Genomic DNA, 423,962 nt, shown 5'->3' with positions numbered 1-423,962 from the left:
TCAATTTTATAAAGACCCACAGCACAAATATCTCTCTGGATTTAATACCAGATGATATGGTTGAGATCTGTGTCGCAGCCTAAATCTGTCGAATTGTGATACCCAGCGTTGGAGGTGAGGCCTGGTGGGAGGTGATTGGATCACAGTGGGTAGATTTCTAATGAATGGTTTAGCACCGTCCTCCTTGGTACTGTTCTCGTGATTGTGAGTTCTCATGGGTCCTGTTTGTTTAAAAGTATGCAGCACCCTCCCACTCTGCTCTCTCGCTCCTCCTACCGCCACGTGAGACGCCTCATGAGAAGCCTCACTACCCCTTTGCCTTCCGCCATATTTGGAAGCTTTCTGGGGCCTCACCAGAAGCCAAAGACGCTATGCTTCCTGTGTAACCTGCAGAACGGTGAGCCAATTAAACCTCTTTTCTTCATAAATTACCCAGTCTTGGGGTTTTGTTTTTGTTTTTTGTTTGTTTGTTTTTTGAGATGGAGTCTCACTTTGTCGCCCAGGCCGGAGTGTAGTAGCACGATCTCGGCTCACTGCAACCTCCACCTCCTGGGTTCAAGCGATTCCCCTGCCTCAGCCTCCTGGGTAGCTGGGATTACAGGCATGCGCCACCATTCCCGGCTAATTTTTTTTTTTGTATTGTAGCGGAGATAGGGTTTCACCATGTTGGCCAGGCTGGTCTCGAACTCCTGACCTCAGGTGATCTGCCCGCCTTGGCCTCCCAAAGTGCTGGGATTACAGGCGTGAGCCACCACACCTGGCGTTCAGTCCCAGGTATTTTTTATAGCAGCGTGAAAACAAGTAATACACCAGGAAAACTGTTTCTTATGAAAATTTTGTTTCATACTAGTCATGTGCACTGACTTGTCACTGATTTTATTTGTCTCTTTGCTTTTGCTATTCTCTAGGTCCTAGCCAAATTTGTGGGTCACTTTCTACCACTGTACACAGATTGTACACTCCATATACACTTTGTACATTAACTTTACTTATAGCTTTATGTGTATCTTGGATTATGTTCAGCTCTATGATCTGTCTCAGTTTTTTCCAGTGATACAATAATAGATGTATCCTGATTTAGATAGAGAAAGTAGGTAGGCAGAGATTCTGGCCATGGCATCAGAGATTCATAATGCCAACCACAGACTTACTCTTGACTCCACAAAAACCATTTCACAAATTCGTATTGTTGCCCAAAAGAGGTGAAAATAAAAGTATATGACTGGCGGAGTGTAACAAAACTACATGACAGGAATTACGACTCACATACAGCCTAGAGTCAGTCACCTTTCTGTTACACCCTGTTCATCAGTGATGGAAAGGCAGCTTCCTATGTGCTGAAAGTTCATCTCTCTTATTGCAGGTATGATTTCCACTGGTATTAATGAGCTTGAAATATGAAGGCCACTTAAATTTCCCAGAGGTGTCAAGTGATGTGGGGATTTCAGAGCATGTATCAACTCACTTCAGCAATATTAGCATTTTTGTTTGAAATACCCAGTTAGACAGGAAACTTGAAAGATAATTGTTTCAATTATTTGTATCATCATACTGAAAATTGCTTAAAACGTTCTGGTTGTTCCTTGAAGACATTAAAAGAATAGATCCTATTAATGCCCCATAGGTTATTTGATCCTTTTGGAAATGAAAAGATTGACTGATGATTGATTGAATTTTCTACTTTTTATTCAATTGGTGAGATGGCAAAAAAAGAAAAATGTAAACATATACAAAAGAAGAGAGAATAGTAAAATCAACCTGCATACACTTATCTTCAATACTTATTTTATCCAGCCCCTTTTTTCTTTTTTCCTCTTTTCTGAATTATTTTAAAACAAATCCCAAAATCATGTAAGTGCACCCCTACATTCTTCACTGTGCATCTTTTAAAAATGTGGACATTTTCTTACATAATCACAATATCTTGTCACATTTAACAAAAACCTGTTCTAAAACACATTTTTTACAGACAAAATCCTTGGTTTTATATATTATTACCCAATTAATATTCAAGTTTCTCTTGTCTTAAAAAATGGCATTTTACAAGTGGTTTCTTCCAGTCAGGATCCAAACAGTTCTGGTAAAGTTTTTTTGTTGTTGTTTTTGGTTTTTTTTGCCTATTTTTAAACCCAAAATGGGTGCTCTGCAGTTTGCTTTCTTCCCTTAGCATTATGGCAGAGAAGTTTCAGCATGAAGAACTAGGTCATTAGATAATAGCACCTACAGGACTTTGTCTTTTGTAGATGCGCCGGAATATTTTAAACCATTTCTTTTTTTCTCTCTATTTTAAACAGAGTTTCACTCTTGTTGCCCAGGCTGGAGTGCAATGGCATGATCTCAGCACACCACAACCTCCACCTCCCAAGTTCAAGCGATTCTCCTGCCTCAGCCTCCCAAGCTGGGATTACAGGCATGCGTCACCATGCCCTGCTAATTTTGTATTTTTAGTAGAGACAGGGTTTCTCCATGTTGGTCAGGCTGGTCTCAAACTCCCAACTTCAGGTGATCCGCCCACCTCGGCCTCCCAAAGTGCTGGGATTACAGGCATAAGCCACCGCAGCCAGCCTTTGCATTTTAAACCATTTCTGAACTTCTGGATAGGTTGTTTACAGTTGTTTTGTTATTGTCTATTACAAGTAGTGCTGTAATTGTCATTTGCCTTTATGAGCTATTAAGGAAAAAAAGCCAAATAATTTGCAGGCTCAGAGAAGCAACACAGAATCAGTCACGTCCTTGGCCTTAGAAATGGGATCTAATATCTGAGAGCGATGAAAGTGGCTCGCAAGCTCCCCTGCCCTCCTCACATCCTTCCTAAAGCCATCAGGAGCTGGCCACAGAGCACACTGGCTGCTCTCAAGTTTGACTGAGTCTTGGGTTGTTAGAAAAACAACTGGGAGTGGAAGGCAGGAGGGAGCTCTAGAATCCACGGGAGACCTGGCTGTGTTTGCAAAGAAGAAAACATAGACGTAAAGCTCAAAGGGGTCCGTAGGGAACTGCTGCTTCCAGCTTCCATTTCCTCCTGCAAACAGGATGTGAAGCTATTGTCCCTTCTTGGCTCAGGCTTTTGGATTTGTTTGTCCATCCATTTCTTCACTGTGGCCTTTGTGGAGCTGGCCTTTAGTGTTGCAGAATATAAGGAAGGGCTGGGTTGGTTTGTTTGTTTGTTTTTTAAAATCTCCCTACCTCTGTGAAGAGGATGTGGTGCAGATTTGCTTTCAAGCCTTGCCCTCCGTGCTGTGGGGCTGACAAAATTCTGGTTACTTTGCCCTTCAGGGCATTAAATAATTTCAGGTATTTATACCTGAGTCACTGTTCTGCTATGGGAGCGGGGGATAGAACAGCTAAAAACCATCTTAAGGCCTGAGGTTTCTCATTCTCTGATAAGGACTCCAAGGAAACTGAATTTCAACACTAGAGTACATTGTTGGTTCTTTCTCTGCCTTTGAATAGAATTATTTTTTAAATTACAAAGTTTCTTTTAAAAGAAAGAACTTTTAAATATATTTTGTAGGGAATCTCTTAGAATGTACAATAGACTCATAGGAATGTGGAACATTTGGCCGGGTGCAGTGGCTCACGCCTGTAATCCCAACAATTTGGGAGGCCGAGGCAGGCGGATCACTTGAGGTCAGGAGTTCAAGACCAGCCTGGTCAACATGGTGAAACCCCATCTCTACTAAAAATACAAAAAATTAGCCGGGGGCGGTGGCATGCTCCTGTAGTCCCAGCTACTCAGGAGGCTGAGGGGGGAGAAGGGGAGAATCACTTGAACCCAGGAGGTGGAGGTTGCAGTGAGCTGAGATCGTGCCATGGTACTCCAGCCTGGGTGACAAGCGAGACTCCGTCTCAAAAAAAAAAAAAAAAAGAATGTGGAGCATTTTACAAAACCTCGTCCATGATCTTGCCGGCCCAGCAGAATCCCAGATGTTTGTCTATAACGCATCTGGATGTTCCTATCTGAGAAAAAGCCTTAGTCTTTTACTTGTAAGCTATTCCTGAAGAAGGTTGCCTCAGCAGGGGAAAACTTTCTGAAAAGCTTGATCAAGTACCTGGGTCCCAAGAATGTCAAGCATCTGTGGAACACACAGTTCCCAGCAGCCAGCAAGTCCCACACTGCTCAGTGTCCTGCAGCCAAGGAAGCTGAACTGAGCTCATGGGGTTACAGGAAGATGAAACAACACTGCCTCACTGGCAAGGAGATCACACTGCTGAGTGCTGCCTGAGTCCCTCTGACACACCAGGCTCTTGGAGAGGAGGTCGTGGTAATCATTTAATGCTGACTAATTGAGGTTGAGCAAGAGAGAAAAATACCCGAGGGAGATACATGAAATAAACTTAGGAGGAGAGCTTGTACTTGGCTGGAAATAACTGGCTTTCTTCCATATCCTCTCTAAAAAATACCATAAGAGAAAGTAAAAAATTTGTGGTTTCTATTGTAAATTGTGTTGATTCAAATTAATTTCAAGCTTTTAGATTGTAGTTCTATGGCTGCCCATCACACCTCCTCCTCCCATCAGTAGGCATGCCATTAAAGTCACGGCAAAATGCAGGTTCTTCTGGTAGAGGCAGAGAGGTCATATGAAGGAGGATAGAGAAATAGGAGCAGCTTAGCCAATGTAGTATCTGTGCATTAGACTAATATCTAATCTGTTACTAAGCACTAATTTGACATCCTGGAATCACAAGAATTGGATAACTACATATTGATAAAAGGGTTTGCCTCTCCAGCCTGATATATTTTCTCTTATATATTAGTAACTCTCTTCTCATCCAAGTTGATATCATTCTGTGCTATAGAAACATCTCAGTTCAACCTTCGGTGGTTTTGTTTTGGCATGTTAAGGTTAATGGAGATAGGCACAGACCTACACTGTACTATATGGAAGCCACTGGCTACATGTGGCCATTTAATTTTGTTTGTTTGTTTGTTTTAGACAGGGGATTCTGCTGGGCCGGTAAGATCTTGGACAAGGTTTTGTAAAATGTTCCACATTCTTTTTTTTTTTTTTTGAGATGGAGTCTCACTCTGTCGCCCAGGCTGGAGTACAATGGCACGATCTCGGCTCACTGCAACCTCCACCTCCTGGGTTCAAGTGATTCTTCCCTCTCAGCCTCCCGAGTAGCTGGGACTCCAGGTGTGTGCCACCACGCCCGGCTAATTTTTTGTATTTTTAGTAGAGATGGGGTTTCACCACGTTGACCAGGCTGGTCTTGAACTCCTGACCTCAAGTGATCCACCTGCCTTGGCCTCCCAAAGTACTGGGATTACAGGCATGAGCCACCACACCCGACCCTACTTTTTTTTTTTAATGAAAGAGATGGGGCCTCACTCTGTTGCCCAGGCTTGAGTGCAATGGTGCAATCACAGCTCACTACAGCCTCAAACTCCTGGGTTCGAGCAGTCCTCCCGCCTCAGCCTTCTGAGAGCTGGGACTACAGATGCATGCCACCACACCTGATTAATTTTTTTTTAATTAATTTTTTGTAGAGACTGGATCTTGCTGTGTTGCCCAGGCTGGTCTTGAGCTTCTGGGCTCAATCAGTCCTCCTGCCTCAACGTCCTAAAGTGCTAGGATTAGCCTGGGCAACATGGTGATGTTCTCAAACCAAACTGAGGGTCAGGCTGCTATTTCTCGCAGCCCAATAATGAGATGCAGATGAACTGGGGAGGAAGAGAGTTTTTATTTCTGTAACCAGTTACAGGGAGAAGGCCTGGAAATTATCGCCAGACCAACTCAAAATTACGAAGTTTTTCAGAGTGTATATACCTTCAAGCTATATGTCTGTGTGTAAGTGTGCATTAATCTAAAGACATAAGTGATTAACTTCTTTTAATCTATAACTAAGGTCTGAGTCCTGAAGACCTTCTTCTGGAGCCTCAGTAAATTTACTTGATGTAAATAGGTGTAGGTGCTGGGGTGATTACCCTTATCTTGTCTCCTGTTAAATCATAAAGGTTTGGGGAGTTCCTTTAGATCCCAGTAAACTTGTTTGTGGAGGCCTGGGGAGTTTCTTCAGACCCCCAGTAAAACTTGTTTAATCGTAAAAGGGTCCTGTTAAGAATTCTTTCATTATCTTGTCATGCTTCAAGGCCCAGGAAAAGCCTAGGCACAACTCTTGGTGGGCTCTTTGTTACATTCTGCCCTTTGTATAAGGGCACTGGCTTAATCAGCTTTAATGTTTAACCTAGCTACTCAGTCAGAGCTGGGACAGTTGTAATGGAGGCCTGCGTTAGTGAGACCTGGCTTGCCACAGTGATACCCTGTCTCTACAAAAAAAAATACATAAAAAATTAGCCGGGTGTGGTGGCACATGCCTGTAGTCCCAACTGCTCAGGATGCTCAGGTGAGGGGGCTGCTTCAGCCCAGGAAGCGGAGGCTATAGTGAGCCGTGATTGTGCCACTGCACTGAAGCCTGGGTGACTGAGTGAGACCCCATCTCAAAAAAAAAAAAAAAAAAAGTGCTGGGATTACAGGCATGAGCCACCGCACCCAGCTAAACTTAATTAAAATTAGTAACATTTAAAATTTATATCTCTAGTCACATTACCATACTGCAAGTGTTCAGTGGCTACATGTGTGTCTTGTGACTACCATATTGATCAGTGCAGATACAGAACATTTCCTTCATTGCAGAAAGTTCTATTGGATGACACTGGTGCAGACCACACAGGGGTTGGCAACGTTTTAGATAGTTGTGTCAGGTTATATGCACACAAGCTCAGAATCCTCCATAGCCTTTTTTTTTTTCATGGTGGGGATGGGGGTACCCCTCACAGCAGTGGTCTGGTGGCTGACACTTTCTGGTGGATAGGCAGCATACACTCTTTACTCAATATAATTTATAGCCTATGATGTCCCACACATTGCAAAGTGCTACAATGCATCTGAGAACAAGATAGAGCTTGCTGAAGGTCTTCTAAGCTTTGACCTTATGCCAAGTTCTGGGATATAAAGATGAGGGCTGGCTGGGCGTGATGGCTCATGCCTGTAATCCCAGCACTTTGAGAAGCCGAAGTAGGAGGATTGCTTGAGCCCAGGAGTTTGAGACCAACCTGGGCTACATAATGAGGCCTCTATCTCTAGAAAGAATTTAAAAATTAGCCCCAGCTACTCAGGGATAGTGGGCGGTGGGGGCTGGGGGCAAGGGCGGGAGGGTAGGATGGGAGGATCACTTGAGCCTGGGAGGTCAAGGCTGCAGTAAGCTATGATCATTGTGCCACTGCACTTCAGACTCGGTGACAAAACGAGACCCTGTCTCCAAAAACTAAAAATAAATTAAAAATAAAGATAAGAGCAACAGAATCCCTGCCATTGATGAGCTCAAAGAGGAGACAGCCCCAAACAGCGGCAGTCCTGGAAGAGCCTGGGGGAAAAACAGGGACCAACTGATAAACCCAACCCATAGCAGTCAGAAGCAGGCGCTTTGAGGCAGAAGCATGTGAAAGACTCTGGCACAGACATTCCAGCTGGAGCAACGAGTCACAAGGGTTCAGGGTAGGAGAGTGGGGCCAATGTGGTTGCAGTATGGGGATTTGGGTTGAGCCAGGCCTTAAAAGCCCACCTTCCAGGCTAAGAAATCAGTATGTATCCTGAAGGCCAGATTTGAAGTAGAGTGATAAATGGGGATTGGTATTTTAGCAAGCTTATCCTACCAGTGGCTGAAAATCTGAAATCAGATGGAAATTTGAAATCAGGAGACCACTTAATTATGTGGCCATTCCAGAGCTCAGTCAGAGATGAAGGAAATGGTTTTTCAGCAGCAATGGGAATAAGAGGATAGGAGGGGTGTAAGAAATATGTAGGAAGATGTTCAAGAGCATTGGCAAAATATGACTGGCTGTGGGATTGGAGGAGTCTTGACCGCAGGGGCTGGTACCATTAACAGATAGGAAACGTCATGAGCAGGCAACCGGGGAAAGGTGGTGGTGAAAGGCTGGGGTTCGGAGTGCAGCAGGAGGAACAAACATAACAGTCCATTTAGCAAGTAACGAGAACCATGCAAATGCTTGAAATTGTTCAGTCCTTAGTTTAGTTAGCCTCTCTGAATGTGTTTGTTAATTTTGAGCATCCTCCTTAAAAAGTCCACCTCTGATTTCAATATGTTCTTCCTCCATTATCTGTCAAATCAACGCCTTCATCTCCGTCTCCACTGATACTTCTTTCTTGCAGGCCACCCTAATTCCAAACTTGCAACAGCAACTATCTCCCAGTCTTCATCTTGACTCAGCTGTCTTCTAACCCATTCTGGATAAAGAATGGTGGTCCTTCTACTTTTTTTTTTTTTTTTTTTTTTTTTTTGACAAAGTCTCGCTCCGTCACCCAGGCAGGAGGGCAGTGGCACGATCTCAGCTCACTGCAACCTCGGCCTCCCGGGTTCAAGCAATTCTGGCTCCCAAGTAGCTGGGATAACAGGTGTGTGTCACCACAGCCGGTTAATTTTTTTTTTTTTTTTTTGTATTTTTAGTAGAGACGGTTTCACAATGTAGGCCAGGCTGGTCTTGAACTCCTGACCTCAAGTGATCCACCTGCGTCGGCTCCCAAAGTACTGGGATTACAGGCGTAAGCCACCACACCCGACCCTACTTTTTTTTTTTTAATGAAAGAGATGGGGCCTCACTATGTTGTCCCCACTGGTCACTAACTCCTGGACTCAAGCAATCCTTCTGCCTCAGCCTCCCAAATGCTGGGGTTATACATGTGAGTCACCATGCCTGGCCAAGAGTGATGTTCTTTCTAAAACAGAAATATGGTCCATGCACTTCCTTGGGAAAGTCATTCAGTGCCTCCTACTGCTGGCAGGATAAGGTCCCAAACTCTACCACCTGCCCCATAAGGCCTGAGGGCATGCAGCTCCTGCCCGCCCTCTAGTCATCACACACACATCACCCTGCTGAGGAGAACTCCAGCCAGACCAAGTGGGAGGACCCAGGCTCCAAAACTTATCCAGCACCAAGCGCTGTGTCCCAAATCTGTAAAGCTCTTCACCTGGCTAAGTCCTGTTTCCTCTCTCAGGAAGCTTTCTCCAGCCTTCTAAAGCCAGGTTAGGGTGCATGCCAGGCCCATTCATAGCTATGCGTTTTAATGATCTGTTCCCCCAGCAGAATTCCGAGTGCTTTACCTGTTGTATTAATCCATTCTCACACTGCTATTAAAAACTACCTGAGACGAGGTAATTTCAGAACAAAAGAGGTTTAATTGACTCACAATTCCACAGGGTTAATAGGAAGCGTGACTGGGAGGCCTCAGGAAACTTACAATGGCCGAAGGAGAAGCAAGTACCTTCTTACCATGGAAGACCAGGAGAGAGAGAGTGAGGGTGGAAGTGCCAAACATTTTTAAACCATCAGATCTCGTGAGAACTCACTACCATGAGAACAGCATGGGGGAAACCTGCCCCCATGATCCAATCACCTCTCACCCGGCCTCTCCTCCAACACTAAGGATCACAACTCAAGATGAGAGTTGGGTGGGGACACAGAGCCAAACCTTATCACCCTTAACCCACAACAACCTTATGAGGTGGATACTGTTATTATCCCCAGTTTACAAACAAGGGAAAGAAAGCACAAAGAGGTATAACTTACCCAAGGACACAAAGAAGTAGCAACTGGATCCAGTCCAGTGTGGTCCCAGGCCCACATCGGTAACCACCATGCAGAGTGTTTCTTACTTCTCATTGTAACCCTAGTGCAGAGCCTGACTAGTATAGTTGATGTTAAGTAATTTTTGTTTACCTCCATATTGTTTACTCATTCAATAAATATTAGGTTTCTACTTCTAAGGTAGTCTGTAAGAATTAGCTTGAAATGATCAAATGAAAATATTATTGGCCAGGTACAGTGGCTCATGCCTGTAGTCCTAACACTTTGGGAGGCCAAGGCGGGTGGATTACCTGCGGTCAGGGGTTGGAGACCAGCCTGGCCAACACGGTGAAACACTGTCTCTACTAAAAATACAAAAATAACTGGGCGTGGTGGCGCACGCCTATAATCCCAGCTACTCAGGAGGCTGAGGCAGGAGAATCGTTTGAACCTGGGATGCAGAGGTTGTGGTGAGCCGAGATCACGCCATTGCACTCCAGCCTGGGCAAAAAGAGCGAAACTCCACCTCAAAAAGAAAACAAAAGAAAAGAAAATATTATTTAATGAACTTATTAATTTACACTTTCTGAAGACTTACTGTTTGTGCAGGCACACTGGTCTTAGTGCGAGAAATAGAGAATGAGAACAATACCTTTACCCTTGAGTTGACAGGCATGGGGGTTGTGACAAAAATAAATATTTTAAAAAGATCATCACTTTTTCATTCCTGTTCCTGAAGCCTTCGTGGATTATTTATGTCTGCCTTCTCCTAAAAATAATTCTATCCAGGATGCCCCGAGGATGTCATGCTGGAAGCTTCCTGTAGGTAACGAGGGGCGCCGCAGTGGTGCTAAATGCTGAGGCTGCAGGTCTGAAGACAAAAGCCTCCAGAGCGTGACCAGGAATGGTTGTTTGGCTGCAGCCACAGTAAGGAGCCAGTGCTGCCACCTGCTGGCCAAGAGCAGGTTCGCCCACACCCATCCTGTTAGGCTGCACAGCCAGATGGAGGAGGGAAGGGATTTTATCACAACTCGTTTAGTTTAGAGATGAGGAAACTGATGAAAAAGGGACTTGCCCAAGGTCACGTAACTGGTTTGTGGCATAGTCAGAACCGGAACCAAGTACAGGGTTCCTGCAAAACCTGATGCACGCTCCTCTGGATTCAGGCACATGGAACTTAACCTTCAAATTGCAGTATGGTCTTTTCTCGCTTTTTCCTTTCTCTCTTCACTCCCCCCTTTCCCTCCCCTCCTCTCCTTTCTCCTCCCCTCTCCCTCCTCTCTCCTCCCTTCCCCCTCCCTCCATCCCTCCCCTCTCCTCCCCTTCCCATCTCTCCTCCCCTCTCCTCTCTTTTTTTTTTTTTTTTTTGAAACCAGTTCTCATCACTGCACTTCCAGGACAGGGGAAGCACTGGGGAATGAGGCATCCTAGCTCTGTGGAGGGAAAGGGAGCTGGTCAACATATGCTTTAGGTATTTGTGGGTTTGTTTTTAATTAATAAACTTTATTTATAGAGCAGTTTTAGACTCATAGCAAAATTGAGTGAAAGGTAGAGAATTCCCATATAGCCCCTGATCCTACATACTCACAACCTCACCTGCTAACAGCATTCCCCACTACAGCAGTACATGTGATACAATTGATGAACCCACATTGACACAGCATTTTGACCCAAAGTCCATAGTTTACATTAAGAGTCACTCTGCTGTTACACATTCTATGGGTTTGAACAGATGTATAATGATGTGAATCCTCCTTCAGAGTAATGTACAGAATAGTTTCACTGCCCTAAAACTCCCCTAGGTTCCTCCTGTTCATCTCTCCTCCTCCCACCCCACTGGCAACCATTGTCTCCATAGTTTTGCCTTTTCCAGAAGGTCACATAGTTGGAACCATAGAGCATGTGGCCTTTTCAGACTGGCTCCTTTCACTCAGTAATGTGCATTTAAGGTTCTTCTCTCTTTTTTCATGGCTTGATAGCTAATTTCTTTTTAGTGCTGAATAACATTCCATTGTCTAGATTTACCACAGTTTGTCCATTCACTTACTGAGGGACATCTTGGTGGCTTCCACGTTTGGGTAATTATACAGTTGCTATAAATGTCCATGTGCAGGGTTTTGTATGGATATGAGTTTTCAGTTCATTTGGGTACACGCCAAAAAGCACAGTTGCTGAATTGTATGGTAAGAATATGTCTGGTTTTGTAAGAAACTATAAAACTGTCTTCCAAAATGGCTGCACAACTTCACATTCCCTCCAGCAACAAGTGAGAGTTCCCGTCACTCCACGCCCTTGCCAGCATTTGGTGTCTTAGATTTTGGCCATTCTCATAGGTGTGTGGTATGCTTTAGTTTTTTAGTAATTTGGGAGATGAACTATTAGTTTCAGAAATCCTCACACTCATTAGCACTATCTACCCATAGAATCAAAATCACAGGGAAGCCTGGTGGTGTTGACTTACAGAAAACGTGAATACTTGCCTGCAGTTCACAGAGGGCACAGGGGTGAGACGCATGCTTTTGGCAGCTGTCGGGCAGCTGAGTATAAACCAGACTAAGGTGGTTGGGGCAGAACCCCAGAGTACTGTCCCCTGAGTCTATGTTCAAGCAATGCAGAGTGGCAACCAGAGGATGCTAAACTCGAAGGAGATGACTTGACTTTATCATGATCACTGCCTGCAGTTAACCACCAGGAAGGCCTAACACAGGGTGCAGGATATTTAAAGAGAAGGAACAAGTATAACCCAATAAGGAAGGCATAGGCTAGAGATAAAGGCCACCATCCAGAGAGAGTGCCCAAAGGCCTACCTTCCTTTGCCCATCAGCATTTAGACATATGTTTTAGTTTACTTCTCTTTCACTGGCTAATAGCAGACCACAGTCGGTTTCTTTGTTTCCTGTCTGTACCGTCTGTTCTCTTTAAAGTAAAAAAAACAAACTGTCTAAATACAGGATGGGGAGAACTTGTTAGAATACATGTGACAGTATTAAAGGCTAATGCTTATGGATCTCCTTCTGTATACTAGGCAGCAGTTTTTTTTAAGTTAAAATTGTTTTTTGTTTTTTGTTTTTGTTTTAGTTTTTAGTATTTATTGATCATTCTTGGGTGTTTCTCGGAGAGGGGGATGTGGCAGGGTCATAGGATAATAGTGGAGAGAAGGTCAGCAGATAAACACGTGAACAAAGGTCTCTGGTTTTCCAAGGCAGAGGTCCCTGCGGCCTTCTGCAGTCTTTGTGTCCCTGGGTACCTGAGATTAGGGAGTGGTGATGACTCTTAACGAGTATGCTGCCTTCAAGCATCTGTTTAACAAAGCACATCTTGCACCGCCCTTAATCCATTTAACCCTGAGTTGATACAGCACATGTTTCAGAGAGCACGGGGTCGGGGGTAAGGTTATACATTAACAGCATCCCAAGGCAGAAGAATTTTTCTTAGTACAGAACAAAATGGAGTCTCCTATGTCTATTTCTTTCTACACAGACACAGTAACAATCTGATCTCTCTTTCTTTTCCCCACATTTCCCCCTTTTCTATTCGACAAAACTGCCATCGTCATCATGGCCCGTTCTCGATGGTCGCTGTCTCTTCGGAGCTGTTGGGTACACATGCAGAAAGGGTGTCACTTCACACTTGGAAGATTGCACAGCGGCCAGGCAGAGGCACTCCCCACTTCCCAGACGGGGCGGCCAGGCAGAGGCACTCCTCACTTCCCAGACAGGGTGGTGGCCAGGCAGAGATGCTCCTCACTTCCTAGACAGGGTGGCGGCCGGGCAGAGGTGCTCCCCACTTCCCAGATGGGACGGCCAGGCAGAGGCGCTCCCCACTTCCCAGACGGGACGGCCGGGCAGAGGCGCTCCCCACTTCCCAGATGGGGCGGCCGGGCAGAGGCGCTCCCCACTTCCCAGACGGGGCAGCCGGGCAGAGGCGCTCCCCACTTCCCAGACGGGGCGGCCGGGCAGAGGCGCTCCTCACATCACAGACGATGGGCGGCCGGGCAGAGGCGCTCCCCACTTCCCAGATGGGGTGGCGGCCGGGCAGAGGCGCTCCCCACTTCCCAGACAGGGTGGCCGGGCAGAGGCGCTCCCCACTTCCCAGATGGGGTGGCCGGGCCAAGGCACTCCCCACTTCCCAGATGGGGTGGCCGGGCCAAGGCACTCCCCACTTCTCAGACGGGTTGGCCGGGCAGAGGTGCTCGCCACCTCCCAGACGATGGGTGGCCAAGCGGAGACGCTCCTCACTTCCTAGACGGGGTGGTGGCAGGGCAGAGGCTGTAATCTTAGCACTTTGGGAGGCCAAGGCAGGCGGCTGGGAGGTGGAGGTTGTCGCGAGCCGAGATCATGCCACTGCACTCCAGCCTGGGCAACATTGAGCATTGAGTGAGCGAGACTCTGTCTGCAATCCCAGCACCTCAGGAGGCCAAGGCAGGCAGATCACTCCAGGTCAGGAGCTGGAGACCAGCCCGGTCAACACGGCAAAACCCCGTCTCCACCAAAAATACAAAAACCAGTCAGGCGTGGCCGCGCGTGCCTGCAACCCCAGGCACTCGGCAAGCCTAGGCAGGAGAATCACGGGAGCCTGAGGCGGGGAGGTTGCAGCAAGCTGAGATCACGGCAGTACAGTCCGGCCTCGGCAACAGAGGGAGACCAAAGAAAGAAGGGAGAGGGAGGGGGGAGAGGGGGAGGGAGAAGGAGACAGAGACGGAGAGGGAGAGGGAAAAATTGTTTTTTGAGATGGTCTGACTCTGTCTGTTGCCCAGGCTGGAGTGCACTGGCATGATCTCTGATCACTGCAACCTCCGTCTCCCAGGTTCAAGGTTCAAGCAATCCTCCCACCTCCACCTCCCAAGTAGCTGGGACTATAGGCGCTTGCCACCACACCCAGTTAACTTTTGCTTTTTTTTTTTTTTTTTTTTTTTTGGTAGAGACAGGGTTTAATCGTGTTGCCCAGCCTGGCCTTGAACTCCTGAGCTCAAGCAATCCACCTGCCTCAGCCTCCCAAAGTGCTGAAATTATTGTTGTGAGCCACTGCGCCCAGCCCTAGGCAGTGTTTTTCATGTAATTCTCAAAAAAAAGAACCCCACACAACTCCATGCAGTATGTACGACTATTATTTCCACTTACAGATGAGGAAACTAAGGCACAGAGAGTAAGTAGCCAACTTGGGATTATGTTCCAGATAATTGGAATATGTCCACAGTGACTCCAAAACTGGCTGCCAAAAAAGTGAAGGCGCATAAGTGGTTTTAATAGGACTCTTCTAGGTAGAACAAAAGAAGTAAGAGTCCTCTCCTATTCCAGATTGGCCAATCTATAGCTCATATATAAGAGAAATAGAGATAAATTTGAATATATTCAGAGACAAGTGATCAGTATACTGAGGGAACTGAAAACAAGGAGCTGGTAGGAGAAGCAGAAGGAACCGGAGATATTTAGCTTGTAGAAGGCTCAAGAGAACCATGAGAGGTGTGTTCAAGGGTTTGAAGGGGTCAGTGAGGAACAAGTTTAAATTTATTATGTATGATTCCAAAGAGTAGAACTAGGTCCATTTTTTGGAAGCTAAAGGGAACTTGAATCTTTAGATGGTCAAAGCGATTTTTAAGACAGAAAACACTGTTTCCTGATGGTTTGCACAGACAGCCAGAAAAAGTGGACTTGAATATGCTTCGACAAGGGCACACAATTTCTGGATTTAGGCTCTAGTTCAGCCACTTACTGGCCAGATGATCTCAGGCAAGCCAAAGCATCTGCCATTCTCACCATTCAGGGTTTACAGGGAGAAGATAAGAGCAGGTCCCAGAACTCTCTGTATCTATAAAGAGTTGTACAAATGTAAGGAATTGTTATGATTAAGGCATTAGCTTATTATGACAATGCAGTCGAAATGAATCTGAACTCAGAGGCTGTTCCGCTGCGTCTTCAAGATGTCCAGGTTTTGTATGTGTCACTCCTTCCACCATGAAGGATTTGAACACAGCTCTATAATATTACAGTAGAATGGGCTCAGTGAGGTTTACATGTGCATCTGTTTTTTCTATTGGACATGTGAGCTTGCTGAGGTCAAGAATTGTGCCCTTCATGTTTTTATATCTTAACCTCCAGTACTTAGTCAGGGATTAGTATACAGTAATGAGCTGGAAAATTGTAGTGGGGTGAATAAGTGAGAGAATGAATAAAGTACAAAATAAGGCAACTAGAAAGCAAGGGATTTCTATATTGCAGCATGGGGCAAGCATGCAGCTTCCAGGATGACAGTTTTGAAGGGGACAATACTTAATCGAAGTTTAGTATTTGATGTGTTTATTTTAAAATCAGTCATCTAATATTAATTTGTTTTTATTTGTATGGCACATTGTAATTTTCAACACTTTTTAACCTTCACTATCTTATTCAGTATTCACAAATGTACACTAACATAGGGAAGTTATGTGGATCAGGCAGGGTATATGTATCAGGCGGGAATAAAGTGTGCTTATGGCAGAGCTCATGTTAGAACCTAATGTTCTGATTTCTTAGCTTGGAGCTCTTCCCTCCATGCCAGGCCACCAGGCCTCTGTGGCTAACCTTGTGGTATCATCTGGGTCTGTCCAACCTCGTTTGTGGAACTCAGTTATGTGATTAGGAGAAAAAATGCACAGCCTTGCTTTTGCATCTGGGAAATGATGAAGAATGAATGTTATTTCTTAAATATAAAAAAACATGTAAACTCTAAATATGTAAAGCATACCCGTGTAAAAATTATTAATATTTTAATTTTTAAAACTTGATCTTTATTTTATATTAAACATATTTATCTGATATTAAAATTTTATTTGATATTTGATGCTTGTGGTTAGAGGGGCTAAGACATCACCCTGGCTTTGGAAGCTGCAGTCAGGCCCTACAAACATGTATCTTTTCTAATTCTGTCTTTGTAGACCATGACAGATGTTTGCTATTTGTAATATTGTGCTACCTCCAAAAGACTTAACAATTGGACATTTAAAAATAAGTATTTTCAGTTAACATACTAACTAGAAACATGTCTTTTGCAACACACGATGTCATACCATCTTGAGATTAATAATTTGTAATATGATACAGTTTTGCATGGGCTGAAATAAACAGGTCAAGCTAAAACAACATGAATGGTAAAAGCAATTTTCTGTAACATTAGGAAGAAGTAAACCATGACACTCCTGACCCTTGTAGGCCCTCCAGAAAGAGAAGAAATCAACATATCTGTTTCTGTGTCTGGAACAGAAGTGATTATGTAGGAACCTGGAGTGGGCCAGCCACGGAGAAAGGTCAATAATAGATAATCACAAGGACATAGTGCTTATTAAAATCTTTTTTCTTTGACATGTTAGAAATGATTGTCCACGGTATTAGCTCTCATCAGGAATTTGTTTTTTTGAAGATCCTGAATGTTTACCCTGCCTGCTACAATTTTTTCCCATGATGGGAGACTCAAGATCGTCTGAAGCCATTGGTCTTCTTTTAACTCAGAGGTTGAGTACCACGATTCCTGAGAGGAAAGAAACAGAACAAAGAAATCATTAGTGCTTCTTGACTTTTGTAATCAAGGTTAGTCCAATATCAAACAAGGCAAAACGTCTTCGATAAAAACCATGTGAACCCATAGACAAAAACGAATCTTGCTGTCCAAACTAGGATACTGACACAGCCCTCTTTAAATACACACATATACTCATACATTCATTCACTTATTCAACAAAACTGAGTATAGGGCTCTGTGCTAGGCACTAAGTGTGGTTTTTGCTTTCAAAGAGTTCACATTCTCAAGGAGAGGAAAGACACGCAGACAGATGTAACACAAAGTGGAAAGTGGCCACAAAGAAGGGTAGAGAGAGGGCACGCTAAGGGGGATTTGGATGAGGGAGAGAGACCATGAGAACTTAAAGGGGAAGAGGAAGCTCACAATCCTGAACTATGGACATGTCACCGTTTCTGGTAAGAATCCAGAAAGGCCTATGGTGACTGCTATGGTCTGAATGTTGGCATCTCCTGAAATTCATATGTTGAAAATTAACCCCCAAGGTAATGGTATTAAGAGTTGGGCCTTTGGGAGGTAATTAGGTCATGAGGGCTCTGCCCTCATAAAAGGGCTGGAGGGAGCAAATTTTCTTTTTCCATCCTTTTGGCATGTGAGGACACAGCAAAAGGCACCATCTGTGAGGAACGGACCCTCACCAGACAGCGAATCTCCAGAGCCTTGATCTTGGACTTCCAGCTTCCAAAACTGAGCAGTAGGTTTCTATTGTTTATCAGTGACCCAGTCTAAGATATTTTGTTAACGGCAGCCTGGATAGACTAAGACCTTCCATGCCTGGTGAAACCTAACCAGGCAGTAGGCTTCCGGGCTTCTTTATATGGGTGAGCATCCCCACCCTGGTTTGCTAGCTGATGATACATACTTTGTTCATGTTCAGCCAGCATTTCTCCAGTATATTCCCCTGTGTTTCAGAGAGCCGCAAGGCTGTGTTCAGGAAGAGGCCACATTGCTGCCCGTCTCCCATTAATATACACACGTAAGCCATCAGGTGGTAGAGCCTTGGGCAAAAGACAGGGCCAGTGGTATTTTGAGCCACCAGATTCTCCAAGTTCTAAAGAAAAAAAACCCACAACAGTATATTAGAATTAAACAGGGGTCCTTGACTGTAAGTTATTTCCTTCACAGATGATTTGGGAACATTTCAAGGATTTAAGCAATCAAGTGAGAAAATACATTATAGAGACATACACAGTAGGTATTGGAGATAAGATAATGAATGTCAGGCGCAGTAGCCCCCATGGTCCACTGAGATCAGGAATTGACCTGAGAGATCCCATCATTACTTCTCTGCAATAACTTTTTTTAAAAAATTATTTTGATTATTATGATTATTAAGGCAGTACAAGTTAATTATTGAAAAATTAGGAAAAAAAAATTGGCCATTTCTGCATGTAAGGAGCTTGGAAATAACCACTTGGTCCTAGAAACAAGTGAAAAGCTGAACAGGCTGGGCGCAGTGGCTCACGCCTATAATCCCAGCACTTTGGGAGGCCGAGGTGGGTGGATCACAAGGTCAAGAGATCAAGACCATCCTGGCCAACATGGTGAAACTCCATCTCTACTAAAAATACAAAAATTAGCCAGGCATGGTGGTGCGCACCTGTAGTCCCAGCTACTCAGGAGGCTAAGGCAGGAGAATTGCTTGAACCAGGGAGGCAGAGGTTGCAGTGAGCCGAGATTGTGCCACTGCACTCCAGCCTTGTGACAGAGTGAGACTCCATCTCAAAAATAAATAAACAAATAAAGCTGAACAGACTGGAAGATCAACAACTATTCTTGGATCCATAAGAGAAGTGAGAACACAGGGCAAACTGCTGCCCCTAAGACTGGAGAGACAAACAGATGGAGACTCACAAGTGGAAACCACTGTGGGAACCAGTGCCAGGCTAGAAAAACCTGAACTGTAATTGATGAATTGCTAGAAACTCAGAGTGGACCAGTCTGGGAGTTAAAAACTCTAGGGAGAAGAGGATTCTGGAGAGACGGCAGAGTAGGAAGTACCAACTATTTGTAGCCCCACCTAGACTATCATTACACTGACAGAATCTGTCAGAATGTAACTATTTTAGAACTCTGGAGTCTACTGAAGGCTTGTAAATACCAGAGGAAGTCTTGGATGGTAAACTGAGGTTAATTTCAGTTTCAGCTCTTAGCACAGCTGCCTGTCCCCCAACCTCAAAACCTGTGGCAGACAGTTGTGCACATGCTCCTGAAGAACCTGCGTACAACTTGTGGGAACAAGGGTGGGCAAAAAGGACCCTGTCTGAGATATCAGGGATCTGTGCTCTGATCACCAATTGCTGCTTCTGATGTAAGAGGTAGGCAGTCATTGTTGCACCTCTCCCGATCATTGCAAGCCCCTCCCACTCCAGTTGAAGTGACTTCCAGTGGATTTAAAGGGCTATTGCCCTTTCCTCCCCCAACTTTATTTTTCTCTCCACCCACCCTCCACCATCTTGACAGCCAGACATTAAATACTAGGACATTCAAAAGCAACTGCCTATAAAAGGAAAATTAGAAAGTGACTGTGCATGCCTAGGGAAAGGCACAGGCTCAGAAAAGATCTGGGAAGACGTTAAGTTTGCACCTCAGGCTGATCCTTGGCATAGAGACAGCCTACAACAATAAAAAACAAAAACAACAACAAAACCCAGAAAACCCTGGGGAAGAGGGAGAATTTGATATCCAGAGCTATGATATTATTAGATTCAAAGGTCTAGTTTTCAACAACAACAACAAAAAGGCATACCAAGAAACAGGAAAGCATGGCTCATCCCAACGGGGAAAAAATATCAAGAGAAACTGTCCCTGAAAAAGACCTAATGGCAGATATCCTACACAAAGATTTTTAAACAACTCTAAAGATAATCAAAGAACTAAAGGAAAATGTGGATGAAGTCAAGTAATTGATGTATGAAAATAATGGAAATAACAGTAAAGTGACAGAAAACCTAAAAATACACCAAAAAGAAATTCTGGAGGTGAAAACTGCAATAACTAAAATTTAAAAAAATCACTAGAGGGATTCAAAGGCAGAATTAAACAGGCAGCAGACTTGAAGATAAGACAATGGAAATTATTGAGTCTGAGGAACAGAAAGAAAAAAGATTGAAGAAAAGTTAACAGAGCCTAAGGGACTTGTGGAACACCAAGAAGTGAACCAATAAATGTATTGTGGAAGTCCCTGAAGAAGAAGAGAGAGAGAAAGGACTAGAAAGAATATTTGAAGAAATAATGGTTGAAAACTTTCCAAATTTGATAAAAGACGTGAATATAAACATCCAAGAAGCTCAACAAACTCCAAGTAAGATAAACTTAAAGAGATACACACTGAGACAAACATAATCACTTTTGAAAAGTGAAAGACACGAAACTTGAAAGCAGTGAGAGAAGCAACTAATCACATACAAGACATCTTCAATAAGATCACGAGCAGATTTCTCATCTGAAAATTTAGAGGTCAGAAGGCAGTGGGCCAATACATTCAAAATGTTAAAAAAAAAAAAAAACCCATCAACCAAGAGTCTTCTATTCAGCAAAAGTGTCCTTCAAAGATAAGGGAGAAATTAAGACATTCCCAGACAATCAAAAACAAAGTTAATTACTACCAGGACTTTCTTCCAAAAAATGCCCATGCCTTAAAAAAAAGAAAGAAAAGAAAAGAAAGAAAGACAAGAAATACCTAAAGGAGCCCTGTAGGGTAAAATGAAAGGACAGTCAAAGCTCTAAGAAGAAATAAAGATCTCAACAAAGGTATAAATACATGGACAATTAAGTGTTATTGTAATAACAGTTTGTAACTTGTTTTGTTTTCTACGTTTTAATTTAAGAGATTAATAAGTTTTTAAAATTTAGTAGCCCAAAAGCTAGTATTATTGTAACTTTGGGTTGTAACTCCACAGTTTGTTTTCTACATAATTGAAGAGACTGATCATTTAAAATAATTATTCATTTATGTTTTGGGGCATATAATGTATAAAAATGTAATTCTGTGACATCAACAACTGAAAGGGGTGGGAAGCTATTAAAGGAGTGGAGTTCTTTGTGCATTACTGCAGTTAACTTTAGGATGCTATAAATGTATTCCTCATGGTAACCATAAGGAAAATAGCTATAGAATATATACAAAAGAAAATGGGGAAAGAACTTAAATGTTCCACTATGAAAAATTAAATGCAAAATAAGACAGTAGTTCAGGAAATGAGGAATGAAAAAGCTGTAAGGCATATTGAAAACAAATAGCAAAATGATACACACAAGTCCCTCTTTATCAGTAATTACTTTAAACTGAATTAAACTCTCAACAAAAAAACAAGTTGGCAGAATGGATTTTTTAAAAACATGATCTAATTACATACTAAAAGAGACTCACTTTAGATCCAAAGACACAAATAAATGGAAAGTGAAAAGATAGAAAAAGATACTTTATACAAATAGTAACCCAAAGAGAATAAGGGTGGCTATACTAATGTCAGACAAAATAAACTTTAAATCAGAAAGAAACTTACAAGAGGCAAAGAATAATATTATATATTAATAAAAATTTAAATACAGCAAAATATATATAACAATTATAAACATTTGTTTTATAATTATATTTTTAAAATAAAAATATAACAATTATAAACATTTATGCATCTAATAAGATCGTCAATATATATGAAGCAAAAACTGACAAAATTAAAGGTAGAAATAGACAGTTCTATAATAGTAGTTGGAGACTTCACTAACAGTCAATAATGGATAGATTATACAAAAGATAAGACACAGAGGACTTAGACAACACAATAAACCAACTAAATCTAACAAACATACACTTAATGGGTATAGAGTTGTTGTTTGACAAGATGAAGAGAGTTATGGAGATGGAGGGCAGACATGGATACACAACATTATAAATGTATTTAATACCACTGAACTGCGTACTTAAACATGATTAAAATGTTAAGTTTTATGCTATGTGTATTTGGATCACAATAAAAAAAATTAGGCCACACGTGGGCTCATGCCTGTAATCCCAGCACTTTGGGAGGCCGAGGTGGTTGGATCACCTGAGGTCAGGAGTTCAGGACCAGCCTGGCCAACATGGTGAAACCCCATCTCTACAAAAATACAAAAATTAGCCAGGCATGATGGCGGGTGCCTGTAATCCCAGCTACTCGGGAGGCTGAGGCACGAGAATCACTTGAACCTAGAAGACGGAGGTTGCAGTGAGCCGAGATCGCGCCATTGCACTCCAGCCTGGGCGACAGAGTGAGACTCTGTCTCCAACAACAACAACAACAACAAAAATTAGACAAAAAAAGAACCCCAAACACCTTCAGGTGAGCCCCTACAGTTTTGTGTGTTTTACCTCCAGAAGCTCAACCAGGATATCTCAGTAAATATTGGAGGAAAAAAAATCTCTCATTCTTTCAGCAGAGGAAGAGGAAAAGGAACCATTTTGAAATATGCCAGAGTACTCCGTTTTTCTAAACAAGGTGTGCCCTCAGGAGAAACTGTGTAACCAGAGCCTAACCTCCAGGGGTTTTATTAGAGTCTAACTGATCTTGGGGAAGAGGAATACCCAACTAAACCCAGTTCTAGCCATTATGTCCCACCTAAGGAAGAGGGGACTGAAAAGCACTTGTGAAGTTCTTAGTCCAGAGGAATAGTCTCACTAAAAGACTGAGACCTAATCACAGGACTGTAGAATGCTTTCCCTCTCCTCACACCTTACCATCACATTACTAAAGACTTATTTAGACAAAGTCTTTTTACCTGGTACATCATATCTGGCTATCAAGAAAAATTACAAGGCATGCTAGAAGGCAAAAACATAGTTTGAAAACACAAGTCAGAACCAGACATGACAGGGATGTTGAAATTATCAGACTGGGAATTTAAAATAACTGATTAATATGCTAAAAGCTCTAATGAATAAAGTAGAGAGCATGTAAGACCAGTATAAGCAGAGAGATGGAAATCCTAAGAACAAAAAATAAATGCTAGAGATCAAAAACACTGTAAGAGAAATGAAGAATGCCTTTGACAGGCTTATTAGTAGACAGGACCCCGCTGAGGAAAGAATCTCTGAGTTCAAGGGCATATCAATAGAAACCTACAAAACTGAAAAGCTAAGAGAGCAAAGACTAGAAAAGAAAAACCATAACAGAATATCCAAGGATTGTGGGATAAGTACAAAAGGTATACTAGATGCATAATAGAAATATCAGAAGGAGAAGAAAGAGGAAAGTAACATCAGAAGTACTTGAAGCAAGAAAGACTGAAATGTTTTCCAAATTAAGGTCAAACACCAAACCACAGATCCAGGAAGCTCGCAGAACACCATGTAGGATATATGCCCCAAAACCCCAACACATAGGCATATAATTTGTAAACTACAGAAAATCAAAGATAAAAAATTTTAGGTCAGGCACGGTGGCTCACACCTGTAATCCCAGCACTTTGGGAGGCAGAGGTGGGCAGGTCACTTGAGGTCAGGAGTTCAAGACCAGACTGGCCAACATGGTGAAACCCTGTCTTTACTAAAAATACAAAAATTAGTCAGGCATGTTGGCCTGTAATCCCAGCTACTCAGGAGGCTGTGGCAGGAGAATTGCTTGAACCCGGGAGGTGGAGGTTGCAGTGAGTCAAGATCATGCCACTGCACTCCAGCCTGGGTGACAGAGTGAGACTCCATTTCAAAAAAAAGAGAAAAACAAAAAGTTTTTAAAGAAGCCCAAGGGACTTCTATAAAGGAACAACAACAAAAAAAGAATTGCCTTTCACTTTTCCTCAGAAACCATGCAAGCAAGAAGACAGTGCCATGACCTGTTGACAGGAAAAAAATCCCTAGAATTCTTTACCCAGTGAAATTATCCTTCAAAATTGAAGACAAAATAAAGACTTCTCAAACTAAAATTGAAGGAAGTTGTTGCTAATAGCCCTGACTTGCAAGAAATGTTAAAGAAATTCTTTAGAGAGAAGGAAAATATGTAGTTCAGAAACTTAGATCTACATAAAGAAAGAAAGCATTGAAGAAGGAGTAAGTGGAGGTAAAATAAAAATTTTCCTTTTCTTATTCTAACAGATGATAGTTTGTTCAAAATAACAACAGCAACAATGTGTTCAATTATTCAATTATGTCTACTTATGTAAATACATCTCCTAAGCAGAGATCCCAGACCAGACCACCCAGGCTTTGGACCTGCCAAACTGTGAGTTAAGAAGTGGGTGTTGTTTTGGCCTTGGCATGGTGGCTTACACCTGTAATCCCAGCACTTTGGAAGGCTGAGGTGGGTGGATCACTTGAGGTCAAGAGTTCAAGACCAGCCTGGCTAACGTGGTGAAACCCCTATCTCTACTAAAAATACAAAAATTAGCCAGGCATGGTGGCACGTGCCTGTAATCCCAGCTACTTGGGAGGCTGAGGTACGAGAATTGTTTGAACCCGGGAGGCGGAGGTTGCAGTGAGTTGAGATTGCACCACTGCACTCCAGCCTGGGTGACAAAGCAAGGCTCTGTTAAGAAGTGGGTGTTGTTTTAAGCTGTTTACTTTGTGGTAATGAGTGACAGAGCAATAGAAAACTAGTACACCTGTGCTCAGTGTTTACAAGAACAAGGCAAACGTGTCAACCCAACACCAGAGATTTAGCCCTTTATTCTCTTAGGGGGCTTGCCCATGCCAGGTTGTAAACTCTTGGAGGTGTTTAATTTGCTCACTCTTGCGCCCCAGCACTCTTGTATTAATATGCTTAATACATATTTGAATTTTTAAAATTGTCGTGTGGAATGATTTGTCTACCAGGATGCTTTATCACAGCAATAGCAATAAAATCATACAGAAAAGTTCTATCCAAGAATAATTAGGCCATACAATCATATATCTGTAAGATAAAGTACCATGCTTCCTTTTAAATCATGATGTGAAAAACAATTTAATGACAGGAAATTATTCATAATATATTTAATAGCAAATTACAAAATAGAGAAATGTGCATGCACACACACAGAAAAATACTTGAAAAGTGGGATCTCAATATACAAAAAGTACTTATCTCTGAGTAGTAAGGTTATGGGCAATTTATATTTTCTTTCTTACTTTGGGGAAGTGCCTTCAAAAACTTCTATTATAAAAATATATGAATTCTATAATGAGAAAATAATTAGCATAGGAAGTAGATAGAGATCCATTTAAGGCATATTTTATACTGGAAACTGGAGAATAGGCCTCACCTTGAGTAGCTCCTCCCCACTGGCTTGGGCATTCTCTGACTGTTCTTTGATTTGTTTTTGAAGGTGAAGAACTTGCCCCTCCATGTACCTACATATTCCGTCATAGTAAATAAGTGTCATGGTTCTTCTTGGCAAAAGATTTTTAGCTCTATTGGAAAATTTGTAAAAGTTGTCCCATTCCTGAAGTCTGGCATACCTGCATTACCACAAGAGAAAAAGAAAAATCAGTATCACCCATTAGGAATAGGCTGGCTTTCTGAAATGGCTCTCTGGATGTGCAGCTTCCTTTACCTGGGTCTCTGGAAGTGTGTAGTCTCCTGCCTACCCCTGCTTCACACTCCCTAAAAAAGCAGGAAATTATGTGATACAGAGCAAGGAAATAATAAATTTTTTTGATGACTTGAGATGAATAGAATCCTTGGAAACACTCAGGTAATATTAGCCACCATTGAACTCTTTGGCTTTGGCTTTTTTTCTTTTTTTGAGACAAAGTCTTGCTCTTGTCCCCCAGTCTGGAGTGCGATGGCGCAATCTTGGCTTACTGCAACCTCTGCCTCCTGGGTTCAAGTGATTCTCCTGCCTCAGCCTCCCGAGTAGCTGGGATTACAGGTGTATACCACCACGCCCAGCTAATTTTTTGTATTTTAAGTAGATACGGGGTTTCACCATGTTGGCTAGGCTGGTCTCGAACTCCTGACCTCAGGTGATCCGCCCGCCTTGGCCTCCCAAAGTGCTGGGATTACAGGCTGAGCCACCATGCCCGGCCACTTTGGCTTTTTAAATTAAAAAGTAAGGGAGATCAGACACTTGGAGCTGTAGATTCTAGGGCTTGAAGAAATTGTTCCAGTACCAAAGAGAGATGATTTAGGCCGGTACTGCTCAAAATGTGGTCCACAGACTGGCATCATCAGTATCACCTGGATTCTCATTAATGCAGGTTCTCTGGTTCAGTCCAGGTCTACTGAATCAGACAGGCTCTGGGGGTGTGGCATCTCTGAGTTAACAAGCTCTCCAGGTGATTTTTTTTTTTTTAACCCTTCAAAGTAATTAAAAAGAAGACATTTATTCCAACAATTCTTACATTGCATGAAATACCTCTTTAATATTCTACCTGCATTTGGAACTACCTTCAGAGTATATGGTATAATCCTTTGAATATTTTCTGTGTAGAAAATCCGATTTTTTTTTTTAGATGGAGTTTCACCCTTGTTGACCAGGCTGGAGTACAATGGCACGATCTCGGCTCACTGCAACCTCTGCTTCCCGGGTTGAAGCAATTCTCCTGCCTCAGCCTCCTGAGTAGCTGGGATTACAGGCGCCTGCCATCACGCCTGCCTAATTTTTTATATTTTTAGTAGAGACACGGTTTCGCCATGTTGGCCAGGCTGGTCTCGAACTCCTGACCTCAGGTGATCCACCCACCTCGGCCTCCCAAAGTGGTGAGATTACAGGCGTGAGCCACTGCTCCTGGCCTGCTTATAATTTTTTATTTTTTATTTTTTTATTTTTTGAGACCAAGTTTCGCTCTTGTTGCCCAGGCTGGAGTGCAATGACGCGATCTTGGCTCACCGCAACCTTCGCCTCCTGGGTTCAAGCAATTCTCCTGCCTCAGCCTCCCAGGTAGCTGGGTTTACAGGCATGCGCCACCATGCCTGGCTAATTTTTTTGTATTTTTAGTAGAGATGGGGTTTCTCCATGTTGGTCAGGCTGGTCTTGAACTCCCGACCTCAGGTGATCTGCCGGCCTCGGCCTCCCAAAGTGCTGGGATTACAGGTGTCAGCCATCGCGCCCGGCATGATTTTCTGATAGCCAAATATTTAAAGCCAAATCAGATCAACAGTAGGCAAAACATCTTTCTTCTCCAGGCCATCAACTTCATCTTCATCTGTGCTGTATTCTTCCATTGTTTCGCCACTAACAAAGTGGATGACTCTCCTTGGGACTTTCTTCTTTTTTCCTATGACTCCCAGTTCTACATTTCAAAGCCTCTTTCGTTACTCATCCTTGAGATAAAATTTGGCTATGGTTGTCCTGACATCAACGTTTCCTTTTGGGCCATGACTCAGCTTTTTGGATCCCTTAATTTCCTGCCCCGAAGATTCCCCGAATGCCGCGGCGGCCGCAGCTCCGGAGGCTGCGACGGCTTCTCCTCGTTCCACAGGGCCCACTGGTTCCTGGTCCATCGTCGTCGCCACCACAGGGCTGCTGGCGCCGCAGCGCCCGCCTCGCGCCGCGCCTAGCCAAGTCTCTGGGAAGGGGACTCGCCGGCCTTGAGGGGCGGGGCCAGCCCGCGCCTCGCCTAGCCCGCCTGGCTCAGCACCCCGAGAGCTGGCCGACTGCCCTCCAGGTGATTTTTGTGCCCACTAAAGTCTGAGCAGCATTGGCCTAGGACACAGCTGTTTAAAAAACTCTCCTGCTGAGATAGACAAGAAAAATAAATTTGGATGATTTCTGGACTTTAGATTCCTTAACCTTTAACTCACATTGGTAAGTTATTTGATTTTGAACTTTAATTGGCAAGAGTAATCAATTTTTGGATTTTAATTTCTCCTCATTAATTTTATAATAAGAGGGGATTTCTTGCCAGGTGCAGTGGCTCATGCCTGTAATCCCAGCATTTGGGAAGGCTGAGGTAGACGGGACCTGAGCCCAGGAGTTGGAGACCAGCCTGGGCAACATCACGACATCCCATCTCTACAAAAAATTAAAATTACCCAGGCGTGGTGGTATGTGCCTGCAACTCCAGCTACTCAGGAAGCTGAGGTGTTTGGGAGGATCACTTGAGCCTGGGAAGGCGAGGCTGCAGTGATCCGCGATCGCACCACGGGACTCCAACCTGGGTGACACAGCAAGACTGTCTCAGAAAGAAGGAAGGGGTGGATTTCTATTCCATTTTGGAGCCGTTCTAACTTGTAGCATTTTATATAGGAATGTCTTCATATTGTCATTTAGTCTCATCACAAACCTCTGATAGACCATACGGTTGCATATAATTAAGATAGGAAATAAAATAATAGGGGGCGATTTTCAGTCTTGGGGATAGTCATGGAAATAATTTAATGAATGTTCTGTTCTGACCCATTTTAGAACCTTAGCATTCATCTCCTTCCTTAAGGGTATGACCATAATAGCTGCATGCTTAACTGAGTTACAAACGTAGTAGGTTAAAGGAATTGAGCCTTAGGCTTAATGAGTTAATGGGGTGCGGGGAGAATGCTGCTTCCTCACTCCTGAAATTTCCTTCCATGTAAGGGGCCTCTATTTGGTGCAAAGCACCAGAACTCTTCCCTGCTTTACTTGCCGCTTCAATGATAAGGAGAGATCTTGCTGGTGATTTGGGAGAGGAATTGGGCAAGTATAACTCAGTCCGTGTCTCTATCTTGAGAGCCAGTGAAGCCAACAGGGAATGTGATACTGATCTCTCTGCTACAAGAGGCCTGCCTCCATGTGAGTAGACCTACAGTTTTCCAGAACTGCCTGCTGCTGAATGGGTTAAGTCTAATTCCAGGGCTCAATATTACGAAGCCCGCTTTCGTGAAGATATAAGCCATGTCTTCCAACATTGGCTTTGTCAATCCATGTGATTAGATATGGGCAGGTGCCGGGTGGGCAAGTGGTGCTATTCATTAGTCTTCCTCAAACCCCAGCACCCCTCTGAAGAAAGCAATCTTTTCTTATTTATCCCTGTATCACCACAACATGATATGTTTGCGATAAATGTTTATTGCATGGATGTAATTGAGATAAATTTACTTTTCTGTCCTTGGCCAAGGGGGATGAACTAGTTGATCCCTAACATGTCTCTCAGTGTAAATATCCTCTGACACCCTTAAGCTGTCTCAGGTATAAATTATGAATACTTTCTAAAAGATTTTTCAAGAACTCTTCCTTGGGATTCAACATTTTCAGTTTGGGAATTTAGTGATATGCCACACATTGTTACCAGATAGCTACAGAGGAATAAAGTCCCAGGAGGAGTCCACTGTGGAACTTGAGGATTCTGTTGTTTTCGTATTGGTGTATGAATTCCAAACATTCTTCAAATGTTCTATAAACAAAACCTAAGAGAGAGGAATGGGTGAGAGTTATTAGTAGGTGTGGGTGATCATCTTTCTAGCCTAGTCACTCTCAGTTGAATTTCCCACTGCAGGGAGAGTTGCCTCTGATTATTGTATGAATCCAGAGGGTCCCGTGGATTGCAACAACCTCATGACTGGATTGCCCTGTGTTTGCTGAGTCCTACCTATTGGGGAGTGTTATGGATATATACTACAGTTCCACAGTACCGACCAGGCAGGTGTGGGGTTTAAACTAATCCTTCCTGGCCTTAGTGCAGCCTAGGACTTCTCTGTCTCTCCACACATGCTTCCTTTGTTGGTGGCAATGTCTGAATCCCCTTTCAAGATCACGTGTAGGGAAAACAATTCAGGTTGGTTCCTGTGGTTTAGTGTGTATACTTCAAGTGACCTACTTGGTGTCACTTGAAGGTTATCAGGAAGTAACTTATTTTCCAAATCACCAATAGCTACCAGCCTGGAACTCTCACCTCAAGTAATCTAGTCCTTCATTCTAAAGCATGAAGTCTCTAAGTATATCCTGCTAAAAGTTAAAAACCCCTGGTAAAAGGCACATAGTAAGACAGTCAGCCACTATCACTTAGGTGCAAATTGATCTGACAGTTTAACTGGCAGCTCATATCCATCAGGTTCCTTCAGACTTAATTCTTCTTGCCGTGCCTTTACAATCTCGGCACCTGCTAGACAGTGCTTCAGCTCACACAACCAGCCTCTCTCCATCCCTGCCCTGTAAGTCCACCAGCCAGAAACCTAGTGGTCCCAAAGCCCCAACCTGAGAGCTGCCACACCACACCAGCACAGGTGTCACACCCCCAAGTTCTTTTACATTCCAAACCCACACTTACCAGAATAAAGCAGGATGTCCAAGCAGACAAAATAGAAAAATGCCTTGCTGAAGATGTGTTCCTGTGTTACAGAAAGCTCCCACAGCCGCCCCAGCACCTGGATCAATTGCAGGTATCTATGGAAAAGAAAAGGTAGTGGCCATTAAAAAGTGGTGGATATTGTAATCCCAGCACTTTGGGAGGCTGAGGTAGGTGGATCACGAGGTCAGGAGTTCGAGACCAACCTGGCCAACATGGTGAAACCCCATCTCTACTAAAAATACAAAAATTAGCTGGGCATGGTGGCGGGCGCCTGTAATCCCAGCTACTTGGGAGGCTGAGGCAGGAGAATCGCTTGAAACCAGAAGGCGGAGGTTGCGGTGAGCCAATATCGCACCACTGCACTCCAGCCTGGGCAAAAGAGCGAAACTCCATCTCAAAAAAAAAAAAAAAAAAAAAAAGCAGTGGATATAATGGACTTTGGGGCCTCGGAGGGGAGGGGAGGAGGGAAGTGAGGAATAAAAGACTACATGTTGGGTATGTGTACACTGCTCGGGTGACAGGTGCACTAAAATCTCAGAATTCACCTCTGTAAAATTCATCTATGTGACCGAAAACCATTTATACCCCCAAAGCTATTGAATAAAAAAAGCAGTGGATAGGATGAGGTTCAGTAAAGCCCCTTCCTGGTCTAGTCTTGGTCCTTCTCAGTAATTCGGAACCAAATATACCTCTTAAACAGATTTCAAACACACCCCTATCCAGGACTAAAACCTCAATCTCAAATTGGCTCTTTTTTCAAATTGTTCTTTCCTGGGTCCTCTATATCAGGGTGACCAGAGTCAGAGCAAATTGGCCTTGACCTCTAGTCCTGGTTGCTATTCTCTGGCCATTTGCCTCCCTGGAAGACTTTTCCCTTTGTCTCCACCTGACAGAAGTGGAGGCCTGATTCCCACAGCTGGGATGACTGTCTGACTACCCTCTGATCACTGGCCAGAGCAACCAGATTAGAGATGATGCATGGCAAAGAATTCTGTTTAAAATAAAAAAGACAAGGCCTGGCGCAGTGGCTCATGCCTGTAATCCCAACACTTTGGGAGGCTGAGGTGGGTGGGTCACTTGAGGTCAGGAGTTCAAGACCAGCCTGGCCAACAGGGTGAAACCCCCTCTCTTCTAAAAAATACAAAAATTAGCTGGGTGTGGTGGCACGTTGCCTGTAATCCCAGCTACGTGGGAGGTTGAGGCAGGAGAATTGCCTAAACCCGGAAGGCAGAGGTTGCAGTGAGCCGAGATTGCACTACTGCACTCCAGCCTGGGAGACAGAGCAAGACTCTGTCTGAAAAAAGAAAAAAGGGTGACTACTATCAGTTACATTTTCTTACTGCAAACTCTACTCCCTTCCCCACCCTAGGACTAGGCTAAAGTTGAACCCAGAATACTCAATAATATGGCCTCCTCCCCCTAATTTTGGAAAATGCTTTAAGATAAATACCTGCTGTTCAGAAGGAGACATCTGCTAAGTCTGCAGAGGGACTGATAATGTCGGTTGGGATTCTGGAGCAGTGCCCACATCTGAAGGGCTCGGGAGCCTGGGAAGAAAACAATTCCAGTATATTGTGGGGCATTCCTTGTATCCTCATGTCCCATCTTGCCCAGCCAGCCCTTACCTAACTCAATGGCCAAATCCAGGTGTCCCATTATGAGCTTGTTGAAGACCAGTGTCTCAGCCACGTATGCCACGATTTCAATGCCCTCGCCTTTCAGGGGGAGGTTGAAGATGTGCTCCATGGCCATGACTTCATATTTGAACCACACACCTTGGTAGCCAGCCAGGTGGTGGTATAGCGAATAGTCTAGGTAAGCCTTAATGATCTGAAATGGCAGAGTGGAGGAAGAGTGAGGCAGAACGCAAAGCAGAAAGCTCAGGAACATCACTCAATGTCTGCTTTATTTTTTTTTATTTGTTTGTTTGTTTATTAAGCTTGGGAATAGAGCTGGACATTTATTTGGCCGAAGCCATGGGCTTAGAAACAGAAATCAAACTGGGTTTCTGCTACCTGTTTACTGAGTCATTCAGGATAAGCTTGATGTCCCCTTGCCCATGTAGTCCTTAAATGAAATATAAAAATTTTAATTTCTGTGAAAAATAAAAGCAATAGCTTACATATTAGATGTATAATTGCAGAGCAAAAAGCCTGCAAGGATACACTCCAAAGTGTAAACAGTAGTTATCTATTTGTTGGGGGTGGGAGGAGAGATTTTACTTTATGCACCTCTGTGATGTTCGTTATAACAAGCATGTATAACTTTTGTAATTTAACAAAAAAGAAAGAAAGGTTGGTTTGGTTTGTTTGGCTTTTTTTTTTTTTTTTTTTTTTTTAAATAAGGACTAGTTTTAAACCTAATTTGGAGGTCAGGTGCAGTGGCTCACATCTATAATCCCAGCACTTCTGGAGGCCAAGGCAGGAGGATTGCTTGAGTTTAGGAGTTCCAGATGAGCCTGGGCACAATAGTGAGACCCTGTTTCAACAACAACAAAAACTAGCCAGGCATGGTGGCATATGCCTGTAGTCCTACCTACTCAGGAGGCTGAGACGAGAGGTCACTTGAGCACAGGAGTTTGAGCCCAGCCTGGGCAATATAGTGAGACCTGATCTCTACAAAAGATTTAAAAAAAAAATAGCCAGCATGATGACACAAGCCTGTAATCCTAGCTACTCAGGAAGCTGAGGTGTTTGGGAGGATCACTGAGCAGGGGAGGTTGAGGCTGCAGTGAGCCATGATCACACCACTGCACTCCAGCCTGGGTGACTGAGTGAGACCCTTCTCAAAAACGAACAAACAAATAAATCTAATTTGGAGATTTAAGAGAAACTGGTTACTCTAAACAACTCTTTAAAAAGATAAAGTTGCTTCAGAGTATACATGCTTAGAGAATAGTGAGGAGAAAAGGGTTCCTTCTAAAGAAGCAGTTTTATTATATATACAAAAACAAAATAATACATGTAAACTACTTTGAAAATACAAATAGGAAAAATAAAGTATCTCTAGTGGTGGGAGTATTGGGGTCGGGGAAGTGTTTTAGAGTAGAGGCTTTTTTCTTGGAATTCCTCAGATGGGACAAAATAAGCAGCCTACAAATTCTGTGTTATAGGCAGGTCCCTGGATACTTAAACCACATCAGTCTTAGAGAATTCCTTTCTTCCTGGTTTGGAACATGTTCCAGATAATGCTACCAGAAGGTAAGGATAGCCAGAAATGGTGGTGGGGGAGAGAGAAGTGTTGGGCACGAGAAATCCAAGGCTGTAATAAAGCCTAGGACCTCTTGGATTTGGACCAAGAGAATGGAGGTCCAACTGCTTCACTTTACAGAGAAAATATAAAGCTCCTTGTTTATGCGGCTTTTCAGTGGTCACACTGCAGATAGGCGGAGTCCTGGAAACCACCCTCTGGCTCTCAGTCTGGTTCTTTCCATTCTCCCATGCTGAGTCCCTCACCTGCCTTTGAGCACTGAGGGGAGCGCTTCCCTGCTTTCAATCCCAGCCACCTTGATGACAAATGTCTTGGTTCACATTCTATCCTGACTTTTTATTTTCCCCACCCCAACTCTACCACAATTCTTAGGATATAGCTCCAAGTGTGGAGAAGTATTTCAGTCCATATAAATTTCTTGAGCAACTGCAAATGTTCTAGAAACTTAGCATATGAACAAGACAGCTGAAGAGGTCCTTGCTTCCATGGGATTTGCACACTGGTAAGGGAGAGAGACCAAGAACCAATGCAGGAGCAAACAAGAAATTGTCAAATGGTAATAATACCTATTAAAACAGAGTGACAAGTTAGAAAGTGAATGGGTGGCCATGACCAGTTCCCTCCAAGCAGAGGAAACATCCAGTGACAGATGGGATTAAACTTCTGTGTTTGAGGAACCAAAAGAGGACCAATATGGCTGGGCTTGTGGCTACTTCATGGCCTACAGAGCTAGAAGAGGATGGGAAATAGGCAGGGGTCAATCTTGATGGGCTTTATAAATACTTCTGTATTCTAGGAGAGCCAGCCTAAATTCACCGAAAGGAACTAATGTAGAGGACAGACTCCAGGTTAGGAATCTAAGCTCCTCCAACATTTACGGTGCTACTTGACCCCTTCCCTTAATTCTTGACAACTAATGACTCCAGGAGGAAGAAACCCAGACTTAATGTACTTTTTTTTTTTTCCTGAGATGGAGTCTTGCTCTGTCGCCCAGGCTGGAGTGCAGTGGAGTGATCTCTTCTCACTGCAAGCTCCACCTCCTGGGTTCACACCATTCTCCTGCCTCAGCCTCCCAAGTAGCTGGGACTACAGGCGCCCACCACCACGCCCGGCTAATTTTTTTTTTTTTTTTTTTTTTGTATTTTCAGTAGAGACAGGGTTTCACCGTGGTCTTGATCTCCTGACCTCGTGATCCGCCCACCTCGGCCTCCCAAAGTGCTGGGATTACAGGCATAAGCCACCACGCCCGGCCTGCTGACTTAATGTACTTTTATAAAGGAGCAAGGTCACTCTCATTAGATGAGTTTGATTTAGCTTAATAATTTCTTGATCATGTCTCCTGATATCTTCTTCATCCAGTCAAAGGCTTCTTTGGTTATCACCTAGACTAGTGGTTCTCCCAATTCATCCTGGGAGCCCTAGGGATCCCTGGCACCTTTTCAGAGACCACATGAGGTCAAAGCTAGTTCCATAATATCCAGGCATTTTAAATTAAAAAAAAAAAAATTTTTTTTTTGAGTTGGAGTCTCGCTCTTGTCATCCAGGCTGGAGTGCAATGGTGTGATCTCATCTCACTGCAACCTCTGCCTCCTGGGTTCAAGCAATTCTCCTGCCTCGGCCTCCTGAGTAGCTGGGATTACAGGCACCCACCACCACACTCAGCTAATTTTTGTATTTTTAGTAAAGATAGGATTTCCCCATGTTGGCCAGGCTAGTCTCGAACTCCTGACCTCACGTGATCCGCCCACCTCAGCCCCAAAGTGCTGGGATTACAGGCATGAGCCACCACGCCCAGCTAATATCCAGGCATTATTTGTGACAGGAAAAATAGTGAAAGACCTTAAAATGGGCAAAAACACAACTTAGTGGGGATCCTATCTAGCTTACTAATCAAAGTTATCTCTATTTTTCTTTGGACTATCTTACAACTATGTTGCAGAAAACTGATATTAATATAAGTGATATGATTTGTTTTTCATAGAAATGTAAATATTCAGTGGAATACAAGTGATTATTATGCTGTTGCTAGACAAGTTTTGTATCCATTGGTAAACAGAATTCTCCTTGGAACCACTTGGTTCCAATCTTACTAATTTTGATTGAGTCAACTCAGTGAGTTAAATAAAATCTTTGATGTGTACTTTCCATATCTGTTATCAGTTATAATTCTATCTTTTTAAAAAAGAATTATCCTTTAACATTTTTCTCTTTCACCCTCATTCTCTCATGAATATACACTGGAGTCTTCCAGAGGCAACATATGTTATACTGCAACAGTGAAAGCAGAAGTAGATGTGAGAATCTAGTTGTCTTCTATGAAGCCAGATGTTAAAATATTGGCAAAAATGTAATACAATGCCACATTTCCCATTTTTTGTTTGCGGAACAGAGTTTTAAAAAATGAAAATGGTAATTATGTTAATATGTAATAGGCTTGTTATCTTTATTTTAAAATAATATTTTAGGCCAGGTGCAGTGCCTCGTGCCTGTAATCCCAGCACTTTGGAAGGCCAGTGTGGGCAGATCACTTGAGGTCAGGAGTTCAAGACCAGCCTGGCCAACATGGTGAAACCCCGTCTCTACTAAAAATACAAAAATTAGCTGGGTGTGGTGTCGCATGCCTGTAGTCCCAGCTACTCGGGAGGATGAGGCAAGAGAGTCTCTTGAACCCGGGAAATGGAGGTTGCAGTGAGCCGATATTGTGCCACTGCACTCCAGCCTGGGTGACAGAGCAAGACTCCATCTCAAAAAAACCCAGCAAAAATAATAATAATATTTTAGAATTTTCTCGACTTTTGTTTCTTATATGATATCAATAGATTCAACCCATATAAATAAAAGCTATTCGGGATCTTCAATAATTTTTAAGAGTGTGAAGTGATCCTGGAGCCAAAGTGTTTGAGAACTGCTGGCCTTGTCAAAACAAGCCAGTCAGAAAGCCTTCTATTATTATGTCCTCAGAATTTTGAATCCTAATTGGCTTTCACTAGGCTTTTCTTCCCAAATGAAATTCAGAAACTTAAAGGAGCAGCTACAAAAATCCCCTACCTGGAAACAATTTTGAGTTTCCAGTGCAGTATTCATTTGCATCATAACTGCCAGGTGGGCATAATACTTGCAGTGAAAAAGATAACTGTAGCTATAGATGCGCCACAGCAAGGAAAGGCAGACAGTTTGCCGGTAAAGTTGTGCCAGCCTCTTCTTCCTATTGGATAAAGTAAACACAAATGGAACATAAAAGGTATCATCATTACCAGGATTTAGGGGAGCACAGGTACATGGTGTCCTCACTATGGGCCTGGGAATCAAAACTGACTTGAATTTGAGGCCTGTCTCCATGACTGACAAACAAGCACATTAATTTTTATGGAGCACATTTTCTTCATTGTAAAATGGGAATCAAAATACCTACTTTATAATGATTAAGATAATTTATGTAAAGCATCTGTCCTGTGTCAGGTAATTGCTAAATGAAGCTATTTAAAAAGCACATTGATATTATTAATCACATTTGATTCTGATGACAATCCTGTAAGAAAAGAGTGGAATAACTGACTCCATTTTACATTTGAGGAAGGTGAGACTCAGGTTAAGTAATTAAGGCAAAGACACACAGCTGGAATGTGGTGGTGCCAGGATTCAAACTCCATCTACCTCCAGCCCAAAAGCCCAATGTATTATTTTCTCCATTGCGCACTGCTTTCAGGAACTACTTCTCAGCTCAACAAAGGTGTGAAAGGAAAATAAAAACTCAGGATCCCAATTCACTATGCCAAAAGGAAAAAATTAAGCTGAAAGCTGAGTCATGCAAGAAGTTGCCTTTCCTTTTGTTCCTTAGCAGACAGCTACAGATAAAAAGTTAAGTATCTGCACAGGTAGCTACTCTATGTCTGCCTTATTCTACGTCAAGTGCCTATTTACTGAGTGTGAGACAATACATAATTCACTATTCCCCTAGCTGCTCCTATTCTCTTGCAACATGTGGATTATTATCATGCCCTCCCTCATTTTCCTCCAGCCCACTTTTCCCCTTTAAATACTGCAGTCTCAAACAGGGACTGTTTCTGTGGTTTTGTGTTTTTTTTTCTTCTGGGCATGTCCTTAACCTTGGCAAAATAAACTTACAGATTGATTGAGACCTGTCTTGGGTACTTTTTAGTTTACAAAAAAAAAAAAAAAAGAAGAGGATTTTTTGTTTTTTGAGCCTCGCTCTGTTGTCCAGGTTGGAGTGCAGTGGCATGATCTCAGCTCACTGCAACCTCTGCTTCCCAGGTTCAAGCGATTCTCCTTCCTCAGCCTCCCCAGTACCTGGGATTACAGGCACACACCACCATGCCTGGCTAATTATTTTGTGTTTTTAGTAGAGATGGGGTTTCGCCATGTTGGCCAGGCTGGTCCTGAACCCCTGACCTCAGGTGATCCGCCTGCCTCAGCCTCCCGAAATGCTGGGATTGCAAGCGTGAGCCACTGCGCCCGGCCAAAAAATGAGCATTTTTAACTATTGCATTTTGAAAGGAAAATATCTTGGGCCCCCAAAATCACTAAGGAAAACTCAAGCTGGAAACTGCTTAGGGCAAACCTGCCTCCCATTCTATTCAAAGTCACTCCTCTGCCCTTTGAGATAGATGCATATCTGATTTGCCTCCTTTGGAAAGGCTAATCAGAAACTCAAAAGAATGCAACCGTTTGTCTCACCTATCTGTGACCTGGAAGCTCCCTCCCAACTTCCTGCCTTTGCTTCAAGTTGTCCCACCTTTCCAGACCGAACCAATGTACTTCTTACGTATGTTGATTGACGTCTCCTGTCTCCCCAAATGTATAAAATTAAGCTGTGCCCCGACCACCTTGGGCACATGTCGTTAGGACTTACTGAGGCTGTGTTACAGGTGTGTCCTCAACCTTGGCAAAATAAACTAAATTATGATGTGGAAATGATTTTTTTTAAAGATTCTAAGGAAACATGGACAGGGTAAAATCTCTCTCTTTTTTTTTTTTTTGAGACGGAGTCTCGCTTTATCGCCCAGGCTGGAGTGCAGTGGCGCGATCTTGGCTCACTTTAACCTCCACCTCCCTGGTTCAAGCAATTCCCCTGCCTCAACCTTCCGAGTAGCTGGGATTACAGGTGCACGCCACCACGCCTGGCTACATTTTTTTTTGTATTTTTAGTAGAGACGGGGTTTCACCATGTTGGCCAGACTGGTCTCGAACTCCCAACTTCAGGCAGTCCGCCCGCCTCAGCCTCCCTAAGCGTTGGTATTACAGGCGTGAGCCACAACACCCAGCCCTGGGTAAAATCTCTTATAGGGCATTCGTGAGGGTCATGGACACTCTGACATTAAATGTTGTTCCATGTCACACTCATTTTTGAGATGAGAACCTTTTGACCTCTGGATATTTTAAGCCAACAGCTCCTCAGTTTTTTCTTCTTCGACACTTTTCTACCTTTTCCCTTTGTGCAGGTACTTCTTACTCCTTTTACAAAATGTGAAATGTGTAAATTACCTGTTTTAGCAGATAAAAATACAGGATGCCCAATTAAGTTTGAATTTTAAACCTAATAATTTTTATGGAATGCATATGTCCTAAATATTTCATATGATAGATGTATACTAAAAAAAGTATTCACTGTTTATCTGAAATTCAAATTGAGGCATCTTGCAACCCTATGTGTGATGCAAAGACCACTGCCTTCTCAGAGAGATCTCTGCTGAACATCTCCCAGCCCTTCCTCTTGGGGTTTCCAGAAACAGCCAGGTTTTCCCAGGAGCCCACCTCCAACGTGCACAGGAGCTCAGCTCCATTACATTTCCTTTTCACCTCAGGATTCCCTACATTTAAAGGAACATGTTTGGAAGCTGGGGAAGGCAGTTTCTGATGGGGTTGCAAAAGAGTTGCAGTAGCTTGCTCGTAGGAATAGATGTTTGTATCTTAGGCAGAACCTATAGTAATATAGCTACTGAGCTCCCCCAAGATGGAAGAGGTGTCCTCTGTCAGCTCTCCAGGTACCCAACAAGGCGGCGTCTCCTTTGGCATGAATTGCTAGATAGGTGGAATATTTTTGAAAACATTTATTATAGAATAATTCAAACATACACACAGCAAACAAGAGTATAATGAGCAAAATGCACTCAACACCTACCTTCAACAACTAGCAACATGCTTATTTCATCTACCTCTCCACTCACTATTTCTTCCCACTCATTATTATTATAGTTATCGTATAGGTAGAATTTATATATATTGAAATGCCCAAATCTTAACAGTACAATTTTGACCAACGGATACCCCCCATGTAACCCATATCCCTATTGAGGTTCCTAGATGGGTGGGAGTTTTATCCTTTGGCAAATGTCTTCAGGGCTTGCTATTTTTCTTTGGGGCGGGGCAAAACCCAGTGTCTTAGCACCTAATGGAAGAGGGCTTGTGACTGAGGTCCCAGGAGCAGTGGTGCAGGTTCCATCCAATGAGAACACGGATGGCCATGGGGGTTAAAGGGCTAGATGAGTTAGGACGGACCCTAGAACTTACCTTACAACGAGGTCCCTTATGTTTGTGTCATCAAAATTCCCTTTGGCAAAAACTGCCTGTAAAGTACTTTGTGGCAACCCTGGTCTGGGAGCACCTCCCACACTCGCCCCCTCCCCAGTGAATGGTCAGAGCCAAACAGGAGTCCTTGTGCCCCCTGGAGGCCAGGCTTTGGGGGCTGGCTTGGATTATGTGTAGGGCTCTCTGGGGAGTGAGACTAAACAGTCTGCTCTCCCCAGCTCCTTCCCTTACCCTGGAGGTGGGCTCCCTTGGGCCTGCCGATTCACATAATGAAAGTGTCTGTTTTTCTCGATATGGATATGGAGAAACAAGGAGATTAAGTTGTAAGGAAAGATTCGGTTGAAGAGCTTCAGTGCCTTCCTCAGCATTTTCTTGGCAAGCACTATCTGGCCCATATTGAAACAGACCTACAGGGAGGTGGGAGGGAAGAGAGGAAAAGAGGAAAAGCGATGATTCTAACTTAATCAGTAGGTCCCAACAATCCATATTTTGGGGATTCTTATCAAAAAAGGTAATTTATGGACCAGAAACAAAATCTTCCTGTGCCTGGCATAATAGAAAATGTCTATTGGATATATGCATGAAGGGTGGTTGAATGACTAGGATTTAGCATCTTAGTTGTGCATTGTCTACCTCTGAGACAATGTTTACCCATTCAGGTCCATTTTTAGAGATTGTAACAAAAATATTTCATAAAGGTGTCTACCTGGGCCGGGCACGGTGGCTAACACCTGTAATCCCAGCACTTTGGGAGGTCAGGGCGGGCGGATCACTTGAGGTCAGGAGTTTGAGACCAGCCTGGCCAACATGGTGAAACCCCATCTCTACTAAAATACAAAAATTAGCTGGGCGTGGTGGTGCATGCCTGTAATCCCAGCTACTTTGGAGGCTGAGGCAGGAGAATCACTTGAACCCAGGAGACGGAAGTTGCAGAGAGCCGAGATCGCGCCACTGTATTCCAGGCTGGGCAACAGAGCAAGACTCCCTCTCAAAAAAAAAAAAAAAAAAAGATGTAAACCTGGAAGACAGGGAAGGTCTTGCTGGTAAGCCATGGTGAGGAGGTTGGAGCCCAGGGATTTGAGTTTCTAGAGTCTTGGCTAGAAGTCTGTGGCAAGAGATGGGAGGAGGGTGTAGAAAGTATAGGGATGACTTCTACTTCTGTGGAAAGGCCTAAGATATATAACAGATAAATTCAAGTCTTCAATGGTTTCTTACCTCACCTTTGAGGCTGTAAAAGGTGGCAGACTCAAATGTCTGGCTCCAAGATTTGTCCTTCTTGAGAGTTTTTAGCAACTTCTGTCCTTCATTCAAATACATGTATGCCTGTAACCAGCCCAAGGAGTAGAAAAGTGTTGATTCAGCAGGGATTGAGCCCACAGAAGGGCCATTGCCCCAGACTCTACTGAAGTAAGAGATGCAGGAGCCATTTCAGTTACCACCTCCACTTCCATCCCCAGCTCCACTGATTAAAATGGGCTTCCAAATTCCAGACAGGAGCTGATGGGTAAAGATCTCACCTTCATGCTTACCTTTGTCTGCTGGATCACTCCATCAAGAGAATGAATCTGGAAATCTCCACCTTTCCTCACGCTATCATCTAGGTTGCCTTACCCGAAGTTTCCCTCAAGCCAGTTTCTTCCTCTCAATAATTCTATCCCCAGCCTCCTTATTCCCAACAACACATCCACTTCCCTTGAACAGCATCCCCACATCTGTGAGAAGCTGGTCTTCAGTTTTTAAATGAATTATGAATCACCCCCATTTCCTTTGCCAGGGTCATTTTGGGAGGTGGATGACGAAGTAAGTCCCTGCACAACTCTCATCACTTCATCTTCACCTCCCAACATCATTAGGCAAATCTTAGCACGTGTGCACACCAAGGTAAGATCAGACTTGAAGAATAAAATAAGGTGAGGCAATATCTCCCAGTCTTATGCATCCTGTTGGGTATGTGTGGGAGGCAAAAAAAGAGGGAGACATGATGAGTTGGCCAACAGCCCCAGTCCCACTGCAGTTTGATGGGAGAAGGGGTACAAATGTCACATTCTGGGACCTTGCACTGAGGCTGTGCTTCTAATCATTGTCTTCTTGTCAAGTGAAACGGGGTATGCATAGGTTTTAGAAAGTTGGCCCCCAGGGCTACCTAAGCCTCCTCCTCCTGGGACTCATTGGCTACATCCCCATCATCACCTCGAATATGTGCATGAAATATGCAGGAGACTTTCATTCTTAACATAAATGTTTCAAGGACAGTAACTTAGTGACATTTTTAATAGTTTAATTTTATAATTTTATATAAATCTAAGGTAGGAGGGTTGATTAGGCTGCTGTGACCAGTAGCAACTGTAAATTATGGAAGGTCTATGAAGCTCTTCCTGAAGCTGGCTGAAGTCAGATGAAGCAAGGGCCCAGAAAGACATTTCCTCAAGTGAGTTCATGGAAGGTTAGCCCAGCCAGCTGCTCCATGAAAAGAGATCTAAGGGCAAATAAGTTTGAGAAACACAGTATGCATCAGCCTAGCCTGGCCTTTACGCTTCTGTGTCCTCTGAACAGATTTATATATATCTCAGCATATCAAAGGCCCTGAAGTATCTAAAGGCATCTATTTACCTGTATTCAGCTCAGTGATTTCCAACTTACTTAACAATGAATTCTGTTTATTTCATCATGTGTATCAAATCCCCTCATTTCTATGGGCATAGTGCCCTGGAACCTTATTTATAATTACCCTAGAGAAACATTCACTAGTGCTTTGGTGGTCTAATGGTATGTGTAATAATCTAGCACACATTGCATGATGACAAAGGCAGGGAGAGCCTCTTTGGGGATCACAATATTAAAACCAGAATTGGCTGGGCACAGTGGCTCACACTTGTAATCCTAGCACTTTGGAAGGTCAAGGCGGGCAGATCCCTTGAGCTCAGGTGTTCAAGACCAGCCTGGGCAACATAGTGTAACCCCATCTCTACCAAGAACACAAAAAATTAGCTGGGCACGTCTGCAGTCCCAGCTACTCAGGAGGCTGAAGTGGGAGGATGGCTTGATCCCGGGAGGCAGACGTTGCAGTGAGCAGAGATCACGCCACTACACTCCAGCCTGGGTGACAAAGACTTCATCTCAAAAACAAAACAAAAAACCAGAATTGCACTCATCCAAAGACCTACAGGTATTTTGTGCTCACAGGTATTTTAGGCTTAACGGAGGGTAAATGCCACTTGAGGAAGACTATGCTAAGAGTCCTCTCTGCATCATTTTGGGAATGAGATGTGCCCCCTTACCTCCCATACAGGTAGACAATTCATGGCAAGTTTCTAAAGGTGGCAATATTTTAAATAATTTACAATGCTAGTTGCAATGTATTCCAATTCTCTTTTCTCAGTCTTAGATCATTTCCCTTCTAAGCAATGTGATTTTCAGTGGAAAGGGATGCTGTCGGGAATATACAATGTGAAGTAATCAGAAAGCATGCTGGAGCTTCCCTTCTGGCTCTATGTTCTGTGAATTGTCTCTAAGGTGGAGGTGGTCTGGGTAGAAACAGCTTACCATGTAGTTATCACAAAAGATGAGATAAGCAGATGCAATTTCTAAGAAGTAATATAAGGCTTTGTTATTTTCTCCCAAAGCCAGAAAATGGTGGGCCAGAGGCAAGATGACAATCTCTAGGATTTCTTCACACTGGCAAGATTCCAGAGGGATAATGTCTTCGTCAGATGTCTTCATTTTTGTTAAAACATGGTCAAAGAAATTCAAGATCTTTTCTCTTATTTCTTCAGGACTGTCCATATGCAGAAATAAATAATAGTAACTTATACAGTATCACTTTTGATATTAAAATATCTTTAGGCCAGACGCGGTGGCTCACGCCTGTAATTCCAGCAGTTTGGGAGGCCGAAGCTGGTGGATCACCTGAGATCAGGAGTTCAAGACCAGCCTGGCCAACCTGGCGAAACCCCATCTCTACTAAAAATATAAAAATTAGGCCGGGTGAGGTGGCTCACGCCTGTAATCCCAGCACTTTGGGAGGCCAAGGCAAGTGGATCACGAGGTCAGGAGATCAAGACCATCCTGGCTAACACGGCGAAATCCTGTCTCTACTAAAAATACAAAAAATTAGCCGGGTGTGGTGGCGGGCGCCTGTAGTCCCAGTTATTCAGGAGGCTGAGGCAGGAGAATCACTTGAACCCAGAAGGTGGAGGTTGCAGTGAGCTGAGATTGTGGCATTGCGCTCCAGCCTGGGTGACAGAGCGAGACTCCATCTTGAAAAAATAAATAAATAAAATAAAATATCTTTAAAAACAAAAGAGCAGGATAATAAAACCTAGTGTGGATACTACTGACTAAACTCACCATGCATACCCCCCAAAGTTTCCCACTTGCATCTAAGAGGTCAAAAGTACTGGCCAGACAAATGATTCTAGTAGTGTTCTGAATTTAATGACAATTATTTATGCTCTACTTCCTAAACAATGATATATGCCTCTACCTGAGATTTTCAGGAAAAAATGCAGATGTCTCAGGAATCTCTGAGTTGGACAAGATAAGCTTTTCTTCAGCTAGAAAATAAACAAATGAGTTGTATGGGTCATTGAAATGTTCTCTGCAGTGGAGATATCTGCTGTCTACCCAAGACTCTTGTTCCCTTTACGGAGTTGTTGCTGCCCAGCCAGAAACCACATTGCCCAGCCCCCATTGCATCTTAGGTGAAGCCACATGATGAGTTCTCACAATAGAATTAGATCAGAAGTAATATATGTCACCTCTAGGCTAAGATGGTTATGTGTCTTCTCTGCCTTCTCTTTCCACAAGAAAGCAAGTAATTCTAAGAACCTGAAGGATAGCAAACCCACAAGTTGGGAGGAGCCTGGGTCCCTTGCTAACTGCATGCAAAGCCATTGGTCAATACTTGCATTGGATTATTTCATAAGGTGGAAATAATCACTCTCTTGTGTTAATCCACAGAAATGCTGGGGTTTGTGATAGCTAATAACATTATCCTAACTCATTTACTCTGCAATAAAAACTAAGTGAATTAAACCTGAAGAAAGTGACATCAATTTCCAGTGGAGAAATATAGATAATTAAATGAAATACCCCAAAAGGTTAACTGAAGGGCAGAGAATCTTAAATTAAAAACCTCAGTCTAAGCAGACTTGAACAGGTTAGAAAATTCCATAATGATCTTAAAACAGAAAACAAATGAGGCTTGTCTAGTCCAGCCATTTCTCCCTTCAGGCAGAAGAAAGAATCCCAGAGAGGGGAAGGAACTCGTCTCAGGTCATACATCTGTTAGTGGTGGAGGCAGGACTAGAACTTAGGTTTTCTGGCTCCCAGGCTAATGCATTACTCCATACATCTTATAGATGCAGTTTGAACATGTAAGAAGTTACCACCTTCTTCTGAAAGCCCTCCGTGCTCTTGCCCCCATAGATAAGTACCCCAACTCCTGTGTGCCCGTCAACCCTGTGCAGACCTGTATCATAGTCCTTATTGTACTGCACAGAGATCAATTTGGCCACCTCTTCTCCTAGATTACTATTTATTGATTCCTTAGTGACTAGCAGCTGAATATATTGAATTATGACCCTGTCCCCCTACTTCTGTAAAACTGCTCTTGTTAAAGTTACCTGTGGCCACCATGTTGCCACATCCAAAGGCTACATCTTTGTCTGCACTTGATTACCTCTCAGCAGCATTTAATACAAGTGACCACTCTCCCTTTCCACTGATTCTTTTAGCACACATTGTTTTGTGTGTTATAAGGGAATTGGTTGCCTACTTAATTGGCTACTATTCTTCTACCAACATTCTAAATGTTGGTAAACCTCAGTTTGGTCCTGGGCTCCGTTCTCCTTTCACAATTTCTCCCTAGGCAGTTTCATCTGCCCATGACTTTTAATTACATTCATATGCTAATGGCTTTCCATTTTATATATCTAAGCCTCGACATCTACTTTAACTACAGACCCATATATTCAAATACCACCTTGGCAACTGCCATTTGAATGTGTAATAGGCATTTCAAAATTAACATGATTCAAACAGAAACTCTTGAATCTCTCCTCCAGAAACTTATACCCACTTACAACTTTTCCTATCTTAGTAAGCATCACTGTCATATAGCCATTTTCTCAAGACAAAAACCTGCTCAAGATCCTTGATTATTTTCTTTTTCTTACCCCCTTCCCTATTCAGTCCATCAGAAAGTCCCATTGACCATACCCAAAAACATATCTGAATTCATCGTCTTCTGTCCATCTTCACTACAGCACCACCTCAGTCCATACCAAAATTTTACCTGGACAACTGCAAAAAACTAATCTCCCTTCTATTCCTATCCTTTTCAATCTCTTTCTGTAGAGAAGGCAGTACCATTTAAAAAGCATGATTCAGATCTCTGTGGCAGGAACTGCCGGTTTCCCATCTCAATCTCCATTGTCCCTTTTCTCATTAGTAATAGACAGCGACATTCTTCAGCTTCCCTTGCAACTGGATATAGTCATGTGAGTAGGTTCTGATCAGTGGGATGTAAGAGGAAATACTGGGTAGGACTTTTAGAAGATCCTTTAAAAGGGAGGGGACATCCTTTCATGTTTTGGCTTCTTTCTCCTTCTGGCATTAAACATGCTGGCTGGAGCCTCAGAAGCTGTTTTGGACCAAGGACCCTGATGATCATGAAGCCTCCATACTAGTCCCAGTGATGAGGCAAGCCTTTTACATGAGAAATACATAAATACAATACATTTAATAATAAATAAATTTAAGCCACACTAGCTAGGTCCTTATTATATGCAGCCAATACTCATTCTAATTGATATATTTCCAATGTGTTCCAATTCACTTAGACTGAAATTTAGACTATTTATCAAAGTCTACAAGGCCCCTTGAAGATTTTATTACTTAATCTGTTCATTTTCTGTCAGTTGCCATTAAAATTCAAATTTATAAGAATAGACATGTCTATCTTAATAATAAAATAAAAATTAATAATAAATGTCTATCATTTTTCACTACTATGGTCCGAATATCTAGGTCACTTCCTGGCACATAGTAGACGCTTAATAAATGTTTGTTGCATAAATGCACGTTTGTTGAAAATAAATCAATCAGTAAAATGAAAATGCTATTCCTCCTTCAACATTCTATGTATTTTTTATGTTTAAAGTTGTAATGGTGGCCAGGCACAGTGGCTCATCCCTATAATCCCAACACTTTGGGAGGCTGAGGTGGGAGGATCGTTTGAGTCCAGGAGTTTGAGACTAGCTTGGGCAACATGGCAAGACCTGTCTATAAAAAAAAAAAAAAGAAAAGAAAAAAAAAATTAGCAGCACATGGTGGCATATGCCTGTAGTCCCACCTACTTGGGAGTCTGAGGTGGGAGGATGGCTGGAGCCTGGAAGTTTGAGGCTGCAGTAAGCCCAGATCATGCCACTACATTCCAGCCTGGGCAACAGAGCAAGACCCTGTCTCAAAAAAAAAAAAATTGTAATGATGATAGAATGGGATGCAAAGATTGGATAGATAAAGCAAATAGAATCAGGGCATATGAGGTATGCTGTTTGTCATTATGTCATTTATTGCTTGGGTGAATCATATTATTATTACTATTTATTTATTTATTTTTTTGGATGGAGTTTCACTCTGTTGCCTAGGCTGGAGCGCAGTGGTGCAATCTTAGCTCACTGCAACCTCTGCCTCCTGGATTCAAGCGATTCTCCTGCCTCAGCCTCCCAAGTAGCTGGGACTATAGGCGTGTCCCACCATGCCTGGCTAATTTTTTGTATTTTTAGTGGAGATGGGGTTTCACTGTGTTAGCTAGGATGGTCTCAATCTCCTGACCTTGTGATCTGCCTGCCTCGGCCTCCCAAAGTGCTGCAATTACAGGCATGAGCAACCGTGCCCAACCAGAATCATATTATTTTTGATTCTCATGTTTTTCATTTACAAAGGAGATATTATATTAAGAGTTTCCTACTACAAGGAGAATCTGTAAAAATCAAAAGAAAAAAACATACAAATGCCTATAGGTTCTCAAATGAAAAGAGAAAAGCAAAGATATCACCTGCCCACCTTATGGTTTCAAAGAACTAAAAATAAGACTTTAGGTTCAAGATGTCAGACTACCTCTTGGGTTTATCTTCTGTCTCCCCAGGTTCAGGACATTTTACCTAACTAAATGAGAATAAAATGATTTTTTTTTTTTTTTTTTTTTTGAGACAGGGCCTTGTTCTGTCGCTCAGGCTGGAGTGCAGTGGTGCAATCATAGCTCACTGCAGCCTCAACCTCCCTGGCTCAAATGATCTTCCCACCTCAGCCTCCTGAGTAGCTGGGGCTACAGGCACCTGCCACCACACCCAGCTAATTTTTTTTGTATTTTTTGTAGAGGGAGATTTCATCATGCTTCTCTGGTTGGTCTTGAATTCTTGAGCTCAAGCAATCCACCTGTCTCAGCCTCCCAAAGTGCTGGGATTACAGGTGAGCCACTGTGCCTGGCAAGAATAAAATGATCTCTAAAAGTATAAATTCAGCATGTATAGAATGGAAGGGCCACGCTCCTGTCTTAGGGTCACTGCATTCGCTACCCCTCTGCCTAGAATAGTCTTCCTCAGCCACTCCCACAGCAAAATCCCTCACTTCCTCTGTCTTTACATGAATCTTGCTTTGCAATGAAGGCACCCAAATGGCTCTGAGCTCCTCCTACCCAACATTCTTTTCTGTTTTTCTCCATGGGGTTTATCACTTATACTATATGCTTTCCTTTTTTTTTTTTTTTTTTTTTTTTTTTAAGAGTTGGGGTCTTGCTTTGTCACCCAGGCTGGAGTATAGCAGGGTGAACATGGCTTACTGCAGTCTCAAACTTTCGGGCTCAAGCAATACTCTTGAGTAGCTGGGACTACAGGCACAAGCCATCGCACCTGGCTAATTCTTTTTTTAAGAGATGGGGTCTTGCTATCCTGCCCAGGCTGGTCTTGAACCCTTGGCCTCAAGCCTCCAAAGTCACTGGGATTATAGGCATGAGTCACTGCACCCAGAAATTTACTTCTTTATTATGTTTTTGTTCTCCACTGTATACTTTTCTCCAACAGAATGCTGTTTTGTTCACCGATGCATTTCAGATGCCTAGAGCAGTAAGCAATGCCTGGCACATAAATAAATAATTGTGGAATGAGTAAATGAAATGCTGAATGAAAGTTCAACATATCTGTAGAAGATAAAGGAGTGAGAAGAGTAGTCATTGATGAAATAGGTGGAAGAAGCTGAAGGACAGCGCCCAGGAGGGTAAACCGTTGGAATGAATCAAGGCTTAGAAAATAACAGTTCTTAAGAAGGACATGAGGATCAAAAGAGAATTGAAAGGGAACCAGCTACCAGCTTCCTCCCTATCTGATTCACACATAATGCAGTGGCCCTGAATCTCCTCCAATTATGTCTTTTTTTTCCCTTTTGGGGAGAGCAGTGGCCATGATCACGGCTCACTGCATCCTTGAACTCCTGGGCTCAAGAGATCCTCCCACCTCAACTTCCTGAGAAACTGGGACTATAGATGTGTGCAACCATACCTGGCTAATTTTCTTATTTTTATTTTTTTGTAGAGACAGAGTCTCAGTTTGTTGTCCAGGCTGGTCTTGAACCAGCCCTGGCTTGAACCTGGCTTCAAGTGATCCTTCCACCTCAGCTTCCCAAAGTGCTGGGATTACAAGCGTGAGCCACCACACTTGGTCCCAATTATGTCCTTGACCAGTATTGCCTAAAGGTTATACTCCACACTTTGGGAGGTTCAGGGATAAAGGATAGACAGAGTATCTATCTGTCTAGGATAGATTAAAGCAGGATATTTTAAGGAAGACATTGCAAAAAAAGAAAAAGTTTCCTAGTAACCCTAGGAAAAATAAACATTTGTTAAGAAATCTATTCACAGTATATTACTTGGTTTGTAATGGACAACATTTACATAGTCTTAATAATGTAAACACTTCATTGGCTTATCTAATGCCAGTTATATGACAATATAGGGGAGAGGGGCCGAGGAGTGGTGTAACAGAGTTAAATCCTCATCTGCCATAGCCAGAAAACAGATGTCAGAATTTGATTTTCTTAAAAATCAGTAAAAGCAATGTTAATATACCATTTAGTGTATGGAAGTAATGACTAGAAAGAACAGCTAAATTAAAAATGTTTGCCCCTGACTGGAACTACTGAAGGTGTGTGGGACGGTGGACCATGGGATTACTGTTTTGTGATACAACATTTAGGGAATTTACAAAGTCTCTAAAGTTTGTCGAGTCGATAGCCTTCTGAACAGGTGAAAAATTCTGATAAGAGAAATAGTAGAGCTGTGGCCTCACTCAGGTGGAGGTGCTGATGGAAGGGATACCAGCAGACATTATTCAGAGACATTTGGTCACATATGCTCCAGAGCTGAACTGCCAGTTGATTGGAAAATCTGCAAATAACTGAAATTGTTTGCTTTGATGACACTAGTCAGCCTGCTCAAGGCCAGCTGCTCAAACTGACCTATATTCTAGCTGTCAGTGTATTTTAGCTTATTTTATCCCCCAAAATAAAACATCAATCTACCAAAAAATGCATCTATGTATATGTATGTGTGTGTACATGTGTATGTGTGTGTGTATATGTATGACTCACTGACCCCACACAGTCAAATATTCTTCTTTCCCCTTTCCCTCATCTCTTTCCATCATTTCATCTCCTACTGATACTTTCATTGGTTCTTTGAATAGGGCCCTATGTGGGATCCTTCACTAAAGCTTCCTTAATTCAGGCAGCGCATCTTCTTGGTGCTCCAGTCTGTCCCCCTTATCCCTGTCTCATTCTAGCAGTCCACACCCAAGGGTCTTGTTACCCTCCCAAGGGCACCCTGGGAAGAACTTATAATGGTTCCAGACTGGCTGTTTCTCCCAGGTGGGTTTTATCTGATCCATAAGAAACCCTCACACATCCTTTCCCACAGTCTGGGATGGCAGCTTGATCCCAGTGTAGCCACAGGCCACTTCAGCCTTCTTAGGCATGAGGCAGGCCCCAGTGTTCTATGTCCTCTGATTCTAAGGAAGACACCTCACCAGGCTTGAGGTGATGAAGTAAACAACCCACTTGAGGAGGGCACACAGCACCTCATCAGTTCTCACCAAAGAGATCTCTTCACAAATCCTGACCCTCTACATCCTCTTCCTCATTTCTATGTCTTAGGTCTGGGCGAAGGATCCAAGATTATAATTGATTCTCAGCTATTTCCTTTGTAAATTCTGTATATCCACTGCCTCAGTTTGAATTGCAGCATTAGTTGTATCTTGGTGCTCTGGCACAAATTTCAATTTCAACATCATATTACACACATACCACTTTTGTGATAATAATATTACCAATTTTGTAAAAATATAACAAACGAGAGAGAATTTAATAAATGCTAGTAATAGAACTAGACTCAGGTAGGTGTACATTCCCCTGACATCTTCCCTGCCCAGTGCAGGTGAGACTATTGCTGAAGTCTTATCCTCTTTGTACTCAAGCTCTCAGAGGACTAGAAATCTTCATGGTCCAGATCCTAAGGCTCTGAACCTACAGCCTGATTCCTGTTTTCCAAAAAGGGAGATGGACTAGTGTTAGTGCAGTTTCAACAACATGCTCATCCCACTGTGCAAAGCTGCAACTTTCTCATTCTCTTGATTTCTACTTCATGCTGTGTCTATGAACTTCCTATCTTCTGGCAAGTATTACCTAAAATCCAACCCCACATTTGGGGGAGCTCGGGTATAATGAGCAGAGGATGAACTTAGGAATTAGACTGATGGCAGATTGAATAAAGCCTGTCACTCATTCTGTGGTATTGGGTAAGTTACTTAAGCTTCCAGAACCACAGTTTAAAAAATCTATACAATGAAAATAACCCTCATCAACCTTAAAGGGTTAATATGAGGATCCACTGAGAACGCACATGAAATGGAGAAAGAATGAGAAAAAAAAGTTTATTTTGCACCTGCTATGTACCAGGCAGTTTAGATACATTTCTTCCTGATTTTTAATATCCTTATAATATAGGAGTCCTCTACTTGTAGCCTCTGATTTCCCAACCAGATTTAGCCATAATCACCAAGGTCCTCTGACTAGAGTAGGCAGCCCATTAGGAGCTCCCTGGCCACCATGAATGGGGGCTAGAATTGGTGGTGTTGCTCTGTGTCTGACACCCATCATGCCCGTAGTGACTGAGTCTTTGGGTCCTTACATCCCCTGAATCCTCTGCTATGTTTTCTCAGATCACATGGCTGGTTGGTGTTATTGGTTTGTAACTTTTTAACTTTTGCTTCTCAGATGGTCTTGAATTCTTGCCCTGAAACCAAGCCCTGTTTTCTGGAGCCCCAACCTGCTTAGCCCTGGCTAATTCTCTCTCAGTCATGTTCTTTACCCACTGGAACCTGTTTCAGACTAGACCAACAAAGCAATAATATTCTTATCTGCCAAGAAACACCATGTCATCATGTCAGATTGTACCCCCCTTTGGATTCCATCCTTTGGTGTGAATTAAGTGGGATATTTTAGTTTGAGTTCTGGTCACACCCCATTTTGCCAGAGCCCCTATCCCCAAACCCTCCCTGACAGTTATAATGAGATTGGTTCTCTAGACTCAATACAGGTACATTCCCTTACTCTTCTCTTCCCCATTGGCCTAGGCTGCTGAAGTCTCATCATTCTTTGTGCCCAAGCCGCTTATGAGACTTGAAGCCCTCAAGATCCACACCCACTCCTTCTAGATCTTAGTCTCTAGATTTCCCAAGAACAGTTAGGATAATTTTAAAATGAAGTAGGTTACTTTTAAATCCATGAGACATAGCCATCTTTCTAATGGCATCCATGTCTAAAGCGTTGAGCCGAATATTCACTGTGAAGTGATGATAGGGAATGAAGTCCCTGCCTCGGCAGTGGTCACATCTGTGGGCATCTTCTTCTAAAAAGCGGGCACATTTCAAGTGCATGGCTTTTCTCTGGTCCTTGAGCCACAGCTCGTAGGCTGTTTTCTGCATCATAGGGTTACAGAATCGAATCCTGTGGCACTCGATCACCTCATTCTCCAGTTCACGAAGCTGTTCCTCTTCACCGTGATCTGGAGAGAGCAAAAAGGGTTTTTCAGCCAGGCAGTGGGCAACAGATCAGCCCCTTCAACCTAACATAGGTCAATTCTTTAATCTAGATGGGTCCTTAAGAGGAAATTGGGTCACTCCAGGTGCTACTCACCCATCCCTTCACTGGGCTTCAGAGACAAGGAACGATAGTGCACCTCAAATGAGGGATCATTCTGTTTCAGGGCCTTTTGAAGCTCCTTGCCATTCCGGAAACAATAAAAAATGTTAGATTCCACTAGGGTTGCCAGGGTCTTGATCATCATCTTCATATTCCAACAGGGGAGAATCTCAAACAACAACTCAGTGGTGAAGGTCAGGCCAATGATGGCAGCACATCTCACCAGCATTTGGTGGGAAAGTCTCATGCTATCCAGCTGGATCAGAGAGATTTCTGCAGGTAGAAGGCCACACAGTAGAAAACTAGTTATTTATCTTTATCTAATATGCCGTATTTGATAAAGAGCAGGTGGACAACCATCCTGCTCTACAGTTCTTGTTGAAAGAAACTCAGCCAAGCTAAGTCAAAAGAAGTATTTGTTTAGTACCTAATTTGTGGATAGCACTTGTGCTGGGAGTACTAAAGATGCAGGCTTATGGCCTAGAAAGACACACAGCACAATGACCTGACAAAATTAAGATCTATTTCATGGTGTTCTGATTTTGTGCTAAAGTGTGACAAGTGTGTGTGAGGAGAGGAGAGGACATTGTAATCACTACTGTCAGAAGGAGCAGGCCCTGCCATTCCTGTGCTTTGTTGACTTCCTCAGCTGGTCCTTTTGTATCTTCTTCTCTGCCTCCCCTTTCTCCTAGAAACTCCTGGTTTCTCTCTATCTGCCCTAGAAATTTATGTATTCTCATGACATACATTATCATCTCTGTGTCATGACCAAGTGTCAGAGAGTTCACAGCTCCTATCCCAACTTTTCATCTAAGCTTGAATATCGGTAGCTCATGTGACTTTCTGGACATTTTGACCAGGATGTCCTTCTGTTAGGGACAAAATTAGAATTTCTCAACTTGCCCAAAAAACACAGTAGAAACTAAGCTAGTCCATCCTCTTTTTTTTTTTTTTTTTTGAGATGGAGTCTCACTCTTGTTGCCCAAGCTGGAGTGCAATGGCTGATCTCGGCTCACTGCAACCTCCGCCTCCTGGGTTCAAGCAATTCTCCTGCCTCAGCCTCTTGAGTAGCTGGGATTATAGGCACCCACCACCATGCCCAGCTAATTTTTTGTGTTTTTAGGAGAGATGGGATTTCACCATGTTGACCAGGCTGGTCTCGAACTCCTGACCTCAGGTGATCCACCTGCCTCGGCCTCCCAAAGTGCTGGGATTACAGGTGTGAGCTACTGCCTTCTTACATTAGTAGACACAGCTAATGAAACATAAATGTCACTCTTTTGAAGACTGAGGACCTTGAGATGTCCCTAGGCCACCTTTATAAACATTGAAAGTTGCTTATGGATGGCATGAATTGGAGCTGAGTTCATACTAAAACATTCCTTGAAAGTCATTTTTCTTTAAAAGAATAATAATACATCTTTCTTTCTTTCTTTCTTTTTTGAGACAGAGTTTTTCTCTTGTTGCCCAGGCTGGAGTGCAATGGCGTGATCTCGGCTCGCTGCAACCTCCGCCTCCTGGGTTCAAGCAATTCTCCTACCTCAGTCTCCTGAGTAGCTGGGATTACATGCATGCGCCACCATGCCCGGCTAATTTTTTTTTGTATTTTTAGTAGAGACGGGGTTTCTCCATATTGGTCAGGCTGGTCTCTAGAACTTCTGACCTCAAGTGATCCACCCTACTTGGCCTCCCAAAATTCTGGGATTACAGGAGTAAGCCACTGTGCCTGGCCAATAATATGTCTTTCATATAAACTCGTTTGTCATTTCTTTCTCATAAAAGTGGATGACAGGAAGTATCTCAGTATTCGATTTTCTCCCTCATTATTTGGTTTCTGTTTAATTGAAAATGTACAATATTTCATTCTTTTATGCAGATCCCAGAATATACACAGGGGGAAAGATGGCTCTTAATTAGGAGCAAAGCCAAGCCTACCCTGGAGCCTTCTCACTGCTTCAGGCAGTACAGAGCAAACAGACAAACAACCAATGTTGCTGTTTTTCTTTTTCCTTTTGAAAACAGACATCCTAGAGAAAGCCAAAGTGAAGTTTAGGGACTAGAAAATAAATACCAGGTCAGATTTTCTTTTCTTTTTTCTTTTTGAGATGGAGTCTCACTCTGTCACCCAGGCTGGAGTGCAGTGGCTCACTGCAACCTCCGCCTCCCAGGTTCAAGCAATTCTCCTGCCTCAGCTTCCCGAGTAGCTGGGATTACAGGCGTGTGCCTGGCTAATTTTTTTGTATTTTTAGTAGATACGGGGTTTCACCATATTGGCCAGGCTGGTCTCAAACTCCTGACCTTGTGATCCGCCCGCCTCGGCCTCCCAAAGTGCTGGGATTACAGGCGTGAGCCACTGCGCCCGGCCAGATTTTCTTACCTTTTAATGACGTTGGAGGTGACAGGTTTTTCAGTCTGACGCCACTTGTGAGGTGACAGACTTCTTCACTTTCCTTGTCACTATGGAGAGTAACCATGTTTAACTTCTCTGTTAGCTTAATGGAATACTCTACAGGGGTATAAAAGGGAAGAAAAGTTGAGTCATTATCCTGTCTTATAAGGTCTGATTTTCCAATGAACTTTGAGATGGATCTCATATGAGGAAGACTGGGCAGAGATGTATATTGGCTCACCAAATAGTCTGGAAACCCTTTTTTTGTTTTGTTTTGTTTTGTTTTTTGTTTTCTTGAGGCGGAGTCTCTCACTGTCGCCCAGGCTGGAGTGCAGTGGCATGATCTTTGCTCACCGCAACCTCCGCCTCCCAGGTTCAAGCGGTTCCTGCCTCAGCCTCCCGAGTAGCTGGGATTACAGCCGCCCACTACCATGCCTGGCTAATTTCTGTAGCGATGAGGTTTCACCATGTTGGCCAGGCTGTTCTCAAACTCCTGACCTCAAGTGATCTGCCTGCCTCGGCCTCCCAAAGTGCTGGGATTACAGGTATGAGCCACACTGCACCAGGCCACTGGAAACCTTATTCTAAGTAAAACTGATTCATGAAAATCTAGATGTACTCAAAAATGTTTTGTCTCCCTCTGCCAATCCTGCCCAACCAAAAGAATTGGCACTATTGATGTCTTCCATAGGATATAAGGCTTTACAAACGTTTGATTCACAGTCAGATTATCAGAATGTATTATATATGTATTAGGTATAAACATAATGTATATCAGAATGTATTATGTATATATATATACATAAACATATATTTGTATGTATACATTTACATACCCACACTCAGTTACAAACACATTCTGTGAGGCACTGTACTCTAATTAGGACATAGCTACTATCAGAAAGAGATATTTTAAATGGTGAAGTTTGAATAGTAAATGTGCCCAGTAATTTGGTTTCCTAGTACTCCAAAATGCATTATTTTTCTATCCCTTCAGCCATTCATGTAGTCCTTGGTAGCTGCAAGACTGTGCTAGGTGAGGTGGAAATAGGAAGGTGAATAAAACCAAGTTCCTTATTTCCTAGAGCTCTAAGTCATGTACACAAAGAGCTGGACTGCCAGGCAGTAGATGAGTGCCATGTGATTGGGCACATACAGTAAGCACCAGAGTTCACATCAATACAGGACATATTTATTAAGGACTTTCTGTGCATCATATCCAGTGAAGGCTATAAATGTGAATAACACATGCTTCCAGCCCTCAAGAGGCTTAAAAATCTGTAGAGACAGATACATAAGTAACTAATTATAACATCAGGATGGGTGACTTAAGAGCTAAAGAGCAAAGAGTAACATGTTGTGGGAACAGAAAATAACAATTAAATCAGACTTGGTGGATTCAGAAAGGCTTGATAGGGGAGGAAGTACTTTGATTGATCCTTGAAGGATGAAGAGATATTCTAAGTGGCAAGTGGAGGAGAGGCCAACGCGAAGGCACAGGAACCTCAGAGTACTTAGCGAGTTAGGGGAATGGAGCGGCCCAGCATGACTAAAGTGCAGGGGCTGGAGTGCTCAAGCGCTATGTGGGAGACGTGTTTGGAGAGCTAGTTTGGGAGCAGAGCATGGAGGGCATTAAACACCATAATGTGAAGACTAGACTTTATAGACAAGAGGGAAAGGTCACAGATTTCTGAAGAGGAGATAGTAGTAATCCAACTAGTCATATTTAGGAAGGTAGCACTGGAAGCAGCATATGGAAAAGGCGAGAGACTAGGACAGGGAAGACTATGTAAGGAGCTATAACAATGGAATGTCAAGAAGTGAGGATGAATAGAACCAGGCAAGTGGTTCAGCAAGGAGAAAGCAAATACTAAAGATATGGAGGAAATGGGGCCTAAGCAAGACAGTGATAGAAGTGACAGAGACATGGAGTACAGAAGGAGGGGTGGTTGAGAGGGAGGATAATGCATGAAGTTTTAGATTTATTAAGTTTAAGGGAATCTGTGGAATAGTTCAATGGGCAATTGGAAATATGGGTGTGGAATTAAGGGTGAGGTTAGGGTTCGACACACACACGAAGGCTGAGAAATAGATGAGTAAATGAAAACAACTGGGGAAAGAGTTGTTTCCAATTCCGGCAAGCTAGCAAAAGAAAAGGGTTAAGGATAGAACTTGAAGAATGTCCCAGGAGGAGTAGACCCAGGGAGAGAGCCAAGGATTATCTGAGGACTGGTCAGAGAGGGGAACAGGAGGAGTGTGAGGTCAGGAAAGCCAAGGGAGGATAGCATACCAAAAAGGGGGCCGTGTGTGTGTGTGTGTGTGTGTATGTGTGTGTGTTGGGAGTAGGAGAGTGGGGCTCAAGGGTATGATGTGGTCCATGCTGTTTTATGCTTATTTCCCCTTCCAGGACCTAGCATTGAGACAACCATTCTTTCCATCACTCAACCAGTATTAACTGATTGCCTCTAGGTGCTAGGAATTTTCCTAGGATTGGGGATTCAGGAAAGCACAAAACTCCATGCCTCATGAAGCTCACATTCTAATGGGAGACAAACATTAAACAATAGATAAATACATTAAAAGGATAATCTTATAATGTAATTCAATTGTGTGAAAGAAATAAAAGGGTGATAGACAGAATGTACTCCCTACTCAGGTTCGCCTGTTGTCAGCCTTTGCCCTATTTACTATATGCTAGGTTCCTTCTATGTGTACATATTTTTCTGAAGCATTTGAATATGTCACACACATCACACCCTATACTCCCAAATACTTTACTCTGTATTTTCTAAAAATATTGACACTCTTTTGTTTGTTTGTTTTGTTTTTTTGAGACAGGGTCTCACTCCTGTTTCCCAGGCTGGAGTGAAGAGGCGTGATCATAGCTTGCTGCAGCCTCAACCTCCCTGACTCAAGCAATCCTCCCACCTCAGCCTCCCAGGTAGCTGGGACTACAGGTGTGCGACACCACACCCGGCTAATTTGTGTATTTTTAGTAGAGATGGGGTTTTGTCATGTTGCCCAGGAATGTCTCAAACTCCTGGGCTCAAGCGATCCGCCCGCCTCAGACTCCCAAAGTACTGGGATTATAGGTGTGGGCCACTGCACCTGGCCAACACTCTCTCATATAACTAGAATATAGTTATCACCTTCAAGAAACTTAACATTGGTCAGGCACAGTGGCTCGTGCCTCTAATCCCAGCATTTTGGGAGGCCGAGGTGGGTGGATCACAAGTTCAGGAGTTCAAGACCAGCCTGGCCAAGGTGGTGAAACCCCGTCTCTACTAAAAATGCAAAAAAAATTAGCCAGGCATGGTGGCAGTTGCCTGTAATCCCAGATACTCGGGAGGCTGAGGCAGAGAATTGCTTGAACCCAGGAGGCGGAGGCTGCAGTGAGCCAAGATCGTGCCACTGCACTCCAGCCTGGGCAACAGAGTGTCTCAAAAAAAAAAAAAAAAGAAATTTAACGTTGATACAATACTTTAATCTACTGTCCATATCCCAATTTTGTGACTTGATCAAATAATATCCTTTAACATTCTCTTTTCTTCCACTATAGGATCCAGTCCAGGATTATGTATCATATTTATATTTTTAATTGAAGTGAAATTCACCTAACATGCAATTAATTATTTTAAAGTATACAATTCAGCGGCCTGTAGTGCATTCACAATATTATGTAACCAGAATCTCTCCTTAATTTTAGTTTTTTAAAATTAAGACACAAAAGACACTGAAGGGTTTTAAATAGAGAAGACACCTGATTGTGTTTTAAAAAGCTCATAACAGGGCCAGGTGCGGTGGCTCACACCTGTAAACCCAGCATTTTGGGAGCCCGAGGCGGGCAGATCACTTGAGGTCAGGAGTTCAAGACCAGCCTGGCCAACATGGCAAAACCCTGTCTCTACTAAAAATATGAAAATTAGCTGGGCGGTAGTGGTGCATGCCTGTAATCCTTGCTACATGGGAGGCTGAGGCAGGAGAATTGCTTGAGCCTGGGAGACGGAGATTGCAGTGAGCCGAGATCGTTCCACTGCACCCCAGCCTGGGCAACAGAGTGAGACTCTGTCTCAAAAAAAAAGCTCATAACGGATACTACATAAACATTTAATGAACAAGTAAACAAAGTAAACAAATGTATAAAATTCAGAAATAGTATTTACTCTGCAGTATTTATATTTACATATCGCTTTCCTTTAATCCACTGGCATCTTAATATTATTATAATGGAATTATTTAGTCTAAAAATAATAATCATAGCAGTCATTATCTATTTAATGATCCACTATCATCTTTAAAACTAATTTGGCCAGAGAAAGTCTTCTTTATTTTTTCATCACAATCATCCAGAAAGAAAAAAAAAAATTGATCTTTCCTTAAAAAGCAAGCTAATGTTTCTTGTTCCTTAAAAAAAAAAAAAGGTAGAGCTTTGCCCTGTTCTCTCAGACAACCATCTGTCTCATTTCTCCTACAGATGTGCCCTCGGGGGCCACGTGGTCCTGTAGTCATGCTATTGAACAAGAAGTGAGAGGCAACAGATGCAGCACAGACTGAAACATGGATAGGGACATCTGAGCATCATTCATTCACCCAGGAGGCGGGGGTTTTTAGGAAGCAAGAGGAATCTTTTTTATGAAATTTCCCTCATTGTCACCTTTAGGTGGTGATTTTCTATCCTGCTACATAAAGACAGCAGCACCATAAGTCCTTTATTGCACCATATTCACCTCAGCATGACACTGATCTCACACCTATATTCTTGTCTTTAAATTTAGTCGCAGAGGAATACGTTTTGACCCTCTAGGTTTAGTAATGTTAATACACGTCGTGCTTATAGCTGTTAAATCATCATATTACTTAATTTGAGTCACAAAAAAATGAAGAGGCTTCCAATTCCAGGAAGAGAGAGTTGGTATGTTTTTCCCTATTCCTCCTGCTAAATATAGTTAAAACCCCTAGACGTTATGTGTAAAACAAACAGAAGATGACATTGAAGGAGGAGAGAAGTCAGACCAGCTAGGGACCTTAGGACCCAAGGAAAAACGTGGCAGTGGGTCCCATGGCAGGGCTTTCTTTTTGCCTCACGTGTTCAAGACTTAGAGCTTAAAAATCTAGCAACTCAGAAACACCAAGGGAGTGGAAACAAAAAAAGTCCCAATTAAAGCCTGCTCTATCTAGCCTTAATTCTCTGCTTTCCAGCTTGTATTCTCTGGCCCCCACCCTTTTCCCTGCAATAAAATTATTTTCCTAAAAATTCCAACTGGCCTCCTTTATGCCTTCACTTCAAATTTCATCCCTGTATATATCTGTGTAGCACGGGATCTTTGTTGATAACTCACTTCGTACTAGCAATTTTACCTCTGGCAAAAAAGGAAAGGCTTTTTGAAGATAACATCAAAGTGGCCCTTCAGTTCTGGGCCTTAAGATTTGTCAATGTTCTTTCATTTCTACTATAGTTACTATTTTTTTTTTTTTTGAGACAGAGTCTCACTCTGTTGCCCAGGCTGGAGTGCAGTGGTGCAGTCTCAGCTCACTTCAACCTCCACCTCCCAGGCTCAAGAGATACTCCTGCCTCAGCCTCCCGAGTAGCTGGGATTACAAGCGCCCACCACTACACCTGGCTAATTTTTGTATTTTTAGTACAGACGGGGTTTCACCATGTTGGCCAGGCTGGTCTTGAACTCCTGACCTCAAGTGATCTGCCCGCCTCGGTCTCCGAAAGTGCTGAGATTTAGGCGTGAGCCACCACGCCCGGCCATAGTTATACAATCTTTAGCAGAGTCCAGTGAGTCCCAGGCAATGTTAAGTTCGCTTACAATCCGGAATATCAGATCCAATAATTCCTGGCTCCCCAGAACCCTCTGACTCTACAGGAAGCAGCCTGTGGAATAGCCCATTTTTGCTACCTTCTCTGAATGAAGACTTAAGTTAGGCAGAACAGAGTAAGAAAGAACCATCACCGCAGGACTTACTGAACAGGTTATTCCAGGTCCTATTTGTCTTTTCCTCAGACTCCGTTTGTTGGAAAACGAGTACCTCATGATGTTCCAGGTTTTTAAGCAATTCTTCACAGTAAAATGGAATCCCACAGCTTCCCTCCCCCAGGTACCTGTAGTGAAAACAAGGCAATCTGTTTACATTGAAGATACATCTTTTAGGAAGGAAAAACATGTAAGTCTTCTCAATCACTTGAAAATAATTTCTTGTCATTCTTCATTTGTTTCTGTTTGCTTTCAGTTTTGAGGCATTGCTTTGTTTTCTTTTTATTTCACTCATGTGTGTACACAGTAAGTGTGCACACACTTGATTTATAGTTTTTAAAACAGACATTGGAAGGATAAGCCAAAAACTAATCAAAATAGTTACCTATAGGATAAGGGAAGGAAGCAAGACTAAGGATGTACCTTTTTGGCTTTGGAAAGATATACATGTTCTATATAATTTAAACAGAGAGAGGGGGAGAGAGAGAGAGACCGACAGAAAGAATGAGTGCCAAATTGCTGCCTGGAGTTATCTTAAATGAGCCTTTGTTCAAGACATCTTTCTTCCAGAAGCAGGGCAACCTCATTCCAGATACTAAGATGGGCTGTAAACAGCCAGCTAAAGAAAAAACATTCTCTATGTTGTTAAGGTGACTGCTGTCAGGACGCCAGGAGAGCCAGGCTCGGTGGCTCACGCCTGTAATCCCAGCACTTTGGGAGGCCGAGGAGGGCGGAGCATCTGAGCTCAGGATTTCAAGACCAGCCTGACCAATATGGAGAAACCTCATCTCTACTAAAAATACAAAATTAGCTGGGCGTAGTGGGGCATGCCTGCAATCCCAGCTACTCGGGAGGCTGAGGCAGAAGAATCGCTTGACCCCGGGAGGTGGAGGTTGCGGTGAGCCGAGATCCTGCCATTGCACTCCAGCCTGGGCAACGAGAGCGAAACTAGGTCTAAAAAACAAAAAACAAACAAACAAAAAAAAAAACAAAGAAAACCCCAGGAGAGGAATCACTAAAAAGCTCAGAGAGCACTCACCAGTGAGTCAGCTTTCCACATCTGCCATAGACAGAGAACACCAATACCAGACCACACCATTGCCAGCCAGGTAAGACCTTGCTTAGTGGCAGGTCATGGTCTTTAACGCTTACCAGTTTGCCTTTCCTGTCACTTGCCCATAACAATGCTCTTAGTCACTGCAGGTTAAAGTGAGTATATCCATACCCCCCATGATGAAAGGGAAATAGAGCTTTTCACTAAGCAAAGTTTAAGAAGGCGTAACAGGGAGGCAACATGGAAAAGGTGAGCAACATCCATCCTACCAAGCATTATGAATGGCTCCTTCAAAAGGTGGACCAGACCAAGCATGGTGGCTCACACCTGTAATCCCAGCATTTTGGGAGGCTGAGATGGGAGGATTGCTTGAGCCCAGGAGTTCATGATCAGCCTGGGCAACACTGTGAGACCCCATCTCTACAGAAATAAAAAATTTACCGGAGGTGCACACCTGTAGTTCTGGTACTCGGAAAGCTGAGGCAGGAGGATGGCTTGAGCCCAGGAGGTCAAGGCTGCAGTGAGCCATGATGGCACCACTACACTTCAGCCTGGGTGACAGAGTAAGACCCTGTCTCAAAAGAAAACAGAAAAAAAGAAAAGAAAAATTTTTTAAAAGGTGGGGCCAGGAAAGATACTGAAATAGGCACATCAAGACACATACTAAGAAATCTGATGAAGTCTAGACCGAGGGAATGTATGCAGATGTCGAGAGTTCAGAATAGAAAGAGGTTACTTACGAGTCCAGTTCTTTGGAGATGCAGCTCACATTGAGGTCAAGACAGATCTTGTTGGAGATGTCGTTAGGCTGTACTGCACCAACGACGATGTAGGTGGTGTTCCTGTTCTTCATTACGGCACTGGCAGCTGCACAGGGAATGTTAACGAAGGGACACAGGGACATAATGATGAAGATAGGAAGAGTCCGGATAAACTTCTCCATAAATCTCCAGGAGGTCGAATCCACAAACTGGGCCTCATCAATGATAAAAATAATCCTTTCCTCTTTCACTATCTGGACAAGATACAGAAAGAGAAAGAGAAACACCATAGGATGTCAGGTTTTTTTACACGTGTATGGGTATGCGTATGTATCCATTGAGCTTCCTGGTTTGCTTATGATGCAGCGAAAGAACTTAAGTTCAATCTTTTCTTTCCAGTAACTTTGCATTAATTTTTATTCCATTAACTTAGAATTTGTGGCTATTTGGACAGAGCCGGCTGGAATGGACTCTTACTTGGTCAAAGCTTTGTGTAAAGATAGTGCAAATTTGGAGAATAGATGGAGTTTTAGGGGTACCCACAAAAGCTAACTGAAGTGCCCATTACATAAAAATAACTGGTTTGTTAATTATGAGTCATTTTAATCTATTGAACAATAAAGTTCTCCTGGGGAAATCTACTTGACTTTTATTCAACCAACATATATTCAACACACGCTTACTGAGCACCTCCTGGGCTAGGTGCTGAACAAAACTAGTCCTCGCCCTGCTGGCAGCTGATGCTATTCTAGTTTGAAATGTGGTATGTGTTACACTTAAAAAACAGATCACGTGTCCCTTTTCTCATATAGACTACCCTCCCCTAAGTAGTCTGAATGATTTATTCACTCATTAAGCATTTATTGTGCATCTATCAGGGTCAGGTGCTGTTCTAGGTACTGGGAATACAGTCTCAAACAAAATATGGAGCCTACATTTTAGCGTCAACCACTTACGTAGCAGGCTCTGCCTTACCACTGTGTAAGGTGTCACAATGCAGAAAACCGGCTCCCCAATTCTCACTGCTCCAGACTGCTAATGGCTGCTTTTTGTTTCCCTCTGAGAAGAGACTGAGTTAACCCATTCTTTCTCTTTGTGCTTGACAGTCATTATAAAGTGTTATAACCTGCCTTGTTCACACATACCTAAGTCTACTCCTGCAGCCCCATTCTGTCACCAAATACTTAGCCCTTTGACTAGCCCTGAGAACAGTTTAATTAATGAGGAGGTAAGCACTACATTGTTTTGAGTTTGACTGGTATCTTTAAAAAGATGGGGCAGATAGAAATTTAAGTTTTAATCTTGGGATAGCCTTGTTAATGAATTATTCATAAATTGAAGAGAATAAAGCAGGAACAAAAAATCATGAATTCAATAATAAAACATTGGCCTGGTTTCTTCTAATTTAAAATGAGGATTGGGTTCTTTCTAAAGTGAAAAAAAGCCAACACTTACATTATACTTACTATGTTCCAAGTACTGCGGGATGCTCTTTACATAATTAACTCATTTAATCCTCACAACATCCATATAAAGTGGTAATGTTGAATCTATTTGCTGAGAAAATTTGGGCACAGAGAAGTTAAGTAACTTGCCCAGGGTCACACAGATAGTTAATGGTCCAAAGACTTGTCAGTACATAATCAAACACAGCTTTGGTAGCAGTTTCCAAACAAGATTCTGCTTCAGTACCAACTGAAAAGTTTTAAAACAAAAGCAAACAACTAAACAGGTTCCTAGGCCCAATCCACATCCTACTTTTTTAATCTTTAGAGTTAGAACTCACAAATCCATATTTTTAAAGGAGCTTCTTGTAAATACTTGTGATGCAAACAGTCTAAACCCTGACACTTAGAAACTACTGATATTGTTTTGCCTATGACCTGAAGTACAGAAGAAGAAAGCTGTATTATAAATATAATACAATGCCACCAACTTATATCGATCATTTATTATGTACAATTATGAGGCACATTTCTCATCAATAGTGATATAGAAATGTTAAGAGACTCTCTGTTCTTAAGAAGCTCACAGGCCAGGTGTGGTGGCTCACACCTGTAATCCCAGCACTTTGGGAGGCTGAGATGGGCGGATCACAAGGTCAGGAGTTTGAGAACAGCCTGGCCAACATACTGAAACCCCATTTCTACTAAAAATACAAAAATTAGCTGGGTGTGGTGGTGCGTGCCTGTAGTCCCAGCTAGTCGGGAGGCTGAGGCAGGAGAATCGCTTGAACCTGGGAGGTGGAGGTCTCAGTGAGCCGAGACTGCACCATTGCACTCCAGCCTGGGCGACAGAGCGAGATTCTGTCTCAAAAAAAAAAAAAAAAAGGCTCACGATCTCCTGAGGGAGAGAGAAACAGATATATAAGTAATGAATGGCAATATGCCATAATAGTATAGAGTGTATAGTATAACTAGAAATGTGTTCACAGCCTTACAGAAGCCTGGTGGAAGAAGAATTAGTCATGTCTAGTGATCTGGGGAAGTTCTCACCAAAGAGGTGACATTGAAAGATGAGCACCATTTCTCTAGGTTAAAAAAAATCTTTTGGCTTTTATCTTATTACCACTGGGACTTATTTCGAGAGTATAAAGTATGGGTTGGTGTGATTTGCATATACCCTGAGAATTATATGAAGGATGAATTGAAGCAGAGAGGTGTGAAGCACAGAGTTTTTTGGAAAGCTATGGAAATAGTCCAGGAAAAAATGATAAGAGCCTGAACTATGGCAATAGGAAGGGAGGACAAGGAGATTCCAGAGACTGAGGTAAAAATAGTAGGACTTGGCAGTGAGTGAATGCGGGAATGTGGGTGAAAAAGAAGGCAAGGATAACTTTAAATGATACAGAATGGCATAATTTGCTACTAATGAAATCAAGGATCAGGATCAGGATGAGGAAGAAAGGGCACTATAGTAAAAAAATGAATTTGGCATTAGACACTCAACTCAGCGTGAGTCACTACATCCAAGTGGAATACATACAAGGCTCTTAGGAATATGGTTTTGGTGTTTATAAGAGAGGTGGGGACTGAAATATAAATTTGGTGATCAATATATAGCAGACAGTCGTGATATTACCGGGAGAGAGCTAACACTTGTTGAGTGTTTCTTATGAAAGAGACACTGTTCTAAGTGTTTCTACATATAATCTAGTCATTTAAACTTACATCCCAGTGAGCTACGTACTATTATTTTCCTCTATTTGATAGATGATAAAGCAGAAACATAGAGAGGGTAAGTCACTGCTCGAGGTTGCTCAGGTAGCAAGTGATAGGCCTGGGGGTTCAAACCTCAGTGGTCTGACGACAGAGCCTGCATATGTAACCACTTTGGTACATTATATCTCAACAAAGGATGAAAAAATGAGTGCTGAGAGAGGCCAGACTCCTAGGAGTAATGTTAAGGGACTCTTTTCAAGGCATCTAAATTCTAAACAGAACTTTAGCTTGAGGTTTGGAAGGATGGAGGAGAATGAAGCACTTTAGGACAAAGCCTTCACACACTTCAAAAGCCTCTTGCCAATGCGGTCTGAACTCCTCAAACCACCTGGCTTTGTGGTGATTTGCCCAGTTTTCTTCCCCCTACTTCTTGACCCACAGATGCTCTTACCCGCTTCAAGATCTTCATAAACAATATTTCCAATTGTTTTTGCTTTTTCAAGGTGCTCATCCTGGAAATCTCCCGAGAAATAGGGAACTGTACAAAGAATTATGAGAATATTGAGTATGGGAAAATAGCAAAGGGAACTACTGGCTGTGCAACTTTGGGCGAAACACTTAACTATTCTGTGTCTTAAAATCCTCATGTGTTAGATAAGTGGTCCCAACCTTTCTGGCACCAGGGACTAGTTTTGTGGAAAACAATTTTTTCATGAACTGCGGCAGAGGGGATGATTTTAGGATGATTCAGGTGCATTACATTTATTGTGCACTTTGCTTCTATTATTATTACATTGTAATATATAATGAAATAATTATACAACTCACCATAATGTAGATAGAATCAATGGGAGCCCTGAGCTTGTTTCCTTGCAACTAGATGGTCCCATCTGAGGGTGATGGGAGCCAGTGACAGATCATCAGGCATTAGATTCTCACAAGGAGCATGCAACCTAGATCGCTTGCATGCATAGTTCACAATAGGGTTCATGCTTCTATGAGAATCTAATGCTGCTGCTGATCTGACAAGAGGAGGAGCTTAGGTGGTAATGTGAGCAATGGGGAGTGGCTATAAATAGAGATGAAGCTTCACTTGCTCACCCACTGGTTACCTCCTGCTATGTGGTCTGGTTTCTAACAGGCCATGGACTAGTACCAGGGGTTGAGGACCCCTGTGTTAGATAATTCAGGAAAAGACAGGGCAGAGTCTGCACTGGCATCACTTGTAGGAACAGAGTGACTTTGTGTCCCAGAGTAGCTAGTATAGCTATGATATAAAGGTAAGAAAAAAATTAGTCAGCAGGTGGCCATTTGGATTTTCTTGAGTATGGTATTTCAAGATACCTCTAATATGTCAAGAATGTGGATGCACATCCAGAGAGGATTGGGAGCCATTTACTCACCATCTGGATACTCCAGATATACAGACCAAAGAGATGCTAAGTCACAGTGCACCAGAGAGGAGTCGCTGTGCCTGCCCATGGCTATTTGTGCATAAGTATAATACTAGCTAGTTACCTGAACATGGAAAATGTCATTAAGAAGACAGTAGAACTTTTCATCCAACAGTGTCATGACTTTATTTCGAAGGTTGGTCTGTCGTTCTTTATAATGTTTACAAGTGTCTAGGCCTAGGACATTGGCCATGAACATCTGGATGGTATAGAAAGTTTGATGGAAGCTGATCTTATTCAATGAAATGGCAATAATCCTGTTTGTGAGAAAATCAAGAATCAGAAGAGAGTTTTTAAATATATATTTTTGAAAATAATAGAGGTTGAAGGAAAGCTCTGTCTTCTCATATTCAGCTATAATGATGGAGATTTTCCAAGCTATCTCGCAATGGTTCTTTATTGCTGCTTCTGATATACTCCCTCTTCTCCTGTTCCTAAGCCCTGATTAATTTAACCTAGCTAATTCTCTCCTTTCTAGTCCTACTGCCACCCTATACTACCACAATAGCAAGCCACTACCCCCATCCAGGTCATGACCCTCTGACTGGGAGCTCCCATTGCCTAACGGCATGAACCCAGGCCTCCTTTATGTGACACACAAGACTTTCCAAAGCCTCATTCTATCCTTTCTTGCCACTCTCTGCCTAGCAATCTACCCTTCACCAACAGCAAGCAGGTGAGAGTTCCCTGCACACCCAGAGCTATTTCTCCTCTCCATGCCTTTGCTTATGCTGTCTCCTCAGCCCAGAGTGCTATCGCTTCTCATTGCCCCTCATTTGAGGTTCATCTTAAGTCTCAGCTCAGGTGTAGCCTCCTGGAAACTGTCATCAATGTCCTAAGGTTGACTACATACCCTTTCTTCTCTGAACTTCCACAATTCTCTATTGCATGACTCTATCATTGCCCTCACTACATTCAACTTTTAATGCTATCTGATATGGTTTGGCTCTGTGTCCTCACCCAAATCTCATCCCGAATTGCAACCCCCGAGTGTCACGGGAGAGACCTGTTGGGAAGTGATTGGATCATGAGGGCGGTTCCCCCCATGCTGTTCTCATGATAGTGAGGAAGTTCTCATGAGATTTGATGGTTTAAAAGTTTGGCACTTCCTCCCTTGCTCGCTCTCTCCTGCCACCATGTAGGACACACCTTGCTTCCCCTTTGCCTTCTGTCATGATTATAATTTTCCTGAGGCCTCCCCAGCCATGTGGAACTGTGAGTCAATTAAACCTCTTTTCTTTATAAATTACCCAGTCTCAGGTAGTTCTTCATAGCAGCGTGAAAACGACTAACACATTATCTCTCTCCTCCTCTTCTGTGAGAGCTCCTTGAGGGCAGAGAGCAGACTTTATTGATATTCAGGGCTTTGGCACTTGTTCACACATGTCCCCACAAAATTCATGTGTTAAATTCTTAGCCTCTAGGACCTCAAAGTGTGACCTTATTTGATAAGAGAGTCGTTGCAGATACAATTAGTTAAGATGAGATCATGCTAGAGTAGGGTAGGCCTCTATTAATCCAATATAACTGATGCCCTTATAAAAAGGAGAAATTTGGACACAAACAACACACAGGGAGAATGCCATGTGACATGAAGGCAGAGATTAGGGTGACGCTTCTACAAGCCATCTTTGGAACACCAAAGATTGCCAGCAACCACCAGAAGCTAGCAGGTGGGCATGAAACAGATTCTTCCTCATGGTCCAGAGAAGAGAAGATGCCTTGATCTCAGACTCCTGCCCCTGAGAACTATGAGACAAATTTCTGTTGTAAGCCATTTGTAGTACTTTTTTACAGAGGCCCCGGCTAGTGAATACAGCACTTAGTAGTTCCCGAACATAGTAGGAATTCAATTAATGATTGAATACATGAATAAACAAATGTCTTCTGACTGTTGTGAATTATCCCTTCAGCAATGATAAAGATATTTTAAAACTGGCCTTTCTCCGGCCTAACTTTAATGTGGGATAGAGATACAGCTAAGAATATTATAAGATTAACAAGCATTTTCCCCTCACACTGTTTAGGTTAGATGGGGAAGGGATATGAGACACCATCATTATTGTCCTGGTCATCACCACTGTTATTGAATACCATACTATCTACTTCCATGAGGAAGTAGAATGGATTGTCCCAAAGATAGCCCTCATAATATTCCTTATATGAAAATAAATAAACAACATGAGACAAGTATATTAGATCTGTCTTCCAGGGAAAAATCCAAAGACCTCTTATTCTCTATCTCCAGTCTCAGTACTAAATGGTTTGAACTAGTGATTCCCTGTTGAGGGAAGAGACAGACCCTCTCATATTGTTTTATACTCAGAAAAGGAAAGAAAAGTGAAATTAAAGGCAGATAGCCCGGCGCCTAGGAACCAGGCCCAGGCCTGGGCCTGCCTGACCTACGCCCGGTAGTTAAAATTCGACCCCTGACCTAGCAACTGTTGTTATCTATAGATTCCAGACATTGTATGGAAGGGTATTGTATGGAAGGACATTGTGAAATCTCTCGTTCTGTTCTGTTTCACTGTGACCACCAGTGCTCGCAGCCCCTGTCACGTACCCCCTGGCTTACTCAATCGATCACGACCCTCTCATGCGGACCCCCTTAGAGTTGTGAGCCCTTAAAAGGGACAGAAGTTGAGCATCTGACGAGCTCGGATTTTGAGAGGCTAGCCTGCCGATTCTCCCAGCTGATTAAAGCCACTCCCTTCACTATCTCATCTCCCAGCTGATTAAAGCCACTCCCTTCACTGTCTCGGTGTCTGAGGGGTTTTGTCTGCGGCTCATCCTGCTACATTTCTTGGTTCCCTGACCGGGAAGCGAGGTGATTAACAGATGGTCGAGGCAGCTCCTTAGGCGGCTTTAGCCTGCCCTGTGGAACATCCCTGCTGGGGACTCCAACCAGCCAGAGTGACGCGGATCCTGAGAGCTCTCCCGGGTAGGCATTTGCCCCGGTGGGACACCTCGCCAGAGCAGTGTGTGGCAGGCCCCCGTGGAGGATCAACACAGTGGCTGAACACCGGGAAGGAACTGGCACTTGGTGTCCGGACAACTAAAACTTGGTAAGACTAGTCTTTGGAACTTGCCCACTCCATTTGAGTGGAAGCATGGCCTGATCACCCACGGCGTGCCTTTATCAGCACTTTGGTTTTGGTTTTGACTTGGTTTGAATCGCTTGACAGGACTGGTCTTGGGAACTTGCCCACTCCATTTGGGTGGAAGCATGGCCTGATCTGATCACCCACGGTGTGCCTGTACCGGCACTTTGGTTTTTGTTTTTGACTTGACTTAGATTGCTTGATACTTTGGTTTTGGTTTTGACCTGGCTTGAATTTCTGGATACTGTGATTTTGGTTTTGATTTTGGTTTAGTGTAAACTGCAAAAGTGTGTGTGTGCCCTTTTTACCTGTTCTTTGTTTTGTGGTGTGCATGTGGTGTGAGAGTGGTGTTTTGTCTCGAAGAAACATGGGTCAGGCACAAATCAGCCCACCCTACTAGAAACTATGTTGAAAAATTTCAAGAAAGGATTTAAGGGAGATTACGGTGTTACTATGACACTAGAAAAACTTAGAACTTTGTGTAAAATAGACTGGCCAACATTAGTGGTGGGTTGGCCATCAGAAGGAAGCCTAGACAGGTCCCTTGTTTCAAATGTATGGCACAAGGTAACCTGTAAGCCAAGGCACCCAGGCCAGTTTCTGTACATAGACAATTACAGCTGGTTTTAGACCCGCTTCCTCCCCACAGTAGTTAAGAGAGGCAGAAAGAGAGGAAGAAACAGAGGCAAAAGGAAAGTCAAAGAGAGAGAGAGGGAGAGAGAGAGACAGAAAGTCAAAGAGAGAAAGAAAAATAGAAAGAGAGAAATATCCAAGTAGTTAAGAAAAAAATAGCGTACCCTATTCCCTTTAAAAGCCAAGGTAAATTTAAAACCTAAAATTGATAATTAAAGGTATTCTCCATAACCCTGTAACACTCTAATACCACTTTGTTGTTAGTGTAAACAAGGGCATATCCCGAAAGCACTGAGGCCTTCCTATCAAAAATCCTTAACCCAATAACCCACGGATGGCCCAGATGCATTCAATCTGTAGCAGCAGCTGCTTTGCTAACAGGAAAAAAAAAAAAAAGGGCTGGGGGAAGGCAAAATTTATGTAAAAAGGGTATTATATGGTAAATTCTTGTCTTGAAATAAATTAACTGTTGTTTAAAGAAAGAAATGTTTGTAATAAGTCAGAAAGTTGAGACATGTCGAAGAATTATCTGCGAAAGTCATAGAAAACAATGTTATAAAAAATTTATGCAAAAAATATTGTATAATTTGAAAGTAATAAGGCCTCCTGAGTACTATTGAAGAAACAGTTTATGTGCAAGGTGCATAAGAAAAGTAAAATATATTTTTGGTAAAGAGATTAGAAGGAGGCGTAAGAATGTGGATTTTTACCTACATTAAAAGGTTAAAAAAATTATTGTTTTGAAAGTTTAAGCAAGTTTTAAAACGTTAATTGTAAAAAAAAAATTCTGTGTGTAAATTAATTAGCTAAAGATAAAAGGTATCATCCAGTTTTTCTGTGAACTGGACATTAAAGTAAAAACGCAACAGGCTTTTCTTGAAGCACCAGCCTGCTCTTTAACAAAAATTATAAAAGGTTAAAAAGAGTCTGTAAAAACTTACCTTATGGTCAAACATGAAAAATTGGATAAATATGTCTATGAGGTTTTATTAAAATTAAGTTTAACATTAATAACACACTAATATAAAGGTAAAATTTAGCTTATCTGGTATAAAAAATCATACAAGAAGTATTATTAAATATAAAGTGGTGTTTAGCTTTCTTTGGTCTAAAAACTAATAAAAATAGGTCCTAAAGGAAACATTCATTTTACTAGAGGATCATAGAAGTTAAAGACTTAAAACAAACTTTGGCAATTAAGACAGCATACCAAGATGCAAATGCCTGGTTGAAATGGACCACATATTCCATCTGCACATTAAACAAAAGCAGTTGTTATGCTTGTGCACATGGCAGGCCAGAGGCCCTGATTGTCCCCCTTCCACTAAAGTGGTCCTCCAGTCCACCAGACGTGGGCTGCATGGTAGCTCTTTTCCAGGATTCTACAGCCTGGAGTAATAAGTCATGCCAAGCTCTCTCTGCTATCCCTGTGGGTCAGCCCCTGAGGGCCATCCAGCCTCCGTCTCCCAACACTAAGTTCACTTCGTGTCTCTCACCACAGGGAGGAAACTTAAGATTCCTTGGAGACCTGAAGGGATGCGATGAGCTTAAGAATTTTCAAGAGCTTATCAATCAGTCAGCCCTTGTTCATCCCCAAGCGGATGTGTGGTGGTATTGTGGTGGACCTTTACTGGGCACTCTGCCGAATAACTGGAGTGGCACTTATACTTTAGTCCAGTTGGCTATCCCTTTCACCCTGGCATTTCATCAACCAGAGGGAGGAAAAATAAGACATCGTAAAGCGAGAGAAGCCCCCTTATAGGTCTTTCGACTCTCACGTCCATTTAGACGCAATTGGAGTCCCACGAGGAATACCAGATCAATTTAAAGCTTGAAATCAAATAGCTACAAAATTTAAGTCAATATTTTAGTAAGTGACGTTAATAAAAATATAAATTAGATAAATTATATCTATTACAACCAACAGCAACAAGCTTTTCATGAGTTGAAAGAAAAACTCAGGTCGGCCCCAGCCCTGGGGCTACCTGACCTGACAAAAGTGCACACTCTATGTGCCAAAAAAAAAAAAAAAGGGCCATCTATACCAATTCTAAGTTAATTTAGACTAAACAAGGTCTTACTAATAGCAAAGGATAATTGAAATCCCAAACTTACAAGGTTTTCAACAAAAGTAAAGTTTGCTAAAAGTTAACAGTGTAACATGTATTATAGTAACTTCTAATCTTGTGGCCTTAGACAGTCTAGTCCACAGACATAAATGAAGTTCACTTTAAAAAAAAAAAAAAAAAAGAATGGTTATCTTCAAAAAAAAAAAAAATGGCAGTTGGAGTTTTAACCCAGACTGCAGGGCTCTGGCCAAGGCCAGTGGCCTATCTCTCAAAACAACTAGATGGGGTTTCCAAAGGCTGGCCCCCATGTCTGAGGGCCCTGGCAGCAACAGCCCTGTTACCACAAGAGGCAGATAAGCTAACTCTTAGGCAAAACCTAAACATAAATTTCCCCCCATGCTGTGGTGACTTTAATAAATACCAAAGGACATCATTAGCTAATGAATGCTAGACTAACTAGATACCAAAGCTTGCTCTGTGAAAATCCCCACATAACCATTGAAGTTTGCAACACCCTAAACCCCGCCACCTTGCTCCTGGTATCAGAGAGCCCAGTTAAACATAACTGTGTAGAAGTGTTGGACTCAGTTTATTCTAGCGGGCCCAACCTCCGAGACCATCCTTAAACATCAGTAAACTGGGAGCTGTACATGGATGGGAGCAGCTTCACCAACCCCTGCAAAGTGACTCAGAAAAAGCCCTGCTGCAGTCACACCCGGAAGCTGACTGGTCCACGCACGGCCGAAGCATGAGAAAACTCATCACGGGACTCATTTTCCTTAAAATTTGGACTTGTACAGTAAGGACTTCAACTGACCTTCGTCAGACTGAGAACTGTTCCCAGTATATATACATCAAGTCACTGAGGTAGGACAAAAGATTGCTACACTCCTATTATTTCATGGTTATTGTAAGTGTACGAGGACTCTAAAAGAAACTTGTTTGTATAATGCTATTCTATCCAAGGTATGTAGCCCAGGAAATAACCAACCTGATCTGTGTTATGACCCATTTTAAGCCTCCAATGATCACAGTTTTTTAAAATAAATTAAGGACTGGTCCTTTTCTAGGTGACACAAGTAAAGTAATAGCTAAGACAGAAGAAAGAGGGGTCCCCAAGCATGTAACACTAAAATTTAATGCTTGTGCCACTATCAATAGCAATCGGCATAGAATAAGATGCGGTTCTTTAAACTGAAAAAAAAAAAGTTACACGGCAGGAAATAAGTATATCTGCCACAAATTAAGCTCATGTGCAAATGTGTGTAATTACTGGTCTTGTGTCATCTAGGCTACTTAGAAAAAGGATGAAAAAGACCCTGTTTAGCTCCAAAAAGGAGAAGGCAGCCCCTCCTGTACGAGTGGAAGCTGCAACCCCTTGAAATTAGTAATTACAAATCCCTTAAACCCAAGGTAGAAAAAAAGAAGTACACGTATCTCTGGGCGTCGATAAAAAAGGACTAGATCCTAGAGTAAATACCTTAGTAAAAGAGGAGGTTCGTAAACTCTCTCCGGAACCAGTATTTCAGACTTTCTATGATGAACTAAATGTGCCAGTACCAGAGACTCCAGGAAAAACCAGAAATTTGTTTTTGCAATTAGCCGAGCATGTAGCCCAGTCTCTAAATGTCACCTCATGTTATGTTTGTGGAGAAACTGTAATAAGAGATCAATGGCATAAGAAGCCCGAGAATTAGTGCCTACAGACCCAGTTCCTGATGAATTCCCAGCCCAAAAGAATCACCCTGATCATTTCTAGGTTCTAAAAGTCTCAATTATTAGACAATATTGCATAGCTGAAAAAAGGAAAGAATTCACTCATCCTGTAGGATGACTTAGTTGCCTAGGACAAAAACTGTATAATGGTACCACAAAAACAGTTACATGGTGGAGTTCAAACCACACAGATAAAAATCCATTCAGTAAATTTCCAAAGTTGCAGACCATTTAAGCCCACCCAGAGTTCCACCAGGACTAGACAGCCCCCCACTAGGCTATACTGGATACGTGGACATAGAACCTACGCTAAGCTGCCCTACCAGTGGACAGGTAGTTGTGTTATTGGCACTATTAAACCATCTTTCTTCCTACTGCCCATAAAAATAGGCGAACTCCTGGGCTTCCCTGTCTATGCTTTCCGCGAAAAGCGAAACGTAGCCATAGATAATTAAAAAGATGATGAATGACCACCTAAAAAATTATACAATACTATAGGCCTGCCACTTAGACACAAGATGGCTCTTGGGTATACCAGACCCCCATTTACATGCTCAACTGAATCATACGGTTGCAAGCTGTTTTAGAAATCATCACTAATAAAACCAGTCAAGCCTTGACTATTCTGGCCCGGCAAGAAACTCAGATAAGAAATGCTATCTACCAAAATAGACTGGCTCTCGACTACTTGCTAGCAGCTGAAAGAGAGGTCTATAAAAATTTAACCTTACTAATTACTGTCTACACATAGATAATCAAAGGCAAGTAGTTAAAGACGTAGTTAAAGACATAGTTAAAAATATGACAAAACTGGCACATATGCCCGTACAAGTGTAGCACGGATTTGACCCTGAAGCCATGTTTAGAAGGTGGTTCCCAGCACTAGGAGGATTTAAAACTCTTATATAGGAGTTATAATAGTAATAGAAACCTGCTTACTGCTCCCTTGCTTGCTACCTGTACTTCTTCAAATGATAAAAAGCTTCATTGCTACCTTAGTTCACCAAAATGCCTCAGCACAAGTGTACTATATGAATCACTATCAATCTATTGCACAAGAAGGCATAAGTAGCAAAAATAAGAGTGAGAACTCCCACTAATAAAAAGTGAGAGTCTCAAACGGGGGAAATGAGGGAAGAGAGAGACCCTCTCATATTGTTTTATATTGTTTTATACTCAGAAAAGGACAGAGAAGCAAAACTAAAGGCAGATAGCCCGGCGCCTAAGAACCAGACCCAAAACCAGGCCTCGGCCTGCCTGACCTAAGCCTGGTAGTTAAAATTCGAACCCTGACCTAGCAACTGTTGTTATCTATAGATTCCACACATTGTATGGAAGGACATTGTGAAATCTCTCGTTCTGTTCTGTTTGGCTGTGACCACCAGTGCTCACAGCCCCTGTCACATACCCCCTGGCTTGCTCAACTGATTACGACCCTCTCATGCGGACCCCCTTAGAGCTGTGAGCCCTTAAAAGGGCAGAAGTTGAGCACCTTGACGAGCTCGGATTTTGAGACACTAGCCTGCCAATTCTCCCAGCTGATTAAAGCCACTCCCTTCACTATCTCGGTGTCTGAGGGGTTTTGTCTGCAGCTGGTCCTGCTACACTGTCAGCTAGCTGGATAAACTTAAGTGTTTGTTCTGCAGACCAAATCTAGCCTTGATCTCAACATCTATGCCAATTGTTCTCGATCTGTCTGAATATTGGGATTACTTAGGAAACTTTAAGTAACCAAGCCCTACCTGGCATTAAATCAGGATACCCATGGGTCAGCCCAGTTTCTCTTTCTTAGCTCTATATGTTTATTGTTAGTTATCTATTTAGCACAAGGGTCATGGCATCCAATAATTGTAGGTTATAGATAATTTACATAAGGCAAGTTATAGGAAGGAGAGGAGCATCAAAATAAATCAGGATTCTATGGGTTCACACAGAACAATCATTCCAAGACACTCACCTGTGGTTCTTACCTTGGGCCAGGTACTCAATTTTCATAAGTATCTGGCTTTTTCCATATCCTGGTAATCCCTCATACATTAAGACTTGGCTGCTGTTAGATATCAAAAATTTCTTCATAGTATACATGAAGTAGTTGATCTCTTTATTACGTCCTGTTATTTTTAGTTTTAAAAAAGAGCAAACTCAATCAACATAAAATAGTCTAGAGATATAAAAAGTCACATAGAAACACTCCTTCTAAAAATATCCTTGGGCCAGGCGCTGTGGCTCACTCCTGTAATCCCAGCACTTTGGGAGGCTGAGGTGGGCGGATCTGCTGAGGTCAGGAGTTCGTGACCAGCCTGGCCAACATGATGAAACCCTGCCTCTACTAAAAATACAAAAAAAAAAAAATTAGCCAGACTTGGTGGCAGGTGCCTGTAGTCCCAGCTACTCAGGAGGCTGAGGCAGGAGAATTGCTTGAACCCAGGAAGTGGAGGTTGCAGTGAGCCGGGATCGTGCCATTGCACTCCAGCCTGGGCGACAAGCAAAACTCCATCTAAAAAAAAAAACAAACTTGGAATTTCCATGGCATTGTCTACAGACTTTCTTTAAGCCTTATGCACTTTCAAAATTGTTTAAATCTTCCTGGGAGCTTTTTAGCTAACCATGTGGTTTTGCAGTTTTATTTGATTAGAAGCTGTGAGGGAAAGTATTCTTATAATGCTCATTATAGTGTTTAATTATAGTGTAGAAAACTGAGATTTGCTTAGATTACACAACCAGGAATTAAGCCAAGGCTATCTAACCCTAAAGCTTGTTTTTTTTTGTTCTGTTTTTTTTTTTGTTTTTTGTTTTTATTCAACACACTAGAAGTAATATATAGACTATTACATTAGGAAATAAATTTATTAAAGTTAGGTTTCCTACATTAAACAATTATGGATAAAATATTTTTATTTCTGATTCTGTGATAAAGGAAATTTGCCCTCTGTAAATGAAGATTATACTTAATTCAGGGCTACAAAAAGCATTACCAGGGATAAAATTCAATTTGCCTTCAGAAATCATGTACAGATTATTTCTATCATAAGAGCAACTTAAATTCTTAGTGAAAATAAATTGTAGGTTTTTTCTGATTATAAAACTAACATATGCTTACTGTAGAAAATATGGAACACTTGGAAAAGAAAAAAATAAAAATCACCTTGGGTTACAACCCTTATTTTTCTTGTGTGTTTTTAAATACTGTAACAGCCCTGGATGAAATCTGAAATGCTGCTCACAGTCTTCGAAATCTGGGTGGACAGGAAGCAGCTGTAAGAATTGTAATTTCTAAGCAGTGAGCAATTTCTGTCAAAAAAGTTGGAGACTCATTGAGAGCCAACTATTCCTTCTTTGCTGGGCAGATGAATGTGGAGGCCCATTTTGTTATTCACTGATAGAACAAATAAATATCCAGGTATTATCTAATGTCTTTGTTGAAGGACCATTAATTCAAGTGTAGACATTTAATAAAAAGAAGCTAAGTGCTTTGCTTGGTAATATACATTTCTAAGTATGGCTTAGTGAGAACTACTTAGCAGACTGTATTGCTTCTTTTGGGTGAAATATTCCCTTTCTGAAAATGCATTTGAACCTCAATTTTGTGAGATGTTTTGTGTTTTTCTTTGGCCTGAATGAAGCTCACATAGTAACTTAGAAGATGAGGCTTAAAAGGCTGCATAGCTGCACACCAACATGGCACATGTATACATATGTAACAAACCTGCACGTTGTGCACGTGTACCCTAGAACTTAAAGTATAATAATAATAAATAAATAAATAAATAATAATAAAGTTTCCAGGCTGGGAGCGGTGGCTCACGCCTGTAATCCCAGAACTTTGGGAGGCTGAGGCAGGCGGATCCCCTGAGGTCAGGAGTTTGAGACCAGCCTCAACATGGAGAAACCCTGTCTCTACTAAAAATACAAAATTAGCCGGGCATGGTGGTGCATGCCTGTAATCCCAGCTACTCAGGAGGCTGAGGCAGGAGAATTGCTTGAACCTGGGAGGCGGAGGTTGTAGTAAGCCGAGATCGCGCCATTGCACTCCAGCCTGGGCAACAAGAGCGAAACTCCATCTCAAAAAAAATAAATAAAGTTTCCTAAGGAAGCTTAAAAAAAAAAAAGCCTGCATAGCTGACTCTTCCAGCTCCCTGTGTTCTATTCATACAGAACACCTACCGGTAGAATCTTATGGAGTATCTTCAGCTGGATTCTAAAATGAGATTGTCTCCTTAACTTGAAATGCATGCACCTTGTTTCTATCTAAGCAAAGCCTCAATATCGGGGACTGTTGTATGCAGTTTTTACCCTAAAAAGCCACTATTTATTTATTATAGTTTTGTTGTCAACCATGCTGTTGCAATTTCATTTATAGCAGCCCTTGTAAAAGAAGGGCATTTCCCATGCTGCTAGCCTCTGACAATCTGTGTTTGGTTATAGCTTGAAGGAAAGGTATGTGGACCTGATCTTTATGTCATACTGGTGGAATCAGGGCAAAAGGGCAACTAGATCAGACTGAGAAATATACACATAGGCTGCACGCAGTGGCTCACGTCTGTAATCCCAGCACTTTGGGAGGCCAAGGCGGGCAGATCACGAGATCAGGAGTTCAAGACCAGCCTGGCCAATATGGTGAAACCCCGTCTCTACTAAAAATACAAAAATTAGCTGGGTGTGGTGGTGTGCACCTGTAATCCCAGCTACTTGGGAAGCTGAGGCAGAAGAATCGCTTGAACCCGGGACGCAGAGGTTGCAGTGAGCTGAGATCGCGCCACTGCACTCCAGCCTGAGCGACAGAGTGAGACTCTGTCTCAAAAAAAAAAAAAAGAAATATCCACATAATGTGTTCTAATGTGACTGTCATGTTGGGTCTGCAATCTTGTAGAAAGAAGGTTAGGATTCTGTTGCTGTCAATTAATAAAATAAGTATATCCTAGGATGAAAAGTAAGGCCTCTGAGGAGGGTGAGAGTGGGTATTACTTCTCTCTAGCTTCAGGAGTTTTGGAATCTGGACTTAAATGAAGTGATTGGCTTGAAGACCCTGAAAACTACCTGAAAGCAGTGAAAGTGAGGCATTTCTGCTGGCCCAAGTGTTTTTTGCAGTTCTGGAACTGTTGCCCTCCTTCAGGCTCTGCTGACACCAAGATTGTGGCCTGATATTTCTCCAAAGTGTGAGACAGAGCCTCCTCTTAATTGCCTTGACACAGTTAGGACCAAGATTTAACTTATGATAAGACTTTTGGGGATGTTCATGTCTGACAGAAGGAAATTACAAGTGCTACTAGAAGTGGCTGCCTTCAGAATCCACAGGTCAATCTTCGTTGGGTCTCTTCTCTTATAGGTATATCCCTGCCTCATTTTAGGTCTACTCCTCTGTCTAATCTCGAGTTATCTTTCTTACAATAAGGTCCCTATCACCAGGAATCACAAAAATATCACTTCCAAATGGATTGTAGACTTAAATATAAAAGGTAAAAACAAAATTTCTGAAAAAAATGCTAGAAAAATATCTCCATGATTTTTGGGTAAGGAATCTCAAATAGTATACAGAAGCACTAACTATAAAAGACAGGTAAATTTGATTACATTAAAATTAAGAATTCTGTTTACTAAACGCATAATTGAGAGTAAAAAGGCAAACACAGAGTGGGAAAAGTGATATACAGTAGAAACAAATGACAAAGGACCCATCTCTAGAATGTGTAAATAATTCCAAAAGATAATCAAAATAAACCCAGTTGAAAAATAGGTGAAAAATTGTACAGGTACTTTAAAAAAATGTCTGGGCTGGGCACAGTGGCTCACGCCTGTAACCCCAGCACTTTGGGAGGCTGGGGCAGGCAGATCACTTGAAGTTAGGAGTTCAAGACCAGTCTGGCCAACATGGTGAAACCCTGCCTCCACTAAAATACAAAAATTAGCTGGGCATGGTGGCGGACACCTGTAATCCCAGCTCCTCAGGAGGCTGAGTCCTGAGAATCACTTGAACCCAGGAGGTAGAGGTTGTAGTGAGCCAAGATTGCTCCACTGTACTCCAGCCTGGGCAACAGAGTGAGACTCTGTTTCAAAATAAATAAATAAATAAATAAATCCAAATGGCCAATAAACTTATGAAGAAGGAGCTCAACCACATCAGGGAAATACAAATGGAAACCATAATAAGATACCACTATACACCGAACAGAATTATTGAAAGGATAAAGATTGATAAAACTAAGTTGTTGCCAAAGATGAAGAACAACTGGAACTCTCTTAACATTCTCAGTCAGAATATAAATAAATACAACCATTTTGGAAAACTATTTGGCATCATCGACCAAAATTGCACCCTTTGTCCCAACAATTTCAGTCCTGCGTTTTACTCCTACCTTGTACTCAACAGAAATGCATACATGCATTCACCAAAAGACTTGTGTAAGAATGTTTATGGCAATATTATTCATAAGAACCAAAAACTGGAAATAACCCAAATGTTGCACAGCAACAGAATGGGTAAATTGTTGTATATTTATAAAAATGGAATACTACATAGTAATGACATAGAATAAATTACAGCTACACCCAACAATATGGATGAATTATATAACATACCATTGAGTAACAGAAAGTATATATAAGCCGTATATAATTATACAATGTATGATTCCATCTGTATCAATTTTTTAAACAGGCATAAGTAATCAAGGGTGTTAGAAGACTTTGGGGAAAGGAAGAAAGAAAGAGTAATCCTGGTGTATTGCTATTTTTCTATTTCTTAACCTGGATGATGATTATATTTTCATTTTGTGATAATTCATTAAGCTGCACAGTTATCATTGATGTACTTTTCTGCATGTTTTGTTTTAGTTCAATAAAGAAGTTTAAAATCAAGGCCTACTACCTACCCAGCAAAGGATAATCCTCCTTTCTGTTGCAGATGAGGCACGCCATACCAAACATGCTGAAGAGAAGAACAAGAGAACAGATGCTAGATTCAAAACAGGGACATATTGAGAGCAAGAGTGATTAGTTCTTAGTTCCCAGAAAGTTTCCTTCTCAATTGCTAACAAGAGTCTATCCCCTGACTCAAAGTTTCCTTCTCAATTGATAACAAGAGTCTATCCCCTGACTCAAGGGTCGCAAACGCCAAAAGGAGAAAGGAGGAGAAGGTCTGACTTGGTAGTGGAGAATCCAAAGAACTCAGGTAGCATCTGTTTCCATAGCATCTGGCACATTGTTCAATAAATGCTTGTTGAGTCTGCACTGGTAGAGAAACCCCTTTCTGGGGAGATCAGACACCTGATGTACGACCCAGTAGATTTCAACATGGTGCAGAGTCACACATCCTGCAAAGATTCCACCAATTGCTCAAACAATAATAGCGTGCCTTTTATTGGAGCACATGCTGTGTGTCTGGTGCAGTTCCAAGTGCTTTACATGCATCATTTTCTTTAATCCTGACAAAAAACACTGTTAAGAAGTACTACTTGGCTGGGCGCAGTGACTCACGCCTGTAATCCCAGCCCTTTGGGAGGCCGAGGTGGGCAGATCACGAGGTCAGGAGATCGAGACCATCCTGGCTAACAGGGTGAAACCCCGTCTCTACCAAAAATACAAAAAGAAATTAGCCAGGCATGGTTGCGGGTGCCTGTAGTCCCAGCTACTCAGGGGGCTGAGGCAGGAGAATGGTGTGAACCCGGGAGGGGGAGCTTGCAGTGAGCCGAGATCGCACCACTGCACTCCAGTGTGGGCAGCAGAGCCAGACTCCATCTCAAAAAGAAAAAAAAGGGCTACTGGCCAGGCACGGTGGCTCACGCTTGTAATCCCAGCATTTTGGGAGGCCGAGGCAGGTGGATCATCTGAGGTCAGGAGTTTGAGACCAGCCTGACCAACATGGTGAAAACCTGTCTCTACTAAAAATACAAAAATTAGCTGGGCGTGGTGGCGTGCGCCTGTCATCCCAGCTACTCTGGAGGCTGAGGCAGGAGAATTGCTTGAACCCAAGAGACAGAGGTTGCAGTGAGCCAAGATCACACCATTGCATTCCATCCTGGGCAACAAAAGCAAAGCTCCATCTGGAAAAAAAAAAAAAAAATAGTACTACTCTTATGTTCATTTTGCCAGTGAGGAAATTCAGGCACAAAGAGTTTAATTGCCCAAGACCCCATAGCAGGTGGTAACACAGGATACTGACAGTATCCAAACATAGGCCAGGGTGCATATGTTTGCTCACTCCATAACACTATCTCTTGAAGAAGCCTTTTAGTCAAAATGGATTATGCCCTTCTCTGAACTACAATACTACTTTGTTATGCCTCTCTTATAGCATATATCAAAGGTTCCCATGTAACATACAGCTAAGTTTGTGTATGTTGGTCTTCCCCACTTGATTGTCAGTTTTCTGGGCAGGAACTAGGCCCTGTTCATACTGTGTGTGTATTTGTACACTCTTATCTGCAGAGGTGGTACAGAAAAATCATGAAGAGTACAGGCTTTGGGATCAGATAGTCCTGGGTTTGCATAGTAAACTGATTGCATTAATGGCCCCAGTACCTGCATCTGTGCCCTTTGCTGTGTAACTTGGCAGAGTCCTCTCATTCTGGACTCAGCCTTGTGAATGCTTTCGTCAATGGACTATCTGCAAACATAAGACATAGGAAGAGGCTTGAAAAATGCTTTTGCATTGGGCCTGCTCTCTTGCTCCTCCAGTATTGCCAGGACAAACATGCTGGATGGAAGATGAGACACATAGAGCCAGATTGCCCTAGTTATCCCAACTGAGGCCGCTAGGTTGGCCAACAGTCTGTTGAACCCCAGGCACGTGAATAAGCCAAGACAAGATCAACCAAATCCAGCCAAGATCAATTGAACCCCACATTTGTGAGAAAAATAAATGTTTATTTTTGCACACCACTGAAGTTTTGTGATTGCCTGTAAGGCCACATTATTGTGACTGAATCTTGACTCCATTGCTCACTATAGATATGGCCATAGACAAGTCATTTAACATCTCTGAGCCTCAGTTTTTGAATTTATAAAATGGAAATTATAATAGTTTCTACCTCGTATGGTCAATATTAAGACTGGATTATATATTTTGAGGTAAAGTACCTGATGTTTAATAAGTGCTCACTAAAAATTATTCATTCATGTATTCAGACGAGATCGGGCGCGTTCAGGGTGGTATGGCCGTAGACTTCATTCATGTATTCAAACTGCACTTTATTGATGGCCTATGTATGCCAAGCACAGTGCTAAGCCTCAGGAATACTGAAGGGAATAATAAACACACCTTGACCTAACTGTAGCCCTGGTTCTGTTATCTGACTTTTGAAGACCTCGATTCCAGCTTGCTAATCTAATGAATAACAACTTTCTGCTCTCTGTGCCATTCATTTATTCATCATTATTGAGGACCTACTGTATACCAAGCACTGGGGATATAAGAATAAAGAAATAATTAGTATCTTCAAAGAGTTCACAGTGTAACAAGTGAAAACTGTAGGAAGTGAATAATTGTGACATAGGGTGAGGAGTGTTCTAATAGAGGCATATGCTGTAGGAGGAAAAAAGGAAGAGGAAGAAGGAAGACAAAGGAGGAAAGAGCTTAACTGTCTAGCTGGGATGGGGAATTCATAGAGGAATGTCTATGAATCCCTTGAGCTGGGTTTCAAAAATTGACTGCGGTTTTCCCAATAGACCAGGATTAGGTGGGTGCTGATGAGGACAATCTACTTAAACAACCCAGAGGAGGGGGAACAGGAGGAGATGAGGTTGGAAAGGCAGGTGGTACCTTGTATGTCACTGCAAAGATTTTGAACATCACCATGAAAATGACTGAAAGCCATTGAAGGATTTTAAGCTTCAAAGTGACACCCATAAATCTATGCTGAGCTTTTGGGGAATGTATTTCACTAAAGACTTAGAGGAGAAATAATATCTTATACTCTTTTAACCCTAACAATGCCTCGGCATACAGTTGACATAATTAGTAAATAATATTTAATGGTTGGTGATTGGGCCCATTTGGGTGCAAATAGATACTCAAATGAGAGGATTTTTTGTTTGGTTTGTACAACCTTTGAAGAATTACCCTCATATTCTCAGATCTGAGGAGAGAATGGGATTTTCCACCATGCCATAGTGTCAGTCAGACGGAGGAAAGATTAAGGATTTTGAAGTCTGGGCCTTGGTCTGGGGAAAGCATAGATTTCAACTTCTTGAACTGGCTCCAAATCTTAAATGGGTGACTGCTTTGCTATCATAATTCTCCCGCTTCTTTACTAAAATATACTTCAAAATTAATGCTCCACACTCACACTTTCTCAGTACGGCCCCAATACTGATACAATGGTCCAGAATCTGCAACACCTTTCATAACTTTCTTTGGAAGCTCTTTAAAAAAGTACGCTGGTAGGTTGCTCCCATTGTAGGTGACAGAGTCGCAGGTCACAATTCCTGGGTAGTACATCATCATCCTGGCAGCTAAGTTGACTTTTTGTCCAATGACTATAGCAAGAAAGAGAAAGTCAAAGATCAGGGAAATAACAGGCATTGAACTGAATGTAATCTGAAACATTGTCCCCAAATAGCATTTTTACCCTTTACTCCCTTTGCGGCTCATGAGTGACACAGAAGCCTAGTCTCAAGACCCATATTCAGCCAATGGCTATTAACAAAATGTGCAGGGAGTTAGCCATTAGCAAAGTTTCTGCCTCACTTGGGAGGTCAAGAGAATGACCTGCTCAGGGATGGAAGGGCCTTGAGTATGGAGCAGGCTCTGTAAGTGGGATGGCCACAGCACTGAAGGCTCTCAGAGAAGGTGTCAGCTGGTCTTCTGCCACAAGGTGGACAAGCACAAGCTTGGGCCTGGGGTACTGATCCCCATATGAGACACAAAATTGTGTCTGTATGCTCCTATGAATAAACCTTCATTTGGCGATTTCTCGATTTAGTAAATGGGCTAGAAGAGGCGTGCATGGAGAATTGAAGCACAGGCTCTGAAGGCAGACTGTGCAGGGTTGAACACCAGCTCTACCCCTAACTATGTGCAAACTACTTGGGACAATTACTTTAAATAACTCCTCATGCCTCCATTCTCTAACCTATAAAATAGGGATGATAATAGTAACTATCTGAGAGGGTAGTTTATGAAGATTAATGAGTTAATACATGTTTATCACTTTCAACGGCAGCTGGCTGCTTGTAAGCCTTCAATTAATATTACTACAAATGAGGTAGCAAATGTGTCACTTTAACATAAACTTGAATACTTCTGAACAAGATACTCTTTTTGAAAACTATTTATTGTGGAGAAATTTGACCATAAAATAAAATATAATGAATTTCCATATACCCATCACCCCATCCCAACAAGCCATTAGCCCATGGCTAATCCTGCCCCATCCTCACCCCCATACACTCCCCACCCTGTGTACTTTCGAAGAACATCTCAGACATTGTATCATTTCAGACATAACTATCGTGGTATTTTACATATATTCAGTATTTTAGATGCATTATTGCTGAAAATCTTAAACCCTGATAGGATGGAAAAGGGAAGTAATAGAGTTGTGAAATCTGGAGATAAGATTTACTTATTACTACTCTCTTTTGAGAGTGTCATTATTTTTCAGTAATATCAACATTCATAATTTTTAAGGAGTTCTAGCTTATTCCAGGAATTAAGAGAAGTAACTATTTAATGTTAACAGGAAAGTATTACAGGAGCCCCTCATTCCATCAACATATAGCCTCCCACTGCTCCCCTCTCATGACTACATATTTCTCTACTCATACATAGCCCCAGAAATGCACACTCTGCAAGCATTGAGAGCTCCATGGCTTGGCTCCATCTGGAAGACTCTTAAAGTTTCTGAGGGCAGGGCTCATGTCTCACTCATTTTTGTGCTTCCTCCCGCAAAGCTCAGTGGCAAGGTGCTGTGTTTGCGGAAAGAAAACTGGAGATGAGCTGACTCAGCACACCTGTGTACTCGTGTCTCACAGTGTGTCCAACGATCCCACAGAAGACAATCCCACTGGCAACGCCGATGGATACATTTCTGGTGCAGGGGAGACAAGATTTGTGGGGAAAGAAATAAAGATAATGAGCGTAGAGAAAGTGGGAAGGTGGGAAATAATGTCTGGGTTGGGAAAGGGTGGGAAAGGATTTTCTCTACCCGTTGGAATTAGTTTATGGCATTTCTACATGGCCCAGAGATGCGAAGGAGGAACAACAATTTGAGACACAGGACTAAGTTCTTAATTAATTCTTCTTTCTTTCCTGTTCCCTGCATGCCCTCCCTACTTATGCCTCAAAAGGGTCAGGGACCACTGGGTGGGACCAGGGTCAATACTCACTGGATTTTGTGGACTTGAGAGCAGAAGTCAAATATATCCATAGCACATTCCAGAGCATGAGTGAGCTCGTCAGGTACCTTTTCCCCAGGGAAGCCAAAGACACAGAGGAAAGAGCAGCCCTGTGAGGGAGAGAGACAGCAACCACAGCTGATGGACAGTGTGCTTTAAACTGGACTGGCCAGAAGGCTCAACAGAGAGCCGGCGGCAATTTTTGGCTTCTGAATCAGATTTCGTCATGACTTCTCTCACAGTATTTTATTTTTAGTACACTTCAAACACTTCTACTGCATCATCAACAGGAGGGCTTGAGCCCTTGAGAAGGGCTTGTTTTGCTCCAGATATAGTGAATAGGGCTGAGCTATCTGTGTGCATGCTTCGGCCTACTCTCTCCTGTGGCCAAGGTCCATGCTGCAAAGTGCTCAGTTTAAGTCTATGAAGCAGCAGCACAGAGCAGTGGAAAAGGCACCAGCTCTGGAATCAGAAAGTCTCTGTCCTCAAGCCACTTCTCAACTGTGGAAACTTAGATAAGTCAATTACAATCTAGGAACTTCCGTTTATCTATCTGAAAATGGATATACTGTAGACCTGCTGAGATGTTTTTGGCTACTAAAAGAATTAATGTGTTATATATATTCAAAAAGTCGTCGTAAACTATAAAGTACTTTGCAGATACTGTTATTCTTAGGGATAAAGGCTTAGGCTGTGAGTAGGTTTTCTTATCATAAAGCTAACTGTTCCATGCAATGATTCAACTCTAAAACTTGGCATTTGTAGTATTAGTCACTTAAAAAATGACCTCAGTCAGGTGCTGTTGTCTGTAAGAAAAGGGCATTGTGAATAAACGGTGATGGGTTGAAATTTTGAGTTTTTGCCATGTTACATCCTGATAAAATGCAAAGAACACTAAAATACCTCAATTTCTTCAACCCTCTCCAAAAGAATTTGATCAACTGTTAGATCTTAAAAAGGACTGGGATCTGCCTTGACATGAAGGGGGAAACCCTGCTTCTAGGTACGTGTAAAGAGGGCAACCCCTTTGGGGGAAGCAGGGAGCTTTTGCCTGCAAATTTATGTAGCGGCCTGGCAAGAGCTTTTGATTCCCCCTAGCAATGGAATGACAGCTCTCATTTATTGCACACTGACCCTAAGATAGGCATTACACCAAGTGCCTCACACATATTACATTGTTTAAAACTTTCCACAATCATTTGAGACAAATACTATCCCCATTCAAAGAGGAATAAACCAAGGCTCAGAGAAGTTCAATGACTTGCTAAGTCTCACAGCTGGGAATCTTTGGAGCCATGTCTGCAAGACACGAAAGACTGTTCTCTTAGATTCTACACTCTTTTCTTATGATACCCATGAGTCAGTATTGAAGAAGGTACTGGAGACACCAGGCTGGAAGTAATCCCTTTCCAGAACTCCCATAGCACAGAGTTAGTTCGTCTCATATGGAATGCGTGCTTCCTGCCTGGTTGTGTCAATATGTGTGTTACTCATCTCTGCTGCCCAGCCCTAGCTTTTCGTCTTCTATGAAATGCTCAGTAAATGCTTGTTGAATTAGTGAGTGAGTGCATGTGGGGCAGTAATTAAGTGCTCTGCTTTTAATACACAAAAGGAATTGAGATGGGAAATCAATTCTCACATATGCATCTGTGATCATTTTTTCATCACATCACTTTTCTCCGAATTGATTAAGAACAGAGTGAAGACCAGGTGCCGTGGCTCATGCCTGTAATCCCTCACTTTGGGAGGCCGAGGCAGGTGGATCACTTGAGGTCAGGAATTCGAGACCCACCTGGCCAACATGGCGAAACCTCATCTCTACTAAAAATACAAAAATTAGCCAGGTGTGGTGGCGCATGCCTGTAATCCCAGCTACTCAGGAGGCTGAGTCAACAGAATCGCTTGAATCCGGGAGGCAGAGGTTGCAGTGAGCCGAGATCGTGCCACTGCATTCCAGCCTGGGCAATAGAGCAAGATTCCGTCTCAAAAAAAAAAAAAAAAAAAAAGAACAGAGCGAAAACACCTGGGAGCCAGAGGCAGTCCCCTCCCTGCCATGGAGGAAAATAAAAGGGGAACTGGAGGTGTTGACATGGCAAGTGGGCCTTCTTGGAAACAAGCTTCTGGGGTATGAAGGTTACTAGACTCCTGACCTGAAACCCCTGGGTAATACATCATGCACTGGGCTGGAGACTTATGTGTAGTGAGAGGTAGCCCAGCATAGCGAGCTCAGACGGGGATGGCAGACTGCCTGGGTTTGAATCCCAGCCTCCCCCTTACTAGCTTGATGATCATGAGCAAAACGTAATCTCGCCTTGTCCTGGTGTCCTAATCTCTGTTTCAGCATCCTCATCTATATAATGAGGATAATGACAAGAGCACCTACCGCTCAGAGTGGTCGTGAGGATGAAATGAGTCAATACAGATCAGGTCCTGAGAACAGTGCCTGGCACATAGTAAGTGCCATATCCACCATAGAAGTTATAATTATAAATAAAGACTGGCCTTCTAGGTTAAATTTCTTTTTTTGTTTAGTTGAGACAGAGTCTCACGCTATAGCCCAGGCTGGAGTGCAGTGGCGTGATCTCGGCTCACTGCAACCTCCGCCTCTCAGGTTCAAGCCATTGTCCTGCCTCAGCCTCTGGAGTAGCTGAGATTACAGGCACGTGCCACCGCACCCAGCTAATTTTTGCATTTTTAGTAGAGACACGGTTTCACTATGTTGGCCAGTCTGGTCTTGAACTCCTGACCTCAAATGATCTGCCCACCTCTGCCTCCCAAAGAGCTGTGATTACAGGCGTGAGCCACCATGCCCAGCCTCTAGGTTAAATTTCCTGTGTCTATTCTCACCAATGTGCTTGTCCATGAATGCTAACCTCAAACTATTGGTAGGTTCCCATCCCATAGTTCATACTTACCTTGTCAAACATGAAGACTTTATTGATTTGGCCTTGGAAGATCTTCAGGACAGAAGTGATGTGCATATAGGCATCCTGGATGGCTGGGCCTATCTCTTCTGCTTTGTCTTGGTCTTCAAACATCAGGTTCACAAACACAATCGTCACTGGGCGAAGCTCAGACAAATAGCCCTGAAGCTGTCTGTTATCAATCTACAAAGTAGAGAGCAGCTTTCTGTAGGTGTCCTTGGCAGTGGATCCCTCCCCCAACACCGCCCCCACCTCATACCCGAAATCATCTAGGGAATGTCTACCTCAGAATGGGTGAGGTACAACATGACAGAGCCAGCATGCCTGAAGTGGAGCAGATGGAAATAGAATCAAAATCCCTCTCTTCCAGTGGGGACTTATGCATGTGCTAATTTTTGGCCAGCAACCACTCCATTACCCCAACTGCTGGCTTCCTCATGCCAATATGAGCCATTGCAATAAGGGAAATAACTACTGTTCTTTTTGGCTCTCCTATTTTTAAAAAAATTTAAAATTTTTTAATTTTTGTAGGTCTATAGTAGATGTATATATTTTTGTGTTACATGAGATATTTTGATACAGGCATGCAATACATAATACCACATCAGGGTAAATGGATTATTCATCCCCTCAAGCATTTATCCTTTGTGTTACAAACAATCCAAGTATACTCTTTTAGTTATTTTTTAAATGTATGGTTGTATTAGTCCGTTCTCCCACTGTTGTAAAGAACTACCTGATACTGGGTAATTTACAAGGAAAAGAGGTTTAATTGACTCACAGTTCCATGGGCTGTACAGGAAGCATGGCTGGGGAGGACTCAAACTTATAATATGGCAGAAGACGAAGGAGAAGCAGGCACTTCTTATATGGCCAGAGGAGAGCAGGGGAAAGTGCTACACACTTTTAAACAACCAGATCCCATGAGAACTCATTCACTATCACGAGAACAGCAAGGGTATAATCCACCCCTATGATCCAATCACCTCCTACCAGTCCCCTCCACCAACATTGGGGATTATAATTCAACATGAGATTTGGGAGGGGATACAAATCCAAACCATATCAATGATTAAATTATTCTTTACTATAGTTACCCTGTTGTACTAGCAAATACTAGGTCTTTCTCATTCTTTCTCTTTTTTTGTACTCATTGACCACCCCCAGTTCCTCCTCATCCCCCACTACCCTTCCCAGCCTTTGGTAACCATCCTTATATTCTCTATCCCCATGAGTTCAATCATTTTAATTTTTTTTTTTTTTTGAGACGGAGTCTCGCTCTGTTGCTCAGGCTGGAGTGCAGTGGCGCGATCTTGGCTCACTGCAACCTCTGCCTCCTGGGTTCAAGCGATTCTCCTGCCTTAGCTTCCAGAGTAGCTGGGATTGCAGGCACGCACCACCACACCTGGCTAATTTTTGTATTTTTAGTAGAGACGGGGTTTCACTGTGTTAGTCAGGCTGGTCTCGAACTCCTGACCTCATGATCTGCCCGCCTTGGCCTCCCAAAGTGCTGGGATTACAGGCATGAGCCACCGTGCCCAGCCCAATAGTTTTAATTTTTAGCCCCCACAAATAAGTGAGAACATGTGGTTTCTCTTTCTATACCTGGTTTATTTCACTTAATATAATGACCTCCAGTTCCATCCACGTTGTTGCAAATGACAGATCTCATTCTTTTTCATGGCTGAATAGTACTTCGTTGTGTATATGTACCACATTTTCTTTATCCATTTCTCTGTTGATGGACACTTAAGCTGCTTCCAAGTCTTGACTACTGTGAATAGCACTGCAGTAAACATGGGAGTGTAGGTATCTCTTCAATATATTGATTTCTTTTCTTTTGAGTATGTATCTAGGAGTAGAATTTCTAGATTGTATGGTAGCTCTATTTTTAGCTTTTGGAGGAACTTTCAAACTGTTCTCCATGGTGGCTGTGCTAATTTACTTTCTCATTAACAGTGTACAAGGATTCCCTTTTTTCCACATCCTGTCCAGCGTTTGTTATTGCCTGTCTTTTGGATAAAAGTCATTTTAACTGGGGTAAGATGATAATCTTATTGTAGTTTTGATTTTCATTTATCTGATGATCGGTGATGTTGAGCACCTTTTCACATATTTTTCACATACTTATTTGCCATTTGTATGTCTTCCTTTGAGAAATGTCTATTTCGATCTTTTTTTTTTGAGACGGAGTCTCACTCTGTCACCCGGGCTGGAGTGCAGTGGCACATCTCAGCTCACTGCAACCTCCGCCTCCTGGGTTCAAGCGATTCTGTTGCCTCAGCCTCTGAGTAGCTGGGATTACAGGCGCCCACCACTACGCCCAGCTAATTTTTTGTATTTTTAGTAGAGACGGGGTTTCACCATGTTGGCCAGGCTGGTCTTGAACTCCTGATCTCGTGACTTGCCCGCCTCGGCCTCCCAAAGTGCTGGGATTACAGCTGTGAGCCACTGCGCCTGGCTTTATTCAGAACTTTTACCCATTTTTTAATCAGATTATTAGATTTTTTTCTATAGAGCTGTTACAGCTTCTTATATATTCTGGTGATTAATCCCTTGTCAAATGGGTAGTTTGCAAACATTTTCTTTGATTTCTTCACTTTGTTGATAGTTTCTTTTGCTGTGCAGAAACTTTTAAAACTTGATGTTAAAATCAATGTGCAAAAATCACAAGCATTCCTATACACCAATAACAGACAAACAGAGAGCCAAATCATGAGTGAACTCCCATTCACAATTGCTTCAAAGAGAATAAAATACCTAGGAATCCAACTTACAAGGGATGTGAAGGACCTCTTCAAGGAGAACTACAAACCACTGCTCAACGAAATAAAAGAGGACACAAACAAATGGAAGAACATTCCATGCTCATGGATAGGAAAAATCAATATCATGAAAATGGCCATACTGCTCAAGGTAATTTATAGATTCCATGCCATCCCCATCAAGCTACCAATGACTTTCTTCACAGAATTGGAAAAATCTACTTTAAAGTTCATATGGAACCAAAAAAGAGCCTGCATTGTCAAGATAATCCTAAGCAAAAAGAACAAAGCTGGAGGCATCATGCTACCTGACTTCAAACTATACTACAAGGCTACAGTAACCAAAACAGCATGGTACTGGTACCAAAACAGAAATATAGACCAATGGAACAGAATAGAGCCCTCAGAAATAATACCACACATCTACAACCATCTGATCTTTGATAAACCTGACAAAAACAAGAAATAGGGAAAGGATTCCCTATTTAATAAATGGTGCTGGGAAAACTGGCTAGCCATATGTAGAAAGCTGAAACTGGATCCCTTCCTTACACCTTATACAAAAATTAATTCAAGATGGATTAAAGACTTAAATGTTAGACCTAAAACCATAAAAACCCTAGAAGAAAACCTAGGCAATACCATTCAGGACATAGGCATGGGCAAGGACTTCATGACTGAAACACCAAAAGCAATGGCAACAAAAGCCAAAATTGACAAACAGGATCTAATTAAACTAAAGAGCTTCTGCACAGCAAAAGAAATCACCATCAGAGTGAACAGGCAACCTACAGAATGGGAGAAAATTTTTACAATCTACCCATCTGACAAAGGGCTAATATCCAGAATCTACAAAGAACTTAAACAAATTTGCAAGAAAAAAATCAAACAACCCCATCAAAAAGTGGACAAAGGATATGAACAGACACTTCTCAAAAGAAGACATTTATGCAGCCAACAGACAGATGAAAAAATGTTCATCATCACTGGCCATCAGAGAAATGCAAATCAAAACCACAATGAGATACCATCTCACACCAGTCAGAATGGCGATCATTAAAAAGTCAGGAAACAACAGGTGCTGGAGAGGATGTGGAGAAATAGGAACACTTTTACACTGTGGGTGGGACTGTAAACTAGTTCAACCATTGTGGAAGACAGTGTGGCGATTCCTCAAGGATCTAGAACTAGAAATACCATTTGACCCAGCCATCCCATTACTGGGTATATACCCAAAGGATTATAAATCATGCTGCTATAAAGACACATGCACATGTATGTTTATTGTGGCACTATTCACAATAGCAAAGACCTGGAACCAACCCAAATGTCCATCAGTGGTAGACTGGATTAAGAAAATGTGGCACGTATACACAACGGAATATTATGCACCCATAAAAAGGATGAGTTCATGTCCTTTGTAGGGACATGGATGAAGTTGGAAACCATCATTCTGAGCAAACTATCGCAAGGATAGAAAACCAAACACTGGGTGTTCTCACTCATAGGTGGGAATTGAACAATGAGAACACTTGGACACAGGGTGGGGAACATCACACACCAGGGCCTGTCGTGGGCTTGGGGGAAGGGGGAGGGATAGCATTAGGAGATATACGAGTTAATGGGTGCAGCATACCAACATGGCACATGTATACATAACATAACAAACCTGCACGTTGTGCACATGTACCCTAGAACTTAAAAGTATAATAAAAATAAATAAATAAATATAAAAATAAAAGATTAAAAAAACTCATCAATGAAACTAATTTTTTATCTGATAAAATAGTTCTAAAAAAAAAAAAACACTTGATGTTATCCCATCTGTCCATTTTTGCTTTGGTTGCCTGTGCTTGTGGGGTATTACTCAAGAAATATTTGCCCACTCCAATGTCCTTGAGAGTTTCCCCAATGTTTTCTTGTAGTAGTTTCATGGTTTGATGTCTCAAAGTCCATTTTGACTTGATTTTTGTATATAGCAAGAGATACGAGTCTAGTGTCATTCATCTGCATGTGGATATCCAGTTTTCCCAGCACAATTTATTGAAGGGATTGTCTTTTCCTTTATATTCTTGGCTCTTTTGTCAAAAATTAGTTCACTGTAGATGTATGGATTTATTTCTTGGTTCTCTATTCTGTTCCACTGGTCTGTGTGTCTGTTTTTATGCCAGTACTATGCTATTTGGGTTGCTATAGCTCTGTGGTATAATTTGAAGTCAGATAATATGATTCCTCCTGATTTATTCTTTTTGCTTCAGATAGCTTTGGCTACTCTGGGTCTTTTGTGGTTCCTTGTAAATTTTAGAATTTTTTTTTTCTATTTCTGTGAAGAATGTCATTGGTATTTTGTTAGGTATTGCATTGAATCTGTAGATTGCTTTGGGTAGTATGAACATTCTTCCAATCTATAAGCATGGAATACCTTTCATTTTTTTTTTTTTTTTGTGGCCTCTTCGATTTCTTGTGTCAACATTTTATAGTTTTCACGGTAGAGATCTTTCACTTCTTTGGTTAATTACTAGGTACTTTATTTTAGTTTTAGCTATTGTTAACAGGATTACTTTCTTGATTTCCTTTTCAGATTGTTCACTGTTAGCATATAGAAATGCTGATTTTTGGGCCGGGCGCGGTGGCTCACGCCTGTAATCCCAGCACTTTGGGAGGCAGAGGCGGGCGGATCACGAGGTCAGGAGATTGAGACCATCCTGGCTAACACGGTGAAACCCCGTCTCTATTAAAAACACAAAAAATTAGCGGGGCGTGGTGGCGGGCGCCTGTGGTCCCAGCTACTCAGGAGGCTGAGGCAGGAGAATAGAGTGAACCCGGGAGGCGGAGCGTGCAGTGAGCCGAGATAGCGCGGCTGCAGTCCAGCCTGGGCGAAAGAGGGAGACTCCGTCTCAAAAAAAAAAAAAAAAAAAAAGAAATGCTGATTTTTGTATGATGATTTTGTATACTGTGACATTGTTGAATTTGTGTATCAGTTCTAATGGTTTTTTGGTGGAGTCTTTAGGTTTTTCCAAATATAATAAGATCATCTGAAAACAAGGATAATTTGACTTCTTCCTTTCCAATTTGTATGCCATTTCTTTCTTTCTCTTGTCTGATTACTTAGGACTTCCAGTATTATGTTGAAAAACAATGGTAAAGTGGGCATCCTTGTGTTCTAGATCTTAGAGGAAAGGCTTTTAGTTTCTCCCTATTCATTATGATACTAGTGGTCGGTCTATTCCATATGGCTTTTCTTATGTTGAGGTATGTTCCTTCTATACACAGTTTTTTGGGAATTTTTATCATGAAGGGATGTTGAATTTTATCAACTGCTTTTTCAGCATCAGCTGAAATGATAATATGGTTTTTGTCCTTCATTCTGTAGATAAGACATATCACAGTGTTTGATTTGCCTATGTCCAACCACCCTTGCATCCTTGGGATAAATCCCACTTGATCATGATGGATCATCTTTTTAATATGTTGTCGAACCCAGTTTGCTAGTATTTTGCTGAGGATTTTTGCATCAATATTCATCAGAGATACTGGCCTGTAGCTTCCTTTTTTTGATGTACTTTTGTCTGGTTTTGGTATCAGGGTAATACTGGCCTTGTAGAATGAGTTTGGAAGTATTCCCTCCTCTTCTATGTTTCAGAGTAGTTTGAGTACGGTTGGTATTAGTTCTTCAAGTCTTTGGTAGAATTCAGCAGTGAATACTTCGGGTCCCAGGCTTTTCTTTGCTGGGAGACTTTTTATTATGGCTTAGATCTTGTTACTTGTTATTCATCTGTTCAGGTTTTAGATTTCTTCAGGGTCCAATATTGGTAGGATGTATGTGTATAGGAGTTTATACATTTCTTCTAGATTTTCCAATTTATTGGCATATAATTGCTCATAGTAGCCACCAATGATCCTTTGAATTTCTGTGTTATCAGTTGTAATGTCTCCTCTTTCATTTCTGATTTTATTTATTTGGGTCTTTTCTCTTCTTTTCTTAGTTAGCATGGCTGAAAGTTTCTAAATTCCTTCTCTGTGTTATCTTGAATTTCTTTGAGTTTCCTCAAACAGCTTTTTTGAATTACCTGTCTGAAAGGTCACATATCTCTGTTTCTCCACCCTGGTGCCTTATTTAGTTCCTTTGGTGAGGTCATGTTTTCCTGGATGGTCTTGATACTTGTGGAAGTTCGTCAGTGTCTGGACATTGAAGAGTTAGGTATTTATTGTAGTCTTTGACATTTAGGACTGTTTGTACCTGCCCTCCTTGGGAAGGCTTTCCATATATTCAAAAAAACTTGGGTGTTGTGATCTAAGCCATATCTATATTACAGAGCACCGCAAGTGCAGTAATGCTATGGTTCTTGCAGACTCATAGAGGTACCACCTTTGTGGTCTTATATAAGATCAAGAAGAATTCTCTGGATTACCAGGCAGAGACTTTTGTTCTCTTCCCTTACTTCCTCCCAAACAAATGGAGTCTCTATTTCTCTGTGCTGAGCTGCTTGGAGCTGGGAGTGGGGTCACACAAGCACCCTTGTGGCTACCATCACTGAGACTGCACTGGGTCAGACCTGAAGCCAGCACAGCACTGGATATTGCCCAAGGCCCACTGTGACTACTACCAGGCTACCACCTATTTTTGTTCAAGGCTCTAGCACTCTACAATGAGCAGGTGGCAAAGCCAGCCAGGCTTGTGTCTTTCCCTTCAGGATGATGAGTTCCCCCAGGCCCCAGGCAGGTCCACAGATGCCATCTGGGAGTTTGGCTCTCTTATTTTTATAGTTAGGGATAAGAATAGCATGCTATGTAATTCAACCTTCTATTTTCATTAGGTATCTTCTGGAATGTTTTCACATTCTGTCCTACTCTACGTTCAAACAAAATGAAATCAGTATTATTATCCCCATTTTACCGATTAGATAACTGATGTATGGAGAAGTAACACAACTTTCCCAAGGTCACATAAGGACACAATAAACTAGAACCCAAATCTCCAGACTCCTCATCCAACATTTATTTATTTAGTTAGTTAGTTAGTTATTTTTTGAGACAGAGTCTCGCTCTGTCACCCAGGCTGGAGTGCAGTGGCGCAATCTCGGCTCACTGCAACCTCCGCCTCCTGGGTTCAAGCGATTCTCCTGTCTCAGCCTCCTGAGTAGCTGGGATTACAGGTGTGTGCCACCACGCCTGGCTAATTTTTGTATTTTTAGTAGAGACAGGGTTTCACCATGTTGGTCAGGCTGGTCTTGAACTCCTGACCTGGTGATCCGCCCACCTCGGCCTCCCAAAGTGCTGGGATTACAGGCATGAGCCATCACGCCTGGCTCATCTAACATTTAATCTGCCACACTCTCCTGCCTCTCTGGGGTGGTATATTTCATTTAGGTCCCTTCTTCTCTCCAACACAACAGGCAGAGGGAAAAGAAAGGAGAGTGTTGGGCCGGGCGCAGTGGCTCACATCTGTAATCCCAGCACTTTGGGAGGCTGAGGGGGGAAGATCACGAGGTCAGGAGATCGAGACCATCCTGGCTAACACGGTGAAACCCTGTCTCTACTAAAAATACAAAAACGTAGCCGGGCACGGTGGCGGGCACCTGTAGTCCCAGCTACTCAGGAGGCTGAGGCAGGAGAATGGCGTGAACCCGGGAGGCGGAGCTTGCAGTGAGCCAAGATTGCGCCACTGCACTCCAGCCTGGGTGACAGAGCGAGACTCTGTCTCAAAAAAAAAAAAAAAAAGAAAGAAAGGAGAGTGTTCCCAAATTATCCCTGCCAATCATCATCCCTGAATTTTGTTAATTAAGTACATAGCAAATCGATGGGGGAAAATCACTGCACTTTCTCACCGAAATAGCATGAAGTGTCAGATTCTTCAACGACCATGTGAAGCACATTTTCTAGATTAAAGAAGGAATTGGTATAGAGAATAATGCAGCCATGCTTCCTAACTGCCTAGAAGGTCCTGGTTTCATGTAATTTTATTCTTTTTATAAAAGAGATTTAATAATTTCTAATTAACCAATGTGCTGATTTTTTTCTTTTCTTTTCTTTTCTTTTTAGAGACAGGGTCTTGCTCTGTCCCCAAGGCTGGAGTGCAGTGGCACCATCTCGGCTCACTGCAAGCTCCGTCTCCTTGCTCAAGTGATCCTCTCACCTCAGCCTCCCTAGTAGCCGGGGCTACAGGCACGTGCCACCACACCCAACTAATTTTTGTATTTTTGTGGAGATGGGGTTTTGCCATGTTGTCCAGGCTGGTCTTGAACTCCTGGGCTCAAGTGATCCACCTGTCTGGGCTTCCCAAAGTGCTGGGATTACAGGCATGAGCCTGGCCTTGATTTTTCAAATAAAATCATTCACAAATAAATAAAAAACTTCTGTCAGACTATGTATTCTGAGTTTTGGCTTGGAAAAGAGGACTGCGGTATCTTTAAGGACTTCTCTTCTTTGGGTTCAGGGTCTGGTTTTGGTAAAGTTGTAAAATGTTGTCTTTGGTCTTATTTTCAACCCTCTTAGCTGTACCTCTTCACCAGGTAAACATTTTTCCTACCTGGAATTTTCCCAGTGACTCACAGAGTCCATCTTATATTCCATTGCTAAAGACCTTGTTTTCAACTGGTTGCAATTAAAGAAGCATAATGTATTATATCTCTTGAGAATGGCTGGGGGAGAATGGGGGGACTTTTTTAAGCTTCAAAAGCCATGAAGAGTCAGGCAATTGCAGGCACTAGGGGTAATGTTTTTACAATGGGCTGAAGGTGGCAGGGTGCATTCTGATACCTCTCCAATTCACTCTATGAAGGCTGCTACCCACTGGACAGGCCTTTGTTACAAAGATTTCCTCCAGGATACAACAGCATTTTGATGGGACTAAGTATTAAAGCAGGCATATATTAGGAGGGTGGATAGCCTGTGCAAAAATTGTAGAAGTCAGATAGACCAGGGTCCAAATCCTAGCTATATCTTTTACTTGACAACCTCAGGAAAGGTTGTAGTGTTCTCTGGGTCTCAGTTTTCTCATGCATATAAAATGAGGATAAAAATATCTACCAAGGACTGTAAAGAATAAATACATGCACTAGCAGAGTGACTGGCATATGGTGAGTGATAAGAGATAGTTATAATTCACATGGATTAATAAATTTGAGAGAACCAAGATTAAGAGAATAAAAAGAGAAAATATTGGAGGGTGGAGGTAGCTCAGAGTATTCTAATTACCTGCGTTGTTAAATCTCAAAACTTCAGAGCTAATGCAAATGACTTGGAGAAATAGTGTACCAATGTTCATCCACTTGAAGTCTTTCTGCTATGTGGCATATAGAATGGGTGCCCACATGTTCTTATATGCTTGCAACAGCTCCCATTTGCGCAATTATATAAGGCAATGCAGTCCTATTTTATGCCTGTTGTCATATTATAATTATGAATAATGATCTCTTTGAAAGTATTGAGATTTGAACAATGAATTTCACAGTCACCTACACATAGAGAATGTCTTTTTAGGCTCAGTGTGGTGGCTCATGCCCATAATCCCAGCACTGTGGGAGGGTGAGGCGGGCAGATTTCTTGAGGTCAGGAATTTGAGACCAGTCAGGCCAACATGGTGAAGCTCCATCTCTACTAAAAATACAAAAAGTTAGCTGGGTGTGGTGGCGCATGTGGGAGGCTGAGGCAGGAGAATTGCTTGAACCCGGGAGGCGGAGGTTGCAGTGAGCCAAGATCATGCTGCTGCACTTCAGCCTGGGTGACAGAGTGAGACTCTGTCTCAAAAAAAAAAAAAAAAAAAAAAAAAGGAAGTCTTTTTATTTTAATGGAACATTTTACTATTTACTAGTAGCTGCTTTTTTTTTTTCTTAAATCTTAAAATTCCAGCTGTCCAGATCCCTGACATCCCCAAAGCCAGTAAATTCAATTTTGAAAATACCTGCTTCAAAATGCTTTCCATCACATACTTTTGTAGGGACATCTCCAGTTCAGGATCAGGCTTCAGCGTGCATGCAAGCCTCAGGAGGTCTAAGAAGGCAGAAGGAGGGCGCAGGCTCAGAGAGGGAAGTTTGGCTCTGCAGTGCTAGCGAGAGGAGGCTCCCAGTCCCTATTCTCTTGGGCAGTGGGCCTTCCTGTCCTTACAGTTGTCAGGAGACTCTGGGACACCTAGGGGCTGAAAGGGCCAGGGGAAATCCAAAGAGGAACTCTTACAGGTTACAGGTTTCCCAAAATTCAGTCACATGTAGCTCAAAACCTTGTTCAAACTGACATGACACTTTGGGACTTAGGGAGATTTTCACTTCTGAACTTGCTTTAGAACTATTGCCACTTGAGATGGGAACAAACAAATGAGGGAATGACAAGAGAGGAGCATGGTGACAGAATGAAGGGGATGGTAGAGTTGAAAGGGCAGCAGGAATAACATTAAGAAGACTGGTTTCTGATCTCAGGCTTGATACCGCTTCACTGTGTGACCCTGGAGAAGTCACTTTGCTGCCCTGGTTGCCTCCTATTTCCTCACCTGGGAAAAGAGTTGTTGAGCTTCATGATCTCTATGGTTCCCTTCACTATAAAGATTGATAGTTTTATGCTCTAGGATAGACTGATAAGAGATGGTAGGAATGAGTTTGAGGGAGTCAAAAAATAAGGGAGACAGAAATGGCAAAGGGTTTTCAGCAGGGAAGAAAATGATAATGTGAAAAAAAATGTGTGTGTGTGTGTGTGTGTGTGTGTGTGTGTGTGTTTAATTTGGCTGGTCCTGATTTGTGGCCTTTATAATAAAACCATAACTGTAAGTGTAGCACTTTGCTGAGTTCTGTGAGTCATTTCAGTGAATTACTGAACCTGAGGTCATTAAGGAGATCCCCAGATTTGTAGGTAGTTGGTCAGAAGTGCCGGTGGTCTGGGGATCCCAGAGCTTGCAGCTAGTGTCTGAAGTTTGTAGAGGATTCAACCAATGAAATCCTGCACTAACTCCAGGTGGTTATAACATCAGAATTGCACTGCAGGCCGAGCACGGTGGCTCACACCTGTAATCCCAGCACTTTGGGAGGCCAAGGCAGGCGGATCATGAGGTCAAGAGATGGAGACCATCCTGGCCAACATGGGAAACCCCGTCTCTACTAAAAATACAAAAATTAGCTGGGTGTGGTGGCACGCCTCTGTATTCCCAGCTACTCAGGAGGCTGAGGCAGGAGAATCGCTTGAACCTGGGAGGCAGAGGTTGCAGTGAGCCCATATCGCGCCAGTGCACTCCAACCTGGTGACAGAGCGAGACTCCATCTCAAAAAAAAAAAAAGGAATTGCGTTGCAGTATTATGGTGCTCAAAGTAAGGCCTGAAGAAACCCTTTATAGAAGGTACCATTAAGACCCAGGAGATGGCATTAGTAAAGCTCAAGGAGTGGGTAATGTCATGAGGCTTTCTCCTTCATCTCTGGAGCTTCTGAGGTTCTCAGCCTTTCCTGACCAATGTCTGTACAGTCTCCCCACTCCCCACCCCACTGCCTATTGTGGCTTTGTAAAAGTACAATCTTCTATTTGTAACATCTAAAATACTCCAGACCTGTACATAAATGATGAGAAAGAATGATTCAAAGATGTTTCTGATGTTTCTCACTTGGATGGAGTTTCCAGGGAAGGGTAAGTAGCTAAAGTTCAGATATGTTAATATTAGATGCCTATTTGACATCCAGTGGAAGTCGCCCACAGGTAGGGTATTTTGTTTGTTTTTTTATGAATTCAGGACAAAAATCTGTCCTAGAATTCAGGACAAAAGACTGAAGTGAATTCTGGCAGTTAGGTCTGAGACTCGGGTGATGTAAGCAACTTGCAGGACCTTGAGAGTGAGTGTCTGCTTAAGTTTTGTGATACAGTCTTCTCACTTGCCTCGTCTTACTCACATGGAAGTTAAGCACGAATAAATGGTTCACTAAGAAGTGAGTAGAGAAGACTAGAAGGTCAAAGACAGATACCTGAAGTCACCGACATTTAAGACATGGGAAGGAAACTAAGCAAAGAGGACTGAAAATAGGTGATTTGAGAGGTAAAGGCAAAACTAGAAAAGAATAATACTTTTGAACCCAAGGAAAAAGGAGAAGGTAGTGTCCAAGAAAAGAGCATAAGCTATGGTCAACCATCTAGGATGAGGCCTGAGAAGAGGTCACCTGGTTTGGCAAATTAATGGTCCTTGGTGGCCTTGACATAAACAGTCTCAGTAGACAGCAGGGGACTAGCGTAGAAGCTAGGTGTCAGCGGTGCAAGATTGAAGAGCAGGTGAGCACAGACATCAAGGTGCTTGCAATCAATATTTATTGGATGAATAAATAAATAAGGGGACATGAGAGCAGGTATAAATACATTTACAGATTTCTTTTCCTAGAAGTTTATTGGTGAAGGTTAGGAGGGGAAAGCAGCACGCAAAGAAGCTTTACTTTTTCTTTTATCCTAGGGGATACTTATTAATGTTTGATGGATGAGGGAAAGGAGTCAGTGCCTAGGGAGAGGTGGATGGTGTGGGGAGTGTCATACTTAGAATTGCTGTCCCGGAGAATGGGAAGTAGGTCCCCTTTGTGTGCTGGTAAGGACCAGGAGCTGTGTTGAGGAGCCCACCCACCAGTAATGAAGCTGTTGGCATTGGTATAAGACCCTACTGACCACTGGTAGAGGCAAAGGCATTTTTCCATAGTGGGTACTTACTTTTGTGCTCACCAGAAGGATAATAATGCATGAAGGTCATACACTTTGTGAAAAATTCATCAAAATTAAAATTAGGGGGTGGTTTTAAGAAGTTAACCTAAATAAAAGCAAATGAGAAGTTTTCAGTTATTCTGAGAACTGTTTAATCCTTTGAAGTGTAATTTCTTAGAAGAAAGTCAGAGAGTATGCTTTTGACTGAACAGTGATTGGCACACTTAAACACCAAAACTCTTTGATTTGTAAAATTGAAATTTTAAATTGAAAATCTAAAAAATCTTTCCAATGACAGTGTTCACTCACATCTCAATGTTTGGTATATGTACAGAGAGGGTCATTCCAAGGGGGACTAATCTTATACTTTTCTGCCCTTAGAAGTTTTTCCTGCTTTTTTTCCTTCATAACATTTTAATTCAAATAAAACCTGGTTAAACTGCACACCATTTATTCCTTATAAGTGTTAAAGGACGGGGGCTGATGGCCAAAAAGGAATTAGGAACATCACCAGTCATAAGACATCAAGATCATGAGGCACATGTGATGACACACTGAGGATGGCACGACCTCATTTTTGTGGTATTCTTGGTTAAAAAAAAAAAAAAAGCATAAACTTGGTCCAATAAAGAGAAAACATCAGGCCTGTAATCCCAGCACTTTGGGAGGCTGAGGTGGGCAGATTGCTTGAGCTCAGGAGTTCGAGACCAGCCTGGGTAACAATGGTGAAATCCTGTCTCTACCAAAAATACAAAAAAAAAAAAAAAAATTAGCCAGGCGTAGTGGCACATGTCTGTGGTCCCAGTTACTCAGGAGGCTGTGGTGGGAGAATCGCTTGAGACTGGGAGTTAGAGGTTGAAGTGAGCTGAGATCATGCCACTGCACTCCCCACTGGCTGACAGAGTAAGATTCCATCTCAAAAAAAAAAAAAAAATATATATATATATATATATATAGAGAGAGAGAGAGAGAGAGAACATCAGGCAAAACTAAACAGAGATATGTTTGACAAAATAACTGACAACTCTCAAGTGTCAAGGTCATAAAAGACAAGGAAAGACTGAAGTGCTGTTACAGACTGCAGGAGACTACTCAAAAATATCAACAAAATGCAATGTGAGATCATGCATACAGTCCTGGAACATTCCACTAAGTGGACCGCAGTGGGAAAACTGGTGACATTCAAATAAGGTCTTTAACTAGTGCATAGTATTGTACCAATATTAATTTCCTGGTTTTGACTATTGCAGTCTTGTTACGAAAGATGTTAACATTAGGGGAAGGTAGGTGAGGGATATATGGAAACTCTGTATTATTTTTTCAACTTTTCTGTAAGTCTAACATGAATTCAAAGTTAAAACAATTTTTAAAGGTATCAAGAATGATTGAAGAGAGGCTGGGCGTGGTGGCTTACACCTATAATCCCAGCACTTTGGGAGGCTGAGGCGGGTGGATCACGAAGTCAGGAGTTCAAGACAAGCCTGGCCAAGATGGTGAAACCCCGTCTCTACTAAAAATACAAAAAATTAGCTGGGCGTGGTAGCGGGCACCTGTAATTCCAGCAACTCGGGAGGCTGAGGCAGGGAATTGCTTGAACCCGGGAGGCGGAGGTTGCAGTGAGCCGAGATCACGCCATTGCACTCTAGCCTGGGCAACAGAGCGAGACTCCGTTTTAAAAAAAAAAAAAAAAAAGAATGATTGAAGAGCATGGGAATGGGCTATTGCTATAAGCCAGCTAGGCCATGCAGGCTGGATATGTCTTGCTGGAAGAGTGAGGAGTGGGTGGTGGTGGTGAGGGTTGTAGGCTGATGCATGAGTGTGGGAGTGCCTCCCATCTTGACCAGCATCTGCACGGATTCTCTGTCTTTTCTTTCTTTCTGCCGCATAGTCCCATTTCTTTGGCTCATCTAGCAGCACACCTTTCTTCCACTTTCATACCCTCAAAGCACAGCTTTTTTAATTGTCCATATCCCAGGGACAGTTCTGCTTATAGTCAATCTGCAACTTAACCACAATGTTTTCTACTAGGCAGAGCCACAGGAAGAGAAGTTTCTCTTCTATCACTGAACTTCGCCGCACTTGCTCAACTCCAACCTTTACCCTCAGTGATCCCTTATCCTGGGTTAGGAGGGTGTTGGGTAAAGAAAGTGAGGGTCAATGACAGCCTTTAAAACTATTCCCCTCTGCTCCTGGATGAACCGGCAGACCCTTCTGGTTCCTTAAGCAAGGTCGCTGGCCCTTCAAAAGGCCTCAATCCCCAAATTCCACATCCTCAGTTACCCACAAAGAAGCCTAATCATTTCCTCCTCAAACTCACCAGCCTGGGCTCCTCCCAAAGGAGCTGCCCCGGACTAAAGCCTCTGTAGCCTAACCCAGACTGACCCCATCTCAATCTCCAGCCCAGGCGCTTTATGAAACCAACGTGCCCAGTGACTCTTCTGGCAGGGGACCTCTGTCACAGGCTGGCAGAACTTTCTGTAAGTAGCAGCATCACACCCACCTTAACTGCTCTCTGATCTGGAATACTCTCAGTTTCAATCATGCTCCGGTCACAGAGCTGCCAGCAGTTTGGTGACAGAATAACATCATTCATCTGAGCCATGTTCTGTGCAAGGCGCACATCGTCCACTGCCTGACCAATCACCAGAAAGTGGCTGTGTGTTTCATCTCCAAAGACCAACATGCTGATGTGGCCAGCAGCCAGTCCTGGCAAGAAGGCAAGGAATAGGTTTGCACAAGAAGTTCTGGATTATTTCCCAGCAGCACAGGTTTTTGGAAAAACCATAATCTTGGTGGAACTATACTATCTCAGAGCAAAATCTCAATTCTAAAACTTTACATAGGAATTATGGCATACCTCTTTTGGGCTCGGGCCTTCCAAAGCTACCCTTCTTCCAAAGCTAGAAAGTTCTACCACTAAATTTTGCCTGTCTGTAACATTATCTCCCTACATGGTCCTACCAGTCCCCAAAGTTGTTTTTACCTTTTCTTCAATTATGTATACTTAAGGGCAACAGGGAATACCTTTAATAATTCTTATTTTGGGAGAATTTGCATTTTAGCAGAGATTGAAGCTGTAACTAAAAATAATCCCTTAGGGTTGAATTTTAGACAACAGAGGGTGGGGGAAAGGAAGTATGCATTTGACAGTTACACATCCCATCCCAACAACGGTTTCTCTCATTGTTTTTAAGTTGGTAAATGAAAGTTTTGGAACCTGAGTGACAGAAGAAGATATTGTATAATATGACATGTACACAAAATATATGTATAAATGAACTGTAAGTGACACACATTTCTTTTAAATGACTGTAATACCATCAAAGTTTATTTTTTATCTTTGCTCTCTGCTATACTGATTTGTCAGGGCTGATTCCCCCCTGATTCTACATACAGTTTGTTTTCTATCTGAAACACACTGATGTTTGGACTTACTCTAAAAAAAGGTGCTGGGACCCACCTCACTAACAGCCAATCAGCATGCAAGAGGGGGCTGGGTTCCCATCATTCTCAAGAAGGATAACACATCAGACTCCTTGGGTGCTAACTTAGAGAAAATATTCAGTATTATAATAACTTTTATTTTTTTTCAACAAAATATTTAACTTATTTGGACTTTTTTTTTTGAGATGGAGTTTCACGCTTGTTGCCCAGGCTGGAGTGCAATGGCGCCATCTCGGCTCACTGCAACCTCCGCCTCCTGGGTTCAAGCAATTCTCCTGCCTCAGCCTCCCAAGTAGCTGAGATTACAGGCACCCGCCATCATGCCTGGCTAATTTTTGTATTTTAGTAGAGACGGGGTTTCACCGTGTTGGTCAGGCTGGTCTCAAACTCCTGACCTCAGGTGATCCACCCACCTTGGCCTCCCAAAGTGCTGGGATTACAGGTGTGAGCCACTGCACCTGGCCTTATTTGGAAATTTTTAACAACATCAAAAGCGGGCCTAGGTTAAAGAAGGCCGAGAAACAGTTAATTGTATAACTGCTGATGATCCTATCAGGTATGACATGTGAGAATTCTAAGTTTTGCAAAGTTTAGTTAGGCGGAAGCTAACACCAACAGCACCAACCATAACTCTCTTACTCATTACTTATACCTCTCAGAATCTCATTTTTCATCTGTGAAATGGATACAATGATGCCTGTATCTCAGGACTGTCACATAGTGTGCGTAATGTTTGCACATGCATAGTGTGTAATGTCTGCAACATAGTAAGGAAATACGTGTGACTATTACTATATTATATGTATAACTTTAAGAAGCCTTGTATAAAGCTGGAGCTGTGTTGCAGGCTGACCTGTTAAGCTTTTCCTGCACCTCATTCTTATGAGGTAGGGGGTGACCAGTCTCATGTCGTTGCTGAAACTATGTAATGGCAAGCTAGTCTCTATTTTGTTTTATACTGCACAACCTTGACAAGCAGCAAGATGGAATAATAGTAACAGCAGTAGCAGTCATAAAGACTATTTTATTGGGTGGTTCCTATGCATCAACTACCATACCAACTAATTTACTTTTTGTAATAGCTTATTAGGTAGATATTATGATTAACCCAAATTCTCTCAACTGGTATGTGAGGAAGCCAAAATTCACATTCTGATTGTCCTGATGCCAAAGTTCAGGGCATCATGGGGCTGAGCCACCATGTTCTACTACTTCTCTTTGGGAGAGAGAGATGCCCCAGGAGTCAAGACCCTATCCCAACTGCCGTAGGATTTATTCCTTCTCAAATGCTTACCTATCTTGACTTGGATGTCTAGGCCTTCTTCCCACTCCTGGGTCTCAAACAATCCATGGATCTCCAGGCTACATTTAATTACCACTGTGATAATGTTTTTCAGCTGCTTTCGCTCCACCCTCCACAGGGCCAGCAGTGCATCACCTTCAGAGAGAGACATGCCGCGGGCTTTTGACCTGCCCTGGGGATCAATCTATTTTGTATGAGATCTGTATAGAAACTTACTCATCAAGCATTCCTCAGCCTATCTCCTGGCCACCCCCTTCTCTAGGATGCCTCCTTTGTCCCCAACACAGAAGCACAGGCACCTCAGCACTCCTTTCTTACCCCTCCTATCTTAGTAAGCCCCCATACCTGCAAATTTCAGGATGTCTCCTCCAAAAATCAACACTTCTGAGAAAAAAAAAAAAAACAAATTAAATCAAACCCTGATTCCTTAAAGGTAGTAAAAAAAAAATCATTCTTTCTTAGTGGAATAGAAACTAGGTCAAAAGAACAGTGATTCAGAGAATAGGCTTATACTAAAGATCTCATCCCAGACAAGCCAATTAACCCATTTGAGTCTGTTTCCTCAAGTGGAGAATGAGTACGTGGAACCAGTTTACATCTATGCTCCATTTCTGTGAATGGGGAAAGACAGGAGAAAGGCAGGTAGGATTTCTGATGAGGTCTGAAGACAGCTGTCCTCTTCCCATGATAATAGAATGCTTTTAATTAATTTACTGATCAATATATGTTATAGGCTGGGGCTTGTGTAAGCATGGGTGGGTGGATGAATGACAGGACTCCACAAAAACTAGGAGTCAGGGAATGGGAAAATCACAACCATAGTCACTTGCATTTTTGGTTATTACCAACTTTGTATTTTGTTTATTTAGACGGTATGGCATAAATGGCCATTCTCTCTTTTAGTTACGCATCATCATGGATTGGTTAAGCACCTGTTGTGCCAAGTCAGATGCAGAAAGGAATCAACCATAGTTCCTGCTTTTATGAAGCATTAAATTTTGTCTAGTGTGTAACATCAAGATATTACTAAGGAACTCAGAGCCTGATAAAACACTAGGCCAGGAGTTCACCATAACAGAGTAAACCGTTGTCTTCATGAACAGTTTGAATTAACAATGCAAACAAGATGGCAGGCAGAGGTTGACAAGTGGACTAAAGTTTTCAGTTCACTCTAAGTGCTTCAGCATCCATCATTAGGAGACAAATTACTGAGAAGCTAATTATAAATCATTTATCTACTCATACAACAATCTCTTAATGACTATCTTTGGGTTATATAGATGCTGGCTTTTAAAAATACTTGGATAGGCCAGGCGTGGTGGCTTACGCCTATAATCCCAGCACTTTGGGAGGCTGAGGTGGGAGGATCACCTGAGGTCAGGAGTTAGAGACCAGCCTGGCCAACATGGTAAAACCCTATCTCTACTGAAAAAAATACAAAATTGCTGGGCGTGGTGGCGCACGCCTGTAACCCCAGCTACGTGTGTGGCTGAGGCAGGAGAATCGCTTGAACCTGGGAGACAGAGGTTGCAGTGAGCTGAGATCGTGCCACTGCACTCCAGCCTCGGAGACAGAGTGAGACTCTGACTCAAAAAAAAAAAAAATTAATAAATAAAAATAGCCGGGCACCCTGGCTCTCACCTGTAATCCCAGCACTTTGGGGGGCTGAGGCAGGTGGATCACTTGAGGTCAGGAGTTTGAGACCAGCCTGGCCAACAAGGTGAGACCCCATTTCTACTAAAAACACAACAATTAGATGGGTGTGGGGGCGGGCACCTGTAATCCTAGCTACTTGGGAGGCTGAGACATGAGAATTGCTTGAACCCAGGAGGCGAAGGTTGCAGTGAGCCAAGATTGTGCTACTGCACTCCAGCCTGGGCGACAGAGCAAGACTCTGTCTCTAAATAAATAAATAAAAATAAATATAAATACTTGGATATATAATATAACTAAAAGTATTACTACTACAGTTCTTTTAAAAGCAGTCTATAATTCAGCCCTCTAACACAAAACATCTCTTCCCTCAAATAGTCTGTATTAGTGAGGTTTGATTATATTTATTTCTTCAGTTATACTATATCATATTTCAAAAAAGACTGGTTTTATACACATTTCATGGGGAAGAGGAGGAGTGCTAAGCAATTGTACTCTATCAGGTTATAATTGACAACTACGGAAAAAACAATGAATTGAAATATTCTCAAGCCAGAAACCTATGGGAACACTTACTCTCCACTATTGCACTTATGTGGTAGTTGAGGATCTCCACCAACTGCTCAGCCCCTCTGTCCATGTACATGGCACTGCTGAACTTCTCAGTCATTGCAGTAAAACCTGGAATAAATGTGCAGCTGGTTTCCTTGGCTGCTTGGGGGAATAAAACAGAGCCAGAAGAGGACTACCCTGGAAGGCAGTGGGCCTCAGCTTTTTTTTTTTTTTTTTTTTTTGAGACAGAGTCTTGCTTTGTAGCCCAGGCTGGAGGGCAATGGTGTGATCTCAGCTCACTGCAACCTCCGCCTCCCGGGTTCAAGCAATTCTCCTGCCTCAGCCTCCCGAGCAGCTGGGACTATAGGTGTGCGCCACCATGCCAAGCTCATTTTTGTATTTTTAGTACAGATGGGGTTTCACCATGTTAGCCAGGATGGTCTCGAACTCCTGACCTTGTGATCCGCCCTCCTCGGCCTCCAAAAGTGTTGGGATTGCAGGCGTGAGCCACTGTACCCGGCGGCCTCAGCTTTTAAAAACAGGCAGAGTTTCTTCTTAAGGATCTTTGTGGCTGGTCAAGTGTCAGACATGCAGCCTCCTCTAGCTATTATTTTAGGGGTCAGGAAAAGGCTCCAGATATTTCTTTCTTCCAAATTCTCAACTGTACAGTGATAACTGCAACTTCTTTAACCGGTAATAAAATTTTCATTCCGTGGTAACAAAAACACACACATTTCAAACACTTCTGAAGAGGTGGCAAGTTTATTACTAAGATGTAAACATCATCTAGGGAGATCATTTCCTGAGGTCAATTTTGACTGGGATGTATATGGGGCTTGGGGCTGGAGAGGATGAGTCAGTGAAGTTGGGGCAGAGATACTGGAGCAAAGAATGGGACTTCAGCATGTTAAAGATACGCCTATGACTGGCAGTCCTGAGTAAGGGAGGATGAGAGAGAGCCAGGGCCACAAGCTATTTCCTCCCTCTTGTGTTCTCAGTGGAGCACATCTGCTGTGACAGCCCAAGGGCTCCAGAATGGCCTCCCTACTCTGCAATCAAGCTCTGCATGTGAATTCCCACGCGAGCGTGTTGCTCATCCACATTAAACAAACATCCCTTTTGCACTTGCCTGAAATATCAACAAACATCAGGACTCCGTCAAAATAATCTATAAAGGGTCGCTCTGGGGAGAAATGTCCATAGACAATGAGGTCTGGTAAATGAGCTGCTATTCTGACTATGGGCCAGTCCTGGAATTCTTCTCTTGGAGTGTTCATGTTCAAGACAAATGTTCAGGATTTTATGGTGACAGGAAGCAGTCTCCAAATAGGTCTTCTAAAAAGAAAATCGAAATAGAGGAAATCTGATATATTCATTTGCTCATTTTCCTATTGCTCTTTCTCCATTTGTTTTGTTCTAACCTGCGGCCTGCTTATAGTGGTGAAAATGCCAGAGTTGTTGAGCCACACTTCAAAAGGGCCAATTTCTATACAGAGGAAGAACCCTCCCACCCTGAACAGCTGTTGCACAAGTGAGCTCCATTACAAAGAGGCTGGGGTGAAAGAGGGTAGCTGAATGCCTCAACTCATTTGCAGGAAGGGGTAGGCCCTCGCAGGGCAAGTCCAGTTGTAGTGGGCTGTTAAGCTCTATTCACTCAGGCCAGACTTCTTTTTCTTCTGTCCTCATGTTTCCTTTTACCCTCTCTCTACCTTGGTCTTTTACTTTTTTCTCTCTTTAAAAAAAAAAAAAAAAAAAAGTGTAGATGTGATTCGTGTGTGTGAGTGTATTTATATGTAAGTGAGTATTAGAGTTTTGTATATAGGCAAGAGATTAAGCCTATAAAGGTATAATGTTAAATAAATAGAAGAAAAGAGTTCAGAAAGGTGTGTGTGTGTGTGTGTGTGTGTGTGTGTGTGTGTGTGTGTGTGTGTGTGTGGCAGCTGGAAAGATGGAAGACCTTAAGCTGTAAATGGAAGGAAATGCTGAAATTTCAATTTGTTGCCCAGTTAGTTCTGAGAAAACTAGGATTTCCTAAGGCCTTCCTGTAGCTGCTGGGGCAGATTAAATGCTCATGCCTAAATGTTGTAAAAATCATGCTCTACCAGCCTGAACAGTAAAAGCAAACGCCCTTTACTTTTTCAGAGCAATCCAAGTTACTGGAATAGGTTATACAGAAAATATAAGAGGATTTGTTTTTTTAAGAAAAGGAACTGTTATTTTTGGTTTAATTCTGACCAGCAGAGAGGAACTTGTTAGTAGGTCATATTGGGATATATTAGAGTATTAGAGGAAAAAATTGAGACAGTCGCTTATATCCCTTAGATTTAAGGGGAAGTATTTAAAAAATAACTCAGGGAAAAATATTTGTACATTTAACAGACAAACTTTAAAATGTATATAGTATACATTTAAAAATGTATTTAGTATTCTAAAAAATGAGTGCTAAATGTTACATATTGGATAACCTTTAAAAGGAAAAGTCCTGGCAAACTCAAATGTTAAGAAGTGAACAAAAGAAAGAAACATATAACTAAGGTTTAAAAAAAAAAGGGTAGCATTAAAAACGCAGCAAAAGACCACAGCATGTGCCAGGAACAGTCAATAGATAAAATTAAATCAAATAAATAACTTCAGATAGTAAATTTGGTGCTATATGAACTTTTAAGAAGGGTGTGAGATGCTAGGTGCAGTGGTTTGTGCCTATAATCCCAGCACTTTGGGAGGCCTACACAGGAGTATTGCTTGAGCCCGAATTCGAGACCAGCTTGGGCAACATAGTGAAATCCCATCTCTACAAAAAAAAAAAAAAAAAAAAAAAAATTGCTGGGTGTGGTGGCATGCACCTGTAGTCCCAGCTATTCAGGAGGCTGAGGTGGGAGGATGGCTTGAGCCCAGGAGGTCAAGGCTGCAAGGAGCTGAGATCGTGTCACTGCACTCTATCCTAGGTGACAGAGTGAGACTCCATCTCTAAAATAATAATAATGATAATAATAAAAAGAAAGGTACAAGAAAATTGAATGTCCAGAATGAAAGACTTACAAAAAATGCTAAAGTTAAGAAAACCTAGAGGGATTTTTAAAGGCTTTGTTGAAAACAAGGTAATTAATAAAAGAGGAATAAGGACGAAGCTTAAGTATGGTGTACCATACAACTTTTCTTTTGTTTCTACCTTCTCCACCGTGGAGGATTGAAAAGTATAACAAGCATTGCTAAGAAAGAATTGAAATCCAAGATAAGTAGTGCTAAAGCACACAGTCATTTAAAATAAATTCTAGCTAGTCCCAGACAACATATATCTACAGATACTGAAAGAACTGACAGGTGTAATGTCAGTAATCTCAAAAAACCATGGAGAACAAGAGATGGGCTGGAATACCATAGATGGGCACATTCTCTTTTGAATTTCAAAAGATGAGGCTACTCATGGATCCCAGAAAACACAGACCAGTAAACATAATGTATTTGTTGAGATAATACAGGTTATGTTTCATTATCAAATAACTTTGAAATCTCAATGGCTTGAAATAACAAAGGCTTATTTCTTGTTCCTTTCTTGCTCATACTACATGTCCCTTGTGGGTTGTATGGGGTTCTCCTCTGTTTTTGCCTTCACTTTGGGACCCAAACTGGAATATTCTGGTTGTCAAGGTAGTGGGAAAGAGGATGTAGTGGAGTATACTCATTCTACTCCCAGAAGTGACGTATTTCACTTTTACTCATGGCATTGACCAAAGCAAATTACATGACCATGCCTAGTTTCAAGTAGACAGGGAAGTGCACTCCTACCATGTGCACAATAGGAAAGAGAGTTGGAATATTTGGGAGCAGCCTCAATGGTTATTTAGATTAGCAAGAGTTGATTAAAAGGAGTCAAATGGATTCAGAGCCAAGAGCAAGCCAACATTATTTCCTTTTTTGGGAAGAGTTATTAAACTTTTAAATCAAGAGACTGCTATAGACAATGTATATATTGACTTTAAGGCATTTGGCTAAATTTCTCATATCCTTGTGAGTAAAATATACAAAATTATAGGAATAAAGAAAATATAATTGGCTGGTTAGCAATCACACCTAATGGAAATTGATTAGTATTCTGGTGTCAACTCAGAGGTAAGCCTCCACGGGCACGATACAGGACTTTGATAAAGATATAATTGGAAGTACGGCCATTATGGAAAATAATATAGAGGTTCCTAAAAAATTAAAAATAGAACTACCGTATGATCTAACAACCCCACATCTGGGTATATACCCAAAGGAATTGAAATCAGTATCCCTGCACTCCCATGTTTATTTCAGCACTATTCACAGTAGCCAAGATATGGAACCAACCTAAGTGTTCATCAACATATGAATGGATAAAGAAAACATTGGATAATATATACAATGGAGTACTATTCAGCCGTAAAACAGAAGGAAATTCTTTCTTGTATGATAGTGTGGATGAACCTGGAGGGCCTTATGTTAAGTGAAATAAGCCGGCCACAGAAAGACAAAAATATTGAATGATCTCACTTATATATGGAATCTAAAAAAGTCAAAATCATAGAAGCAGAGTAGAATGGTGGTGCCTGAGGCTGGGGTTGGGTGGGGGGAATGAGATGTTGGTGGCTGAAGGATACAAAGTTTCAATTAGACCCAATGAAAAAGTCCTGGAGATCTAACCTAGAGCAAGGTGAATACAGTTAATAAAGTATTATATACTTCAAAATGGCTAAGAGAGTAGATCTTAACTGTTCTCACCACACAAAAATGTTAAGTATGTGAGATGATACGTTAATTACCTTGATTTAATTATTTCATAATGTATGCATATATTAAAACATCACATTGTACACCATAAATATGTACACTTTTTGTCATTTTTGCCTTAATAAAGCTGAGGGAAAATAAAATTTGAAAATATAGTGACAGAACTAATGCACTGATGACAGAGCTAGGATTTTAATATATCTTAATCAACCAAAATAATGAAATTTCAAAAGAATAAGTGCAAAGTGCTGTGTTTAGGGTTTTTAACAAAATCAAATGCATAAGGACGAGGTGTTAAAAAACTAGATTTACTGCAAATTAATGCTATCTTTTAAAAAACTTTTATTGAAGCATAACATACATGTAGGAAAATGTACAAATCATAAGTGTATAGCTTGAATTACTCTAAGGTGAGCAAATCCGTGTAATACCCATTCATAGCAAGAAGGAAAACATTACCAGCATTCCAGAAGTTTTTCTCACGCCACCTTCAAGTCACTACCCTTCTCTTTTCCCTGAAGGTAACCTTTCTTATTTCTAACAATATAGATCACCTTTGCCAGTTTTCAAACTTTATATAAATGAAATCATACTACATATTTTGTGTTTGTGATATTCATCCATGTTGTTGTATATCAATAATTGTTCATTTTCAATGCTATATAGTATTCCATCACCTGATGGAATATACCACAAAACATTTATCCACTATACTATTGACCTGTGGGTTGTTCCCACTTTTAGACCATTATGAATAATGGTGCTGAGAACATTCTTATTCATGTGTTTTGGTGAAAAGATGTATGCATTTCTCTTGGGTATATACACAGGAGTGGAATTGCTGGGTCATAGGGTATACACATGTTAAACTTTAGTACAGGCTTGTCCAAGTTATGGCCTGTGGGCCACATGCGGTCCAGGATGGCTTTGAATGCAGCCCAACACAAATTTGTAAACTTTCTTAAAACATGAGATTTTTTTGTGATTTTTTTTTCTTAGCTCATCAGCTATCATTATTGTTAGTATTATTTTATGTGTGGCCCAAGATGATTCTTCCTCTTCCAATTGTGCCCCAGGGAAGCCGAAAGATTGGATACCCCTGCTTGAGTAGATCTTGCTAAACAGCTTTCCAAAGTGATGGTACCAACTTACACTCCCTCAGGCAAGGTATGACAGTTCAGTTGCTACATATCTCAGCCAACACTTATTTTGTCAGTCTTTTCAACTTTTAGTCATCTTGCTAGGTAAGTGGTGGTGAGAAGACAGGCCATTTCTCTTACTGTCTCCTGTCTCTGAAGAGAAGGAGGAAGTAAAAGCTGAAAAACACAGGAATGAAGTCAGTGGCAAGACCAGCCGGCGCCACTGATGACCAGGTCTGAGGTTAAAAGATTAACCCCCCATTCTAACCACATGTGCTATCTACAGATCTCAATCTATTATGACCCTTTCACGTGGAACCCCTTACAGCTGTAAACCCTTAAAAGGGCCAGGAACTGTTAGTTTGGGGACCTCAGTTCTTGAGATGCAAGTCTGCCAATGCTCCCAGCGGAATAAAGCCTCTTCCTTCTTTAACCCGGGTGTCTAAGGGGTTTTGTCTGTGGCTCGTCCTGCTACAATGGTATCTGTGGTTTTGTGTTTCCTTGTTGGTACTAAGGAGATTAAGCACCTTTTCATATGTTAATTAGCTATTTGGATGCAATGCAATTTTAAGATACATAAAAGTGTTCAAATCTAGTCCAGAGGACTGAAGTTCATTGACCTCTTTAAAATTCATTGACTCTGGAATGTGAGGAATGATGGGAGAGACTGGAAATAAGTCAGAAAATTATGACATTTTGGTTAAAATGGTAGTTGTCTTCAAATATTTGGGCTGAACTGTGAAAGTTGTGGGGTAAGTGGTGGACGTGGGGTAAGTGGGGGACATGGGTGTGTATGCAAGGTGTAATGTGGGACCCTGCAATCAAAGAACAACTTCCCTACCTTCTCCTTGAGGTAGAAATTTGGTTTGGGTTAGCAAGATTAGAGTTCATGGGAAGTATGTAGTGGGAAAGGAAAGTTGGTGTGTTTTTCTTCAGCGGAGGGAGCTAGTTATCAAAGAATAAGTGACTGTAAACAGTATGTTCTGTAGGCATGGGTGCTCTGAAGTGGCTTCCACAGATGTGCTGAGTAGCCAGAGAACTAAGATAGGACTGAGCAGAACTGAGCAGGGCGTAGCTCTATTCTTCCCTCTCCTGCCCCCAGTTCACTGGCTCAACTTTGATTTCTTTAGCTACCAAACTTGTAAGATTGAAAGACTGAGCTTAATGAAAAGAGAGGATGCTCAGTTAAATTTGAATTTTAAATAAACAATTTTTTAGTATAAGTATGTTCCAAACATTGCATTCTTTCTAGCAGCTCTACTATCAGCCCCTTCAATCTTGGCAATACCACACTCTCCTCACATGCATAGTATAGACTGTTTTGCTAAAGTTGTTAACACTGGATGGAAAGTGGGTTAGGTTTATTCTTCGTTGCTCAGGATCAGCTAAGATCAATGACTGGCAATCACTGAAGGACAAATATAAACAATGTAAGAATGAATGTTCAAACTGGGCAGTTTTAGGAAGTGTGGAATAGCTATCTACCTGTGAGGGTAGAGGTATAAAAAGTAAAGTAGAGTTTCCTCTTCAAAGACTTTCCTCCCCGTCTAATTAGGAATAAATAGTAACTTCTCTTAAAAGCAAAATTTATTCAAAGACCTGTGCTAACATTCTTAAATATCTGCTAGCCATAATAAAGAAATCAATGTACTTTATGTTCTTGGCTCCCACAATGTAGCCTAAATATTTGCCCTGGCATGCTTATACTGGTCCAAGCAAGCATTAGGTCATAGCCTGTTCCTCTTCCTTATTTAAAAGTATTTTTACTTTTCTCAGCATTCCACAAGTTACTTCCTCCTTCTTTTGTTCTCCTCTACCTTTGCCTCTTTTAAAAGGTTCTAAGTTGCTAGCCAATCGGGACAAATACAGAATGTGAAGTCCCGTTCCGGCCAATGGGCAGTAGGGTGAACGTGTCAGGTTATAAATGACCCCGTCTCCTTTGTTCAGTGTACTCTCGCTCGTGGCAAAACTGCTGGCGAGTATACCCTCTCTGCAGGAAGTAAAAATGCCCTTACTAAACAAATTTATGTTCAAGTGCTATTTCTTTATGGCATTGGAGAACAAGCGTTTCAAACAGAGGTGATTTTAGTCAGTGTAGAGATGAATTAGATGATTGCTAAGATTCTATTGTTTTAATTAAGGTGATGTGAATGAACTTGGACAGATTTTTCTGTTTATGATGACCAAACAAAGAAAGTACATGCATTTTGAGATTAAGATGGCATATGTAGATGTGCAACTAAAAGAAGAAAATGATAGGTTTAAAAGGCAGGGAGATCTAAAATGAATATCTGGGAGTTTCTTATGAACACCCATAAAAGACAATAGAAATTTTCTATTTTTGAAGATACAGTTTTCTGCTTTAAGTTCTGCAACATCACAAAATGATTAGTGATAGCTGTATTTACCTTTCTACAGGCACATACCACATTGTAATTATAATTTATTATGACCTTTTTATGTGAAGCATTCTATTGTAGGAGTTATTAAGAAATAATTTTAGGCAGATAGAGAGGAAAAGGGGTCCTTGGGAAATTTTCATTTTTTAAAGCATCTCCAGAAAATTTCTTGTAAAGCCTTGGCTCTTAGAGCCAGGCCGGCAACCTTTGATAAGCAAATGAAGGCCATTAGAAACAGGGCCCACCCAACATGGCGATTCCGGAGGCCTTCTTTCCCTTGCCCCACATGTTCCTGGCAACATGGCCACCTCCACATACTCCCACGTGTGTAGAACATCATGGCACCCTGCATTTGCATATTAAAAGGCTAGGGTGAGAGGGCTAGCTTTTTCAAGGGCTTGTGAATGACATGCCTGGTCAAACCAATCCCCTGAACCCTATGCAAATCAGACACTGCCTCCTCCAGCCTCTGTAATATATACCTAGCTGACGTCCACCCCACTGGGGGTTCCCTCTCTCGGCTTTGGAGCCCCCCTCTCTCTGTCTCTGTATGGGGGAGCTTCTTCCCTCTTTCCTCTTCCTTCTTGCCTATTAAACTCTCTGATCCTTAAAATCACTCCACATGTGTCTGTGTCGTTTTATCTAAACCGGGATGAGGACTAAGAACCTTGGTGTTCCTCCACTCATTGGAGCCATATCAATTCTACATAGGTTGCCTCATTTAATCATCCAAACAGCGCTAGGAAGTAGACCTGATTTCTATAGATATGAAAACTGAAGCTCTCCCTCTCCCTCTCCGCACGGTCTCCCTCTCCCTCTCTTTCCACGGTCTCCCTCTGATGCCGAGCCGAAGCTGGACGGTACTGCTGCCATCTCAGCTCACTGCAACCTCCCTGCCTGATTCTCCTGCCTCAGCCTGCCCAGTGCCTGCGATTGCAGGCGCGCGCCGCCACGCCTGACTGGTTTTCGTATTTTTTTGGTGGAGACGGGGTTTCGCTGTGTTGGCTGGACTGGTCTCCAGCCCCTAACCGCGAGTGATCTGCCAGCCTCGGCCTCCCGAGGTGCCGGGATTGCAGACGGAGTCTCGTTCACTCAGTGCTCAATGGTGCCCAGGCTGGAGTGCAGTGGCGTGATCTCGGCTCGCTACAACCTCCACCTCCCAGCCGCCTGCCTTGGCCTCCCAAAGTGCCGAGATTGCAGCCTCTGCCCGGCCGCCACCCCGTCTGGGAAGTGAGGAGCGTCTCCGCCTGGCCGCCCATCGTCTGGGATGTGAGGAGCCCCTCTGCCTGGCTGCCCAGTCTGGAAAGTGAGGAGCGTCTCTGCCGGGCCGCCATCACATCTAGGAAGTGAGGAGCATCTCTGCCCGGCCGCCCATCATCTGAGATGTGGGGAGCACCTCTGCCCTGCTGCCCCGTCCGGGATGTGAGGAGCGTCTCTGCCCGGCCGCCCCGTCTGAGAAGTGAGGAGACCCTCTGCCTGGCAACCGCCCCGTCTGAGAAGTGAGGAGCCCCTCCGCCCAGCAGCCACCCCGTCTGGGAAGTGAGGAGCGTCTCCGCCCGGCAGCCACCTCGTCCAGGAGGGAGGTGGGGGGGTCGGCCCCCCGCCCGGCCAGCCGCCCCGTCCGGGAGGGAGGTGGGGGGGTCAGCCCCCCACCCGGCCAGCCGCCCCGTCCGGAAGGGAGGTGGGGGGGTTAGCCCCCCGCCTGGCCAGCCGCGCCGTCCGGGAGGTGAGGGGCGCCTCTGCCCGGCCGCCCCTACTGGGAAGTGAGGAGCCCCTCTGCCCGGCCAGCCGCTCCGTCCGGGAGGGAGGTGGGGGGGTCAGCCCCCCGCCAGGCCAGCCGCCCTGTCGGGGAAGTGAGGGGTGCCTCTGCCCGGCCAGCCGCCCCGTCCGGGAGGGAGGTGGGGGGGGTCAGCCCCCCGCCAGGCCAGCCGCCCCGTCCGGGAGGGAGGTGGGGGGGTCAGCCCCCTGCCTGGCCAGCCGCCCCGTCCGGGAGGTGAGGGGCGCCTCTGCCCGGCCGCCCCTACTGGGAGGTGAGGAGCCCCTCTGCCCGGCCAGCCGCTCCAGGAGGGAGGTGGGGGGGTCAGCCCCCCGCTCGGCCAGCCGCCCTGTCGGGGAAGTGAGGGGCGCCTCTGCCCGGCCGCCCCTACTGGGAAGTGAGGAGCCCCTCTGCCCGGCCACCACCCCGTCTGGGAGGTGTACCCAACAGCTCATTGAGAACGGGCCATGATGACAATGGCGGTTTTGTGGAATAGAAAGGGGGGAAAGGTGGGGAAAAGATTGAGAAATCGGATGGTTGCCGTGTCTGTGTAGAAAGAGGTAGACATGGGAGACTTCATTTTGTTCTGTACTAAGAAAAATTCTTCTGCCTTGGGAGCCTGTTGATCTGTGACCTTACCCCCAACCCTGTGCTCTCTGAAACATGTGCTGTATCCACTCAGGGTTGAATGGATTAAGGGCGGTGCAAGATGTGCTTTGTTAAACAGATGCTTGAAGGCAGCATGCTGGTTAAGAATCATCACCACTCCCTAATCTCAAGTACCCAGGGACACAAACACTGCGGAAGGCCTCAGGGTCCTCTGCCTAGGAAAACCAGAGAACTTTGTTCACTTGTTTATCTGCTGACCTTCCCTCCACTATAGTCCTGTGACCCTGCCAAATCCCCCTCTGCGAGAAACACCCAAGAATGATCAATAAAAAAAAAAAAAAAAAAAAAGTGAAAAAAAAAACAAAACAAAACTGAAGCACAGAGGTATTAACTTGCTCTGGGTTATAAAGCTGGAATATCCAGGTCTGTGGGACTTGAAAGTCCCTGTTTCTACTATATCATGCTATATCCCATTTGTATACGCTTTATAGCACTTTGGGGATGTATGTGACCTAGACAAAAGATGTAGGTTTAATTTAAGAGCACTTTCAATGCATGTTGATGGCACCCTTATCAACCGTTCAGCCAATTCTATCACATCAAGAATAGAGCATGAACAGCATGGGTACTGACAAAGCATGGAAGCACCTTGGAATGAGAAATGAGGATACCTGAGTCAAAAGGCAAGCAGGCGAATGAGGCCCGAAAGATAAACCAAGAAGGATTCCTGAATGCGGAGTGTGAGTAAAGAAAACTCAGTAGTACCCAAAAATGAAAAGAGAAATTAGGGTTCGATTATATTCATCAGTTTCTCTAAATCTCTCCTCTAGAATTTCCTAATAGATTTTATATTCAACTTTTCACGTACATGTAAAGTCAGGTTTCACAAGAGTCCAAAGAGGGAGATACTCTGAACTTAAAGGCACAGTGTTACCTGTCATGAAAGCTTGCTTGCCTACTCTAGCCATGGTAATTTTTCTTCTGAGCTATTGTGGCTCTTAATGTCTACACTTAAGTGGCTTATTTCCCATACAAATATCCTTGATTATCTTTTGAATTGCTTCTGTTTTGTCTTCATCTGAATTGTAAGCTCCCCATTTGGAACTATCTTCTACACATCTTTGTTTACTCCACAGCACCTTGCCAGAGCCCCCTTCAAGAGGTAGGCACTTGGTAGTTGTTGACTGATAAAAAGGAGGATATCACGTGAGAAACTGCAGAAAAGAGGCAAATAAAGTAAGCTAGAAAGACAGAGCATCCAGGTTGAGAAGGTGAGGCAATATTTAAGCCTTCAAGTTTCTAAGCTCATGTAAGGGACTGACACAGAGGTATACACAAACTTGAACCCTGACTTCTAGCCCCAGGCTTCCCACTCCTCTGCACTGCGATAGCTGTCTTCTTCCCTGACGGTCACCCTCATCTTCAGCTCTGCAATCAGTCTTTCTGCTGAGACTCTTACTTCCACATACCTCCACTTCATCCAGGGCTGAGGAAAAGCCAGACCTCAGTTAGGGACTAGGTCTTTTAAGACTGCAGAAGACAGGAGAGGAGGCCGGGTGACATTATTCTGAAGACAGCTGAAGCGCCATGTCTGTCTATAGCTGACCCATAAAATGACAGTTTTGTCTAAAAGCCGTTTTCCAGGCCACACCCTCATCAGTAGCTCATTGTTCCACGGGCACCGACCATGTTTCTGATTGGGTGGCACTGCCGTCCCCTCCCCCACCAACCTGAGTGGCCTACTACTGTACAAGGAAGGACTGGCTGTTTCAGGTTCTCTTATCCGCACATTTGAGGCAAGGGTCGGGGAGACTGACATGACCCCAGAGTAGTTTACACAATTCTTCCCTTGGCCATGTGGAGGACAGTTGAAATTAGGCAATAGTTGGTAGGTGATTATCAGAAGTATCTCCAGAGCAAGCAAACACCTAATTTTAGTCAATAGTGGTTACAGCTTGTACCAGGACTATGAAATTTACCAGTTATAATAAATTCAGTACTTACCTTCAGATATATTTGTGAGGTAAATTTTTGTTTGAAGAATTATATACCTGCCCTTTCTGACTGGTCAAGTGCACGCTTTTAATCAAATTTATCCCAAAGATAACTTGAAATCCAATGGGCACTGGATTTGAGTTTTCTTTATCTGATGTGACACTGGAAAAATGTATTTTAAGAGGCTGGTGTGTTTTCTAACAGCTTAAATCATGTGTTGATTTTCTAAATGTTCTTATGTATATCATCACAACCACAATTATCATTTAGGGGCACAGCTTTTAAAATTGGAATTTAAAAAGTCTTATTTAAAAAGCTGTACATGTTCTCACATAAAGCCCTGCTCTATAATTGTTTAGTGTACTTCCAAATGTTGTAAAACACAGTTGTCTTAGGGAGGAAAACAAGAGGGTCATTTAATTATGTTCGTTGAGTGAATTTTCTGGTGTGAGTTGTGGAAACCAGTCTTATAATTAGAATCATACCTCATTTAATTAAACAATCCCCTTAGGGAGAGCTATTCTTAATAAATGCCAGTGTTTTCTATTTCTGCTTCATTACATAAACAGGCTCCAGTAGAGACCTTTGTTTTACAGAAAGGAACCTTGGCTTTGAGGTCCATCCTCATTAACATTCAACCTTTCGCTATGATTTTATAAGTTAAAAAAGAAAATATTTACTATGAGGAAACAGCAGCACTGACGTACCTTGGATCAAAGTTTCCTTAAAAGAGATGCCATACCACAAAAAAAGACTAAAGAATTTATCTCTTATTGAGCATTCTCCACCCCACCTACTACTCCTCTACCCCAAGCAGCTTCTTTTCTGCTATAAAGTTATTAGTTCAAAAACCGTGCAAATAGGTTAACACAGTATATCCTTTTTGTAGTAAAATTAAAACTTCCTTTAAAGTACTTAAAGAAAGTACTTTCTGGGTCTACCTTCAATTAATAAGATTACCATTTTCTGAACTTTCTTCTTGTTGCCCAGGCTAGAGTGCAATGGCGCGATCTCAGCTCACTGCAACCTCCACCTCCCTGGTTCAAGTGATTCTCCTGTCTCAGCCTCCCAAGTAGCTCGGATTACAGGCATGCGCCACCATACCCAGCTAATTTTCTTGTATTTAGTAGAGATGCGGTTTCACCATGTTAGTCAGTCTTGTCGCGAACTCCTGACCTCAGGTGATCCACCTGCCTCAGCCTCTCAAAGTGCTGGGATTTCAGGCATGCACCACTGCGCCCGGCCCGTTTCCTGAACTTTCCATATCTTCAATATTTACTCTGGACCAGGCACTGTGTTAAAACCTTATCTCAATCTTTAGAACAATCCTATGAAGTCAGTACTATGATTATCCTCATTTTGCTCTTGAAAATATTAAAGGTCAGAGACAGAGGTTAACAAAGTCTCACAGTTAATGTGTGGCAGAGTTGAGTTGAAACCCAGGGCTGTCAGACTTGGCATTGAGAAAGAAAACTTACATAGTGAAGCTATCAATAAAGACCTGTCAAAAAGTTGTGATAAAGAATTCAACTCAACTATACTAATCAATTGATTTGCACCACTGTGGAAATTATTTTTACGGAGTTCAGTAACTGCATTGATAGTAAGGACTTCTAATATATTCTTACTAAGTCTTTGAGAATAGTTGTGAAACTGATAACTAGGCTATGTGTTCCAAGTGGCAATGAGAGTTTTTGACAGGATACATATTGTTACTTTTTGAGATGGAGTTTTGCTTGTCGCCCAGACTGGAGTGCAAAGGCGCGATCTCAGCTCACTGCAACCTCCGCCTCCTGGGTTGAAGTGATTCTCCTGCCTCAGCCTCTGGAGTAGCTGGGATTACAGGCGTGCGCCACCACACCCAGCTAATTTTTGTATTATTAGTAGAGACGGGGTTTTACCATGTTGGCCAGGCTGGTCTCGAACTCCTGACCTCAGGTGATTCACCTGCCTTGGCCTCCCAAAGTGCTCGGATTACAGGCGTGAGCCACCGCACCTGGCCAAGATTTAATTTTTAAGATTAAAAAATTGGATAGATTAAGAGTTTTGGGGCAGAAAAGAAGCATGTGATGGTTGTTTGTCAATGAAACTTCTGAGAAACAAGAAAGGAGGACTGCCTATGATTGTATCTAAATGCTACAACAAATTTGACTGACAAGAGGGGCTTAGGAGACCCTGCACAGAAGAGGTTTTAATGAAAAGGAAGTGAAACACCAAGTTCACATATAAATTTTTAATAAACTTTTTTGTGTCTATGTCATATTTCATAATGTTTTTCCTAAATGCTTAACCTAGGAAACACATACATGTGTGCACACCCATGCCAAACACACAAATGAATTTAACAGTGTGGTTTATGAAATGAAAGCAATAATAATTTGACTCTTCAGAACCTCTTCATTGTGGCCTATGTCAAGCTCTCTAATCTTTTCTCCTCAATGGTAGGCCATGGTTAAGGGACAAATGATAAAGTACAAGGTTTTCAATTGCTAACTGCCAAATTTTCATAGGTTATAGTATTACTCAAAAAGTTTTGTCTCATTTCTTCAAATTTTGAAATAACTTGCTTTGCTGACTGACTCATCTGACTATATTTTTAATGAGGACTGGCTTTATTAGCACTTTTAGAAAAAAAGCTCTGCACTCCACATTGAAAGTCAAATCAAATAGATAGTTAATTATTTGTAGTGTGGAGTAATGTATGCTCAGTCTCTCCTCACAACGGAGCCAAAGGTCACAAACATTTACAGAAAACCTACTTATGACCCAGGTACTCTGCTAGGTACTTTCCTAACTTGTCTAAAGTCACAGCATAGGCTGGGTATGGTGGCTCATGCCTGTATTCCAGCACTTTGACAGGACGAGGCGGGCAGATCACCTGAGCCCAGGAGTTCGAGACCAGCCTGGGCAACATGACAAAACCCTACCTCTACAAAAATGCAAAAATTAGCTGGGTGTGGTGGTGTGTGCCTGTAGTCCCAGATGCTCGGGAGGCTGAGGCAGGAGGATCACTTGAGCCCAGGAGGTAGGGTTTGCAGTGAGCCGAGATTGTGCCACTGCACTCCAGCCTGGGCCACAGAGCGAGACCCTGTCTCAAAAAAAAAAAAAAAAAAAAAGTCACAACATATAAGTCACAGAGCTGGGATTCAAATTCAGGTCTGTCTGAATATAGAGTATTTTCTGCTACATTATCAGTTACTGAGGGTAATTGAAAAATTTAACACTTATCATGGACCAGGCACCATGTTAAAACATTATCTCATTAATCTTTACAATGATCCTATTTAAAAATCTGTAGCTGTAAAAGAATTTTATACAACATTTATACAAAAATCATCAAGATTCTTCATGGCAAGTTAAAATGTTTTTAAATAGTTTGAGGTCATCTTGATAGTCATTCCACTACCCATTTCTCAGTCTCTTCAGCAAAATTTCCTTTCACTTATAGCTAGCTACCTGACCATCCTACACTAAATAAGCAGATAATTTAATCTTCCAACTTCTTGAATTTGTGTGTTCTTTTATGTACACATGTTGGCTGACTGGAACAGAAGGAGGCAGGGGGTATATACGAGCAAGTATGGTTTATTATGGACAAATGGTAGAAAAATGTTACTAATATCCATAGATAAGTTCCTTAAGTCATGTAGAGAGACTGTTATTAAAAGTTTGCTTTATTTTTCTATTGAATCAAGCACTAGCTACCAGTTACAGTGCCTTCCAAACACACAGTTAGCTTTGCTTTATCAATAACCAAATAATAAACTAGGTCCCAATGGTTTTGTCCACATCTAGATTGTTCAGGTGATCAGGAACTCTTCTATTTGTGTGCTTTAGCTTTTAGTTCTTGGTTATATCTATAAAGAAAACAGAAAGAAAAATAATCATCAATAATAATAGATAAATTTATGGTAAGGAGAGAATGGAAAGCATACTCCATTTCTTCTTTCTTGGTGGTCAAGTAGCTATACAGTTGTAAACAGAATCTTCCCGGAGGGCTTACAGGTAGAAACAGGCAGAAGGGAAAGGATTCAAAGAGTTCATTTGCATCTGGATTTTGTTTCAGATAATAAGAGCACAACTGCCAAAAACTTTTTTTTTTTTTTTTTTTTTTGAGATGGAGTCTCACTCTGTCGCCCAGGCTGGAGTGTAGTGGTGTGATCTTGGCTCACTGCAAGCTCTGCCTCCCGGGTTCACGCCATTCTCCTGCCTCAGCCCCCCGAGTAGCTGGGACTACAGGCGCCCACCACCACTTCTGGCTAATTTTTTGTATTTTTAGTAGAGATGGTGTTTCACCGTGTTAGCCAGGATGGTCTCGATCTCCTGACCTTGTGGTCTGCCTGCCTCGGCCTCCCAAAGTGCTGGGATTACAGGAGTGAGCCACCATGCCCGGCCTGCCAAAAACTTTTAACAGCTTAGCTGACATATAGCTTCCTGTGCAAAAGTATTATTTTAATAAAAATATTCTCATTCTGGAATTCTACAAGAGTGTGACAAACTTGTGAACATATGTATAAAATTTAGTAAAATGTGGTCATCTAGAATTTTAAAATTTATACTCACAAAGCACCTTTCCTAAGAATAAGATCAACAGGTAAAGTAAAATATACTAAAGTAATCACTAAAGTAAAATATACTTCTAACCACTAAGGTAAAATATACTTCTGTGATGCAGGCAGGCTATTGGGTTAACAGCCTGTAAACACTTAAGTTCACAAACGCTAAGGACCATTTCCTCAATTCTCAATCCAAAGAAGTAACCACAGAGCCATAGTCTTTCCTTCCCTTCTACCATACCTTGGGCTTCATTTACTATTCCTCCTAGCTTATAATGGAATGGAGAGTAGTATAAAAGCATAAGAAGGAACTTATTCCATGAAGCCAACCATACCTCCTAGGTTTCTCAAAAGATCCTGATTTCAAATATTTGATCATAATGTCATTATCATAAATCACTGACAGTATTAACTACTGAGTAAATAGTTTAAAAATTTCCAGTGCTCATGGAACACTTTCCAGTGAAAGCAAAGACCTCACTCTACGTATCATTTCCAATACTACATAACAATACACTTAAGTTCCAATTTATTACATACAATTGAAAGTGATAAAAGGTTTACATAAGAAATTAATAAATCATAAACTGTATATGTTGTCTTAATAAAAGAGATTATGTGAGATGGTTAACCATCTAAATGATGCACAGTTAAATCTAAAAACTAGGTAACATACTGCTTAACTGGTTTTAGCCAGTTAACTAGTTAACTGGTTAACTTATTTGTAAACCCCTAGACTTTTCTAGAAATGTTAAATTTCTACTTTAGGTACTTCTTGTCTTAGCATTATATATGAATCTTTAAAAAAAATTAGTGCCATCTCCAGCCTGGGCAACAGAGCGAGACCCCGTCTCAAAAAAAAAAAAAAATCAGTGCCATCTAAGTAGCTTTTGAAACAGTTTTAAAAATATCTCTGGTAGGCTTACCTCCAAATACGAAAAAGCTGAGAGGCTCCTGCTGCCCCCACAAAGAAATTAACAGCAAACAGACTCCAATTTTTTGGAATAATTACAAGTGAGTATCTTGACCAAATAAACCCTGTTGAAACAAAATGTTACTTTAAAAAGAATACATACTGCTGCAATAACTTCAGTGAATACTTAATATTGAGTAAAGTAATTACAACAATAATGTAGGATGAGGGACAAAGAAATGCTATACTCTGAATTTTCAATAATGTTTCTGTAACTTAGTGTCACAGAAAATACTCAATTCTTACATGAAAGAGGAATCTTTAAAGTGACTATTAACTGTAATTTTCTTCCCACTTATAAAAATACGTTCATGGCAAAAACCTGAAAAGCAAAAGCCCATTCAGATACTTATTCTTTCTGTGACTCCTCCATCCATAACTTAATAACTTCCTAGACATAATACTGTTAATTCCTTTGTGTGTGGGTGTATTTCAAACACTAAGCCACTAAATAAACTGATATAAAAGAAAACAAAAATCATTTATGTTCTACAAGAAACACAGAAGATATTTATTTAATTTACCTGTAGCCATCAAAACAGCAGATTGAGCTGTGCTAAGTTTTTCTGCAGGTCTGGCCATATCAGCCAATCCAGCACACACCAACCCCTACACATTAACGCATAGAAAGAAAAAAAGTATCACGAGTGTGGAGTAATAGTTTTAACTTTAAATCAAGCACAAGACATTTTTGAGATTTCCGTAAGTTAGCAGCTATAATTTTAGTGTCCATTCATTAAGAAAATGTAGATTACAACAAAAAAAAAGCACAATGAATTAAAAAACTGCTTTTTGAACTAACTTTATTTTGTTAGGTACACTAAGCAGTCTCACATATCTGAAAGTCAGTAGTACATATATAGATAAGATGTATATGTATGCATTACACGTACATATATATTTTGGGTTTTTTTTGGTCTACCTATTTCACATATGAATTTATATACTCTTTATATATGTCAGGAACCACTAACCACTAGCATGGAAGATACCTAAAAGCTGTTAAGGTCATTTGTATAGATTCTTCCTTTGATGTTTTCTGCCAATGTTATTATTTTTAAATTAAATTAAATTTTAGATTTGGGGTATATGTGCAGGTTTGTTACATGGGTATATTGTGTGATGCTGAGGTTTGGGCTTCTAATGAATTATTTTTTAAAAGTATAAATATCAGAAAAACTTACAATTTTAGTTTTTTGGTTAGATCATTTTTTTTTTCTTTAGACAGTCTCGCTCTGTCACCCAGGTTAGAGAGCAATGGTGCGATCTAGGCTCACTGCAACCTCCACCTCCCAGTTTCAAGCAATTCTCATGCCTCAGCCCCCAAGTAGCTGGAATTACAGGAGTGTGCCAATATGCCTGGCTAATTTTTGTATTTTTAATAGAGATGGGGTTTCACCATGTTGGCCAGGCTGGTCTCAAACTCCTGACTGCAGGTGATCCGCCCGCCGCCTCAACCTCCCAAAGTGCTGGGATTACAGGCGTGAGCCACCATGCCCGGCCTTGGCTGTTACACCATTTTTCTTTAACATCAGCATATACATGGCCATTTCTCTTCTGTGTTTTTAACACTGTCTCTATTGCACTCATGCGTTTTTGCTCCCACCAGATGAGCTGTATTTTTACCAAGTCACTATGTTTGTCCCCAATCTATTTATGCCAGTTTTACTTGTTAATGTAATTTATATGATTTAATAAATTGTTTTTTTAAAAAAAAACTAAGCTGGAAATTATATAGGATGCACTGTAGTGTAATTTATCCAGGATAGAAAATGTGGAGCTCAAAAATCCATACACAAATAAAAGATTTAGCTTTAAAAAAGACTGATTGTCAATGAATATGTATTTATATCCTTTAGGTTAAAATAAAATATTTAAGGTACATAGGTTTTTGTTTTTAGGATTATCCACTTTGACCTTTATGATTAGTTGTGTGGTTTCAACTAAAGTGGTTACAAAGGACTCTACTACAGTTATATGTTTGAAGGCATATGGTCTGAGAGTCTTCATGTTATAGAACATATGTGGCTTGCAGAAGCAACTGTTATGTGTCATGTATAGAATTCTACAGATTAATTATCAAATACTCTGGGATAGTAAAACACAGTAAGAGGTACATAAGGTAAGTATCTAATAGAAGAAGTCTCCCCACCAGAGAACAAAACACAGAAGTTTCTATTGCTATGCTGTCATCTGGAGACTATGTATGATTTCAACATGTACTTAAAATAGATGTTCTTAAAGAGACAGATAGTCAAGAAGGCATTTATGAGTATATAATGCTGTCAGTATCTCACAACAGTAATGAACCAGGTCAAATAAACCCCAAAGCTATTGATAAAATCAATAAACTCCTAAACTGTGGTAAATTTGAGATCAAAGAGGCCCCTAAATTTATTGTGAATAGATGAAATCACTCAAACTCTTTTAATGATTGAATACTTCAGCAATCAATTCCACTATAAAGATATATTATTACTATGTAATTTTAAGTATAGGTAGGGAGAGAAGAAGGAAATGGTAATGTAACTTCCATTAGTATAGGGGGTTTTAGGATCTTTTCTCAATATGTAGATATGAAAAAAAAAAACTGCTCCCTAGATCTCTGTAAAATACAGCTCCCGAATCACTTATATTCTAATCTTGTCACTTTATAGTTGAAGAGACAAAATGACAAAGAGACTAAACTTGCCCAAGGCCATAAGATTGAGTCATAGCCAATTCCAACTCTAACATTCTCAACCACTTGAATTTACAACTGAGTTTCTGAATTGTTCTAACCATTTTAAAAGTACATTTAAGAGAATTACAACAGCCCATCACTCAACAACAACAAAAAACACCTTGATTAAATTAAAAAACAGGCAAAGGACTTGAATAAATATTTCTCCAAAGAATATACACAACTGACCAATAAGTACAATAAGTATATGTTCAGCATGACTAATCATTAGGGAAGTGCAAATAAAAACAAGATATCTAACACCCATTAGGTGCCTATCATAAAAACAAAAACAAAAATGCTCCCCCATCAAAAGTAACAAGTGTTGGTGAGGATGTGGAGAAATTAGAACACTTATGAATTGCTGGTAGAAATGTAAAATAATGTAGTTGCTGAGGAAAACAAAAAATATTAAGCAGAATTATCATATGATCTAGCAATTCAACTTCTGGGTGTATACTAAGAAGAATTAAAAGTATTGACTTAAACAGATACTTGTACATCAATGTTCATGGTAGCATTATTCACAACAGCAAAAATGTGGAAGCAAACCAATTGTCCAATCAACATATAGAAGAATAAACAAAATGTAAATACATACAATGGAATGCTATTCAGCATTAAAAAGAAAGGAAAGTGACACATGTGACAACATTAATGTACCTTGTGGACATTATGCTAGGAGAAATAAGCCAACTACAAAAAGACAAATACATTTTGATTCCATTTACATGAGGTACTTAGAGTAGTGAAATTCATAGAGACAGAAGGTAGAATGGTGGTTGCCAGGGACTGGGAGAAGGAGAATGGGGAATTATGGGTACAGAGACTTGCTTTTACAAGATAAAAAGGGTTCTGGAGATTGGTTAACAATGATGTAAATGTACTTAACACTACTGAACTGTACACTTTGAAAATGGTTCAGATAGTAAGTTTTATATGTATTTTACCACATTAAAAAAAAAAAGCCTACAGACCAGTGGTTTTCAAACTTTAGAGGGCATCAGAGAATCATCTGAAGAGGTTATGAAAACAGAGCTCACTGGACTCCACATCTAGAGTTTTAGATTTAGTAGGTCTGTAATGGGGCCTAACAAGTTCTCAAATGATGCCACTGCAGGTCCAGAGAGATGACACTTTGAGAAGCACAGTTATAGACCCAAACTGGCCCTTTCAACATAAAATCAATGATTTGCTACAAACAGCCACCACAATTGTTTCTTTTCAGCTAAGTAAGAACTTTAAGAAAGAAAACTTTGGGGAAGAGTAAAAGCACTGGGCTTGGAGTCAGAAGTCCTAGGTTCTCTCATTTACCAAATGCTAATATTTATATTCGAATACATCCATCTACTTTTTGAGAGTAACTTTCCTCACCTATATTTTGGTGTTAGTACCTTCAGTTCTCATACTAAATTAATAATAAAAGTTAACTTGGGTGTTCTAACTAGCTTAATGTTTTACTTAGTAATAACATTTTAGAATGAAATTTCATGTCCATATGGCGCACAATTGTTAAGTTTTTTGATAACAAGTATGTTCCCAGAAGGCCTCTTATCTAAAGAGTTCAGAAAAACTAAAGTAGATAGTTGCTTTATGTAGAAAACGATATGTCTGAGAATATTTGCCATGAAATCATCTAGACGCATACCAAGAATACTCTAAAGTATATCCTTCATAAAAGTTACTTCAAATTAGTAAATTCCTATTAAGGAATTTGTCTTTCAGTAGCTTCCGTAAAAACTCAAGACTTACCCATTTCATAATTGGAGCCCAGAAAAAAACTGTTCTGGGACCTGAAAAAAAAAAGAAAAGAAAAATTCAGGAATAAACCAAATATATTATACACGTCTTTTAACAGCTGTCACCAAATTTTAAAAACCAAAGGATTTATCAATCTATTTTTAACCACTTTTACTATGCTTTTTGCATACTTTGCATTTCAGTTAACATTTAGAGAGGCACCACAGTATCACAGTACAGTTGACCCTTGAATAACACAGGTTTGAACTGCACAGGTTCAACTGTATGCAAATTTTTTTCAGTAAATATACTGCCATATAAAAATATTTTAGGGAACCTTGATTCTAATGTACTTTCATACTAGTTTTACACTCAAGTAATACTCTCATCCCAAGTGAAAATGAACCCAGTGATAACACCCCATTTTTGTGCATTTTGGCTGAATTACTATAACAAATAGTTGGGTAATCTTAACACTAAGCAGCAAAATTTGAAAAATGTAAAAATGGCAGTTGCTTCCCTGCAATTTTTGCTTAGTATGCAGGTTTTGAAAAGTATCACCAGATAGTGCAAACTTCTTGCCTTTAGCCTTAAGTGATGGCAATGCTACACATTCTGTCTTCCACAATTTAACATAGTCCTTGATATTTTTGTCCCTCTCGAATTCACAGTATTCTTACAGCAAAACTCATTAATTCAATGTCATTTTAAAATCTACCACAGTACATTTTACATATTTTACTCTAGTTATTTGTAAATCTATGTACCTATCAAGATTATGACTTCCTCGAAGCTAGTGGCTCAATATTATTCATACTTGTACCCGTTACCTAATAGAATGTAGAATATTAAATAAAAAGGAAAGTTAGCCAGTAGAGTTGGAAGCAGTTTATACTAATATTTATTACCCTAATATATAATATGTATGTGTATATATAATATATAGATATACATATACACGTATATATATATGTACACATATACACACATATATATATACACATACAAACAACGTTTTTTTTTGTTTTGTTTTGTTTTGTTTTTTTTGAGACAGAGTCTCACTCTGTTGCCCAGGCTGGAGTGCAATGGCACAATCTCGGCTCACTGCAACCTCCACCTCCCGGGTTCAAGTGATTCTCTTGCCTTAGCCTCCCAAGTAGCTGGGATTACAGGCGCCTGCCACCACACCTCGCTAAATTTTTTGTATCTTTAATAGAGACAGGGTTTCACCATGTTGGCCAGGCTGGTCTCAAACTCCTGACCTTGTGATCTGCCCGCCTCAGCCTCCCAAAATGCTGGGATGACAGGCGTGAGCCACCGTGCCCGGCCACAAATAACTTTTAAAGTACTTTAAAATCATAAGTTGTTTTTATCAGCCTGATACTTAAATATTGATAAGTCTGGCTTATGCTTTTAATAGTTTTAAAATATGTTTGCTGATTTTCTAATTTAATCCTAAAGTCCTACAGCAATCTAAGTTTCATTTTCTCATTCTTCAGAGAAGCTGGGTATCATTAGAATAATTCTTCAAACACTAGAAAGAAGATCACGGCACAAACCCTGTCGTTCCTTGTGGGCCTACTCAGCCCATTATAATGTTAAACTTTATTTTCTCACATACATCTGGTATCTAACCATTTTTACATTTTCTTGTGTACGTTCGAATTTTCCGTATTTTAAGTTGTAGAATAAATCTAAAAACAGTGCTGAAACAGCTGGTGAGAGAATTTAAACTATCAAGGAGTTCTAAATTTTGATGTTCTTACAACTGAGTGAAAAACCTATCTATATTCAGTTTCTGTTATCCAGTTCTCTAAGCAGTATTGTTCTGGGCACAGCCACCACACACATAGAACTCTAGCCACATCTTTTTCTCTCTACAAGATAGAAAATAATTTAGTTTCTTCTTTGGTTAAGGTTGGAATTGAAGACATTTTTACGAAGGGAAAAAGGGGAATATAAAAGAAAACATGAAGCCACTGAGTTTCAGAATATATAATCCTAATTTAACTAAATCTTAGCCAGGTCAGCGGTTCTCAATCAGGAGTGTCCCCCCAGGGGCATTTTTAGTTGCCCCAACTGTGGTGCCCCAACTGCCGCAGATGCTGCTGCTGCTGCCGCTGCTGCTGCCGTCTAGTGGGTAGAGGCCTGGGATGCTGTTACACATCCTCCAATGCGCAGGACAGCCGCTCCCAGAAAGTAGAGGGTTAAGAAATCCTGGCCTCGGGCGACTGATAAGCTAGGCAAACATTCAACTAGTTTCATGCCATTTTATGGCTCTTCAGTTCATGCTGTCCCTTCTCAATATCCTGCTTAGTCTTTACCTAACTCCTATCCATCAGAAACTCATCTCAGGTTGCATCTCCTCAAGGAAGCCTTAAAAAACAAACAAACAAAAAAACTCCAGGTTAGGCTAAATTGCTCCTTCTCTTAACTACCAAAGCAGCCTGTATATTCTTCTATCATTTTCTGTTAAAATGATTATTTATGCATCTGTCACATTAACCCGAAGACAAGGTCCTTTTCTTAATCTTCCTTGACAAATAATAGGTATGTGCCAACAGAACTGAATTGGATCCACCATGTTCAGGATAGATGCTAATCAAAGATATTCAAACTTTCTGTCTGACCCAGATTTGCCTTGACACTGCTTCATCCTCAAGGCTGGAATTTGCTGTTTTCTCATCTCTAGGGACATCAGGTTCCCTTTATGCCAAGGATATATTAGATTTCACTCATTAGTTACTCTACTCTTAGACCACGGCTCTCTTCCCCTGAGTCTGATGCCATAATGCATTAATCCTATAAGTCAGTCTTTTCAAACTCTCTGGAAATTTAGGGTGAGATTCTGGGATTCCTATCATTACACCTGGTTCATTTTTCTTTGTCATACACAGTGTCTCTGGCTCATACACAGTATCAATTACTAAGTTTAGTTTTTATCCTCGCATGGAGTTTCGCTTCATCAATCAAGAGTCAGTCCGTGTATTGTTTTAGTCTCTGGCTGAATGGGTGTTCATTTTTACTCTGAACTCTTCAGCAGACTTCTCTTGTTCTATTTGAAAGCTGAAGTTTCTGTCACCCCAAAATTGTTTTCTGAGTAAAGCCTCTAGATTCTGGTTTCAAGCTTAAATGGCTGACAGGCTTAAATGGCTGATCCTTTGGGGTTAATAAATAGTCAATCTTTTCAGTAGGTTTGCCTGGTAACTAATTTACTAAACTGCCTAGAGCTAGGTAATAGTTTTACAATATTAACAACAGCCCTTCCCCACCAAACCAAACAACTGAAAAAACTTCAAACATCAAATTATGGTTGCTAGAACCTGGACCAAGAGAGGTATTTTAGTGAGTGAATAATTTTAAACTATGAAAACAAGCTCTAATTTTAGTTTAACAACTGCTATGTACTAAACAGAAAAATAGCAGTAGCCAATACATAAGGCCTTCTAAATTGCTAATTTTTCTGAGATACTAGAAGATGTGGACAAGTGACAAAAAAAATCAGTTTAATATCTATAAATGCAAACAGTGTTTTCTTAACTGTTAAAAAAAAAGGTCGGCCGGGCGCGGTGGCTCATGCCTGTAATCCCAGCACTTTGTGAGGCCGAGATGGGCGGATCACGAGGTCAGAAGATCGAGACCATCCTGGCTAACACGGTGAAACCCTGTCTCTACTAAAAATACAAAAAATTAGCCGGGCGTGGTGGCAGGCGGCTGTAGTCCCAGCTACTCGGGAGGCTGAGGCAGGAGAATGGCGTGAACCCGGGAGGTGGAGCTTGCAGTGAGCCGAGATTGCACCACTGCACTCCAGGAAAAAAAAAAAAAAAAAAAAAAAGTCACACAATGGGTTAACAACATTTTAAAGAAAACTTAACCCTTTCATTGTAGCTAATTAACATTCAATTAACATTTCTTAGCTTTTTTTTCCTGTAAGAGTAAATAATATGTCAAATAAAGCTAGACAGGTAAATTTAGACATATATAAATCAGATACAGAGGCTGTCTTCCAGAAAACAGCAATTGATCAACAGTGGATATGGTAGCGAAAAAACATTCCAACTTACTTCAACATTTCTAAACATAAAGTTTTGACAAAACAAAGCATTTAGAAATAGGTATCACTCAAATAGTGACAATACAATGTCACATGTGTCATTCTAGACCTGGAAAACACAGGCTTATGCTCTGTACAATGACACAGAACATCCTATTCTCATGGGAGAGCAAAAAAATAGATAATTATGACACGTGAAGTGATTATAATACCTTAATATTAGAATAAGCAGATGTATAAACTAACAGATACCTGGCTAACATCCATTATGATAAATGAAATAACTTGATTAGGTGGAAAATTTGAACTGCTGAAAATATACTGAAGAAAAATCTCCTCATAAGACATTAATTTATAGCCCAAGATGAAAGAAATTGTCCACATCAGACATACTATATATTCTTTTAGAAAAAGAATTAATACATTTTCATCTTGTTTCTTTGAACAGTACTACTGGATGTTGAAGAAGGCTTCCAACGCTGACAATTTAGAAACATGAAACAAGTATTTAAAATGTCTATACATTTAGGCCGGGCGTGAAGGCTTATGCCTGTAATCCCAGCAGTTTGGGAAGCGGAGGTGGGCGGATCACCAGAGGTGGGGAGTTTGAGACCAGCCTGACCACCATGGAGAAACCCCGTCTCTACTAAAAATACAAAATTAGCCGGGCGTGGTGGTGCATGCCTGTAATCCCAGCTACTTGGGAAGGTAGAGGCAGGGGAATCGCTAGAACCCAGGAGGCAGAGGCTACAGTGAGCCGAGATTGCACCATTGCACTCCAGCCTGGGCAATAAGAGCGAAACTCCGTCTTGAAAAAAGAAAAAAAAAAAGTCTATACATTTTAAACTATGAACTATGTTCAAGAATGAAAAATACTGACTATAAGTTATTTTGTGTTTTATTGCCTTATTTTTAAAGTGAAACTCATGTTTTTAAATTCTAACTTTTCATAGAATTTGAGAAATTCTACAAGTGAATATCATAAGCAAATAATAACAGACATAAATTTTCAAATTAACAAATTTAGTTGCCTTGAACTTCAATGAACCTATTAATAAACTGACATAAACTTACTTCCTAATTTGCTTATTTGAGAGAAATTACTGTTAATAAAATATTATATGAATCCTACCCAGAAAGTAGGCCACCTATCGTATATATGATTCCCTCCCTAAGTAAAGACTAACTTTTTGGAACAGAATAGGTAATTTTTACTCTCAAGCACATATACACACTTACAAATACTGGATTGAGGTATTCACTATATCCCTCTGTGAAAAATAAAGTTTCTTACTGAATGCTAAGAGGTCATAAAATCACTACATTTCCCTACCTCTTCCCATCCCTTTCATGCCATTCCTTTATGGTTTGTTACTTTTTAACACCCCTCTTAATTCCTTACATTACACAAGTTCACCTGTTTGCTATCATGTGACAAACTGGATACAAATCCTTAGAATATGTAAAGGTTAATCTTCGACATGGATACTGACGGCCAAAAAATCATTCATTTTTATTTGTGCCAAAGCTAGTTCTGATTTAACACTAAGAACATGACTAAGCTACCATTTTAGAGCCATATAATTTTAATATTTTCCACAATGCCTTGGAAATAGCTATCACTAAAATAGTACCCAAAACATCATGGGTAGATAATGTTTTTAAAAATGTTGACTGAAAATACACTTTGGTTTGAAATTCCAGAGTAAAGAACAGGTAAAGAGACTAAAATAGCTAAGATGCATTGTAGGGATGATACGTTTTAAATTTACTTATTTCTTCAGGTACAAAGAATCAGTTACTTTTAGATTTAGAAAGACTGTTGAAATCATCTACTGTAGGCACTCATAAACCAGGCAAATGAGGCCCAGTAAACAATTACTTGTTTAAAATAAATAATCCAGCAAGGATAAAAAACTAGATCCCTAAATCCTAATCTAACAATAATTATATGACTTTCCCCAATGAAATCTGAGTTTCCTGAAGGTTCTGAATGTAAGAAAAGTCCTAAGAGAATACCAAATTATAGATTATTAGCTGGAGAAGACTTTAAGGAAAGTCCAAGCTCCCTCATTTTTATAAATGAAAAAGATGAGGCACTTACAAGTTAAGTAATTTGTCTTACACTCAGGAGAGTTCTGGATAGAGCAAGGACTAGAACACAGTTTCTTTGATCCTAGTCCTCTTTCTACTATACCATACTGCACTTTAAACATATTTCATTCTCTGTTATAAGAAAAATTAATATTTTTACATGACCTGGAAATGATAAACTATTTATAGCTTAGGGCTTTCTTCTCCTTTAGCACATCTGCATAAACAGTTCTAATTTCTTAAAATTAGTTTAAAAGCAGGATAGCACACAAAAAATATGTTAAGTGTTGAACAACTGCATCAAGGATGATAATCTGCTCTGTTGCCCAGGCTGGACTGAGTGCAGTGGCGCGATCTTGGCTCACTGCAACCTCCGTCTTCCGGGTTCAAGCAATTCTCCTGCCTCACCCTCCAGTGTAGCTGGGATTACAGGTGCGCACCACCATGCCCAGCTAAATTTCGTATTTTTAGTAGAGACAGGGTACCACCATGTTGGCCAGGCTGGTCTCGAACTCCTGATTTCAGGTGATCCACACGCCTCGGCCTCCCAAAGTGCTGGGATTACAGGTGTGAGCTACCACGCCGAGCTGATATTCCTTTTCATGAATTCTTCTGAGAATACAAACTCTGTGTGGGTGGGTTTCGTTATGTTATCCACTGATTTATCCTGAGTGCCAGAACAGTGTCTAATATACAATAGGCCCTCAATAAATATTGAATAATTCAACCTTCTTGGTAGCTGATTGTTTGAAGATACTCTATTTTTCACCAATATTTTACAATTGTATTTGAAATTCTAATCTTACATCTATTTTAGTTATCTCTTAACTTTAAATAAGAGTTATTACTTTAAAAAATAATATATGTATATTTAGTGTAAATATTTAAACATAATATATTAAATATACACTTAAGAATATATATGGACATATATTAATATCTTAGACTGGCATTAAGATTCTTCACTGACAATCTGTGGCAACAAAATAAGTTCTAACAGAGATGCTAAAGAACTGTGTAATTCAAACTACCTAGGTACGTACACTCATTATTTGATCCACATTAGATTTTATTTACATATAATAGAACAATATATATTTGCACTAAGCTGTATTTAACCATCTATTGTAACATCAATTCTCTTAGCATTGAATATAAAATTTTTATGATACAGATATTTCCTTATAAACACTGATAACATTGGTTCATTTAGTTTATTTTTATTTAAAAAGAAATATCCTCTAGGTCTTTAAAATTAAACAAGCTAATTATCTAGGAAAAATGCAAATATTATTCTTATTTAAAGTAACTTTTCCCATGAGTCTTCAGAGGGAACCCATGTAATGTTGAGAATGATATTCTCAGCACCAGCACATTAAGCACTGCAACAAGTTTCACAAACTATTTTTTCAAAAGCTCTTCCATGTAAGCCAAAATGTAATTCAGTAAAAGGAGAGCTATAATGCGTTAAAATGATATGGTTCAGATAGCTGTTTTTGGGACTAACTTCACCAAAGGATAGTTTTTAGACTCTTTAGAGCTGTGGTCTTCCAGCTCCTCTTGAACATATGCCCTATCAGTAAAAAACAATTTGAGCATACATCCTGTTTATAAATCATTTATATATTTATAAATTATATAGAATTACTGCAATAATATATTTTTGTATTATAGAATGTATACACAATGAAAAATTTAAGTGGATGAAATAACAGTAAACGTTACTGGAAGTTCTATAATTTTCTTCCTACATTCCAGTGTTTCATTGTGTGCACCCCTTGGGATGACTTACCCCATTTTGGAACTCACAAATACAAATAAATGACACTCCTCCACTGATAATTTTTTTGTTTTCCTTAACTAAGCTTTTAAGAAAACATTGGGCCGGGTGTGGTTGCTCACACCTGTAATCCCAGCACTTTGGGAGGCCAAGGCAGGTGGATCACCTGAGGTCAGGAGTTTGAGACCAGCCTGGCCAACATGGGGAAACCCCGTCTCTACTAAAAACACAAAAATTAGCTGAGCATGGTGGCATGTGCCTGTAATCCCAGCTACTCAGGAGGCTGAGGCAGGAGAATTGCTTGAACCCAGGAGGCCAAGGTTGCAGTGAGCCCAGATCACACCACTGCACTCCAACCTAGGGAACAGAGCAAGACTCTGTCTCAAAAAAAAAAAAAAAAAGAAAAAAAGAAAAGAAAAGAAAAGAAAAAAAACAACACTGGGCAACATAACTTCAAGATTATTTCTTTGACAAACACTGGAGTACAGCTATGCAACTGGCTAGGGTGGAGTCACATATTTTTATAGTCAGGTGGGGGATAATGCGGGGACTGACATCCTTTTTGTGAGTTGAGGAACTTGACCAGGACACACATTTGGCTAGAACTCTATTCCTTCTCTACAGTGGCAGATCATGACATGCCAGCAAAAACACATAGGCAAACGGATAATGAGAGCCTCAAAATTCTGGCTCACAGGTCAGAGATGCAATACTGTAACTAAAATATGTATCTATACATAAAAACACATTCTTTTTTTTTTTTTTTTTTTTTTGAGACAGAACCTCGCTCTGTTGCCAGGCTGGAGTGCAATGGCACGATCTTGGCTAACTGCAACCTCCACCTCCTGGTTTCAAGTGATTCTCCCGCTTCAGCCTCCCAAGTAGCTGAGATTACTGGCACCCGCCACTACGCCCGGCTAATTTTTGTATTTTAGTAGAGATAGGGTTTCATCATGTTGGTCAGGCTGGTCTCAAACTCCTGACCTCAGGTGATCCACCCACCTCAGCCTCCCAAAGTGCTGGGATTACAGGTGTGAGCCACCGCGCCTGGCTAAAAACACATTCTTGTTACCTGTCGAGACATACGGTGTCAGTGATAAAATTAAATCTCAAAAATCTAGAATCAGCAATGTATGATTTCCAACTGTTAATATTGTAGCATTTCATATCATTTAATAAACTCCTTGTAGGTGAATCTAGACAAATGTTTCAATGACAATTCAATAACAAATACTGTTAGGCAAAATAGTATGCAAAATCCTTGAATATTCACTCTGGATAACTCTTAAGACAATAATCAGTGTTTCCTTAGATTTTATTCAATACTCATCAGTCAACATATTTTTCAAGCTCCTCCATTTCTACACTGGTGTGCCTCCAACTTGTCGATCATAAATAATTCTGCTGTAATAGATATTCTTACTCTGTATGTTGCTCAAATTTTAGAACTGACAGTTATTGAGAGTCTAAGTGCAAACGCTGTGCTACATGTTTTAGAGACATTAGATCATCTGATTTTCACAACAATCCTGAAATGATTACAATTACTCCCATTTTATAGATGAGATAACTAAGGCAGGAATTTAGGGTCAAGGTCACACAGCCAAGACTGAAACGTAGGTCTATTTCCCTTCAAAGCCTAGCTCCTTTTACTACACTGAAAAAGGGGGTTAAAATAACTGAACGAATCCAAGGATTTTCAGGTGAAATGCACATCCTGCAAGTGAAAGGTAATTCCTCTTCATTCTGAAAGCTGAGTAGTATTTTAAGCAGTAATTACAGGTGGCTAAAAACTAAAGGCTTGGAAAGGATCAAGGTAAGACTACCCTCCAATTTTGTATTATTTTAAGTAGTTTAAAATTACTCTTACTCTGCCATGCCCTTATCCTACAGCTAAAACACAAAGCTTATGAAGGTCAGGGTTGACTTCACATTCAGTTGACTCTGTAAAGCCCAGATTATCACAAAAAGCATAGCTCAACCCTCCTTCCCGAAAATCTTTGCCACAAAACACAGCATAATTCCAAAAAAATTGAATGTTAAAAGAACTAAAAGGCAAATAAACAAAAACTTTTTAAATCGGTAACAAACTGTCCTTAATGATCAGTTTTATAATGGGTTCAATGTTGCAGTAAATAATATTAAGGGTTAGAGTATAATCCAGATGTTCAATTCATTCCATTATCAAACTGGAAATCAGATTTAGTAACCAGTTCAGACTCCAGAGAGCTGGTTCATAATCAGATAATGGGGGAACTAGACAACTTTCCTAATGATACCAACTGCAGAATACAGATTTTAACTATGTAGGAGAATAAAAGCCACTTTTCGGGTAGCACTTCAGTCTTTCAATTTACAACACATTTTCTAGTTTGCCAAGTCTTAGGCTTGAAACAGACCTCAGAATATATCTGATGTTAGCCCCTAGCAAATAAGTATTATTACAACTCACTTTATAGAAGAGGTAACAGAATTCTAGATCTTTAATAAAGGGATTGGAATCTTTCAGTTTCTTACAGAGTTTTTTTTTTTTTTTCAACCACAAGAACACAGTTTTCCAGTAGGCAAAGAGAGATGTAACGTTTACTGAGCATTTACAAAGAGTCAAGCACATATGTTATCTGTCATTCTCATAGACCGCGTATTACACAAACAGAGATCTAGGCTTTTGCTCAAGGTCACAGCTATAAGTGGTAGAAGAGAATGATATCCAGGTCTGTCCACACAAAAAGCTCTGGGTAGAGCTTGTTCAACAATTTCATAAATAAGGATAGACTTAAAAAAACACACTGGACCTATGGGATGAGAAATGACACTGACTCAAGCCTGGATGAAGTAAAGCATGCAGTTTGGGGGAGGGCTCAGTCTGCAGGCCTCTGCCAGCAGCAGCTGAAGAAAGTGACCTTTACTCCAAACCCTACAGTGCGACAAACCACCCATCCAGCTCTGCCTAGCGTGGGTTAATATGCCACAATTCGAAAAGAGAAAGAGAATGAGTGTTTCATGGTGGCCCCAGACAGTTTGGTGGCCGCAGAAGTTGAGAAGGCTCAAATCTGGAGATCAGGTTTGGGTTGGAGTCGTGCGTAAGGGAGCGGATGTCACATAGGTGGGGAAGGGAGCTGACTTGAGATACGTTGGCTTAGGAAGAGATGTTGCAGGAGAGAGGGTGAAATGCACAGGCTAGGAGAGTAGACGGCTTCACTTGAAGGGAAGGGGTTGGGGCTGTGGATGCCTCTAGAGGCAGTTGTCAGAGGGCCTCTAAAAGGTCCATTTTAGAGGAAGCGAGAAGGAAGGTCTCGATAAGGAGCCATTCAGGGTCCATTACCTGCTGGATGGTTGTACAACGGCCTCAATTTCTCGGGCAGCATCAGCTCCACTTTATCGAGGAGCCGGTGGTAGGTGGCCCGCAGGCCTCGGGCACCGGCGGCCGACATCGCCGCCGAGGGATCGTTGGCAGCCGGGTGGGAGCGTGGCTGTGTTCTCGTCCCTGGCTGACAACGAAGGGGAGCTAGTCACTTTTCCTGCCACGACGACTCGCGTCCGCCTCTCGCCTGGAGTACCCTTCCCGCGGCTTTCCCTGCCCGCTGTGAACCGAAAAGCTGCGGCCCGCGCCCCGCGAAGGTTGAGGGGGCGGAGGCTGCCGACTGCCAGCCCCTGGTCCGCCTCCGGCCCCCGGCAGGAGAGAGAGAGAGGAGGAGCCATGGCAACAGGTGCCAAAATAATCACCTCACCAACTCCGCGCTGCGCCCTGCTGGCAGCGCGCTTGCGCAGGCCGAGCTGCCCGCCATGATTGGCCCGCCCCGAGGCGCGGGCGGGGTCGAGCGGAAACCTACTCCTTCTCCCCGTGCCCTCGAGGCCATGTTGGAGAAGGGAAAGTGAAGCTGCGCTGGTTCTACTGCCCTTTCACTTTGATTAAGCAGGCCCGTAGTTAAAATGGGTTTTTGGGCCTTCAGTGCCTAAAGATGATGCCGCACAATTCTCTTGCTTCTTTTGACTGGAGACTCGTGAGCGAGAGACTACAGAATTGAGTAGCTTTTCTCTCTACTCGTCTTTTATCCCTAGTGACTTAAGGATCTGGTTAGAGTGGCCCGAATGCATTCTTCCAGGGTGAGGGCAGCCGCGGAACACACCAGCCTCAGTCCCCAGGGTGGTCGTCATCTCGCGAGAAAGGGTTGGCGGGGAGGGTATCCAGGACGAGGAGAGGGAGGAGTCGCCATCGCCTCCGCCTCCGCCTCCTCCTGTTGGAGGGGGGCTGAGGGAGGAGACTGTTGCTGATCTTTGGATGTTCTGGTTAGTCTAAGGAGAGTATGAGGCGAGCTCCGGCCCGGGTGCGGCCGGGCTTCGGGGGCCCAGGCGCCGCTGCTGCCACCGCCATCTAACGCTGCGCCCTGGAGTCCCGGCGCGCGGATGGTGCCGGTGCGGCTCGGGTGTTGAAACGGGTGTCCCCTCCCCCTCCTCCCCTCCCCCACGCGGTGGTCTCCCCTCCCACCCGGCTCAGGCAGAGCCATGTCTCGGGGTGGCTCCTGCCCACACCTGTTGTGGGACGTGAGGAAAAGGTCCCTCGGGCTGGAGGACCCGTCCCGGCTGCGGAGTCGCTACCTGGGTGAGCGGGGGCCCCGGGGCGGAGGCGCTGAGGTCGCCGCCTAGAGTGGGGGAGGGGGCACGCTGCCGGGTCTGTTGGAGGTGGGACGGCGTCTCGGTGGGGGCGCCCGGAGACTCTAGGGTGTTGGGTGGGGCCTTGGTCGCCGAATCCCGTGCCGGTGCCTCCCCCAGTCAAGCCCCCTGTGCATGCTGCCAGCCGCCGCCCTTGCTGGGTTTTTCTCGGAGGGCCGGGCCGTGGGCAGAAGGTACTGGCTTGTAAAGGTGTTGGGGTCGCTAACGGGTTGGGACTCGGGGGACTTGCGGAACCTCCAGGAGCTGCCGCGTTTAGAGCAAAAGTTAGCTCTTTTGCTCTTTTCCAGCGCGCTTTCCCCGCTCAGCCGAAGAACCTAAGTTGTTGCCCACCCTCTCCTTCAATCTCCAGAGGGTTTAGGTGTCGGCTGCGACGCGTTGACCACCCTCAGGGACTTCACGCTCCAGGCAGAATCCGTGTAAACTGTTTTTGCGGCGCTGAGCCAAAACCTAAAAGTGATAGCTGAGCTCTCCCCACCCCCGCGCGCTCTCCCAGTTCCACTCTGCTCTTCAGTTCGTTTTGACCGCTTAAAGGTGGTGTAGGGTTTCACGTTCCTCTTCCCACCCCTGGAAAACACACTTGGCATTTACAGTTTCGTAGTTAAGCTTTCTAAAAACAACCTTCAGTACTTGGGGGAACAGTATTCCACTTTTTTCGTTTTGCATAACATTTTTTTTTTTTTTTGAGGATTCTAGGTCACGCCCGAGTCAACTAAAAAGTTTGGTTTCTTAAAAATGGACGTACTTAGTAAAGGTCTTTTTTGTTTGTTCCTGTATACTCTTCATTACTCTTTCTTTCTATTTGGAGATACGGCAAACAACATCATAAAATTTTTTTCTTTCCAGTTTTGCCACTTGCTAGTTAAAAAGTGTTTGTTGCTGTCATTTGTTTTTTGATTTCAAGTAAAGAGAAGAAAATGAAATCTCATTACAACCAACAGTTCTGGTTTGTAAATTATTTAAGAAAAGTTAGCATGCAATTTTTTAATTCTTGCTTTTTAGTGTCTCAAGTAAAATACGAATACATTTTGTTTATAAAAACTCAATAAAAATGAAGCAAAAATCCCTTTGATCCCTCCCATTCAATTTCACTCCGCCACCCTTAGAAATAATATTTTCTGTTTTCTGAATATTCTTCCAGACCTTTTTGTTTGCATTCTTACAAGTACATATGTACATGTACAAATGCTGGGGTGTGTGTGTGTTTGTGTGTGTGTGTATGAGAGAGACACCTGAATGCATGGTGTCATATTGTAAACATTGTTTTCGCTTCTCCACATTTTGGAGATCTTTCCATGGCAGTAAAAATAGATTGATTCTGTCTTCTAAATTATTACATAGTAGGTAACATTATGAAGTACCATAGGGTACTCAACCTTTCTTCTTTAAGTGGACGTTCGCCCTTACAGCATTTTAATGAACATCATTCTACAAGCTTCTGTGCATTTGTTGTAGGATAAGTACCTAGAGTGGTGATTAATCATTTTAAAATTGAACATAGCTAGAGTCTGGTTTTTTAAACTATTTACCAAAAAAAGTGTGCAGTATTTCTTTTAGAATTTATTTGCGGAGAAAGAAAATTTTAGCTTAATAAAACAAACGTTAACATTGTTTTGCATGGATACATTTATAATTTGGTCCTTTATCTCAGTTGGACAGTTTAAGTACTTGTATATAGTTCTATATTTTAGTGTTTTCTTTTGGTTCAGTTACTTCAGCTATATCTACAAACGAGTTAATTAAAATATAACAAAACCATATACCTGCTTTTCCCCCTCCTACTCCAACTCCCTAATGGAAATAGAATTTGTGTATTGGGTCTAGGGGAATTGAAGGGTTCACTGACTATATTAGAAAGCCTGAATTACAGTTTTTCAAATGTGTATGTATACATACAGGGAGTTCTTTATCTTAAATAATATTTTAGATATGATAATATATACTCTTAAAATAGGACTTTTTGGAATGACTTCCTTTAAAAGTGGTTTTCTAAGTACTTGAAAATACTTCTTGAAAGTATCGAAACTTGAAAATGTTTGCAAAGAACTAATTTATTGGCCTTTACCCTTAGTAGACCTTTACACTGTTATTCAACTCTTCTATACTACAGTGCTAATCCTGGCTTTGCATTCAGGAAACAGCAAAATCCACATTGGTAGTGTTTGAATTAGTGATGGTTTTTTTTAAAAAATGACTTTCCCTCCCAGTTTTATTGGGGTATAATTGACAATTAAAAATTGTTATATTTAAGGTGTAGGACTTGATAACTTCATATACAATCAAGTTAATTAACATATCCATCATGTCACATAATTACCATCTTTTTTTGTGTGTGGCGATAAAATGACTTTATTATTATTATTAATTTTATTTTTTTATTAGATAAAATGACTTTTTAAAGTACAGTACTCTTGGCCGGGCGCGGTGGCCTATGCCTGGAATCCCAGCACTTTGGGAGGCCAAGGCGGGTGATCACTTGAGGTCAGGAGTTTGAGACCGGCCTGGCCAACATGGTGAAACCCTGGTCTTTACTAAAAATACAATAATTAGCCGGGAGTGGTGGCGTACGCCTGTAGTCTCAGCTCCTTGGGCGGCTGAGGCAGGAGAATAGCTCGAACTTGGGAGGTGGAGGTTGCAGTGAGCCAAGATTGTGCCACTGCACTCCAGCCTGGGCGACAGAGGGAAACTCTGTGTCATAAATAAATAAATAAATAAATAAAATAAAGTATGGTACACTTATAAAGCCTTCCATTTAAAAGTCAAATTCCAAGCTAGGATTTTCCTAAGGAAGTAGATTCCTTTTTTAAAAGACTTCAATATTTAAACATTATGATTGTCTATCTACAGGGTTGTAGATTTAAGTATTTTTCTGATACATTTTCATTATTTGTATTTCTACAGATTTTTTAGCAGTGAATTACTGCTAAATAGTAAAATTGGGATAGAACAAATGGATAAATTTTTCTTGTAGCATTTACATTTCCAGTTATTTCACCATAGCATGTGCCCTTTCAATGGTAATATTCAAGCTTTGTAATTGATTTTACTTAAACTGATTAATTACCTCCTTTCTTCCCATCAAAGAAAATTATACTTCACAAAACTTCCTATTATGTTGTGGGAATGAAGATGAATAATTTCCCAGATGTTATTTATGATTAAAAGATATGATTACTTAGAGCTCCCAAATCCACAAGATTCACCTGGGCCAATGGAGTGTTGTTTTAGACTAGCATGGATTTAGAGGATAGGCCAGGGATTTTAATCTTTGTGAGCCCTATCTAAATTTCAATGTAGGATTCTTTTTTTTGGCGGGAGGCGGGGGGCAGGGTGAGGCAGGGTTTTGCTCTGTCCCCCAGGCTGGTGTGCAGTGGCACCCTCATGGCTCACTGCAGCCTCCACATCCTGGGCTCAAGGCCATCCTCCCACCTCAGCCTCCTGGAATTTTTTTTTTTTTAAAAGAATAATTATCAAAGTCAGAGATACCTGTAGGTTTAAATGTTTAAATGTAGTAGTTTCTCAAATTACTGTATACTAGGTGTACAGTAGTGCTTTTGGAAATCAGTGATTTATTAGCCACACAGATTTTATTATCCCATATATATACGGTTTTGTAAAGATAAACATTGTTAATAAAAGAAACTATTATTTCAATACATTGCTTGTTTCTACTCATATTTCTTTCCTTTTGGACAGACACTCCTACAACTTTCTAACCCTTCTAAATTAAAAGATAGTAATTGATAAAAAAGTAATTTTAAGGTACTTCTCAAGGGAGTTATTTATTATAATGTATAAAATGTGTAAATTATGATTAGGCAGCCAGTGACAATTTTTTAGTGGAGATTGAATCTCATCTTTTTGTAAGGGGTTTATGAAGTCAGTGTCCTTTGAATGTCATTAGAGTCAGTATGTACTGAAATGGATAATTTTGCGTGTAGATTACTCTTTAGTGCATCTTGAATACATCTGCATTCTAGATTACCAGGTTCTACATAATATGTTGCCAAGTTACAGTACATTTATTATATGAAGATTAGTAACTTCTGACTTTTGCCTCTTTTTTTAGCCATTGGGGAAAAGTTAGTGAAATATTTGTATTTTGTTTCTTTAGTCTTGAAATTTCAGTGAAAGCTGAAAAATGTATGATTTTAGTATTGAAAAATGACAGTCAATTGTGACAAACGTAAGATATACTGATAATTCCTTAAGGCAGGACACCAAAGGCATATAAGTAATCATAACAACCATAGACAGTATGATAGCTCTATTGTGGGTTTCATTGCTTCCTAAAATAGGATGAATCAAGTTATAAGTGCTTAGAAGGTTTAGAAGCTTCTGGTAGCATGGAGCTTATGTTACAAGTATGCTTTAGGTCAGTGTTTTTAAAATGTTTTAAAAATGATCCATGATAAAAGTACATTTATGTGGCAACCTGTGATATACACAACGAAAATAAAGGATTCTCTAGGTGTATATATAAACCTTACTAGATGGGATGCATTCTTTTTTTTTTCATATTGTTACAACTGTTGGTATTGAACTGGTAGAATACGCACTAATGAGTCTCAGCTTGAGGTTTGGAAAATTGTTCTAGATGGTGTGTAGTTCTTGTAATTTAATGTTGCTTCAGGTTTAGGGTGGGCAGGCTTCCCCAAGTACTTGAAGGAGATTAAAAAAAAATTTTTTTTAAACACTGCTGATGGCTCCACAGGGAAAATGTAAATAGTGAAACTTCATGTACATCTTGGACAAAATAACTAGGGTCGAACACTTTTAAATCTTTTCGGGTAGATATCTATTGTGGGATTGCTGACTTGTATGGTAAGTATGTTTAACTTTATAAAAATCTTCCAGACTGTCTTCCAAAGTAATTCTACCATACTGCATTCCCACCAGCAGTATATGAGAGTTCCAATTGCTCCACATTGTCATCAGCATTTGGTGTAGTGAGTCTTCCTAATTGTAGCCTTCATGGTAGGCGTGTAGAAATATATCATTGTTTTAATTTGCATTTCTCTTTTTTTGTTTTTGAGACGGAGTTTCGCTCTTGTCGCCCAGGCTGGAGTGCAATGGCATGATCTTGGCTTACCGCACCCTCCGCCTGCCGGGTTCAAGAGATTCTCCTGCCTCAGCCTCCCAAGTAGCTGGGATACAGGCATGCGCCACCACGCCCAGCTAATGTTGTATTTTTAGTAGACATGGGGTTTTGCCATGTTGGTCAGGCTGGTCTCGAACTCCTGACCTCAGGTGATCCACCTGCTTCGGCCTCCCAAAGTGCTGGGATTACAAGCATGAGCCGCTGCGCCTGGCCTTTAATTTGCATTTCTCTAGTGGTTAATGATGTTGAGTATCTTTTTGTGGCTTTTGTTTTTGTCATCCATATAGTCTGGTTAAATGTTCAGGTTTACCTTTTTAATATTGTAAGAATTCTATAATTCTTTATATAACAGTCCTTAATCAGATATGTACTTTACAAATATTTTCTGTCAGTTTATGTCTTTTTCTTAACAGGTTCTTTTATAGTTCATACTTTTTATGTCCTATCTAAGAATCTTTACCTAATCCAAGGTAACAAAGATTTTTACTTTTTTTTTCCTGGAGATTTTCTCTTTTTACCTCTTACATTTAGGTCTGTGAACAATTTCGAGTTAAGTTTTACATATGTTGTAAGAGTCAGGTTTCATTTCTTTGCATATTAATGTGCAATTGATCTAACAGTGTGTGTGAAAAGACTACTTTTTTCCCTTTGTTGAAAATCAATTGACCATAAATGTTTAAGTCAATTTCCTAGCCACATTCCATTGATCTAGCTTCATGTCTTTATACCGAGGATTGAAATCAGCTAGTGTGATACTTTAAACTTGGTCTTTTTTTTGAGACAGAGTCTTGCTCTGTCACCCAGGCTGGAGTGCAGTGGCTCGATCTTGGCTCACTACAAGCTCCGCCTCCTGGGTTCACACCATTCTCCTGCCTCAGCCTCCCGAGTAGCTGGGACTACAGGCACCCGCCACCACGCCCGGCTAATTTTTTTGTATTTTTTAGTAGAGATGGGGTTTCACCGCGTTAGCCAGGATGGTCTTGATCTCCTGACCTTGTGATCTGCCCGCCTTGGCCTACCAAAGTGCTGGGATTACAGGCATGAGCCACCGCGCCTGGCCGAAATTTGGTCTTTTAAAAAAACATTTATAGTTATCCTGGCTATTCTGATCCCTTTCTATTTCCATAAAAATTTTAGAACTAGCTTGTCAATTTCTACAAAAAGACTTGGGATTTTGTGTTGAATCTATATATTATTTCAGGGAGAACTGACATGTTTACAATAGTGAATCTTCTCACCTATGGTTCTGGTTTGTCTCCGTGTATTAAGCATTCTTTGATTCTCTCAGCAGTGATTTGTATTTTTTGGTGTTACGTTTATCCTTAAATATTTCATATTTGTAATGCTATTTTAGATGATATTTTTATATATTTTTACTTTTTATTTGTACAAATTTATGGGTACATACGCAATTTTGTTACATGCATAGATTATGCTGCAGTCAAGTGAGGGCTTTTAAGGTATCCATCACCTGAATAACGTTCTTTGTCCTCATTAACGAATTTCTCATCATCCTCCCACCTCCTCATTCTTCCACTCCATTATGTATCATTCCACTCTCTGCATCTGTGTGAACACATTTGTTTAGAACACACTTATGAGTCAGAACGTCATACTTGTCTTTGTGTGCCTGGTTTGTTTAACCTAAGATAATGACCTCTAGTTCCATCCACGTTGCTGTATATGACATGATTTTATTCTTTTTTTTTTTTTTTCTTGAGATGGAGTCTCACTCTGTCGCCCAGGCTGTAGTGCAGTGGTGAGATCTCGGCTTACTGCAAGTTCCGCCTCCGAGGTTCATGCCATTCTCCTGCCTCAGCCTCCCAAGTAGTTGGGACTGCAGGTGCCCGCCACCACACCTGACTAATTTTTTTTTGTATTTTCAGTGGAGACAGGGTTTCACAGTGTTAGCCAGGATGGCCTCGATCCCCCGACCTTGTGATCTGCCTGCCTCGACCTCCCAAAGTGCTGGGATCACAGGGGTGAGCCACCACGCCCAGCCTGATTTCATTCTTTGTTATGACTGAATAGTATTCCATTGTGTATATATACCACATTTTCTTTACCTGTCCATCCATTGATGGACACTTAGGTTGATTCCATATCTTTGCTGTTGTGAATAGTGCTGCAGTAAACATACTGGTGCACATATCTTTTAGATATATTAATTTTTCTTTTTGTAAAAATCTAGTAGTGGGATTGCTAGCTGGAAAGATTGTTCTATTTTTAATTCTTGGAGAAATCTCCATACTGTTTTCCATAGAGGCTGTACTAATTTACATTCCCACCAATGGTACATAAGAGTTCCCTTTTTTTCACATGATAACCAACATTGTCTTTTTAATAAAAGACATTCTGACTAGGTTAAGGTGATATCTCATTGTGAATTTGATTTGCATTTCTCTTATGACTGGTAATGTTGAGCATTTTTTCATATACCTGTTGGGTGTATGCTTTTGAAAAATGTCTATTCATGTGTTTTGCCTACTTTTTAATAGGATTGTTAGATTTTTTTGGTTGTTGAATCGTTTGAGTTCCTTGTGTAGTCTGGATATTAGTCCCCTGTTGGATGAATAATTTGCAAATATTTTCTGTCATTCAACAGGATTGGTTGTCTCTTCAATCTGTTATTTCTTGCCATGCAGAAGCTTTTTAGTTTAATTGAGTCCCATTTGTCTGTTTTCTAGTATCTTTATAGTTTTGGGTCTTACACTTAAGTCTTTAATCCATCTTGAGTTGATTTTTATGTATTAGTGAGAGATAAGAGTTCAATTGCATTCTTCTGCATATGGATATCTAATTTTCTCAGCACCATTGATTGAAGAGGGTTTTGTTTCCACAGTGTATGTTCTTGTCGGCTTTGTCAAACATCAGTTGGCTGCAAGTATGTGGCTTTATTTCTGGGTTCTCTATGCTGTTCCATTGACCTGTGTGTCTTATTTTTATACCAGTAACCTGCTGTTCTGGTTAGTATAGTCTTGTAATATAATTTGAAGTTAGATAATGTGATGCCTCTAGCTTTATTCTTTTTGCTCAGCATTGCTTTGGCTATTGGGGCTTCTTTTTGGTTCCATACGAATTTTAGGATTGTTTTTTCTAATTTTGCAAAAAATTAACTTGGTATTTTGATAGGGATTGTATGGAATATGTAGGCTGCTTTGTACAGTATGGTCATTTTAATGATATTCTTCTGAATATCCAGTGATCATGGGATGTTTTTCCATTTGTGTCATGTATAATTTCTTTTAGCTGTGTTTTGTAGTTCTCCTTGTAGGGATTTTACCTCTGGTTAAATATATTCCTAGTTTGTGTGTGTGTGTATGTGTGTGTTTATAATATCTTTTTTCTTTTTTTTTTTTTCTTTTTTGAGACGGAGTCTCACTCTGTCACCCAGGCTGGAGTGCAGTGGCACAATCTCGGCTTACTACAACCTCCGGCTCCCAGGTTCAAGCGATTCTCCTGCCTGAGCCTCCAGAGTAGCTGGGACTACAGGTGCGCACCACTATGCCCAGCTAATTTTTGTGTGTGTGTGTATTTTTAGTAGAGACAGGGTTTCACCATGTTGGCCAGGATGGTCTCGATCTCTTGACCTTGTGATCCACCCACCTTGGCCTCCCAAAGTGCTGGGATTACAGGCGTGAGCCACCACACCCGGCCTTTTTTTTTTTTGTTATTTGTAGCTATTGTAAATGGGATTGTGTTCTTGATTTGGTTTTCATCTTGAATCATTATTGGTGTGTAGAAACACTACTAATTTTTGTATGTTGATTTTGTATCTTGCAAGTTTACTGAATTCATTTACCAAATCTAAGAGTTTTTTTTTTTTTTTTTTTGAGACAATTTCATTCTGTTGCCCAGGCTGGAGTGCAATGGCACAATCTCAGCTCACTGCAAGCTCTGCCTCCCGGGTTCAAGTGATTCTTCTGCCTCAGCCTCCCGAGTAGCTGGGATTACAGGCATGTGCCACCACACCCGGCTAATTTTTGTAGTTTTAGTAGAGACAGGGTTTCACCATGTTGGCCAGCTGGTCTTGAACTACTGACCTCAGGTGATCTGGCCACCTCAGCCTCCCAAAGTGCTGGGATTACAGGCATGAGCTACCGCGCCTGGCAAATCTAAGAGTTTTTGTGGGGAGTCTTTAGGTTTTTCTAGATATAAGATCATATCATCAGGAAACAGGGATAATTTGACTCCTTCCTTTATAATTTTGATGCTTTTTGTTTCATTCTCTTGCCTGATTGCTCTGGTTAGGACTTCCAATACTATATTGAAGAGTGGTGAAAGTAGGCATCCTTGTTTTCTTCCAGTTCTTAAAGGAATGCTTTCATCTTTTCCCTATTTAGTATGATGTTAGTTACAGGTTTATCATATATGGCCTTTATTATTTTGAGGTATGATCTTTCTATGCCTAGTTTACTGAGGGTTTTTCTTACGAAGGGATGTTGAATTTTATTAAATTCTTTTTTCGCGTCTATTAAGATGATCATATGGTTTTTGTCCTTCATTCTGTTGATATGATGTATCACATTTATTGATTTGCATACGTTGACCTATCCTTGCATTCCCGGTATAAAACCCACTTGATCATGGTGTATTATCTTTTTGATTTGGTGTTGGATTTGGTTTGCTAGTATTTTGCTGAGGATTTTTGCATTTGTGTTCATTAGTCTGTAGTTTTCTTTTTATTCTGTATCCTTTGTTTTGTGTCCTTTGGTTTTGTTATCAGGGTGATAATGGCCTTATAGAATAAGTTAGGGAAAGGCCTGTCCTTGATTTTTTGGAATAGTTTCAGGAGTATTGATATTACTACTTCTTTGTACATTTGGTAGAATTCAGCTGTGAAGCCATCTGGTACTGGGCTTTTCTTTGTTGGGAGATTGTAAAAATTACTGATTAATTCTTGCTGCTCATTATTGGTCTATTCAGATTTTCTGTTTCTTTCTGGTTCATTCTTGGTAGGTTGTGTTTTTCTGGGAATGTATCTATTTCCTGTAGGTTTTCTAGTTTATGAGTATATAGTTCATTATAGTCTGTGATGATCTTTGTACTTCTGTGGAATCAGTTGTAATGTCTCCTTTTTCATTTCTGATTTTATTTGGCTCTTCTCCCTTCTTGGTTAGTCTGGAAAGTGGTTTATCAATTTTTTTTATCTCTTTGAGGAACCAGCTTTTCGTTTCATTGACCTTTTGTGGTTTTTTTTTTTTTTCAGTCCATATTTCATTTAGTTCTGCTCTGATCTTTATTTCTTTTCTTCTGCTAGTTTTGGGTTTGGTTTTTTCTTGGTTTTCTGGTTCCTCGAGGTGCGTTCTTAGATTATTAACTTGTAATCTTTCTCCTTTTTGATGTAGGAATTTATTGCTGTGTTCTTCTTAGCACTGCTTTTGCTGTATCCCACAGGTTTTGGTATGTTGTGTTTACATTTTCATTTGTTTCAAAAACATTTTTTTAAATTTCTGTCTTAATTTCTTCATTGACCCTATTGTCATTCAGGAGCATGTTGTTTAATTGCTGTGTATTTGTAAGGTTTGTAAATTTTCTCTTGGTATTGATTTCTAGTTTTATTCTGCTGTTGTCTGAGAAGGCACTTGATGTGATTTCAGTTTTAAAAAATTTGTTGGGACTTTGTTTTGTGGCTTGACATATGGTCTGTCTTGGAGAATGTTCCATATGCTGATGGAAATACTGTATATTCTGCAGTTGTTGGATAGAATGTTTTGTAAATGTCTGTTAAGTTCATTTGGTCTAAAGTCCAGTTTAAGTCCAGTGTTTCTTTGCTGATTCTTTGTCTAGATGATCTGTCTAATGCTGTAAGTGGGGTGTTGAATTTTCACACTATTGTGTTGCAGTGTATCTCTTTCTTTAGGTCTAGTAATACTTGTTTTATGACTCTTAGTACTCCAGTGTCGGGTGCAAATATGTGTTTAGAATTGTTATATATTCTTGCTGAATTGGTCTCATTAATATTATATAACGACTTTCTTAGTCCTTTTTTTTTTTTAACTGTTTTTAGATGGTTTTTTCTCTTGCCATTTTTAGGAGTCACTCTTCACTTTGACTTCAGACAGTCTGATTATAATGTTGCCATGGTGGAGACCTTTTTACGCTGTATTTGTCTGGTGATTGCTGAGCCTCTCATATCTGGATCTCTAAATCTCTTAACCAGCAGTCATCTGTCCTGTGCTGTGCCAAGGATGAAATAATTCTGTGTTTTGTCTCTCCTTGGTAGAGTTTGTCACCCCCAAGTAAGAACTAAGGCTCTGAGAAAATAAGTTTTGCCCAATCTAAGTGTAGTATGTTCAAGTCAGATATTTAAACCTAATCCAACATTTCTTGCCCCAACCATCTCTATAAGTAATAATTCTCAACTAGTCTAGTAAAGGAGATAGGTATGTGAATAAATAAATTACAAAGTTGTAATTTATTTAATGGTTTAATGATTACACAACCATTAAAAATGAGCAATAGCTGTATATTTATTGTCATTGAAATACATTCACCATGTGTTATTTTATTTTATTTTTTTGAGGTGGAGTCTCACTCTGTTGCCCAGGCTGGAGTACAGTGGCATGATCTCAGCTCACTGCAGCCTCTGCCTCCCAGGTTCAAGTGATTCTCCTACCTCAGCCTCCCGAGTAGCTGGGACTACAGGTGCCCATCACCACACCCGGCTAATTTTTGTATTTTTAGTAGAGATGGGGTTTTGACATGTTGATCAGGCTGGTCCTGAGCTCCTGACTTCAGGTGATCCACCCACCTCGGCCTCCCAAAGTACTGGGATTACGGGTGTGAGCCACCACGCACAGCAATCACCATGTGTTATTGAGTGGTAATACGGATTCTAGAACAGAATGAATATCATGATCCCAGTCATTTATTCGCTGATTCAGCAAACGTATATTGAATGCATACTTTGTGGCAGGCACTGTATTAGGTATTTGGAATACATGGGTTAATAAAGCAGTGTTCTTACGGAGTTTATAACCTATTAATATAAAAGAATGCCAGAGTAGAGTCAGAATTATAAGAGGCAGCTTGAGGTACAGAAAGACTTGAGTTGGAAGCCACAATGGTAAGTTCATCCATAACAAGTGTGTAATTCTTGGGAGAAGATTCTTCATAGCTCTTTGGATTTCTGAACATCTTGGGAGCAGAGGCACTAGTCGTTTTGTTCTGGACTATCTTCTCAGTGAGGTTTATATAGTGAATAGCTTTGGAATATATAACAATTCTAAATATATATTTGCACCCAACACTGGAGTACTGAGAGCCTCTTGAGCCAAGGACAAATTTGTTGTTCAGTTTAATAATGTCTCCTTAGGGATAAAGGTTGGGCAGGTTTGCTTGATAAAAGATTTAGGTTCCCCAAGTTCAAGATTCCTCAGCTGTGATTAAAACCCATTACATGCACAGCATCTATCCAGGCATCTTCAAGTTTCCCTATGAGACTTGGATTACAGGAAGAACCAATGTAAACCTGAAACTCATACTGCTTGCCATACATGAGTAGTAAATTTTTTTGCCTCTGACTTAGGAGTTTGGTGTCTTTTGCTAGCATCCAAGAAAGGTAGCAGTCCAATTGGTTACCTTGCAAATAGGCCAGACCCTTCACAGCTTTTAATAGCATTCAGATGTGAGTTTATTTTTATTTTAATTTGAGGAGGCTCAGTTTTATTAAGGTACTGTTCTTATTTTATGGTGGGTTTTTGCTTCTATTTCTTGGTATTACATTTAATTACTAAAAGGGTAGTGGATGTTTTTGCTAGTTTGCTCTAGAAGCACACTTTATGAGATGTCTGGACGATGCAATAAATTTTATCTCCAAAGTCATGTATAAAAATGTCATTCAAAAGCTATCTATTTAACCACAATGTGTTATGCCTCTATACATGTTCTAATGTGCAAAAGTCATATAGAAGAGTTCTTGCTAAAACAGCTTACTTTATCTTCTATTCTTAGGTTCTGCCACCATTTTCTCCAGACTGAAGTGACTAGAGCCATGTTTTCAAACGCAGGTTTTAAAATTTTGACAAAAAAGTTTCCAATACTTTAATATTTTAATGTGTTTTAATTGCTGTCATATTGTTAATTTGAATACTTTGTTTCTTAACTCCTATAACTCAATGAGATTACCAATCCTTTGACGAAAAGGAAATGAGTTTTTAAAAATTTATCTTTTTTACTGAAGTTAGAATCTTTTTACAAGCGAAAATCAGATTCGAAAAGTTAATTATCTGAAGTACAACCTACTTCATGAAAACATGTTACTGAATTTCTCTAGGTTGTTTTATTTCAGTAAGTTTAGAAACCATAGAGCATCTCCCTCCCCAAAATAAAAAGCCCCCATAATTATCCACAATTTTTTTTTAACTTATATGTTCATCCTTTACCTAGCCATCTTACCAGTTAAATAACATGGAGAAAGAAGTAAAACAAATTGCCTTCAAGAGGCTCTTGATTTTGATATAGAATGGCAAGAAAGTGCAATAGAGAAATCTGCCCTTTGTGACAGTATACAGAAAGTATAGGCAGATACAATTTTATGAGAGATCTCATCAGCCTGATTACCTAATTATTGTTCTTTGTCGTAAATTCAGCCTTCTTTCATTACAGCTTCTGAATAAACATGCTTTTTGATCTGTGTTTGGTAAAGATGATTCATTCCTTAAAGGGACAGATTTCTCTTTTTCAAAGAAGGAACTTACTCTGTTTTTGCAGTATTTAAACTGTTCTGCTATTGATGGACATTTATGCTGATTTTTAATGCCATATTTCATCATTGTAATGTTAACTTTAACGTTTCTGAAATTGCGAAATGTTTAAAAATAGTTGGTACCTACTATTGCTGTTTGCCATCCTATTTAAAATTAAAAACCTTACTCCCTACCTCCAGTCATCTTTTTATCTCTTTTTCCTGCTTTATTTTTCTGCATAGCACTATACTAACTTATAGCACTTATACCGATTATTGTTTTTCTCCTCTCATAAGCAGGCAGAAATCTTTTTGTTTTATTTTACCACCGTAAAATATACTTTACCTGACACAGAGTGAGTACTCAATAAATATTTGTTGAATGAATAAATGAAGAAATGTACGAGTGTTTATTGTGGTCCAGATACTGTGCTAAGCCCTTTCTGTCCTTAAAATAACTACAGGCCGGGCGTGGTGGCTCACACCTGTAATCCTAGCACTTTGGGAGGCCAATGCGGGTGGATCAGTTGAGGTGAGGAGTTTGAGACCAGCCTGGCCAACATGATGAAATCCTGTCTCTACTAAAAATACAAAAGTTAGCTGGGCGTGGTGCTGTGTGCCTGTGATCCCAGCCACTTGGGAGGCTGAGGAAGGAGAATTGCTTGAACTTGGGAGGCAGAGGTTGCAGTGAGCTGAGATCGTGCCACTTCACTCCAGCCTGGGCAACAGAGTGAGACTGTGTCTCAAAAAACAAACAAACAAACAAAAAACTGCATGAGGTAGAGGTATTCTAATGAGGAAACTAAGTCTTAGGCGGAGGTTAAGTTGCCCAGTATCACTCAGTTTATAAATGGTGGAGCTGAAATTAGAGCATGAATTTACTTTTCATTTCAGATCCTAGGCTCCTAATTTCTGTGTTATATTTTTCTCAGTATTTGTGTGATTTATTTAATTTGTTCTTTCTTTTTAAACAGGAAGAAGAGAATTTATCCAAAGATTAAAACTTGAAGCAACCCTTAATGTGCATGATGGTTGTGTAAGTAATAGTTAATTCTCAACTCTGAAGGGATTTGATACTAAGTGTTTTTAAGTGTTTGATGAAATGTCCCAATCCTCCCAGAAAGGATTGTGACTATAATAAAATGGGAGAATAGTTTTACATTAAAATATAAAATTGTGCAGTGGCACAATCTCGGCTCACTGCAAGCTCCGCCTCCCGGGTTCACGCCATTCTCCTGCCTCAGCCTCCCGAGTAGCTGGGACTACAGGCGCCCACCACCACGCCCGGCTAATTTTTGGTATTTTTAGTAGAGATGGTGTTTCACTGTGTTAGCCAAGATGGTCTCGATCTCCTGACCTCATGATCCGCCCGCCTCTGCCTCCCAAAGTGCTGGGATTACAGGCGTGAGCCACTGCACCCGGCAAATTTTTATATTTTTAAGAGCTTTATTGAGATATGATCAGCTGTACATATTTAAAGTGTACTATTTGATATGTTTAACACATGTAAACATACACAAAGTCATCACCACATTCAAGATGATAAAATATCAATCATCCCCTAAAAGTTTGCCCATGTGCCCTCTCATTTCTTACACATCACCCTCAACCCCAGTCAACCAGTGATCTCTATTCTGTCACTATAAATCAGTTTGCATTTTCTAGAATTTTAAATAAACGGAATCATTGACTATGTATCCTTTTTTCATTTGGCTTTTTTTACTTTAAATTTTACTTAGAATAATTATTTTGGGATTCATGTTGTTGAGTGTATCAATAATTTATTACTTTTTATTGCTGAGGAGCATTTATTGTATGGATAAATCATAATGTTTATATCTGTTCACCTGTCGGTGGACATTGGGTTGTATCCAGTTGAGGACGATTACAAATAAAGTTACCATGAATATTCGTGTTGCGTCTTTGTATGAACATATGCTTTTATTCTTTTTTGATAAATACCTTTGAGTGGAATGAATGGGTCATATGGTAGGTACCTGCTTAACTGGTTAAGAAACCAGTTGTTTTCCAGTATCGTTGTACTGTTTAACATTCCCACTGTTCGTATGTAAAAATTCCAGTGGGTCCATGTCCTCACCAGCATTTGGTGTGGTCAGTTTTTTTTTTTTTTAAGACATTCTAACAGGCATCTAGTAGTATCATGTTGTGGTTACATTTCCTGCCCCGTTAATTTTTACATATTCATCTGTATTCTGGAAACTTCCTGAGCTCTCATATTCATTCAAGTAGCTTTTTTTTTCCTTAAGATTTTATAGGATGTTCTATGTAAATAATCAAGTCATCTGAGAATTAAGTTAGTTTTACTTCTTTTCTAGTCTGGATTCCTTTTATTTCGTTTTCTTGACTTATTTCACTGGTTAGTATTCTACTATAAGATTGAATAGAAGGAGTGGAATCAGACATCCTTGTCTTGTTCTGATCTTAGAAGGAAAACAGGGTCTCCCTCTGTTTCCCAGATTGGAGTGCAGTGGCACAATCATAGCTCACTATAGCCTCGACCTCCTGGGCTCAAGCTATCTTCCCACCTCAGCCTCCTGAGTTAGCTGGGACCATAGGTGCATGCCACCACCCCAGCAAATGTGTTTGTCTTTTGTAGAGGTGGGGTCTCATTATGTTGCCCGTCTGGTCTTGAACTCCTGGGCTCAAGTGATACCTCCCACCTCAACCTCCCAAAGCAAAGTGCTGGGATTACAGGTATGAGCCGCTGTGCTTAGCTAAGAACATTGTCTCTTTCTATTTAGTATGATGTCATCAGTTTTTTCATGGATGCTTGTTGTCAGGTTGAGGATGTTCTCCTCTATTACTAACTTGCTAAGAGCTATCATGAATCATTGCTGGATTTTGCCAAGTGTCTTTTTTTTTTTTTCTGGGAAATGTCTAACTATAATTCCATTTATTTAGTAAAAATAAACTATTCAGGGTATCTATGTCTTGAGTGAACCTTGTTTAATATGTGTGCTTCACTGAATTTATTTTATGTAAATTGTTGAATTTATTGACATAAAATTGTTCATAATATTCCCTTATGTTTTTAAGTATCTGTAGAATCTGTAGTGTATGTCACTGTGTTTCTCATTACTGATATTGGTAATATTTTCTCCATGTTTTTTCCTGATTAGTTTGGCTAGAGGCTTGTTAATTTTGTCTTCTCCAAGAACCAACCTCTGGTCTCATTAATTGTCTCCGTTGTTTTTCTGTTTTCTATTTCATTGATTTCTGCTAATATATTTATTATTTGAGTCTTCTGCAGACTTTGGGTTTCATTTGCTCTTTGTTTTGTAATTTTTTGAGTGGAAGCTGAAGTCATTGATATGAGACCATTGTCTTTTCTAAAATAGAGGTTTTTTGGTGCTGTAAATTTTTTTCTAAATATTGTTTTAGCTATAATCCATAAATTGAGATATGTTGCATTTTTATTTTCATTGAGTTCAAAATGCTTTTTAATTTATTTTGTAATTTCTTCTTTGACCATCTGTTATTTCTATGGCCATCTGTTATTTCTTAGTTTTCCAACGTATCTTTATGTTAATGATTTCTGATTTAATTCCATTTTGGTCAGAGAACATACTTTCAATGACTTGTAGTCTTCTATTTAAATATATTAAGATTTGTTTTGTGGCCCAGAATGTCGTCTCTATTGGTAAATGTTTCTTGTACACTTAAAAAATGTATATTTTGCTGTTTTTTAGTTGTTACAAGCATGATGATAAATCTGGTCCATGTGCTGACATGTTGACTAAAAGTGGACATTTATTTTTTTTTAATTTAGATGTGCTCACATACTATAAAGTTGACCCATCTTAAGTGTTCAATTCGGTGGTTTTTAGTGTATTTGTAAAGTTGTGGAGCCATCACCACTATTTAATTCCTCTAATTTTATCATCTGAAAAAGAGTACCAATTATCAGTCACCATTTCCCCTCTATTTAGCAGTTAGCAATCACTAATACTTTCTGTCTCTACCAATGTGTGTATTCTGACATTTCATGTAAATGGAACCATACAATATTGGCTGTTAATGTAAGGGTTCTTTCACTTAGTGTAATGTTTTCAAGGTTAATCCATGTTGTAGTATGTGTCAGTATTTCATTCCTTTTTATGATTGAATAAATATTTCATTGTACAGATATACCACATTTAATCTGTTCATCAGTTGTTGGATATTTGGGTTGTTTCCATTTTTTGGCAATTATGAATAATGCTGCTGTGAACATTTGTGTACCAATTTTTGTGTGTTGTAAGTTTTCAATTATCTTGGCTGTATACCTAGTTGCAGAATTGCTAGGTCATATGGTAGACTGATATCTCACTTTTTGAGGAGGTATCAAAACTGTTTTCCAAAGAGCTGTACCATTTTACATTTCTGACAGCAACATACAGGGTTCCAGTTTCTTGACATCCTTGCCAACTCTTATTTTCTGTTTCTTTAAAAAATTATTATAATCATCCTAGTGGATGTGAAGTGGTAATTTGTTGTGATTTTGGTTTTTATTTCTCTGATGACTAATGATGTTGAGCATCTTTCTATGTGCATATGAAGGTATGAGTCATTTACATACCTTCTTTGGAGAAATGTCTATTTAAATCCTTTACCTATTTTTAATTGGATTGTTTGTCTTTTTGTTGTTGAGTTGTGTTTGTATATTCTGGGACTCTTATCATGGGACTCTTATCAGATATATGATTTGCAAAGATTTCCCTTCATTCTATGGGTTGTCTTTTCGCCTTCCTCATAGTGTCCTTTAATGTACAAAAGTTTTTAATTTTGGTGAAGTCTAATTTCTTTTTGCTGTTTGCTTGGGCTGTTGGTGCCGTATTTAAGAAACTTGCTTAATCACTGGTCGTGAAGATTTATACCTGTTTTCTTCTAAGAGTTGTATAGTTTTAGCTCTTCTGTTTAAATATTTGATCTATTTTCAGTTAATTTTTATATGGTATAAAGTAGGGGTCCAAGGTGGTTTTTTTTGTTTGTTTGTTTGTTTTTTGGTTTTTTTTTTGGTGGCGATTATCTAGTTGTCTCAGCACCATTTGGTGAAGACTTTTCTTTCATTGAATGGTCTTGGATCTCTTGTCAAAAAAATCACTTGACCATAAATAGAAGAGTTTATTTCTGAACTCTTAATTCCATTACATTGATCTGTATGTCTTTGTTTTTGCCAGTACCACACAGTCTTGATTACTGTAGTTTTGTAATAAGTTTTTCTAGTTTTATTTTAGGTGACTTGGTTTTATGCCTGTGAACACTAAATAAATTCAAATAAGTAAATTTACACAGTGAAACTTAATGGCTCAGACATTTCATTGTAAAATATCAGAACATTGTGTTTACTAAATGACAGTCAATATTTAACGCTTTATTTTGAATTTTTTAGAGCAGTTTTAGGTTCATAGCAAAATTGAGAGGAAGGTATGGGAATTTCTCATATATCCCCTGCCCACATACTTGCATAGCATTTTCCATTATCAACATCTTCCACCTGAGTGGTACATTTGCTATATTTCATGAGCCTACATTAATACATCATAATCCACCCAAAGTCCATAGTTTACAATAGGGCTCACTCTTGGTTTCAGGCATCTTATGAGTTTGGACAAATGTATAATGATATATATCCACCATTATAGTATCATGTGGAGTTGTTTCACTGCCTTAAAAATCTTCTGTGCTCTTCCTATTTATCACCCACCTTCCGAACTCCTGATGACCACTGATCTTTTTATAGTCTCCATAGTTAAGCCTTTTCCAGAATGTCATATAATTGGAATCACATAGTATGTAGCCTTTTCAGATTAGTTTTCTTTCACTTAGCAATATACATTTAGGTTTCCTCTATCTTTTCATAGCTTCTAGCTCATTTCTTTTTAGAGGTGAATAATACTTCATTCTGTAGATGTACCACAGTTTGTCCATTCACTTGCTGAAGGACATCTTGGGTGCTTCCAAAAATTGGCAGTTATGAGTAAAGTTGCCATAAACGTTTGTGGGCAAGTGTTGGTATGCACATATGTTTACGTTCGTGTGCAGGTGTATGTGTGGACATACGTTTTCAGCTCCTTTGGATAAATACCAAGGAGCATGCTGTATTGTGTATGTTTAGTTTTTATAAGAAATCACCATTTGTCCTTCAAAGTGACGGTACAATTTTGCATTCCCACCAGCAATGAATATAAGTTCCTGATGCTCCACATCCTTGCCAGTATTTGATGTTGTCAGTGTTCTCTATTTTGACCATTCTAATAGATATGTAGTACATTTCCCTGATAACATAGGATGTGGATTATCTTTTCATATGCTCGTTTGCAATCTATGTATCTTTGCTGAGGTGCCTGTTATGGCCTTTGGCTCATTTCTTAGATTGTTTCTTATTGTAGTGTTTTAAGAGTTCTTTATGTATTTTAGATAACACTACTTTATCAGATGTGTCTTTTGAAAGTATTTTCCCTGTCTTGTCTTCTTGTTTTCTTGACGTCTTTTGCAGGGTGGAAGTTTTTAATTTTAATGAAGTCAGTCTTATCAATGATTTCTTTTATGGATCTTGCCTTGGTATTGTACTTAATAAATTATCACCATACCCAAGGTCATCTGAGTTTTTTTCCTATGTTATCTTCTCAGAGGTTTATACTTTTGTGTTTATATTTAGGTCTGTGATCTATTTTGAATTAATTTTTGTGAAGGGTGTAAGTTATGTGTCTAGATTTTATTTTTATTTTTATTTTTTTTGCATGTGAATATCCAGTTGTAGCAGCACCATTTGTTGAAAAGACTGTCTGCATTGTATTGACTTTATTCCTTTGTCAAAGGTCCGATGATCGTGTTTATGTGGGTCTGTTTCTGGGCTCTGAATTCTGTTTAGTTATCTGTTTGTCTGCTCTTTTGCCAATACCACACTGTCTTATTTGGTGTAGCCTTACAGTAAAATTTTTATTATTAATTAATTAATTAATTTATTTTTTTTGAGATGGAGTCTCGGCCTCTTGCCCAGGCTGGAGTGCAGTGGCGCGATCTCAGCTCACGGCAGCCTCCGCCTCCTCGGTTCAAGTGATTCTCCTGCCTCAGCCTCCAGAGTAGCTGGGATTTCAGGCATGCGCCACCATTCCCAGCTTATTTTTTTGTATCTAGTAGAGATGGGGCGGTCTCGAACCACCAGCCAGGCTGGTCTTGAACTCCTGACCTCGTGATCTGCCTGCCTTGGCCTCCCAAAGTGGTGGGATTACAGGCGCCTTATAGTAAGTCTTGAAGTTGTGTAGTGTCAGCTATCTTGGGATTTTCCTCTTATCTTTCTGTTACTGATTTTAGTTTAATTCCATTGTGGTCTAAGAGTAGACACTGTATGATTTTTATTCTTTTAAATTTGTTAAAGTGTATTTTAAGGCCTCAAATATGGTCTGTCTTGGTAAATGTTCCATGTGAGCTTGAGAAGAACAACTTTGTTCTTCTCCCTTAATATGTGTTGGCTAGCCGGAGTCTTTGGCATCTCTTATAAACTTTAGAATCAGTTTGTCAATACCCACAAAATAATTTGCTGAGATTTTGATAGGAATTGCATTGAATCTATAGAACAAGTTGAGAAGAATTGACATCTTGAAAATACTGAATCTTTCTATTTATTAATATGGAATAGCTCTTCATTTATTTAATTCTTTGATTTCTTTTACCAGAGTTTTATAATTTTCCTCATAGAAATCTTATACATATTTTATTCAATTTATACCTAAGTGTTTCATGTTTTGGAGTGCTAATGTAATGGTATTGTGTTTTAAAATTCAAATTCCACTTGTTCATTTCTGGTATTTAGGAAAATAATTGACTTTTTAATATTAACCTTGTATCCTTTTACTTTGCTACAATCACTTATTAGTTCCAGGAGGGTTTTATTTTGTTTTGTTTTGTTTGTTTTGAAACAGAGTCTCGCTCTGTCGCCCAGGCTGGAGTGCAGTGGCGCGATCTCGGCTCAATGCAAGCTCCGCCTCCCAGCTTCACACCATTCTTCTGCCTCAGCCTCCCGAGTAGCTGGGACTACAGGTGCCCACCACCACACCCGGCTAATTTTTTGTATTTTTAGTAGAGATGGGGTTTCATCGTGTTAGCCAGATGTCTTGATCTCCTGACCTCATGATCCGCCCTCCTTTGCCTCCCAAAATGCTGGGATTACAGGCATGAGCCACTGTGCCTGGCCTCCAGGAGGGTTTTTAAAATTTTATTTTCCATATAGATGATCTTGTTATCTGCAAAGACCGTTTTATTTCTTTTCCAATCTTCATACTTTTCCTTTGCTTTTCCTTCCTTTTCTTGTCTTACTGCATTAGCTAGGACTTAAAGTATGGTGTTGAAACGAAGTGGTGAGAGAGGACATCGTTGTCTTGTTTTTGATATTCTACAGGTTGAGTGTCTTTAATTTGAAAATCTGAAAATTGAAATGCTCCAAAATTTGAAACTTTTTGAGTGCCACATGATGCTCAAAGCATTTTGAATTTCAGAAATGCTGTAAAATTTCCTCTGAGAACTACTTTGTTGCACCTCACAGATTTTAATTAGCCTTGTTTTGATTTCATTGAATTCAAAATCTTTTAAAATTTCTCTTGAGATTTCTTCTTTGACCGATGTGTTATTTTGAACTTGTGTGTATTTTGGGATTTTCCAGTTATCTTTCTGTTACTGATTAGTTTAATTCCATTGTGGTCTAAGAGTAGACACTGTTTGATTTTTATTCTTTTAAATTTGATAAAGTGTATTTTAAGGCCTCAAGTGTGGTCTGTCTTGGTAAATGTTTCATGTGAGCTTTAGAGGACTGTATATTCTGCTGTTGTTGAATGAAGTAGTCTATAAATGTCCATTATATTCAGGTAATTGATGATTTTGAGTTTAACTGTGTCCTTACTGATTCTCTGCCTGCTAGGTCTGTCTGTTTCTGATAGAGGGAATTGAAGTCTCCAGGTATCATACTAGATTCATCTGTTTCTCTTTATAGTTCTGTCAGTTTTTATCTCACATATTTCGATGCTCTGTTGTTAAGCACATACATGTTAGGGATTGGGAAACTATGTTGTCTTGGGGAAACTGACCTCTTTATCGTTATGAAATCCCCTTCTTTTTCCCTGATAATTTTTCTTGCTTTGAACTCTGGTCTGTCTGAAATTAATGTAACTACTCCTGTTTTCTTTTGATTTGTATTAGTATGATATATTTTTCTCAATCCACTTACTTTTAATCCACATGGATCTTTATATTTAAAATGGATTTCTTGTAAACATATATTTGGATCTTGTTTTTTGATCCACTCCGACAGTCTCTGTCTTAATTTTTAGGCTGGGTGCGGTGGCTCACCCCTGTAATCCCAGCACTTTGGGAGGTCGAGGTGGGCGATCACCTGAGGTCAGGAGTTCAAGACCAGCCTGGCCAACATGGCAAAACTCTGTCTCTACTAAAAATACAAAAATTAGCCACGCATGGTGGCACATTCCTGTAATCCCAGCTACTTGGGAGGCTGAGGCAGGAGAATTGCTTGAACCCAGGAGGCAGAGGGTTGCAGTAAGCTGAGATAGCACCACTGCACGCCAGCCTGGCGATGAAGCGAGACTCCATCTCAAAAAACAAACAAACAAAAATGTTGCCAGGCGTGGTGGCTCACATCTGTAATCCTAGCACTTTGGGAGGCCAAGGCAGGTGGATCACCTGAGGTCTGGAGTTCGAGACCAGCCTGGGCAACATGGTGAAACCCTGGCTCTACTAAAAATACAAAAATTAGCCAAGCATAGTGGCGGGCAGGCGCCTGTAATCCCAGCTACTCGGGAGGCTGAGGCGGGAGAATCGCTTGAACTCAGGAGGCGGAGGTTGTAGTGAGCTGAGATCGTGCTGCTTCACTCCAGCCTGGGCAAAAGCGTGAAACTCTGTCTCAAAAAAAAAAAACCAAAATAATAATTTTTAATTTAGACTGTTGACATTCAAAGGGATTACTGGTATAGTTGGATTAATATTTCCTATATTTGTTAACTGTTTTCTGCTTTTTGTCTTTGTTCCTTGTTCCTATTTTTGTTTTCCATTCTTCTGCCTTTTGTGTTTTTTTTGTTTCTGTTTTTTTTTTTCCCCTTTTGAGATGGAATCTCACTCTGCCACCCAGGCTGGAGTAGAGTGGTTCAATCTCAGCTCACTGCTACCTCCGCCTCCCAGGTTCAAGTGATTCTCCTGCCTCAGCCTCCCAAGTAGCTGGGATTACAGGTGCCTGCCACCACACCCAGCTAATTTTTGTGTTTTAGTAGAGATGGGGTTTCACCATGTTGGCCAGGCTGGTGTCTAATTCCTGACCTCAAGTGATCCACCCACCTTGGCCTCCCAGAGTGCTGGGATTACAGGTGTGAGTCACCATGCCTGGACCTTTTGTGGTTTTAATTGAGCATTTCATATAGTTTTTTTCTCTCCTTCCTTAGCATTTATTAGTTACACCTATTTTTTAAACTTTTTAAGTAGTTGCCCTAAAGTTTTCACTATACATGTACAACAAATCTAAGTCCACTTTATTTCAAATAACACTATAATGATTCACAGGGAGTGTGAGTACAAAATAATTTTAAATCTTCCATCTTATACCTTGTACTATTTCTGTTATTCATTTCACTTATTTATAAGCACTCATAAGCATATTTTTGTATATGTGCTAGATATAAGCATAGATGATCAAATACATTGTTGCTGTTATTTTGAACAATAAAATAATTTGTTAGCTCAATTAAGAATAAGTAAAATGAAAGTTTGTGTTTTATCTTCACTTATTCCTCCTTCAGTGCTCCTTCTTTCTTTATGTAGATATATGTCTCTGACCTATGTTTATTTTCCTTTTCTTTAAAGAACTCCTTTCATAATTTCTTGCAAAGTAGGTCTGCTGGCAACAAATTCCCTCAGTGTTCGTTTATCTGAGAAAAGTTTTATTTCTCCTTTAGTTTTGAAGGATAATTTTGCAGGGTACAGTATTCTAGGTTGGTTTTGCTTTGTTTTGTTTCTGTTACTGCTTTAAATATTTCACTCTTCTTGCTTACATGATTTCTGAGGAGATGTTGGATGTAATTCTTATCTTTGCTCCTCTATAGATAATGTTTTTTCCTCCAGCTTCTTTCAGGATTTTTTCTTATCTTTGATTTTCTTTAGTTTGAAAAATGCTTGCCTAGCTGTAGTTCTTTTTGTATTTATCCTGATTATTGTTCTCTGAGCTTACTGGATCTATGGTTTGGTTTCTCACATTCATTTGGAGGAAATTACCAGTCATTATTATTTCAGATATTCTGTTCTTTTCTCCTTCTCCTCTGGTATTCACCTTATACATGAGTTATGCCTTTTGTAGTTGTCCCACATTCCTTGGACATTATGTTTTGTTTTGCTTTTTTTCAGTCTTTGTTCTTTTTGCTTTTCAGTTTTGTACATTTTTATTGATATATCCTCAAGGTCAGAGATTGTTTCCTCAATTGTGTCTAGTCTACTAATACGCCCATCAGAGGCATTGTTCCTTTCTGTTACATTGTTTTTGATTGCTAACATTTCCTTTTTATTCTTAGGATTTCCGTCTCTCTGCTGACATTGCCCATCTCTTCTTACATGCTGTCTACTTTATCCATTGGAACTCTTAGCATGCTAATCATAGTTGTTTCAGATTCCTGGTCTTACAGTTCCAACAGTCCTGCTATGTTTGGTTCTGATGCTGGCTTTATCCCTTCAAATTGTATTTTTGCCTTTTAGTATGGCTTGTAATTTTTCTTAATAACTGGACATGAAGTACTTATTAAAAGTAATGGTATAAATAGGTCCTTAGGAATTTACTGGTAAAGTGTAGGAGGAGAGGAAGTGTTCTACAGGCCTATGATTAGGTGTCTGTCACTTAAAGAGCCTATACGTCTGGACTGTGGGCTTCACAAGGGATTATCAGCACCTCCTATTCCCAACTGAGGTGGAACAGGTTAGTAGATTAGGCTGGAGTTATGTATTTTCCTTCCCCAATGTGGAAGGCTGGAATTGGGTATTTCTGTTTGCCTAGGTCAGTTAGGCTCTAATAAAACCTCAGTGGGTAGGCTGTGGTGAAATAGCTTTTCTCAAGGGCAGATCTTGTTAAGAAAGTTAGAGTACTCTGGGATACCCAAAATGGTTTCTTTTTCCCTCCCTCTGCTGGATGTACAAGGCGATTTTAATCTGAAATTTATTGTGAAAATCTGGTTGAGCTCTGAAGTTAAAATCAAATCACAAAAACACCCTCTGCACCGTACCCCCCACCACATGACTGGGTTCCCTGGAGTTTTTTTCTTTTTTGAGACAGAGTCTTGCTCTGTCACGTAGGCTGGGGTGCAGTGACACGATCTTGGCTCACTGAAACCTCCACCTCTTGGGTTCAAGCGGTTCTCCTGTCTCAGCCTCCCGAGTAGCTGGGATTACAGGCGCATGCCACCATGCCCGGCTAATTTTTGTATTTTTAGTAGAGATGGGGTTTCGCCATATTGGTCAGGCTGGTCTCGAACCTCTGACATCAGGTGATCCACCGCCTTGGCCTCCCAAAGTGCTGGGATTATAGACGTGAGCCACTGTGCCCGGCCTTCCCTGGAGTTTTTAACATTCAGACTTAACGCTTTCTGAACCTCCAACAATTCATCAATTATAGTTCAGGTTTTCCTACCCTAGCTCTGTTTCTCACAGAGGTTTCTGCTCATGAGTCTGTGCTCTGGTAAGCCAAGACTCCTTGTGTTTACCTGTTCATCTCTCCAATCTAGGGGGTAGCATTTTGTCCTGTGTCCTTACCTCTCTGAAGGATCCAAGATCAGTTATTGATTTTACAGTCTGTTAACTTTTTATTTGTTGTTAGGATGGAGTGGCAACTGCTAAGCTTCTTACATGTGGAACTGGAAACTGGAAGCTTGTTTTTTTAATACATCAACTATTAAATCAAGCTTGTCTAACACACGGCCCGTGGGCTGCATGAGGCCCAGGACAGCTTTGAATGTGGCCCACATAAATTCATAAACTTTCTTAAAACATTATGAGATTTTTTTGCAATTTATTTTTAGCTCATCAGCTATTGTTAGTGTTAGTGTATTTTATGTGTGGCCCGAGACAATTATTCTTCTTCTACTGTGGCCAAGGGAAGCCATAAGATTGGACACCCCTATGTTAAATACTTTTTAACATATAACCTCATTAGTGGTAAAAATTTTGTACCACCAGGTGAGTGAAAGATGGCATATTTTCTTTTATGTCCAATTTGCTTATATTTCTTTTTTGCTTTCTTTTTAGGTTAATACAATCTGTTGGAATGACACTGGAGAATATATTTTATCTGGCTCAGATGACACCAAATTAGTAATTAGTAATCCTTACAGCAGAAAGGTAAAGTAGTTTAAAAAATCTGTAATTTAATGAGAGAAAAAAAATCAAGAAGGCAGAAATGAAGAAACTGTAAACAGTCATAGAATGGGCATTTATATTAGAATATCCTCCCTATTTTGCTGAGGTTTATTGTATAATTTAGAGGTTCTTAGGTACATGTGGGTCTCTTAGATTACTTAGGGAAACAAGATTTTATTCAGCCTTGGGATCTAGAAAATTTAAATATACTTTATTTAAATGGTTAATAATTGGTACAAGTGACATTATTTCAATAACATTTTTTGGGGGAAAATGTGCCATAAATAAAGTATGAGTTAATGAGAAAATTACTTTTATGTGTAACCTTAATATATTATCTTAACATTCTAAAAAGTTACTTATTTTAATGTTAAGAATAGTGTGGGTAAAGCTGCCAACTTTGGTCATTGTTTCATTTTCTTAAAAATTTGAAATTTAGTCTTTTAGAAAATTTACATTTAAAACTTTTAAATACAAAAACAGCCAAATGACTGCGGTGTGAATAGTTCTTGAGGTACTGAGAAAATTAAAATGGTTTCAATGAAGAAAAAAATTACCATAAGCTAATAAACCCCCTCACTAGAAGGCAAGAGATATCTAAGAATTAAATAATTTTCTAACTCTCAAGTAACTTTAATTACTGTTTCAAATAGCATTCCATTTTATCCACAGAATGTTTCCTTTACAAGGATGGTTTCAGAGAAATTTAGATACTGAATGATAAAGCTATAAACAGCTGACTGATTGTAATAAAAAGAAAGTGTGTGATGTTCTTTACACTTGACATAACAGTTAAATGAGAAACCTTCTGTTTTAGAAATATGACTAAATAGTTATTTTAAAATTTGTAAGATCTTAAACATTCAACACATCATTTAAAGTTCCAGTTAAGAATAGGAATATGTATATTTCCTAGCTGCCTCCCAACTCACATGATACATTTTTCTCTCCTGATTGTCTTAAATTTCCTATATCTTTTTTTATTTTATTTTTTTATTTTTTTTTGTGGCAAGGTCTCACTCTGTCACCCAGGCTGGAAGGCTGGAGTACAGTGTTGCGATCTCGGCTTACTGCAACCTCTGCCTCCTGGGTTCAAGCGATTCTCCTGCCTCAGCCTCCCAAGGATCTGGGATTACAGGTGTGTGCCACCATGCTCGGCTAATTTTTATGTTTTTGGTAGAGACAGGGTTTCACCATGTTGGCCAGGCTGGTCTTGAACTCCTGACCTCAAGTGATCTGCCCACGTCATCCTCCCAAAATGTTGGGATTACAGGCATGAGCCACCACGCCCAGCCCAAATTTCTTATATCTTTAAGTCTTTTAACATCTATTATTTTAATAGTAATTCCAAAAATGTACTCCAGCTTTTAATTTTTTATGGTAGTAGCAACCGTGTATTGGTGATTGTATCAGTCGGGTTCTAGTCAAAGAAACCACACGGTAATTTCAATAGGGAAAGTGTAATAAAAAGAATTACTACCTATATCAGGAGATTGGAGTAGTAAAGGCTTGGCTGCTAAAAAGTAAAGAGGTCTCTATAAAATACAGAAATAACAGATACTATGAACCGCCACTAACCCTGGGACTGAGATAAACCACCGAAAAGAAGAGACCCCCCCGCCCTGCTGAGTGCTGAGATTTAGACCTTATTGAAGAGGGTGTCATGGCTCACTGGATGGCAGGGAAGTCTCTGTGATGTCATGCTAGTGTAACTTGTTGCGAATTCCCCTCTGGAACTTGCTGGAACACCTCTCTCTAGAGCACTGAGAAATACTTTTTAAGGAGAGGTTTCTCATCAGAGGTAGTATGCTACAAAATGTCTAGGGACGTGGGGAAATGAGGCAGGAGAAGCTGTCGGGTGTTGAACTGTTCATTTAGTAGGTGGGCCCTGGTGAAACTGCAGGACTCTGGTGCTATGGTGTTGGGGAAACTGCCCGTACTGGAAGACCCTGGCACTGGAAAACCTGTGCATGGTTGCAGGAGCTCCCATTAGAGATAGGAAGCAAACTCCGTTTTCCTGCATTATTCTTTCAGTGCTTTTTACTGACAAAGCTTAACATCATGCCAACTGGCAAAGGAAAAATATTTGAAGGACTCAGTTCCATTGCATAATCTATAAAAGTGAAGGGTAAATTTGGAACTGAGAGGAAATAATTTGATAAGTGGTACAGTAGTCTTACCTTTATCTGCTTCTTGGTATTATTGCAATGTGAAATTTACTTCATTAATATTTAGGTCTTTGAATGAAGAAGAGTTCCATGAAAATTTTAAAATTATATTATGATTACTATAATGGCAAATATAGATTTATATGTTGGTTTTTTTTTTACCATTCTGACCAAGTTATTTAAACTTTCCTTAGCCTTTTTCTTCATATATTAAGAAAGTCATTATGTCTAAAGTCCTTTGTAATATTAATATTTTATATTTGTTTCTAAAAATGTTTTAAAACATTTTTGTCTATTAATTTAGGTTATATAGTGATGTTTGAATGGGCCTGGCTGGCTGTTTGAAGCTGGATCTTACAGGTTATGACTTACTCTTTTAGGCTCATAGAATCTAATCTTCAGCCAAGTAGCTTAAGAAACTGGATTTTTATCAGTTTACAAACAGTGGCTAGGTTCTAGTGAAATGCTTCATGATACACAATTCGATAAGCTGGGATAACATATGAGTTCTAATTAGGTTAGGATTATGTTCTGATTTTAATTGGCTTTTAGCTTCTGAGTTCATATATAGAGGAAGTATACAGCTATTTTTATATCTGAAAACATGGTATTAGCAGTCCAAAGTTTAATTTAAAATTTTCAGTTTTACAGAATAAATTGTTTATTTCTTGTTTTTCCACACTTAATAAGATATTTAAATAAGTGTGTATCATCTATCAGCTGAAAAAGAAGTTCGTATTGAGGCTGTCTTTAATGGGTCGTAGTTTTATTTCATTAAGTTTTACTTAATTGTCCTGGCTTAGCAAAAAAAGCTTGATGTTTTCAAATCCTATTTCTCTTAGGTCAGTAATTACAAGGGTAACACTTTTCATTTTATTTTTTATTATTCTTTTTTGAGATAGAGTCTTGCTCTGTTGCCCAGGCTGGAGTGCAGTGGCACGATCTCAGCCCACTGCAAACTCTGCCTCCCAGATTCAAGAGTTTCTCCTGCCTCAGCCTTCCGAATAGCTGAGGCTACAAGTGTGTGCCACCACGCCCGGCTAGTTTTTGTATTTTTTGTAGAGTTGGGGTTTCACCATGTTGGCCAGGCTGGTCTCGAACTCCTGAGCTCAAATGATCCACCTGTCTCCACCTCCCAAAGTGCTGGGGATTACAGGCGTGAACCATTGTGCCTAGCCCCGTTTTCTTATAATAGAGAAGATTTCCTGAAATAATGTATATGTAGAAAGCTTTTTGACGATCACTATTCAGAATTTTAACTCTTACATTATACAAAATAATCACTTGGGTACCAAAGGAATGATTGTTAAAAGACCTGTTTCTGTTTTATTTGCTTATTTTTAAAGAAATGACGATCCCTTTGATGTATGATTTCCAATAGAATATGTATATTTGAAAAAATGGTACTCTTTCTCATTTCCAGCTTGAGAAATGATTAGTCAGATTTTCTTTTTAAAGATTATAATCATAGGCCAAGTGTGTGGCTCACGCTTATAATCCCAGCACTTTGGGAGGCCCGAGGTGGGAAGATTGCTTGAGGCGAGGAGTTAAAGACCAGCCCGGGAAATGTGGTGAGACTCTGTCTCTACAAAAAATTTAAAAGTTAGCTGGATGTGGTGGCACATGCCTGTAGTCCCAGTTACTCGGGAGGGAGAGGCAGGAGGATCACTTGAGCCCAGGCGTTCCACCACTACACTCCAAGTCTGGATGACAGCAAGAGCTGATATCTTAAAAAAAAAAATTATTATCATAAGCCTTTATAGGGCTTTTTAAAATTTTAAAACACCAATGATTCATTATATAGGAAAAAAAGCTTTTTGACCATGAGTCAAATACTACCTGTTTTTATAGTTTGATTATTTTTAGATCCTATGATTTTGTGGGAACATTAATTTATTGAAAATAAGAGTTTTGAAACACTTAGTTTTTTAAAAAAATAGATTTAAGAGACTGGAGATATTCCTTATTAATGCAATTATATTTTAATTATATATAGCATAGAGACTCCCCATCATATACTGGGGAGTCCCATTAGGGTACCCTATTATGGCATAGGTGAAAGAGAAGGAAGCCCAGAGATGGTCTTGCAATATCTTTTGTAAAATAAATTCCAAATATATACTGTATACATGATTTTTCTTGATTTGGCCTCAGCCAGCTACTTATAGTCCTCAGAGCTTAAAAAGTTTTCATTACTGTGTGCTTTTGCTTATACTCTTCTTTCTTTCTGAGATCACCTGCTTTCTCAGGTATCTCCCATCTACTTGGTAAATTTAAAATTCATTCTTCAAATCTCAGCTCTTTTTTGTGATATTTCTCTAACATTTCCTGGACACATGTAGCCACTCCTTCATCTGTGTTCCTGTCTTGTGGATAACTCTATTATTATATTGTATTATATTTGTTTGCATGTTGTGCTTAGATGGCAACTTCTTTGAGATAATGACAATTTCTTTTTTCTTTTTGCATCCTCAACACTTAACATTATTTATTTACCTCTCATATAGTTGGAGCCCACTAAGTCTTAGTAAAACGAGTGTATAAATCTGTATATTCGATACCTCAGACGGGGTTATGGGTCAGGTTTGAAAGGGGGTTGTTTTTACCAAGGGATTAAAAAACCATCCTCTACTATTTGGATACTTTTGGACTGAGCTTCAAGTTTTGGGAGTGTTGTACGTGACATGATTAAGAAGGAAAGAGATGCCAACTTTGGCCAGCTATTTAGTCAAAATAAACTGGTAATCAGCAGAATGACAGATGTTACAACTAGACCACCTTAACGTATAGTAATCATTGCAATTATCAATATGTTATTTTCATCTCAGATTAAGTTACTCTGGCAATTATACCTCTCTAGGGCATTATCCTTAGGGTGTTTTCAGAATAACTCATAATGCATTGATCCAAGGAAAGCACAACTAAGAAGATAAATCCATCAATAAAAAGTTATTATTATTATAATTTTTTTTTTTTTTAGACAGAGTCTTGCTCTGTCGCCCAGGCTGAAGTGCAGTGGCGTATTCTCAGCTCACTGCAACCTCCACCTCCCGGGTTCAAGTGATTCTCGTGCCTTAGCCTCCCGAGTAGCTGGGACTACAGGGATGCGCCACCATGCCCGGCTAATTTTTGTATTTTTAGTGGAGATGGGGTTTCGCCATGCTGGGCAGGCTGGTCTCGAACTCCTGACTTCAGGTGATCCGGCTGCCTTGGCCTCCCAAAGTGCTGAGATTACAAGGCATGAGCCACCATGCCTGGCCCAGCTATCAAAAATTATAGCTTCCCAAGTACACATAAATATTTTTTATCAGCCTTATTGCTGTTTATCTGCAGTATCATACATACCCATATTGGCTGTATAGATTTGGTTTCAACAATTAAAGAACAAATTCTAACCTTCATTGAAATTACCAACTATACATACATAACACGAATAATAATTCTTTCAACAATTATTCATTAATAAATTAGAGGGTGGTACAAAATGAAGTTCAAATGATAGGAATCAGATAAGCTTATTAAGGAGTTTACATTTTAGTGTGATTTTTGTAGACACTGTAGGGTTTTAAACATGTACTGATATGATTTATATTTTTAAAAGATAGCTCTGGCTGCTTTTGGAGGGTAGAGTTTGAACTAGATTGGAAGTAGGAGATAGGAGGCCATTGAAATAATCCAGGTAAGAGGGAATGATGACTCAGGCACAGATAATGACATCGGAGTTGGTGAAAAGTAATTTGGGATGTATTTTGGCATGGCTTTGCTGGTGGATTTGGTACAGCAGATGAGGGAAAGAAAAATGAAAAAAGGTTCCTTAGTTTTTGACTTGATCAACTGTATGGGTGGATACTGATGCCATTGAGATGGAGAACACTGGAAGAGGGGAGTGTATTTTGAGAGGGACATCTGAAATCTAGAGATTTGTTCAAAGGAACGGGCTCCCAATTTTTTACTCACTAAATTTTAATTAGTTTATTTAATAAAGGAATGCTTTTCAGTTTACGAGTGACTGATGAAGCAGTGAGGCTCCTGCTTTTGTTACTGAAATTATAAATAAACCTCTTAAGTGGAGGTAAATCATAAATTTTTAAGAGTAATGTCTGCTGAATGTTACTAATGCACAACCAAAGCCAGTGGCCTAACAAACGAAGTAACTAATGGCTGTATGTAGTGTGTAGTTAGCTACTTGGTAAACCACCCTAAATCTCTGACAGGGTTAAAGAACATGATATTTATCTTGTTTAAAGGCTTTACATTAATTACTCTCTATGTTTCATGACATTGACATGTCAGGCTAGTTATTTTACAGATTGTTGCTCCATTTGGATTTGTCTGATTGTTTCTTCATGAGTAGATTCAGATTAAACATTTTTGGTGAGAATTCTCCTCAGGTGATATTGTGGTACATGATGTTATATAATTCATTCCCTAATTGGAGATGTTGTTTGATCCCTCTATTTTGGGTTACCCTTTGTAACTAACAAGCTGTCTGTGAAGTGGCATGTTGAGACTGTGAATATTCTCTTTCCTAACAGTCTTTCCCCCAGTGGTTTTTATATTAATTGATGACTTCTGTTTGAATTGGTTGTTGTAATGTCACAAAACAGTGATTTTTAAATTGTCATTTCTTCTACATTTATTAATTTACATTCTTCAGTAAATAAGTGCATTTTCTCTGTCCCTAGCACCTTAAACATTTTTTTAATTCAGTGTTTTATAGTCAATCACTGATGTTATTCTTTTTGATACTCAAATTGTCCAAATTTGTTCCATGGAGATTTCAAGCCAACTTAGTGTTGGTGTTTTGACATATTTCTCTTTTTTCTTAGCACTTTAAAAAAGCACAACAGATATTCCCCACTCACCTTGTCTCTATTGTATATCTGTTATGGGGATATACTGTAGTTTATTCAACCAGTCTCCTGTGTTTTACTGTTATAAATAACTCAGTAAATAATCTTTGACATTTTTTTTGGTCTTATTGGAAGCATATCTTTGGGGTAAATTCCTAGAAATAGATTTGCCTAGTCAAAGGGTAAGCACATAACATAGTTTTGTGAGATATTGCTAAATTCCCCTCCACTGGTATTATACCGTTTAACATTCCTACCAACAGTGTTTAAGGGTCTGTTTTCACATAAGCTTGTTTGTAGAGTCTGTTGTCAAGCTCTTGAATGTTTGCCAGTCTGTTAAGTGAGAATTGATATCTCAGCATAATTTCAATTTGCATTTCACTTATGAATGATCCAAGTTGAGTATTTTTTACTATTTTTAAGGGCCATTTGTATATCTGCATGTATACTGTCTGTTCTGGTACCTTGCCCATTAAAAAACAAAATCAGGTCTTGTCAGTTATTTTTCCTCTCAACTTTAAAACACTACTAGGAGAATTAGTCCTTTATCTGCAATAAATTATACAAATATTAAAATATCAATTTTAAACTTTATTACTGTCACAGTAATTCTGGTCTTTTAAATATTATTAATTGGATGTAGGGACTTCTGCTGTGTCTTATATGTACCATTTCATTACTTTGATTTTATGAAAATAATTAAAATTCAGTTTATTGTTTTGTCATCCTGAAAGGGAATAACTTCATCATTTAGCATACAGTAAATTTCAAAAGTCAGTCAAAGTAGTTCGTTGTTATTTATTGAGATTTTATGAGTGAGTCAGATAAACTAAATAAATGGAAATATGCATGTTTTATTTTCATGATACTGTTCCTGTTGATGGTACTCCATCTTATTCACATCTCACAGGGAACAAAAGAAAATATATGGGATTCTGATTTTTTTAAATTATAATAGCTTGCAGTCTAGTGATAATCTTTCACTGAGATGAGAATGTTAATGAGAATGTATTACTGGCTATGATTATATTAAAAATGAATATTTCTAGGAAATAATAAGTTACCATTAACTGCTTTCTTTGTGTGTTTTAGGTTTTGACAACAATTCGTTCAGGGCACCGAGCAAACATATTTAGTGCAAAGTTCTTACCTTGCACAAATGATAAACAGATTGTATCCTGCTCTGGAGATGGAGTAATATTTTATACCAACGTTGAGCAAGATGCAGAAACCAACAGACAATGCCAATTTACGTGCCATTATGGAACTACTTATGAGGTATGGTATTATTATGATTATATGATATATATGTAAGTATGTATATTTTTGATTAAGTGTACATACATGTGTAGATGCATGTGTGTACATGTACAGATGTGTGTGTATGCACATTTGATGCATATAAATTATTGACAATATCTAGGTGTCAGCAGAGCATTTGAGAAAATGTATCTTGATAGGCTTCTGGATAAAGTTAAGAAATAAGATGCAAGTAATAGTACTCTAAGATGGGTTTGTAATTGCTTGAGCAACCATGCTGTCAGCAAACAGACGTTTACCTTTAAAGATACCTCTGTTATTGTGCTGCATGACTGTACTAGGCTTTACCCTTTTAAACAATCGCTTGCTTGTGTAAAGTCATAGCCAACATGCTTATCAAATTTTTGTATGATAGAAGGGACTCCAGTAGACAAAAGAATCAGATTCCTAAAGGATATTAATGAGCTTAAGACCTGAGCTGAATTAAATAAGGTGGAATAAATTTAAGACTCAATTTTAGTGCTTTATTTGGTTCAGAAAAAATGTACAACTGAGTGCTCTTTTATTTATGATACAGGGTCACACTGTCACTCACACTGGAGTGCAGTGGCATGACCATGGCTCTCTGCAGCTTCAAACTCCCAGGCTCAAGCAATCTTCTCACCTCAGCCTCTTAAGTAGCTGGGACTACAGGCATGTGCCACCATGCCCAACTAATTTAATTTTGTTGTTGTTGTTGTGGAGACAGGGTTTTGCTATGTTGCCAGGGCTGGTCTCCAACTCCTGAGTTCGTACAGTCCTCCCACCTTGGCCTCTCACAGTGCCAAGGTTATAGGTGTGAGCCACTGTACCAGCCTCCAGAGTGTTCTTCTGAAATACTTGCATGTCATTTTTTTGTATCAAATTATTGATAGGTTTCCCATTTTTTGTGTTAAACTGGTGTACTTTTTCTATCATTTGAATTCCAGTTCTTTTATGTCCTCATGTTTTTGTATGTACTTATATATATAGCTAGATTTTGTTTTCTTATCCAGTCTCACAGTTTTGGGGTTTTACTGGAGATTTATGAATTTACATTTATTGTGAGCTCTGATATATTTGGATTTGTTTCTATCCCTCATTCTATGTTTTCTACTTTTTAAAAAAAGTTTCCAATCTCCATTAACCCTCCTCTCCTTTTAAAAGTCCACCTTTTGAGGCCAGACGTGGTGGCTCACACCTGTAATCTGAGCACTCTGGGAGGCTGAGGTGGGCGGATCACTTGAGGCCAGGAATTTGAGACCGGCCTGGCCAACATGGTGAAACCCTGTCTCTACTAAAAATACAGGAATCAGCTGGGTGTGGTGGTGCATGCCTGTAATACCAGCTACTTGGGAGGCTGAGGCTTGAGAATTGCTTGAACAACCTGGGAGGCAGAGGTTGCAGTCAGCCAAGACTGCGCCACTGTACTCCAACCTGGGCGACAGAGTGAGACTGTGTCTCAAAAATAAAAAATAAAAATAAAGTCTACCTTTCGAATTACTTGAGTATTTTACTTTTTGTCCATTGTGTTTCTGTTTTTTGCTTCTAAGATAGACATTCATTTTTTTTATTCTGGAGGTTACCCCAGCTACTTTCACAAGAATATTGAACAAAGCCAAACATCAGTAAATATTTCTACTCTTCTCCTGAATAAAGGAACTTGGAACATACCTTGTTCCATTTTATGTGATTATATTGTTCAGGATTTAGTTATATTCTGTTTTCTCTCATGAATTAGATATTATTGGTTTACTGTTAGTGTTGTTTGTTTAGATTTACCTGCATATTTACTAATACCTTTGGTTTACCTTTCCTTCTTCCCATCACACATTTTCCATGTTGTATCATTTTGTACTGAAGGTACATCCTTTAGCAGTTTTTTTTTTTTTGAGATGGAGTTTCGCTCTTGTTGCCCAGGCTGAAGTGCAATGGCATGATCTTGGCTCACCACAACCTCTGCCTCCTGGGTTCAAGTAATTCTCCTGTCAGCCTTCTGAGTAGCTGGGATTATAGGTGCATACCACCACTCCTGGCTAATTTTGTATTTTTTTTTTAGGAGAGATGGGGTTTCTCCATGTTGGTCAGGCTGGTCTCGAACTCCCGACCTCAGGTGATCTGCCTGCCTCTGCCTCTCAAAGCTCTGGGATTACAGGCATGAACCACTGTGCCTGGGCCACAGTTTTTTTTTTTTTTTTTTTACGTGAGAGTTTGTTGATAGAAAACAATTTCAGTTTCCTTTTCTTTCCTTCATTCATTCTTTCCTTTCTTCCTTTTCTTTCCTTTGTGAAAAATGTCTTTTTTTTTTTTAAGATGCCAGTTCTTCAAAGATAGTTTGGGCATGGACTTCATTTGATAGTTACTGTATTTCAGATGGTATTCCATTATATTCTAACTTCCATTGTTGAAGTTGCAAAGTCAGACATCAGTCTAATTGTGGTTCCTGTATAGGTAACCTCTTTCTTTTCCTTGACTACTTTTAATTTTGTTTTTCTTTGCCGGGTTTTTTTCTTATTTTATGTCAGAACAGTGTGTCTTGATGTGCATTGTTTTTTATTTTTTATACTTGGGATTTCTTGATGTTCTTGATGTGAGCAATTGGCATCTTGAAAAATGTAGGAAATTTTCAGTCAGTAGGTCTTTGGTTTACTACTTCATTATTCTCTCCATTTTTTTGTAGTCTGGGGAAATTCTGATTAGCCATATCAGACCTGCTTATTAGACCTTATTCCATCCATTATTTAAAAATTTTAAAATTGAAATATAGAACATATAGGAAAAGTACATAAATCCTAAGTATATGGCTTAGTGAATTATCACAAAGCAAATCTATTCATGTAACTACCACCTAGCACATTAAGTATCCCAAAAGCTCCCTTTATTCTGAATTCTAACACTGGTGTTTTCTGTTTTTTCTAATACCCCTGTTTTTCTGTTTTTGAACATTATATAAATGGAAATATGGCTTTTTGTGTCTTTGTTGTTGTTTTTGTATCTGGCTTTTTTTGCTGAGCAAAATCTTAACTCATTTGTGAAATTCATCCATGTTGTATGTAACTATAATTTGCCCATTTTATTACTGTATAGTATTCCATTATATGAATATACCACAATTGATTTATCTGTTCTATGCTGTTGGAAGTTTGGAGAACATTGTTTTACGTGTCTTTTCAGTACACAAATGCACACATTTGTTAGGGTGTATACTTAGCAGTAAAATTGCTGGGTCATAGAATATATATTTGGTTATTTTAGAGATAAAGCCAAATAGTTTTCCAAAGTGTAGTAACGACTTACATTCCCACCAACAGCATGTAAGAGGTCCTGTTGCTTCTGATCTTTGCCAACAGTTGGTATTTTCAGCTGTACTTTGGTGGATGTATAGTATCATCTTAATTGGTTTCCATTTGCCTTTCTGTGCTGATACTACTGAGGTTGAGCATCTCTTCAAATGTTTGTTGGTTATTTGGATGTATTCTTATGAAATGTGTAGTCAAATCTCTTGCCTATTTTTTTCTGTTGGGTTGTTTGTCTTATTTTGTTATTATTAATTTATAGGAGTTTTTGAAAAAATATCTTCTGCATATGAGCCTATCTTTTCCTATTCTGTGGTTATATTTTCACTCTCCTAATGGTGGGGGAGGGTGCGGTTTGTGTGTTTTGAGAGATGGGGTCTCACTTTTTCACCCAGGCTGGAGAGCAGTGGCATGATTATAGCTCCTGGGTTCAAGGAATCGTCTTGCCTCCCAAGTAGCTGAGACTACAGGCATGCACTACCGCACCTGGGTAATTTTTTTTATTTTTTGTAGAGACGGGGCCTTGCTATCTTACCCAGGCTTGTCTAGAACTCCTGGGCTCAAGCGATCCTCCTGCCTCTGCCTCCTAAAGTGCTGGGATTTCAGCCTAAAATGGTGTCTTTTGATGAAGAAAAGTATTTAATGTTGTCTAATATATTGGTCTGCTCCTTTATGATTAGTATCTTTTGCATCCTGGTTAAGAAATCTTTTCCTATCCCAAAGTTATGAAGATATTCTTCTACTTTAATTTCATTGCTTTGTCTTTAGCATTTAGATCTGTAATCTATCTGGATTTGACTTTTGTTATAGTATGACTTGAGTCAACTTTTTTTACCCCATATGAAGTTTTTTGTGTTAACATAATTTATTTTTTAGAAAATTAAATCAAAATCCAAAACAGCAGACAAACAAAAGAAAGACCATTTTAACATGATAGCCCCATTTACCCAAGATGTTTTTTGCCAAATACATATACACACTTTAATTAGCATAAATTTTTTTTTTTTTTCAAAACTGATACTCTGCATCTATCAACAGCTCTCCTTTCTTCCTTATCCTAGTCCCTGGCAACCATCATTCTACTTTCTGTTTCTAAGAATTTGACTATTTTAGATACCTCATATAATTGTAATCATGCAGTATTTGACTTTTGATGACTGACTGATTTCACTTAGCATGATCATATTGTAGCATATGTCAGAATTTATTTCCTTTTTAAGGCAGGAGAAGATTCCGTTGTATGTATATACCACATTTTCTTTATTCATTTATCTAGGCTGTGTGCTGTGGCTCATGCCTGTGATCCCAGCACTTTGGGAGGCCGAGGTGGGCAGATCACTTGAGGTTAGGAGTTCAAGACCAGCCTGTACAACAAGATGAAACCGTGCCTCTATTGAAACTACAAAAATTAGCCAGGCGTGGTGGCAGGTGCCTATAGTCCCAGCTACTCAGGAGGCTGAGGCAAGAGAATCACTTGAACCCAAGAGGTGGAGGATGCAGTGAGCCGAGATCATGCCACTGCACTCCAGCGTGGGTGACAGAGTGAGACTCTGTCTCAAAATAAATAAACAGGCCGGGCGCAGTGGCTCACACCCATCATCCCAGCACTTTGGGAGGCTGAGGAGGGCGGATCATGAGGTCAAGAGATTGAGACCATCCTGGCCAACATGGTGAAACCCTGTCTCTACTAAAAATGCAAAAATTAGCTGGATGTGGTGGCATGTGCCTATAGTCCCAGCTACTTGGGAGGCTGAGGCAGGAGAATCACTTGAACACAGGAGGCAGAGGTTGCAGTGAGCTGAGATCGTGCCACTGCACTCCAGCCTGGCGACAGAGTGAGACTCCATCTCAGAAATAAATAAATAAATAAATAAATAAATAAATAAATAAATAAATAAATTCATCTAGTGATGGATATTTAGGTTGCTTCTACTCCTTGGCTATTGTGAATAACGCTGCAGTGAAGATGAGTGTGCAAATATCTCTTCAAGATCCCGTTTCCAGTTTTTTCGGATCTGTACCCAGAAGTAGAGATTGCTGGATCATATGGTAATTCCATTTTTAAGTTTTTGAGGACCCTCCATACTATTTTCCATAGCAGCTCCACTATTTTACATGCCTACCAGCTGTGTGCAAGGGTGCCAACTTCTCCATTTCCTTGCCAACACTTACAATTTTTTTTTAGTGGGCATTCCAGTGGGCTTGAAGTTTTATCTTACTGTGGTTGTGATTTTCATTTCCCCAAAGATTAGTGAAGTTGAGCTTCTTTTCATATGCTTCTTGGCCATCTGTGTATCTTCTTTGGAGAAATCTCCTTTGCTTTTTTTTAATCTGCATTATTTTTTGTTGTTAACATAGGATTTCTTTATATATTCCGAATATTATGTTGTTAACATAGGATTTCTTTATATATACCGAATATTAACCCTTTTTTAGATACATGGTTCACAAATATTTTCACCCGTTCCATGGATTGCCTTTTTACCCTGTTAAGTTTGATGTAGTTCCACTTGTCTGTTATTGCTTTGTTAACTGTGATTTTGTCGTTATATCTAATAAATCATTGTAAAATCCAATGTCATGAAGCTTTTCTCTGAATTTTCTTTTTTTTTTTTTTGAGCTCTGTCACCCAGGCTGGAGTTCAGTGGTACAATCTTGGCTCACTGCAACCTCTGCCTCCCAGGTTCAAGCAATTCTCCTGCCTCAGCCTCCTCAGTAGCTGGGATTACAGGCGCATGCCACCACGCCCGGCTAATTTTTTGTATTTTAGTAGAGATGGGGTTTCACCGTGTTGCCCAGTCTGGTCTCAAACTCCTGAGCTCAGGTAATCTGCCCATCTCTGCCTCCAAAGTGCTGGGCTTACAGGCATGAGCCACCGCTCCCGGCCTCCCCCATGTTTTCTTCTAGGAGTTTTATACTTTCAGTTTGTAGGTTTAGATCTTTAATCCATTTTGAATTAATTTTTGCATATGTAGGGTAAGGGTCTAAGTTCATTCTTTTGCATGTAGATAACCAGTTTTCCCAGCAGCTTTTTTCTTACTTTATGGATTCATTTTTTTCCTCAACTTTTATTTTAAATTCGAGGGGTACATGTGCAGGTTTGTTTCATAGGTAGTATTGCATGAGGCTGAGGTTTGGGATGCAAATGATCCTGTTACCCAGGAACTGAGCATAGTACCCAGTAGTTAGTGTTTCATCCTTTCCTTCCCTTTCTCCCTCCCTGCTCTACTAGTTCACAGTTTCTGTTGTTGCCATCTTTATGTCCACAAGTATCCAATGTGTAGCTCCTACTTATAAGTGAGAACATGCTGTATTTGGTTTTCTGTTCCTGTGTTAATTTGCTTAGGATAATAGCCTCCAGCTGCATCTTAGTTGCTGCAAAGGACATGATTTCATTCTTTTTTGTGGCTGCATAGTGTTCCATGTATATGTACCACATTTGCTTCATTCAGTCCACCATTGATGGGCACCTAGGTTGATTCTGTGTCTTTGTTATTGTGAACAGTGCTGCGATGAACATGTGAGTGCATGTGTCTTTTTGGTAGAACAATTTGTTTTCTTTTGGATATATACCCAGGATTGGGATTGCTGGGTTGAATGGTCATTCTAAGTTCTTTGAGAAATCTCCAAATTGTTTTCCATAGTGGCTGAACGAATTTACATTCCCACCAAGTGTATATAAGTATTCCTTTTTCTCTGCGGCCTCACCAGCAACTTTTGTTTCTTGACTTTTTAATAATAGCCATTCTCACTCATATGAGATGGTATCTCATTGTGGTTTTGATTTGCATTTCTCTGAGATTAGTGGATGTGGAGCATTTTATTTAGTGTTCGTTGGCTCCTTGTATGCCTTTGGCGAAGTGTCTGTTCATGTCCTTTGCTCATTTTTTAAGGGGGTTATTTGGTTTTTGCTTGTTTAATTTTTTAAGTTCTTTTTTTTTTTGAGACGGAGTCTCGCTTCATCGCCAGGCTGGAGTGCAGTGGTGCGATCTCGGCTCACTGCAACCTCCTCTTCCTGCTTTCAAGCGATTCTCCTGCCTCAGCCTCCTGAGTAGCTGGGACTATAGGCGCATGCAACCACGCCCAGCTAATATTTTGTATTTCTAGTAGAGATGGGGTTTCACCACGTCAACCAGGATGGTTTTGATCTCCTGACCTCATGATCTGCCTGCCTCAGCCTCCCAAAGTGCTGGGATTACAGGCATGACATTTTTTTAAGTTCTTTGTAGATTCTGGATATTAAACCTTCGTCAGGTGCATAGTTTGCAAATATTTTCTTTCATTCTTTAGGTTGTCTGTTTACTTTGTTGATAGTTTCTTTTGCTGTGCAGAGCTTTTTAGTTTAATTAGGTCCCACTTGTCAATTTTTGTTTTTGTTGCAGTGGCTATTGAGGACTTAGTCATAATTTCTTTCTCAAGTCCAATGTCTAGAATGGCGTTTCCTATATTTTCTTTTAGGATTCTTATAGTTCGAGGTCTTACATTTAAATCTGGAATCCATCTTGAGTTAATTTTTATATATGGTGAAACGTAGGGGGGTCCAGTTTCGTTCTTCTACATATGGTTGGCCAGTGATCCCAGCATCATTTATTTAATAGGGAGTCCTTTCCCCATTGCTTATTTTTGTCAACTTTGTCGAAGATCAGATGACTGTAGGTGTGTGGCTTTATTTCTGGGTTCTCTATTCTGTTTCATTGGCCTGTGTGTCTGTTTTCGTACCAGTACTATGCTGTTTTGGTTACTGTAGCCTTAAAGTATGGTTTGCAGTCAAGTAATGTGATACCTCTGGCTTTGTTCTTTTTGCTTAAGATTGCTTTGGCTGTTCAGGCTCTTTTTTGGTTCCATGTGAATTTTAGAATAGTTTTTTCTAATTCTGTGAAAAATAATGTTGGTAGTTTGATAGGAATAGCATTGAATCTGTAGGTTGTGTTGGGCTGAATGGTCATTTTAACGATATTGATTCTTCCAATCCGTGAGCATGAAATAAATGGAAAAACATTGTTGCTGTTTGTTGTTGTCGTTGCTGTTTGTTTAGTGATTTTCCTAGACTAATTCTGTTAAATCTGCATTCCTTTTCAGGTGTAGGCACTGGAGTCTGTGCTTGGTTAGCTTAGTTGTCAGCTAAGGGTTAGATGGAGATTTCTTTAAATGCCTTGAACCAATAAGCCTTCCAGTCTTTGTCAAAGGGGTCTGTGTGTTTGGGTTGCCTTCAAGTGCCTTGGAAATTTACAACTCTGCCTTAGCTTTCACTTCTTGCTTGTTCAGAGCCTCAAGGTCAGCCAGAGATGTTAGAGTAGGGCCTTTTTGGGTCCTTCTTTGGCATGTGCACATTCTTATATATGTACATAATTTCTAAATTCCCAGAAATGTTTTGTTGCTTTTCAAATTCTACTATTAATGTCTAATTCTTACTTTTACTTTTAACTTTTTCTGGTCAGCTTCTTGTTTGCCTCACCTAGTATTACTGCCTCAAGCAATTGTGATGTTAAATCATTGCTGTTGATTATTTTTGACAACACCCTTAGGATGGGGTTGAATATGGTCAGATTCATGTAAGTCCTTAAAAGGCAGCTTTTCCAGGGAACTTAAGGACAGATTAAATTGTGATAAGTCTTTGAGGATAGGGCATTTGGGGGAGTCTCAAACTTGTTTTGTGACTTACAGTGGCTGCGAAGTTACCGGTTTTTACAACTACCATAGTCGCAAGGCTGCTGTTGACTTAGGGAAAATACCACAAGTTAAAGTGGCTCAAAGCTCACTATTCTTTCTGAGATCCAGTTATTTGTCTTGAATAAATGTTTCTTGGATTGTTCTAATCCCTTGGTTAAATTTCACAGTTCTAAAAAAGTTGATTTTGAAATTTTGTAGTGTTGTCAGTGCTTTTATGAAGAAGTATATTTTCAGAGGTCTTATTCAGCCATTGCAGAAGTGCTTCTTCTGTAACATTCTTACACTTTTCCCCTCCTTCTTGAGGAAGGTTAAATTGTGAGGAAAGGTTCCTAAATGATGCAGATTTCTGAACATATCTTATAAAGGCATTAATTATAAGAAATAGATACATGTTTTAATAATTTAATTTTATAATAGCAGTGTGAGTACAGCTCATAGTTCATTAATTTGATTATCAAATTCAGTATTCTAGTTTTTAAAAATAAATATCCTTGGAAATATATGCTTCCAATAATTTCATTTACAGACAGTAGTATACAAAGCAGAAGTGATCATTTTACTTAATAAAGTCATCAAAGCTAAGTCAATAAATTACATAAATATTTCTTACTGATAAAATAGTTTCATAAGTAAACTGCTGACTTGATTAGATGGAATACTAATTACATTTTCACAAATAGGAAATGAGTAAAAATTCTCATTTTCCTTGAAATGTATACTTATTTAGGTTGAATATACTTTTTATATATTTTTTGCAGGGTATAAATCTTATTATTCTGTGTTCATTGCAAAATTGGTTCAATTGAAGCAAAGGACATTAATATATTGAAGTTTGGTAAATTAAAAATTATGTATAGTTCATTTTCATGCTGCTAATAAAGGTATACCCGAGACTGGGCAGTTTACAAAAGAAAGAGGTTTATTGGACTTAACAGTTCTGTGTACCTGGGAGGCCTCACAATCATGGTGGAAGGTGAAAGGTGAAAGGCATGTCTCACATGACAGCAGACAAGAGAAGAGAGCTTGTGTGGGAAAACTCCCATTTTAAAAACCATCATATCTCATGAGACTTATGCACCATCACAAGAACAGCATGGGAAAGACCTGCCCACATGATTCAGTTACCTCCCACCGGGTCCCTCCCACAACACGTGGCAATTCAAGATAAGATTTAGGTGAGATCACAGCCAAACCACATCATGTGTATGTGTGTGTGTGTGTGTGTGTGTGTGTGTAGTGTGTGTGTGTGTGTGCGCGCGCGCGTGGCTTAAAGTAACAAATTTATTATCTTACTGTTCTGGAAGTCAGAAGTCTGAAATAAGGTGTACTGGGCTAAAATCGAAGTGTTGGCAAGTGTGTATTCCTTCTGGTCTTGCCTTTTCCAGCTTCTAGAGACTACTTGCATTCCTTGGAGCAAGTCCCCTTCCTCTATCTTCAAACCCAGCAACATAGCATCTTCAGATCTCTTTCTTTTTCTCTGTTTTTCCATCATCTTGTCTCCTTCTGTGACTCTGACTCTCCTGCCTTGTTTTGCTCAGTAAGACCCTTGTAATTATATTGGGCCTCTGTGGATAATTTAGGATAATCTCCTTATGGTCACAATCCTTAATTAATCACATCTACAAAATCCCTTTTGCAGTATAAGGTAAAGTATTCATAGGTTCTAACAAATAAGATGTAGATATCTTTGGGCTACTATTATTCTGCTTACCACAATAATAGTAAACCTTTTAAGACAAAAGTTTTCCAAGTAAATTTTTAAAAAGTATAAAACACCTACTGAAAAGTGCTGGCATCGTGTATTTGTGCAACTTGGTTAATTTTCACAAAGTAAAATATATATGTACTCAGCATCTAGAACAAGAAACAGCCCCCCATAAGTCCTTTGTGCCCTCTCAAAGGGTTTACTGCTTTCTAGGCTATTAAAAGTACAGGTTAGTTTGGGTCTTTTTACGATTTTTTAAAAATGGGAATCATACTGTGCCTTCTCTTTTGTGTCTGGCTTTTTTCACACAAAAGGTTTGTGAGATTCATTTATGTTGCTGGGAATAGTAATGATTTGTTCATTATTACTGATGATTTAGTACTTTATTTTAGGAATAGATAATTTAATCCCAGTTTATTGTTGGATATTTGGGTTGTTTCAAGTATTTGGCTAATATAAATAGTGCTGCTATGAAGATTCTAGTGCGTGTTTTTACATGCCCCATGCAGGCGTTTATTTTTAGTGGAATTGCTGGGTTATAGGAGAAGCATATGATCAGCTTTAATAGATATTGATACATAGTTTTACATTGCAATTGTACCATTTTATACTCCCATCAGCAATGTGTTCCATAACTCCACATCCTCATCAACACTTGATATTTTAAGTCCTTTCATTTTGGTCATTCTGGTATGGTATAGCTGTATATCTTTGTGGTGGTAATTTATATTTCCTCGATGGCTGAGTTTGAACACCTTTCATATATACAGTGTTTCAAACATAGGAATATTGTATACAGAAAACCATGTATAGCAGAGGCACCAGGAACTGGTTTCACAGGAGACAATTTTTCCATGGAGTGGGGATGGTTTTGGGTTTAAAACTGTTATACCTCAGATCACCAGGCATTAGCTTCTCATAAGGAGTGCACAACCTATGAGAAACAGTTCACCATAGGGCTGTGAGAATCTAATGCCATCACTGATCCTACAGGAGGTGGAGCTCAGGTGGTAATGCTCGCTCACCTGCTGCTCACTACCTGCATTGCTGCTCACTTCCTAACAGGCTATGGACCAGTACTGGGTCTTTGGGACATAGGGAGAGAAGAACTTATTGAGGCAGGGTTTATAGAGAGCCTCAACTTACAATATTGTCATTGCTAAATTAGAAGTGGATACAGGCATATCTAAAATATTGTACTTCTTTAAAAAAGGTTTTTATTGTAGTAAAATACATATAAAGTTTGACATTTAAACTATTGTTTTGAGAGTACATTTCGTTGACATTAAGTATATTCATGTTGTATAACCATTACCACAATTAAAATTTTTCTGAGAGGTGAGTTATGCACTTAAATCATTTCAGCATCCCACAGTTTTCTTAAACGTTACCAGAGAAGAAAATTTGCTTACGTATTTATTGTACAATTATAAACTCACATAGATAAAACATAAAAATTAAGCTTTGAATAGTTTGAACAAGCTACCTAGGGGAGAATCATTCTTCCCTAGTTGTTAGAAGTTTATAACTTCAGATAACTTTTTATCTGAAGTTAAGTTAATGCTAATCTTCAAAGTACTGAATCATATTAATTCAACAATTACTTCTTATCTATTTCTATCTGTATTGTACCATTCTGAATCATAGTATGGGTAAGCCGTGAGTAACTAAAATGCATGGTTTTTGTAACCTTTACCTTAATCATTTTATGAAATAGTAGGAATGTTTTTCAGAGCCATCTGTTTAAATGTTCAGTATGATTATCTGCACTTTTCTTTCCATCTTCAGATTATGACTGTACCCAATGACCCTTACACTTTTCTCTCTTGTGGTGAAGATGGAACTGTTAGGTGGTTTGATACACGCATCAAAACTAGCTGCACAAAAGAAGATTGTAAAGATGTAAGAATTAAATTTTCATACAAATGATGCAGAAAAAATTAAGGTTATAATTAAAATTGGTTATAATTAAAGTTATAATTAAGGTTATAATTAAAAGTAAGTTATGTGGATGGTAAGATTATGGGTGAATTTTTAAATTTTTGTTTTGCTAAAATATTTAATTAGCATATAGTTTATAATCAGAAATTGAAAAATGTAAAATGTTAATATTGAACTTGGAGAACTTATATTTTAATTGTACATTTAAAATATATTTATGAAAATTCAAATAATTTGTTCAGTATATACTGTCTAATATTATAAAAACCTGAAGAATTTATATCAATGTATCTCATTTACTCATGGAAACAACGTCGACTTATCAAATAGCAGTTATAAAAGCTTGTGGTAGTTTATTGTCTTTTTTTCTCCTGTCTTTTAAACCAATAATTACATGTTATCTTTTTTAAAAAGAAATAATAAGATAGCATGCTATCAACATGTTTGTTCAAATTTAGCCCACTTTCCTAAAGATAATATCTCTACTATCAGTTTTTTATGCTTTAATATAATTAAATTGAATTAATTAATTTTTTTTGAGACAAGGTCTCACTGTGTCATCTCAGGCCGGAGTGCAGTGGTGCAATCCTAGCTCACTACAGCCTCAATCTTCTGGGCTCAAGTAATCTTCCTGCCTTAGCCTCCCGAGTAGCTGGGACTACGGGTGTGTGCCACTATGCTCAAATAATTTTTTTTTTATTTGTAGTAGATAGGAGGTCTTGCCATATTGCCCAGGCTGGTGGTATGAAACTCCTAGGCTCAAGTGATCCTCCCGACTTGGCGTCCCAAAGTGCTGAGATTACAGGGATGAGCCACTGTGTTTGACTTTTAATACTATTTTAAACTTACAAAAGGCCTGAGAAATCATTCAGTCTTTTGACCCCAGACAAGTAATTCCAAGTGATTTTTCCTGACATATATTATTTAGAGCACAGTAGTTTTTCCTTGGATCATTTTGAAATAGTAAATGAAATAAGAAAGTACTATTCAAAATATGTTTTTACTGAAAGTTACAAAAAAAAAAAAGGTACTACTGTTAATCAGGTTAAGTGCTTGCTAACTAAACCAGTTACCAACTGGTTAACATGCTTTAGGGGAAAAAGATTATTTTATATATTTGAAACAGAAATAAAACAAAAAGTAGAAATTGAAAAACCTTTAGGCTGGGTGCGGTGGCTCATGCCTCTAATCCCAGCACTTTGGGAGGCCGAGGCAGGTGGATCACAAGGTCAGGAGTTCGAGACCAGCCTGGTCAACATAGTGAAACCCTGTCTCTACTAAAAATATAAAAAATTAGCCGGGCGTGGTGGCAGGTGCCTGTAATCCCAGCTACTTGGGAGGCTGAGGAAGGAGAATTGCTTGATCCTGGGAGGCGGAGGTTGCAGTGAGCCGAGATCACACCACTGCACTCCAGCTCGGGTGACAGTGCGAGACTCCATCTCAAACAAAACAAAACAAAACAAAAAAACCTTTAAACATACAGTTTAATCAGTTTTTTTGTTACATATTTGTATATACACAGATATGCAAATAGGGAAGCATTGAACTAAACTCAGAAATAAGCTTAAATATCATGTTATTAGGGGTGTTTGATGTACCTGTTCCTTAGAGTAAGTGGTGGGTACTAAATTTTGTTATTGCAAACTCTCTTAAACTATTTTAATGTTTCAGTGTATTAAGATTTAGTTGTGTTTTTCTAAACAAAACCCCCAGGAAAATAAGAAAACAAATCTGATAAGATGTGAAAGTAGTCTTTCCTTAGTAAAACTTTTCCTTTATGTATAAAAGTGAAATGAAGCAGAGAGTATAAAGAAAAACTGGTAACTAGAGTAATCCTTAACTACTAAAAACTTAGAATTATGAAAGGCATTTGGTTAATGAATTCTATGTAATGAGAGTAATGTTCTGAGATTAGTAATTGAACAAAGTATAAGGTTAAATTGACTTAAAAACATTACTGAGGGGCTGGGCGCGGTGGCTCACGCCTGTAATCCCAGCACTTTGGGAGGCTGAGGCGGGCAGATCACCTGAGGTCAGGAGTTCGAGACCAGCCTGACCAATGTGGAGAAACCCCATCTCTGCTAAAAATACAAAATAGCCAGGCGTGGTGGCACATGCCTGTAATCCCAGCTACTCTGGAGGCTGAGGCTGGACAATCTCTTGAACCCAGGAGGCGGAGGTTGCACTGCACTCCAACCTGGTGACAGAGCAAAACTCCATCTCAAAAAAGAAAAAAAATTACTGAGAAGAATGAGGAGTGAGAGTCATTAGACAAAGCAGTATGGAATCAACAGAGTACCTTCAGGATATGTTTGGGGTACTAGCTCTTACATTTTCTAATTCTTCTACAGAGATAAGTAATAACATTATAGTAAGACCTGTCTTTTGCAGGGTTTGTATTTATATGTGTACTTTATTTTTGAGCTGGTTAAGGAGAAAGGTTTTATAAGTAAAAAGAAGTATAAAATATAGAAGTCAGTTAATTTTTTGTTATATTTTAATAGCAATGATTACAATTAAAATATTATGAATAAGCCTAGGCAACATAGTGAGACCCTATTTGTACAAAATTTTTTTTTAAAAATTAGCCTGGTATGGTGGTGTGCACGTGTAGTCCTAGCCACTTGAGAGGCTGAGACAGGAGGATCACTTGACCTCAAGAGTTTGAGGTTACAATGAGCTATGATCACACCACTGTAAGCCTGGGCAACAGAGCAAGACATGTCTCAAAAAGAAAAAAAAATATGAATACTATATAAATAATCAATAGTTATAGACAGTATGAGAGATTTGTCATAGGTAGATTATAACTCCATCTTTGCTGTCAAGTGGACCAATAATAGCAGGCATTTCTAATGATACTAATGACTTAGTGATACATTATATAGGTAATTTTGAATTTTTTACATTTCTAAAGATGTTCATTATTCATGAGTATGGGAATATTTAACAGGCATTTTTGAGAAATAATTCAAATTGTATTATAACATTGTATGAAATGTAGCTAGTTTAGAAAGAGTTTTAATTGTCACATAAATATGAGTTTCTTGGATTATTACCATCTTTTTGTAGCTGGCGCTGTTCTAGTATAATTACTCAGTATTTTCAGTCTTATATTTGAAAGTAATTTTTATTTTTTTCCTTTTTAGAATGTATTTAATTGCTCAAATACTGATCATTTTAAAAATCCGTATTTTAATTAAGTTTAGTATTTTCATATTTTTTCTTACTTTAATTGGTTTATAAGGAAAGTCTACAATATTGTGGTAGAAATCAATCAATTTTGGAGTTGTATGGCCAACTATAAAGAAAAGAGTATCTTCCTTAGAAATATTGATTGAGTATATTTATTTTGATTTCACATAGGCTGAATGTATTAGAAATATTTCTAGTAGAAATCTGAAAAAAAAGTTAAAAGAAAGCCGTATTGTTTTTCCGCTCATTGTCATTCTTGACTGAATTAGGAGTTCTGAGAATGGTTATTCTAACTAATGAGAAAATATTTTAAATATAATTTCACCTCTGCTGTATAACTATATGTAATTGGTATTATGTTATGTTTTGCAGGATATTTTAATTAACTGTCGACGTGCTGCCACATCTGTTGCTATTTGCCCACCAATACCATATTACCTTGCTGTTGGTTGTTCTGACAGCTCAGTACGAATATATGATCGGCGAATGCTGGGCACAAGAGCTACAGGTAAGAAGATAATATTAGAGAAAATATAGGACTGTCAGTTCAAAGAGTAAATCTCTATGACATTTTCAGTTTTAAAATTTCTTGTTTGTTATAAAATTTCAGAAAATAGTATTTGTTTAATATGGATTATTATAAAAAATAACATTTCACCAAGTGTTTATGACCCTTTGGGATGATACTTTTGCAGTTTAAAAAGTTGTAACATTTGATGTATTAGTTTGGCAGGACTGCCATAACAAATGACCACAAACTGGGTATCTTAAAGCAACAGAAATTTATTCTCTTAAATTTCTGGAGGCTCAGTGTCTGAAATCAGGATGTCTTATGATTGGTTTCTACTGGAATCTCTGTTCGATGCCTTCTCCCCTAGCTTGTGGTGGTTGCTGCCAATCCTTGGCATCCCCTTGGTATAGATGAATCACTCTTAATCTCTGCCACTCTCTTTACGTGCAATTTTCCCCGTGTGTGTCTGCGTTTACATTTTCCTCTTAGGGCACTAGTCATACTGGATTTGGGCCCACCCCTAATCCAGTTAGGATGAGGTGGGCCCTGGATTAGGTGGGCCCTAATCCAGTATGACCTCACTGTAACTAACTACATCTGTAAAGGTCACATTCTGAGGTTCTGTATAGACATGAATTTTGGGGAGACTCTGCTATTTTTCAATCAAGAAAACAATGGTAAGTGTGGTAGTAAGAAAATTTAAAACAGTGACTTGGGTATGTATTAATGTGTAGCATATATTTATTCCTGCTTACCTTAAAGTGCTGTTAATAATGCTGAGTGCTGTTAATAATGCTGAATACTGAATTTGAATCTAATATAAACTAATGCTCTTTCCCTTCACTCACTATAGGATCAAAATACTTCCAAAATAAACAATTAGAAGTCAACTTCCATTCACATTTTTTCAGTAAAGGAAGGCCAGGATTACACACACACACACACACACACACACACAAACACCGAATGCACCTTCATATATTCACATATTTTATATTGTTAAAAATAAAGGTGGACTTGGGCAGAAACCAACAATGTCAGTAAAGATGGACATAGATTATTGAGATGGGAATACCAGATGAGATCTTTCTTTTCGGAACTCTGATAGCTTTTATTTATATTGCTACATTAAGTCACATATCTAATAATAATTGAGGAGTCCAGTCTATTTGGATATGTACATTTAGGGGAAACAGTAATATAATATGAAATAATAGGCTTAATTATTGTTTCTCAACAGGTGGACACAATTGACATTTTGAGCATGATAAGACTTCATTGTGCAAGGTTATACAGCTTTGTGGGATTCTTAGAATTTAGCATTCCTTGGCCCCCAGGGCTCAAAGTGCCAGTTGTACACCTATCTGTCATATTGCATTGAAGACTACCAGAGTTAATTAAAATTGGAATAGTATTCTTAACTCTGTACTATATAACAGGCAAATTTCATGGCAATCAGAAATTTTTTTAAAAAGTAAAAGTTGTATCATCTTAAGGATATTGCATACATTGCATACTAATGTATGTAGTATGCTAATAAGTACTAGCTTTTTGTAAAAATTTGTTATCTTAATTTGGGGGGAACTTTTGGAAGATGACTTCGTGTGATTGTATTTATAAATCATTTTCCTCGATTAACTCATTTCAACAAAGCATACGTAATCTGGAATTCTAGACAATCATGAATTTTTTTGGTAGAGGTGTTACCTTTATACCATATTCTTTTTTGTTTTGTTACAAAATCTGACTGCAGAGGAAGAACCTCTGCTGGAAATAAACGTGATGGCTTTTATTTCTATTGCTACATTAAGTCACATATGTAAAAATTCAGATTAAGAGTTTTAAAAAATGTTTTTCTTTAAAACATTATTAATTTTAAATAACTTCTTGTTTCTTTTTTAGGGAATTATGCAGGTCGAGGGACTACTGGAATGGTTGCCCGTTTTATTCCTTCCCATCTTAATAATAAGTCCTGCAGAGTGACATCTCTGTGTTACAGTGAAGATGGTCAAGAGATTCTCGTTAGTTACTCTTCAGATTACATATATCTTTTTGACCCGAAAGATGATACAGCACGAGAACTTAAAACTCCTTCTGCGGAAGAGAGAAGAGAAGAGGTAGGTTTACTCAAAACCATGTCCTTTGGCCGGGCGCGGTGGCTCACGCCTGTAATCCCAGTGCTTTGGGAGGCCGAGATGGGTGGATCACCTGCGGTTGGGAGTTTGCAACCAGCCTGACCAACATGGAGAAACCCCGTCTTTACTAAAAACACAAAATTAGCTGAGCGTGGTGGCACATGCCTGTAATCCCAGCTACTCAGGAGACTGAGGCAGCAGAATCGCTTGAACCCTGGAGGCGGAGGTTGTGGTGAGCCGAGATCATGCCATCGCACTCCAGCCTGGGCAACAAAAGCGAAACTCCGTCTCAGAAAAAACAACAACAACAAAAAACCCCATGTCCTTTATTCAATTCAGAAAACAATTCAGTGACTCTTGGGGCCTAAAGGCCAAAAAAAATATTAATTTCCAAGGCACTTACAGTTCAGAAAACAAAAAACATGAGACATACTTGAAAGAATAGAAGCTAATAAATTACTATCAGTTATTACTAATTATAATTAGCAATTAGTTACTAATTACTAATAGTTACTAATTACTAATTATAGTTAGTAATTAGTTACTAATAATTTCTAATTATAATTAGTAATGACAAAAATAGTATTTTTGTAATTTGTGTTATAATTAATAGTAACAAATAATTACTAGCGTCTATTCTTAATAATGTATTAGTAATAATAAATCACTAATTTATTATTGGTATTCTAAATACTATTTCTAAAGCCTTATCCCTAACAGTGAATTATTAGGGATAAGGCTTTAGAAAAAAATATTTTAAATCATTTTTAAGGAGAATATACTTGATAGCAAAATGTTTATCTTAACTTTGTAGATGTACAGCAGCAGCAAGAAAGATCAACAGTGCTAACACTTGCAGAAAAGGCGATTAAAATAATAGAAAATATGATGATAAATTTCCAAGAGACTAAATATGTATGTCCATGGATCAATAGAAGTTTTACCTATTACCATTTACTCTTCATATATGGACAGCAATCCCTTTCTGTCCCAATTGTGCCTCTTTCACAGTTACATACTAGTGATTTATAACATTAACCTTAGGTATATTTTACAAAATAAATATAAGTGGGAAAAAGATAAGTTAAAGTACTTGTATATATTGAAAAGTAGGTGAATGAATTACTTTCACAAGACTACTAGAAGATAATGAATTTATTATTTATAAAAGGGGAAAAGTAGAAATAAGGTATCTTTGACAGTACACAGCTGTAGAAAAATGTTTGCTTTAACCTGTTTAAGCTTCTTTCCTCAACATGTTTTTCACTTTGGCTTTTTTATTTTATGATGTCATGTGTTATTCACTCTGAACCTTGGCTTGTAAAAGTCTTTTGAAATTAACCATTGATTTTTATTTTCAGTGACCTTTTGGTATTGGCTCAATGCCTATTAATACATTTTAAAGGTTACTAATAACAGTGATTTTGGAATTCCTACGAGATACAAAACTATATTCATTCCTCATAATTTCAGGTGTAGAGGGCTGTAAAATTAGAAAAGAAATCAGGATTACTTTATAAATATACTTTGGGATTTTTATCTTTGCAGTGTATTTATTTGAATTAGGAAATGATGAAGAAGGGTATGATGGCTAATAAAATGATTTTTGAGTTTATTCTGGTTAAAAACATGAAATCTGCTCTGTCATTTTGTTACTGCTATGCAAATTTCCCCTTGAAATACATGGGTAAGTAAAGTTATAGTCAAACTGTGATTGTTACATAATGAAAGAGTTGGAAGTCCATAGACATTTTAAGTGGGCCAACTAGTTTTGATACCATGGAATACTTAGCCAAAAGATATTTATATAATCAGAGTGAATGAGGCTGAGTCATGAACATTTTTTTTTCTGGGAGACTTTTCCTTGGTCTTGTTTGTTGCATTAACTAAATTAAGAAAAATAATGCTGAAAGTGGATTTAAATTATGCTTACTGGCCGGGCGTAGTGGCTTACGCCTGTAATCCCAGCACTTTGGGAGGCCGAGGCGAGTGGATCACCTGAGGTCAGGAGTTCGAGACCAACCTGGCCAACATGGTGAAACCCTTTCTCTACTAAAAATACAAAAATTAGCTGGGCTTGGTGGCGGGCGCCTGTAATCCCAGCTACTTGGGAGGTTGAGGCAGGAGAATTGCTTGAACCCAAGAGAAGGAGGTTACATGAGCCGAGATCACGCCATTGCACTCCAGCCTGGGTGACAAGAGCAAAACTCAGTCTCAGAAAAAAAAAAAAGCTTATTATAACAAACCAAACAATTCAGAGGTATACATAGAATAATAATCTGTGTTATTTGTAATTCTGACACATTTTGGTGTTTTATACTGAAACTTTGATGATAGTATTCAGACAAACTTAACTCACCAAATATTTATTGGGTGCCTACTATACACCAAGTCCTCTACTTAACTTTGGAAAATGAAGGATGACCAGACAAAGACATGATCTCTTACTTAAGGAATTCACAGCTTAGTGGAAGTAGAGATACAAGTAAATAAATATGTAAAACTTAATATAGAATTATGTATAAGGACTATGTTCTGTATAAGTAGAACAAAGTAGGGAATAATTAATCTTGATTGGGAACATTAGTAAAGCCTGAGGAAGGTTTTAAAGCATGAGTAAAAGTTTGTTGTATGATTTTTGTCTTATGTTTCCATAATATTTTTGTATTTTCTCAATTTGTGGAGGCCTTTCTATTTCCTTACCGCCTCTAATAATTTCTTTCATTTTTTCCCCCTTCTTTCTTTGGTTCATTCTTTTGTCTTAATTTTTTTTGTACTTTCTGTTTTCCCTTATTTTTCTATCCTTTTTTCTTTTTATCATCTCTCTTCTTTTTGACAGTTTACCACCTGCCCTACCCCATTATTGGGCCTCTTTGTTGAATTCATTCTTTCATTTTCTTCTGGTCCCCATAGCTTGTGCCTAAAAATATACTCCAGATCTGACTACTGCTTACCACCACCCTTGCTACATTACCACCCTGATCCGAGCTATCAGCATCTCTGGCATGACCTATCCCCCTTTGTAGTTGATTTTGCTAGCTTTCTAACCAGTCTTCCTGCTTTCACTTCCTACAGCCCTATAGCTATACATCATTCAAAGTGATCCTTAGAAACATAAGTTAAATCATGCCGCTTTTCTCATCAACATTCTAAGTGGCTCCCTGTCTGACCTAAAGCAAAACTGAAGTCCTTATGGTGGCTTCAAGATCTTATATTATCTGCTCCTAATTATTACTTCTACTGTTTTCTTCTTTACTGTGCTCTAACCACATCTACTTGCTTAGTAACTCAGGCCAAGCATGACTCTATTTTAGGATTTTGCATTTACTCTGCCTAAAATGCCCTTCCCTGGATACCTGGATTTTTTCTTCCCTGTGTATTTCAGGTCTTTGCTTATGTAAGCTTCTTGGTGAAGCCCTACTTCACCATCCTATTTAAAATCACGGCCTTTAACTGATACTACCTATCCCCTTTTCTACTTTATTTCTCTCCATAACAGTAACTTTCTATGTATATTTTGCTTTTTTATTTCATGTGTTGTTTGCTCCATCGGGCTGTAAATTCTGTGACATTGGGGATTTTTTGTGTGTTTTGTCCATTTTTGTTTTCCAATACCTGTAATAGTACCTGACATATAAAAGGTGCTCAAAAAAATATTTGGTGAATGAAACGCCATTTTCAGTATTCTTGCCTAGGTTATTTCACATACTCAGAAAGTCAAATTTGAGATTGTTTTTAATTTGAAGATTTTATTCTATAAATAATTGCTGAGGTTGTAAAACCAGTTCTTTGGCTATGTAATATAAAAATTCCTCTCTGTTGAAACCACGAAGCAAGATTCTATTATATTGTTTTAAGAATAGTTCATATGAAGGATGAAGCCCTCTCCTTTTGGGAGTGATTAGTTGTTTGAGAATTTGCACAGCTGCCACATTAAGCTTACTTTGTTCTGGTTATTCCCTGTCACACACTTATGTCTTCCTGTGTAGATTTTACTATTCTCAGTTGCCTTTAGCCATACTTACACATAATATGGAATTTTTGGGGATTTTTTTTTCTGTCTCCTTTGCTGAGGATGCAAAGATTTTTTTCTATTCATGTTACTAGGTATGGTTTCCAGAAGAAATCAGAAAATTCACAGTTAAGTGTCACCAAGTTTTTATCAAAACCTGTTTAATTTTCAGGAAAAAAAAATCAATGAATGCTGTTTTTAAAAAATAAATAAAAATAAAAAGAGTGACCCATAGGATGGGAGAAAATGTTTTGCAGATCATGCGTCTGGTTACAGTTTAGTATCCAGAATGTATAAGGAACACTTACAGTGCAACAATAAAAAGACAAATATCCAAACTTAAAAATAGGTAAAGGATTTGAATATATGATACTTTTTTTTTTCCCCAGAGAAGACATATAATAGAAATGGCAATAAGTACATAAGGAGATACTCAACGTTATTAGTCCTCAGGGAAATGCAAATCACAACCACAATGAGATATCACTTCATACCCACTAGGATGACTAAAATAAAAAAGACAGACAATAACAAGTTTTGACAAACATGTAGAGAAATTGGAACCCTCAAAAAATTAGAGTTATTATATGAGCCATACTTCCCCTCCCAGATATACAGGCTTCTCTTGGAGATATTGCAGGTTTGGTTCTAGACCATTGCAATAAAGTAAATATTGCATTAAAGCAAGTCACACAGATCTTTTGGTTTCACAGTACATGTAAAAGTTATGTTTATACTGTACCATAGTCTGTTAAGTGTGCAATAGCATTATATCTTAAAAATCAATGTATATACCCTAATTTAAAAATACTTCATTGCTAAAAAGTGCTAACAATCATCTGAACCTCAGTAAGTTGTATTCTTTTTGCTGGTGGAGGGGCTTACCTTAATGTTGATCACTGCTGACTGATCAGAGTGGTGGTTGCTGAAGGTTGGGGCTGTGACAGTTTCTTGAAATAAGACATCAGTGAAGTTTCTGCATCGATAGACTCTTCCTTTCATAAAAGATGTATTTGTAGCTTGTAACGGTGTTTGATAGCTTCTTACCCACAATAGAACTTTTCTCCAAATTGGAGTCAGTCCTTTCAAACCCTGCTGCTGCTTTATCAACTAAGTTTATGTAGTACTCTATAATAGATCCTTTGTTGTCATTTCAGCAGTGTTCACAGCATCTTCACTAGGAGTTGCTTCTTACAGATGAGCAAAGAAAGTGGTTTGCGCCTCAAGAAACCACTTTCTTTGCTCATCCATAAGGAGCAACTCCTTGTTTGTTAGTTTTATCATGAGATTGCAACAATTCAGTCACACCTTCAGTCTGTACTTCTAATTCTAGTTCTTTTGTTGTTTTCACCTCATCTGCAGTGACTTCCTCTACTGAAGTCTTCTACCCCTCAAAGTGATCCATTAGGGTTGGAATTAACTTCTTCCAAACTCCTGTTAATATTGTTATTTTGACCTCCCACGAATCACACAAGTTCTTAATAAGGCATCTAGAATGGTCAATCCTTTCTAGGTTTTCAGTTGACTTTTCACAGATCCATGAGAGGAATCACTATCTGTGGCAGCTATAGCCTTACAAAATGTGTTTCTTAAATAAGACCTGAAGGTTGAAATTACTCTTTGATCCATGGGATACAATGAAAATGTTAATCTCCATGTACATCTCCATCAGAGCCCTTGGATGACCAGGTGCATTGTCAATGCCCAGTAGTATTTTGAAAGGAATCTTTTTTTCTGAGCAGTAGGTCTCAATAGTGGGCTTCAAATAGTCAGTAAAACATGCTGTAAAGAGATGTGCCCTCACCCAGGCTTTGTTATTCCATTTATAGAGCAGATTCAATTAAACATAATTCTTAAGGGCCTTAGGATTTTCAGAATGGTAAATGAGCGTTGGCTTCTGCTTAATGTCACCACTGCATAAGCCCCTAACAAGAGAACCAGCATGTCCTTCGAAGCTTTGAAGCCAGGCATCAGCTTCTCCTCTCTAGCTGTGAAAGTCCTAAATGGCATCTGCTTCTGATAGAAGGCTGTTTCATTTGCATTGGAAATCTGTCGTTTAGTGTAGCCACTTTGATCAATTATCTTATCTAGATTTTCTGGATAACTTGCTGCAGCTTCCACATCAGGACTTGCTGCTTTACCTTGTACTTTTATGTTACAGAAAGACAGCTTCTTTCCTTAAACTGCATGAACCAACCTCTGTTAGCTTCAGACTTTTATTCTATAGCTCCCTTACCTCTATAAGTTTTCATAGCTTTAAAGAGATTTAGGGCCTTGCTCTGGGTTAGGCTTTAGCTTAAGGGAGTGTGATGACTGGTTTGATCTTCCTTCTAGACCACTCAGACTGTTTCCATATCAGCAATAAGGCTGTTTCGTTTTCTTATCATTCATATGTCCACTGGAGTAGCACTTTTCTAAAAGTTCCTTCCAGAACTTTTCCTTTGCATTTACAAATTTGCTAACTGTTTGGTGCAAGAGGCCTAGCTTTTGGCCTGTCTTGGCTTTCAACATGCTTTCCTCACTTAGCTTAATCGTTTCTAGCTTTTGATTTAAAGTGAAAGGCATATGACTCTTCCCTTCACTTGAACACTTAGAGACCATTGTAGGGTTATTAACTGGCCTAATTTCAATATTATTGTTGTGTCTCAAGAAATTGGAAGGCTCGAGAGGGAGAGAGATGGGGAAACAGCTGGTCAGTGAAGCAGTCAGAATACACATAACATTTGTCAATTAAATTCAGAGTCTTATATGGATGCGGTTTGTGGCTCCCCAAAGCAATTACAATAGTAAGATCAAAGGTCTCTGATCACAGATCATCATAATAGGTAGGATAATAATGAAAAAGTTTGAAATATGAGAATTACTGAAATGTGACACAAACATAAAATGAGCACATGCTGTTGGAAAAAATAGCACCAATAGTCTTATTCAATGCAGGGTTGCCACTAAATTTGTAAAAAACCACAGTATCTGTGAAATTCAGTGAAGCAAAGTACAATAAAATGAGGTACTATGTTTCAATTCTTTTGGGTAGTTCTCCTGTATACCCAAGAGAATTGAAACATGTTCCTACAGAAACTTGTACATATGCTCAATTCAGCATTATTCATAATAGCCAATAAGTGGAATAAGTTTATTTGTCAACCAATTGACGAATGGATGAACAGAATAGGGTATCTTGCTAAAATGGGGTATTATGAAAAATGAAGTACTGATACCTGCTACAATATGAATAAACCTTGAAAACATAATACTAAGTGAAACCAAACATGAAAGGCCATGTATTGTATGATTATTTATATGAAATGTTTAGAAAAGGCATATCCACAGAGACAGGAAGTAGATTAGTGGTTGCCAGGAGCTGAGCAGAGGGATGAGTGGGGAGTGGCTGATGATGGTTTGTTTCTGGGATGATGAAAACGGTCTGGAATTATATGATGATGACGGTTGTACCTCTTTATGAATATACACCACTGAACTGTATAATTTAAAATTATGAATATTATGGTATGTGAATTATATTTCAATACAAAAATGTTTAAAATGGATCAGATGTGGTGGCTCATGCCTGTAATCCCAACACTTTGGGAGGCCGAAGTGGGAGGGTTGCTTGAGGCCAGGAGTTCAAGACCAACCTGGGCAACATAGCTAGACTCCATCTCTAAAAAAATTTTTAAAACTTAGCTGGTTGTGGTGGCACATGCACCAACTACTCAGGAAGCTGTGGCTGGAGATCTTATTAGCTCTGGAGTTGGAGCTTACAGTGAGCTAGGATGGGACCACTGCAATCCAGTCTGGACAAGAGTGTGAGACCCTGCCTGGAAAAAAAAAAGTTAAAAATGTAAACATTAAAGGGAGCGGTCAAGAGTGATAGGTGCCATAAACATGTCAAATAAGCTCTGAAAGATGCTGTTTGAGTTGGCAATTGATTATTGATCATATTATTGAACACTTTATAATTGATCAATGAACTTGGCAATTGATCATTCACTGGTGACTGGTGAGAATGAAGTTAGTGGAAAGATAGGAAATCAATGGAAAGATTGACTACAGTGGATTGAAGGAGGAGTGGTAGATTGAATATAGAATTTTCTCAAGAAGCTTGAGTAAAGTGATAGCAAGAGAAAGGACTGTAGCTGTAAAACTGAGATTTTATGAAGTTGAAATAGTTTGTTTTCTTAAAAATTATAAGAACCTTTAGCATGCCGTGGCAAAGAGCCAAGAGAGAGAAAATGGATGTAGGTATAGAGAAGAGAGAATAATTGGTCAAGCAAAATACTCAAGGAGTTGAAGGAATGAAACAAAAAGCACAGATGGAGAAATTAGGCTTAAATAGAATAAATGATACACCCTTTAAGAAAGGCTGGAAGGAGTTAGGAAGTTGTAGATGTAGATTTAATTTATAGAATTCAGCTGAAGAAAACGATGTTATTTTTATTTTCTCTGAAGTAGGAGGAAAAATTGTTAAGAGGGCAAGAATGAGGGCAGCAGGATGGAATAGATAGCCTGAGGCAAGTCATAAAGGGTCGCAATAGATTCTGTTTGGGAACCGAAGAGTAAATTGTCAATAATAAGTAAAAATAATGATGGTTCCCATTGTTAATTAGGTATGTGGGTAATTTAACTAGACTATATTTATCATCACAATAGAAAACTAAGGCTCAAGATGGTTAAAAATATCTTCCTTTTGTCAGCTGGAAGGTGATACAGGTGGGATTAGAAATCACATATACATGATTTCAAAGTTGCATTCAGACTCTTTAGGTTGAAGATATTAGATATAGGCTGTCAACATCAGTGGATATTTATCCTCAGAATGAATGCTTTAAAAGACTGACGCTTATACCAGTGTCTTTCATATTTTCATGTAGATCTAATTTGCATACTCAAGAAGTAGGGAGATGGAAATAAATAGACATAAAGTATGCTTTAAGAGTTGAGAGTAGATGAGTTTTAGACTTACATAGAATTTACCCGTTCTTATTTTTTAGTTGCGACAACCACCAGTTAAGCGTTTGAGACTTCGTGGTGATTGGTCAGATACTGGACCCAGAGCAAGGCCGGAGAGTGAACGAGAACGAGATGGTAACTATACTTTGGTCAGCTTTTCTTTGTATATGGTATTTTAAAATTAATATTTTAACTTCCAGTTTCTTCACTATTATAAATTATTCTGTAATGAACATTCTTATACATATAGGTATACTTATGCAAATATATCTTAGGATAAATTCTTAGAAGTGGAATGGCTGAGTCACTGGATAAGTACCTTTTAATTTTGGTAGTTGTTATCAAATCACTCTCCAAAAAAGATGTGCTAATTTACATTCCCACTGAAAGTATAAGAATGCCCATTACCCCATAGTACGTTGGGTATTGTCAGACTTTGCAGTTTTTGCCTTTCTATTAGATATTAAGAGAAATGAAAACTCAGCCCAAGGGTTTTATATTAACACATAAAATGTTTTCTATCAAGTGCCTTTGATAAGCATAAGAATCAACCCTGGGAGCTTTAAGATAGCACACTTGAAAATAGAATTAATCTATGAATTATAATTCTATATAATTATGTTTTATTAAATTGGTCTGTAACCAAAATCTTACTATAATGACTTCTGAAACATCTCTTGTGAGCAAAAGCATATTCCCCAATATATGAGCTACATTATATAAAGGCAATAAAGTGTAAAAGAAACTCTGATTTCACAGAAAATGTAAGAAGAACCGATTTTCATTTTAAATTATAAGACTATAGAATAGAGTTGTCACATTTTGAATTTGACATTACACTTTTAATTTGAAAATGCCCTTGGAAAAACTTGTTTACTTGCAGGAGGAAAAGGAGTGAGGGAGGAGACAAAATGCTTTCTGGTTCCAGTTAATTTCAAATATCTGAAATTTGCTTACAATAAATGATGTTGAAAATAAATTGACTTTAAGGAAACTTCATGCAAAAGCATAAGGCTATTTTGTGTCTGTACTTGATTATAATGCTTTAGGGAGAGGGAAAACCTTTCTTTTAATCTATTAAACTTAGAATTCATGAGCCTTTCTTGGCTGGGTACTCTTAGAACTAAAAATTTAGGTTGAGGTAGGAGGTGGGAGGTTTAGAGGTACCTAAGAATAGGCAAAGATGAAGGAGAGGTGAGCCCTGTTCTCAAGAAACCTTACCATACACATGGAAGGTATTACTATACTTTTATAGTATAGTATAAGTATTCTTATATACTTATAAGTATTCTATATACTTATATACTTATAAGTATATAACAACAACTCTATATATACTTATATATATAAGTATATATATAAGTATATATATATAACTCTTACATACTTATATACTTATATATATAACAACAACTCTTATATACTTATAAGTATTCTATATACTTATAAGTATTCTATAAGTATATAGAAACAATTACTATAAAATGTGATGAGAGCTCTAATAGATTTATATACATTCATACAATTTATTTAGGAAATTTGATTTTTAAAAATATGCTTTCATTTTAAAGCCCTTCAAATCTAGGTTTTTGTATTAATGAAAGATTCTGACTTATTACTAAACTCACTGATAAGACCTATATTGTAATAGGAGAGCAGAGTCCCAATGTGTCATTGATGCAGAGAATGTCTGATATGTTATCAAGATGGTTTGAAGAAGCAAGTGAGGTTGCACAAAGCAATAGAGGACGAGGAAGATCTCGACCCAGAGGTAATTTTTAATATTAATTAAAGTCATCAGAAAACTGGCAAAAACTACTTATTGAAGCCAGTTTTTATTTATATCACGTAAATTATACCATGTTTTACATCTGTAATAATCACAAGGTTCTTATTGTGTGGTGTGAAGTAGTAGAGAATAAAAGATATTGGATATAATTTGTCCCTTCTGGTGCCATTGGACCTAGTGCGTATCTTTTGCTTTTCTCAAAGTAAAGTAGAAGAATCTGAGGTTTCCTATTTTAAGCCTTTTTTTAATGCACTCTGAGAATGGAAATATATAAAATTCTGTGTATAAACAAGTTTTATGTAATTGGAAAGATTGATTGCTTTAACAAGAATATGTTGTAGATAAATTTTTATCCCTCTTGACTGGCCTATTTTGTCAAATGGGTCAAATCACCAGTAGTTATTATCACTGAAATTATATATTTGTGTGTGTAAATATAAATGTGTTTTCTGAGCATATCTGTTTAGAGTTGTTGGTTTTAGAAAATATTTAAAATTTGAATTTGCCTTAACGTGTGTTTTGAAGGTGGAACAAGTCAATCAGATATTTCAACTCTTCCTACGGTCCCATCAAGTCCTGATTTGGAAGTGAGTGAAACTGCAATGGAAGTAGATACTCCAGCTGAACAATTTCTTCAGCCTTCTACATCCTCTACAATGTCAGCTCAGGCTCATTCGACATCATCTCCCACAGAAAGCCCTCATTCTACTCCTTTGCTATCTTCTCCAGACAGTGAACAAAGGCAGTCTGTTGAGGCATCTGGACACCACACACATCATCAGTCTGGTGAGGATATTCCTCTCTAAGTATGCTGTGGTTCATCTAATGATTTTTGATAGTGAAAATTTCTTTACTGGCTATTTTGAAAGATACTAAATCACATCAACTTCTTGTTGGAATAAATGATCAAAATGACATGTAATATATGGTTATGTAACTTAAACACAAAAATTAATTATGTCTTACTTGCATGAATTTTAACAAATAGCAGGAATCTTCAATTTATATAAAACAATTGTTTTAAAAGTACAAGTACCAAAAGATAGTGTTTTGACATAGTTTAATGTGCCTGACTTAAATATTATTTTATAGATTATTAGAGACCAAAATATCTTTCTAGATTTATTTGGTTTTATGTCTGTATTAAAGTGATTATGAAAATATCAGTATTAGTTTCACTTTGCTTATATTCGTGATTATTTTCCCTCAAATAATGCAGTACTTTTAATATACTCTCTATGGTGGATTTGATATGGTCTTTTGTCAACAACATATAATTTACCAAAAAATTTGTTACTCTAGTATTTACATGAAAAAGAATTATTTTACCAAATGCTTATCTTCTTGATACTTGATGCTAGTGAAAATAACCTCTACATTCTGTTAAAATGCTATTTTTTTCTCAGTATTATAAGTCTTTATGGTCAACTTTTTTCCCCTAACTATGGAATGTGCTAGTATTTATAATAGTAATTTTCAACAGATGTATCTACAGTTTACTCGGCACTTTAAACTATATACATGTAATTATAAAAACCAATAAGATATTTATTCATAGTTTTCTTTGGTTCTTCTAAGGAAGAATTTTACTCAATATAGAGCCAGAATTATTAGCAACTAGAAATATAGCTGGCAGGCCTAAGCTGAAACCTATAAAAAAATTTCTAACAGCTTAGCTGCCAAGCTGTCACTTTATTCTTACATCTCTGGAAACTGATGCCAGATTACCAAATATGGGATGTTTTAATTTAAGCACTCTTTTATCAGTATATACCACTTTTAGTAATTCATTTTCAGTTTCTATGGGAATAAAAGCCAGAGTCAGTTACATAACTGTTAACACTGTATACATTTTATCCATAATAATAAGCTAAAGCTGAGCTACAGAATCAAGGTTTTCACACTCAGTTGACATAGCATTTTAATTTATGGAAAAATAAAGTATTTTGGAAGATTTGGGAATTAAAAGCAGAAGTAGTTAAAAGTTTGTTTTTCAAAGCAGGTAAAATTGGGAAAAGCAAGAATTTTTAAAGTGATATTCTTGAACATATTGATCAATTATAAGTTTTTAGGAAAACTTAGCAAGAAGACTAGCTTACATTCAGCTTCCACTGAATCTCAACTAATTCTAGTTGTTTCTTAAATATATTTATGAGTAAAGTATTTGGAACTTTATTTTTTAAAGCTATTTAATGCATTTTAATTACTGCATTTCAAATTGCTAAATTCCTTTCAATATTTAATGTAAGTATTAAATGTGACAATCATTTGAATTATTGAAGAAGAAAAAATATTTTTGGTGGTCATGTGATGATTGTTGAAACATTACGCAGTACTTTTACTCATAAATTATTTATAGGAAGTAAGGAAATATTTTTAACTGGGAGATTATTGAGAGACTTTTGGTTGACTAAGCTACAGATAATTAGAATATTTCCATGTTATCAAGACAGTATCACTATTGAGAAAAATGATTTGGTGTTAGATGTAACATCTGAAGGTTATGACTGTAGTTGTTCTGATAACAGCTTTTTCATTATTCTGGAGTTCAACGTTTCAGGAGTAAGGACTTAATTTGTTTCTGTTTTTGTTTTTTGTCCAATCTCTTATGCATTTGCCATAGTCTAAGTCCAAATGTGTTTGTGAATATTGGGAATTGTCCATTGGGTGAATGTAGTAGATGGAAATGTCAGCTTAGGACCATGATTTCTATTATTTCCCTGCATAGAGATAGAGAAAATGATAAAGTATACTTCTGTCTATGCTTGCCTTGCTGTGGATACCTTTTTATGTAAATGTTTATTTATCCCTTTACATGTCCTCCGTCATTTTTACTGATATCAAAGAAACGGACAATGGGAATATGAAAATTTGCTATGCCCCATCTCTGGTTGAACCTAATTGTCTGCCTTCTCTTAGTCTACAGTGGAATCACTGAATGATAGTGAAGAAAGTTATGACCACAAATTTCAATGGGTGCTCAACACTGTGCATCAGAGCAGCCTCACACTGTTGCTCTCCAGCTGTACAAAATGACTATTTTACACCTTCATGTCTCTCAAACTTTAACACTCCCCTTCATCCCTGCCCCACTTCTAGATTCTAACCTTTCATTCACAATGAAAAGTACTCATTTTCCTACTGTCAATAATTTCCCAGCTTTCCAATATCTGTACTCACATTGTGATAGAAGCAGAAAGCTCCTATCAAAAGCTAGTCAATGTAGTTGCTATCCCTTTCCAGCTTCTCAAAGATTTTGCCCCTTCTCTTGCATTATCATTGCCTTTTTTTGCCAAATTGTTTCTTTTGGCCTTAACATGCTCTTATTATCTCCTTTCTTTAAAAATTTTCTCTTAATTATCTCACATTCCCCTTCAGCTATTGCCTTATTTCTCTGCTGCTTTCGTAATGAGAATCCTCAGAAGAGTTGTTGATAGATGCTCTCTCCATTTTCTTGCCATCCTTCATTTATTTATTAACCAACCCCCATCTGCTTTTCAACCCCCTTTTCCTCTGAAACTTTTAATCAAAGTCACTAGTGACATTCACCAGTTTAAAGGATATTTCTCTGTTAGTACCTTACTAGATTTTTCGACCCGGTTGCATTTAACATAGGCTGTCACTCCTTCTTGAAACACTTTCCTTTCTTGGCATCTATGATATCATATTTGCCTATTTACTCTTATTAATTCTGGTGGGTTTTCAGTAACTGTTGTTCGTGTTTCTTGTTCTATCTCCTTCTGAATATTATAATCAAACCCCTTAGTTTGGGCTCTCTTCTCTTCTCTTTACATACACTCTTTCTCTGGGTGATTGTGTCAGTTCCTCATAGCTTTTAATATCTCCCGTAAATTGATGACTCACAAATATATATATCAGCAATCTGATCTTCTACCCTGAATTCCAGACCCTTATGTCTGATGTCTGACTGCTATTTTGACAGTATGTTTTTGTTATTCTTGTACATCTTTTTTTTTTTTTTTTTTTTTTAAAAGACAGTCTCACTCTGTCACCCAGGCTGGAGTGCAGTGCACAATCTCAGGTCACTGCAGCCTCCCCCTCCTGGATTCAAGCAATTCTCCTGCCTCAGCCTCCCAAGTAGCTGGGATTACAGGTTCCTGCCACCACACCCAGCAGATTTTTGTATTTTTAGTAGAGATGGGGTTCCCCATGTTGGTCAGGCTGGTCTTGAACTCCTAACCTCAAGCAATCCATCCGCCTCGGCCTCCCAAAATGCTGGGATTACAGGCATGAGCCACTGCACCCGGCCTATTGTTGTACGTCATAAATTTACATGTTCAAACTAAAACTTAATGCAGCCTCCTACCCTTCCTGTTCCGTAATTGGCTCCTTCTTGGTCCATTTGCTTATTTGAATAACCTGTGAGTTATTCTTGATTCCTTCCTTTTCCTCAAGTCCCATGCCAGCTCATCAGCAAGTTCTTTTGCTCTTGTATCTAAACTATAACCTGGGTCTTTTCATCTCACCATCATTTCTTGTCTCCTAATTAATCTCCCTGTACCTACTGTTGTTCCATTATAATGTATTCTCCATGCAGGAGCCAGAATGAGTATGTTAACATGTTAAATCAGATTATATAACTTTGCTGTTTAAATCCCTTCAGAAGTTCCTAATTGCATTTAGAAATACAACTACAAAAGAAAAAAAAATCAAACTCCTCACTGTGGACGTATAAGAACTTATATGGCCTACCCTTCCCTGTCTCTCTAGCCTCATCTCATTCAATTTTCTCAGTACTTGATGATTGTTACACTCTAGATGTACTACTGGTTTCTTTCGGTTATCAAAGAATTTCCGTGCCAAATTCTGCCCTGCCCTGCCCTGCCCTCCCCCGCCCCACCCCGCCTCCACCCCCCTCCCCTCCCCCTCCCTCCCTCCCTTTCTCCCACTTGCTTGCTTTCTCTCTCTCTTTCTCTCTCTCTCTTTTCTTTCTTTTCTTCCTTCTTTTCTTTTCTCCTTCCTTCCTTTCTTTTTTTTCTTTTTAGACAGAGTCTTGCACTGTTGCCCAGGCTGGAGTGCAGTGGCGTGATCTCAGCTCACTGCAAGCTCTGCCTCCTGGGTTCACGCCATTCTCCTGCCTCAGCCTCCCAAGTAGCTGGGACTACAGGCGCCTGCCACTGTGCCCGGCTAATTTTTTGTACTTTACTTAGTAGAGACAGGGTTTCACCGTGTTGGCCAGGATGGTCTCAATCTCCTGACCTTGTGATCCGCCCTCCTCGGCCTCCCAAAGTGCTGGGATTACAGGCGTGAGCCACCGTGCCCTGCCATTTTTTTTTCTTTCTCTTCTCTTCTTCTTTCTTTTCTTTTCTTTCTTTCTTTCTTTCTTTCTTTCTTTCTTTCTTTCTTTCTTTCTTTCTTTCTTTCTTTTTCTTTCTTTCTTTTCTTTCTTTCTTTTTCTTTCTCTTTATCTCTCTTTCTTTCTGTCTCTCTTTCTTTCTTTCTTTCTCTCTCTCTTCCTTCCTTCCTCCCTCCCTCCCTCCCTTCCCTTCTTCCCTCCCTTCCTTCCTTCCTTCTTTCCTCCATCCCTTCTTTCCTTCTCCTCTTTCTCCTTTTTCTCCTTTCCCATCTTTCTCTCTTTCCTGTCTTTTCTTTTCTTTCCTTCTTTCCTTCTTACACTTTGTTCTTAGTGTTATTCTCTGTATGCTTGGGAAGCCCTTGTCCTGGCTTATCACTTGGCCAACTTCCTTTTCCTTGAGTCTCAGCTCAAATGCCATATAAGACAAGTCTTTCATAACTACCCTAGGTAAAGTCCTCTTTTCCTTTTTCTTCTTGCTGAAATTTTATTCTCTTTTATATAACCCTGTTTGTTTTGTGAAAAGCAATTATAAAAATTTATAATTTTTTTCACTTTTGATTGATTGTTTATAACATTTCTTTTACTATAATAAGCTCTCATGAAGACAGGATATTGTCTATCTTGTTGTCTCTGAGTAAGCATCTTTTTTCCCCAACAATATTCACCCTGTAAAGATACAATTAAAAGTATGATGAGACATTTTGTTATCTTTAAGCTGATATAGACTAGATAGGGTATATTTAGCTTTATTTTAGTCTTTAGATTATACTTTTAGCCCCAGTCATTTACTCTGGCTGTTTCCATTAAGTTTCCAAAATTTGGTAACACCTAGAAGAGAGATGCTGTGATTAGCTGTCTAACCATTTATCATTTTGGATCCATTGTTTGCCTTTGACTGTCTAGACCACATAGGACTGAGTAGATAATTTTTCTTAGGTTGTTCTGAAGACATTTTAAGGTAACTTACAGAAATACTTTAAAAAATTGTCTCATTATATATATATATATTTGTGCTTTTTCACTCGTATATATGGGTGAATATGGGTATGAAAATAATTAATTGAAGCAGTGAGTGAGTTGAATATGCAAAATGAATGCCCTGAAGAATGGTAAATCTAGAGGGGTCACAGTGTTGGCTTTGGAGTTTTGTAGCTAAATTAGGAAGGTAAGTAGACTGAAATGGAATTTAAAATCAGTTGATAGATTTTTTTTTTTGCTTTACCCTTTGTATTCTTGAATTTTATTTTAATTCATATGTCAGACCATTTGAAACCATGTTCTATATACCTCGCCCAGAATTTGAAGACATTTTGATTTTTATATATCTTCTTTTCTTGAACATTTAACAAAAGACTGCTTTTTAAAATGTGATTATAAAATTATATATTTAAAAATGAGAAAGATACGACCATGAGCTAAAACTGTATAGGTTAAAATGAAATCTTCATAATTTTATTTATAAAAAATATTTCAAAATAACTACGAATATTTTCTTCTCTTCTCAGTAAGGCCTGTCAGACTTCTCTTTCAGTTATTTCTTAAGTTAAGCCTAGAAATGTTTTCATTTAGTTCATGATTTGTAAATTATTCTCATGTTAAGAATCTTTTCATAATGAAAGAGTATTAAATGAGGCATTTTTCCAAGTGTGCTATTTAATTTTTTTCTTTGGTTTCATTTTAACCTATTTAAAGAATGTGATTTAGAGAAGGTGGTAACTTTGAAGTGGATGGGGATATCAGTATATATAAAATTCACCTTTAGGGCTCATATTGAGAAGTGAATCACTTAAAGCTTCCCTGCCCTGTGTTTTTAATTAAATAGACTACTCAGACCATCAGAATTTTTTTTTTTTTTTTTTTTTTGAGATGGAGTGTTGCTCTTTCACCAGGCTGGAGTGCAGTGGCGTGACCTCGGCTCACTGCAACCTCTGCCCCCGGGTTCAAGTGATTCCCCTGCCTCAGCGTCCTGAGTAACTGGGACTACAGGCGCATGCCACCATGTCCGGCTAATTTTTTTTGTATTTTAGTGGAGACGGGATTTCACCATGTTGGCCAGGATGGTCTTGATCTCCTGATCTCGTGATCCACCCGCCTCGGCCTCCCAAAATGCTGGTATTACAGGCGTGAGCCACTGCACCCGACCCAGAATTTTTTAAAGATAGCATATGATGTGGTCTCTGTGTGGATTCTTGCTTATTTAGTCATAAACAGGAGTTACAAATTTATTTTGGCCTATGTAGAATTATTATAGCTAAATTGAGCTTTGTAGAAAAATTGCTGGAGAAGAACTCTGTTGTGCACCATATCAAAGCAAACCTTTCAAAGCCCCAAATCCAAATTATAGCTTCCTTAAATGGGATAAAGGTCTAGTCTAGTCTAGTCTAGTCAGATAGATATAGGCCATTTATAGGTTAGAAACAAGTGGAGAGACCAGGTGTGGTAGCTCATGCCTGTAACCCCAGCACTTTGGGAGGCCGAGGTGGGTGGATTACCTGAGGTCAGGAGTTTGAGACCAGCCTGGACAACATGGTGAAACTCCATTTCTACCAAAATAAATTTGTTGTGCGTGGTGGCATGTGCCTGTAATCCCAGCTACTTGGGAGGCTGAGGCAGGAGAACTGCATGAACCCAGTAGGCAGAGGTTGCAGTGAGCCGAGATCACTCCACTGCACTCCAGCCTGGGCGACAGAGTGAGCCTCTGTCTCAGAAAAAAGAAAGAAAGAAAGAAACAAGTGGAAATATTAGGTCAATGGCCATTTTTGGGGAAACCAAAGAAGAGAACAGAGAAACATGGAGGTCAGTGAAGAAGTGACCAGTCCCAGGAGAAAAAATGCACAAGGATCATTACCAGGACAAGAAATAAGTTGGGACTAGAAGACAGATTTATAGCAGGCAGATAAAGTGCCACCAAATTAGATATAAAAATGATCCAGAGTTCAGGACAAAAATACTGTATGTATTGTAGAGGCAGGATGTGAGGTTAGAACCAAGTGGACCTTTGTTGCGTCAACTGTAGCTGTTTTTGTTGTTCTTCTGTCTCACTGGAATTAAGTCGTTAGGAGAATAACCTGTAATCTTTCAGAAGGAAACAAGAATAGGGTTTGTAGTTTGAGGAGATGACAAAGTACAATTTCCCTGTGGCAGTTTATAATACCTTGTTGAATTTTTATCATCATTGTTTTTAAAATTCAACCCAAGGTATTTATTGTATTCAATTTTCGGTTTGGGTCATGTTGACAAAAGCTAATTCTCCAAGCATTTATCTACATTTACAAATTATGTATGTTTGTGATATCTTTTTAAAGGATGTAATATGTGTGTATGTTAACTGCTTTAAAATTTCAAGCTGCTAGCAGAACTGTTATTTAGTCTGTTATGTCTGGTTGAATTTTTTAATTCAATACTTGCTTTTCCTAGTTAACAGCTATGTGGTGACTTCTCTTCTGAGCCTGATTTTGTTTTTAATCCAAGGAGAAAAAAGCCACCATATAAGCAGCTTTCAAAGCACATAAATTCTTATTCAAAAAGCACCGGAAATATTGAATAAATGGTTCATAAGATTATCACAACTAAATCTTGATTTTTTTCAAGTTTTAGAGCATCACTACATGTACTGAGATCTTGCTGTTTGCCACTTCACCAAGTGGGTTCTGGGATGGAGATTTATGTCTTCATAAAACATTTGGTAACTCAATAGAGAGGGTTGACACTCCAATGAAATTGATGGTATTTTTCTGCTTTTTAAGCAAAATTTGACATATATGGCCTCTCTCGTAGATTTCTTTTGAAGTGTGAAGTGACAAACTTTATGGCTGTATAATAATGCTTTATTTTATATTGCTAAAAGCATTACTATTATGCTGACTATAAATAAGGTGTCTGTACCTACCTGAAAAGAAAGCAGTATGCCACTGAGCATCACCATTTGTTTGTCAGTGAATACTACCCTATTGGTACTGGATCATTTTCTAGGAAGAACTAACAGTGAGTGAGTATGATGTTATGAGTTATTAAATCTTAACTACCAATTGGGTAATTGAATAAAATGCTTTATAAATAGAAACCATCGTAACAAGAAATTAGTACCTGGCGTTATTGATTTCTGAAACAGTAAACCAAATTTTTTACTCTTAGTATCTGGAGAGGCTGAAAGTTTATTTGGTAGTTTGTATAATTTCATGCTAGTGTCAGAAATTCTCTATGCTCCTACCACCAAATCTAACTATTGACATCTCTGTGCATATTTTCTGCCTCCCTTTGATTATAATTAATGAGGTTTTTATGCACCTATTCAAAACCAATTCCTCCTCTGATACACTGGAACTTATCTCCTTTAGTTTACTCAGGGACATCATTCCTGTGGTTTTCCGCTTTTTTTTAAGCATCATCTTTCTCTCTCCTTCAGTTAAACATTCTCCATCAGAATACAGACGTGTATATTAGCTCCCAAACTAAAACCACAAACTTCTCTTGATTATTATTATTATTATTATTATTATTATTATTATTATTATTATTTTTTGGTGGGTCTTCCTCTGTTGCCCGGGCTGGAGTGCAATGGTGCAGTCGTGGCTTACTGCAGCCTTGACCTCCCTGGCTCAAGTGATCCTCCTACCTCAGCCTCCCGAGGAGCCACAAGTGTGCATCACCATGCCTGGCTAATTTTGATTTTCTGTGGAAACAGGATCTCACTGTGTTGCCCAGGCTGGTTTCAAACTCCTGAGCTCAAAGTGATACTCTCGCCTTGGTCTCCCAAAGTGCTGGGATTACAGGTGTGAGTCACGGTGCCCTTCCTGCCTTCCCTTGATTCTTTATAACCCTGACAATGATTATCCAATTTATCTGTTCTCCACTAATAGCAAGAGTTATACAAAGAATATATATACTTTGTGTCTCTACTTCATCACCTCCCCTTTCTCTTAAACCTGCTGCTATCAGATTTTGGTCCTTATTATTTAACTAAAATAGCTCTTGTCGAGGTCATCAATGACTTCCATCGTACAAAATCCAGTGATTAGCCCTTAGTGTCTTTTTTAGTATACTAGCAGCATTTCACACAACTGCTTACTCCATCCTTTTTGATACAATTTCATGACTTAGCCTACAGAGCTCTGATCATTCAGTTCTCCAGCTCCCTCTCTCTGGCTTTTCCTTCTTACTCTTTCTAGAGGTTCTTTTTCCTCTTAAACATTTGACTGCCTCAAGATTCAGTTCTTAGACCACTTCTGTGTCATCCCTTACTCTTTAGGGGGGCTTAAAATGACATCCAAATTTATATCTCTGAATTGTAGACTTGTATTCAGTCCCTACCTAATTTCTCCACTTGGATGTCTGTTCATTCTTTCCCCCAACACTACTTGTTCCTCCATGGTTCCCTACCGTAATAAATGGTTACTTGTTTTTCCCGTTATCTAGGCCAAAAACTTTGGGATCACTCTGCATCCAAACTATCAGCAAATTCTACTGCTTTTACCTTTAAAATGTATTGCACATTCCTATACGCTTTCCCCTTGAGTATTTGCACTTGCTCTTTTCTCCACCTGGAACACTCTTCCTCCAGGTATCCATGTGGTTTACTCGCTTATTTCCTCGAGGTGTTTGTTCAAGTGGTGCCTTATGAGAGAAGCTTTCCTGAGTTGCCATGTATAAAACAACCCTTGCCCTGTCATCACTGTTCACTATCCCCTTTACCTTACCCTGCCAATTTAATTCATAGCAGTTATCCCCACATGACACAAACACATATGTTCAACATCATGTGTGCCTGTGTATTCGCGAATGTCTGTTTTTCTCTCAGAACATTAACTCCACAAGAATAAGGACTGTTTTGTTCAATATTTTATTTATCCCTAGAGCCTAAAACAATGCCTCATACATAGAAGACATTCAGTAAATATCTCTTTGCAGAATTTAATGTTATTTTTCTACTTTTCATCTGTGATCACTTCAGATAAAGGTTAAGAAAATATTGATTATGTAAATCTTTTTGAACTTAAAAAAATTTTTAAAATGACAATTCTAACATGAAATATTTAGCTGAAGAATATATAACTTTCACTTTTTTAGAGCTCTTCTGAATAAATTCTGAGTTGTTTCTAAATGCATAAGTTTTTATCATTTTAATTGAATTTTGTTATTTGATTGAAATTAACAAAGCAGCTTAAATTTTTGTGTATAAATCAGATGAGTTAACTGATTGTTTTCAATTTCTGTTTCTTTCCTAGTATCATTTTGTTCTGTGTTCATTTTGAAATCTTTTGCTTATGGAGGACTTTTTATTTCCATTTGGTTTAATTACTTAAATATTCCTAGAGAAATATATATATCTAATTCATTGTAGTTAAATAGAAGCATTTGGTTGTGTATGTATTGTCTCATAATTTAATGACCAGTAATTTTTTTATCAGTAATTTGTTTATAGTATTCCTCTATGAGACATGTGTTTTGTTTATATCCTTCTTCTTTTTTAATGTATAATCAAATTCTTATTATTTTCTATTTTATTACTGTCTTTTCACCTTTCTTTTCCTATTTGTGTCAGAATTTTTAAGGGGCCCTGAGATAGCTTTGCTTCGTAAGCGCCTGCAACAACTGAGGCTTAAGAAGGCTGAGCAGCAGAGGCAGCAAGAGCTAGCTGCACATACCCAGCAACAGCCTTCCACTTCTGATCAGTCTTCTCATGAGGGCTCTTCACAGGACCCTCATGCTTCAGGTTATTAATGTCAAGTGTCCTTAAGCAGCTGATAAAATTGTTTTTTAATACTGCTACTGTGTAATAAGGTGCTTCCCTTTTCCCATTCAAAAAGAGAGCTAATGCGCTTGCAGCTTACCCCTCCCTTCCTTGCATATGGTGGTATTCAACATCACGTGTTAGGGGGACAGATTGGCAGCAGCATCTGCCAGAGAGATGAATATAAAATAATCAATTTTAAAAGTTGTAATATATTTGGAGAGGGGCAAATATGTATTACTTTTAAAGCTGATGACCTCTTTTTGAATAATTAGTTAATTTAGAGCCTGCATTGATCTTTCTATTGAAAGTTTGCATATGCTGAAATGAATCTATGCTTTATGGCTCCTAGCTCTTCTTCTTCTTCCTCTTTGAATGTTAGCCAATATTCCTAAAACCTAGTAATGCTAGATTTTAGAATTATAGTATTATTTGGCCATACTAGCATGCTGACTAAATTATTTCCTTCTGTCATTATTTGAAAATTTTCAATATTTGCTTTCTTATTCCTCTATACGTAATCAACTTTCTGATGTGTAGGGCAGCAAAAGTACTCCACAGTCTCATGTTCTTATTATGCTATAAAACTGTGATAACATAGTAAAAATTGTCACTCTTTTTTTCTCAATGAGTGTTTTAATGCCCTGTCATCTTATGACCAGAAAGTTCATGATGCTCAATAAACATTTGTTAAAAGAATTAATGAAAGATATATTAATAGCACAAAATAATTTGTCAACTTAGTTATTTCAAGATGGGTAATAGATACTGTAAATCCTATAGTATTATATAAATACTGTAGTAGGTGTAATAAGTTATTTAGGAACAAGAATGTCTAGGTTCTCATACTAATCAGTTTATAATGCTTTGTTTGATATGCTTTCTTCTGCAACCCTAAAGAGTGATGAGTTTGGGCTTTGAGAGTTCTAATTTGATTATTTGGAACTAATTTATATATTGGTAGAATTGGACAACCTGCACTTTATAAATATCTGTTCTAGTAAGTGCTGTGGTAACAAAAGCACATTTTATATGTGGTAAAATTAAATAAATTTAAGTCATTGTAATATAGACATGATGTTTGGGATAAATCATAAACTTGATTTTTAATTCAATGTTATATTAATAGAGGGAGTATCAGGCAGAGGCCTCTGATTTTTTTTTTCCTATGGGGAAATATTTTCCTATACTTTAACAATTAACAAGAAAATTTGACCAGATTACAATAATGACATTTAATAATAAAACATTTTTGTTTTTTTTTTTGCTGTGTATAAGCGTCTAGCAAACATGTTTTGAAGGTTAAAAAATCATGAAACCTAAAAGTCAATAGAAAGAAAAATAAAATGTCCCTACATATATAATTATTTTTAAAATACTAAAATTTAGCAGATTACAAACTTAGTATTAAAATGATCTTGAGTATAAAACAAAACTGTCTAACAGGAAAGAAGTATACATTGTAGATGTTGGAAAAATATTTTGAGATTCACTAATCTTTTGTAACTAGTTCACGAATTTGAATTGAAGCAAGCTCTTTTTAGAATCAGAAAGCTTTAGAGTGAATGTGTGGTTTCTGTGAAGTAAGATGCTGTCTTTCCAACTCTAAGTGTTTTCTAATTAAATATCTAGTTTGGCAACAATAGAAATTAAATTTATGAAATTCAACAGGAGGGTAGGTTTTAATTGAGTAACAATTATAAAACTTTATCTTATACATAATAATTAAATGCAGTTTTGTATATGGACATTAATTGATTCATTCTTTTATGATAGATGTTACTACTATCTACCCATACAGAAAGCACCAAAATTAGCCTCCTAGATTTTAATTTATTAATAATAGAAGAATGTGCATTTCTCATATGTAAGAAGCATATTTTTCCTTTATACTTTGGTATCTTTAGAGTATCAATTAGTGGTGATAGTGCCAGTAAAACATATTTCTGTTGTCTTCTCACCTATTTAAGTGTTTTAGCTATAAGATGTTCAAAGGAGACATTACTATGATATGGAAACCAAGAAATTTTAAAAAGTATAGAAAGAATTTCTGAATTACATTGTTTGGCAACCATTTTATTCTCTTTTCAAAATATATAGAACTCATGGGAATATTCTGTGAAATCAGTAATACCTAATTCCTGTAGGAAAGTGAGATCAAACCTTGAAACCACTTTGTAGAAATAATCACCTACATTTTTAGTGGGATCAAATGGGAAGGGACCTGATGCTGGTTTAGGATAATCCCAGATGGAATATTATCTATTTAGTTGCTGATATTTCTTGGCAATTGAAGACTAAAACACCAGTCTAAGGCACCAAATGATATCACCTTAAGTTTCAAACTGTTTAAAATGAGCTGTATAAAATAGGTGTTAGAAGATGTTAAACAGTGTTTTTTTATTTATTTTTGGTTGTTCACTCTTTGTCATCAGTCTTATGTGGAAATTCCAATAGAAAGTATATAAAAGTAGCACTGTTGGGACTTAAACATGAAACAAGGAGCGACTACCCACCTGCTTGCTCCTCCTGCTACCCCTAAAGCTCCTCTGCTCCCTGAAACCCAGTTTGAAAATCAGTGCTTTAAAAGAATTTTTGACACCTGTAAATGATAATTCTTTAGAACTAATTTCCAAAAATATGGTTTTAAAAAATTAGGATACATCATTTAAAAATATTTTCACTTGTTAGTTTTTTAAAAGTATATCTTTTCTAGGAAATACACCACAACTCATTTAGGAAATACACCATAACTTGTTTTCTAGACTTTTAGGAAATATGCAGGAACTCATAAAATCCTTAGCAATTTTTTTTAACCAAAAAGAAATGAATTTGCCTTTATCACATCAGTGCCTGGGAATTAGATTGGCTGAACTCTTGTCCCTGGCTTTATGACTAGATGACCTTGGGCAGGTCATTTGACTGCTTTATGCCTCAGTTTCCCAATTATTGATTTATTTAGATAGTGTAGCTTGCTGTAATTTACAGAGACCATGTAAGGATGGGTTAAGACAGTACAGTATATATGAAGTTACCTACCTGAGGAGAGCAGTACACATGATAATGTACTTTCTCTTTTTTTTTTTTTACTTTTTTGAGATGGAGTCTCGCTTTGTCGCCCAAGCTGGAGTGCAGTAGTGCTATCTTGGCTCACTGCAACCTCCACCTCCCGGGTTCAAGTGATTCTCTTGCGTCAGCCTCCCAAGTAGCTGGGATTACAGGCATGTGCCACTATGCCCGGCTAATTTTTTGTATTTTTGGTAGAGATGGGATTTCACTGTGTCAGCCAGGATGGTCTTGATCTCCTGACCTTGTGATCCGCCCACCTCAGCCACCCAAAGTTCTGGGATTACAGGTGTGAACCACCATGCCCAGCCAATAATGTACTATCTTAATTGTAGTATGTTGTTTGCTACTTAAAAATGTCCTCATATAAAGGCCCCCATAAGGTTGATAGCATTCAGGGTTTTGAATGAGCTATATGTACATGTATCAGATTAATGTCCTAAACAGGTATGGCAGAGGCATTCAGCATATGGCTGATTTTAAGCCCAACTCTTTTTTTCCATTTCAGGTCCCCTGAAGTCATGGGTTGCTGGCTCATGCTCAGAGTGACAGCACCCTGTGGAGTCTGCTGGTACTGACCTAACCACCACAGAGCCCCACTGGAGCATGGAGCCAGCCTAGAGAGGGTCAGGTAGGAACTGTTTTTTCACTTTATGGCACGGTTTTACCAATTGGAAAAAAGTAATTTTTATACCCCAAAAGGGTATAAAACATTGGTGATTATTTTTGAAAAAGGGCTTTTCAAAACTGAGCCATATTGGAAAAAATCAGCACTTACCCGATCCTGTGCAAGCAGGCTCTAAACAACACCAGATTTCCCACAGTGTCCATAATGACAGTCACATGGCAGCACTTCTCAGATGGATACATTGGATCTATGTGTTTGATGTTTATAAATACTTAATAAATTAGATATATTAGTCTAGTTCTGCCAGCAGTCCTTAACTACCTTGAATGACAGAGTCCAAAGCAAAACAGTGATGAGTCTTTTAGAAGTTTAAACATAATAATACGCTCCAGATGTTTCAGAACAGCTTTGTACCATTATTTTTCATTCAATACCATATGTCTGAAAAATAGGCAAGTAATGATAAACATTAAATGACCCATTCCTATGTGCTGTCTGAATATTTTACATGGATTATCTCATTACATCTTCAGAAGAACATTATGTAGTAGATATTGTGATTATCCTCATTTTACAGATGGAGAAACTGAGACTTAGACAAGTTAAATAACTTGCCCGGGGTTAACAATATTACTGAGTAGAAAAACCACATTTGAACCCAGGAAGTGTGGCTGAAGAATCTTTGTGATTTTCCTGTTAGACTATAATTGTCTATTTTTTCTACAGTGGAGATAATTCTGGTGTCAAGGGGCTAAAGAATTTTCTCAAGACCAAACAGCACATTTTTTGGAAATACACAGTAATTGACCATGAGACATGCTGAGCTTAGTACTGAGTGAGCTTTTGCTTAAAGTGTATCTTTACCTTAAAAAAAAGTTACAATTCTAAACACTTCAAATAAGCTGACCAACCATATTACATGTTACAATAAACTACCATTGGACCATATATTCAGGTTTTTAGTTTGTGATTGTATTCTCTAGAAGGTATTTCCCAGAGAGGTAGAGTAGAATATGCCAGTAACTGAGGCAGTCAGCTTAAACTAGTAATTACTTTTTTAAATATTAGCTATTCTAATGGTTATTATGTTAATATTTGAAAATATTTATGTAAGATAGGAGTTCTAGGTATTGTATTTATGAATAGTGGTTAAAAAAACATGTCACTTAAAATGTTCACATGATAGGAAAATAATCCTTCCCAAAGGAGTTGTGTGTTCCCAAGATTACAAATAGAATGAAAGCAGTGACCAGGAAGGATTTCTTCATAAAATTAATCTTCAAGATGGGACGAGCAGCAAATGCTTCAGAAATACACAATGTCTATGGCAGACTAAAACCAAAAAGGAAACCCTTTTAGTTTAATACTTTCTGTCTTAACATAGCTTTAATATTTTAAATACTTCAAGAGTTTGAAAATACAGTTTTGTAGAGACAACAGCATTCTAGATCTTACATTAATAGTTTTTTTCCCGTGACTTATTCTTTCTTAAATTTTATTAAAAATAAGATGCATTTTATCTCAACAAGATTTGTACATTTCATGGTATTTTTTAGAAAAAATAAATGTTTGAAGATAAGATTTCTTGGAGAGTTTATAGTTTTCTTATGGCTCTTAATTGTTAAATGAGGGCACAATGAAATGTATAACAAATCCAGATGGATGAAAAATATTTTTCACAGATTTTTAGGAGAGTTTCCCAATATTTATTTCACTGTGAGTCACATTTTTCTTGTTTTTTTAAAGAGTTTAATTTTTTTTCTAAAGACCAATTTATCTGTTCTTTAAAAACAACATAGATGGTAGTGTTGAATCCAACTGTGAAATGGATAAATGAGAAGACATCTTAAGAAAGTAAAGCACGAATAGATTAGGGAACTGATTGAAATACTATTGTTCCCACTTTCTTTTTTGTGTACTAAAGATTTAACTGTTCTGATGAAAAAGAGGTGATAAGTAAGGATAAGTAAAAGCTGTTATTCAAATAATGATCATGTTTTGTCAAAATCTAGTAAGAGAAAAATACATGAACAAACTGGTGATACTAGAAGATGGAAGATTTAAAGTTGATTCAAATGGTACCACTAGCAGGATTCAGACTTTTAAATGTACAAATGCAAGCAATCAAATCCTATAAAAATCAATGTGAATCCAGGATATTTTGGAAAACTCAGCTATCCAGCTAAGGACAATCTTAAAATACCTACTTTTTGGGAAAAATATGCCATTATGAGCAGAAACTGGTGTTGGCCAAAAGTATTTTGTTAACATTTGCTAAGAACTAGAGCACAGGATATTAGAAACTGGGAATTATTCTTATTGGTTGGGGAGAGTTGCGCTTATTACCTGTGTTTCTCTTTTACTGTAGCCCTACTGGAACACCTATTCCCCAGTGTCTTGCTTAGGTTACTAGATCCCCAGGCTGATTAGAGAGTAAGGAGAAGCTTGGGCCTAAAAATGTTGCTAATTATTGTCAGAATCAAGTTTAGAATTAAAACTTACTAACTTCTGATGAGTGCTCTTTCCATTTTATTATGCTGCCTGCCTTAATACCAGTGTTTTTCAAACAGTAGAAACCGCTTATAAAATAAATTCTTACATAGAAACCCAGCATATTAAAAAGATAAGAACGAAGCTGTTCTATTTGAAGCCAAGGTAGAAAGTGTAAAGCCCAGATCATTAAGTCTTCTCTGTCTCTCTTTTCCTTTCCCTACTAGGTAACGCTAAAGAAACTTGAGCCTTTACATAGTATAGTTTTAATATGCACAATATACTGTAGAGTTTTTAAAGTCATGCATGTTTCTGTAATGGTAATTACCTCATTGAATAGTTTTCTTATAAACCATTTTCTTTGTATAATATCTTGATGTTAGCTCCTTGTTCAGCCCACAGTACAGCAAACAACATCTCTCAAAGTATAGTGAGCATTTCATTTCATGCTTCGAATCCTCCACGGCAGGATGAAAACCATCTTAAGGAGCTGGAGAGGGAGTTTGAGAAGGGCAAGGAGTCTTGTATGTAGTGAACTAGCTACCCCATTTCTAATATATCTACCTTGCACCTTGTGCCTCTGGTATACGAATTTGATAAAAAGTGTATGCATGGAAATAGAAGAATAGTTTCTCAACTCATTCTCAAAGTTACTAAATACTTGCGTGGAATAACATATCTTAAGCACATGGCCCTGCTTACTCACTGCTTGGGAATCACACCACAGTACTTACTTCTATTCCGCAGCCTTATACGTTTGTTTCTTAAGCTTAGAGATGATCATGACATTGCTGTGCAGTTTTCTGCTGCTTACTTTTAAGTTGAAATCTCATTTTTGTTTCAGATTCTCCTTCTTCTGTGGTTAACAAACAGCTCGGATCCATGTCACTTGACGAGCAACAGGGTGCGTGCAACAGGAGATGCGCTATGCCCATCCATCCATAGCTTTATTGCAATGCATAAACTAAGCTCTCTCACACCTTTCGTAGCATTTCATTTTGATTATGGTCTTATAGTCAGTATTTTGTGGACCAAATTACAATAGGTGGTATTGTACATAAAAGGTCTTTTTGGCCTATACAGATTATTTTCTATGTAAGCTAATTTCTCACTTTGGCCCTTGATGCCAACTTTGAACTCTCTCCCTATAACAAAATTATAATGGATGTAAACTATGTCCATTTTTTAAATTCTAGGTATCTGTCATAAAATTGTGTAGAACTGTGGGTGTGAGGTTAATACTACCTCGTTGTTGATGTAGGATAAGTTATTTAAACACAGTGATATTCTATATTACTAGATTGCTTTAGTAATGATACTTGGTTTTATGTCTCACTTATCTAGTAGCCAAATTCCTGGTAGCTTTAACTAAAGACTACAGTTACGAACCTAGAGGTAAGCTCAAAAGCTGTCAGTCAGAAGCTCCCACTTCCACTTGTACTTTTCAACGTGGGAAAGGTATAGAATCAATCTCCAAGCCTTGAATAGAGCCTGATGAAATAAACGGGTTACTTATTTATCAGGCTTTATTACTAGCAGATCAAATACAGCACAGAGAAGGATTAGTAGAGGAAGACATTCTGACATGAAGGGACATCTGAAAAGGCTGGAGATAGGAAGGCTAAAAACTAAAAAGGCTATTTAGTGTTAGCGCAAATGTTTTACTATCTCACCTCAGAATTTAATGAAGTATTTTAAATATATTGTGACAAAGTATGATAAGTAATCTTAGTTAAGTCTTTAAGAATGACTTAACACGATTTTCACTTTCTCTATTTAAAAAGGCAGATAGCTGGACGTGGTGGCACACGCCTGTAATCCCAGCTACTTGGGAGGCTGGGGCGGGAGGATCACTTGAACCCAGAAGTTTGAGACCAGCCTGGTCAATATAGTGAGACCCCGTCTCTTAAAAAAAAAAATTAATTAGCTGAGTATGGTGGTGCATGCCTGTAGTCCCAGCTAATAGGGAGGCTAAGGCAGGAGGATTGCTAGAGCACAGGAGTTCAAGGATCCAGTGAGCTATGATCGTACCACTGCACTCCAGCCTGGGTGACAGAGTGAGACCCCCATCTCTTTAAAAAAAAAAAGAAAAGAAAAGAAAAAACGCAGATGATTGCCTTTATATATTTTACAAATGTTCCTTTCAAAAACATTTTTTTAAAAATTAGCACTAAAGCCATAAGATTTGGTTGACTGAAAGTTTACATATTAGATGACTCATATGTCAATAGTAATGCGGAAATTAAATATTGCTGTAGTACTTATTTGGTGTGAAATAGATGTAATTTAAACTATATTCTTAGAGAAATATTCAGAAACTAATTTTAAAGTGAATTAGAAAACTTCTTTTGTACTTCTGATCTTAAATTATTCCTTATGGGGCCAGGCGTGGTGGCCCACACCTGTATTCCCAGCACTTTTGGAGGCCAAGGCAGGCAGATCACCTGAGGTCAGAAGTTTGAGACCAACCTGGCCAACATGGTGAAACCCTGTCTCTACTAAAAATAAAAATTAGCTGGACATGGTGGCCCGTGCCTGTAATCCCAGCTACTCAGGAGGCTGAGGCAGGAGAATCACTTGAACCTGGGAGGCGGAGGTTACAGTGAGCCGAGATTGCGCCATTGCACTCCAGCCTGGGCAGCAGAGTGAGACTCTGTATCCAAAAAAAAAAAAAAAAAAGATTATTCCTTATGGACCTGAGATGAATTTCTGATCTTAAATTACTCCTTATGGACCTGAGATGACCTGTATTACTATAAGGTTTTCTGTTCTTGAGAAAGAAAGAATGAATGAATGAATTGGTAAATTAATTTGCAAACTAAGGAATTAAGCATGTGTTATTTTATATGTTTATTACAGAGGTATTAACAGTGAAGAATAATTAAGGCAAAACACAACTATAGCCTACTATATTAGACTACTGTATATAACTACTCTATAATTAAAGGATTTTTTTTCTAAGGATATATGGATTTAATAATATATCACTATCAGAGATTTTATAGCCAGATTTATATTCTAGTTAATCACATACAATAATTTTCATAGCATTACATTTAATATTATATTCAATTTAAGTTGACAATTTACATATGATATGGGATATGAGAGGAAGAGAAAAATTATGATTAACTCCCAGATTTTTTACATCAGTGCCTGGGTAGGTAAGTGATAAGGCCATTTACTAGGGTTGAGTAGCTTGGAAATAGAAATCAGGTGGTTCTTTATCTTTTTGGCTATGTAAAGTATGATATACATTTTAGTCATGTAAGTAGAGTTGCTATGTAAGAGGTTAGTATTGAGTGGCTTTGGCAGAAGCTGCACCGTAGTAGACTATCAGAAATGTAGCTTTGTAATAAGACCTCTGAGCAGAAATGTTCTAATGGTGGAAAATATATCTAGTTAATTAAATCCTGAGTTTTTACATACCTTTTTGTTCATCAGCATTATAACTTTTAAAGTACTGGGAACTTCACATTGCAGGCTCACATTACCTAAAGATAACTTCTAAAAGTTAATAGAGACTGCCCACCACCATTTGTCTCTCCTAGATTAATGGAATAATCCCTTTACTAGTCTTCTCACATCCACTCAGGCTATAGTCTATTCTCTACAGGCAGCCAGAGTGAAACTTCAAGATGTAAATATAATCATGTGATTCATCTGCCTAAAACATTTTAATTGCTTCCCATAGCCTTTCAAAAGAACCCAAATCCATACCTTGGCTTACAAAACCTACATGACTTGATTTCTGTATCTCTAATCTCGTCTCAGGCCACTATCCCATCATTCACTAAGCTCTTGCCAAATAGACTTACTTTCATTTCTTTTACATCCCTTGTACAGGCTGTACATCCCTTGTACATGCTGTTCCCTCTACCAAAACTACTTTTTTGTTGAGCAATTTCTACTCATTTTTTAAACTCACTGAGATGTTACTCTCTCAAGAATAATATAACTTCACAATCTCTAGTAAGTCTCCTCTTTTTCTTCCTTTGTGACTTGTTATTTTTCCTCATTGCATTTGTCACATTTGTAATCATACATTTATTTAGGGGATTGTTTAGTATCTACCTTTTTGCATATTCTCTAAATATTTTCATTTACTATAATTTCCTCTGTGCCTAAAATCATACATTATGTGGTAAATAATATTTGTTAAATGAGTGAGTAAATGAATTCTTTAAGCAATTATTTAAGAGCTGTAGGGATTACTTCAGCTTGGGAGAAATGTGATCAGATTTACATATTGGAAAGATCATTTTGGCAACATTATAAATGATTGGAAGGAGTAAGATTGAAAACACCAAGAACAAGTAAGAGGCCATTGCTATAGTCCACCTAAGAGATTATGAGGGATCCCACCTAAGGCAATAGTGGTGAGAAGTGGGAATGGACAGATTTTAAAAATAGTTGAAAGGTTGAATTCATGGGACTTTGAGACTGATAAGTTAGAAATGAATGAGAGTATGATAACCAGGTGTCTTGATAGGGTGATAATGAACCATCAGCCAAGATAGAGACTTTAGGAGGAACAGCTAGCTGATTTGAGGGGAGAAGAAAGTATGTGAGTTTTTTTTTAATGTTAAGTTTGAAGTGTCTTTGGATATCCACGTGGAGAGATCTCATAGATGGTTGGATGGCTGTATGATGCTGGAAGTCACCAAAGTGATCTGAGGTAGAAATAAAGGTAAGGAATCATTAGTTTATAGATAGCAGTTGAAACCATGGGAGTGGATGAGATTGTCTAGAAAAAGAGGGTAGTGTGAGTAGTGTGAGAAGAGTAGAGTGCACTACAGGAGCAAGTAGAGAAAAGGATCTAGCTAATGAGACCAAACAGGAATGATCAGAGAAGTATGCAGGGCAGAAAGAATGCCATATCCAAAACCAGGAGAAAAGAAGTGCAAGGAGGGACAGGTTAGTAATGCCATGTAAATCAATGATACCAACTCCCAAAAAGTCTGATAAATCATTTTTTAAATTTGGCAACGTGATTGCTTTGACATTGTAGTTTGAGATATGATGTAGTGGAAGCAGAAGCCAGATAGTAGTGGTTTGAGGAGAAAGGTTTGGGGAAAAAAGGTAGAGACTTTGGTATGTCTCTTTTCATAAGCTCAATTAAGAATTGAAAGAGCAAAGATAATGTCAGGTATAGGTGGTGGTAGGTTCAAAACTGAGCATGTTTATAGAGTAAATAGAAAGATTGTGTGTTCAAGATGTAAGGGATAGTTGATGTCCCCAGATATGCTATTATTTCAAAATTTTAACCTTTACCAAGATTCTTGTTCTCAGTTTTACCATGGAGAATGGAAAAAGTAGTACATTTAATAGGTTTCCTATTTGAATATATCTCTGACTAATGATTATTTCAGCATATTTTAAATTTCTTTTTCATACTTTTAACAAAACATGAATGCTTTTTAAAAATTGATAGTTCAGTTTTATGTTTATGTCACAAAATATTTCTTCATCATTTTCCAGGTGCCCAAATGATTTTATATGTTGTTTAATTTTCCATAGCATTTTCATAGATTTCTTTACTTGGAAGGATTACCAAGGACAAAAATGTTACTAATAAAATTTTTTAAAAATTTTAGTGGACTTGGTTACTGAAGAAATTTTTTTCTTTGAATAACTGTATGCAGTATTAAACTGGTTGAGTGCAACTAGTGTCTTTGCTTATTTGTCCTGAATTTTTAACAAAATCACAATTTGATAGAAGTATGTTTAGCCTGAATCTTCATTCATTAATGCAGCTCCCTGGTTGTCTCAATAGTTTTACTTTTTTTAAGAAACAAAATTGTAGGGAAATAAATGTATAACATGCACATTGTTATTAATTGTATCCTATTATAAAATAATTTTCAGTGTTCTCCAAATTTGGAGTTGTGTGTAAACACATTGATGGCATTTCTGTGCTAATTATGCATAAAGTGAAATTCTGTTTGAATAAGCACAATAATGTCCATCATGCATCTTGTTTAGTTTCAACAATATGTTTTAATGGGTAGTTTTAGTTTTCCTTTTTATCTGTCTACTATAAGAGGAAAAATTCTCTTCTGACATATATTTATTTTACCTTGTTTATATTATTAAAACTTAACAAATTTTTCCTCTTAAAAATATGTAGGCCAGCAATTTCCCCCTTATTTTATTTTAAAAAATAACAACAGCAAAAAGAATATATAATTGTTCTTTTGAGAACAGTTAACTTTTGAGAGGATATAAGAAAGTAATTTTGTCTGAGTTTTAGGTTTTGGCCATGATTGAAACAATTTGCTTTCTATTCCTTACAGTGATTCCATTAAGTGGAAGTTGACAGTGCCATCGAGTTTGAAACTTATGTCTGTAGGCAGTTGTGCATCTGCAGGCACTAATTTTCTGTTATAGATTTAAAGAAATATAAACACTAATTTGTAGGTATGAAAAATATGAATGTTAATTTTCCACTATGTATCATTTTATATAAGCTGACTGTCTTTGATGTTTGTGAAACATTCATCTATAGGAGACTAGTGGATAATCAAAAACCAGTGAAACAGATTTTTACTAATTCTACTAAGGTAGATTGGGAAATGGAAAAGTTGGACCTGCCATGCATTAAATATGTATTACCTTAAGATTATATACTATCACCAAATTGAAATTTCATTTTAGTACTATTATCTAATATTATTTTAAACTTATATTGACAATTCTAATTTTTATTAAATAAATATCTAGTGATTGAAGCTTGCTGTATTAATAAGAATATAAGTTCAATATTCACCACACTGGAATACATCCGTAAATAGTATATTTTAAATTCTAGTGAAATAATAAGTTACTGAAATAAAATTTCATTCTAAATTCTTTGTATTTCTTAGAACTAGTTATCACTTAGTTACTTGGAATGAGGTAACTAATTTCTTCCTATCCCCAACTACTAGGTCTTGATTGTTCCAATTAATGATATATTTGATCTTTTGGAAGTTAAACCCTATTTAATTTTTTTGTTGCATATGCTCTTGTGTTCTACTCTTCTGCTGATCAAACCTATACCTCCAGTTTGTTTAACTTAGAATTGTCTTATCATAAAAATAACTGACATTTATTGAGTTTTTTGTGACTAGCACTGTGTTAAGAATTTAACATGCATCATCTAATTTGTGCTAACAATGAGGTGAATTATCTTAATTTTACTAATGAAGAAACTGAGACTCCAAGAAATATGTAAAGATGAGTGAAATAAGTGGTGGAGCCATATTTGTATGTCTGTACTTCATTAATTCAACTGATATGTAAATGCCTACCTACCTTGTGGCAAGTACTGGGATAGGTACTAGGGTGCATGAATAAATAACACTACTGTCTTCTGTACTGGGAGCATTGAGTTGATTTATAATAACAGCAACAACAACATAAGACACTTAATACCACATTTTCTTTGTACCAAACATTGCTTGGAGCAATTTTTTATATGCTAATTTACTTAATCCTTACCACAACCATATGTGGTTGGTACTATTATTACCCCCATTTTTCAGATGAGGAAACTGAGGCAAAGGGTGGTTAAGAATCATGTCTAAGTCCGGGCGTGGTGGCTCACGCCTGTAATCCCAGCACTTTGGGAGGCTGAGGTGGGCGAATCACGAGGTCAGGAGATCGAGACCATCCTGGCTAACACAGTGAAACCCCGTCTCTATGAAAAACACAAAAAATTAGTCAGCTGTGGTGGCGGGCACCTGTAGTTCCAGCTACTCGGGAGGCTGAGGCAGGAGAATGGCGTGAACCCAGGAAGCGGAGCTTGCAGTGAGCCGAGATTGCACCACTGCGCTCCAGCCTGGGTGACAGAGCAAGACTCCGTCTCAAAAAAAAAAAAAAAAAAGAAACATGTCTAAGGTTGCACACAGCTAGTAAGCGTTAGAAACGTGTCTCAAACCCAAGAGGTCTGGCTCTGACATCCGTGATCATAACCACTTGCTTTGCCTGATCTAACAGTAAAGATGGATGAAAAAATAAATAGAAGTGGGATGAGTGTTACATAAGAAAGGGGAAATAGCAGGGTTCAGTGTGGAACATAGGAGAGTGGGCCTTCATTCCCTCCAGTTGAGGGCCAAATAAGGCATCCCTGAGGAAGAGACATTAAGCTGAGATCTGAAAGGTGAGCCTGAATAAGTTAGGTGAAGGAGCATGAGTAAAGGGAAGCATGAATAGCATATGCAGAGCCTCTGAGAAGCCACATACAGGATGACTAGGAGAACCTCAGTATGCAGGACAAAGTGACTTTTTGGACATTTTTAGGTTTCGCATTTTTAAGAACAGAGGGAAGCTAATGAAGTGTTTAAATTAGGGAGTATGGCTATGGCCTGATACTCTGAATGGAGTATGGAGAATTGATTAGAGACTGAATCACTTACGAAGTTCTCCTGGTAATAGAGATTTTGATCTGGTGATAAAAGTAAGGTAGGAGAGATGTGAAGAGATTCAAGAAATATTTAAGATGTAGAATAAACAGGACTTGGTGGTAGATTGAATGACACAGGGATTGAGGAGGAATCCAGAGTATAAGTTGCAGTAACAACTTCAGAATTTTCTTATGTAGATAGTTTAGTAATAAATAGCAGTCTGCAGAGGCCAGGACTTGTGTCTTAAATCTTTTGTAAAACAAATACACTGTTTTTACTTAGGTTATACATTTATTTATGGTGCTTTGTGGGAGGTACTGATGGAGATTAACAGGTGACTTTTTCAGCCACTGCAAGAGTAGCTCATGTTTTGATTGAGCACAACTAAGTGAACGGTTATTTTCTTAAACAGGTAGCCCTGGAAAAGGGATGAAGCATGGGTGGGGACGTGTAGGGGTAGGTGATCATGAACTCGGTTTTGAATATACTGTGTTTGAGTTATCTGTATGAGATACCCAAGTTGAAAATCGGTTGGGTAGTTGATTGTGTGGATATAGAGCTCAGAAAAGATATCAGAGCTCAAGAAAGAAATTTGGGAGATTTTTGCATACAGATGTTAACTGAAGCCATGAAGTTAGATGGAATTTTAACTAGGATGAAAGTAGAAAGAAGAGGACAGAGTAAGAGAGCTAAAACATCTCAAGAAAAATCAGAAAAATTCTAAAATTAAAAGATTTTGCCAGCAAAGAGCTGGTAAAGTAGATTGAGAAGGAGCAACTAGAGAGGTGGATGGCGACATAGAACAGCGTGGTGTCTTGTGATCAAGAGAAATTTTCAAATACGAGAGTGTTGTCTGCTGGAAGGTCAAGTAAATTGGCTCCAAAAAAATTATCCCCTAAGTTAGTCAATGTGGGAGTGATTGAGCCCATTAGTGGAACACTTTCACTAGAGTGATAGAGACATAGGCCAGATTTTAGAGCAGGAGACGAAAAAATGGAAATGAGAAGAAAAGCAATTCAAAACAATAAGCTAGGAGGACAGTAACTGGAAGGGGAAGTGGTTAAAGGGAGTGTTCTCCTAAACTGTCTACCTCATTTGTTTTCGTTTGGAAGTCACATTTTAACTTGTTAATTTATCTACAAAATGAGAGTGTTATTTATGATAGGCAGACTTGATTTTTTTTTTTTCCAGTAAAGGAGAATATACCTGAGGAAACAGTCATGAAAAGAAATACTGGAAAAGGATTTTGGCAGGACTCATGTGCCACATGGCGTGGGCATATTTACTTATTTTCATTCTATACTGTCCTCCCTCTAGACTGAAAGTGAGATAGGAATAGGAGACGTTTATGAATAGAGGTATATAAAACTACTAGTTCTGAAGTAGGAGAAAAGGAAGCAAAGGTCAAATGGCTACCACATTTCAACCCATAAATTCTAAATACTGGTAGGAATGTGGAACCAAGCACAATTTCAATCTAAATGTATCGAAATCACATATTTAAGTTCAATTCACACTTCTATGTTATGTCATGAAAAAAGTTCTTGGGTTAAAATTATTATAATTGACATAGAGTTGAGTTGTGATTGCCAGAAGAAAATTTGACTGAATGTTAAAAACATTAGAGAGAACGGACTTCCTAATAAATATCTGTACTAAAATTGCACTTTGTTTCGTTTTGGCTTGCATAGTATCACTTCTGTTTTATAAAGCCAGATTTGCACTAGTGTAAGCACTCAATTTTTAGAATGAAATGTGTTGCCTCACAGTTATCTGTAGGGTAGATAGATCTTCTCTGTTAGCAGTCTACTCCTAGAAGCAGCATCTCCACTTTGAATCCAGATGTGCTTCCTTATACAAATAGTTGGAAGGAGAATTGGAGATCCTCTAATCTGGAATCTACAAAAAAGTTGTGGATTCCCTGACCTATGAACATGGAAGATTTTGCATTGGTTTAAAAACTGTGGTTGAGAAATTTGCCTTTTCTATACAAGTCTAGTAAGTTGGAGTGCAGAATGTGGGGAGATAGTTAAACTTTATTATTTTTTCAGAATATTTCACCATATGTTTTATTTCCACCTTGCTTTGGTTTTTAAAAAATATTTGGTATAATGAAGTGGGAATTAGAATATCATTATATAATCATACACACATCGTTATACAATAGAAAACTCATTAGGTAAACAGTATTGTATTTTCATATGTTCCACAGCTTATCTAAACTACTATAGTTAATTAATGTATGATTATAAAGTTATAATAGGGACCCAACAGCAGAGAAAAATGTTGGGCATGGTGGTTCTAAAGAAATTATTGTTGCTATACCCTAGTTAATTATCTTCATTTTGAATATTTGGTTTAGATTTACATATGAGATAGATTCTCCAGGGGTATCCCAGCTTAAAGTCTGAACATCCTTATTAGTATTTGGATATTTAGATCTATACCAACATTTTGAACAGTATTTAAATATATAAAATACTCAGATAGCATTTTTTTTTTTTTACTTTGGTTATCACATGTGTTTTTGTATGTCTTTGAGCATTTTTTAGAACCTCATGATTATAATTTCGTAGTGGAAATGTACAGATTAAATCATTTCACAGCGTGTGCATTACAAAAAATAGTTACTTTGTGATTGTTATGCAAAAGACTTGAAAGATACCTAATTAAATACATAACAGTTCAAGGAAACTGCTTTCAAATTATATTTCAGCTTATTCTGAATTTTTTTTCTGAGCCAATGCACTATCCTGAGAGGTCTCTAGTAGCATTTCTGAAAAGGATCTTTTAAGTTGGTTTCCTGAATCTCAAGTTATGGACCTTTCACTTCTAATCCCCCAAAATGAAGTCCTTTACAGTCTTTTATCTTGATGTTTATGTGGTCATTGCTGTGCTTCTGAAGCATGTTTCAAATAAATGGTAATTTGCCTCCATAGAGACCACTCTAAGCTGCTGATGTCATCAGTTGTTCTTAATAACCATAATTACTGAGCAATATAGAATCGCTATCTAAAAACTTAGCAGTGTTGAACAAGTTAAAAGGGATTTTTTCCCCACTATATTGTGTGTGTGCTGAGCACACTACAAATAAATATTCTCCTGTAATGTTTTTAGTGGAAGAAATAGTTCAGTCTCTTAAGTGCCCTAAAAGAAGATACAACATAGTTTTCCTATACTATGATGCCAAAGTGATAATTTTGGCTACCAGAACTCTTAACCAGTTATTAATGTTGTTGATATGAATTATTTATTTCTGAGGAGTAACAACATCAACAATTGATATTTCTTAATTAAAATAGTTACTTATTTAAGTAATCTTATTTTTGTCTTTGTAGTCAGATTATTTCTAAGATTGTGTATTAAGTAGGAACTTCATATAAAAAGAAACCTCAGCAGGCACAGTGGCCCATACCTGTAATCCCAACACTTTGGAGTACTGAGGAAGCAGGATCACTTGAGGCCAGGAGTTCAAGACCAGCCTGGGCAACATAGTGAGACTCCATCTCTAGAAAAAATAAAAAAAGAAGTTGGGCATGGTGACACACACCTGCAATCCTAGCTACTTGGGAGGCTGAGGCAGGAGATTCACTTGAGCCCAGGAGTTTGAGACCGCAGTGAGCTATGAAGGTGCCACCACGCTACCGTGGGTGATAGAGCAAGACCCTGTCTATGGAAAGGATGGAGTGGGGGAGGAAAAGTCCGTAACTAGAGAAAAAATTAAGCTTATTGTTTTCAGTTCATCATCTGTAAAATGGAGATGACAATACTGATTACAAAGATTTTTTTAAAGGAATGTATATATCTTGGCACACATTTATAATTGATATATATTCATAGTAATGCTCAATAAATTACAGTTATTAATATGATGGCTTTCTACATAAAGCTATTTGTGTGTTTACGTGAAGTTCTAAACCTTAAGGGTTTTAAATAAAAATCCACCTTTTAAGTAACATATCTGTGCATTATGTAAATAAGACTTTGAAAAATACAATTTTTAGAATGTGTTTGCTGATCCAACCGCTGACAGAAGTTGGGAACATTTAAATAGTTACAATTTTTTTTTCAAATAAAGTAAAAATATTTGATTTTTAAAATCATTAAAGTAGGTTTTTCTTAAGACATTTGTAGTTTAGAATATGCATTTTATCACAAAGAGTGAATGCATTCATTAGTAGTCCAGGAATCCTAATTCCTGAGAAAATGTAACCTGATAGGTTGTATATGACCAAACAAACTAGAATTAAAGAAGACAGTGAAATGGAAAAAGGCTAGGAGATGAATTTAAACCTTGGAGTATATACTGTCACTAATACTGCAGTTGGGCCAAGTGTGGGGGCTCACACTTGTACTCCCAGCACTTTGAGAGGCCAAGGCAGACAGATTGCTTGAGCCCAGGAGTTAAAGACCAGCCTGGGCAACATGGCAAAACCCTGTCTCTACAAAAGTTACTACAAATTAGCCAGGTGTGATGGCATGTGCCTATAGTCCCAGCTACTCAGGAGGCTGAGGTGGGAGAATCACCTTAGCCTGGGAAATTGAGGCTGCAGCGAGCCATGATTTCGCCACTGCACTCCAACCTGGACGACGGAGTGAGACTCTGTCTCAAAACAAAAACAAAAACAAAACAACCTGGAGTTGAAGAAACCAGGTTCTTCATTGTGTTGTCTTTCTGCCAGAGACACTGTTTACTTAAGTGTAGGCTACGAGGAAATAACTACACTCAGGGACCTGAAGTTTTTGTGACTAACAGAAGAGTTCATGTTATTTTTATAGTAATAGGCTAGTTTTACACAAGGCTGATGAATTCATTAACAAATGAACAAATTCTATCAACTATAATCAATCATTTTATGATTAAATGAATATTACCAATATTTGACATGTTTTGTAATATGTAGATTATATTCCTGAGAGATTAAATAAGAACTCTGTAGGCCGGGCATGGTGGCTTATGCCTGTAATCCCAGCACTTTGGGAGGCCGAAGTGGGTGAATCACTTGAGGTCAGGAGTTCAAGACCAGCCTGGCTAACATGGTGAAACCCCATCTCTCCTAAAATACAAAAATTAGCCAAGTGTGGTGGTGGGTGCCTATAACCCCAGCTACACTGGAGGCTGAGGCAGGAGAATTGCTGGAACCCGGGAGGCGGAGCTTGCAGTGGGCCGAGATCGCACCATTGCACTCCAGTCTGGGGAACAAAAAGCCTCCATCTCAAAAAAAATAAAAACAAAACAAAACAAAAAAACTTTGTAGTAGATACTGTAGGAAGAAAGTTTTAATTATCATTAACCATCTTAGGAAGCTTCTTGCCTTTGGTGGAGAACCTGTATAAATGTTTTCTGCTCTGTTATGATCTCTTAATAGTTTGTGTAATATATTCCTATAGTCATAGCATGTAGATATCTATTACTGTCTCTTAAATTTTCCTGAAAAGGAAAGTTTTCATATATCATTTAAATTCCACAAGGCTTCTCATAACTTAAGAAGTCTTAACTGTAAGCAAGGTGGATCTGAGAAATTCAGTCTTACACTTCTCTCACATCTGCTTTTGTTTTCTCTACTGTCTTTACCTTAAAAGAAAAATAAACAGCAAAACACTTTATAAAATATTAAGAGAGAAAATGAAAAAACTAGCCCCAACTCAGCCTCTCAGTTTCCTTAATCATCCAATCATCCAATCTTTAGCTGTCTGTTTCATCTATTCCAGAAGCCTAAAGACAGCAGTGATGAAACAAAAATCTCAGTAACATAACTAAAGAATAAGAGGAAACTGTGTGGACAAATGACTAGCAAACAGCAAGTTTTTGAAAGAGGGTCAAGGATAGGGCAGATGTTTCCTTAATACATTTCTGTAAGCTAAAGGTCTATTAATTCAGTTATTTATCAGAATGCCATTTGGTAAAATACCTCCTCTAAAACACTGAATGTAATACTAAATCTTTGACAGTTGGAATGGGTTATTAGTTTATTTCCAGGAGTTGTTTAAATCAAAGACATAATCATAACAAAAATAGTACAGAAACAAAGTGACTTTACCATATGGGATGTCAGGTTTATAATTCACATTATTTTCAAATAGCAATTCTGTAGGACAGGATTTCTCATGAGTTGGAAGTTAAGACAGAGGAATTGATATTAAGTTTTGTTATCAGCTTGACTCTTGTGGAATACTTTTCTACTGCATTTCTGTATTTGAAGTCTTGTTAATTGTCCTCTCACAGAATAAAGGCTAGAAGAGAGGTTCTATGACATTCTCCCTTTTTTTTTTTTTTTTTTTTTTTTTTTTTGAGATGAGGTCTCACCCAGACTCGACTCGAACTCCTGGGCTTAAGGGTTCCTCCCACCACTGATCCCAGCTGAGATTCTCTTAATGTGTGCTGCAACATCTTCAAGAGGAATGAAAAAAGATATAAGTCCTCATTGCAATAGAAAGTAGATCCAATAATTAAAAAAAAATCCTAAGTAAATTTGCTTTTATGAAATTGTGATTGTCTTTGTTATTTTTCAAGAGAGGTTTATTTTTAGTATTAAATCAGTCCTTGAACTGGTATCAAGGAAAAAGATATCTCACAGAAGAGTTTTCTTTCTGCAAGCAACTGGCAGAAATGTGACATGTTTGATTATGTATCCATTTGTATTCCCTATGTATTTTAATGTTTCCCAAACTGTTGTTCATCATAAAATGAAAAATATGTAAAGCTCTGTTTAATTATGTCTTTGCATATCCATGTACTCTTTTTTTTGGCAGGTGGGGAAGGTAGCTTTAAATACTCTATTAATTTGTGTAGGCTTTCTTGATTTTGTCGTTTAAAAAAGATTTCATACATTGAGATAGATGTGTATTATAGACATCATCTATAGGCTCTTAAAATGAAATTGCTGTTTCCACAATTAAACAAATTCCTTGCAAGATTAGTCAGGAAGAGAAACGGAAATATACCAAAATATAACAAAGTATATTTTAGAAAATATCAAAGCACTATAAATACCACCCTCTTCCCCATCAGGTGCAGACTGTGATTCCTCCCTAAATTATAGATCTGTGAGTTTGAAAGAACAGAAGGAATTTGATAACATTTCATTGCAGCAAAGTTTTTGCCAAACCGCTTTTCACAGAGCCCTTGTATCTTACATCTCAGTGTTTCTGAAAGAGCCAAAATTAGTTCTTACTGATGCTCAAGCAACTGAGGAATTATGAGCATTCCATTAAATAAGGGTACCAGTTTGTAACTATGTCATTGCATGTTAATACTTTTTGATTCCCCTGATGACTAAATATGGTTCTCAATGTGTGTGATTTCCATCTGAATCAAAGGGAGTCATGTACACAAAGCTAGAACTTGATGTAGTGCTACTTTGAAATATAAAAGAGTATTTCCACAACACATGCCTTCAAACTTTAAATGAAACCCATAACAGATGTGAAAAAAGAATTATGACAAGGACAACCTAATATAAGTTTTATAAATTTTAGGAAATGTCATCTTTTTACTGGTTTCAGAGACTTTTTCAAATGTTTTAAACACAATTTTCAGATAACAATAATGAAAAGCTGAGCCCCAAACCAGGGACAGGTGAACCAGTTTTAAGTTTGCACTACAGCACAGAAGGAACAACTACAAGCACAATAAAACTGAACTTTACAGATGAATGGTAAGTTAATATTTTTGTAAAGATGTTCTTAGCCATTTTGTAGGATTGTATTAGATTTTAATTTTTAACACTTCATCATCTTTATGTTTTGTTTTGCTATAAGGTATTGGTTTTCAAACTTGAGTGTGCTTCAGAATCACTGGGAGAGCTTGTTAAGATGCATATTACTGGACCCCACTCTCAGAATTAGGTTTGGGGTGGGGGTCTGAGAATTTGCATTTTTAAAAACTTTCCAGATGATGCCGGTGCTGCTCATCCTAGAATATTTCTTCTGATAGAAAATGCAAAAGATAATACTAATAATAATTAATAATTAAAATTAGTGCAAAAATATAAACATTTTGGGACTTTTTGCAGTCGTGGTCCTAGGTAGGTGTATATGTATGATTTTTGTTTTGAGTTTTAGAATATAATTTTAGTGATACTAAATATACTGTATTCTCCCCTGCATTTGTTTGACTTTATAATAAATATTCCCATGTTACTAGTTTTAATAAATATTATTTTACTAGCTGTGTAATAGTCCATCAAGTAGATGTTCTATAGTTTACTTAGCCATTTTCATTTAATTGGGCAGTAAATTTGTTTACCATTTTTTACCAAATAAGGCTTTAATGAATATCTTTGCTTATGAAGCGTTTTCCTGCCTTCAAGATTATTTGAGAGATATTTCTGAAATGAACTATATCTAGATTAAAAGATATTGCCAAATTATTTCCAAAAGAAATCTTTACTTACTATAGTCCTACTAGACACATATAGAAGTATACGATTTACTGTCTCCAGGCTAGTGTTCAATATATTTATTTATTTTTAACTTCTATATTTGATTTAAAAATACTTTTAGTATTTATTTAATTGATTACTAGTAAGGTTGAACTTTTTCTTTATTTAATGGTCATATAGCTTCTCTTTAATAATGTTTCTGATCATATTTATTGCTCATTAATCTAATGAAACTTTACATTTGAGAAAAGCAAGTTATGTAAGCTTTTTATACTCTTTCCCACTGTCTCATGACCATTTGATTGAGAGAGCGTACAAAATTTTTAAATTTAGGAATAGTAATATATTAGTTAATATATTGATATAGTATTTCTTAATATATAATATAGTTGTATATATTTGTTAATATATAATTATACCAATTGTTTAATGACAATATATTAATTATTCATAATTAATATATTAATATATTAAATATTTAATTGTATATTAATATATGATCATGTTATCTGTTACTATAATATATGTAATATAATATAGTTATGTATTGTCTTAATATGTAATGAATTATATGTTGATATGTGATATTACTTTTATTTAAATTCACTGGTTTCCATTTGTGTTTATGTATGTATGTATTTTATATTAAAATATTTGATTAAGTAGGATCTTAAAATACTATTGGGTATCTTCTATGTTCCGGGGACTATTCTAGATATTGGAAATACATCAGTGAAATAAAGTACTTAAACCCCTGCCTTATTGGAACTTACATTCTAGATGGAGGAAGTTTATTATAAACATAATTAATAAGTGTACCATATAGTATGTTAGAAGGACAGTGGAGGAAAATAGAGCAGGTAAAAGTGATTGGGAAACCTAGGCATTATTGAGAAGGTGACATTTGGGCAAAATGTCACTTGAAGAGTGAGAAGGAGTGAGCCACGTATTTATATCTAGGGGAAGAGCATTTGGGGCAGAGAGAAAACCAGTACAAAGACTCTGAAGCAGAAGCATCAGACCTAGTCTGTTCAAGGATCTTAAGAAGACCAGTGTAGCGGGAGTGGAGTGACCAGTGGAGAGAGGAGTAGTAGATAAGGTCAGCCAGGAAATTGAGGAGGATATTTAAAAGGAAAAGGTTATTTCTGGTTATTGTGTTGAGCATATGCCATCAGTAGAAACCAGAAGAACAGTTAAAAAGCTATGGCAGTAAGAAAGGTTAGAGGTGGTGGTGGCTTAGACAAGGATGGGAGCAGTGGAGGTGGTTTAAAAAAAAAAAGTGATTGGATTCTAGATATGTATTTGAAGGTGCGGCCAGTAGGACTTTATAAGTCTTAGTGCCTGACCATTTAAAAATTGTGGTGTTTGTGGCCCTTTTTCTTAATACATAATTTAAGGTGACAGTAGGTCATCGTACTTATCACGTCTTTTCCATTCTCATGATTCTGTACACAAGGAGCTGGCATCTTCTGAAGAATCTTATCTGAACTTTTTGGGCTTTTTTTTTTTTTTTTTTTTTTTCAGAGAAAATCATTAGTCCCATTCTTCTTTTGAATGCTACTTTTCCTTCTCTAAAAACTGACCATGAATTATATTCTCATTCATCAATTTCTTATTTCTTTGTCAGAAAAGCAGTTAGCATTTTTTATTATTATGCAAGTATTCAACATTCATTGTAAAAAAAAAAAAAAACCAAACAGGCAGAACTTAAAAAAAAAAAGTATACAGACTTTTTCATCTATACCAGGATTGTCTCTTGCTTTTATTTTAGTTTCTTTGGCAACAGATGAGCCAATAGAACATGCTAAGAGCTTGGACTGAAATTGACAAGTTTTTGAATCTCTCTAAATCTCAGTTTTCTCCCTTGAAAACGGGCATGTTTAATAGAACCTACTTCATAGGTTTAGTATGAAGATTTAATGAGATCATGCAGAGAAAGTACGTAGCACTTACTAGCACATTGATTGGCACCTGAGAAGGCCCTTATTGATTGTTAGCTACATTTCTCATCTTTTGTAAATTGTCTTTCAGATACTTTGCCCAGTTTTCTATGGTGTTTATCTTTTTCTTATTGCATTATTAGAGCTATTTATTTATTATAGAATTAAATGAGGATTATACCATTTGTCTTTCATTTGTTGCAAATATTTTTCCCAATTTGGTGTTTGTTTTTCAGTTTACTTACAGTGGTTTTGCCTTATGGTTTCTGCCTGTGATAGCATGCATAGGAAAGCCTTGTTATTCCTAGAATTAAGGGAAAAGATTCTTATATTCCTCTCATATTTTCTATAATTTGGTATCAAAAACTGTATATTCCTTCTAGAATTTATTTTCCCATAAAGTATAACGTGAAGCCATAGCTTTGGTTTTACCACATGGCTGTTTTCTTGTCTCATTACCATTTATTGAATAATCTTTTTATTTCTGTGTGACTTAAAATGCCATATTAACATATGTTAAATATATTTACTCGGTTGCTGTGTCTTTTCCACTAATATGTCTCTATTCCTACTCAGTACCATAATATTTTAATTACTATAATGTATACACTAAGCATTTTATTCATGCCTGAATCATAGCTTTCTCAATGGAAAAAATAAATATATATATACCACCTTAGCTTTTTTTTGCCAAAATAGCTATATATTCCTTTCTGGTTTAAAAGAAATACATGTTTGTCGCGCGCACACACACACACACACACACACACACACACACAAATTCAGTATAAAAAATTTACCTGCAGTAATTCTACTGACATGACACTCAACACTGATGCATAGCCTTCCTGACATTTTTCTCTGCATATATACACCCATATGAATATACAGTTTTAGTTAAATAATATTATATATGTACTCTCTTTTTTTTAAAAAGTCAAGTTGACTTCTGCCGTAAGCCTAAAAGAGTTTTTGTCATGGCAAAAAGTCCATGATCGTTTGTATTGTTTATTGAGTTACTGGTATTTGTCTATAATTAATGTTTTTTTAAGTTACTGTAAATCTTACTTTTTTTCTTGTTCACATTTATTTTAAACTTAAAGAATTGTTGCATTTCTATGAACTTAATTTAAATCTCAGTCAGATTGTTATACATGTCCTCTTTCTCATTCAGTCCTCTTGTTACACATATGCCATGATTTGTCACAGAATACTTATTGAAAATTATTTCTTTAAAAATTGGCCTCGTATTCTGCTATAGCTAGAAATGCTAATAGAACTATGGTCATCATCAGGTGAGTATTAAAACTGAAGCAGAAAATATTACCCTGTCCTTCTACACAACTATGATGCTCAGTCACCTGCCATGTTTGAACAGCAGATCAGAACTGGAAGTGATCCACAGGGAGCAGTTCAAAAGACCAAAGAACTGGCCAGGCTTTTGTTCAAATATTAATTTTAAAGTAGCCTGGAATAACAGAGTCTAGAAGGGCATATGATAAAAATCTGTATAACCATTAAGGATTTGGATATGGTGAACCATCTGTAGTGAAGACAAGAAAGGAGACAATGTAGTTCACTTAAAATTCAATAGAGAGACATGTAGAAATACATACTAGATAATGAAAGGATCCAAACAGTGAAGAAGCAGTCCCTTTATATTTTTGAATCTTTTTTTCAAGAGTAAAGTGTGTTATGATAGTCGTCTCGATTTGTTTGAAATGATGTTTACAAATGCTATTAAAATTATAAATCCTACATTTTACTTGTGAATTTTTTGGTCTACCTCTCTAGTTGTAAAATATAAAAATTATCCTAAAAGATCATATTGATTAACTTCTTGGTGGAATCACTTATCTTGTTTTGATGATAGGAGCAGTATAGCATCAAGTTCTAGAGGAATTGGGAGCCATTGCCAATCTGAGGGTCAGGAGGAATCTTTGGTCCCACAGAGCTCAGTGCAACCACCAGAAGGAGACAGTGAAACAAGTAAGGTGTTATTTTGCTTTTGTTGTTATAAAATCCCAGCATTGGATGTTTACCTACTTTCCTGTTCCCTTCGATGCTGTATTTTGTTTCTTGTTTTTAATAAATTACTTTTGCTTCTATAGTCCAGCTGTTAAACTGATAGATAGCAAATCCAAAAGATGGGGACCTTAAGCAGTTAAAATGAGGAGACACAGTGAAGCACAATCCTCTTTGTGGACACAGTGGCCAGGATAGTTGTTCATCATACTGTAAATGGATGAGATATAAATGTTAGTTTGAATTAGTCTTTATCATTTTTATACCTAGCAATGAAATCCACTGTATCTGTTTTGGTTGTATATGTGGTTTATAGAGGGGGAAAAAGGAATAGAATCTAAACAAGTTACGAGTGAATCTATTTAATACCTGAAGTGCCACTTAAGGGATTTTTTAGAACCCTTTTCTAATAGAATATTTTTATATGACAATTACATGAAATTTAATGTCTAGCACAGAGACTAGAACACAGTAGATGTTCAATAAATGCTTGATTAATGAAGGAATAAATGAATTATATTTCTTATAAATGTGTAGGTACCTTAGTATGACAGAGTTTAAAATTAAGTATGTGTAAGACAGCTATCTGGTAAGCAAATGTCCAGTAAGGAACATTAAAGACTGATCCTTCATGCATCTGACAGTTAAATTCCAGAATTAAGTATTTTCAATGGCCAAAACAGAATTTATAGTATGGTCAGCTTAACTACTTGTTCATGATAGTTTAGATTTTACCAAATACATGATAGAGGGGCAGAAAAATGCCCAGTTTTAAGTTTAGATTTCGGGAAGGTTAGTAAAATGCAGGATCAGGTAATTTCAGCTGTAAGGGATAGTCTAAAGCAGAGATTCTGCACATAGAGTTCATGAAGCTCAATTCCTGGGCTTCAGGAAGAAGCAGTGGGCCCATCCGTCCATGATAGTGTTTGTACAATTTTGTGTGCAAATACATATTTGCCTTGTACTGAGGGGAGGTTTTAGCTGAATGTCAAAGATTCCTATGACTCAGAAAGGGTTAAGAACCATTTATCCATAGGAAAGCTGGAGTATTAAGTTGATGTTTACTTTTCTAAAAAAATCTGGATTTAATAATACATTTGGCCCTACATGCCCATGGATTCCATGGAAATACTCCCTCCCAAAATAACAATATGACAATAAAAAGGAACATAGATTTAAAAACAATAACAGTGTAGCAACCGCTTACATAGCATTTACATTGCATTAGGTATTATAAGTAATATAGAGATAATTTACAGTATAAGGAAGGGTATGCATAGGTTATATGCAAATATTATGCCATTATATATGAGGGACTTGAGGAGCTGCAGATTTTGGTATTTTCAGCGATTTTAGAACTAATCCCTCATGGACACCAAGGGATGACTGTAATTTGGTTTACTTACAGAAGCTCCTGAAGAATCGTCAGAGGATGTGACAAAATATCAGGAAGGAGTATCTGCAGAAAACCCAGTTGAGAACCATATCAATATAAGTGAGTTGCTCCCTTTAGATAATTGCTTTGTATGGGAAAATAAAAAGCCTTAATCTATGTTAATCTCTCTAGAGTTAGAGGCCATGTTCAAGTGTATTGTGGAAGTTTCCTCCCCTTATAGAGGAATTAGACATCATATTAGAATGTGTTTGTGAGCTCCTAAGTTAGGTTAAATAATTAATATTGCCCACATTACCACCTGTTACATACAACTTTGTTTTCTGACAGCACAATCAGATAAGTTCACAGCCAAGCCATTGGATTCCAACTCAGGAGAAAAAAATGACCTCAATCTTGATCGCTCTTGTGGGGTTCCAGAAGAATCTGCTTCATCTGAAAAAGCCAAGGAGCCAGAAACTTCAGATCAGACTAGCACTGAGAGTGCTACCAATGAAAATAACACCAATCCTGAGCCTCAGTTCCAAACAGAAGCCACTGGGCCTTCAGCTCATGAAGAAACATCCACCAGGGACTCTGCTCTTCAGGACACAGATGACAGTGATGATGACCCAGTCCTGATCCCAGGTGCAAGGTATCGAGCAGGACCTGGTGATAGGTTGGTAAATTTTTAATTAACATGAACTGTAAAAAATGTATTTCACAAGGATTTGTTTGAAGTCATGTAAGGGAATCTCTCCATTTTTGACAGTTGCTTCCTCTAAGAGTGTCTCATTCATATAAACTTAAAGAAACTTTACAGTTTACTATAAATGATTTTACATATTCTTTGAGCACTGTGCATTAATAGGGAAATAAGAAGTCTTCATTCTCCATATCTCTAGCACTGAGGCTTGCTTCTGAATTTACAGATCAAGAGAAAAGAATGTTAAGAATGACCCACAGGTTATTTATGAAGTCAAGGTTATACTTAGCTCTCAGATTATCTTGTAGATATCTAGGCCTTTATCAGTGTTGTTTTGGTTTTAATGTTAATTTTTTCTGCTTTTCTATTGACCCTGGATTAAGGTAGTGTGTTAGTAGTTCTGTTTTTGGGAACACTGTTTTTCTTTGATTTCTACTAAACTTAGTGACTGAATTTAGAAAATGAAAAATTATACCAAATAAATACCGTAGCAGCAATAAAAAATTGAATTGCCAACATGTTTTTATAGTTTTTCTATATTTTATGTGATCACAAGGATATATTTTCTTTTGTGGGAGTTAAAATAAATTTTTAAAGTATACTGCATTTCATACTCATGGAAAACTATTTCTATTATTAGTGCTATCATATCTTATTGTAAGTGCTGTCCTCTTTCAGAGAACCTAGTTTTAATCTTAAAATCCTAGTTTACAAAGGAGTGAGATTCTATTTGAAATATTTCACATTTTATATGCTCAATATATTGCTGTTTATAAGATACCCTAAAGTATCTGTCAACTGAAAAATATAATGAAAGATTAATTTACCACTCATAGTCAAGAGCATGATGATGGGTTTGAATACTGGTTTCACCACTTACCAGCAGTGTTTTTTCATTCAAATTACTTAATGACTCTTAAAGATTCAGTTTCTTATCTATAAAATAGGGTTATGATTATCTAAAATTATTGTAAGAATTTTAAAAAACATCTATCAGTCAATCATGATGTGACCTGGCTCATGTTAATAGCACTAATTAAATGATAGCTGTATTAAACAATCAAGATAGTCTATGAGGCCACTTTAATTTTTAAAAGAATTACAGTAAGAATGACTCTAGGGATAAAGACTGAAAGAAGACAGGCAAAAATCCTGAAGAGGATAGCTTGCAGCTCAGGGGAACTGCCTTTTCTTAACTATGAAAGGGTATGTTTCTTTCTTTAGTCATATTTGGGAAATGTTTACTTTGCCATGGCACTTTTTTTGTAGATATGAAGCAAGAATTTCCCCCCATGTTTATACTTAGAGATTAATCAAACATCTTCTCTTTACCTGTACACATTAATCTTGAGCATTCTTAATATATATTTTAGGCAAGTAAGACTTAGTTCTATTTCTTTCCATACCCAGAGGGAGTTCCTTAGAATGTCATTACCACTTAATTTATGCAGATGAGGTTAGCAAGCTTAGCACAATTTGAAAATCAAACTGATAATTTCCAAAATCAAACTGATAATTTCCAAAACCCAGGGTTGAGAGCTAGATTCTATAATTAAGCTTGTACATTTATGGCTTCCATTTATATAAATGAGCTAATGTCTTATTTTTCTATATTTAAGTAGTAGAACATGATACGGAGGTCATAATTGAAAATTAAATTTAAGTGCCCGGTTTCTAGTAATGTTTTTAATGGATATTAGACACTTTGAGAAAGTCATAACTATTTAGCAGCTTCTGTGCAGGCTAATTATAACACTTAATACCAAGCCTGCTTTATAGCTGAGGAAACTTAGGTGCTAAGCAAAGGGTTTTGTATATTCTAGAGCTAAGGAGTATTGTTTTTTGAAACACAGTACTATAACATTAATGAGAAAGGAGGATTTGAGGGAGGGTGGGTCCTGGAGAATACAGAAACTGTAATCTTTCTATAGATCTTTAACATTTTCATAATACTTAGATGATTTATATGTTTTAGGGATTCTTTTAGCGTTTAGATCTGTCACAAAGTTGGTTCCCAATAGCCTCATTGACCCAAGGAAACCCGGATGCTGAACTAGACTAGCAGAATCTTTTAGAAGAGAGATAATCAGTGACAACAAACAGCCTGGAACTGATCCCACTTCATGCATATACTCTTGAATTCATACTCTCATGGTTAAATCCAGATTTGAAACCACTCTGGGATCACATTTAGTTCCCTGCTTTTTAAAAATTAAATATTATTTAATATTCTGTACACTCATTTGAGTATTTAGCCTATGTTGGTCCTACATGGTATTTTGTTTTGTAAGATATAGTAGTAAACTTCCTGAAGAGTAACAGAAGAATGATAAAATTCTTATCCTTCAAGAAACTTAATTATTTATGAATAAGAGAGAATACCGAAGCCATTTATGGGAACATAGAAAACATTTAATATATGAAAGTAAATACAATTATATATATGTGTGTGTGTGTGTGTATATATATATTTAAAAAGATGTGTATACTGAGGTAATTAGAAAGTGATTAGAGTAACAATTACATTAATTTTCCTTTGAGATTTGCATTATTTTCTAGCTCTTTACCAAAAATTTGTAAATGGTGTAACTATTTCCTCTGACTTTTATCTAAATCGGTTATTATAATTCTTAACTTTTTTGGCACCATCCTGATTTAATCTTGAACAACTGTAAAAAAGTATACTTTTAATATTTCTGCACCTTTCTAAGGGCTCTTCATCATTGACACTCCTGCCAGTTTATCTTACTTCTCAATTTAGCTGACTTTTATTCTAAAGAGAGAAAGTTTAAGAGATTTTGCTTCTTAAGAACATGAAAAGAATCACTTACCAGCTTGTAATTAGTCCTATGATTTTGGAGAGTTTCTGTTTCCCAAGAGACTAAGGGTTGTGAAACTCTGTTGTAAAAATCATACCATTTGGTTCCTAGAGTCCAAGGATACATTGCACACATGGATGAAATGCCCACCTAAAAGGATGTATGTCTTAAAGTTCCCTCCATGCTGCCATTTGCAAAGCCCAGTCAATATTAGTTTAGCTGGGGTAGAGAAGTCCTAAAATTAAATATTATACAAGTGTATACTTAATTTGATCTGTACTTTATATGAAGGACTATATAGTGGACCTCATCAGTTTTTGTTCCAAATTTAATTTTTAAAAGGAAATTTTAAAAGGCTTTATAGCTAAGTCATTTCTGACAAATTTACTGAAAATATCAGAACAGTTCCTTGCAATACAGAGTAATGATTTTTAAAAAAATATTTACATTCTTATAATTTGGTTAAATAAATGACCCAGGTTTTCACTTTTGGGCTGAGATCAAGCATGAGAAGGAAATGTCTTAGAAAATGAAGACCTTAACAACTAACATAGATATTTTTAAATGGAATGCTCTTCTCATTAACTACAGCAAGTCTATATAAATGTCACTGGGAGTCTATAGCAGAGCAGCAGACTTACTCCTAAAGAGCCATATAGTAAATATTTTGGCTTTGTTGGCCAGGAGACAAAATGGAGACCATTATGGTAGGTACTTATATGACCACTTAAAATATTACCATTTAAAAATGTAGAAACTATTCTTAGCCTAAGGTTCATTTCAAAAATCGGCATTTGGCGGAGATCTAGCCCAAGAGCCATAGCTTGCAAGTACCTGCTCTATAGTAATCAGTGTTATAGAGAGAAATCAAACTATAGTCTGTGGCAAAATGCCTCTACTGGCAAAAATCCAGACTTTGAAACAATGAAATAATATGAATCTCCACATATTTGGGTTCCCTTTAACTTTGCGTAAGGCAAGAACATGGAACAGTAAATGGGAAATAAATTGAAAAAAGACAGAAAGAAATGTTTGTTCTCTAATCATGGTGTTTAAAAAAATAAAATTAGTCCTAATGTCAAAAATAAGTCTGACTTAGGAAAAAAGCAAAACAAAGCAAAAAAATAGTATGTGTATCTCTTAGTGATTTTATATACTGTATTTATTTCATTTTGTTTTATTTTTTTGAGACAGGGTCTTGCCCTGTTGCCCAGGCTGGAGTGCAGTGGTATGATCATAGCTCACTGCAACCTCATACTCCTGGGCTCAAGTGATCTTCCTCCCTCAGTCTCCCAAGTAGCTGGGATTACAGGTGCATGTTGCTGCACTCTGCTAATTTGTTGTTGTTGTTGTTGTTGTTGTTTTAAGAAGAGACAGTCTCACTATGTTGACCAGGCTGGTCTTGAACTCCTGGCCTCAAGCCTCAGCCTCCCAAAGTGCTGGGGGACTACAGGCATGAGCCACCATGCCTGGCCATATACTGGGTTAAGAAACGTAAATATATGCCCTTGGAATGAAAAGAGTGTGGTTGAGATCTCTGTTTAGATAATCTGCATATAATTTTTTTTTTTTTTTTTTTGGAGACGGAGTCTCACTCCCTCACCCAGGCTGGAGTGCAGTGGGGCAATCTTGGCTCACTGCAAGCTCTGCCTCCCAGGTTCACGCCATTCTCCTGCCTCAGCCTCCCAAGTAGCTGGGACTACAGGTGCCTGCCACCACGCCCAGCTAATTTTTTGTATTTTTAGTAGAGACGGGGTTTCACCGTGTTAGCCATGATGATCTCGATCTCCTGACCTCGTGAGCCGCCTGCCTCAGCCTCCCAAAGTGCTGGGATTACCAGCATGAGCCACCGCACCCAGGCTGTATAATTTTTTTTTTTTTTTTTTACAATGCCAAATCTGTTGTAAGTGATTTGACGGCCTGATTGGTAGCTCTTACTGTTTCTAAACTCAAGAGAAAACCTAAATTACTCTCTGAAAAAAAAAAAACCAAGCATCTAAGAAAGCTTCCTGAATAAGTCCTCACATAGTCTTGAATAGTTTTTAATTATAGCCTGTTAGGATGATCTAACAATTTTTTCCCTAAAGAGTGATTTATCCTATATTGCCCTTTAATAACTTTTAAAGTATTATTTTCATAGAAATTTGGTTCCATATACCTACTCTGGACCATGGAGCATAGCCCTCACTTTTAAAGCCAAAATTCCTTGTACTGTAAATTTGGCAGCATTTATTCAGTCATCATTGTAACCATGATTTCCTTATTTCTCATTATTGCAGTTTACTCTTTATTAAAGAAAATTGCAGAGAGAAAAGATGTACTCAAAGAGAAAGAACTGGACTCCTGGGGAGTTAAAAGCCCTGTTATTCTTTGCTCATTTGTTATATAGTCTTGTGGTTAGGCCAAGTGAATCAGCTTAGGGCTTAATTATTTATTTTCCAAAGAGCTCCTCAGCTTTGAGGAGCACGTACGTGTTCCAGAGGATGGTATTCATTATAAGCCAGTGCAGTTTCCCATATTGTGACAGGATTGGGTTCTGATTTATTTAAAAGATAAAAGGGATTAAGTGCAATGTCTTCCTTCTATTCTAGCTTCAATGAGTGTTTCTGTTTCCTTAATTTCTTCATATACATTTAGTTGACTGACATATTCCTTGCTTAATGCCCGAAGTCACAAAGGGAAACAAAAGTTTTTTTTTAAATTGAGATGATTGATGATAAAAAGGGTGTCCTTAATGCTTTAAATATTTGGTTCTTTGAAGTCTTTGTAAGTGATTTCAGTTATTGTGTTCCCTTCACTAGATTTAATATCAGAGGAACAACAATAGGTGATAGAATAATGAGGTAATTCAGTATGTTCCTTCATAATTTTTTTTTTATGATGGATTTGCCAGGTCCTCTTTTGCCACAGCTAACCACCTTTCCTATTAACAGTTAATACTTCCTTTGGACTTACTGAATTCTAAGTGCTAAGCATTATAAAGCAGGTCGCTTTCCACAAACTATATTTAGCTGCATGCACTGCATGGGGATAGAATGAAAAGAAATTTCCTGTGTGCAGACTGATGTTCACTTCAAATATGTCATATGACAAAGTAACTATAATCTGAAATGATGTACTTTAAATATCAGTTACTCTTTTTGGATATTTTGTTGAAGAATGCAATTTATGTTTTTTAAATTTGATTGGGGTAACAATTACCAACTTTTTGTTATTCGTATATGCTCCTTTTCCTTGAGCTCAATAACTAAAAATGTACTTGAATCTAAATCTGTGTATAGGTTTCTGATTTTTGCAAGAAAGTTGTTTCCTTATAAATAGTTTAGAAATAGTGTCACATATCAAGATGATATATAAGCCTCAAGCACTTCTCTATTTGGGACATATTTTTGAGTAGATCTTTAAAGTGAACCTCAGTGACATCAGTCACCTACTCAAAACCTGTTTTGCTGACAAAATCAACCTTGTACTTAACTCTAGAGGCATATATCTGTTATTTACCATCAGTGTCTAAAACAGTTGAACATGAAACATATAGCAACAATCAGAAATGTAAAGTTTGTAGAGTTCCTAATGAAAAATACAGAAGTCATGAAATAAGCCAAAAAATATAATAGATGTATGGAAATTTCTGGTTATGGTTCATTGTCAGGAGGATTCTCATCTACAAGTCTCAGATTTGTTTTTGCTTCTCAAACTTGTTTTGTTTTTGTGCTGTTGTTTCTAGCCTGTTTTAACATTAAGGTATATTTGAAGTAACTTTTTCAAATTATTACTAGTTATCACTTTCTTTTTTTTTTTTTTTTTTCCCCAGGATGTAGCCTTGCTCTGTTGCCCAGGCTGTAGTGCAGTGGCACAGTCCCAGCCCACTACAACCTCTGCCTCCAGAGTTAAAGTGATTCTCCCGCCTCAGCCTCCTGAGTATCTGGGATTACAGGCGCCCACCCACCAGGCCCAGCTAATTTTTGTATTTTTAGTAGAGACAGGGTTGGTCACCATGTTGGCCAGGCTGGTCTCAAACTACTGACATCAAGTGATCTGCTCATGTTGGCCTCCCAGAGTGCTGGGATTACAGGCTTGAGCCACCGCATCTGGCCTAGTTATAACTTTCTGATTAATTGTATGACAATAAAATGGAATTTGCTTCAGAGTTTTTTGATCTCCTGATTTATACTTTTTATCACAAGTACGCAAAGCTGGTTTCTGGTTTTATAATGAAAATTGCAACTATAAAGTACCATGATGCTTTAATTGAGTTTTAGAAAAGCTAAAAGATAAAGTAGAGATTATCATGAACTGATAAACAATGGTAAAGCCGAAAATGTAACAGTTACCTCCCTATAGAGTGAATGAGGTGAGACTCATTCTTCTCTACCTCATTTTATTTCTTATGTAGAGATTATCTGGTGGAAACTTCTAATTATAAGGCAGTATTTTCCTGCCAGTGAACACACATTTGTTCTGCTTCTCCTTTTAGCTAATAGAGATGTTCAAAGAATGTAAACTTCTGCTTAAGATAGACAAAATTAGAAAAATAAAATTATCACAGATGTTTATACCTACTGCCAGTTATGACTAGTCTTCATTAGGGACTGTCTTACAATGGGGAATGTGTTCTACTATAATCTGCCAAGATTCTGAATGATAGGTACCATATTTCTTTGAATAGTAATAAAATGGTAGTCATCCCCTATTCTTCATTCTACTTTTATTACCTCATCACCTGTTACCTGGTGTACTGAGGGAGTTCTCCAACTCCTTCTACTCCTGCTTTCAGTAGTTCTCCATTGTTTATGATATAAAGAAGAAACAAACCCAGCTTCCTTGCCTGGTATATAGGGCACTTCATATTATAGCTGCTGCCAAAAATTGGTCATGCTGTCTACATTGCCATACTTGGAGTGTCACTGAATACATTCAGAGGACTATTGGAGTTCTCTGAATACATTATGCTGCCTTAAGTCAGTGTATCTTTACATACTCTGAGCCCTCTAACAGAAAAGACCTCCCATCACTATCACCATCATTTGGGTCACCTCATCTTTCAACATCATCTTAAGCTACATTTCCTGGCCCATATATTCCCTAATCAAAAATATGGGCCCTTATATATACCTACTGTACTACCTATCACAGTGCATTGTATATTTGTATGTTTTCATATATAAGAAGAATGTAAGCACCTTTAAGGACAGTGTAATACATACGTGCATACAGAAATAAAAGTTGGCAAAGACACCTTTTTGTCAAAAACTCTAGCTAACTAAATTTTTATTCATATCTCCCCTGCATGATACGGGTTTTTGCTTTCTTTCTCTGCTTCCTAAAACTTGAATGAGAAACCAATGAATTACAGTTTCAGGGGTCCCACGGCCTCCCCACACAGTTGATTGCTTGCTACAAAGACTCAAAAGAATCAAAGGCACTTCAGTCATGGCTGTGATTTATTATGGCAAGGAAAAAAGATCAGACAGAGTGGAAGAATCCAGGCTCAATGTTCCAAAGTTCTCCCTTTCAGAATGTGCACCTCCCTTCCCAATAAAATACAGTAATACTTCTGTAGTTTTTCTGCCCTGGTGAAGCCTGCTTATAACTCAAAATCCAGGGTGTTTACTGGGGTCTGGTCATGTAGGCACCTCTGCCTGTGTGCCCAACCACAGTCACCTGAATTCCAGACCCAGAAGGAAAGTAGGTGTTCACCACAAATCATGTTATTTTTGCAGTTTACGCAAGCTGGCCCCGCAGGGTTGTGTCCCAGGCAGGCAGAGCAATGTAACATGCCGAAAGTCAAGTTCTCAGACACCAGCCAAGGGCCAGCCTCATAAGCAGACCCTTCTAAAGATAGCAGCATCAGACCTGCTATCCCTTACCTTTGTTTACTAATACATTGTAAGGCAAAGAATCCAGTTTCTTGCCCCCACAAAGGAGCAGAAACAGTAAGATACTCTCTAGCAACCCATCTCCCTCACTTATTTCAGATACTTTTAAAGATATGTGTTGAAATGACAGCAATTCTAACATATAGAACTTTTTTATTGATAAAGCTAGATAACGCTAACATTAATAGTATCTTAGTTCATTTCCTGTTGCTTATGATAGAAATCTTCTGGGTAATTAATAAAAGAAATGCATTTTTTACAGTTAGGAGGCTGGGAAATCCAAGGTTGAAGGGCCACAATGGTACAAGCCTTCTTGCTGGCAAGGACTCTGCAGAGTCCCGAGCTGGCACAGGAAATCACATGATGAGAAGGCTAAGCTCAGGCTTCTCTTCCTCTTCTTATAAAGCCACCAGTCCCCACTGACCTGATAACCTATTAATCTATAAGTGAATTAATTCATTCTTGAGAGTGGAGCCCTCATGATCCAATCACCTTTTAAAGACCCCACCTCTCAGTACTGCCACATTGGGGATTAAGTTTCACCATGAGTTTTGGAGGGGACATGCAAACCATAGCACATAGCTTTTACTGTAAACCAAGTGTGTGTTTTAAAGCACTTAAAATGTTTATTTTTTAATAACTTTTTTCTAGACTCTTATTTATAGGATTCAGTTGGACTGCAAACATTTTAAAATTTATAATTTAAATGTAAATTTCAGCTTCACCCTGTCTGAATAATCACAGATTGCATATAAGAAGATTCAAATTAATGAGGTTTTCTTTTCTAAGAACTACTAAGCTAATATAAGAAAAATGTATACATAGTATAAATTAAAAGAACATAAGGGTTTGTTTTTTTTTTTTTTTTTTTTTTTTGAGACGGAGTCTCACTCTGTCGCCCAGGCTGCAGTGCAGTGGTGTGATCTCGGCTCACTGCAACCTCTGCCTGCTGGGTTCAAGCAATTCTCCTGCCTCAGCCTCCCAGGTAGCTGGGGCTACAGGCATGCGCCACCATGCCCGGCTAATTTTTTGTATTTTTAGTAGAGATGGGGTTTTTAACTTGATATACTGAAGAACAGTGGTATTCAGAATTATAATGAGCATTTCCAATGAACCATAAATACATGGAATTTAATTTATTCTTTTAATATCTTTTTTCTTGTTTATGCCTGGGGAATGTGTCTTTAACACATACCCACAGCAACTTTGATTCTTATAGAAAAGTTTTATAGCTACTATGAAAGTAGAGATATAGAAATGTAATAATTGTTGCAGAAACTCTTCTATTGAAGGAGATGGTGGTGAGGATAGCTATCCTATGTTTGTAAGAACCTAGATCTTCAATCTTTGAATTGAAAAAAATCGGGCTTAAGTTTTTAATAATAAATTCACACTCAATTTATTTTTGAATGGAATAATTTAATTACAAAATAAGATGAAGGTCACTGTTGTCCAAAGTGTTCTGATACTCTACAATGTGGTCACAAAATTTGGGAAATACTACATTGTGTATACCTCTTTGTGAGATTCACAAGAACCTGTAGCGTAATAAAGCCTGTGAGAAGACTTGCAGCAAGAAACCTCTTTAAGCTTTGTTTGGTATATCATTTTCCACACTTACTTTATCATAAGCCTATTTTGTGGAATACAAAGTTTTAGAAATCCCAAGTTTTAGAAATGCTCTGCTTCTGGATTATTCTAACTACATTCTAGACAAGTATTGAGTTCCTTAGAAATCTGGACTAGGAGAAGCTTTTATTTCCCTTTAGTTTTTCACTGTGTGTTTTGCACAGTAAAGAATTTCTTTGTGCAGATTTATTCAAAATTCGCCAGCTATAATTCTAGTCATGTTCTTGTATTCTATCCATGGTACAGTATCCTTTATATAATAACCTTGTTTGGTAACTGAATTACTTAAGTCATTTCATTCCTGGTCTATCCTCTCCTAATCTTTGATTATGCTGTTTTTTCCGCCCTAAAAAGTCTTTGTTCTCTTGTAAGGTATTTTAATAATACCTATAATATCAGTTAATTTGTGCCATTCTACCTATGTGTAATGGTGTTTTATGAAAGGGTTTACCATCTTGAAAATGGTATGCAAATTAATTCATACTTTTTAGTGCTATTTAATGAATTTCTGCTTATATTTTAGCCTAGTTTTTTACTATGTGACTAGTACTTTTAAAACGGGTTTATAGACTGTTTCTCGTTCACGTAACTTCATACTTTAACCTTGGAGTTATCTCCAAGATTCCAGATTTTCTGGAATATGCAATAGTAAAATACAAAGTCAGGAGTCTAGGTTTTATTTTCTTAGGTTAGTTGTACATCCTTCAGATTTACTCTTTTTCTCCATTAAATGTTTCTTCCAAATAGAATAATAATTGATACTTTGAGCTGTTTCATTATTGCTTTGAAATTGCTGGATAATCAATTTTTTACCTATTATTTTGTTACTTCAATAAACCTATTATGTGCTAGATAGTCTGATGGGTGCTGGTGATAATGATAACACAACGCCTACCCTCCTTGAGCTCTCAGTTCAGTGGGATACACAGACACATATACATAGTTAACAATACAGTAATTGCATTGACAGAGCTTTGCAGGGCTTTGAGAGTATTAAGGACCCCTAATCTAACCTGAGGAAGGGGAGAATTGTATTTTTATAATTCTTGGTTTGTGACACATTATCATTGTTAGTTCATACTAGGCTCCTTTTCTTTCTTTCTTTAGATACCCATGAGCCCACCAACCAATCCAAGAACTAAAAAACTCGCTGTAACTTAAATCTACCTGTTCACCCTGTTTTGTCCATCTGCCTACCACGCCAGTGGTAACCAGTGTCCTGAATGTTATGGTTATCATGCCTTGCTTTAAAAAACAAAACATAAACTTATAAACATAAATTTTTACCCACTTTTGAACTTTATATAAAAATGATGTCATACTGTACACAAGACTGGGACTCTTTTTTTTCCTCAGATATTATCTTACTGTGATTCATCCATGTTACATGTAGCTCTTGCCCAATCATTTTTACTGCTATCTAATAATCCATGTTTGACTAAAACCCCGTTTATCCATTTTCCTGTTAATGGACATTTAGGTTATTTCTAGTTTTTGGTATTAACAGTGCTGCTTTGAGCATTCTGAAATATTTCTCCTGATAACAGTTTTTCTTGCATATATACCAAGGAATGGACCATTTACAAAATAATTTAAAATTGTTTTCCGAAGTGGGAGTGTAAATTAAATATAATATCTAACAATATTTTTTAAAAATCGTGTTTATTCACATCACTGATTCTTGTTGTCACATATCTTGATTTTTCTAATTGATTTGGTAAACAATAATATCTTATGGTCTTGATGTTCATTGCCCAATTTACAAATAAGATTATGCATCTCATGTTTTTCAGCCTGATCTCCTGATCTGGTTTTTTGTTTGTTTGTTTGTTTTGAGATGGAGTCTTGCTGTCACCAGGCTGGAGTGCAGTGGCACGATCTCAGTTCACTGCAACCTCTGCCTCCTAGGTTCAAGTGATTCTCCTGCCTTAGCCTCCCAGGTAGCTGGGATTACAGGTGCATGCCACCACACCCGGCTCATTTTTGTATTTGTAGTAGAGATGGGGTTTCACCATGTTAGTCAGGCTGGTCTTGAACTCCTAAACCTCAAGTGATCCACCTGCCTCGGCCTCCCAAAGTGCTGGAATTACAGGCATGAGCCACTGCACCCGGTCCTGATCTGGTTTTCTACTGGGTTGTTTTAATTGAGTTGTTTTTCTTTTCCTTATTGACTTATAAGAGTTCTTAATGCATTTTTGATACTAATCCACTATCGTGTATTAGTGTACAAATATTTTTTCTATTTTATGATTTTTTTCACTGTTTTTAGGCTGTTTTTTGATGAACCATTTTTAATTTTCACATTAAATTTTATCAATCTTTTATGCTTGTCACTTTCTTTTATTTACAAAATCCTTATCTGGAATTTTAAAATTTATCTGAATTTCCTCTTGAAGTTTTACTTTTGACATTTAAGTTACTAATTTATTTGGAACTGATTTTTGTTTATGATGTATATGTGCAACTTTTCCCTGCCCCATTTAGATAGCCAGTTTTTCCCCTGTACATTTATGAAATGGTGAATTTTCCCAGTGATCTGCTATCCCACCTATGTCATATTACAAAGATTTATATAAAACAGATTTGTTTCTAGGCTCTTTTGTTTCATCAGACAATTTGCCTGTCTCTCTGTCAGTATCATACTTTTGTAATTATTATAGCTTTGTAGTAAATCTTAATGGCTGCTAAGGCAAGACCCTTCCTTCTCTTTATTCATTTTTAGAAGGATCTTGGCTATTCTTTGTCCTTTGGTTGATTTTATAATCAACTTTTTCAGTTCTACAAATAAGTCATCAGAATATGCTTATAGTTGTAATAAATCTGTAAAATAAATTTGGGTGAAAATTGTTTATCTTTACAATACAAAGCTATGTCTACATTTATTTAGGCCTTTTTTTCTTTTTTCCTTGAGACAGGGTCTTGCTGTGTCGCCTAGGCTGGATTGCAGTGGCATGATCATGGCTCACTGCAGCTTTGACCTCCTAGGCCTGGTGAATATGGTGAAACCCCATCTCTACTAAAAATACAAAAATTAGCCAGATGTGGTGGAGGCCTGTAGTCCCAGGTACTTGGGAAGCTGAGGCAGGAGAATTGCTTGAACCTGGGAGGCAGAGGTTGTAGTGAGCTGAGATCCCGCCACTGCACTCCAGCCTAGGTGATAAAATAAATGATTTGAGCTGCCATGTAAATTCTTGTTGCATAATTTTTTTCTCATTTATAGCTCTTATGTCCTTTGGCTTAGCAACACAGTTATTTCCTCTGCTACCTATAACTCTACTTTCTTAGCAAAAGAGTTTTTTCTTTATTGGTTTCTTGCTAATCACATATTTGTAACTGATTCATTATTCCTTTTTCTTCCATTCAGAAAAATGAGAGATCCAAGCATATGTCTCTTAAGTATGTCTCTTTCGAGAATATTTGACCTCTCTATCCTTCCCATTATCACCTCCCAGTCAGAAAGAGATAGAGTGAACTAAACATGTCAGCTTTTCTGGGAGTTTCTAACTGTATCTAACTTAAAAATGTATGTGGAGATTCCTTTTTCTTTGATAGCATAGAAAAAAGTTTTGAAAACACTTTTTAAGTAAGTCTATATAGCTTAAAGCATACCATTTAGTTTATGAAAAAGTAAACATCTTTTTATTATGAAAGTAGAAGTATATAATTGTTACATAATTATTTTAAAAATTGTTAGTCACAATTTAGTGTCCATCTTTCCAAACCCTTTCTATGCATATGTAATTTTATTCTATGAATTATTCTTTAGCCTGTGTTTTAGATTAAGCAGTATAATGGTGATATCTTTCATGTGGTTGTTTATGGATCATTCATACCCTTTTTAATGGCTGCATAAGTATTTCATTGTATGGATGTGCCATAATTTATTTAACCTATTCTTTCTATATGAACATTTAGATTATTTCCAATCTGTCTCAATTACAGTTGTGCAGTGAAAAAAAGTTTATGTATTTACATATTTTAAGTTTTTCTGTAATATACATTTTTTAAAAGTTAAATTGCTGAGTCAAAGCTTATATTACTTAATTTCTCTTCAAAAATATATTTTACTGGAACTTTACACTATGGGTGGGAGTGTAAATTTATACAGCCACTTTGGAAAACCACAAATAGATCTTCAGTTTGAGAGTATCTATTAAAGCAGAACATTATGCACATACTGAGGTCTAGCAGCTCCTCTTCTAGGTATATATCCAACATAAATATGTACATAGTTCACCAAAAGACATACACAAATGTGGATAGTAGCCTAATATTAGTAATCAAAAATGTTGACAACCCAATGTCCACCAATGGTAGAATGGATAAATAAATATTAATATATTTATACCAAGTAATACTCTGCAGCAAAAAGGATGAATGAACTACAGCCAAGTACAACATGGGTGAATCTTACAAACATAATTTTGAGCTAAAGAAGCTAGACATAAAAAAATGTATTATTCCACTTAATTAAAGTTCACAAGCAGGCAAAATTAATTCATGATATCAGAAGTCAGAATAATGGTTTCCTTTAAAGGGACAGTAATGATGGAAATGGGGTACTTAGGAGACTTCAGGAATTCTGGTTATACTGTTTCTAAATACTGGTGCTGATTATATGGGCTTGTTTTGTTTGCAAAAATTCATTGAGCTTTTTACCTCATGATTTTCAACTTTGCTGTGTATGTGTTATATTTAGTAAAAAGTTTACAATATCTTTTTTATGTGTAAAAACTGCTTTCAAACTCCTCTCAGTAATGCCTGTTTTCCTGAACTCTTACCATTCTGATATACATAAAAGTCTTTTCCATCTAATAAACATAAAAAGATCAGTTTTTTGTTTTTATCCTATTATTAGTGAGACTGAGCATCTTTTATATATTTGTTAACTGTTATGAGATCTGTTTTTCTTACTGATTTGTAACCTTTTTAAAGATTATGGACGTCTGGTCTATTATATGTCAAAATATAATATTTTAAATAAATTCAAACTGACAAAATTATTAAGTAATATGTGTTAGGAGAGAAGTTTTATTTTAATAGTTAAATCAGTTTTTAAGAGTCCTTTGTTCTTCAATCCCAGTTCTGTCACCAAATCATTTCTTAAGAGAGTAAAATCTGCTTCATTAGTTCTAAATTCGTAATATGGAGTCCCTAAAGAAGATGCTATTTGAAGGCCCTTGTTTTATTGCTTATATATTAATATTCTTTTTTTTTTTTTTTTTTTTTTGAGACAGAGTCTTGCTCTGTCACCCAGGCTGGAGTGCAGTGGCGCGATCTTGGCTCACTGCAAGCTCCGCCTCCTGGGTTCATGCCATTCTCCTGCCTCAGCCTCCCGAGTAGCTGGGACTATAGGCGCCCGCTGCCAAACCTGGCTGATTTTTTGTATTTTTAGTAGAGATGGGGTTTCATTATTCTTTTTACCTAAAGTAGTCTGTTTTTGGAACATCTTTAAACCACATTTTAAATAAAATATCAAAATAGAAGTCTATCCACTGCTATTATATATTACCTTTAGTTTCTTTTCATTTCTCTTTATGTGTTTTCTTAATATGGAGAAGAGGGGAAAGAACATTGGATAAAATTTGTTATATTTGTAGTAAAATTGCACATGAATTTTGTCTGTATTATGTTTTTATAAAATAGCCCTTTAAAAACCGGTTTGCCGCATGCTATTGCCTTTACTTTTCATCCAGTACCAAATTTCTAAGTGATCTCTTAACTAAAATACTTTGTTGTAGTAACTCAACTAGTCTGACGTCTCACTGTTGTGTCTGCGTTTTTATGCTTTTGGTTGGGGGTGCGTTATTGAGATAGTGTGTTTATGTATTTCCTAGACTTACTATATTTTCATAAGTTTCTCATTATTCTTTGTGAATATTTTTATTTATTTTTGTTTTTTAATATGTAATTCATAGACGCTCTGCTGTTGCCCGTATTCAGGAGTTCTTCAGACGGAGAAAAGAAAGGAAAGAAATGGAAGAATTGGATACTTTGAACATTAGAAGGCCACTAGTAAAAATGGTTTATAAAGGCCATCGCAACTCCAGGACAATGGTACTAAATGTTCATGGCATTTTTTGGTGAAATTGCAATTTCATGCTCTGAGTGTTTTTCCATAATGATTTATCTTCATATATTGCCAATGGGATTTCAGTATTACATTATTAAATCTTCAGTTATCTCTTTATCCAACATGGTTCTTTTAGCCCTATAATATATTGTGAAAGATCATTATTTTTTACAAGAAAACTCTACTAAAAAAATGCAGATTAAAAAAATTTTTAGTTTATACAAATAATCATTGCTTTTGTTTTTTTTTTTTTTTTTTTCCCTCTCTTTCTCACATTTGCTGTCTACCTGAAAAGTTTCTGGTGGATTTTTTTTTTTTTTTAGCTTGTATTAGCATTCTTTGTTAGTTTTGGAGAGAAGGATTTGGATCTATAAAATCTAAGTTGATTGCAAAAAATAGTCAGGCCACTTTATACCCATTTTTAAGATTGACAAGTGAAAATTTGTTTTAGTGACTTACCAGATGAAATAAGAATAGACCAGAAAGATCTCTAAGATCTTTTGTAGTTTTTACGATCTACAGGTTTCTACATCCAGTGTAATATTAATTACTTAATAAGAAAAGTTTTTGAGATGACTAGTGTAACTGTTACTCTGATCCCTTCATAACTAGAAAGTGTTGTTCTCCTCATATACATTGCATCATCAGAAGGTATCTACAGAATCAGTTTTAATCCATATTACTGCCGTATTACCCTTGCTGATGAATTTGTAGCTTGCTTTCTTTAGGATCTAGGTTTAAAAATAACATTTGGGGTGGGGAAGTAATTAGCTCTTTCTATAAATATCATTGCTAATAACAATTTACTCATTTTTAAAAGGTTACTCATTATTAATAGAAGTAACCAATTTATATTTCTTGCATTTTATTGCCTAAAAGTTAGCATGAAAATAATTAGAGGAAGGAGTGAGAAAAGAGAAGATAAGTAAATTTAACAGTAGCTCAGATAACAATAAAATTGTCTCCCCTCTTTTGTGAGAGCACCAAAAATGGCAAAGTAGCAGCTGCAGTTAAAATTTTTTAAAATCTTTGTTTGAAATACAAAGATTTTTGATGTTTCATTCATGTGCATTCATTTAAAAATGTCATTATAACTATTCCAGTATATCATATGCCTTTGATTCTGCTTCATAAAATTAAGTATGTTTATATCTTTCTCAATTGTGTTAGCTTATAATAGCTAATGAAAAAATTGGTGCTTTCTATTCTTTGGGTCTAAAGTAAAATACAAAAGACAATTTCTTTTTTCTGTGAATTATTTCATTGTCTTATAAAGCTAAATTGGTACAATTTTTGGAAAGTTCAGCAACATATATATAAATTGCCGTTATACTGCCCAAAACCCAGAAATCCTATTCTTTCATTTAGCAGTTAATAATTAAGCACCTATTGTATCCCAAGTACCATTTCAGGTGCTGTAAATATAGTATTGAACAAAGCAAAGTCCCTCTTCTTACAGGGGATTTTCTATTACTTACTGCCATCTTACCCTTGCTGATGAATGCCTATCATAATTTAAAGAAGCTAGAAGACAGATTTTTGTCAGTTTTTTTTTTATGGAGAGGGGATCTAACTATATTGCCCAGGCTGGTCTCAAACTCCTCAGCTCAGGCAGTCCTCCTGCCTTGGCCTCCCAAAGCGCTGGGATTACAGGTGTGAGCCACTGTGCCCAGCATCAATTTTTAATTTTACTATTTTCTAAGCCAGTTTTTTAAAAAATGTAAGAATTTAAAAAAAAAGAAAAAAATGTAAGAATAGCATAAATCTTTGTTTTAATAACTTTGATTTGAATTTTTAAATAATTTTTTTTAACCCTTAGATAAAAGAAGCCAATTTCTGGGGTGCTAACTTTGTAATGAGTGGTTCTGACTGTGGCCACATTTTCATCTGGGATCGGCACACTGCTGAGCATTTGATGCTTCTGGAAGCTGATAATCATGTGGTAAACTGCCTGCAGCCACATCCGTTTGACCCAAGTAAGATATCTTTTCTAGGACGAGGGCTAGAAATTATTTGTATGACTCATCAGTCATACAAAATTATTTTTTTTTAGTTGTTAATATTATAAGAATAATCCAAACTATCTGACTAGGCACCAGTGGAGTCAATTACAGCTGAACTTGAGCTTCAAACACACCTATAATCTGCTTTTTTGCACAAAGTAAAAGAAAATAGGTTAAAAAGTTTATTCTCCCAATATTTCTTCTAAGTTTTACAAGCTATAAGAGGTTTGGTGTGACTGAACTTTTTATTGTATATCCAAATTGAACATCCAGTCATTTTTAGTCTTCACATATCTGAATTAATTTATCAGAACAAAAGAGCATTGCTCTTGTCTTCTTTTTGAAATTGCCCACATATCTCATAAAAGAACAATGAATAAGTGACTTCAACAATGAATCTGAGTGACTTCAACATGGTCTTAAAGTTATGTTCTAGGATAACATTTAGCAAATTGTCAAAATAATATTTTCAGTTAACAGTTAAATATATAGTGTACAATTGCTGTTCAAGGTCAGTTTTGCATATATGCATAATATAAGCATATCCTGAATTGCATGTTTCTAGGCTTCATATTAATATGTAAATTTTATTTCTAGTTTTAGCCTCATCTGGCATAGATTATGACATAAAGATCTGGTCACCATTAGAAGAGTCAAGGATTTTTAACCGAAAACTTGCTGATGAAGTAAGATTTTTATTGTACTTACTATAGACCATATTTCAATTTGTTCCTAAAATGCTTCCCTAAGAAAAATTAAAAGTTATTAGTTGCTAACATGAAACAAGTTAATGCAGTTAAGGAGGTCAAATTTTAAGAAAAAGAAAAATTAAGATAAAAGGATGTCTATAATACTAGGGAGGTAAAATCAAAATAGTAGCTTACTAATTATAATATTCATCATCGGTAACACCAGATTAGGTGTATAGTAGTTTAAGAAAAACAGGTTTGAGTATTCATGTTATTACAATAAAGAATCACACACAAAAAAATCTGTCCTTTTAAGAAAATAATTTTATTATAACTGTTTCTCCAAAAGCCTAGCAATTTTTCCATTTTTAGTACAGCTATTTTGCCATTTTGAGTTTTTCTTAAAAAGGAAATGGAACTTTGTTTTTCAGGATTAGTATATAGCAGAACAAATGAGTGAAGAATCTTTTCCTTTATCATTATATTTTAAGATTTTTTTAAGTCTGTTAAAACAGTATTTTCAACCTGAGTTCTTTGGAGCTCTGGATTTCTTCTGGGATGGGAGAGGGAAGGTGGATAATAGGAAGGCATTACTCTGGGCCTTTCCTCCCCAACTTCAACCAGGGTTTTTATTTGTGGGTTCTCATATACTATTTCTTATGAAAATGAGAATCCATTGCTAAAAATGTTAGCAAGTTGGAAAACCACTACTCTAGACTAACACTGACTGTTCGTAGCACAATTCCCATGTATACTTTCACTCATTGAATAGGCATTTATAAAACACTTGATGTATTGTATACATAATGCTGGGTGTAAAAAAGACAAGGCCCTACCCTCAGAGTTTAGTGGGAAAGACAATGTAAACAGCTAGAACATACTGTAGTGGAGTCTGTGTCAGTCAGAGGTATACACATAGTGTTTCGGAAGCCCACAGAGAGGAACAGCTGTGTTTGTAAATGGGGTAGATAGGATGGAGAGGTCTTCACAGAAGAAATAAGAATTGGACAGAAGTCTGAGAATAGTTCACCAGGCAGACAGGGAGCAAAGCAGCATTTAAGACAGAAGGATCAGCATGTGCCAAAGCATGAGAGGGTAAATGAACCATCAGTGTGCCTGGAACCCTAGAGTACATGCACAAAAGTAGCTTAATCAAACGAAACGGTTAGGTGAGGGTAAGATTGTGAAGGGCCCTGTGGGGCACCCTGATGAGTTGGAATTTATTCTATTTCAGTATTGGGGAACTGTTGATCAGAGTAGCATCTTTCTCTTCCTCTCATACTCTTTCTTTCATCCTTTTTTTCCTTTGCCATGTTTTTTGCTTTTCCACTTTTTTCCTTTGCTCATGGTTACATATTGCATCTCTGGGTGTTCACGAACATTCAAGTAATCCTATTCTTGGTACTTAAGGCTCAGTTTCTTGTTAACCCTTGCCCAAAAATTTATTTTCCAAGACTACTCTGCCTCAGTCAAGGTAACATCTTTTCAAGGGATTCAAGTGGCCCATGGATAATAATTTAACTGTATTTCGTCACTAAAGTTATCAGTTCTCCTATAGGGAAAACAAGGAGCCAACAAAGTAAATGTCTCTGAGAAACAAATTGCAAGTAAAAGCTAAATTAAATTCTTAAATGTTTTAAGTAGCCTCAAAGTTTGACCTTTGTTTTTCTGCCGTTTGAAAGAGTTGTGTTCTTTGACCTTCCTCCTTTAAATACAAGTTACAGTGATTATTTGGCACTGAATAGACTTAAGGCAGAAATATAGACATCAGACGCATAAAGAATGAAGTAATTCCTCCTGGTACTGGCTGATTGTTTATGGTTTGCCTGATCTTCAAGGAAAAAATACAGTTACTTTATGATCTTTGATGTGATTTTTAACTTGCCTTGTAGGTTATAACTCGAAATGAACTCATGCTGGAAGAAACTAGAAACACCATTACAGTTCCAGCCTCTTTCATGTTGAGGATGTTGGCTTCACTTAATCATATCCGAGCTGGTAGGAACTTTAATAAGTATACTACTAAAACCATTTTTATATTTGAAAATATATTATTATTTAAGATCTGCTTTAAAGGGGTTTATATATATTTTTTAATATCACAAAATGAGGGTAGCTTAAAACTTCTAAACTAGGATTTCTGTGAATGCTTGATCTTAGCACAGTAACTTAGTTCCTCATGAACTACATTTGTCATAAAATGGTCAAAATGAAAAGACCAGAGTCACGTAAAAACTCTTATCAGCTGCTGTTTTCTTAGAGTACAGGACCATACTATTAACCTTAGGATATATTATAGTGCATATTCTTTAATGGTAGGTTTGTTGAAAATCAGTCATAGCCCAAACAGAAATAAATGTGACATGCTAAGAAACGAAACATACCTCAGTTTGCTTTTTGAATATTTTTTTGTTTTAGATAAACTGTGAGGTGCAGTGCCACAGATACATAAAAATGCATATATTACAACTAATGTTCAAGAAGGAATTGAATAATTTATAACAAAAGAAAAGGTCTAGTATCTGTTATAAGCAGAATATATTTATCAAACAAAAGAGTTTTACCACTCTTCACTGATTTCATAAATGCCCCTATACGTTTGGTATTAGCTATCATTTAATAATAATAGGTACCATTTATAAAGTAACTATAATGTATCAGGCTTATACTAATTATTTCACAGCTTTATCCTCATTTACCTCCAATCCTTTACAAAGTAGGTTATTTGTAATAACTTAGCCCAAGTCACACAACTGATAAATATTAAAGCCAGAATTTGAAATTAGCTTCCAAGCCCTTACTCCCCTTTGACCTATAAATTTCACTTACAGGAATATATTCAAATCATTCATATGACATGCAAACCTCTGGATGATCTAATCTCAAACTATTCTAGCTGATTTACAGCATTCTTTTCTTCTGTGACTACTCCATCCACACTGGCCCTCTTTGATTTTTGGGGATACACCAAACTCTTTCCCACCTCAGGGTTTTTATAATCGTGCTGTCCCCTCCCATTTTCACTCTGTTGAGATAACTTCTTACTGTAAGAACTGCATAAGCAGTGAATTAAATATCACTTCCTCAGAGAGAGTGGGGAATGGAGACAAGTATCCCACAGAAAGTAGACAGCGTATAGCGTTTTTCTAAGCCCTAGAGGAGAGAAAGTATAGCACATCTGAAAAATTGAAAGAAGACCCATATGTTTGTAATTAAAAGAATTAGAAAATAATCCTCAAATGTAAATATTAACTTTTACCAGGAAAGAGGGAAAACTTCAAATGGTGAAAACAACAACAAAAAATAAACCTGGAATGTAAACAAAAAATGTTAGTAGACCAACAAAATGTTTTTGTAATCTTCTTTGGGTTCCTGTATTATTAAATTATAATAACACTGTAACTTTTTTAAAATATATTTTGTTTAATAACAGCAAGTAACCCTTAAAATTCATCCATTTGAATTTCACATTTGAGGAAGCAGCATTTTAAAACACGAAAAACGTTTACTGGTAATGACACCTAAAATGTGCTTACTCTTATCTAGTGGATGGCTCTTCCTCAGTAGTTTTCCTGCAGAAAATTAATTCTCTTTCCAGTTGCACAAAAATCTATTTGTGCTAATGTAGCAATGGTTGGTTAGTTAATAGCCACTACCATCCTTCTTTGGTTTTAGAATTAGATAAGATGTTTTATAATATAAAAATTCTCTTTCATTTCTTTTTGCCAGCAATCAAAAAGACAATTTCTAGTTGGTTTAGTCAGCTTATCTTCTTATACAAAATACTAGATAGAATAAAGTGCCCAAGAGTTAACATTTCTGCTGCCCTTATCTTTAAGATATCTAGTTATTTGATGGGTCAGTTAGTCAACCACTCTTTTTCTCTCCTATCCAGTGTCCTGCAGTCCAAATACAATAATGTGTGCATATTCAGGAGAGTTAAAAATGGACTTGGATCAAATAAGCACATGGTAGCCACAAAGTACCTCTCGGCTCATCCATTACTCCAGAAGGCTTCCTAGGAAATCCAGGGAATAGATACGGACAGTTTCTTTCTGTTGGAGCTGTGATTTTTAATGAAGCAGCCTCTTAAAATCATCTGTAGGGGTTTTACAAACTACAAATACTTACCTAGGTCTCACCTGCTAAAGATTCTGGTTCATTTTAGCTGGATAGAGATTAAGCTTCTACATTTTTAAAAAGCAACCAAAGTTAATCTCATGAATAATGCACTAAAGACTGCTAGTCTAGTGGCCACTTGAGATAGAAAGGCATTTCTGACATTCCTAGAAGCTTTGAGAGGCTTTGGAAAGATGGTAATGGTTTGCATGGATCATTCTAGACTCCTCTAGAATGTCTTAGAATCACTTTACTGCCCTGCTTAAAATTCTCCTTTGCCCACACATGTTCTTAGGGTAGAGTCCAAATGTGTTAACATATCTTATAAAACCCTGCATTATCTCTTGACATTCTTCCCATTATACCTCTGGATCTTAGCACAGATAGTTATCATTTCTCTGTCATGGGTTTGCAAAGCCTGTTATCCTATTGAGATCACAATCACTTATTAAATCGTTCACAGATTGACTCCCTCAGTAAGTGATACTAACTTTACTCCAGAATAGACCTAATATTTATATACCCTTGATCTCCCTGCTTCTACTTCTCTTGTCCTCATACAGTCTGATTTTCACACAGCAGCCAGAGGGATCCTTTCAAAACAGGTCAGTTAATTTTTTTGTTAATAGCCAGATATGGTTTTTATTGTAACCACTCAACTCTGCCATTGTAATGCAAAAACAGCCATAGACCATATGTAAATGAACAGGTATGGCTCTTATAATAAAACTTAATTTATAAAAACAGAGCCAGGTACAGTGGCTCACGCCTGTAATCTCAGCACTTTGGGAGGCTGAGGCAGGTGAATCACCTGAGGTCAGGAATTCAAGACCAGCCTCGCCAACATGGCAAAACCCCGTCTCTATAAAAATAAAAAATAAAAAAAATTAAAAATACAAAAATTAGCTGGGTGTGATGGTGCACACCTGTAATCCCAGCTACTTGGAAGGCTGAGGCAGGAGAGTCACTTTAACTTGGGAGGTAGAGGTTGCAGTGAGCCAAAATTGCGCCACTACACTCCAGCCTGGGTGACAGATTGAAACTCTGTCTCAAACAAAACCAAAATCAGGCAGTGGGCTGTATTTGCCTATGGGCTATAGTCTGCTACCACCTTTTTACACAAATTAGATACCACCCCCTCTTAAAATTCTTAGGGACTCCCTATTGCTCTTAAAGTAAAACCCAGACTTCTTATTCTGGCCTTCAAGGTCCTACATGACATACATTCTGCCAACCTCTGACTTCCACTCAGTCCACCTTTTTTTCTAGCTCACTACATTTTAGCCATGCTGGCCTCTCTTCCTCAAACTCATCAAGCTTAGTAGCACATTTAGGACCTTTTCACTTGTTCCTCTGCCCAGCTTTGCCCCCAGGACTTCACATACAATTGAGGTCTTAGCTCCAGTATCACCTCCTTAGAAAAGTCTTCCCTGGTAGCGCGGTGGCTCATGCCTGTAATTCCAGCACTTTGGGAGGCCGAGGCGGGTAGATCACGAGGTCAGGAGATTGAGACCAGCCTGGCCAACATGGTGAAACCCTGTCTGTACTAAAAAATACAAAAATTAGCTGGGTGTGGTGGCCCGTGCCTGTAGTCCCAGCTACTTGGGAGGCTGAGGCAGGAGAATCGCCTGAACCCAGGAGGTGGAGGTTGTAGTGAGCTGAGATCGCACCACTGCACTCCAGCCTGGTGACAGAGGGAGAATCAGTCTAAAAAAAAAAAGAAAAGAAAAGAAAAGAAAAGTCTTCCCTGGTCACCCAATCTAAAGTTGTTTTCTGTGTCTTCTCATATCTTCCCTCTCACTTAGTCATTCTTGTTCATTGCCTTATTTTCCTCAAGTACTTATCACTCTTAAGCTTTAATTTCTTTATTTATTGTCTTATTACAGATTAGAGGAGAAAAATACAGGTGGTACCTTGTTTGTTGTCTATCTTCCTCCTTAGAAAGTAAGCTTATAAAGAGCAGAGACCCAGTTTGTCTTAATTTGCAGCTGGGCCTTTAGGCTCCTAAAACAGTGCCTACCACATAGTAGTTGCTTAACAAATACTGAGTATTCTGGTAAATAAATACACATCTAGTATCAAATCTCTAGCTAACAATGAATTTGTATTATTTATTTTAAAGAAAGTAAATAAATTCTTTGTAAAGGGTAGCCTGGAAAATAAAACAACAGTGTTTTTTGTGGAACACAGGCTTCCAGTGGGAAATTTTTTTCTTATCTACCTTCCCTCTCTCTGCAGCAAACCCAGTGTCTCTTCATATCATATCTTCCCCAGCCAAAAATAATTTCCTGAAGAAATATTCTAACAGAATAAAAGGAACCTTTCTACAAATGTAAACCTTATTTACAAAAGCAATTTGACATTGCTACTTCTGAAAAACAGTATACATAGACATCCTGGCTAACATGGTGAAACCCCATCTCTACTAAAAACAAAAAAATCAGCCGGGTGTGATGGCATGCTCCTGTAGTCCCAGCTACTCGGGAGGGCGAGACAGGAGAATCGCTTGAACCCGGGAGGCGGAGGTTGCAGTGAGCCAAGATCGCGCCACTGCACTCCAGCCTGGGCAACAGAGTGAGACTCGGTCTCAAAAAAAAAAAAAAGAAGAAAAAGAAAAACAGTATACATAGAAGTGATTCTTATTTCCAGTTTTTATTTAAGAGAACACACTGTTCTTCAGACCTCCTTGTCTATAATTGCCAACCAGAGATTTGTATAAGTGTTAACTGCTTTGCAGCCTTACTACTTCAGTAGCATTTCATGAACAGAAGATTTAATTAATTCTGAGAAGTTGGGCTTACATTCTGGAAGAGGTGACTATGCATCAGTTAAATGAATTGAATTTGAGGAGAGAACAACTATTCTGCTTTCCTCATTTCAGAAGCCACTGTCACTTATTCTGTGACCTATCGTAAAAGACTCTTGGCCCTCATTTGTCTCTTTATTGTGTGCCTCTGAGTGTAAAAGTCTAACCTCTACTGCAAACTCCCTGATTTAAAGGCTGTGACATTTTTTTCTTAACTCTCTATTATCCCATCTTCTTTATAATGTGACAACCAAAAGAAATTTGAGTACGAAGCCTGCCAACTTTGAGATAGGCCGTTACTGCTTCATCATGCTCTAACATGACAGGATAGGTTTCTTGAATATATTCAGTCATACTCAGGATTCCCATTCCTGAGCCCTACTTAAGTAGAATAGCAACTTCATGTTTTGTTCTCTCTTGAAAGTATCACACAATAAAAACAATGTAATTTTTTTTATACGAATATCCCTTAGGTAGCCTTTAATTCTTCTACTGTGTTTAAATTCCTTACTGATCTATAAAGGTCTATTCAAATCTTATTTTGTTCATTTATCTTATAAATGTGTATTCAATACATATTTATAAGATAAATGAACAAAATAAGATTTGAATAGACCTTTATAGATCAGTAAGGAATTGAATACTTATTTGTATTCAATACCTATTTGTATAATTAAGGTTATAAAGGTTACACATACATTATGTCATTGGTTTGACATTGGATTAGAGTTGGCATAGAGGAGATTTAATCTAATTCACTTGGACAATTAAACAATTAAAAGGGACATATATAGTCCCTTCAGTGTACTGTTCTTGGTGCTGTTGACCTAGGATCCAGTGGGAGCATTTAATCCTGTTTAGATAATAAATAAAATCTCAGGATTCAGTCTTCTCTTGCTGTTGACAGTGGGACTGAACTGTTTTCCTTATGCTTAACCTTAATATTTTCCATGTTACTATGTGGAAATGTTTCTGGGGCAGAAACATCCTAGTTCCATCTCAGTGGTGGTAGTGATTTTATGCTGTTGCCTTCTTCACAATACCCTTATGTAATGTATCTTACCTTCATAAAACTTATATTCATTTATTCAGTAAACCTTCATTGAACATCCTATACTGGGCTCTGAGGATATAAAGATAAAAAGAAGTAACTCTTGCCCTCCAGGAACTCTCAGTCTGGTCTGCAGGAAGACATGCAAACAACTATTACTGTAATTAGGATAATCATTATGAAGTTCATATAAGATATTCTAGAATGTGGAGGAGGGAGTTCATAATTCTGCAGATAGCCTGTTTGGAAATGTCCAGGAAAAGTTTCACCAAGGGGATAATAGTTGTATTGAGATGAGTAAACCTTTATAGCTAAAGAATTGGGCAAAAGTATCCCAAGCAGAGGAATAGCAAGTGTAAATCCTGAAAACTTGAACGAGCATACTGTACTCACCAGTTTGTAAGTTTATATTCACTTGAGTATTTAACCTAAATAAGCTCCTTGAGACCAGAAACTTACATCTGTTTTGGTCACCATTGTATTCTCAGGTTTTATCACAATGCCTGGAACATAGTATTTAATTTTTAAAAATCTTTTTACAAACAGAATTACACAAATCCTCAACAATGGTCCACATATTTTCTCTCACACAGCTGCCTCCTCACTCCCCTTTGCAGCACCTGATGTACCTCCTTAGAAACCTAGACTCCAAAGAACACTGTTTGACAACCACTGCAGTAGAGCATAATATGTCAAGATTTTAGGAGTGGGTTTCTTTTTTCATTTTTACATGTTTTAGAATAACATGCATAATCAAAGCTAATAATACCATGTTTTCTTTACTCTTTTATTTGCCTCTAAAAAACATCCACAGATAGTGGTGAACTGATTTTTAATGCGTTTTAAATAAAAGGCATTGAAAAATATTAATAATTGTAATTACTAAAAGTATTTCTCTTTGCGATTCTCTTATCTGTGTTTCCAGACCGGTTGGAGGGTGACAGATCAGAAGGCTCTGGTCAAGAGAATGAAAATGAGGATGAGGAATAATAAGCTCTTTTTGGCAAGCACTTAAATGTTCTGAAATTTGTATAAGACATTTATTATATTTTTTTCTTTACAGAGCTTTAGTGCAATTTTAAGGTTATGGTTTTTGGAGTTTTTCCCTTTTTTTGGGATAACCTAACATTGGTTTGGAATGATTGTGTGCATGAATTTGGGAGATTGTATAAAACAAAACTAGCAGAATGTTTTTAAAACTTTTTGCCGTGTATGAGGAGTGCTAGAAAATGCAAAGTGCAATATTTTCCCTAACCTTCAAATGTGGGAGCTTGGATCAATGTTGAAGAATAATTTTCATCATAGTGAAAATGTTGGTTCAAATAAATTTCTACACTTGCCATTTGCATGTTTGTTGCTTTCTAATTAAAGAAACTGGTTGTTTTAAGATACCCTGAATTTGACTTTTTATTTAATGCCTTGCTACTTTGACCCACAGTTTTCCAATCTCTCCTGTAGCATACGATGACTATTTTTCTATATTTTCTAGATTGAACAACCTTTTCCTTTTTTGCTTGTGTGGGATAGAATCACATAGAAGGACTTCCTTCATTTCTCTTTCCAAGGTACAGCTGACCCTTGAGCAACCCAGGGGTTAGTGGCACCAGCCCCCCTCACAGTTGAAGATTCATGTGTAACTGTTGACTTCCCAAAAATTTGACCATTAACAGCCTGTTGATCGCAAGCCTTACTGATAGCATGGTCAATTAACACATATTTTGTATATTATATGTGTTATATTCTATACTCTTACAATAAAGTAAGCTACAGAAAAAGTGTTATTAAGAAAATCATAAGGAAGAGAAAATATATTTACTGTTCACTAGGTGGAAGTGGATCATCATAAAGGTCTTCATGTTGAGAAGGCCGAGGAAGAGGGAGGTGTTGGTCTTGCTGTCTCAGGGATGGCAGAGGAAATCCACATATAGGTGGATCTATGTAGTTCAAACCTGTGTTGTTCAAGGGCCAACTATACTTTATTTTTACCTCCAGTCGTTATCGCTCCTGATTAGTGGAACCTCATTACACAAATAAAGGAGTTAGTCTTCAAGCAGAAATGACTGAGAGCATCATGGGTAGCTCACATAGTAGCATAAAGTAGCCCTGAAGGAAATGGCTTCTGGCCTCTCACTCCAAATTTTAAATTTCACTGCAAGTTATTGACCATCCAGTCTAATTTCTGTTCTTCCTTAACTCTAGTATCCACCTCCATTCAAGTCATCTACACCCAGACCTACATATCCTATAGGTTATGACCCACAACTGCTCCTGCAGACCTAACCCTTCAATCATCCTCCCTCACTTCTACTAAATTTTCATTCTGCTGGTATCTTCCCCTCAGTCTATTCATGTGCTCACGTCTCTTCAGTCCATTCACAAAATAAATCTTTTCTTAACACCAAATTATTCTCTCTATACTTTCTAATTTCTCTCCTCCTCTTGTCATCCATATGAGCACAGTACATGTCCATGGCTTCTCCTTGCTACTTTCTTGATATACAAAGCCACTTCCGGAACCCAGACCTGCCAGGTGGGAGTGAGGCAGTTAGTTCACTGCCTCATAATATCTTGGAGGCAAAATCGCAAGCATGGCAGAGTGTTGGGTTTAGTGGTCCGCGATTTCAAAGGCACGCTCACTGTCGCACACACCCTCACACACATGCTTGGCCTTTGCTATTGTAGGTTTCTGGGATGGCACGTCATTTCTCCCTTTTAGTGGGGAGTCTTTGAGCTTCCATTCAGTGGGCTCTTAGGAACTGTCTCACTTGTGAAGGACAGAAATAAACCCAGCAACTTCTCCATGACCTGTAGTCCAGCCAGTAACTATCTTTCACTATACCTCCTTGCCAGCCAGCAGCTGGAGAAGACATTGAATTACATGCTGGACTGATTATTGACCCCATCATGAAACAGCTATTCAGTGCTGCCAAAATTATAACACTTACAAAAGAAAGAAAATGTTGGAGTTGTCAAGGTCAGAGCTACGGATCATATGACAGCTTATCCATCACCATCAGCACCAGCCTTGAGCTCTAGCTTTTGCTCACACTCTGGAAGTGGATGTGATATCATTGGTGACTATACATGGTGGCTGAAAGAGGCCAGTGCCAATGCAAATGTGATGGCTTGCCATGGTCATCTCAAACCTGGGCCCCTGTCTGTTGATGCTTTTAGTGTTGGTGCTGTTAACAGCTGCCCTTTTTTGTTGAAAGTAGTCAATCTCTTATTGTTTAATTAGCAGATAGTTGAAATGTTCTTCTTATTTTCAGGAATCTAAATATCTTGGAGAGAAAGGACAAAGTCAGATACTGAGAGTAAGACAATATCTCCTGGCTGAGCCACGACTGGTCACACGGACCAGTCAGTAGTCAAGCAGAGCATCCCTCTTCCATATGGAGAACAAGGATCTCCTCCACAGCCAGAGACATCTGCTGCTGAGAAGGTTAGCTTTTTGTGTAGAGGAAAAATAACTGCAGTAGGTTATTACTCAGTAAGCTCAGTAGGTTCAGCTGGACTTCAACATCCAGCTTGACAAAGGCACATATGTATCCACATTAGGAAACGTCGTAAATGATCAAGAGGATAGAGAAATCAGAGCTTTAGCCAAACAAGGTCACTTCATGACTTCCGTAAAGTGCAAGGGTCTTAGTTTCTGGTTTTTCAGTTATGTACCTTGCTCAAGCCACCTGACTTCTCTGGGTTTGTTCCCTCTCTAAAGGGGGGTGGTCGTATTTGCCCTACCTATGTCACAGGGGCTGTTAGGGCAAGATGAAGCCATAAGATCGACGAGTTGTTATACAGGATAACTGAAAAGACGACTCTAAGCACACAGTATGTCATTCCTTCCACTGTAATAAGACAGTAACAGGGATGTGTTATAGCGGGGTGTTGGGAAATTGACAGGACAGAGGATACTGGAGGACTAGTGGGGTGAAGGAGTAACTGTCAGGAAAAACAATAGAAGAAAGTCAAAATGGTATTCATCTGCTCTAGTGCAGGATGTTGATGGGGCAGAGCGGGGCTATGGGAACTCTACTTTCAGTTTTGCTGTGAATCTAAAACTGCTCTAAAAAAATTTTTTTAAAAGTATTTGTTGGCCAGGCACGGTGGCTCACACCTGTAATCCCAGCACTTTGGGAGGCCGAGGTGGGCAGATCACGAGGTCAGGAGTTCGAGAGCAGCTGACCAACATGGTGAAACCCCGCCTCTACTAAAAATAGAAAAATTAGCCGGGCATGGTGGCATGTGCCTGTAATCCCAGCTACTCAGGAGACTGAGGCAGGAGAATAGCTTGAACCGGGAGGCAGAGATTGCAGTGAGCCGAGATCGCGCCATTGCACTCCAGCCTGGGCAACAGAGCGAGACTCCATCTCAAAAAAATAAAAAATAATTAAAAAAGTATTTGTTAAACGAACTGGGTCCCCCACCCACAGTGATTTTGCAGTTTTGATGGTGTGTATTGCTCAGAAGCAGGGCAAGCCAGACAAGCCGTCAGGAGGCAGCAAAGAGAGAAAACATTGTAGAATGTTTTCTACAGAGGCAGAATTCACAAGTGCCGGCTGCTTCCAAGATTGGGTGTGTGTCAGAGGACCCCAGAAAGCTCAGCAAACTGGACCCTAGGGCCACCATCCACTTGGAAGATGATTTCAGTGGTAGCAGGTAAGGGGGTCAGGAAAAGGTGGGTTTCGTGCCCTGAGGTGGTTCTGAGTCTCAATGGTAACGATAATCTGCCTCTTGCCCTCTTTGACTTTTGATTATGGGATAGAAAATACATCTGTAGATGGATAGACAGGGCATAGCTCCCATAAAAACTCTGGGTTAAGAGTGTTTCTTGGGCATGGTGAGAAGTAGGTCATTTAAACAGTTATCTGAATTTAATTGCCTTGGAGGAATTTATGAAAATGCATGGATGAGTATTTGCAGGTGACTCTGGTATGGGCACTCCCCCACCAATTCTGCAGCAATCCACCCCTTTCTGCTCAGTCTCCCTTGCTTTAGCCCATGGGAAGGGAGGTTGGCAATAGGGATATGGCTGCAGAAAATGGGAGAAAGGCAGAGGCACCCAACAAAGTCCACAGACCACAAGTCCAAGTACAAATTCACCATTTCCACAGTATACACATACCAAAAACATATTTAATCAGGTAAACAAAAATTCCAAATACATTGTTGCTTTTTTATAAATATTGATTTATAATAATCCTAAACATTTTTTAACCTTAAAAAAGTCATCCAAAGACTTCAAGTTAAATATATTTCAGGATTAGCCAGGGATTTTTGTTTTTCGAGGGTTGGTTTTTAACCACTTCTTCATCCAGGGGTCTATTATGAGAACACAGCACAGTCCTCTGTCCCTTAAGCATGCAGGTTCCTTCTACTGCTCTCAGTGTGGTCTTGTCTGCCAGGCCTGTGATTCTCCCTAGGACTGTCTTTTCCTCTGGGAGGACTGACTCACCTGTGATTTGTGGTATTTCAAACTAGTGAAAAAAGGAAAAACAAAAGTGGCATTTGATTCCTAAGCTATTACTACTACCCAGGAAAATGCTTGCTGAGAGAAATGAACACAGCTTTGTGTATTGCATTCTAAAAATAACACTGACCAAAATTGTGCTTTTGTAATCTTGTGCAGATTTGAGTTTGTGCTTTGATGTTTTCAAAGGACTCTTCAAGGTATTGGAAATACTTTGGAATCCAAAGTATTTGTTAGATACCTTCCAGTGAGTCCAGTCACTTTCCTTGGGCCTTCAGTTTTTTTTAGGTCTGGCCAGCAGATATTAATATCTCCCAAGATCCTTGGTTTATAATAGTTCTACATACCTAATAAAGCCCTGCTGGCCTGTTCTATGATATTGATGACTCTTAACTATCCCTCATCTTCCTTGACCTATAAGACTGGCTCCTTGCTTTTCTCATCCCCTTGGCCAAGACTTGGAGTTTGGCTTTGACTCTGGCTTAACTTACTTTGAGACCTCAGACAATTGCCCTGGATTCTGTGTCCCCTCTCCCAACCCACAAGGACAGTATGGCTCTGCTCCTTCTTATAGGCATGTATGGCTAATCACAGCCATTGTCCTTTGCCTACAGTGAAGACGGTAATTTCCTCTCTCTCCCACAGGCTCCATCTGGGGTTCTGCATATATTGTGGGTAGCATCCCTGCCCTGCCTCTTAGGGGCTTGGAGGATTAGGGATTCTGTAAACCCAAGAGCCACAGCCAGGCAGTCACTCTGTCACTACAGGACAGAGCTGTCCTCAGCAACCAAGGGCATTTCTCAGGGAGAATGTCCTTTCTGGACTGTAAGGAAGGTCAAGCTGTATTTGTGCTATGATTTGGAACTTTACACCAGGCCCTGGGGATTTGATCATCTTTGATAGTCATTCAGGACAAATTAGAATGATTTTACCTTTGTACAAACAGGCCAGTATCATAGAGGATAGACTTTTTCTTTTTTTTCTTTTTTTAGGCGGAGTTTCGCTCTTGTTGCCCAGGCTGGAGTGCAATGGCGCGATCTCGGCTCACTGCAACCTCCGCCTCCTGGGTTTAAGTGATTCTCCTGCCTCAGGCTCCTGAGTAGCTGGGATTACAGGCGCCCACCACCACGCGCAACTAATTTTGTATTTTTAGTAGAGACGGGGTTTCTCCATATTGGTCAGGCTGGTCTCGAACTCCTGACCTCAGGTGATCTGCCCATCTCGACCCCCCAAAGTGCTGGGATTACAGGCGTGAGCCACCACGCCCGGCTGAGGATAGACATTTTTAATAGAAAATCTCATTTTGGCTCCCTTAGACCTCTCAAGTTCCAGATGCTACTTAGCCTTTCCTCCCCACTCTCTATTGCCTGCTCTTCCTCACCACATCCCTGCTTTTCTGAAAGTCCTTCCTTGCTGTGCAACAAATATGACAATTCCCAAGGCAAAAACCTTTAACACCTCCCATTTAGGATAACACTTATATTTTCAAGATTCTCACTTCATTATAGAGATCCCTATAAAAAGGAATAATACACCCTCCCCACAGAGATACTGTGAAGAAACACCAGTGGCTCAGCTTCAGCTGCACCCCAGGCATTGTGCTGCATGCTTTCCAAGTATTTCCTCATAGAATCCAGACAATCACCCTGTGACGGAGGACTCCCTCAATCCTGTGTGTCTCCACATAGAAACAGATGACTAAACTTCCCTTCACAGATGAGGAAACTCATAAGTAGTGACTTGTTTGAAAACACCCATGTAATTGGAAGCACGGGATCTGAACTCATGACTTAACCATACCCACGTCTTCACCATCCTCACTATATCACATTTGCACTGGGGTAAAATGAGATAAAGCATTTGGAAGTACCTAACACAGCACCTAGCACATCATAGACCCTCAAATGTCAAACAGGTCAGGCCCACAGAAGGCAGTCACATGCCAGCTCACTGCCTCCTCTTTATAGCCACATCATCCTCAGTTCCTTCCAGACAGGACACAGCCAGGGCTCAAGGCTGAACACATGTTGTGAATGTATCTTGTGGTCCATCCAGAGACATGTCTAATCTGCAAGTATCGAAGAGGCATATTGTCGGGATGGAAAATATTCAGGGAAATCTGAAGAGACTAACAATCTGTCATTGTATCAAAGCATTTTTCCTCCCTCTCCTGTCTCAACCCAAATTCCTTAGCCTATCTATTGCAAATATTTAGTCTCATTGGTTGTTCACTTGTTTACAGAAAGACCACATAGTAGCTCCTCAAATAAGAATCAAGGAACATTGGCACTAGATGGCCCTTGTCTTACACTCCTCAACTCTGCTTCTCCAGGAGCAGTGATCTACCTAAGATCACTCAGTAGCAATACCTGTGAACCTGGATGGGGTCATGCATGTAAGCAGGCTAGCCAGGTGGTCCTTGGTCACCAAGGCTGTGGACTACCCGATAAGGGCAAAGGAATTCAAAACAAGAGTGCTCAGCCAGAGGCAAACAAGCTCTCAGGTTCATCCTTGGCTCTGCACAGCCACACCGCTGCCACCTAGTGTCTAAGGGCCTGAACTTCAGTCTTGGTGCCTCTGGCCAGGGAAATGGCTGTGTTGAGCTGTGCGTGTGCTCTGTAATGTGGGACTCCCAGTGCCTTCTGGGTCAAAACAACCCCAAACCTGGTATCTGTGGCATAGCACAGGGACCCAATAAGGTGGAAATCTCAATGAAAGAGGCAGAGGTGGGCAGCAGTCCTAAATGTGGTCTTGTCAAAACCAGAAGACACAGGACTGAGTTGTTTAAGCTAACGAGTAGCCAAATGTCCCATGTGCCACTGTCCATGTGGTCCCATCAGGAAGGCTGCAGGCCTGCCACTGCATGGCAGTTTACAGCTAAAGAGCCTGGGTTTAGTGGGGGCATTTGGGGTTTCGACCTTCTGCACTAACGGCAGATATCCTCAAAAATGCTCTCAGGAACTTCAGAATGTGTGAAAATTCTCCTTTCCTTCTCCCCCACTCCCCCTTCTCTCTTTCTCTCTAGCTGAATAAAGGCAAATTTGAATTCCTGAATATGAAAAATATGGTTCTAGCTGCCAAGCATCCTTCAAGACTTAGCTCAAACTGTCACTTACCTCATGGAGCCATCCCTAACTCCGTAGTTGGAAATACCCACCTCCCTCTGAAGCCACACTTCTTTCTATAACCACGACTTGACTTTGCTAGTTATTAGAATCGGTATCCACAGGTCCTGCTCCCTAAATCAGAGTGCACACTTTAGTGGTATTGCCTACAGAGCCTGGCCTGGTGCTTCGCATACACTGGATGTGCAGTGTCTGGTAGACGACTAAATGAATTGGACCTCAGTAAAAAAAGGGAAACACAGTGAATCATTTTGTGAAATGCAGTATTTCTAGATTTATTTAGATTAAATTCTATAATATCCCAGCTAGTGTGGGGTCAGTGGGGGAGTAGGGGGCTGTCTCAGGATTCTTTCCCTAGAGCCCAGTCTAGTACAGTCAGGGGAACATTCTCCAACCCTCGCGTTTCAAAGCCAAGCTGCTGCACTCAAGAACGCCTACACCTAACCAGCAACCCATCCTAGAGATAAAGGTCTCTCTGCCCTGTTCCACCTCTGTGCACACTAGTTGATCAGGAATATGGTCCCTTCAGAAAGTAGACAAGTGCTAGAAAAAATATATACAGGGAATATATATAGAAAACGTGAACCACACGCAGACGTAGGAATGCCATCCAGTGATGGAAGCGGAGTGTCTGACCTGCACAGGTGAACCTGCCCTCTGCTCCTTCCCACTCCCATCCAGAAGCTAGGCCAGCGCCTGGCATCCAGGTGACCCAGAATAGTTGAGTTCAATCACCACAGGTAGCAAGACTCCAGGCCTCATGAAAGGTCTTTTACAAACTGCAGACCAGGGGACCAGCTAACCATTGGTTTCTGCCACACAACACAAAAACACAACCTCACCAGGAGCTAGCTGGGCCCCAAAGAAAAAACCACAAGGGTAATTCACTTTCTAGAACAGCTGCCTCTTAGCAACCAGCAAGATCTCCTTGGAATCTACCTTCTGCCAACCAAAGCAGAGAAGTCCTGAACTTATTTAGTCATGATGCAGGCCCAAGGGCAGACGCAAGAGGAGATCAGTGGCTTCCCAAGTCATCACAGCAATTACTCCAGGACCAAACTTCAACTGCTGTTCCAGCACAAAGGGAGGAGAAGAGAGGTTTAACCATCCCAATCACATTCCTGTGCTTCCCCTTCTGAGATGGTGACCCTGCCCCTCATGCATCTTGGTGGCTGGCATTCTATCCAGATTGTGCTCTAATGGACAGGGCAGACAAGGCCACAGAACCTTGATCTGCCTGCACTTCACATGTGCATGAGCAACCACACTCCAAAGTTATACAAAGGTCGGTCCGTGGGTCTGCTTTTGTGTTTTACCTATCTCTGCTTTACAAATCCTGAGAACACCAAAGGTCAGAGCTGGAAATGATCTTGGAGACCATTCAATCCAACTCCACTCCGTTTTCCCACTTTACAGAGGACCTAGAAAGGTGATAAGATGTCCCAAATGACATGTGCACACAAAGACAGAGCTGGGCCAATAACCCAGGTTGCTGGCTGTGGGTCCAGGGCTGCTTCTATCTTATTTTATGCCAGGCTTGTGATAATAGTAACTGTTGCCCTTGGGAGTGTGCCATGCAGAACTGAGGCCAGCTATTTTCATTGGTCACTCAAACATCACACATAGAATCTATTTAATGAGGCTTTCCCATGTGAACAGATTCCCTTCCATAATAACAGTTTCTCTATTTCCTGGCTGTGCTTGGCACTTCAGTCCCATTCAGTCCGGTAAAACAGTGGTACGTCTTAAATGGATTTTTTTTTTAAATTCTGGAAATGAAACACCTAGTACCTGCCCTTCCTCTTGTCTTTTATAGTGGTTTCTCCCTTTTGAAATACCAAAGAACTTGTCAGTAGGGAAGTAGGCAGGGTGGGCCAGTCTTCAAGAGGCCTGTGGCTGTCCCTGTTAGCACCAGCAGGTGGCGCCACTGAGGACCGCTCCGAAGCGCTCTGCTCCTGGGTGCTGTCTCTGCGGACCAGTCCTAGGACTGAGGGTCCCACGCTGCCCGCATCAACCATGTAGAGGCACCAGGACGGTCGCGTGTCATTAGGAAGAAGTGCTGTGTCATCCTCCACAGTACACTGGGGAGGGTTCTCCTCCTGAGGCATCTGGCACAGTGCACGGCTGGACTCCCAGCACACAGTGTGAAGAAGAGGAAATGATGCATGTGGGGGTCTCCTTCCAAGCCCTTCGTCTCTGGTCCTCCCATGCCCCACCTCCCAAAAAGCCACAGCCACATCTCTATATGTTTTTTTGTTTTTTTGTTTTTTTTTTGCTTTAGATGCTTCTGGTCCCATCACTGGGACCTAAAAGAAGCTCACATGTGGTCTCTGGAAACGCTGAAGCTGTGGACTGTAGACATTATTTTCAGTCCTTGTCCTGGTGGCTGCATACCAGATGCTGCTTCTTCCCTGTGTGTGGCCAGCTGTACACAGTGACATGCTCCCAAGGCCGCGGCACAGACAGTGATGGGAACTCCTCCCCGGGCCAGCCTCTCAGGCTGCAGCCCCACGGCACCCTGAGGCCCTCATCTCTGCTCGGCAGCTAAAACATCTCCTTCTTCGATGCTCTGCAACTGCAGCCTCTGGCTCACAAGGGTTCTGCTGCCTCGGCGGCCCCCAAAGCCGCCCCCCGGGACAGTCCGTGCTGTAACCAAGACCCCTGGCAAAGCCTCCTCCCCAAATAAGTTGATTTTGGCTTCGGCCTCAATGGCTTTGGCCAAGCTTGCTGCGTAACTGTCTAAGGACTTGTGTACTTCAGCTTTCACATGAAGAATCGAGTTCTTGGCAGCTTCTGAGGGAGAAGGCAGAAAGAAAAGTCAGCCGAGGAGCCAGGCCTGGGGACTACCTTGGGGACAAGCCTGCTGCTGCTCCACCACCCCAGGGAGGGAGACAAACCGCAGTTAAGGGCGTGGGTTTCAAAGTTCGATTCCTAGACCAAAAGCTGACTCCCTGACTTCCTACCTGGGAAATCTTGGAAAAAATATCTAATCTAGCCTCAGTTTCCTCATCTGTAAAGAGAAGATATTAAGACACCTCTTACTCCAAGAAGTTACTGTGATAACTAAAGGAGATAATTCTTTCTAAGATGTCTGGCCCATAGAAAAGACTTGATAAATACTTTCTACTAATGCTAATCAACATTTTTACATCTTTGAAAGAGTATTCTGGTCTTTGAGCTCCCTGAAGCAGTGTAACAAAACTTCCACAAACCCTAATGTCATCTCTCTCCTCTCCATATTTGCTCAGAGATTCCCCATGCAGAACCTCAAGGTTGGACGTGACATTACAGGTTCAAGCCCCCTCCCAGGATTAGGAGCCCTAAACTAAAACGAACAGAAGTGAGACAGGGGGGAGCCCTTCAATTTCACACCCTGTTCCCTGTTATTATTAACTCATTGCCTATTTTTTCTGGACATTTCAGGGGAACAATTTATCCTCTCCTCCTTACATTTTCTGGAGAGTAGGCAACCTGTACCCCACTCTCCAAGAGGGAAAGACTGGAGGGACCTCCAGCCACTCTCTGCCCTGCCACTCACTCATGGCAGGGGAGGACCCCCTGGCAGTGCCTTGCTCTTGCACCACCTGGAGGGTGCCTTTGGAGCTGCCACACTCACAAAGCAGGACTGATGGGGCAAGTGTGGCCCTATGTGGGCTGGGGGGTTGGGAAGCATTTAGTTCATTTTTTCCTATAGAAAGGCAATATATTATAAAGCCCATGAGGCTGCTGGCCCAAGCTCTGTTCTATAATCTGCTTTGCCAGTGAAGCGAATGAACTGTTTTCCACCTCTGACCTCTGTAACAACCTCTCCATTCATTCTGAACTCACGGAGGGGTGTGGAGAAGAGATGTGATTAATTATGAACCTAAAACTCTGACAGAGGCCATATTTATTTCCATATTCAACATTTCTGAAGAGCCTCCTTACATCGTACAGCCCCTGGACTCCACCAAATCCACAGCCCAGTCATATTGGTATCTGGATGGCTCTTGTCACTCTCCTAATCAGCATGTCTGGATGGGAAATGAGTTCCAAGTTCCAGAGTAAACAACAGTCCCTGGGGGTGAGCGGGGAAGAGATGGAGTAGAAAAATGTAGGGATTGGGCTGCGGCAGAACTCATTCTCCTCACAGGACCCAAGGGCCATCACCGCTGTAGGAGCGACGGACAAGCAAGATGGCAGCTTCGGTCTCCAGCAAAGCAGATACACTCATTGGGCCATTATCTCATTTTCCACAGGAGGAAACTGAGGCTCAGGGAGAGCAGGTTCAGTTATAACCATACCTCACCCAGGATCTGGGCTGTGTGTGTAAACACGTGTGGGGTGTGTGTGTGTGTGTGTGTGTGTGTGTGGAGTTTGACAGCCATTGTTTGCCCAGCCTTCGATGCAGCTTGCTCTGAGAGCTGGGTGCCTAAGGACTCAGGTGAGACCAACAGGGCTGGAAGTAACCAGGGAGTGGGCAAAGGGATGGAGCCCTGGTATATTCCGGGATGGGAGCCAGCCTGAGCCAAGGAATTGTCCTAAGATCATTTCCGTTTCCCTATGTTTTCTTGAAGCAATCAGTCACAGAAACCAACCTTTGATTTGTTCCACTTCATCCTCAAATGTCACCGAGCTCCTTCTCTTGGGTGGGCAAGTGCAGTGAGAGGGAGGGTTGTCATCAGACGTGTAGTCCTCAAGCAGCATCATATCTGTCCCTAAAACAACGGGCAGATTGTGCATATGTAACTACAATCTAAAGTCCTCCTGGCCTCTTCTCCCCTCTCAACACCCCTTCCACCCCTCTCTCCCGTTCATCCAAACCCATCATCAAGTGCAGCTGACTGCGCCGCAGCACGTGCCCAAGAAACACCCGCCTGTCATCCTGTTTCAGGGAGTTTGCAGACAGCCGGTGGGGCTGCGTCAGCCACACAAAAAATGCAGCCAAGTTATCTGAAGTAGGGGGTTATCTGCCTCAATGACCAGACCCCAGAAGCATGGCATCTGCCGGCCCAGCATGGAAGGGAAGTGGGGAGAAGGGCTGAATGGAGGAGAGGGTCCTACTAAAAGGAACTTTATATTCTGAGTGATTCTTCTTACAGTCTGAATTTCTATCACCACAGTTAAAATATGTTGTACTAAATAAACATTTAAAGCTCCAAAATGTAGAGTTCTTTGGGGATCAAAAAATAATTGACAAATATTCCCCTAAAAAGCAGGGAAATAAAGGGAGAAGGTCAGGGAAGTCCTACTAGAGATAGGTGGGCAGAGCAGGCAGAGGGAATGGGGCAGAGGGAAGGGAGGGAAGGAAGAGCTGAGATGGGACTCATCACTCAACAGTGCCCTTCCCCAACACTAGGACCAGTGTCAGATCCAGCCCCATTCTTAGCTTCCAGCTTTCAATCCATAAAGGCCTTGAAGCTCAGAAAATAAGGAAGCAAGAGAAACCTGGAGCTCTTTAGATGCTGTTTCAGAGCACCTCGCAGAGGTGTGATTACCTGACATACAGAAGAAACAGTCCTTTGGGAGGTAGAATATGGTGGTTAAACACACAGGCTCGGGTCGGACAGACCTAGGATCACTGGCAGGTTATTTAATGCCTCAGTATCTTTCCACATCTGTAAACCTGGGGTCATCATTCAGTCTACCTCACGGAGTTGTGGGCATTTTGAGTTGAGACATGTAAACATCTAGCACAGTGCTTGCACACAGCAGGGGCTAAATTGAGGGCCATCATTCCTGATAAGGACACAGCGAACAAAGGGCAGGGCTGAGACTCACACCAGATCTGTGTGCCCCGAAGCCCATGCTCTTTCTTCTGCCTACAATGCTGTCCCCTCACTCCTTGTGCCGGGGCACCTTCCACGTATGCTTCAGCTTTTGACATTGCATGCTCAGAGCAGTCTCTCTAACTCCCCTACCCATAGCAGCCCACGGGCTCCCACTCCACTAGGGCTTCCCCTTTCACAGCTCTCGACACATTCATCATCTTTCAAAACCAGTTTTATAGAGATGTAATTCACATGCCATGTAACTGACTCATTTAAAGTATACAATTCAATGAGAATTGTATACTTTACAATCTTTATATACTTTACAGTTCAATCTTTTATGAACTGAAGCCTCCACAACAATGGCAGTTCACCACTGTGCCCCCAGCACCTGGCACAGGGTCCGGCCAAGAGAGGAACGTGGCAAATAACTGCTGAATGAATGAATGAATGAATGAATGTTGCAGTGCCTCTGGATCCCTTTAGTTGTCTGAGAACAGGGAAGCAGACTGGGGAGTAACAGAGACTTTCCTTAAATCACGCGAGGGACTCAGGCCTAGAGGGCACGGTGTGATCAGTGCTTCATATATGACTCCGTGTGGTGCGGGGCCCTCTGGGTTGCCAGATAAGGAATTTTCCAAGGAAAATTCTCCATGCCTAAGAGAGGTCATGGCCTGGTCCCGGTGCCAACCCCAAGGCTCACCCCTGAGTTCCATGACACAGGCTTAGGCGCAGCCCTGGAGCACTCATGGGGAAGAGGAAACCCAGGTCAAGTCAGAGGTGGTTTTTCAAAGGCTCCCAAGGGCAGAGAGATGGAGGAGCTGGGAGCGGCAGACCCACTGCCAGGCATGCGGCTTTGTGCAGCTTCAGCGGCACTCCCTCCAGGCGCCAGTGCACCAACAGCCAGCCTGGGGATGGGCAGCAGGTGTGGCCAGACACCCTGGCTCTTCCGCAGCAACGTGGAGCCATGAGTGTGACTGACAGAGGCACTCCCTGCCTCTGCCCACGCGCCTCTACCCAGGGCCTCCTGCGGCTCTAACAGCGTGCTTCCAGCACAGGATACAGCATCTGCAGCTCCCCACCTCCCCGGTGCCATGACTCTGATGCCAGGAAGCCGACTGCTCAGACAAGGAGCAGCCCTGGGCTTGCAAGATCCTTTAGGCAGAGGCTAAAGGGAGGGCTCTGCAGGATTTGTGGTGGAGATGCGTTTCTACAGGGAGACTGAGTTTCATATCAAAGGACATGGAGTGAGGAGACAAGGCCAGCTGACCTTGCTGGAGGGCTCCTTCTGTGCCAAGAACAAGATGAGTGCTTCACATTCATTAAGTCTCCCAATTCTCACAGCTGCCCCGTAATGGGGATTAGTACCCCCATTTCACAGATGGGGAAAGTTGAGGGTTTAGGAGGAGATCATGCAACTTGCTTGAGATAACACAGCTCTTAAAAAGCCAACTGGAGACTGAAGACCAGGCAGGCTGACTGCAAGGCCCCTCTGGGTCAGTGGTTATTATCATCACAATCATTTCTCATTTTAACTTTGCAAAGGCTTTCACTCACTTTCAACCCCCTAATAACACCGTGCGGCAGAGAGAACAGGAACTGAGAGCCCCATTTTGTAGAGGAAGAAACTGAGACACAGGAAAGCTGAAAAGTCAAAGCCACGACTGGAAACCCAGACTTATGATTCTCACCCCCCACCCAGTGTGGGAAATGCCCCTCCGCCAGCTCTTGAGCCTGCACAGGGGAAACGCGACACGGGGGAAACGCAACACAGGGAAAACGCGACAGGCGAGAGGCTTATAAAGCACGCAGGTTACCTGAGTCCTGGGAGCAGCTGAAGCCAGTGTCCCCCGTGCTGCTGCTGTGCCCCAGGGGCTGTCCGCCTGCCATGAGCGCAGTGAGGTGTGGGGACAGGCCCAGGTCTGAAAGACAAAATTGGCATTGACAACACAATCACACTCTGCAAGGAGGGGCCCCAGCCTCCGTTTCCCCACAGACCCATCTCCTGCCCTTCTGTTCGCCCTTGCAAAACTCACTCTCAACTCCCTGAAAGACAGGAGAGCTTAGCTGCTCCCTCCTGGCTCACCCCTCTTTTCTGTCCCACTGTGTCAGCAGCACTCACTGGGTTCCCCCAAAGGGGAAACTCTCCTGACAATGTGAAACACCACCAAGGTGATGACAGAGGGCCAGGGAGCACAATCAAAAAGGCAGGCAGGAGGGAAAATCTGAGGTGAGAAGATCTTCCCGTTAAAGATGGAGGGTTCAACCCCACATTCACCTCCTGAAATCCTACTTGAATTATCAAAGAGGGATTTTTAAGAGGCTTACACCCCAAAGGAAGGAGAGAATTTTTGTAAGCTGGAAAGCAGATGGTTGAGAGTGATAAGCTGACCTGGAATAGAGAACTGAGGTTGGCAACGGGGAGGTTTGGGAGAGGCAGGCTTCACCAGGCTCCGAAAACTCAGGAACGGGGTTGGGGGGTAGGGGGCCAGGAGCCACTGCTCTTCTCCAGGCTAGGCCTCGGGCGCCAAACCCCAGTGTTGGTAGGAGAGGAGAGAGAGTGAGCCCCGGGCACAGCCGCAGCAGAAGCGACCCAGTAAAAACTGAGGGTATTGTGGAAATTTACACATTAAGTAGTGGGACCCTGGCCCCTTGTCCCACTTAACCTGGGCTGGAGACTGCAGAACTCTTCCCTGGGAAAATCCACCAAGCCTAGAGGAAAGACTCACAGGCACTGAGAGTCAGGTGCCTGTGAAATGGCCCTGCCAGACCAACCCACAGTCAGGAAGCCTGCCTGCATCCCACCACCCAGGGCTTCCCTGTGGTTTTCTAGGCCCTCGTTATTAGAGGTGAAGGGGTGCCCAAGGATCGCTAGACATTTAAAGGAAGGTACTAGCGTGAAAGACAGAGATGGGAAAAAAGAAAAGAAAAATGGACCTCAGAGGATTCAGTGCAGGGAGCTTAAGAGAGCAAAAAATATTACAATGGGTCATCCTCAGAATGTTAGGAAAATAAAAAAAAGAGCTGCAGGCTATGAAAAAAGGAACATGGAGATAACAAAACGCTCTTAGAAATTAAAAACAAAGCACAAGAAGTCAAACTCCTCGGAGCTCATGAAGAAGATCCACTGCCTGGCAGATTTTGCGATCTGCCATAAAGGACACTCTTGTACTTTATGATACACTCACAGATAGGAGGAGACCCTATTCCTTCATTCTGCCCTAATTCTTCAGAGGTTACAAGGCAATAGAATGCACTTTCTCCTTTCTTCCCTGGAGCCAAGGAGGACATGGTGTGGGAAGGCGGGGCGGTCACAGTAGGCTTCTCTCAGAACTTCCCTCTCGCTGCTTTTGGGAATCCTGCTTTTGCAAGGGGACTTCCTCTTGACTGGGGGTTACTGTAGGGAGCTGGGACCAGAAAGGCCCCAATCCTCTCCCCTGCACATGCCCATCCTCCCAAGGTCTCGGCCTGGGAACATGACTGTGTTCAGCAGGAGGCCTGGCTTAGGGAGCAGAGCCTGTGGGGGCATCTCCTGCCAGCTGGGATGGCTGAAGCCGCAGTGGGTTTTGGACACCATCTCTGAGGCTGCGGTGAAAGCCAGGAACATGTCGGTCTGCACCAGTGGGAGGAATGGTCTGAGCCAGGCCAATGCGGCTCAGCTAAAAGGTCTGGAAACGGGGCAGCCAGGTGGCATCCCTCTCCTCTGTGTTTATGCAGCATTTACCAGCGGAGGGTGGAGACAATTACCCTGAGATTGTTCACATGAAACAATATATTTACTGGGCTGAGCACAATCCAACCCCTCAAGAAAAAAGCACAAAGGCACAGGCTCGGGGAATCAGGTTTGTGGCTCTCCAGAGGCATGCGGTGAGCAAAAGTCACAGTGCTCTGAGAAGCTGAAAGAACAGGGGCGTGATTCTGAGATAAATTTGCAGGTACTTTGAGGTAACTACAAGACCTCTAGATGCCCCCAGCAAAGGAACTTAGGAAGGCAAGGGAGTAAATCCAAAGGCTCTGGGGTCACCCTCCCCGCCCTCAAGCTAGGCCTTCTCAAGGAAGAACCTGGAGCGAGGTGTTTTCCCCTGGACAAACGTGAGTCAGTGTCCTTCGCAGGAGATAACGGGAAAGGCTCTATGCCCAGGAGCTTCAAGGGTCTCGTAAGGGCGGCGTTTGGAGGGGGTGCCCCCTGATACTGCCTGGGCCACCCTCCCTGGCTGGGGAGAGGGGTGGTGCTCGGGCTCTCCAGCCCTGGCCGGAGTGAAGGTTCTGGGTCAGCCAGCGGAAGGGCAGGTGGAGGGGCTGCCTGCACTTTCTCCTGAAGCCTCTTCTTGGCTCCCATTGCCAGTAGCCACCAGTCAGCTTTGTATTGGTGCTTTAACATCCTAAGACCACCTGGTAGCATTTAGCATTTAGCAATGTCCATGCAGGGCTGACCTATCTGCCACATGGTGGTGCTGCGTGGCAACCTCCAGGAAGTCCAGAGATCTAAATTCCTAAGTGACCTTCCCCGTGGGAATTGGCTAAGGAGACCTTACAAGCAGAAGGTATTTGGTGGCCCAGCGACATTTGGCACCCATGGAAAGCCTAAGATTTTGTACTTCCTCACTTTGGGACAAACAGAATGAGAGAAGCAGAACCACTGATTATGGCTGAAATCTGCTAGATATAAAGGACACACTCTCAACTGCCCAGGAGACTCCTGACATCCAAGTCAGCTGGGAAGCTCCAGAAATGTGTGGGATTCTGCTTCTGCCTTTGCTCATATGCACTGCTTTTAGGAAAGCTTATTCCATTTACTTCGGTTAAACCTTTCCAAGTGCCCATACAAATTGAGAGGAACAGAATCAAGAAAGAGCCTCCAAGTTGCTTCTTGCTGGCTCTGAGACAGATCAGATCATCCTTCATACCTCTAGTTAACACTAAGGTGAGCCAGTGGCAGGGGAAGTGATTTGGGTTTCAGAATCTGCTGCAGATCAAGGCCTTGCCCACAGAGGGTCTGGTCAGCCCTGGCTCAGACAGAGGGACCAGGGACACAAGGCAGAGGCCAGGGCTCTCTCCTGCAGTCAGAAAGCCATGGACAGCGCAGGGTGAGCGGCTGGGCTGGGGCGCCACATTCTGCTTTGGTTCCCAGACTCTTACTGATGCTGCTGCCTCCTCCTGGGATCAGGACCTTCAGGGAAGAACAAGAAGAACCATTCCCCACCCCCGCCCCAGCTCCCTTTCCTCGGAAAGGCCAATAACTTGGAACCCATTCCATAAGCTCTTCAGCCCAAAGGCATCCCACAAGCCTGCTTTCCCTAAATGAAGATGAGACCACCAGCTGCCTGGGATGTGCCAAACCAACCACAGCTGGTGTTTTCCGCCTGTGCTCACAGCTTCACCAGCTCTTCTAGGACACCTGCAAGTGACTTGCATGGAAAATCTTGGCCTCAAAAGCAGGTGTTTCTTTTTGTTCTACGAACCCTTTCCTGCTCCATTTTCTGTCCTCATTTTTTTCCTTCTTCATTTTAACTTCATTGATCTGGAAAACATCTATTTTTTTTGCCTAGAAGACAAGTGAGTTTACAAAATCTGGACTAATACATTAATCAGTGAAATGAAGCCCAACATTGAATGGACTCCAGGATCACAGGTCATATGTGAAAATGTGGGCTTGCAACTGGCAGGGGTGAGCATTTCAGTGGTTAAAATACTGAGATACAGAGAAATGTTTTCTCCTATGGTTAAAAGTCCCAGACTTACTTCCTCTCTTGGAAATAAAACTCCATCAGCCCGTGAAATAAATCAGTGATGCCAGTGTGTCTCATCGCCACATGGAAAGGATCTCCTGTCATCATTGCCACTGGGTGTGCATAATTAGAGTCATTTCTTTCACCCTCTTGAGAAGAAAAGTGGAAGAAAGACCTATTTCATGAAGATGAGAAATTAACTAGAGTGGTTTGAAGAGTTGCCCGAAGTCATCTGGCAAGAGATGAGGACTGTGGTCCAAGCTGAATGTTCTCCAAATCTCTCCCAGTGGCTTGGCCAGGTGATGGTCTCCTTTCACCTTGGCCCTAAAAATCCAGCTACTTGACCTCAAAACTACACAGTAAAAATGCTAGAGGCAAGATCCACAAATGTGTCCTGAGTCAGTGGCAAAGGGCCAAAGAGGAAACAGGGTATTTGCATCATCTCAAAGTATCTCCTCAGTTGTATTTACTAATTACAATGGGAAAATCAGCAGCTTTACTGTGGAGAAAGCTGACAGGCACCACCTTAACCGAGAGATCAAGGGCAACACAACTAGCAATAAGGCATATTGGCATATGTGCCCCCTGCTATGATGTACAGGAAGGGCACATTGCCCTTGTGGCATTTTTGCCAAAAATGGATAACCTCATTCTAATCTTGAGAAAGCATCAGATGAACACAAATTAAGGGGCACTCTACAAAATACCTGGTAAGTACTCTACAAAGCTGTCAATGTCATAAAAGACAAGGGAAGAGTAAAGGATTGTCAAAGATTGACTAAAACAATATGGGATCCTGAGCTGGATCTTTGGACAAACAAAGGACATTAATGAAAAACGGGTGAGATCTGAATCAAGTTGTAGTTAATGGCACTGCCCCAGTGTTAACGTTTTAGAGCTGTGGTTGTTCAAGACAGTAACCCTAGAGGAAGCTGGGTGTGTGGGAATTCTCTGCATTGTTTTTCCAAGTCTTCTGTAAATCTAAAATTATTTCAAAATAAAAAGTTTTAACAAAAAATCTAACCCCTAACTAGAGTAATTCCACTGGGTCCCATCAAAGGTGGTGGGATTGTGTCCGGAAACCTGTGCACACCGGATCAGTCATCAGAGGAAGGAGCAGCCTCACACGTACAAGGCTATGATGCTTCGATGGAGGGCTGAGGTTTGGCATGGACACCCCCTGGATTGTCTGGGACCATCTGAGGAGATCACTGATGTGTGAGGAGGAGGAGGATGGTTGAGGAGGAAGACAGCAGCTGAGGTGGGGAGGGGGTGCTGACAAGAGGAAACACTGAAGGAAGGGATGTGGCTGTGCCAGGAGAAGGTGGCCTGGTCCAATGCTTGGATTCTTTTTCCTCTAGTAAAGAATATATTCCAGGCCTGGCATGGTGGTTCACGCTTGTAATCCCAGCACTTTGGGTGGCTGAGATGGGTGGATCACTTGAGGTCAGGAGTTTGAGACTAGCCTAGCCAATATGGTGAAACCCGTCTCTACTAAAAATATAAAAAGTAGTTGGGTGTGGTGGTGCGTGCCTATAATCCCAGCTACTTGGGAGGCTGAGGCACGAGGATCACTTGAATCAGGGAGGCAGAGGTTGCAGTGAATGGAGATTGTGCCACTGCACTCCAAGCTGGGCAACAGAGCAAGACCCTGTCTCAAAAAAAAAAAAAAAGAGAGAACTAACTATACATACTCTGAGGCCAGAGGGCCATGGCTGGGGTTTCAGAAAGCAGATTTCTGGACCATGGTGTCCCCTGTCCGATTCTTTTGGGATACATACCAGGGCACCAGGGAGCTCTGCTGGCCTTGTCAGCATGGCCGTGAGCTACTGAGTGACAGGAAGCTCCCTGGGAATCACAGCGGAGCCTCTGGAATGTTTCTTCCGAAAGGAAATCTGTGCTTTGAGCCTTACCTCCAGTCAGCCTGAGAACTCACCCACAAACAGGCCAGAGTGGCTTGAGAGGACCACAGATTTCATCTGCCTCAGAGGGGCTATCCTAACAATGCCCAAGTTACCTGTGATCCTGTTGGAAATGCTGAAGAGCCTGGAAGTCCTCTGTCGTTGCACAAATGGTTCCCGATAATACCGGTCCCCAAAGCACATGCCCAGTAGTTCTTTGCGAACTGTCTTGTTCCAGAGTCCATAGATCAGGGGGTGACAGACAGCGCTGGCAAAGGACAGCCATGTGGCCCAAGTCTCCAGGCTCGGGGAGACGGAGCTTTTCCCCCAGAGGGCCTCAGAGGCGATGACAACCATGTAGGGGCCCCAGGTGACCATGAAGGCACCGAGGACCACCAGGATGGTGATGAGGGCTTTGCACTGGTTGGCCGAGTAGACCACACCCTGAAAGGCATTCCTCCTGCTGCCTGAAGAGGAGGTGGAGGTGCTGGAGTTCTTCCTCCCGGTCCTCTGAGCATCCTCCTCCACGATGACGACTGTGCCACAGTGCACCTTGCGTGCCTTGACCCTGGCCACGCGGAAGATGAAGCCATAGCACACCAGCATGACCAGAAAGGGGAAGAGGGCACACCAGATCTGCCAGAAGGCCGTGTAGCCAGGCTCCCGGTGCCAAGCAGCCACACACATCCATTTGAACTCGTCAAACTCCACGGATGACCAACCAAACAGGGGTGGCAGGCAGCCGATGAGCGAGTGAAGCCAGATGTAGACAAGTGCCATCACAGCCCGGTTCCCTGTGATCTTCATGGGGTACACCATGGGGTACAGAACAGCATAGTAGCTAGAAAAGGGAGGGAGGCAAGAGAGAGAAGTCAGCGGAGAGAGAAAACTGCTGCTTTCCTGCGTCAGGGGCTCCCATGACTGGGTTGGATGTTTCTAAAAGCAGCACCTTCTCCCAAGTCTCCCCAGACAAGTTATATAGACTGCATCGTGTTCCACAGCTCTGCAGAGCTCTTTAACAGAGAAGAGCTCAACACTGGCAAGACACAGAGCTCGAACAGTCCTGTTTCCAAGTCATCACACCACAGCCCACTCATATTTGGGGGTGTGGCCAGTCTTAAGATACCTACAGAGGTCCTGAGGGATTATGCATTGGGCCAGATCAATTCTGCTGCTGCTGACATTCATCCATTTAGATCAATTTTCAGAGGGATCATTAAGAACCAGAATGATGTTGAAGGACTACGGGCTTCATTCAACCAATGGACATTTACCAAAGGCTTGCGATGTGCCAAGCACTGTGCTACCTCCTGGAAATGCAGTTGAGAAGATGTGAGGGAGGCAGACACCTGAGCCAAGTATCAGGGCCTGGAGTGGTGAGGGCCACATTGAGTCCTCACAGCAACTGTGAGCAGCGGATATGTCATTATCTTCATTTTACAGATGAGGAAATTAAAGCAGGGAAAGGCTAAATAACGCACCCCAGACCCATGGGAGAAAGACAGAAAGCCAGGCGATCTGACTCTACAATCCCCAGTGCACACGCCCAGCAATTCTGTGAAGCCTTCTTGTTCCACAGCCAAGCGGGCGGGTCCAAATCACTCAGTGCTGCTAGGTAGGAGGTGGGCCAGGAGGGCTATCCATTCAAACTGGCAGGCTTCTGGTCCAGCACAGAGGGTCACAGCAGGCTCCTGTTGGAGGTGATGCTCCAGACCCAGGTCTCACAGCGTTGGAGGCACTGACCCAGGACCACCCCAGGCAGAAAGCTAGCCTGGCGAGGTATGGAGTTGTGAGTGAGCACCAGCTCAGCAGGGAGGCTGCATGGAGCTCCATCTGGCAGGAGAGAGAGTGCAGGATGGAGAGAGGAGGAGAGAAAGAAGCAGGCCGGGTGGACGGGGCCGGGGCATGCACAGCTAAGGACTGTAGGCCCAGCTAAGGACTGGCCCTTTAACTGGAAAGGGTGGGAGGACTTAGACCACAGGGCTGAAAGTCAACCACCACCCTCCCAACCCAGATATTTTATCCAAGGGAAATAGGATGTTCCCATGAGGGCACCATGTGTAAGGGACGGGTGGCCACACTGATGCCGCCTGGCAGGACGTTGGGAAATGACGCTGGCTATGTGCCTCACACATCGCCTGGGAAGGTGGCTCCTCCACAGGGACCACCCTGAGTCACCCTTGGGCCCCAGCAGCTGAACTGCCACGTGCTAACTGGAGGTGCTGCCTCCTTGGTCTTCCTAAGCAGGGGTGAGCCTGGGGCTGCTCTGAGCTGAGCCTTGAGCCCAGGCCAGGATCTATCCTGGAAAGAGAGCATTTCCGGCTATGCGGCCTGAGGAGAAGATTGCACAGTGATTAGGGTGTTGATTACAGAATCACTGCACAGTGGCTGGGTAAGGTGATTACTGTCTTTCGCTGCTATCTGGGCTTGCATCTTGCAAAGGCCGTGCAGCCCAAGGGAAAAAGCATGCCTTTGGAGCTGGAAATTCAAGTTCAGATGGAGGCTCTGATGTCTATTAGCTATGTGACCTCAGCTAATTGATGTAACCTCTCAGAGCTTCAGTTCCCTCATCTGGAAAATGGGAATTCTGGCACCCACATCACAGGTCTGCTCCTAGGAATGAATGAGGAAGATCATGGAAAAGGCCCGGATGGTGCCTACCCTTCAATGGGGGACTGGCCATCGACCTTTCCCCCTTCCTCCTTGAGGACGAAAGCCCTACACTGCTCCTGCTTCTGCGATGACCCCCAGGGGACACTGGCCCTTTTGAGACCTGCGGGGTGAACAAGCCCCACGGTGGTCTTCTTCCCCTTGTGGGTGGCCTGCTGAGACTCGGACCTGTCTGACGTCATTCTGGCAAATGAAATGTGAGGGGGTTGCTAGGGGACTGCAGGGAGGGGAGCAGTGGGTCTAGGAAGGTTTCCTTCACTTTCCAAAAGAAACAATGCGGAGATTTCTACTTTTTTCTGTCCCTTTAAAGAGCACGCAGACGCTCCACCCTCAGTCACCTCGGTAGTGTACGGCCGGTTGTGGGAGCCAGGCCTGGTGAATGTTCACTGTAGGCCTCCTTCCACCGATTCTGTTTGGCGGCCATAAAAATGATTACAATTAATGTGCTGTCCTCTGCCAGATTTCCTTCTGGCTCTTCTCAACACCCAGTTATTATTATTACTTTATGGCAAGACTTCTCCTTTATTGTAACAAATGGTACCCATATCACTCACTGACTGAGGTTCAGGCACAGGGAGTTCCAGTGTGACATGACACTGATTTCTGCCAGCTGCATCCTGAGTGCCATCAGGAAGCTGGGGCAGTGAAGCTGGGTGCTGGCTCAGTCAAGGTCCACCTCCTACAGGCAGAAAAGCCCCACAGGCACAGCCCTGCCCATGTACAGCCACGTCCTCCAGGGGTTATTTTGCTTTTAAGTTTTTTTTTGGGGGGGGGGGTTGGTGTGGATAAAATGTACGTACATTGAAATGCACGCATCTACACCTCTATCAAGATACAGAACATTCCAGCCAGGCGCAGTGGCTCACATCTGTAATCTCAGCACTTTGGGAGTCCAAGATAGAAGGATTACTTGAAGCCAGGAGTTTGAGACCAGACTGGGCAACATAAGGAGACCACATCTCTACAAAAAATAAAAAACAAAATTAGGCAGGTATAGTGGTGTGTGCCTGTAGACTTAGCTATTTGGGAGGCTGAGGTGGAAGAAGGATCACTTGGGCCCAGGAGGTCAAGGCTGCAATGAGCCATGACTGTTCCACTGCTGCACTCCAGCCTGGGTGACAGAGCAAGACCCTGTCTCAAAAAAAAAAAAAAAAAAGGATACAGAACAGTCCTGCATCTCCTCAGAAAAAAATGGGTATAAGTGTTCTCAATCACAGATTTATAAAGTCGTTATTTGCAGCGGAAGCCTCATTTAAGCCTAGTTGAAGATTCAAGGGAAAACAACAAAAGCAACTCCCCACTCCTATGTGGGCTAATAATACAGGCCAAAAGAGAGGGGTTTTCTTTTGCTCTCTATTCTCTTAACTGTCTTGAGGCTCTCAATCTTTCCTCCAACTCATTTGTAGACATGAGCCCAATCACGACCCTTGAACCCTAAAGAGGCTTTCATGACGTCACAGGTAACTGAAAAGTTGTAATGTGGGAAGGGGCTTCCAATGCTTCAGGCTCCTGCCACAAGACCAGCCACTTTGACAGCAAGCCCTGCTCTTAATAAGTTGTCTTCAGTGAAAACAGAAACAGAATCTAAGCCAATTTCACCTAACAAAGGGGCAACACATTAACTTCCATGGAACAGTCTCCTAAAAGCACTAGTCATCTTTGCTAGCCCTATCCATCCCATTGTTCTAGCTACTTTCATGTACTGAAATTCTATTTTTAGACCTGAAGTTTCACCTTCTGTGATGTGGAATGAAAATATGAGAACTATTTCCACAGACCTGGAACTCCAGCAGCTTGGCAGCGATGATAGAGGTGACCACCATTACAGACTTCTAAGTAATGGACGTTCACAGTGGAACCGCTGGCAGGTCAAATGGTGTCCCCAGCACGCCCTACTTTCACTTGGCTGGTTTAGGACATTGACAAACTGTGAATTTCGCTCCAGGCAGCCATTCTTTTTATATCTGTCTTTGCTCTCTTTTCATGGGGCTACAAGATGGACTCTTTGGGTTCACCTGTCCAGGCAGTTTCTTTTTTTTTTCTTTTTTAAATTTTATTTTTATTATACTTTAAGTTTTAGGGTACATGTGCACAATGTACAGGTTTGTTACATATGTATACAGGTGCCATGTTGGTGTACTGCACCCATTAACTCGTCATTTAGCATTAGGTATATCTCCTAATGCAGCCAGTTTCTTTAGCTAAGGTTCTCAGCTGGGAACCCCTGGGTATATGTGGCAACGTCTATAGACATTTTGGGCTGTCACGACTGGGGAGGTGTTCCAGCATCTGGTGGGTAGAGGCCGGGATGCTGTTGTATATCCTGCAAGGCACAGGACAGCTCCTCACCACAGAGAATTATCTGGCTCGAAATGTCAACAGTGCTAAGGTGGAGAAACCCTGAGCTACGCTAGCTGGCTGCTGGAATGACTGGCAGCACTGAGTTGATGGTGTTGTACAATGACAAAGCGTCCAGGCTCGGGCATCTCAGAACTGGGAGAGTTACTTACCAGCCACGTGACCTTGGGCAAGTTACTTAAGGCCTCAAAAACCTCACTTTGCTCATCTGCAAAATCAGGGCTAACAAGGTTACCATGAGGGTTAGCTGAGCTAAATGTTGATAAACGGCATACATAGTGCAGTGCCCGGAATATGACAAGCGTGTAACATTTTATAGTTAAAATCACGCCCACTGCCCTTGCTCTTCTCCACTTCTACTTTCTTTTTCTTTTCTTTTTTTTTTTTCAGATGGAGTTTTGCTCTTGTCACCCAGGCTGGAGTGCAATGGCATGATCTCGGCTCACTGCAACCCCTGCCTACCGGGTTCAAGTGATTCTCCTGCCTCAGCCTCCCAAGTAGCTGGAATTACAGGTACCTGCCACCATGCCCAGCTAATTTTTGTATTTTAGTAGAGATGGGGTTTCACCATGTTGGCCAGGCTGGTCTTGAACTCCTGACTTTGGGTGATCCACCCGCCTCAGCCTCCCAAAGTGCTGGGATTACAGGCGTGAGCCACTACGCTCCGCTTCAGCATGTTTATTCATCTTATTCAGCTATGTATTCCCAGCACCAACCACTGTGCTGGGCATATAATAGGTGCTCAATAATTGCTTACCAAGTGAATACACAGAAGCTGCTCCTTCAGTCAGAAGGGGCCTCTCCACCTGTTACATACCTGCTATCCTACTTGCTGTTTGGGAACCTAGCTCAAATGCCACCTTCTCCCTGAAGCACTCACTGCCAGCCCATCAGCAGCAGTGGCTGGTGGAGTTGTTGATGGTGGTTATTTCTACTTTTGTGTTAAATCGGCATCCACAAGTCAGCCTCTGCCACTCAACTGTAAACCCCTGGTGGGCAGGGTCTGTGTCCTGCTCATGCTTGTAGCCCACCACTCCAAGGATTGGGCACAGGCCTTTCCTGGAGTAGACATCCAACCAATATTTCCAGTGTGAAATAAGGCCCTGAAAGAGGTAAACCCTCTCTCAGATGAAGTACTTTGCTGGCATGATTTGAGGATTTGTCATGCTTGCTGGTAGAAAATCTCATTCTCACTCATCTAGACCCCAGATTTAAGCAAGCAGCTTACAGTCTCCTGGAGCTATCCCTGCAGATGACTGGCATGTTTACTGAGCTTTCATATAGAGACAGCTCTGAGAGGCGCACTTAGAGACCAGCTCTCCATCTCTGCAACTAAGCTGTTTAGCCTCACTCCATGTTCCACGGGACCCAGGGCCCAGAAAGGGATGTTCAAAACTTAATAATTCAAAAAAAAAAAAAAAAAGTTAAAACAACAAGATCCCATTCCTCCCCACTGCCAACAAACTTCCAAACTTTTTTTTTTTTTAAATTATATAATCAGTCCTGATAGGCTATTGACAAACAGCTGCTGAAATACAAATTTGTACAACTTTCTGAAGGGTCATTTGCCTTTTATATATCAAGAATCTTGAAAGCATGTTTACTGTTACTGAGAATATAGCAATTACACAAACACACATGCTCCTCAGAATGCTATAGTGAATAGCAAGCTATGTGAAGTCATCTAATCCAGTAACAGGGGACTGTGAAAATAATTTATATACCTCCACAGGATGGAATACCTCGTAACCATGAAAAATCACCTTCTTCAAGGATATTTGAAAATAAGAGAAAATGCTCACCATCACCTAAATGAAAAAAGGAGGTCAGAAAACCATAGGAGCCAGAAGCCTATTTCAAAAATTTGCTGTATACAACCAAAAATTACTGGAAGCAAATATACTAAAAACATCAACAGTGATTGTTTCTGATGGTTAGATCATGTGTTTCTAATTTCATTCATTATATTTTCTGGATTACTTCTACTACTCAGGGGGGGAAAAAAAAAAAAAGAGAAGCTAATTGATTTGTTTTGACTAATGGCTTCATTGGTTCTGCCTCCCCAACGCAGCCACAAAGAGCTGCCAGATTCCAGCCTCAGGTCTAGGTACAGTCTGTGCTCCCAGTGGACAGTTCCACTACCACTCATCGACTGAAAAACTGACAGTCTCAAAAAAGCCCAGGGACTTGTGTCACCCAGTGACAATATCCCTGGCTAGCCCCACTCTGTGTTTTCCCTAACCCCACTACTTACTCTCCTCCCCAATTCCTGGTAAATGACACAGACCTTGAATCTATCCTCCCTGTCCTCATGAAGCCCAACCTGTGCCTGTGATGAACGAAGTGGCCATTAGCAAAATTCTAATAAATGCACTTATTTGTGGGAAACTCGCTGCCAAAGCCCACGAGACTTGTACAACTAAATCCGACAGCATAATGAGGGACCCTGAAGAACCCGCGAGATGCTGCTTAGGAACATCAGCTGCGCCTGACCTCCCCGTGCATCAGCTACGTTGAGGGAGGGAGCAGCCGAGTTTCCAAATGCGCACACGGCCTCTCCCCGGTGTCACTGCCTGTATTCTCTGGCTGTCTTCCTTCCCCCTGCTCTCCTTTCAGTCCTGGACTGTGGGCAGTGAGGGTGTTTCCTGTTCGGGCTGCACTAGTCAACACCAAAGCAAGACAGAGCAGGGGTCACACTGGGAGAAAGAGAAGCAGAGTCAGAGGCCCTGGACCCAATGCTGCCCGGAACCAAAACCTGCCTTGGCTTCAGCTTCTTCATCTACAAACCAAGAATCAGAGGTTTCTACAATGTTTTATTTTAGGCGATGGAAGCTCTTTTTAAAATATAATATCGTATGTAACATCCACAGACAAAACGAGATGTGCTTTGGTTGAAAAGATGGCTCCAGAGGCAGAACTCCACCTGGTCATCCTCCCCCAGCAAGGGCCCCTGACACTCTCCAGGGAACTAAGGCAGTCAGAGGGACACTGCACCAGATGAGCGCCCGTCAGTAATCCCTCAATTCTCTAAGTCTGAGGCATGCTTACCGGTCGATGGCAATGACCCCGAGGGTTAGCATGCTGGCCGAGCTGATCAGCAGGTAGAGGAGGGCAGAGAAGTTGCACCACACTACACCAAAGATCCATTCCCTGCGGATGGAGCTTGTCACCACAAAAGGCAGCACCAACACGGACAGCAGGAAGTTGGACAGGGTCAGGCTGAAGACGAACTTGTTGCTGAGGGTGAGGAGGTAGGACTTCTTGTACAAGGTGACCACGATGACCAGGTTTCCCAGGCAGACAAAAATGGTGATGACAATGATGGCGATGAACTGGGTGATGATGACGCCCCCTTCGCCACCCTCCTCCTCAGTGAGATTACTCAGCTCCTTCCTGCAGCCGAGGGAGGAGTTGAGGCTCATGGTCAGTGCACCTCGGCGTGGGGTGGGCAGAGCATGCTGGACGACTGGAAAGATAAGGCAGGACCAGGGGACAGGAAAAGATTCATCAAATCACATCGTCTCCACCTTAGGGAAGAAAGGCTTAAAGGGGTTAAGTGCTACGCCTCAGATCACCCAGCTAGTACAGACTCTCAGCGGGTCTTCCCCACGTAAGCGCTACATAAGTGGGCCATTTTCTACAACCAACTATGTGTGAAATTCATTACATCCCCCTGACCAATTTCTTCCTCTGGTCTAACCCATCCTATCCATTTTCCCAAGGCCAGTGGTTCAAAACCTTTAATGTGCTGAAGAATCGTCTGAAGTGCCAGTTTAGAAAGCTGATCCTTGAGCTCCACCACTAGAGGTTCTGGGCGCAGAGATCACAGGCACAACCTAGGAATCTGCATTTTAAACAAGCAGGCTGGGGCAGGGGGCACGGGGCTGTTACAAGTGGTCTATGGGAGACACTCTGCAGACTGCTGTGTTTAGACCCTGGCTACTCAGAGTGGGCCCTGAACCAGCAGGATCACCATCACCTGAGAGCTCACTAGAGAGGCAGAACCTCAGGCTCCGCATCTCCATTTCACGGAATCAAATCTGCATTTTAGCCCACCGCCAGTCAGTTTTGGTGCACATTACAGTTCGACCGTAAGATTCTCATGGGAATTGTTCTGAGCTCCCTAAGCAGGGATTAATCAGGTACAGTTTATATGGGGACATCATTACTGTTCTCATCAGACACAGCAAGGGAGGGCAAGCACTAACTGTAAATGGGGAAGTAGAGGCACCATTTGAGGTCTTGGCCCACAGACATCACTGTCTATAAGGTGCAGTCCCTGCCCTCAGGAAACTGGCTTGGGATCTTGGCTAAAGCCGCAGGTTGACACATGTTAATGTTAAATCCTACAGACTAATGTTTCTCCAAAACTCTTCATATACTTCAGTTAGCCAAAAAACCCCACAGATCACTTTCCCAACCTACTCTCATTCTCTGCACACAGAAGACACCAAAAAGAAAGGAAAGATCGCTTTCCACGATCAAGACAAAAACTCTGCTGCCTAAACTGCCTATACACAGCAGCGGGGCCATCCTCACAACCCTCGTGGTGGATCCACTGCCTGTACTCAAACACTCTTTGGCCAGAGGGAGTGCATGGGTTAATAGGGCAGCCCTTCCCCTCACCAGCAGTCCTAAGTGCCAGAGAGAAAGTTTCCCTCATAGTGAGCTGTATAGTGGTTTCCAGACCTTTCACTAACTCAGCTTCCCTGCTTCGTATTTGCTCTCAGATGTCTATGACTTTCTTGATTTGCAGTCCCCAAAATTGAACACACCATTCTGGATGTATTTTGGTAAGTGTCAGGTCCAAAGGGGCAATTTTCTCCATGATCAGAATAATCCCCTTCCACTATTCACTCTAAGAATACATTTTCTGGAGGCAGGGCGCAGAGTGGCTCACACCGGTAATCCCAGCACTTTGGGAGGCCCATGTGGGCAGATTGCTTGAGCTCAGGAGTTTGAGAGCAAGCCCGGGCAACGTGGTGAAACTGTCTCTACAGAAAAATACACAGAAAATTATCCGGGAATGGTCGTACATGCCTGTACTCCCAGCTACTTAGCGGGCTGAGGTGGGAGGACCCCTTGAGCCCAGAGGTCAAGGCTGCAGTGAGCTGTTTGTGTCACTGAGCTCCAGCCTGGGTGACAAAGCGAGACCCTGTCTCAAAACATTTTCTTGTAGCAACTAATTCTGTTGGGCTTATATAAGTGTGTGATTGACTAAACCCCAAAGTTTATACATACATGAATTTCTGTGAAGACAGATGTCCCTAATCTTGAACATGTGGAATTAATGTTTTTAAGCCTATGTACAAAACATTATTTCTACTAAATTTCCCTTTATGCATTTTGGCCCATATTTCCAGGCTGCTAAAGTATTCTGAATTTTGATTCAGTTATGTAACATATTAGTTACTCCAGCTTTGTGCTATGGAGATACTTTCTAGGTGTGCCTTCTATGTCTGTGTCTTTGTAAGGCTGTTTTTGGTTTTTGCCTTTAGTTGGCGAGTTCTGGGTTTGTTGACTCTAATAAGTAAATTATTAATTAACGTCTCAAAGTTTCTAAATAAGCATATTACTACACAAGGGACAACATGGTGATTAAGAAAATAGACTTTGCATGTAACAAGCGTACACATGTACCTCCAAATCTAAAATAAAAGTTGAAATTATAAAAAAAGAAAAAATAGAGCTTGAATCATCAGACAAATGAAATAGAGGAAATATTTATAGCTTATATCACAGATAAAAAGCTAATCATCCTAATCTGTAAAGAACTAGTTAAAAAAAAATCAAGCCCTCTCCCTCTCCCTCTCCCCACGGTCTCCCTCTCCCTCTCCCCACGGTCTCCCTCTCCCTCTCCCCACGGTCTCCCTCTGATGCCGAGCCGAAGCTGGACTGTACTGCTGCCATCTCGGCTCACTGCAACCTCCCTGCCTGATTCTCCTGCCTCAGCCTGCCCAGTGCCTGCGATTGCAGGCGCCCACCACCACGCCTGACTGGCTTTCGTACTTTTTTGGTGGAGACGGGGTTTCGCTGTGTTGGCTGGACTGGTCTCCAGCCCCTAACCGCGAGCGATCTGCCAGCCTCGGCCTCCCGAGGTGCCGGGATTGCAAACGGAGTCTCGTTCACTCAGTGCTCAATGGTGCCCAGGCTGGAGTGCAGTGGCGTGATCTCGGCTCGCTACAACCTCCACCTCCCAGCCGCCTGCCTTGGCCTCCCAAAGTGCCAAGATTGCAGCCTCTGCCCGGCCGCCACCCCGTCTGGGAAGTGAGGAGCGTCTCTGCCCGGCCGCCCATCGTCTGGGATGTGAGGAGCCCCTCTGCCTGGCTGCCCAGTCTGGAAAGTGAGGAGCGTCTCTGCCCGGCCGCCATCCCATCTAGGAAGTGAGGAGCGTCTCTGCCCGGCCGCCCATCGTCTGAGATGTGGGGAGCACCTCTGCCCTGCCGCGCCGTCTGGGATGTGAGGAGCGCCTCTGCCCGGCCGCGACCCCGTCTGGGAGGTGAGGAGCGTCTCTGCCCGGCCGCCCCGTCTGAGAAGTGAGGAGCCCCTCCGCCCAGCAGCCACCCCGTCTGGGAAGTGAGGAGCGTCTCCGCCCGGCAGCCACCCCATCCGGGAGGGAGATGGGGGGGTCAGCCCCCCGCCCGGCCAGCCGCCCCGTCTGGGAGGTGAGGGGCGCCTCTGCCCGGCCGCCCCTACTGGGATGTGAGGAGCCCCTCTGCCCGGCCACCACCCCGTCTGGGAGGGGTACCCAACAGCTCATTGAGAACGGGCCGGGAAGACAATGGCGGTTTTGTGGAATAGAAAGGGGGGAAAGGTGGGGAAAAGATTGAGAAATCGGATGGTTGCCGTGTCTGTGTAGAAAGAAGTAGACATGGGAGACTTTTCATTTTGTTCTGTACTAAGAAAAATTCTTCTGCCTTGGGATCCTGTTGATCGGTGACCTTACCCCCAACCCTGTGCTCTCTGAAACATGTGCTGTGTCCACTCAGGGTTAAAAGGATTAAGGGCGGTGCAAGATGTGCTTTGTTAAACAGATGCTTGAAGGCAGCATGCTCGTTAAGAATCATCACCACTCCCTAATCTCAAGTACCCAGGGACACAATCACTGCGGAAGGCCGCAGGGTCCTCTGCCTAGGAAAACCAGAGGCCTTTGTTCACTTGTTTATCTGCTGACCTTCCCTCCACTATTGTCCTATGACCCTGCCAAATCCCCCTCTGCGAGAAACACCCAAGAATGATCAATAAAAAAGAAAAGAAAAGAAAACCTCTGATTTAAAATTAAAAAACAAAACAAAACAAAACAAAACAAAACAAAACTCTGATCACCAAATGCTCCAGGAGACTGATTTGAATAATAATAAAACTCCAGTCTCCAGCAAAAAAAAAAAAAAAAAAAAAAAATCAAGAGAAAAAAACCAGATGAAAACCCAGAATAAAAAAGTGGCCGTAAGACTATTATGGTTTGAATGCCTGTACCTTCTGAAACTCGCGTTGAAACTTAACCTCCAATAGGCAACATGGAGAAGTGGAGCCTTTCTAAGAGGTGACTGGGTGATGAGGGCTCTGCTCTCGTGAATGGAATAACGCATTCATGGATTGATGGGTTATCACACAGTGGGACTGGTGGCTTTATAGGAAGAGGAAGAGAGACCTGAGCTAGCACTCAGCCCCCATCCATGTGACGCCCTGTGCCACCTGGGGATTCTGCAGCATCCCCACCAACAAGAAGGCCCTCACCAGAGGCAGCCCCTCAACCTTGGATATTTTAGCCTCCATCACTGTAAGAAATAAATTCCTTTTCTTTATAAATTACCCAGTTTCAGGTATTTTGTTATAAGCAACAGAAAATGGACAAAGACAAAGACCTAAACACAGAGTTCACAGAGAGATATGCCCATGGTACTCAAACACTGAAACAATGCCCAATTTCACTGAAAATAAGAGAAATCCATGTTAAAACTACACTGAGATGCCATTTCTTTTAGACCAAGAAATTCCAAAGGTTGGCAGCACTCTCTGCAGGCAAGGCATTGGGGAAACAGGCACTCTCCTACACTTCCAGTAAATGCAAATGGCAGAACCCTAGGGAGAGGAATTGGGCAAAGGTAAAAATACTAAGTGTATGCACCCTGTCTTAGTCTGTTTGCATTGCTATAAAGGAATAACTGAGGCTGGGTAACTTATAAAGAAAAAATGTTTATTTAGCTCATGGTTCTGCAGGCTGTACAATTATGGTGCAGCATCTGTCTCTGGTGAGGGCTTCAAGCTGCCTCCACTCATGGCTGAAAACAAAGGGGAGCCAGTGTGTGCAGATCACATAAGGAGAGGGGAGCCAAGAGAGGAAAGGAGGTACCAGGCTCTTTTCAACAACCCATTCTAGTGGGAACTAAGAGTTAGAACTCACTCACTCCCACAAGAATGGCACCATGCTGTCCTCCATGAGGGATCTGCCCCACAACAAAACAACAAAAACACCTCCCACCAGGCCCCACCTCCAACACTGGGATCAAATGTCAACATGAGACTTGGCGGGGCCCCCAAAACCATATCCAAACCATTGCACACCCTTGGCCCAGCAACTCCATATCTAAGCATCTACCCTGAAGATACAAATTCACAATATGAAATAACAGGTGGACAAGGTTATTTTATCCACTGAGGCCCTAGTTATAAAAAAAAAAAAACAACACTGGAAATAAGTGAGAAAGAAGTTGAAATGAGAATACATACACACACAAATATACATAAATATGTTTATTTAAAAAGAAATATAGGAAAGATACATCAGAAATTAAGAGAGAAGTAAATTTCTCTATTTCTTTATAGTTTTGATTTCTGAACCATGTAAATATTTTACACACTAAAAATTTTAAATAAAAAATGTTACAAAAAGTAAACATAAACTTGACTGTAGACAGAAAAAAAGCCTAATGTAAATCAGATTGATGATATAACCATAAAGAGAAAAAAATTAAGTTTACTAAGTTTACTTAGTAGGTTAGATGTTGGTAATGGCACTGCAATTTTATACCTATTGGACTGTAGGGCAATTGTGTATAAATGCTTTTGTTTGAACTATAACCACGCTTATGTTGGGAACCAAGTATTTTACTGGGGGAGATAAAAGATACAAATTACAGAATGGGGGGAGGTGAGAAAACACCTTGTGTTAGATTGGTGATTGGACGTATCAGTATGAACTCACTATTCAAGCATAAATATAAGAATTAGTCTGAAGAAATTCCCCAAAATGCAGTCAGAAAGATTAAGAAATTGAAAATATAAAAGGTAAATGAAAACATGACTAGGAAGCACTTCATAAGGTATAATGACTTTATCCAAGCAAAGTATAGCGTTGTTCACTTACTATGGGAGTCTCCTCTGGCAACATGGTGGATGTCACTGATGTGAACATGTTTCTTATTGCAAATGCACAGAAAAGCTGGATTAAATATAACCCCAAATTTAATTTTTTAAAAAAAGTCAAACTTGAAAAAAGAAAGAAATCTACAGGTAACAGAGAAAAAACTAAAAGGCAGAATATTAACCTCATACCTGTAACCAGAGGGTATTAGATCTATTATAGTTTAAGTCCCCTAGGGCAGAGGTTTTTAGGTGGCAGAATGACTTTGGGCCCTACAAGGCAGAGAACTGGAACCAACATCCTACATAAAGAGTAGGTTCTAGAAGGGATTTCTCCTTCATGGAAAAGGGATTAGAAAGCTCCTCCCACTGGCATAGGAAAGTGGCAAAAATATAGTCACTTAACTTGAGGCTCTGGGCAGGGTACCAACATTTTTTTCCATGAGAAATCAAACATTAAGACATGCTAATGAGGGTTCTAAATTTATACATTCCGGCCAAGTGCAGTGGCTGATGCCTGTAATCCCAGCACTTTGGGAGGCCGAGGCGGATGGATCACCTGAAGTCAGGAGTTCAAGACCAGCTTGGTCAACATGGTGAAACCCTGTTTCTACTAAAAATAGAAAAATTAGCCAGGCATGGTGGCACACACCTGTAGTCCCAGCTACTGGAGAGGCCGAGGCGGAGAATTGCTTGAACATGGGAGGCAGAGGTTGCAATGAGCCGAGATCGCACCACTGCACTCCAGCCTGGGCAACAGAGTGAGGCTCCATCTCAAAACAAAACAAACAAACAAAACGAAATGTATACATTCTGCATGCTACAGAAATCCAAGTTAATAAACCCATGTAAAAATTAATGCTGGCAGAAGTAAATCAAAATAGCTCTATAAGGAATTTCTACACTCACAATACAAACAAGAAAATACCTGATGAAAGTAAGCACATAGCATTCACCATGAGGGACAGTCAACAACAACAGCAACAAAATAGGAGAACTGACTTCCAAAAACTTGAATTAATAGAAAAAATATGGTGGCCAGGCACAGTGGCTCACGCCTGTAACCCCAACACTCTGGGAGGCCGAAGCAGGTGGATGGCTTGAGCTCAGGAGTTCGAGACCACCCAGGGAAATGTGGTGAAACCTCATCTCTACAGAAAATTAGCCAGGCTTGGTGGTGTGTGCCTGTAGTCCCAGCTACTTGGGAGGCTGAGGTTGGAGAATAATTACCAGAGCCCAGGAGGTCGAGGCTGCAGTGAGCCATGATCACACCACTGCACTCCAGCCTAGACGACAGAATGAGACCCTGTCAACATTAAAAAAAAAAAAAAAAAAAAAAACAGAAAGAAAGGAAAGAAAAGAAAAGAAACAGACAATAAAACCAATACAAGTAAAAGCTTTTAAAAAGAAAAGAAGCCAGGCGTGGTGACTCACTCCTGTAATCCCAGCACTTTGGGAGGCTGAGGTGGGTGGATCACCTGAAGTCAGGAGTTCGAGACCAGCCTGTCCAACACAGTGAAACCCCGTCTCTACTAAACATACAAAAATTGTCTGGGTGTGGTGGCGGGCACCCGTAATCCCAGCTACTCAGGAGGCTGAGGCAGGAGAATTGCTTAAACCCAAGAGGCGGAGGTTGCAGTCAGCTGAGATCATGCCATTGCACTCCAGCCTGGGAGACAAGAGCAAAACTCCATCTCAAAAAAACAAAAGGGAAAAGAACTAGAAACCACAATGAAAGACAAACGAATGGGTATGTTAAACAGCAGATTTAGCTAAAAAGAAAGATGATTAACTGAAAGATGGTTCCTAGAAGAAACGTCCGAGGAAATTACTCAGAATGCAGTCAGAAAAATTAAGAAATTGAAATGATGTAATAAAAGTCAAAATACAGGAAGAATGGGCTAAGAAAATCCAACGTATGTCCAATAGAAGGGCAGCAGGCGAGGTTAGAGAGAATTAAAGGAGTAGACACTGTTGGCTACCTATCCAGCAACCATTCTCAGTTTTTTCTTAACTAGCAGACCTCTGACTTTGTCTGGTGTCCAACCCTCCTCCAAGTGCCTCAGAGAAGCCTGATCTTATCCCTAGTTCTGGGATACAGATCCTGATTGGTCTAAACTAATCACTATGTTCCCTTTCTTCTTGCAGTTCTGGCAGTCGCCACCTGTAGTTAGGCAGGAGGAAAAGTCTTTGATGAGGGGAAGGGGGAAGATTTTTGGGTAAAGCTGCTTTGATCTCACAAAGACACAAGGAAGATAAATCTCCCTAATGACCCTAGTGGCAAAGACAGAAAGGGAGCCTGGAGCTGTGGCAGTCGTCTTGAGACCATTAGGGATGCGAAGCCAACATGCTGAGCATGGCTGAAAAGAAAGGCTGATCCTTGGGCTAATAAATTAATAAATCCTGAAGTCACCTTTCTCCTGGCTTTTTGTTATGTGAAGTAATACATTTTTAAAAACTGTTTTTAAAGCTATTTTGAGTTGGGTTTCTGTTGCTGGAGTCAAACATATCCAATCTACTAGGGTTAACAAGAATTTAGAGGTATGATTGAACATTTTCTAGGATTAAAGAAATATCCTCAAATCGAAAGAGCATATCAAGTTCTGAAAATAATTTTTTAAAAGCCTGTATCAAGACACATCATAATAAAAAATGAAAACACCAACATACAGAGAAATGGAAAAAACAATTTCACCTATAGAGTAACAGTGAGATAAATAGTAGACTCTTCAACAGAAAAAAAAAAAAGAGGCCAGAAAACAATGGAATAATATCTAAGGAAAGGAACCTTTGCCCTAAAGTTCTATAATATTCAAGAGAAGGTGAATATACTTTTGGGGTGAACAAAACCTGAATGGTTACTAATGACAACTCTTGAGTGATCTGCTTACAAATACATTTCATGAAGAAGAAAACAATCCAGAGATAAGAGGTAGGGTACAAGAATCAACTGTTAGAAAAAAATCTGGGACCAGGCGTGGTGGCTCACGCCTGTAATCCCAGCACTTTGGGAGGCCGGGGCAGGCAGATCATGAAGTGAGGAGATTGAGACAATCCTGGCTAACACAGTGAAACCTCGTCTCTACTAAAAATACAAAAAATTAGCCAGGCGTGGTGGTGGGCGCCTGTAGTCCCAGCTACTCGGGAGGCTGAGGCAGGAGAATGGCGTGAACCCGGGAGGTGGAGCTTGCAGTGAGCCGAGATCGCGCCACTACACTCCAGCCTGGGCGATGAAGTGAGACTCCGTCTCAAAAAAAAAAAAAAAAAAAAGAAAAAGAAAAAAATTTGGTAATACGTAGATTAATCTAAGTAGGAGCAATAAAAAATAAAATTTAGGCCTGGCGCAGTGGCTCATGCCTGTAATTCCAGCACTTTGTGGGCCGAGGTGGGCGGATCATCACTTGAGGTCGGGAGTTCGGGACCAGCCTGGCTAACATGGTGAAACTCCATCTCTACGAAAAATACAACAATTAACCAGGAGTGGTGGCGGGTGCCTGTAATCCCAGGTACTCAGGAGGCTGAGACAGGAGAATCACTGGAACCCGGGAGGCAGAGGTTGCAGTGAGCTGAGATCGCATCACTGCACTCCAGTCTGGGTGACAGAGCAAGACTCCATCTTAGCAAGCACACCAGTGACCTGCGAATCAGAGAGCCCAGAGTTGGCTTGCAGTCTTTAAGGCCTTCTGGTCCAATATTCCCCAGGAGACAGAGGAGGAATGTGGACCTAAGAGCTGCCCACCCAGTAAAATCCAAAATCCCAGTCTCTGCCGGGAGGTCTGGAGTAGCGAAGGCACAAGCCCCAGCAAATCCCTCAGGGTGTATCTTTAAAGAACAAGAGAAGTGGTTTGGAATGCCCCAGCCAGAGGAGGCTTCCTGGCGGGCAGCCAGCTTACCCAGGGCCCAACAAGCCAGGGCCCATTGAATGGAAACAAGCTCAAGTGTGACTCACATTTCCACTCTCTGGGGCTGTTCTGCTGCTAGACACAAAGGTGCTTCAGAACTCCCACACTCACTACATCTTGCCCTGGCCAAGTAAATCACCTTGCACGGCTTCTCCGAGAAACATCTAGACAAAGGTTTTAATAAACCTATCAGAAATTATCCCTGAGAAAGACAGCTGTCCCTCTCAGACAGGTCATCAGGGAAAGTTGATCACTAACTCATCCTTGCCACCACAGCTCAACGTATTGTGGTCACTCCTCTTTTGGAATTCTCTTCAGTCTTCTTGTGCATTTCCAGAGACAGTAAATTGTCTGCTGGATTAGACCACTGGCAACAGCTTCAGGTCATTCAAAGCCAAATCTTATCACTCAAGTCAGTAATTAATACCATTTTGTAATCAGTCCAAGTGCCCATCAATGATAGACTGCATAAAGAAAATGTGGTACATATGCACCATGGAATATTATGTACACATAAAAAAGAACGAGATCATACTCTTTGTAGGGACAAGGATGGAGCTGAAGGCTGTTATCCTTAACAAACTAATGCAGAAACAGAAAACCAAGTATCACATGTTCTCACCTATTAGTGGAAGCTAAATGATGAGAACACAAAGAGAGGAACAACAGGCACTAAGGCCTACTTGAGAGTGGAGGGTGGGAGGAGGGAGAGGAGCAGAAAAAAATAACTATTAGGTACTAGGCTTAGTACCTGGGTGACAAAATAATTGTACAACAAACCCCTGTGACATGAGTTTACCTATATAACAAACCTGCACATGTACTACTGAACTTAAACATTAAAAAACAAAAATAAAAAATAAGGCAATACTAGGGTATTGAGACAGGTATCTGTTGTGTTTTATAAACTGCTTTGCATGGTAATATCCAAGAAATAATTCCAGAAATGCCTTGAGCTTCAAGGACAGAATTACTACAACATAAGACTAGGTTCTTTCTATTATTTAATTGTGTAAATCTGGGTTATTTTGTGGTCTCATATTTTTACCTAAAACTCTTTCATTTTGATTGACTTAAGGTGGAAATTTCTCCCTGATCATATTGCTGTTGCTCTGCACTTGTCAGAAAGACTGTGTGGCCTGGTGGTTAAGAGCACAGATGCCAGCCAGGTGCTGTGGCTCACACCTATAATCCCAGCACTTTAAGAGGCCGAGGTGGGTGGATCATGAGGTCAGGAGTTCAAGACCAACCTGGCCAACATGGTGAAACCCTGTCTCTACTAAAAATACAAAAATTAGCCAGGTGTAATGACACATACCTGTAATCCCAGCTATTCAGGAGGCTGAGGCAGGAGAATTGCTTGAACCCAGGAGCCGAGATCGCGCCATCTGCCTAAGCAACAGGGTGAGACTCTGTCTCAAAAAAAAAAAAAAAGGCACAGATGCTGAAGCCAACTGTCTGGGTTTGAAGCCCAGCCCATCCACTTTTTAGCTACATATGCCTAAGTAAAAGGGTTGCCTTCTGTGTCCTTGTCTGTAAAATGAGTATCATCTTCCTCTTAAGAGTTATTGTGAGCACTGAGTTCATTTGTATAAAGTGCCTGGAGCAGCATCTGGTGCACGGTAACACTTCACTGCAAGCCAGTGTTACCATTTGAAGAGTTTAACCTGATTTTACTTTGGGAAATGACCCTTCATTTATTTCTGGCCTACCCTTTTTAAATTTTTAGGCCATGTGATTTGGGTGAAGCCATCATCACTTGCAGCTTTAGGGGTCAGCTCTTGATCTCGGGTGGGCTAGAGAGGCTCACTGATGGGGCTAGGGATGCTCACATGACTCTAGGTCCGGGATTTTGGCTGGAAGCGTTGGAGGACAGGCTAGCTTACCACAGGGCTGGCAGTGTGACAAAATACGAACCCAGGGTTGTAGCAGCTGGCCGTCTTTAACACTACATGGGAGGAGCTTACCAGCAAATAAAGCAGAGGATGAGAGCACAGGGCAAAGGGGTGGATAGGTGGGGAGGACACAGGTGAATTCATCCACAAATGCTGATGAAAGGACTTGAGATTCTGAATCTTCTTCTAGTTACATAAGACAGTCACTTTTTTCCTTCCCTTACACTAATTTTGCTGGGTTTCTATCACTTGCAACTTACAGAATCCTAATATTCTGATATATCATGATCTATATAACACATGTCAAGACTCCACCTCTTTGGACACAGGTACCAGAAGCCTTCCCTTTGTCAAGTTTAGGCCAACTCAAGCACAGCTGTGCCTGCCTCAGCCTCCTCCTTTTCCTCCTCTTTTTGCCATGGGCTCCTGGACCCTAGGAAGTAGACTCTCCTCATATGGAAGCATTAAGAAGCTCTTCACCCCCAGAGTGTGCCCCTTTAGGATCAGAAGATCTATGTCCCAGTTCACAAGCCACAGCAAGGAAAGTGAGACCTCCCCCACCTCCACAATACCCCTCATTTATGAGGACATCCTAAGGGACAGCCTGAGAGCCTGCAAATCACAGGCCCGGGGTTACTGGCAGGGTGTGGTGGTCAGAAGGAGGCAGGTCCTGACACCTCTCTAATGAGGGTCCCTGGGATAGGACAAGACACACCTGTCCTCTCCAGAATTCTGCTCCAGAGAAAATTTTTTTTTTTTTTTTTTTTTTGGAGACGGAGTCTTGCACTGTCGCCCAGGCTGGAGTGCAGTGGCGGGATCTCGGCTCACTGCAAGCTCCACCTCCCGGGTTCACGCCATTCTCCTGCCTCAGCCTCCCGAGCAGCTGAGACTACAGGCGCCCGCCACCACGCCCGGCTAATTTTTTTTGTATTTTTAGTAAAGACGGGGGTTTCACTGTGTTAGCCAGGATGGTCTCAATCTCCTGACCTCGTGATCCGCCCACCTCGGCCTCCCAAAGTGCTGGGATTATAGGCGTGAGCCACCACGCCCAGCCTGAAAATAGTTTCTTTTATTATAAAAGTCTCTTCCGATATCCTTAAATCTGCCTGAGTGAGGCAGTGTTTCATTTCCTCCTCCACAGGCTCCTTTAGAGCAGAATGCACCACTCCATTGTCCACTCTGTGAATCCCACTATCAATTCTTATGAAGAGCTGACCAGCCTGCAGCGCTGGGACTTCCAGCTGCCCTCTTCTAAAGAAATCAAGTGCAAACAGGTAGGTACATAAGCTGTTCAAATAAATAATCCTCCAGGTGAGGAAAATTCCTAAACACCACTTCCAACAAGTCCAGGTGAAATCACCCTGCTGCTCATCTGGCCATACTCTCAGGGCCCCTTTATCTCAGCACCTCAAAGCCCTTTACACACATCAGTCACTAACTGGGGTGGGGTGTGTGGTGGGGGTAGGGTTGGGAAGAAGGTTCTAATAACCACCCTGTAACTGAGATAAAGAAAGGGAACCCTACTCTCATCCCAACCACAAACCAGGCCACACAGCTCGTTGAGAGGCAGAAAGAGATCACGGGCTCCCTGGGTGTCCACACCTATGTGTAAGCAGCCAGGTGCAAAGGCTTCCTCCTGCCCTCCCTTCATCCTTCCCTGGCACTCACCTGAAAGTTGCCCCATAGATGGCAGGCACAAGGCGTGGCCTCTGCAACCCCAGGGGCGTGTACCCACCCAGCCAACGCAGAGTCTGTTGCAATGCACAGTGCTTTGGCCCTCTCCCCATCAGGGCACCACAAATCTAGCAATGTCTTTGTTCAAAACCTCTCACTTAACAAGTGCAGCAGGTCTGAGCTCTGACCTGCTTGGGAAAATGTACCAGGGAAAGGCAAAGAAGCTAGAGTCAGAACCCCAGATGGCCTATGGACTTCTGAATTCTGAATTCGCCAATGGGAGAGACCTGGCTTTGCTGCTCTCCACACATACATGATCAACTTGAGCACCTCATTGCCCTTCACAACATCCTTCTGCAAATGCCACTGGGTTTGGGGTTCCTCTCCAGCTTCTGCAGCTGACTGCAACCCTCTCCACAAGGGCATCAGCAGCGAGTCTATCAAATACTGTTCCAAATCCAAGCTCTTGGATTCTGGGTATAGATATTCCCAAGGCTCAATCCTTAATCCATTCCATTCTTCCTATTAGATTCCTTGAGAATTTTATCATTTCCAGAGTATTGCTTAATTATTATTAACTAATAATGACAGTATTTGCAAAACGCAGTGCAATATATGACATACTATTACACACATCATCTCATTTGATTTTCTGAATAACTTTTACAGGTAGGGATGACTTCTCCCCCTTTTTAAAGAGGCAGCATGACATAATGGTTAAGAGCATGAGCTCTGGAACTAGAAAGCCTGGGTTCCAAATCCCAGCTCTGCTACTTACTGCCTCTGTGGCCTTGACATGTTACTTAACCCCTCCCTGCATCAGTCTCCCCATCTGTAAAACAGGGATAATAGGAGTATCATCTACCTCATAGGGTTGGTGGTAGGAGTCAGTGAATTAATATTTGTACTGTGCTTAGAACAGTGCTTAGTGCTACGTGTTTGTTAAATAAAATGGGGAAACTGAGGCTCAGAAAGGTTAAGTGACTAGTTCAAGGGAACAGTAGGTATTAGCCCTACAACTTGGTCATGTGCCTGTGAGTCTATTGTTTATCTTCAATCCATCCATTCACCACAGCAGATGAGATGCTACAAGGTCGAGCCTCACTGTGTTGCAGACTCCTCACCACCAACCCCTTCCCAGGCCCTCTGCTGCAGCCAGCTGTGCCGCACTCTCCCATTTCCACTCTGCTTTTGCTTATTTGAAAGACTCTCCCTGTTTGTGGAATGAATGAAGATGTAGTAAGTATAAAGCATTTTATTGACCTATGGGGCTAATAATTTTATTTAAAAACAGAAAGAAACAAACAAATAAGTGGAGTAGAGAAGAGATTGAGGGTCAGAAACCACACAGACAATATATCAAGTCACAGATAACCCTGGATTTGGCAGTGATTTCTTATAGTTGACACCAAAGGCACAAGCAACAGAAAACAAAATAGACAAAATGGACTTCATGAAAATTTTAAAATTTTGTGAATCCAAAGACTATCAACAGAGTAAAAAGACGACAACCCACAGATTGGGTGAAAATATTCGCAAATTATATATCTGATAAAGGATAAATATCCAGAACATACAGAGGACTCCTAAAACTCAACAAGAAAAACACAAACAATCCAATTCAAAAACAAGCAAAGAGTTACATTAGGTGAAGCAACTCAGACACAGAATGACAAACACCACATAAGTGGGCACTAAATAATGTATACACAGGGACATAGAGTATAGAAGTGATGTAGAGTGGTAGACAATGGAGACTCACAAGGGTGAGGGTTAGGAAGGGGAGTGGATGAGGAGAAACAACTTAATGGGTACAATGTACGTTACTCCAGTGATGGATACGCTAAAAGCCCTGACTTCACCACTGTGCAATATATTCATGTAACAAAACTGCACTTGTACCCCTTAAATCTATACACATAAAAAAAATTTCTACTTGAGAGGCTGAGGCAGGAGAATCGCTTGAACCCAGGAGGTGGCGGCTGCAGTGAGCCGAGATCGTGCCATTGCACTCCATCCTGAGCAACAAGAATGAAACTCTGTCTCAAAAACAAAAAAAAAAGTGTTAATAAAAGTTTTTAAATAGACAAAGGACTTGAATAGACATTTTTCCAAAGAAGACGAGCAAATGGCCAATAAACACATGAAAAGATGCTCAACATTACTAATGATTTAGGTAAATGCAAATCAAAACCACAGTGAGATATCCTGGATGGCTACTATCAAAAAGAAAAGAACAGAAAAAAAGCAAATGGTGAGGACGCAAAGAAATTGCAACCCTTTTACGCTGTTGGCAGGGACGTAAAATGGTACAGCCACTGTGGAGAATAGTATGGCAGTTCCTCAAAAAATTAAACACAGAATTACCATATGATCCAGCAATTCTATTTCTGTGTATATACCAAAAAGAACTGAAAGCAAGGTCTCAAAGAGATATTTGCACACCAATATTCATAGCAGCATTATTCACCATAGCTAAAATGTAGAAGCAACCCAAATCTCCATCAAGGGCTGAATGGATAAGCAAACTGTAGTGTGTGTGTATATATATATATATATATATATATATATATATATATATATATATACACACACATATATACATACATACATACATACATATTATTCAGCCTTAGAAAAGGAAGGAAATTCTGACATTTGCTGTAATATGGATGAAGCTTGGGGACATATGCTAAGTAAAATATGCCAGTCACAAAAAGAGAACTATTTTATGATTCTACTTCCATGAGGTACCTACAGTAGTCAAAATCAGAAAGACAAAGTAGAATGGTGGTTGCCAGGAGCTGGATGGAGGGCAGAATGGGGAGTTATAGTTTAATGGGAATAGGGTTTCTACAAGCTAGAGACTTCTGCAGATGGATGGTGGTGATGGCTGCACAACAATATGAATGTACTTAATACCACTCAACTGTGCACTTAAAAATGGTTAAGATGGTAATATTTCTTGGCTCTGTGTCCCCACCCAAATCTTATCTCAAATTGTAATCCCCACATGTCAAGGGAGGGACGTGCTGGGAGGTGATCAGATCATGGGGGTGGTTTCCCCATGCTGTTCTCATGATAGTGAGGGAGTTCTCACATTGTTTCAGTGGGTGCACGCCCCAAGCCATGGCAGCTTCCACGTAGTGTTGGGCCTGCAGGTACACAGAAGACAAGAGATGAGCATTGGGAACCTCTACCTAGATGTCAGAGGATGTATGGAAATGCCTGAATGTCCAGGCAGAAGTCTGCTGCAGGGGCAGAGCCCTCATGAAGAAACTCTCCCAGAGCAGTGCAGAAGGGAAATGTGGGGTTGGAGCCCCCACACACTAGGGGCACTGCCTAGTGAAGATGCGTGAAGAGGACCACCGTCCTCCAGACCCCAGAAAGATAGATCCACTGACAACTTGCACCATGCACCTGGAAAAGCCGCAGGCACTCAACACCAGCCCATGAAAGCAGCCACAGAGGCTGTACCCTGAAGAGCCACAGAGGTGGAGCTGCCCAAGGCTATGGGAGCCCACCCCTTGCATCAGCATGCCCTGGATGTGAGACATAGAGTCAAAGGAGATTTTGGAGCTTTAAGATTTAATGACTGCCCAGCTGGGTTTCAGACTTGCATGGGGTCTGTGGTCCCTTTGTTTTGGCCAATTTCTCCCATTTGGAATGGGAACATTTACCCAATGCCTGTACCCCCATTGTATTTTGGAAGTAACTAACTTGCTTTTGATTTTACAGGCTCATAGGCAGAAGGGACTTGCCTTGTCTTACGTGAGACTTTGGACTTGGACTTTTTGGTTAATGCTGGAATAAGTTAAGACCATGGGGGACTGTTGGGAAGGGATAATTGGTTTTGAAATGTGAAAAGGACATTAGATTTGGGAGGGGCCGGGGGAAGAATGATATGGTTTGGCTCTGTGTCCCCACCCAAATCTCATCTCGAATCGTAATCCCCACATGTCGAGAGAGGGACCTGGTGGGAGGCGATTGGATCATGGAGGCGATTTCCCTCATGCTGTTCTTGTGATAGTGGGGGAGTTCTCAGGAGATCTGATGGTTTTAAAAGTGGCAGTTTCCCCTAAGTGCTCACTCTCTCCTGCTGCCTTGTGAAGAAGGTATTCGCTTCTACTTTGCCTTCTGCCATAATTATAAGTTTCCTGAAGACTCCCCAGCATGCAGAACTGTGATTCAATTAAACCTCTTTCCTTTATAAATTACCCAGTCTCAGGTATTTCTTTATAGCAGTGTGAAAATGAACTAATACAGATAGTAAACTTTATGTTATGTGTATTTTACCATAATTTAAAAATTTTGGAAAAAAAACATATCTAGGCATCTTCTGTTTAACTTCTCTGTCCAAAGGGATTGGATGAAGGAAGCCAGCTATTTCCACAGCTTCTCACCCATTGTTAGAGATGAGAAGATCCTTAGAAAACATCTAGTCTAACCTCCTACTGTAGCAGATGAGGAAACTAAGACTTTGTCTGGCATTAATTATTGCTCTCAAGGGACTAATACAGCAGTGACTTCCAAGGCTGAACCCACTAAATAAAACCATTAATCATGCCGCACCCACCCCAGCAAGTGGAACAACTCCCCAGGTGACATGGTAAAACAGAATTCTACTTTTTGTGAATCAACCCCCTCTGCAGTTTTTGTTGCGGCATGTAGGAAAATGTGAAGCACATAATCCTAAGCAAAGCTGGGCTCTCAACCATAGACTGTTGGTGAATTTTTTAAAAGGGCAACTGGCCTCTCTCCCAGTTCTCCATCTCCTATATTAAAAGCTGTCTTCACCCCTTCATGTTTCCCAGTCAGCACAGACAGTGGAGGTCCATGTCAGCCTCCTAGAAAATCCACAAGCAACTAGCAGGACTCATGATGGAGACAGCTCACTCAGGGGAGAGTCTCAGGCCCCAAGAGTTAAGTGCTTCAGGAATAGAGAAGAAAAAACAGCTGGGGGGCCACACAGCTTTCTGTGACAGCTTTAGCAACCTGAAGATTGAGCAAGTCCTCATAGAAATCACTATTTCAGCTGCACATTAGGTAGGGATTTTTCCTCTGGCAGCCCGCCGGCTGCCCCAGCCTCAACCACGTCATTCCCTCCGTGGGAGAGGGCAGAAATTCCAGCCCTTCCAGAGCAGGCTTGAGGAAGCCTCCACAGACACTGGCTCATGGCCATCCTGCCTGGAACTGGGCTCCCAGCAAATCCCTAAGGTGAAGCTGGGTCACAAAAGATCAGAACTACCCAAGGCTGTTCCAAGTCTGTTTGGCGCTGCTGCCAGAAGTGGCTGTGGTGCTTCAATAGGCAACTGTGCCAGGAGCCCATGCTCAGATGGAGAGAAGCCAGTGCCACTCCCTGGAGCTCCAGACTCCGACCTCCGACCAAAATCTCCACCTGCATGTCACAGGCATTGCAAGACTGTGTCCAAAACCAGATTTTGAGTCTTTCACCTCTCAAGCTGCTCTTCCTGTGTTCCTCCTCATTCCACGCGTGCCATCCCATCCTTCCAGTTGTGCAGGCCCTAGACTACGGAGTCACTCCTGGCTCCTCATTCTCTTATGTCCTGGACTTAGTCCATTAGCAAATCTATTGGCTCTAGGTTTGAAAAGTATCCAGAATTCACCTATGTCTTACTATTCTCTGCTACCACCACTCTGGTCCAGGCTACATTATATCTTCTCTGGATTACTAAAATAGTTTCCCACGAATCTACCTGCTTCCACCCTTCCCCTTTTCTCAAAACAGCAACCACAGTGAGCCTGTTAAAACAGACATCAAAACAAGTCACGGCTTCCCTCAAAACCGTAAAAAGATTCCCATGTCACACAGAGCAAGCCCGAAGTTGTTACCTCGACCTGCAGCTCCCTCCAGGGCCTGGCTCTCCATTACCGCTCCAATCTCTTAATAAAAATTACCTTTGATTCTTTCTACTCCAACGCACTAGCCTCCTCACTATTTCTGAAACCCATCAAGCATGCTTCCAGCTCAGGGGCTTTGCACTTGCTGTTTCGTATGCCCAGAATGCCCTTTCCCTTAAATCACCTTTTCAGCAGAGCCTTCCCCAGCCATACTATGTAACACTTCATACCCCCTCCAACACTTCCTGGCCCCATCCCCTTCTTTACTTTTTGTCCTTAGCACATGTGTGTGTTCTTATTTATCTTGTTAATGTCTTACTCTTTCACAAGACTGTAGGTTCCATGAGGGCAAGGAAATTTTGGTCTGTAAATTTTCCAATCAGCACCTAGAAAAGTGTCTGGCACATTGTAGATGTTCAATAATTGTGATGAATAAATATAGGAACAATGGGACACTAGACACCTTGACACACTACGCATTTCTTGTTTACTCTGCAGAAGAGTAGCAGACACTATTCATTATCCAGCCAACATCCATTCTCCTCTTCTATCAAAAGAACCCTGATTTCACGTGGGGTACCAAATGTGCCTACAAAAATATATGGGCTTGGTCCAGGAATGGTGACTCATGCCTATAATCCCAACACTTTGGGAGGCCAAGGCAGGAAAATTGCTTGATCTCAGGAGTTCAAGAGCAGCCTGGGAAACCTAGCAAGATCTTGTATCTACTAAAAACCAAAGAAAGAAATAAAGAATTAGTCAGGCATGGTAATGCACACCTGTAGTCCCAGTTAATCAGGAGGTTGAGGGAAGAGGATGGCTTGAGCCCAGAAGGTCAGGGTTGCAGTGATCTATGATTGTACCACTACACCCCAGCCTGGGCAACAGAGCAAGACCCTGTCTCAAAAAATTATATGTATGTATCTGTCTATCTATCGATCTATCTATCTATCTATCTATCTATCTATCTATGCACATACATACACACACACACACACACACACACACACACACTTGTTTGCATGGAAGCTGGAGTGGCCATTAGACCCAGTCTGCAAAGTGGTGGAAAGCTATCCATTCTCCAATACAAAGGGACAGACTCAGCTGTGGCTTTTACCCTTCTCCTTTCCCTTTCTCCTGACTGGAACTCAAAGTCAATGCTTGAAGGTGAACGTGAAGAGCCATTTTTTGACCATGTAGCTGGAAGTCCCATGCAATAGAAAGCAGAAAATCCCTAAGGTGAAGCTGGGTCACAAAAGATCAGAACTGCCCAAGGCTGTTCCAAGTCTGTTTGACGCTGAAGCAGCCCAAGCTACCTAATGAACTGTGAAGCCACTACACCCAGCCCCAGCTAGTCAACCCCTTTTTGGTTAAGTCCTGTAGCAGAGTTGCCTTCGCATGTTGTAAAAAGCAATCCTAACTTGACACACAGGTTGAAAGTGAGAAGAGAGGAGCTGAGGAAGGCAAACTGTGCTGTGATGAATATGATGATGCAGTCAGCTCAGCTGCTGGTAAGGATTGGTGCCACCATGTCTTCATCTGCCCATCTATCTCCTTCTCCCATCCACCCTGTCCCATTCTCCTCAACCCTCAGGGCAAACACTGCTGCAACCCTAATTTGTATCCCTTTTCCCATGATAACTGCAAATAAAATCAAACGTTCTCATCATTGGAAGGAGAGGGTGTCCGGTTACAATTTCCCTTTCAAAAATGCACTAACACTCAAGCTAATCCTCAGGAAAATGCTCCATTCTAGATAGCTGAGTTTTCTGAATTGGTCGAGTTTTATTAATTCCACCTTAAACTACCCAAACTCTTTAAGGCTTTAAGCAAAATTCATGAAAATCTATCACACATTTTTCTGTATTTTAAAATAAGGTATACAAAACATAATTTTCATAATAATTTGAGGTCATTAAATGCCAAGATACGTGGAATTTTGACTTGGGAAAAACCTTAGAGAGCAATTCTAATGGGAGCATTTTCTTTTGAAACCTCAGAGAAGGTTGTTAGCTTGCCCACAGTCACTCAGCTAGTGGGTTATCACAGTGAGCCATTATTATATGATCCAAAACACAGTGATTCCCTTAAGACTGGTAAAGGTCATTTATATGGTTTGGATATTTGTTCCCTCTAAATCCCATGTTGAAATGTGATCTCCAGTGTCAAAGGTGTGGCCTAGAGGTGTTTGGGTCATGGGGGCAGGCTTGGTGCCATCCCCATAGTAATAAGTTCTTGCTCTATGAGCTCATGCAAAGTGTGGTACTCCTCCCATTGCTCTCCCTCTCCCTCTCCCTCTCATGCTGTGTGGCATGCCTGATCCTCCTTTTGCCATGGGAGCCCTCACCAGAAGCAGATGCTGGCGCCATGACTCTTGTCCAGTCTGCAGAACCATGAGCCAAATAAACTTCTTTTCTTATAAATTACCCAGCCTCATGTATTCCTGTATAGCAACACAAAATGGACTAATAACCAGAATGTTCTCTTCTTACATCAAATGTGTATTGCACATTCTCTGTCTCCTTTTTATACTTTCTCTGTAATTTCTTTCAACTTTCAGCTGCCCCCTTTTCCCTATAAAAGTATACTTATCTACAGTTTCCCTTGTCAAGAGTATTAGAGGTCTGCATAAAGTAAAAGCTAATACTGTCCTGAGGGAGGGCTTCAGTGCAAAGTTCTCTGAGTACAGACTCTGTCAGACACAAGTCATTTCCTCCTGTGCCTTTGAGGAGTGCTGATTTGTTCCAGGAAGCAAAGACCCTTGAAATAGTCTAGGTCCCAGAATAGGATTTAATATGTTTTAAGCTGTAGGAGGGAAACTGCTGAATTTAAACAAAAATTTAAACAAGAATGTTGAGTCCTGTTGGATTTTATACCATCAGAAAGGCCAATATATAAGTGCAGACAAATACGTTTTATACTGAAAGACTTTCATTAGAATCTTTCAAAAGGCCAACTCCAGAAAATATGAATTTTTTTGAAGAGACCGTAGGTGTCAGTGCAGAAGATATTTGCACAGGCCTGCATAACATGTACAGTATCTTGACTATCTTGCTTCCCCCAATCTTTTTTTTTTTTTTTTTTTTTTTTTGAGACAGTCTCACCCTGTCGTCCAGGCTGGAGTACAATGGTGTGATCTCAGCTCACTGCAATCTCCACCTCCTGGGTTCAAATGATTCTCCTGCCTCAGCCTCCTGAGTAGCCAGGACTACAGGCACCCGGCCACCAGGCCCAGCTAATTTTTGTATTTTTAGTAGAGATGGGGTTTCACCGTGTTAGCCAGGCTGGTCTCAAACTCCTGACCTCATGATCTGCCCACCTCAGCCTCCCAAAGTGCTGGGATTACAGGCGTGAGCCACCGCGCCCAGCCCTATTTTTATTTCCCCTATAAACTCTACTATGACACATCCTCTAAGTCAGGCATTCCCAAACCGTGGGTGGCAGCTACTGTGAAGGGTCTCCCAACCAAATATACCCCCAGCTGTCTGAAGACCAAATAAATGAGGTTACACACATATGTAAACTATTATTCTGAAAACGTCTATAGATGCTATTGTGGTCAATAGAATTCAAATTCCTTGTTTATGTTGTCATTCACTCACAGCAGCTTTCTGTAACTGAGCATTTTCTCCAGCTGAAGTGACACTATACGGCAGGAGAGGATGCATGCAGCCTGGGAGAGCTCAGAGGTTACCACCATAAGCCATTCCCTACGCTGGCCACTCACCTCCTTGTTGCCACTTATTTGAACACCATCTATCTCTAGACCACCTTAAGAACTCTGAAGAGGCCTTTCCAGAAAATGCTACCTCTACAATGACCCTTACCATCTCCTCTGGTCTAGGGTTTGCCTTTTATATTTTAGTTGTCCTTTCAGACATTCATGTCTTCTCATAATACAAGTATTGTTTTGTTTTGTTTTTTTGAGACAGGGTCTCACTCTGTCACAGCCTGGAGTGCAGTGGCGTGATCACAGCTCACTGTAGCCTCGAACTCTTGGACTCAGGTGACCTTCCCACCTCAGCCTCCCAAGTAGGTGAAACTACAGGTGTGTGCCACCACACCTAGCTAATTTTTGTATTGTTTTTGTAAAGAGGGGGTTTTGCTATGTTACCCAGGCTGGTCTCAAACTCCTGGACTCAAGCAATCCGCCCACCATGGCTGCTCAAACTGATGGGATTACAGATATGAGTCACCACACCCGGCCATAATACAAGTTTTTATTTTAGGTGAGGATGTTTTCCCTTCCAGAAAGCTTATGAATGCTTCCTCAGTTTCCCCTTTGAATTCCCAACAGCACTCTGCATGTGGAGAAAACAAATATTTTATATTTCCCCTACACTAATATCCACTTAAACCTGATATCAAATAGAAAGAACATGGGCCTTGGAATCTTTACCAAACCCAGGTCTGAATTCCCTGTGACTCTGTGTGTGTCTCTTAACCTCTCTGAGACTCGATTTCTCCTAAGACAAAAAAGAGAGTAGATATACTCTACTTTATACCACTGCCAAGAGGAATCTATGAGGTAATGAGGGTAAAAGTGCGAGCAAAAAGGTTGTCAGAAGATAAACTCGAGGAATGTTTACAAAAATTACTTAAGACATGAAAAGAAAACTCAATTCTTTTTTTCCCTTTCAAAATTTTAATTCAAGCTGGCCAGGCACAGTGGCTCACACCTGTAATCCCAGCACTTTGGGAGGCTGAGGCAGGTGGACTGCCTAAGGTCAGGAGATCAAGACTAGCCTGACCAACATGGTGAAACCCTGTCTCTATTAAAAATATAAAAATTAGCCAGGCATGATGGTGGGCACCTGTAATCCCAGCTACTCTGGAGGCTGAGGCAGGAGAATACTTGAACCCAGGAGGTGGGCATTGCAGTGAGCCAAGATGGCACCACTGCACTCCAGATTGGGTGATGCAGTGAGACTCCATCTCATTAAAAAAAAAAAAAATTTTAGTTAAAGACAGAGAGGTTTCATTCAACTACTATATTAGTCTGTTTTTATGCTGCTGATAAAAACATACCCAAGATTGGGAAGAAAAAGGTTTAATGGACTTACAGTTCCACATGGCTGGGAGGCAAGGAGGAGCAAGTCACATCTTACATGGATGGCAGCAGGCAAAAATTCCCATTTTTAAAACCATCAGATCTCATGAGACTCGTGCACTATGAGAACAGCACAAGAAAGACCCGCCCGCTCCTATAATTCAATCACCTCCCACTGGGTTCCTCCCATGACACATGGGAATTGTGGGAGTTATAATTCAAGATGAGATTTGGCTGGGAACACAGCCAGAGCATATCAACTACTTGTTGATACGGAAGAGATGAAATGGAAGACAGAAAAGATGCATTGCAAGAGAATGTAAAGTGGAAGTGTCTTTGACTCCATAAGGGGCTCAGGGCCTCAAGATTTGAAGCCCCACTATAGGAAGATGCCCCCTCCCAGAACTGAGCTGCTTCAGCTACCACACAGATGCTCAGGCTGAGGGTTGTGGGCACCCAGGTAAGCAGCTGACTGAGAAATATGAAATTTTAATTTACCTCCACCTGTAACTGTGTGGCTGATATTCCATGCTTCCTTTGGCTCAAAACCCCTTCCCTGAAATTGCATATATTTTCTTTTTAAGCAGAAGAGCTGAAATGATATCAGTGAAAAGAATGAGGTTAGCTGGGGAGGGTCTGAAAATATCCAAGCAGTAGACACTAGATAATAATCAAACCCACTCCCTACCTCACTATCCTACATCACTGATTCTCAATCCCCATTCTCCAGATCCCGCACCTCTGGAAATGCCTGGAGACATTTTTGGTTGTCACACTTGGGGGATGCTATTGGCACCTAAGGCTGGGGATGTTGCTAAACATTTTACAATACACAAGATAGCCCCCAACAACAGAGAATTATCCGGTCAAAAACGTCAGTAGTGCCGAGGTTGAGAAAACCTGCTCTACACAAACAATTTGGGTTCGTTCTTCTCATTCTGTTTTTTACCGTATGTACTTAATAAACAGATCAAGAAAAATAAAACAAGCCCTTCCATAACATACACATGCTCTGAGAAGACAAGAGATGGAAGCTGTGCTGAGAACAAGACTGAGATGATTACTTCTATCACAAGATAAACAATAATGACTACATGAATTAGTTTTTACCCTTAATTATTTTTTATTTATTATCCTCATCAAGCCAGGCAAACTAAGCCCATATTGCTAAAACTATATTATTTTTAAATAGCTGAAAGGAGTACATTTTTTTCTGATGGCCATATGTGAGACGGATGCCTCAGGCACAGGGCTGTCCCCTCCCTCCCTCACCATGATAGCCATACTGCCACTGGTTTCTGGACACTCCTATATTCTTGTTTTCCCATTCCTCACTGAGCTACACAAAATACATTTATTGAAGAGCTGCTCTGTGCCCAGCTCAACTCTACAGCTGGGGCATAGCCCTGAACAAGACATGTTCAAATCTCTCCTATCCTGAAGCTTACATTTTGGAGGTGGGGATACAGACAGTAAACAAATAAATTTAAAAAATAGGAAACAATTCTGGGTAGTAGGTACTGTAAAGAAAGATCAAACAGGGTAAGCAGAGAGGGAATGGGTGTCTGGGTCAGGGGTGGGTCATCAGGGAAGGCTCTCCAAGGACATGACATTTGAGCAGAGACCAGAAAATGATGCGAGGGAACCTCAGGCAGGCCAGAGAAGAGCTCTTGCAAAGCCCTGAGGCTGAAATGAGCTCGGCGTGTTTAAGGATTAGCAAGAAGGCTGGAGAGGAGTGAGGAAGAGAACAGCAGACTTTGGAGACAGTCGGGGGCCAGATTACAAAAAGCATTGCAGGCCTGGAGAAAGAGTGTGGACTGGATTCTACATGTGAGAGGAAGCCACTGGAGAGACATGACTGACTTACGCTTTCAAGAGGTCACTGTGCCTGCTGCTGGGTGAAGGGGGGACTGCAAGGGGCAAGCATGGAGGCAGGGACCCCAGTTAGGAGGCCACGGCTATGGCCCAAGTAGAGACAAAGGCTTGGACCAGGGTCATGGTAACAGAAGTGTTAAGAAATGTTTAGATTCACTCATCTCCTTAAAGACGCCAACATTTTGGAGCTAAAAGAGGCCTTCAAAGTAATTCATTCTAGTCTATCATTTTACAGATGACAAAATGAAAGCCCAAGGGGCTGAAATGAGTTACCCATAGTCATAGACCTAATTACTGACAAAGCACAAATTTCCTGACTGCCATCACTATACCTCTGCCCTTACCTGGCCAACCCAGGGCTGGGGTGGGCAATGCAGAAGACAGGTAGGCACAGGAACCCTCTAGAGGGTAGTCCTAGCCAAACTCAAAATAAATGACTCTCTTTGCTTTGGGCAAGGTCACCCTAACATCCTAGCCAAACCCAATGGGCCCTTATTGAGCTCTCTGCAGCATCTGACACTTGACTCCTTTCACTTTTTTGAGACTCCCTCTTCCCTTGTCTTCCCTGAGCTCCTCTCTCCTGTCTCTCCATCCTTTAGTTCCTTACCAGTCTTGCTTACCTGCTAATCATCCTACCCTGTAAGCGCTGCAGTTTTCCAAGACGCCCTCTGGGGCACTATTTCTTCCTTTCTCATCTACAGAGGAAATTAACTGTCGGCCTCCTCGATATCCCTTACCCTTGTCCAGCAGTTGCTCCTCTGGAGACCCACCCTTTTCACACACCGCATCCATGTGGCTTCACGGATGTGGACACATGACCTATGCCTCGCCAATCAGCATCTTCGAACTTCCTCTGATGTAACAACAGTGCTGCTGAAACAGCTGGGAGAAGGACAGTTCCCCTTTCACATTGGATTTGAACCTGCAGCTTTCCCCCTTGCCAGAGCTGCTGGGGATCACCACACAGAACCTTAGCATGAAGAAAGGTCAAAACCAGTGAGAAAATGGGTCCTGATAAAAACCACTTGAACCCTGAACCCACATCAGAAGCCAAATACACTCAAGCATTTTAATGACATGAGCCAATAGCTTTCCTTTTTGCTTAAGTGGATTTGAATGGATATTCTACCACTTGCAAAAGAAAGACTCCTATCTGATACCTCTTCTCTCTATATGTTCCCTCTCTATGCCCACTTAAACACTGATGACTCCAAAATCTCCATGTATAGCCTAGAAACTCTTTGGTGCTCCAGATTCATATCCACCCACCTTGTAGATGTTGTCTCCCATATGTCACATTCAGGCACCTCAGATAGAACATGTACAAAATGGAATTCACATCTCTGCTGCTACCATCCCACTATGCTATTCCTCATGTTTTTCTCTACCATAGATAAAACATCACCACCCACCCAATCTCTCAGGAGAGAAGCCTAGGACATCCTAGGCCACTCCTTAAGGGAATCCTGATGGGGTTTAGGCCCTGACTACACTTTCTGACTGTGTCACCATGGGTGTATTAATGAACATGTCTGAGCCGTGGATTTCCATACTGACTCTCTAGGATTGAATGAGATAGTGTGTGTAAAGCAATTGGTTCCATTTCCTATCACAGACATCCAATGCATCACTAGTTCTCAGTCAAAACTTCATCCTCACTGCCACTACCCCAGCTCAGAGCCTCACCATCTTTTCCCTGGACTACTAACAGGCATTTCTCTCTTCTTCTTATTTCCGATCTCACCCCTACCCTTACCCCCCACACCAATCTCTCCTCCCAACTATTGCCAGACTGATTGTCCCCTACACAGCCAGACCATTTCATGCTATTCCCTGCCACCTGCAGAATTTATTCATTTGCAAATACCCTCTACCTCGACCATCCCAAATTGCTCACAGTTCTCCAAACACTCACTGTTGTTCTCAATTCTGTGGCTCTGTACACTGTTATCACTGCCCATAATGCTGTCTCTTCCTCCTCACCCACCTGGAGAAGAGCTCATCCTTAAGACTTGGTTAAAAAAAGAAAAAAAAAAGTTACTATAAAAGTCAAAGAAAATATAGATTGGTTAAAGTGACAAGGAGGGAAAATAAATAAAGGAAAAGCAGAAATTTAAAATATTTTTAAATGGAGAAAAGCAAAGAAAGAATGGAGAGAAAAGAGAAAATTTAGGAAAATTTACTCTTGAAGTAGGAGGGGACTTCCTAAGCAAGACAGAAAACTTGAAAACATAGAAAAATGATAGAGATTTCACTTCATAAAAATTAAATACTTCTAGACAATCAAAGGTACAATAAGCAAAGTTGGGGAAGAAGACATAAAGATATTTGATTTATTAACAAGAAAAGGATTAAAGACCAGAATTTAAAAAGAGCCTCACAAATTGATGAAATTACAAACAACTCAGTTAAAAAAAATTGGCAAAGAATTTGATGGAGGAATTAGAGGAAGTGTAAGCAATCAATTTAGAGTAAACTTGGAAGAATACATCAGCATTTAAAATGCACATAACTGGCCAGCCGCGGTGACTCAAGCCTGTAATTCCAGCATTTTGGGAGGCCGAGGTGGGCAAATCCCCTGAGGTCAGGAGTTTGAGACCAGCCTCGCCAATATGGTGAAACCCCTTCTCTACTAAAAATACAAAAATTAGCCAGGTGTGGTGGCACACGCCTGTAACCCCAGCTACGTGGGAGGCTGAGGCAGGAGAATCACTTGAATCCAGGAGGTGGATGTTGCAGTGAGCCGAGATCATGCCAGTGCACTCCAGCCTGGCCGACAGAACAAGACTCTGTCTCATAAAAATAAAATGCCCATAACTGATATGAAATGGTCTCCAAGCCGGGCGCTGTGGCTCACGCCTGTAATCCCAGCACTTTGGGAGGCCGAGGCGGGTAGATCACGAGGTCAGGAGATTGAGACCATCCTGGCTAACACGGTGAAACCCCGTCTCTACTAAAAATACAAAAAAATTAGCCGGGCGTGGTGGCAGGTGCCTTTAGTCCCAGCTCCTCAGGAGGCTGAGGCAGGAGAATAGCGTGAACCCAGAAGATGGAGCTTGCAGTGAGCTGAGATCGCGCCACTGCTCTCTAGCCTGGGTGACTGAGCGAGACTCCGTCCCAATAAAAAAAAAAAAAAAAAAAAAAAAAAAGAAATGGTCTCCAAGATCTAGATTAAACTTTTTTAATGCCCTATGTAGAACAGAGCATATAATATGCTATCATATTTATTTCTGAAAGAGAGAAAACAGAAGGCACATTTTTAGGTTTGTTTTTGTTGTTGTTTGTTGGTTGGTTTTTTAAGATGGAGTTTCGCTCTTGTTGCCCAGGATGGAGTGCAATGGCACAGTCTCGGCTCACTGCAACCTCCGCCTCCTGGTTTCAAGCGATTCTCCAGCCTCAGCCTTCCAAGTAGCTGGGATTACAGGTGCCCACCACCATGCCCAGCTAATTTTTGTATTTTTAGTAGAGACGGGGTTTCACCATGTTGGTCAGGCTGGTCTCGAACTCCTGACCTCAGATGATCTGCCTGCCTCGGCCTCCCAAAATACTGGGATTACAGGCGTGAGCCACTGCGCCCAGCCCAGAAGGTACATTTTATTTGCTTGTAGGGGCATGGACTATTTCTGAAAGAATGCACAAAAACTGGTAAAATTAGTTATACCCAAAAAAGGAAAAAGAGGGCTAGGAAAGAGGAGTGGGAGGGAGATGTTGCCTTTTATAACTTTTGAATGCTATACCTTTCCAATTCACTACTTATTCTCAAACAAATAACCTTAAATAAATACAGTAAATAATTCAGTCTCTTTTTCTACACAATCTTCCAGACCTCAATAAACAAAGATAATTCTGTTTAAATAACCACTTAAAATGTACATTTCCTTTGACCCACAGATCCCACGTCCAGGAACAATTTTTACCCAGAAATATTGTACATGTACACAGATAAAGATACACAGAAAATCTAGATTAAATTGGAAGCCAATCTATGAGTCCATCAAGAGGGGAATGTTTAAATAATTTATAGGGAACCGATACTATGAAATACTATGTTATTATTAAAAAGAATGAAGTACAATGTATCTGTTATTGTTATTGAATGACTTCTAAGTCATATTGTTAAATCAGAAAAGTAAACCACAGAGCATTATTATATGACCCGATTTATGTTTTTCTTTTTTTAACAGACAGGATCTTACTATGTTGTCCATGCTGGACTTGAACTCTTAGGCTCAAGCGATCCTCCCACCTCAGCCTATCAAGTAACTGGGACTACAGTTGTGTGCCACCATGCCCAGCTTCATTTATGTATTTTTTCAAGTATATTCAATATATTCAGGTTGGTCCTAAAGTGAGAAATGTAGATAATACTATTTTATCATGTTTTATATAATATCAATAAACTATATATTCACCTATGTTTCCAGGCTTGGTGACCATATTGAGCACACTGAAAAAGACCTAAAAAGACAGACATTTACAGTGGTTATCTCAAAGGTGGGGAGAAGGAGTAGAGAAGAGGTGGAGGGGAATTTAATTTATTTTCCTATATGTTACTGTGTTTTAAAATATTTACAGCTCTTAGTTTTGAAAAATTACTATATTCCATGAATGCTTTAAATTATTTACCTAAGGTCACAAGTTTATAACGGGCAGGGCTGGGAGGTAGGCTGTCTGACTTCAGATAGTGCTCTTAACACAGTGTTCTCTCACCCATTGCTTGAGTATAAAACAAACACAAACTAAAATAAAATTGAAATATACCTCCTCATGTTTTACCCCTGGCCAACTGCAAATTCCTTCCTTTATGCTCCAGCACTCCCTGAACATATTTGCCATGAATGCTGTCCTCTCCCCTGCTGAGCACATAAAATGTGCAAGGAAATAGATTAAAACTAGTTGTAAGCCTTTTCTCTTGGTGTAGAAACAGAGTCATAGACGAGTACTGGGTGAATGAATGAAGTATGGAGTCATAAAGTCAATCCCTCCTCCAAACTCCAGGTAGCACTGATAGCTATCTCAAGTTCTGTTGATGTTTTTTGTTCTTATGGAAAAACAGCAAGAAGACACCATTTCTCCCCTGCTGTCATGCTTTACTGCATCTCAGAATGACAGTGCTTCCCAAGGTCTCACACAGAAGACGCAAGCAGCCTGCACACATAATTTGGTTAAACTGCATGCACATTAAAAAAAATGTTTTGAATCAGTTGCTATCTTTAAAAATATATGAAGCTTGTTTTCTGTAAAAATTTACAGCTTCCCCCAAAACTAAGATCAGGCAACCATGTGCTGGAGCCCTACCGCACCTGCAGCTGCCCCCTTACTGGAGACAGGCTTAGCAGCACACAGCTCCCACCCAGCCCTCCTGTCCACCCGCCTCCTACACTCAGGCTTCCTGACTGGTCCCGGCTGGCAGTGGAGTTTACACCACAGAACTGTACCTCCTCTTGCTGACATTTAGGTCAGTTCCAGTTCAGCCCATTCTGTCTTCCTCGGAACCCAAACAGAGAGCTCGCAGCCCTCTGACCACACAGTGCTCCTTCACCTCTCAGAGGACGCACAGTGCACCAGGCTGCAACACAAAGAGAACGGTTCGGATATCGTTGCGGCCTTGGATTAGTCCCAAAATGTCAAGCGGGCATCTTAATGAGGGGTCTCTATTCTTGATGTTACGGCGGTGGAGCTACAGGGCAGGGAGAAGCCCTGAGTTAAAGGACCCACCTGTGTGCCATCAGGAAACCACGTGAAAAGCACTACCAAGGCAAAAGATCTGAGTTCAATCTGGGCTGCTTACCTAGCTGGGCAAGAATGCTTCATCTCTCCTGAGCCTCAGTTTCCTCACCTATCAAATGGGCTAGTAGAGCTTCACAAGGTTGTTGTGTGAATGAAAAAGTGTACATGAAAGTGCTTGTAAGCACCTGACAAGTATAAAATAAGACGGGTGTGGAGGAGGACCGGAAGAGAGGTGCTCTGGAAGAAGTAACAGAAATAGGTGCCATGCATTCCAGTTACAGTTGAAGAGCCTCTGTCTCTGTGACCTGAGGTCCCTCCCACCTCCTCTTTCTGCCCTGAGGGCCTGAAAAATGCCTCTCTTCACTTGCTCCCAGTGGCTGCAGTAAAATAGATTATAAGGGAAAACCGCCTATTCCCCGAAGCAGTAGCTCTCCAGAACTCATCTGGAGGTCCAGGTCACTAGGGGAGAAGAAGCCAGGCTGAATCCACGCCTGGCTCCACGGAGGAGCCACAAGGATGGCCATCTTCCCCCAGCCCCTAGCACGCTGAGACAGGCTCACCTGAGGTTATCAGTGTCTCCATTGGACAATCAAGGAACTGAGGTTCTTTCCCTCCAAAACCACACACCTCCTCACGGCTTCACCGGGAGGAGGATCAAATGACCTGCTCTATGAAAGCACTTTGCAAAAGGGATGAAAGTACAATAACAAGCAAAAATAGCCTCCAAGATGTGATATAAAGCGATGCCAATGCGCAGCTGTGTGGTTACTGGTGAGCAGACCTCCGGGAAGCACAGGAGACACCCCACTTATCCAACAGACGTTCTCATCCCATATGCCTTTGTCCAAAGGTTGCACGGGGGTTAAGCTTGGCCCAGAAGGCGCCGAGGGCTGGTCGAGTTCTCCCCTTTCCAAGAACCAGCCGAATCTCCCTCCCGCAGATCTGAGGGGCAGAGCCGCCCATCCGGCGGCGCCGGGCCACTTCTGGGCGCGCCACCCGCCGCCCGCCCAGGCTCGGGGAGACAGCGCCCTGAGTCCCGGCTGGGAGAAGGTTGCTCACCTGGTCCTCACGGATTCCAGCCGAGGGGCGTGACCGCTTCTCCCCACACCCTTTGCCCTGAGCGGGACGTGGAGTCTCTTGGCCCCAGGGGGCGCGGCCCGCATCGGCAGAGTCCCGGGCACGCACCTACGCCCTCCCATCCAGCGGACTGTTTAGGGGCTTCGGGCGGCGCCGGAGAAACGGGGCGGGCTGCACCCAGCAGAATGGGGTGGGCCTCTCAGAAGCCCCAGGCCGCAGGGGAGGGGCGCGCCCCGAACATCTTCCCACAAAGAGCTCCAGCTCTCCAAAGCAAGGCGCAGTGCGGGCGGAGGACAGCCCTGACCTCCGAGAGGGGCGCGGGGAGAAAGGGAGCGCCGTGGGGGCGGGGACCCTTCCCGGCCCGCGCCCTGAGCCCTGAGCCTCGCACAATGAGTTTAGCCTGGCTCCATCTCGACCGCCCTCTCCGCCCGGGCCCGCGCCCGCGCCCCACGCCGGGTGCTCACCGAGGAGCGGCCGCCACGGCAGCTCAGGCCCCGGCCCAGCCGCCTCCCCTCCTCGGCCACCGCCGCCGCCGCTTCCTTCCTCCCCGCCGCGCTCCGGGACTGGAGGTTTCGGGTTTCAGCCCGCCGAGCCCCGCTTCGCTCCTCCCGCGGGCCAGCCACCAGCACGCGGACCCGGGCGGGCGCAGGCCAAGTAACTTTGCGGCGCCCGCGCCCCGCCTCCCCCACGCCCGGCCGGGCCCCTCCGGCCCCCGGAGCCCCGAGCCGCCTCCCCACGCCCCGCACCGCCCCGCCCCGCCCAGCTCCCGGCGCCCCTCCCCACCCGCGCCCCTTCCTTCGCGTCCGTCCGCCCGCCCTCCCGGCTGCTTCTTTCCCATTTCTTCCCACGAACAGCCTCGGCTGCTGCTCTTTGTCTCGCCCTTACCCTCTCGGCTCGCCCCACTTTTCTCCTGAAAACCTTTGTGGTGCCTAACTCAGGCCTTCCCTGTTCCCGTTCCTCCGCCCCAGTTCCAGCCGCTGGGACGTCGCCTTTTCCATGTCTCTCTCCATCACACAGACACTTTCAGATTCTTCCCGCAGGCTCCGCACAGTCCCATTCTCCTCCTCCAGTCCCGCCGTGGACGATCCTGGTATCGCCTTTGCTGCTCACCTTTCATTCATCCAGCCGACGGGCACGAGCATCCATCTGCCTTCTGCCAGGCTCTGTCCCGGGCTCTGTTAATACCACAGTGAATCCGCCCCGAAGCCAGCCCCGGGGAGTGGGGAGTGGACGTAAACAGGTCTTCACACTGCTGCCCTGCACTCCCTCGGAACCAAAAGGCCAGGGAGCAGTCATCACAAAACAAAGAGCGGGCGCTGTCAGCTCGGGGGACGGAACAGTTCCTTCTCAGAATGTTTGTTTTCCCTTCCTCACTCCCCACTTTGCCTGCCTGTCTCCAGCCTCCTACGTTTTCTATGCAGCAGTCTTAATAAGGGGATGAAAAGTTGAAGCACAGAGTAGAACTGCTAAAAAGGGAAAGAAGGAAGGACAAACAGGGCAGCGAAATAATCAGGTAAGAAGTTATAAAGCCCAGTTCACCAAACTCCAGAAAAAAAAAAAAAAAAACCCTGATGCTGTGCTTAGAGCAGGATTCACATTCCTCTGAAATCCATCTGCTTTAATAAATACATTAATTATTCCCTTGTCTACAGATTGACACTGTGGGAGATGCTTCCTTAATATTATTGGGCCACTGAGGCACCATTTAGAACAGTAATTTACTGTCTGGCACCTGCCAAACACCCACATTGCTCTGGGGACAAATGGGATAATGGGGAGAAAAAAGTAAATGGGTGCCTTAATATTCCTATGGGATAAATGCTTTATTTGGTCAAAAACTGGAAGCTGACGCTCCACTTAAGAGTCTAGGTCACCCGGCAAGCCAGACACTTGAAGGAGCTTAAAGCTTTCTGTTCTTAATAGTATTTTAGACACTTATTTTGAAATCCCTGATATTTATTTAATTTACACTGACTCAGATGTCGGCTAAGCTCTATGAGCCTGAGGGAGTGAGTTAACCTTCCTCTCAGCTTATTCATATATAAAACGGGGATACTCATACCTTCCTATCTGTCGAGTTGAAAAGGTTAAATGAGGTCATGTAAGTAAATCATCCAGTGACATAGAATCTGAGAACTAAACCCTTTTGAAAATTGGTATTCACAAAATGTCTGAAAATATATGCCACAGACTGGCATGGAGAGAATGAGAATAAAAAATAAACAGTTACGGCTGTTTTGGCTCCATACCCATCCATGATGCGAAAGATGTCCTTCATACTGAGCAACCTTTTCCCATACTTACTCTATTTCATTTTGAACTCTTCAACAGAAAACACTTTTTTTCTCCTGCTGCTCATTATCAAATGCATTATTTATCACAAAGATTTTTCTTTTTTCTGAGCTCATAAGCTCAGAACTTACTGTGCATTCAGGGATAGAAATTGCTGCCAACAAATGCATTTTCAATTGCTCTCTTAAGATTTTTTTTCCCTTCTGGAGCTAATATTGAGCTATGAGCAGAATTCAGTCAGATGCAGAGAAAACAGACAAATTGTTATTAAAGTAATTATTTCACTGTATATCATTGTATAGGTGACAATTGTGAAAAACGTGACTGATTTTGTGCAAGAATGTATATTTTTTTAGAAAAAGAGAAAGATACACACTAATTATCCTTTCCCAAATTAGTTTAATAAACCATTCTGTTTTAGAGACATCCACAAAGACTTATAAACTAAGATAATGAGAGGCCTTGTCCAACTGAACCTCACATGTGTGTTGAATAATTTATATATAAAACATATTTTATGTAAAATATCATTTCAGTCTAGCAGTCCACATAAAACTGGTGAAAGCAAAATTGTGAAATATGCTATTTGTTCCACATGGAATGTTATTTCCTCCACTCTTTACAGGCCAAGCCCTTCCTGCCCTTCACATCTCACCTTAAATGTCACTTCCTTAGAGAAGTCTTCCCTGATGGGATCTTGCTATGTTGCCCAGGCTTGTCTTTAACTCCTGGGCTCAAGCTATCCTCTCACCTTGGCCTCCCAAAGTGCTGGAATTAAAGATGTGAGCCACTGCACTCAGCCCCTGACCAATCTAAAAGAAATTCTCTAATCTATGTACTCTTTCATAGCTCTGTTGTTTTTCTACATAAAATGTGTCCAAATTTATAAAATATGCATCAATTTTTCTATTTATTTGTTTACAGTATGTCTCCACTGATAGAATGGTAAAACCATTTGACCTCAGATGGAAACTTCCCTGAAACTGATGCGCCACTGGACTGATCAGAAACAAGAGCCAATCAATATACATATATTTTTATTGAATCAGTATGGGTTTATTTCTGTTACTTGGAACAGAAAGCATCTCACTCAGTGATTCTTAATACGACATTTTGAAAGGCATTTTGGGTTTGTCACAATGATTAGAGGACACCCCAGGCATTTATTGGGTGCGGCCCAGGATACCAGACATCTTGCAGTACATGAAATAGTCCTACACAAAAAGAACAGTTCCTTTCACACGTGACAGTAAAAACTGTCTATACTTTTCTAAGTCTGAAACCAAACTATTTTACATATATGCATGAGGGGTTTTTTTGCATGGTTTTGTTGTACAGCAATTTGTCTAGGAATGCAAGTACTATGTAAATTGAAGGAAGATTGCACCTTGATTTACTCAAACCTCACCAAGAGTTGTTCAGTATTTTGGAAATCACCTCACTATTAACAATGCCACTCATGGTATCAGATTTACTAGTACAAGTTAGGTGACTTGGTCTACATTTATATATCTATGTCATACTTGCAGTGATCCTGTCTATAACTTCAAGTGTCTGACCACTTCATGATGTCATCCACTAGGGCCGATATATTGAAATGAGCATTATTGGGCCGGATGCGGTGGCTCACTCCTGTAACCCAAGCACTTTGGGAGGCCAAGGCGGGTGGATCACTTGAGGTCAGGAGTTCGAGACCAGCCTGGCCAACATGGCAAAACCGTGCCTCTACTAAAAATACAAACATTAGCCGAGCATGGTGGCACATACTTGTAGTCCCAGCTACATGGGAGGCTGAGGCACGAGAATTGCTTGAACCGGGGAGGTGGAGATTGCAGTGAGCTGAGATCGTACCACTGCCTTGTCCTACACGTCTCTTCCATTTGGTTTCTCTTGAATTGCATCCTTTGTAATAAACCAGTAATCAAAGTAAGTAAAGTGCTTTCTTGAGCTCTGTGAGCTGTTATAGGAAATTATTAGCCATGGGAACTCCTGATCTAAAGCCAAGTCGGTCAGAAGTACTGGAGGCCCTGGACATTCATGTGGTGCCTGAAGTGGGGACAGTGTATGAGACTGAGCCCTTAATCTGTGGAGTCTGAACTATCTCAGGCAGTTAGTGTCAGAATTGAATTGAATTGTTGGATACCCAATTGGTGTCAGAGAATTGATTGATGTTGGAAAAAATTCCACATATTTTGTATCGGGGGAAAAAAGTATCCTCAAGTACATTTATCTTTTGATCTATTAAAAAAATCCTCAAGTACACATTTATCTTCTGTTGCCAATAAAAAGCAACATTATATATTTGGGATACATTTGTAATTACAGAAGATTAAAAATGCCCAAATGTCTGTCAGTAGGGGATTAGAGGAATAAGTTAGGATTCAGTGCTACAAATGAATGAAGAAAATCTCTATACACTAACACGTAGTGGCCTCAAAGATGTATTGTTAAGTGGAAAAAAGCAAGGTGCAGGAATATTTGCTATACATTATCTTTTTTTTTTTTGAGACATGGTCTCACTTTGTTGCCCAGACTGGAGTACAGTGACGCGATCTCAGATCACTGCAACCTCCGTCTCCCAGACTCAAGCGATTCCCCTGCCTCAGTCACCCGAGTCGCTGGGATTACAGGCGCACCCCACTACCGCCAGGCTAATTTTTTATTTTTAGTAGAGATGGGGTTTCACCATGTTGGCCAGGCTGGTCTTGAACTCCTGACTTCAAATGATCCACCCTCCTCGGCCTCCCAAAGTGCTGGGATTACAGGTGTGAGCCACCACGCCCAGCCTATGTTATCTTTTATGTGAGAAAAGGAAAGAAAATAAATATATAGGTATTTGCTTATACTTAAAAGTGGAAAAACAAACCAAAAACAATAAAAAGAAGGTTTCCAGTAAGGGAAAGGAACAAACAGAAGGAATGAAAGAGAAAGCAAGGTTTCTAGGAAGGTTCCTTGCTGTATGGCTTTGAAACTAAGTATGTATTTTACAAATCTGAGAAAAGTTAACTCAAAAAAGAAAAAAAAACCTCCAAAAACTGAAGAAAAACTAGGATGAATATCAAGTTGGTGGCATATGAACTTTTATCAGTTTTCTATCACTGCATAATGATTACCACAAATTTAGCAGCTTAAAACACTCTAATGTTGTCTGGTCTGGTCTTGAACTCCTGGCCTTAAGCAATCCCCTTACCTTAGCTTCTTGAGTCACTGGGATTACAGGTGTGACCCACCACACCTGGCAAAACACTCATTTTTTTAATCTCACAGTTTAGAGAGAAGTCCAGGCAGGCTCAGTTGGGTTTTCTGCTCATGTGAATGCCAAAATGAAGGTGCTGGCTAATCTGAGCTCTTATATGGAGGCTTTTGCGGGGACTCTGCTTCCAAGCTTGTTCAGGCTGCCAGCAGAATTTAGTTTCTTGCCACTGTGGGATGGAAACCCCCATTTCTTTGCTGGCTGGCAGTGGGGCCACCCTCTGCTCTCAGAGGCTGCCTGCAATTCTTCCTCATGTGGTCCCCTTATCTTCAAAGTCAGCAAAGGCATGTCAAATACTTCTCATACCCTGATCTTTCTGGCTTCCTCTTAATTCCCCTTTCAGCCAGAGAGGGCTCTTTGTTTTTAAGGATTCATGTAATACATCAGGTCTACATTCCCTGTCGTAAGGTCAACTGTGTCAAATAACATAATCCTAGGAATGATATCTCATTATATTCGAAGGTCCTGGGGATTAGGAAAGGACATCTTTGTCAAGCTGTCTTCCAATTCTGCCACAACAATATAAAGAATTTCAGGGCCAGGCACAATGGATCGTGCCTATAATCCCAGCACTTTGGGAGGCTGAGGTGGGAGGATAATTTGAGCCCAGGAGTTCAAGACCAGCTTAGCCAAAATAGCAAGACCTTGTCTCTAAAGAAAAAGAAAAATCATTTTTAAAGAAGTTTTTAAAAAACAAATTTTTGGGCCGCGTGCGGTGGCTCATGCCTGTAATCCCAGCACTTTGGGAGGCCAAGGTGGGCAGATCACCTGAAGTCAGGAGTTCGAGATCAGCCTGGCCAACATGGCGAAACCCCATCTCTACTAAAAAAAAAATACAAAAATTGGCTAGGCATGGTGGCTCATGCCTGTAGTCCCAATTACTTGGGAGGCTGAGGTAGGAGAATTGCTTGAACCCAGGAGATGGAGGTTGCAGTGAGCTGAGATCCTGCCACTGCACTCCAGCCTGGGCAACAGAGTGAGATTCCGGCTCAAAACAAAAATTTCAAGTGAGTTTAGAATATAATATTTTGATGGCACTTTCCTAGTGGGATATGTTCTTAGGACAAAAATAATCTCAAAAAAAAAAAGCAAAACTCAATCTCACTCAGTTCTCTTATGTCAATGGTACTCTGGTATTGTTGTCTGAAACAATTAAGACACATAGAAAAAGGCCGGGCGCGGTGGCTCATGCCTGTAATCCCAGCACTTTGGGAGGCCGAGGCAGGCGGATCATGAGGTCAGGAGATCGAGACCATCCTGGCTAACACGGTGAAACCCCGTCTCTACTAAAAATACAAAAAAAATTAGCCGGGTGTGGTGGCGGGCACCTGTAGTCTCAGCTACTCCGGAGGCTGAGCCAGGAGAATGGCGTGAACCCAGGCAGCGGAGCTTGCAGTGAGCCGAGATCGTGCAATTGCACTCCAGCCTGGGAGAAAGAGCGAGACTCCGTCTCAAAAAAAGAAAAAAAAAATACATATATATATATACACACATAGAAAAAAAGCAAATAAGTAATTACCTTTATGTTGTGGGACCTGTGATTTTTCGCAAGGAAAAAAATATAAAAGTGAATAGGTAAGTAAAAACCTACCTGCAAAGAATAATTTGCGTTTGCCAACCCTAACCACTCAAAAGGCAAGAAGAAATGAGAACACAGAAGGAGTGAGCACTCCTGTAGCAATGAACACTGCTAGCAAGCAGACGTAGTCTTAAAATACCACTTCTCATTAAGAGGAACTAAGGCTCCTTGCAGAAATGGCTTATTCCAGGTCTGGACTTTATATGCTTTTTTTTTTTTTTTAAAGCATATAAAATGAATCTGGAATATCTTTGTGTACCAGAAAAGAGATTTCAAAGACCAATGGGGTCATTTTGAAAAGATACAAGAGCTGATCTGAAGGGACAATTTGAACATCAAAAAGAATAAGAAGCCAGGCACAGTGGTTCATGCCTGTAATCCCAGTACTTTGGAAGGCTGAAGTAGAAGGATTGAGGGCAGGAGTTCAAGAGCAGCCTGGGCAATATAGTGAGACCACATCTCTAAAAAAAAGAAGAGTTGCAATGGATTGGAACATACCTGCTAAAGCTTGAATGTTTGAATCCTCCAAAACTCATGTTGAAACTTAATCCCTAATGTAACAGTATTAAGAGGTGAGGCCTTTAAGGGGTGATTGTGCCATAAGGACTCTGCCCGCATGAGTGGATTAACTCATTCATGGATTAATGGATTGATAGATTAATAGGTTATCATGGGAGTGGGTTAGTTATAACAAAAGTGGGTCTGTTAAAGAAGCCAGGTCTGCAATGGCTGTCTCTCATGCACCCTCCTCATCATGTGATGCCCTGTGCCACCTCAGGACTCTGCAGAGAGCCCCCGCCAGCAAGAATGCCTTCAGCAAGATGCAGCCTCTTGGCCTTGGATGTCCCAGCCTCCATAACTGTAAGAAATCAATTCACTATCTTTATAAGTTACCCAGGCTCAGGTATTAAGTTAGAGTAACAGAAAACTGACTAAGATAATATCCACATAGAAAAATCTTTGAGTTTATAGTTGAAAAAATTGGTCACCATTGGTGATTGCTAGGCAACCAATTCATTCCTCTGAAAAATTAGTAAATAAAAGGAAGGAATCAAACATTTATTCCACTTTTCCTATACGAATTGCATTCAGTGTGACCAAAGAGTAGTTAGGGAAAGTTCTTTTTAATAGAAAAATTCCAACAAATAAATGCACAAAGAAGAACAGAATTTTAAAATCACCATTTTGCAACCCTTAATGAAATAACTATTGCAGGCAATGGTGATCAATGTATACTGAAACCATTAAGTGAATAGTTGATGGAGAACTGATCAATCTTAGTATCACACAAGAACGGAATGTAATGGGAAGTACTCAGCACCATCTAGGAAGTATTCTTAAATAAATCTTGCAATGGTGGATGAATGTTGAGCAGAAAAGAAAGTCAAAAAATGTCTATGTTAAGCTTTAAGCAACAATTCCTGACTTAGTTGACCACTAGCTAGGAGAATGACCCAATGGAATAGGAGACAGATTGAGAAACGTTACCATCACTTTCCTGCCCACCTTATGATTTCACCCTGAGCTGGCTTTCTCTCCACTATTAATTGTCAGTTTGCTACTGTGCTAATTTTGAGTTGTCTTTTAGCCATTGACGTTGACCAGCAATGGAATCTAAGTCCAGGGTACATGGAAAGTATACTGTCATGAAAAACGGAGTTTTTGAAAATGAGTACACTGCAAGCTGGGGAAAATCCTTTTTTTTTTTTTTTTTCCTGTAAAAACTGAACCACCTGAGAAGGCATAGGTGTACTTATTTTTCTACACACTTAATTTGTTCAGTTTTAGAACTCAAGATCCTTTATTATTATTAGTGTATTAAATTCATACCTTTCTGTTCTTACTGCCGTTGCCTTTTTTTTTTTTTTTTTAAATCACATCATGCATTTGAAGGAGGGATTGTGGTGTAAACATCAGTCCATGGGTTGAGTCCAAAGACCTGGATTCTGATCCTGACTCTGCCCAGGCTTGTTGATGGTTGTGACCCCACAGTGAGATGAGGATTAAGGGTCAGATACTCCAAGGGAAGGGGCTGAAGAGACCAAACTTCCTGTGTGGACGGTCACAGAGACCTCTAAGAGGGCTAAAGAAACACCTCCAGGCTGGTGCAGGAAGCCTGGGAGATCTTCCCTTTGGACCAGTGGATGGAGTCAGAGATCAGGATGGTTGCAGAGGAAAAGCTTCCCAGGGTGGAGGGGCAGGGGCTGGGAGAATGACCCCAAGGTCATGTAAAGAGAGGTGATACTGGCTAAACAACTAAGTTTTGAGAGGCAGCGAGGCTCCTTCTAACCCTGGTATCACGGTCAATTTAATTTTATCTGTGCTTTGTGCTTCCTCTAATGAGGAAAGAGAGGAACGAAGGCTGTGCCCAGTTAGCTGTGTCAGTCAAGACAACCAGGAGTAGATTTTAGTCACCTTAAGGTCGAAAACTATGTTTGTTATTTGGAGCTTCTTTTCTTTAGTTCGCTTTATTTTCCCCTGGTTTATTTGAGAATTTTCTTTTGAAACTACCCCTGAGACTCATTTCTACTAGGAACGTTAGAAAAGTAAAAAGACATTCTTTTCCTCTCCCCTTAGGCCAGGGAGGCAGAGGGCCCCTAGTGGCCAATGGTGGAACTGCAGCAGCCCAGTCCCAAGACCGGGTGGACCTGGCTGCTGGTTGGTGAACAAGAGCCTCTCAGAGAGCGAAAGGGCCTCCACCGACTCTGGCAGCCTCGGTGAGGGGTGGGAAGGGGTGGGGAGGGACGGGGAGGGGTGGGGACGGACGGGGAGGGGTGGGGAGGGGAGGGGCGGGGAAGGGTTGGGGGGTGGGGGGTTTGGGGGAGAGGAAGGGACAGGAAGAAGTGGGAGGAGAAGAGGGAAGTGGGGAGAGAAAAGGACAGAAAAGAGAAGAAAAAAAGGAGAAATGCCAATAGAGGCTTCTAAAACATTCAATATTTACTTCTAGCAAATAAATTTACTTTTGGCAAATAAATACTTTTAATAATCTCCAGTACAATGCAGTAATTTCTTTACGCAGAAAAATTAGAATCATTGAAGTATTTTGATATAAACAATAGTATTTTTACAGAAAAATAATACAGGATTACTGAAAAAATTGCTCCAATTTCCGTTTGAATGGTGGCCATATGTCACACATAAGGTATAGTTTCAACAGAATTTAAAATGTTCCATCCCAGATGGTAATGCTTTTCCATATAATTGCGCTAACAACAAAAAATTAAGTATTATCAGTGGGGTGGATGGGTAATGAGGCGTACATTTAAGGTTGAATGAGTAATATTTTCTCTCCTCAGTCCTGTCTGGGTGTCTTGCTGATAACGTTATTTGGAGATAAGATAAAAAGTTTAAATTTAAGCTCTCTTTGGAAAAGGGAATCCACATCAAACAGCTCTCCTGATCCCTGCCCTTTATTCCTCCCTGTTGATAAACCCTACAGTGAAGTGAACCTGTGACTCCCAAACCCTATTACCTGTTAGAACTACACGTAGAAGCCGGGTGCGGTGGCTCTCGCCTGTAATCCCAGCACTTTGGAATGCCGAGGCGGGCGGATCACCTGAGCTCAGGAGTTGAAGACCAGCCTGACAATATGGCGAAACTCCGTCCCTACTAAAAATACAAAATTAGCCGGGCATGGTGGCATGCGCCTGTAGTCCCAGCTACTTGGGAGGCTGAGGCAGGAGAATCACTTGAACTTGGAGGCGGAGGTTGCAGTGAGCCGAGATTGTGCCATTGCACTCCAGCCTGGGCAACAAGAGAGACTCAAAAAATAAAAATAAAAAACATGTAGAGGCCGGGCGCAGTGGCTCACGCCTGTAATCCCAGCACTTTGCGAGTGCGAGGCCACGACGGGTGGATCACTTGAGGTCAGGAGTTCGAGACCAGCCTGGCCAACATGGTGAAAACCTGTCTCTACTAAAGATACAAAAACTAGTTGGGTGTGGTGGTGGGAGCCTATAATCCTAGCCACTCAGAAGGCTGAGGCAAGAGAATTGCTTGAACCTGGGAGGCTAGAGGTTGCAGTGAGCCGAGACCAAACCACTGCACGTTAGCCTGGGCGACAGAGCGAGACTCCATCTCAAAAAAACCATACCAAACAAAACAACTACATGTAGAGCTTTGAAACTATCCATATTCCTGGTTCTCTTCCAACACCTCTAGATGGATGTTTCCGGAGGTGAGTTGTCCTCAGATTAGCATTTGGAACTAGGACGCTGCACTCTCCTACACCGTTAATAAAAGTATATATTTGCATGAACATGACAATTGGCAATATCTATTCAATTACAACAAATATGTACCCTTCGACCCAGAAATTCTAATCCTGGGACTCTATCCCATAGAAATAAAAGCACCAGGGCCGGGCGCGGTGGCTCATGCCTGTAATCCCAGCACTTTGGGAGGCCGAGGCGGGTGGATCACGAGGTCAGGAGATCGAGACCATCCTGGCTAACACGGTGAAACCTCGTCTCTACTAAAAATACAAAAAAATTAGCTGGGCCTGGTGGCGGGCGCCTGTAGTCCTCGGGAGGCTGAGGCAGGAGAATGGCGCGAACCTGGGAGGCGGAGCTTGCAGTGAGCCGAGATTGCGCCACTGCACTCCAGCCTGGGCTACAGAGCGAGACCCCGTCTCAAAAAACAAAAACAAAAACAACCAAAAAAAAAAAAAAAAAAAGAAACGAAAAAAAAAGAAAGAAAAGCACCAGTATAGAAAAATATATGAGGCCTGGCACAGTGGCTCACACCTGTAATCCCAGCACTTTGGGAGGCCAAGGCAGGTGGGTCACTTGAGATCAGGAGTTCGAGACCAGCCTGGGCAACATAGTGAAACCTCATTTCTATCAAAAATACAAAAATTAGCCAGGTGTGGTAGTGCATGCCTGTGGTCCAGCTACTTGGGAGGCTGAGGTGGGAGAATGGCCTGAGCCTGGGAGGTCAAGGCTGCAGTGAGCCGTAAATGTCCATCCATAGAGGAAAGATTGAATAAACTGTAGAATAACCACACAGTAGATTGCATTATTAAACAAGAAAGAGTTGAAGTGATATCAATTGACCTGGAAGGATTTTTACAATGTATATTGTTAAGAAAGTACAGCAATAACTTAAGACATGTCTTTTGTAAGAGTATATAAGTGTATCAAACTATGTATTGTAAGAAATATAGGAAACAAATAATGGCCAGTTACTCAATACTTGTGCTATTGTATGATTGTATGACTATGGAGAAATGTATGGGAGAATACACACTAGACTCTACTTGTTTCTGTTTATGGGGAGGTGTGGGCACAGAGAGAGGGCAAGGATGTTGTAAGGAAAAGAGTACCAAGACTATAGAAACATAATGATGTGTGTATGAAATAAAAATATGTAAATATGATATGTTTACATATAATATATACAATATATAGAATATATTAAAATAATGAGACTGTGACATAGTATAATATAATAGCAATTTAAAATGTGGACTATAAATTCTACCTCATATTGTGGTAAATATGTAAAAATTAAGTGTGCAAATGGAAAGTTCTAGAAGGTGACAAAGACGAGTAAAAATTCATTTCATTTTTTATGATACTAAGAGTAAATTTCTTTTTAGATGTGTTACTTAATACGGAATCTGTAATTATGTAGAGTGTTTTGCTTTCGATTTTTGTCTGAAGAGAAAGGAAAAAAGAAACTGCTGCTCTGGACTCTAGTGGGGAAGCATTGCTTCCCTTATATGGTGTAGTGAAAAGAACTCAGTCGTTCTAGCCAGATGCTCTTGAGCTTGAGTTTTGATTCTATTACTTGTGATATTAAGTAAGATATTTGACCCCTCTAAGCTCTGGTTTCTCCACCTCTAAAATAGGGATGGTAATCGTACCTACCTCATAGGTAAAGGGCTTGCTACAGCCCCTGCCATGCAGCAGACTCCTAAGAAAGGTTAACTATTTGTGATAGATTAATATATTGTGGTGTTTATATATATAGATAGATAGATAGATATTTGTATATATATTTTTATATATATTTATATATCTTTATATATATAAATATATATATATTGGTTTTACTGCTGTGGAATTATCCAAAAGAAAAAAAAAGAGCCATCTGTATTGTGCTCTCAGTATTTTCTCTCCTTTTTTCCAAAAAGCAAGCAAGGTTTTGTACTCCTAAGTTTTGAGGGAGATTTGTATTGTTTGGTGGGAAAGGGTGAGGAGAGGAGAGGTGGGACACAGGCGAAATCAGAGACACTGAGAGTTCTTCACAATGAGAAGGGAAAACCACGGCTGGCAGAGACTTTCCTCCGGCCTCTCCTAAATCCTGGAGAGAGGGCAGGACCTCAGAGGAGGAATGGAAACTCCCAGGAGGCTGGGCACAGGCCGCGGGGTTTCATAGGTAGGGGTTGTGGGCATCTCAGAGGTGAACATGTAAGCAGAGAGCAGAAAGGCCTCCTTGAGCATTTTTCTCCCTGAAAATCTAGATTCATCCCTAGAACTTTTGCATTATCCTAAGGGTAGGGGTGGACAGGGGTGGTGTGAGGTATCCTTATTCTATTTGTCTGGGATTTGAGTTTGAGTTTAATCTGATTTAAAGGAAATACATTAAAAGGCTGGGTGGTGCAGCTCATGCCTGTCATCCCAGCACTTTGGGAGGCCCAGGTGAAAAGATCGCTTGAATCCAGGGGTTCAAGACAAGCCTGGGCCACATAGGGAGACCTTGTCTCTACAGAAAATTAAAAAATTAGCCAGGCATAGTGGTGTATGTCTGTTGTCCCAGATACCTGGGAGGTGGGAGGATGGCTTGAGCCTGAGAGGTCAAGGCTGCAGTGAGCTGTGATCATACCACTGCACTATAGCCTAGGTGATGGAGTAAGACCCTGTCTCGCTAGGAAGGAAGGAAGGAAGGAAGGAAGGAAGGAAGGAAGGAAGGAAGGAAGGAAGGAGAGGAGGAAGGAAGAAATACATAGGAATATTTTATGTGGTCGCAAATACCTGTGACATTTTAATTCTCTTTCTTATTCATTTGATTGCTGTGTGATGCTGGGGAAACAGGGCTATTTAACTCAGCCTCGGCTTCCTCATCTGTTGAATGGGCAGTAATAACACACAGCTCACAAAGCTGTGACATGTGAAGATTTAATGAGTGTGTGTCTGTAACAGTGTCTATGACTGTCTATAGCTGACAATTGGTATCGTCCCTCTTCTCATTCCCTTGGGCAGTCCTAGTTCTTGGCCTCTGCACATGATGCTTCAGCACCTGGAATAGTTTTACCACCTCTGCTATTTGAATCCAACTTCGTCCTTGAAGTCCTAACACAAGCACTGTCCATTTTCTTCCTTTCCTGACCACTAGGCAACGTTCCTTTCTTTGAACTCCTGAAGCATTTGCCTTGCTCATTCCTTGTTCACACACCTGACACTTCTGAAGCACCTTCTGAGTGGCAGGCACTGTGACGGAAGTAGACAAAGTCTTTGCCCTCATGGAGCTCACATAAGCAGATTGTATCTGTCTTTTTATTTTATTTTTTATTTATTTATGTATTTTCTTTTTTTGAGGTGGAGTCTCATTCTGTCGCCCAGGCTGGAGTGCAGTGGCACAATCTTCTCTCACTGCAACCTCTGCCTCTTGGGTTCAAGAGATTCTCCTGCCTCAGCCTCCTGAGTAGCTGGGATTACAGGTGAGGGCCACCATGCCTGGCTAATTATTATTAATTTTTTTTGTATTTTTAGTAGAGATGGAGTTTCACCATGTTGCCCAGGCTGGTCTCAACTCCTGACCTCAGGTGATCTGCCCACCTCGGCCTCCCAAAGTTCTGAGATTACAGGCGTGAGCCACTGCACCTGGCCCCATGCCTTTTTATACATAAATGTCTCCTTTCCCAAATACACGAGCTGCTTCCTAAGGGGAGAAATGTCTTTTACCTCTATTATCTAGAGCAGCGCCTAGAATGCAGAAGATATGTAGTAGATGTTCTCTTGGATAAGATGAGTCTTTAATCAAAATATTCCCCCTTCTGCTTACTTACAGGCCTACAACCCCCCTTATTTACTGCGATTAACTCTAACGTGGCTGTTCCTGGATGTTACAATCCATATCTTCTGTCTCCATCCCCAGTGCAGCACAACCAGACTCATACATGTTGGAATACACAGACTAATACAATCTTTGCAAGATTGCTGATTGAGGATTGCAGGATGAAGTTCACGTCCTGGTCCCTCATTCTTTACCTACTGTCACCTGAGGTGACCCCAGAGTTACTCTTGTATTTTTAGCACAACAAAGAGCTAAAATCACTGGGTATTTCTAGAGCTCTGTGTCAGGGGTCTAGTAATGGTGTATCTTTTCCACATCTGCAATAATTGAGTTCCCCACTCAGAAAACAGAGCTGCATGTTTGAATACTTTTAACCATTATAATAACTGATATTTGTACAGCAATTAATGGTTTATAGAAGGACTTCACAGGTACGAGCAAGCCAAGGCAAGTAATATGCAAGTAATATCATTACTGTTACTTTTACTCTTATGTTACATAAACAACTTTTTAAAAAATTACCTGAAGTTGAACAGTCAGGATGTAACAGATCAGGAAACTAACAAATCTACTGACTGCAAATCTTGTATTCTTCACATTATACCACGTGGTGGTTTTTGTTGCTGTCTTTTGTTTGTTTTTTTTTAATATAATTTCCCCTGAAGTCAGCCTCTGCTAGCCTGCAAAGATTTTATTAGTGTTTGGGGAGGAAAGAGGCTTATACACTCAGTCACATCTTAACAAACCCAGTTATGGCCAAACTTAAGTAACCACCCTTGGTTTCAAACAACCTGCCATTTATTTAGGGAGGAACCACTACAATTCCCAGATGGTTTAACATCAGATGTGCTTTTCAGGAGAAAAAAAAAAAGATATTTCTTAGGGGAGTAATTAATAGGAAAGAGATTAGGCAAGTTAATGTGATATTGCAATTGAGTTGATTTGCCTTAATTAGGAAATATTTATTAAACTAAATTATGGTTATGCAGAAATCAATTAGCTCCAGCTCTGTTAGGAAAAGAGAATTGTTTCATGTTGATGTAATAACAAAGTCCAATATAACTTGGGACCCTTTTATTTTTTGTTCTGCGACTTAAGACAGCTAATATATTTCCCTGAAACCCTCCGAATATTTGCAATGGCTGGCTACTATTTCTCTTTTACTAGTTAGTCTTACTTCCAAATCATGCCATAAGTGAGAGCAGGCAACATTTAAGAAAATAAATTTGTCACGCCTGTAATCCCAGCACTTCGGGAGGCTGAGGCGGATGGATCATGAGGTCAGGCGATCGAGACCATCCTGGCTAACACGGTGAAACCCCGTCTCTACTAAAAATACAAAAAATTAGCCGGGCGTGGTGGCGGGCGCCTGTAGTCCCAGCTACTCGGGAGGCTGAGGCAGGAGAATGGCATGAACCCGGGAGGTGGAGCTTGCAGTGAGCCGAGATTGCGCCACTGCACTCTAGCCAGGGCGACAGACCTAGACTCCATCTCAAAAAAAAAAGGAAAGAAAATAAATTTGGATACAATGAACTTCTGCTCTTCTCTCAGCTCCACAAATCCTAAGTCATCTACATCCTCTTTCCCTACCCCCTTACCCTGCAGAAATATTCATACGCTCATCCTTGATTATGCCTCCCTCCTTTTTGAATTCCCCAAAGTCTAAATTATCTCACTCTCTTTCTACTCCTTCCCTCCCTTTCCCCAGGAACCTGGCATCTCCTGATATATTTTATGTGAACATTTGGGGATGAAACAGTAGTGGGATAGAGATACTCAAGGAGAAGTTAAAAGTAGTTCTTTGGGCCGGTCGCAGTGGCTCATGCCTGTAATCCCAGCACTTTGGGAGGCCGAGGTGGGCGGATCATGAGGTCAGGAGATCGAGACCATCGTGGCTAACAAGGTGAAAACCCATCTCTACTAAAAATACAAAAAATTAGCCGGGCGTGGTGGCGGGCGCCTGTAGTCCCAGCTACTCCGGAGCCTGAGGCAGGAGAATGGCATGAATCCGGAGGCGGAGCTTGCAGTGAGCTGAGATTGCACCACTGCACTCCGGCCTGGGCAATAGAGCCAGACTCCGTCTCAAAAAAAAAAAAAAAAAGTAGTTATTTGTCCCCACTTAGCTCTTTGGTTGTAAGAAACAAATTCACTAAAGTTTTCTCAAGTTCTGAGAGGCTTGATGTAAGGATACACAAAAGAATAAGGTAAGGCCGGGAGCAGTGGCTCACGCCTGTAATCCCAGCACTTTGGGAAGCTGGGGCGGGCGAATCACCTGAGGTCAGGAATTCAAGACCAGCCTGGTCAACATGATGAAACCCCGTCTCCACTAAAAATACAAAAATTAGCCGGGCGTGGTGGTGCACACCTGTAATCCCAGCTACTCGGGAGGCTGAGACAGAATCGCTTGAACGCAGGAGGTCGAGGTTGCAGTGAGCCGAGATTGTAACACTGCACACCAGCATGGGTGACAGAGCAAGACTGTCTCAAAAAAAAAAAAAGTAAGGTAAGAGCAGTCTCAGCTCAGCGTCTAAGCTTCCCTTGTTTCCCCATGACTGAGTCTCTGTTTTCAGTAATGGAGCCCTCTTTTCTCCATGTCTGATGCTTTGGTGCACAATAATTTTCCATGGATGAGATTCTGCCTTCCTCCCTTTACTGTTGTTGAACTAGAGCTCTACTCTTGGTCCTCAGATCTGTGACTGTCTCCCTCCTGTGCTAGACCTTTAGCCTGAATTGCCTCTTCACATTGTGCTCCCACTCAGAACAGGAGCCTCTCTGCTTGCCTAGTGTTGGACTTCTCCTGAGGGGGTCTGTCTGTTACCCTGGGCATTCTCCCACCAAGCACCTCTAGAATCCATCCCAATGCCTGCCCTGACCCTGTGGGTCTGTTTAATTTCCAGCCTGGCCTTTCCTACCATTAATCAAGCTCTAGATCGTCTGTACAATCCCTTAAATAGTTTATTGATTGGCCATTGTGTCATTTGCATCCCCAGTCAGGCTCTGGGGACATAGATATGAGTAAAAAAAGGTCCTTGCTCTTTTAAAAAAATTTATCTATTTAATTTTTAATTGACAAATGTACATATTTATGGGGTACATAGTGATGTTTTGATACATATAATGTATAGTGATCAGATCAAGGTTATTAGCATATCCATCATCTCAAACATTTATTTATCATTTCTTCATGTTGGGAACATTCGATATCCTCCTTTTAGTTATTTGAAACTATATAATATATTGTTGTTAAACTGTAGTCATCCTACAGTGCTATAGTAGATGTATTAGTCCATTCTCAGACTGCTATGAAGAAATACCTAAGACAGGGTAATTTATAAAGGAGAGAGGTTTAATTGGCTCATCGTTCCACAGGCTGTACAGGAAGCATGGCTGGGGAGGCCTCAGGAAACTTTCAATCATGGCAGAAGGCAAAGGGGAAGTAGGCACGTTATATGGTGGGAGGAGGAGAAGGAGGGAGAAGTGGGAGGTGCTACACACTTTTAAACAACCAGATCTCATGAGAACTCACTCACTCTCATGAGAACAGCAAGGGGACAGTCCGCCCCCATTATCTGATCACCTCCCACCAGGCCCCTCCTCCAACATTGGGGATTACAATTTGACATGAGATTTGGGCGGGGACAGAAATCCAAACCATATCAGTACACTAGAATTTATTACTCCTATCTAACTGTAACTTTGTATGCTTTAACAAATCTCTCCCTAACTCCCTCTTGTTCCTAGCCTTTCCAGCCTCTAGTATCTTCTGTTCTATTTTTCTAAAAGTTTCTATGAGATCAAGTTTTTTTAGCTTCCACATATGAATGAAAGCATATGGTGTTTAATTTTCTATTTCTGGCTTATTTCACTTAACATGTTGTCCTCCAGTTCCATGTCTGTTACCACGAATGATGGGATTTTATTCTTTTTATGGCTGAATAGTATTCTGTTGTGTATAAATACCACATTTTCTTTCTTTCTTTTTTAAGATGCAGTCTTACTCTGTTGCTCAGGCTGGAGTGCAATGGCACGGTCTCGGCTCACTGCAACCTCCACCTCCCAGGTTCAAGTGAGTCTCCTGCCTCAGCCTCCTGAGTAGCTGGGATTACAGGCATGGACCACCATGCCTGGCTAATTTTTTGTATTTTTAGTAGAGATGAGGTTTCGCCATGTTGGCCAGGCTGGTCTCAAACTCCTGACCTCAGGTGATCCACCTGCCTCAGCCTCCCAAAGTGCTAGGATTACAGGTGTGAGCCACTGTGCCCAGCCCCACATTTTCTTTATCCATTTCTCTGCTGTTGGACACCTAGGTTGATTCCATACTTTGGCTATTCTGAATAGTGCTGTAGTAAACAGAGGGGTGCAAATGTCTGTTTGATATAATGATTTCCTTTTCTTTGGATAAATAAATGTCCAGTAGTAGGATTGTTGGATCATATTTGTAGTTCTATTTGTAATTTTTTGAGGAAGCTCCATGCCATTCTCCATAGTGGCTGTACTAACTTACATTCCCACAAATGGTGTGTAAGAGTTCCTTTTTCTCTACATCCTCACCAGCATTTGTTTTTGTTTTGTTTTGTTTTGTCTTTTTTGATAATAGCCATTCTAACTAGGGTGAGATGATACTTCACTATGCTTTTGATTTGTATTTCCCTGATGATTAGTGATGTTGAACATTTTTCTCGTAAATGTTGGTCGTTTGTATGTCTTCTTTTGAGAAATGTCTGTTCAGATCATTTGCCCATATTTTAGTGGGATTTTTTTTTTTTTTTTGCTATTGAAGTATTTGAGTTCCTTGTATATTCTGGATATTAATCCTCTGTCAGATTAATAGTTTGCAAATATTTTCACTCATTCTGCAGGTTGTCCCTTCACTCTATTTTTTCCTTTGCTGTGCAGAAGCTTTGTAGTTGTATATAATCCTATGTGTTTATTTTTTGCTTTTGTTGCCTATGCTTTTGAGATCTTATTCATAAAATCTTTCCCCAGACCAATGTCCTGAAGTGTTTCCCCTATATTTTCTTCTAGTAGTTTTATCATTTTGGATCTTAAATTTAGGTTTTTGATCCATTTTGAGTTGATTTTGTGTAGGGTAAGAGCTAGTTTCATTCTTCTGCATATGAATATCCAGTTTTCCCAGTACCAAATGGTTTATTTATTAAAGAGACTGTCTTTTCCCCAGTGTATGTTTTGGCACCTTTGTCTAAAGTTAGTTGGTTGTAGATACATGGATTAGTTTCTGGGTTCTCTATTCAGCTCCATCAGTTTATGTTTCTGGGTTTTTTATTTTTATTTTTTGAGATGGAGTCTTGCTCCTGTCACGCAGACTGGAGTGCAGTGCTAGGATTACAGACATGAGCCACCGCTCCCGGCCTATGTGTCTGTTTCTGTTTTTTGTGCCAGTACTATGTGTTGTTTTGGTTACTACAGCTTTGTAGTGTAGTTTGAAGTTTAGTAGTTGGATGCCTGCAGCACTGTTCTTTTTGCTTAGGATGGCTTTGGCTATTCAGAGGCTTTTGTGGTTCCATATGAATTTTAAGATTGTGTTTTCTATTTCTGTGAATAATGCCATTGGGATTTTGATAGGGATTGCATTAAACCTATAGATAATTTTGTGTAGTAGGGTAATTTTAACAATATTAATTCTTCTGATCCATGAGCATGGATTTTTTCCATTTGTTTGTATCCCATTCAATTTCTTTCATCAGTGTTTTGCAGTTTTCCTTGTGGAGGTCTTTCACCTCCTTGGTTAAATTTATTCCAAGGTGGGTTTTTTTTTTTTTTTTTTTGGTAACTGTTGTAAACAAGATTGCCTTCTTGATTTCTTTTTCTATAAACACACTACTGAATTTTTTTGATTTTGTATCCTATAATTTTACTGAATTTTTAAATCAGTTATAACAGGTTTTTCTTTAGCCTAGTCAAGTGAAGCAGCAATAGTGGAGAAGGAACAAAAAAAATCTCTAACTGGTCTAATAAGCTGTTTATAGAGTCTTTAGGGTTTTCTATGTATGAGATCATGTCATCTGCAAAAAAAGGGATAATTTGACCTGCTAGTTTCCAATTTGGATACCCTATATTTCTTTTTATTGCCTAATTGCTTTGGCCAGGACTTCAAGTACTGTGTTGGGTAAGAATGATGAAGAGTGAACATCCTTGTCTTGCTCTAGGTAAAAGTTTCAGCTTCTCTTCATTCAATATGATGTTAGCTGTGGGTTTGTCATATATGGCCTTTATTGCATTGAGGTACTTTCCTTCTATACATAATTTATTGAGAGTTTTTATCATGAAGGAATGTTGGATTTTATCAAATGCTTTTTCTGCATCTATTGAGATAATCATATGTTTTTGTCCTTCATTCTGTTGATGCTATGTATCACATTTATTGATTTGTGTATGTTTAGCCACCCTTGAATTCCTGGGATAAATCCCATTTGATCATGATATATTATCTTTTTGATGTATTGTTGGATTTGATATGCTAGTATTTTGTTGAAGATTTTTGCCTCTATGTTTATCAGGGATATTGGTCTGTAGTTTACTTTTTTTGTCGTGTCCTTGTCTGGTTTTGCTATCAGATTTATGCAGGCCTCATAAAATCAGTTAGGAAGAATTCCCTCTGCTTCAATTTTTTGGAATAGTTTGAGAAGAATTGGCACTAATTCTTCTTTAAAGGTTTGGTAGAATTCATTGGTGAAGTCATCCAGTTCTGAACTTTTCTTTGTTGGGAGAACTTTTATTACTGATTCAATCTTGTTACTTCTTATTGGTTTGTTTGGGTTTTCTGTTTCTTCTTGGTTTTATCTTGGAAGGTTGTATGTGTCCAGGATTGTATCCATTTCCTCTAGGTTTTTGAATTTATTGGCATATAGTTATTCATAGTAATCTCTAATGATCCTTTGTAATTCTGTGCTATCCTTTGTGACGTCTCCTTTTTCATTTCTGATTTTATTTGTTTTGATTTTCTTTCTCTTTTTTTAGTTAGTCTAGCTAACAGTTTGTCAGTTTTGTTTATCTTCTTAAAAAATGGGTGTGGTGGTTCACACCTGGTATTCCAACACTTTGGAAGACCAAGGTGGGAGAATTGCTTGAGCCCAGGAGTTCAAGACCAGCCGGGGGAACACAGTGAGACCTTGTCTCTAAAAAAAAAAAAAAAAAAAAAAGCCCAGCATTTTGTTTTGCTCATCTTTTGCGTTTTCTTAGTCTGAATTTTATTTATTTCTGCTCTGATCTTTGTAATTTCTTTCCTCTGCTAATTATGGGTTTGGTTTGTTCTTGCTTTTTAGTTCCTTGAAATGCATCATTAGGTTGTTTATTTGAAATCTTTCTAGTTTTTGGATGTAGGAATTTATTGCTATCAAATTGCCTGTTAATACTGCTTTTGCTGTGTTCTGTAGGTGTTGGTGTTTCTATTTTTACCTGTTTCAAGGAATTTTTAAATTTTATTTTATTTTATTTTTTATTTTTTATTTTTTTGAGACTGAGTCTTGCTCTGTCTCCCAGGCTGGAGTGCAGTGGCGCAATCTCGGCTCACTGCGAACTCCACCTCCCGGGTTCATGTCATTCTCCTGCCTCAGCCTCCTGAGTAGCTGGGACTACAGGCGCCCACCACCACGCCCGGCTAATTTTTTGTATTTTTAGTAGAGACGGGGTTTTACCATGTTAGCCAGGATGGTCTCGATCTCCTGACCTCGTGATCCACCCACCTCGGCCTCCCAAAGTGCTGGGATTACAGGCGTGAGCCACTGCGCCCGGCCAATTTTATTCTTAATTTCTTCCTTCACTCATTGATCATCCAAGAGTGTGTTGTTTAATTTCCACATACTTGTATAGTTCTGAGTGTTCTTCTTTTATTTATTTCTAGTTTTATTCCATTGTGGTTATAAGATAGTTGGTATGATTCGATTTTTGCAAGTTTTTAGAGACTTGTTTTGTGTCCTAACATATGGCCAATCCTGGAGAATGTTCCATGTGCTGATGAAAAGAATGTGTTTTTGGCAGCTGTTGGGTGAAATGTTCTGTAAAGATCTGTTAGGTCCATTTGGCCTGTGGTGCAGTTTAAATCCAGTGTTTGTTGGCTATCTGTTTAGCTGATCTGTCAAATTCTGACAGTGGAGTACTGAAGTCCCCAACCTTTATTGTATTGGGTTAATCTTTCCCTTTAGATGTAATAATATTTATTTTATATAGCTGGGTGCTTCAGTATTGGGTGCATATGTTCTCTTGCTGAGTTAGTCCCTTTATTATTATATAATGTCCTTCTTTGTCTATTTTTATAGCTTTTGAATTGAAGTCTGTTTTTTTCTGATGTAACTATAGCTACTCCTGCTTGCTTTTGGTTTCCATTTGTGTGGAATATCTTTTTCCATACCTTCACTTTCAGCCTATGTCTGTCTCTATAAATGAGGTCAGTTTCTTTTAGGCAACATACAGTTATATTTTTACCCATTCAGCCAGTCTATATCTTTTAAATGGGTGACTTAATCTGTTTATATTGAGGGTTATTATTAATAGGTGAGGACTTCCTCCTTACCCCTGTCATTTTATTTATTGTTTTCTAGTTGTTTGTTTTGTATATTCTTTCTTCTCTACTTCCTCTCATTGTTTATTTTTGTGGTTGGCTGGTTTTCTGTAGTGATAAGGTTTGATTCCCTTAGTTTTTCCTTGTCTGTGAAATATTTTATTTATCCTTCATTTCTGAAGGATAGCTTTGCTGGGTGTAATATTCTTGGCTGACAGAGCTTTTCTCTTTCAGTACTTTAAATATATCATCTCATTCTCTCCTGGACTGTCAGGTTTCTCTAAGAAATCCACTATTAGTTTAATAGGGATTCTCTTATATGTGACTTGACATTTTTCTCTTGATGCTTTTAGAATTCTTTGTTTTTTTGACTCTTGACAATTTGACTATAATGTGCCTTGGAGAGAACCTGTTTGGGTTGAATCTACTGGGGCTCTCTGAGCTTTCTGGACCTGGATGTCCATCTCTTTCCCCACATTTAGGAAGTTTCAGCTATTGTTTCATTAAATATGTTTTCTACATCTTTCATCTTCTCTTCTCCTTCTGGAATCCATAATGCAAATATTTGTTTACTTAATGGTATCCTGTAGGCTTTCTTAATTTTTTTTTTTTTCTTTATGCTTTGTTTCTTTTTGTTCTGCCTGTGTTATTTCAAATGACTGGTCTTCAAGTTCAGAGACTTCTATTTATACAATTGAGCAGCTCTCAATTGTATAAATTGTGTATTTCATTCATTGAATTCTTCAGCTGTAGGATTTCCATTTGGTTCTTTTTTATATCTATCACTTTGGTGAATTTCTCATTCAAATCATGAATTGTTGCCCTGATTTTATTGAATTATCTATCTGTATTTTCTTGTATCCCACTGAGTTATCTTAAGATTATTATTTTGAATTATTTTTATGGCATCTCATGTATTTCCTTATGATTGGGGTCAGATATTAGAGAATTATTGTGCTCTTCCAAACATGAAAAGCTTTATTGGCTTTTCATGTTTGACGTGTTCCTACAATGATTCTATACATCTGATGGAAAAGTTACCTCTTCCAAATTTATGGAGTGGTTTCATAGGGAAAAACTTATTCATAGAAATGGGTCTTGAGATGTTGGTTTGGTGGGGTGCATTGGCTGTTGCGATGTTAGAATGGTGGGGCGAACACCTACCCATGCTAGCTGAGAAGCTGTGTGGCTGTGTCCCAGGGTTGACCTAGCTTGGGGGTGTGTTTGCTAGGGGCAGACTGGTCTGGTGGTTGGGCATTGCAGAGCTGTTTTTCAGGCCCTGGGCAGGGGTGCATAGCTGTTCCCAATCGGGGAAGAGAATATAGTAGTTTGGCTTGCTCAAGAACAGGTTCTTCCTGGACAGATTTGCTATACTGTTCTTCAGCTGGAAGTGAGGGCAATGGGGATTGGCTTTCCTGCTGTGCAGGACCAGAGTCACAGCCAATCCTGGGCCCATGCTCTGTGCTCCTGAAGTTGTGACATTTGGCCATAGGTATGGGCTTGGTGGATGAAAATGAAGCTCCAGTGCTAGAGAGGTGCAATGGCTACTGGTCCCCAGAGCTGAGCACACTTTAGAGGTGACTCTGGTCTCAAGATGGTGCCACGCTACAGCAGCTTGGCTCACAGGGGTGTGTGCAGGGTGGGAGTGCACATTTTGTGCTCCTAATCAGGAAAATTCAGCTGCATGAATTCTTGGCAGCTCTCCAAATTGGCCTCGGGGCTTGTGAGGACTGTGGGATTCTTCTGTTTTAAGGACTGTAGGTGTTTATGGTGGCAGTGGGGGTGGTGGGGATCTTCTGCTTACTTTTTCCCTGCAATGGGAAGCCTCTCCTCACTCTGGGGAGATCTAATCCAGGTTGGGAAGATGGGACTGCAGAGGCCAGCTGCTTCTATGCTGCCCTATTCGACTTCCAATCAGCCAGCTGCCTCTACACTGCCCTGTTCAACTTCCAATCACCACAGGTGCATCACCACTCCCCAGCTACACTCCAGTGTGCTCCCTTCAACACTCCAGTCAAATCTTAACTGTTTATTCTTTGCCTTGGTTCTTTCTTGTGGAGGGACAAGTGCCAGACATCTCTAGTCACTCTAGTCCCTGCTCCTGAAGAGAAATTTTGCTAATGAATTTTGACAATAGCTTCAACTTGAAGAAATTAATGAGGAATTGAAAGTTATTTGAAATTAGAAGAAAGAGAACTGGCAGGGGACGGGTGGAACAGTAAATGGGCCTAAGGAAGTAGAAAGGAGAGTCTGTGGCATCACAGTGACATAGGTTATATAAAAACAGACCTGCAGAGCTATGGTTTGGTTCAGTGTAGTTGATTTGGAAGGTGGACTTATACTGGTAGGATGCAAAAGCAATTATTTTATTGCTCATTCTTTCTATGATGGTTCAGAAAATAGGACAGAGTAGAGTACTTTCAGATCTAGTCATTTTATTTGTGTTTATGTGGATCCAGCCCCATTTCTTTCATATGTGTTATAGATGCTCTTTATCTTCATATAGGTTATCCACCATGAGGATTCTGGAAGAAAAGTTGAGTTCTAGGCTGACTTTTCCTGACTTTCAGAAGGTTCCTAGGTCCCATTTGACCCATCAGAGTTTGTGCAGGGAAGGTGAAACCAAATTTGTCAAATCCTTCCAAATTATTTTGTATTATTAGAAATATGATTTCATTACTGAGATTTTAGAATAATTGAGTTTTCTGAAAATTCTCTTTGGAATATGTTATAAAATTATTTATTCTAATGATATTAAACTTTCATTAACTGCTTATTTATAACATGACCAAAAAAAAAAAAACACAGACAAACCCACAAATGAAGCAAATCCACCCCTAGTGGGTTTTTTTTTGTTTGTTTTTGAGACAGACTCTTACTCTGTCGCTCAGGCTGGAGTGCAGTGGCATGATGTTGGCTTACTGCAACCTCCCCCTCCCAGGTTCAAGAGACTCTCCGGCCTCGGCCTCCCGAGTAGCTGGGACTACAGGTGTGCACCACCAAGCCCAGCTAATTTTTGTATTTTTGGTAGAGATGGGGTTTTACCATGTTGGCCAGGCTGGTTTCTCACTTCCGGCCTTAGGTGATCCACCTGCCTTGGCCTCCCAAAGTGCTAGGATTACAGGTGTGAACCATTGTGCTAGGCCCCCCAGTGGTTTTTGAATAGGAATAAGGTATGTTGATATGTTGTAGTCTCTCAAACTACCTCTAGTTCACCTAAGACACTACACTGTTCCTTCTTCATGTCTTCTCCATGAGAGAATCTTGGCCTTCTTTCTTGGCCTTTCACATGAGAATCCTATGACCATTCCAGTCTGGTCATTAGCTCCTTTCTCTGTATTCTCATAGCACTTCATACATATGTCTATTTGCATTAATGACAGATTTATGCATCTGTCTTCTAGGTGTAGAAGTAAATTCCTTAAGAGTAAGCACCCAAGCAAGGCATGGTGGTGCACACCTGTAATCCCAGCTCCTAGAAGAGGCTAAGGCAGGAGTATTGCTTGTGCCCAGGAGTTTGAGATTAGCCTGTGCCAAAACAGTGAAGTCCCATCTCAAAAAAAATGAGTTAGCAGAGCATAGTGGCACGTGCCTGTAGTCACAGCTACTCAGGAAGCAGAAGTGGAAGGATTGCTTGAGCTCAAAGAGGTCGAGGCTGCAGTGAGCTGTGATTGTGCCACTGTACTTCAGCCTAGGCGATAGAGTGAGACCCTGTCTCAAAAAAAAAAAAAAAAAGAGTAAGCACCTTACCTTATCTTTGATTAATCAGAGCCTGTATTATAGTTGACTCTCAATAAATGCTTTTGAGTAAATAAAGAAATCTAGTCACGGGTCTCAACTTTAAAAAAAAAAATACTTGACCCTTGCAAGAAGGCATTGAAGAGCCCTGTTAAAATATACATTAATGATTAAACTGGAGTGGCATGCAAATCACTAGCACACCTATTTAAATTAGTTTATTAGGTGATCTTGCTAGTTACCTAACAAGTACTGAGATAATGGGGCACAGGGAAGGAGAGGAGAGAAGAGAGAGAGAATAGATCATAGCATTGTGTTGAGAAAATAGAGACAGCACACTATGATGGGAGCTCAGAGGTAAGGACTGTCAGTTGAGTCTGGAGCAGTAAGCAGAGTCCAGAACATCAGATCTTTGGGACCATATTTACGAATCTACTTCATCTTTTTTTTTTTTTTTTTTTTTTTTTGAGACAGGGTCTCAATCTGTTGCCTAGGCTGCAGTTCAGTGTTGCAATCATAGCTCACTGCATCCTTCAACTCTTGGGCTCAAGTGATCCTCCTGCCTAAGCTTCCCAAGTAGCTGGGACTACAGGCATGCAACACCATGCCCAGCTACTTTACCTTAAGAGTAGCAAAAAAAAAAAAAAAAAAGTGGTTGTAAAGCCCTGCCCCCCACAAAAATAAAAAAAAAAAAACCTCGTACACAACATACTCACAGGTGTATTTCAGAACAGTCACTCTGGTTGCAGGGTGGAGGAAGGACTAGAGGAGGGGAGAATAGGGAGAACAGTTAGGAGGCTGCTGTAGTAACCCCAGAGAGAAGTTGTGAGCCTCTGAAGCACAGTTATGATAGGATGAAGGGAGGTGGACAGATTCCAGAGTTATTAAGCAGATGAATCGACAGATGAGTATGATGACTTGACCAGTGCCCCCTCCCCCACTGGATCCTAGACTGGGTGACTGAATGGCATGGGTTAGAGGTGCCACTTACTAATATCAGGAATGTAATGCTTATTGACAAAGCCTCCGTCCCCCTGGGCCTGTTTCTACAGTAGTTTCAATGTTCACTGTTGAGTTCTCTAATCTCAAGGGGCCTCTGCCTGCACTGTAGGGCTGCAGCAACTATACAGTAAGCTCCAGCCACCTAGGTCGTGCTCCCAGGCCCATTGTACCTACAGAGAAAGCCATTAGCTGCTGGTGTCATGGTGCCTTCCACTCTACCTGGGCAACTCCAATGAGGCAGTGTTATGCCCGAGCACTGCTTGAAAACTTGGTGCCTAAAATCCCACCAGGCCTCTACTCCCCCATGTCATTCATCATTCTTGCCATCTAGGTCCTGTTCTGTGTTTTCTTTTGCTCTTCCCAAATTCCTCACTTTCCTTCCTTCCAAACATCTGCTGGACCCTCCAGCATCCTTATCCTGTGAAAAACAAACTATTAGAGAAATTCTTAAGTTGCCGGATTGCCCTTTCAAACTCCTACCTTAAGGAAATCTGACTCTCCTCTGAGGACTGCTTCCCTACAGCCCTCCTGAGCTAGACAGCTTATTCTTTCTCATCCAAATACCTCCAAGATGGTAGTGGGTTTTGGTATCCTCACTCCACAGTGATGCTTCAGGACCACTGCTTTTCTGCCTCCATGTATAACCCCCCACCACTTGAGGCCTATATCACCCAACTCTACCACTCTGCCTGTTTCCTCCTTACTGTTGTCTTCAGCCTGACTGAATGCTTTGGTACCTGGCCTACCATTGCCTTCCTTCCTGCCATCATCATGGATGACTTCAATGTCCAGCAGAGAATCCATCCATCCAACATCCTAGCAAGACATCCTCAGGAGCTATTTTAATTATTTGAACGCACTTTGCTATAATTAGGGTAAACTGCCACTAGACTGGCAGGATTCCTGGGTCATGTTCTCATGGTAGTAACATCCAGGTGTCTCACCTGCATACGGTTAGCTGAATCTGAAATCATAACATGTTTTTATGTAAAAGAATGAGTTAAATTTTATTCATATTAAGAATTAAACTCAAATTGTAAAACACTTATCATGGTGTCTGGCACAGAATAGGTACCCAATAAATCATAGTTATCATTATCATTATGACTATTACCAGTTTCCAGCTCTTCTCTCCTCAGAGTGCATGTGTGTTTATGTGTGCATGCACACACACACACACACACACAGCTAACGGAAGAAAAGCACCGTGCCTACCAACTTGTAGGGACATCCTATTTCACCCAAGTGTATTCTGCTCTCTCTCTCTGGTGAATGTACCAGCTTGTAAGTAGCTACTGTGATTGCCTTCATCCACAGAGTCTCCAAGTTGAGTGTATATAAGATTAGTCTGAGGACCTTGTTAAAAACAAAGACCCTTGAATTAGATCCCATGCTTACAGACTCTGAATCAGCAGTTCCGGGTGGAGCAACAGGAATCTGATTTTTGTCAAACATTCCAGATGATTCTAACGTACGTGCAGCTCCAGCACCACACTTTGAGAAACAGCGTCACTGTGAATGCACAAGGCCACTGCTGCTACTCTATAATACTAATGGATAGTGTATTGAGTGAGCACCTTTGAGAGGCACTATGTTAGGGACTTGTATATATCCCATTTAATCTTCCTAACAATACTATGAGGTATGCTATTACTAGAAATAATAATGAGAAAAATGAAAAAAGTGAGGCTTGGCAGAGGTCACATCACAATGAGCAAATGGAGAGCCAAGATTTGAACCTAGGCAGCCTAACTGCATATCCCTGGTGCTTAGCCACTTAAATTCCTCCCCTATTGTATTAGTCATGGTTCTCTAGAGGGACAGAACTAATAGGATATATACACATACACACACACACACATATATATATACGTGTGTGTGGGATATATAGATATATGCTGGGATATATAGATATATATGAATATATATGCTGGGATATATATATCTATATATATATAGGAGTTTATTAGGTATTAACTCACATGATCACAAGGTCCCACAATAGGCCATCTGCAAGCTGAGAAGCAAGGAGAGCCAGTCTGAGTCCCAAAACTGAGGAACTTGGAATCTGATGTTTGAGGGCAGGAAGCATCCAGCATGGGAGAAAGATGTAGGCTGGGAGGCTAGGCCAGTGTAGTCTTTCCACATTTTTCTGCCTGCTTTATATTCTGCCCACCCAGATTAAGGGTGGGTTTGCCTTTCCCAGCCCACTGACTCAAATGTTAATCTCCCTTAGCAACACCCTCACAGACACACCCAGGGCAATACTTTGCATCCTTCAATCCAATCAAGTTGATACTCAGTATTAACCATCACACCTATTTAGACTTTTCCCATTTCTTTTTTTTTTTTCTTTTTTGAGATAGAGTCTCACTCTGTCACCCAGGCTGGAGTGCAATGTTGCAATCTCAGCTCACTGCAACCTCTGCCTGCCAGGTTCAAGTGATTCTCCTGCCTCAGCCTCCCAAGTAGCTTGGATTTTCTCCTGTCTTGGCCTCCCAAGTAGCTGGGATTACAGGCGCACACGACCGTGCCTAGCTAACTTTTGTATTTTTAGTAGAGATGGGGTTTTACCATGTTGGCCTGGCTGGTCTCAAACTCCTAACCTCAAGTGATCGGTCCGCCTCCACCTCCCAAAGTGCTGGGATTACAGGAGTGAGCCACAGCCAACTTTTCCCATTTCAAGTGAAGAATCCACTTGCCAAAGCCTAATTTTTTCTTCTCTGCTCAGCTAGCTCTGATTGATCTCATCCCATGATAGCAATATCCCATTGGGACCTTTTCCTTGGGACCTTTCCTTCCCCTTCTTTTCCCTTCCATTCCTTTCCCTATCAGTCATGGAACTCACACTGCAGTGATAGGCCTCTGCTTCCAGGCCCACAGCTGACTTCAGCAATAACAGCCTCCTGCTTTTGCTCACCAGGAGAGAGGTCTGACACCACTTGGGAATCCACTTAGATCTCAGTCCTCATCTTCCTTTATCCTCCCTCTACCAGCTCGTTCCTATCACCAGGGGTTGAACTTAAGCTTATGATTTCAGAAAGACTGTGTTTGCCCATTCAAATTCCTTGCATGTAAATTGCCTCAGTTTCTTTTACCCTTTTTCTCCTTCCCAAAATAAGCAGGGAAAAGAAAGAAAAATATTTTGACCATACAACATTGCTGGACAGAAAGAGCATGAATTCCTATTATAGTTCTGCTTGGTTTTGTTTTATTCTTTGTTTCCCTGGTAGCTATCTTAGAAATTTCTGGTTCACCTGCTTCATTTCTATCTTCAGAAATTAGGATGAAATAATTCCCGTAGTGATATTTTGCTCATCTCCTAAAGTTTTATAGCTTGGCATTTTGGTAACCTCAATTAAAGTACACATATACAAAAATCTATCCTGTACTAAAGTTTATTGCTATGAAAGACATTTTTAAATGTCTAATGCAAGCTTGTCCAACCCATGGCACTCAGGCCACATGTGGATGAGCCAGGATGGCTCTGAATGCAGCCCAACACAAATTCATAAACTTTCTTAAAACATTACATTATGAGACTTATGCACAGATTTTTTTTTTTTTTTGCTCATCAGCTATCGTTAGTGTATTTTATGTGTGGCCCAAGACAATTCTTCTTCTAATGTGGCCCAGGGAAGTCAAAAGATTGGACACCCCTGGTCTAATGTCTTACAAGAAATTATCTAGTGATTTTCTCACAACCTTAAAAGTGACATTTGAATCAAGCTCTTTTATATGTTTATATTTTCCTGAGTACCCGAATGAATGCCCATTTACACTAAAACAACACCAGTTTTCTTTTTTTGTTTGTTTGAGACAGAGTCTTGCTCTGTCGCCCAGGCTGGAGCGCAGTGGCGCGATCTCGGCTCACACTACAAGCTCTCCGCCTCCTGGGTTCACGCCATTCTCCTGCCTCAGTCTCCCCAGTAGCTGGGACTACAGGTGCCTGCCACCAACAACACCAGTTTTCTATAAAGTAGACACAGTTACTTCAATAGTTAACACTAATTACTGTAACATGATATAGTGCAGCTGTTTCCCTTTATAAATGATTCTCAAATAAACCTATTTACTCATGTTCCATTAGCTGGGTTTTTTTTTTTTAATTTTTGTATGAGACAGAGTCTCGCTCTGTTGCCCAGGCTGGAGTGCAGTGGCGTGATCCCGGCTCCCTGCAACCTCTGCCTCCAGGGTTCAAGCGATTCTTGTGCCTCAGCCTCTGAAGTAGCTGGGACTATAGGCATGCACCACCACACCCGGCTAATTTTTTTTTTTTTTTGTATTTTTAGTTGAAACGGGGTTTCGCCATGTTGGCCAGGCTGGTCTTGAACTCCTGACCTCAGGTGATCTGCCCACATCGGCCTCCCAAAGTGCTGGGATTACAGGCATGAGCCACCGCACCTGGCCCCATCAGCTCTTTTTGCCACTTTGCATGCCATACACTTAAATCTATCCTGACAATGTGTACATGTATTTATATATACATATATATATATGACAGAGCATTAAAATGTTTATGTAATGAAAACTTTGCCAAAAAATAACATCAAAGACAAAAATCAATATAAACAATTCTATTGATTTCCAAGATGATCCACTATAACCCAGCTGAGTGCTCTGAGAGAACTAATTACAGCATAAGCTGGGGACCACTATGACAAATGGCCACATGGTGGGTGCTGATCAGCTCTCCAGACAGCTGAAAATTCACTTTCCTTGTCAATTCAAAGAAATGGTTTAGAAGATAAAGTAGAAGTGTTAATTCTCCTAATTTCTCATAATCCAAAATTAGTGTATATTGGATTATGACTACAGATATGAAAGACCTAGAAGCCTGACTTATAAGTAGATATTCCCATTTTGCATATTTGGTAAGCCTACATACAGTAATTTTATCTTTGACTTTTGACTACAGTTTCACCTTACCCAGAAATACCCTAATACTTGCTTTACCTCTTTACCCATGCTTTTGTGGGTCCTCAAACCTTGCCAGAGTGCTGGGTGGACATTAGGTCTGCTTTTGACTACAAAAACTGTAAAATAAATACAGGTTAAATTTTATAACTTTTTCCATTTCTCCTTCCTCTTTTCTTTTCTTTTTTCTTTTTTTGAGATGGAGTCTCACTCTGTCGCCCAGGCTGGAGTGCAGTGGTGCAATCTCGGCTCACTGCAACCTCCACCTCCTGGGTTCAAGCGATTCTCCTGACTCAGCCTCCCAAGTAGCTGGGATTACAGGCATGTGCCACCACACCCGGCTAATTTTTGATTTTTAGTAGAGATAGGGGTTTTGCCATGTTGGCTAGGCTGGTCTCGAACCCCTGACCTCAGGTGATCCACCTGCCTTGGCCTCCCAAAGTGCTAGGATTACAGGTGTGAGCCACCACACTCAGCCACTCCTTCCTCTTTTCATATTCCACTCTATTACCTTTTTCTGCCAGCCCTATCCCCATCCACTGGGCTTGCCTGTACTAGCAGTCCCACATTAAAACTCCTCTTATTTCTCCCCTAATTAGCACAAAGGCCAGTTATAGACGTTGAGGATGTGGGAGCATATGCCTCTGAGAACCACTGTCCCCAAAACCCCATGGGCTTATACCAGCATGACCAAATCTAGTCATGGTTGATTGGGCCATGATAGACACCTGACTCAAGCTGAGCCAATCAGATTCTCTCTTTTGAGAATGTGAAAGGCGAACCAAGAAATGGCTATCAAGATGTCTATTAGGAAACTGTGTTTTGGATGGGTGCAGGAAGCACACACAAAGAGAAGCTGACAGAGCTGGTCTGCAAAAAGAGAGAAGAAAGCAGAGAGCTAAATTGAAGAAGAGAACGAAAGAGAGAGATGAGGAGCCGTGAGAGAGTTAGAGAGACTGCGTTCAGCTGAGCAGCACCCCAGGTTTTCCAGTTCCTCAGTCCTTTGCTCTTGAGGCCTGATTGTTCACTTTCTCCTCACATAGCAAGAGGTAACTCCAAATCCTGAAATCATTCTCTTCTTTTAAGAATAGGCTGCTTTGCTAAAGCTAGTTTGCAGAGAGTTTCTCTCACTTTCAACCAAAAGTAACTCAACTAAGGTACTACACCCTTAGGGAATGTGTTTTTGTGTTTAGGAGTTTCATCATCACTAAACTGAGGGATCCTGAGGCCTTCTTCAGGCCTATAATTCCTGGAGACTGTTTTAGGCCCCAGGCCAACTCCCTGTGAGCTGCTCCCTGTTCCTAGGTCTCCACTAATTATCTCACACATCTGCTGCTTCCATCCACTGTTCTTTTTTTTTTTTTTTTTTTTCCCCGAGATGGAGTCTTGCCCTGTCACCCAGGCTGGAGAGTGCAGTGGCATGATCTTGGCTCACTGCAACCTCCGCATCCTGGTTCAAGCAATTCTCCTGCCTCAGCCTCCAGAATAGCTGGGATTACAGGCACGCGCCACCCTGCCCGCCCAATTTTCGTATTCTTAGTAGAGAGGGGGGGGGTTTCACCATGTTGGCCAGGCTGGTCTCGAACTCTTGACTTCGTGATCCACCTGCCTCGGCCTCCCAAAGTGCTGGGATTACAGGTGTGAGCCACTGCACCCAGCCCGTCCACTGTTCTTAGGAAGTTTTCTTCTTTGTGGCCTACTTCAGAACAGAACAAGGGTTCCTAACTGCTGCCTCCTCTGTTTTGTTTTGAGATGCGCACAATTCCTTTTGAGGAATTTTTTAAAATTTCATTTAGACAGCTGATTAAAAACAGGGAGTCATCGAGTGGATTTTTTAAGACCTGGGAGGAAAATAACAGAAAGTGAGACTGGTGTTCAGAATTAAAACACTCTAAGATCCTTATGTTGTTTGACAGGAGGATAGTAACACAGATTAACAGACTTTGTTAAGTATGCATGTTAAAAATTTCAGGGCAGGGCTGGGCAGGGTGGCTTATGCTTGTAATTCCAGTGACTCAAGAGGCCAAGGCAGGAGGATCCTTTGAGGCCAGTTTGGAGATCAGCCTGGACAACATGGCAAGACCCCATTTCTACAAACTTTTTAAAAAAATTAGCCAAGCATCGTGGCGTGAGCCTGTAGTCCCAGCTACTCAGAATGCTAAGACAGGAGGATCGCTTGAGCCCCGGAGTTCAAGGATGCAGTGAGCCATGACTGTGCCAGTGCATTCCAGCCTGGGTGACAGAGTGAGACCCTGACTCTTAAAAAAAAAAAAAAAAAAAAAAAAAGGAGGGGGACCACTAAACAAAATGAAATAGAATATATAACTTAAATATTTGGCTTAGTGCATGTTAAGCCAGAAAACTAGGGAGTCTCTTTGATGATTATAAATATCTCTGGCCTCTTATAGCCATATGGCTGACATAGCAGAAAATGAGCTGCAGTTGTGGTCCTACAGTTTGCTGAATTTCATCATAGGTTCGCATGCTTGTGGATTTCTTGTGTGAATTTAGGACATTTATTTGGCCAAGAGTGGGAAATTTATGGTTGGAGTAGTAAGATTTGGGAGGACTTCAAGTACCTTGATCCTGTAATCCCCAGCTCCTTCTCTCTCTGATGAAATCATTTCTGATGTGAAGACACTTGGATGACCTCATCTGAGGTAGCTAACTTGCAAGGGGGTGCAAGGTGTCTTTGTGCTCCACACCTACCACTTCTCATACTCATACATGCTGTTCCATGCTTTCATCCCTATGCATCTTCTGTTCCTTGTCCTTGAAGTAGACTGTCTGCTTCTGGTGAAATCTTATTTTTACTTTAAAACCTTGTTCTGGGATCAGTTCCTTTGGCAGTCGCTCCTGTTCTCCACAGAAGAATTAATTACTCCTTCCACTCTATACCATGTCCATGTATACACACCATTTTATTGCCCAGATGTCATGGTATTCTTTGCATTTATTTACTTTTAAAATAAAAATGTCACATGGAAGGGGGAATATGATTTTTCCATGGTGCTCCAGAGGGAAAAGCCAGTCCCAAAGAATATAAGTAACAAGGAAGTACATTTTAGCTTAACTTAAGGGAGAACAGTCTTATCATTAGAGCTTCACAAATGACACAAGCTGTTTAGAGGTGGTAAGCTTCTGCTTAATGACATTTTAAAAAATTGTGCATTCATTTAATAAGATTGCTTAGAAAGGATATGGTATGGCTTACAATATGTACGTGATCAAGTCTTTGCCTGTTGCTCTGAACTCTTCTCAGTTCCTTCCACTCCAGCCACACTGGCCTTCTTATTCTTCCTAAAATGGGACAAACCCATTGCCTCCACTGGACCTGATGCTACCTCTGCCTGGAATGTTCTTCCTCCAGATTTTCTTGTGGATTTTCCTTCTTACCAGCAGATCTCTACTTGAGTGTAAACTCCAAAGAAAGGGCTCAAACTCCAAAGAAAGGGCTCTTTTTTTTTTTTTTTGAGACGGAGTCTTGCTCTATCACCCAGGCTGGAGTGCAGTGGCGCGATCTCCAATCACTGCAAGCACCGCCTCCCGGGTTCATGCCATTCTCCTGCCTCAGCCTCCTGAGTAGGTGGGACTACAGGTGTACGTCACCACACCCGGCTAATTTTTGTGTTTTTAGTAAAGACGGGGTTTCACCACATTGGCCAGGCTGGTCTCGAACTCCTGACCTCGTGATCCACCCGCCTCTGCCTCCCAAAGTGCTGGGATAGAAAGGGCTCTTTTGATCACTCTGTCTTTGCCAGTCCGTTCCCCACTCCCCATATTCTTGCCCTCTCCACTTAATTTGTGAACGTTCTGCACAAAATCTATCAATATCTGAAATCGTAAGTTTTGTTTACTTATTACCTATCTTCTATATTACAGTGCATGTTCCAAGATGAAAGGGATCTTACCTTTTTTATTCATTCCTGTGTCCTTATAAACTGTACCTGAAACAGTTTCTACCACCATAGTAGTTGCCAAAAAATGTTTGTTGAACACATACATTTTTTATAATAACTCATTAATAACTGACTGGTTAGTTGGTTGTTCTCAGCACTGAATCTTGACCAACTTGAATAGTAGATGGTTGAATATGGTGGCTCTAACATCCTTTTCCCAATTTGGCTGAAAATGAATTCCTTCCCTCCATCAAGTCCCAGATGTTATTCCATCCCAACAATCACTTTTATAGAACAGATAGTTGATGCATGATGGTACTTGCATGTGCTCTGAAAATACCCACCAATACCCAAATATCTCTCTAATGTGTGTGTGCTTGAAATTGTACCTCTAGAGATTTACTTCCTTGTATCATCAAAGAATTATAGTCTTAGAGTCCTGTAATAAATTGTTGGACTGGAGGTCATAAACTGGTTTAATTGTTAGATTTTATATTTAAGAAAAATTATGCCTATTAGAGGATGTGTTCATAATATATTGTCTGGAAAAATTTTGAAAAGAGACAAATGTTCTGGGACGGTAGGTAGGAAAGCAGTGAGTCCTCAGTTCTGGAAATGGTGGCATGGTACTTCTCTATCAAGGCCAGTTCATAGAAAATTATATTATAACATGACTTAGGGTAAGATGCAAATGACTGATTATGTGAATTAGTGGTCTGTTACCCTATCTAGAAGCAGCTGAAATTTTAGATGATAAATTAGTACATTTACTATGGAGAACAGTATGGAGATTCCTTAAAAAACTAAAAATGGGCTGGGTGTGGTAAATCATGTCTGTAACCCCATCACTTTGGGAGGCTGAGGCAGGAGGATCACTGGAGCCCAGGAGTTCGAGACCAGCCTGGGCAACATAGCGAGATCTCATCTCTACAAAAAATAATAATAAATAAAAAATTAGCTGGGTACAGTGGTGCCTGTAGTCCCAGCTACTAGGGAAGCTGAAGTGGGAGGATTGCCTGAGCCAAGGGAGTCAAGGCTGCAGAGAGCTATGACCATGCCTCTGCACTTCAGCCTGGGCAATAGAGCTAGACCCCGTCTGTTAAAAAAAAACCAAAACAAAACCCAAAAAACCTAAAAATAGAAGTACCCTATGATCCAGCAGTCCTACTGCTAGGAATATACTCAAAAGAAAGGAAATCAGTATATTGAAGAGATACCTGCACTCCCATGTTTGCTGCAGCACTATTCACAATAGCCAAGATTTGGAAGCAACTGGAGTGTACACTAACAGACGAATGGATAAAGAAAATGTAGTGCAGGCTGGGCGTGGTGGCTCACGCCTGTAATCCCAGTACTTTGGGAGGCCGAGGCGGGTGGATCACGAGGTCAGGAGCTTGAGACCAGCCTGGCCAAGATGGTGAAACCCCGTCTCTACTAAAAATACAAAAATTAGCTGGGCGTGGTGGCGTGAACCTGTAATCCCAGCTACTCGGGAGGCTGAGGCAGGAGAATCGCTTGAACCCAGGAGGCGGAGGTTGCAGTGAGCCGAGATTGCGCCACTGCACCACTCCAGCCTGGGCGACAGAGCAAGACTCTGTCTCAAAAAAAAAAAAAGAAAGAAAGAAAGAAAGAAAATGTGGTACATACATGCAATGAAGGACTATTTGGCCACAAAAAAGAATGAGATCCTGTCATTTACAACAACATGGATGGAACTGGAGGACACTATGTTAAGTGAAATAAGCCAGGCACAGAAAAACAAACTTTTCATGTTCTCTCTCATTTATGGGAGCTAAAAATTAAAACAATTGAACTCATGGAGATAGAGAGTAAAATGATGGTTACCAGAGGCTAGGAAGGGTAGTGGAGAGGGGCAGAAATGGTTAATGGGTACAAAAATATAGTTAGACAGAATGAATAAAATCTAGTATTTGACAGCACAATAGGGTGACTACAGGCAACAATAACTTATTGTACACATGTAATCCCAGCACTCTGGGAGGCCGAGGCGGGTGGATCACAAGGTCAGGAGTTCGATACCAGCCTGACCAACATGGTGAAACCCTGTCTCTACTAAAAATACAAAAGTTAGCCGGCCATGGTGGCACGTGCCTGTAATCCTAGCTACTCAGGAGGCTAAGGCAGGAGAATCGCTTGAACCCAGGAGGCAGAGGTTGCAGTGAGCTGAGATTGCACCATTGCACTCCAGCCTGGGCAACAGAGTGAGACTCCATCTCAAAAAAAAAAAATTACTAAAAGATTATAACTGGAATGTTTGCAACACAAAAATATAATAAATGTCTAAGCTGATGGATATCCCATTTGCCCTGATGTGATTGTTACACATTGCATGCCTCTATCAAAATATCTCATATACCCCATAAATATGTCTATTATGTACCATAAAAATTAAAAATAAAAAAAAATTTAAATAAAAAGAAATTTTAGATAGAAAACAAAACCCAATCTTGGCCAAAGGAACCTCAGAAAAACCTTAAAAACTGAATTCCAGGCCAAGATGGGAAGAGAGGTTAGACACACCTCTATACCTTCTCCCTTTTAAAGTTTAGGCACAACTGACCAACATTAAGGTTAAACTAGAGATCATAAGACTGACAAAACACTCTGTGGCAATAAGATACCATATTATAAACAAGACCTAGGCTGGGCGCAGTGGCTCACGCCTGTAATCCCAGCACTTTGGGAGGCTGAGGCAGGCGGATCACGAGGTCAGGAGCTCGAGACCAGCTTGGCCAATATGGTGAAACCCCATCTCTACTAAAAATACAAAAATTAGCTGGCCAAGATGGCGTGTGCCTGTAGTCCCAGCTACTTGGGAGGCTGAGGCAGAAGAATTGCTTGAACTGGGGAGGTGGAGGTTGCAGTGAGCTGAGATCACGTCACTACACTCCAGCCTGGGTGACAGAGCGAGACTCCATCTCAAAAAAAAAAAAAAAAAAAATACAAATAAACAAGACCTGCGAGCCAGGCGCGGTGGCTCACACCTGTAATTCCAGCACTTTGGGAGGCCAAGGCAGGCGGATCATGAGGTCAGGAGTTCAAGACCAGCCTGACCAACATGATGAAACCCCGTCTCTACCAAAAATACAAACATTAGCCAGGCATGGTGTTGCATGCCTGAAATCCCAGCTACTTGGGAGGCTGAGGCAGGAGAATCGCTTGAACCTAGGAGGTGGAAGTTGCAGTGAACGGAGATGGGGCCTCTGCACTCCAGCCTGGGCGACAGAGCAAGACTCTGTTTCAAAAAAACAAAACAAAACAAAACAAAAACTATGCCCATGCAAGGCAAGGATTAAGTCATACCCTACAAACCATAAAATCTCATTAAATGGTTTTTTATGTGCAATGGTATAATGTGCCTTACTTTCCAACCTGACTGGTGTAGCATCACATGACAGATAGCAGACTCCCTTTTCTTAAGCATTCCTTTCTACTGACTTCAAGTCTTTAGACAAAGCTTAACACTGTTTTTTGTTTGTTTGTTTTTGAGACAAGGTCTTACTCTGTCGCCCAGGCTGGAGTGCAGTGGCACGATCTCGGCTCACTGCAACCTCCGCCTCTCGGGTTCAAGTGATTCTCCCGCCTCAGCCTCCCTAGTAGCTGGGGTTACAGGCATCCACCACTGTGCTCGGCTAAGTTTTGTATTTTTAGTAGAGACAGGTTTTCACAATGTTGGCCAGGCTGGTCTTGAACTCCGACCTCAGGTGATCCACCCGCCTTGGCCTCCCAAAGTGCTGGGATTACAGTCTTGAGCCACTGCACCTGGCCTGTGTTTTTATTTGTTTTTGAGACAGGGTCTCGCTCACCCAGGCATGAGTGCTGTGGCATGATCATGGCTCAATGCAGCCTCTCAGGCTCAAGAGATCCTCCCACCACAGCCTCTCAAGTAGCCTGGGACTACAGGCAGATACCATCATACACAGCTAATTAACATGGTTTGTAGAGATGAGGCCTTACTATGGTACCCACGCTGGTCTCAAATTCCTGGACTCAAGCAATCCTCTCACCTAGGCCTCCCAAGATGCTGGGATTATAGGCAGGAGCCACCTTGCCTGACTAAAGCTTAAATCTTTCAACAGATTGCCGATCAGAAAATCTTTGAATCCACCTATGATCTGTAAGCCTCTCCTTCAAGACATCCCACTTCCTTAGCCTGAACCAATGTATATCTTCCATATATTGACTTATTTTACCTGCAATTCCCAACTCCCTAAAATGTATAAAACAAAGAGTAATGCCACCGCTTCAGATGCTCTTTGTTAGGACCTCTTGGGACTATTCCCTGGGCCATGGTCACTCATATTGGTTCAGAATAAATCTCTTTAAAACCTTTTACAGAGTTTGTTTTTTTTCCATTAACAAAATCATCTCATTTTGAGGCAACTGAAGCCTAAAATCGTTAGAGAAGCACTTTGCCCAAGGATTCACACAATAGTGTTGCAAAAGGAGATTTAGCACTAAGTCGGCTGTGTTGTTTTCACTGTACTGGCTGCCTACATAGCAACTAGACCATGGAAAGTCTTCGCATATCTACGAGGATGCAATTTTTGATAGGAGTTGGTCATAGTCAAGAGTGGCTAGATGGCCACTTCTAAATCTTGTTGGTGCTGGATTTCGTAAACTCTGTGGGATTACTTCTTTTTTTGACCTCAAAACAGAAAAATTTCCTCTGTAACACGATTCACTAACACATGAGGTAATTACACTGCTTTGAGGTCTGTAAGGATCAAGTTGGAACCGTCATCCCCTTCCCTGGCAGTCCCTAAAATCCTTCGAGATGACGTCACCCAACGAGTTCAGGAGGGCGGTGCGTACCTAACCACACCTTCTGCAACCCAAGTGCCGCCCCTCAGACTTTCTCCTTTTTCCTTTTTTCCGGAACGCCGGAACGTAAGACGTGGGTCACGCAACAAGAGCAACTAGTCCCGGAAGCAAAAAGCAAAGAGGCGGAGAAGAAGACGGGAAGCAGAGCCCGCGTCCGGGTCGGCCGGCAGGGGGCGGGGCCGGGCATGGTAACGGCTCGGAAGCCTAGGAGGCTGGGCCGGAGGGAGGCGGAGGAACCGGTGTTCGCCGCCGCCGCTGCTTCAGCTTATTCCTTGTGGCCTCTGTGGGTCCTGCCTCAGCCATGATGATCCACGGATTCCAGAGCAGCCACCGGGATTTCTGCTTCGGGCCCTGGAAGCTGACGGCGTCCAAGACCCACATCATGAAGTCGGCGGATGTGGAGAAGTGAGGCTTCGGGGCACGGGGTCTGGGCGCTGGCCGGTTGCTGGCCCAGGGCGGGAGGCAGGGCGAACTCTGTGCAGCCCCTCCCCTTTTCCCTGAGGTGGAGGTTCGGTCCCTCCGGACCGGACCTTTGATTGACAACTTCGATAAATAATCCAGTCACACTTCCGGACCCTTTGGTTGGGGATAGCGAGGCGCTGCTTTCGTGAACTGTCAATCCGCCTGGGTTTGAGTAGAGTGTGACTGTTCTGGTGGACTTTCCCCTCGCCAAACGTCTCCTCCTGCCTCAGCCTGCACCACCTTTCTTTCTGGGTGGCTGTTGCCTGTTTTTTTAGGGGTTAATGACGGGGATGATTTATAAGTTTGGTTTTTGTCACGTCAGGTGCTGTGCCCGGCGCTTGAGATAGGAAATGTAAAAGACAACGTGCGCCTCAATTCACAGTCTCGTGAGAGAGACAGACAATTATATTACAGCGTGAATAAATGTAATGAAGATGTATACATGGAGTGATGTGAGGTCTTTTAGGGGCTCGAACCATCTGGGAAATTGGGATGCCTGAACTGAATCTTTATAAAACCGTTGCGGGGAGCGCTGGATAGGTGCATGCCACCAGGTCAGGCAGAGTGAGTTGTGATGCGTTTTTGATGCCTGGGCTGAATCTTGACAAAATTTAGGGGAATCAGGGGACGCATGTAAAGCTGGGGGCTCAGGGAGAGTGAAAGCTATGATGTGTTTAAAGAGCTGTGTCCGTGTGATTGGAGCGTGAGGTACCATAGGGGGTGTTGTGAGAGATGAGAGGTAGGCCCCAGGGGAATCAAGATACTGAGGGAATTTTTATGCCTGGCTAAGGAGTTTTCAATTTTATCTGACAACCACTGGGTGTAATTTTATCCAAAGGAGCTGCATTATCAGATGTACGCTCTGAAAGATTTCTCTGGAGGCCATGTTGAGGCTGGATTGCAGGTCCGCAGGGATGGGAAGGAGACCAGTTAGTAAGAGAAAAGATAGGTTTTAGAAGATTAAGTCCCTGGGATGGCCAGCTGATGGGAGGAGAAATAAAAAAGGAAGAGTCTATGCTGATGACAAGATCTCTGGCTTGGATTTTTGCATGTATCGTATGCCTTTGAACAAGATGAGAAGCACAGGAGGAGGAGGAGCAGATGGGGGCAGGGTGTTGGTTAGAGGATGAGTTTAGTTTATTGAAATGTGAGGTGGGTAAAGGTCATAAAGTGAAGATGTTTAGTAGGCATTTAGATATATTTATCTTGGAGCTCAAAAAAGATAACGTCTGTGGGTTTAAGTTTGGGAATTATCTGCTTATATTTGGTACCTGGAGCTTTGGGAATGAATTAAGGTATCTAGAAGTCATCCAGAGGAAAAGGTCATAAAATAGAACCCTAAGTGAGCACTTGCATTTTAAGATTTGAGCAGAGGGAGTGACCAGGAAGAGAGGAAAGTAATGAAACGATGTTTGCTTCCTAATTCAAGAAAATAAGTGGTAATATTCTAGTGGACTCACTGAAAAAAATTAGGAAAATACAGAAAAGAAAGGAAAAAAATTTCCCTTCATCCCACCACAAATTGAATTACTTTTTTGAGTTTTTCCTCTCTATATCTTTCTTTTCTTTTTTTTTATAACTTTTTTTTTTGTATTTTTAGTAGAGACGGGGTTTCTGCATGTTGCTCAGGCTGGTCTTGAACTCCCGACCTCAGGTGATCTGTCCGCCTTGGCCCCCCAAAGTGCCAGGATTACAGGCGTGAGCCACTGCGCCCAGCCTTGTATAACTTTTATTTGTTTTTTATTTTGTTTTTTTGAGACAGAGACTCACTCTGTCGCCCAGGCTGGAGTGCAGTGGCACAGTCTCAGCTCACTGCAGCCTCCGCCTTCCAGGTTCAAGTGATTCTCCTGCCTTAGACTCCCTGGTAGCTGAGACTACAGGCGCGTGCCACCACGCCTGGCTAATTTTTGTATTTTTATTTATTTATTTTTAATTTTCTTTTCTTTTTTTTTTTTCTTATTCTTTCTTTCTATTTTTATTTTGAGATGGAGTTTCACTTGTTGCCCAGGCTGGAGTGCAGTGGCGCCATCTCGGCTCACTGTAACCTCTACCTCCTGGGTTCAAGCGATTCTCCTGCCCAGCCTCCCAAGTAGCTGGGATTACAGGCATGCATCACCACGCCCAGCTAATTTTGTATTTTTAGTAGAGACGGGGTTTCACCATGTTGGTCAGGCTGGTCTTGAGCTCCTGGCCTCAGATGATCCACCTGCCCTCGGCCTCCCAAAGTGCTGGGATTACAGGCATAAGCCACCGCACCCGGCCTCCTCTCTATATAACTTTCTGTGACAAATTGCCGATTGGTGCAAAAGTAATTGCGGTTTTTAATTGCAAAACCGCAATTACTTTTGCACCAATATAATACAATATATAATTATATATAAAGCAGTCAGCTTCAAACTGGGGCCCCCATGTAATTTACTTACAGATTCTCCAAGCGATGGCTGTATACATGGAGAGTTTTAAGGGAATAAAATTCCATATCTATGATCTCCTTATGTATTATTTTAAAAACAAATTTGCCTGAGGCCGGGTGCGGTGACTCACTCCTGTAATCCCAGCACTTTGGGAGGCTGAGGCAGGCAGATCACCTGAGGTCAGGAGTTCCAGACCTGCTTGGACAACATGGTGTAACCCCGCCTCTACTAGAAATACAAAAAAAATTATTTGGGGGTGGTGGTGCAGTCCTGCAATCCCAGCTACTCCGAAGGCTGAGGCACGAGAATCACTTGAACTTGGGAGGTAGAGGTTGCAGTACGCTGAGATCGTGCCACTGTGCTCCAGCTTGGATGACAGAGTAAGACTCCGTCCCCTACCCTCCGCCAAAAAAAAAAAAAAAAAAACTGCCTTTTTTTATATGACAAAAGGAAGACTTACCCTCACCAATCCCAAATTTTTCTGTGATGCATTATCATAGATTGTAAAAACCACTAAGGTGCTAAATAAATTGGTTGGGTAAAATATTGGATTAAAGAAGCTCTTCTAATGAATATTTAAGGCACCTTAAAACCACAGGAGCTTCCTGTCTTCTCTCCTTGTAACTAGTTATACCTGTTTTTAAGTGGGAAGCTTGATGATGTTAGAAATAGGGCATTTTCAGGCCGGGCGCGGTGACTCACGCCTGTAATCCCAGCACTTTGGGAGACCGAGGCAGGTGGATCACCTGAGGTCAGGAGTTCGAGACCAGCCTGGCCAACATGGTGAAACCCTGTCTCTACTAAAAATACAAAAATTAGCCGGGCATCTTGGCACATGCCTGTAATCCCAGCTCCTAGGAGGGCTGAAACAGGAGGATTGCTTGAATCTGGGAGGCGGAAGTTGCAGTGAGCCAAGATCGTGCCATTGCACTCCAACCTGGGCAACAGAGCGAGACTCCATGTCAAAAAAAAAAGAGGGCATTTTGGCCTATGTTTAAGAAACTCTATATTTAGAACACTGAAGGACTAAATTAGTAACAGTGATTCTTTTACATAATATGAGTGGAATATTTTATAGGACTGCCACATTTTTCCAGATATATTGGTTAGAATCCACAGACTCACATATTATTTCACATTTGGTATGCATTATTCAAGTTAAAACTTATTTTATGGAATCTTATGGAATATATATTCCAATTACAGTTTATTGTATCTAATCTTTTAAGTATTTAATATTTTCTATCTCCTAATAACAAAGAATAAATTTTACTTAAAATTATGATGAAAGTTAACATTGTTAGGTATCATCCTGAAGACCTGCACCTCAAAGTTAGATCACTGATACGTGCACACAGAAATACATGTTTAGATGTAATAAATATACAATGTGTGTCCAGTTTTTTCTTACTATTTTATCATAAGCATTTTTTCATATTATTATAGTCTCTCTTTAAACATTTGTAATGGTTCCATAATATTTCATCATATGGATATACTTTGGTTTGCATAATCATTTGTTGCTTTATAATGAAACATTCAGAGTATTTCTTTTTCACGATTATAAGTAAAGCCATTATAAGTATTAATGTGTATAATTTTTTTCTGTACTTGGAATTATTCTTTAGTACAGGTATCCTAAAACTGATACTTCGGGTCATAAGTGTGTAAATTACGTTAAATTCCTGTGATTTTTTTTTTGCTTGATTGTTGCCCCAGGGTGAAATGTAAATTGACACAATCCTTCTGAAAGTCTGTGTAGGCAAGTGCTGAGGTCCCTCATCAGTGTCAGGTGCTTTTGCTTTTTTCATCACCACGTTTTGAAACTTTTAACAATTGAGAATTTTAATGGAAAAATTATTTTCCTACAAGGGACAGTATCTTTAATTGCTTTGCTATCTTTTCTTCATACCCTCATGATATATATTATAGTAATATCTGTGTGCTATATATTATAGTAGTATAATAAGCTATTATATTACGTATTTGTATATTTATCTTATTTAGCCCACTACCTAGTACAGTGCCATATGACGATGAAAGAATGGATGATGAAAGCATTTTATAGACCTTGCAAATATATCATATTGATTAAATCATATGCTGTGTAACTCATTCAGCAAGTAGGAAGAATTCTGTTGGGATGGAAAAGAAACAAAAATGCCAACAATGATATAAAATTATCTCACCCGACTTTTGGTTACGTATAGATTAGCCGATGAATTACATATGCCATCTCTCCCTGAAATGATGTTTGGAGACAACGTTTTAAGAATCCAGCATGGGTCTGGCTTTGGAATTGAGTTCAATGCTACAGATGCATTAAGATGTGTAAACAACTACCAAGGAATGCTTAAAGTGGCCTGTGCTGAAGAGTGGCAAGAAAGCAGGTGAGAATCCGGTCAATTAGGTTAAACAAAAAAGGTAATTAGGTTAAACAAAAGAGAAAAGACTTGAAAAAATGTTCAGTAATGATACGTGTGTGTTGTTAGAATGACGGGCTGGTATTATTAAACTTGAGAGTTGTATCATTCTAGAATTCGTTTTTCTCAGACATAAAAATGGAAGTTAATTACCCCACTGCTTGAATACTTGTTACAGTGAATTACAACTGAGCTGAGCTATGTACGTTTTTGATTTTTCAGTGTTCCTTACTGAAGAGGCAGTAGGCTATACTTAATGTTCCTGTTTTTAAGAAAAAATGTTTACTTATGATATGCTTAATAAATACCCTATTTGAGAAGCATTGAAATTAAGACAACATGTTTTTCTTTGATAGTCAAATCAGCAATTATTTACTTTGTGCCTAATATGTACTAAGTACCTTAGATGATACAAATAAGTATAAACCTTTAAACCATGTCCTCAGGCAGTATACAGACTAATTGAAAAGACTACATCAGTACATGACAAGTTAAATAATAAATGCAGAAAAACTGTAAGAAAAACCTTGTACTGGTGAATTATAACAAGTGTATATATTTAATAGGATATGTTATTATAGAATATAATTTGATGTGATATATAAATACAGATAATCTCTATTCTGCATCACTGAATCTGATCCTTCTCATTTTGGTATTTGAGGACGGAGGGTGACCACTCCAAAGAGGTTATTAAACCATATGATTGGACCTATACAACGGATTATAAGGGAACCTTACTTGGAGAATCTCTTAAGTTAAAGGTAAATCTTACTTTTTTCTTTTATGAGTCATTGATTGTCTTGGACAGTCTGAGCATTAGAACTTTCTAGTAACGGGTTATTTTTTGCAACTATTTTTATCGTCCTTGTTTTCTGTTGTGGCATTCCTCAGAACCTAATGTGAGGGGGTTTTGCTTGTTGACTTATCAGTAGAAAATAAAAGACGGCATTAGTGGAAAAATTTATTTTTAAAAGTGTAGTTGGTGGCAACGGCAGACGGCCTTGTTGTTATCATTATCACTATCAAGAAACATTAAAATGTGTTTCGGGCCTTGGTAATGTATTACATGATTTAGACAGAACCTGCTAGCTTGTAGCTTACAAGTTTATAGATGAACAAATATATGAGCAAAAAGAACTTGTGGTTAGACAAAGTAGGTTTATGCCCTGTCTGCCCTGAGTATGAACCTGAAATGACTTTAGGAAGTTACTTAATTTGAGTCTCAGTTTTATCAATACATTGGGTAAACAGAAATATCTACCTCAAAGCAGAGTTTTGATGTGAAAGAATTTATGGGAAGCTCTCAATAAATTCTAAAGCTCTGTATTAGTATTAAGTCCTGTGTGTGTAAGCCCTGCTTGAGAAGAGATTGGGGCCAGCCACAGTGGCTCACACCTGTAATCCCAGCACTTTGAGAGGCCGAGGCAGGCAGATCACGAGGTCAGGAGCTCGAGACTAGCCTGACCAACATGGTGAAACCCCTTGTCTATTAAAAAAAAAAAAAATTAGCTGGGTGTGGTGGCACACACCTGTAATACCAGCTACTCAGGAGGCTGAGGGAGGAGAATTGCTTGAACCCGGGAGGTGGAGGTTGCAGTGGGCCAAGATCGCGCCACTGCACTCCAGCCTGGGCGACAGAGTGAGACTCTGTCTCAAAAAAAAAAAAAAGAAGAGATTCGGCCAGGTGCAGTGGCTCACGTCTGTAATCCCAGCACTTTGGGAGGCCAAAATGGGTGGATCATGAAGTCAGGAGTTCAACACCAGCCTGGTCAACATGGTGAAACCCCATCTCTACTAAAAATACAAAAATTAGCCAGGCATGGTGGAGCGTGCCTATAGTCCCAGCTACTCGGGAGGCAGGAGGCTGAGGCAGGAGAATTGCTTGAACCCGGGAGGCAGAGGTTGCAGTGAGCCGAGATCACACTACTGCATTCCAGCCTGGGCGACAGTGAGGTTCCCGTTTCAAAAAAAAAAAAAAAAAAAGATTCATGGTAAATAACGCTAGGAAGATGGAATTGGTAGGTCTTATATTGTGAAGTTAGCTGTATTTTGAAATCTTATAGTATGAGTGAAATGAAGCAAATCTGGGCTGGGCTCAGTGGCTCACGCCTGTAATCCCAGCACTTTGCGAGGCCAAGGAGGGCAGATTACTTGAGGTCAGGAGTTCGAGACCAGCTTGGCCAACATAGTGAGACCCCACCTCTACTAAAAATGTAAAAATTAGCCAGGCCTGGTGGCGTGTGCCTGTAATCCCAGCTACTTGGGAGGTTGAGGCAGGAGAATCGCTTGAACCCAGGAGGTGGAGGTTGCAGTGATCCAAGATCACACCACTGCACTCTAGCCTGGGCAACAGAGAAAGGCTCTGTCTCAGAAAAACAATAAATAAAATAAAATAAAGCAAATTTGGTTTAGGTTGAATGTCTCTAAATATCACAGACTATTATATAGAATGAATTTATTTCAGCGTAACCTGAAATATTTATATTAAAAGTAGCTATTGGAAACCCTATGTCATCCGGGCACAGTGGTTCACACCTGTAATCCCAGCACTTTGGGAGGCCGAGGCAGGCAGATCACCTGAGGTTAGGAGTTGGAGACTGGGGAGGCTGAGGCAGGAGAATTGCTTGAACCCAGGAGGCAGAGTTGCAGTGAGCCAAGATCACGCCACTGTGCTCCAACCTGGGCTTCAGAGTGAGACTCCATCTCAAAACAAGGAAACCTGATATCATATGTTGGTGCTTAGGCAGAAATGTTAAGAAGATAGTGTTGTGTCTGGGCCCCTTTTCTCTGCAGAAATTTTAAGAGTCTCATGAAGATAAAAGTTCATAGCAGGAACTTAATGATTGTTATCTTCAGTTTCTGCTATTATTACAGTCCAAGCTTTAACTATGTTTCTGTGCTTCCAGGAAAAAACTCATTCATTCATTCAACAGATATTTCTTGAGCTCTTGCTCTATGCCAGGCACTAATGCTAGGAGCCTTGGATACAGCAGAGCAGACAAAAATTCCTCCTTTACAGTCTAATGGGAGAGCAAGGTTATTTCAGTCCCTTATACTACTTCATAGATTAGTGTTCTCCTCCCTCCTCTCTTCTGATTGAAAAACTTTGTAGAGAGCATTTGATATTTCATTGCCAGGAGTGAGGAAATGGGAACTTGTTTTAAACCCATACAATAATGATGGTGACTTACTTTGTGGACTGACTTAGGAAAAGCCTCCTGGAGGTTATGAAGCAGCATTAGCTGTGACCAAGTGAGAACCATAGCTGTACAAACAAGGAGTGTGAGAGTAGTAGAAGGCAAAAAGCATTTGTTCAGTACTCTCCTATTGATACTTCAGCCTATAATGTGATTTGTTCTGAGGTGTTGCTGATAAATGTCAATGTGATTACCCACTCACTGGTGGTAATGAGCTCAGGCTTTGGCAGAACACAGATCTGGGTTCAAAATCCCAGCACCATCATTTGCCAGCTTGGAAAAGTAATTTAGTCTTACTAAGCCTTGTTTCAGTCACTTTGTTAAACTAGGGTAATACTAGTTGTGAAGTAGGAAATAAAATTATGTATGTAGGCTGGGTGTAGTGGCTCATGCCTGTAGTCCCAGCACTTTGGGAGGCTGAGATGGATCACTTGAGCTCAGGAGTTCAAGACCAGTCTGGGCAACATGGTGAAACCCCATCTCTACAAAAAATAGAAAAATTGGCGGGTCTGGTGGCACGTGTCTATAGTCCCAGCTACTCAGGAGGCTGAGATGGGAGAATCAGTTGAGCCCAGGAAGGCGAGGCTGCAGTGAGCTGTGATTGTGCCACTGTACTCCAGCCTGGGTGACAGAGTGACACCCTATCTCAAAACAGTGTGTGTTTTCCAGTAAGATCTCAATAAATGGCAGCTGTTACTATGATAATATAGTATATCAAGTATTAGGGAACCTAAGTTAATATTGTAATACCTAGAATAAAAGTAGATATATTATCTATGGTATGTTATTGTATTAAATAGCAGCCCAAATGGACTAAGGCCTAATAATTTCAATCACCTCTGGAATCCCTAGTGTCTTTTATTTCAGTTGGTTCTGGGTTATGACATCTAGGCTTCTAATTTGCCTCTTTATTTTCGTTTCAGTTCTAGGGATGATGGTGTTTTCCTTCAGAGAGGATTTTTGTTTAGTTCTGACAGGCGCTCGAGAATATTCATAGTCAAGGACAGAGCTCTGCAAACTTCTTCTGTAAAGAGTCAGACGTAAATATTTTAGGCTTTGTGGGCCTTAGAGTCTCTGTTGCAGCAACTCAGCTGTGCTGTCATAGTCTAAATCACTCGTAGACAATATATAAATGAATGGGCATGGCTATGCTTTAATAAAACTTTATGGACAGTGAAATTTGAATTTCATATAATTTTTATGTGTCATGAAATATTTTTGTTTTGATTTTTTTTCTCCAATTATATAGCCATTATTAGCTTGCAGCCCATAAAAATAGGTAACAGGGCAGATGTGACCTACATGTCTTAGTTTGCCTGCCTTGGTCTAGGACTAGAGTTTGAGGTGTACTGGGCCTGCAGATAAGAAGCTCTGAGGCTGGGCACAGTGGCTCATACCTGAATCTCAATACTTTAGGAGGCCGAGGCAGGCGGAACACCTGAGGTCAGGAGTTCAAGACCAGCCTGGCCAACATGGCAAAACCCTGTATCTACTAAAAACACAAAAAAATTAGCCAAGCATTGTGGCATGTGTGTGTAATCCTCGCTACTTGGGAGGCTGAGGCAAAAGAATTGGTTGAACCCAGGACCTGGAGGTTGCAGTGAACTGAAATGGTGCCACTGCATTCCAGCCTGGGCAACAGAGTGAGACTCTGTCTCAAGAAAAAAAAAAAAAAAGTTCTGAAATCACTATAGCTCTTTAGGGTGTCATCTCTGATTTGGGAGGAAGCAGGAAATTCTCCAGGGTCCTTGTCCTTAGTGAGCACTGAGCAGTGATGGCACCAAAAGCTAGCAGAGCCCAGCTTCTTCTCTGGATCAGCCAGTGCTATGCCTCAGGGCAAAAGCCAGCCAAGTACAGACTTACTTTTCTCGGCTCCAGTCTTTTTCCAGATCTCAGCCCAGTAACTCCATACTGCCTTGGCCATTTGATGCTTTTAGGAAGTTTTTAGTTTTTTTCAGCCAGCTTTTTAAATTGTCTTCAGCAAGAAGGTTTGTCTAGATTACTTATTCTGCCAATACTGTTCCATATGTTTTTTATTTTTTTGAGATAGAGTTTCGTTCTTGTCGCCCAGGCTGGAGTGCAATGGTGTGATCTCAGCTCACTGCAACCTCTGCCTCGCGGGTTCAAGCGATTCTCCTGCCTCAGCCTCCTGAGTAGCTGGGATTACAGGTGCCTGCCACCACGATCAGCTAATTTTTGTATTTTTAGTAGAGATGGGGTTTCACCATATTGGCTAGGCTGGTCTCAAACTCCTGACCTCAAGTGATCCAGCCGCCTTGCCTCCCAAAGTGCTGGGATTATAGGCATAAGCCACAGCGCCCAGCCCATATGTTTTATATTTAGCTGGTTATTGTTTTTTTGTTGTATTTTTTAGATCCCTGGGTTCAGAGAGAGATATGTGGAGTTGAGGAAGAGAGCTGAAAAGTATAAAGTTTTGGACATATTTAGCCTTGCAAATGGAGACAATAGCATAAATAAGTTAAATATGATATCCCTAACTCATGCTTTGTTTTTTGACTTTGTCTTTCATTTTATAAAAACAAGTACGTAAATGGAAAAACTGGCAGATTCATTTTGACCAATCACTTACTGAAGGCATATGTGAAACATTAATGAAGCAATTTACTAATGAGAAAATTCAGATAATGATTATTTTTGGGGGATTCAGGAGTATCTACAAGGAGGATGTTAAAAATGTGTTCCTTTGAACTAAAATCAAATAAAAAGGATGAAATTTACAAGTGTGTGTATTTAACACTAACTTAAGTTGTGTAACCTTAGGCAGTCCTCGCTGGCAGACCAACATTTGTTTAACTAGATCATAAACTTAATGTGTGATGCAGGGCACTGGTTATATGCCCTGCCCCTACACTCCAACTCCCTTCCCCTCCCAGTTTTCACCTCAAGAGTGGCCTTATACCTGCTCCGTACACAGTTGGAAGTAAAACTGCTTAGGGCTAAGTGTTATCTCTAAGTGACCATGGAAGAATTACGGACATTTTTTTACCTCCTGGAAATCATATACAAACTGCCACTTTCTTTTCATGGCATCTTTTCCCCCTACATTACTTAACGTTCCCTTAGATTTCCTCCCAAAATCTGTGCAGTCTTGTAAACAACATCCTTTGTAATTTTCTTCTGATTCTTATCTAGTTATCTCAAATTACTCTCCATCTGCTAATTTTGTCCATGAGTCAAAACAAATAACCTAATCATGACGGTTAAGTAAAGCTACATTTACTAAATATCTATGGTTTGACAAGCATTGTTGTGTTTGTTTATGGTAAACCTGTCAAGGAGTAAAACAGCTGAGCATTTTGTAGTGAAATTAGATGTGGTAGAAAATAGTATCACAATTCATACTTGGGTGCTGCTCAGGAGACACTTGAGTTTAATGAGCTACTGATATGATCTGCCTTGGGACTGTTGATGCTTTTGTTGGATTACGTGTGTGCATGTCTTACAGCTACAAAATAATACCTTGAAAAATTGCCAACTTCATTCAAAGCTCTTTGCAATGCTAAGAGTTTCCCTCAGAATTTCTCTACAAGTTCTTGTTTACCTCATTATTTAAAGCACTTTATTTTGTTGTAGGTTTTGGGGAGTTAGGTTGAGCAAATATCTAACATTCTAATGGAAAAATATTTTTTAAGTTCCATATGAATGTCCTAAAAGTGGCTTTCACAGCACAAATGTTCTATGACCTTCTATGATAGCAGTCGTTCATCACACTGACTGATGTTTAGTTGATTAATTTTCTCATAGTCACAACAGAAGTTGATTTTAATATGACTTGCATGAAAAATGATAAATTTTTACTCCTTTTTTTGTGAAGCTATAATATTGGGCATCTGTAATGTCTTCAGTTTTTCAGAATCAAGCCATATTCTGATCTTTTATATCTACTAATAACACCCAAATTTAGAACTGTGTGCTCTGGCTATGCAGAAAAGACTGATTGAAAAAGAAAAGACTGCTTTCCTGTGTCTCTGTAGCTCCTCAACTTTTTTTTTAATGTGCTTCTCTTTAAAATTTTTTCTTTCAGGTTGTACCTACAACAGATCATATAGATACAGAAAAATTGAAAGCCAGAGAACAGATTAAGTTTTTTGAAGAAGTTCTCCTTTTTGAGGATGAACTTCATGATCATGGAGTTTCAAGCCTGAGTGTGAAGATTGTGAGTATTATTTTTATTTAAAATTAATATTTTTCTTGCATTCTTAACATCAGACAAAAATATGACTCACTTTGAATAACACTGAGCCTGGCCGGGCGCGGTGGCTCATGCCTATAATCCCAGCACTTTGGGAGGCTGAGGCGGGCTGGATCGCCAGGTCAGGAGACCGAGACCATCCTGGCTAACACAGTGAAACCCCGTCTCTACTAAAAATACAAAAAGTTAGCTGGGCATGGTGGCGGGTGCCTGTAGTCCCAGCTACTCGGGAGGCTGAGGCAGGAGAGTAGTGTGAACCCAGGAGGCGGAGCTTGCAGTGAGCCAGGATCGTGCTACTGCACTCCAGCCTGGGCGACAGAGCAAAAAAAAAAAAAAAAAAGAATAACACTGAGCCTTAACATGATGTCATGTACAATTTCACTTGAATCTAGAGTGTATCTTATTGAATATCCATTATAAAATTCACAAAATATTTGTGTATTCTTAAGGCTTTATTTTAGCAAAGCATTTTTAATAGACCTGCCTGGCCACCTTGTAGTTTATTTGTTTATTATTTAACTCGAATGAAGACTGTGGCTTAATTTTCACATTTTGGATTAAAAATGATGTTGATAGGATCCGCAGACGGCAAGGTGGATGTCATGTTTTAAAATGATCCATGTGTTATGATTTCAGTGCATCATTCAACTACCACTTCAATTTTCAGCATGGTGGCGGGCACCTGTAGTCCCAGCTACTTGGGAGGCTGAGGCAGGAGAAGCGTGAACCCGGGAGGCAGAGCTTGCAGTGAGCTGAGATCGCACCACTGCACTCCAGCCCTCCAGAGCCTGGGCGACAGAGCAAGACTCCGTCTCAAAAAAAAAAAAAAAAAAAAAAAAAAAAGTAGAAAACACACATAACAAGTATGGTTATTCATATTTCTTTACCACTGCATTATAATTGGGTCTCTAATACTTTCCAGAAATAACTTAACTGAAACGTTTTACTAAATGCCTCATTCTTTAAGACCCAAAGACCCAGCTAAAATATCACCTTTTCTGCAAGACCTTTCACAACTCCGTTACACAGAGTTAAATATCTCTTTTCTATACTCCTTTTTAAAAACCTCTCAATTAGGCCGGGCGCGGTGGCTCATGCCTGTAATCCCAGCACTTTGGGAGGCCGAGGCGGGCGGATCACGAGGTCAGGAGATCGAGACCACGGTGAAACCCCGTCTCTACTAAAAATACAAAAAATTAGCTGGGCGCAGTGGCGGACGCCTGTAGTCCCAGCTACCCGGGAGGCTGAGGCAGGAGAATGGCGTGAACCCGGAAGGCAGAGCTTGCAGTGAGCCGAGATCATGCCACTGCACTCCAGCCTGGGCGACAGAGCGAGACTCCGTCTCAAAAAAACAAACAAAACAAACAAACAAACAAAAAAACCTTTCAATTATAGCATTTGTCATGAGATCTGTCAAAGACAGAGACCCTAACATCAAACATTGTTCTTGGGGCATAATGATTGTGGATGCTGTGATTTAAAGAATGAAAATAATACGAAAGCAGCAACAGATTTGTTTTAAAGTCAAATTTTAGCTACTTGGGAGGCAGAGGCAGGAGGATTGCTTGAGCCCAGGAGGTCAAGGCTACAGTGAGCTATGATGGTGCCACTGCACCCCAGCTTGGGAGACAAAATACTTTTATTTTTAGATAAATAAAAAATTTTATTTTTCTTATCTAAAAATAAAATTAGTTTTTTCGGTGGAATCAAAGGATTTTGAAATTGTAGTGAATTTTTAGAGAATCATTTTTTGTAGCCTCCATATTTTATAAATAAGGCCTAAAAAGATAGCTTAAGGTCATGAAACTAATTGCAAAGTTTTCTTTGTATCATCTAATATATATCATTATTCTAGCATTAGATAGTTGTTTTCATAGGTTTTACTTCTTTGCTCACTTATAACTCTAAATTCACTTTTTTTTGTTTAGATTTATTCTCTCTTCAGTTCATCTAGTCTTGTATCTTTCCACTTGTCTACCACCTGTTGAATTGACTATGCTAAATGTTCATTATGAGTTTGCATACCTGGGTGTGCATTTGTATCCAAGGGGGTATATATATCATGTCTATAAGTGGGTCGGTATTTGGAAAGCACATGTGGTTTTGTGGATGGAGTTGCTTGAAAGGATATGTGTATAAATATGTGTGTACAAGAATACATAGTAAGTCTTAAACTGAAGAGCATTTTTTTAACCAACTACTTTAAGCTGAAGTATTAGTTCATAGATATTACTACCCTGTAGTGAAATTTGTAGATGATTTAATCCACCTACTTTGCAGCAATCAACATATTTTAACTATAAAATTAAAGGAAATTGGTTTAGAATAAAATGTATTTTAATACTTAAATGTATAATATGACTGCACCAAAGACATAATGAAGCAGTCAGGTGCTTATATTTGCATATTGAGTCACCGTAAATGACAGCAAAAAATGTAGGCTGACAGAGATGTAAGGTATCAATCAGTGACTCTAACACAATTTTCCAAAATGATGAACAACTCTTAGTGAAGTTCTAAATAAGAAAAAATGTAATCTTTCCTTGATTTGGAAAATAGTTGACTTCCTAGATAATTGAGTGATTTTTTTTTATTATCTATGTAAAATGGAAATAGTTTCTAAAGTCAGATCATTATAAGTAGGCTTTTTCACCTCTGTGAATGCCTGGTAAGATACTGCAAGTTTTGTGGAATGCAGGACTGGACTTTGTTGTATAGGATTGTCCTGTGCATCCCAGATCTGTCGTTCTGGTCCTTATTCACTAACTGTTGATATTGGTTGCTTATTGATGTGACAACAAAAAATACCCTCACAAATTCCCAAACGTCCCCTAGGAAAGAACTACCGCCCTAAAATATGCTATCGTATTGGCACTAGAGTTCTGGTCTCCTAATTCCTGCTCTCTCCACTGTGCCATGCTAAAATGATATTTCAGTTTACTGCCTGTGTTGTGTCCAGTGTGACTGTTAGTAACTAATTTTGAAATTTGAAGAAATGTTGCAAGTCAGTTTTTCCATAAATTACACATATCACTGTGTAGTAATGTCAAATAATAATGATGTGCTTCCCAATTTGTTGTGACATCAAGTTGTCATAAGTCAGGTTATTTCTACAGCTTTCCTTTACTAAAAGTCTTTTTTTTAAGTCTGTTGCCGATAACCCCATCAGAATACAGTTTGTCTCAGAGCCTTTTCTCCAGCAAAGCTATTAATACCTTCTAGCCTCAGTTTTATCCGGAAAATGGTTAATGAGCACCTGCTGTGTGCTAGGTACTTTTCTAAGCAATAGAGATGTGGTGATGAACAAAGCAGATATTTCCACCACCATGGAGCCTACAGTCAAGTGGAAACATAAATGAAGATAGTTACAAATCTGTTAATTCGTAATGGAGTGCTATGAGAGAGAATACCAAGAGAAATCTATTGTGGTATGGAATGATAAGAAAGGCCCCTCTGTGGAAGTGACATGTGTACTGAAATCTGAAGGACAAGTGAACATTAGCCAGGAGAATACTCCAGGTAAGGGAAGAGGGTGTGTAATGGTCCCAAGGCAGAAAAGAATTTGGCCTGTGGCTGGTGACTCTCCAGGCAGTTAAGTCACTATCATTACTGGGTTATCCTGTTATTTCTTCTTTCATCATTAATGTAGCCCTGTGCTTATATGTAAGATTATAGGCAGTTCCCTGAATATATGTTATTATTTCATGCCTCAGTACTTTTTGTACATGCAGGTCCCCTTTCTGAAATTCTCCTTCCCATCTCCAGCTGTTCTTTCTGTGGTCAGCTAAAGCCTTGTCTTATCTGATGTTCTTCAGCAGACTTAGGTACTTCTTTCTCAAATGCTTATTGAGCCTTGTGCATACCCATTATAGCAGCTACCACATCTGTTTGACCTTTCCCTGGCTGATAACCTTTTTGAGCATTGGGATTCTATTTTTTCATTTATATAAATCCAAGACTTACTATAGTAAGAACTTGGTGTTAGTAGACAATAGGTATTTATTCAGCAAATGACCAAGCATATTCATTTTAATTAATTAATTAATTAATTTTGGGACAGGGTCTTGCTCTGTTGCCCAGGCTGGAGTGCAGTGGCACAATCATGGCTCACTGCAGCCTTGACCTCCCAGGCTCAAGCCATCCTCCCAGCTTAGCCTTCCACGTAGCTAGGACTACAGGCTTGTGCCACCATGCTTTGCTAATTTTTTGTATTTTTTGTAGAGATGGAGTCTGACTCTGTTGCCCAGGCTGGTCTTGAACTCCTGGGCTCAAGTGATCTTTCCACCTAAACCTTCCAAACTGCTGTGATTGTAGGTGTGAGCCACCATGCCAGCTAAACATATTCATTTTAAAGACCCAAATACCTTACATTCCATTCAACCGCTCCCTCCCCGCCACCAGGACACACCTTCATACTTTCTCCATTGATTCTGCCTATCTTTAGTAGTTATACTTGGAAAGCAGAGGAATCTGTAGATGTGCCACAGATGAAAGATGTTAAGAATGTGTTATAGTGTCCTGATAAACCAGGACTTCAGCAATATGAAATAGTGCCTACTGGTTGCACTGAATTAGAGCATTCTGTGTAAGGTCTGTTGCTTTGTTTTATGTAAAGTGAATAGGTGAGTAGTGACAAAGAACTAGGTTGTTCTTTCATTTTGGTTTTATTGGTGTTGACATTTACTATCAGTACCCGCCATTTTTTAAAATAAACATTATAATTTTTACATTACTTGGGTATGTTTTTAAGTCTTTTAAACCTCAATATCTCCTCACCTAGAAAAAATATTTTAGGAAACCGAAATTATGATGTTAAATAGTTTGCACAAGGTTTTGAGGCTAGTTGGAGCTAGGACAAAGAGCTTCTAGTTGAGAGATTTTTATAAACTGTGAATTCAGCCTTATTCCAGGGTTTTTGTTTGTTTTGTTTTGTTTTTTCAAATTTTTTCTTTCAGCAAAGTAATAAAATATTTAATTTTTATTAAAATATTAATGTACCTTTTTTTTTTTTCCAGAGAGTAATGCCTTCTAGCTTTTTCCTGCTGTTGCGGTTTTTCTTGAGAATTGATGGGGTGCTTATCAGAATGAATGACACAAGACTTTACCATGAGGTATTTATTGTTGTTTAATGAATATACTAATTGATACTGGGCTTGTTTGTGTTGTTTAATTGTCAATCTGAGAATTTGAAATTAAACAATCTGTATCATATGGCAGTCTTTCTAACTGTTAAGTCTGAGTGTTTCACATTCACTGTTGACTGCAGGCTATCATCAAAACATTACATTTTCTTTTACAAAGGTTCTGGTGACTCAAAATGTTTTCTAAAAGACACTCCCTAATTGCGGAGGGGTCTTTTGAAACAATTTTGTACGCACTTAATCCATGTTTAAGAAAACTGTCCTTTAACTCTTACCTTTGTTTACAGTATATGTTGTTTATGTAATGTCTTGATGTACATTAATATACAGGAAGTACATTAATATTTTAATCAGGCCAAGGCCGGGTGCCGTAGCTCACGCCTGTAATCCCGGCACTTTGGGAGGCCGAGGTGGGTAGATCACCTGAGATCAGGAGTTCGAGACCAGCCTGGCCAACATGGTGAAACCCTGTCTCTACTAAAAATACAAAAAATTAGCCAGGCATGGTGGCACGGACTTGTAGTCCTAGCTGCTACTTGGGAGGCTGAGGTGGGAGGATTGCTTGAGCTGGTGAAGGTTGAGGCTGCAGTGACAGAGCAAGACCCTGTCTCAAAGAAAAAAAAAAAAGAAACATACCTAAGTTATACAGTTAGTAGGTGGCAGAACTGGAATTTGAACCTAGTAGGATAGGATTGGATTGATGTTTTCTAAACCCTTCACTTAGGGATTTTTTCTTGAAATAACATGGTTATAGTGATAGACCTTTTTTCTTTTTAAAAGTGGTGGCAAAGTGCTAAACATAGGCTATATTTTTGTTCCCCAGAAAGAGAAATCTAAATTTTATTTTTATTTATTTATTTGAGATGGATGGAGTCTTGCTCTGTTGCCCAGGCTGGAATGCAGTGGGGCGATCTCGGCTCACTTCAACCTCTGCTTCCTGAGTTCAAGCGATTCTCATGTCTCAGCCTCCCTAGTAGCTGGGATTACAGGCGCCCACCACCACGCCTGGCAATTTTTTTGTTGTTGTTTTTAATGGAGTGATGGGGTTTCACCATGTTGGCCAGGCCGGTCTTGAACTCCTGACCTCAAGTGATCCAATTGCCTTGGCCTCCCAGAGTGCTGGGATTATAGGCGTGAGCCACACCGCTCCTGGCCTAAATGTTAAAAATACTGTTTTAATTAAACAATATTGAATTTTAGGAATTTATCCTAAAAAGATTCTTTTATATAATAATCTACAAATATTAATCGGGCAATTACTCAGAGTTGTACATACATGAATATTCACAGTAGTATTGTTTATAATAGCAGAAAGGAAGGAAAGTAGGAACTTAATGCCCATTAAATGGCCATTAATTAAATTGTTTATATCCATATGGTATAAAATATATAATTATTAAAATTGGTTGCAGAGATTGATATTTAAGTAATTTTGAAAGATATTCATTTCAGTGTTGAACTTTCAAAAGCAAGTATGAATCTACTTACATAAGATTCTCTGTAGAGATTTCTAAGTATTAAAGATAGTGTTACTTATAAGCTGTGATCACTGATGATTTATACTTTTATATTATTTGGTTTTTTTCCTACAGTGACTGTTAATCTGTTTTTATTAATACAAGAGAGTGAAACCTTAAAGGCGTATAATTTTGTGGCTTTTCTTTTATTGAAAAGTGTTTCAAGAAATAAATTATAATAAGTTGCTGTTCTAAAACCTAACCAAAAATCTTAAATGGGAAAAATTGAAGTACAGAAAAGGTGATTTTAAGTAAGCTATTTGGTAAGAGCTTTATGGAATGGGAAAGAATAAAAATTTTAAAGCATGTTTTGCAACATAAAAGTAGCACAATTATGTAGGTAAATGATAAGATAGCTTAAGGGAAAGATGTTTCAAACTTGTAATTTTAAAATCTCTTGCATATTTCATTTATGCAAATTCATTATATACATTATTCATTTATATACATATTCTTTCAAAGTAAAATCTTTGCTATGTTTCTCTTACATGGTAATTATAAAATCTGTTTACATATGTGTATCATCATTATAATGTGTAGAAATTGGAAATACTAATCCAATTTGAGTTAAATAGGAGTTATCTCAGTGTAGAACAAGATGTTCTCTTTAGACTGCATGCTGTTTTGACAACCTATCCTAAAATGTAGGCAGTCTATTTAATAGAAAGGATTTTGTAAATCAGTATAATTAAATTTATTGCAACTGTTTATTTTTAAATACAGGCTGACAAGACCTACATGTTACGAGAATATACATCACGAGAAAGCAAAATTTCTAGCTTGATGGCAAGTACTTAAATTTCACTTTTTAGAAGTTAATTTTAATGTTTCATTTTAATTTAAGTAGCTGATACCCCTGATCCCAACCACCCAAGTTTACATCCCTAAACCCATTCATTCACTTAATGGGGCTCTATAGGATAAATTCTACTAGAGCATAACTTTTCCGACCTTACCTCAAATACAAGAACATTTAGAGCTGCTAGGTACTTAAGGCTCATCTAATCTAATTTTCACATTTTGTTCTAGAGAAATTGAAACCCAGAGGTGTGACTTACTCTGAGTCACATAGCTGGCTGGTGATGGATGTTCTTTCCACTTACCACCCTGCCGCCTTATTTCTTTCTACATAGTCTCCTTTTCTCTTCCTAAAATGTGGTGATTCTGTACCATGATTTGTTTGTTTTGGCATCATTTTTCTTTATTTTTTACTCCCCTGGGACCTGTGAAGCCTTCCTTAGAACTTAGGATTCTATAATGGGTTGCTTAAAAATTGATACCTTCCTATAAACTTGATTTTATTTTTTCACGCTTAGTACGTACTTCTGTCTGGGTATAGAATATACTTGGAACAGAAAAGTTACTACTTAGATTCTATTGTAGACTACATGCTGGGCTCTAACCGAAGACTAGTGTTTTCAAGTTACAAAAGCAGCAGATACATAGGGTTGGATTAAGATGTATTAAATTCTTAGGACATTTGTGGGAACATTATAGATTATATAACCCTGTGATCTTTGATGAAATCATTCAGTAACAAAGTTGAGTGATTCAGTAACAAGAAATACCTATTATTTTTAGGAGCACATATGCATATATTGCACCTGATTTTAAAATTTCCATGCTTTATGAATGCTTGAACCAAAACATTTGTAAAAAATGTCAGTACAGTAACTGAATATGCTAATATGATGTATGTATTTCCTAGCATGTTCCACCTTCCCTCTTCACGGAACCTAATGAAATATCCCAGTATTTACCAATAAAGGAAGCAGTTTGTGAGAAGCTAATATTTCCAGAAAGAATTGATCCTAACCCAGCAGACTTACAAAAAAGTACACAAGTGGAATAAAATGTGATACAACATATACTCACTGTGGAATCTGACTGGACAGCTTGGCTATTTGTAAGGGGTTATTTTTCTTATGAGAATTAATTGCCTTGTTTATGTACAGATTTTCTGTAGCCTTAAAGGAAAAAAAAATAAAGATCGTTACAGGCAGGTTTCACTCAACTGCTATTTGTACTGTCTGTCTTCACATTCATATTCCAGATTTATATTTTCTGGAGTTAAATTTGGATGATTTCTAAATTATCACAAAGTGGGACCTCAGCAGTAGTGATGTGTGTGTCTCATGAGCAGTGAGCACAGTCTGCATTCATCATGAAACACTGTCTTCTACCATGAGGAGATTAATGTAAATCACCGAATCCCAATGCCTTGTGACTTTCATAGGATTCCTGATCGTGCATGTTGATGTACTGGCTCTTCACTTTGGGCTTTCTGATGTTTATTCACACCTTTGGAGAGTTGCAACTTGCCACATACGAAATTAGTCTCATAGTGTAGTGAACTTCAACCCCAAAATTTTAAAAATGTATTTTCCCCCAGTTTTAAATTGCCTTTGAAATTAAAAAAAAAATTTAGACTTAGTACCAGAACCAAAAATACCTAGATTTTTGGAGAACTTATTACATACATAGAAACATGAATATGGTTTACCACTGTGTGTGTGTAGGATGTTAGAATTATCTGTCCTCCATCTTTAGGTGCTTTTCCTTAAATGTGGTTCTACTTATACTGATATTTTTAATTTCCATCTTCCATGCAACCTCAGAGTGAATAAACCCCTTAAATTTGGTGCTGGTTCGAAAAAGTCTAAAGGGTTTATTAGGGGTTGTTTTTCGCAAATATTACATCAATCCTTAAAGCAACAAGATTAATTTTCTGCTTAAAATATTTGGGAAGATAGGTAAGGAGGAGGGGGTTTTAAAATATAAAAGCAAGTTTTTCTATTTTAAGGTGCGTATTTGTAACATTACAGGGGATGAAGTAAAATGTAATTAATTAGCACAAGACTTAGGGAGTACAGAAAGTACACAGAAGTAAATTTCAAATCCATTTGATTATTTTGATAATGACCCCTTAGTCATTTTATATTCTTGTCTGCCTTTCTAGAAAAATGGTCGTCATAAAGTGGAAAGTGATTAAAAAGCATCAAATAAGAAATTATTTCAAGTGGATTTTTAAAAATAATTTTTTGAAGGGCAGGGGGAAAATTCACCCTTTTTCTGATTTGAAATATGTTGTACATATTTCCATTTGATGGATAAATCATTAAGTAAGAATATTTGATTTAAAGTATTAGCAAACCTCTTCAGGTATTAGCCTGAAGATAAATTTTAACAAAACATATACACTTGGGTATCCGTCATTGCTCAAACTCTATAGTGTATTGCTGGAGCCAGTAGGCAGGGTATATTTTATTAGCTAAATTTGATATTTGTCTTCTGCCTTCTGTATCACCTCCAAGCTATAGGAAATCAGGATTTTGTTGGCTTTAAGAAAACACATGGTATATTCACTGTATATTAAATATACTTGTATTTAATGTTTTCTCTTAGGACAGAAAAGTAGACACACACACACACACACGTTGTGTTCAGCTTTCTGTTTTATATTATTTGCCATTCAGATTAGAACAGAACAGGCTCTATTCATGCAAACTATATGAAATGAAAAACTTTTAAGACTCTTCATTAATTGGAGCTTCTGGGCAACATCGTGTGTGTGTGTGTGTGTGTGTGTGTGTGTATACAGACTTTTTTTTTTAACTTGTTGATTCAGATGTCTTGGTCCCTGAATAGTCCTAGATTACTTATTTTGAGAATTCATTGTTAAAAATTACAGGGAATTAAAATAATTGCCTTTTTTTTTTTTAGAGGGTAAGAGATGGGTAGAAGAGTATGCCTCTGAAAATTTTATTAGTTTATTCTTGTGGAGAATACCAAGAAAATGTGTATTTGCCCATTGCTAAATATGATATATGCCATTTTATATTTATTTGTCCCAAGTGTCTTTTTGTAAGAGGAGAATAAACAATAAGGAATTACTGATCAAAGTTTTACTATTTCATTTATTTGAGTTTTTCTTAGAGCTTAATTAAAGAAGTGTGGTTTGGGGTATACTTTTCTTATTTGTGCTTTATGTTTTGAACTCAGTCAACACTGTAGACAGTCTCCAGGCAGGTTATAAGTTAAAACCTAACTGATGGTTCAGAATACAATTTCCCAGTTTGCCTTTGGGCTCTTGCCTCTCCTCTCCCTCTGTTCATCAATATTTCCATGGATGTTTTTAACAGTATTTTCTGTATGTTGGGTTAATGTTTTTGGTTTTTGAAAATATGAATACCTGTCATATGTATTAGTTTTGAGTACTATATGTACAATTATGGTGCTAGGTATAATAGATTACAACAATGAAGCGATGTAGTATATGTTTTTATGGGATTAAAGTATAATGGAGGAGACAAAGTAAAAAAATTACTAATTTTAATATGTGCAGTGATGGAAATGATACTGACTTAAGAGAGTAACAGAAAATCAACTAATTTTAGTAGAGGTAGTCAGAGCTCTGCTTCTCAAGAAGATGTGGAAAACCTCAGGAGACTGTCATTCCCATTTTAACAAGGAGAAAAGGCTGGGTCATCTATAAAATTAAAGCTTTTTTTCTTGAACATATCAAAGAACTGAAATTACAAGGCAAACAAACCAAATCCCAAAGAGTGATAAGCCCTACAAGGAGAGATGGGAAATACTGACTGTTTAACCTTAGGAAGAACCCAAGAGAAAGAGATGGCCTTTATATAAACAGGTAAAATATTAGCAAAAATTTAAAGAAATTCCTAAAGTGTACGTGTGGGCTAGCATACCAGTTTGGAATAGCCAAGAATCTGAAATAGGGAACTTCATACACACTCACAAGTTCTTTCCCAAGGGCCTACACCAGGACTTAAGAAAGACTGGAAGCAGGCGGGGAACCAGAAAGTCTCAGTAGGTGGTTTAAGCAAACAGAAGGTAGTTGGCCGCCATGAAACTCTGCCTGCTTTCAAGCTCTTCTCTTGAATGATGCAAAAGCCTTAGGCTATTGTAGGGAGGAGCAACAATCATTCCTAGGGCCCAGGCAGAAATTCATTGCTCTGGGGTAGGAATGTAGACAAAACCCATCTGCCTTTGAGAGAGAGGTAGGAAATGTTCTGCCTTCGGGACACAGGAAAACAATATTACTGCTGGAAGAGTACAAGCAAAAATTGACCTTGGAGGATAGGCAGAAAATCTGGGCCCAGGAAGCCACATGGATAACATAAAGAGGTCTGCTCCCAGTGGGGAATGGGCATGAAATTGTTGCACAAGACCAACAATAGATTTGAAATAGATTTCGACTACTATTGAGAAATGGTGCAGGAATGTTGAGAAAGCCACATCCCTGAAGGCCAGGCACACAAAACCTGCCTAAGACTGAGGCTAGCCAAGGACAAAAAAAACCCTGTCTCTGCTATAAGCCTAGCACTAAGTAACAAGGAAAAACCAGTCTGTTGAGGAAGCAGCAAGGGTGTAAATATAGATCCTCTCTGTGGTGTAGGCATATAGGGATCCCTGAAAATTGAGGGTGGGACTCAGAAAAGTCCTCCTGTACTCCAGGTGCACTGTAAGCATAAGGTAACAGCAGTCAACCACTGGAAGAATTCGAAGCCTGTAGTATACTGAAGATAGTGACAGCATTAATCCAACCCAAACCCCTACAAACTGGTGTCTACATTGACACAATTTCCAAACTAATGGTCTCTGTGTTAGTCCATTTTGCATTGCTACAAAGGAATACCTGAGGCTGGATAATTTATAGACGAGGTTTATTTTGGCTCATGGTTCTGCAGATTATACAAGAAACATGGTGCCAGCATTTGCTTCTGGATAGGCCTCAGGAAGCTTTTACTTGTGGCAGAAGGAAAGGGGAGCTGATGTGTCACATGACAAGAGCAGGAGCAAGAGAGATGCCAAGTTCTTTTTATTTATTTATTTATTTATTTATTTATTTATTTTATTTATTTATTTACTGAGATAGCATCTCAGTCTGTCGCCCAGGCTGGAGTGCAGTGGCACCATCTCAGCTCACTGCAGCCTCTGCCTCCTGGGTTCAAACGATTCTCCTGCCTCAGCCTCTTGAGTAGCTGGGATTACAGGCATGCGCCACCAAGCCCAGCTAATTTTTGTATTTTTAGTAGAGATGGGGTTTCACCATGTTGGCCAGGCTGGTCTCGAACGCCTGACCTCAAGTGATCCACCCACCTCGGCCTCCCAAAGTGCTGGGATTATAGGCATGAGCCACCGCGCCTGGCGCAAGCTCTTTTTAAAAAACCAGCTTTCACGTGAACTAATGAAGAACTCATTACCCCAAAGAGGGCACTAATCCGCTCATGAGGGATCCCTCCCATGACCCAAACACCTCTTACCAGGCCCTGCTTCCAACACTGAGAATCACATTTCAACATGAGATTTGGAAGGGACAGACATCCAAACTATATCAGTTTGACAGAAGTGTGCATTTCCAGGTGTAACACAATCTACCTTATTCCTTCTGTTGTACACATGAGTCTGGCATTCAATCAAAAACCAACAGAGTCCAATTCAGAAATGAAACAGAGGTTGGGACTAGCAGACCTTAAGACAATCAGTTAATATATTAACATATCTGGTGGAAAAGGTGGGAAATAACGAACAGATAGTGAATTTCAGCAGAGAAGTGGGTAAAAAAGGGCAAAATGGAAACACCAGATATATATACATAAAAAGGTTGGCCAGGCACTGTGGTTCACACCTGTAAGCCCAGCACTTTGGGAGGCCGAGGCAGGTAGATCACTTGAGACCAGGAGTTTGAGACCAGCCTGCCTAACATGGGGAAACCCCAGCTCTACTAGAAATACAAAAAATTAGCCAGGCGTGGTAGCACATACCTATAATCCCAGCTACTCGGGAGGCTGAGGCATGAGAATTGCTTGAACTCGGGAGGCAGAGGTTGCAGTGAGCTGAGATCGTGCCACTGCACTCCTGCCTGGGCAACAGAGCAAGACTCTGTGTCAAAAAAAAAAAAAAGTCTACAATATCAGAGATAGAGGATTTCTTCAAACCTGATACAGCTGAAGAATTCATGAACTTGAAAAGAGGTCAATAGCAAGTATCTAAACAGACAAAGCAAAAGAGAGTAGTGGTGGGGAAACAGGACAGAGCATCCAACTGTGGGGCAAGATCAAATAGTCTGATATACAGGCAAACCTTGAAAATATTACAGTTTGGCTCCAGACCACTGCCATAAAACAAATAAAGCAAGTCACATGAATTTTTTTGTTAACGAGTGCATATGAAAGTTATGTTTACACTATACCATAGTCTATTAAGTGTGCAATAGCATTATGTCTAAAGAAAAACAACATACATATCTTAATTTAAAAATGCTTTATTAAAACAAAATGCTAATAATCATCTGACCCTTAAGCAAGTAGCAGTATTTTTGCTGGTAGAGGACCTTGCTTTGAGTTGATGGCTGCTGACTGATGATGGCTGTGGCAATTTCTTAAAATAAGACATCAACGGCCAGGTGTGGTGGCTCACACCTGCAATCCCAGCATTTTGGGAGGCCGAGGTGGGCGGATCACCTGAGGTTGGGAGTTCAAGACCAGCCTGACCAACATGGAGAAACCCTGTCTCTACTAAAAATACAAAATTAGCTGGGTATGGTGGCACATGCCTGTAATCCCTGCTACTCGGGAGACTGAGGCAGGAGAATCATGTGAACCTGGGAGAGAGAGGTTGCGGTGAGCAGACATCACACCATTGCACTCCAGTCTGGGCAACAGGAGTGAAACTCCGTCTCAAAAAAAAAAAAAAGACATTCAACCCTGTTAGATCCTGCCACTACTTTATCAGCTAAGTAACTAAGTATATGTAATATTCTAATCCTTTGTTGCCATTTCAACAATGCTTACGGTATCTTCAACAGTAGATTCCATCTCAAGAAACCACTTTCTTTGTTCATCCATAAGAAGCAACTCCTCATCCTGTTAAAGTTTTGTCATGAATTTGCAATAATTCTGTCACACCTTTAGGTTCTGCTTCTAATTCTAGTTCTCTTGCTATTTCCACCCCATCTGCAGTGACTTCCTCCACTGAAGTCCTGAACCTCTCAAAGTCATCCACAAGGGTTGGAATCAACTTCTTCCAGACTCCTATTAAAATGTTGACATTTTGACCTCCTTCCATGAATCACAAATTGGCATCTGGAATGGTTAATCCTTTCCAGAAAGTTTTCAATTGACTTTGCCTGGATCCATGAGAGGAATCACTATCTATGGCAGCTATAGCCTTATGAAATGTATTTCTTAAGAAATAAGACTTGAAAGTTGAAATGACTCTTTGATCCGTGGGCTGCAGATTGTATATTGTGTTAGCAGGCATGAAAACACAGCATTCATCTCCTTGTACATCTCTATCACAGCTCTTGGTTGACCAGGTACATTGTCAATGAGCAGTGATATTTTGAAAAGAATCTTTTTTTCTGAACAGTAGGTCTCAATACTGGGCTTAAAATATTTAGTGAGCGAGGCTGTAAAGAGATGTGCTGTTATCCAGGCTTTGTTGTAGAGCACAGGTGGTGGCAACTGATCATAATTCTCAGCTCTAGGATTTTGAGAATGGTAAATGAAACTTTCTCAGTATCAGCAGTAAGGCTGTTTTGCTTTATTATCATTTATGTATTCACTGGAGTAGCACTTTTCATTTCCTTCAAGAGCTTTTCCTTTGCATTCACAACCTGGCTAACTCATACAAGATGTCTGGCTTTCATCCTATCATGCCTTCCTTACTAAGCTTAATCATTTCTAGCCTTTGATTTAAAGTGAAAGACATGTGACTCTTCCTTTCACTTGAACACTTAGAGGTCATTGTAGTTATTAACTGGCCTAATTTCAATATTGTTGTGTCTCAGGGAACAGAAAGGCCTGAGGAGAGGGAGAGAGATGGGACGATGGCAGGTCAATGGACCAGTCACAGCACACACTACATTTATCGATTAAGCTCATTGTCTTATATAGGCAGAATTGTTGATATCCCCCAACAGTTAACAATAGTAACATCAAGGATCACTCATCACAGATCACCATACAGATATAATCAATGCAATATCTGTGAAGCACAATAAACCAAAGTACAAAAAAAGACATACACCCATATGTAATTAAAGTCCAAGAGAAAACAGAAATGGACTGTGGGATAAGAAATATCAGTAGAGGCCGGGCGTGGTGGCTCACGCCTGTAATCCCAGCACTTTGGGAGGCCGAGGCGGGCGGATCACAAGGTCAAGAGATCAAGACCATCCTGGCCAACATGGTGAAACCCCGTCTCTACTAAAAATACAAAAATTAGCCAGGCGTGGTGGCACGCACCTGTAGTCCCAGCTACTCGGGAGCCTGAGGCAGGAGAATTGCTTGAATCCGGGAGGCAGAGGTTGCAGTGAGCCGAGATTGTACCACTGCACTCCAGCCTGCCAATAGAGTAAGACTCCATCTCAAAAAAAAAAAAAAAGAAAGAAAAAAATGTATCAGTAGAGATAATGGCCAAGAATTTTCCAAAGTTAATGAAGAACAGTAACTCACAGGTCCCAGAGTTCCAGAAATTCCACATTGTAAGTCAAACTGCTGAAACCAAAGATAAGAGTTAATCTCTCAAAGACAGTTGGAGGAAAAAGAAACATTATATACAGAGAAAGAAACACATAAGTATTATAGCCAACTTCTGGTCAGGGAGTAAATGAGCAAGAAAATAATGAAGCGAAGGTCCATGTAAGGAGCTTGGAAGTCATCATTCCATCTTGACAATAAGGAAAATGCTGGACAAAGTGAAGACACAACTCTTCTTGGATCCCTCAGAATAGTGAGGTTACAGGGCAAAATGCTACTCCCAAAATTGAAGAGACAGGCAAATACAGAGAATTACAACTTAATGGAGCAGGAACTCAGAAGCAAAAACCTCCATGGGCGCTAGTGCCAGGGTAGGAAAATCTAAATTGTGCTTGACAAATAGCTGGAGGCTCAGTGTGGACAAGTTTGAGATTAAAAACTCCAAGGGGGCCAGGTGTGCTGGTTCATGTCTGTAATCCCAGCACTTTGGAGCCCAAGACAGGCAGATCACCTGAATTCAGGAGTTCGAGACCAGCCTGGCCAACATGGCAAAACCCCATCTTTACTAAAAATACAAAAATTAGCCAGGTGTGGTAGCATGCGCCTGTAATTTCAGCTACTTGGGAGACTAAGGCATGAGAATCACTTGAACCCAGGAGGCAGAGGTTGCAGTGAGCCAAGATCACACCATTGCACTCCAGCCTGGGCAACAGAGTGAGACTCCATCTCAAAAAATAAAATAAAACAAATAAAGAAAAACTCCAGGGGGACCCAGTCATAGGGCAACCGCCACACTTCTCTGAGTTTTACCTCCAGGCACTCAATCAGGTTCTCACAGTAAAGACTGGCCAAAAATCCCTTTGGGATTTCATCAGGGGAAGGGGACAAGGAACCATTTTGAAATATGCCAGAGCTTTCTGTTGTTAACAAGGCCTGCCCTTGAGAGAAACTGTTTTACCAGAGCCTAATCTAGTAAAGTTTTTTCAGAGTCTTACTGATTGGGGGAAGAGAAATATCCAACTCCAGTCAGCTCTAGCTATCCTGTTCCACCCAATAGTGGGGAGGGAGGTACTGAGAAGCACTTGTGAAGTTCACAGTCCAGAGGCACAGGCTCATTAAAAGACTGAGACTGAATCCTATTTGACCTTTGAACTCGCAAAGACTTTCTTCTTCCTCTTTCGCTGATGTTGTTTACAGGCACTCAGAATGGTCCAGCATTTGATATACCATCGTAGGCTTTCCTACAATATAGCCTCTAACAAAACTAGGCTGTCCCAAACCCCGGGTAATAGAATTGTTTACTTTTATACCAAGAAGGTTTGGAAAGCACCAAAATCTGCATGTGGCATGTGCCCAGGCAGACTTTGAGGGGTTCGTGCTGTGAGACCTAAAGTTCTTATGAAATTGTCCAAAACAAAAAAACATGTCAGCAGGGAATATGGTGGTTCCATTTGTGCTAAATGTGTTCATGACAGGATCAAGCATGCTTTCCTTATCGAGGAGTAGAAAATTGTTGTGAAAGTGTTGAAGGCACAAGCACAGAGTCAAAAAGCTAAATAAAAAATGAAACTTTTGCTGGGAGTGGTGGCTCACACCTGTAATCCCAGCACTTTGGGAGGCCGAGGCGGGCAGATCATGAGGTCAGGAGTTCGAGACCAGCCTGACCAACATGGTGAAACCCTGTCTCTACTAAAAATACAAAAATTAGCCGGGCATGGTGGCATGCACCTGTAATCTCCGCTACTCGGGAGGCTGAGGCAGGAGAATCGCTTGAACATGGGAGGTAGAGGTTGCAATGAGCCCTGCATTCCAGCCTGGGTGACAGAGCGAGACTCCTTCTCAAAAAAAAAAAAAAAAAAAGGAAAGAAAGAAACTTTTTTGAGCAATAAAAATGAAAAGACTTAAAAAAAAAGACTGAGACCTAATCATAGGACTATAAAATACCTTTCCTTCCGACACATCTTCCCACACATTACTAAAGCCCTTTTTACTATAGCCCCTTTTACGTACATCACGTTCAGGTATCAAGAAAAAAAACTACAAGGCAGACTAAAAGGCAAAACAGAACAAAAACTCCACAGTTTTAAGAGACAGAGCAATCCTCAGAACCAGATTCATATATGACAGGGATGTTGAAATGGTCAGACCATGAACTTAAAACAACTGATTCATATGCTAAAGACTCTGGTGAATAAAGTAGACAGCCTGCAAGAACAGATGGGCAATGGGTGAACAGAGAGATGGAAATTCTAAGCATAAACATAATGCCAAAAATAAAAACACTGCAGCAGAAATGAAGAATGCTTTTGATGGGTCTATTAATAAATTGGACATGGCTGAGAAAACAATCTCTGAACTTGAGTGTATCTCAATAGAAACTTCCAAAATGGAAGAGCAAAAAGAAAAAAAAGATTGAAAAAAAAAATCCCAACTGAAAATCCAAGAATGATGGGACAACTACAAGAAGTATTACATAAGTGGAATGAAAATATCACAAGGGCTAGGCACAGTGGCTCACACCTGTAATCCCAGCACTTTGGGAGGCCGAGGTGGGTGGATCACCTGATGTCAGGAGTTCGAGACCAGCCTGGCCAACATGGTGAAACCCTGTCTCTAATAAAAATACAAAAATTAGCCAGGTGTGGTGGTGGGTGCCTGTAATCTCAGCTACTCGGGAGGCTGAGGCAGGAGAATCGCTTGAGCCTGGGAGGCGGAGGTTGCAGTGAGCCAAGACCATGCCACTGCACTCCAGCCTGGGCAACACAGTGAGACTCCATATCATAATAAAAATAAAAATAGAAAAGAAAATACCAGAAGGAGGCCAGGTGCAGTGGCTCACATCTGTAGGCAGAGGTTGCAGTGAGCCGAGATTATGCCACTGCACTCCAGTCTGGGCGACAGAGCGAGACTTCATCTCAAAAAAGAAAAGTAAAAAAGAAAATACCAGAAGGAGAAGAAATAAATGAAACAACAGAAGAAATACTTGAAGCAATAATGACTGAGAATTTTTGCAAATTAATGTCAGATATCAAATCACAGATTCAGGAAGCTCAGAGAACACCACACAGGATAAATGTCAAGACAACAATAACCACAATCATCACCACAAAAAAAAAATGACACCTAGGAATACCATATTTTAAAAGTCCTATATTTTAAAAGTCTTTAAAAAGTCAGAGGAGAAAGACACCTTACCTACAGGGGAAAAAAGATAAAAATTATACTCAACTTCTCCTCAGTAACATGCAAGCAAGGAGGTCAGTGAAATTTAGTGTTGAGAGAAAAAAATTACCAACCTAGAATTCTGTGTCCTGTGAAATGATTCTTCAGAGGTGAAGGAGAAGTACAGACTTTCTCAGACAAACAAAAACTGAAGAAGTTTGTTGCCAGTAGATCTGCCTTACAATAAATGTTAAAAGTTTCTCAGAGAAAAGAAAAATGATATAGGTCAGAAACTTGGAGCTACATAAAGAAAGAAAGAGCAATCTATCTATCTATCTATCTACCATCTATTCTATCTATTCTATAATCTATTCTATTTATCTAATCTATATTCTATCATCTATTCTATCCAATCTATCCTATCTATCTATCTATCTATCTAATCTCTGTCTCTGTCTGTCTGCCTGCCTGCCTATATAACTACTTACCTACCTTTCTACCTATCTATCCAGTCACCCATCCATCTATCTAAATGGATTTATTGTAAAGAGTTAGATCATGTGATTATGGATGCTGAGAAGTTCCCAGACATGCAGTCGGCAAAGTGGAGATTTGGGAGAACCTGTGGTATAGTTCCAGTACAAGTCTGAAGGCCTGAGAATCAGGAGAGCCAATGGTGTCAGTTCCAGTTCAAAAGCTAGCAGGCTTGAGACCCAAGAAGAGCCATTGTTTCAGTTCAAGTTCAAAGGAAGCAAAAGATTGATGTCCTTGCTCAAGGCAGTCAGGCAGGAGATGTTCCCTTTACTTGGCCTTTCTGATCTATTCAGGCATTCAGTGGATTGGACAAGACCCACCCACATCAGGGAGGGTAGTCTAATTTGTAGTCTTTACTCAGTTTACCAATGCAAATGTTAATCTCATTCAGAAACCCCCTCACAGATATACCCAGAATAGTGTTTGACCAAATATCTGGGCACCCTGTGGCCTAGTCAAGTTCACACATAAAATTCATCATCGCAATGACATTCTGGAAAGGCAAAATCATTGGCAGAAATCAGATCAATTGTTGCAAGAGGGGGGAAGTATTGAATATGAAAGGACATGAGGGAAATTTTAGGTGTGATGGACTATGCTAAATTTTTATTGTGGTGGTACTTACTTGACCATATAGGTTTGTCAGAACTCATTGAATTGTATACCTAAAAAAGGCAAATTTCTTTATATGTAACTATACTTTAATAAACATGAATTTAAGAACAAAAAAGAATTTGAAGAACAATTGAAAGAAGAAGAAGAAGGCTGGGCACCATGCCTCATGCCCATAATCCCAGCACTTTGGGAGGCTGAGGTGGGAGGATTGCTTGAGCCCAGGAGTTTGAGACCAGCCTAGGAAACATAGGGAGACCTCATCTCTACAAAAGATAAAAAACAGTAGCCAGGAATGGTGGCACATGTCTGTTGTCCAGATACTTGGGAGGCTGAGGTGGGAGATTGTTTGAGTCCTAGAAGTTGAGGCTTCAGTGAGCAGTGATCATGCCACTGCACTCGAGCCTGGGCAACAGACTGAGTTCCCATCCTAAAATAATAATAATAATAAATAATAAGAGGTAGTCTGGGCACTATACTGAGGGCATGCTATTTAAGCTGAATCCTGAACATAAAAATAATTTAGTCATGGGATATATTTGGGGTGGGAAGAGTTTGTAAGAGAGGAAACAATGGAGAACAGTCAGTGAAAAGATTGGCATATTTATGGAAGCGGAGAGAGGTGTATTGCTTGAGCACAAGATGAGACTGAAGAGACTGGCTAGGGTTAGATTATGCAGCATTTTGTAGTCCACATTTAAGAAGGATAGATTTTATTTTGATGCAATAAGAAATAATGAAAAGTTAAGCATAGGGGGCAAGAGATCTGACATTTTCAATTCATGTTAGCCGCTAGATGGGGAATGGATTGAAGGTATTTAGAGGAGTAGCAGTCAACTTAGGAGGCTGTTTCAGTAGGCAACGGGAGTGATGATGCTGTGTGATCTAGAGCTGTGGTAGTGGATATGAGGAAAAGTGGACTCAGAGAATATTTTGAAGATTGAATTTATTGGATTTCCCTTATGAATTCAACATTAGGAGTTAAGGAAATGGAAGAATGAAGGAGGATGTTTAAGTTTTGGTCTTGACCAATTAGGAGGCTATTGGTGCTATGTAATGTGTTGAAGACAGAAAGGAGGGACAAGTTTGGAGGAATTAAAATTCCTCTTGACCATGTTAAGTTTGGAATGCCTGAGACATCCAAATGAAAATGTTTAATGTGTAGTTTCTTTTTTTTTCTTTTTTTCTTTTTCTTTTTTTTTTTTTTTGAGACAGAGTCTCACTCTTTTGCCCAGGCTGGAGTGAAGTGGCATGATCTTGGCTCACTGCAACCTCTGCCTCCTGGGTTCAAGCCATTCTCCTGCCTCAGCCTCCTGAGTAGCTGGGACTACAGGTACACACCATCATGCCCAGCTAATTTTTGTATTTTCAGTAGAGGCAGGGTTTCACCATGTTGGCCAGGCTGGTCTTGAACCTCTGGCTTCACATGATCTGCCCACCTTGGCCTCCCAAGTGCAGGGATTACAGGCGTGAGCCACCGCACCCGGCCTAATGTGTAGTTCGATGGGTAACTGAATCTGTAGCTCAAGAGATACCTGAACTAAAGAAAGAAATTGAGGATTATCACCAATATAGGTAACTTTTAAAGTTGTATAAATGAATGAAATCACTTAAAGAATGTTGACAAAGAAATGAAGAGTTTCTTTCCTTTCAAATGCTACAAACATGCTCCACCAGATCCTCAGTCAGACCAAGAAGCATCTGAGCTTGATCCCCTCTTTGTGTTTATTGGAGCTGAAGGTACTGGAGCAGCACTGTGTGTCTTGTGTCTGGCATTGTTCAATCCAGATGTTAGTTGAGACAGAAAGAATAACCCAGAACCCTGAAACAAACTGGGTCCCAATGATCCATACAAGTTCTACCCAGTGAATGTGGATTACAGCATACTGAAGAAAGAAGGTCCAGATTTCTAAATGTTTCCCTATAAAGCTGCTTTAGAATGAAGGTCTTCCAGAAGCCATCTGCACAATTTTCCACTTAATCAGGAAATATTTCTTCTCTAAATGCATGAAATCATGTTGATATATTGGATTGGAGATTATATTGATTAATTAGTATCTGAAACTTGAAAAAAACTAAAAAGAAAAAGAAGCAGGCTGGGCGCAGTGGCTCACGCCTGTAATCCCAGCACTTTGGGAGGCCGAGGCGGGCGGATCTCGAGGTCAGGAGATTGAGACCATCCTGGCTAACACGGTGAAACCCCGTCTCTACTAAAAAATACAAAAAATTAGCCCGGTGTGGTGGTGGGCGCCTGTAGTCCCAGCAACTCGGGAGGCTGAGGCAAGAGAATGGCGTGAACCCGGGAGGTGGAGCTTGCAGTGAGCCAAGATCGCGCCACTGCACTCCAGCGTGGGTGACAGAGCGAGACTCCGTCTCAAAAAAAAAAAATAAATAAATAAAAAAGAAAAGAAAAGAAAAAGAAATAATGAAGGCCTTGGAGGGATTCCTGATCCCTGAACAACACTTGGAGATCAAGAGAGAAGAAGGAATAGCCAATGTAGAAACCAGGAGAGTACAGTAACATAGAAGCCAAGGGAAGAGAAGAATGTTTCTAGGAAGGAGTTGGCATCTGAATTGAATGCTGTTAAGGGAACTATTGATAGTAAGATGACAGGAGTTTTTATTGGCAGCACAGAGATATTGCTGATTTTTTTTTCTTTTTATTAAGACGTGGCCTTGCTCTGTTGCCCAGGCTGGAGTGTAGTGGCATGATCTCAGCTCACTGCAGCCTCAACCTCCCGGGGCTCAAGTGATCCTCCCACCTCAGCTTCCTTGGTAGCTGGGACTACTGGCGCACACCACCATGTCCAGTTAATTTTTTTGTATTTTTTGCAGCAATGGGTTTTCGCCATGTTGTCTAGGCTGGTTTTGAACTCCTGGGCTCAAATGATCTGTCCGCCTCAGCTTCCCAAAGTGCTGGGATTACAGGCGTGAGCCACCACTCCGAGCCTGATATTGCTAATTTTATACAGTTTTGGGGGAGTGATGACAGCAGAAGCCAGACTGGACTTTGAAAATGAAATATGAAGATAGATCTCTCAACAAAGTTGCTTTAAAAGAAACAGGCTTGTAGCTAGGGATTTGTGGGGACAGTCATGTCTATGGGAATAGCCCAATAATCAGATTGGTGATTCAGGAGAGGGGATAACCAATGGAGCAATCAGTGTTATGCAAATAAGGCAAATTAAAGCCTCATTTTTAATAATTGTTTATTAGTCATTTCTCACATTAACATTTAAAGGATTGTTATTAAGACGATCAAAACAAGGTTACAGATAATGCTGCTTCCAGAAACTAGAAATAGTCTAGTTTTTTTCCTTATGTACTTAACCACATAGCTTCCCTCAGTGATTCACAAAATGCGAAAATCTTTCCCTAATCTTTCGTATCATCACAAACTTAGCTGTCTGGAGGACTTGATACTCTTTATAAATGTGAGGCATGATGAAGCCTGTTGTCTTAGGGCCTTCCTTTTTTTTTTTTTTTTTTTTTGAGATGGAGTCTCAGGCTGGAGTGCATTAGTGTGATCTCGGCTCAATGCAACCTCCATCTCCTGGGTTCAAGAGATTCTCCTGCCTCAGCCTCCTGAGTAGCTGGGATTACAGGCATGTGACACCATGCCTGGCTAATTTTTGTATTTTTGGTAGAGACAGGGTTTCACTATGTTGGCCAGGCTGGTCTCAGACTCTTGACCTCAGGCAGTTTGCCCACCTCAGCCTCCTAAAGTGCTGGAATTATAGGCGTGAGCTGCCATGCCCAGCCTTTTTTTTTTTTTTGGAGACAAGGTCTCACTCTGTTGCCCAGACTGTAGTGCAGTGGCATGATCTCAGCTCACTGCAACCCCTACCTCCTGGGTTCAAGTGATCCTCCTGCCTCAGCCTCCCACGTAGCTGAGACTGCAGGCCCGTGCCACCATGCCTGGCTTATTTCTATTTTTATTTTTGTAGAGACAGTGTCTCCCTGTATTTCCCAGGCTGGTCTGGAACACCTAGGCTCAAGCAATTTGCCCACCCCAGCCTCCTAAAATGCTGGGATTACAGGCATGAGCCACTGTGCCAGGCCAGGGCCTTCTTGAGTTGCATTATAAATAAAGGGTCAGGTAGTGCTTGTGGAAAACCTGCCTACAGGTGTCCTCTTGTGGAAATAAGTAATTCAAAGTCTAAGCTATTGGAATGCTAGATTATTTTGAGCCTTAAAGGAATGAGAATTTCAGGGCCTGAGTCATTGACAGGCTGTAAACTAGGCAGCTATAAGCTATAAGCTTTTGTTTGTCTAATAACAAATTAAGCCTTTTCCCTTACATGCATTGTTTCATAAAATGTAAATGGTTGAAGGGTGCCAGGGAGGACCCCCTTCCCTCTAACTGTAGACTTTCATTATACATTGACCCCCCTCTTACCTTTCTGACACAAAGATTTCTAGGCTATCATATGGCTTAAGATGGAATGTTAAATACACTCTTTAAAATTGGAAAGGAAATGAAAAACCAGTTATAAGGAAAAGAAAACAAGCTACATGGAAACAAACTGTAACTAATTAATTTGTTATAACTCATAAATCAGTTTTGTATAGAAAATGTTGTAATCTTGTTAAATTTGTCTTTTTCCTATATAAGAAAAAGTTTAGCTTTTGACTTCGAAGCACTAAACTCATTTCTCTGAAGGGGCACATCCAGGAATGGCTTCAGCTTCTCTTGAATAAGCTCTTTAAAACTGGATCCTGATCCTTTTGATTATTTCAGATTGGTACTCTTCAGTAAAAAATCTTTAGATAGAGCTAGGTACAGTGGCTTATACCTGTAATCCCCACCACTTGGGAAGTTGAGGTGAAAGGGTTGCTTGAGGCCAGGAGTTTGAGACTTGGCTGAGCAACATAGCAAGACCCTGTCTCTAAATAATAATAATAATAATAAAATCTTTAGATATGTGTGTTTTCCTACGTATGTTGTATTTATGGCATGTCATAGTCTGTTTTGTGCTCCTATAACAGAATACCACAGACTGGGTAATTTAAAATGAACGGAAATTTATTGGCTCACAGTTCTGGAACTGGGAAGTTCAAGATCAATGGGCCAGTATCTGTCAAAGGCCTTTTAGCTGCGTCATTCCATGACAAAAGGCAGAGGGAAGGGGAGAGAAAAGGAGGCTGAACTCGTCTTTCTATAAGGGATCCACTCCTGTGATAATAGCATTAATATATTCATAAGGGCAGAGTCCTCCTGGCCTAATAATCTCATAAAGATCCCATCCCTTAATACTGTTGTGTGGGGATTGAGTTTCTAACACATGATTTTTGGGGGATATGACATATTCAAACCATAGCAGGGCACTGGCAGAGAAAATGCCCATGTGGATTTCAAGTCTGGATTAGTGTTACAGTGTGTGAACCTACAAACGTATCTGAGACAGGTCTCAATCAATTTAGAAAGTTTATTTTGCCAAGGTTAAGGATACGCCTGTGACACAGCCTCAAGAGGTCGTGATGGCATGTGCCCAAGGTGGCTGGGGCACAGCTTGCTTTTATATATTTTAGGGAGACATAATACATCAGTCAACACATGTAACATTTACACTGGTTTGATCTGGAAGGGCAAGACAACTCGAAGTGGGGCTTCCAAGTCATAGGTAAATTTAAAAATTTTCTGATGGGCATTTGGTTGAAAGAGTTATATCAATAGAAAGAAATGTCTGGTTTCCCTAAAGGGGTTATAGAGACCAAGACTTTATAGTGCAGATGAAGCCTCCAAGTAGGAGGCTTCAGAGAGAATACATTGCAGATGTCTTTTATCAGACTTAAGGTCTGTATTGATGTTAATACTAGTCAGCTTTTCCTGAATTCCAAAAGGCAGGAGGGCATACTGAGGCATGTTCGACCCCACCATCCTGTTGTGGCCTGAACTAGATTTTCAGGTTAACTTTGGAATGCTCTGGGCCAAGAGGAGGGGCCCATTCTGATGGTTGGAGGGCCTTAGAATTTTATTTTTGGTTTACAAGTGCC

The 423,962-nt window shown here is 40.3% G+C and overlaps 5 protein-coding genes, 1 long non-coding RNA gene and 2 pseudogenes across 47 annotated transcripts; 5 read left to right on the top strand and 3 right to left on the bottom strand.

Annotated features, from left to right (window-relative positions):
* Positions 1–16,379: 16,379 nt before the first annotated feature.
* On the bottom strand, positions 16,380–123,778 carry ADCY10 (adenylate cyclase 10). Of its 2 annotated transcripts, XM_031004998.3 has the most exons (33): positions 123,369–123,778; positions 112,374–112,579; positions 111,269–111,373; positions 109,385–109,423; positions 109,031–109,174; positions 106,793–106,998; positions 104,302–104,398; positions 101,545–101,633; positions 90,868–91,059; positions 87,944–88,062; positions 87,569–87,645; positions 85,903–86,092; positions 82,489–82,544; positions 77,577–77,730; positions 68,165–68,357; positions 67,098–67,184; positions 63,465–63,739; positions 61,662–61,798; positions 55,678–55,806; positions 53,295–53,573; positions 52,873–53,163; positions 44,533–44,602; positions 43,593–43,824; positions 41,265–41,372; positions 40,281–40,456; positions 36,552–36,708; positions 31,919–32,123; positions 31,744–31,840; positions 30,273–30,388; positions 29,295–29,412; positions 25,352–25,547; positions 17,997–18,185; positions 16,380–17,086 (listed from the first exon to the last, which is right to left on the bottom strand). In XM_031004998.3, the coding sequence occupies exons 2-33, from the start codon at positions 112,519–112,521 to the stop codon at positions 16,925–16,927; spliced, it is 4,833 nt and encodes a 1,610-aa protein (XP_030860858.3). In that variant the 5' UTR covers positions 112,522–112,579; positions 123,369–123,778; the 3' UTR covers positions 16,380–16,924. The 2 variants fall into 2 exon arrangements, with proteins under 2 accessions (XP_030860858.3, XP_055221227.2); XM_055365252.2 differs by lacking the exons at positions 109,385–109,423; positions 111,269–111,373; positions 112,374–112,579; positions 123,369–123,778 and having other exon boundaries at positions 109,031–109,205.
* A 3,685-nt stretch (positions 123,779–127,463) lies between these two features.
* Positions 127,464–146,523, bottom strand: MPC2 (mitochondrial pyruvate carrier 2). Of its 3 annotated transcripts, none has more exons than XM_055365455.2 (6): positions 146,413–146,523; positions 145,139–145,304; positions 133,898–133,938; positions 129,948–130,032; positions 129,377–129,488; positions 127,464–127,751 (listed from the first exon to the last, which is right to left on the bottom strand). In XM_055365455.2, exons 2-6 carry the CDS (start codon positions 145,245–145,247, stop codon positions 127,715–127,717), a joined length of 384 nt encoding a protein of 127 aa, XP_055221430.1. In that variant the 5' UTR covers positions 145,248–145,304; positions 146,413–146,523; the 3' UTR covers positions 127,464–127,714. The 3 variants fall into 3 exon arrangements, with proteins under 3 accessions (XP_055221430.1, XP_018881796.1, XP_063549255.1); XM_019026251.3 differs by having other exon boundaries at positions 146,347–146,481; XM_063693185.1 differs by lacking the exon at positions 146,413–146,523 and adding an exon at positions 145,540–145,610.
* Positions 145,675–280,674, top strand: DCAF6 (DDB1 and CUL4 associated factor 6). Of its 31 annotated transcripts, none has more exons than XM_055365274.2 (22): positions 145,675–146,416; positions 161,249–161,310; positions 173,559–173,651; positions 181,783–181,968; positions 194,428–194,541; positions 198,148–198,283; positions 200,189–200,403; positions 209,425–209,518; positions 211,035–211,154; positions 211,698–211,958; positions 223,031–223,201; positions 230,248–230,307; positions 245,331–245,448; positions 249,988–250,103; positions 251,548–251,634; positions 251,863–252,190; positions 257,838–257,879; positions 268,463–268,601; positions 270,437–270,593; positions 271,218–271,306; positions 273,202–273,307; positions 280,211–280,674. In XM_055365274.2, the coding sequence occupies exons 1-22, from the start codon at positions 146,320–146,322 to the stop codon at positions 280,273–280,275; spliced, it is 2,856 nt and encodes a 951-aa protein (XP_055221249.2). In that variant the 5' UTR covers positions 145,675–146,319; the 3' UTR covers positions 280,276–280,674. The 31 variants fall into 31 exon arrangements, with proteins under 31 accessions (XP_055221249.2, XP_055221266.2, XP_018881777.3 ...); XM_063711187.1 differs by having other exon boundaries at positions 146,074–146,103; XM_063711190.1 differs by lacking the exon at positions 145,675–146,416 and adding an exon at positions 146,557–146,660.
* Positions 280,675–284,401: 3,727 nt separating this feature from the next.
* GPR161 (G protein-coupled receptor 161) lies at positions 284,402–344,107 on the bottom strand. Of its 9 annotated transcripts, none has more exons than XM_063711238.1 (7): positions 343,827–344,107; positions 320,872–320,965; positions 309,337–309,754; positions 301,377–302,101; positions 295,448–295,552; positions 292,458–292,577; positions 284,402–290,673 (listed from the first exon to the last, which is right to left on the bottom strand). In XM_063711238.1, the coding sequence occupies exons 3-7, from the start codon at positions 309,708–309,710 to the stop codon at positions 290,408–290,410; spliced, it is 1,590 nt and encodes a 529-aa protein (XP_063567308.1). In that variant the 5' UTR covers positions 309,711–309,754; positions 320,872–320,965; positions 343,827–344,107; the 3' UTR covers positions 284,402–290,407. The 9 variants fall into 9 exon arrangements, with proteins under 9 accessions (XP_063567308.1, XP_063567299.1, XP_063567304.1 ...); XM_063711229.1 differs by lacking the exons at positions 320,872–320,965; positions 343,827–344,107 and adding exons at positions 341,348–341,478; positions 343,181–343,305; XM_063711234.1 differs by lacking the exon at positions 343,827–344,107 and adding an exon at positions 343,181–343,216.
* On the top strand, positions 312,367–324,263 carry LOC129527587 (uncharacterized). The gene is made up of 3 exons (XR_008672583.2): positions 312,367–312,787; positions 322,590–322,722; positions 324,198–324,263. It is a non-coding gene; the product is annotated as an uncharacterized lncRNA (long non-coding RNA).
* A 40,644-nt stretch (positions 344,108–384,751) lies between the features above and the next one.
* TIPRL (TOR signaling pathway regulator) lies at positions 384,752–408,050 on the top strand. Its single transcript, XM_004027853.5, has 7 exons — positions 384,752–385,183; positions 389,865–390,044; positions 390,742–390,841; positions 397,323–397,454; positions 402,506–402,601; positions 404,872–404,934; positions 405,857–408,050. The coding sequence occupies exons 1-7, from the start codon at positions 385,080–385,082 to the stop codon at positions 405,998–406,000; spliced, it is 819 nt and encodes a 272-aa protein (XP_004027902.1). The 5' UTR covers positions 384,752–385,079; the 3' UTR covers positions 406,001–408,050.
* Positions 408,051–414,737: 6,687 nt separating this feature from the next.
* Positions 414,738–415,395, top strand: LOC101143163 (large ribosomal subunit protein eL34-like; annotated as a pseudogene).
* A 4,235-nt stretch (positions 415,396–419,630) lies between these two features.
* Positions 419,631–419,878, top strand: LOC101140076 (cytochrome c oxidase subunit NDUFA4-like; annotated as a pseudogene).
* The last annotated feature ends 4,084 nt before the right edge of the window (positions 419,879–423,962 follow it).

Source organism: Gorilla gorilla, chromosome 1 (assembly GCF_029281585.2).
Source record: "Gorilla gorilla gorilla isolate KB3781 chromosome 1, NHGRI_mGorGor1-v2.1_pri, whole genome shotgun sequence".
In the NCBI taxonomy this organism is placed as follows: Eukaryota; Metazoa; Chordata; class Mammalia; order Primates; family Hominidae; genus Gorilla; species Gorilla gorilla.
Note: the sequence above shows the minus strand (reverse complement) of the source record. Positions and strands in the feature narration are given on the sequence as shown.

Coding starts and splice junctions, on each gene's coding strand:
- ADCY10 (XM_031004998.3), bottom strand. CDS start 112,521: ATGAACACTCCAAGAGAAGAATTCCAGGACTGGCCCATAGTCAGAATA. Junction 67,185..68,164: donor ATGACATTTTCCATGTTCAG/GTAACTAGCTAG, acceptor TTCTTTGTACAG/TTCCCTATTTCTCGGGAGAT. Junction 55,807..61,661: donor GACCTGGAATAACCTGTTCA/GTAAGTCCTGCG, acceptor ATACCCCTGTAG/AGTATTCCATTAAGCTAACA.
- MPC2 (XM_055365455.2), bottom strand. CDS start 145,247: ATGTCGGCCGCCGGTGCCCGAGGCCTGCGGGCCACCTACCACCGGCTC. Junction 130,033..133,897: donor GGGCTCCAATTATGAAATGG/GTAAGTCTTGAG, acceptor GTTAATGTGTAG/GGGTTGGTGTGTGCTGGATT. Junction 129,489..129,947: donor TGCTGTTTTGATGGCTACAG/GTAAATTAAATA, acceptor TTGTTTCAACAG/GGTTTATTTGGTCAAGATAC.
- DCAF6 (XM_055365274.2), top strand. CDS start 146,320: ATGTCTCGGGGTGGCTCCTGCCCACACCTGTTGTGGGACGTGAGGAAA. Junction 223,202..230,247: donor ACAGGACCCTCATGCTTCAG/GTTATTAATGTC, acceptor TTTTTGTTTCAG/ATTCTCCTTCTTCTGTGGTT. Junction 268,602..270,436: donor ATCGCAACTCCAGGACAATG/GTACTAAATGTT, acceptor TTTAACCCTTAG/ATAAAAGAAGCCAATTTCTG.
- GPR161 (XM_063711229.1), bottom strand. Junction 295,553..301,376: donor CATTTCCAACAGGATCACAG/GTAACTTGGGCA, acceptor TTTGTCTTTCAG/ACCTGGGCCTGTCCCCACAC. Junction 292,578..295,447: donor CAGCTGCTCCCAGGACTCAG/GTAACCTGCGTG, acceptor CCGTTGTTTTAG/GGACAGATATGATGCTGCTT.
- TIPRL (XM_004027853.5), top strand. CDS start 385,080: ATGATGATCCACGGATTCCAGAGCAGCCACCGGGATTTCTGCTTCGGG. Junction 385,184..389,864: donor AAGTCGGCGGATGTGGAGAA/GTGAGGCTTCGG, acceptor GGTTACGTATAG/ATTAGCCGATGAATTACATA. Junction 404,935..405,856: donor GCAAAATTTCTAGCTTGATG/GCAAGTACTTAA, acceptor TGTATTTCCTAG/CATGTTCCACCTTCCCTCTT.